The following is a 529636-nucleotide window of genomic DNA, read 5'->3' as shown; positions in this document are numbered from 1 at the left end:
TAACGTAAAACCCAACGGCAGGCTACAAATGTTGTTTTTTGCAGAGACTTATACATCCCTCCTGGGGGTAAAAAGAAATGATAAACGAAATATTGCTTGCTATACACATTTCATTGCGCAAGCCACGTATAACGCGCAGTGGTATAAACATATTACTGGAGACAACATAAGTTATAGCCTATCCTATAAAGAAACACAAAAGGACACTAGACCATGTTACATAAGGTACATGGGAGAAGTATAGTAGCAAGTGATGAGGTAGGAAGACTAAAGATAAATAAATGTTGAAAGGATTTTTCGTCCATGGTGTGACACTGGTTTATTCACTTCATGAACAACAAATAGGCAATCTGTTCGGTGAACTGGATCAAATAAATACATGTAACCCAGTGAATATAAATCTTTCAAGTGTCTAAAAAAAGGGTACGCTATATTCCAAATCGAACTGTTCAAAAGAAATATAGCCCTATATGCAGAACACAAATCATTCAAAAGCCTATATAGTACACAATATCACGTGCACAAAAAAAGTGCATAGGTGCATATTATTCCTAGTAAAACATGATTGGGCACGATAAAAACATGTTTTTAAAAGGTTAAACAAACCACCGGTGTCCACTGGTGCCACAGGCAGGTAGCCTTGTGGTTAGAGCGTTGGGCCAGTAACCGAAAGTTTGCTGGATCGAAAACCCAACATGACAAAGTACAAATCTGGCGTTCAGCCCCTGAACAAGGCAGTTAACCCACTGATCACCCGTAGGCCGTCACTGTAAATAAGAATTTGTTCTTAACGGACTTTCCTAGTTAAAAATAATCATTACAAATATTGCGCCTGTAAACTTGATGCATGCTTTACCCCCTAAAACATTGAATTATGCACGACGTTTTCGGGCCATTTAACCTAGGCTACTTAATGAAAGTGTGTTCCGCTTTATGGAAGTATAAGACTAACGTGAAAACGTTTTTTAAAAATAAGAAAATGACATCACTACCTATATCGCTAGCGTGATGGGTTAGGTTTAAAACATGTCATTGGTCGGGCAGAAAGTAGAAGATGACGGAATGAAAACGTGTAATCTATGGATTAAGGTACTTTATATTCAAAAGCACAGGTCTAAAGGGGCAATTGCAAACGGAGGACAATGAAAGCTGTTGAACATTGATCACAAAATTGCATTTCAAATGTTAATAGTTACACTCTTGACTACATATGAAACGTGTGAACAATAATAGGCCTATGGCATTCCTTATTGAAACAACATAAAAACCAAGAGAACTACAAACAGTGAGATGAGTAAAATACATTGGCTCAACATCACTTCCTTTGTCCCCGGTTTCCTGCATTTGGAGGTCAATGGCACTGCTGTCCCCGCTCGCTGCTCCTTATCTAGACGGAATATCTGCGTCACTGATGGAGATGATGTCCCGGATTTGGACAAAATCCACCGAGGCCTCTTCGGATGCGTCAACGTCCAAATAAGGGAATAACCTATCGAATATTTCTCGAGGAGTCGGCTAACTAACATACAGCAGGACGAAATACGTTACATTAAGCTACTGCGTAAAATAAACACAATTGACTCTAAATAACTCTAAATTAGGCCTCCACATCATTATTGCTGGGCTAACGTTTGAGTGGGCCTCATTAACGCTTATAGACTACATCGGAATAACGACAGATAAATATTGTCTGCTATGGTCCATTTAAATAGGCCTAACTGAAATATAAAATATACAAATAAATACAAAAACAGTCATTGTGTTTTCCATCATTTGCAGGCTAACTGATCTATCCCGCCCCTGTAGCCTAAGACATGCAATTGTTGATGTATATCTGTATCTTTTGACGATGGATGCTGAGAACACGATTTGAACAGTCTAAATCATGCAAACTAACTAACCAGGGCCATCTATTAAGATGACCACTTTTGAATTCATTCACAAATAAACAAACAAAGGCTTAATAAATGTTTAGACACATTAACCGAGACAAAGCATAAACTAGGTTAAAGGCACCATTAAAACTAGTAACTATGACCGGATGATTCTCAGTGCGCGCAAAAGAACCGTAAAAACTTCAGAGGTAGACCTACCACGGTAAACTATGCAAAGTTGCAACAGGCACACCTCGGGCGCGTTCAGCAGGACGCAACGTTTTGGAACGTTCGGTTTGGAATATGCTTTGCATAACAAATATGCCTCTGTTGTAGAATAAGGAATCACGTCGGCTCTATTCATGGCATTTATATCTGAAACGTCCAAGAACGTTTGGCAACTGAACATGGTGAGGAGCCAGCGAGAGTCATAACGGGTAACTTTACCAGCGCTGCGGAGTGTCCCACCAAACTCACCACGCTTTAAATAAATGTAAGATATGGGCTTCAAATGGTCAGGAAATATTGCCGTTCAAATTACTACGAATATGGCCAATATGGCAATAGCCTATGTCCACCAATTCTTTGAGCTACTGCTATTTTATCTTATTTGCAACGTGAACGTATACCTACCTAGCTATAGGCTAGTCTAAAATGTATAATTGTATTTATAGGTGAAGATAAGACACTCATGTCAGGAAACACAATATGAAACATAATATGTTTAGGCTGTCCATTCATTAAGTAATGAACATACTGTATATATAAAATAAAATAAACATTACTTCATGAGAGTATAAACCAGTACTCTCATTATTTAGGAAATGTTATGTGTTTGCTAATTCATAGCTCATTCGTGCAAAGCTTGTTGAATACGTGTTTTCTGTCGCCTCCCGCATGTGCGCCAAGGCCTTCAGCGAATTCCTAAAGAGTCTTCCTATTTGATCAGGTTCTGTATTTTGTCTGTTATCACCTGAGTATTTACAAAGAAAGGACGCTTCCGACATGGCAATGATGAAGTGAGCTGGTATCAATGGCATCATCTGATAAAATATAACAAAATACATGGCCATTTTCTTTAGGTGGGTTACTTAATCTTCAAGATAATAAAACAATGTTAGTCTTGCATTTTCATGAAATATCAAAACAGCACAGTGAACACTGAGGCCGATAGACGACATGGCAATAAAGTGATAATACATGTCCTTGATTTATATCCTATCAAGAAATGATGTGGACCTATTTGTCTATCACACTTGGTTTAGCATTTTAAGATGCTACTGTATAACAACATACGACTTAAGTGTATTTGGCCTTTGCTTTAGATGCTGAAAGATAAATAATCAGGGGTTGCTGGCTAAGGTCAAATAAATGTGTTCCTTTTCAAGGTTATTGCATGAGTTAATTATGTTGGCTAAAGATAAAGGTTAAATTATATTAATGATCCAAATAATTATGTACAATTCTAAACTTAAAAACAACAGATTACCACAGTAGTTTATTTATGTTTGATTGCATTAAGAAAACATCCAAAACAAATAGGTCTAATCTACAAAGACAACAGCGGTGCAGCTCACTAAATTATCCCATTAGCCCGCTGCAGCAAAGCATTATTCAATAGCCCAAGTGTAAATTAGACTCAATCCCGGTTGCTATCGCAGTAACTCAACCAAACAAAACTTTTGTTACTGTTAATTAATTATGAAGCTTGATAAGCTGATAAGAGATACTGTAAACGCAAGATAAAGGTCAAGTGTCTAGCAAAGCGCACGACGCAGCTCTCCTTGCATTATAGCAGGCTCACAGGGCAGTAGCCCCAGTCTTTATTCTGCAACACTTGCGCTGAACTTTGTTTACTGACTACAAGACCCAATATGTCCAGCCAGCCACAAACTAACGATCATACGATGGAATATAGCTGTACGCGTTGAGATTACAATTGGCAGGCAAAAAAAATAGGCAATCATTTACTTTACGAAAAATAAAACGCTATAATCCATATGAGTTAAACAAATGTCTAACTAATGTCTGATCGTGAGATCAATAGTATTCAGGTATTAAGTGAGGTCATATTGTATTGGGTGGTGCAGCCATTGCACCAATTAGGCAATACATACATTTGGGAAATTATGGGAACCAAATAACCATAAATTAATACATTAATCCAAACTCCATAAGAATAGACGCAACAACAATACCTAGTTCATTTGACCAAGAAGCTCAGGACAACAACGGCCCCATGCCCAAGGTATTTGGAAATTACGCGCGCTATCATTGCACAACCAAAATACCCAGTAATATAATTTACTGTATAATTGCAGCACTTTCAAACCGGACATCCGCAATGACGTTATACTTTTTTCCCAAAGTGTATTCAAATTTGGCACATGATTGACCAGATCTTATTCAAATAAAACATCCAGTCAAAGCGTGTACACTTTTTTTCGAGCCCTGCAAGGGAGGCGTGGAGCTCTCACTTTTGACATTCTCTCTGCGGTAGCTTCTCCTCAAGGCAGACGAGCGAGCTCTTATGACATCACCCAGCCGCCGAATGGGGGAGAAGGGAAGAGCTCTCTGCGGATGAACGAGGTTTTGAATCATGTGGACGTGTTTGGGCATATCAATTGAATTCGTGCAATGGAAAAGTTATAAATGTTGACCATATCTTCAAAAAGATTCAGTGGAAATACTTTGCCTTAAAAACAGCGGAGTTACCTAAACTACTTCGCCAAAAGGTCACTGAATATCAACGAATGTTAGAGGAGAAATGTAAAACTATTGCAGCGTATGTTCCTGCGCATTGTGTCTAGCCTTCTGTTTTCTGGAATAGGGCGTAAAGGAAGCAGAGGAGAGACGGATTTCTCGACCTGATTTCTCGCCTATGGACGACAGCGGTCCCCTCTCTCCAAAAGCAAATGCTTTCAGTATAGCCTCTCTGATTTCAGCTGCGGAGCAAGCAGGAAACGCAAGATTTGACAAACACCGCACTGGCCTGGACAAGCAAAACCAGCACAACTGTTACACTTCGTTTAAAATGCACTACAGCACTGTCACCAGAGAAATGGAAGGTACGAGCGCGGTCTTGACAATAACCTTGTAAATATTTGCTTGCTTCAAGTCTGTTTGTTGCTCATCTCATGTTGTTGTTGTTGTTGTTTATGTTGTTGTTGCATACAGATGTGATCTTGTTCCGGCAATATACTAAAATTGAGCATCCAGATGTTTGAGTTAGTGTAACTCTATCAATAAAACAATGTTGATGCTAGACTAGGCTACAATGTAAAGGTAAGTTCATATAAAAATATTCCCGAAAAGTCACATCCAGTATATACTATAGGAATATTCCGCGAAAAAATATGGTGCATATGACAATAGGAAGTTATTCATAACTTAAACGAATCATAACTTCGGGGAAAAAAAACTGTTCATAGGCGAATGATATCTTTACAGAACTGCAGAAGCTTGTCAAAATAGTGATTTCAGTTCTTACACAAGCTACTACCATCAGAGAAGAGAACGAGAACACATTTTGAAAATAAGGAATGAGAATTTAGGGGAGGGGGTTCATGGGTCACCAGTGCGTATTAATGGTAAAAACAGTTGACAATAGGCCTATGTCCAACACAGTGGAATTGGGTCCCTTATCCCAGTTCCATTTGGCATATAATAATAATTCAAGATACATTAACCCCAAAATAATGTTGCGTTTGTTTGTTCATGCATATACGTGTTTGTTTACCTCGTAAAAAAGTTGTCCCTTCACTGTGCCAGCTAGCCCGTCTATTGTTACAGGAGGACGATGTGGGCGATACCCTTATCCAAAAGTAAATGGGTGCCGGAAAGCCCATTAAAAGGGGCGCACTTCACTGTCAATCAGTCTCGTCCCAAGGCGAGGAAAGGCACATTACCTGCAGTTCCTTATCTAAATAGAAATAAGAACCGGTTTTATCGTGAAGGGGAGGCCCTGTAGAGAGATAAGAGAGAAGTCTGGATTGCAGTCTAGCATACCGCAGTAGCGTAGCAGAGCGGAGGCCGCCTGGAATACTTTTGAACACAATCAATCGAAAAAACAATTTACGTGTATGCACAGGGTTATAGCTCTACAAAAACATTTTTGGTCAGTATTGGGAATTATAATTAGGGACGCAGCAAAATAAAAGTTCTAAATGTTTTTTTCCCCTCGCTATTGAACTTTTTGCGAGAAACGTTGCGAGCGAATTCACTAAAGGCAACTGGCATTTTAGGATTTAGGCTGTAGTTTATTACAGCATTGGATGCAACAGCGGGGATTAAAGGACGCAGAAAATACTAATAGACGCACGAAACGGAAACTATTGTAAAACTATTCGAAAATCTATAAAGGCTGTTTGACTTTGAAAAAAATAACTCAGGACTACAACTGCTTTCAGTGCGCAAAGCATATAGTAAAATCCAGCTTTTGGAATGATTTCAGCAATATCCAGTCCGTGGCTGACGCAGCTGTCCCATTTTTGCGATGTTGCAGCCTTCACGACCAGCAGCCTAAGCAGCCTCAACGCACCGGGGAGTTACCATCTCTCTCCGTCCCCCGGGGACCCCTACAGCCAACATGACACCCACTTTGAGCCATGCCCGGCCGCTCAACACAGCTACAACTACTCGGGGTCGAACCCCGCACAGGCCCAGCAGAGCGACACCGGGTCTTCCAACTGTTCCTCTTCGTCCCCCAGTTCCACACCAAACAGCAAGTCTCTGGTGAAAAAGAACCCTAAGGTGGCCAACATTAACGTTCAGTTGGAGATGAAAGCTTTATGGGATGAATTTAATCACCTGGGAACGGAGATGATCGTTACTAAGGCTGGAAGGTGAGTGGAAGTTACACCATGAGACATGCAGGCTTCACTGGGTTAGGGTGCATTGGTCTTCCAGATATAAGCTCATGTTATGAACAAATATTTAGTTTCCTATTTCAAATGTATGCCATGAGAGCTTACACACGCAAAGTAGGCCTAAATTATGACATACGTTGGGAGAATATATTTAAAGTTGGTGTGTATTTACTCAATTACAAATTGATGTTGGTGTGATGTTGCAATAGAAATTACGCAGCAATATACAAGCTTATCGACCTATTGAAAACATCTCTTAGCTCATTTTACTGTAATATTTAGATAAAATATTCACTCAAAAACTAGGCCTATTAAAGTAATATACTGTTGTGTTAAATATAATTTCTAGTCAGACTGTAACCGAATCAAATATTGTGCCTGCAGTTTTTATGTTAAACATTCTCTGAAATTAAGCATTTTTATTTAATTTGGAGTAGTGGATACAATGAAGGGTAGGCTATTTCACAGCAAACATTTTAAACGGCCTACACGTGTGGGCAGAGAAAGCTTATTATTTCTGACTGAATAAAATTACGATATTCGAAAGGGCGTTGATACAAGTTACGCATGCGTTTTTAGGGGATAATTGTATGCGTAAAGGCCCTTCTGTTTCCCCTGTGTCAGTCATGCTTTCCATGACATAAAGGCCCACCTCACAAAGGTTAAACTTGTGCTTTCCTATCGTATACAGAGTAATAACACCATAACTAAGGCGTGTAGGGGACAATACATGAGATTGTTAAAACAGATAGAGAACTATAAAGAACGTTCCAGAATTCGCATTTTTCGGGCAATGGCATAGATGCGGTAAAGATGTCAATGGAATTCGAGGTAGTAATGCTTGTATGGATGCCAACCCCATCATCACCAATCAACTGTATTACAGTTCAAAGGACTGACTACCACCACCGATTTCTGTATGCTAGCTATGCTATCAGTTTAATGAACAAAAGTGAGCATTTAGCAGTTACTTCTTCTAAACCTGCAAATGAACAACTTCTAAATGTTATGCAGCGAAAACAACCAAATATTTCCAAATCGACAGGAATGAGTAACCTGGCCTGTTACAATACATCAATCATGGAGATTTTGACGCATATCCAACTTTTGAGTTATAGCTAATTTATTCAACTGTTACGGTTATGCACCCCTTTCCTTTTAATACCCTATCAAAATGCAACATTTTGCGCTTTTCAAAAGCTAGAAAGTTTTGCATTAAAATAACTTGCTACTGTAAACAATCCAGGTATTAGTAAAATTACAGGCCTGTGCCTATTTCTTCCTCTCATAATATAACCTTAATATTTACATGCTGTCTCGTAGGCAACGGAGCAATAAAACTATATTTGATAGCATTTGATAGCATAAATATGAATAGCAGTCAAAAAACATATTGGTGAATTTGGCTATATGACCATAGGCATTATTTATGCAATGTCGTAGGCAATTGTTACTGGACAATTTGGGCCCACTTGCCATACTATGAATTACTGCGTTTATTATTCAATATTTATTTTAGGATTTGATGTCCATGAGAGATGGCATTTACGAATGCTCAGTTGACCTGCTCTGTGTTATAGGGTGACAGCAGAACAACATCTGTCATTCCAGAGACACTGAGCAACACAGGATCTGAGGGAGAGCACTTTAAAAGCTACTTTAGCCTCACCTATCCACAACTGCAGCATTGAATAGACACTGAAGTTAATTGAGCAAGGATTTTAGGATCACTTTCACTGGTTTGGCGGATTACTTCACATACAATAAAACGTTTTAAGGTATATGAGAAACCCCACCCCGTCTGCATGTGTGTGCATGAGGGGAGAGAGAAAGAGAGAGTAGGCCAATTTATGAAAGATAGGGTGAAGGAAAATAAGTGTCCCTTGATGCAACAACGTGTGTGTGTGGTTAGAATTCATCAAAGGGCAGAAGAGAAATGCAAGAGGAATGCAAGTGACTTGCAAAAGTATTCACCCCCCTTGGCGTTTTTACTATTTTGTTGCATTACAACCTGTCATTTAAATGGATTTTGGGGGGGATTTCATGTAACGGACATAAAATAGTCCAAATTGGTGAAGTGAAACTAAAAAAATGGAAAACTGGTGAGTATTCAATGTATTCAACCCCTTTGCTATGAAGCCCCTAAATAAGATCTGGTGCAACCAATTACCTTCAGACGTCACATAATTAGTTAACTATGATCACATGATATGTCACATGATCTCACTATATATACACCTGTTCTGAAAGGCCCCAGAGTCTACAACACCACCAAAGCAAGGGGCACCACCATGCAATCGGCACCATGAAGACCAAGGAGCTCTCAAAACAGGTCAGGGACATAGTTGTGGAGAGGTACAGATCAGGGTTGGATTATAAAACATATCAGAAACGTCCCACGGAGCACCATTGAATCCATTATTTAAAAATGTAAAGAATATGGCACCACAACAACTAGTGGTTAGAGCGTTGACTAGTAACCGGAAGGTTTCAAGTTCAAAACCCGAGCTGACAAGGTACAAATCTGTCGTTCTGCCCCTGAACAGGCAGTTAACCCACTATTCCTAGGCTGTCATTGAAAATAAGAATTTGTTCTTAACTGACTTGCCTCGTTAAATAAAGGTAAAATAAAAAATAAAATAAAGAAAGGGCCACCCACCAAAACTCACAGATCAGTCAAGAAGGGCGTTAATCAGAGAGGTAACAAAGACACCAAAGATAACCCTGAAGGAGCTGCTAAGCTCCACAGCGGAGATTGGAGTATCTGTCCATAGGACCACTAAGCCGTACACTCCACAGAGCGGGGTTTTACGGAAGAGTGTCCAGAAAAAATCCATTGCTTAAAGAAAAAAATAAGCAAACAGGTTTGGTGTTTGCCAAAAGGCATGTGGGAGACTCCCCAGACATATGGAAGAAGGTACTCTGGTCAGATGAGACAGAAATGTAGCTTTTTGGCCATCAAGGAAAACACAGTTGTCTTGTGCAAACCCAACACCTCACTTCACCCCGAGAACACCATCCCCACAGTGAAGCATGGTGGTGATAGCATCATGCTGTGGGGATGTTTTTCATTGGAAGGGACTGGGAAACTGGTCGGAATTGAAGGAATGATGCATGGCGATAAATACAGGGAAATTCTTAAGGGAAACCTGTTTCAGTGTTCCAGAGATTTGAGACTGGGATGGAGGTTCACCTTCCAGCAGGACAATGACCTTAAGCATACTGCTAAAGCACCACTTGAGTGGTTTAAGGGGAAACAGTTAAATGTCTTGGAATGGCTTAGTCAAATCCCAGACCTCAATCCAATTGAGAATATGTGGTATGACTTAAATATTGCTGTACACCAGTGGAACCCATCCAACTTGAATGAGCTGGAGCAGTTTTTCTTTGAAGATTGGGCAAAAATCCCAGTGGCTAGATGTGCCTATCTTATAAAGACATACCCCAAGAAACTTGCAGCTGTAATTGCTCCAAAAGGTGGCTCTACAAAGTATTGGCAACAAAATAGGAAAAATGTGAAGGGGGTGAATACTTTCGCAAACCACTGTACAGTGTTAAATAAAGCTCAGCATAATTTGCAAAAATGTAACCATACTCTAACATTGTTTATTCATGCATTGAATCACTTCATACACAAAAAAAAAACGAAAATCCTGGGCCTCCTTCTTCCTTGGAAGGCGTTATAACATGAGGCCTTCAGCAACAATATATAGGCCTAATGCAAAATGCATACCCTATAACAATACTGGCTGCGGGTGAGATAATGTTTTCGACTGTTGAAAAAAGAAAAAAAGGATAAATGGTGTAATCTAAAATAATATCGCGAAGTATATCACAACATATAATTTATTTTCTGACGGGGATGTGCCACAATCTCCCAAATCCCACGCAAGCAAACCCCAGTGACAAACATTTGCAGATGAACCCATAGACAATGATAGAGCTTTTTGTTTTCTTCTGTCAGGCGAATGTTTCCAACATTTCAAGTGAAAATATTTGGAATGGATCCTATGGCAGACTACATGCTGCTAATGGATTTCCTACCAGTCGACGACAAACGATACAGGTACATTTTATTTACCAAATGAACAAGATACAAATCTATACTTTTCTTGGAAAATATTTTGTGCCAGTCTACTTTCGCTGCAGTGAATGTATAGGCTATGGCATATGTTCCAATGAGCATGTATCCAACTCAAAGTATAGGCCCGAGACAAGGAATTCAATTGAAAAACAGAATGTAGGTCTATGAAACCTCAATTAAAATGTTGCTCCTTTCTTCCTGTCTTAGGTATGCTTTTCACAGCTCCTCCTGGCTGGTGGCGGGTAAAGCTGACCCTGCTACTCCCGGGAGAGTTCATTACCACCCCGACTCTCCCGCCAAGGGCGCACAGTGGATGAAGCAGATAGTCTCATTCGATAAACTAAAACTGACTAACAATTTACTGGATGACAATGGACATGTAAGTATTGTAACGAAGACCTTAGTTTACAAAAAAAGTATTTATTTACACTGCTTGCCATTGCTTTCAAATGACTTGAAAGAGAGTCTAATATTTATATTTATAAAGCACCTGCACATTCGTTTTGACTTGTGTGCCAAAATGTTTCCACGGACATAGTTACTTTTTTCAAATGTATTTTCCTACACCTATAGTTTTTTTCCAGGTTACTCATTCCTGATGAATAGATCTGATTGATTATACATAATGTTAATCATAATTTTAATGATTTAATCAATGTCATCGTGCGTAAAATGGTTAGTGCGTAAAATGTGTTGACTTTCAAGATAATTGTGCTTATTAACTAACCCCTGCGTTGATTAGCCATCAGGGGATTATGAAAACTTTTTTTTTTAGAGACATCGCAATCGAGAAAAATGTCAATTGAGCTTTTGAGTTAATTTTATAAGTCAGTTTTATTCCATTAGGCCTAACATTTTCCCCGCTCCCGCTGCAGATCATTCTGAACTCAATGCACAGATACCAGCCGAGATTCCACGTCGTCTACGTGGACCCACGCAAAGACAGTGAGAAGTATGCCGAGGAGAATTATAAGACGTTTGTTTTTGAGGAAACACGGTTCACGGCGGTCACAGCGTACCAGAACCACAGGGTAAGGATAGCTAACTTTACATGCTATGCAGATATAATAACACACATTAGGCCTATATGATCAAATCACAGCATGATAATGGATGCTTGTTGTAGTATGTTTTTGTGTTTTCACAAACTCACGAACTTTATGCAGTGTTTTTGCACCATGGGGCTATTTAAAAAGTGTAACTGAATAAGGCAAACTATAAAGCGGAAGGCATTAAACAGCACGATATACGTGGACCCAGCCTGTTTGCCTCTATTCATAATAATGAAGTAAAACTCATAGTATTAGCCTAGTAAGTAATAGCCTAATAATTTGCATGAAAAATCATTCGATTGTCAAACGAATCCTAGATGTTTTAATTCATGTGTGCATGATTTGACTATTACATATTTCCAAGAGGGCACAAATGAACACCATGTAGGCCTACTGCTAGTAAACCCGACTATAATGCACTATGACAAAATTAGGCTACATAAAAAAACTTCCCCCCTCAAAAAATCTAAATTTATGTGAAACACATTAAGGATTAAACGAACCATCTTTAAATATAAACCAAATTTAAGAAATGTAAAAAGAGCTATTTGACGTTGCATCATTCCTTTTATGGAGCAACTCATTCTTGCTTTGATCCCGTGTACTTTAAACAAATGTTTTTCTTGTATGAAATAGCTGAACATAATTCGTTTACATGATATTTTTTCGCCTGAAAGGTGCACTGATGCCCCTGCACAGCTGTCCAGTTACTCTCTTTTTTTCCTCGGTCTTTCCTGCTCTGTGTTATCTGTTTGACCTCTCGGTCTCTAACGGGTCTCCAACGCGCACCGAGGGGCTTTAAGTTTGTTGATCAACACATTCCGGATATTCATGACCACATAACTTCATTCACGGATGTGCAAAACTATTGGTCTCATCAATTATTAAAAATGACATGTTCAGCTGGCATTTCATTTCAGTGTCAAGGTCACAAAACCTGTTAAACTGTAGGCAATTATCAAAACTACGTTTTCCGTTTGTTTGTTGATAAATGCCTACCTTCATGTTGGTTATAATATATTGGCATAAACTACGTTTCGATAAAAGGAGAGGGGTCGCTATAGTGTCGTTCTTTAAGTCAACGTAACGGTAAATGCTTTGAGCCTCACTAGTTAGTAGATCTATCTCGCCATAGTCAGAGATACGTTCCACACTATTTTTTCGTTTCGAGTATAGGAGGCCTAGGCTACTATGTATTTCATGAATATTACACGTTCACGTGTTTAATCATAGCCTAAACCCAAAAGCCTGGAACAATCGTGTATATGTCACGTAATGATGTGTTGTTCTATTGGACTTTCCACTTTGACATGAATGTTTACTTGACTTTGTCCTTTTCCTTGTAGATAACGCAGCTAAAAATCGCCAGTAATCCTTTCGCAAAAGGCTTCAGGGACTGTGATCCAGAGGACTGGTGAGAGAACACACACTTTGAAACTCAATTTACTCCATTCATCAACGACAATGAACTGGATACATTTTTACAAAAGTGCATCAAATTGTCTGAATGGAACCAGTGAATAAGAAATATGTAATAGCCTATTTACAGCAAATGTGACACAAACATATGTAAATGTCATTTACTCATGTTATGTCTTGTGGCTCTGTTATCTGCCTTCTCTACCTTATTACATAGTTAAGATATTGGTATTTCTGACACACATTAAAAGAGTAGGTACAGTCAGTGTAACTAAATCCATTCTCTCTGCTCCAGGCCCAGGAATCATAGGCCAGGCTCTCTGCCAATTATGAGTGCCTTTGCCAGAACAAGGAATCCAATGTCTTCTCCCCCACTTCAGAACGGCTCAGAGAAAGGTCTGTAGCCCTCCCTTTGTCTCAGATGAGGAATATAGTTCATTACTTTCACTGAGAGAGTTATTGAATCCAGGAATTGTTATCTTTTAGAACAAAGTACACATTTAATCTCAATTTAGCAATGCTATAACTGAAATACGAGTAAATGTTATCTTTCATAAGTTAATATCCATATAAAATATTGAACAGAGATCACCTACAGTAAATGTAGCTTTCACAATGTAGATTGCACAATTATAAAAATGCCTTTGTTATGCTAATGATTGGCTAATATGCCTACTTTACAGTAAGCCTATCTCTGACTGTTTGCTTTTGTTTGTTGTTGACTTTAGAGGACAATAGGCGGGACTACGACCGGGACCCCAATGGCACGCCGATACACGCTGACCCCGCCCACCAGCTGATGTCACGTGTCCTCAGCCCTGCCCTCCCCGTCCAAGGAGGCCTCCACGCCGTCCCCCTCACCAGTGGCCGGCCAAGCCCTCCCCACGACCTGCGTATCCCGGACGGCCACCCACTGGCCCAAGACACCCTGCACCACCACCCCTACAAATACCCCACATCCTACGAACACTACCTGGGGGCTAAGACCCGGCCTTCACCCTACCCCATACCCGGCATCAGAGGACACACGTACCACCACCACATGAACCCAGCCACAGCTAACATGTACTCCACAACTAGTGCCCCCGCTAACTATGACTACGGTCCCAGATAATGACTGTATAGCTGTAGCCGGCAGCCACGGCCCACACACCAGGGCTTCGGCTACTAGCTAGCTAGTGCTGTGGAAAAGGAAATACGCAGGAGTGGAGGGACAACAACACAACTCTGTCTTCATGGCTGATGCAACGTCAGGAGGTTAGAAGGTTGGGAGGTTGTGCGGCACACCCGGTTGCTGGATACCCCATTCCCTCAGAGAGACAAAAACTACCGTATTTATTTAAGGGAAACGTATCTTGGCAGGAAGTACAGACTGGCCCTCTGAGACCGAGCAGGGGTCTGTCTTGACCTCTGAACTTTGACAGCAATAGCTCTACATGAGGGCACCTTTTTGCCTGCGTGGTAGAGCGGCGCAGACAGTGAGCCAGCTTACAGAGGAAACAGCTTACCAGGGCCTTCTCTTAAAACATGGATGATGCATTATATTCGGACTGGAATTGATTATTTTTTTTTGTGTTGGATGCACTTTTTGTCATTTTTGCTTTCAGAAAAGCCATATGTTATATAGTCAATCAAGCTTCCATAGATAGACCAGACATTTGCATGTTGAGCTCATTGGATAGGTGTTGAAACACCTAATTGTTTTTTAGAAGAAAAAAATATTTTTTAACCATCTTGAGATGCCGCCCTGAGAAGATTGTACCATGGCACTGACTTGCAACAATTCAAAGTCTATAAAGAAGCAGAATGACTGTTCTGTAACTGTAAAATAAATATGAAATTCTTTACTTTTAATTCATAAAGCATCCTTCTCCCAGTTCTCCATTCAAATCCCTGTGTGCTATCATAGGGCCAGGAAAGACCTTGCCTCATTGATTGCATTGTTCTGTTTTCTCAAGCCGCATTTACCCAGTTGGTTGATAGTGTTAAGTCAGTGTATATGTGAGAAAGAGGACTAGAACCTGTCTAAACATTAGGTTGTGCACTGATATGCTACAGTTCAAATGTCAGCATCCACACCTGGAGCTACAGAATTATGAAATGGTGTGTTGCATAGAGGAATCAAGCTAAACACACACATAGTTGCACAGTAATTTGGCAGATCTCTAGGATCATACTTCAAAAAGTAAACACACACATGGAAAGGCCAAACACATTAATTGTGTGTGTGTACGCAAATAACTGAATAGCATGAAAATATTTCTTCCCCCTTACAACTGGGCATGCTATTGAGCAACCTAGTAAATAATCTGCCAATAGCAACAACATCTGATACTCAATCAATACATTCTATCCATCCCATTCTATTAAATCAAACCTTATTTATTTTTCTGAAACAAAATCTAACTATTGTTCCTGTGTATATGCTGTTTGTAGGTGGGGGGTTTTCAGCAACCTATTAGTATTTTTTAAAACATTTAATATTTTTATTATCAAAATATTTTGTTTTTTAAATGAGTAGGCTATTAAACAAAATAGTTTTTTTTGCTGACAGATTTGTCAATTGGTCCAGACAAAGATATAAGTCAATTTGTGCCATTGCAACAATTAAATTATGAGAAAACAAAATACTGCCCTAAGGATTCAAACTTATTATTGACCAAGGTTCGATTCCCGGTCAACGCAGGGCATCCTGCCTTTAACCCTAATTGCTCCAGGATCGCCGTTGATAATGGCAGACCCTGGCTGTGATCCCACTCTATGAGGGTGTTTCAGGTAGTCAGGATATGCAACAAAAAACATTTCCAATTCACACATGCATACAAACGTGTTGTACATGTGTGAAGTAGCCAATATGACAAATATAATCACCCACAAAAATATTACCTTACAAGCATCTACAATATCAAGAGCAGGAACGGCTTTTTAATTACAATGGTCACAACCAAACACTTGACTTCCCAGAAAAATACCCCCTCATCTCTTCCACACAGACAAGAAGAAAACACTAAAAACATTTCCCCTCAAAGGATATAACTCCTCACATTAAATGCGACAGTCGTGAGATATTTTTAGCTAAAAAGGGTAAACATCTGAAAACAGAAATTGTCATTCCGTGCAGAGCTGTCAATATTTGAAGTCCTACGAGGGATGCCTCGACGTCAAGGCTAATTCCTGCTAAAACATCATGTTGTTTGGGGATCTGGGAGTCGAGAATGGCATGATACAATAGGAAACGTCATTATTCATTTAAATTAGGCCTTTGCATTTTTCTCTTCAAACGCATGCAGCTGCGGAAGGGTCCCAAGGTAGAGGAAAAGGACGCCCGCGTGCAGGTTGAGGTTGACCCCTGCCTGTAATGACTTGTGAAGGTATCAAAGGTTAAATAATGTTTCCACTCATTTTACCGGCGACCAATTGATCGTATAATTTCTGTTTAGGGTAGGCTACTAACACCAAAAACAGAGGCATGGACATATGGCATTCAGGAATACATGGAATATGTGTTTCTCCTAGGAACTGCTCTCCTTTGAAGCGAATAATTGTTTTTCCCCAAAGACCGTATAGGTTAGAAGAACTAGGACGACATATTTCCATCCTTTTAACAAAATTAAGATGTAGCCTACATTTCAACACATGGATAAACTGATTATCAAATGGGCATTGGAAAAACCATAAGCAACTTTCGATTCGAAGTTTTTATGTCTAACATTACATTTCTACAAAATAATATAATTTGAAAACATTCTTCGATAACTAATAATGTAAAGTAGGCCTATACATAATTATAACATTTACATTGAAAGATCTACATGAATTCAACGATAAAAGTTCGATTATGGAGAAATTTGAAAGCAAAGAAAGTCACGAAAAGTTTACCTAGGCCGACTGTTATTCAATATAGAAACAAATGTTACAACATCTGACCAATAATACCAACAATAATGACATTATTATATGTATTATACACATTAACGTTTTTTTTGCATTTGAAAAACACATAAGTACACATTCCCCTACACCCCCATATTCCTGGTTTGTTCCTGTGTGACCTGGACAGGACGTAGCAGTCAGGAGAATTGAGTCTCTCTTCGCGTGAGCTGAACCCCGGCTGGGCGTAATGACAAGTGGCCCATCAGGAAGCCGAGGACACTGAGACCCAGGACTCTTCCGTTAGGCCGACCCAGCTGTGTTTATCCTCGCAGCGCTTCGCCTTGATGTGGGGCCAGTGGTCGCCGAACCTGCGCCACTCACCGACTGTCTGTTCGCTGGGGGCCGCCAGGTGAGGACAGAACAGTGGTCCATGGTCATCCAACTGACGGATAATTACCGCTTCTTTCACACAACAAAGGAATCTCACAACAATATGATTATTTATGTGACCGGTGACACGCAGTAGGCTATATCAGACAATGTTTTTTTTTTTTTTTTTTTTAAATATGCGTGAGATGAGAGTTCCGACTAAATCCGAAATGACCTTCAGGCATGACAGATTGTGCGTGGCACAACAAATGCACGATTTTACGCGAGTACATTTCTGGTCGAAATTAGCACAACTCCTAATAAATATTATCGTTGATAATGCACTCTTTTGATATCCATTTAATTTACGCGTAGCCTATATTCATGCCCCACTGTAAATATGTCACCACCCAACAGAAAGTAAGCCTGCTAGAGGAACCAAACAGTAGAACAAGTGTAATTAAATACTGCATGGAAAACAGCAGCCCACCAATAATGTTCATGTTTTAGGGGTTGAGTTTATGATTTGCAGTTTTTTACAGAAAAAGATACCAAAATGTAGCAGAAACTAAAACTATTTTGAAAAAAAAGAAAATGCATACAAGTTTGTCACAGTGGTTATCACCATGATGCTTGTCTTTTTTTATGTTACATTTCTAAAATTAGGGCAATAGATGTTAATTATTTTTCTGCACATTCAGCTCAAGTAAACACGATTTCTAGTGACATGATTTCCAGTGTTTCCCCACTATCTAATATCATGAGTGGGTATGTGGAAAATAGCCTAACCGCAATCAAACAGACAAATACAACTTGATAAGAGTGAAATTCTGTGGTATTTCTGTATAGCCTAGCTATGCACACAGATTGAGGTATGAGGAGACTCAGGATAATGAATGATAATGCAACCAGAGGCATGGTTTGACATACATCTGCATCAGGCCCATCTGTTGTGACAGGCCTATCAGAGCGGTGCTCAGTTTGTTCTACCTTTGTGTACATTTCTCCTGCCATACCCAGGTAGCTTGGCATATCTGGGGACAGATATTGAAAATAAGCCAAGGTAGACCTACTGGAATCGTTTACCTACTGGAGTCGTTTATTTTCTCAAAGCTTTTCAGCAAGTGAAGGTACTACAGTTTATGTTCCATTTGCCATCACTGATGGACATTTTATGGTGAATATAAAACCCCATCATCACTAGAGAGCGAGATCCGTGATACATTCATATTAGTGTGCATGCAATAAATAAAAACAGCTTGGTCCACAAAGCGTAGCATTTTACCTACTCTCAAGCAGAGAATGACTATTTTCTTAGAATCATAGTCCTATTCATTTTCTATTTTATAAACATTCAAGATCAGTTGATCTCACATCATCATCAACACCCAGTAATGCAACCCACCATTAATCCGCCAAGGTCTATTCAGCCCTGTGCTGTAATAGCAGAGGTCTAAACTAAGCTCAAGACTCTTGACTGAGCAGAGAAAATATCCAGTCACAATGACCCGCTGACCCTTGCCCTCTAAGGCCATGATGGACACAGCTAAGTGACAAGTGAATCACAGGTCAATAAATAAAAATAAAAATAAAAACGAAATGTATGCCACATACACAGTTTACAGCAGGTATAAAAGGTGCTAGCTCCTTCAACAATGCAGAACATGAATCAATAATATCAATGAAAAGAGTTAAGTAAAAAATAACAAGTAGAAGAAGTGATAGAAGAGGTACTATGCATCGTAATAACGGACTGGATTTACAAATATAAAGTGAGCAGTGGAATCAATAGTATATAATAGAACAGCAGCATTGACTGTGTGTGTACGATTTCTGAGTGTGTGTATGTGTGTGTGTACAAGTAAGTTTGAGTGTAAGGTTTGGATGTGTGGGTAGTCAGTGCAAATCATTTCTATAGTGTTATTGTGCGTCCGGCCGTCGGCCCTGTTGTGGGGTCCTCTCCTCTCTCCATTTATTGACTTCCTAAATAATCTATTATGAGGTGATTTACGACGGCCCCCTCCTCCCTCCCTTAGCTTGTAGGTCGCTCCTCCATTCAGCACACATCTGCAGCAATGAAGCAGCATTTGATTTATCAGAGAATGGACGGAAGCCGCCCCATGCCACTTCTGTTGTTTGTTCAAAGTCTAGAGGAGAAGTAGGAAGCTATTAGAGATTGAAGAAGTCGCGGCAGAGGTCACAGACAAAGGTATGGAGAGAGAAGTCGCGGTAGAGGTCACGGACAAAGGTACGGAGAGAGAAGTCAGAGCAGAGTGGAGGGAAGACAAGGACTGAGCACGCCACAGGGGAGTTAGTTTCATGTAATGAACAGGTTGCTCTTTCCTCTTACTTGGAAAAGAGGAATAGCTCGCTGCTATTATGAATGTCTGGAGCCTTTGATTTCTCTGACCTTTTCCTGTAGTCTGACGATCTACTCCTGTCTAGGTCATCCCAGGAGAGGGGGCTTTATGAAGCAGAGCGTCTGTGTGAAGTCCTAGCGGCGTCTGCAGCACGGCCATGTAACACGTGAGATCCCATGCTGCTCATTGACTCACTGGGATATTATTAGACACCATTTAAACCCGGTAAAAAAACAAGACTTCTCTGTTTTCTCTGGTCGTTTGACAAACAAGTATGGCGGCTTCTCAATTACCCTGACCAAGGAGGACTAGTTTAGATTCTACGGTGCAGTGATACATAATGCTTTGTGGATGTACAGAAAAATATATATTTATTAGGCCTACCAGGAAATACAACAGAGAAAAGCATAGCATTTACTTTCAAATATTTAGAAAAAAAATGTATGTATTTGACACACCAATAATTTCCCCTATAGATAGGCAACATACTACATTTACAAAGAAGAGAAACAGATAGACATTTAAGACCAAACTGAAAATAAAAGTCTAACCTCTAACTTTAGTCCATATCCCGACAGGTCCCTATTGTTGAGGGCCACTTGTTCAGTGGCTCTACTTAACAAACAGCTTTGTCTACTCTGTCCCAGTCCTGTGGTTAACCCTGTTTGACTGCTAGAACCACAACACTGGATTACACAGCACTTCATGTGCGATTTATATCTTCAAATTCAAGTCCGCTCAAGAAAAACTCCTACCAGATTGGCAAACACAATAAAACAATTGGATTTGACAAAATAAGGTGTTAAAATTCCTCAAGTTGAGTCTCAATGAATTGTAAGCAGAAGAACTAACCCGCCATCTTGAGTTATTTACAGCTTTTGTTTGGAAGCACAAAGACTTCATCCTGACCTGATCCATCTTGGCTATGTAGAAATAAACTATTGGAGAGGGGAAATCTCTAGAGGTGGTACTTCCAGGAAGGTAAGGCCATGCTCGGAAATGTCTTCACACTCCGAGCTGGAAGATCCTGCCCGGTAATCGACACAATCCACCTGTAGTATGTACAGCACTTTGGTGTCTCGGGGAGAGTTGGCATATGCAAAAAAACACATTTCCAATTCACACATGGGTATTAATACATAAGTGGACAAGTGTGAAATAGGACAAATATAAGCACCCACCAAATTATGAAATTATTATTATTTCAGATACAGACTGGGGAGAGTATAAGGAGTCTTAACTGTAAAACAGTTGGCATGATTACTGAGGAGAGGACTCCCTCCACACACTCATAGAAAAAAAGGGTTCTTCGGCTGTCCCCATAAGATAACCCTTTGAATAACCCGTTTCAGTTCCAGGTAGAACCCTTTTGGTTCCATGTAGAAACTTTTTGGGTTCCATGTAGAACCCTTTCCACAGAGGGTTCTACATGGAACTCAAAATAACCCATTTGGACCCCTTTTTCTAAGGGTGTAGTATGAGACAAACAGTACATAGAGTCAGTCACAAAGTTGGGGTTCCTACAGAATACACAGAGTCCAGTGGTTCACCCAATGTCTGAACCTGAGCTCTGGTTTATTATGGACCAAATGCTGATGCCTTGGTCCTTGAAGTACTGGTGGTCTGAGAAGGGCCAAGCTGAGCACCATGTCTGGGTGGTGCTGGAGCACAGCCAGAGGCCGGAGATTCATCCAGCCAAACGCCTGGACACGGAGGTCCCAGACGGCCGCCGCAGCAATCTTACTGTCCCCCCAGATACACAGCTGGGAGATCCCAGGATTCACCAGGGCTACGGGTTGAACAGCAAAGGCCACAAAGAGAGCAAGCAAGGAAGAGCGGCCATAAGAATTATTCATAAACCATACACTCCCAGCACACACACACACACCACACACACACAAACACACACACACACACACACACACACACACACACACACACACACACACACACACACACACACACACACACACACACACACACACACACACACACACACACACACACACACACACACACACACACACACACACACGAGGAAAGCACAGCAATGTACTCCAATGTGGGTATTACATTGTAGGCTGGCTGCCAAAGGTAATGGGTCAGGAATTTACAGTCTCTAAATAACATGAATGGTGTTTCTTTCAGAACCTCTGGTTGACTTGCATGTGCATTGAAAGGTCTGGTCAACAGCAGAAGAGACCGAGAAATAGACAGTTGTAACGGCTGCCTGCTCCAGATGACTCTCCGCTGAATGAATCTCTGTAAAGGGGAAACATTGTGACACATTATAACGGATGGCACTTAGATCACTATCTATGTGCCTACTGCCTCTGACATTCCAAGAGGGGGAACGTACGTGCTCTTCCTAGTTTTCGACTACACAGCGTAACACTGGTGTGTCTGGATGGGATGTCCACATCTGGCCCTGGAAGAAGGAATCAAACTGGACAGCGTAAAATTGACTTCATAAGCTGTGTCCTCGGAGACTAATGGCCTCGTGCTGGACGAGACGGCCAAGAATTTATCTGCGTGCTCCTGTTCCGTACGGGAAAATCAAGAGGCGTTCAGTGCAGCATGTGGAAGATATAAGCCAGGTACTCCCAGTCCCAACTCCAGTGGATAGAGTGGAATGCAACAGGGAAAGACTACAGAAGAGGAATGTCATTGATCAAAACACAACCAAAGAGCATGCATACAAAATATAAAAATAACCTTTGATAACTTGTAGGATTAATCCAAGTTCTCACTAGACTTTAGATCACGCTAATACTAACTAACTTATTATCATGGTGTCAACAGTGTGAAAAACGGTATAGCCTGACTCGACTTACTACTCCATGTACAAAGCCAACCATCCAACAAAGTGAGGTTGCGTGAGGGGTGATAGATGGATCATGGAAGCCCATTATTACCTCAAGAATTTGGTATGCCTGAACTCCTCTCCATCTGGTTGTTATTACAGGCCTGATAATGATAGGTTAAACTGTCTATTTTTGTTTGTTTTGCTTCCCATAGTTTGTGTCAGGAAAAAGTATTTATTATATTAAGGGTTCAGTTGTAAGTAGTAGTCCTAAATGGCTGGTCCAAAAAGTAAGTAAGTGTCCATCCACTATTAGGTTGTAATCCTAATTATTTCCCCTATACTTTCTCCAATCTGAGAAATGCTGCAGAGAAAATGGCTGTAGGGCTGTCCTCTAGCAGAACCTTTTCTAGTCTAGATGGTTCTGCCTCTCACATATTCCTCCCTCATCCCTCTCTTCCTCCCTTGGTCCTACATCAGGCACTTCCTCCAGTGAGAGTAGTGATCTTCTAGCAGTGTCATTAGCCCGAGCTCTGTCAGAAATAAACTCCATTAGCTCAATCCTGGGATTTGAATAGGGCCTTCATCCTTACACTCCCTACTCTCCTCCTCTCCTCTCCTCTCCTCTCCTCTCCTCTCTCTCCTCTCCTCTCCTCTCCTCTCCTCTCCTCTCCTCTCCTCCCTATACTATAAAATTGTCATCATCATGAAAAACAATCTTTTGGCCTCATTTTTCTGTTTGAGCATTCCTTCCTGGCTTGCGTTCACACACACCTGGCCTGCTGTCTAAATACCACTGATCCCAGCAGTCAGTCACGACTAGGCAACCTCCTGCTTGGCTTTGTTCTTTTCTACACCTGAGCCGTCCCAACAGCCTTTCCTTTCTCTGGGTTAAAGGGTCTGGTCCTATAATAACTCACACGTCGAGATCCTGTTCTTGGCAATGCAGACAGATGAGACAGTCATTCAAAAGGAGTGTCTGCTGTGCTCCTCTGCGCAGCTTGCTCAGGAGGACCAGCTCTTGGCATGGAGCTCTGAGTTTCACGCTAATCTATTGAAACGTCCCATCATCACACCTTTCCGTGTGGGGAAGGGAGTTTTTTTTCTCAAAAGGTATTTCTGACACCCCACCCAGGTCTAAATCACACTGTGGGCGTTGGTCGGTAAAGGAGATTACAGCCTGTTGTCACCTGGCTGGGCTATCAGGGTGTCAGGGGCCACGTCTCAGAGACAGGCAAAGAGATGGACGTGACAAACAGACAGACAGGTAAGAGCTACAAATGTACCTGCCCCTTCAAAACCTTTAAAAAAAACACGAAACAGAATATTTTTTGACACTGGACGGTTTGGCCATTCCTCAGATGAAATGAGAGAGAAGGGATTCAAGTCATCCGTCCATACAGTGAGGGAAAAAAGTATTTGATTTTGTACGTTTGCCCACTGACAAAGAAATTATCCGTCTATCATTTTAATGGTAGGTTTATTTGAACAGTGAGAGACAGAATAACAACAAAAAAATCCAGAAAAATGCATGTCAAAAATGTTATATTTTTGCATTTTAATGAGGGAAATAAGTATTTGACCCCTCTGCAAAACATGACTTAGTACTTGGTGGTAAAACCCTTTTTGGCAATCACAGAGGTCAGAAGTTTCTTGTAGTTGGCCACCAGGTTATCACACATCTCAGGAGGGATTTTGTCCCACTCCTCTTTGCAGATCTTCTCCAAGTCATTAAGATTTTGAGGCTGACATTTGGCAACTCGAACCTTCAACTCCCTCCACAGATTTTCTATGGGATTAAGGTCTGGAGACTGGCTAGGCCACTCCAGGACTTTAATGTGCTTCTTCTTGAGCCACTCCTTTGTTGCCTTGGCCGTGTGTTTTGGGTCATTGTCATGCTGGAATACCCATCCACGAGCCATTTTCAATGCCCTGGCTGAGGGAAGGAGGTTCTCACCCAAGATTTGATGGTACATGGCCCTGTCGTTCGACCCTTTGATGTGGAAGTTGTCCTATCTCCTTAGCAAGAAAAACACCCCCAAAGCATAATGTTTCCACCTCCATGTTTGACGGTGGGGATGGTGTTCTTGGGGTCATAGACAGCATTCCTCCTCCTCCAAACACGGCAAGTTGAGTTGATGCCAAAGAGCTCCATTTTGGTCTCATCTGACCACAACACTTTCACCTAGTTGTCCTCTGAATCATTCAGATGTTCATTGGCAAACTTCAGATGGGCATGTACAGTGGGGAGAACAAGTATTTGATACACTGCCGATTTTGCAGGTTTTCCCACATGGAGAGGTCTGTAATTTATATCATAGGTAAACTTCAACTGTGAGAGACGGAATCTAAACCTGAAGGATCTGGAGAAGGTTTGTATGGAGGAGTGGGCCAAAATCCCTGCTGCAGTGTGTGCAAACCTGGTCAAGAACTACAGGAAATGTATGATCTCTGTAATTGCAAACAAAGGTTTATATACCAAATATTAAGTTCTGCTTTTCTGATGTATCAAATACTTATGTCATGCAATAAAATGCAAATTAATTACTTAAAAATCATACAATGTGATTTTCTGGATTTTTGTTTTAGATTCCGTCTCTCACAGTTGAAGTGTACCTACGATAAAGAATTACAGACATCTACATGCTTTGTAAGTAGGAAAACCTGCAAAATCGGCAGTGTTTCAAATACTTGTTCTCCCCACTGTATATGTGATTTCTTGAGCAGGGGGACCTTGCGGGCGCTGCAGGATTTCAGTCCTTCACGATGTAGTGTGTTACCAATTGTTTTCTTGGTGACTATGGTCCAAGCTGCCTTGAGATCATTGACAAGATCCTCTCATGTAGTTCTGGGCTGATTCCTCACCGTTCTCATGATCATTGCAACTCCACGAGGTGAGATCTTGCATGGAGCCCCAGGCCGAGGGAGATTGACAGTTCATTTGTGTTTCTTCCATTTGCGAATAATCACACCAAATGTTGTCACCTTCTCACCAAGCTGCTTGGCAATGGTCTTGTAGCCCATGCCAGCCTTGTGTTGGTCTACAATCTTGTCCCTGACATCCTTGGAAAGCTCTTTGGTCTTGGCCATGGTGGAGAGTTTGGAATCTGATTGATTGATTGCTTCTGTGGACAGGTGTCTTTTATACAGGTAACACACTGAGATTAGGAGGACTCCCTTTAAGAGTGTGCTCCTAATCTCAGCTAGTTACCTGTATAAAAGACACCTGGGAGCCAGAAATCCTTCTGATTGAGAGGGGGTTGTCATGATGTTGGCCTGGGGGTAGGTTTATGACAGTTATAAATACCTCTTCCCCCCTTTTTCCTCTCTCTACCCTACTGATGTTACATTTGCAAAATCCCTTGGTTAACATAGAGATTCTGGGAACATCAGAAGGTGGAGGGAAATTAACTATATTCTGGTAATCCGACCAATTGAAAATATGTGGTGGTACTTAATGAATATGAAGTCAGTTCGGTTGTCATCTGAGACATTCTCATCAATGATAAGATGACATAAACTCTACAGTGGAAAGTCTACACATCAGAGTTATCGGATTCACATGGAATCGTTGTTCAATTTAAATGTTTGAATATCAAATTATTTGTGATGGGATGAAATGTGATTTTAGCTTCTAAATTTGAGATTTGGGTTTCCATAAGGTTAGGGCTCTGCTCAATCAGTGGCCAAACACCCCATCCTCTCCCTTCCTATATAAAGCCTTGACGACAATATAACCTTCTGTTCCGAGGATTTGAGGACAACGGTCCGATGTCAGAATGGTTAAGATAATAACTACAGAACGAAGCCAACATCAGCGTGAGCGTTGGTTGCAAATGGTATGAACTTTGAACTCTTATTCACTACAGCCGTTGAGTTAGCAACAGCAGCTGCAAATGCAGGTTAGGAAGGAACCGACAGAGTATCCCGTCTACCACACAACGACGTTACTACAATGTATTCAATTTACCAGCAGAGACATTCTTCAAAGGACAAAGGACTCGGTTTGGCAAAACGGTCTTCCATCTACCACCAACCTACCGAAGCGCACCTCAGAGTAAAAATAAATGGCATTTTCCTTTTCCAAATGGGCGGTAATTTAGAAGGCATAAGATTCTGTATTGACAATAGCACAGCTTCGCCCTTTGTTCCTCAGTCTTCCCGTTCTTTCACTCAAACCCAGCCCTTTTCTTTTGTGTAACAAGCTGTCATATCTGTTCAGCCCGCTAGGGACGTTTTCCTTTATGACGTAATTTGTAATCAAGGTATGATTTAATTATGTGTATGAGTAATTCTGTGTGATTAGTTAAGTATTTATTAAATAAATAATTAAACCCAATTTTGTATTGCTGATTCAACTTGTTAGCCAGTGTTCGTGCAGATAACCAAGAATTTACAACTTTCAGATGAGACTGAATTAAGGTGACGATTAATATTTGACTGCTATTGATGTAAAATATTAGTAGGTCTTTAAGAGTTTATTCGGAAGATAACAGCTCTATAAATATTATTTTCTGGTGTCCCGACTCTCTTGTTAATTACATTTACATTATTAGCTCAATCAGGTAATATTAATTACGGGGAAATTATTTCATAGAATAGCATGTCATATCACTTAATCCGGCATAGCCAAAGACACGACAGGGTCAAATACTTATTTCCCTCATTAAAATGCAAATCGATTTGTAACATTATTTACATGCTTTTTTCTGTATTTTCTGTTGTTATTCTTTCTCTCACTGTTCAAATAAACCTACCATTAAAATTATAGACTGATCATTTCTTTGTCAGTGGGCAAAAGTACAAAATCAGTAGGGGATCAAATACTTTTTTCCCCTCACTGTAAGTCTATCACCCCCATCCCATATTAGGCATGGGTCTGACCTATGCTCCCTGTCAGCTGATAGATGTAGGCCTCACTAGTATTCCTGGTACACAGGAGCAGACCTGGGTTCAAATACTATTTGAAATAGTATGAGTGTTTGCTTTAGCCTGCCTGGAATGCCAGGCGGGCGGAATTTACACTTTTGGGAGTTTTCTATTGGTTCCAATTGTTCTTGCAAAGGACAAGCTCACTCAAGCACAGCTAAAGTATGTGAAATGACTAACACTATGCAGGTATGTGTTGGGGATGCGTGGCATTCTGGGGGCTGGGGTAGAGATGGGGCTGGGGCTGAGGTTAGAGATGGTTATGATTGAGTGATGTGGAGCTCCACCTGTGAGAGCTGTCATCATGTCACAAACAGCATTGTCTCACAGAGTCAGCCATAACTGACTTAGACTAGAGGCCTCCACAGGTCCAAAAATTTGGACCCATTCCAAAATGGATCCGTGGCTTTCCCACCCGACCTGATATGCATCAATTAATTTAAAAGAAATCAGAGTCCTGTTCCGAAAGGACCCGAGAACATTCAGACCCATTCTGAAAAGGCCTGTGGAAAAACAGACCCAAACAGACCTGTATCGGTTCGGATCCGAGAGACGAAAGAGAGAAAGAAAACTCAGACTGGGCACTCAGACCAGCACCATCACAATTGATCCACAGTTACTTACATGTCCTTAAAAACAGCCTAGGACCCTTTTTTTAAATGACTTGTTTTGTTTCGATGTGTAGCATTAAAAAACTTCATAGCCTATTGTTTTATTGGTTTTTACTTTCCTCGAACAATAATTGTCAAACTCACGATTCAGCTGTCAGAGATTTGAGCGTTAAATCAACCAGGGAATTGCACCAAGCCATAAGCCTAGGCACCCCCTGTATATTAATATAAAAAATATATACACTACCGTTTAAAAGTTTAAGGTCACTTAAACCAGCATGCTGACTCAGGCCAGTCGCCTCTTCACTGTTGACGTTGAGACGGGTGTTTTGCGGGTACTATTTAATAACGCTGCCAGTTGAGGAATTGTGAAGCATTTGTTTCTCAAACTAGACACTCTAATGTACTTGTCCTCTTGCTCAGTTGTGCACCGGGGCCTCCCACGCTTCTTTCTATTCTGGTTAGGGCCAGTTTGCGCTGTTCTGTGAAGGGAGTAGTACACAGCATTGTACGAGATCTTCAGTTTCTTGACAATTTATCACATGGAATAGCCTTCATTTCCCAGAACAAGAATAGATTGACGAGTTTCAGAAGAAAGTTCTTTGTTTCTGGCCATTTTGAGCCTGTAATTGAACCCACAAATGCTGATGCTCCAGATGCTCAACTAGTCTAAAGAAGGCCAGTTGTATTGCTTCTTTACAACAGTTTTCAGCTGTGCTAACATAATTGCAAAAGGGTTTTCTAATCATCAATTAGCCTTTTAAAATGATAAACTTGGATTAGCTAACACAACGTGCCATTGGAACACAGGAGCGATGGTTGCTGATAATGAGCCTCTGTACGCCTATGTAGATATTCCATTCCAAGTCAGCCGTTTCCAGCTCCAATAGTCATTTACAACATTAACAATGTCGACACCGTAGTTCTGATCAATTTGATGTTATTTTAATGGACATAAAATTTGCTTTTCTTTCAAAAACAATGACATTTCTAATTGACCCCAAACTTTTGAAAGGTAGTGTATATAAAGGAAGAGAATCTTAGGCCTACCCCTAGAGAGGCCGAGAGAAATATAGAGATATGCCGGCGCCATGTTCCTGACACTAACATGCATTCTTTATCCTTTTCAGATAGGCTATTATACAGATAGGCATACAGAAGTAGGCTAATTCATCATTTTGTTACCAGAATACCTTTTATAAAGATAAGCATTATATTGTTAGATTAAAGGAGTAACTCTGGTAGGCCTAAAAGATTTTTCCTCGGACAGAGTTGGAGTGCCAGTGCGCTCTGCCTTAATAGGCCTGCATAGCTAAGCCATACCACACCAAACCCTCACAAAAGTTTCTTTACTTTATTAGAGTAATATCAAAAGTATGTGAAGTCATTGCTTATAGGGAACATATGAACAGGTTAAAATATTGCGCCATTAAATTACATTTGAAATGATTCTTTCCTTTTAATGTTTTTTTATTTACTTTTTTAAATTGAACCTTTATTAGGCAAGTCAACTAGGCAAGTCAGTTAAGAACAAATTCTTATTTGCAATGATAGCCTACCAGGGAACAGTGGGTTAACTGCCTTGTTCAGGGGCAGAATGACAGATTTTTACCTTGTCAGCTCTGGGATTCAATCCAACAACCTTTCGGTTACTGGTCCAATGCTCTAACCACTACGCTACCTGCCGCCCCAGTGTGAGTAGCCATATAAGCCTACCAGTAATTCTATTATATAGAGGGAAACACAACATTACAGTTGAAATTTTATTTGGCCAAAGAAAATGGCTCACCAGAATGAAACAAACCACTTGTTGCATATTTAAACTTAACTGGTTTAAACCTTCACAAAAGTTTTGAAGTTTTGAACAGGCTAGGCCTATAGTTCAGCAATTTCCAACAAAGGCGAATTCCTACCGTAATAGGCTAATGATATTTATTTTACACCAGGCCTAGTGTTAACCTATCTTAAACTAAATACGGAGCACAAAATTCAAAACTTAGTTTAGCCAATATTTAAAGAACTGGTTTAGATTCAAATACAATTTTAATTTGTCACATGCACCGAATACAATGTGTGTAGACGCAAAGAAACAAATTAAATACACAAGAATGGAGCAAAAGGAACACCTATGTGAGAATGCTATTCATTGACTACAGCTCAGAGTTCAACACCATAATGCCCACAAAGCTCATCACTAAGCTAAGGGCCCTGGGACTAAACACCTCCCTCTGCAACTGGACCCTGGACTTCCTGACAAGCCGCCCCCAGGTGGTGAGGGTAGGTAACAACACATCTGCCACGCTGATCCTCAACACAGGGGCCCCTCAGGGGTGCGTGCTCAGTCCCCTCCTGTACTCCCTGTTCACCCAAGACTTAATGGCCAAGCACGACTCCAACACCATCATTAAGTTTGCAGACAACGGTGAGACCGACAACGATGAGACAGCCTATTGGGAGGGGGTCAGTGACCTGGCAGTGTGGTGCCAGGATAACAACTTCTCCCTCAACGTGATCAAGACAAAGCAGATGATTGTGGACTACAGGAAAAGGAGGACCGAGTACACCCCCATTCTCATCCAAGTGGCTGTCGTGGAGCAGGCTGAGAGCTTCAAGTTCCTTGGTGTCCACATCACCAACAAACTATCATGGTCCAAACACACCAAGACAGTAGTGAAGAGGGCATGACAATGCTTCTTCCCCCTCAGGAGACTGAAAAGATTTCGCATGGGTCCTCAGATCCTCAAAAAGTTCTTCAGCTGCACCATTGAGAGCATCCTGACAGGTTGCATCACCGTCTGGTATGGCAACTGCACAGCCTCCGACCGCAAGGTAATACAGAGGGTAGTGCGTACGACCCAGTACATCACTGGGGCCAAGCTTCCTGCCATCCAGGACCTCTATACCAGGCGGTGTTAGAGGAAGGCCCAAAAAATTGCCAAGGACCTCCAGCCACCCTAGTCATAGACTGTTCTCCCTGGTACCCCAAGTGGTACCAGAGCGCCATGTCTAGGTCAAAAAGGCTTCTTATATCAGCTTCCACCCCCAAGCCATAACGCTCTTGAACAGTTAATCAAATGGCTACCCAGATTAGTTGCATTGTCCCCATCTCACAACCCATTTTCAAGCTGCTGCTATTCTCTGTTTATTATCCATGCATAATCACTTTACCTCTACCTACACCTACATATTACCTAAATTACCTGGACTAACCGGTGCCCCCGCACATGGACTCTGTACCGGAACCCCCTGTATATAGCCTCGCTACTGTTATTTTATTGTTGCTCCTTAATTATTTGTCCTATATTTTTTTTCTTTCTTAAAACGGCATTGTTGGTTAAGGGCTTGTAAGTAAGCATTTCACTGTAAGGTCTACACCAGATTTATTTGGCGCATGTGACAAATACAATTTGATTTGATTTGATATACAGTCAGTACCAGTACTCGATCAATGTGCAGAGGTATTTGAGAGGTATAAGGTATTTGAGGTATATATGTACACGAAGGCAGGGTAAAGTCACTAGGCATTAGGATAGTAAGAGTAAAATAAAGAACAGAGTAGCAGCAGAAAATGATGAGTGTGTGTAATGTGTATGTATGCGTGTTTGTGTTGTGTCTGTCTCTCTCTGTCCACTTCTCTCTGCCTCTCCATCTGTTTATCTATATCTGACTGGAGGAACCCGTCTCTCCGTGTCTGTCAGTAGTGAGCCACAACCTTTGGCTCACTCCAAAATCCATATCTATGACACTTGTTCAAAACACACACGTACCAATATCCTCACAAATATGTAACTTACAAAAAAGTTCAAAGATTGTTCATTCCTAAGTCATAGATATGAAGGTTACCAAAGCTCCGCTCAGCCGAAGATAATGGCCCTCTAGAAGCCATGTGTAATAAATTAAGTTCTGTCCTTATCTGAGATCGATAAGCCCATTTCACAGCCCTTCACCTCTACTGAGGTGCAGAGCAGAACTACCATCATGACAGGACCCAACTGTGTTCTGTCAAACTCAGTTTCCCCTCCACCTCAGAGTCAACTCCTTCCCTCCCCCAGCTCGGCCTGTTCCACTGCCATGGGTGGTGTGGGGGTGATTCCACTGCCCTGTTTGTGTGGGGGTGATTCCACTGCACTGGGTGGTGTCGATGTGATTCCACTGTTCTGAGTGGTGTGGGGGTGGTTCTACTGCTCTGGGTGGTGTACGGGTGATTCCACTGCACTACGTGGTGTGGGGATGATTCCACTGCACTGGGTTGTGTGGTGGTCATTCCACTGCGCTGGCTGGTGTATGGGTGATTCCACTGCGCTGGGTGGTGTGGAGGTGATTCAACTGCATTGGGTGGTATAGGGTGATTCCACTGCATTAAGAGGTGTGGATTGATTCCACTGCTCTGGGTGGTGTGGGGGTAATTCCACTGCACTTGGTGGTTTGGGGTGATTTGTGGACTGGGGTCCTATGGTGCTTACAGCCCCTCAGTCTTTATTGCAGCCTCCCACTGTGAAGGACTGTTCCTTTATTGTAGCCTCCCACTGTGAAAGACTGTTCCTTTATTGTAGCCTCCCACTGTGAAGGACTGTTCCTTTATTGTAGCCTCCCACTGTGAAAGACTGTTCCTTTATTGTAGCCTCCCACTGTGAAGGACTGTTCCTTTATTGTAGCCTCCCACTGTGAAAGACTGTTCCTTTATTGTAGCCTCCCACTGTGAAGGACTGTTCCTTTATTGTAGCCTCCCACTGTGAAGGACTGTTCCTTTATTGTAGCCTCCCACTGTGAACGACTGCTCCTTTATTGTAGCCTCCCACTGTGAAGGACTGTTCCTTTATTGTAGCCTCCCACTGTGAAGGACTGTTCCTTTATTGTAGCCTCCCACTGTGAAGGACTGTTCCTTTATTGTAGCCTCCCACTGTGAACGACTGCTCCTTTATTGTAGCCTCCCACTGTGAAGAACTGTTCCTTTATTGTAGCCTCCCACTGTGAAGGACTGTTCCTTTATTGTAGCCTCCCACTGTGAAGGACTGTTCCTTTATTGTAGCCTCCCACTGTGAAGGACTGTTCCTTTATTGTAGCCTCCCACTGTGAAGGACTGTTCCTTTATTGTAGCCTCCCACTGTGAAGGACTGTTGCTTTATTGTAGCCTCCCACTGTGAACGACTGCTCCTTTATTGTAGCCTCCCACTGTGAATGACTGCTCCTTTATTGTAGCCTCCCACCGTGAACGACTGTTCCTTTATTGTAACCTCCCACTGTGAAGGACTGTTCCTTTATTGTAGCCTCCCACTGTGAAGGACTGTTCCTTTATTGTAGCCTCCCACTGTGAACGACTGCTCCTTTATTGTAGCCTCCCACTGTGAATGACTGCTCCTTTATTGTAGCCTCCCACTGTGAACGACTGCTCCTTTATTGTAGCCTCCCACTGTGAACGACTGCTCCTTTATTGTAGCCTCCCACTGTGAACGACTGCTCCTTTATTGTAGCCTCCCACTGTGAATGACTGTTCCTCTATTGTAGCCTCCCACTGTGAATGACTGCTCCTTTATTGTAGCCTCCCACTGTGAACGACTGCTCCTTTATTGTAGCCTCCCACTGTGAATGACTGTTCCTCTATTGTAGCCTCCCACTGTGAAGGACTGCTCCTTTATTGTAGCCTCCCACTGTGAACGACTGCTCCTTTATTGTAGCCTCCCACTGTGAACGACTGCTCCTTTATTGTAGCCTCCCACTGTGAAGGACTGTTCCTTTATTGTAGCCTCCCACTGTGAAGGACTGCTCCTTTATTGTAGCCTCCCACTGTGAACGACTGCTCCTTTATTGTAGCCTCCCACCGTGAAGGACTGTAGCCTCCTTTGAACGATTCCTTTATTGTAGCCTCCACTGACTGTTCCTTTATTGTAGCCTCCCACTGTGAACGACTGCTCCTTTATTGTAGCCTCCCACTGTGAAGGACTGCTCCTTTATTGTAGCCTCCCACTGTGAAGGACTGTTCCTTTATTGTAGCCTCCCACTGTGAAGGACTGCTCCTTTATTGTAGCCTCCCACTGTGAACAACTGTTCCTTTATTGTAGCCTCCCACTGTGAAGGACTGTTCCTTTATTGTAGCCTCCCACTGTGAAGGACTGTTCCTTTATTGTAGCCTCCCACTGTGAAGGACTGTTCCTTTATTGTAGCCTCCCACTGTGAACGACTGTTCCTTTATTGTAGCCTCCCACTGTGAAGGACTGTTCCTTTATTGTAGCCTCCCACTGTGAAGGACTGTTCCTTTATTGTAGCCTCCCACTGTGAACGACTGCTCCTTTATTGTAGCCTCCCACTGTGAAGGACTGTTCCTTTATTGTAGCCTCCCACTGTGAAGGACTGTTCCTTTATTGTAGCCTCCCACTGTGAACGACTGCTCCTTTATTGTAGCCTCCCACTGTGAAGGACTGTTCCTTTATTGTAGCCTCCACTGTGAAGGACTGTTCCTTTATTGTAGAAGGACTGTTCCTTTATTGTAGCCTCCCACTGTGAACGACTGCTCCTTTATTGTAGCCTCCACTGTGAAGGACTGTTCCTTTGTAGCCTTGTAGCCTCCCACTGTGAACGACTGTTCCTTTATTGTAGCCTCCCACTGTGAAGGACTGTTCCTTTATTGTAGCCTCCCACTGTGAAGGACTGTGAACGACTGTTCCTTTATTGTAGCCTCCCACTGTGAACGACTGCTCCTTTATTGTAGCCTCCCACTGTGAACGACTGCTCCTTTATTGTAGCCTCCCACTGTGAAGGACTGCTCCTTTATTGTAGCCTCCCACTGTGAACGACTGCTCCTTTATTGTAGCCTCCCACTGTGAACTTTATTGCATATGTGTTTTCTGTTTGGTTAACGTCCTCCAAGTTTTTGATATTTTTATTACCTCTCGCGGGTCGTTCATCAGGCAAGACAGAGCAACAAGCAGAGCAGTCACCCGGAAGGCAGATACCCCAGACCTTGGCCTCGCTATACTGCTGTCCACACAAAAATACTTTTGTGGGAAGAAGTGGAGATGGCTGTCTGGGTGTCACACTGCACTGCACTTCAGGATCATTTAAAAACCCTGGTTGGATCCTTACCCCCAGCTCGCTTTTTAAAATCTTCTCCAGAATGACATATTAAATCAATATTTTGCGCTTCTACAAAATAAACCGAATAACCAGAGCTCATATTTTCAGTATATTGAATCAAACCCTTTCTAGTGTTATTGTAGACGCGTTTGCAGCAAAAAAAAACGTAGTGTTTGCAAATATTTCTAAGTCAAGCATTCATTTGTAAAAAAAAAGGCCTGGAAAGAATAACAGCCCTCCACAGTACAGGAGTGTAGTATATCAAGTCCCAGGTTCCTCTCTACACTGATTCATGGAGTAGACGTCAAATATTGGGCAGTTTCTTTCGCTCATGAAATCAACAGAAAACATAGCGTCAAATGAGGCGTTGCGGCTCAGATTCACTCGGTTGTTACGTAAGATAATATATGGCAGAAGAGTGATGAGATGTTAATTTTTTCAGCGTCACTAAAGCAGCTAGACTACAGCATTAGGACGGTTCTGGTCTGAGGACTGAGGACACGTGTGTCTGTGTGTTTGTGTGTGTGAGAAAGAGTGTATGAGAGAGTATGAATGTGAGAAAGGTGCGATTATGTGCGTGGCAGTGACACCCAAGCACAGGGACTGGCCCTGCAATGCTGATTTATGACCCAGAGCCCTGCAGAGACGCATCCTCTGGATAGTATGTTTTCCCACTGAGAGAAGAGAGCCAGGGAGGGCCTGGGGAGAGCAGACGTATCTGGGTTCAAATACTATTTAAACACATTTTAAATACTGTATATGTGATTGATTGAGCTTACCTGCTGTGATGTAACCAACAGAAAAGTCTCAAAAGGGCATAACCCGCCCACCTGGAACTCCAGGCAGGTTAGAGAAAACGCTCAAAGTCTTTGAAAGATTTTAAATATTATTTGAACCCAGGTCTGGGAGAGAGAAGAGCATTTGCGGAGAACCTGTGGAGAGTGCTCACCCTCACTGACCTGGAGTCTGTGCTGTCCGTCAAGCGTCCAGGAGGAGAGGCCCTCCTCTGAGAAGCCAGAGACAGCACTCTGCCTGGCGGGGTCAAAGTCCAGACACATGACGGACTCATGGTGGACAGCTGCATTGCTCAGCACGGACCTCTGTGATACGTCCCACAGCGCCAGGTAGCAGAGGGGGGTTGAGGAGAAAGGCAAGAGAGAGACAGGAAGGGAGAGAGAGGGGGGAGAGAAAGGGAGAGACAGAGTGAGAGAGAGAGAGAGAGAGAGAGAGAGAGAGGGGGGGGGGGAGAGAAAGGGAGAGACAGAGAGAGAGAGAGAGAGAGAGAGAGAGAGAGAGAGAGAGAGAGAGAGAGAGAGAGAGAGAGAGAAAAAGAGAAGGAGCAATAGACAAATCGCATATGAGAAAGAGTAAGATGAGAAGGAGGGGGGAGAGAAAGGGAATAGGAAGTGAGAGGGAGAGATATGTTACTACAGAAGCAATAGGGCTGTGCAGAAAGCGCAGGGGTTATCTGTATGAGAGCACACTGACACTGTGGGACCATTACTCTCCCACTGGCCTGGCAGACAGACTATTACAGTGCTCGTCACTTTACTCCTCATCTGTATCCCTCCCTGTAGGATCAGACCTGCTGCTGCATATAGACCCTCACCAGGGTCTTGACCTGACTGCAGTTCGGTGTCTTAACTGACTTCAGTGGGCATATGCTCACCTTTGATGGCCACTGGCACACTGGAGAAGTGTGCTCTTCACGGATTAATCCTGGTTTCAACTGTACCGGGCAGATGGCAGACAGAGTGATGGCGTTGTATGGGCGAGCAGTTTGTTGATGTCAATGCTGTGAACAGAGTGCCCCATGGGGGCGAGATCCTGAGGCCCATTGTCGTACCATTAATCCACCGCCATCACCTCATGTTTCAGCATGATAAGGCACTGCCCCATGTCGCAAGGATCTGTATACAATTCCTTGATGTTGAAAATGTCCCAGTTCATGGCCTGCGTACTTACCAGACATGTCACCCATTGAGCATGTTTGGGATGCTCTGGATCGACGTTCACGACAGCATGTTGTAGTTCCCGCCAACATCTTCGTACAGCCATTGAAGAGGAGTGGAACAAGATTCCACAGGCCACAATCAACAGCCTGATCAACTCTATGCGAAGGAGATGTGTCGTGCTGCATGAGGCAGGGTAGCCTAGTGGTTAGAGTGTTGGACTAGTAACCGGAAGGTTGCAAGTTCAATCCCCCGAGCTGACAAGGTACAAATCTGTCGTTCTGCCCCTGAACAGGCAGTTAACCCACTGTTCCTAGGCTGTCATTGAAAATAAGAATTTGTTCTTAACTGACTTGCCTAGTTAAATAAAGGTAAAAAAAAAAAAAAATGGGGTCACACCAGATACTGACTGGTTTTCTGATCCAAGCCCCTACTTTTCTTTTAAAGGTATCTTTCAATTGACTGATTTCCTTATATAAACCATAACCCAGAAAAGTATATTTTTTTCAGTGTATAATTTTTCTATGAAAATGAATTAAAAATGAAAAGCTGAAATGTCTTAAGTCAATAAGTATTCAACCTCTTTGTTATGGCAATCCTAAATAAGTTCAGGAGGAAAAAAATGTAATGACTACCTCATCTCTGTACTCCACAAATACAATTATTGATCTGTAAGGTCCCTCAGTCGAGCAGTGGATTTCAAAAAAAGATTAAACCACAAAGACCAGAGAGGTTTTCCAATTCCCTGCAAAGAAAGGTTGATAGATGGTCAAAAAATGAAAAAGCAGACATTGAATTTCCATTTGAGCATGGTGAAGTTATTAATTACACCCAGTCACCACAAAGATACAGGCATCCTTCCAAACTCCTTCCTAAGTTGCCGGAGAGGAAGGAAACTGCTGGGGGATTTCACCATGAGGCCAATGGTGACTTTAAAACAGTTTAATGGCTGTGATAGGAGAAAACTGTTAATGACTGTGATAGGAGAAAACTGAAGATGGATCAACAACATTGTAGTTATTCCACAATACTAACCTAAATGACAGAGTGAAAAGAAGGAAACCTGTACAGAATACAAATATTCCAAAACATGCATCCTGTTTGCAATAAGGCACTAAAGTAAAACAGAAAACAAAGTGGCAAAGAAATGAACTTTATGTCCTGAATACAAAGCTGTATGTTTAGGGAAAATCCAACACAACACACCACTACCACTCTTAATATTTTCAAGCATCTTGGTGTCTGTATCATGCTACGGGTACGCTTGTCATCTGAAATTATTTTAGGATATAAAGAAACGGAATAAAGCACAGTCAAAATCCTAGAGGAAAACCTGGTTCTGTCTGCTTTCCAACCGACACTGGGAGACATATTCATCTTTCTGCAGGACAATAACCTAAAACACAAGGCCAAATATACACTGGAGTTACTTACCAAGACTGACACTTTGTCATTATGGGGTATTGTGTGTAGATAGGTAAGATTTTGTATTTATTTAATCGATTTTGAATTCAGGCTGTAACACAACATGTGGAATAAGTCAAGGGAAATGAATACTTTATGAAGAGAAATGACATGTCTACCTCAATTACCTTGTACCCCTGCACATCGACTTGGTACTGGTACCTCGTGTTTATAGCCAAGTTATCGTTACTAATAGTGTATTTATTTCTCATGTTATTATTTCATTTTCTTTCTCTCTGCATTGTTGAGAAAGGCCAGTAAGTAAGCATTTCACTGTTAGTCTACATCTGTTGTTTACGAAGAATGTGACAAATAACATTTGATTTGACAGACATTCTCTATACACTGAGTGTACAAAACATTAGGAACACCTTCCTAATATTTAGTTGCAGCCCCCTTTGCCCTCAGAACACCCTCAATTTGTCAGGGCATGGACTCTACAAGGTGTTGAAAGTGTTCCACAGGGATACTGGCCCATGTTAACTCTATTGCTTCCCACAGTTGTTTCAAGTTGACTGGATGTCCTTTGGGTGCTGGACCATTCTCAATACACACGGGAAACTGTTGAGCGTGAAAAGCCCAGCCGCGTTGCAGTTCTTGATACACTCAAACCGGGGTGCCTGGCACTTACTACCCTGTTCAAAGGCACTCAAATATTCACTCTCTGAATGGCACATATACCCAATCCATGTCTCAATTGTCTCATCTACACTGATTGAAATGGATTTATCAAGTGACATCAACAAGGGATCATAGCTTTCAGCTGGATTCACCTGATCAGTCTGTCAAGTTCCGAATGTATTGTATAGTCAGTATATATACTACAGTATACTAGTGCACACCCAGATAAGAGTCCACCCCCATGATCCTTTTACTATGCCTTTACTGGCTGCCTGAGAAGGATCCCCGGTATTACCTGAGACAGGGAAGAGGAGAGGTGTTATATGGAGGAATATGCTGTACTCCTAAATCAGTTGAGTGGATGAAAACATAAAGGTGAGCTGATAAAAGCAGAGGGCTCCACATTAGAATATTTACAGGGGAGGAGGAGAGCTCCTCGACCCTGCTCTCCTTCTATCCTCCCCTCCTCTCCTTCCCACAGGCCCACCATTCATCTTTCTCGGTAAGTAAAGGCACAGCTCCCTCAGTCTGCAAGCTCTACCCCTTTATGCACCTCCACCTGATGTATGCAAATCAGGGATACAACAACCTATCATTATGTAGTTAAGTGGAAAGAAAAATAGAATGCTGGTAGGTATCGCAACCCAACAAGTTTAGAGGGAGGGCATCTCCATAACCATAACATAATCTTCAAATAGCATCTATGCTGCTTCTTGTATTGTTTGTACTCTTCTTTGAACCCATCTAGAGGCAGAGCATACCATCAGGCCCCGAGCGATATTGTGCCCTGCATAGAGGCCAGGCTGAAGAAGGAGAGACACTTTTTCATATGTGTAAGGGGCGCAGAGAGCCAAAGACACTTTGACCCTCCTCCCCAAGTCCTCTTCTCACTTAACGGTATATTTCCCTTTTCAAGCCTTAAACAAATTATAGACAGATCCGTGTATTCCTTATAAACACATCACTAATGAACGATATTATGAGATTTATGAAAACAAATAAAAACCAGTGAAAATCAGCGTTTTTCCTGCCTGCTGGCTGGGCTGTGTCGGTTGCTAAGCATTACCTCCTGCTGCCCCTCAGCCCTTGCACTTCACGTTAAGTGTAGGAGCTCCTTGATTGATGATGTCACAGGGCGAAGGTCGGGGAACCCTGGGTAGACACCTAATTCATTATATCCTCTGTTGCCCCTCTAAAAGAGGGCTCTCTGCTGAAGTAGGACTGATGCTTGAAGAAAAGATTCATCAATATAAAGCACAGCTGGCAAGATAGATGAACACTGAACGGTGTACCCAGAGAGAGTGAGAAGAAAAGTGGGACTGTTATTCCCCATTCAACCCCATCTCCTAGGATGTGTCCCAAATGGCACCCTATTCCCTATATAGTGCTATAGTGCACTACTTTTGACCAGGTCAGTGCACTATACATTGGGTGCAATTTGTGATGCGGCCATTGTTACCTCTTAGTCTTCTGTACAGACCTAGCCTGGCCTCTTTCAGCACTCTTAAGCTTTGCCTCACTGAGTAGAGGGTTATACTTTACCAGAAGAAGAGTTCTTGGGATTTTGAATATGTTCTTCTAATAACAAATGCAGGTCACACATGTTCTACCGATCTACTGTATGGCATGTGTATAAGCACACCATAAAATCAGTCCCAGGACTCACATGGCCCATACTACAGTATGTCCCAACCCAGTGGTGGGAGGGAGGGAGGGAGGGAGGGAGGGAGGGAGGGAGGGGGAAAGCGAGAGAGATCGAGAGGGAGAGAGAGACCATAATAGAGACACATTATTCCCTCAGATTACAGGCCCACAAAGAATTTGAAAACAAATCCAATTTTGATAAACTCCCATATCTATTGGGTGAAATACCACAGCGTGCCATCACAGCAGCAAGATTTCTGACCTGTTGCCACGAGAAAATGGCAACTAGTGAAGAGCAAACACCATTGTAAAAACAACTCATGTTTATTAGTATTTATTTTCCCTTTAGTACTTTACCTATTTCTACATCATTACAACATTTTCTACATCATTACAACATTATCTACATCATCTACATTATTACTGTATATAGCCATAATATGACATTTGAAATGTCTTTATTCCTTTGCAACTTTTGTGAGTGTAATGTTAACTGTTTATTTCTGATTGTTTATTTCACTTTTGTTTATTATCTATTTAATTTGCTTTGGCAATGTTAACATATGTTTCCCATGCCAATAAAGCCCTTTGAATTAAATTGAATTGAGAGAGAGAGAGAGGGAGAGCGGGAGAAAGCAAGAAAGAGAGAAGGAGAGAGAGGGAGAAGGAGAGAGAGGGAGAGGCACAGTGAAGTGACTGATCAGGGATAAGGAAAGGTGGGCACCACACCGCATCAGCACATACGGAATCAATCCCATCCCGATTCCCGTCTATCCATCCAGTACCTCTGCAGAGCGCCATGACATCATGGCTCTGGGGCGATGAGCTGAGAGTGATGGATATCTGTATAGGAACATTTCCTTCTGGCCCGCAGCCTCTGTTCATGTTAAAAGCCTTGCACATCATACATCACCGTCTACCGGCATCCCTCCCGAGCCCACATCTCACATCTCCCCTCCTCTCTGCTCCGGACAACATATGGAGACACTTTCTCCTTCTGCATCTCTACCACTTGACGGCCTCATAGCAAATCAGATTGCAGATTGAGCTTGTTTACCTTCCAGACCTTGATCTGAATGCTTACATTAGAGAAGGCTGGGGAGGGGAGAGGGGGAAGAAACGCAGAGAGAAAACCTAAAATAGGGGAAGCCTAAACCAAAAGAAAGTGCTACTTAATATGACATTTAACCTTTTCCAAACTTCCAGCCGTGAGCGTTTAAAGGCCAGCAATAAATCTGTTCTCAGTTCTCAGTCAGTATGATGGAGGATCCCTGCTCTCACTCTCAGTTACAAGATATAGGGAGGAGAGGAGAGAGGAGATGTAGAGAGAGGGACAAAGAGGAGAGAAGACTCAGTGTCTTCCCCTCCGGTGTGTGTGAAAGGTTGAGGAAACAGCGGGCTGCACCAGCAAGGATCATGTGTATAACGAGGCGACAGTCTTGAGATTGATTGACAGAATGTGTGAGGTGGCTGAGCCTACTGTCGTCCACAACACTTGGTTAACACATCATCCCCTTCACCCACGAAGACAAACACACATACAGTTTCTCTCGCATGCACACATACTAACACACACCTACATTGTTTAAAACCCACCTCTGCATCTCCCTTTGGTGGGTAAGCTTTTACCTCCACTATTTTATCTCCACTATCTACACATTGCAGCAAGTTTCCGACTAGCTCTGTGACAGTTCCAAGACGATTCCTTGCCTGGTCATGAGATGATCAAACTGGAATTATTTAATAGCACCTGGGTCTTGTGCTTGTGTCAGAATGAATAGTTTTGTTTTCTGACAGTCAACCCTGAAACATAAGATGAAAGGATAGAGTAAAAGGACCCAACTCTACGAAACTAAAGAAAACAAACAGTATTAGGCAACAGAGGGACAATTAGCATTGATGTCTGGTGATCCACCCCAATACCGCCCAGGGTCAACATACATGCATGCACACGTACACACACACACAAACATAGATTCATGTTGACACTAAACTCCCCATGCAGACCCAAACCACCAACTGTCGTCAACAACCAGCAGCAATTCATTAAACGTCTTGCATAAGCAGAAAATCATAAATACCGCAAAGCAAAAAAATATGAATTAACTGTGAAAATAATTACAGGTCTCTTTAATAGGGGGGAATAAAACTTTTGACAGTATTTACAAAACAGAGGAGGGCGAGGGATCTTTAGATGTGATGCACAGCTGGCTGGCGGGTAGAGCGAGGACTGGTTGGGTGGCAGATATATCTCTGTTGAACCCCAGCCCTTCGACACATTGTAATTACAGTGTTGGGACTCAACGTCCTGAATCGAAAAAGGCGCTGGAAAAATTGCCCGGGACAACGTATAGCTATAAATCATTGCACCAAGAGGAGTCTTCTCAATTATTTGTTGACATATCTTTTATGTATGCGTCTTGTCGAGGCCTCTCGAACAATCTGTTTATAACCAGTAAAAATATAAACATTTAGGAGGAAGAAAGAGAGGAAGGGAAGGGAAAATACTACAACTTTTTTATTTTATGGCCATAAGTGAACAGACTGAACATTACAGTGCCATGCGGTGAGGTGAGGATAGCACTGTTAGCTTGTTGTAGATACAGGCTGCTGGAAGCTAGATTGTGTCCCAAATGGTACCCTATTCCCTTTATAGTGCACTACTTTTGAGCAGGGTCAATAGGTCTCTGGTCAAAAGTAAAGCACTATATGGGGGATAGTGTGCCTTTTGGGATGCACACAATGACTTGCTACTGGGAGAATAGGACAGTGTATTCACTACCAGTTACCTGCCATAGCTTGATACACATATCCCTTCCCAGCTTGGCTTGTGGCATGGGGGAGCTGACTGGGCAGGTCAATTATCTTTACCTGTAGGAAGAGGGACAGTCAAACACTGAAAAGCTGATTTCTAAATGTTTTAACGGTTATTACATTCAAACTAAATAACTAACTATCCCACCTAGGCAATAAATGCCTACTCCACCCTAGACCCCAGTCACACACACAATGCCCAATCATAGGCTCCCTAGTGGCGCAGTGGTCTAAGGAACTGCATCTGAGTGCAAGAGGCGTCACTACAGTCCCTGGTTTGATTCCAGGCTGTATCACACATCCGGCCGTGATTGGGAGTCCCTTTGGGTGGCGCACAATTGGCGAAGCATCGTCTGGGTTTGGCCGGGGTAGTCCATCATTGTAAATAATAACTTGTTCTTATTAACTGACTTGCCTAGTTAAATAAAAGTTAAATAAAAAAAATAGAAAAAAAATAAGCTACAGCTGGCCATCGTTCAGTGAAGAACAGAGGCAAGGCAAACTTTAGGACGGGTGCCAGTCATTTTTTTTGTGTCTTTTATTTTCATTAATCAAGTTCAAACTTGAATCCCTCGTTTCAGTGCACAACAGGAAACTACAAGAAAACGTATGTAGTAAAACACAATGGGAGGAAATAACAGCTTTACACTTTATGGGCTTACATCTTACTACTTTCAACCACTACTAGGCTCTGATCCATCAGGCAGACAGATGTAGTAAAACACAATGGGAAGACATAACAGCTTTACACTTTATGGGCTTACATCTTACTACTTTCAACCACTACTAGGCTCTGATCCATCAGGCAGACAGATGTAGTAAAACACAATGGGAAGACATAACAGCTTTACACTTTATGGGCTTACATCTTACTACTTTCAACCACTACTAGGCTCTGATCCATCAGGCAGACAGATGTAGTAAAACACAATGAGAGGACATAACAGCTTTACACTTTATGGGCTTACATCTTACTACTTTCAACCACTACTAGGCTCTGATCCATCAGGCAGACAGATGTAGTAAAACACAATGAGAGGACATAACAGCTTTACACTTTATGGGCTTACATCTTACTACTTTCAACCACTACTAGGCTCTGATCCATCAGGCAGACAGATGTAGTAAAACACAATGAGAGGACATAACAGCTTTACACTTTATGGGCTTACGTCTTACTACTTTCAACCACTACTAGGCTCTGATCCATCAGGCAGACAGATGTAGTAAAACACAATGGGAAGACATAACAGCTTTACACTTTATGGGCTTACATCTTACTACTTTCAACCACTACTAGGCTCTGATCCATCAGGCAGACAGATGTAGTAAAACACAATGAGAGGACATAACAGCTTTACACTTTATGGGCTTACGTCTTACTACTTTCAACCACTACTAGGCTCTGATCCATCAGGCAGACAGATGTAGTAAAACACAATGATCCATCAGGAGAAGACATAACAGCTTTACACTTTATGGGCTTACATCTTACTACTTTCAACCACTACTAGGCTCTGATCCATCAGGCAGACAGATGTAGTAAAACACAATGAGAGGACATAACAGCTTTACACTTTATGGGCTTACATCTTACTACTTTCAACCACTACTAGGCTCTGATCCATCAGGCAGACAGATGTAGTAAAACACAATGAGAGGACATAACAGCTTTACACTTTATGGGCTTACGTCTTACTACTTTCAACCACTACTAGGCTCTGATCCATCAGGCAGACAGATGTAGTAAAACACAATGGGAAGACATAACAGCTTTACACTTTATGGGCTTACATCTTACTACTTTCAACCACTACTAGGCTCTGATCCATCAGGCAGACAGATGTAGTAAAACACAATGAGAGGACATAACAGCTTTACACTTTATGGGCTTACATCTTACTACTTTCAACCACTACTAGGCTCTGATCCATCAGGCAGACAGATGTAGTAAAACACAATGGGAAGACATAACAGCTTTACACTTTATGGGCTTACATCTTACTACTTTCAACCACTACTAGGCTCTGATCCATCAGGCAGACAGATGTAGTAAAACACAATGAGAGGACATAACAGCTTTACACTTTATGGGCTTACGTCTTACTACTTTCAACCACTACTAGGCTCTGATCCATCAGGCAGACAGAGCTGTACTTTAGTCTATAATAAATCCTAATAAGACCTGACCTCCTGACGCAAGTGTCGTTTTCCTGACCTAGACACACTGGCATTGACTCTGATAAAATACACACAGTCTAATGAAAGCTCATTAGAGAGAGAGGGAGAGAGACAGAGAGAGAGAAAGAGGGAGGGAGAAAAAAGGAAGAGAGTGTGAGGGAGAGAGTGAGAGAGAACATTAGATAGCATGAGGGAAAGGGTGAGTGTGAGAGAGAGAGACCCTATTAGCTACAGCTACTCACAGTCTCTCTCTGTCTGACTTCCCTATGGCTACACTACTCAGTCTCTCTGACTAATCCAGAGAGAGAGAGAGATACATCCTCATTAAGGCTGAGAATAAACATCCTGTTTAACAGACCAATCAGATTAAATATCCTGTTTTAAAGGACCAATCAGATTACACATCCCATCTAACCAGCCAATCAGAACAAACATCTGTTTAAGGAAGCAATCTGTATTTTATCGGGGTGCCACATCTGTGCCATGTTTACCCCTGAGCTAATAGCCAGACAAAGAGGGCTTTAAGGAGCAGCCTCTCTCGCTGTGCCTCAGGTGGAGTATTCTTGTGTGGCACACACACACACACACACTTATGTCCATAAATTAAACACCCACTCTATTAATTAATGCTTTTTCATTGGCAGCAATCCGCTGGCAGCGAGGGGTAAACATTAAACCTACCTGCCTCCTAAATTGATGGTGTTGCTCCTTCCTTTCAATCCCCCTCTGGCTCGGATCTACACCATGCTTTGTGGCTGTGTGTGTGGAGGCATGGGTCTAAATCTATGATTAGGATCCCCTGGGAAAGGCATGGATAACTGTGGGGCAGCCAGGGGTGGGACAGGAGAACGGGACAGTGATAAGAGAGGGTGTGTGTGTGTGTGTGTGTGTGTGTGTGTGTGTGTGTGTGTGTGTGTGTGTGTGTGTGTGTGTGTGTGTGTGTGTGTGTGTGTGTGTGTGTGTGTGTGTGTACCTGCATGTAGTCACAATGGCATTATTGAGGGTGCTGGGCTTGAAGGCGTCCCGTTGCCTCGTCCAGCCTGTCTCTATAGTGGTGGCATGTTTGGTTGGATCGAGTTACTAGCCTGTCGCTTTCATGTGAGGCTTCATTAGAGCAGGGTGAGTAACATGAATCTGGAGGCAATGAAGGTGCCTGAAAAGCTGCCTGTCGCCTCCCAGCCCTGCTTCACTGCACACTGAATGGGCAATGGCTTTCCACTACCCAATACCCTAACAATACCCTAACAAACACAAATGAAAGCAAGGGGGAAATGTGTAATAATTAGTCTGTTATTGGCTGATGCACTCTAAACCATGCTTACTCACATGTTTCTATCAGACAGGTCATGAGGAGAGGAAAGTGACACAATACAGCACTTCCACGAACCTAAATTGTTATGTGTTTACAGGTGTATTATCAAAAGTTGCACTGTAACTCATGAACAAACAGCAAATATCCAGGACATCATCTCCCTCTCTCATCTCCTCCCCTCCCACTCTTACCCCCTCCCACCCACTCCCCTCCCTCTCGCCCCTCCCTCTCTCGCCTCCTCCCCTCCCTCTCTTACCTCCTCCCCTCCCTCTCCCTCCTCCCTCTCTCGCCTCCTCCCCTCCCTCCCACCCACTTCCCTCCCTATCTTACCCCTCCCTCCCACCCACCCACTCCCCTCCCTCTCTTCCCTCCTCCCCTCCCACCCACTCCCCTCCCTCTCTCATCTCCTCCCCTCCCTCTCTTACCCCCTCCCTCCCTCCTCCCTCTCTCGACTCCTCCCCTCCCTCCCTCCTCCCTCTCTCGCCTCCTCCCCTCACTCACCCCTCCCTCCCCTCCCTCTCATGCCTCCTTCCCTCCCTCTCTTACCCCCTCCCCTTCCTCTCCCTCTCACCCCTCCCCCTCTCATCTCCTCCCCTCCCCTCCCGCTCCCTCTCACCCCTCCCCCTCTCATCTCCTCCCCTCCCTATCTCACCTCCTTTCCCCTCCTCCCCTCATCTCCTCCCCTCCCTATTTCACCTCCTTTCCCCTCCTCCCCTCCCTCTCTCACCCCTCCCTCACCTCTCTCTATCCCCTCTATTTCTCACCCCCTCCCCTCCCTCTCCCACTCCCATCTGTCATGTCTTTGGCATCATTAAACTGAAGACTTATTTGTATCAAATAAATTCTCTGTAATTATTATTATGTGATTAAACTAACTTAATCATGTAAATGTAATTAACTAGGAAGTCGGGCACCAAGGAAAATATTCAGATTACAAAGTTATAATTTTCCTAATATATCATCCATACATTCATACATCAATTGTCTTAAATCATTTATTTACTAACTAAATAATAACAGAAATGCATAAACAAACAAACAGTAGATATGGTTACAAGGAAATGATAGCGGATGTGCCCTAATGGGCTTAACCGGCATGGCGGCTTGGTAGACAAAGGGACTGAGAAGGGCGCGAAAGATAAAAGACACGACAAGTTGATAATTCTAACAATTTAAATGCTAATCCTTTGCACATGAACACTCACTCATTCGGGAACAATTGCAATCAATATATATATATTTACGCTCAGTGTGTCGTCGTGATCTCTATTGGAAAGTTTGTTTCTGTTGGAGACTTTGTCCGCCCTCTCTCTCTCTCTGCCGTGGTTAGAATGGATAGTTCAGAGTAACATTCAGCAACGTTGTTATAAAATACATGTTTCGGCGGTTGTCTGTCCTCGCATTCACAGGTAAATAATTTCTAGCTGCAGACTAGTAATCAGTATCAAAGAGTAGCTCTGACTCTGTCAGATCGATAGTCTTAAGAGTTTAACCACGTGGTATGGTTAACTTGTTATGCTGCATCCCTTGTTCTCAATTTCCGCCTGAAGACATACCCTAATCTAACTGCCTGTAGTTCAGCCCCAGAGGCAAGGATATGCATATTCTTGGTATCATTTGAATGGAAACATTCTGAAGTTTGTGGAAATGTTAATTGAATGTAGGAGAATATAACACAGTAGATCTGGTGGAAGAAAAGAGAAAGAAAGAGCATACGTTTTCTGTTTTTTATTGTTGTAGTATCATCTTTCACATGTACTAGAATAGCCACACAGTCAAATAGGATGCTGGAGATCATTTTGATGAATAAAAACTGTAGGTCTGCAAAGTTTCAGACTGATAACTTCAGGAATGGGTGAGACATTTAGCATGAAGTCACCCAGGTGTCCCACACAAGTTGCCCAAATGTACCCAAGTGGCTGAATTGGTGAAATGATCTATAACTATATACAACAGTGCAAATAACTATAAACAACATATCAAAAATAAATTCTAACACACAATTTTTTAAAATAAAAATGTTTAAAAAAATATTAGAAATTAAAAATAAATAAAAATCAGGGGTAGACCCTTTGGAAGTCCTCTACACAATATTTTGCTGCCTGTGCTATGTCCCATAGCAGTCTCTTTCTGCTGTAAAGAAGAGGCAAACTGAACAAGTGGTGCAGGTGATGGGAGACATCATGCAACACAGAACACGATGACGCCTCCATGCTGTGCCCTTTTGGCCCTGAGGCACAGTCATGCCTGCAGTAATGAACTTTGACATATGAACACCACTGGAGGCAGGAGTAGAGGGGGCAGAGGTAGAGGGGGCAGAGGCAGAGCGGGAAGAGGTAGAGGGGGCAGAATGTGATGCAGTGGACTTTTTGCTATAGCCAGCAAGCTCCCGGATGAGCAGCTCCCTGAAGGCTAGCTGTAAGATGGGGGTCTGTCCACAGCTCTTCGCCATTTCCTTCTGCAGGATGAAGGAATTCACCACAGCAATGTCAATGAAATGATAAAACAATGTCTTGTACCATTTCTTTGTTGTATGGAGAACATTGTAGTACCCTATCAGTGCGTCTGATAGGTCTACACCTCCCATGCTCTTGTTGTAGTCCTTGATGGCTGCAGGAATGGGGACATTTTTGGTGGTCCATGCCCCAGTAGCGTCCTTCACACGCCTGATGACGTGATTGCCACTGAAGGACTTGTGGATAGTGGAGCACACCACCACCTCTCTGGTGTCTATCCACTTCACAAAAAGCAGGCCATCTTCACGGATCCATCGTATGGTACCCCGCTCAGCCCGCTTAGGCATGTCATTTATCTTGGTCTTCGGAAAGCCCACTCTGTTGGTCGGAATGGTGCCACAAGCCCACACCTCCAGCTTCCTCAGGTCTGCAGACAGGTTAGGGCTTGTGTAAAAGTTGTCCACAAAGAGTTTGTAGCCCTTCCCCAGCAGTTGAAAATCCAATAACTCCATTACAGAGTCATAGCTGAGTCCTTTACCAGTCGCACAAGTGTTCTTCCCCTCATAGACAAAAAAATTGCATGTGTATGCACACACAGAATCAGCCAAAACAAACAGCTTGGAACCCCACTTAGTTGGTTTGTTACGCATGTATTGTTTTAGGCCAATTCTGGCCTTTGAGGCTACCATCCTCTCATCTATGGACAAGTTCTGGGCGGGCTGAAAATGGATCTTGCAGGCCTCAACCATGCTGGGGTAGAGAGGTTTGACTTTGCAGAGTCTGTCAAACCTTGCGGTGCCTCTCCTCCTGTCATTCTCCTCATCAACTTCTGGGTCACTGATGTGAAGCGCCCGTGAGATATTTATAAACCCTGTAGAGGACATGACAGTGGGGGGGAAAGGCAGTTGATAGAGTGGGGAAGTTTTCCTGTAATCCTTTAGGTATTTTAACTTCCCCAGCCCCATGTAAATTACCAGTGAAAGCTAACAGAAAAGGTCTGACATGGAAATGGGCTTCCATGCCTCTTTATTTCCTGCTTGCTTCCTAGCCCCATACTTGTTAGTATTACACACCAGGGAATCAACAACTGCCAGGGTGAAAAACAGTTGAAAAAGTTGCATGGGGCTGTATTTCGATGTCATGTCGAGCTGAGGTCCTGGTGGCCTTTTTGGTCTGAATATTGGAGGACGTGGCTCCACATCCTCCTCCAGCACAGAGTGCCATTGCCCCTCTACCTCTCTGCCAGCAGGTTCCACACTTCCCTTCCTCCGCTTCTTTGTTACTGTCTTCACATCTCTAGATGGCCGGGCGGGGGTAGGTGTGGAGCCGGAGACAGCAGGAGTCCAGCTGGATGAACCCGCTTCAGTGGGGGATGGGCACCTTGGCACCGGGGGCTCCCAGTCGGAGTCGCTATTACTGTGAAAGAAAACATTAAAACAACATTTGTATTGTATGAGCCTTTTATCATCACATAAAATAAACAGATATGTATTGTATAGAGCAGAGGGAACAGTCACTAAGGTCAAGTGCTGTTCCATTCAACTCCAGCCATTGTTGTGGGCCTGCCCTCCCCCCCAACAGCACCCAATGGCTATTTCATATGGAAATGGAGAGGAGTAGCAGGCGCAGTGGCAATATGTGTGTTTGCTGTTCTACCCCATTCCATTTGAATAAAAAAATGGAATATATATATATATACACACACCCAAACAAACAAACAAACACACACACCCAAACAAACACACACACACACACTTCTGTAGCTCAGTTGGTAGAGCATGGCGCTTGTAACGCCAGGGTAGTGGGTTCGATCCCCGGGACCACCCATACGTAGAATGTATGCACACATGACTGTAAGTCGCTTTGGATAAAAGCGTCTGCTAAATGGCATATATTATTATATATTATGTATAGCCAATGTGTAATTTACACATTCCATCACACATTTCATTGCAAATTGCAAAAAATTAAATAAAATAAAAATATATTTTTGCAAAAAAAAAATGTATATTTCAAACAATGGCATTAGCACTTACCAGTCCAGAATTACGTCCTGTCCTTGCAGATACATCTCCTCAATGTTTGAATCATAACTGTGTTCACTCAAAGATTCTTCAAACAACAAATCTGTCTCACTTTCTCGATCAATCTCTTCTCTGTAAATCTGTATACTTAGACTCGGACTTCGCTTTTCCTGATTTATTCGCCATGATGTCTTCAAAGAAATCGTTGAAAAAACATTTTCCAAAATACTGCTTCCAAAATACTAATTTCCAAAACATTGCTGTGCGTAACGAGCGTGACTGCAACTAGTCTGATGGTCAATGGCGAATGAAGTTCGTTGTGCGTGCGTTTACAAACAAGGGATGGTGGTCCAACCCATAACCATCACATACTGGCATTTACCTCAGCTCATTAGCTATCTACCCAGCTAGATTTCAAGAAGATCAGTGGTCATTGGGCAGAAATACAGTCAATCAACGAAACTTCGCTAATATTATTGGTGCGCAATGAGGTCATTGCTCATTGTCTTCAAATCAGTTCACTTCGGTCAATACTCCCCGCAAAAAAAAAACAATCAAGTTTGGCTGTGTTGCAAACATCCAGAGGATTGCAATGAAACCAACCATGACTAGATAACCAATTGTTTACTGTGTGTAATTACGTCGAATGCTTCTTCAAAAGTTGATAGAGATGGAATTCATGACACAAGCGGTTTACAAAATGTTTCGTTTTAGGCTATAAAAATGGATTTTATCAAAGAAAACGGCACTTCATTTGATCACTGGGACCCTCATGAGGAGAAATAAGAGCAAGATATCAGAATGTAAGTCATAATTTTACCTTCAGATGTGAATGTGTCAAAACTGTCATGGCGGAAAATGTTTGTTGTTGTTGATCACTCTTCTCAAATAAAAGCATGGCGTTTGTTCTCTATAACAGCTATTTTAAATCCGAAAACGTAGTTTGATTACCAAGATCCTAATCTTTTGAAGGATGTAAGACATTTGCATTTTCAAGAATGTTTAATGTTACGACGTTGTATTTTTAGTTAGTCACTCTGAAATTTCCCAGGATGTTGATCCCGGTAACGGGATCACAGCCATAAAAGGTTTTAAAAGATTCAGAAATCTACTCAAACCGTAACTCCCTCTGTGATGAGGTACTGGTCTGAAACCTTAGCCCTCTCGTGGTTATCGAGGTAAGCTGGTCTGAAGGGAATTTCTCCCGGTGGGGGTTATATTCATAACAGCAGAAAGGGCTGTCCCACGGGCCAATGATTTAGTTAAACTCCAAAGGGAATTGGAGTTTCCTTCATTAAACAGTTTAAAATCACATTACATAATTTCACAAATAGTTTCATCTTTACTCCTTCATTTAGGAAGATGCAAGCCTCACAACTGAGACACTTGTATAAACAGAGTTATGGTAATGTGGCTGTATTGTCTCTCATGAGTTTCACAAAATTGTACAAAACAGACCAGTTCGTAACTGGCTACTTCACCGACCGTTTATACATTCTCCAGAACATGAATAATGTTCAGTTCTCAGTTTCTGTGATGTGGAAGAAATTCCTTTGTTCTCTCTATGAAAACTCACTCTCTCTTATACTCTGACCATGAGGAGTGAGCTCCTCAAGGAATTACAACCTGAGGTATTAGCAGCCTGGGTGTAGGCGAGAGAGAGAGGAGGAAGGCACGCTATACCAAAAGAGGGCCACGTCATGACACATCCCTCCATCTCACCTCCTCCATGCCTTCTCCAGTGTGGGCCAGCAGCCATCTCACTGGCCCAGCCTCTAGCAGGGAACAGTGACAGAACCCCACACTGTCTGTCTGACAGCACTGCGCCCCTCAGCCAGATCCCACAGGCACACATGACAAAACAACGCACAGATACACAGCACCATGAGACATGAATATACTGGCCTGCTCTATGTGGAGATTACAGGTGGTTCATCAGAGAGAATTAAGTTGATGTGGCACCTGTTGCTTCAACAATGTCCACATAGTGAAATGACCTGAGGGCTGGTATTGTCAGAGAGGTAGTTAGTTTGTTACCTGATGAGGGTGTCTCTGGAGTGAAGAGTGTTGAGCAAGATGACAGAGGCTCCAGATTGACCTTCTAGAACCCTGTCAGCTCTCCTGGTGGTCAGGTTCCACACATGGACTAAGCCCTTGGCCAGAACTACACAACACACCATTCAACTTGTTACTCTGGTTATCAATAACGCCAGACTTTGGGCCTATAAGGTTCTATCTGACATTTTTGTCAAGAATGAGTTAGTCACATATCATTGATATTTAGATGGTTCTTCATATGTCTTTGAAGTTAAAATGTACTTTTAAAAAATCTAAGTTAAATACATTTGTAACTAGAAAGTTATATCTGCATCAACCCATTTGAACAAATACAGACGGATCATTCAGAACACGTCTTCGCCATCTCCCTCTAAATATGGTCTAGGCTCGTCTAGCCAGCAATAATGGCACGCAAACAAAAAAACAACACTGTCAGAAATGTTAAAGTAAATGATGTTGTCACATCATTGTTCAGTGATGAGAGTAATTAGTCTGATAAACTAATATAGAGATCCAGGACCTCCAGCCACCCAAGTTACGGTGTCGGACCAACAGGCACAGAGACAGTTTCTACCCACAAACCAATGACTGCTAAATAGCCAGACTGCTAAATAGCCAATAAATGGTACCTGAACTATCTACACTGACCCTACGCACACTTACTAGACTATACTGTATACACACACACCATACACACTACTTTATCACTCCCACACAAAATCCACACACACTACATACGCACACACACACACACATACACACAGACGCAGCACAAACACACATACACCTTACCGACACACTTTTAAACTCATTGCTTACATCTGCTATGACAGGCTCATTGTCCACCCTCCCTCCTAAAAGCCTGGAAGGGATGAGAAAACCAAGCAAATGGGTTTGTAGCTTCAACCCCGCAGCACACATACACACTTACACACACCAACTGATTAAAGGACTCCATATTATGCCTATCTCTGATAAGCTACCCAGGAAAGGGTTGAAAACAGCCCATATGAATATACAGTACGTAGTCTTAGAAATAAGGTTAATGAAATCAATAACTTGCTAACATCAGATACCATTCATATATTAGCCATTTCTGAGACTCACTTAAATAATTAATTTGATGAGAAAGCAGTAGCAATACAAGTATATAACATCTATAGACACAGACATGCTTATGGGGTAGGAGTTGCTGTATATATTCAGAGCCCTATCCCTGTAATGCTCAGAGAAGACCTTATGTCAAGTGTTATTGCAGTGTTGTGGTTGTAGGTTCCAGTGCCTCATCTAAAGCCTATTATTTTGGGGTGATGCTATAGGCCACCAAGTGTTAACCGTCAGTATCTAAATAATGTGTGTGAAATGCTTGATAGTGTATGTGATACAAACAGAGAGGACTACTTTCTTGGGGACCTGAATATTGACTGGTTTTCATCAAGCTGTCCACTCAAGAAGAAGCTTCTCACTCTAAGCGGTGTCTAATCTTTTTCAGGTTATTAAATCAACCTACCAGGGTATTTACAAACACTAAAGGAACAAGATCACCCTCATGTATTGATCAACTTTTTACTAATACTGTATAACTTTGGCCATTCTACTAAGGCCATTCTACTGCCAGTGTTTTTCTATGGAGATTGCATGGCAGTGTGCTCGATTTTACACACCTGTCAGTAACGGGTGTGGCTGAAATAGCCAAATCCATTAATTAGAAGCGGTGTCAACATACATTTGTATATATAGTGTACCTTATACCTCTGCACATTGATCTGGTACTCCCTGAACATAACTCCATTCTTGTGTATTGTTACTATTTTTTCAATGGGAAGGCTCGTAAGCAAGCATTTCACGGTAAAGTATACACTAGTTTTATTCGGCGCATGTGACAAATAAAATTGTCTTAATGTATTTTATTATGTGTTCTGACTATCCCGGTAAAATAATGTTATTGTATCATTTATGTATTCGGAACTCTGAACATTAGGTACCTTTAAAGGGATACCTCAGGTTACTTCCCCAGAGTCAGAAACTCGTGGATACCATTTGTTATTTCTGAGTGCGGTTTGAAGGATGTTGCTAACCCTTGTTAGCAGTGGCTCGGTGTTACGCACGCCTCTATGAAGAGGGAACGCAACACCCTGCTACAACTAAACTCTCCGTGAAGTGAAAAAAGGTATGTATTGTAGGTGCAAGTAAGAGTGACAACAGGCAGAATGTGGTACCGTTTACAAGGACTTTATTCCTTTACACGGTAATATGGGGAAAAGGGGCTGGACGGAACCAAAGCAAAGAAAGTAAATCTCAAAGCCCCCTCTCCTATCTTACCTGCATAACCAATGCTTACCTAATTTAGCACCACCTGGTGCCCTAACCAAAATACAGGGGGTGGTCCGCCCAGGTCTTACCTAGTGTGCCTAGACAATGAATAGGTATATAGGTATATGTATGCCCGCAGGCCTCTTGCCTAACTAAACACTCCCAAGGTGCCTTCCCCTTTCCCCCTGGGAACAAATGAAACAGAATATTAAACAATTTCACAAACAAACTAAGAAACAAAGGACATCAAATAAGCTCTATCTGAGCAACAAACTCACAAAACATACCAACTCTCAGCAATGAACTCCCAGCAAAATCAACCTCTATCAAAAGCTCTCTAGCAAAATCTCTGCAATGACCTCCCAGCAAAACTCTAGCAAATCTACCTCCAGCAAAATCTCTGCAATGACCTCCCAGAAAATCTCTTCCTCCTGAACAGAACACTGGCTTTTATATAGCTTCTGAAGGAATGGGTAATTGGAGACAGCTGCGTCGTGACGAGGGGGCGGGGTCAGCTCTCCAATTAGCCATGGAGTCAACCAATCAGCTGCTTGAGGGATTTCAGGAAGCCATTTCCTGAAATAAACACATGCAAATACACAAACTACAACACATAAACTGGGGAACGTAACACTCAGGAAACTACCTCTAACATGCTTCATAATCGACATAGATTATTTCCACAAATTCTGACTGGGTAAGTGGATACAGGGCCATAATCCCGAAGTATCCCTTAATGTGTTATGAAAATAAGACCTCAATACAAAACATTTCTGAGATCTGGAATCTGAAAACTTTGATGCTCAATATGTCAGAACTATGCTTTGCTCCAGGGTGAACGGGAATTTACCGGCCATTTGAGAAATTTACCGAGCCCATATGCATTGGGTACATAACCCATTAGAGTGTCCACCCACGGTGCTCAGAATGACAAAAATCACATTAGGTTAGGTTATGGTAATGCATAACAGAACATGCAACTCATGTAATGAAGCAGCCAATAACACGTATTTTTCAAACATTTGCCAAAATGCAATACGCGGGAAAACACCTGATAGTGGTTCCATATGTGACAGAGATCAAACAAATAGGATGGGTTGCTAAAATTACTAGGATTTTGTCTTTGGCTTCTGGACAACGAAAGAAAGGTGATATGAAAAATAATAGAATAGGAGAGTGTCACATTCGTTGTATAGAGGAGACACCAAGGCGCAGCGTGGTAAGCGTACACAGGCGTCTCCTCCCATGTCCATTTCCACATTAAATGCTGCTCCTCCTTTTCGCGCTGCTTGGTCCTGTTATGGTGGGTTGTTCTGTCACGTTCGTCATATAGAGGAGACCAAGGCGCAGCGTGGTAAGCGTACATTCTACCATAGACATATAAACACCTAGACTTACAAAAACCCCTAGACAATACAAAAACTAAACAAACCACCCTCGTCACACTCTGACCAAACCAAAATAATAAAGAAAACAAAGATAACTAAGGTCAAGGCGTGACTGTAACCCCCCACCCTCTCAAAGGTGCGGACTCCCGGCCGCAAACCTAAACCTATATGGGAGGGTCTGGGTGGGCATCGAACTTTGGTGGCGGCTCTGGTTCTGGACGCCGCCCCCCTTCTTTATACTGATCACTCCGCCTTTGTAGCAATGACCCGTGGCTCATCACCTGAGGCTCTGGACTGCGGATCATCGCCGGAGGCCCCGGGCTGGGAACCTTCGCTGCGTGGATCATAACTGGAGGTTCTTGACTGCGGATCATCGCCGGCGACCCTAGGGCTGGGGACCGTCTCTGGTGACCCCGGGCTGGGGACCCTTGCTGGAGACCCGGGGCTGGGGACCGTCGCTGGAGTCCCCGGGATGGGGACCGTCGCTGGAGATCCCGGGCTGGGGATCGTCACTGGAGGCTCCGGACTGGGGATCGTCGCTGGAGGTTCCGGACTGGAGATCGTCGCTGGAGGTTCCGGACTGTGGCCCGTCGTCGTCAGAGGTTCCGGATTGTGGCCCGTTGTCGGTGTTTCTGGACTGTGGCCCGTCGTTGAAGGTTCCTGTCTGTAAACTGTCGCCGGAAGCTCGGGACTGGGTACTGTCGCCGGATGCTCTGGACTGCCGAGGTGCACTGGAGGCCTGGTGCATGGTGCCGGCACTGGTGGTACTGGGCTGGTGAGACGCACCTCAGGGCAAGTGCGGGAAGCAGGCACAGGACGTACTGGACTGTGGAGGCGCACTGGAGGTCTGGAGAGTAGAGCTGACACAACCCGTCCTGGCTGGATGTTTATTTTCGCCCTGCATATGCAGGTTCACAGCTTTGCACACTCTTGGAATTTCTCAAGCAGCTTCATGAAAAAGGCTTTTCCAACAGTCTAGAAGGAATTACCACATATGCTGGGCACTTGTTGGCTACTTTTCCTTCACTCTGTGGTCCAACTCATCGCACTCCATCACCCTCCTTCTTGGTCAAAATGCCCTTACACAGCCTGGAGGTGTCATTGTCCTGTTGAAAAACAAATTATAGTCCCACAGCACAAACCAGATGGTGTATTGCTGCAGAATGCTGTGGTAGCCATGCCGGTTAAGTGTGCCTTGAATTATAAATAAATCAGTGTCACCAGCAAAGCACCATAACACCATCACACCTCCTCCTCCATGCATCACGGTGGGAACCACCCATGCGGTGATCATCTGGACTGATCAGACCAAAGGAGAGATTTCCACCGGTCTTACGTCCATTACTTATGTTTCTTGGCCCAAGCAAGTCTCTTCTTATTGGTGTCCTTAAGTAGTGGTTTCTTTGCAGCAATTCGACCATGAAGGCCTAATTCACGCAGTCTCCTCTGAACAGTTGATGTTGAGATGTCTGTTACTTGAACTCTGAAGCATTTATTTGGGCTGCAATTTCTGAGGCTGGTAACTAATGAACTTATCCTCTGCTGCGGAGGTAACTCTGGTTCTTCCTTTCCTGTGGCGGTCCTCATGAGAGCCAGTTTCATCATAGCGCTTGATGGTTTTTGCGACTGCACTTGAAGAAACTTTCAAAGTTCTTGAAATTTACCAGATTGACTGACCTTCATGTCTTAAAGTAATGATGAAATGTAATTTCTCTTTGCTTATTTGTTCTTGCCAGAATATGGACTTGGTCTTTTACCAAATAGAGCTTCTATCTTCTATATACAGTTTAAGTCAGAAGTTTACATACACCTTATTCAAATAAATTTAAACTCAGTTTTTCACAATTCCTGATATTTAATCCTAGTAAAAATGTCTTAGGTCAGTTAGGATCACCACTTTATTTTAAGAATGTGAAATGTCAGAATAATAGTAGAGAGAATTATTTATTTCATCACATTCCCAGTGGGTCAGAAGTTTACATGCTACCAAGTACTTATTGAGTGTATTGCCTTTAAATTGTTTAACTTGGGTCAAACGTTTCAAGTAGCCTTCCACACGCTTTCCACAATAAGTTTAGTGAATTTTGGCCCATTCCTCCTGACAGAGCTGGTGTAACTGAGTCAGGTTTGTATTCCTCCTTGCTCGCACACGCCTTTTCAGTTCTGCCCACACATTTTCTATGGGATTGAGGTTAGGGCTTTGTGATAGCCACTCCAATACTTTGACTTTGTTGTCCTGAAGCCATTTTGCCACAACTTTGAAAGTATGCTTGGGGTCATTGTCCATTTCGAAGATCCATTTTTCTGAAGTCTTGGCTGATTTCTTTTGATTTTCCCATGATGTCAAGCAAAGAGGCACTGAGTTTGAAAGTAGGCCTTGAAATACATCCACAGGTACACCTCCAATTGACTCAAACAATGTCAATTAGCCTATCAGAAGCTTCTAAAGCCATGACATTATTTTCTGGAATTTTAAAGGCACAGTCAGTTTAGTGAATGTAAACTTCTGACCCACGGGAATTGTGACACAGTGAAATAATCTGTCTATAAACAATTGTTGGAAAAATGACTTGTGTCATGCACAAAGCAGATGTCCTAATAAACTTGCCAAATATATAGTTTGTTAACAAGAAATTGTTGGAGTGGTTGAAAAACGAGTTTGAATGACTCCAATCTAAGTGTATGTAAACTTCCCACTTCAACTGTGTTCTTTTATGGTAATCATTTGAGAACATCTAGGCCTAATAGACAGAAAGTCTATCTATTCACTATAATGTAACTACAAAAAAGGCCTGCAGGCATTAGGTGAAGAGGTCTCTCTTCCTCCAGTCCTTCTAGGCCTAGCATACACGATAAGAGCTGCTCTTTCTAAATACGTCATAAATCACACCATATGACAGCTTAATTACTGTAAACACAGAGAGATTCAGCCTTTTCAGTCAAGTTTTGATCAACAGGCACATCTCCAAAGGCAGCAGAAGCACATAGGCTTTTATGTTCATTGTAGGTAGGGCTGCTTGGGAAATCCACCCAACCACAAAAATGCAGAGGAAATTATGTGTCAATGTTAAATCACACCGATATGTTGATGACTAGAACGACTAATTCTCTGCGATGGCTTCATAAAACAAACCAGAGCCAAGAACAAATAGGAAACATGAGAATTGGCCTATTTTGTTTAAACTAATAGACCTCTATATTACTCCTTAAGTCATCTTAATTTAAAATCACCATCCCTACCCCGCCTCCTGCACCTATTCTTATAGGCTAACCCTTGCCCTCCACATCGGCACACGCTGAAACAGGTTTTTTGAAGAAGCTCATTTCAGAAGGTTAGTGGTTAAATTGTCCATGTTAATCTGTGAAGCGGAGAGACGGACCTCTGGACAGCCTCCCTAATTAAGAAGAGGGCACCACAGTCACGGTTTCACTTTAACCCCTCACAAAGACCACAGTCTTCCCCAGGCCCAGACCACTATCCCATTACCACAGCTTCAGCCAGGCAGTCACCACTATCACACTAACTATTATACTGACTCCACTCAAGCAGAGAAGGGAGCCACCACTAGTATCCCACAGCTAGGCTCCGCTCATGCAGAGAAACAGGGTCCCTGAAGCTGGAATCGGTCATTGCATCATCAGGACTTAGGCTACCAGAAACCTGGGTTATCCTACATCATATGCATATTATTAGGCCAATCAATGGCTCTACCATAAACAGCCTAATAAAATGAAGCACTGTGCTACATTGGGGAAGGAAAAATGGCAGCAGTAGTTTGTGAAGATCCATTAGGTAAGCTGGACCGGAGGTTGTTGTCAATGTGAATAGGTGGGAAGCCCAGGTTACATTCCATAGCTAGAGCTCAGAGCTGAGCTGTTTCTGTATGTGACAGGGAGGCTCACCCTGATAACAGGTGGATTAAGGTACCCTTATTGTACTCCTGCAGGCCTGCAGCTGTCTCTGAGCTGGGCTGAGGCTCCACCAGTCTGGAACTGCACTGTGCTTTCGTTGTGGAAAAACTGACTGCCTGGGCCTTAGAACATTCCTCCTGTGACCAACTGCCTGCATGTCAATCAAGCACACTGGCCGTGCATGGGGGTGTGATTGAGCGATTGACAAGGAAACTGGTGCAGTTGGGAGTAGAGTAATGTCACTTAATCACTGAGTAGGGCACCTGCCCAGCCTGCATCCCTACCCAGCCACTACTTCCTCAGTCCACATAATCTGTTTAGTGATGTCAGAATTTCCAGAGCCACTGCCTGTGACTGCCCCATCAATGGAGCTGCTGGGGTGGAGGGTTGTTAGGAAGTCACCCCCCCCAAAAAACAATACAAACATGTGGGAGTCTGTGGGAGGCAGCAACAGTAGACAAATAAACAGTCCTGTGACAAGGTGTCACTCAAATCCATTCAGAAGCTCTTCAATTGTTTCACGCTAACCTGGAGAGGCAACCAAGCAGACAAAGCGCTACTCACCTACTAAGTAAGGGCTGTACCTGTGTGTGACTGTCTCACCAAGCTGATGTGTTTAGTCCTAAAGTCATGAAATGTGCAGAGTACATTGAGCGCAATTACTGCTTCAATAAATACATTTAAGTTGGCAAAAAAAAATCATCAGACAGCGACGCTACATGCTATTGTGAAGTACCATCACTGAGTAAAAAACACTTCTTGGAACTCTGTAATAAAACGAAATACCCCTACATTTCAAAAATGATCAAAACAACAGATAACCATTAAACCGGTGGGTTGGTCAGGAATGTTTCTGATAGCCTACCTGCTGCTGGATCCCACAATTACAGAGCTCTTATATAAAAAAGGACCATATTAGAAACATCTAGGAAATTACAAAACGGTTCATTAAATCTGTGGGATGGGGTGGAAGGGAATAATAAATCAGATTGACTGAATAATATACCGGAGCTCCTCCGGACCAGAGCTGCCTGCCTGCCCCAGTGGAGCCAGGCACCGAGGCCAGGAGAAGCTTGAGGCTCCTACTGGCCCTGTAACAGATAAGACAGCTATAGTAATCTGACTCTAAGTCTGTGGATAAAGGCAGTTTGTGTCTTCTCTGCCCCTCTGTCAACACCTGTGGGGTAATTAGGCCTAATTATGAGAGAGAGAGTCCGCTTCCCCTTCATGTTATTAAATAAGAGCCAGCTCCTCCAGCCAGGTCTCTCTCAACACCGGCAAGGGGCTGGCGACCTTCAGATCAAACGTAGCCACTATCTGCGGCCCCCTGCTTCGCGGAGCTCCATGCTTATGAAAAGGGGGATTGGGAGCCGTGTCGTTGTGATATGGAGCTTCAGAGCACATTCCTTCCCTGGATCTTTGGAGTTGGTAGCGAGCTGAGAAGCAGCTACCCACCTGGGTAGCCTCCTGTCATATTCTGCCATTCATAAATATGAGCGTGACACACAGATCACAGGGAGGTTGTTATGGAAACTATACCCTGTCTCACAAAAACCCATTACGCAGAGAAGACAGGGCCAGAGTCCCATGATCTGATTACAATCATGAGAAATATTACAAATATGAGATTTGATATAAATTATGACAATGACAAGCATTTTGCAGATCATTCACACACATGCAATCTGGATAGGCTGCTTGTACAGCACATTTTAAGCAACAACAATACATTTTACTACAGCTTTGACATACTTGGCTAAACGCACTATGGACGGTTCCATGGCAAGTAAGAAATCCCTCCTTCAGTGAGATCATACCTCAGCTATTAGTCATTATGTTCTTTATCATAACAGTCTTATCTTGTGTTTCCCCCTATTCTCTCCATGGGCATTTCCATTTCACTGACTCTTTAAGCATTAGTGAGCCTTTTTTCCAAGACCCTCCCACCATCCCCGCCACTAACTTAAAATTCTCCAGAGGAAACCAACATGCTGAATAGAGACCCAGGTCCATTATAAAATTCCAGTTAAATAAACAGCATAGGAAGTGGCAGGGACACACACCCTTTAGTGTGACTGAGCGGCTGGTTGTGGGGGTATCTGGGCTGGAATAGCATAACACCACAGCCCAGCTAGCCTAGATAGAAGATGAAGTTAGACAAGTGCACCCACACCCACTGTCACTCACAGAGTCAGTGGGGGGAAGAGGAGGCATTGTTCCTGTCAATGGCGTGAATGCTGAACGGGGCCATGGTAGATAAGGGATTTTAATGCAATCCAAGCCTCATTTAGGCAGGCAGGCACTGACGGAGCACTTTGTCACTGCGTTGTTCTGATTTAGGAGAATCCTGACTAAGGCCAACAGGTACCTTCCTCTTTATCTGTTTGTATTATCACCTAATTTCCTCCTTTAGGTGTTTTACCTGAACACTTCAGGATATAGGGTCACAAGAGGATTGGTAGCTATTCATCACCAGCCTACAGCACTGCTGCACTCCTCTGGCTAACCCCCTCATGTGCCCTCTCCAAGAAATCAAGCTAGACATTAATCACATTTTTTTGCTCTCAATTTAGTCCAATTTAATCACTGTGCTCATTTGCACTCTTGTATCACAAGTATTCTTACTTACACTTATTGTGTGTACCACAAACCATGTGACAGTCTTCATTGATGATAGTCTGCTACTAGTATGTTTTGAACAGGAAGCAGGAATCTAGATAGATAGCTAGAGCTGTAAACAAAGTTAGGTAGCTTTCATTTAGCTACACAGATCCATTCGTAAACCCAGTCAGGTTTTCCCACGGGCTAAGACACTACAATGGTCTGTATTGTCAACGTTATAGAAATTAACATTGTAAAATGCAAAAACAACTAGCTAGGTGACGTTAGGCCAGCTAACACAGGCTAGTTAAGTGCACAAGCTAGCTAGCTATAAGCAGTAGCTCTCCAATGAGTTCAGATAATAGTGATGATATATACTAACAATAGCAAAAACGATACATGATTGTCAGTGTGCATGTAATTGCAATTTTGAAAATTGTGATAGAAGCACACGTCACAAATGTACCTTTGCAAATCAGGGGAAAGAAAAACTAACCGCATTTGAAATTGAAGAACCCTTGTTTTCAAGAGTCATTCTTACTAGTGCATGAATTTATAGCAGTTAATGGACTGATTTGCTGGAACCGAACCCACTGAGCGACGACTTCTTCTGTGGTTTCTTTTATGGGGGTTGGCAACCAACTTTACGGTGCTCACGGAGTTACTTTTTCCTCTAGTACTGTAAATAAAATCATTCTAATTTCAAAATATTAGCCTACCGCAAATACAATATCAAAACTGCATTAGATTATAATAGACAATAGCAGAATATAATATACGTCATGATATATGATTTCAGATATGTGTGCTGTGTTTTCAATTAATTAATGGTACAACCTAACCTAATTCATACAGCATGTGTATTTGAATACCATAAGGACTATCAAAATTGCCCATTTATTCAATCTATCAGATTCAGTCAAAGCATTTGAAAATAAGAAGCCTCCTAAAAAGCCAATCAACATGTAAGGAGGTTATTGATGAATGAAGATAGTGCAATCAAATTATTCTCTGAAAATGTTCAATCTGAGACCTGGATTTGATTTGCGCCAAAAATGTTTTAGACATAGAGTCCCTTCAAAGATTGAGTAAATATGCTGTTTCTGGAGAGCACGTATTTACAATAATTTGTGAATGCTGCTAAAAGCTGAGGTTTGAAAAGAGACGGATAAAACCTGCAAAACCTTTGGCCAGGTATAATACTGAGCAAACAGGAGACTCTTTATTTTTTCATCCTTTTCAGTCTAATTGTAAAAAGAGAAAAAAACACAAGCCCCTAATCTATAGAGCACACAGTGTCCTTTCATGAGTGTGCTGGGAGAGACCTTTATTTGTCCATTCCAATCATGGAAAAGAGGAGGTTTCAAGCTCGGCTGGATCTGAGCAAGAAGATTAGATGAAACCAGAGTGTTTTAAACCTCTTCAGGGGCCATGGATTAAGGCTGGGTGATGGTTACATTGAGCCATTCCCCTGCACTCCGAACAATAAAGAATACAAGCTCACAGGTGTTCGGTCAAAAATACTGTTAGGGACCACAAAATAATTTGTCATGAAGAACTCACATGATCTATACAAGCACAGCATGAAATATTTTGTCCTTATGCAGATTGAAAATATGGCTTCTCCACACACTATCGTGTATTATAATTTCACACCAACTACAACTGAAAAGAAGAAAAAAAATGAAGTGGAAGAATAAGAACCACTTCATCTACCTATAGCTAATGAGATGGGGGGACATGTAGACGGTTGATGGAAGGGAGCAAGAAGAGGAGGAGAGAGGCTAAATGGGGGATGTATCCAGTTAAACCAATTACAGCTAATGGAGGTGGCAGGATCATGACCCTTCAGTGGAGGCCACAGGAACATGTCTGCTGACTGGCCTGGTCAAATGCCATGCCATGCCCTGCTCATCATCAATTATTGGTGGCAGTGTCTCGGTTTACCCCGTGGGGATGACAAGGCCAGCCCAGTGCACCTGGGTGCCAGTGCCCTGGCCTCCAAGGAGGGGAGTACTATGATCATTATTATGCATCCAACCAAGAGAGAAGGGTAAGGAAATCCCTGGACTCACTCTCTCGCTCTGCCTCCCTCGATTCCCCGCAGGGGCAAGCAGGTCATCTTACAGCTCATCACCAAATTAGAAATGCTTTAGGTTGGCCAGACTGGTCGGGTCCTGTTGTTGGTTGGTCCTGATGGTGCAGCCAAACCGTAGATAGAAATAGAATCAGTCTACCATTTCCTGACACTCACTCAGCATAGTCTTCTCTTTCATCACAGAGGAGATACACCGACCATCCAGTGCAAAACACTGAACAAACTAGACTGCAGCTTAAGTTCATGGAGACGTACCATACAGTAATGGAAACCTACAGCAGAGACATGCATATAAAAGGGTTTAAATATAAATAAATAAACATTTATTGTGCCATCCAAACTACATTTAAAAACAAAGCGTAACATTTTTTTGGTCTAACTGCCTCATTCTCGTCTCACAAAAGAGGGGAGAGCAATGTCCTGAAGAGGGAGAAAACCCCTCAGATAACACTGTCTGACCCAAGCACAAGACAATTAGGCCTGACAATATAGCACAGTATTTTGATTTGGAATATGCAGCTCAATGCAAAACCCCTTAGTGGTCCAGCAGCAGCGCACAGTGTCTCCATCTCTGTCTCTGCCATGCTGCACCATGCAGTCTTTCCTCTGGTTCAGAGCCTTTAATGACAGTCCTGATCCCTTACTGACAGTGGAGCAGATTCTCACAGAACTGCAGACAGCCAGGGCTACGTCTGCATGGCTGTGGGAACTGGCAAGGCTTTTCAACAGCCACCACAGCATAAGCTGTCCATTACAACTACCAGGGAATGCCTGATAACCTCAATTAGTTCATCTTTATATCCAGCTAAACCTTGAGAAGTCACCTTTTTGTTAGGTGTATCATGTTGTCAGTGATGGAAATACCCAAAGAATAGGAGTAGAGATATTAGGATAATGCAGAATGCTGTGGTGTGTTAAGATATTGGACCACATGTATATAGAGCAGTGGAGGCTGGTGGGAGGAGCTATAGGAGGACGGGCTCATTGTAAAGGCTGGAATTGAATAGATGGAATGGAGTGAAAAGTTGTTTCCATGTTTGATACCGTTCCAATAACTCTTTTCCAGTCATTACAATGAGCCCACTAGCCTCCACTGATCTACAGTCTACTTCCTTAAACACTTGCCACTACCTTTCATTGCACTCACAGAGAAATAATAACTAATGTACATTTATGGTTATTGTTCATCATGTATCCAAGTCAAACAAACCATCTTGAGAACTAGGGCAGGGCAGGGACAGTCTTTAACAGATTTTGGCCAATGGGCGACTGTCCATAGTCTTCCCACAATTTATATTGTGAGACTAATGTTTGAAGTTTAGCATTCAACGACCTGGTGATTCCAATGACTAATAATGTTTAAGGATGACTAGGAAAATCTAGCTTGTGAGAGAAAAATATGACGTGTGTATGGGAGGTGGTGATTCATGGGTTCTCCCAGGTCCTGCTGTTTTTTTTTGGGCATCAGTGCTGAGGTGAGGTGGGCTGTGGGCTCAGGGTGTGAGCGGAGTGATCGCAGGCCAGGGAGGGTGAGGTGAGACGGGTGAGGCCGGGCCGTGGGGGAGGCAACCTAACACGCTTTTAATGAAGACCCAGGCCTGTTCAGCCTGCCCTGGGGGAGCATAACAGAACATAGCAGATACACTGTCACAATAAGCACCACCACCCCTAAGCAATCCTCCCCTGAACTCGTTGAGAGGGGGAGCACACGACGTCTGAAGTTAATGTTGTTATCAGGGCTTTGTGAAACTCCCTCTGCTGATGCGGATGGTGCAGCCCTGGCTGGTTCTCATGGTCTCTTACTGTAAGTCAGCCACAGCAGGGAAAGGATGATTACCTCCAAGTTCGCATCCAAGTCCACGTCCTCTTGACTTTCCCATCCCATTCAGTTGCAGTGGCAGGGCCAACGCTCAAGGAGAGAAAGCTCAACACAACAGGATGCTGTGCCAATAGTACAGTCCTCCACATAATGATCACCCTGCCTATACTCTGGCACTGGGTCAAAGTGTTACATTACTAAAACATTACTAAAAACAGTATTTTTGGGAGTACCGAGGTATTCACAACAGCTTTATTTATAGGGACTGTTACAGATGTGTACACACACACGCCAGCCATATCTCATCAGATCATTGCGACAAACAAACTGCCAGAGATAAAAGACGACGGGGAACACCAGAACAGAAACCAACCAGTGCATGGCATTGTGTGTGTGCAGTTTTAATATGCCGGCGGGCAGTCTCGCCACACACACAGACAGACAGACAGCTTGAGCTGGCTAAACAGGAAAGAGGGCATAAATCAGGACCGCCATCGACAGGCACCCCGGGGTTATCCCAGCATGCAATCTGTCAGCGTTGCATAACGATCTCTGAAGCTCTGTCTCTTTCGGTCTATGGACAGGAGCGACAGGACAGTCAGAGGAGAGAAAATGCAATCTGTTGGTTCTGCCAGTCAAACTATCACCCCCTCCCCTCCTCCAAGCTAACTCTCCAGCTAATGTTTTGGCTGTAAAGTGGGGAATAGTGTCATGGCGGGAGGAGATAAGTCCTTGATTTATGGCTGTGTCAGACTGATAACACAGGGGCCCCAGGGCAAACACAGGCAGAATAGATAGATTTGGAAGGAAATTGTAATATGGACGTTTACACTGCTGCTGCTTTCCCTTTTCCCCCACTGAGTGGGGAGCTTAAAACAAGCTTATAATAAACCGGATGCTTACTTGGGATTTTAAGGTATCTATGAATGCTCACATACGTCTATGAATATTTTGGAATATACACAAAAATAACCATACAGTGTTATAGCATTTCAAATGATTAATTATACAATTTTTAATTAGTCATTGCTATATTTGAGTAAACAGAGCACACCTACAAAATGAATATGGGGATAGAATACTCTAGAACATATCAAATAATTATTTGCATGCAAGTGTCTGTCTCTCACAACATTGTGTGCTAGGCTCTTTGCTTGTTTAACCCCAAACACCAGTGCAGGTGTTTATTTGTTAGGAAGCAGACCCGCTGAAGTAAAAGGCCAATCCTGCTGATCTGTGGGTTTGGCGCACACACACACACAGCCTACCTATACTATCGACAATGTCCCTTTGTCATGGGAAATCCACTGATAACTCATTAACACACTTCATCAAGGCTATGTAATAAAGAAGCTTCCTGTGTGGCCAGTCCTGACTAGATGATTTAATAGTTGAGGTAGGTGATTATAATTACTCTATTTTATTGAAGTCAAAACCGCAAAAAATGCTATGTCATATGCCCTTATTATTACTAATGGTCAGAGGCGTTGGTGGCCTATGAAGGATTGTGGTGGCTGGCCGGTGGGGTTAACCAGTTTAGACAAAGAAACATCTCTCTCTGTCAGACATCCCCTCAGGAGATAATGTATTTTAGAAGCCATGTGTAATTAATAAAGTTCCATTCCGGAGTGTATCTATCCTTATCTGAGGTTAATAAGCCCATTTCACAGCCCTTCACCTCTACTGAGGAGCAGAGCAGAACTACCATCAGGACAGGACCCCACTGTGTTCTGTCAAACTCAGTTTCCCCTCCACCTCAGAGTCAGTTATAAGTCATGTCTTTATCTGGCTGTAACAGGTGTCTGTGGTTCTGGGTGAAAGAGGGGTGACTTGTGGATTAACCTTCTATTGAGAACTATAACAGTTGCCAAAAAGGGTGCAAATCCCCCCTACTGTAACTCAATGTAGGAATAGAGCGGGTCAGTTGTTGTGAATGGTTGAGACAGACAGCTTTGAGATTCAAGTCAGGGAGTGGTGAAACTGCTGACTAGGTCACAAACTGTATTAAAAACTGTCAGCCGTTGATAACCTTGGCCTTGACGAACCTACAGAGATCACCGCCATCAGGATATATATACAGTACCAGTCAAAAGTTTGGACACAACTACTCATGCAAGGGTTATTTATTTATTTGTACTATTTTCTACATTGTAGAATAATAGTGAAGACATCGAAACTATGAAATAACTAATGGAATCATGTAGTAACCAAAAAAGTATTAAAAAGATCAAAATATATTTTTGCTTTGATGATAGCTTTGCACACTCTTGGCATTCTCTCAAATAGCTTCCCCTGGAATGCTTTTCCAACAGTCTTGAAAGATTTTCCACATATGCTGAGCACTTGTTGGCTGCTTTTCCTTCACTCTGCGGTCCAACTCATTCCAAACCATCTCAATTGGGTTGAGGTCAGGTGATTGTGGAGGCCAGGTCATCTGATGCAGGACTCTATCACTATCCTTGGTCAAATAGCCCTTACATAGCTTGAAGGGTTATTTTGGGTCATTGTCATGTTGAAAAACATGACAAGCACAAACCAGATGGGATGGTGTATCGCTGCAGAATGCTGTGGTAATCATGCTGGTTAAGTGTGCCTTGAATTCTAAATAAATCCCAGTGTCACCAGCAAAGCACCCCCACACCTCCTTCTCCATGCTTCACGGTGGGAACCACATATGCAGAGATCATCCGTTCACCTACCTTGCGTCTCACAAAGACACACAGGTTGAAACCAAAAATCTCAAATTTGGACTCATCAGGCCAAAGGACAGATTTCCACCGGTCTAATGTCCATTGCTTATGTTTCTTGGGCCAAGCAAGTCTCTTCTTCTTATTGGTGTCCTTTAGTAGTAGTTTCTTTGCAGCAATTCGACCATGAAGGCCTGATTCACGCAGTCTCCTCTGAACAATTGATGTTGAGATGTGTCTGTTACTTGAACTCTGTGAAGCATTTATTTGGGCTGCAATTTCTGAAGCTGGTAACACCAATGAACTTATCCTCTGCAGCAAAGGGAACTCTGGGTCTTCCTTTCCTGTGGTGGTCCTCATGAGAGCCAGTTTCATCACAGCGCTTGATGGTTTTTGCAACTGCAATTGAAGAAACTTTCAAAGTTTTTTACATTTTCCGGATTGACTGACCATGTCTTAATGTATTGATGGACTGTCGTTTCTCTTTGCTTATTTGAGCTGTTCTTGCCATAATATGGACTTGGTATTTTACCAAATAGGGCCATCTTCTGTATAACAACCTTACCTTGTCACAACACAACTGATTGGCTGAAACGCATTAAGGAAAGAAATTCCACAAATTAACTTAAGACACACCTGTTAAATAAAATGCATTCCAGGTGACTACCTCATGAAGCTGGTTGAGAATGTCAAGTGTGTGCCAAGCTGTCATCAAATCAAGGCTTTGAAGAATCTCAAATATAAAATATTTTGATTTGTTAACACTGTTTTAGTTACTACATGATTCCATGTGTTATTTCATAGTTTTGATGTCTTCACTATAATTCAACAATGTAACAAATAGCAACAATGAAGAAGAACCCTTGAATGAGTAGGTGTGTTCAAACTTTTGACTGGTACAGTATATACAGTGGGGCAAAAAAGTATTTAGTCAGCCACCAATTGTGCAAGTTCTCCCACTTAAAAAGATGAGAGGCCTGTAATTTTCATCATAGGTACACTTCAACTATGACAGACAAAATGAGAAAGAAAATCCAGAAGATCACATTGTAGGATTTTTTATGAATTTATTTGCAAATTATGGTGGAAAATAAGTATTTGGTCATTAAAAAAAGTTTCTCAATACTTTGTTATATAACCTTTGTTGGCAATGACAGAGGTCAAACGTTTTCTGTAAATCTTCACAAGGTTTTCACACACTGTTGCTGGTATTTTGGCCCATTCCTCCATGCATTCCTCCCATTCCTCCTCTAGAGCAGTGATGTTTTGGGGCTGTTGCTGGGCAACACGGACTTTCAACTCCTTCCAAAGATTTTCTATGGGGTTGAGATCTGGAGACTGGCTAGGCCACTCCGAGACCTTGAAATGCTTCATACGAAGCCACTCCTTCGTTGCTCAGGCGGTGTGTTTGGGATCATTGTCATGCTGAAAGACCCACCCACGTTTAATCTTCAATGCCCTTGCTGATGGAAGGAGGTTTTCACTCAAAATCTTACGATACATGGCCCCATTCATTCTTTCCTTTACACGGATCAGTCTTCCTGGTCCCTTTGCAGAAAACAGTCCCAAAGCATGATGTTTCCACCCCCATGCTTCACAGTAGGTATGGTGTTCTTTGGATGCAACTCAGCATTCTTTGTCCTCCAAACACGACGAGTTGAGTTTTTACCAAAAAGTTATATTTTGGTTTCATCTGACCATATGACATTCTGCCAATCTTCTTCTGGATCATCCAAATGCTCTCTAGCAAACTTCAGCCGGGTCTGAACATGTACTGGCTTAAGCAGGGGGACACGTCTGGCACTGCAGGATTTGAGTCCCTGGCGGCGTAGTGTGTTACTGATGGTAGGCTTTGTTACTTTGGTCCCAGCTCTCTGCAGGTCATTCACTAGGTCCCACCGTGTGGTTCTGGGATTTTTGCTCACCATTCTTGTGATCATTTTGACCCCACGGGGTGAGATCTTGCGTGGAGCCCCAGATCGAGGGAGATTATCAGTGATCTTGTATGTCTTCCATTTCCTAATAATTGCTCCCACAGTTGATTTCTTCAAACCAAGCTGCTTACCTATTGCAGATTCAGTCTTCCCAACCTGGTGCAGGTCTACAATTTTGTTTCTGGTGTCCTTTGACAGCTCTTTGCTTCCATCACGTGGACTGGGATATGTTTCGTATTGCGTCAGATAACAACATTGACGAATACGCTGATTCGGTGTGCGAGTTCATTAGAACGTGCGTTGAAGATGTCGTTCCCATAGCAACGATTAAAACATTCCCTAACCAGAAACCGTGGATTGATGGCAGCATTCGCGTGAAACTGAAAGCGCGAACCACTGCTTTTAATCAGGGCAAGGTGACTGGTAACATGACCGAATACAAACAGTGCAGCTATTCCCTCCGCAAGGCTATCAAACAAGCTAAGCGTCAGTATAGAGACAAAGTAGAATCTCAATTCAACGGCTCAGACACAAGAGGTATGTGGCAGGGTCTACAGTCAATCACGGACTACAAGAAGAAAACCAGCCCAGTCACGGACCAGGATGTCTTGCTCCCAGGCAGACTAAATAACTTTTTGCCCGCTTTGAGGACAATACAGTGCCACTGACACGGCCTGCAACGAAAACATGCAGACTCTCCTTCACTGCAGCCGAGGTGAGTAAAACATTTAAACGTGTTAACCCTCGCAAGGCTGCAGGCCCAGACGGCATCCCCAGCCGCGCCCTCAGAGCATGCGCAGACCAGCTGGCCGGTGTGTTTACGGACATATTCAATCAATCCCTATACCAGTCTGCTGTTCCCACATGCTTCAAGATGGCCACCATTGTTCCTGTTCCCAAGAAAGCTAAGGTAACTGAGCTAAACGACTACCGCCCCGTAGCACTCACTTCCGTCATCATGAAGTGCTTTGAGAGACTAGTCAAGGACCATATCACCTCCACCCTACCTGACACCCTAGACCCACAGTAACTATGCCACTTTGTTTACATACTCATCTCATATGTATATACTGTACTCGATACCATCTACTGTATCTTGCCTATGCTGCTCTGTACCATCACTCATTCATATATCTTTATGTACATATTCTTTATCCCCTTACACTGTGTATAAGACAGTAGTTTTGGAATTGTTAGTTAGATTACTTGTTGGTTATTACTGCATTGTCAGAACTAGAAGCACAAGCATTTCGCTACACTCACATTAACATCTGCTAACCATGTGAATATGACAAATAAAATTTGATTTGAATAGACATTCGTTACATTGCAAGCGCTCCATTCTAGTTCATCACCATACCCATACAAGTCATTGTTCATCACCCATGTTCAAGTTGTTGTTTCAGTCACCGTTAAGCTTACCACAATTCCTTCTAGGAGTCTTAAAGCTAAATGGTCTCAAACTTGGGAGACCAGACCGCACAGTGCAGAATGCTACAGACCGGTTTGAGTTGCTCAGCTTGACTACCCATGAGTATTAGAGGCTCCTTCTACTTCTTCTCTAAGTCTTCCTGGTACCACTCTCCATCACTGAGCCCTCCAGGCATTTTAGACTGTCAGACAGCTGAGGGAGACACTGGCAGCACTACAGCTCGGACATAAATCAGGCCCAATTAATTTATGTGGGATAATCCTTGTCTGGTTTAGCCTTTTCTGTTTCCAGCATTTGCGTGAATGTTTACACAAGGCAGATATGTCTGCCTCCCCGGCCGTGGGGCTCTGTACCCTTTGCGTGTGTCTGCTCTCCCTGTGCTGGCTGTAAGGGCTCAGTGACTAAAGTCACAATGGCCCAGTGAATGTTGACTCACAGTCAAGACTGTAAACTTTCAATAGGTGAGATTAAGACAGAAAACACCCCTGAGCGGCACCTTGACATGTTATGCTAAGTGTGTTTCGAAGCTAGATTTAATCTGTTTGCTCCATTTGAGGGAAATAAAAACACAAATCCTTTTGCTGTTGCAAAATGGGTTCAATATCACTATTCTTGAACCACTCAATTAACTTTAATCGCTAGTGGTCTGAGGGCAGATTCCAGATTGACACAGGCCTCAGTTCAGGGGTGAAGCTGTTTAGGGATCCTAAGGAGTTTCTGGGTTTGTGAGAGCCCTGTCCTTAACCAAACAAACAGCGGAATTTGTGCCATTGTTGATGCAGAGGGTTGAGTGACAGGGCTGCATAGCAGAGGAGCCTGTCAGCAGAGCTGGGGAGAGGTCAGTGTGACCACCCCTACGTGCTACTCACTGCACAGCCTCCGACAAGGAACTGACCTAACAACCAGCGAGACCAACTCCCAGACAAAATACACGCACTCACACATGCGGACGCAGGCACAGACAAAGGCACCCATGCACACACAGAGGACATCATTATTTTAATGGGAGTCATCAGTGCAATCTCATATTTTATTCCTTCCTTTACACATAAATAATGCAGTACGGAGCTTCATTGTAAATTAGGCTACTCTATTTACAGTAACTAAAGTTGGTCGCCAGGTGTCATCAGACATGCCCTCCCCAGTTGTGGGTTTTAGTGCAAGTCATCATTAGCTGGCGACTTGAAAGTTTAACCCTGACCCCAGTGAGCAACTTAGCATTACGTTCTGCAAGGCTGACGCGGTTGTCCAATTCAAGACCCAAGGCACTGTCTGTATATCAACAACAACGAATAAAGACATTCCAAACAATTCAGCCACAAATATGATTGACTTAAAAAAAAATAGTACGTTTACACAGAAAAAGCAGTAGTCAGAAATAAGAAAATAACGTAAACAGACAATACATTATTATCTGTATGTAGCCTTGGGCTCAGAGGCAGCCTAGTCTCTAGACCGAGTGCCTCATTAAGCAGAGACATTAACTTATTTATCTATCCATGGCAAATACAACAGTTAGTCAGTGTTTTGCATGTCCCCAGCCTTGCAGCTAAGAGCATGTGGGCTAACTTTGTGCTGTTCTGTGGGTGATAGAGTCAAGCTGTTGCTGCCGAGCGGGGGTTCAGGGTCCCTCAGTCAGCACCCCGTCCCTGAACAGAGCACACAGGAATCCCCCCCTCCTTCTACACTTTCTCCATAACCTCTACCTCTACCTCTCCCCATGTCCTGGCTGCATCCCTCGCTCTCAACCCCAGGTCCATCTCTCCCTCCATCGCCCGTGCTGTGTGCTGTCACTCCCCTCGTCAGGATCATTAATCAGGCCAGGCAGATTAGACTTCAAACATAAATAAACCAGCCCAGTTCCTTCCTCTTAGACCCCTCACCTCCACCACTCCCTACTCTGCTCCACTCAATTCAACTGCATAACTTGTCCAGCACTGCATAGTTCTATGCTTCCAGTGGTTATTTATTTATTTCACCTTTATTTAACCAGGTAGGCTAGTTGAGAACAAGTTCTCATTTACAACTGCGACCTGGCCAAGATAAAGCATAGTAATTCGACACAATACAACAAAACAGAGTTACACATGGAATAAAACAAACATACAGTCAATAATACAGTAGAACAAAGAAAACAAAAAGTCTATATACTGTGAGTGCAAATGAGGTAAGATAAGGGAGTTAAGGCAATAAATGGTGGCGAAGTAATTACAATATAGCAATTAAACACTGTAATGGTAGATGTGCAGAAGATGAATGTGCAAGTAGAGATACTGGGGTGCAAAGGAGCAAGATAAATAAATAAATACAGTATGGGGATGAGGTAGGTAGATAGATGGGCTGTTTACAGATGGGCTATGTACAGGTGCAGTGATCTGTGAGCTGCTCTGACAGCTGGTGCTTAAAGCTTTAAGGAAAGGGTGATTGGGTGAAGAGTGGACTCATGTAAAAAGACGTACTTGACATTGTTTGAAGACTTGAATAGTACGACAGAATGTATGTGACTATTAAAAAAACAGTATAATGTAATTTAAGAGAAATAAACAAAATGGCCTTCTCAGAGGGTAGGGTGATGATTCTGAGCTGAACTGTATAAATACACAATGTTACCAGTTGGCACAACAAGAGTCTCCACGGCCTCCACATTTATTCAATTACAGATATCTTAAATATGGATTAGAGGATTAAAATGTGGACCTTGAATGCATGAGGGCTTATTCTTCATACACAGACTTCACTAACCTATCACTTCTTGACCGGCAAGGAAGAAAAAAGGGCAATACCGCCACCATTAGGTAGTGTTAGGTACCTCCACTACTGTGGCCCGGCCCAGGCAGTTCCCTCAGTCTCCATCACTCCCATAGAGGGAGGGATGGGTTGCCAGAGACTGCTGGCCAAGGTATCCCCACACACAGACTGACAGAGGCTGTTATTGCAGTCCCACCGTATTCCTTTGTGCATTGGAGTTGAGTGGGGTGAGGGGAGGGGAGAGGGGCAGAGTGCTGGAGAGGCGCAGCAGCACTGGCCAGGCCCCGGCTGGGCCCAGCGCAACACCTCTCTGACTGACAGTCCGCCTGCCGACTGTTTGTGTGTGTCCATGGGAAACGGGGTGGTGTCACAGCGGCGACGGCCATGAGAACATCAATCAGTGTCGCCCAGGCAACGCATGTATCACTCAAGACTAATGGACAGGAAGCGCAGGCGGAGAAACAACAATATTTGCAGAATATATTTCAGAAACATTAGTTGCACAGCTTTCTCTCTCTCTTATACAGTCCTGTTTCAACAAACTGGAATGGGCCCTAATCCTGATTTATGAGCCTGTTTATTTAAAGGACGATGCTTGTGGCTGGACGTTTCACTAACCTGGATCTAGAACTCCTTATGGCTTTCAGAGAGGGAGTAGAGGAGAGTACTTACATTATGGGGCTAAATTGGATAACCATTGCCTGGTTAATGAGGCCACAAGTCAAACCTGACACAAATCTGGCTTTCGCTGCATATAGCATTACAGCCATGACCTGGAGGACCCTGCAATGATACGACACAATCAGGCACGAGAAACTGGGCCTTAGTATTCATAAAGACTCTCATAGTAGGAGTGCTGATCTTGAATCAGGTCCCCCCCTGTCCATATAATCATATTCAATAGTACCTAGAAGGAAAAACTAATCCTAGATCAGCAGTCCTACTCTGTCTGAGACTATGAATACTGTCCCTGAAACGCAGTAGAACTGAGAGACATTTTAGGCTGATCGAGAGAGCAGCTATAGGATTACATGGACAGTTATGTAGAATTTAGGAGAGCACTGTCACTTTTTCCATGTCTCTATGAAGAGGTTCCTTCCCGTGTGCTCAAGTGTGTTGAGAGAAGGGGTTGCTTAACTTCAGCAGCCGGTAACCGTGGCGTCCAGCCCTGAGCGCTTGCTGACGTTCACTTTGGTTAGCTCCTCGGCACAGGTGGGGTGGATCACTACGGTCTCTGTCAGGTGAGTGAGGGTGGCTCCACACCTGGAAAGACAGACAGACATCTCATTCATATAGCTGTCCGGAGAGCAACACACATTCTCCCATCTTTAAGTTTCTCTTATTAGTATCCCTCTGCTGCTGTAATGATAAGGCTCACCTTGTCACCTATATAGTCACATTTGTTTACTGTCTACAACTTACATGACATCTAATGTCCATTCATTTTGTGTAGATGTATTATTAACTTAATCATTAATCTACAGATCCAACATATGTTAGTTTAAGTCATTTACATTAGACCCAATATGTTTTAAAAAGCACTTTAGCAGTTTCTTAAAAACTTGCCACAACAGAACACTATCCTCTATTCTGAGTGCCTATCTAAGTCCATCTAGCAGAGTTGTCGACTTACTGGAAGCCCATTGCGAAGCCCTGAGTGACCTCTCCAGCGTTTGAACTGGTGAAGTGCAGGCCCAGAATCGTCTGGCCTCCATCCCGCTCACACACCACCTGAGGCAGGGAAAGAAACAACGTTACACCAAACCTCCAGGCTACAGTCCAGAGGAAAAATAAGGCTATTAAACTACACTATAGACTACCCAGTATGTGCCAGATGGATGATCTAAGGTAAGGTATCAACATTCACATAACTTTCCCAAGATTCACAGATTTTCCAGATCTCCAGAAATCCTGGTGGAAAATTCCTATAAACAGGAGGGAATAAGCAGGTCATTTGGAATCCCTGGACATTTTGGGAAAGTTAGAGGAATTTTGCAACGCAACTCAGAGCTGTCCTGACCTTAATGCTGGCATCTCTCAGCCACAGTAAACTCCACAGTAAACTCCAGAAGCTTGTAGAAGGCATGGTACACCTGGACATACGTTACAACAAAATTACTGTCAAAAATTGAAGTACCGAATTAAAACCAGAGTTTGTGTCCATAAAATTATTTTACAATACTTGCTTGTGTTAGGAGGTAGGCCCTACATCATAGATCGTTCATTAGAACGTGGTATTACAATACTTTGCTTTCAAAACTGTTTGCTTCTTTAAAAAAAGGTACATTTGAAATCCTGGTTTCATGCTGTGTTTTATATTGAGCCAGCGTGCATGCCGACACAAGTCGCAGGCCAGGCCATGCACACAGGCAGCTGTCAGGACCCATGGTGCACCTCTCCTGCTGCGGTGCTTTAGATCACACAGTGCCTGTCAGCACCTGATACACACCTCAATCAGGCCCTCTGCTCACCTGTCAATCACACACAGGAGCTACGCATCACTCTACATCGAGCTGGGGCTCTCTGGGTGCAGGTGTTAGCAGCTGGCACACTGCACACACACAGAGCGAAACACATACGACTTTGCATACATGTATAAAGTAGTAAACAGAGGAACACCTGCATTCACAATCCTGTAAGAACTGAAAGCTTCCCCAACAAACCATCATTTTCTCAAATCTTCTTAAAACCCAAAACATGGGCCAAGATAGAATACCAGCAACCATGTTAGTGGTTTAGAATTAGGTTTCCTATACCTCGATGTAGTCCTGGATGGATGGATGTCTGCTCTCAGCCTCCTCCTCTGAGAGGCCCACACAGCCATACTCCAGAGGGGTGAACACTTTGGTGGCAACCTACAGACACAATCGATCAGAGAGCACACAAAGTCTTGTTACATCACGTCCCATGAGGATAGACAGCCCCACACAGCAGTGCTCCAGTGAGGTGGCAGCCTGACAGACAGACACTGACAGAGATACAACTAGGGTTGCACATTTGTGGGAATATTCAGAGGTGGAAACTTCGTGGGAATTAATGGGAATATATGGGAATTAACGGAAATATGCAAATAAATATTAATACCATTTAAAATGTAGATGTTTTTTGTATTGGATATATTTACCATATCATATGGAGACAAACATAAACCTTTCACCTTATCATAAGTAGACAATTGCAAATTATGAAATCCTTCCAATAGAAAAAAACAAACAATTTAGTTACAAATTGAACTTTAAATGAGTTGACTCTTCACATGGGATGATTTCACTGAACAACAAATGGGGATATTGAATGATCCCCAATGATCCATCACATCTCCCAAAAACATTTTCAACATACATCTGTAAAATTATAACCAAAGCTTTAGTTTCTAGACTGCCTGCCTCTCAGGCTTCCATGTCTTCTCCCTGGACCTCCTCAATGTCCACCTCTTGAACATCAGACTGAGGCCTCATCTTCACTGTCACTTTCCAACCTTGTTGAGGATGGCTCGTTGGAAGGCTCAAAAAGCCTCAAATTGGCCCGGACGGCCACCAATTTTTCAACGCTTGCATTGGTCAGCCTGTTGCGTGCTTTGGTGTGTGTGTTCCCAAACAAGGACCAGTTGCGCTCTGAGGCAGCTGATGTTGGTGGGATTTGGAGGATGAGGGAGTCAACAGGGGAAAGAGACTCAAATCCGCAAAGTCCCTTCCACCATGTGGCTGATGAGATATGTTGGCACAACTGCCAAATTGCATTGCGATCCCAAAGCTTGGAAGTGTACTTTGCCAGACTGCCTTATCCAGGCCAAGGTGGCGAGACACGGTAGTGATGACACCATAGGCCTTGTTGTTCTCTGCACCAGACAGGATGCTCTTGCCAGCATACTTGGGGTCCAACATGTACGCCGTGGCGTGTATGGGCTTCAGGCAGAAGTCTTCACGCTTTTTGATGCATTTCAGAACTGCAGTTTCCTCTGCTTGGAGCAACAATGAAGTGGGCAGGGGAGTATGGATTTCTTCTCTTACATCTGCAAGCAGAGTCTGAACATCAGACAGGATGGCATTGTCTCTCTCAATCTGTGCAATGGCTACTGCTATAGGTTTCAGGAGTTTCAGGCTGCTTACCACTCTCTCCCAAAATAAATAATCCAGGATGGACCTCTTAATGGGGCTGTCCATATCGGCACACTGTGATATGGCTATTTCTTGGAGAGACTCCTTCACCTCCAGGAGACTGTCCAACATGATGACAACACCACCCTAACGGGTGTCGCTGGGCAGCTTCAGTGTGGTGCTCTTATTCTTCTCATTTTGCTTGGTGAGGTAGATTGCTGCTATAACTTGATGACCCCTCACATACCTAACCATTTCCTTGCTCTCTTGTAGAGTGTATCCATTGTTTTCAGTGCCATTGATGTCCTTGAGGAGCAGATTCAATCATTTACATTACATTACATTTAAGTCATTTAGCAGACGCTCTTATCCAGAGCGACTTACAAATTCAATGCATGAGCAGCACTGCCAATGGGTGTAATGTGAGGGTAGGACTCCTCCACTTTAGACCAAGCAGCCTTCATGTTCGCAGCATGGTCCGTCACCAGTGCAAATACCTTCTGTGGTCCAAGGTCATTGACGACTACCTTCAGCTCATCTGCAATGTAGAGACCGGTGTGTCTGTGCTCTTGTAGAATACTGGTTGAGGGGTGGAGATTATGTAGTTAATTATTCCTTGCTCACGAACATTCAACCACCCATCAGAGATGATTGCAACAGTCTGCTTTCTCTATGATTTGCTTTACATTCACTTGAACTCTGTTGAACTTTTCATCAAGCAAATGACAAGATAAAGCATGTCAGGTTGGAGGGGTGTATGCTGGGCGAAGAACATTCAGAAAACTCTTCCAATATACATTGCCTGTGAGCATCAGAGGTGAAACAGTTGCATACATAGCTCGAGCAAGACACTCATCAGCATTTCTCTGACTACGTTCCTCCAAAAAAAAAACTTTGATTCCAGGAGGACCATGAGCTGTTGCTGTCGATAAGGTGTCGAATTCATAATATTCACCTTGAATAGAAGTAGAGGGACTTTTGTCAGAGGTTGCTTGTGAGCACTGAGGGAACTTTATGCACTTGGCCAGATGATTCTGCATCTTTGCTGCATTCTTCACATACGATTTGGCACAGTATTTGCAAATGTACATAGCTTTTCCTTCTACATTAGCTGCAGTGAAATGTCTCCACACATCTGACAGTGCCTGTGGCATTTTCCTGTAAAGATTTTTTTTATTAATAGTTTTAAAAATTCATAAATACAATTCCATGTACAGATAAATAGTTAAGCAGTTAGATTAAACAACTCCTTTGTAAGATACATGTTTTAAAATGAAACATGTATGGAAACAGGTGAATTAACATGCCTTAACAGGTTCAAGCAAGCTAGAACACAACTGGTAGCAAAAACTAACTAGCAGAAATGGTTAAGATAGAAATGATTTAAACACACTTTGAATGTGTATTTATCAATCATGTATGTCATATAAAAATAGATTCACCCCACCCAGTATTGTAATCAAAACCTACCAGAAAGCATGTAGTCCTTGGCTCAGATAGTGTAATAGTGTGGGCTCAATAGCATCTCAATAGTGTGCAAGATCTTGAAAATCAGCTGTAAATGTGATGGAAGAGTTCACTGCACATGTGATGGAAGAATGCACTGTGCATGCAGAGGGTTGCAATTCCATTGAATTGGGGATAGTTTAACCAAAATATGCCACAAGACCTAGAATTGCCTTGTGTATCCCACCAAAAAAGGTTCACTGTTATAAGCTAACTTTTCTGATTAATTTAAGCAAAATTCCCCCAAATTCCAGGGCTTAACTTACCATGGAAAATCTCCAAAAAGTTTCCAACCATTTGCAACCCTAAATACAACAAACAAAGTTATAGCAGGATAGATAGGCAGAACCATACTGCAGACCTGTCACGTCGCCTACTGTATCTTCCAACATCTATTTTTATATGACATACATGATTGATAAATACACATTCAAAGTGGTCACAGAACAAAGCTACAAAAGACCACAAAAAAAAAAGAACGAGACGAAGAACCCAAACAATTGGCATTTAAGCATTATGTCTGTCATTATGAATAGTTTTGGAATTAACATTTGGAAAAGGGTGCAGACGTGCAGTGTGTACCATTAAAACCATATGAGTCAGACCAGGCTGCATAATCCAGTGAAAACAACTAGGCATTAAAATCACACTCCACAGAAACTGAAAACAAACGCTTCAAAAGGTCTCATTAGGACAAGCTGTGGAGAGATGGGGGAAAGCATAGGAGTAGTGTGTGTGTGCCTCTGGGATGTGTGTGTGTTTTAGATTTTACTATTCTTGTGGGGACCAGAAGTCCTCACAAGGATAATAAAACAAGGAACATTCAAACAATTCGGGACATTTTGCCGGTCCCCACAAGGAAAAGGGCTATTTTAGACTTAGGGTTTAAGGTGAGGGTTACAATTAAAGTTAAGGTTTAGGGAAAAAGGAAAAATGGCGTGTACTGTATGTGTGTGTCTATAGCGTGTACTGTACAGTGCATTGCAAAAGTATTCATTCCCCTTGGTGTGTTTCCTATTTTGTTGCATTACAACCTGTAATTTAAATAGATTTTTAGTTGGATTTCATGAAATGCACATACACAAAACAGTAAAAATTGGTAAAGTGAAAAGAAAAATTGGTGTGTGCATATGTATTCACCCCCTTTGCTATGAAGCCCCTAAATAAGATCTGGTGCAACCAATTACCTTCAGAGGTCACATAATTAGTTAAATAAAGTCCACCTGTGTGCAATCTAAGTGTCACATGATCAGTCACATGATCTCAGTATATATACACACACACCTGTTCTGAAAGGCCCCAGAGTCTGCAACAACACCAAGCAAGGGGTGCCATGAAGACCAAGGAGCTCTCCAAACAGGCCAGGGAAAAAGTTGTGGAGAGGTACAGATCAGGTGTACTGTCTGTGTGTACTTAGTGTGTGTGCATGTGTGTGCATGTGTGTGCATGTGTGTGTGTTTATGGTGTGTGTGCATGTGTGCTGTGTGTGTGCTGTGTGTGTGTGTGCATGTATGTGTATGACTATGGTGTGTGTGTGTATGGTGTGTATACTGTGTGTGTATGGTGTGTGTACTTTGTGTGTGTACTGTACGTGCACGTGTGTGTGGTTTGTGTCTATGGTGGGTGTGTGGTGTGTGTACTGTGTGTGTGTGTCTATGGTGTGTATATACTATGTATGTGTGTGTAATGTGTGTGCCTACGGTGTGTGTGTGCCTATGGTGTGTGTGGGTGTGTGCCTATGGTGTGGGTGTGTACTGTATATGTGTGTGTGTACGGTGTGTGTACTGTGTGTGTTTACTGTGTGCGTGTTGGATGTCTACTCACGTTGTCGTAGTTCATGAGCTCATTGGTCTGGTCTGGAGGAGCTTCCCTGCCTTAACGGCGGTGGGGGTCATCTCAGGACAACCCTGAGAACGCTAATGAGTGACAGGACAGAGAGAGAGGGAAGCAGACAAATAGACAGTGTACATGCATGCATATTGTATGCGCTTAAATGTATGCAGGCTGTGTCACACAGTCACAGAGTCCACCTTCCTAACACAGGCCCTTCGGCTATTTAGAGAGAGTGGACAGTTGTGCCTGTGACTTATGTGTAGACAGACCTGCAGCCTCAGAAAACAATGTCCTCAGAGAGGCAATTCATTTTGCAACAGTCATAAAACATAACACATATAAATGAAAAATAAATAGCAATGGATATTTACAAGCAAATAGGCAGGGCAAGTATAGGCAGGGCAAGTATAGGCAGGGCAAGTATAGGCAGGGCAAGTATAGGCAGGGCAAGAATAGGCAGGGCAAGAATAGGCAGGGCAAGTATAGGCAGGGCAAGAATAGGCAGGGCAAGAATAGGCAGGGCAAGAATAGGCAGGGCAAGAATAGGCAGGGCAAGAATAGGCAGGGCAAGAATAGGCAGGGCAAGAATAGGCAGGGCAAGTATAGGCAGGGCAAGTATAGGCAGGGCAAGAGAATAGGCAGGGCAAGATAATAAGCAGGGCAAGATAATAGGCAGGGCAAGAGAATAGGCAGGGCAAGAGAATAGGCAGGGTAAGAATATGCTGCTGCTCCAGTTTCAACTGTTCTGCCTTACTATTATTTGACCATGCTGGTCATTTATGAACATTTGAACATCTTGGCCATGTTCTGTTATAATCTCCACCCGGCACAGCCAGAAGAGGACTGGCCACCCCACATAGCCTGGTTCCTCTCTAGGTTTCTTCCTAGGTTTTGGCCTTTCTAGGGAGTTTTTCCTAGCCACTGTGCTTCTACACCTGCATTGCTTGCTGTTTGGGGTTTTAGGCTGGAATTCTGTACAGCACTTTGAGATATCAGCTGATGTACGAAGGGCTATATAAATAAAATTTGATTGATTGATGAATAGGCAGGGTAAGAGTAGGCAGGGCAAGAGTAGGCAGAGCAAGAGTAGGCAGAGCAAGAGTAGGCAGAGCAAGAGTAGGCAGAGCAAGAGTAGGCAGAGCAAGAGTAGGCAGAGCAAGAGTAGGCAGAGCAAGAGTAGGCAGAGCAAGAGTAGGCAGAGCAAGAGTAGGCAGAGCAAGAATAGGCAGAGCAAGAATAGGCAGGGCCAGGCAGAGCAAGAATAGGCAGGGCCAGGCGGAGCAAGAGTAGGCAGGGTAAGTGTAGGCAGGGCAATAGGCAGGGCAAGAGTAGGCAGGGCCAGGCGGAGCAAGAGTAGGCAGGGTAAGTGTAGGCAGGGTAAGTGTAGGCAGGGTAAGTGTAGGCAGGGCAAGAGTAGGCAGGGCAAGTGTAGGCAGGGCAAGAGTAGGCAGGGCAAGAGTAGGCAGGGCAAGAGTAGGCAGGGCAAGAGTAGGCAGGGCAAGAATAGGCAGGGCAAGAATAGGGAGAGCAAGAATAGGCAGGGCCAGGCGGAGCAAGAGTAGGCAGGGTAAGTGTAGGCAGGGCAATAGGCAGGGCAAGAGTAGGCAGGGCAAGAGTAGGCAGGGCCAGGCGGAGCAAGTGTAGGCAGGGCAAGAATAGGCAGGGCAAGTATAGGCAGGGCAAGAATAGGCAGGGCAAGAGAATAGGCAGGGCAAGAGAATAGGCAGGGCAAGAGAATAGGCAGGGCAAGAGAATAGGCAGGGTAAGAGTAGGCAGGGCAAGAGAATAGGCAGGGTAAGAATATGCTGCTGCTCCAGTTTCAACTGTTCTGCCTTACTATTATTTGACCATGCTGGTCATTTATGAACATTTGAACATCTTGGCCATGTTCTGTTATAATCTCCACCCGGCACAGCCAGAAGAGGACTGGCCACCCCACATATGCTCTCTCTAATTCTCTCTTTCTTTCTCTCTCTCTCTCTCTCTCTCTCTCGGAGGACCTGAGCCCAAGGACAGTGCCCCAGGACGACCTAACATGATGACTCCTTGCTGTCCCCAGTCCACCTGACTTTGCTGCTGCTCCAGTTTCAACTGTTCTGCCTTGTTATTATTCGACCATGCTGGTCATTTATGAACATTTGAACATCTTGGCCATGTTCTGTTATAATCTCCACCCGGCACAGCCAGAAGAGGACTGGCCACCCCACATAGCCTGGTTCCTCTCTAGGTTTCTTCCTAGGTTTTGGCCTTTCTAGGGAGTTTTTCCTAGCCACTGTGCTTCTACACCTGCATTGCTTGCTGTTTGGGGTTTTAGGCTGGATTTCTGTAGAGCACTTTGAGATATCAGCTGATGTACGAAGGGCTATATAAATAAAATTTGATTGATTGATGAATAGGCAGGGTAAGAGTAGGCAGGGTAAGAGTAGGCAGGGTAAGAGTAGGCAGGGTAAGAGTAGGCAGGGTAAGAATAGGCAGGGCAAGAATAGGCAGGGCAAGAGTAGGCAGGGCAAGAGTAGGCAGGGCAAGAGTAGGCAGGGCAAGAGTAGGCAGGGCAAGAGTAGGCAGAGCAAGAGTAGGCAGAGCAAGAGTAGGCAGGGCAAGAGTAGGCAGGGCAAGAGTAGGCAGAGCAAGAGTAGGCAGAGCAAGAATAGGCAGGGCAAGAATAGGCAGGGCAAGAATAGGCAGAGCAAGAATAGGCAGGGCCAGGCGGAGCAAGAGTAGGCAGGGTAAGTGTAGGCAGGGCAAGAGTAGGCAGGGCAAGAGTAGGCAGGGCAAGAGTAGGCAGGGCAAGAGTAGGCAGGGCAAGAGTAGGCAGGGCAAGAGTAGGCAGGGCAAGAGTAGGCAGGGCAAGAGTAGGCAGGGCAAGAATAGGCAGAGCAAGAATAGGCAGGGCCAGGCGGAGCAAGAGTAGGCAGGGTAAGTGTAGGCAGGGCAAGAGTAGGCAGGGCCAGGCGGAGCAAGAGTAGGCAGGGTAAGTGTAGGCAGGGTAAGTGTAGGCAGGGCAAGAGTAGGCAGGGCAAGAGTAGGCAGGGTAAGTCTAGGCAGGGCAAGAGTAGGCAGGGCAAGAGTAGGCAGGGCAAGAGTAGGCAGGGCAAGAATAGGCAGGGCAAGAATAGGCAGGGCAAGAATAGGCAGGGCAAGAATAGGCAGGGCAAGAATAGGCAGGGCAGGTTAAGGGCAAGAATAGGCAGGGTAAGTGCAGATTCATAACGCAAGTTCTAAGTGGAATCTTGTTAACATTTTGTTAACTTTCAGAATTGCATTCAGAATAAGAGTACAGTCTAGAACACACAATCATTACAATGGCATTGACTAAATGTTTCTAAATTGCTTAGCACATTGAAAAACAATCAGCTTTTATATTCGCTCAAATCTTCCCCACTCCACCTAACTGATTATTAACAACATGCTGCTTCTCACTGAACTGTAATGTACTGACAAGGATTAGAATATTTTATTTATTTAACCAGCCAAGTCAGTTAAGAACAAATTCTTATTCTCAATGATGGTCGATTAACAATGTTTATCTTGTCAGCTCAGGGATTCAATCTTACAACCTTTCGGTTACTAGTCCAACGCTCTAACCACTAGGCTACCTGCCGGTGTGGATGTGTCCCAAATGGCACTCTTTTCCCATAGGGCTCTGGTCAAAAGTAGTGACCTTCTGTAGCTCAGTTGGTAGAGCATGGCGCTTGTAACGCCAGGGTAGTGGGTTCGATCCCCGGGACCACCCATACGTAGAATGTATGCACACATGACTGTAAGTCGCTTTGGATAAAAGCGTCTGCTAAATGGCATATATTATAGTGCACTATATAGGGAATAGGATGCTATTTGAATCGCAAACTGTGGGTCTGGATTTATGCCAGATAAATGTCCTCTAGAAAAACACTGAAATACTCTAACAACACAGAAAGCTGCAGAGCTGCAGGGTGAATCCTCTCTGAAAGCATAACTTAAGTCATCAGCAACCTGTTTGATTACCACCACTGTTGCACATCCTGTTGTCCAAGACAGCTCCTCTGGCACTGGAGGTGAGCGTGTGTGTTCGCGAGTTTGTCTGAATGTGTGTGGTGATATTTGAGTACCTGTGTTTACACACCATCCCGATCTGCGTCATAGATATGCGTTTCTTGGCAGTGCCAAGTGCTCTTCAACATCAACACAAAAAGGTGCTCCGTTTGGACATATCAAATTAATATCAATCCACCCCCTTTTAAAAATTCTCCCAGTATGTGAAAAGATGACAGGCATCAGTACTAAAAGTGACTCTCTGTGTCAAACTAACAGTCTGTAGAGGCCTGTTTTAGTTAGGAAACCCATAGCTGGCCAAATGAAAAGACAGGACTGACATTTAATACAAGTATACAGAGTATTGTGATACAGCAGTACAGTAGTTAGAAAGGAGATCTCTGTTGTGTAGATCCAGCTGCAGTGAGCGCCAAAAGTATTGGGACAGTGAAACATGGTCCCATACTCCAAGCACACAAAGATTACATCAAGGTTGTGACTCTACAAACTTGTTGGATGCGTTTTCTGTTTGTTTTGGTTGTGTTTCAGATTATTTTGTGCCCAATAGAAATTAACGGTAAATAATGTATTGTGTCATTGTTGAGTCACTTATTTTAGGAATATATTTCTAATCATTAATGTGGATAATCTTGAATGAATCGTGAATAATGAATAAAGTTACAGATGCACAAAAATCTGTTGTTTAGATCCAGCTTCATGACTAAATCTCAAATTTAAAAACAAGCATCTAAAATGATACGGTGCCCATCTAGCGCATTCATTTGGGATTGAAGAGTGAACTACAGTACCACTTCAACTTCTTGCACACCGTAGGTTTCTTTCCTACAGTGTCACCTTGGTAGGCTTATTTGGGCAACTGTAGGTTTTATTTCAGATGTCCATACATTCCTGAAGAGGTTCATGTTGGCATTGTAAGGCTGGGTGAGTATACTGTTAGGATGACGGACATGATCAACACCTACCTCACCGATATCAACAAAAGCGTAGATGTTCGGCACGGATATGGATTCGTCGGTAGCCACAAGTATTTTCCCAGACTCCTTGCTGAGCTTGACGCCAACTTTCTCCAGGTTGAGAGATTTGGTTTCAGGAGCTCTGCCTATGGTCAAGCAGAGGAAAACACAGTCAGACACTTAATATTACATTACACATTGATAAAGAGGGGAGGGTACAAGAATCTTGGATTCTTAGAAAAACTCTGACTGCTCAGTGTTCATAACACATACCATTCAGTTGGCACACTAGCGGGTTTACGTTTAAGGCAGGTCCTGCTACTCTTCATCCAACAGAGAGAGAAATCTTATCCAGGAATTAGAAAAGAAAACACATGAACAGCTAGGAGAGGGGGAGAGTGGCTTGTCTTTTGGCGGGGAGTGAATAATGAGCAGGCGGGGGATAGGGAGGATCCCTGGGTGTCATTTCTCCCATTTCCTGCAGGACAGTTGACTGATGCTGTCGATGCTCGCCCATCTTGCTGTCCGTCTCTAATGGTGACAGGGAGCACCAAGCACCCCTGCCACCAGGCTAGGCCCCGGTCGAGGCTCTCTCTACCTCCCTCCACTTCCCCCACTGCCTCACCTTCTCATTCCCTGCCCGGGTAACAAAATAACTCCAACTCCTCCCCGGTAGTGCCCAGAGGTACCCACATAGATGCTATCGGACAACTGCCCCCAGGCAGTAAGGCTCAGAGACAGGCAGTAAGGCTCATAGTAGCTGTTTTTCTGGAAGAGCTGCACTAGGCTAGTCAAACAGGACCATGCAGTCACCAGTGTTCAACTACACAGAGTAGGTCTAACACAGGGATCTCTCCCTGTCATGGCTGCCTTTCTCAAAGTATTAAACACATGTAAATGTATACCAGGGGATTGTACACTGCATGCATACCTGGCTAATAGACAGTGCATAGTTAGACACTATAGTAAGTTGTATTTACAAAAAAAGGTTGTTCTTAGGAGGTCTAGCCCCACTTTGCTATCACAGCACACAAATCACAGCACAGTTCTACCAAATCACAGCCCAGTTCTACCAACCACCACAGAGACTGGAGTCAGGTGGGCTATCCTAGACTAGTGTCCACTCTGCTCTCTCTATGTATAGACTAGACTACAAGAGCCATTCTAGTCTGGCATTTCCTGCGTTTCTAGGTTTCTCTGTCTATGATTGGAGACTGTTGGAGCGCCACTGATCCATTGTGTGGTGAGACAGAACAACAGAGGTTCTCCTGATAAGAGCCTTCAGTGAGTGTGGAGCCACACATAATGGGCAATGAGAGCCAATGACAGGCAGGCCTGATAGGACCACACTCAACAAAGACTATTGTGGCACACAGAGGAAATCTCAAGACCAACCAGCTAATTAGCCACAACAAGCTTTCTGGCACGACTTGAAATGAGACCAACTACTGTACATGGTGGTTTAGCAAATCAATCAAGTGAACAAAGACAAGAGAAGGAAGTCAGAAACAATGACTTTTTGGGAAATAGATTATTTTGTCTAGAAAAAGGGGTTTCTGAGAAGGCATTATGTTCAAAGGCCTAAAATGAGAATAAGAGATATGATTGAATGAGATTCTGTACTTTGCCTCAGATATACTTCAAAATCAAATCAAATCAAATCAAATTTTATTTGTCACATACACATGGTTAGCAGATGTTAATGCGAGTGTAGCTAAATGCTTGTGCTTCTAGTTCCGACAATGCAGTGATAACCAACAAGTAATCTAACTAACAATTCCAAAACTACTGTCTTATACACAGTGTAAGGGGATAAAGAATATGTACATAAGGATATATGAATGAGTGATGGTACAGAGCAGCATACAGTAGATGGTATCGAGTACAGTATATACATATGAGATGAGTATGTAGACAAAGTAAACAAAGTGGCATAGTTAAAGTGGCTAGTGATACATGTATTACATAAGGATGCAGTCGATGATGTAGAGTACAGTATATACGTATGCATATGAGATGAATAATGTAGGGTAAGTAACATTATATAAGGTAGCATTGTTTAAAGTGGCTAGTGATATATTTACATCATTTCCCATCAATTCCCATTATTAAAGTGGCTGGAGTTGGGTCAGTGTCAATGACAGTGTGTTGGCAGCAGCCACTCAATGTTAGTGGTGGCTGTTTAACAGTCTGATGGCCTTGAGATAGAAGCTGTTTTTCAGTCTCTCGGTCCCAGCTTTGATGCACCTGTACTGACCTCGCCTTCTGGATGATAGCGGGGTGAACAGGCAGTGGTTCGGGTGGTTGATGTCCTTGATGATCTTTATGGCCTTCCTGTAACATCGGGTGGTGTAGGTGTCCTGGAGGGCAGGTAGTTTGCCCCTGGTGATGCGTTGTGCAGACCTCACTACCCTCTGGAGAGCCTTACGGTTGAGGGCGGAGCAGTTGCCGTACCAGGCGGTGATACAGCCCGCCAGGATGCTCTCGATTGTGCATCTGTAGAAGTTTGTGAGTGCTTTTGGTGACAAGCCGAATTTCTTCAGCCTCCTGAGGTTGAAGAGGCGCTGCTGCGCCTTCTTCACGACGCTGTCAGTGTGAGTGGACCAATTCAGTTTGTCTGTGATGTGTATGCCGAGGAACTTAAAACTTGCTACCCTCTCCACTACTGTTCCATCGATGTGGATAGGGGGGTGTTCCCTCTGCTGTTTCCTGAAGTCCACAATCATCTCCTTAGTTTTAGCGTCACTGTTATTAGCTTCACGACATGCTATGGAACGCCATTTGGGTCTTTGCATGTAAAAAAAGATACATGTCAAACACTATTTGTTGCATTAAATAAGCTTTTAATTGGACATGTCAAATAACACAGTTCTATTATAGAATGTTGTGTGTTCTGAATTTGCAAGTGCCACCACTACTGTCAGTAGCACTGTCAAAGCTGTACAAAAAAGTCTGCAAACTCCGGCCACGAACGATGGGTTTACAATACAGCGTAGGTAATAAAGCATAATTTGTTCGACCGCAACTTCTGGGGTAGCTAGCTAGCTTTAACTTGGTACCTAGCTAGCACCAATACAACCAGCCTGAAAATAATTACCAGTAGAAACTGCAGTCATTTTCATTATTCTTAGCAATAATTTAGGAATCCTTGTGAGTAAGTATTAGCTAGGTAAACTTCAGTTCATGAAAATAAATAGCTAGCCAGCTGCTTAACCCTGTTGCCCAAAGCTAACATTATAAGCAGCCAGCTAGCTTCAGCTGGCTCGTGAGGCTCGACCAGACCGGGATGTGTTGTGATGCTCGGCACAATAAGGATTAGGCACAATAGTGGACTTTGTGGTTTGCCTTCAAAATAAAAGTACCTCTGACAATGATGCAGGAGGTTACAATTGGTGGAATCATGCCATATTTAGACTAGATAATGTTAAACAAGGTTGGAATGTAAAGCAATAAAATTGGGTATCAGTCTACTCGGTGACATCCACAGAACACGAATGTAGAGTTTAGGCAAATATTAGCGCTTGTAGCTCTTATGGCGAGGCTGTGACTGTGAAATCACCTCCCCAGTCAGCCTATTGTGTGTATTGACATTCATATTGCACTGTACAGCTTTACCTATGGATTGGTGGTCAATGAAATGGGGTACCAGTGTCAGGATTTGGCCAGGGTTGTTCCGGTTTTTGGTCACTAGATGCCCCCATTGTGCCTTTTGACTTTTTGTTTTCCCTTGATCCCCATTATTATTTGCACCTGTGCCTCGTTTCCCCTGATTGTATTTAAACCCTTTGTTTTCCTCTGTTCTTTGCTCTGTGTTTGTATGTTAGCACCCAGCCCTAGTACTCTGAGAACTCTTGTTGATCCCGGTGGACTCTCTTGTGGTATTCTGTTTTTTTGTTCTTGTTTTTTTGTTGGTTTTTTTGAGTATCTTTTGAGGCTTTTTGTGCTTTACCTTCCACCTTGTGGATTTACCTTTTTTGTCTTTGAGGATTACCTTTGTTCTTGTAGGATTCCTTTTGAGGTTGTGGAGTTACATGTTTTCCTGAAGAACTTCATTTTTTACTTCATTAAATACACCGTCTCAAGTACTGCTGTGTCTGCCTCATCTTCTGGGTTCTGCCGACTATTCGTGGCTCAGTTGGTTAAGTGACTGTTTCTCACTCCGGAGACCCGGGTTCGTAACCAGGTCCTGACAGAAACACAGAGCCAAAAATTAACCCAGAGGCAGCCAGTTCCCAGGACCTTGTTGCCATGCTGTCCCACCACCAGGAGACTGTCCAACGCCACGAAGCCGCCCTGGTTCAGCAAGAGGCCTTAATGGCTAGACATTCTCATCTTCTGTCGGAGATGCTGACTTCCATAAAGCAGATATCTGATCGACTTACCCCGGCAACAGTTCCCGTCCCAGTACCTCAGATTCACGTACCCATGGCAGTTAACCCTCTGGCTGAACCTCGTCTTCCACCTCCCCAACGGTTCTCAGGTGATCCAAGTGCTTGTAAAGGGTTTCTCATCCAATGTTCTCTCTCCTTCGAGCTGCAACCCTCGTCGTTCCCCACCGACCGGTCTAAGATCGCATATATCATCACCCTGCTGTCGGAAAAAGCCCTGGCCTGGGCTACTGCTGTGTGGGATGCCCATAGTTCCTGCTGTGCCAGCTACTCTGCCTTTGCTGAGGAATTCAAACGAGTGTTTCAAGGCCCAAGCAGTGGTCCTGACTCAGCCAAACAGCTCCTGACTCTCCAACAAGGTCGGCGCAGCGTGACGGACTATGCCCTCCAGTTCCGCACGGTGGCAGCAGCGAGTGGCTAGAACAACGAGGCGCTCACGGTGTGCTTTCTGAAAGGCCTTTCCGACACTATCCAAGATGAACTGGCCACTCGGGAACCACCGGACAATCTCGAGTCCCTGATCAAGTTGGCCTCACGCATTGACCAGCGTCTGAGAGAGAGAGAACTCAACCGTAGACCTCTAGTCCCTATCAGTCCCAGCTCCGAGTCCCCACCTTTATCCTCACTGGCTCCACCGGAACCCATGCAGATTGGACGCATCTCCCAGGCTGACAGAGACTGCCGGATGAGGGTGCGACGCTGTCTATATTGCGGCAAACCGGGCCATTTCCGTTCCACGTGTCCCGGGCTCCAGGGAAACGCTCTGTCCCGTACAGACCGGGGGGAATTGTAACGGGAAACATAACCTCCTCCCATCCGTCCAACTCCCGTCTGCTCATTCCAGTCACCCTTTCCTGGGACAACCACAAGCTTCACCTTCAAGCCTTGGTAGACTCTGGTGCCGCAGGTAAATTCATGGATGGTGTCTGCGCGAAGGAGAATGGCGTTCCCTCTGAACCTCTAAGTGACCCCATGAGGGTTACTACATTGGATGGAAGCCCTTTGGGATCTGGACTTGTCACTCATGTCACTACCTCCTTGCGACTTTCAGTTTCACAACACCAGGAATTGATGAACTTTCATTTGATCTCCTGTTCCGAGTTCCCTCTCGTCCTTGGATACCCCTGGCTTCACAGCCATAACCCTCACATCGACTGGTCTGTGGGCACTATCAAGCAGTGGGGTCCTACGTGCCAAGCTACTTGTATTTTCCCGAATTCCCCGAGTTCTACTCCCGAGTCTTTAGAATCCATCGACCTGACCCGAGTTCCCGAGTGTTACCATGACCTCAAACTGGTATTTAGCAAACAGAGGGCCACCATGCTACCACCCCATAGACCTTATGATTGCCCCATCGAACTGTTTCCGGGCACTTGCCCTCCCAGGGGTCGGATCTTTTCCCCATCTCCACCCGAACGAGCTGCTATGGATACCTACATCAAGGACGCTCTGGAAGCAGGCCTCATGCGTCCATCCACCTCCCCGGCGGGAGCAGGGTTTTTCTTTGTGGCCAAGAAAGACGGTGGATTACGTCCTTGCATCGACTACCGGGGACTCAATGCCATAACCGTCCGTAACCGTTACCCGCTACCCCTTATGGCCACAGCCTTCGAGCTGCTCCAGGAAGCAGTTGTTTTCACTAAGCTTGACCTGCGGAACGCATACCATCTTGTGCGGATCAGACCTGGTGACGAGTGGAAGACCGCTTTCAACACACCTACTGGTCACTATGAATACTTGGTGATGCCCTTCGGCCTGACCAACGCCCCAGCGGTGTTCCAAGCGCTCATAAACGATGTGCTTAGGGATATGCTTAACATATTTGTGTTCGTTTACTTGGATGACATCCTCATCTTTTCGAGCTCTCTTCAAGAACACACTAAGCATGTCAGACAAGTACTCAAACGCCTCCTAGACAGCCATCTGTACGTTAAGCCGGAAAAATGTGAATTCCATTCATCCCGAGTACAATTCCAAATGGACCCCAGGAAGGTAGGGGCGGTAGCGGATTGGCCCACCCCCAAATCCGTTAAGGAAGTTCAGCGTTTCCTGGGCTTCACTAACTTTTACCGCAAGTTCATCAAGAACTTCAGCTTGGTGGCAGCCCCTCTCTCAGCTTTAACCAAGGGTGGCAATGCAAGGTTTTTGTGGAGAAGAGAAGCTGAGACGGCCTTCCAAGGACTCAAGCAGCGCGTCCTCTCTGCTCCCATCCTGATACTACCGACTACGGATGAACCGTTTGTGGTGGAGGTAGACGCCTCAGAGGTTGGTGTTGGAGCTGTCCTGTCTCAGAGGGGTGAAGACAAGAAGCTTCATCCGTGCGCTTTCTTCTCACACCGGCTTACCCCGGCTGAGAGGAACTACGATGTGGGGGATCGTGAACTCCTAGCGGTTAAGATGGCATTGAAGGAATGGAGACACTGGCTCGAGGGGGCTTCTCACCCATTTCAAGTGCTTACGGACCACAAAAATCTGGAGTATATCCAGCAGGCGAAGTGGTTGAACTCTAGAGAAGCTAGATGGTCTCTTTTCTTCAATCGATTCCAGTTTATTCTCACCTATCGGCCCGGGTCGCAGAATCTCAAACCGGATGCCCTGTCCCGAGTCTACGCTCCTGCCATTCGAGATGACACGGACATGCCTGTCCTTCCTGCTGCTAAGATCGTGGCTCCGATCTCGTGGCAAGTTGAGGATACCGTGAGACGAGCTCAAGCTATTGAACCGGACCCGAAAGGAGGTCCTGCCAATCGGTTGTTTGTCCCCAAGGCAGTGAGGACTCAGGTCCTTCTGTGGGGGCACTCCTCTCGCCTCACCTGTCACCCGGGCGTAGGTCGCACCTTGGAGTTCATCCAGCGTAAGTTCTGGTGGCCTACCATAAGAGAAGACGTTGCCACTTTCGTCAATGCCTGCCCCATGTGCTGCCAGGGCAAATTTTCTCACCACCGCCCGCAAGGACTCCTTCACCCTTTACCTGTTCCCCACAGACCCTGGTCCCATATCTCGTTGGACTTCATTACTGGCCTTCCTCCATCCCATGGCAATACTACTATCCTAGTCATTATCGACAGGTTTTCAAAGGCGGCCAGGTTCGTCCCTCTGACTAAGTTACCTTCTGCCAAGGAAACGGCTGAGTTGGTAATTAATCATGTGTTCCGAGTCTTCGGCATTCCTCAAGATATGTTTTCTGACAGAGGTCCCCAGTTCGCCTCTAGGTTTTGGAAGGCCTTCTGCCAACTCATGGGGGCTTCTGCCAGTCTATCTTCAGGGTACCATACGGAGTCCAACGGCCAAACTGAGAGGATGAATCAAGAGTTGGAAACCACCCTCCGATGTATGACTCGTAACAACCCGTCCACATGGTCGTCCTTCATTGTTTGGGCCGAATACGCGCACAACACCTTGCGCTCCTCCTCCACTGGTATGTCCCCGCACGAGTGTCAGTTTGGCTATGCCCCTCCATTGTTCCCGGACCAGGAGGCAGAAGTCAGAGTGCCTTCAGCCTTGAAGTTCGTCAGACGCTGTCGGCTTATGTGGAGGAAGACCCGTCTTAATCTTATGCGTTCCTCACAGAGGTACCAACAACAAGCCAACAGACGTCGCCGTTCCGGGCCTACCCTGCGCCCCGGCCAGAGAGTCTGGCTCTCCACAAGAGACTTACCACTACGGGTGGAGTCTCGCAAGCTGTCCCAAAAATACATCGGTCCCTTTAAGGTTGCCAGGAGAGTTAACCCAGTTTCTTATCGCCTACACTTACCCAGATCCCTTAAGATTAATCCCATGTTTCACATTTCCTTATTAAAACCTGTTGGTTTTTCTCCCCTTGTCCCGGCAGACAGACCTCCCCCTCCGCCTCGTGTCATTGGAGGCCAGCCGGCTTATACCGTCCATCGGATACTGGATTCCCGCCGGGTGCAGCGGTCCTGGCAGTATCTGGTGGACTGGGAAGGCTACGGTCCCGAGGAGCGCTCCTGGGTTCCTGCCAAAGACATACTGGACCCTGACCTCATTCGTCAGTTCAGGGCCCTCCACCCTGAGAGAGCTGGTAGGAACGTTAGGAGCCGTTCCTAGGGGGGGGGGATTCTGTCAGGATTTGGCCAGGGTTGTTCCGGTTTTTGGTCACTAGATGCCCCCATTGTGCCTTTTGACTTTTTGTTTTCCCTTGATCCCCATTATTATTTGCACCTGTGCCTCGTTTCCCCTGATTGTATTTAAACCCTTTGTTTTCCTCTGTTCTTTGCTCTGTGTTTGTATGTCAGCACCCAGCCCTAGTACTCTGAGAACTCTTGTTGATCCCGGTGGACTCTCTTGTGGAATTCTGTTTTTTTGTTCTTGTTTGTTTTTTTGTTTTTTTTTAGTATCTTTTGAGGCTTTTTGTGCTTTACCTTCCACCTTGTGGATTTACCTTTTTTGTCTTGGAGGATTACCTTTGTTCTTGTATGATTCCTTTTGAGGTTGTGGAGTTACATGTTTTCCTGAAGAACTTCGTTTTTTACTTCATTAAATACACGGTCTCAAGTACTGCTGTGTCTACCTCATCTTCTGGGTTCTGCCGACTATTCGTGGCTCAGTTGGTTAAGTGACTGTTTCTCACTCCGGAGACCCGGGTTCGTAACCGGGTCCTGACAACCAGTCTACGAAATACCACAATATATTTTCCCAACGTCCTCCTCAGAGTTATCAGACTCCAAAACATCCACGCAATATTGTTTTTTCTCTGGAATAGTGTTCAATACACATAGGTTGACAATAGTGGCTCAATTCACAGTTGTCTCAGAGTCACGCAACAAGAGCTACGACACTAATGATGTCTGGGTGTCACTGAGTAAACTGATACCCCATGTCATTGATCCACAATCCATTGGGAAGGCTGTACAGTGAAATAAGTATGCCCCCATTGCAATTCTAAAGCAATGTGATTTCAACAGATTGCCAAATGTATTTATTTTTGTTGATTTTATATAACATTCCAGCCTCGTTTTGTAAGATCTACTCAATTATGGCATAATTCTACTATTTGTATCACTGTCAATGACATATTTTTATTTTAAAGGCCAACTGCAAAGTCCACTATTGTGGCTAATCCTTATTATGGCTAGCTTCACATTGATGGGTCCGACCACCATTAATCAAATAAGAACTGTGTTATAAATTAGGGTTATTTTAGATGCCGATACCTAGCTATATAGTTAGCTAGCTATATAGCTAGCTAACTATAGCTAGCTAACTATAGCTACTGAAACAGATTGTCGTTTTGCTATGTTTTTGGGGAAGAACATTGTTTGCATCCATGAGCTAGCTAGCTTTCTTTTCTGACCAGCACTGTAGGTGCACGAGACAACTTTACCAGCACCATAGCATGCGTATCGATGAATAGTTGTGAAATACGAGTGATAGTGTAATCAATGTGTAATAACTACGTAAACATTTTTATGAACGCGTCAAATTATTGTGATGTGCAGTCATATTCAGGTCCTGATTGGTCAACAAGCTAATTTGACACGTCAAATAGTGTTATTTGACATGCAAAGACCCAAACGGCGTTCCATAGTATGAGAATCCTGGTTGAGAATGAAACGACTGAAAAAAAGAACAACGAAACTGCAAGTAAGTGAAAGAAATAGGTTTTACTGGTAATGGGGACAAACGTAAATGCCAACAAAATAACTTTTTGGTCAGTGTGGTGTGTGTAACCTTTATTTAACTAAGCAAGTCAGTTAACAACAACAACAACAATTGTGCGCTGCCCTATGGGACTCCCAATCACAGCCGGATGTGTTTCAGCCTGGATTCGAATCAGGGACTGTAGTGACGCTTCTTGGACTGTCCATGTTTTTGTGTGTTAACTGTACTAGAATGCTTAAGGCCGCAAACTTTTTAAATATCAGTTATCGGTATCGTTTTTTTGGCAAGGAAAATATTGGATATTGGCTAAAAATGTCATTGGTGCATCACTAGTTTCCACCATTGTTAAATCCATGACGGGAAGAATGCAAGTGCACACTGAGAAAAGGGTGGAGAGTCATGACATACCCACGGTCTTTTATAGCTCCACTGAGGAGGGCACAGACCCAGTCTGACCTGTAGTGTAAAGGGCACATTGGGGAAGTGGAGAGAGGCCCACTCATAACTCCCACAGTCAGACAGCCACACTTCAAAGGAGAGGATGTACTCACTGACCTGCATGAGAACACCAGGGTAAAGCCCACAGACTGTAGCCTACACTGTAAGGTAGTAATGTAAGGTTGTAATCAGACGTTTAAAAAAAAGTCATATTCCTCTTAGAACCAATAATAATAATTGTCATATTCATGTTGACAAAGAGAGTGACTCAAAGGCCATTGAATGTATGAATCTTTTGAGCTCTATGGACTTTATCCAATATGTTACTGGGTGCACCCATAACCGTGGCTATACCCTGGACCTGGTTATTACCAAGTGTCTTCCTATTGACATATCTTCTATTGTTGATGTTACTTTATCTGATCACCACTGTGTATTTTTTACTACCTTGTTGCCCATAGCACAGGGTAATACTGAACGCAATTATTAAGAAACACCATCTTACCTCTGAAGTTGCTACAGATTTTAATGAGGGTATGAACAATACTCCGCCACCTATTCTGTCTTCTTCTTATGATTTAGTTGATAACTTTAATAGCAAATTAAAGGCAACCACTGATGCCATAGATCCAGTAAAGTTGAAAAAGAATCAAAACAGAGCCTTGGATGAGTGAGGAAACTAATCAATTACAGAGAAATTGCAGAAAGGCAGAGCAGAAGTGGAGTCGTTGCAGGTCGATTGTGATATTCTGAGAGTAACTTGCGATATATAACAAGGCAATTAGAGAAGCCAGACGGGCAAATTCTAACTTCATCACTATTAAATGTCTAAATTCATCACTATTAAATAAAAAATAATTTGAGTGCTCTTCTCGACCATTGATGGCATGATAAATCCTACCCCCGCAAACCTGTGAACTTTCCTCCACATCTAAATGTGATACGTTTTTGTCATATTGGCACTTTCCCCTCTGCACTAAAAACTTATGGTGAGATAAGAACTACATTTTCTTAAAAACGGTTTTTAATTCCAAATCTGAAAAACTGCAAGATATTTTTAATCACTCCCTGTTCACAGGCACTTTCCCCTCTGCACTAAAAACTTATGGTGAAACACATTCTGAAGAAAAGTTAACTAGATTATTCAACTCCTAGCAATTTTCTGCCAATCTCTAACCTTCCATTCCTAAGCAGAATTCTGGAGAAGAAAATTGTGTTCAAACAGTTAAGTTAAGTACAAACTGTATTTTTTTTAAAATCCAATCTGGTTTTTCGTGCCCACCACAGCACAGAGACAGCCTTAGTTAAAGTGGTAAATTATCTTACAGCCAACACAGATACCAAACAGCTCTCTGTCCTTGTACTCTTAGATTTAAGTGCTGCATTATTGACCATGATTTCCTTATGGACAGACTGAAGAGGTGGGTTGGCCTCTTTGGTCCACTTCTACATTGGTTTAGGGCCTATTTAACCGGTCAAGTGAGTTTTTTCGCCCTTGGTGAACTTATCTCAGAGCAAATACATATCACATGTGGCGTTTCACAAGGTTTGATTTTTGCGTCCAGTACTGTTCAGTTTATATACACTGCTCAAAAAAATAAAGGGAACACTTAAACAACACAATGTAACTCCAAGTCAATCACACTTCTGTGAAATCAAACTGTCCACTTAGGAAGCAACTGATTGACAATAATTTTCACATGCTGTTGTGCAAATGCAATAGACAAAAGGTGGAAATTATAGGCAATTAGCAAGACACCCCCAATAAAGGAGTGGTTGTACAGACCACTTCTCAGTTCCTATGCTTCCTGGCTGATGTTTTGGTCACTTTTGAATGCTGGCGGTGCTTTCACTCTAGTGGTAGCATGAGACGGAGTCTACAACCCACACAAGTGGCTTAGGTAGTGCAGCTCATCCAGGATGACACATCAATGCGAGCTGTGGCAAGAAGGTTTGCTGTGTCTGTCAGCGTAGTGTCCAGAGCATGGAGGCGCTACCAGGAGACAGGCCAGTACATCAGGAGACGTGGAGGAGGCTGTAGGAGGGCAACAACCCAGCAGCAGGACCGCTACCTCCGCCTTTGTGCAAGGAGGAGCAGGAGGAGCACTGCCAGAGCCCTGCAAAATTACCTCCAGCAGATCACAAATGTGCATGTGTCTGCTTAAACGGTCAGAAACAGACTCCATGAGGGTGGTATGAGGGCCCGACGTCCACAGGTGGGGGTTGTGCTTACAGCCCAACGCCGTCAGGACGTTTGGCATTTGCCAGAGAACACCAAGATTGGCAAATTCGCCACTGGCGCCCTGTGCTCTTCACAGATGAAAGCAGGTTCACACTGAGCACATGTGACAGACGTGACAGAGTCTGGAGCCGCCGTGGAGAACGTTCTGCTGCCTGCAACATCCTCCAGCATGACCGGTTTGGCGGTGGGTCATTGATGGTGTGCCTGACTGTATGTCAGCAGTTCCTGCAAGAGGAAGGCATTGATACTATGGACTGGCCGCCCGTTCCCCAGACCTGAATCCAATTGAGCACATCTGGGACATCATGTCTCGTTCCATCCATCCACCATGCACCACAGACTGTCCAGGAGTTGGCGGATGCTTTCGTCCGCCACCTCATCAGGAGCATGCCTCGGCGTTGTAGGGAGGTCATACAGGCACGCGGAGGCCACACACACTACTGAGCCTCATTTTGACTTGTTTTAAGGACATTACATCAAAGTTGGATCTGCCTGTAGTGTGGTTTTCTACTTTTTTTCCATTTTGAGTGTGACTCCAAATCATGGGTTGATAAATTTGATTTCCATTGATAATTTGTGTGATTTTGTTGTCAGCACATTCAACTATGTAAAGAAAAAGTATTTAATAAGAATATTTCATTCAGATCTAGGATGTGTTATTTTAATGTTCCCTTTATTTTTTCTCGCAATGTATGTTACCCTCTGGCAAAGTTATCAGAAAGCAGAGCATTGATGTTCACTGCTATGCAGATGATACACCGCTTTACATGTCACCGGAGAATTTTAGCTTCACTGATCAATTATTAGATTATATCAGTGATGTAAATACTTGGATGGCTCACAACTTCCTCCAGCTAAATCAAGACAAGACGGAGGTACTCATTGTTGGAGCCAAAGCACAGAGAAAATCTAGGCTGCACATTTTACATGATGGGCAATAAAGATAAAAACCAAGGTGTTATTTTAGATTCTGGCCAATACATGTCAGACATGCTTTTAAGTTATGTACCCAGTATGTCCCTCAGGTCCTGTAGCACGTGTCTTTTTCACTATCCCAAAGCCGAGGACCAAGAGGCAGCCTTTAATTATTATAACCCAAGCCTCTGGAATAGCCTTCCAGAAAACCTGAGGGGGGCTGAAACTGTGGACATATTTAAACAAAGATCTTAAAACATCTGTTTAGCTTTGCTTTTCCATAGTTAGTTGTTCAGTTTGTGTTATTCTTTTGTTTTTTTTATCTCATGTTTGTTGTGCAGAAAATATTTCAGCTTTTATTTCTATGAAGCACATTGCGTTGCATTCCATGTCTGAAATGTGCTGTATAAATAAAGCTTGATTTGATTACATAATTTTGGTGAGTGCTTATGTTTCTCATATTGGAAATGTGTTTTTTGCATATTCCAACTCTTCCTGGGACGCCCTCGGAGAAAGGGAGCCCGGCCAATGGTCTTCCATTACAGTCGGCAACCCTAGAGCAGTTAGGGTTAAGGCCATGGTCTGCCATTACAGTCGGCAACCCTAGAGCAGTTAGGGTTAAGGCCATGGTCTGCCATTACAGTCGGCAACCCTAGAGCAGTTAGGGTTAAGGCCATGGTCTGCCATTACAGTCGGCAACCCTAGAGCAGTTAGGGTTAAGGCCATGGTCTGCCATTACAGTCGGCAACCCTAGAGCAGTTAGGGTTAAGGCCATGGTCTGCCATTACAGTCGGCAACCCTAGAGCAGTTAGGGTTAAGGCCATGGTCTGCCATTACAGTCGGCAACCCTCGAGCAGTTAGGGTTAAGGCCATGGTCTGCCATTACAGTCGGCAACCCTAGAGCAGTTAGGGTTAAGGCCATGGTCTGCCATTACAGTCGGCAACCCTAGAGCAGTTAGGGTTAAGGCCATGGTCTGCCATTACAGTCGGCAACCCTAGAGCAGTTAGGGTTAAGGCCATGGTCTGCCATTACAGTCGGTAACCCTAGAGCAGTTAGGGTTAAGGCCATGGTCTGCCATTACAGTCGGTAACCCTAGAGCAGTTAGGGTTAAGGCCATGGTCTGCCATTACAGTCGGTAACCCTAGAGCAGTTAGGGTTAAGGCCATGGTCTGCCATTACAGTCGGTAACCCTAGAGCAGTTAGGGTTAAGGCCATGGTCTGCCATTACAGTCGGCAACCCTAGAGCAGTTAGGGTTAAGGCCATGGTCTGCCATTACAGTCGGCAACCCTAGAGCAGTTAGGGTTAAGGCCATGGTCTGCCATTACAGTCAGCAACCCTAGAGCAGTTAGGGTTAAGGCCATGGTCTGCCATTACAGTCGGCAACCCTAGAGCAGTTAGGGTTAAGGCCATGGTCTGCCATTACAGTCGGCAACCCTAGAGCAGTTAGGGTTAAGGCCATGGTCTGCCATTACAGTCGGCAACCCTAGAGCAGTTAGGGTTAAGGCCATGGTCTGCCATTACAGTCGGCAACCCTAGAGCAGTTAGGGTTAAGGCCATGGTCTGCCATTACAGTCGGTAACCCTAGAGCAGTTAGGGTTAAGGCCATGGTCTGCCATTACAGTCGGTAACCCTAGAGCAGTTAGGGTTAAGGCCATGGTCTGCCATTACAGTCGGTAACCCTAGAGCAGTTAGGGTTAAGGCCATGGTCTGCCATTACAGTCGGTAACCCTAGAGCAGTTAGGGTTAAGTGCCTTGCTCAAGTGCACATGGAAACATTTTTCACCTTGTCGACTCAGGATTAAAACTCGCGACCTTTTGGTTAATGGCCCAATAGCTCTAATCGTTAGGTTACCTGCCGCCCAGAGTAGACACAGTGGGTCATCCTTTACCCCTACTGGGTCATGCTTTACCCCTACTGGGTGAGAGTGCAAAGGAAGATGTCCATCCACTAAAATATAACTCGATTATAACAAATATTATTATTGCTGCCAATTTCCCAATCCCAGTGAGTCTCAAGGTCTTGGTATTTTGACTGCAGTCGACAGACTGGACACTGTGCCTTGACCTCCACATTGTTTGAACCTCAGCTCTCTGAGAGCTGCAACCTGCCAGGGTGGGAAAAACATAATCTCTCCCAAAAGATCACCCACATCCTGGTCCACATGTCACATGCTCCCTGTCACACACATAGGCAGAGAGAGATGCCCTGGCCTGTCCTGGCTGGTACTGTACACACTGCGGACACTGCACACACTGCGGAGGGGTGTAGTCAGGCTTTCGGAAACGTGTCATCTTTGGGACCATCTCAACACAAATAAACGTCTGCCGGGCAGCCAGGCGGAAGTTCCCTCCATTGTGTTGGTTGGCGGAATGAGAGAAATTACATGGTGTGATAAAGAGAGAAAAGGACTAGGGAAAGAGGTCTGGTGTGGGTACAGAGCCGCAGACAGACAGGGCCAGCCGTGCAGTGACAGATGCTGCAGGAGGTAGAGTTGGGTGGCGTGGCAGGCTGGTTTCCGCAGGGCTGGTACGACGGGCAGGAAAGCCCAGAGCAGAGCGAGAGAACAAAGGAGGGAATGCAGTGACCCGTGCCTGGTTGCATCCTGCCCCCGCCCCAGCCAGGCCCAGGACCCGGACCCAGCACTCGGCTGGGTGATTAACACTTCCCCTGGTGACTCCATCATTCACCCTTTATTACCTTGTTTTTAGGCTTGATACACCGTCTGCTGACACTGCACTCTTTTGTAGATGACAATAAAACAAATGTCTGGAAAGGGAAGGGGGACTAGTGGTTTAACCGATACGTCTTTGCAAAGCTTATTGTATGTTATGTGGCATACTCAACACACGTGATTGCAGCTACTACTAAAATAGTAGTGATTTGATTTTTTTCCAAACATTAGGGTATTACTGTAGTAATTTGTGGGACAATTCTCTTCCTTCTCTGACACACTCACCTACGGCACACAGCACAGAGTCAAAGGTGTCCTGCTGGTACTGTATGTTTGTCTGTCCAAGTCACCTGCAGCGCCCCAGAGGACAGCTTGTCCAGTCTCTTGGGGACACTCCTCCGGGAGAACTTGGTGCCATAGGCCTCCATGTAGTCAGTCACCAGCCCTGCCATTTGCTGGAGCACACACAAGACAAGAGGGGAGAAATTCAGGTTTCTGACAGGTCAGTCACCTTTCCAGCACTTAACTTGGGAAAACTATTATTCCAAACTTAACTTGTACAAGAAAAGTCCCAATATCACCAGTACACAATGAATCAATAGGCTCCTGAGTGGCGCAGCGGTCTAGGTACCACATCTCAGTGTCCTTCTGTAGCACAGTTGGTAGAGCATGGCGCTTGTAACGCCAGGGTAGTGGGTTCGATTCCCGGGACCACCCATACGTAGAATGTATGCACACATGACTGTAAGTCGCTTTGGATAAAAGCGTCTGCTAAATGGCATATATTACTAGAGGCGTCACTACAGCCCCTAGTTCGATTCCAGGCTGTATCACAACCGGCCAAGATTGGGAGGCCAATAGGGAGGCGCACAATTGGCCCAGCGTCGTCCGGGTTTGGCCGGCATTGTAAATAAGAATTTGTTGTTAACTGACTTGCCTAGTTAAATAAAAGGTTAAATAAAATAAAACAAAAAAATCTATATCAATTTGTAAATGAGTAGTGAGAGATTTTACGATCTCTGAAATATATTTAAAAGCTACAAAACATTTGAGTTACAGTATAAACATGATACAGTATAGAGAAATAAGAAATTAATTAAAATAGTGTCAAATCAATTTTGAAAAATGTAAAATTGTGATAAGTGCAGTACCTGATCGAACCCCCTGAGGGGGATGCTGCACATCATGAATGTGGTGTCCAGGCCAATGCCTGTCAGGAAGTCAGCACACTCCAGGGCCACATCTTCATAGCACCATATTCAGGAAAACAGAACACTACACAAATGCTCTGAGGAACCTTGTCTATCTCTAGTTAAAGTAGATGTGACAACTGAGAACCTGAGCATAAGAGGCATTGATAGACAGGTGATCCAAGTCTAGGAAGAAGGGGTCACCAGTTGAACTGCAATTCACCACCTTTTGCCTTCAACATTAGGGCCAACTCACTCTGACAATATACAGTGTAACCAGTGACTCATGACCAAGCACATCGGCAGTCAAAAGGATACAGCCGGCACCAACCACAAGTCTGAAAGACAAAAACCATTCATCTTGGCTGTTTTCATTTAAAATATATCTCTTGGAAGTTATATAGTACAGGTATATGTTTTTTTTCTATACGATGCACTTCATACATTTTCCTCCAAATGATCTTGAATACTACTGCGCCAAATAAAACAGGGAAACTGGACACAAATGTTTAGTCTGAATCTGAGGAATTTAAAAGTGATGAAAGTACTATTCGAACTTCGGGGGTTCTATTACTCAAAAAGGGGTGGCGGAGTTGGTAGGGCTAGTCTCTGTGTGTGTGTGTGTGTGTGGGCCAGGTGAATCACACCTCTAATCCAGCCCTGAGCTCCACTCACTACTAGCGTTCAGGCTAATCCCTGCGGATGGGGTGTGCCGTGTTCATGGCTCAGTCCACATCACTCCGCTGAGTGACGCCCATCACCCGCATGGAGGCCAGGGCCTCTCTTGCTTTCCCATCCTCTATCTATCCATGGCTCTCCACACTGGCCCAGGCCCTGGCAGGTGAGGGTGCCTGGGGCACACACACAAGCCCAGCCATACCCCACACTCATGCTAGTGCTAACTGCTAAGAGCATCAGTACCCCGATCCTCCTGTCCACCTAATGCACAGCTGCACTTAGTGCACATTGTGAGGTGGCTTAGGGAGGGATTAGGCCAGGAGCTTTAGGCTGATTCCACACTCTCATCTCCTTTCCCTGGCTGCTTGGTTATATTGTATTTCAGAGAGACTCTGGGATCGTTCTGTTATCCCTCATCCGGATGGTGGTGTCTGAAAGCATTGGTGGAGGCACAAACTCACAAGTGGGTCTCAAAAACACTGCATCCAGATGTGAAAGACGGGGGGTGGGGGCTGATTGTGTAACTAAAAACTACAGAGGGATAAATTCCAGTGGGAAAGACATACTTTACTGTACTGATATCTGCCCAGTAAATGTTGCCCACTCCCCTGGAGGACGGGAAGTACTAGGAGCAGCTTTTCAAACAACAAAGATAACACAATCAAACTCAGGGCTTCCATAGGCTACATCCTGATCCAAAGCCACTTCAATGACTGTTGGAGTATGTCTGACTGTGATAGTTAAGAATTTGCCACAAGCTCGCTCTCTCACTCTCATAACCTTGGGCCAACCTTCAGCAGTCCAGACAAGAGATAAGTCAATCTGTTCTCCTTCGGTGTCTCCTATGTTCGCCACAATAACAGTGCTCTTTCACAAGTGTTCCTTAGAGGGGAGAGTTCTACAGGCAGCGGACTTTATCTGAATTCAAATAGAAAGATATAGGATGAGAACTCAACTCCCTAACACGGTTGTGACTACAGAGAGAAAAGATTGTGTGTTACAATTGTCTCACTGTCTCCTTTTGATGTTGCATCTTTTCATCCCAGGCTCATTTCCTCAGCTATTCTCTAGAGCAGGTATTCCCAAACTGGGATACGCGCAATGCCATCGGGGGTGCGCCAAATAAAATTGTGATTCACATAAAAAAATATATATATATTTACTTTTTCCCCCTTGGCTTCACATTTTCAAACGCTCTCAAAAAAAATAAAATAATATAAAGTCAATTTATATTTTCCAACGGGGTGGTGTTTTTTGCTCGCCTGAGTAGCCTTGTTTCACTGCCGGTAATAAAATGAAACCATCTAGTGTTCAGCAAAATAACAACACAATGTCAAATACAGGTAGCCAGGTCAAATAATGAACATCCAATCATATTAATTGTTACTCTCTCACGGGAATTCTACTAACGGTCCGGGGTCCGTATGTAGCTGCTCCAAATTCCGTTTGCGCGAAAATGGATAAAAGGGTTAAGAGAAACTAAGGTCCTCGTCCAGAGACATACCAGCTCTACAGATAGTACTGCTACTACCAGCAGTACTACACCTGCACCTGTCGACGACACAAGTTGTTCTGCTTCCATGAGCACATCCAATGCTAGCATCAGTAATTCTACATTTGTTGTTAGTCCAGCTAGCATCAGTAATTCTACATTTGTTGTTAGCCCAGCTAGCATGGACACTGATAGTTCTGAATCTGATACAGCCGAAGAGCTACTGCCCCCTTACCTGGGAAAGCACTGAACAACAGACCGGAACGTTGGATCATCGAAGAGGCGCAAATATGATGAGAACAACATTGATTTGGGGTTCACTTACAGTGGGGCAAAAAAGTCATGTCAGCCACCAATTGTGCACTTAAAAAGATGAGAGGCCTGTAATTTTCATCATAGGTACACTTCAACTATGACAGACAAATTGAGAGAGAAAAAAATCCAGAAAATCACATTGTAGGATTTTTTATGAATTTATTTGCAAATTATGGTGGAAAATAAGTATTTGGTCAATAAAAGTTTCTCAATACTTTGTTTATATACCCTTTGTTGACAATGACAGAGGTCAAACGTTTTCTGTAAGTCTTCACAAGGTTTTCACACACTGTTGCTGGTATTTTGGCCCATTCCTCCATGCAGATCTCCTTTACAGCAGTGATGTTTTGGGGCTGTTGCTGGGCAACACACTTTCAACTCCCTCCAAAGATTTTCTATGTTGAGATCTGGAGACGGGCTAGGCCACTCCAGGACCTTGAAATGTCATGCTGAAAGACCCAGCCACGTTTCATCTTCAATGCCCTTGCTGATGGTAGGCTTTGTTACTTTGGTCCCAGCTCTCTGCAGGTCATTCACTAGGTCCCCCCGTGTGGTTCTGGGATTTTTACTCACCGTTCTTGTGATCATTCTTGTGATCTTGCGTGGAGCCCCAGATCGAGGGAGATTATCAGTGGTCTTGTATGTCTTCCATTTCCTAATAATTGCTCCCACAGTTGATTTCTTCAAACCAAGCTGCTTACCTATTGCAGATTCAGTCTTCCCAGCCTGGTGCAGGTCTACAATTTTGTTTCTGGTGTCTTTTGACAGCTCTTTGGTCTTGGCCATAGTGGAGTTTGGAGTGTGACTGTTTGAGGCTGTGGACAGGTGTCTTTTATACTGATAACAAGTTCAAACAGGTGCCATTAATACAGGTAACGAGTGGAGGACAGAGGAGCCTCTTAAAGAAGTTACAGGTCTGTGAGAGCCAGAAATCTTGCTTGTTTGTAGGTGACCAAATACTTATTTTCCACCATAATTTGCAAATAAATAAATAAAAATTTTGTCTGTCAAAGTTGAAGTGTACCTATGATGTAAATTACAGGCCTCTCATCTTTTTAAGTGGGAGAACTTGCACAATTGGTGGCTGACTAAATACTTTTTTGCCCCACTGTATATTGGGAGTAGTGCCTTTCCTCAGCCACTGTGTTATATGTGCAAAAGTACTCTCATATAACTCGATGAAACCATCACTCTTGCGCAGACATTTAGAAACAAAACATGCTAATTTGAAAAAGTCACAGGAGGGCTTTTTTTAGCGAGAAGTAAGACAACATTAATAACAAGGTGCTACAAGCGTCTTATATTGTGAGTGTAACAGTATAACTTTAGACCGTCCCCTCGCCCATACCCGGGCGCGAACCAGGAACCCTCTGCACACATCAATAAGTCACCCACGAAGCATCGTTACCCATCGCTCCACAAAAGCCGCGGCCCTTGCAGAGTAAGGGGAACTACTACTTCAAGGTCTCAGAGCAAGTGACGTCACCGATTGAAACGTTTTTTAGCGCACACCGCTAACTAGCTAGCCATTTCACATCCGTTACATGAGCTACCGAGTGGCTAGGACAGCCAAGCCAAATACTATTGTGGAGGACTTAATTCTTCCTGCTGCCGCAGATATGGTTGGGACAATGCTGGGGGAAAAGGCCAAAACAACTATACAAACAATGCCTTCATCAAACATCACGGCTTCACGACACAGTGACATGGCAGGAGATGTTTGGAAACAATTACTGCTTCGCATACAAACTAGTGAATTATATGCGTTACAGCTGGATGAGTCAACCGACATTGGCCGATCCTTGCACAGCTCCAGGTATATGTCCATTACGTTTATGGGCGGGTCAATTAAGGAAGACATCCTCGTCTGCAAACCACTGGAAACCAGGACAACAGGAGATGATATATTTAAATACTAGACAGCTTTGTGACATCAAATGGACTTGTGGTCAAGATGTGTTGATATCTGTACTGATGGCACAAAAGCCATGACAGGGAAACATAGTGGAGTGGTAACGCGTGTGCAAGCAGTTGCTCCCGATTCCACTTGGCAGCAAGAGCCTCTCGGTGGATCCTGCAGTGCTGCCAAAGGAATGCCTGACAGCTTGAAAGACGTTTTGGACACTACAGTGAAAATGGTTAACTTTGTTAAAGCAAGGCCCCTAAACTCTCGTGTATTTTCTGCACTATGCAATAAAATGGGCAGCGATCATGTAACACTTTTACAACATACAGAAGTGCGCTGGTTATCAATGGGCAAAGTATTTGTAACGGCGTTCGTCTGTTGAAAGAGAGTCGGACCAAAATGCGGCGTGGTGGTTACTCATGTTCTTTAATGAAAAAATGAACGATACATGAAATAACTAAATATACAAAAACAACAAACGGAACGAGAAAACCTATACAGCCTATCTTGTGACAACACAGAGACAGGAACAATCACCCACAAACACACAGGGAAACCCAGGCTACCTAAATATGGTTCCCGATCAGAGACAACGAGAATCACCTGACTCTGATTGAGAACCGCCTCAGGCAGCCATAGACTATGCTAGACAACCCTACTCAACCACAATCCCAATACCTACTAAACCCCAATACAAAAACACACCAAAATAAACCCATGTCACACCCTGGCCTGACCAAATAAAGAAAGAAAACACAAAATACTAAGACCAAGGCGTGACAGTATTGACATGCTTTTTTTTTATTGAGAGACAAGCTTAAAGATTCCTTTACTGACCATCATTTTCTCTTGTCTGACTGCTTGCATGATGACGAGTTTCTCACAATACTGGCCTATCTGGGTGATGTTTTTTCTCACCTGAATGATCTGAACCTAGGATTACAGGGACTCTGCAAATATTTTCAATGTGCGGGACAAAATTGAGACTATGATTAAGAAGTTGGAGCTCTTCTCTGTCTGCATTAACAAGGACAACACACAGGTCTTTCCATTCATTTGTGTGCAAATGAACTCAAGGTTATGGACAACATCAAATGTGATACAGCGAAGCACCTGAGTGAGCTGGGTGCGCAATTTCTTTCCCGAAACGGATGACACAAACAACTGCATTCGTTATCCTTTCATGCCATGCATCCAGTCCATTTACCTATATCTGAAAAAGTGTGTCATCAAATTGCAACAAGCGGTTCTGTGAAAATTGTATTTAAATCAGAAGCCACTGCCAGATTTCTGGATTGGGATACTCAGAGTATCCTGCCTTAGCAAATCGCACTGATGCCCTTTGCAACCACGTACCTATGTGAGAGTGGATTCTCGGCCCTCACTAGCATGAAGACTAAACACAGGCACATACTGTGTGTGGAAAACGATTTACGACTGAGACTCTCTCCAATACAACCCAACATTGCAGTTATATGCATCCTTTCAAGACCACCCTTCTCATTAACCTGTGGTCAGAATTTACGATTAACAAATAAAGTGATATGCAAGATGGCTAAATAAAGAACAAAATGATTGATTATTATTATTTTGTGCCCTGGTCCTATAAGAGCTCTTTGTCACTTCCCACAAGCCGGGTTGTAACAGAAACTCACTCATTCTTATGTTTAATAAATGTATCGTATAGTGTGAGGGGTACGCAGCTGGAGGTTGAATGTTTGAAGGGGTACGGGACTATAACAAGTTTGAGAAGCACTTATCTAGAGAATGAGAAAGTATAGCACATTTCAAGCCTGGTTCACTACCCTTTAGCACTGGAATTTATTTAAATAAATATAGAATTAAAAAGTTAAGGAAATGCAGTGCATTATATACTGCAATAAAAGTCAGCATAAAACCTCTTACACTCATGTCTACACTTCCCATCTATCGTGTTTGTGAGTGTGGCTGTGTACTCCAGTCCTTCTAAAGGCACCACTCACCTGGAGCCATCCACTACCTCCACCTAATAAGCTAATCAACCCAAACACCCTCTCAGACCCCACCTGCTGAGCTGACAGCTCAGCTCCCTCCACAGAGCAAAGCAGCTCCTCTACAACAGCTCCTCCTAGGCAGGGAGAGATAGGTCTGAGGAGAGCCACGGGAGGACCTGCTAATGCTAACCCCTAGTAGCCTGAGGGGCAGAGAGGACTACACAAACAGTAGGCCCCTGCCTAACCACTCCACTACACCAAACAGTCCCACTCACATAAAGGGTTTCCTGAATTGAAGCGCTCTTGAAAGCTACATAAAAAGCTGTGAGCAAATATTTGTGAAAATTGCTTAGGAGACATGCTGAAAGAGGGAAGGACAGTGCAGGGAAAACATACATACAGAGACCACCACCGTCTGGCTTGTTGTTAAGATGAGTTCATATTGCCCTCTAGTGGTAGAATGTTAGAACAGCAGCCTAGTTTGACAAGAAAAATACAATTTCCCTGACTAAACTGGAGAGGGGTAACAAATAGGTTGTTGCGATAGAAAAAATATGACAGAAATCTATTGTAGATTATATTTATAATAGCAAGGATTATCAATGAGTAGGTGACTAAGATAACTCTTCACTGTTGGCACCATGTACGGTTAAATTACAGCGACACTAACAAACATTACACTCAACCTCCATTTTGTGCCAAGTGGAAATGGTGTAGAGAGACCAATTAGACAGGCGATGACAGGATTTAAATGGCTTGATTGGAGATGTGTGTGTGTCCCGACCTTTGCTGAACACACACACGCACAGCTAATCTGAGTCAGGAGGAGTGAGTGACAGGAACATTTAAAACGTCCTATAGTAGAACACGCTGTGTCCTGGATGGATCATTATGACAGAGTTGTCTGTGTACATGGCACAGCATTGTATGGTTTGTGTATCTGTGTTTCACCACATGCACCATTCACGTCTTGGCAGGGGACTCTTTCAGCCAGAAGATAACATCACTAGTGATGCCGTGCTGGATTTGCTCCGTGGATCTACAACACAGGAAGTAGAAACAACAGGTAAACACAACAAACACTGTTTGATTCATATTGTCAATACAGCTTTTGGCAAACGATTAGGAGGGGAAGGTTGGCTTTGTTCTTTGTTAGTCTGTTATCAACAGACAGTAAGTCACAGCCTGTGATACACCACAGGGAGGGAGGCCTGTGAGAGGCCGCAGTCCCAGAGTGTATCCCAAATTTTACCCTATTCCCTATGTATTGAATAGGGAACAGGTAGGGTGCCATTTGAGACACAGACCCGGACAGCCTCCCTCCTCCACCCAGAGAGAGACATGTTTTGTCCACCACCATCCCATCAAAAGCTCCAGATTCACTGTGGTGTTATCAGCAGCTGGGAGGATCAACGAAGGAGACATATCTCCCCCCTGTCTACTGAGCAAGGACACATACAGAGGGAGAAGGGGGGTACAGAGAGAGGGACAGAGAGAGAGGAGAGTTGGAGGTGAGGGAGTAGAAAGAGAGGATGGAGAGAGGTAAAGGTTAATACTTACATGTGTGGGGTACTTTGCCGCCCTCCAGTTGCAATCACAATGTCCTTGGCAGTCAGTGCCAGACAAGGGGGAGAGAAATTATAATGACGTCAATAGGAAAATACAAATACCGCAGTGTTGAAATGATGTTCCTTAAATAAAAATAATAATAATATGGTGAACATTTACATTTTTTGTCATTAACTCCCAGTTTGAAATACAGTACCAGTCAAAAGTTTGGACACACCTACTCATTCAAGGGTTTCTCTCTATTTGTATATTGTAGAATAATAGTGAAGACATCAAAACTATGAAATAACACATATGGAATCATGTAGTAACCAAAAAAAGTGTTAAATAAATCAAAATATATTTGAGATTAGAGCTTTTTCAAAGTAGCCACCCTTTGCCTTGACAGCTTTGCACACACTTCGATATTCTCTCAACCAGCTTCATGAGGTAGTCACCTGTAATTAATTTCAATTAACAGATGTATGCACACATGACTGTAAGTCGCTTTGGATAAAAGCGTCTGCTAAATGGCATATATTATTATTATTATTATATTATGTGCCATGTTAAAAAGTTAAATAGTGGAATTTCTTTCCTTCTTAATGTTTTTAGCCAATCAGTTGTGTTGTGACAAGGTAGGGGTGGTATACAGAAGATAGCCCAAAGTTTCTTCAAGAGCAGTCGCAAAAAAACATCAAGTGCTATGATGAAACTGTCTCTCACGAGGACCACCACAGGAAAGGAAGACCTAGAGTTACCTCCGCAGCAGAGGATAAGTTCATTAGTTACCAGCCTCAGAAATTGAAGCCCAAATAAATGCTTCAGAGTTCAAGTAACAGACATCTCAACATCAACTGTTCAGAGGAGACTGTGTGAATCAGGCCTTCATGGTCGAATTGCTGCAAAGAAACCACTACTAAAGGACACCAATAACAAGAATAGACTTGCTTTGGCCAACAAACGCGAGCAGTTGGACAGTTGTAAATCTGTCCTTTGATCTGATGAGTCCAAATGAGATTATTGGTTCCAACTGCCGTGTCTTTGTGAGACGCAGAGTAGGTGAACGGATGATCGCTGCAGGTGTGGTTCCCATGTGAAGCATGGAGAAGGTGTGATGGTGCTTTGCTGGTGACACAGATGTATTTAGAATTCAAGGCACACGTCACCAGCATGGCTACCACAGCATTCTGCAGTGATACGCCTTCTGGTTTGAGCTGGTTGAGAGAATGCCAAGTGTGCAAAGCTGTCATCAAGGTGGCTACTTTGAAGAATCGAAAATATATTTGGATTTGTTTAACACTTTTTGGTTACTACATGATTCCATATGTGTTATTTCATAGCTTTGATGTCTTCACTATTATTCTACAATGTAGAAAATAGTAAAAATAAAGAAAAACCCTTGAATGAGTAGGTGTGTCCAAACTTTTGACTAGTAGTGTGGTATTACCTCTTTTCCTGTCCTGGTTAACCCTTTGACTGTGTGCTCATCCACCAGACTTCCTTTAATGTTCAGATACTTCACATTCCTGTCAAAGAAAACAACATGGTGACACCATGCAAACACCACAGGAGAACTTGTGAGAGATCTTGTGCAAACATTGGGTTTATCTGAAAAAGGATAAGTACTGCACAGCTACACTGTTAAAGCAGTTTTCTAGCTAAAACAATTACATATGAGAGTTTGGGAAAGTTTGGGAGGAGAGATGTGAAGCCATTTTCTATGAAACTGCGTCTATTAAATATGAGATTCGGTTGCACAATGTGAACATCTGCTGTGAGAGTGTGGGCACATAGAGGCAGAGCAACACCTGTTAGCCCTGCAGCCATTCAGTCAGAGCACTGCATGCAATCATGGACAATTCATCATAGCGCTGTAACCTCTGTGTACCAACAGGTCTACTAGGCCTAACAGGGAATATCTTAAGTCGGAAACTTAAGGAGGCAGTTGTCATAACAAAATTACTGAAAACTGCAGGTATGCATGTGTAAAATCCCTGTTTAAGTTATACAACAGAATCTATGACCTACCGCATGTGTTTTCACAGGTCGCCCAATTCTGATCTTTTCCCCAATTATTGAGATGTACCAGTCGTGGGAGATGGGCCTGGGGATTTGCCAGCCATACTTCTGGGCGTCTTTCACAGCTGTGCCCAGCAAAACAGCCTGGTGCATGAGCTTCTTGGGAATGCAGCCCACAGTCACACACATGCCCCCAATGCCCCACTTAGTACCTGGAAGGGTAGCATGATATATTTTTAAAACTTCTATATTAATGCAGATTGTTCACAACATAGTTTGTTTACGCTGAGACAAGCAAGGTGAAATGCTTCAAGTCAACAGTTCAAGTCAAGCTGTTTTTGGTGGAATGTACAGTCAGTATGAGTACATTTCTCTTACCTTTAACTGAAGGCTCCACATAATCTAACACAGCAATGTTCTGTCCTACCTGAGCCGATGAAAACAAAGGACAGAATGTTTTGGTCAGTAAAACTGCATTAACACATTAGATTAGACATGATCCTATATAAAACCTTTACACAGAGCCAGACCTCCTGGTAACAAACCATCTGGGGTGCATATGATTGTATACTATCCTCAAGAACAAACAGTGAAGTCCCTACTAGTTAATAACGTCGTCTTGTAATACTAATGATTTAATCATGGGATTGAGACACCACCTTCTTTGGAACAAGCAAGACCCACCTCCAGTAACAAACCAAATGCCTTGACATTCGATCTCTATTGGTCAATGCTGACACCATAAACACATGAGTTACTTAGAATGTACACGAGGTTACTTATCTAGAAACCAAGCTGACAAGTGCATAATGAAGGGCATTTGAAAAGAGCATGTTATTCTACCAAAGACACTCATTATTTGGAATATTTGACACTGACAGCTTGCCAAGTACCTCAACTATTCCGAGGTACTGGGCAAACTGACAGCTAGCTTGCAGGGCATTGGTTACCACTATAGAAAAAGAAAACGCTGTTTGAGAGATTAATTCGAAATCCATTTCTCATAATCTGTCCGTTTGTCACTAGCTAGCAATATGGCAACAAACTCCATGTCTGTCAAGTTTCTCATTGAAAAAAAAATGAATGCAGTTGGTACGTTTCCACCGGCGTCTGCCTCTAGAGAATGCTGCCATGTTGTTATTACAAAAGGCCCTTCATAGGTGTCTGTAAGTCTGCCTGCCTCATTTTACATTGGATGCACATTCACTGAAACTACGTCGTCAAAATATAAATGTCGTTGTAGTGTTGCAAATAAGATATTGTAAAAAAACAACAACACTTGATATATGTGTTTTTTGTCCTCCTGGGCCAAACATAGTTCTCAAACTCCAGGCGCCATTCTTACTTCTCCCTACGGTTTCCAGCCATCAGCTTTGCCTACCACTGGCCCATGTGAACCAGGTCCTTCCTGTTATGTGGTGCCTTTTCTTGTCCGAGGAAATAACACCAATTATTGTGTAAAATTTGATTTCCAAAAGGCTTAAAAAATAATGTTAGGTGTTCTTTAACATAAAAACACTATGATATGGATCTGAAAGGGAATTTTATGCATTTTGACCATTTCGTTTTTTGTGGATGTCAGCAGGTGCTATTCATCAACTTCTACGATAAATATGAGCCATTAAATATTCAAAATGTTTGTTCATGATTTTATAGTCCTACTTAAAATATCTGTCATCAATACTTTAAAAATATATAATTTTTCTGTGTGTCTCTGATTCCACTTTCCACCCTGTTAGTGTGTAGTAATACCACTTCAAAAAACAGTCATTTCCCACAATGACATCATGTTCAGGAAGTGTCAATCATTATTTTGGCAGGAAAACAGTGCAAAGCTAAGTAACTATCAACACTTCATTTTATTTTATTTCAATGTTTCATGATGTTAGTATATTTCACTCTTAAATGTCCACCCTGTTAGGCTACATTAGGGGGACATGTTTTATTTATTTTAATTTTACCAGGCAAGTCAGCTAAGAACAAATTCTTATTTTCAATGACAGCCTCAGAACAGTGGGCTACCTGCCTGTTCAGGAGCAGAACGACAGATTTGTACCTTGTCAGCTCAGGGGTTTGAACTTGCAACCTTCCGGTTACGGGTCCAACGCTCTAACCACTAGGCTACCCTGTTATCAAATGTAATGATTAAAAAATATGTTAGGCAGAAAAGTAAAAATTCACTTAAAGTGTTCACCATTATCCTAGCTGGATATTGATCACTCACAGGATCTTGATGTCATGCTAGCTCAATCTAGATCACTATAGCTAATTTAGCCTCCAAATTTACACTGTTAGGTTCCACTCTGTTAGGCATATGCACATAACAGGGTGGATACCATATACTTAGTATATATAGATGCATGTTTGTTTCTAATTACAATACAATGACTAGGCGTATTTACATAAGTGTGATATGTCATAGTATTGCAATGTATATACAATTATAATTAGCAATTGTAGTGCAATTAGCAACTATATATACAGTACCAGTCAAAGGTTTGGACACACCTACTCATTCAAGTTTTTTTTCTTTATTGTAGAATAATAGTGAAGGCATCAAAACTATGAAATAACACATATGGAATCATGTAGTAACCAAAATAAAGTGTTAAACAAATCAATATATGTAATATAGTTTTTAGATTCTTCAAAGGAACCCCCCTTTGCCTTGAAGACAGCTTTGCACACTTTGGTATTCTCTCAAACAGCTTCACGAGGAATGCTTTTCCAACAGACTTGAAGGAGTTCCCACATATGCTGAACACTTGTTGGCTGCTTTTCCTTCCCTCTTCGGTCCAACTCATCCAAAACCATCTCAATTGGGTTGAGGTCCGATGATTGTGGAGGCCAGGTCATCTGATGCAGCACTCCATCACTCTCCTTATTGGTAAAATAGCCCTTACACAGCCTGGAGGTGTGTTGGATCATTGTCCTGTTGAAAAACAAATGATATCCCAAATCAGATGGGATGGTGTATCACTGCAGAATTCTGTGGTAGCCATGCTGGTTAAGTGTGCCTTAAATTCTAAATAAATCACTGACAGTGTCACCAGCTTAATGTTACCTTGAATTCTAAATATACATCTCAGACAGTGTAACCAGCAAAGCACCCCCACACCCTCTCCATTCTTCATGTGGGAACTACACATGTTTCACCTACTCTGCGTCTCATAAAGACACTGCGGTTGGAACCAAAAATCTCAGATTTGGACTCATCAGACCAAAGGGCAGATTTACACCATTCTAATGTCCATTGCTCATGTTTCTTGACCCACGCAAGTCTATTCTTCTTATTGGTGCCCTTTAGTAGTGGTTTATTTGCAGAAATTCGTCCATGAAGGCCTGATTCTTTATTTGTGTCGGCGCCAACAGAGATGGCCGCCTCGCTTCGCATTCCTAGGAAACTATGCAGTATTTAGTTTTTTAATGTATTATTTCTTACACTGTTACCCCAAGAAATCTTACGTTTTATTACATACAGCCGTGAGGAACTATTGGATATAAGGTCAACGTCAACTCACCAACATTACAACCAGGATTACGACTTTCCCGAAGCGGATCTGTTGCCTCTCCTTGTTCGGGCGGTGCTCGGCGTTCGACGTCACCGGTCTTCTAGCGATCATTGATCCTTTTTTCATTTTCCATTGGTTTTGTCTTGTCTTCCCACACACCTGTTTTCAATCCCATTCATTACCTGTTGTGTATTTAACCCTCTGTTTCCCCTCATGTCTTTGTCAGAGATTGATTTGTTGTCAGTGTAGTGTTATTGTTTGTATAGGTGCGCGTCGGGTCTTCGTACCCATGTTTTGTTTGTTTGTACATTTATTGTTATGGAGCATACTTGTGGAACTTTATTAAAAGACTCCATATTTACACTCCATTTGACTCTCCTGCGCCTGACTTCCCTGCCACCTATTACACCTATGCTTGACAGGATCCTCTGTTTGGTCCACCACCCAGGACAATGGATCGGATCCCAGCCGGCGACCCAAATCAACGGCACTGCAGAAGGGGCAGATGGAATGGTCTTCTGGTCAGGCTCCGTAGACGGGCACATCGGGCACCGCTCCCAAGTATACTACTCACCAATGTCCAGTCTCTTGACAACATGGTAGACGAAATCCGAACAGGGGTTCCCTTCCAGAAAGACATCAGAGATTGTAACGTTTTTTGTTTCACGGAAACATGGCTAATTCGGGATACATTATAAGAGTTGGTACAGCCACCTGATTTCTTCACGCATCGTGCCGACAGAAACAAACATCTCTCTGGTAAGAAGAAGGGTGGGGGTGTATGCCTTATGATTAACGAGTTGTGGTGTGATCATAACAACATACAGGAACTCAAGTCCTTTTGATCACTATGTAGAATGCTGTTCATCGATTACAGCTCAGCATTTAACACCATAGTACCCTCCAAACTCGTCATTAAGCTCGAGACCCTGGGTCTCGACCCCGCCCTGTGTAACTCTGTCATGGACTTCCTGACGCGTCACCCCCAGGCCTAGGTGGTGAGGGTAGGAAACAACATCTCCACCCCGCTGATCCTCAACACTGGGGCCCCACAAGGGTGCGTTCTCAGCCCTCTCCTGTACTCCCTGTTCACCCATGACTTTGTGGCCATGCACGCCTCCAACTCAATCATCAAGCTTGCAGACGACACTACAGTGGTAGGCTTGATTACCAACAACAACAAGACGGCCTACAGGGAGGAGGTGAGGGTCCTCGGAGTGTGGTGTCAGGAAAATAACCTCACACTCAACGTCAACAAAACAAAGGAGATGATCGTGGACTTCAGGAAACAGCAGAGGGAGCATCCCTCTATCTACATCGACGGGACAGTAGTGGAGAAGGTGGAAAGTTTTAAGTTCCTCGGCATACACATCACGGACAAACTGAAATGGTCCACTCACACAAACAGCGTGGTGAAGAAGGCGCAGCAGCGCATCTTCAACCTCAGGAGGCTGAAGAAATTTGGCTTGTCACCAAAAACACACAAACTTTTACAGATGCAAAATCGAGAGCATCCTGTCGGGCTGTATCACCGCCTGGTACGGCAACTGCTCCGCCCACAACCGTAAGGCTCTCCAGAGGGTAGTGAGGTCTGCACAACGCATCACCAGGGGCAACCTACCTGCCCTCCAGGACACCTACACCACTCAATGTCACAGGAAGGCCAAAAAGGTCATCAAGGACAACAACCACCTGAGCCACTGCCTGTTCACCCCGCTATCATCCAGAAGGCCAGGTCAGTACAGGTGCATCAAAGCTGGGACCAAGAGACTGAAAAACAGCTTCTATCTCAAGGCCATCAGACTGTTAAACAGCCATCACTAACATTGAGTGGCTGCTGCCAACATACTGACTCAATCTCTAGCCACTTTAATAATAAAAAATAGGATGTAATAAATATATCACTAGCCACTTTAAACAATGCCACTTTATATAATGTTTACATACCCTAAATTACTCATCTCATATGTTTAAACTGTACTCTATACCATCTACTGCATCTTGCCTATATCGTTCGGCCATCGCTCATCCATGTATATTTATGTACATATTCTTATTCATTCCTTTACACTTGTGTGTATAAGGTAGTTGTTGTTAAGGTAGTTGTTGTAATTGTTAGAAGCACAAGCATTTCGCTACACTCGCATTAACATCTGCTAACCATGTGTATGTGACAAATAAAATAGGATTTGATTTGATTCACACAGTCTACTCTGAACAGTTGATGTTGAGATGTGTCTGTTACTTGAACTCGGTGAAGCATTTATTTGGGCTGTAATTTCTGAGGCTGGTAATTCTAATGAACTTATCCTCTGCTGCGGAGGTAACTCTGAGTCTTCCTTTCCTGTGGTGGTCCTCATGAGAGCCAGTTTCATCATAGCGCTTGATGGTTTTTGCGACTGCACTTGAAGAAACTTTCAAAGTTCTTGAAATTTTCCGGATTGACTGACCTTCATGTCTTAAAGTAATGATGGACTGTCGTTTATCTTTTCTTATTTGAGCTGTTCTTGCTATAATATGGACTTGGTCTTTTACCAAATAGGGATATCTTCTGTATACCACCACTACCTTGTCACAGCACAACTGATTTGCTCAGCCACATTAAGAAGGAAAGAAATTCCACAAATTAACTTTTCACATGGCACACCTGTTAATTGAAATGTGTTCCAGGTGACTACCTCATGAAGCTGGTTGAGAGAATGCCAAGAGTGTGCAAACTGTCATAAATGCAAAGGGTGGCTACTTCGTAGAATCTCAAATATACAATATATTTAGATTTGTTTAACACTATTTTTTGGTTACTACATGATTCCATATGTGTTATTTCATAGCTTAGATGTATGTATTCACTATTCTACAATGTAGAAAATAGCAAAAATAAAGAAAAACCCTGGAATGAGTAGGTGTTAACAAACTTTTGACTGGTACTGTATAAGGACACATGAACCTTTAAAAAGTGCCTCCTCCTTCTTCCCTCTCGCCTCTCCTCCACCTCATTCCCTTCCAAAACCCTTCCCACTCAACCCCTCTCACCTTTTCTCCGCTCCACTCCATGCACCTCCAAGTGGACTTTTTCCACTTAGATGGGTTACCTGAGAAGAGATCAGACAATATACTGAGATTAGAAAAACGTTGAAAACACTCCACTAGTCACACAGCCACTAGACACGATCTCCTTCTCACAGTTTGAAAATTGACATGCAAAAAAGCAGTTCTCTCTCTGTGTGTGTGTGTGTGTGTGTGTGTGTGTGTGTGTGTGTGTGTGTGTGTGTGTGTGTGTGTGTGTGTGTGTGTGTGTGTGTGTGTGTGTGTGTGTGTGTGCACACACCTACCTCAAGCATTTCCTGCACGTTTGTGTTGACACCATTCTCGCTGACAAAGAAGAGCTATATTGGTGATTCAAGACACTTCAGCTTGTTGAACAGTGCCTCAGTATCGGAATGTCTTCTTCTAGGCTCACCAGGCTGTCGGCTGATCTCTTCAGGATCCCGCCAACACCATCTGGAGCCCTTTTGCCATGGCTGGCCTCGGATATATTCCAGCTTATGTCGTGGAAGCCTCGCTTGAATGGTTCAATCGAAAAGAGGAAGAAGTTTCCCTTCTGTTTATACTGGCTTGTTGGCCCGTTGCTGAAGAAGTGCAGCCGTTTAACTTCTGGGTCCCTCTCCTTAACCATCGCCAAAACTGGTTGAAAAGGTGGTGCCTGAACCTGCCTGAACCTGAAGAGCCTGTCCTGGAACTGACTGACAAGTTTGTCATCAGTCGTTTGTCACCTCCTTTCTTTACTGTAACGTTGGTCCTCTGTTCATCTTTGGAGCTCTCAACTGACCAATTTCTTTGATGGGGTTTTCTCTGCAACATCCCTCTCTCTCTCACCACCTCTCTCTCTTCCCCCTACAACCAGGCTCTGTTATGGCAGGTAATACATTTCTTGAGGAGTCTCTCTCATCATGGCCAGAGTGTAGAGAGAGAAGGTTTCACAGGAGAACAAATGAACCTCTTCTCCATCATAGAACTTGAGAACTGAACAATGTCCATGTTTTGGAGAATGTGCACACGGTCGGGGGAGAATCGTTTAATGTTTGTGAAACTCACGAGAGACAATACAGCCACATTACCATAACTCTGTTTATACAAGAGTCTCAGTTGTGAGGCTTGCATCTAATTTTTGTATAAAATGAATGAGCAAAGATTAAACTATTTGTGAAATTATGTAATGTGAGTTTAAACTGTTTAATGAAGGAAACTCAAATTCCCTTTGGAGATTAACTAAGTCATAGGCCCGCCCCATGAGCAAAGACATTGATCTGGCATCATGGGACAGCCCTTTCCTACGGTTCTGGATATAACCCCCACCTTGAGAACTTCCCAGCAGACCAGTACCTCAATCACAGAGGGAGCTAAGGTTTGAGTAGAGACTATAAACCTGAGTATAAGCTAAGGTTGTAATGGTTGTTGAAACTCTGAAACTATCAATACCGACAGAATCAGAGCAAATCTTTGATACTAATTACCAGTCTGCAGCTAGGAATTCTATACCATTGAATGCGAAGGCCGACATCCGCCGAAACACCTATTCTATAACAACATTTCTGAATGGGACTCTGAAGTATCTATTCTAACCACGATAGACGGGCGGATGAACTTCCAACAGAAAGGACGATTCCAACAGAGATCACGATGACACACTGAGCGTAAATATATATAGTTATTGCAATTATTCCAGAATGAGTGAGTGTTCATGTGCAAAGGTGTAGCATTTCAACGGTTATAATTATCAACTGTGTAGTGTATTTAGTCTTTCGCGCTCTTCTCAGTCCCTTTGTCTACCAAGCCGCCATACCGGTTAAGCCCACTAGGGCACATCCCCTATAATTTCCTTGTAACCATATCTACTTTGTTTGTTTGTTTGAGCATTTCTGTGATTATTTAATTAGTTAATAAATAAATGATTCAGACAATTGATGTATGGATGACTCATAGTGAAGACTGGGTTCGTGCAGATAACCAACTATTTTCAATGTTTGGAATGGGACTAACGTGAGGTAAAGAATAACTCATTAATTAGAAGACTAATGGATCAGATGTTAAAATGTTTGAAAGTTATATTAGGAAAATTATAACTTTGTAATCTGAATATTTTTATTGGTGCCCAACCATCCTAGTTAATTACATTTACGTGATTAGTTTAATCACATAATAATAATTACTGAATTGATTTGATAAAATAACAGTCTTAAGTTTAATGATGCCAAAGACACGACAGTAGCATGAGTCTCTTTTAACCATATGACAATGTGACATTAGTGACAACTTCTACAATATATTATTTATTGGGAATGGATTTCAGCTTGAGGTAAAAATTCATGAAGCTGTATAGATCCTTGGTCTTCTTGAAATGGAATATCAACACAAAATTCACAGGCAGCATGTTCTTTCCAGGCATGGTTTATTGAAAACACACCAAATTGATACTCTACAAATCAGTATTTTTCTACGTTATTTGAACAAGTGTAACACTTGCCTCTGGGTTTTAGTAAAATCAACATAATACATTCTGTCACTGTGGCATCGCTCTGATAGCTACGAAAGCATTAATGTACTCTTCTATGAACTCAAACCATGTTTTATGTCTCTATCTTTTAAAAGTTTATAATACAATTTCATACAAAGCAAAAACCCACCAACAGTCTAGTCTACACTGAGGACAGAGTGGGTGAATGTGTGAGTGTGTAAAATGAAGGGAAAGGGGAGAGATATACTGTAGGGAGGGAGGCTGACAGAAGAGAAAAGGAGAGGTATAAGGGGATGAGGAGGAAGAAGGAACGGCGGAGGGATAAAGAGTTATATAAAACACAATGATATCTTTATGTACCATGGAAAATGTTAAGGCACATGATAGTTACAAACACATTTGCTACTGAGCAGTACAGTTACTTTATTTTGAAGAGTTTGAATCAGTGATATCTACACAGGTAGGTCTTGCTCATTTGATTCAATTGCTGCCCCATTTTCTTGCATTTCTTTCACAGCACAGTTAGCACAGTCCACAAACAAGCCCATGGACTCATATGTATAGAAATACAACACCAGGTCCTCTGGTTGGGTACTACAAAATGCAGTCAGGAATAGACAGTCAAAGATTAACAATCCAATGAAAAGCACACAGTTTTGAGGACGTATGTGGACATGGAGGACGTTAACGTGGGGCTATTATTACAATGCTTTTCTCTGAAATCAAATGTTTATTAAAACATGTACTTTACATTTTTATTTTATCACATAAGTCTTTGTACACACTGTGTAAAATATGCAAGCTTTATAAAGTCACATCACAAAGAAATTCGGCATTCAACGCAGGCACATGCCATTTGCCTATAGCTGACGCATGAGTTAAGCTGTCCAATAGTGGAGGGTTCCCTCACCAGTCCCAGAATAGGTTCATAGTGGAGAGTCCACTTGGAGATGGAGATAAAACAATCACAAAACCACTACTAAACCTTTAACCACATGTGTAGTTCAGCCTTTCTTCTCGTCTCTTTTTAAAAGACAATGACGTAATCATCTGCACTACTACATTTCAACTGCCCCTAGAAGAGGGCACAAAAAAATATAATAATCAAACAGATGTTGTATACATCATACGTGATGCAAACTCTGCCTTGAACCACAGGAAAACTGCTCTCCTCTCCAGATATAAATGACTAATATCCAATTACACCACAAAAACTGGCACTTAAAAATAATATAATATAAACATTTGTACATTTTTTCATGCTTGTTTCAAATAGTTCTTTAAAGATGCATTAGTGAAATCAAAGCATGTTTTCAGGTTCTCAGCGACTTCATATAAATTGCAGTGTGAAATGTGAAGGGAATTGGAACACTTCTGTCTAACATCTTCTGTCTATTCCTGCTGCTGTATCCATCCATCCATCCCTCCCTCTTTTCTCTCAGTCTTATCTCTTGAGTGATCACTGCTGAACCATCCCCCTCCCCCCTCTATTCATCTCCTTGAAAGATTTGGAGACCAGGTCATCAGTTCAACTCGCCTTTAAAAAGAAAGCTGAATAACAGCTCTTCTTGTTTTGTTTTGTTTTCTCTTGACAGTACAAAATATAAATATGTGATCAGCATGACTACAGATTTGACACTTAAATTATGTGGTTATTTCTGTTTACAAACATGATATTTTATCCAATGAATGTGCTTCCCAAACAACCTATTATGAGTACACAACTAAGACGTGTCTATTGTTTTCTCTGTTCTCTTTTTGTTTTTCTTTGACCCTAATATACATTTATAAAACCAACACAAATATAAAATGCTTTTAGATTCTACCCTTTGACACCAGGAGCATGTACTTTCCATTCCTTCATTAACACAATCCATTTATAAACAAAATGTCTTAAATCCTCTTCAACTGCAACCAACCAAGCAATTCATATATTGTCGGCAAACACATATCTCTAGTCTGTGTCAATACTGAAAATATATTTTCATTTTGTTTTGCTCAACAGCTATAAGTAACCCAACCAAATGCACGTCATTTCACTTCCTTAAGTCCAATCAACACTTGCAGGTATACAGTTCCTTTAAGTGCCCTTCAAGCATCAAGTCCTTCAAACCAACCCAACCTTCATCTACCACACCAGTCCACACTTCTTCAATCCGGAAAACCCAAACAAAAACAAAGACCAGCAAAAGAAAAATAATAAAAATAATTTTACAAACAAAAACAATTTACTGTGCCTCGACGAAAGACAAACCAACAAAAACAAAACCTAAACAAAAGGCTAAATTGTAACATAGAAAAAAATACTATTTGAAGCAAACTATCTCCTTTCCTTTCCAACACACTTCCTTTCCTCCCAACAAACATCACCTTCTCATCACCTTCTCTCCCCCACCACCAGTCATCCGTACATTGCCATAGAGATAGAGCTCTAGAATACTTGTATCTCTATGACAACAACTGCTTCCTCTCTTCCATCCTGACACCATGCAGTGCTGCTCCAGTCAGAGTCCTTGCTGTTAGGGTACCCTACACCTGTCCATCCAGTGGGGAATGTAGATATGACAAGTAGTCGTTTTTAGATTTTCTTTTCTTTCTTTTTTTATACATCATTTCATTTACTGATTCAAAAGCATGAAACATTGGTTGTCGGATGATTGTTTCTTTTTTCTTTCTTTTACAAAGTCTATCTGCTGACGAGTCAACATCAAAATGAGTTCCATGTGTTATGGCAGTGATGACATGGGAGATCCTCTAGTTTAGGTGTTACGCTGTCGTTATTTAAGCCTAGAACACAGGAGAACAGGGAGGGAGGGGGGACACAGGTGGTTATGTCAAGAGCAGAAAACCTATAAGAGAGCAGGCTTGTGTACTAAAAGGCACCCTATTCCCTATATAGTGTACTTATTTTTACTGGAGCCAAATGGGCACTGGTCAATAATAGTGCACTTCAAAGTGAATAGGGTGCCTTTGGACGCAGGCATGGTGTTTAAAGCAGTTGAATAATCAAGCTTTTAAAGTAAGTCCGAGGGCACAATGACCACATGGTATTGCATAATCAAAATCACAATACAAAAATCACTATATTCATACATGCTTGACAGATGTCAAATCCAATGTAACAGACAGCGAGAGGGATGCTTTGATGATAGGTTTGAATGGCAGCTACTGCATAAAGCCAGCTTGATTAACACACAAATGAAGCAGGCCATTCGTATGATTACTCTATCTTACCTGATTGACTCAATGTCCATTACTCTGTCCATTCTAAGCATGTCTTTGTTATAATAGATCTGTTATTTTGTTCATTAGCTTTGACTTGACTAGATCTTAATATGGTGATCACAACCTGTTTTCACAGTTATTATATAAACTCAATTGTTTTCAGCACTTCATTCTGTACGGATGATCATTGTCATATTTCAGTTTGCGTTTCAGAGCACCACATGAGGAGTCAATCAAAGCAGTATGGTTGATCCCTTACCTAGGACACTAAGAGTTATGGGGAAGCAATGAGAGAATAAAGAGACGTACAGCAAGGAAGAAAGATAGCCCTTCACCTCCATAGAGCTGTTGATGATCAGCCACCTACCACAGCTTCTCACCCAGAGCAGATACACTCAGTTATTAGTGACGGAACAGGAGCAAAGAGATGAATGAGCAAGTGATGAGAGGATCCCCAATAGTGAGCTCTCGTGATGTTAACCCAGAGCAGCTAGCCTATCCTAGCCTACCACAGACTGTAGACATAACCGGGAAGGAGGAGCTGATGTGTGTGTTCATCCAGGCATCCATTATTTATCTGGAGGAGCTCTCTGTCCCAGGGAACGGTGTGTTGATTACTGCTGACAGGGAGATGATACACCATGTTCTTCCCACAGCTTTTCATTACAGCTACACTGGGAGGAATTGTGTTTGTGTGTGTGTGTGTATTCCATCTAAAGTCTAGATTTAATCCCTTTCATAATTTAGAACAGACATAATTTCATCTGGAATAGTCAAGGGAGTCTGTCTGTTTTGCAACAGATGGGTTTGAATCAGGCAGGTGCTCCACAACTGTGAAAATTATGAAATTTCATCCAGCTTTTCTCAAGTTTGGTGTCATAAGCCAACTACTCTGGGTCAAGCAGGTCCAAGCACAGATAAAAAAAAAACAGAAAGTGGCGTGTGTGAGGGTTAAAACAGAACCAGTGTGGTGGTGGTGGTGGTGGTGGTGGTGGAGCTAACAAAGAAAGGAGACTAACAATCCAGAAAGTGGAAAACTAACATTTGTAAGACCTACCATGCATGCATTTAGACCCAGGAGTCAACAGGCTGAGGTTTAACGTCACAAGCATCCACCAGTTTGACTGCAGGCCTGTTACTCCTGACATAGTGTTTCCTATTTGTGTCATTCTGCAGCAACGGGACAAGGGGTTAACAGAAAAACAAAGAGGTCGATAAATATCATCCATACTGAGGTGTGGAAAGCCAGGGTTAGTTCCTTAGCATAAAGGAAGATGTTTTTTGAGTCCGAAAAAGTGATTAAACACAACAAACCAACCGACACATGCAAACAAACAAAAACAGAGTGGGAGAGAGCAGTTCAAACAGCAGAGTTGCATTTTGGTTTCAGGGTTCTGGAGGTCGAGAAAGTTGTTGCTGTGCTGAAGTAATTTCAAAACATGAGAGGGATGGGAGCTATAAACATGAGAGGAGATATCTGCCATCTCCAGTCCTGTCTGATGGCTAATTTGCTTCTGGAGCTTTTGCAGCATACTGTATCTTGACAAGCATTTGTATCTTCAAGCTGCAACGTGTCTGCATAGCTGCCATTCTACACATGGTAAGCAGAGAAGGTCAGCAAAACACCTATTTTCCAATTCTACCTCTTGATACTATCATGATGTCTGATTCTGAACTCATGGTAACTCTTCATTAACCAAGAGGACTTCTAACTGTGTTCGTATGCTTGACCTATCAAACCACCTTCAGTCCTTACGCCACACTGACCAATCAGAGCGTGAGAATATAATCCTGTGATGGGAAACACAGGACTGGACTGAAGGTCACCCTGGTTCAACAGTGAATAACTCATCCTCAATCTCTCGCTCTCCCTCTCATTTACTCTGAGTTTTCTCTAGCGATGGATACTGAGCCACTTACGATGCAGGCTTGTGTGTGTGAGTGAGTGTGTGAACCAGGCCTCTGTTCTCGATCTATGAGGAGAAGTGGAGATGGAGGGGCAGGACTCTTTTAATCAGTCCCAGATTAATTACTTTCACAATCACAAAGCTTACACTCAATTATCTGCTGCTTAGCTGTCAGTAAATTGGACTGCCAGATGAGTGGCACCAGGCTCGACAGACAACAACATTAACTGCTGCTGCAGAAAATGAAAATCCAGATTCCTCTTCAGGAAATCAAAAGGCCATGGCATTGAGAAATGGGCAAGGGCACTGGAAGAGATGGATTCAGGCTACCTTAACAGAAACAGAGTATCATGACTTGTGTGTTTTAATAGCCTGATCCCTTAGTCACCTATAGCATAGCTGTAACTGTGCGGTGTGAGCTGTTACGGGTCGGTCTAGACCAGACGTACCTTTAATGGCTCGCGTTCTGACAGGTCCACTGACCCGTCTCCACTACTCTTGTACTTGCAGTCTTTGTCTCTCTGGTCGATGGTGGAGTAGCCATCTAATGAGGAGAGAGAGGATCACAGAAATATAGCACTGTTAAACACATTGATGGAAACTACAGATGTATAAGCTGCATGCAGCCTTCCAGGAGTGGAGCTGTGCATATCTGATGTGGAGGAAGAACTCGTTAGTAAGAGACGAAACGAGACAATTGTGTTTACATTTTCATTGAAAAGAGGAGCACTGAGGAGAACATTAAAGTTTGCCAGGTTTTGAACACAGTCATTAGAGAATTGCCCACACCTCCTGTTGCTCCTGTGTCTGTACTACTGAATTAATGGCCATCCTTATACCAACATCTTGTTAAGAGAGGGGTCTTGCATACAGCATCATAAGTAAAACACTACTGCACTACATTGTACACTGTTAGAGCATAACAACAATATATTTGTTCATTCCCAATATTGCCAAAGTTTGTCCTACAAACTTTTTTTTGTCCATGTTGGCAATGGTGTTGTTAGGGTTCTAGAACTGTGAGTAGTTCCTACAGACAAGAACATTCCATCTGAGACTACTATTGTTCCTCGTCGGCGATTGAGGTCATGCAAACTCGGTCTTACCTGGACCAAGCTCGTCCATAGGTATCATATCACCACTTCCATTTTTCTTGGTGCCTGAAAAGCATTTATATGCCATTTTTTTATCATGAGCACCACACACACAATTTGTTTTAATCACGAGCCAATGATGCTTTCAGGCCAATGGTTCTCGGTCACTGTCTGCTGGTACACTTTAGCAGTAATGCAGGCGGGCTGAAAATGGGTGTGAATGACAACTACACTTTATGTGTATGCATGGTTGCAAAAAAAGTCACATGACCAGAAACAAGATGACAAGAGAAGTACTGTCATGCTCTCGACTCCTCTGTCAATGAGATGTTTCGTGTTTTAGGCTGCTTCCGTACCTCCCTCTATGCATATATCCTAATATACATGCTTGGATTTGCATTAAAGAACACACTATTGGATTAGATAAATCTACCCATGATGCATCATTCTCCCAACGACACCATCCCAAAAAGAACCGACTTACACATAAAGATAACCAAACACTGCAGCACAAAGGTTTCAAGCACAGCCCTCCAACAGTAGGTAAATGGATATGAGTGAGACAGACAAAGCAAAGCGCAGATAGATAGAACCATCCCCCTAAACACTAGTTCTAATCATGGCTTCTGATACAAACAGACACACAGTAACAGCATCACAGTTTGCTCCATAGATATAGAGCAGTTATTAATATCTATGGTTTCCTCACTCAGTTCACCACAGTAGGCCAGGCCCGGAGGATCCCCAGTCTCGCCTGCCATCACAGACTGACCTTGGTTCTTCTCCATCAGGGGCAGAGTGGTGTCGTCATAGCCTGGCTTGCCATTCTTGGTTGCTTTAGGGGCGCCGGTCGCTGTAGGCTGAGGGGGGGAGAGTAGAGACATATGACTGTACTAATTGTGTGTGTGTGTGTGTGTGTGTGTGTGTGTGTGTGTGTGTGTGTGTGTGTGTGTGTGTGTGTGTGTGTGTGTGTGTGTGTGTGTGTGTGTGTGTGTGTGTATGTGTGTGTGTGTGTGTGTGTGTGTGTGTGTGTGTGTGTGTGTGTGTGTTCTACTACACAGCCTATTACCTGGAAGTGGCTCTTGTTCCATCCTTCCTTGGTCAGGGCGTTCCTCAGATCCTTGTAGCTCCACACCGTCTGCAGCACGTGGGAGGCGGCCTTGTCCTCACGTGGTGATTGGCTGAGGAAGGTAGACAGGAAGAGAATCAGGGTCGGTATTCACAAAACATCTCAGATTAGGAGTGCTGATCTAGGATCAGGTCCCCATGTCCATTCACTATAATTGAAAAGGCAAAACTGATCATAGATCAGCACTCCTACTTTGAGACTCTTTATGAATACAGGCCCAGAACATTGGGCCCAACCGCTGCCAGCAGCAAGTGGAGGCTGGAGCCAAATGCAATCAATCTCACATTCAAAGCCATCTATTCCCACTGGTTGCCCCAGGTGCTTGCTTTTAATTCATACTCCAATGGCCGCACACATTTATTTTCATTCAATTCATTAGCTACTCTTTAGCCCATCTGTTAATTACATGGGAGGGTTCTCCATTACTTCAAAGTAATTCTCACGGGTGGAGAGAAAACACATTTATTTGGTATTAAATAAAGTATGGGTATCAAATCCCCACTAGAAACTAATCTTAAATTATCAATAGGTTGTAGAAGGAGACAGCTATCCAAACAACTTCTCTCTGGCTATCTTTGCTCGCTGACTTGATCAAGTAGACCAGATAATTCAATGGGATATGAGGAAAGTGAAATATAGTAGAAACTGGGAAATCATTAAAACAGCTCCTGAATTTCTATTCATAGTACTTACTATTCAGGTGAAGTGCACTATAGTTTGTTTCCTGGAAACCAGACACTGCACGGTAAGGGCTTATCTTTTCAATCTAAGTAGTGTTCTACAGATCGAAATACTGTGACAAGGAATCCAGCTTATATTACCTTCTATTATTCATTCCCAAGCCAGAGAGGACATGAAAAGACAGGGTCGTTACATTTTATAAGACCAAAAGCAGACACTCCTGGTCCTTGAGAGACTGCAGAATATACACTGCTCAAAAAAAATAAAGGGAACACTTAAACAACACAATGTAACGCCAAGTCAATCACACTTCTGTGAAATCAAACTGTCCACTTAGGAAGCAACACTGATTGACAATACATTTCACATGCTGTTGTGCAAATGGAATAGACAACAGGTGGAAATTATAGGCAATTAGCAAGACACCCCCAATAAAGGAGTGGTTCTGTAGGTGGTGACCAGAGACCACTTCTCAGTTCCTAGCTGATGTTTTGGTCACTTTTGAATGCTGGCAGTGCTTTCACTCTAGTGGTAGCATGAGACGGAGTCTACAACCCACACAAGTGGCTCAGGTAGTGCAGCTCATCCAGGATGGAACATCAACGCGAGCTGTGGCAAGAAGGTTTGCTGTGTCTGTCAGCGTAGTGTCCAGAGCATGGAGGCGCTACCAGGAGAAAGGCCAGTACATAAGAGACGTGGAGGAGGCCGTAGGAGGGCAACAACCCAGCAGCAGGACCGCTACCTCCGCCTTTGTGCAAGGAGGAGCAGGAGGAGCACTGCCAGAGCCCTGCTAAATGACCTCCAGCAGGCCACAAATGTGCATGTGTCTGCTCAAATGGTCAGAAACAGACTCCATGAGGGTGGTATGAAGTCCCGACGTCCACAGGTGGGGGTTGTGCTTACAGCCCAACGCCGTCAGGACGTTTGGCATTTGCCAGAGAACACCAAGATTGGCAAATTCGCCACTGGCGCCCTGTGCTCTTCACAGATGAAAGCAGGTTCACACTGAGCACATGTGACAGACGTGACAGAGTCTGGAGACGCCGTGGAGAAAGTTCTGGTGCCTGCAACATCCTCCAGCATGACCGGTTTGGCGATGGGTCAGTCATGTGGGGTGTGGGGTGGCATTTCTTTGGGGGGCCGCACAGCCCTCCATGTGCTCGCCAGAGGTAGCCTGACTGCCATTAGGTACCGAGTACTACTTCCGGGTTGGAGCGAGCGGTCGCATCGCACTTCGCTCCGCAGGAGACTCTGTTAGCTAGCCAACAGCTAACAGCTAACAGCTAGCCAACGTCTACTGAATCGAATTCAACAACCCGGTCGCAGTCACAGGTAGTATCACATTTTCATTTCATTTCATTACAGTACAACGGTTTGATTTGTTTGATCGTAGCTAGCTACATAGCTAGCTACATAGCCGTCTTTGTTTCAAAGATAATTGTGTAGTCTAGAGCGATTTTCTAGGTTAGCTAGCCAGCTATTGTCGTTCTTTTAACGCAACGTAACGTAAACAACACTGCCAGCTAGCCCCCGAATAGTAGCACTGTAGAAACTATTACACTCAACGGAACGACTTGATTAGTGTAGTGTCAACAACGCAGCTACTGCCAGCTAGCCTACTTCAGCAGTACTGTATCATTTTAATCATTTTAGTCAATAAGATTCTTGCTACGTAAGCTTAACTTTCTGAACATTCGAGACGTGTAGTCCACTTGTCATTCCAATCTCCTTGCATTAGCGTAGCCTCTTCTGTAGCCTGTCAACTATGTGTCTGTCTATCCCTGTTCTCTCCTCTCTGCACAGACTATACAAACGCTCCACACCGCGTGGCCGCGGCCACCCTAATCTGGTGGTCCCAGCGCGTACGACCCACGTGGAGTTCCAGGTCTCCGGTAGCCTCTGGAACTGCCGATCTGCGGCCAACAAGGCAGAGTTCATCTCAGCCTATGCCTCCCTCCAGTCCCTCGACTTCTTGGCACTGACGGAAACATGGATCACCACAGATAACACTGCTACTCCTACTGCTCTCTCCTCGTCCGCCCACGTGTTCTCGCACACCCCGAGAGCTTCTGGTCAGCGGGGTGGTGGCACCGGGATCCTCATCTCTCCCAAGTGGTCTTTCTCTCTTTCTCCCCTTACCCATCTGTCTATCGCCTCCTTTGAATTCCATGCTGTCACAGTTACCAGCCCTTTCAAGCTTAACATCCTTATCATTTATCGCCCTCCAGGTTCCCTTGGAGAGTTCATCAATGAGCTTGATGCCTTGATAAGCTCCTTTCCTGAGGACGGCTCACCTCTCACAGTTCTGGGCGACTTTAACCTCCCCACGTCTACCTTTGACTCATTCCTCTCTGCCTCCTTCTTTCCACTCCTCTCCTCTTTTGACCTCACCCTCTCACCTTCCCCCTACTCACAAGGCAGGCAATACGCTTGACCTCATCTTTACTAGATGCTGTTCTTCCACTAACCTCATTGCAACTCCCCTCCAAGTCTCCGACCACTACCTTGTATCCTTTTCCCTCTCGCTCTCATCCAACACTTCCCACACTGCCCCTACTCGGATGGTATCGCGCCGTCCCAACCTTCGCTCTCTCTCCCCGCTACTCTCTCCTCTTCCATCCTATCATCTCTTCCCTCTGCTCAAACCTTCTCCAACCTATCTCCTGATTCTGCCTCCTCAACCCTCCTCTCCTCCCTTTCTGCATCCTTTGACTCTCTATGTCCCCTATCCTCCAGGCCGGCTCGGTCCTCCCCTCCCGCTCCGTGGCTCGACGACTCATTGCGAGCTCACAGAACAGGGCTCCGGGCAGCCGAGCGGAAATGGAGGAAAACTCGCCTCCCTGCGGACCTGGCATCCTTTCACTCCCTCCTCTCTACATTTTCCTCCTCTGTCTCTGCTGCTAAAGCCACTTTCTACCATTCTAAATTCCAAGCATCTGCCTCTAACCCTAGGAAGCTCTTTGCCACCTTCTCCTCCCTCCTGAATCCTCCCCCCCCCCCCTCCTCCCTCTCTGCAGATGACTTCGTCAACCATTTTGAAAAGAAGGTCGACGACATCCGATCCTCGTTTGCTAAGTCAAACGACACCGCTGGTTCTGCTCACACTGCCCTACCCTATGCTCTGACCTCTTTCTCCCCTCTCTCTCCAGATGAAATCTCGCGTCTTGTGACGGCCGGCCGCCCAACAACCTGCCCGCTTGACCCTATCCCTTCCTCTCTTCTCCAGACCATTTCCGGAGACCTTCTCCCTTACCTCACCTCGCTCATCAACTCATCCCTGACCGCTGGCTACGTCCCTTCCGTCTTCAAGAGAGCGAGAGTTGCACCCCTTCTGAAAAAACCTACACTCGATCCCTCCGATGTCAACAACTACAGACCAGTATCCCTTCTCTCTTTTCTCTCCAAAACTCTTGAGCGTGCCGTCCTTGGCCAGCTCTACCGCTATCTCTCTCAGAATGACCTTCTTGATCCAAATCAGTCAGGTTTCAAGACTAGTCATTCAACTGAGACTGCTCTTCTCTGTATCACGGAGGCGCTCCGCACTGCTAAAGCTAACTCTCTCTCCTCTGCTCTCATCCTTCTAGACCTATCGGCTGCCTTCGATACTGTGAACCATCAGATCCTCCTCTCCACCCTCTCCGAGTTGGGCATCTCCGGCGCGGCCCACGCTTGGATTGCGTCCTACCTGACAGGTCGCTCCTACCAGGTGGCGTGGCGAGAATCTGTCTCCTCACCACGCGCTCTCACCACTGGTGTCCCCCAGGGCTCTGTTCTAGGCCCTCTCTTATTCTCGCTATACACCAAGTCACTTGGCTCTGTCATAACCTCACATGGTCTCTCCTATCATTGCTATGCAGACGACACACAATTAATCTTCTCCTTTCCCCCTTCTGATGACCAGGTGGCGAATCGCATCTCTGCATGTCTGGCAGACATATCAGTGTGGATGACGGATCACCACCTCAAGCTGAACCTCAGCAAGACGGAGCTCCTCTTCCTCCCGGGAAGGACTGCCCGTTCCATGATCTCGCCATCACGGTTGACAACTCCATTGTGTCCTCCTCCCAGAGCGCTAAGAACCTTGGCGTGATCCTGGACAACACCCTGTCGTTCTCAACTAACATCAAGGCGGTGTCCCGTTCCTGTAGGTTCATGCTCTACAACATCCGCAGAGTACGACCCTGCCTCACACAGGAAGCGGCGCAGGTCCTAATCCAGGCACTTGTCATCTCCCGTCTTGATTACTGCAACTCGCTGTTGGCTGGGCTCCCTGCCTGTGCCATTAAACCCCTACAACTCATCCAGAACGCCGCAGCCCGTCTGGTGTTCAACCTTCCCAAGTTCTCTCACGTCACCCCGCTCCTCCGCTCTCTCCACTGGCTTCCAGTTGAAGCTCGCATCCACTACAAGACCATGGTGCTTGCCTACGGAGCTGTGAGGGGAACGGCACCTCAGTACCTCCAGGCTCTGATCAGGCCCTACACCCAAACAAGGGCACTGCGTTCATCCACCTCTGGCCTGCTCGCCTCCCTACCACTGAGGAAGTACAGTTCCCGCTCAGCCCAGTCAAAACTGTTCGCTGCTCTGGCCCCCCAATGGTGGAACAAACTCCCTCACGACGCCAGGACAGCGGAGTCAATCACCACCTTCCGGAGACACCTGAAACCCCACCTCTTCAAGGAATACCTAGGATAGGGTAAGTAATCCTTCTCACCCCCCCCCCCCTAAAAAGATTTAGATGCACTATTGTAAAGTGGCTGTTCCACTGGATGTCATAAGGTGTATGCACCAATTTGTAAGTCGCTCTGGATAAGAGCGTCTGCTAAATGACTTAAATGTAATGTAAATGTGAGATGAGATCCTCAGACCCCTTGTGAGACCATATGCTGATGCGGTTGGCCCTGGGTTCCTCCTAATGCAAGACAATGCTCGACCTCATGTGGCTGGAGTGTGTCAGCAGTTCCTGCAAGAGGAAGGCATTGATGCTATGGACTGGCCGCCCGTTCCCCAGACCTGAATTCAATTGAGCACATCTGGGACATCATGTCTCGCTCCATGATGTGTCTCGCTCCCAGACCTGGATGCTTTAGTCCAGGTCTGGGAGGAGAACCCTCAGGAGACCATCCGCCACCTCATCAGGAGCATGCCCAGGAGTTGTAGGGAGGTCATACAGGCACGTGGAGGCCACACACACTACTGAGCCTCATTTTGACTTGTTTTAAGGACATTACATCAAAGTTGGATCAGCCTGTAGTGTGGTTTTCCACTTTCATTTTGAGTGTGACTCGAAATCCAGACCTCCGTGGGTTGATACATTTGATTTCCATTGAAAATCTTTGTGTGATTTTGTTGTCAGCACATTCAACTATGTAAAGTATTTAATAAGAATATTTCATTCATTCAGATCTAGGATGTGTTATTTTAGTGTTCCCTGAATTTTTTTGAGCAGTGTATGTCATGAATATAAATGTGTCACTGTGTTATTAATTGAACTCAAGGTCAAAACAATTAAAATGGGTAGGTGATTAGAGGCAGTAAGAGACCTGCTCTCATGGGGAGGGAGACCATGTACATGTAGGCCTACATACTGTATGTATGTGCATACTACACATGTATATAGTATAGTTACTATGGAACAGAACTACTGTTGATTGAGTCATTGATTAGATTGATCAATCAATCATTAAATTCTAAGAAAGACAAACAAATCTATTCGAAACACTAGAACCTGTGAGCGGCCAGACGTTAGCATTGTGCTGTGCTACACTATGCTGAACTAATATGCTGCCTTGTACTGTACAGTGCTGTACTGTTGCTATACTGCACTGTAGCCAGCTGTGCTAGCCAATGGTCATACCTTGTCTTGTTGATGGCCACCAGTTTCTCGATGGCCTGGGCCTGGATGAGGGAGCGTGCGTTCTCAGAGCTGTCCGTCACGATCTCGTGGATGGTGTTGAGGATGGCCACCACCGTGTCTTCCTCCAGGTTCTTGGCTGGCTGCTGCTGACCGCTGGGCAGGTTACTCACCAGGTCCCTCATGGCATAGCTCCCTACAGGGCAGAGATCAAAGAGCAGTGTCACCGTCAAATGGTAATAGAGGTAAAAGGTGTGTAAACATTCAGGAAAGGGGATTTTTGTAATTTTTTTATTACATCTTGTTGCGCTACATCGTGTTTTGATTCATAATAGCATTGTACAAAATGTTTGATATCAACTAATTAAAACTTTGGCAAATCTGCAATCATTCAGCAAAAGACATACATACACAGGTTCAACAATCATATTGTTATCTTCAGTAGCTAGGTTTCAATCCAATTGGCAACATAAAGTCATTTCAAGAATAATTTATTTTACCAACACAAAAAGATCCTACCATGTCGAACATACAAATTGTACAGAAACTTCCTGTTTCCATCACAGAAGTTGTGATTTTTAAAAATATTATATGACTTCACTTGCATAAAAACTGAGAATGGAAACGTGGTTAGTAACAGCTATCTGATCTCACAGCATCCCAAAGTGTTTTACCCCATTGTTGTACCTGTACGCTGTAAAGAGAGGCCATGTGTTAACAGTGTGTGGTCATGCCCACAGTTAACACACAGCCTCTCTTTACAGCATACAGTTGGTCAATGGTCGTACCGATCAGGTCTTTGTTGCGCCGGTCGATGGAGAGGTTGCGCAGGGCGATGGCCACGGCTCGGACCACCTTGTCAGAGTCAGAACGCAGCAGCTCCACCAGGATGGGAAGACCCTTCTCCTTCCTCACTGTGGCACGGATGTAGTTGGACCACTGGGGACAGAGAGAGGAGGGAACATGGATGATAAGGATAAAATGTCTGTGAAGAGAGAATACATACACGCACGCACGCACGCACGCACGCACGCACGCACGCACGCACGCACGCACGCACGCACGCACGCACGCACGCACGCACGCACGCACGCACGCACGCACGCACGCACGCACGCACGCACGCACGCACACACACACACACACACACACACACACACACACACACACACACACACCCACCCCACCCCACCCCACCCCACCCCACACCACCCCACACCACCCCACACCACACACAATTATTGTACATGAGCACAGCCAACAGTGGCCATCTAGATTGGACTGTTCAAGAAAATTACACAGCAGGGCTACAGACTGTCATGTGATGGAATTTGTCACTGATTAAACATCAACGAATGCTCCTCTCTTTTTTCTGTAACACAAAACAATAAGTTTGGCATGAAAGAGCTCCTTTGCTGTACACAGTTACCCCCTGAGATGTAATTAAACTGGTGCAACACCAGAACCCGGCCACTGGGTGGAAGTAGTAAACCTAAAACTGACCGTACCATAGAAGTTAAACAGCAAGGGAGCAGCAAGGAGAAGGGGATGAGATATCCTCATTGGGAATGGGAACACGTTATGTCCAGAGGTTTGATGTGTTAGCATCAGCCCCAAGCCCCAGTGTGGACAGGCATTCTGATCATCCTCTATATACACAGACATGGAATCACTGGCCACTTTAATAATGGAACACTAGTTACTTTAATAATGTTTACATACTCCTTTACTCATTTCATATGTATATACTGTATTATATTATACTGTAATTTAGTCAATGCCACTCCAACATTGCTCGTCCTAATATTAATACATTTCTTAATTCCATTATTTTACTTTTAGCTTTGTGTGTATTGTTGTAATACAACTGCACTGTTAAGAGCTAGGAAGACAAGCATTTGCTACACCCGCAATAACATCTGCTAAATATGTGTATGTGACCAATAATATTTGATTTGATCTGCTCAAACTACATAAATAAAATAACTACATAAATCAAATCAAATAAAATGTTATTGGTCACATACACATGGTTAGCAGATGTTAATGTGAGTGTAGCGAAATGCTTGTGCTTCTATTTCCGACAGTGCAGTAATATCTAACAAGTTATCTAACAATTTCCCAACAACTACCTAATACACACAAATCTAAAGGGGTGAATGAGAATATGTACATATAAATATATGGATGATGGCCGAGCAGCATAGGCAAGGTGCAATATATGGTATAAAATACAGTATATACATATGATATGAGTAATGTAAGATATGTAAACATTATTAAAGTGGCATTATTTAAAATGGCATTGTTTAAAGTGACTAGTGATCCATTTATTAAAGTGGCCATTGATTGGGTCTCAATGTAGGCAGCAGCCTCTCTGAGTTATTGATTGCTGTCTAGCAGTCGGATTGCCTTGAGATAGAAGCTGTATTTTTTGTGGAGGGAGGGAGCGATTCTCTCTCTTTATATACAGTGCCTTCAGAAAACATTCATATCCCTTGACTTATTCCACATTTTGTTGTGTTACACAGATGCACCTTGTGATGGGGACAATAAGAGGCCACTCCAAAATATGCAACACAATGCCACAGATTTATCAAGTTTTGAGGGAGTGTGCAATTGGCATGCTGACTGCAGGAATGTCCACCAGAGCTGTTACTAGAGAATTTAAATGCAAATATTTCTACCATAAGCCGCTTCCAACATTGTTTTAGAGAATTTGGTAGTATGTCCAATTGGCCTCACAATCGCAGACCATGTGTTTGGCGACGTGTTTGCGGTTTGCTGATGTCAACGTTGTGACCAGAGTGCCCCATGGTTGTGGTGGGGTTATGGTATGAGCAGGCATAAGCTACGGACAATGAACACGATTGCATTTTATCAATGGCAATTTGAATGCAGAGATATCGTGAAGAGATCCTGAGGCCCACTGTTGTGCCATTCATCCGCCGCAATCATCTCATGTTTCAGCATGAAAATGCATGGCCCCATGTCACACGGATCTGTACACAATTCCTGGAAACTGAAAATGTCCCAGTTCTTCCAAGGCCTGCATATTCACCAGACATATCACCCATTAAGCATGTTTGGGATGTTCTGGATTGACATGTACAACAGCGTGTTCCAGTCCCCGCCAATATCTGGCAACTTCTCACAGCCATTGAAGAGTGGGACAACATTCCACAGGCCACAATCAACAGCCTGATCAACTCTATGTGAAGGAGATGTGTCGTGTTCATGATGCAAATGGTGGTCACACCAGATACTGACTGGTTAACCTGTTTTCTAAATGTATCTGTGACCAACAGATGCATATCTGTATTCCCAGTCATGTGAAATCCATAGATTAGTCTATTGAAATAAATTCATGAGGCCCTAATTTCCTTATATGAACTGTAACTCAGTAAAATCTTTCAGAAATTGTTGCATGTTGCATTTATATTTTTGTTCAGTATACACAACAGTATTCACACCCCTGAGTCAATACATGTTAGAATCACCTTTGGCAGCGATTACAGCTGTGAGTCTTTCTGTGTAAGTCTCTAAGAGCTTTACACACCTGGATTGTACAATATTTGCACATTATTCTTTTTAAAATTCTTCAAGCTCTGTAAAGTTGGTTGTTGATCATTGATAAACAGCCATTTTCAAGTTTCCATAGATTTTCAAGCCAATTTAAGTCAAGACTGTAACTAGGCCACTCAGGAACACCCCATGTAGTTTTGGTAAGCAACTCCAGTGTATATTTGACCTTGTGTTTTAGGTTATTGTCCTGCTGAAAGGTGAATTTGTCTCCCAGTGGAAAAGCAGACTGAAACAGGTTTTCCTCTAGGATTTTGCCAGTGCTTAGCTCTATTCCGTTTCTTTTGATCTCCCAAAAACCTCCCTAGTCCTTGCCGATGACAAGCATACCCATAACATGATGCAGTCCCCAACATACTTGGAAATATGAATAGTGGTACTCAGTGAGGTGTTGGATTTGCAAACTTCTTTGCCACATGTTATTACTTTAGTACCTTATTGCAAACAGGATGCATGTTTTGGAATATTTTTTTATTCTGTACAGGCTTCCTTCTTTTTACTCTGTCATTTAATGTTTTGTAGAGTAACTACAATGTTGTTGATCCATCCTCAGTTTTCTCCAATCACAGCCATTAAAACTCTGTAACTGTTTTAAAGTCACCATTGGCCTCATGGTGAAATCCCTAAACAGTTTCCTTCCTCTCTGGCAACTGAGTTAGGAAGGACACCTGTATCTTTGTAGTAACCCATCTACCAATTGGTGCCCTTCTTTGCAAGGCATTGGAAAACCTCTGTGGTCTTTGTGGTTGAATCTGTGTTTGAAATTCACTGCTCGACTGAGGGGCCGCACGGATAATTGCATGTGTGGGGGTACAGAGATGAGGTAGTCATTCAGAAATCATGTTAAACACTATTATTGCACACAGAGTCCACACAACTTATTATGTGACTTGTTAAGGTCATTTTTACTACTGAACGTATTTAGGCCATAACAAAAGGGTTGAATACTTACTTATTAACTCAAGACATTTCAGCTTTTCATTTTTTATTCATTAGTAACATTTTGCATTTGAGGCTATAACACAACAAAATGTGTAAAAAGTCAATATGGTATGAAAACTTTCTGAAGGCACTGTACCTAATTATTAAAAATCACCAGTGCAGTGATAGAAAACAGTAAAAATGAAAATTGTGACATGGTTTATACATGGTATACATGTACTGTAGGGTTGTACATGTTATCACAGGTTATGTGTAAGTGTTTTAAATTTAACAGCAAGAGATACAAGTTGGATGTTTTCAAATCAATCTAACATCCTGTCTGTTGTGTTTTGCCACCGCTGTGGATGGAGAGATCTGTGAACGAGCTGAGAGGAACAGGAAGGTGTGAGCATGGTGCTGGAGCCTGGTGATGATTAATGCCGTGGCAACGGATATGTTTACAGCATGACACATAGGTGTTAAAAAATGAATCACGATAGAGCCAAAATGACAAAGCTCTCTAGGCCTAACATAGGCCAGTACAGACTAATTGTTCAGCCTATAATTCCTGAAGGGAATAACATTATAGGCCTCTGTATTTTACACTAGTGATGGTAATGACTGTGTAAATGCTGGAAAAAACATCACACTCTGATTACTCACTACTGTAACCAAATGGAAGTGTTTTTGTACTGACAGTGCAGAGCTCCATTTGGGATAAATGACTTGTTCAGCCTATTGAGTTTCAGAGACCTTATTACCCATAATCCCAGTTTGTGTGTGTTTATGTGTGTGAGACTCACGGTCCACTGTCCGGCGCTGAGGTTCTGCAGGGCCCCTGCGGCAGCCTCCAGAGTGTTGTAGTTCTGACTCTCAGTTAGCAGAGACAGGTACAGCCTCACCACTTCCGGTTGGTACAGCAGCTCAAAACCTACAATGACAGAGAGACAGAGAGAGAGGGGGGAGAGAGAGAGAGACATGAAGGTTAGATACGTAGACAGAAAGAGACAGATAAGGAGAGAGAGGGAGAGGGAGAGGCAGAAGTTAGATAAAGAGACACTTTTAGGATAGATACAGAGGGAGACAGAGAGCCAACAGAGATACAGATTATTGAACACAATTAAAAGAAACAGAGACATGTAGCTCAGATACAGAGACAGGCAATCAGTCTGTGAAACTGCTCACATAATAAGACTAATAGAAGTCGGCTATCTTCCCACATAATTATGTCAGGCAAGACTATTAGGTGTCTGTCAATTATTATTCTCCCTTTCACACTCTGGTAAATCTCATTAACAGTACGTGATAAACATAACAAACAACTGTGCATAGTCTACCCAAGTTATTGTTATCGCTTGGTAGAAACCATGTGACAACCCTTTAAATGACAGTCATTATTTCATAAGTTACAATGGAATAACCAATGGCTCCCGAGTGGCACAGTGGTCTAAGGCATTGCATCTCAGTGCAATTTGTAAGTCGCTCTGGATAAGAGCGTCTGCTAAATGACTTAAATGTAATGTAATATAAATCACTACAGGCCCTGGTTCGATTCCAGGCTGTATCACATCTGGCCGTGATTGGGAGTCCCATAGGGCGGTGCACAACATTTTATGGGTTTGGCCAGGGTAGGCCATCATTGTAAATAATAATTTGTTCTTAACTGACTTCTCTAGTTAAATAAAAGTTAAATGGATTTTTTTGCAATTTTTTAAAACAGTATTAGTACTGCTGGTACAACACAGTATTTACTAATACCACTGATAGTTAGTATGGTATAAGTGTGGCCAAAAAGTATTAAAAGCTCAGTCACAGATGAAGCAGCCATCAGCAGTAACAGAGCCAATAACATAATGGCCACTATGTAGCTTTTATCAAAGTACAAATCTCTGCTAATGTGATCAGTGACCTCAGTCATAAAACAGTGCCCTGCTTCTTTCTACTGAAGGTAGGGGGAGTGAGTCCCCTCCAATGTTTTTGAGGCAAGGTAACGTGGAGCTTTTTGACATGGTCGGGTCCCTTTGACCTCAGATTATAGTTTAGGACTGTGTTTACACAGTTTAAGAAGACTTAAACTATAGAAAACTGTAGAGAGCATATGTCATTGGTTGTAATTATGTGAATACTACAACACATAACCTGGTCTTTTTTTCATTTTGACTAAATTACACCCAAATAAATCATCTGTTGCCACAGACCAAGTTTCAGATCCGATCTCACAACAATACATCACTCACACTAGATTCATATATGAATCATGATGTAAGTAGATATTGATTTTACATATACAACAAGATCAAGTATCTGAAAGCAAAGTTTCTCTCTGTCCATTTAACACATTGTAGCAGTCAGTCAATGCTTGAGCTGTGTGGTAAACTGTGTAATTACATTATCAGCTATCAGATGGATCGGGCTGGGCAGTGAGAAGCAGAGAAAGTATCGAACCCCACTCTCCTTTCCACTACCAAGGTCAGCTCAGGCTGTCTGACATCCCAGGGGAGGAGCACTTCTCAAACTGTAGTACATCCACACTAACAGCCCCTCACTATGGAAGACAACTTGGCTTGGCTCTATGGACTCAAAACCAAGTATTTCATCATCATCACAATGCATCTGTATTCATATATTCTCAAAAACCTTCTGCACTTTAAAGTCTGCAAGTCTAAAGTGGTGGATCAGAACAGACTATCTTTTCTTCACTGTTCTCTGAATAATAGTATCAGTCAGAACACACTGTACGTGCACACACACACACACACACACACACACACACACACACACACACACACACACACACACACACACACACACACACACACACACACACACACACACACACACACACACACACACACACACACACACACACACACACCTCAATTATTCACTTCCACTGAGCTTAAATGAAAGAAAATAACCATTGGTTCATTCCATGTTATCCGAGGCGTTCATTTCCAGAGGTATATTTCAAACCACATATATTACATGTAAATGATTGATACACTGTGGTGGGAGTGGAATTCTATACATTCTTTGTTGGAAATGAAGAGAACAGTGAAAGTCTTAGTAATACAAAGAGGTAAAAAAGTACTGCTCGCTTCAATGGATGAGGCCAAGAAACAGACTTGGATATCTGGAAGGGCCTTTTACCATCGCCTTAATGAGGGAGAGAAGAAAAGAAGAAAGTCTAGAGTGAGACAAACGACTCTGAAGCCCTGGAGAGGAGGAGACGAGAGGGAGCAGAGCTGTCTATTTCTGCCAGATCTAGACTAGACTACATCCTGCTCTGGGCGTGAGCAGACCTCTAACTGTCTTCAGGAAATGCACAAACCTTGAATAACCATTTTCACCTCGAATAACCATTTTCACGTCTAAATCTGGGGCTCACACCCATCATTTTGGAGAAAGAGTAAATTATGGATGTGGGAATGGCTGACTTTGGTCCCTTCATCCTGGGGTTGCCAGATCCAGCCACTCCACAGAGCTGTTTCCTGTCCATGATCCGGTCCTAATCCCTCCACAATATCCCTCCACAACCATGTAAACCAATTGTGGTGCATGGAGAGGAGGTTGCCAGTCATAAAGAAAGATGCTTGTTTGTGTTAGGGATTCAGGTTTCATAAGGAGCTCTGTGAGTCAGAGGGAGTGAGGTCACAGTGTGTGAGTAATCAAAGAGAGGCCAGCTAATGTGTGATTCAAAACAACTGAATTGCCTTTGTCTGGGGCTTAAACAGCATACCACAGCTCGGGAGCAGAACAGTGGAACAGACACAGACAGCGCAGTGCTGTATAGCAATACGTCTCCCCATACAACTTGGCTTATTTCAGGCATATTCAGTCAGTCAATGCAGACTCAGCAAAGTCAAGGCAATTTATCAGACTCAGAAGCTTCACAGCAGAGGCAGAAACTCCCAGTGCCAAGTTCACTTTTAAATCCAGGACAATGTTTTAATAAGCAAGAACCTGTAAATCTGCAATCATACATTTCCCCGTTCCCCACTCTCTTGTAATTCCACGGTCTTGGACTCGTCTCTTCCAGTCCGAGAGTTAGGAAGTTGCCAAGGGCTCAGATAAAGTGGCCAAGTACTGTCCCCTCAGAGGCAAATGAAAAGGGAGGGACATTCATGTGGCCTTTAAACTAATTCCTAGAGCTCTCTCTAAGATCTGCGCATGTCCAGTGAATGAAGAACTGTTCCAGAGCTCTGAGCCCATGTCCACATGAGACATATTATCTCTGTAAGGTTCATTTCTATGGTTTGCAGTCAAATGGCAGTGCACATCATAGGGGTTGGTATAGCACCATAGAGATGCTAATATCTTTATGAGGCTTTTTTATATGGCCTGCAGTGCATCTTCATGGTTCACCTTCATGTCAGACTAGCTAGTAGGCTATAGGGTGGTGCTGTACTAGCATAGTATGGTCATGACATGTACAGTGTATTAACCACTTTCCAGTCATTAGTTAGCGTTGCCTTTGCCTGGCTACCCAAACTCCTTGCTCCTGCTAAACACTATGCCTCAGCACAGCACAATGAGTCTACATCTGAGTACCTCACCGAGGATTTCTATAATGGAAATCCATTCTAGACCGTCTGATTGGTCCCAGAAACCGATGGTTTGGGCCAAAGCCAGAACACGCGTGTGTAAAGCGTAATTTTTACAATTTGTCATTGGCTTTGATACTCTGATTGGTTGAGATGATCCAATCGGTGATGACTTTGTTTTGTACAACAACCATAATTTTGATGTCACCACAAACATAGAGCAGCGGAAGAATTCAGTTTGAGTCATCAGGCAAGCGTCGCCTGCTAGCTGCCTGCCAGGCAGGTTGTTAGCAGGGAATTATAATGAATGTTGAATAATTAACTGTCGCTGTGGCGTGACCTCTATGTCCCTCTGGTGCTGGAGCTTTGAGCTACACTCACACATTGTCATTGTACCACATGCAGCACACATGTTTTTTAAATATATTTTTATTTTGACTTATGTGCAAACAGTAACACATCTGTAATACTCTCTCTCTCTCTCTCTCTCTCTCTCTCTCTCTCTCTCTCTCTCTCTCTCTCTCTCTCTCTCTCTCTCTCTCTCTCTCTCTCTCTCTCTCTCTCTCTCTCTCTCTCTCTCTCTCTCTCTCTCTCTCTCTCTCTCTCTCTCTCTCTCTCTCTCTCTCTCTCTCTCTCTCTCTCTCTCTCTCTCTCTTCACACACACACACACACACACACACACACACACACACACACACACACACACACACACACACACACACACACACACACACACACACACACACACACACACACACACACACACACACACACACACCTCCTATCTACACCCAACACACACACCCCTCCTATCTGCACCCAACACACACACACCCCTCCTATCTACACCCAACACACACACCCCTCCTATCTACACCTATCTAGCAAGGCAAGAAAGTACATTCCCTGTACAATCCCATGCCTACATGTTTCTCCAGTAGACATCAGTCAGATGAGTGGTGCGTTACTGTGGCCTCCCTCCCTTGCAGCCTCATCCTGAGAGGGCGGGACATCAAAACCAGCAAGCTGAGGAACACGCTTAGGCCTGACCTCACTTCTAATTGAGCTGATAGGGGTGGAGCACCAGGTTATTTTCCAAAGCAGAGGTGACAAACTCTCAAATGCTGGCGGCTCAATTAGAGGCTTACAGAGTAGAGAAGAGAGGAGAGAAAGCTTATGCGGTATTCAGTGTGAGGCAAAGTAGGTTACAACAAAGTAAAGTTGAGGTGAGTGAGTGATGCATATGGCCCTGAGTGGCTCATCATTTCACCATTAGAGTATTAGGGTTCAAGTGGCTTCACTATGGGCTGTAATTAAAGTGAAGGTGTTGCGGCTTGACAAGACCAAAATGATAATAGATTAACTGACACACACACAGACACACAGACAGACACAAACAAACACACACAGACAGACACAAACACACCTCACATTAGCCCTCTTCTGTCAAAAAAATCACTGTTCATCAATCAAAACTAAGTGGGGAGCTTATTGTAACCCCAATCCGAGGCGAGCCTCTCCCAAAGCCTCCCGCGTCTATCACATACAATGAGTGTACAAAATATTAAGGACACCTGCACTTTCCATGACATAGACTGACCATATACTGACCAAGTGATCCCTTGTTAAATCCACTTCAATCAGTGTAGATGAAGGGTAGAAGACAGGTTAAAGAAGGTCTTTAAAGCCTTGAGACAATTGAGACATGGATCGTGTTTGTGTTCCATTGAGGGTGAATGAGCAAGACAAAAGATGTAAGTGCCTTTGAACAGGGTATGTTAGTAGGTGCCAGGCACAGCGGTTGGAGTGTGTCAGTAACTGCAACGCTGCTGGGTTTTCACACTCAACAGTTTCCTGTGTGTATCAAGAATGGTCCACCACCCAAAGGATATCATTGACCCAACTGTGGGAACCATTGGAGTCAACATGGCACAGCATCCCTGTGGAATACTTTCGACACCTTGTAGAGTCCAAGCCCCAAACAAATTGATGCTGTTCTGAGGGCAAAATGGGTTGCAACTCAATATTAGAAGGATGTTCCTAATGTTTTGTACACTCAGTGAATACTCTACTCCCTTCATATCCATAGGATTACCACTCAAAACCCCATCAGATCGAGTGAGGAACATCTGTAGTCTCCATGAAAACACACTTCAATCAATAACAGCTTGCTATATCACTTCACTGTTCTTACAGCAGGTCAAAGGGGTGTTAACAGTGTCATTAAGAGAATGGGAGAGAGGGAGCAGAGGGTCACACTCTGCCTATGAAACACTAGCTAAATAAATAATACTGTTTGAACAGGGGAAATCAGAAGTCATTGGATCCCCATTCCAGCTCTGAAACATAGGCACACGTTTAACCCCATGAGACCAATGTGGCTCAGAAAGTATGGTTAAGGTTTTCATATCGCTGTCTGTGTCATAGATAATGAATGCTTTCACAGGGAAAGCCACAGAGAGAGCAGCTATCACATCACGTTGTTAGGGCCGCTTTGAAAGACAATAGCTGACCCGCAAACCTGTCAGAAAATATCAGGAAGTGTAATTGAAAACAACAACAACAAAATTGAAGGCTTGGAATGTTGGATAAATGCCTGTTTTCAGTTCAGTCGGTTCATACGAGTCAGTTCTTTAACCGCTCTCTCTTTCCATCGCTCATTCCACATCTTTCACTCTCTCCTTCTCTCCATCTCTATTTTTATTTTCCCTGGCCTTGGTACCAATTCAAACAAAGCACAGCCAGGCTGCTAAGGCCACTTTTAACATCAGCCATCTCACTAGAGAGGCAGGGAGCAAAAGTCAAGCCTTTGAATAATGCTTATCCTCTTGCTTTCTCTCTGCATATTGGCTTCTCTTTGGGTATTGGCTTGGCAAACCAAGGGCATCAAACATTAGCATATCCAAACAACAACAGTTGGTGGCATTTTGTTGGAAGGTGACATTAAAGGGTCCAGAGGGTAACTGGCGGTCAGCCGATTTTATGGACAGCTAACTACAGTGCTCATCCTCTAAGGCACGCAACATACCAATCCGGCCCGCAGGTGGTTTGAGTAATGAAAAAAGAAGAAGATATTTTGTGTTTTTATTTCCTAAACAAAAAATGTGTGTGGGGAGGTGTAGAAATAATATTTCTGTGTAGAAATAATAATGGACCTACATTTCCACAGTTTCTTGACGGTGTCCAGCTCACTAATCATTTTGACGGTGAGGAAATATAGCCAATTTTCAGTGCGGCATCCCGGACCTCGTTGAAGAATGAATGCGGCCCGTGGGTCAAAATGAGTTTGTCACCCCTGCTCTAAGGCCATAAAGATACCCCAGAGAGCAGAAAGAGAGGGAAGAGGTGGTGGGTAAAGGTGCATAAATAAACTACCGGTACCTAGTTCCTCTCATCCTGTCTCTCTCCATCATTGTCATTCCACCACTGGGTGTTGGTAGGGCATCAATGGGAAGACACTGTCAAAAGGCTGACAGAGACTTGAAAGAGTTTGGCTGGCTTGGCTCAATGTGTATCCTGGATCACAGCTCCGGTGCTGCCATTTTAGGAGAAGACACCAGACATCCTTTCTCCTGTGCAAAAGGGATAATTAGGTCCTGCTGTGGCACCCCAGGATTAGGCATCTTCCAGGTCTTCCAGACCGGAGCTACCGTTAGCAGAGAGACTGTCTGTCACCGGTCTCCCATGGACGCCTCGACGCCGGCCGTCTCAACGGGCCACATTGTTTGCTTGTCACACACTTCAAACCTTTCCTTTTCCAAATCCACAGGACATGTTTCTGTTTTCACCATCCTCCAACTGAACAGAAAATAATAACTCAGTAGTTCTTCACCGCTACCCAACAACAAGTTATAAAGGTTGCTGTCTGTGGTTAACCAGAGGATGTGCCTTCCAGCGACAACCTTTCTGGATCACAGTTAGAATGCAATGTGCTCTGGCTTTGTTTCCAATGTTCCTAAATCTAATAGTTCCTAATGGCTTCTGGGCCATGGGTTGAGGAGGATGTCTGTTTATATGAAACCTTGGTCACGCAAGACAATAATATCCGTCAGCTATGGCCCTTGACCTGGCATAATATCAACGTCTCTCTCCAGGAGGAGCTCCTACTGACCACCCGTCATAGGGATGGGTTCATCTGTTTCTCTGAGCCTACCTTCAGCACATCCACACAGTGGCCAGTTAGCTTAGAGTCCCTACATCCTCTCCAGGGCTCAGAGAGAGACAGACACTGCCCATTAGACTGATATGTGTGACCTCAGGGGAGGTTTGATAGAGAAAGCCGCTAGCCACTCTACATACGTCAGCATGCGGCCTGGCCTGGCCAGACACACATTTAGATGCATATCTGGACCTGCAGGGGACTGGATGTTGTTATGGAGGCTGCAGATAAGGCTCAGATACCAATGCCCATGTGGTCGGAGGCTCAGTACTTCATTTCCTCCCTCTGTCTTTATCTTTCTCCCTGTAAGGGCCCCAGAATGCAGACCGTACCACAGTTTGTTTTTGACTGGCTGGCTGGTGACCTGGCTGGCTGGTGACCTTGCTGATTGGCTGGTGGACTAGCTGGCTGGCTGGTTGGCGGACTGACTGGTTAGTTGACTGGCTGGTTAGTTAGTTGGTTGGTTGACTGGATGGTTGGCTGGCTGGCTGGCTGACTGGCTCTGTGTGCTCCTATAGAGGTTTAGTGTCAGATTGTATGCCACAGGGGAGCTCAGAGCTCAAATCCTGGAGATTGGGTTGGGGGGAAGGGAGGGGAGTGGGGGGCTCATGGGGCTGGGGGGAGGGGGGGTAAGCTGAGCTGCTCACAAAATGTAGTCGCAAACAGAAAACGGGAGAGGGAGAGATGGAAGAGGATATGGAAGATAGAGATGGATGAAGCGAGGGAGGGAGATGTATAGGAGAAAGAGGAGGAAGCAGAGGAGGGATGGGAGGTGTGTAGGAGAGAGTGAAAAGGAGGAGGATAACAAAGCGGAGGAGGGATGGGAGGTGTGTAGGAGAGGCAGAGGGAGTAAGAGGCGTGTGGTGGAGGGCAGAGGCAATGTTCCCTCCAAAAAAAAGTTCATCACTGAGCAAATTTCTGGTCTGTTGAGCGCAAACTTGAACGTTGTGAAAATTCTTCCGGCTCGCTTTTACTGTGAACCCTGAGGCTATACCCACTTTAAGTTAGTTTTAACAGTGGTCAAGTAAGCCACTGTGGCTATTTGATCATAATGTAGGCCTACCAGAGTGGCCCACCATCAAAAACAATGAAGAAAATGCATCCCATGCATAACATTTTAACAGTGGTGTAAAGTACTTTAGTACTACTTAAGTCGTTTTTGGGGGTATCTGTACTTTACTTTCTTATTTATATTTTGGACTACTTTTACTTCACTACATTCCTGAAGAAAATAATGTACAATTTACTCCATACATTTTCCCTGACACCAAAAGTCCTGGTTACATTTTGAATGGAAAATTGTCCAATTCAAGCACGTATCAAGAGAATATCCCTGGTCCCTGCATCCCTGCTGTCTGGTCTGCTTATATATTAATTGAAATTAATGATACTTTTACCTTTTTTTTTACCCCCTTTTCTCCCCAATTTCGTGGTATCCAATTGTTAGTAATTATCTTGTCTCATCGCTACAACTCCCGTACGGGCTCGGAAGAGACGAAGGTCGAAAGCCATGCGTCCTCCGAAACACAACCCAACCAAGCCGCACGGCTTCTTAACACAGTGCACATCCAACCCGTGGAAACACCGTGGAAACACCGTGGAAACACCGTGCACTTGGCTACCTTGGTTAGCGTGCACTGCGCCTGGCCCGCCACAGGAGTCGCTGGTGCGCGATGAGACAAGGATATCCCTACCAGCCAAACCCTCCCTAACCCGGACGACGCTAGGCGTTAATGAACTGCTGAATATATTTTTTTTTCTCTTGCTTTGTTTTCTCTTTTCCATATGACATCATCTTTGATAAGCTACCCAGGAAAGGGCTGAAAATAGCCCAAATGAATATATATAGCCTTAGAAATAAGGTTCATGAAGATAATAACTTACAAACATCAGATAAAATTCAACCCACCCCCCCTACCCCTCTTTTTACGCTGCTGCTACTTTCAATCTGTTTATCATAGATGCATAGTCACTTTAACTATACATTCATGTACATACTACCTCAATTGGGCAGACCAACTAGTGCTCCCGCACATTGGCTAACCGGGCTATCTGCATTGTGTCCCGCCACCCGCCACCCACCACCCGCCAACCCCTCTTTTATGCTACTGCTACTCTCTGTTCATCATATATGCATAGTCACTTTAATCATATCTACATGTACATACTACCTCAATCAGCCTGACTAACCGGTGTCTGCATGTAGCCTTGCTACTTTTATAGCCTAGCTACTGTATATAGCCTCGCTACTGTATATAGCCTGTTTTTACTGTTGTTTCATTTCTTTACCTACCTATTGTTCACCTAATACCTTTTTTGCACTATTGGTTAGAGCCTGTAAGCAAGTAAGCATTTCACTGTAAGTAAACCTGTTGTATTCAGTGCACGTGACAAATAAATTTCGATTTTATTTTATTTATATTGCTTGGATAAATCCTTTGATGATACAGCAGTGGCAACACAAGGATATAACATCTATAGAAGAGACAGAAATGCTTATGGGGAGGTGTTGCTGTATATATTCAGAGCCCAATCTCTGTAATGCTTAGAGAAGATCTTATGTCAAGTGTTATTGAAGTGTTGTGGTTGCAGGTTCACTTCGCACATCTAAAGCCTTTTCTTTTGGGGTGTTGCTATAGGCCACCAAGTTCTAACAGTCATTATCTAAATAATATGTGTGAAATGCTTGATAGTGTATGTGATACAAACAGAGAGGTCTATTTTCTCGGGGACCTGGATATTTACTTGTTTTCATTAAGCTGTTTGCTCAAGAGGAAGCTTCTCACTGTAACCAGTGCCTGTAATCTGGTTCAGATTATTAATCAACCTACCAGGGTGTTTACAAACACTACAGGAACAAGATCATCCACATGTATCGATCACAATTTTACTAATACTGTATAACTTTGTTCTAAAGCTGTATCCCTACCCATTGGATGCAGTGATCACAATATAGTTGCTATATCCAGGAAAGACAACGTTCCAAAATCTGGGCCTAAAATCATGTATAAGAGATCATACAAAAGATTTTGGTTGAATGAGATGGGGCAAAAGGACTGGCTAGGGAGTGGCCACTGCATTTTAACATGGAAATAACTGTTCTATCGTTCAGCCTACAGTAGCAGTCAATGTGTGGTGTTTAATGTAAGCCTACATTCCATGAGAATGAAAATGTTATCCTGAAAATGTTATGTTGTGTGATGCAAGATACCACTTGACAAAATAAAATGCATTGTTATTCCCATACCATTATTACAGAGAATCAGACAAATTATGCCACCCAGTGCCTATTGACTAGTTATCTTAAAAATGTTTAAAAAAAAATGCTCATGTTTTGTGCTCTTGTAGGAAGCAAATCACTCCCCCAATGCGAACTACAAATGAGCTATAACTAATTTATAATAACTCATTAACTAGCAAAGATATGAACAAACGTACAAATGTGCACATATCGCTACATGTAGATCTTCCTTTGATCTCAAAACAAAAGTAGCAAAAGTTGATAGTGTTAACTAATGGGGAAAACTCTAGAATGCTAAGTGAAGTTCAATCTCGTGCTTCTCTGCGCACCCTGATATTTCTTCTGCGTGGCAGTCCCGGTGGAGCTTCACACCCACAGCTTAGAGGAAACAATGGGCAGAGGACACAGAGAGGAGTAGAGTATCCACTGGAACAGAAATAGCATGGGCCTGAGGTTGCCACGGCAACCATGTCCTCCACTACTAACAAATCTGTTCCTTAGAAGCCACAGCAACAGGATCACACTGACATCTGGATGATGGGAAAGCTGTCTATTTATTTTGTGAAAGCGGAGAGATTGACAAGCTAAAACGGAAACGAAAGAGAGGGGTGTCAAACGTGTCCTTTCAAAGTCCTCGAATAATGCCTGCAATAATTCCTCAGTAAGTGACACCCTTCAGATAGAAATGGCACTGCAGATTTAGAATTAATGTCCAGGTTTTTGAGAAGGATAGTATCTTGTGTTGTTTTTAATAACAACACGCCTGTCTCCCAGACAGTGTTATGTTTCTGAGACGAGAGGGTTGGTGTTCTGCAGCATCACCTTGAGGGCTGGATGGCTGGTGCCGACTGTTTGCCAAGGCTCATCACGTACTCAGATAGACACAAATGTTAGAAACGCCAGCAGAACACCCAATACCAAGGGAAAGGCATGGAGGGAAAGGCATCCACAGAGAACTGAGATAAAATACTCAAATCAAATCAAATGTATTTGTCACATACACATGGTTAGCAGATGTTAATGCGAGTGTAGCGAAATGCTTGATATTAGCTGTCTCGTGTCGCTTCACAAAGCCTGGAAGGCAGAGCAGGAAGTAAAGATGTTATGAAGCTGCTACGCATGAATACAAACTTACTAGACAGCTGGTCAGCAATGCAGACTTTTGGTTAAATAGGATGAGAGAATTGACATTCCGAACACGTGGCGACTGCATCTGACAAGGATTTGAGAAACAAGAGGCTTCTTTTTACATTGGGATTCAAGAAAGGAAGAGGATGACACAATGAAAAAGAGAGAGAGAGGGGGAGAGCGCAGAGGTAGACAAAGAAGAGAAATTGCAACTGCTCGACTGTAAAGTGAGCTAGTGTATTTTAGATCAAAGCCTATTAAGAGACTAGATACCTGTCTTGCTAATGGTACCATAGACAGATGAGAGCTAGGAGACTAAGCTGACAAATAAATGTATCATGTTTGGGGGAGAAGAAATCTTGATAATGACCAATATAATTATGGTGCAGTTAATCCAGTGTGATTCTGTCTTGGTCAGTACCTGGGCCGTGATGTAAGGCAGAGGTGGGCAGGGACAAATGTGGACGTGTGACTGGGGCTGGCACTGAGGCTCTGACTCGGGATTGTAGAAAAAGGCTGACATGGATTCTGTAGCTAGGACAAGGACAGATGCAGGCTTGGCGATAAGATTGGAGCTGGGAGAGATGGGGATCGGTGTGTGATGAGGACAGTGACTGTATTTGATGATGGAGGGATTTCCCCCGCCTGTGTCTGTTTCAGGCTTCCCACCATACACTGTGTCATGATGAATATTTGTGCAGAGAAAGATCCCAGTCTTTCTCTGCACACATATGCGAACATAGTAGCCACACACACACACACACACAAACACACAATATTCCATCAGCCTCAGCCTTGTGAATCTATGGGCTCCATTTGGACAAGCAATCTTCCGTGTCTGTGGAGCGGCATGATGAACAGCACACAATAATGGACACATAATACCACCTTCATGGTCAAAGGCACAACACCTTGTCCTCTGCACCACAGGGGTGTGTGTGTGTGTGTGTGTCTGTGTGTGTGTGTGTGTGTGTGTGTGTGTGTGTGTGTGTGTGTGTGTGTGTGTGTGTGTGTGTGTGTGTGTGTGTGTGTGTGTGTGTGTGTGTGTGTGTGTGTGTGTGTGTGTGTGTGTGTGTGTGTGTGTGTGTGTGTGTGTGTTTTGCACTCGCTCTCTGAGGGTAGAATGAAAAGAGAAACAGTAAAGGGGACATGGGGATGGAGGTTGACTGCATCTCAATCCCTGATAGTCTAAACACATTAGTGAGAGAGTATAGAAAAAATACATTTCCTGTAGATTGTAGAAGGCTGTTCTAGTGAATATCACACACTATGGTAATGGCCTATGGTTTGTCACCTTGTATGAATAGATGGATTTGCAGTTCAAACAGGACTTGACCTTTTCAACGTAAACCCTGGGAATGTACTTAGTTGAGCAGAAGTACAAACATGACTTCACTCTTTCAGCATAAACCCAGGGAGTGTATTTAGTTGGCCAACAGCCAGTGTAAACTTTGCATGGCCTTGTGACACTTCCCTCCTGTTTACAACATGGCTCCTGTTTACAACGTTTTAGGACTCAAATGTAATTTTAATACTTTTTTTACTAAAACATGTCACATTGAATTAATTCCTAGGGGGGCTTTGGTGTGCAAACCTCCATAGTGGCTCTGACAGCTATGTCGCGTCTCTGCCATTACTCTGGTTGTAATAAGATTAAAGCATCTCTTGCAGAAACATCCCGTTTTGGCTCAAAAGGGGCCAAACAAAGGCTCCCATTGGTGGGATAAAGCTCCTTGCATTCTTCGCTCCTGCTTCTAATTCTCCTCTGTAATTATCGCTCCAGCCATTCTGGTTTAGAGGGAAGGCCGGGACATTAAATCATCCGAGAGTCGTGAAGATATTGTGGGCTATTGTGGATTGGATTCCGCCACCCATTCCTTTCTCTAGCTCAATCCTGCAGAGCTGAAAACACTGTTTAGAGCGAGACAAGGCGGCTCTGGTAGAAAATGAGAAACATTTCATTACGGATCTCACAGGGAGAGAGGAAGTGGTCATGAGGATTGCAGACCACAGGAAGACTAGTGCAATCAAAGATGGCTATCTGCTATCAGGTTTAACACACTTCCACAGCACACACCCTGCACACCGACACACACACACACATACTGTATATGCACACACACACCTGACAAACACTAGCTAGCTAGTGCACACCAAGTTAATTTTAACAAAGCCAAAGCAACAGCATTTCAACATGGGACCTCCCAGACCTTAGGGTTATCTGAACCCTCAGTGCATTCGCATTGACCCACGTTGTCGGTCTGAAATAACATGGCTTTCTTCCCTTTTTTTGGTTTCATTCTGTGCTTTCATGTTCATTATTTCTGTTCATCATCAACTGTTTGAATGATATGGCTTGCGGGGGAATTCACAAGAGCAGTGGCGTCCGCTGAGAGCCGAGGCGTTGACAATTTAAATGATTACACCATGTCGGTTGTAGGCCCATTCTGTGATGTTTTTGTTTCAGAGGCGGCGGTAGGAGATGAGATACAGAGCCCAGCAGAGTGTGATTGGCATGCAACGGTTGACAGGCTGGCAGCGCCACGCTCTGTTATGACCAAGGATCACGATGGGTGGCATCCCAACAGCTGGCCTCGGAGAGAATAACTTATTTATAATCTCATCCCCTCATAGCCGGGGAGCTGCCAGTAATGGCACACTTAAGTTAAGAGAGCATGGTGAGAGGCTCGAAAGCTGGCCTTTAAGCTCCCCTACACACAGAAACACACACACAATACAAACACACACACTTCGCATTAAGTGCTGCATTGTTTCTGAGTTCAGAGGATTTATTTCTCCATGGGATTATTCATGTCCATGGAGAATTCTATAGCCTACTTTGTGACTGAATATGGTGACTGGAATGGTTACTCAAAGCCAAAACAGTCACTCATCACATTCCATGCATACAATTCCATTCCAGAATAGAGACTGGGCTAGTGATCTCACTAGGCATGATGTTATGGAAGGCTATAGGGTTGTTACGTGTACACAGTCAGGAAGTGTATGTTGTTATTCTATTCTACGTGGCATGAATGTACATTCACATGGCAGGCCCATCTAATGACAGTGAATGAGGGACTGCTCCTAGTGTTTCCTGGCAGCAAGGCAAAGTCAGACACATGTTTTATCTGACGGTTGCTGTGAGTTTGAGGTGTTTGTGTGCGCATGTGTGAGGTCACAGGAGGTGTTTGGCACTGGCCCTTATTTACTGGCTTCCTACTTTCACTTGGGGCGGCTGTCGATGCGCCCTAACTTTCCCTCCCGTTTTGGAATAATGTGGAATAATCTCTATTTATTACACAAAATAAAAGGGATGAGTTTGGGGAGTAGAAAAAGGGAACATAGAAGGAGTTTACTTTCTGTTAGGGATTAGGGAGTTCAGGAAAGTTTCTGTGTCAGGGTGAAAAGAACACTTCTTCTCTGACATTGAATCCACAGGAGGGCAATTCCACAGTAACAGGATGATGGTGAGACTAAGATTACTCCCTATAAACTGTACATTAAAGAAAAACCAATGATTGCTAAGTTAAACAAACCATACAAAAACATTCTTACAAAAACACTAACTTGAAGAACAGTGCAGATGCAAAATTTGGTAACAGAATGACGCTAACAGAATGACAGAACAAACAGCACAAACCGTCATTCCGTTACCCAACTTTGCATCTGCTCCTCCAGAACCTTTCCCAGACTTCGGGTTCTGCTTGCTAATGTGATAAATGTACCTGTGATGAGTAAAGTTGAGAGACAAACAATGACTCTAAAGCCTGATTCTCCATTCGGTTCCGATCCACAGTCTACGCTTTGCCTCTGAACTAACAGTCAAATTTCATTTGACAACTATAGATAACTCAACCGGGACACTATAGGGAGAAAAAGCTGAAGAAGAATGTCACAATAGTAACACTCTTGTTGTTGTTGACATTTTAAAACCCTTTAAATGAAATGCTGCACTTGTAAATCAAGCCGTTAAAGCATTATGGAGTCATACCATGAAATGCTATGGCTTCCCCTCTCTCTCTTGCACAAGGGCGGACTTGGTGATTTGGAGGCCCTAGGCATGACTGTCAAACAAATCACTTTAAAAAGTAGGTTACTTTTGCACGGTCATCCCCAAAAAATCTAGCATCTGAACAGTGCACTATGCACCTGCCAACTTTCCTTCAATTCGCAAGTTGCAGAAACTATCTCACTGGAGAAAGCATCCGAGTGAGCGAAACAGCTCCCCTCTATCTTACTATATGTAGCCCATGTACAATGCATTCGGAAAGTATTCAGACCCCTCGACTTTTTCCACATTTTGATACGTTTTGGAACCACCAAGTCTCTTCCAAGAGCTGAGCAAACTGAGCAATCGAGGGAGAAGAGCCTTGGTCAGGGAAGTGACCAAGAACCTGATGGTCACTCTGACAGAGCTCCAGAGTTCCTCTGTGGAGATGGGAGATCCTTCCAGAAGGACAACCATCTCAACAGCACTCCACCAATCAGGCCAGATGGATGCCACTCCTCAGTACAAGGCACATGACAGCTTGGAGTTTGCCAAAAGGCACCCCAAGACTCTCAGACCATGAGAAACAACATTCTCTGGTCTGATGAAACCAAGATTGAAGTATTTGGCCTGAATGCCAAACGTCACGTCTGGAGGAAACATGGCAGCATCCCTACGGTGAAGCATGGTGGTGGCAGCATCCTAGAGTGGGGATGTTTTCAGCGGAAGGGAATGGGAGACTCGTCAGGGTCAAGGGAAAGATGAACGGATCAAAGTCCACTGAAAAACTTGATGGAAACCTGCTCCAGAGTGCTCAAGACCTCAGACACAGCCAAGACAAAGCAGGAGTGGCTTCGGGACAAGTCTCTGAATGTCCTTGAGTGGCCCAGCCAGAGCCTTGATTTGAACGCAATCAAACATCTCTGGAGAGACCTGAAAATAGCTGTGCAGCGACGCCCCCTATCCAACATGACAGAGCTTGAGAAGATCTGCAGAGAAGAATGGGAGAAACTCCCCAAATACAGGTGTGCCATGCCTCCTACCCAAGAAGCCTCAAGGTTGTAATCGCTGCAAAAGGTGCTTAAAAAAGTACTGAGTAAAGGGTCTGAAAACATAGAAAAAGTCAAGGGGTCTGAATACTTTCCGAATGCAGTGTATCTGATGTATCTGATACATGGACCACATATAGTAAGACAGAGGGGCGCTGTACACACACATGTCCTGTGCCTCTGCCTTGACAACAATAGCAGTATTATCAGCAGCTACTGTCTTTTTACTAAATAAATGCATAAACTTAGAATTTTAACAGAACAATTACCTATCTTCTTTCCTTTTTTTTATTTTCTCTGACCCGCTCTGAAAGCACCTCACTGCTCCAGCTTCATTTCATTTCAGCTTCATTTCATTTCACTACTCTGGACGGTTCTGACTTATATGAACAACTACAAATACCTAGGTGTCTGGCTGGACTGTAAACTCTCCTTCCAGACTTATATTAAACATCTCCAATCCAAATTGTAATCTAGCATGCACAACAAAGCTTCCTTCACTCACGCTGCCAAACATACCCTCGTAAAACTGTCTATCCTACCGATCCTCGACTTCACGATGTCATTTACAAAATAGCCTCCAACACTCTACTCAGGAAACCGGATGCAGTCTATCACAGTGCCGTCCGTTTTGTCACCAAAGCCCCATATACCACCCACCACTGCGACCTGTATGCTCTCGTCAGCTTAACCTCGCTACATATTCGTTGCCAGACCCACTGGCTCCAGGTCATCTATAAGTCTTTGCTAGGTAAAGCTGCACCTTATCTCAGCTCACTAGTCACCATAACAACACCCACCCGTAGCATGCGCTCCAGTAGGTACATCTCACTGGTCATCCCCAAAACCAACACATCCTTTGGCCGCCTTTCCTTTCAGGTCTCTGCTGCCAATAACTGGAACGAATTGCAAAAATCTCTGAAGTTGGAGACTTATATCTCCCTCACTAACTTTAAGCATTAGCTATCTGTGCAGCTCACCGATCGCTGCAGCTGTACACAGCCCATCTGTATATAGCCCATCCAACTACCTACATCATCCCCATATTGTTTTATTTACTTTTTTGCACACCAGTATTTATACTTGCACATCATCATCTGCACATCTATCACTCCAGTGTCAATTTGCTAAATTGTAATTACTTCGCAACTATGGCCTATTTATTGCCTTACCTCATTACACAATTTTGACACACTGTATATACACTTTTTCTATTGTATTATTGACTGTATGTTTGTTTATTCCATGTGTAAGTCTGTGTTGTTGTTAGTGTCGCACTGCTTTGCTTTATCTATGCCAGTGTAACGGTCGTCGAAGGTGGAAGAAGGTGAGGACCAAGGTGCAGCGTGGTATGTGTCCATATTTATTAGAATGAACACGGAAATAACAAAATAATCACCCACAACTCAAAAGTGAAAACAGGCTACCTAAATATGGTTCTCAATCAGGGACAACGATAAACAGCTGCCTCTGATTGAGAACCATACCAGGCCAAACACAGAAATCCCAAAACATAGAAAAAGGAACATAGACAACCCACCCATCTCAAGCCCTGACCATACTAAAACAAAGACATAATAAAAGAACTAAGGTCAGAACGTGATAGTACCCTCCCCCAAAGGTGCGGACTCCGGCCTCAAATCCTAAACCTATAGGAGAGGGTCTGGGTGGGTGTCTGTCCGCGGTGGCAGCTCTGGCGCGGGATGTGGGTCCCACTCCACCATAGTCCTTCTCCGCACTTTACCCGCCTCCGTGGCCTCTTTAACACAGCGACCCTCACCGCCGACCTCGAACTGGGTCCCGAATGGACGGGAGATTCCGGCAGCACCAGACGGATGGGAGATTCCGGCAGCACCGGACAGACGGGCGACTCTGGCAGCTCAGGATAGACGGGCGACTCTGGCAGCTCCTGGCTGACTGGCGGCTCTGGCAGCTCCTGGCTGATGGGCGACTCTGGCAGCTCAGGACAGACGGGCGACTCTGGCAGCTCAGGACAGACGGGCGACTCTGGCAGCTCAGGACAGACGGGCGACTCTGGCAGCTCAGGACAGACGGGCGACTCTGGCAGCTCAGGACAGACGGGCGACTCTGGCAGCTCAGGACAGACGGGCGACTCTGGCAGCTCAGGACAGACGGGCGACTCTGGCAGCTCAGGACAGACGGGCGACTCTGGCAGCTCAGGACAGACGGGCGACTCTGGCAGCTCAGGACAGACGGGCGACTCTGGCAGCTCAGGACAGACGGGCGACTCTGGCAGCTCAGGACAGACGGGAGACTCTGGCAGCTCAGGACAGACGGGAGACTCTGGCAGCTCAGGACAGACGGGCGACTCTGGCAGCTCAGGACAGACGGGAGACTCTGGCAGCTCAGGACAGACGGGCGACTCTGACAGCTCAGGACAGACGGGAGACTCTGGCAGCTCAGGACAGACGGGAGACTCTGGCAGCTCAGGACAGACGGGAGACTCTGGCAGCTCAGGACAGACAGGAAACTCTGGCAGCTCAGGACAGACGGGAGACTCTGGCAGCTCAGGACAGACGGGAGACTCTGCCAGGGCTCTGTTCTAGGCCCTCTCCTATTCTCGCTATACACCAAGTCACTTGGCTCTGTCATAACCTCACATGGTCTCTCCTATCATTGCTATGCAGACGACACACAATTAATCTTCTCCTTTCCCCCTTCTGATGACCAGGTGGCGAATCGCATCTCTGCATGTCTGGCAGACATATCAGTGTGGATGACGGATCACCACCTCAAGCTGAACCTCGGCAAGACGGAGCTGCTCTTCCTCCCGGGGAAGGACTGCCCGTTCCATGATCTCGCCATCACGGTTGACAACTCCATTGTGTCCTCCTCCCAGAGCGCTAAGAACCTTGGCGTGATCCTGGACAACACCCTGTCGTTCTCAACTAACATCAAGGCGGTGGCCCGTTCCTGTAGGTTCATGCTCTACAACATCCGCAGAGTACGACCCTGCCTCACACAGGAAGCGGCGCAGGTCCTAATCCAGGCACTTGTCATCTCCCGTCTGGATTACTGCAACTCGCTGTTGGCTGGGCTCCCTGCCTGTGCCATTAAACCCCTACAACTCATCCAGAACGCCGCAGCCCGTCTGGTGTTCAACCTTCCCAAGTTCTCTCACGTCACCCCGCTCCTCCGCTCTCTCCACTGGCTTCCAGTTGAAGCTCGCATCCGCTACAAGACCATGGTGCTTGCCTACGGAGCTGTGAGGGGAACGGCACCTCAGTACCTCCAGGCTCTGATCAGGCCCTACACCCAAACAAGGGCACTGCGTTCATCCACCTCTGGCCTGCTCGCCTCCCTACCACTGAGGAAGTACAGTTCCCGCTCAGCCCAGTCAAAACTGTTCGCTGCTCTGGCCCCCCAATGGTGGAACACACTCCCTCACGACGCCAGGACAGCGGAGTCAATCACCACCTTCCGGAGACACCTGAAACCCCACCTCTTTAAGGAATACCTAGGATAGGATAAAGTAATCCTTCTCACCCCCCTTAAAAGATTTAGATGCACTATTGTAAAGTGGCTGTTCCACTGGATGTCATAAGGTGAATGCACCAATTTGTAAGTCGCTCTGGATAAGAACGTCTGCTAAATGACTTAAATGAACTAAGGTCAGAACGTGACAGCCAGGTCGCAGTTGTAAATGAAAACTTATTCTCAACTGGCCTACCTGGTTAAATAAAGGTGACATTTAAAAAAAAAAGAAGAATAGTAAAGCTCCCTTTATGGTCTCAAATTGCCGACCAATCGGGCAATCAGCCAACCCTTAGTAAACTTTTGGAAAAAATGGTGTTTAACCAGATACAATGCTATTTTACAGTAAACAAATTGACAACAGACTTTTAGCACGCTTATAGGGAAGGACATTCAACAAGCACACCACTTACACAAATGAATGATGATTGGCTGAGAGAAATTGATGAAAAAAAGATTGTGGGGGCTTTGTTAGACTTCAGTGCAGCTTTTGACATTATCGATCATAGTCTGTTGCTGGACAAATTGATGTTTTATGGCTTTACATCACCTTATATATTGTGGATAAAGAGTTACCTGTCTAACAGAACACAGAGGGTTTTCTTTAATGGAAGAATCTTCAACAAATTCCAGGTAGAATCAGGAATTCTCAATCTTTTTCAATCTTTACTAACGACATGCCACAAAGCCTGTGTCTATGTATTCGGAAGACTCAACACTATACACGTCAGCTACCACAGCGACTGAAATGACTACAGCACTTAACGAAAAGCTGCAGCTAGTTTCAGAATGGGCGGCAAGAAATAAGTTAGTCCTAAATATTTCAAAAACTAAAATAATTGTAGTAACTGTGTGTATTGATACACCATTAACTACACAAAGGTTGTGATATTGTTGATATATTAACTGCACACATTGTGATATTGTTGTATGGTAGTATTGAACATTGTGTTGTGGACATGTGGTGGTGTAGGGATGTTATATGATGTACTGTTCTATCTTTAGCTCATTCAGTACAGACATAGTTCACTGTTATATATTTTGTTTTATATGTAATGTGGGTGCTTTGGTGTGTTTGGACCCCAAGAAGAGTAGCTGCTGCCTTGGCATCTAATGGGGATCCCTAATAAATACAAATACAAATACAATTTCAAAGTGTAATTTATCGCTTCACCATGCTCAAAGGGATATTCAATGTCTGCTTAAACATTAAAAATGCATTTACTGACAGGTGCCATTTTTTGCGAGGCATTACAAAAGCCTCCCTGGTCTTTGTGGTTGAATATGAGGTTGAATTTCACGGGAATTTACAGGTAATTCTATGTATAGAGTACAGAGATCAGGTAGTCGTTAAAAAATAATGTTAAACACTATTATTGTATGCAATTTATTATGTGAGTTGTTAATATTTTTTTTACTCCTGAACTTATTCAGGCTTGCCAAAACAAAGGGGTTGAATACTTGACTCAAGACTGTTTCCGCTTTTTCAAAAGCGCATCATTCCACTCTGCTGCCTCTCTCTCTCCCCACACATTCGGTACTGAAGAAGCAAACCAAAAGAAAACTGTTTTCTTTTGAAGCGATTTCCCTCTGCTCTCTGACACGCATGCACGCGCACACGCACACTCCCACACCGTACATGACCTTTCCTCAAAGCAAAAGGTTTAACGTTGTGCCGTTTCAATTAACGTTGGAGTGAGTGTTCCATCGTCTTGCTGGCTGACACACTCTCTCTCTCCCTAATGAAATGCTTTCTTCTTTCAGAGTTCTTAATTACTTTGTTCCAGCGCCTCTGTTCTCCTCTCAGGGACCATGAATAATGCAATAACGGGAACTTTGGAAGTCCTTTAATGATCTATGTTCTATCAACAGCACCTCTTTATAGTGCAATCAGGCAGGGACAATTAGTTATACACAGAATAACAAACTCATAGTGAATTCAAAATTATGTCCCTGAAATTATTCATGTCCATAACGTCTTCCTCCACGCCCTCATCCGGGTGCAGACCAATCACTACTAGTGTGTGTGTATGTGTGAGTGAGTTTGTGTTTCAATACACTGCTGGAGACCTATATCTCACGCTGGGTATTACCGTAATTATAGACTCCTGCATGTTGGTAAGTGATGTAGACAACAAATCAGGGTTGAAATAAACATTAAATCTCCCACAAATCTGTCCCTGTTATTTCATCTCCGCCAGTGCATTTGGGGAGAAGAGTTGTCCTATCCCCACATTCTCTAAAATAAACTAGGGGGAAATACACTGAAATTACACCCACAGTACACAGGATTATCATAGACAAATAAACAGTGTAGGTGAGTGTAATATCCTATTTGAATTATCATGGGTAGACTACAGCTGCCATCCTACTACTGTAGCTACAAATAAAATGATGAATCCAGTTGAGCAATAATCCAAGTTTGACATACTTAGTTCCACCGTACCTTTAACTGTGTCATCATGTTAATCCGTTTACTTCGCACCACATTTACATAATGTATATGTAGTACAGGTAAAAAACAAAAAAATCATGTTTTCATCCTCATGCATGAAATATAGCAACTGCTCTCCCAAACACGCATCATCTCAATACTATATCCCTAAATGAAATCACAGCAGTGAAGCAAGACAAGAGGGGGGATTATTTCTGATTGTGTACCATTGAAACTTGATCAAATTGCAGCCAGCCAATTGCTACTTTCTAGTGAGTGCAGCCAGTGTTGCAGCTAGCCTAGCATGCCTAGCACTTCCAATGAGTGCAGCTTGTGTTGCAGCTAGCCTAGCATGCCTAGCACTTCCAGTGAGTGCAGCCTGTAGTGCAGCTAGCCTAGCATGCCTAGCACTTCCAGTGAGTGCAGCCTGTCGTGCAGCTAGCCTAGCATGCCTAGCACTTCCAGTGAGTGCAGCCTGTGTTGCAGCTAGCCTAGCAAGCCTAACACGTCCAGTGAGTGCAGCCTGTGTTGCAGCTAGCCTAGCATGCCTAGCACTTCCAGTCAGTGCAGCCTGTAGTGCAGCTAGCCTAGCATGCCTAGCACTTCCAGTGAGTGCAGCCTGTGTTGCAGCTAGCCTAGCAAGCCTAACACTTCCAGTGAGTGCAGCCTGTAGTGCAGCTAGCCTAGCATGCCTAGCACTTCCAATGAGTCCAGCCTGTGTTGCAGCTAGCCTAGGGTGCCTAGCGCGTCCAGTGACAGCAACCTATGGAACATGCTAATTATCCTCCTCACAGCTCTTCTGCTTACTTGATTTTAGAGTGATAAAAAGGAGGCAGAATCGGCTTACCTCTGTAAAGCACCGCAATTAATTGTAATCTAATTTAACAAGAGGCCCACTTTAACTTGCTAATGTGGCTAATTGTAGCCACACAGGAAGTGCTATTGACCGAATGGTTGCCATTAGACATGATGAAGGCACTGATGTGTGAATACCTCAGCCCACAACATACACACATATCTCTCTCAACTGCAATATGCAGACAGAAAAACACAGGTGAGTGCGCACACACACACAAACACACCCAAACAAACACCCACAAGGGATTTGTTGTGGTGGCTGAATGCCAATGTTGTTTGACTGTAGCAACTGGTTGAGGTGTTTATTCTTTGAAAGGCGAGGAGAAAAGGGCGAAGATGGAAACGTTTCTGCACAGAGACACAAGACAAGTACTCATTAAATCAGTAGAAGGAACAGTACAACAGTAAACAACCTATATTTATTGTATCAAAAGCTCCAAATGGTAGACCAGTACAGCAGTACAGCAAACCGTTTCATCGTGGCATAACATTCCTCAAGTGTATTAGAAATAAGCAGTACATAATTGATAAGACATTGCGTAGAGTATCAGTTTATTCTTAAAGTAGGCCTATAGACATATAAAGACTTGGGAAGATTAATTTTTGAGTCTGGTGCTAGCTCAGCTAAAGGGAGGGGAGTACTGCAACAGTCCCCTGTCTGTTGGTCCTCTCAGGTTCTGTATCTATAGTGGGCTAGGTTAATCCTAGCCAGGTTCAACAGTAGAGAGACTTGGAGAGGCTGGAAGAGACTCACTTCCTACACAGCTGCTTTACCTCACAGGCCAAGGTGACCCGCTTGCTTACACCATTGTAACTATTTGTGTCCCTGAAACTCATAGGCTACAGAACATGAAACATTGGCTGCTATTCAACTCTCATGTAAAGCAGCTCAAATGCTTGGGAGTGCTTCACAAAAGGCCTGGGATCTCTGCTAGCAAAGGCGTTGTTATCATATCAACCCAGCTAATGACATCAAATCAGCAGCAGTCATCTGTCAAGGTGGCAATTTAAGCAGTAACAAAAATTAAATGGCACCCTACGCCACTCTAGCATGTGTAAGCAAGTGCAACACTTGACATTCCTCCAGTCAGACCAAACCATCCATGATAAGCCAATTTATTTCTTGGTAGCATTTTTGTCAAAACAAGGCTAATTTGGTCATTTCTCTTGAAATAACATTTGACAGAAAGTCAATGGCAGTCATGGATTTGGGATGTTCTCCCTTTGTGACAAGAAAAGTGACAAGAAAAGGATCAACAGGTTGAAGTTGGACTAAGTAAACCTCATTGACAGAACAAGCCTACCTTTTGTGGGTTCTGTGCGCTTGGGTAGATCCAGCGTATCGTAGTTTTTGTCATTCTCGCCGTTTTTTCTGGCTGGATAGAGCCAGAGAGAACATATGTAAATGCAACATTCAGAGACAACCTGACAGAGTTCACTGACAATGTCCTAGAGACAATGCAGGACCACACACATACACGCGCAGATGAACACACAAGCATGCATGCACAGACACATGCACACAGAAACATGCATCACTGCACACACAAGTCTAGTAGCAGCCCTTCCCAGAGATGGCAGGTGGAAATCCCCTTTAATAATGCAGGGAGGGTAATGGAGCCAGGTGACTACAGAAGGGCCAGCTAATGAACCTCTCTCTATCCATATCCTCAACAGGGAGGGGACATGCCTATGTCACTATGTGAGACTCAACCTTTAACATTTCAAACAGAACTTACCAGCAGGCTGAGGGGAAACTGCACTGCAGTCTAAAGCTGGGAATAAAAACTAGAGCCCAGGTTCTTTTTCACTACCCAGACTTACCCGTCTTACCTGGTCCTCCCCTACCTTTACCCCCGAAGATTAGGCTAGGTTTGGATTACTAATACCATGACGTTGGGGGGCATGATGAAAGAGGTAGAACTAAAGTAAGGGTGCAGCAAATAAAGAGGGGAACACGTGAAGTCCTTCAAACCTTTTGGAGGAGATCCAAACTACTAATGCTACAGTAGCTATAAGGGGAGGGATGAGAGGGTGTGCTGAGTCAAGACATGAGGACACTCACCTTGATTAAACCATTCCTCTATAGTTAGCCAAGGAAGCAGCAGCAATGCCAAAAACACAAGCAGGGAGAAGAAAAGAGTAAATGATAAAATAGGTTGTGAGGATTAGAGGTGACAATAACAAGTAAACACTTCAGTCAACTTGGGGCTGTAAATTTGAGACAGCGAGAGAGAGAGTGAGAGAGAGAGAGAGAGAGAGAGGGGGGGGGGGTGCATGTTTGAAAGAAATCAAGGGAGGGAAAGGAGAAATAGAGGCAGTAGTGCTGAGCGATTAGTGGTTCAGTTTCGGTTAGAGTATTGCAAAACTACCACAGTTTACGATTTCGATTTCAATTATTATTTTAACCTCTTGTGTGTAGGGGGCAGTATTTTGATGTTCACCTAATGGTTACCTAATAATCCCCAGTTTACAATGATCTAATTCATCCCCCTCCTCTCCCCTGTAACTATTCCCCAGGTCGTTGCTGCAAATGGGAATGTGTTCTCAGTTAACTTACCTGGTAAAATAACAGATAAATAACTTTTGGAATTTTCATCTGTGATGTCATGACCGCTCGAGCCTGTTGATTTCTGAACATAACGCACCAACCAAATGGGGGTATTTTGGATATAAAAATAATCTTTATGGAACAAAAGGAACATTTATTGTGTAACTGGGAGTCTCGTGAGTGCAAACTTATGAAGATCATCAAAGGTAAGCGATTTAATTGATTGCTTTTTTGACTTTTGTGACCAATCTACTTGGATGCTAGCCGTTTGTAATATTTTGTCTACTGAAAGAGATGTGCTTACATAAACGCTTGGTATGCTTTCGCCAAAAAGCGTTATTGAAATCTGACAAGCCAGGTGTTAACAACAAGCTAAGCTGTGTTTTGCTATATTGCACTTGTGATTTCATGAAAATTAAATATTTTTAGTGATTTAATTTGGCGCTCTGCAATTCAGCGGTGGATGACGAATATGATCCCGCTAACGGGATGGGTGCATATATAAATTATGAAATAATGACATTACACTTATTTTTGAGCTTTTTAATGGAAGTTCCACAGCCAAAAATATTGAACATTCAATTGCCAAAACATAGAAAATATTCCCTTCTCTGTCAGGTCCACATTGGGACCATCAATAGAAAAATAGGAAATTAATATGAAATAATATAATATTTCAGTTGTGTATATTACTTAGTTTTTATTTTATTATTTTATTATTTGTAATTCCTTAAAGTCATAATTTCATCTGTGTTTAAGCAGTAGCAGCCAAACAACCAGACAACGTCATCTCTGTACTCCCCATACTGTTCTGTCTTTAGTCATTTTATTTAGCTAGGCTCGCTGCAGAGCTGTCTGACAAAATCCAGAAATTACCAGAAAGGTAAGACGCATTACTTCTCATTGTTTATGGCCCTCTCCTGACAAATACTTACATTTGGGGATTACGTAGATTACATTTTTCATGACATTTCACTGGATTTAATCGCTCAGCACTAAGAGGCAGAGGGAAAGAAAGAGAGCAAGAGAGAGTGTGGGGGATATAAAGAAAGAAACAAGTATATAGGTTAAAAGTAGACAAGCAGAGAGTAAATCCCATTAGCACTCCACAGGTATTCTTTTGGGACAGTGCTCAAAGAGGTTGTGGTGTCAGTGTGCTCGGCTCATTATAGAGAAAAAGGTGTGTGGTCTAACTTTACTATCCATTTGTGTTCCAAAAGTCCTCAGAAGAATAGTAAAACAAGGAACATTTGGAGACATTTCGCCAGTACCAAAAAGGAAAAATTGTATTTTAGGTTTAGGGGTTAGGGTTACGGTTAGGGTTGGGATTAGGAGTTAGGGTTAGGGTTAGAGGTTTGGGGTTAAGGTTAGGGAAAATAGGATTTTGGATGGGACTACATTTTTTGGTCCCCACTTGGATAGTAAAACCAATGTGCGTGTGTGTATCACTACACTGTAGTGCCACAAACGAGGAGAGAGAGGGTCAGTCACTGCCACATAAGGCACTAAGCCAGCCACACATAACAGCACAGGAATATAGGAATCAAAAATAAAAAGAGAAATGCAAAAAGCAACCATTAGCATTCACTAAATAAGTTGGCCTGAAGCGTCAATTTATGGTAATGGCTCTAACGGCAAGTGTCAGAATTCGGGGGGTAATTTAGAGCGTTTATCATGTAACTAATTGCTGTGAAAGACTGTTGTCTAAACAGCTCTCTTGAAAGATCCAACTCCCCTTCCAGCACTCATGCTGGTTTTATAGGGCCGTTTTTAGCTTTTTTAATGTAGGCTATCTCTCCTTCAAAGTACACCTCCAGGGCCTGCGAAGGCTAAACACACCTCATAAACTGCTATGTACAATAGAAGCCCACTGGCTAATTCGCTTGAGATTGTCATCTATGATATTAATCTGTAAACACACACACTTTTAGACACATGCTCCAGTGCTTTCTTGGCCCCTAAATCATTGGCGTCCCCCTCTGGACCCTGAGGGGTGAAAGGTCAGTGAAATTGGGTCTCACATCATTGGCTAAGTGATTCATTTCCATCATTATTTGTTGTAGGAGAGGGAGCTCTGCTTGTTGTTCAGCCATTAGTCAGCCAGTGATTTAGAGGTGGCAAATATACGAATGACATACTGTATCTGTTTAGGACCAGAGGTAGCCTATACTAAATACTGTAACTGTCTAGCACCAGAGGTAGCCTATACTAAATACTGTATCTGTTTAGGACCAGAGGTAGCCTATACTAAATACTGTATCTGTTTAGGACCAGAGGTAGCCTATACTAAATACTGTAACTGTCTAGGACCAGAGGTAGCCTATACTAAATACTGTATCTGTTTAGGACCAGAGGTAGCCTATACTAAATACTGTAACTGTCTAGGACCAGAGGTAGCCTATACTAAATACTGTATCTGTTTAGGACCAGAGGTAGCCTATACTAAATACTGTAACTGTCTAGGACCAGAGGTAGCCTATACTAAATACTGTAACTGTCTAGGACCAGAGGTAGCCTATACTAAATACTGTATCTGTTTAGGACCAGAGGTAGCCTATACTAAATACTGTAACTGTCTAGGACCAGAGGTAGCCTATACTAAATACTGTATCTGTTTAGGACCAGAGGTAGCCTATACTAAATACTGTATCTGTTTAGGACCAGAGGTAGCCTATACTAAATACTGTAACTGTCTAGGACCAGAGGTAGCCTATACTAAATACTGTAACTGTCTAGGGAGAAACAGCTCTGGGCTAAATGAGGTAAATAGAGCTCTAAAGAGCTGAAGAACTGTGTGATAGGCTTGGGTACATACAGTTAACTATACAAACTGACATGGCCCATTTTACAAATAGCATACAGGTTTAGATTCCATTGTAACTGAATGCCAGATAAGGAGAAAAGTGAGATTTTTTTCTGTATTGTTGTTAATAGGTGCTTCCTACAGATCAGACATCACTGGCGGTCCATGGAAGAGGCTCGTTTTGGGACTGGGTCTACGTTTTTGGACTGGGCCTATGTCTTGGGACTGGGCCAACATTTTGAAGCTGGGCCTACGTTTTGGGACCGGGCCTACATTTTGTGACTGGGCCTATGTCTTGGGACTGGGCCTATGTCTCGCCAGTCTCCCTCTGTTTTGTCCTCTTACCTTTGGCCTTCTTCCCTCCAAAGCAGCCTGCGTCATCCTTCTTCTTCCTCTGAGGGCCCGCAGAGCCCGGGGCCTGCAGAACGGACGGGTCTGTGAACTTCTCAGCCCCTGGGATCTCTTTGTGAACGTGGTAAGACAGGTTCCTCATGATACACACACAGTTCTCCACAGACTGGTGGGGGGATGTAGGTAGAGGGAGGGACAATGTCAATTCAAACATATACAGATTGATCAAGCAATATGATATGAAAGGGACTGGTTATTTTCTAGGAAATTAGATAGAGAACAGCAAAACTCAGCAGTTAAGAGATCCTCATCCACGGTATTAAATGTCTCCAATGAACAGATGACATATTGGCAATGCAGATACAGTAATATCGGTCGGTTTGGAGGCTCACCTTGTTGTCCATGTCTTTCTTGCCCACAGCTGACTGCAAGGCGTGCAGCAGAGCATCCACAAGCCCCTCACACTCCCTTAGTCTGCGCCTTGCCTCGGCCCCGTCCGAACTCACATTCCTGGGGTAGAGAAGGCAGAGAGACAGGGAGGTTAAAGAGACAGAGATACACAGGTCAGAGAAACAGAAAACACAACCACATGTTTTAAAGACCAAAAGCATTTAATTAAAAAGCATCAAGAATATAAACAGCTAGGTAGACTTGCAAATGGAACTTGCAGATTCTTCATTCCAAATCAGACTATTGTAAATTGAACACAAATATAAACACAACATGCAAAAACAAATATTTTTACTGAATTACAGTTCATATAATAAAATCAGTCATTGCATCGTCTGTGGACCTGTTGGGGCGGTATGCAAACTGAAGTGGGACTAGGGTGGCAGGTAAGGTGGAGGTGATAGGATCCTTCAAAGAACTTCATTATCTCAAATAACTTCATTATGTCAGAAGTGATTGCTAGTCATTTAGTTCAGTTATCGTTGCCTTCTTGGGTACAGGAACAATGGTGGCCATTAGCAGACCGGGATAGGGAGCAATTGAATATGTCGTTATACACACCAGCCAGCTGGTCTGTGCTTGCTCTGAGGATGTGGCTAGGGATGCCGTCTGTGCCAGCAGTCTTGCGAGGGTTAACATGTTTAAATGTCTTACATACCTCAGCCACGGAGAAGGAGAGAGGGGGGCGCAGTCCTTGTTAGTAGGCTGCGACGGTGGCACTGTATCATCCTCAAAGCGGGCAAAGAAGGTGTTTAGTTTGTCTGGAAGCTAGATGTCGGTGTTCATAATGTGGCTGGTTTGATTTTTTTTGTCCGCAATTTCCTGTAGACCCTGCCACATACGTCTCGTGTCTGAGCCGTTGAATTGCGACTCCACTTTGTCCTTATACCGACATTTTGCGTGTTTGATTGCCTTGCAGAGAGAATAACTACACTGTTTACATTCTGCCATATTCCCAGTCCTCTTTCCATGGTTAAATGCGGTGGTTCGCACTTTCAGTTTTGCGCGAATGCCGCCATCCAGCCACGGTTTCTGGTTAGGGAAGGTTTTAATAGTCACAGTGGATACAACATCTCCAATGCACTTCCTTATAAACTAACTTAACAAATCAGCGTATAGATCGATGTTATTCGCTGAGGCTGCTCTGAACATTTCCCAGTCTGCGTGATCAAAACAATCTTGAAGCGTGGATTCCGATTGGTCAGACCAGCGTTGAATGGTTTTAGTCACAGGTACATCCTGTTTGAGTTTCTGTCTATAAGACGGTAGGAGCAAGATGGAGTCGTGGTCAGATTTGCCGAAGGGAGGGCGAGGGAGGGCCTTGTATGCATCACGGATGTTAGAGTAGCAGTGATCGAGTGTATTGCCTGCGCAAAGCTACAATAAATATGCTGATAGAGTTTAGGTAGACTTCTTCTCAAATGTGCTTTTTTTAAATCCAGAGCTACAATAAATGCAGCCTCAGGATATATGGTTTCCAGTATACATAGAGTTCCGTGAAGTTCCTTCAGGGCTGTCGTGGTGTCTGCTTGAGGGGGTTTATACACAGCCGTGATGATAACTGACAAGAATTCTCTTGGGAGATAATATGGCCGGCATTTGATTGTAAAGAATTCTAGGTCCGCTGAGAAAAAGGACTTGAGTTCCTGTATGTTGTTGGGATTACACCATGAGTCATTAATCATGAAGCATACACCCCTGCCCTTCTTCTTCCCAGAGAGGTTTTTATCTCTGTCGGCGCGACGCATGAAGAACCCTGGTTTGCTGAACCGACTCCGACAGCATATCCCGAGAGAGTAATGTTTCCGTGAAACAGAGAATGTTACAATCTCTGATGTCTTTCTGGAAGGCAATTAGGCTTCTAGGATTAGATCCACTGTCCTGGGTTGTGGTCCGAACAAAGGATCCGCTTCGGGAAAGTCGTATTCCTCGTATTCCTGGTCGTAATGTTAGTAAGTTGACGTCGCTCTTATATCCAATAGTTCTTCCCAGCTGTATGTAATAACGCTTAAGATTTTCTGGGCTAACAATGTAAAAAACAATATACTGCATAGTTTACTAAGGACTCGAAGCAAAGCGGCCATCTCTGTCGGCGTCATCTTAATTCCTCTTCAATGGCTGTCCGAAGTTTCTGGAAATTGTCGGGAACTGGAACGCCGCCATACACGTCGATCGAGAGCATCCCAAACGCGCTCAATGGGTGACATGTATGCAGCCCATGGAAGAACTGGGACAATTTCAGCTTCCGGGAATTGTCTACAAATTCTTGCGACATGGGGCCATGCATTATCATGCTGAAACATGAGGTGATCTCAGGATCTCGTCACAGTATCTCTATGCATTCAAATTGCCATCGATAAAATGCTGTTGTGTTAGTTGTCCATAGATTATGCCTGCCCATACCATCACCCCACCACCACCATGGCACACTCGTTGATGTCAGCAAACCACTCGCCCACACGACGCCATACAAGTGGACTTTGGTTGTGAGGCTGGATGGATGTACTGCCAATTTCTCTAAAACGACATTGGAGGCGGCATATGTTAGAGAATTGAATATTAAATTATCTGGCAACAGTTCTGGTGAACATTCCTGCAGTCAGTATGCCAATGAACACTCCCTCAAAATTTGAGACATATGGGACATTGTGTTGTGTGACAAAACTGCACATTTTAGAGACACCTTTTATTGTCCACAGCACAAGGCGCACCTATGTAATGATTGTGTTGTTTAATCAGCTTCTTCATATGCCACACCTGTCAGGTGGATGGATTATTTTGGCAAAGGAGAAATGCTTACTAACAGGGCCGTAAACACATTTGTGCACAACGTTTGAGAGAAATATGTTTTTTTGTGCATATGAAACATTTCTGGGATATTTTATTTCAGCTCATGAAACATGGGATGAACACTTTACATGTTGGTTTATATTTTTTTTCAGTGTAGTTTGAGTGAATACAACCTGCAAGGCTCTGTATAGGCCTTTTCAGAGAGTTTAGTTGTGGATAGATAGCAGGAGCTGCCAGGCTCGCTGAGGACTTCATTTAAGAATGTTTCCTTTCTGTGCCATATAATCACATTACCAACCACCCAGCAAGTCCTGGAGGAGGATGCCTGCCACCACTGTGGAGGGGTTGAGGGGGGCAGTCAAAGCCTTGTGCCCTGCCCGCATGACACACACACACACACACACACACACACACACACACACACACACACACACACACACACACACACACACACACACACACACACACACACACACACACACACACACACACACACACACACACACACACACACACACACACACACACACACACACACACACAATCAGTCTCTGGGGCAGACTCCATTTATCTCAGGTAGAGCCTGGGCCATTACACACTTTGGCCTAATTAAAACTAATCTATGGTAGAGAAGCAGACAGCGCAGACCATCTGGGCCTCTATTCCCAAGTCATAAAACATCCGTTTTGGCCCAGAGAAATCACTTCCACCCATAACGGCCACCAAGGTGCATCCAACAGGGATTGATTTGAAGGAAGAGTTGTGTGTGTGGTTGTTTGTGTGCGCTTACAGTAGGTGTATGTTTGGGCCGACATACAAAGCGGGATATGCTTTTTTTATTGGCAGGCATTTTATTGTTGCTTTTTCTAGAAAGTACATCTATTGTGGGTGTCAATTTGTGCATGTGTGTGTGTTTCAATGTCAATCTGTATGTGTGAGGGTGTGTGTGAGAGAGAATGTGTGTGAGGGTGTGTGAGAGAGTGTGTGTGTCCATTCTGTGTGTCCATTGTGTGGCCCGTATATATACTGCCCGGTCCCAGGGGTTAGTCATGGTGACATGTGGCCATAAAGGGACAATAGACTAGCCATAAAGGGACAATAGACTGTCCTCTGGTGGAGACAGACTCCCTGGTGGAGACTGATGAAATGTCCTGACCTCGGGCACCACCATGTCCCTCATCACAAGGTCATAATATATATAAAAATATAGTATTCACCCCCCTTGGATTTCTTCACGTATTATTGTGTTTCAGAGAGAGATTCAAATGACATTTTTTCAATGATCTACACAAAATACTCTTATGTCAAGGTAGAAGAAAAAGTATATATTTTTTAAGATTAATAAAAAATAAAACACCTTGATTAAATACGTTTTCAGCCCCACTACATGTTATAATCACCTTTGGCAGTGATTACAGCTGTGAGTCTTTCTGGGTAAGTCTCTAAGAGCTTTGTAACACTTGAATTGTGCAATATTTTAAAAATCAGATATGTTCAATTATTGCCATAGATTTTCAAGCAGATTTAAGTCAAAACTGTTACTTGGCCTCTCAGGAACATTCACTATCTCATTGGTAAGCAGCTCCAATGTAGATTTGGCCTTGTGTTGTAGGTTATTGTTTTCCTGATGAAAGGTTAATTCCTCTCCCAGTGTATGGTGTAAAGGTGAGGCAGGTTTTCCTTTAGGGTTTTGCACGTGCTTAGCGCCATCACTTTTTATCCTGAAAAACTCCCCAGTCTTTGCCTAATGTCAAGTATACCTATACCATGATGCAGCCACCACCATGGTTGAAAATAAGGAGGTATTTACTCAGTGATGTGTAGTTGGATTTGCCCCAAACATAAGGCTTTGCTTTTAGGCCAAAAAGTGTATTCCTTTGCTGTGTTTTTTTGAAGTATTACTTTAGTCCCTTGTTGCATACAGGATGTAAGTTTCGGAATATTTTTATTCTGTATATTTGTATTATTCTTTTTGCTCTGTCATTTAGGTCATTATTGTAGAGTCACTACAACGTTGTTGATCCATCCTCAGTTTTCTCCCATCACAGCCACTGGATTGTTTTAATATCACCAATGGCCTCATGATAACATCCCTAAGCAGCTTCCTTCCTGTCCTGCAGATCAGTTAAGAAGGACGACTGTATCTTCAATGTGTCTGTGTGGTTTAATACATCATCCACGGCACAATTATTAACCTGACCATCCTTAAAGAGACATTCAATGTCTGATTTGTTATTGTCACCGATCTATCAATCACTGCCCTCCTTTTTGAGGCTTTCGAAAAGTTCCCTGGTCTTTGTAGTTGAATCTGTGATTGAAATTCAATACTTGAATATATGTTGTATTTATAGGGGACAGATGAAGGGGTAGTCGTTCAAAAATCATGTCAACCCCTATTATTTCACACAGAGTAAGTCCTGGTAACTTATTATGTGATTTGTTAAGCAAACTTTTATTCCTGAACTAATTTAGGCTTTCTTAAACAAAGGAGGTGAATACTTATGACCATATTTTAGTAAATTTGTAAAAACGTGTAGAATTGTATTTTCACGTTTACATTATGACGCATTTTGTGTAGATCAATAACAAACAATCACAATTAAATCTACTTCAATCCCACTTTGTACTACAACAAAATTAGAAAAAATCCAAGTGGGGTGAATACTTATGATTCCCACTCTATAGGCCATTTAGCAGACGCTTTTATCAAAATTATTTCCTCACAAAAGGAAATAATATGCTAAAAAGCATATAGAGGTTATAGTGACCTAAGCAGCAAATGTGCAGTTCTGTCAAGGCATGAGTACACACAATCTCCCATACATCAGCAGATCTCCACACAAATTTGCTTCTGCCTCTGGCCAGCTTACTAGGCAACAGAGAGTGTCATTGGTTACAGTTGCCATGGAGATGTACTCGACAGCAGGTAGAGAGAGAGAGAGAGAGAGAGAGAGAGAGAGAGAGAGAGAGAGAGAGAGAGAGAGAGAGAGAGAGAGAGAGAGAGAGAGAGAGAGAGAGAGAGAGAGAGAGAGAGAGAGAGAGAGAGAGAGAGAAAGAGAGAGAGAGAAAGAGAGAGAGAGAAAGAGAGAAAGAGAGAGAGAAAGAGGGGTAGAGAGAGGTAGGTAGGGAGAGAGAGAGAGAGAAAGAGAGAGAGAGAGAGAGAGAGAGAGAGAGAGAGAGAGAGAGAGAAAGAGAAAGAGAAAGAGAAAGAGAGAGAGAGAGAGAGAGAGAGAGAGAGAGAGAGAGAGAGAGAGAGAGAGAGAGAGAGAGAGAGGGTAGAGAGAGGTAGGTAGGGAGAGAGAGAGAGAGAAAGAGAGAGAGAGAGAGAGAGAGAGAGAGAGAGAGAGAGAGAGAGAGAGAGAGAGAGAGAGAGAGAGAGAGAGAGAGAGAGAGAGAGAACCGAAAAAGAAGAATGGGTTCATCTGGAATGGGTTACATTTGATCAAAACAGCAGGGGGTGGGAAGAAAGCGTTGACTTGGATCCTGACCAACAGACTGCACTGACTGCTGAGCTGAGCTGCAGTGGATTAGGGACTGTGGGTTGGCCATGATGGGGCTGGGGCAACATACAGTATAGCTGGTACAGAGGATATCTTTTGGTGCTTCACTGGGGTGGTACACTGCCAAAATACAAGGCCCAAGTCACGACAGGAGATGAGAGAAAGAGGGTAAAAAAGTTGTCTGAAGTTTTTTAAAGTCCACTTGGCAAAATGAAGTCATAGCCAATATAAACAATTTGTAGCTTCTAAATCTTTATTAGAAACACTAAAGGACCCCATAGCACTAGAGAGGCCATCCACAAGCACAATTCCTGGAGTCCCATGTGTTACAACATATTGGAGACTTCCTCAGCGGTAGCCAGTTGAGGTTGGACACAGCAGCCGTGGCTAGTTTACTGGTGGGGATAGAACGCAGCTCTAGACAAACAATCCCACTTTATCTCCTGAAGGACTATTGGCTTAACTCAGACAACCAGACCAGACTCACTGTTTGTTATCTCCTGTCTGGGGTGGGGGCTCACACAGGCTCAAACACTGGCTTCCTGTTTTAACACTTCCACTAAAAGGTCAACTAAGGTCAGTCAGTAAGCCAGCTGAATAGATGAGGGCAGTAGTCTTGAGTGACAGTAGCTAGAGACTGGACTAGCTAACTTTTGTCTCCTGATTAACTCTAACAGTTTGATAATGTGTTCTGATTGAGAAAAGGTTTATGGACACAATAATCCACAGCAGGAATACATTGAGGAGAATGTTGCTATCTACTAGATGCTGTGCATTATGTAATCTAGCCTTGAATAAATTGAGGAGGAAAACAGGACTTTCTCACCAACCTGTGAGAATTCTTATAAATCTGCACACTAATTTCTTCCGGTCCAAATCGACCCAACCCAACCCCTTCCAACCCCTCACAACCTTTTATCTCAGGTAGAAAGGGACGTGGATTTAAAATGGCTAATGTCATTATGGGAGAGGTAACCATGGCGATAAGCCCTTGTGGCCCTGGAAGTCCTAATCAAGCATCAGGTTGCTAGGATGGCCTCTAAGGAACCTGAGGCTGTCTGTACAGGGGTCTGTTAATAGCACTGCTAATGGCCACAGCAGCATAGGAGAACATCGATTTGTATCTGTTCATTATCAGATGCACTGGTGGAAAATGTCTTTTAACTCCCTCTCTCATTCAGAGAATAGCCTCTTCAGGTGAAGTGCTGGAGTGAGAGTGGTGGCCTGGCTAGTCCATATGCATTGTACCATGGGCCTGCTGATGTGTTACTTTAACCATCTTTCATCTGCTTCACTATGGTGGAAGTACCTTTAAGAGGAGAGTGTGTGTGTAGTAGGCCTCAAGCAAGCTATTACCTCAGACATCCTGATGTGTTCTTGAAGACGGTGGTCCACTCTGCGTCACGAGGTTTGGAGTCCTCGTTGGGCTCATGCTCCCAGCCTGAGTGGGGGATGATGACCTCGTTGGTCAAAGTCTGCAGTCCGTGGTTTATAATCACCATCTTCAGAGGCTCAAAGGAAGACAGGTTCCACAGGGTCCCTGTGGGTGGAGTAGGGGGGGAGGGAGGGGGCGATTTGGAGAGGGAGAGAGGAAAGGAGAGGATGTGGAGGAAAGAGAAATGGAGAAAGGAAAAACTGTCATTCTTTGATAACTTTCACATCTGAGTGAACAACCATTCATGCAAAATGAAACAAGTTACTAGTAACATACAAAACACAGTGAGAACAAAGTCCTGTTTGTGCTCACACAGTGAGGAGATAGACTGCTATGTCTCACTGATTATAATTCAATCATTGTGCCTGCATTTTCTGTAATCTCAGAGAGAGGGAGGGAGGGGAGGAAACACACACACACGATGAGGAGAGGTTTATGAATACAGCAGGCATGGAGCCTGGCAGCAATAAAGAGAGAATCAGTAGGGATTTCATAACAAAAGGATGTATCGGGGCAAGACCTTTCGGTTTGTGGAAAACAAAATATTATAGAATGACTTCAAAGTTCACTTACAGTCCCCTACACACACAGGGTCTTTATTTTGACTATCTTCACTGAAGTTCCCCTCCCCCCTCATCCCCCGGACAAGGCCTAGTGGGGGAGGAATAGTAAGAAAATGGTTAATTCTGGGGTCAGAAAGTATGGGCTCCCTCGGCACTGGGATTATTTCTTACTCAGACAACAATAACAGCTAGAAGCTATACCGTTTAGCTAAATCTTCTATACACACACAAGCAACACAGTTTCCACACTGTCAATATTTCCGCTGTCAGATCATGCTTACTGCACACTATAACATCTAAAAATACCTTTGTCCCTCTCGAGGGGTTAACTTGTGGTTTGAGAATACCACTACCTCCCTCCAACAACAATAAGTACATCTGTAAAGTACTTACAACTGAAAATGGCACCATACTCCATTACCTAAACACTGCAAGGCCATGAGGCACTCTGGTAACATGGACCATAGCTTGCCTGATAGGCAGAACTGAACTCTGTGTCGCTAAGGGAACAGCCATGTCGTATTGCTAGAGGTTCATTTGACTTTTTCAAAAAAAGTCAGTGGCGTGTTACCGTGGCACTCATGCATGAACAACAGGAGACTGGGCTGCCTGGGAGGCTGCTGGGTTGATTACCTCCAACACTGGCCCATTAGCATCACCCCAATGGCTCTGACAACCAGCGCTAAACACACCAAAAGTAGCCAATGATAGTTAACAGCCCTCCACCACTGGAAGTAAACGTTAGCAGGCATAGTGTTTAAACTATAGTATCCATGGATAATTAGTGACAGCAAGCAGGTGGTCAACAAGCAGCCAACAGCAGCCAACGATAGTCTACAGCAGCCAACAGCAGCCAACAGCAGCCAATGATAGTCTACAGCAGCCAACAGCAGCCAACAGCAGCCAATGATAGTCTACAGCAGCCAACAGCAGCCAACAGCAGCCAACGATAGTCTACAGCAGCCAACAGCAGCCAACAGCAGCCAATGATAGTCTACAGCAGCCAACAGCAGCCAACGATAGTCTACGAGCCAATAGCAGCCAACAGCAGTCAACGATAGTCTACAGCAGCCAACAAGCAGCCAACAGCAGCCAACGATAGTCTACAGCAGCCAACAGCAGCCAACGATAGTCTACAGCCCTTACTGGAACAATCCACAATCTTTGGAAGTACATTCATCAACATTAGGCACAATGCAATCAACTGCTACTGTACATTTATTTACATGAAATTTAAAGAGAGAGATAGAGAGAGAGACATATTGTGGGCAATATATACTGAACAAAAATATAAACGCAACATGCAACAATTTCAAAGATTTTACTCAGTTACAGTTCATGTAAGGAAATTAATCAGTTGAAATACTTTCATTAGGCCTTAATCTATTTCACATCTGGGCAGGGGCACAGCCATGGGTGGACCTGGGAGGGCATAGGCCCACCCACTAGTGAGCCAGGCCCAGCCAATCAGAATGATCCCCCCCGGATGTGGAGGTTGGATGTGGAGGTCCTGGGCTTGGTTACAAGTGGTCTGCGGCTGTGAGGCCATTTGGACATTCTGCCAAATTCTCTAAAATGACATTGGAGGCGGCTTAAGGTCGAGAAATGAACATTAAATTCTTTGGCAACAGCTCTGGAGTAAAACATCTCTGGTGTAATTTGAGTGAAATAAGCTTTTTGTGCACATGGAACATTTCTGGGATCTTTTATTTCAGCTCATGAAACATGGGTCCAACACTTTAAATGTTGCGTTTATATTTCCGTTCAGTATATGTTATACACTTTGGCATTTGTTTTGCAGCTATGCTAGGAGAAGCTTAAGTGAAGTAAACATTTACAAATCCCAGAAAAATGGGAAAACAAATTAAACCTGTGTCTTGAGAAATATGAGATTTACCAAGAAGACTGGGACCTATAATCTGCTGTGGTACAAGGTTTTCTTTCTCCTTTAATTTCCGGAACCATCCACTGACAAAATAAGTTTGGAGTGAGGCAGCGTCCCAAATGGAACCCTATTCCCCATTAGGTGCACTACCCTATTCTCTACATTGTGCAAAAGTACTGCACTTATATAGGGAATAGGGTGATATTTGTGACGCCGCCTGGGTCCACAGTCCAATGGCAGCCCATTATTACTGTATATTACATTGACCAGCCTGCTGATATGGTTGTCATTCCAAGCCCTTCAGAACCAACCATTAAAGGATAAAATACTGTTTTTGACAGTGACATCCTTCACTTCCTACAGTGAGCAGAGGAGAATGCATTTCTTTGTGGCGTAGCTTTAATAAATCACAAATAGTGGCCATAGCTCACAGTCACAGTACAGTTAGTCTATACATGACTGAACGCTGACTGGGGGAGTGACAGACAGTCTCCATGCTTCACAGACAGTGGTCATGCAGCGAGCAGGGTTTGTAGGGATCTCTCTCTCACTTCATCTGGGCCAGATTACCTCCAACACAGTCACATTTCTGAAGTCTGCCGGTTCTTTCACATCATACTTTCTTTCCCCATCTCCCCAATCCCCAAGAACCTGCTGCCTCATGGATGGACACTCCTCCCTCCCTCTCGCTAATCAAATCCCAAGGTAAGGGATGGGACTGAAAGCCAATCAGAGGCAGGCCAGGCCAGGGAGAGGGCCAGGAGGAGCTGGGAGGTGTGAGGTGGACCAGGGCTGGACCCCCTTTGCTTCCCTCCCAGTTTCCATCCCAGGACCCTGGGCGGCTAATCCCATTTCTTGGGCGCTGGCTGCTGCAGCCATGCTGCTCTAACAGGCCCATTCACTTAGAGCTGCCCATTACACCCCGTCTTCCCCCCTGCCATTAATCACAGATTATAGCCTGGGAGAGGGAGGGAGGGAGACAGAGTAGGGAAAGAGGGAGAGAGAGAGAAAGGGAGAGGGAAAGAGAGGGAGAAGGAAGGCACATACATATTAGCACATACTGTGGGCTAGGCTGTAACTCTCCTACTGCTGTCACACAAATAAAGCAACACCTCACGGTACAACACCTCTCCCCCAAGTGACCTACTTGTTGTGTGTATGTACTGACATGTGACCTACTTGTTGTGTGTATGTACTGACATGTGACCTACTTGTTGTGTGTATGTACTGACATGTGACCTACTTGTTGTGTGTATGTACTGACATGTGACCTACTTGTTGTGTGTATGTACTGACATTTGACCTACTTGTTGTGTGTTTGTACTGACATGTGACCTACTTGTTGTGTGTTTGTACTGACATGTGACCTACTTGTTGTGTGTTTGTACTGACATGTGACCTACTTGTTGTGTGTATGTACTGACATGTGACCTACTTGTTGTGTGTATGTACTGACATGTGACCTACTTGTTGTGTGTATGTACTGACATGTGACCTACTTGTTGTGTGTATGTACTGACATGTGACCTACTTGTTGTGTGTATGTACTGACATTTGACCTACTTGTTGTGTGTTTGTACTGACATGTGACCTACTTGTTGTGTGTTTGTACTGACATGTGACCTACTTGTTGTGTGTTTGTACTGACATGTGACCTACTTGTTGTGTGTATGTACTGACATTTGACCTACTTGTTGTGTGTTTGTACTGACATGTGACCTACTTGTTGTGTGTTTGTACTGACATGTGACCTACTTGTTGTGAGTATGTACTGACATGTGACCTACTTGTTGTGTGTATGTACTGACATGTGACCTACTTGTTGTGAGTATGTACTGACATGTGACCTACTTGTTGTGTGTTTGTACTGACATGTGACCTACTTGTTGTGAGTATGTACTGACATGTGACCTACTTGTTGTGTGTATGTATTGACATGTGACCTACTTGTTGTGTGTATGTATTGACATGTGACCTACTTGTTGTGTGTATGTACTGACATGTGACCTACTTGTTGTGTGTATGTACTGACATGTGACCTACTTGTTGTGAGTATGTACTGACATGTGACCTACTTGTTGTGAGTATGTACTGACATGTGACCTACTTGTTGTGTGTTTGTACTGACATGTGACCTACTTGTTGTGAGTATGTACTGACATGTGACCTACTTGTTGTGTGTTTGTACTGACTTGTGACCTACTTGTTGTGAGTATGTACTGACATGTGACCTACTTGTTGTGTGTATGTGTTGACATGTGACCTACTTGTTGTGTGTATGTATTGACATGTGACCTACTTGTTGTGTGTATGTACTGACATGTGACCTACTTGTTGTGTGTATGTACTGACATGTGACCTACTTGGTGTGTAACTGATAGATGCACACACACTACATGTTAATGTTTTTTAAATCATGTCAATTGTAAAGTATTTTGTGTTTTTCTTTATGTGTCAGACCCCAGTAAGACCATCTGTCACCATTGGCTTCGACTAATGGGGATCCTAATAAAATCAAATAAAGCATCACGGCCTAATTGCTCAGCAGAGATGATGGACAGTCCATGAGAAAGTAGAGGAGGCGGCCACGGCAGGTGACAGGAGAGTTAAGGTACGACAGGCAGAGGCCAAAATATGTTGATCGGGCTGTGTGTACGAGTGTGTCTGTGGGTGTGTCTAGAGAGAATGTGTATATGACAGGGTTTCTGTTAGCCAGTAATTGGCGGCTTTTGTCCAATAAAAAAAATGAAAAGCAGATAAATACAATTGTTTCTGGCCAAATTGACTGGGCCAGCAGAAAAAACAATGGTAGGCAGGCTATCAGCGCGTCACCACCACTTTACAATGTGAACTGGAGGCAGTATGCATTTCGAAAACATACTTAATTGTTTGAAACCTGAATGTTTTACTTCATAGTATGAGGCATGTCTTACCTTGCTTGAAAATCCTACCATGGAAACATGGAGGCAATTATTTTATAAAGACTTCATAGGAGGTGCGTGAGTTTCAAGTTTGGGGGAGCAAACAATTTATTCTACAATTTATTCTACAAGTGGAGTTAGTTTAATTTCAATAATAACGTTTTCATTTCTCAAAATCATTGTCGCGTGGTTAATTAAAATGATAAAATATAAAACTTAAAATGCATCTAATGCGAGATCACCAGCCTCTGCCATATAGACACGTTGATACACTGTGATCATTGGCGGTTAAATAGGCTAAATGAGAGCAACTCCGAGATGGCCAATGCAGCCGTTGGCCTTTACCTTCCATGTAAGCTAAGTAAAAATACATAAAGCCGACAAAATAAAAACAGTAGAAAATCTATTGATGAAAATGCTAGTTCTTTCAATCACATTAATGTCTCTACGCAGCCTGTCTGCCTGCCTGTCTTGATTTGAGCTGTGCTAGTTAAGTGCAATATTGTATCAAATCAATCAACTGGATCTGGTCTGAAGCTCTCTCTAGCGAACTTGAAATATTGTATCAACTAGCCTATTCTGGGCCCTCAGAGTTTCCACAGACAGCTGTTTTTACACAAGGGAAAAGTGTTCAGGTATTTTATGATGTTTCCACTGGATATGTGGGATAATCAGATGATGATATTTTGATCTTTCACATCGAGGCTTGGTGATTATTGAGGGGGAGATTGTTGGAAAGATTTTTAAAATAGGCCTGCTGTGAGGAACTACTAGGCCATAATTCACAATGGATGTTCAAAAAAATACTTTGTTGACTTACTATGTGAGGTGAAGAAAAAATGAATGAGAAGCTCAGCTTATTAGTGGTGGACGTGGTGAGTTAAGTTAATCAGAAATCAGACATTCCCAAATGGGCACTCTCCTAAATGTGCGCTGCAGGCCAGTTAGACTATTTCTATGCTCAGGTGCACACGCTCCCTCAACATTAACAAGGCAGAGAAACCAGACACATGCTCATTGCTCACATGGAGCACCAAAACGTATTTCTCACAAGTGTAGCAGGTTGTGACTCTGCAAACAAGTTTCCACTCAGCGAATGAGAACGGTAAATGACTGTAGGCCTAATTAGTAATACAATGCATTAACATAAATTAATGTAAACAAATGATGGGGATTAACGGTACATTTACTACTGGAGACATATGTAATGGGGAATTGATATAAACAACCAAAGGGCAAACAATTCACACAATGAAACAAATCTTGGCCACACACCCCTCCCCTTTATCTTGTCTCAACATTTTTAATTATACTCAAGACACCTTATTTTTATACATATTTTACATTCTTTTCACTGACAGCCCAACTCAATAATCAGCTAGGCCTTTTGGCACGCACACCGCCTATGAAAGACTTCCATGCTATTTCTCTCCCGTTCTGTTGGTTTTCATATCAACTTTCTTTTGTTGTCCAGAAGTCAAAAGCACAATCCTAGTAATATCAGCACCCCATCCTAGTTGTTGCATCTTTAGATTCACCCTCTTTCTGAGTTTCTAACAGAGATTTTCTTTTCTGTCATATACCGCTCACATCAGGTGTTTTTTTCCTGCAAACTGCATTTTGGCAAATTTATGAAAATCACATTTCATTAGCTGCTTCATTACAGGAGTTGCATGGTATGTTAAGATGAATTACCATAATCTATTTTTATTGATTTTTTAATATATATTTTTTACCCCTTTTTCTCCCCAATTTCGTGGTATCCAATTGTTTTAGTAGCTACTATCTTGTCTCATCGCTACAACTCCCGTACGGGCTCAGGAGAGACGAAGTTCGAAAGTCATGCGTCCTCCGATACACAACCCAACCAGCCGTACTGCTTCTTAACACAGCGCGCATCCAACCCGGAAGCCAGCCGCACCAATGTGTCGGAGGGTACACCGTGCACCTGGCAACCTTGGTTAGCGTGCACTGCGCCCGGCCCGCCACAGGAGTCGCTGGTGCGCGATGAGACAAGGACATCCCTACCGACCAAGCCCTCCCTAACCCGGACGACGCTAGGCCAATTGTGCGTCGCCCCATGGACCTCCCGGTCGCGGCCAGTTATAACAGAGCCTGGGCGCGAACCCAGAGTCTCTGGTGGCACAGCTGGCGCTGCAGTACAGCGCCCTTAACCACTGCGACACCCGGGAGGCTATCATTATGAGCACCGTGGGTGGACACCCTAATGCAGGGGTGTCAAACTCATTCCACGGAGGGCCATGTGTCACGTTCTGACCTTAGTTCCTTTGTTTTGTCTTTGTTTTAGTATGGTCAGGGCGTGAGTTGGGGTGGGCAGTCTGTTTGTTTTAGTATGGTCAGGGTGTGAGTTGGGGTGGGCAGTCTGTTTGTTTTAGTATGGTCAGGGCGTGAGTTGGGGTGGGCAGTCTGTTTGTTTTTCTAGGTTGGTTTTTGTGTTCAGCCCAGTATGGTTCTCAATCAGAGGCAGGTGTCGTTAGTTGTCTCTGATTGGGAATCATACTTAGGTAGCCTTTTCCACCTGGGTTTTGTGAGTGTTTTTTTTCTGTCTTTGTGTTGCGTGTGTATGTCACCAGACAGGACTGTTTCGTTTTGTTCGTTCATTTTGTTATTTTTGTATTGATTCAGTGTCCAGTGTTTTCTTTAATTGAAATGATGAACACTTACCACGCTGGGCTTTGGTCCTCTTCTCTTTCTCCCGAAGACGATCGTTACACCATGTGTCTGCGGGTTGTTGTTTTTTCCTTTCAATTAAGACCTAGACAACCAGGTGAGGGGAGTTCCTTACTAATCAGTGACCTTAATTCATCAATCAAGTACAAGGGTGGAACAAAAACCCACAGACACTCAGACCTTCCTGGAATGAGTTTGACACCTATGCCCTAATGGTGTACACACCCAATGCAAATGGATCTGCTACATTTCTGAAATGGCCAGTAAATAAAAATCTTCCCTGTCATGTTGTCCGGTGCCACATTTTCTAAACGGAAACTCTGGTGTATGAGTGTGTCTGTGGCTGTGTCCAGAGAGAATGTGTGTATGAGTGTGTCTGTGGCTGTGTCCAGAGAGAATGTGTGTATGAGTGTGTCTGTGGCTGTGTCCAGAGAGAATGTGTGTATGAGTGTGTCTGTGGCTGTGTCCAGAGAGAATGTGTGTATGAGTGTGGATGTGTCTAGAGAGAATGTGTGTATGAGTGTGGATGTGTCCAGAGAGAATGTGTGAATGAGTGTGGATGTGTCCAGAGAGAATGTGTGTATGAGTGTGGATGTGTCTAGAGAGAATGTGTGTATGAGTGTGGATGTGTCTAGAGAGAATGTGTGTATGAGTGTGGATGTGTCCAGAGAGAATGTGTGTATGAGTGTGGATGTGTCTAGAGAGAATGTGTGTATGAGTGTGGATGTGTCTAGAGAGAATGTGTGTATGAGTGTGGATGTGTCTAGAGAGAATGTGTGTGGATGTGTCAGAGAGATGTGTGGAGTGTGGTGTCTAGAGAGAATGTGTGTATGAGTGTGGATGTGTCCAGAGAGAATGTGTGTATGAGTGTGGATGTGTCTAGAGAGAATGTGTGTATGAGTGTGGATGTGTCTAGAGAGAATGTGTGTATGAGTGTGGATGTGTCTAGAGAGAATGTGTGTATGAGTGTGGATGTGTCTAGAGAGAATGTGTGTATGAGTGTGGATGTGTCTAGAGAGAATGTGTGTATGAGTGTGGATGTGTCTAGAGAGAATGTGTGTATGAGTGTGGATGTGTCCAGAGAGAATGTGTGTATGAGTGTGGATGTGTCCAGAGAGAATGTGTGTATGAGTGTGGATGTGTCCAGAGAGAATGTGTGTATGAGTGTATTCTGAATGCTGGCCCTCACGCCCCTGATACCTATTCCCTATACACTCCCCTGCTCCCTATTCCCTATACACTCATCTGCTACCTATTCCCTATACACTCCCCTGCTACCTATTCCCTATACACTCCCCTGCTACCTATTCCCTATACACTCCCCTGCTACCTATTCCCTATACACTCCCCTGCTACCTATTCCCTATACACTCCCCTGCTACCTATTCCCTATACACTCCCATGCTACCTATTCCATATACACTCCCCTGCTACCTATTCCCTATACACTCCCCTGCTGCTTATTCCCTATACACTCCCCTGCTGCGTATTCCCTATACACTCCCCTGCTGCGTATTCCCTATACCACATATGTCAGAGTCAAGGCCCGCGGGCCACATCCGGCCCGCGAGAAGGTTTTTTACGGCCCCTGGGATGATCTTGATTTATTATTAGAACCGGCCCGCAGACCGCAGCAAGCCGGCAGCCCGCAGATCTTTTACACGCACCAATACTACATTTCCCACAATGCAACGGTGACGCACCGAGCAGTAGGCTGCTTCATTTCAATATTTATTGGCACAGCAGTTGTCAGCATCACAGTAAAATTAACTTTCAGATACCCATCAAAAATGGCAAAACGGAAGGTGGACACTGAGAACCGGGGTTTCAAACAAGGTGGGAGTCGGAGTATTTGTTCACGGAGGTAGCTGGAAAACCTGTGTGTCTTCTGTGTGGAGAAAGTGTGGCGGTACTGAAAGAGTATAATCTGAGACGACATTATGAAACGAAACACGCGGACAAAAACAAGAATATGGACATGGAACAAAGGCTACAAAAGGCAGAGGAATTAAAACGAGGCCTCAAATCTCGACAGGCTCTGTTCAAAAAAGCCAAATCACAAGGCCAGGCTGCTGTCAAGGCCAGTTTTATTTTGGCAGAAGAGATCGCTAAATCAGCCCGGCCATTTACGGAGGGGGATTTCATCAAAAACTGCATGATTAAAGTTTGTGACGAAGTTTGCCCAGAAAAAAGGCAACTCTTTTTAAATGTGAGTCTGAGCAGAAACACCATTGCCGAGAGAGTAGACCAGTTGTCCATCAATCTAAAAGAGCAGCTTGTGAAAAAGGGAAAAGATTTCATTGCATATTCCTTGGCTGTGGATGAGAGCACCGACATTTCTGACATTGCCCAGTTGTCAATTTTCATCCGCGGAGTGGACTCCAGCCTAAGCGTGACAGAGGAGTTTTTGGCTTTACGTCCTATGCATGGCACAACTACGGGGCATGATTTGTATGAAGAGGTGTCAAGATGTGTAAATGAGATGGAGCTGCCTTGGGAAAAACTTGTGGGTTTGACAACCGACGGAGCACCTGCGATGTGTGGACACAGGAGCGGACTGGTGGCGAAGATACGGGAAAAGATGCAAGAGGAAAACGCGACAGGTGAGCTGACAGCTTATCATTGTATCATACACCAGGAAGCGTTGTGCGGTAAAGCCTTGAAAATGGAGCATGTAATGAGCATCATCACGCGCACAGTTAACTTTATCAGAGCCAAAGGTTTGAATCACCGCCAGTTCAAGGCATTTCTGACGGAGTTAGAAACGGAGCATGGTGATTTGCCTTATCACACAGAGGTGCGATGGCTAAGCCAGGGAAAGGTGCTTCAAAGATGTTTCGAGCTTCGTGAGGAGATTTGTCTGTTCTTGGACAGCAAAGGGAAAGACACAACACAACTCCGAGACGAAATGTTTCTGTGTGAAATGGCTTTTCTGTGTGACATTACGAGTCATCTGAATGCAATGAACTTGCAGCTGCAGGGTCGGGATCGTGTCATCTCTGATATGTACAGTACAGTGAAGGCATTTAAAACCAAACTGACTCTGTGGGAGACGCAGATGCGGAAAGAAAATTTGAGCCACTTTCCCAGCTGCCAGACCATGAAAGAGAAGCTCTCTACCAGTGCGTTCCCGAGCGCACAGTTGGCTGATAAAATAGGTATGCTTGCCGCTGACTTTCGACGCCGATTTGCTGACTTTGAAGCACAAAAAGCAGGTTGGAACTGCTCGGTAACCCATTTGCTGTTGACGTGGAAAGCTCACCACCAAACCTCCAAATGGAGTTGATTGACCTCCAATGCAATGATGCACTGAGGGCAAAATATGCGGCAGTGGGTGCTGCGGAGTTCGCCCGTTTCCTCCCCGACACAATGCCCCAGCTGCGCATCCAGGCTGCTCAAACGTTGTCTATGTTTGGCAGCACATACCTGTGTGAACAACTGTTTTCTTTGATGAACTTGAACAAAACATCACACAGAAGTCGACTTACTGCTGAACACCTCCACTCAATTCTGAGGATTTCCTCAGCTCAGAGCCTTACCCCGAACATTGATGAACTTGTGGAAAAGATGGGACACCACCAAGTATCACCCTCAACCTCAAACAAGTGAACATTACTGTGCAATCACATATTTAGAGTTTTTACTCAGTTCAAGTTTAAAAGTTAAAGTTTAATATTTGTTTTCACTGCATGTTACTTCTCCTTAAACAAAGTGTTGTTTTTGATTAATAGATTTTTGCACTTTATTTTATTGTATTTCAATCCAATTATATTTTAAAAATATTTCAGTTGAGTGGATGATAGAAAATTGCTATTATTGTTTTTTTCTTTGAAGTAAATTTAGCCCACTTTTGCTAAAATAGAAAATATAGGCTACTGATGGTGCCTTGAATACCGGTTTCTTTCATTTAATGTTCATGTTATGGGGATTTTTATATAAAGGAAATTTGTCTTTTGTGTCTGTTGAAAATTAAAGATTACTGACAGAGCCATAAGAAAATATTGCTTTATTTATCTGATCATATTGGAATATATTTGTTAGGTTTTCAGTAGGTTCAATTAGGTTCACTAGACTATATGCGTCATTTAAAAATTTTTCAATGAACATTCGAACAGTCCGGCCCTCGGCTTGTAGCTACATTTTTTATTTGGCCCTCCGTCCATTTGACTTTGACACCCCTGCCCTATACACTCCCCTGCTACCTATTCCCTATACACTCCCCTGCTGCGTATTCCCTATACACTCCCCTGCTGCGTATTCCCTATACACTCCCCTGCTGCTTATTCCCTATACACTCCCCTGCTGCTTATTCCCTATACACTCCCCTGCTGCTTATTACCTATACACCCCCCTGCTGTTTATTCCTCCCCTGCTGCTTATTACCTATACATTCCCCTGCTACCTATTCCATTTACATTACATTTACATACATTCCCCTGCTGCGTATTCCCTATACACTCCCCTGCTACCTATTCCCTATACACTCCCCTGCTGCTTATTCCCTATACTCCCCTGCTGCTTATTCCCTATACACTCCCCTGCTGCGTATTCCCTATACACTCCCCTGCTACCTATTCCCTATACACTCCCCTGCTACCTATTCCCTATACACTCCCCTGCTGCTTATTCCCTATACACTCCCCTGCTGCTTATTCCCTATACACTCCCCTGCTGCTTATTCCCTATACACTCCCCTGCTGCTTATTCCCTATACACTCCCCTGCTGCTTATTACCTATACACCCCCCTGCTACCTATTCCCTATACACTCCCCTGCTGCTTATTCCCTATACTCCCCTGCTGCTTATTCCCTATACACTCCCCTGCTGCTTATTCCCTATACACTCCCCTGCTGCTTATTCTCTATACACCCCCCTGCTGCTTATTCCCTATACACTCCCCTGCTGCGTATTCCCTATACACTCCCCTGCTACCTATTCCCTATACACTCCCCTGCTGCTTATTCCCTATACACTCCCCTGCTGCTTATTCCCTATACACTCCCCTGCTACCTAATCCCTATACACTCCCCTGCTGCTTATTCCCTATACACTCCCCTGCTACCTATTCCCTATACACTCCCCTGCTGCTTATTCCCTATACACTCCCCTGCTGCTTATTCCCTATACACTCCCCTGCTGCTTATTCCCTATACACTCCCCTGCTGCTTATTCCCTATACACTCCCCTGCTGCTTATTCCCTATACACTCCCCTGCTGCTTATTCCCTATACACTCCCCCTGCTGCTTATTCCCTATACACTCCCCTGCTGCTTATTCCCTATACACTCCCCTGCTGCTTATTCCCTATACACTCCCCTGCTACCTATTCCCTATACACTCCCCTGCTACCTAATCCCTATACACTCCCCTGCTGCTTATTCCCTATACACTCCCCTGCTGCTTATTCCCTATACACTCCCCTGCTGCTTATTCCCTATACACTCCCCTGCTGCTTATTCCCTATACACTCCCCTGCTGCTTATTCCCTATACACTCCCCTGCTGCTTATTACCTATACACCCCCCTGCTACCTATTCCCTATACACTCCCCTGCTGCTTATTCCCTATACACTCCCCTGCTGCTTATTCCCTATACACTCCCCTGCTGCTTATTCCCTATACACTCCCCTGCTGCTTATTCTCTATACACCCCCCTGCTGCTTATTCCCTATACACTCCCCTGCTGCGTATTCCCTATACACTCCCCTGCTACCTATTCCCTATACACTCCCCTGCTGCTTATTCCCTATACACTCCCCTGCTGCTTATTCCCTATACACTCCCCTGCTGCTTATTCCCTATACACTCCCCTGCTGCTTATTCCCTATACACTCCCCTGCTACCTATTCCCTATACACTCCCCTGCTGCTTATTCCCTATACACTCCCCTGCTGCTTATTCCCTATACACTCCCCTGCTGCTTATTCCCTATACACTCCCCTGCTGCTTATTCCCTATACACTCCCCTGCTGCTTATTCCCTATACACTCCCCTGCTGCTTATTCCCTATACACTCCCCTGCTGCTTATTCCCTATACACTCCCCTGCTGCTTATTCCCTATACACTCCCCTGCTGCTTATTCCCTATACACTCCCCTGCTGCTTATTCCCTATACACTCCCCTGCTGCTTATTACCTATACACCCCCCTGCTGTTTATTCCTCCCCTGCTGCTTATTACCTATACATTCCCCTGCTACCTATTCCATTTACATTACATTTACATACATTCCCCTGCTGCGTATTCCCTATACACTCCCCTGCTACCTATTCCCTATACACTCCCCTGCTGCTTATTCCCTATACTCCCCTGCTGCTTATTCCCTATACACTCCCCTGCTGCGTATTCCCTATACACTCCCCTGCTACCTATTCCCTATACACTCCCCTGCTACCTATTCCCTATACACTCCCCTGCTGCTTATTCCCTATACACTCCCCTGCTGCTTATTCCCTATACACTCCCCTGCTGCTTATTCCCTATACACTCCCCTGCTGCTTATTCCCTATACACTCCCCTGCTGCTTATTACCTATACACCCCCCTGCTACCTATTCCCTATACACTCCCTGCTGCTTATTCCCTATACTCCCCTGCTGCTTATTCCCTATACACTCCCCTGCTGCTTATTCCCTATACACTCCCCTGCTGCTTATTCTCTATACACCCCCTGCTGCTTATTCCCTATACACTCCCCTGCTGCGTATTCCCTATACACTCCCCTGCTACCTATTCCCTATACACTCCCCTGCTGCTTATTCCCTATACACTCCCTGCTGCTTATTCCCTATACACTCCCCTGCTACCTAATCCCTATACACTCCCCTGCTGCTTATTCCCTATACACTCCCCTGCTACCTATTCCCTATACACTCCCCTGCTGCTTATTCCCTATACACTCCCCTGCTGCTTATTCCCTACACTCCCCTGCTGCTTATTCCCTATACACTCCCCTGCTGCTTATTCCCTATACACTCCCCTGCTGCTTATTCCCTATACACTCCCCTGCTGCTTATTCCCTATACACTCCCCTGCTGCTTATTCCCTATACACTCCCCTGCTGCTTATTCCCTATACACTCCCCTGCTGCTTATTCCCTATACACTCCCCTGCTACCTATTCCCTATACACTCCCTGCTACCTAATCCCTATACACTCCCCTGCTGCTTATTCCCTATACACTCCCCTGCTGCTTATTCCCTATACACTCCCCTGCTGCTTATTCCCTATACACTCCCCTGTTGCTTATTCCCTATACACTCCCCTGCTGCTTATTCCCTATACACTCCCCTGCTGCTTATTCCCTATACACCCCCCTGCTACCTATTCCATATACACTCCCCTGCTGCTTATTCCCTATACTCCCCTGCTGCTTATTCCCTATACACTCCCCTGCTGCTTATTCCCTATACACTCCCCTGCTGCTTATTCTCTATACACCCCCCTGCTGCTTATTCCCTATACACTCCCCTGCTGCGTATTCCCTATACACTCCCCTGCTACCTATTCCCTATACACTCCCCTGCTGCTTATTCCCTATACACTCCCCTGCTGCTTATTCCCTATACACTCCCCTGCTGCTTATTCCCTATACACTCCCCTGCTGCTTATTCCCTATACACTCCCCTGCTACCTAATCCCTATACACTCCCCTGCTGCTTATTCCCTATACACTCCCCTGCTGCTTATTCCCTATACACTCCCCTGCTGCTTATTCCCTATACACTCCCCTGCTGCTTATTCCCTATACACTCCCCTGCTGCTTATTCCCTATACACTCCCCTGCTGCTTATTCCCTATACACTCCCCTGCTGCTTATTCCCTATACACTCCCCTGCTGCTTATTCCCTATACACTCCCCTGCTACCTAATCCCTATACACTCCCCTGCTGCTTATTCCCTATACACTCCCCTGCTACCTATTCCCTATACACTCCCCTGCTGCTTATTCCCTATACACTCCCCTGCTGCTTATTCCCTATACACTCCCCTGCTGCTTATTCCCTATACACTCCCCTGCTGCTTATTCCCTATACACTCCCCTGCTGCTTATTCCCTATACACTCCCCTGCTGCTTATTCCCTATACACTCCCCTGCTGCTTATTCCCTATACACTCCCCTGCTGCTTATTCCCTATACACTCCCCTGCTGCTTATTCCCTATACACTCCCCTGCTGCTTATTCCCTATACACTCCCCTGCTACCTATTCCCTATACACTCCCCTGCTACCTAATCCCTATACACTCCCCTGCTGCTTATTCCCTATACACTCCCCTGCTGCTTATTCCCTATACACTCCCCTGCTGCTTATTCCCTATACACTCCCCTGCTGCTTATTCCCTATACACTCCCCTGCTGCTTATTCCCTATACACTCCCCTGCTGCTTATTACCTATACACCCCCCTGCTACCTATTCCCTATACACTCCCCTGCTGCTTATTCCCTATACTCCCCTGCTGCTTATTCCCTATACACTCCCCTGCTGCTTATTCCCTATACACTCCCCTGCTGCTTATTCTCTATACACCCCCCTGCTGCTTATTCCCTATACACTCCCCTGCTGCGTATTCCCTATACACTCCCCTGCTACCTATTCCCTATACACTCCCCTGCTGCTTATTCCCTATACACTCCCCTGCTGCTTATTCCCTATACACTCCCCTGCTGCTTATTCCCTATACACTCCCCTGCTGCTTATTCCCTATACACTCCCCTGCTACCTAATCCCTATACACTCCCCTGCTGCTTATTCCCTATACACTCCCCTGCTGCTTATTCCCTATACACTCCCCTGCTGCTTATTCCCTATACACTCCCCTGCTGCTTATTCCCTATACACTCCCCTGCTGCTTATTCCCTATACACTCCCCTGCTGCTTATTCCCTATACACTCCCCTGCTGCTTATTCCCTATACACTCCCCTGCTGCTTATTCCCTATACACTCCCCTGCTGCTTATTCCCTATACACTCCCCTGCTACCTAATCCCTATACACTCCCCTGCTGCTTATTCCCTATACACTCCCCTGCTACCTATTCCCTATACACTCCCCTGCTGCTTATTCCCTATACACTCCCCTGCTGCTTATTCCCTATACACTCCCCTGCTGCTTATTCCCTATACACTCCCCTGCTGCTTATTCCCTATACACTCCCCTGCTGCTTATTCCCTATACACTCCCCTGCTGCTTATTCCCTATACACTCCCCTGCTGCTTATTCCCTATACACTCCCCTGCTGCTTATTCCCTATACACTCCCCTGCTGCTTATTCCCTATACACTCCCCTGCTGCTTATTCCCTATACACTCCCCTGCTACCTATTCCCTATACACTCCCCTGCTACCTAATCCCTATACACTCCCCTGCTGCTTATTCCCTATACACTCCCCTGCTGCTTATTCCCTATACACTCCCCTGCTGCTTATTCCCTATACACTCCCCTGCTACCTAGTCCCTATACACTCCCCTGCTACCTAGTCCATATACACTACAGTGGGCCTGTCTGGATCACATTACAACACAACACCCTTTTCTCTGCATTCTGGAGAGGTACTACTGATGCACCAACACCAGGCCAGCAGCCTGTGAGTCAAGCCACGTAAACACACACACATACAAATATACATGCACACAAACTCGCATGCAGGTATGCACACGCACTCACACACACGCACACACAGCACATCCACTACTCAGCTTCTGGGAGAGAGGGAGGGTGCTTAGCAGCTCTATGAATGTTGGATTACAGTAGAGAACAAGGAATGAACACCTGTTTAGTAGTTGTTTGCCCACAAATCTCTGTTCACTACTGTCTATGAATGGAAAATATATGAGACAAATGCACTCCACGATCATCTACCTTTTCAGTTATGTGTTTGCTAGAGGGTGCAGGCCTATATTCAGGAGGAAAAAGAGAAAAGGGAAGCACTACAAATACAAAATATGAAACCGTTTGGTTAGGTCCACGTCAACCCTTCCCTGCCTGAACAGAACTGGTCTATTTAAAACGGTCTATTTTTAAAGCTCCAATTATATTTAATTGTAGAAAAACATGCCCAGTGTGGGGCACGCTGTAAACTAATCACACATTGTGACGGTGCTGTTTTCATAGAGGCCTCGCTCTAGCAACTAAAGCATATGGTCAGGCCTGGGATGGAAAGAAAGAGGGAGGAGAGAGAAAGAGTGAAAGAGTGAGAGAAAGAAAACGAGAAAGAAAGAGCAAGCGCGAGAGAGAGAGAGAGAGAGAGAGAGAGAGAGAGAGAGAGAGAGAGAGAGAGAGAGAGAGAGAGAGAGAGAGAGAGAGAGAGAGAGAGTGAAGGAAGGAAGGAAGGAAGGAAGGAAAGAGGGAAGGAGAGGGGAAAGAGAAGGAGAGAGCAGGGGAGAAAGAGAGAGAAGAGAATAGACCAATAGAGAGAGGGGGAGAGATAAAAAGAAAGACAGGGAGATATAGGGGAGGGGTTTTCCTCTGTTCCCCTGTCTTGCGGTGGGAGGTTATTTTTATCTGGGCACAGCCATCCCTCCTCCCACACAGACTTCTCAGTCAGAGTGACCATACATACAGTAGACTACATAGAGATATTCCACTACACCTTCATGTGCTGTACACATCTTCTCCTCTATATTCAACAAGAAAAAACAAGTGAAACAACATCTGTTCTTCACAGACAGTCCTTCCATCCTGCCATTTTCTGTGAAAGCACCATAAGATGTTATTACCACTTATAGTTAGTCTCAACACATAATTCATTATAAGCGTTTTATAATGCATTACAGAGCACATGGTACATGATACACATATGTGCAGTGCCTTCAGAGAGTATTCATACCCCTGACTTATTCCACATTTTGTTATGTTACAGCCTGAATTTAAAATTGATTAAATATTTTTTTCTCTCACCCATCTACACACAATATCATAATGACAAAGTGCAAACAAGAAATGTTTGCAAATGAATTGAAAATGATATACAGAAATATATCATTTACATAAATGTTCACCACCGAGTCAATACTTTGTAGAAGCACCTTTGGCAGGGAGTATTTCTGGGTAAGTTTAAGAGATTTCCACACCTGTTTTGTCAATTATTATTTAAAAAATGATTCAAGCGCTGTTAAATTGGTTGTTGATCATTGCTTGACAACCCTTTTGCCATAGATTTTCAAGTAATTTTAAATCAAAACTGTAACTAGACCACTCATGAACATTCACTCTCTTGGTAAGCAACTCCAGCATAGATTTCTGTTTTAGGTTATTGTCTAGCTGAAAGGTGAATTCATCTCCCAGTGTCTGGTGGAAAGCAGACTGAACCAGGTTGTCCTCTAGGATTCTGGAATCTTTTTTATTCTGTACTAGCTTCCTTCTTTTCACTCTTTCAATTAGGTTAGTATTGTGGAGTAACTACAATGTTGTTGATCCATCCTAAGTTTTCTCCTATCACAGCCATTAAACTCTGTAACTGTTTTAAAGTCACCATTGGCCTAATGGTGAAACCCCCGAGCGGTTTCCTTCCTCTCCGGCAACTGAGTTAGAAAGGACGCCTGTATCTATGTAGTGACTGGGTGTATTGCTACACCATCCAAAGTGTAATTAATAACTTCACCATGCTCAAAGGGATATTCAATGTCTGCTTTTTTTTTACCCATCTACCAATAGGTGCCCTTCTTTGTGAGGCATTGGAAAACCTTCCTGGTCTTTGTGGTTGAATCTGCACTGTGTTTGAAATGCACTGCTCGTGGGATGGAAACCGTCGTAATGATGAGACCAAGGCGCAGCGTGAGTAGAGTTCCACATAATTTTAATAAACCAAAACTCACTGAACAAAAACAACAAACAACCAAACGAAACGTGAAGCTACTGTTGTGCACTCAGGCAACTAAATGTAGACAAGATCCCACAACACAAATGAGGAAAAATGGCTACCTAAATATGATCCCCAATCAAAGACAACGATAAACAGCTGTCTCTGTTTATCGGGCCAACAAAGACATAACAAAAACCCCTAGACATACAAAAACCCTAGACATACAAAAACTAGAGTACCCACCCTAGTCACACCCTGACCTAACCAAAATATATAGAAAAACAGAGGTATCTAAGGCCAGGGCGTGACAGCTCGACTGAGGGACCTAACACATAATTGTATGTGTGGGGGAACAGAGGTAGTCATTCAAAAATCATGTTAAACACTATTATTGCACACAGAGTCCATGCAACTTATTATGTGACTTGTTAAGCAGATTTTTACTCATGGACTTATTTAGGTTTGCCATAACAAAGGGGTTGAATACTTATTGACTCAAGACATTTCAGCTTTTCATTTTTTATTAATTTGTAATCATTTCAAAAACATAATTCCACTTCGACATGATGGGGTATTGTGTGTATTCCAGTGACCACAAATCGCAATGGAATCCATTTTAAATTCAGGCTCTAACACAACAAAATGTGGAAAAAGTCAAGGGGTATGAAAACTTTCTGAAGGCACTCTATATACTTCATACAAAGTGTTACCAAAGCATTCGTGAGCTAGTCCCATGGGGAAACTATGTGTTGTTCAAAGGTTGCCTCCTGATGTGTAAACTGCTATTTGCCCTCTCAGTTTCACATGTCCAAAGCAAAAAAAGCCTCTCTCAGATCCCATTCCCCACATTCCTGCTGAATGCGTGTCAGGTCAAACCAATCCTTAGTGGTGTGATGTGGCCGGAGAGAGACACACGTCATTCAGTGACATTTAACAAGTCATGGCGAATGTTTAACACAGCATATTCCTATTGAGCTTGTGCCATATACTGTTTAAACCATATACAGAGGTGTTTTTCGAGATACCGACGGTATGATTTTCAATATAGTGGAGCTGCGAGGGTGCTTGCTGCGAGGGTACTTGCTACGAGGGTGCTTGCTACGAGGGTGCTAAGTATAACTACAAGAAATCTAAGATGAGAAAAATAAGTTATATCCAGCTCAGAGCTCCAGCTATGCATTTGGTTTGCTAACTTGCTCGCTAAGTGGTTAGATGTCAATATCAAGCTTCTTGGTTACAGCAGAGACATTGAATCCCCTCCTGGATCAAGATCCCTGTTGCCTTTTTTCCATCTTCGCAATAGCGCCCCTTGTGTGCACATTCGGTTTTACCATATACCCCGGTATGGTACCGAAACGGTATGACGGTATGGAAATCTGGATACCACCCAACCGTAATTCCTATAACACTAGCCTGGTTTAGTCCATGTTACCAACAACACTCTCTTAGTTCTCTCTCTCTCTCTCTGTCTCTTAGATAGAGAATGCAGGACATGCTTCAATAATGCCTCAGCCCACAACATCACAATGTCCTAACAGAGAATATGCCGGTACTTTAAATAATAATGGTGGCCATGCACACCCGAGCAATTAATTTGTCATTCAAAGAAGCCAATAAGCTTTGTACATTACAAACAAAGGGCTACTATGCCTAGTATTTACTGTCTTATTTACAGCCGAGGAAATGTAGCTAGTGTTGACTTATTTACAGCTGAGGAGCTATAGCTAGTGTTGACTCATTTACAGCTGAGGATCTGTAGCTAGTGTTGACTTATTTACAGCCAAGGAGCTGTAGCTAGTGTTGGCCTATTTACAGCCGAGGAGCTGTAGCTAGTGTTGGCCTATTTACAGCTGAGGAGCTATAGCTAGTGATGACTTATTTACAGCCGAGGAGCTGTAGCTAGTGTTGGCCTATTTACAGCTGAGGAGCTATAGCTAGTGTTGACTTATTTACAGCCGAGGAGCTGTAACTAGTGTTGGCCTATTTACAGCCGAGGAGCTGTAGCTAGTGTTGGCCTATTTACAGCCGAGGAGCTGTAGCTAGTGTTGACTTATTTACAGCCGAGGAGCTATAGTTAGTGTTGGCCTATTTACAGCTAAGGAGCTGTAGCTAGTGTTGACTTATTTACAGCCGAGGAGCTGTAGCTAGTGTTGGCCTATTTACAGCCGAGGAGCTGTAGCTAGTGTTGGCCTATTTACAGCCGAGTAGCTGTAGCTAGTGTTGACTTATTTACAGCCGAGGAGCTGTAGCTAGTGTTGGCCTATTTACAGCCGAGGAGCTGTAGCTAGTGTTGGCCTATTTACAGCTGCGGAGCTATAGCTAGTGTTGACTTATTTACAGCCGAGGAGCTGTAGCCAGCGTTGACTTATTTACAGCTGAGAAGCTGTAGCTAGTGTTGACTTATTTACAGCCGAGGAGATGTAGCTAGTGTTGACTTATTTACAGCTGAGGAACTGTAGCCAGCGTTGACTTATTTACAGCTGAGAAGCTGTAGCTAGTGTTGGCCTATTTACAGCCGAGGAGCTGTAGCTAGTGTTGGCCTATTTACAGCCGAGGAGCTGTAACTAGTGTTGACTTATTTACAGCCGAGGAGCTGTAGCTAGTGTTGGCCTATTTACAGCCGAGGAGCTGTAGCTAGTGTTGGCATATTTACAGCCGAGGAGCTGTAGCTAGTGTTGGCCTATTTACAGCCGAGGAGCTGTAACTAGTGTTGACTTATTTACAGCCGAGGAGCTGTAGCTAGTGTTGGCCTATTTACAGCCGAGGAGCTGTAGCTAGTGTTGGCCTATTTACAGCTGCGGAGCTACAGCTAGTGTTGACTTATTTACAGCCGAGGGGAGCTGTAGCTAGTGTTGGCCTATTTACAGCCGAGGAGCTATAGCTAGTGTTGACTTATTTACAGCCGAGGAGCTGTAGCTAGTGTTGGCCTATTTACAGCCGAGGAGTTGTAGCTAGTGTTGGCCTATTTACAGCTGAGGAGCTATAGCTAGTGTTGACTTATTTACAGCCGAGGAGCTGTAGCTAGTGTTGGCCTATTTACAGCCGAGGAGCTGTAGCTAGTGTTGGCCTATTTACAGCCGAGGAGCTGTAGCTAGTGTTGGCCTATTTACAGCCGAGGAGCTGTAACTAGTGTTGACTTATTTACAGCCGAGGAGCTGTAGCTAGTGTTGGCCTATTTACAGCCGAGGAGCTGTAGCTAGTGTTGGCATATTTACAGCCGAGGAGCTGTAGCTAGTGTTGGCCTATTTACAGCCGAGGAGCTGTAACTAGTGTTGACTTATTTACAGCCGAGGAGCTGTAGCTAGTGTTGGCCTATTTACAGCCGAGGAGCTGTAGCTAGTGTTGGCCTATTTACAGCTGCGGAGCTACAGCTAGTGTTGACTTATTTACAGCCGAGGGGAGCTGTAGCTAGTGTTGGCCTATTTACAGCCGAGGAGCTATAGCTAGTGTTGACTTATTTACAGCCGAGGAGCTGTAGCTAGTGTTGGCCTATTTACAGCCGAGGAGCTGTAGCTAGTGTTGACTTATTTACAGCCGAGGAGTTGTAGCTAGTGTTGGCCTATTTACAGCTGAGGAGCTATAGCTAGTGTTGACTTATTTACAGCCGAGGAGCTGTAGCTAGTGTTGGCCTATTTACAGCCGAGGAGCTGTAGCTAGTGTTGGCCTATTTACAGCCGAGGAGCTGTAGCTAGTGTTGACTTATTTACAGCCGAGGAGCTGTAGCTAGTGTTGACTTATTTACAGCCGAGGAGATGTAGCTAGTGTTGACTTATTTACAGCTGAGGAGCTGTAGCCAGCGTTGACTTATTTACAGCTGAGAAGCTGTAGCTAGTGTTAGCCTATTTACAGCCGAAGAGCTGTAGCTAGTGTTGGCTTATTTACAGCCGAGGAGCTCGAGCTAGTTTTGACCTATTTACAGCTGCAGAGCTGTAGCTAGTGTTGACCTATTTACAGCTGCAGAGCTATAGCTAGTGTTGACCTATTTACAGCTGCAGAGCTGTAGCTTGTGTTGACCTATTTACAGCTGCGGAGCTGTAGCTAGTGTTTACCTATTTACAGCTGCGGAGCTGTAGCTAGTGTTGACCTATTTACAGCTGCGGAGCTGTAGCTAGTGTTGACCTATTTACAGCTGCAGAGCTATAGCTAGTGTTGACCTATTTACAGCTGCAGAGCTGTAGCTAGTGTTGGCTTATTTACAGCCGAGGAGCTGTAGCTAGTGTTGACCTATTTAGAGCTGCAGAGCTGTAGCTAGTGTTGACCTATTTACAGCTGCGGAGCTATAGCTAGTGTTGACCTATTTACAGCTGCAGAGCTATAGCTAGTGTTGACCTATTTACAGCTGCGGAGCTGTAGCTAGTGTTGAGCTATTTACAGCTGCAGAGCTGTAGCTAGTGTTGGCCTATTTACAGCCGAGGAGCTGTAGCTAGTGTTGGCCTATTTACAGCCGAGGAGCTGTAGCTAGTGTTGACTTATTTACAGCCGAGGAGCTGTAGCTAGTGTTGGCCTTTTTACAGCTGAGGAGCTATAGCTAGTGTTGACTTATTTACAGCCGAGGAGCTGTAGCTAGTATTGACTTATTTACAGCTGAGGAGCTATAGCTTGTGTTGGCCTATTTACAGCTGAGGAGCTATAGCTAGTGTTGACTTATTTACAGCCGAGGAGCTATAGCTAGTGTTGACTTATTTACAGCCGAGGAGCTGTAGCTAGTGTTGGCCTATTTACAGCCGAGGAGCTGTAGCTAGTGTTGGCCTATTTACGGCCGAGGAGCTGTAGCTAGTGTTGACTTATTTACAGCCGAGGAGCTGTAGCTAGTGTTGGCCTATTTACAGCCGAGGAGCTGTAGCTAGTGTTGGCCTATTTACAGCCGAGGAGCTGTAGCTAGTGTTGACTTATTTACAGCCAAGGAGCTGTAGCTAGTGTTGGCCTATTTACAGCTGAGGAGCTATAGATAGTGTTGACTTATTTACAGCCGAGGAGCTGTAGCTAGTGTTGGCCTATTTACAGCCGAGGAGCTGTAGCTAGTGTTGGCCTATTTACAGCCGAGGAGCTGTAGCTAGTGTTGACTTATTTACAGCCGAGGAGCTGTAGCTAGTGTTAGCCTATTTACAGCCGAGGAGCTGTAGCTAGTGTTGGCTTATTTACAGCCGAGGAGCTGGAGCTAGTTTTGACCTATTTACAGCTGCAGAGCTGTAGCTAGTGTTGACCTATTTACAGCTGCAGAGCTATAGCTAGTGTTGACCTATTTACAGCTGCAGAGCTGTAGCTTGTGTTGACCTATTTACAGCTGCAGAGCTGTAGCTAGTGTTGACCTATTTACAGCTGCGGAGCTGTAGCTAGTGTTGACCTATTTACAGCTGCGGAGCTGTAGCTAGTGTTGACCTATTTACAGCTGCAGAGCTATAGCTAGTGTTGACCTATTTACAGCTGCAGAGCTGTAGCTAGTGTTGGCTTATTTACAGCCGAGGAGCTGTAGCTAGTGTTGACCTATTTAGAGCTGCAGAGCTGTAGCTAGTGTTGACCTATTTACAGCTGCGGAGCTATAGCTAGTGTTGACCTATTTACAGCTGCAGAGCTATAGCTAGTGTTGACCTATTTACAGCTGCAGAGCTGTAGCTTGTGCTGACCTATTTACAGCTGCGGAGCTGTAGCTAGTGTTGACCTATTTACAGCTGCGGAGCTGTAGCTAGTGTTGACCTCTTTACAGCTGCGGAGCTGTAGCTAGTGTTGACCTATTTACAGCTGCGGAGCTGTAGCTAGTGTTGAGCTATTTACAGCTGCAGAGCTGTAGCTAGTGTTGGCCTATTTACAGCCGAGGAGCTGTAGCTAGTGTTGGCCTATTTACAGCCGAGGAGCTGTAGCTAGTGTTGACTTATTTACAGCCGAGGAGCTGTAGCTAGTGTTGGCCTTTTTACAGCTGAGGAGCTATAGCTAGTGTTGACTTATTTACAGCCGAGGAGCTGTAGCTAGTATTGACTTATTTACAGCTGAGGAGCTATAGCTTGTGTTGGCCTATTTACAGCTGAGGAGCTATAGCTAGTGTTGACTTATTTTCAGCCGAGGAGCTGTAGCTAGTGTTGGCCTATTTACAGCCGAGGAGCTGTAGCTAGTGTTGGCCTATTTACAGTAATATAATAATAATATATGCCATTTAGCAGACGCTTTTATCCAAAGCGACTTACAGTCATGTGTGCATACATTCTACGTATGGGTGGTCCCGGGAATCGAACCCACTACCCTGGCGTTACAAGCGCCATGCTCTACCAACTGAGCTACAGAAGGACCAGCCGAGGAGCTGTAGCTAGTGTTGACTTATTTACAGCCGAGGAGCTGTAGCTAGTGTTGGCCTATTTACAGCCGAGGAGCTGTAGCTAGTGTTGGCCTATTTACAGCCGAGGAGCTGTAGCTAGTATTGACTTATTTACAGCCGAGGAGCTGTAGCTAGTGTTGACTTATTTACAGCCGAGGAGATGTAGCTAGTGTTGACTTATTTACAGCTGAGGAGCTGTAGCTAGTGTTGACCTATTTACAGCTGCAGAGCTGTAGCTAGTGTTGTCCTATTTACAGCTGCGGAGCTGTAGCTAGTGTTGACCTATTTACAGCTGCGGAGCTGTAGCTAGTGTTGACCTATTTACAGCTGCGGAGCTGTAGCTAGTGTTGAGCTATTTACAGCTGCGGAGCTGTAGCTAGTGTTGACCTATTTACAGCTGCGGAGCTGTAGCTAGTGTTGAGCTATTTACAGCTGAGGAGCTGTAGCTAGTGTTGACCTATTTACAGCTGCGGAGCTGTAGCTAGTGTTGACCTATTTACAGCTGCGGAGCTGTAGCTAGTGTTGACCTATTTACAGCTGCGGAGCTGTAGCTAGTGTTGACCTATTTACAGCTGCAGAGCTATAGCTAGTGTTGACCTATTTACAGCTGCAGAGCTGTAGCTAGTGTTGACCTATTTACAGCTGCGGAGCTGTAGCTAGTGTTGACCTATTTACAGCTGCAGAGCTATAGCTAGTGTTGACCTATTTACAGCTGCAGAGCTGTAGCTAGTGTTGACCTATTTACAGCTGCAGAGCTGTAGCTTGTGCTGACCTATTTACAGCTGCGGAGCTGTAGCTAGTGTTGACCTATTTACAGCTGCGGAGCTGTAGCTAGTGTTGACCTCTTTACAGCTGCGGAGCTGTAGCTAGTGTTGACCTATTTACAGCTGCGGAGCTGTAGCTAGTGTTGACCTATTTACAGCTGCGGAGCTATAGCTAGTGTTGGCCTATTTACAGCTGCGGAGCTGTAGCTAGTGTTGACCTATTTACAGCTGCGGAGCTGTAGCTAGTGTTGACCTATTTACAGCTGCGGAGCTGTAGCTAGTAGTGTTGACCTATTTACAGCTGCGGAGCTGTAGCTAGTGTTGGCCTATTTACAGCTGCGGAGCTGTAGCTAGTAGTGTTGACCTATTTACAGCTGCGGAGCTGTAGCTAGTGTTATAAATAGGAAAATTTGTCAAAGTCAGTCTGGTCTAAAACAGAATTTAGAACCTCCGTGCATCACAACACGTAAATGAAGGTTGGGTTTTGATTTGAAGATGTCCATTTGCCCTCTAACATGGGGTGAACAGCTGCTGTGATTGCTCTGTATCCAATAGCATAGACAATTAGACAGACCTGCCAATCAGCTCTGACTTTGTTTACATAAGACAATATGTCAAGCATTTTTTAACTTGAGAAATACTGCACCAAACACCTTAGTTAGATGTAAAATTGCACAACTAAAACATACTCAGCAAAAACGTCAAAATGATTTAACTATCTCAGATTCATTCTGGGGTTTTTGAGAAAATTAAATAGGCTTCTGCGTCTACAGTGTCTCATGGGGGACAAACATCATTAACCAAACGCGGAATCGGTTAGGAAACACAACTCCAAGACTGAATTTTAGTTTCTTCTAATGAGCAACAGAAAAACAAATGTGCCAAACAGCCTGTTCAGTGGCTCTTTAACAACAGGATGACTATGGACGACTATGAACACGCTGTCATGCATCACTGCAACGAGCCATCACATTGATGAGAAGTGGGGCTTTAAGGACGTACTGACAACTGAGAACACGGAAGAGAGGTACACAACAGAGAACCTAAAACGGCATTAATACCATCGTTGCTGAGTGGGTGGAGGACAGCAGTAAGGTGAGCGCCGTAGGTAGGGTTTCCACTCGTTACCACAGCCACAAACTCAAATTTGTTTAATCTTTTTGGTCTTAATTTTAGGCATAAGGTTGGCAGTGTGGTTAAGGTTAGGTTTCAATTCTGAAATCATTAAAAATACTCATGTTTAAACAATAAAAAAATGCAGTATATACTTTATTTATTTTCTTCAACTTGTCACATCCCTACTGTATAATACTGTAGTAGGTACATAGTATCGGTCTACAGTAACTTACCTCTGTTGATTCTTGATGTACAGTAGGCACTATGGTCTCTGTAACTCACCTGTGATCAGCTCGCGGACCTCCATGTCGTTGGTCTTCCTCAGCAGGCGGACAAGGGCGGGGATACCGTCACAGTTCTTGATGGCCACCTTGTTGTCGTGGTCCTTGCCGTAGGAGATGTTTCTCAGGGCTCCGCAGGCCTTGCGGTGGACCTCAGCCTTGGGGTGGTCCAGCAGGCTTGCCAGCACCGGGATCCCCTTCAACTGGCGCACATCTTTCTTGATCTTGTCGTTTTCGTAGCACAGGTGCTGCAGATACGCGGCGGCGTTAGACTTGACTGGGTCGATGGGGTGGCCCAGCATGGCTATGACCTCTTGCAGATCGGGGTCACGCCAACGCGGGTCCTTGCGGATGCTGTCGATGGAGGGCGAGCGGCGGCCAGCAAGGCGGTCCAGGCTGGCCATGCTCCCCCTCTCGGGCTGGGCCAGGGGGGCCGGGTACATGCCATGGATGTAGGGGTGTCGCTCGTCAATCATCTCCGCCTCGATGGGATCCTCGTAACCCCTATAATGGAGAAAGGGAAAAGGGGGGGTACGTTTGAGGAAAGATCATGTAACATAGTTCAGAGCATTTCATATCTCTCTGTGAGGAGTTGTAGTTGTATGTTTTCTGTACATTTTCAGGACATTGGGGTACGATTTAGTCTACGACTGCAAGGTTAACACCATCAATACTACTTCTACTACCACTAAAACAGATAGAGAGAGCATTTATTGGGATTTGTATAATAGAGGGATTTCAGGAGAAAGAGAAGGGGGGATAAGAGTTGAGAAAGGCAAAGTGAGGTTCGAGTGATTGACTGATGGAGGGAAAAAGGAGATAGACACAGGGGTGAAGGAGAGGGGAAAAGACAGGAGCGAGAGAGGAGAAAAGAGGACAAAGACGGAGATGGGGGACAAACAAGGCTGGTCTGTTATTAACAGCTCTGTCAGAGGGCCGCTCCCATCGATAAGCGAAACAGGGGCTACTTCCATATTAACCGTCTCTGTCGGCTCAGAGCGATGTTCTCTTTTACCTTTTTTAATAATGATGGGGGAGCTGGTGTTAGTGATGGGCGAGGAGGAGGAGAGGGAGAGAGAGAAAAAGAGTGATAGTAGAGACAGAAAGAGCCAGGGAGAAGAGGAAAGGCGATTAAAAAAGGGAGAGAGAGAAAAAGAAAGAGGGAGCGAGTGAAAGAAAAACAGACATTCAGAAACAGAAATAAAGAATTTAATTTGAAACAGCAAGCCAGAAAAAATTAAATGGGGATATTTATATAATAAATATGAATTTGGAGAGCAGAAATTATTAAATATTAAAGCATTAGACCACTCACTAAAGGCTTCAGTCACACAAAAGTTACACTTGAATCTGAACTGGTTCTCTAGCAGATTAGTAAGAATGTCTCAGCTAGGGTTGTTACGATGATCACATTACCGCTACACCGGCGGTCACGAGTCATGATGGCAGTCAAATTCCATGTGACCGTTTCAGTCACATTAATTAGGCTTCTCTAAGCTCTGATGCTGCTGATGGTCATTAGTAGCATACTAAACTTGCTAACTATCTGGTACTCAGCACTCTATTGTCCCTCTAATCACTCTGACATCAATGCGAATGTAATCGAAAATCGAATCAATCTCTTAATGAGAGCCCATGAGCTCAAGTAGCGCAACATTTCTTTATGCTATGCAATTGAGGCCTCTATTAAAAAGAGGAGGATCCCATCAGCTTCCTATAGGCTAGGCCTACTATATTTATTTATCAACTTTCCTAATATTAAGCACATTGCTTCTCTTTACAACAGGAGTATAGCTTACCTGACTGGCATGAAAATGAACCAGGGGAAAAGCGTCCTCTAATCACTATTTAAGTACATAGATAACATGTATTTTTTTTCCCCTGGACTGAAACATGACCCGCCAAACAGAGCTTCTTAACATCCGCCCGTTTAACCCAGAAGCCAGCCAAACCAATGTGTCGGAGGAAACACTGTTCAACTGATGACCGAAGTCAGCATGCAGGCGCCCGGTCCGCCACAAGGAGTTGCTAGAGCACGATGAGCCAAGTAAAGCCCCCCGGGCCAAACCCTCCCCTAACCTGGACGACACTGTAACAATTGTGCGCCTCCCTATGGTACTACCAGTCACGACCTGTTGTGACACAGCCCGGGATTGAACCCAGGTCAGTTGTGACGCCTCTGCCGCTGCGCTACTTGCTAGGCCCAGTCTTAAAGTTTGTATCACAACTACAGTGGCCAAATAACTTCTTAAAATGAAGCACATTAATCTGCTTTACAAGGGGTGTAGAGTCTAACTGGCATACATATGCAGCACGTTTCAAGTTTGGAGAAGATAAGTTTCACCATAGAAATGCACTTTGAGAATGGTGTTTTCCCGCTAATGGAACATTCGCGCTTATAGCTTACTGCCCGTGTGCGTATTGCTGTGCTTATAATGTGAAGAAATAGCATAATAGTTTATCAACATTTTAAGCTAAATGTTCTGATCTGATGCTTAATGGTTGTATAAATTTGGGATCTATCGCATACCACAACTGTCCCAGACTATGTTTCTAATATTTATTTCTCACACAGAATAGGTCAACTTTTGTACTATCGGGGATGGTAGATTGACATAGGCTAGTTCTTTTGTTGTTTGTTTGGCTTAATCTTGTTGGCTGACGAAAAGTAAATATGGAATGTTTTTCCAAAATCTACAATATGCAGCTTGGAATTGGATAAGGACGCGCACATTTGCATCCCCAATGTGTCTGTCTTCACTTCTAGCCTGTGAGAAAGACCCGCGTGACGGAGAGCCATGTGAGTTGAGGTGCTTTGGAGCATGCAGCCAGGCGAAGGGAATTATAATTATTATTTTCAGCCCATGGGCACAACAGTCACTGGCCACAAAAGGCATGGATTTTTTTAGGGGGCATTACGGCCCCAGAATGGTGATGCCGCCAGGAAATTCATGGCATTATGAAGTGCTTGTAAAATTGTGAATGAGGGACTGATGAAGTGTGTACAGCCTGCGCAAAAAAAACAACAAAGCAGAGCTCATTCCTTTCATGCAACTTTTTTCAAATCATAATTAGAGTGTATTGGAACTCAGAGTGATCCAGTTTGTCCCGAAACAAAGAGTAGTAGATACAGCTCCTACAGAGCTGTAACCCTTCATTTACTTCTCCGGACAAAAAGGGCTCCATTGCAAAACTCATCTGGGACTAAATTCGTTAGCTTGATTTCTAGCAGCTTAGCTAGCAGCTGGTTAGCGGCTCTGTCAAGCAGGCGTCAACCTGTCTGTTAAGTGCGATTCCGAAACAAGACATAACAGTCCTAGCTGTTAGAAGCTAACCGTGCCACGGAATCCATGTAAAAACAAGTTCAGTAATTATTTCTATTTTTTTGTCAAAAACAACAAACCGAGCATTTCCAGCATTTCCACACTCCCTGTGGCCAGGAGAGGAGAGGCAGCAGTAGAGAGAGAACCCAACCATGCCCACAGGGAGGTTTTTGACCCAACACTGCCTCACCAAAGACTATGCTAATGCCCTGCCTATCCTGGCTGCCTCCCTGGGACTGGGCCCAGGTTAGCTTAGTGCCAGAGCCATTAAGGGAGATGTATTCCATTTATATATACAGTATGACGGTACTAAGCAGTTAGCTCTCCTGTGGTGAAGTGGGTCCCGAGGTAGGCCTACACATCCCAGATGAGAGCCCCTCTATTCCACACGATCCCCTCCAGTCTCTCCCCTGTCTCCAGGCCCCTCCAGTAACCTTCCTCCCTAGCCCTCGTTGGTCTGTGATCAACACAAGGCTCTCTGCTCATCAATTCGCAAGGAGGACTCATTGAAGGGGGAAAAAAGTGGAACTCTTCATTTCCATCTCAGAGTGGTGGAGGAGGCGATCTCACGACTGACAGATCATTAGGGTTCTGAAGAATACTGTAGCCATGTTTCCCAACCCTGGTGCTCCAGTACCCCCAACAGTACGCATGTTTATTGTAACCCTGGTGCTCCAGTACCCCCAACAGTACGCATGTCTATTGTAACCCTGGTGCTCCAGTATCCCCAACAGTACACATGTCTATTGTAACCCTGGTGCTCCAGTATCCCCAACAGTACACATGTTTATTGTAACCCTGGTGCTCCAGTACCCCCAACAGTACGCATGTTTATTGTAACCCTGGTGCTCCAGTACCCCCAACAGTACGCATGTTTATTGTAACCCTGGTGCTCCAGTATCCCCAACTGTACACATGTTTATTGTAACCCTGGTGCTCCAGTATCCCCAACAGTACACATGTTTATTGTAACCCTGGTGCTCCAGTATCCCCAACAGTACACATGTTTATTGTAACCCTGGTGCTCCAGTACCACCAACAGTACACATGTTTATTGTAACCCTGGTGCTCCAGTATCCCCAACAGTACACATGTTTATTGTAACCCTGGTGCTCCAGTATCCCCAACAGTACGCATGTTTATTGTAACCCTGGTGCTCCAGTATCCCCAACAGTACACATGTTTATTGTAACCCTGGTGCTCCAGTACCACCAACAGTACACATGTTTATTGTAATCCTGGTGCTCCAGTATCCCCAACAGTACACATGTTTATTGTAACCCTGGTGCTCCAGTACCCCCAACAGTACACATGTTTATTGTAATCCTGGTGCTCCAGTACCCCCAACAGTACACATGTTTATTGTAACCCTGGTGTTCCAGTACCACCAACAGTACACATGTTTATTGTAACCCTGGTGCTCCAGTACCCCCAACAGTACACATGTTTATTGTAACCCTGGTGCTCCAGTACCACCAACAGTACACATGTTTATTGTAACCCTGGTGCTCCAGTATCCCCAACAGTACACATGTTTATTGTAACCCTGGTGCTCCAGTAGCCCCAACAGTACACATGTTTATTGTAACCCTGGTGCTCCAGTATCCCCAACAGTACACATGTTTATTGTAATCCTGGTGCTCCAGTATCCCCAACAGAACACATGTTTATTGTAACCCTGGTGCTCCAGTAGCCCCAACAGTACACATGTTTATTGTAACCCTGGTGCTCCAGTATCCCCAACAGTACACATGTTTATTGTAATCCTGGTGCTCCAGTATCCCCAACAGAACACATGTTTATTGTAACCCTGGTGCTCCAGTACCACCAACAGTACACATGTTTATTGTAACCCTGGTGCTCCAGTACCCCCAACAGTACACATGTTTATTGTAACCCTGGTGCTCCAGTATCCCCAACAGTACACATGTTTATTGTAACCCTGGTGCTCCAGTACCACCAACAGTACACATGTTTATTGTAACCCTGGTGCTCCAGTATCCCCAACAGTACACATGTTTATTGTAACCCTGGTGCTCCAGTATCCCCAACAGTACACATGTTTATTGTAACCCTGGTGCTCCAGTATCCCCAACAGTACACATGTTTATTGTAATCCTGGTGCTCCAGTACCACCAACAGCACACATGTTTTAAGTATGTGTACTGTTGGGGGTACTGGAGGACCAGGGCTGGGAAATACTGCTGTAGCCAGGTATAGATACTGAGGGGGTTAACATGACTTTCTTTGTTATCCATAATGCACCAATTTGTAAGTCGCTCTGGATAAGAGCGTCTGCTAAATGACTTAAATGTAAATGTAAATGTATTCATGGTGTTTTGAGAAACAAAAGATACATCCTAATGATTTGACTTGTTCCACACACTTAAGGGTAAGATAGTAACAGACCGAGGAAAATAACCATCGTCACACAAAGTCACCATAATGGAACTATCCCAAGGGGGTTCCCTGTGTTTGGGGTTGGAACGATACTATGATACTAAGTTTTATTCCGCTAGCTCTGTTCTCTCCTCTCCACTCTGATGTCTTTTCATCAGGAAAACAGGAGAGCCAGAGACAGGAAATGAGACAGGGGGATCTAATTAGTGTTGCACACTATGCGCCACCCACTGTAGCCTCCCCTCCACCCCACCACCCAGAGAGGCTTGTTTATCATACTTCCATAACTGGCCAGTCATCTATGATGTACGGTGCAACAAAATGGGGCGACAGCCCTAACTGAGTGCTGGTGGTTATGGAGCTAGCTCCAGCATTTACTTGAATTTTAATGATTTTTATGTTAATTATATCCTTTAAATTTCTCCCGGCTGCCCTAGTGCACGTTGCGAGGGGAGAATCTCATCATGGTATTGCTGTGTCTGGGGCACATTACTTTGTGGGTTTAAATGAGGCCCTCGGTAGCATATCAGCTTTTATGGCAACACATTCTACATTTTACCGCCAGTGAAATCAATACATGATGAACTGGGAGAAAAAGCTCCTACCCAAGCAGCAATGTAACTAGACACTAAATCCTTATATATTCAGTAGGCCGGGGTTGAGCTGATATTAAAGATAAAGTAAACCAACACCACAGGGAAGACAAGACCTGGGTCTTGAGAGGCAAGCAGCTAAACACAAGACCTGGGTCTGGAGAGACAAGCAGCTAAACACAACGCCAGGGTCTGGAGAGGCAAGCAGCTAAACACAAGGCCAGGTTCTGGAGAGACAAGCAGCTAAACACAAGGCCAGGGTCTGGAGAGACAAGCAGCTAAACACAACGCCAGAGTCTGGAGAGACAAGCAGCTAAACACAAGGCCAGGGTCTGGAGAGACAAGCAGCTAAACACAAGACCTGGGTCTGGAGAGACAAGCAGCTAAACACAAGACCTGGGTCTGGAGAGACAAGCAGCTAAACACAAGGCCTGGGTCTGGAGAGACAAGCAGCTAAACACAAGACCTGGGTCTGGAGAGGCAAGCAGCTAAACACAAGACCAGGGTCTGGAGAGACAAGCAGCTAAACACAACGCCAGGGTCTGGAGAGACAGCAGCTAAACACAACGCCAGGGTCTGGAGAGACAAGCAGCTAAACACAAGACCTGGGTCTGGAGAGACAAGCAGCTAAACACAAGACCAGGGTCTGGAGAGACAAGCAGCTAAACACAAGGCCAGGGTCTGGAGAGACAAGCAGCTAAACACAAGACCTGGGTCTGGAGAAACAAGCAGCTAAACACAACGCCAGAGTCTGGAGAGACAGCAGCTAAACACAACGCCAGGGTCTGGAGAGACAAGCAGCTAAACACAAGACCTGGGTCTGGAGAGGCAAGCAGCTAAACACAAGACCAGGGTCTGGAGAGACAAGCAGCTAAACACAAGGCCAGGGTCTGGAGAGACAAGCAGCTAAACACAAGACCTGGGTCTGGAGAAACAAGCAGCTAAACACAACGCCAGGGTCTGGAGAGACAGCAGCTAAACACAAGGCCAGGGTCTGGAGAGACAAGCAGCTAAACACAAGGCCAGGGTCTGGAGAAACAAGCAGCTAAACACAACGCCAGAGTCTGGAGAGACAAGCAGCTAAACACAAGGCCAGGGTCTGGAGAGACAAGCAGCTAAACACAAGGCCAGGGTCTGGAGAGACAAGCAGCTAAACACAAGACCTGGGTCTGGAGAGGCAAGCAGCTAAACACAAGACCAGGGTCTGGAGAGACAAGCAGCTAAACACAAGGCCAGGGTCTGGAGAGACAAGCAGCTAAACACAAGACCTGGGTCTGGAGAAACAAGCAGCTAAACACAACGCCAGGGTCTGGAGAGACAGCAGCTAAACACAAGGCCAGGGTCTGGAGAGACAAGCAGCTAAACACAAGGCCAGGGTCTGGAGAAACAAGCAGCTAAACACAACGCCAGAGTCTGGAGAGACAAGCAGCTAAACACAAGGCCAGGGTCTGGAGAGACAAGCAGCTAAACACAAGGCCAGGGTCTGGAGAGACAAGCAGCTAAACACAAGGCCAGGGTCTGGAGAGACAAGCAACTAAACACAAGGCCAGGGTCTGGAGAGACAAGCAGCTAAACACAACGCCAGAGTCTGGAGAGACAAGCAGCTAAACACAACGCCAGGGTCTGGAGAGGCAAGCAGCTAAACACAACGCCAGGGTCTGGAGAGACAAGCAGCTAAACACAAGACCTGGGTCTGGAGAGACAAGCAGCTAAACACAACGCCAGAGTCTGGAGAGACAAGCAGCTAAACACAACGCCAGGGTCTGGAGAGGCAAGCAGCTAAACACAACGCCAGGGTCTGGAGAGACAAGCAGCTAAACACAAGACCTGGGTCTGGAGAGGCAAGCAGCTAAACACAACGCCAGGGTCTGGAGAGACAAGCAGCTAAACACAAGACCTGGGTCTGGAGAGGCAAGCAGCTAAACACAAGACCAGGGTCTGGAGAGACAAGCAGCTAAACACAAGACCTGGGTCTGGAGAGGCAAGCAGCTAAACACAAGACCAGGGTCTGGAGAGACAAGCAGCTAAACACAAGGCCAGGGTCTGGAGAGACAGCAGCTAAACACAACGCCAGGGTCTGGAGAGACAAGCAGCTAAACACAAGACCTGGGTCTGGAGAGGCAAGCAGCTAAACACAAGACCAGGGTCTGGAGAGACAAGCAGCTAAACACAAGACCAGGGTCTGGAGAGACAAGCAGCTAAACACAAGGCCAGGGTCTGGAGAGACAAGCAGCTAAACACAAGACCTGGGTCTGGAGAAACAAGCAGCTAAACACAACGCCAGGGTCTGGAGAGACAGCAGCTAAACACAAGGCCAGGGTCTGGAGAGACAAGCAGCTAAACACAAGGCCAGGGTCTGGAGAAACAAGCAGCTAAACACAACGCCAGAGTCTGGAGAGACAAGCAGCTAAACACAAGGCCAGGGTCTGGAGAGACAAGCAGCTAAACACAAGGCCAGGGTCTGGAGAGACAAGCAGCTAAACACAAGGCCAGGGTCTGGAGAGACAAGCAACTAAACACAAGGCCAGGGTCTGGAGAGACAAGCAGCTAAACACAACGCCAGAGTCTGGAGAGACAAGCAGCTAAACACAACGCCAGGGTCTGGAGAGACAAGCAGCTAAACACAAGACCTGGGTCTGGAGAGGCAAGCAGCTAAACACAACGCCAGGGTCTGGAGAGACAAGCAGCTAAACACAAGACCTGGGTCTGGAGAGGCAAGCAGCTAAACACAAGACCAGGGTCTGGAGAGACAAGCAGCTAAACACAAGACCTGGGTCTGGAGAGGCAAGCAGCTAAACACAAGACCAGGGTCTGGAGAGACAAGCAGCTAAACACAAGGCCAGGGTCTGGAGAGACAGCAGCTAAACACAACGCCAGGGTCTGGAGAGACAAGCAGCTAAACACAAGACCTGGGTCTGGAGAGGCAAGCAGCTAAACACAAGACCAGGGTCTGGAGAGACAAGCAGCTAAACACAAGACCTGGGTCTGGAGAGGCAAGCAGCTAAACACAACGCCAGGGTCTGGAGAGACAAGCAGCTAAACACAAGACCTGGGTCTGGAGTGACAAGCAGCTAAACACAAGACCTGGGTCTGGAGAGACAAGCAGCTGCATTGAAATGTGAGCCACAAGCAGAGACTAAGCTGAAAGACACCAAATGCCATGAAAAGTCTATGTTTCTAAGGCATTAGTTTGGTTTTGGTCTTGTGGTACGAGGTTAGGTTTAGTCATCATGGTCTAATTGCCTTGGGTAGCCTTGATCAGACAGCTTCTGAAACAGTTGTCTCCTTCTTCAGCTTCAAAAATGACCTTACTGCTACTTCCTTGAAGGGTGTTTGTTGAGGACATCTCAATGGAATGGTATAGTCCAGTCTACCTTCACCACCTCCTTTTTCTCACAGAATGGTTCCTTCCAGTCTAAGGAATGTACAGTGGAACCATTCCAGGAACCAGGAGGGTTGAGGGTGGACTGGAACGTGAAGCACCACAAACCTCAAGCTCTGCCTTCAGCCCTGGTAATGAGGAAGGCCCCAGAGCTAGGAGCTCTGCTCTGATTAAGCCCCAGTCATTAAGGCTAGGCTGGAACAGGCCTGCCTGCTACACTGAGGTTTTGGTCTGGAGAGCCTCTCAGCTAACCTGGATAAACCAGTCTGAGCCCTGTGCTCACCATTGAGAGAAGCATTCAGTCTAGTTGAACCAGGCTAACCATAGCTGCATGATAGATGGAAAAAGGCGGTGAGTGAGTAGAGGTTATACAGTACCAAGCATTCCTTTGTGAACATCCTGTCTAACCACACATTCAGAAATACAGTTGGGGGATTCAAATGCTAACAGAAATAGAAGTTGACGAGCCAAATCAACACTGCTGTGAATAAACCTCAGAAACAGAGAGTTATAGAGGGCATTACCAAATGATGTCTTCATTGCTATCAGATACATGCGCATACATCAACCGTCACACTCTTACACACACTGAAAATCAGTGTAGATACACCTGATGCCGGGGTTGGTAAACGGGGTGCGGGCTGAGTGATGGGAATGTCAGCATTTGCATTTAAATTGGCACCATTGTGTTGATATAGGTGGGGTTTAATCACAGGATGTGAAAGGCCCTTGCCGCCTCAAAGCTACAGCTACCGCCGGCACCGCCGGCAGGCATAATGCTCACAGGATGATTACAGAAGCAGCTCACATTCATGTTAATGGAGCTGCTAAAGTGAGTGAGTGCGAAAGAGAGAGAAAGGAGAGAGAGTGTGTAGGAGTGACAGCCAGCACAGTGAAAAGGCTTCAGGGACATCCGTCTTTTTCTTTCCCTGTCATCTTCTGTCAATTATGTAGATCAAATCTCTATTCCTGTGGTCTCTGACCCTCTCCAATCCCTAAGGAGACAAACCTCAAAGGATTAGCAGTGCAGACATAATGTGTCCATCTCTGTTTGGAGGAACATTTCCACATGATTATGAGCTCAGTGACTATCCACTATACACACAACAGATTGGTCATGTTCAGTAAGTGATTTCTGATTCACAAGAGGCATGGCTACAAAAAATGTAAAAACATGTTCCTGTTGTATTTTAACTGCTTATGCTGCCATTATCTGTGTGTTTCTTACTTCAATGACATGTGGGGAAGAAGAAAAACACTGTTCAGAACTTCAGTTTCCCCATCATTGGGCAACTTCTTGTGACAAACTTCTAGACAGAAGAAAGATATCTGTCTCATGCTAAAAGCTATGCACTTCTAGTCTTGTCGGGCTCTCAGCGGAGTACTGGTCTCTCTCTCTCTCTCATGTGACATGTCCCCTCTCCATTAAGGTAGATGGGGAGGAGGGGCCCAGAAGCCCCTGGAGGCCTGATGATGGTGACCCCTGGAGGCCACATGGCAGTTGGAGGTGGGCAGGCAGTTGCAGCATGGCCCCGGTAACACCAGGGAGAGATGAGCGATTTGAGATTGGCTCCAGACATCGCCATTGTCTGGCAGAGTTCAAAAGCAGCTATTGATCATGCTGACAATCACACACACACATATATACACACAAATACACACACACACACACATACACACACACACACACACACACACACACACACACACACACACACACACACACACACACACACACACACAAATATACACACACACACATTGAGCCACACAAATTCTCACTCACACACACATATAGAAGCACACATGTACACACAAAGGATGAAAGAAAGAGAGAGTGGGTGGAAACACACTAACACACACACACCAAGTGAGAGGGGGGACAGAACACCAACATACTGTACAATTCAATTTGGACACACACACACACACCTAACTAAAGATTACAAGTTTGGGTGGCCCAGTTCGTCCCTCCTACCCTGTAATAGATGACTAGAACTCCACCATGTTGATCTAATGTATGGACGACGATATCGCAGGAAACCATTTTTGCGCTAAACATCTTAATTGTTATTTTCCTTTTAATTGACGGTTCCCACAGCGACTAGAAGATAAGCTGTAATTAAAGTGCTTTAATTCACACTTTCATTACAGCAACATCGATATTGTATTATGTTCTAGGAGACATACTAATGAGTGTGTGTGAGAGAGAGAGAGAGAAAGAGAGAGAGAGCGAGAGAGAGCGAGAGAGAGAGAGAGAGAGAGAGAGAGAGAGAGAGACATCAAAAATCTCTCTTTCTGACAGAAACACGCGTTCAACAGCCATTTGCATGAAAATGGAAATCAAAAGCTCTCTTCCCTTCAGACCTTCTCTGTATGAATCAGTCAATGAGAAAATACATCTGTTTTTAAATGTACACACACACAGTTGTTTCTCACCCATGCTGGAAGAACAAGACATGTATTCTTAATTTGCCTAATCTTGAGCAAACTATTATTGTCATGTATCAGACTATGCCTGTACTGTAGCCATGCATAGAACTAATCCTCCTTGTGCATCCCCTACAGAGTAAAGAACCTGTGTCTTCTGCAGCGAGGACGACACACATGGCTGGCTACACTCTCACAGCTAAAATTCTACTCGCCCCCCTGCTCGAGTCTTAATCCTGGCTACATATACTTCACTACAGAGTTGATTTTCCTTAAATTCACTCTTGAAGATGCTTCTTTGAAGATAGGCTAGCCAGCCGTGTCGATGGTTCCCCAGTTCGTTAATGAGAGTAGCATTATACAATGGTTTTAGCAGAGTAACAGAATGGTCCTACTTAAATTAGCTTTCAAAGATACTTTACTTAGAACAGCTAACCAGCTGTACCAGTGATTGTCCGGGAGGGGAGTTTATCATCTCCACCTCGTGTTGAGATTCAAATGTCAAACTACTTTAAACGCGGAGCTGCAGCTTCACGTCTTCCTGGTCAAATGTGTTTTTTCTTAACCCATCATTTATACAGTTTGCTCAAACGGGGAGGTTCCGGCAGGCTGGCATGCTTCCTGACCTCACTCCGGGTGGTAACTACTCAATGTGCAAAGTTTATGGAAAACGATTATATCTTATAGCTTCTCAAATTTACATCCCTCTCTTAACAAAAACACTTTCATAATTTTTCATATTAGATGCACAACGCATAGTATATGTAGTGCATATGTAGTGGGTCTACTATCCCAGTTACAATATTTCCTTTATACATTTTTTATTGACATCATTTTTAAATGTTTTATGATATTAGTGTTCTATAGATCGCCTCTGACTATTCCCCACGTTTTGTGTTATTGTTCCAGTATTCGCTTTTGAACGTGTTAGAGTTTTAGCGGGAAAAAGTCTGTTGAAAGTAAGTACATTCTTTTGGTGAATCTTGAGAGCGCAGACCTGAATCTTCTTGATTTACAACAGGACATGAGTTGTTAGCCCCCACTGGTTTTTCTTTCCCCCTCTTGGGTGAGAGGGGGGTCTGATTGAAGTTATTCGTTGCAAACCTGATCTGACCTATTTGGATTCCCGTGGACAGTCATGACACACTTTATTTTAAGGGTACCTAATAAACCATTTATAATGAATTTATACATTTTGTGTTCACCATTTATTAATCATTACACCCACATTTATAAATGTTAGTAGGTATTTATTCACACATTTATATTATCTTAAAAATCCTGTGTTGTGTGATTATTCTTCGACCAGGTACTGCTGGAAAGTCTACCAATAGCATGCCCATCTTTTTGTGAGAAATTACACTGATCACTCAAAAGAAATGTTTTGAAAGTATCTATAATGTATAAATAGCGCTCACTTTAGATCAGGGACTGCAAAAAGAAAACTAATAATAAGTAAATGGTAAATGTAGGAGTAATGATTAACAGATGGTGAACACACAATTTATTAATATCTTATAAATGGTTAACGTTTTACTCAACATTTAAGTAACAAGGAAGACCTGTTTTCAAGGTCTTTTCAGACATCCTAAACCAAAACAAAACCAGTCCAATCCTATCTTCCACTCACAGAACAAAGGTCATCTATACATTTTCAGACAACTAAAAACAGACAGCATTCTGTCACGTCTCTCGTTCTCACCTGATGCGTGGCCCGTCGCGGAGCGGCTCTCTCATGGTTCTGCCGCGGTTGGTGCCTGGCAGCGTGCCTTGGCGCCGGCTAGCAGTGGAGTAGTCAGGCTCCAGGTCATAGGGCTCCTCCTCCTCGGGGCCCAGGCTGCGGCGGTCGTCCTCCAGTCCGTAGGGCTCTGGCTGGAAACGTTCTGGCTGCGACCGGTTCAGGTCCACACTGCTGCTGCCCATGGGGACCTGGGGCTGGGCCACGTGACCGTAGTCATCCTTCCGGATGGGTAGGGTCCCGTAGCTGTTCTCTGGCCGATAGCTGTTAGCCATAGCGTAGGGGTAGCGGGGTGGTCGGAAGTTGACTCCGCGGGACAGGCTGCCGTAGTTGTCCGTTGCATCTCCAATGCCGTAGCCGTCATGGAGGCCGTAGTGGCGCCCACCGTACTGACTCCCACCAGCGTCGGGGGGGAGTGTGTCGCTGTAGGAGTCGTTGTAGTTGTTGTAGGAGCGTGTGAGTGTGGAGGTGGCCTGCGGCGTGGTGATGTAGCGCTCGCCATTCTTCAGGTAGCGCCGGTCGATGGAGTCTGTGTAGCTGCCCAGCGGGGACGAGCCCTCAGGCAGAGGCAGGCCGTCGGGGCCCAGGGGCACCTGGCGAACCGTCCGCGTGGTCACCGTCTTCACCATCTTAGTCACCTAGAGGAGGAGACGAGGTCACAAAGACAGAGATAACAACTGATTACCTAATCCCCATTACATTAGTAGTTCATCCGTTACTACCCAATCCTGGAAGTCTGTGTAGTGTGTATGGGCCACACCATGAGCAACAGTTGATGAGAACAATGTTGAAGCATTCTGATCAACTGGACAGGACTGTACTGAAAAGTATGTTGAGGTGTCCCACCAGACAGAGACCACATATTAATCTCATCCCCAGACGGCTCTCTCTATAGGGCAACAATTGAGCCTGGGGACGAGGTTACCCACAGTGAGAGACAGGTGGTTAGGACTGAGACACAGCGTGGACACAGCACACCGATGGAGCCTGTTGAATCACACGGACTGGAAAGTGGGATGCCGATGCCACACAGTGAGAGAGAGGCTGAGGAATGAGATGAGGGTTGTTTCTTTAAAGAGTGACCTCTGAAGTTGTTAGTATCACACTGATCAGACCGCAGGGATTGTCAACACCAGGTCAAAGTCATGCATTGGGAAACTCAGTGACAAGAAAAGGTCGTACCATTGCCTTTAATTCATTTCTATTAGAAAAACTTGAGGCTAGGTTGTGTTGGAAGTAAGGTTGAGTTTCTGCAACATGTTCCACTAATTGTTCCAAGAGCATCTGTTCAGTGTAGTAGTAGGACAACAGCCTTACTGTTCAGTGTAGTAGTAGGACAACAGCCTTACTGTTCAGTGTAGTAGTAGGACAACAGCCTTACTGTTCAGTGTAGTAGTAGGACAACAGCCTTACTGTTCAGTGTAGTAGTAGGACAACAGCCTTACTGTTCAGTGTAGTAGTAGGACAACAGCCTTACTGTTCAGTGCAGTAGTAGGACAACGGCCTTACTGTTCAGTGTAGTAGTAGGACAACGGCCTTACTGTTCAGTGTAGTAGTAGGACAACGGCCTTACTGTTCAGTGTAGTAGTAGGACAACGGCCTTACTGTTCAGTGTAGTAGTAGGACAACAGCCTTACTGTTCAGTGTAGTAGTAGGACAACTGTTCAGTGTAGTAGTAGGCCTTACTGTTCAGTGTAGTAGTAGGACAACGGCCTTACTGTTCAGTGTAGTAGTAGGACAACGGCCTTACTGTTCAGTGTAGTAGTAGGACAACAGCCTTACTGTTCAGTGTAGTAGTAGGACAACAGCCTTACTGTTCAGTGTAGTAGTAGGACAACGGCCTTACTGTTCAGTGTAGTAGTAGGACAACGGCCTTACTGTTCAGTGTAGTAGTAGGACAACAACCTTACTGTTCAGTGTAGTAGTAGGACAACGGCCTTACTGTTCAGTGTAGTAGTAGGACAACAGCCTTACTGTTCAGTGTAGTAGTAGGACAACAGCCTTACTGTTCAGTGTAGTAGTAGGACAACAGCCTTACTGTTCAGTGTAGTAGTAGGACAACGGCCTTACTGTTCAGTGTAGTAGTAGGACAACAACCTTACTGTTCAGTGTAGTAGTAGGACAACGGCCTTACTGTTCAGTGTAGTAGTAGGACAACGGCCTTACTGTTCAGTGTAGTAGTAGGACAACAGCCTTACTGTTCAGTGTAGTAGTAGGACAACAGCCTTACTGTTCAGTGTAGTAGTAGGACAACGGCCTTACTGTTCAGTGTAGTAGTAGGACAACGGCCTTACTGTTCAGTGTAGTAGTAGGACAACAACCTTACTGTTCAGTGTAGTAGTAGGACAACGGCCTTACTGTTCAGTGTAGTAGTAGGACAACGGCCTTACTGTTCAGTGTAGTAGTAGGACAACGGCCTTACTGTTCAGTGTAGTAGTAGGACAACAGCCTTACTGTTCAGTGTAGTAGTAGGACAACAGCCTTACTGTTCAGTGTAGTAGTAGGACAACAGCCTTACTGTTCAGTGTAGTAGTAGGACAACAGCCTTACTGTTCAGTGTAGTAGTAGGACAACAGCCTTACTGTTCAGTGCAGTAGTAGGACAACAGCCTTACTGTTCAGTGTAGTAGTAGGACAACAGCCTTACTGTTCAGTGTAGTAGTAGGACAACAGCCTTACTGTTCAGTGTAGTAGTAGGACAACAGCCTTACTGTTCAGTGCAGTAGTAGGACAACAGCCTTACTGTTCAGTGTAGTAGTAGGACAACAGCCTTACTGTTCAGTGTAGTAGTAGGACAACAGCCTTACTGTTCAGTGCAGTAGTAGGACAACAGCCTTACTGTTCAGTGTAGTAGTAGGACAACAGCCTTACTGTTCAGTGTAGTAGTAGGACAACAGCCTTACTGTTCAGTGCAGTAGTAGGACAACAGCCTTACTGTTCAGTGCAGTAGTAGGACAACAGCCTTACTGTTCAGTGTAGTAGTAGGACAACAGCCTTACTGTTCAGTGCAGTAGTAGGACAACGGCCTTACTGTTCAGTGCAGTAGTAGGACAACGGCCTTACTGTTCAGTGTAGTAGTAGGACAACGGCCTTACTGTTCAGTGCAGTAGTAGGACAACGGCCTTACTGTTCAGTGTAGTAGTAGGACAACGGCCTTACTGTTCAGTGCAGTAGTAGGACAACGGCCTTACTGTTCAGTGTAGTAGTAGGACAACGGCCTTACTGTTCAGTGCAGTAGTAGGACAACGGCCTTACTGTTCAGTGCAGTAGTAGGACAACGGCCTTACTGTTCAGTGCAGTAGTAGGACAACTTACTGTTCAGTGCAGTAGTAGGACAACGGCCTTACTGTTCAGTGCAGTAGTAGGACAACGGCCTTACTGTTCAGTGTAGTAGTAGGACAACGGCCTTACTGTTCAGTGTAGTAGTAGGACAACGGCCTTACTGTTCAGTGTAGTAGTAGGACAACGGCCTTACTGTTCAGTGTAGTAGTAGGACAACGGCCTTACTGTTCAGTGTAGTAGTAGGACAACGGCCTTACTGTTCAGTGTAGTAGTAGGACAACGGCCTTACTGTTCAGTGTAGTAGTAGGACAACGGCCTTACTGTTCAGTGTAGTAGTAGGACAACGGCCTTACTGTTCAGTGTAGTAGTAGGACAACGGCCTTACTGTTCAGTGTAGTAGTAGGACAACGGCCTTACTGTTCAGTGTAGTAGTGCCTTACTGTTCAGTGTAGTAGTAGGACAACAGCCTTACTGTTCAGTGTAGTAGTAGGACAACAGCCTTACTGTTCAGTGTAGTAGTAGGACAACAGCCTTACTGTTCAGTGTAGTAGTAGGACAACAGCCTTACTGTTCAGTGTAGTAGTAGGACAACAGCCTTACTGTTCAGTGCAGTACTAGGACAACAGCCTTACTGTTCAGTGCAGTACTAGGACAACGGCCTTACTGTTCAGTGCAGTAGTAGGACAACGGCCTTACTGTTCAGTGCAGTAGTAGGACAACGGCCTTACTGTTCAGTGCAGTAGTAGGACAACGGCCTTACTGTTCAGTGCAGTAGTAGGACAACGGCCTTACTGTTCAGTGCAGTAGTAGGACAACGGCGTTACTGTTCAGTGCAGTAGTAGGACAACGGCCTTACTGTTCAGTGCAGTAGTAGGACAACGGCCTTACTGTTCAGTGTAGTAGTAGGACAACGGCCTTACTGTTCAGTGTAGTAGTAGGACAACGGCCTTACTGTTCAGTGTAGTAGTAGGACAACGGCCTTACTGTTCAGTGTAGTAGTAGGACAAACGGCCTTACTGTTCAGTGTAGTAGTAGGACAAGCCTTACTGTTCAGTGTAGTAGTAGGACAACGGCCTTACTGTTCAGTGTAGTAGTAGGACAACAGCCTTACTGTTCAGTGTAGTAGTAGGACAACAGCCTTACTGTTCAGTGTAGTAGTAGGACAACAGCCTTACTGTTCAGTGTAGTAGTAGGACAACAGCCTTACTGTTCAGTGTAGTAGTAGGACAACAACCTTACTGTTCAGTGCAGTACTAGGACAACAGCCTTACTGTTCAGTGCAGTACTAGGACAACAGCCTTACTGTTCAGTGCAGTAGTAGGACAACAGCCTTACTGTTCAGTGTAGTAGTAGGACAACAGCCTTACTGTTCAGTGCAGTAGTAGGACAACAGCCGTACTGTTCAGTGCAGTAGTAGGACAACAGCCTTACTGTTCAGTGCAGTAGTAGGACAACAGCCTTACTGTTCAGTGCAGTACTAGGACAACAGCCTTACTGTTCAGTGCAGTACTAGGACAACAGCCTTACTGTTCAGTGCAGTAGTAGGACAACGGCCTTACTGTTCAGTGTAGTAGTAGGACAACGGCCTTACTGTTCAGTGCAGTAGTAGGACAACGGCCTTACTGTTCAGTGTAGTAGTAGGACAACGGCCTTACTGTTCAGTGCAGTAGTAGGACAACGGCCTTACTGTTCAGTGTAGTAGTAGGACAACGGCCTTACTGTTCAGTGCAGTAGTAGGACAACGGCCTTACTGTTCAGTGCAGTAGTAGGACAACAGCCTTACTGTTCAGTGTAGTAGTAGGACAACAGCCTTACTGTTCAGTGTAGTAGTAGGACAACGGCCTTACTGTTCAGTGTAGTAGTAGGACAACAGCCTTACTGTTCAGTGTAGTAGTAGGACAACAGCCTTACTGTTCAGTGTAGTAGTAGGACAACAGCCTTACTGTTCAGTGTAGTAGTAGGACAACAGCCTTACTGTTCAGTGTAGTAGTAGGACAACAGCCTTACTGTTCAGTGTAGTAGTAGGACAACGGCCTTACTGTTCAGTGTAGTAGTAGGACAACAACCTTACTGTTCAGTGTAGTAGTAGGACAACGGCCTTACTGTTCAGTGTAGTAGTAGGACAACGGCCTTACTGTTCAGTGTAGTAGTAGGACAACAGCCTTACTGTTCAGTGTAGTAGTAGGACAACAGCCTTACTGTTCAGTGTAGTAGTAGGACAACAGCCTTACTGTTCAGTGTAGTAGTAGGACAACAGCCTTACTGTTCAGTGTAGTAGTAGGACAACAGCCTTACTGTTCAGTGCAGTAGTAGGACAACAGCCTTACTGTTCAGTGTAGTAGTAGGACAACAGCCTTACTGTTCAGTGTAGTAGTAGGACAACAGCCTTACTGTTCAGTGTAGTAGTAGGACAACAGCCTTACTGTTCAGTGCAGTAGTAGGACAACAGCCTTACTGTTCAGTGTAGTAGTAGGACAACAGCCTTACTGTTCAGTGTAGTAGTAGGACAACAGCCTTACTGTTCAGTGCAGTAGTAGGACAACAGCCTTACTGTTCAGTGTAGTAGTAGGACAACAGCCTTACTGTTCAGTGTAGTAGTAGGACAACAGCCTTACTGTTCAGTGTAGTAGTAGGACAACGGCCTTACTGTTCAGTGCAGTAGTAGGACAACGGCCTTACTGTTCAGTGTAGTAGTAGGACAACGGCGTTACTGTTCAGTGCAGTAGTAGGACAACGGCCTTACTGTTCAGTGCAGTACTAGGACAACAGCCTTACTGTTCAGTGCAGTACTAGGACAACGGCCTTACTGTTCAGTGCAGTAGTAGGACAACGGCCTTACTGTTCAGTGTAGTAGTAGGACAACGGCGTTACTGTTCAGTGCAGTAGTAGGACAACGGCCTTACTGTTCAGTGCAGTACTAGGACAACAGCCTTACTGTTCAGTGCAGTACTAGGACAACAGCCTTACTGTTCAGTGCAGTACTAGGACAACAGCCTTACTGTTCAGTGCAGTAGTAGGACAACGGCCTTACTGTTCAGTGTAGTAGTAGGACAACGGCCTTACTGTTCAGTGCAGTAGTAGGACAACGGCCTTACTGTTCAGTGTAGTAGTAGGACAACGGCCTTACTGTTCAGTGCAGTAGTAGGACAACGGCCTTACTGTTCAGTGTAGTAGTAGGACAACGGCCTTACTGTTCAGTGCAGTAGTAGGACAACAGCCTTACTGTTCAGTGCAGTAGTAGGACAACGGCCTTACTGTCCAGTGCAGTAGTAGGACAACGGCGTTACTGTTCAGTGCAGTAGTAGGACAACGGCCTTACTGTTCAGTGCAGTAGTAGGACAACGGCCTTACTGTTCAGTGTAGTAGTAGGACAACGGCCTTACTGTTCAGTGTAGTAGTAGGACAACGGCCTTACTGTTCAGTGTAGTAGTAGGACAACGGCCTTACTGTTCAGTGTAGTAGTAGGACAACGGCCTTACTGTTCAGTGTAGTAGTAGGACAACGGCCTTACTGTTCAGTGTAGTAGTAGGACAACGGCCTTACTGTTCAGTGTAGTAGTAGGACAACGGCCTTACTGTTCAGTGTAGTAGTAGGACAACAGCCTTACTGTTCAGTGTAGTAGTAGGACAACAGCCTTACTGTTCAGTGCAATAGTAGGACAAAAGCCTTACTGTTCAGTGTAGTAGTAGGACAACAGCCTTACTGTTCAGTGCAGTACTAGGACAACAGCCTTACTGTTCAGTGCAGTACTAGGACAACAGCCTTACTGTTCAGTGCAGTAGTAGGACAACAGCCTTACTGTTCAGTGTAGTAGTAGGACAACAGCCTTACTGTTCAGTGCAGTAGTAGGACAACGGCCTTACTGTTCAGTGTAGTAGTAGGACAACGGCTTTACTGTTCAGTGCAGTAGTAGGACAACAGCCTTACTGTTCAGTGCAGTAGTAGGACAACGGCCTTACTGTCCAGTGCAGTAGTAGGACAACGGCGTTACTGTTCAGTGCAGTAGTAGGACAACGGCCTTACTGTTCAGTGCAGTAGTAGGACAACGGCCTTACTGTTCAGTGTAGTAGTAGGACAACGGCCTTACTGTTCAGTGTAGTAGTAGGACAACGGCCTTACTGTTCAGTGTAGTAGTAGGACAACGGCCTTACTGTTCAGTGTAGTAGTAGGACAACGGCCTTACTGTTCAGTGTAGTAGTAGGACAACGGCCTTACTGTTCAGTGTAGTAGTAGGACAACGGCCTTACTGTTCAGTGTAGTAGTAGGACAACGGCCTTACTGTTCAGTGCAGTAGTAGGACAACAGCCTTACTGTTCAGTGCAGTAGTAGGACAACAGCCTTACTGTTCAGTGCAGTACTAGGACAACAGCCTTACTGTTCAGTGCAGTACTAGGACAACAGCCTTACTGTTCAGTGCAGTAGTAGGACAACAGCCTTACTGTTCAGTGTAGTAGTAGGACAACAGCCTTACTGTTCAGTGCAGTAGTAGGACAACAGCCTTACTGTTCAGTGCAGTAGTAGGACAACAGCCTTACTGTTCAGTGCAGTAGTAGGACAACAGCCTTACTGTTCAGTGCAGTAGTAGGACAACGGCCTTACTGTTCAGTGCAGTAGTAGGACAACGGCCTTACTGTTCAGTGCAGTAGTAGGACAACGGCCTTACTGTTCAGTGCAGTAGTAGGACAACGGCCTTACTGTTCAGTGCAGTAGTAGGACAACGGCCTTACTGTTCAGTGCAGTAGTAGGACAACGGCCTTACTGTTCAGTGCAGTAGTAGCACAACGGCCTTACTGTCCAGTGCAGTAGTAGGACAACGGCGTTACTGTTCAGTGCAGTAGTAGGACAACGGCCTTACTGTTCAGTGCAGTAGTAGGACAACGGCCTTACTGTTCAGTGTAGTAGTAGGACAACGGCCTTACTGTTCAGTGTAGTAGTAGGACAACGGCCTTACTGTTCAGTGTAGTAGTAGGACAACGGCCTTACTGTTCAGTGTAGTAGTAGGACAACGGCCTTACTGTTCAGTGTAGTAGTAGGACAACAGCCTTACTGTTCAGTGTAGTAGTAGGACAACAGCCTTACTGTTCAGTGCAATAGTAGGACAAAAGCCTTACTGTTCAGTGCAATAGTAGGACAAAAGCCTTACTGTTCAGTGTAGTAGTAGGACAACAGCCTTACTGTTCAGTGCAGTACTAGGACAACAGCCTTACTGTTCAGTGCAGTACTAGGACAACAGCCTTACTGTTCAGTGCAGTAGTAGGACAACAGCCTTACTGTTCAGTGTAGTAGTAGGACAACAGCCTTACTGTTCAGTGCAGTAGTAGGACAACGGCCTTACTGTTCAGTGTAGTAGTAGGACAACGGCCTTACTGTTCAGTGCAGTAGTAGGAAAACGGCCTTACTGTTCAGTGTAGTAGTAGGACAACGGCCTTACTGTTCAGTGCAGTAGTAGGACAACGGCCTTACTGTTCAGTGCAGTAGTAGGACAACGGCCTTACTGTTCAGTGTAGTAGTAGGACAACGGCCTTACTGTTCAGTGTAGTAGTAGGACAACGGCCTTACTGTTCAGTGTAGTAGTAGGACAACAGCCTTACTGTTCAGTGCAATAGTAGGACAAAAGCCTTACTGTTCAGTGCAATAGTAGGACAAAAGCCTTACTGTTCAGTGTAGTAGTAGGACAACAGCCTTACTGTTCAGTGCAGTACTAGGACAACAGCCTTACTGTTCAGTGCAGTACTAGGACAACAGCCTTACTGTTCAGTGCAGTAGTAGGACAACAGCCTTACTGTTCAGTGTAGTAGTAGGACAACGGCCTTACTGTTCAGTGCAGTAGTAGGACAACGGCCTTACTGTTCAGTGTAGTAGTAGGACAACGGCCTTACTGTTCAGTGCAGTAGTAGGACAACGGCCTTACTGTTCAGTGTAGTAGTAGGACAACGGCCTTACTGTTCAGTGCAGTAGTAGGACAACGGCCTTACTGTTCAGTGCAGTAGTAGGACAACGGCCTTACTGTTCAGTGCAGTAGTAGGACAACGGCGTTACTGTTCAGTGCAGTAGTAGGACAACGGCCTTACTGTTCAGTGCAGTAGTAGGACAACGGCCTTACTGTTCAGTGCAGTAGTAGGACAACGGCCTTACTGTTCAGTGCAGTAGTAGGACAACGGCCTTACTGTTCAGTGTAGTAGTAGGACAACGGCCTTACTGTTCAGTGTAGTAGTAGGACAACGGCCTTACTGTTCAGTGTAGTAGTAGGACAACGGCCTTACTGTTCAGTGTAGTAGTAGGACAACGGCCTTACTGTTCAGTGTAGTAGTAGGACAACGGCCTTACTGTTCAGTGTAGTAGTAGGACAACAGCCTTACTGTTCAGTGTAGTAGTAGGACAACGGCCTTACTGTTCAGTGTAGTAGTAGGACAACAGCCTTACTGTTCAGTGTAGTAGTAGGACAACGGCCTTACTGTTCAGTGCAGTACTAGGACAACGGCCTTACTGTTCAGTGCAGTACTAGGACAACGGCCTTACTGTTCAGTGCAGTAGTAGGACAACGGCCTTACTGTTCAGTGTAGTAGTAGGACAACGGCCTTACTGTTCAGTGTAGTAGTAGGACAACGGCCTTACTGTTCAGTGCAGTAGTAGGACAACGGCCTTACTGTTCAGTGCAGTAGTAGGACAACGGCCTTACTGTTCAGTGCAGTAGTAGGACAACGGCCTTACTGTTCAGTGCAGTAGTAGGACAACGGCCTTACTGTTCAGTGTAGTAGTAGGACAACGGCCTTACTGTTCAGTGTAGTAGTAGGACAACGGCCTTACTGTTCAGTGTAGTAGTAGGACAACGGCCTTACTGTTCAGTGTAGTAGTAGGACAACGGCCTTACTGTTCAGTGTAGTAGTAGGACAACAGCCTTACTGTTCAGTGTAGTAGTAGGACAACAGCCTTACTGTTCAGTGTAGTAGTAGGACAACAGCCTTACTGTTCAGTGTAGTAGTAGGACAACAGCCTTACTGTTCAGTGTAGTAGTAGGACAACAGCCTTACTGTTCAGTGTAGTAGTAGGACAACAGCCTTACTGTTCAGTGCAGTACTAGGACAACAGCCTTACTGTTCAGTGCAGTACTAGGACAACAGCCTTACTGTTCAGTGCAGTAGTAGGACAACAGCCTTACTGTTCAGTGTAGTAGTAGGACAACGGCCTTACTGTTCAGTGCAGTAGTAGGACAACGGCCGTACTGTTCAGTGCAGTAGTAGGACAACGGCCTTACTGTTCAGTGCAGTAGTAGGACAACGGCCTTACTGTTCAGTGTAGTAGTAGGACAACGGCCTTACTGTTCAGTGTAGTAGTAGGACAACGGCCTTACTGTTCAGTGTAGTAGTAGGACAACGGCCTTACTGTTCAGTGTAGTAGTAGGACAACGGCCTTACTGTTCAGTGTAGTAGTAGGACAACGGCCTTACTGTTCAGTGTAGTAGTAGGACAACGGCCTTACTGTTCAGTGTAGTAGTAGGACAACGGCCTTACTGTTCAGTGTAGTAGTAGGACAACGGCCTTACTGTTCAGTGTAGTAGTAGGACAACAGCCTTACTGTTCAGTGTAGTAGTAGGACAACAGCCTTACTGTTCAGTGTAGTAGTAGGACAACAGCCTTACTGTTCAGTGTAGTAGTAGGACAACAGCCTTACTGTTCAGTGTAGTAGTAGGACAACAGCCTTACTGTTCAGTGTAGTAGTAGGACAACAGCCTTACTGTTCAGTGCAGTACTAGGACAACAGCCTTACTGTTCAGTGCAGTACTAGGACAACAGCCTTACTGTTCAGTGCAGTAGTAGGACAACAGCCTTACTGTTCAGTGTAGTAGTAGGACAACAGCCTTACTGTTCAGTGCAGTAGTAGGACAACAGCCGTACTGTTCAGTGCAGTAGTAGGACAACAGCCTTACTGTTCAGTGCAGTACTAGGACAACAGCCTTACTGTTCAGTGCAGTACTAGGACAACAGCCTTACTGTTCAGTGCAGTAGTAGGACAACAGCCTTACTGTTCAGTGTAGTAGTAGGACAACGGCCTTACTGTTCAGTGCAGTAGTAGGACAACGGCCTTACTGTTCAGTGTAGTAGTAGGACAACGGCCTTACTGTTCAGTGCAGTAGTAGGACAACGGCCTTACTGTTCAGTGTAGTAGTAGGACAACGGCCTTACTGTTCAGTGCAGTAGTAGGACAACGGCCTTACTGTTCAGTGCAGTAGTAGGACAACGGCCTTACTGTCCAGTGCAGTAGTAGGACAACGGCGTTACTGTTCAGTGCAGTAGTAGGACAACGGCCTTACTGTTCAGTGTAGTAGTAGGACAACGGCCTTACTGTTCAGTGTAGTAGTAGGACAACGGCCTTACTGTTCAGTGTAGTAGTAGGACAACGGCCTTACTGTTCAGTGTAGTAGTAGGACAACGGCCTTACTGTTCAGTGTAGTAGTAGGACAACGGCCTTACTGTTCAGTGTAGTAGTAGGACAACGGCCTTACTGTTCAGTGTAGTAGTAGGACAACGGCCTTACTGTTCAGTGTAGTAGTAGGACAACGGCCTTACTGTTCAGTGTAGTAGTAGGACAACGGCCTTACTGTTCAGTGTAGTAGTAGGACAACGGCCTTACTGTTCAGTGTAGTAGTAGGACAACGGCCTTACTGTTCAGTGTAGTAGTAGGACAACTGCCTTACTGTTCAGTGTAGTAGTAGGACAACGGCCTTACTGTTCAGTGTAGTAGTAGGACAACAGCCTTACTGTTCAGTGTAGTAGTAGGACAACAGCCTTACTGTTCAGTGTAGTAGTAGGACAACAGCCTTACTGTTCAGTGCAGTACTAGGACAACAGCCTTACTGTTCAGTGCAGTACTAGGACAACAGCCTTACTGTTCAGTGCAGTAGTAGGACAACAGCCTTACTGTTCAGTGCAGTAGTAGGACAACGGCCTTACTGTTCAGTGCAGTAGTAGGACAACGGCCTTACTGTCCAGTGCAGTAGTAGGACAACGGCGTTACTGTTCAGTGCAGTAGTAGGACAACGGCCTTACTGTTCAGTGTAGTAGTAGGACAACGGCCTTACTGTTCAGTGTAGTAGTAGGACAACGGCCTTACTGTTCAGTGTAGTAGTAGGACAACGGCCTTACTGTTCAGTGTAGTAGTAGGACAACGGCCTTACTGTTCAGTGTAGTAGTAGGACAACGGCCTTACTGTTCAGTGTAGTAGTAGGACAACGGCCTTACTGTTCAGTGTAGTAGTAGGACAACGGCCTTACTGTTCAGTGTAGTAGTAGGACAACGGCCTTACTGTTCAGTGTAGTAGTAGGACAACAGCCTTACTGTTCAGTGTAGTAGTAGGACAACGGCCTTACTGTTCAGTGCAGTAGTAGGACAAAAGCCTTACTGTTCAGTGTAGTAGTAGGACAACAGCCTTACTGTTCAGTGCAGTACTAGGACAACAGCCTTACTGTTCAGTGCAGTACTAGGACAACAGCCTTACTGTTCAGTGCAGTAGTAGGACAACAGCCTTACTGTTCAGTGTAGTAGTAGGACAACAGCCTTACTGTTCAGTGCAGTAGTAGGACAACAGCCTTACTGTTCAGTGCAGTAGTAGGACAACAGCCTTACTGTTCAGTGTAGTAGTAGGACAACAGCCTTACTGTTCAGTGTAGTAGTAGGACAACAGCCTTACTGTTCAGTGTAGTAGTAGGACAACAGCCTTACTGTTCAGTGCAGTAGTAGGACAACAGCATTACTGTTCAGTGCAGTAGTAGGACAACAGCCTTACTGTTCAGTGTAGTAGTAGGACAACAGCCTTACTGTTCAGTGCAGTAGTAGGACAACGGCCTTACTGTTCAGTGCAGTAGTAGGACAACGGCCTTACTGTTCAGTGCAGTAGTAGGACAACGGCCTTACTGTTCAGTGCAGTAGTAGGACAACGGCCTTACTGTTCAGTGCAGTAGTAGGACAACGGCCTTACTGTTCAGTGCAGTAGTAGGACAACGGCCTTACTGTTCAGTGCAGTAGTAGCACAACAGCCTTACTGTCCAGTGCAGTAGTAGGACAACGGCCTTACTGTTCAGTGCAGTAGTAGGACAACGGCCTTACTGTTCAGTGCAGTAGTAGCACAACAGCCTTACTGTTCAGTGCAGTAGTAGGACAACGGCCTTACTGTTCAGTGCAGTAGTAGCACAACAGCCTTACTGTTCAGTGCAGTAGTAGGACAACAGCCTTACTGTTCAGTGTAGTAGTAGGACAACAGCCTTACTGTTCAGTGTAGTAGTAGGACAACAGCCTTACTGTTCAGTGCAGTAGTAGGACAACAGCCTTACTGTTCAGTGTAGTAGTAGGACAACAGCCTTACTGTTCAGTGTAGTAGTAGGACAACAGCCTTACTGTTCAGTGTAGTAGTAGGACAACAGCCTTACTGTTCAGTGTAGTAGTAGGACAACAGCCTTACTGTTCAGTGCAGTAGTAGGACAATGGCCTTACTGTTCAGTGCAGTAGTAGGACAACAGCCTTACTGTTCAGTGCAGTAGTAGGACAACAGCCTTACTGTTCAGTGTAGTAGTAGGACAACAGCCTTACTGTTCAGTGTAGTAGTAGGACAACAGCCTTACTGTTCAGTGCAGTAGTAGGACAACAGCCTTACTGTTCAGTGTAGTAGTAGGACAACAGCCTTACTGTTCAGTGCAGTAGTAGGACAACAGCCTTACTGTTCAGTGCAGTAGTAGGACAACAGCCTTACTGTTCAGTGTAGTAGTAGGACAACAGCCTTACTGTTCAGTGCAGTAGTAGGACAACAGCCTTACTGTTCAGTGCAGTAGTAGGACAACAGCCTTACTGTTCAGTGTAGTAGTAGGACAACAGCCTTACTGTTCAGTGCAGTAGTAGGACAACAGCCTTACTGTTCAGTGTAGTAGTAGGACAACAGCCTTACTTTTCAGTGTAGTAGTAGGACAACAGCCTTACTGTTCAGTGTAGTAGTAGGACAACAGCCTTACTGTTCAGTGCAGTAGTAGGACAACAGCCTTACTGTTCAGTGTAGTAGTAGGACAACAGCCTTACTGTTCAGTGCAGTAGTAGGACAACAGCCTTGGATGCAGAGCGCAGAAGCTTGACTTCCACGTAAGGTGCATGGTCAGAATCTGCAGCCCAAATGGCACCTATACAGTACACTACTTTTTGACAAGAGCCCATAGGGCTTTGGTAGTACACTACCAAGGGAATAAGTTTTGGACGAATTAAGAATTAAGAATCATAACTGGTAACTGTGACGGTCTTATAGTAAACTGTATATATATATATGTCTATACACCTTGTCCTTAACAAATCACACTCCTACTTGTCTGAGAGTGCTGAAACTGTCTGGCAGTCAGGGAGGGCTAGCAGCATCTCACCTCCTCCTAAGGTTCAGCACCGATACAGAAACCAATTTGCTGCCCAGTGAATTCTGCAGTGCCGATAATTGGCTATTTTGTCCGCGGCTATAAATTAATCTTCAAAATGAATGAGGTTGATGAAAATGAATCGTCATTGGAGGGGGCCCTATGTCTGACTCTGATACAATTCGTGTTGTGCCTGACAAGATGCACAGAGATGGTTCATTCCCACTCAACTGGCAGACAAGTACTTCACTGAAACAAGCTTTTTCACATGAACACAGAAAGAGACAGGTTTCTGATTAGTTACATTTTGTGATCCAACCACTTTGCTGAACTCATAATTATAATATACCAGGTTTATAGTCATATTTATATACAGAATTTTATCAACGGCATGAAATAATAACAAGGAACCTCAATAAAGTATTAAACATATCTCCTCAAAAGAGGAAGCAGGGAACAAAATGTGAATGATAAATGCTAAACATTCACACTCATTAAAAATGTCATCTTCATCCCATTTTCACAAAGACTTTAGTTTGTTCACACACTGTCCGTTTTTCGAACTGTGAGCTATTTTAAATTCTAACGGGCAGAAAACTGTCGACTTTAACTCATGTCAAGGTTAATTTCTTCTTCGTGAATCATTTCGGTGCATCCATAACATCTAAAGCTCACCCTTCTTTTGTTACTTCACACTACACTGGCATAGCCGCTCCCCCTTCGCTTTGCATGTAACTCACACATAATCATCCCTTTCATGTTAAAAATAAAGCTTTTTTCTGGTTCTTAACTTAATGAAACAGCTTGAGCACAAGGCCACACCACTGGCCTTGAAATGACAGGCTGACTTCTCTTCTGAGCTGGGGACTTTTATTGCCATTCATTTCAATGGAGGTGGTGATGGTGATTGAGTACAGACCTGGGTGGGACTAGGTCTCTTCACTTAAAACGACCTCATGCCTGCTACACTGTGCTGAAGTGTTGAAATGATCTCTAAGATCTGGGGTTGAGGATCACTACTCTGAACTATACAGCAGTGTTCTTCAACCCTGGTTATGGTCCTAATCCACCACAAGATGAAAATCTGCAGTGGCTCAAACTCCTTCCATCTTGAACAAGGCCTTGTTTCAAGTCAGCCAGGGAGAGAAGCCTAGACATACACTTCATGTTTGTACTAACATGACTTCTAAAGAGCCTTCGCTGGTACAGCACGAAAAAACGCAAGACAGGTTTCAAACAGAGCTCTGATCTGTTGGAAGATCACAACACGCTAAACAAGCACTACTGGGACTGGGGATGGTGCTTCAGAGAGCGCCCAACTAGATCACTGTAAACAGGCTAAAAGAGAATCTCTAAATGCTGGTGTGTGTTTCGAGGCCATGTGGCGAAGGCAGCGTGCTACCTTGCTGTAATGAAAGGTGCCTGCAGTCAAACTGGGGCATATGTTTACCAACTGTTAGGCTGTTAAAAGGGGAGGAGAAAGGGAGGGCAGGAGTCACTTTCAGTCTTTATAGTGCTTTAACACTTTCACAATCTCTGCCACATTCAACTTCTATAGACAGACAGAGCTCAAACTGACACACCAGCTGGGGGTTAGTGTAAGCATTTAGGGAGGTTTAGGGTCAGGGAGGTGCAAGTGGGAGGGGTTGGGGGTTCACTTCAAGCCACAAACCAGACGTTTGGGTGCCTTTGTTTTCTTTACTGGGTCTGTCTCTGATGGGGAGGGGGTGGGAGAAGGGGTGGGCACCGGGGTGCTGGGTTTGGACTGCGGGGTGATGGGACCTCCTGGCACCACCAGGGTCTCTGTGACGGTCACTGGCAGGTACCTGCGGCGGGTGATGGTTTTGATCACCTTGGTCACCTATGGGAAAGTGTTGAGGGCCGAGGTGGTCAATCAGTAGTACTGAGCATCACAGTTGTTTGAAAATACAAGATTCAATAACATAGGAATAAAAGATCACTAAAAAACGACAGGGTAAAATCACATATCAAATTGTTTTGCATTTTGTATCAGAGTGGCTTTCGTTCTTTCCCTTCACACCTTTCTCCCTGTTGTGTTTAATTTGTTTATATGGCCTGCCTTAACCCTCATTAACTCCCATCCACAGGACAGGATGGAATGCCACTGCTTTTGATCATTTTATTTATCTATTTTAAAGAACAGTGGTACTGTTTCACCCAACATTCACCATTCAGCCAGACTGCAGCTGGAGAATGTCCAAAGAAAAGCACAGTGTGTTGGGAGGGAGATGGAGGATGGACGTGGTGGAGCCACTTTCCTTTGTGTGTGTGTGTGTGTGTGTGTGTGTGTGTGTGTGTGTGTGTGTGTGTGTGTGTGTGTGTGTGTGTGTGTGTGTGTGTGTGTGTGTGTGTGTGTGTGTGTGTGTGTGTGTGTGTGTGTGTGTGTGTGTGTGTGTGTGTGTGTGTGTGTGTGTGTGTGTGTGTGTGTGTGTGTGTGTGGTGGAGCTCCTTCCCTTCTCACCAGTTAGCTAGTTCCACATACCAGCCAGCACACTGACTCACTCCTTCACAGCTGGAGCGGGTAGAAAGTTAGGCTTTAGTTAGCCTTTAAACATCACTTAATTCACAGGCCTTGTTATGGTCTGTTTGTTTAGGTGTGGTGGCTGGATACTGATACTGCTGCCTATACTGCTGCTTGCCTTGTGTGCAAATGTGTTTATCATAAAAAAAACATGCATTTCCAAAAGCAGAGTGATGTGAAATCCTAGTGTTTCATCTTGCTGTGCTTGGAGGGGATACTCAAAAGGCATTCAAGGAAATGCAGTGTGTAGCTAGCTGCAGCATCCTGTTGAAAGGAAGCCAATAATACATCAATTGAAAAGATGAGAGAGATGTGAAGATGAGTCTGGAAACATCACGTGTGCAGACTTCCATCACAAGCTGCCTTGCCAATACATTTGCCACAATTATAAAGCAACAGTCAAAACCGTCTCTTCCAAGGCTTACATCCAGATGAATCCGTTTCTTCCCTTCAAAATAACTTCCAAAAAGCATCCTCTGTCTCGTCCCTGTGGAATTAAGTGTCCTTAAAAACAGTGACTCTCGTTCCCCAAGCCCTAGCCCTTGACTATGTTTCATTAGCTGTGTGTGCGTGAGTGAGTGTGTCCAATCCCCTACAGTAAATAGGATAGCAACACACACACAGTGAAACAGAGAGATTAGCTGGTCTGTTTAATTACAAACTCTGTAGTGTCTCTAGTGTGCCAGCAGCTCTAACCTTGGTCCCTCCTTAGGGTCCCTCCCTAGGGAACCAGACTGTCAGAACAGAACACATCTCTGCTTCACTGGAGATGTGGGGCGAGTCCCAAGCTGCGTCCCAAATGGCATCCAACTCCTCATATAGTGCACTACTTTTGTCCAGAGCTCTGGGCTATAGTACACTATATAGGGAACAGGGTGCCATTCGGGACGTAACCACACTGCACTGAGACAGTGTCTGGAGAGGTAGTGTGCATAGTGTGGAGCAGGGCTGACTGAAGGGGGAAAGCTGTGAGTTGTGTTTAGGAAGGCCAGTAACGGTAGGAGTACTGGAGCTGTGCAGCGTTGGGGTGGCTGGCTGTGATGCTGTAAGAGTGACAGACTGTGTGACAGGGTTGAGGGAGTGGCTGACATGGGCATACACAAAATGGTGACGTGAGTTGATAGTAAAGTGATGGGGGAGGGGAGGGGGGGTTCCAACTCACCTTCAGGTTAGTTGACATATCCTTATATAGAAACAACAAAACACAAGAGGACAGTCAAGAAAAAAGAACCTGCAACACAAAATACTGTAGGAGCTGATACAGAATGAGCACCAAGAAATAAGACAACATCTGGGTTAGGGAAAAGGATAGAAAACACATCTCGCTAAAGGATTTACGGGCCTTACAGATCTTCACTTTTGGCCTTACAGACCTTAACTTTTGTGATAACAGAGTTATCATAAAACAGCCATCATGCTGTTTTACTGCAGAAACCTGCTACATATATTTCACAGGGTTGCACCCACCCCAAACAATTTGTCACATTAAAGTTGAAATCTAGTGTGTGAGACTACCTAATGTGATCTGTGTGTCAACTTGGCTTCCTTCAGTACCTTGGTTTCTGTGCGTCGTGTGGTGCCGTCGTCGGAGGTGACAACGGACACATGGGAGGTGGGCGTGCCAGGGTCCTCCTCGATGGTGACCGTCTCCTCCACCATCTCCTGGGGCTCCTGCATCATGGCCAGAGACGTCTGGTTACTGGGGCTCTGCTCCTAGAGAGAGACAAGGAAAGATGGTTAAGGATTGGAGGAGAGGACACCAAAACCTTTTATTTCAGGAGATCGGTGTGCTGACCACCTTACGCATGCTTTATTATTTGACAGCACAGTCTGAAATGAGGTTGGGAGATACACATAGAGGGACAGATAGATGAGAAGGGCTGAGACTAGATATGTAATCCCGTCACCAGGGGTACACCCTACTGTATGTGGTCTGCAGCTGAACTTACACACACCCTACAAGGTCTGAGGCTGCACTCCATACACAGTTACAATATTCTCATCATCATACCACCCTGCATCCCACTGCTGGCTTGCTTCTGAAGCTAAGCAGGGTTGGTCCTGGTCAGTCCTTGGATGGGAGACCAGATGCTCCTAGAAGTGGTGTTGGAGGGCCAGTAGGAGGCACTCTTTCCTCTGGTTTAAAAAAATATCTCAATTCCCCAGGGCAGTGATTTGGGACATTACCCTCTGTAGGGTGCTGTCTTTTGGTTGGGATGTTAAACGGGTGTTCTGACTCTCTGTGGTCACTAAAGATTTCATGGCACTTATCGTAAGAGTAGGGATGTTATCCCCGGTATCCTGGCTAAATTCCCAATCTGGCCATCTAATCATCCCCTGTAACTATTTCCCAGGTCTTTGCTGTAAATAATAATGTGTTTGTTCTCAGTCAACTTACCTGGTGTAATAAGTGTTAAATAAAAAATCTAACTATCAGAATATGATGTGGCAGAGTGATCTATTTGGTCAGAAGTGGCCATAACACAGAGGTAGTCTAGGCCTGACAGTTAAGGCAGAGGCTCTCTCAAGGATACTAAAGACAAGATGGCTATCAGGCATATTGTATTTTATTCATATTTCAGTCAGCCATTTATTTATGAATAGTGTGTTTGTGGGCTGAAGATGGTGCTTTACCTAACCATCTGTGTGTGTGTGTGTGTGTGTGTGTGTGTGTGTGTGTGTGTGTGTGTGTGTGTGTGTGTGTGTGTGTGTGTGTGTGTGTGTGTGTGTGTGTGTGTGTGTGTGTGTGTGTGTGTGTGCGTGCACTGTAGGAAACACACAGTACTACATGGAACTCTATTCCACCACAGGTAACTCAAGCAAACAGTAAAATCAGGTTAAAAACAGATGAAACTATAACTTATGGAACAACTTGTGAATACACACACACACACACACACACACACACACACACACACACACACACACACACAGACGTACATTGTAATATTTTTGTTTTGTGGTATTACAAATGTTGTTTTGTACAGTCGTGGCCAAAAGATTTGAGAATGACACAAATATGAATTTCCACAAAGTTTGCTGCTTCAGTGTTTTCAGATATTTTTGTCAGATGTTACTATGGAATACTGAAGTATAATTACAAGCATTTCATAAGTGCCAAAGGCTTTTATTGACAATTACATGAAGTTGATGCAAAGAGTCAATATTTGCAATGTTGACCCTTCTTTTTCAAGACCTCCGCAATCCGCCCTGGCATGCTGTCAATTAACTTCTGGGCCACATCCTGACTGATGGCAGCCCATTCTTGCATAATCAATGCTTGGAGTTTGTCAGAATTTGTGGGGTTTTGTTTGTCCACCCGCCTCTTAAGGATGTACAACAAGTTCTCAATGGGATTAAGGTCTGGGGAGTTTCCTGGCCATGGACCCAAAATATTGATGTTTTGTTCCCCGAGCCACGTAGTTATCACTTTTGCATTATGACAAGGTGCCCCATCATGCTGGAAAAGGCATTGTTCGTCACCAAACTGTTCCTGGATGGTTGGGAGAAGTTGGTACCATTCTTTATTCATGGCTGTGTTCTTAGGCAAAATTGTGAGTGAGCCCACTCCCTTGGCTGAGAAGCAACCCCACAGATGAATGGGCTTTACTGTTGGCATGACACATTTCTGATAGTAGTGCTCACCTTGTCTCAAGCTTTTTTCATGATGCCCCAAACAATCAGAAAGGGGATTCATCAGAGAAAATTACTTTACCCCAGTCCTCAGCAGTCCAATCCCTGTACCTTTTGCAGAATATCAGTCTGTCCCTGATGTTTTTCCTGGAGAGAAGTGGCTTCTTTGCTGCCCTTCTTGACACCAGGCCATCCTCCAAAAGTCTTTGCCTCACTGTTTGTGCAGATGCACTTATACCTGCCTGCTGCCATTCTGGAGCAAGCTTTGTACTGGTTGTGCCCCGATCCCGCAGCTGAATCAACTTTAGGAGACGGACCTGGCACTTGCTGGACTTTCTTGGGCACCCTGAAGCCTTCTTCACAACAATAGCAGCACTGTAGAAACTATTACACTCAACTGAACGACTTGATTAGTGTAGTGTTAGCTAGCTACATAGTTGTCTTTGCTGTCTTCGTATCCAAGATAATTGTGTAGTTTAGAGCGTGTAGTCTTAGAGTGATTATCTTAATTTACCGAGGTTAGCTAGCCAGCTATTTGTCGTCCTTAACGTAGGAGACACTGCTAGCTAGCCAACAGCTAGCCAACGTCTACTGAATAGAACTTCCACACTCAACAACCCGGTCGCATTCCGCTTCGCTCCACAGGTAGTATATCACATTTTCATTTTATTTCATTACAGCACAACGGTTTGATTTGTTTGATCGTAGCTAGCTACATAGCTAGCTACATAGCCGTCTGTGTATCAAAGATAATTGTGTAGTCTAGAGTGATTTTCTAGGTTAGCTAGCCAGCTATTGTCATTCTTTTAACGCAACATAACGTAATCAACATTGCTAGCTAGCCAGCTAGCCCCCGAATAGCAGCACTGTAGAAACTATTACACTCAACGGAACGACTTGATTAGTGTAGTGTCAACAACGCAGCCACTGCCAGCTAGCCTACAAAGTCAACAACGCAGCCACTGCCAGCTAGCCTACTTCAGCAGTACTGTATCATTTTAATCATTTTAGTCAATAAGATTCTTGCTACGTAAGCTTAACTTTCTGAACATTCGAGACGTGTAGTCCACTTGTCATTCCAATCTCCTTGCATTAGCGTAGCCTCTTCTGTAGCCTGTCAACTATGTGTCTGTCTATCCCTGTTATCTCCTCTCTGCACAGACCATACAAACGCTCCACACCGCGTGGCCGCGGCCACCCTAATCTGGTGGTCCCAGCGTGCACGACCCACGTGGAGTTCCAGGTCTCCGGTAGCCTCTGGAACTGCCGATCTGCGGCCAACAAGGCAGAGTTCATCTCAGCCTATGCCTCCCTCCAGTCCCTCGACTTCTTGGCACTGACGGAAACATGGATCACCACAGATAACACTGCTACTCCTACTGCTCTCTTCGTCCGCCCACGTGTTCTCGCACACCCCGAGAGCTTCTGGTCAGCGGGGTGGTGGCACCGGGATCCTCATCTCTCCCAAGTGGTCATTCTCTCTTTCTCCCCTTACCCATCTGTCTATCGCCTCCTTTGAATTTCATGCTGTCACAGTTACCAGCCCTTTCAAGCTTAACATCCTTATCATTTATCGCCCTCCAGGTCCCCTCGGAGAGTTCATCAATGAGCTTGATGTCTTGATAAGCTCCTTTCCTGAGGACGGCTCACCTCTCACAGTTCTGGGCGACTTTAACCTCCCCACGTCTACCTTTGACTCATTCCTCTCTGCCTCCTTCTTTCCACTCCTTTCCTCTTTTGACCTCACCCTCTCACCTTCCCCCCCTACTCACAAGGCAGGCAATACGCTCGACCTCATCTTTACTAGATGCTGTTCTTCCACTAACCTCATTGCAACTCCCCTCCAAGTCTCCGACCACTACCTTGTATCATTTTCCCTCTCGCTCTCATCCAACACTTCCAACACTGCCCCTACTCGGATGGTATCGCGCCGTCCCAACCTTCGCTCTCTCTCCCCCGCTACTCTCTCCTCTTCCATCCTATCATCTCTTCCCTCTGCTCAAACCTTCTCCAACCTATCTCCTGATTCTGCCTCCTCAACCCTCCTCTCCTCCCTTTCTGCATCCTTTGACTCTCTATGTCCCCTATCTTCCAGGCCGGCTCGGTCCTCCCCTCCCGCTCCGTGGCTCGACGACTCATTGCGAGCTCACAGAACAGGGCTCCGGGCAGCCGAGCGGAAATGGAGGAAAACTCGCCTCCCTGCGGACCTGGCATCCTTTCGCTCCCTCCTCTCTACATTTTCCTCCTCTGTCTCTGCTGCTATAAAGCCACTTTCTACCACTCTAAATTCCAAGCATCTGCCTCTAACCCTAGGAAGCTCTTTGCCACCTTCTCCTCCCTCCTGAATCCTCCTCCCCCTCCCCCCCTCCTCCCTCTCTGCAGATGACTTCGTCAACCATTTTGAAAAGAAGGTCGACGACATCCGATCCTCGTTTGCTAAGTCAAACGACACTGCTGGTTCTGCTCACACTGCCCTACCCTGTGCTCTGACCTCTTTCTCCTCTCTCTCTCCAGATGAAATCTCGCGTCTTGTGACGGCCGGCCGCCCAACAACCTGCCCGCTCGACCCTATCCCCTCTCTTCTCCAGACCATTTCCGGAGACCTTCTCCCTTACCTCACCTCGCTCATCAACTCATCCCTGACCGCTGGCTACGTCCCTTCCGTCTTCAAGAGAGCGAGAGTTGCACCCCTTCTGAAAAAACCTACACTCGATCCCTCCGATGTCAACAACTACAGACCAGTATCCCTTCTTTCTTTTCTCTCCAAAACTCTTGAACGTGCCGTCCTTGGCCAGCTCTCCCGCTATCTCTCTCAGAATGACCTTCTTGATCCAAATCAGTCAGGTTTCAAGACTAGTCATTCAACTGAGACTGCTCTTCTCTGTATCACGGAGGCGCTCCGCACTGCTAAAGCTAACTCTCTCTCCTCTGCTCTCATCCTTCTAGACCTATCGGCTGCCTTCGATACTGTGAACCATCAGATCCTCCTCTCCACCCTCTCCGAGTTGGGCATCTCCGGCTCGGCCCACGCTTGGATTGCGTCCTACCTGACAGGTCGCTCCTACCAGGTGGCGTGGCGAGAATCTGTCTCCTCACCACGCGCTCTCACCACTGGTGTCCCCCAGGGCTCTGTTCTAGGCCCTCTCCTATTCTCGCTATACACCAAGTCACTTGGCTCTGTCATAACCTCACATGGTCTCTCCTATCATTGCTATGCAGACGACACACAATTAATCTTCTCCTTTCCCCTTCTGATGACCAGGTGGCGAATCGCATCTCTGCATGTCTGGCAGACATATCAGTGTGGATGACGGATCACCACCTCAAGCTGAACCTCGGCAAGACGGAGCTGCTCTTCCTCCCGGGAAGGACTGCCCGTTCCATGATCTCGCCATCACGGTTGACAACTCCATTGTGTCCTCCTCCCAGAGCGCTAAGAACCTTGGCGTGATCCTGGACAACACCCTGTCGTTCTCAACTAACATCAAGGCGGTGGCCCGTTCCTGTAGGTTCATGCTCTACAACATCCGCAGAGTACGACCCTGCCTCACACAGGAAGCGGCGCAGGTCCTAATCCAGGCACTTGTCATCTCCCGTCTGGATTACTGCAACTCGCTGTTGGCTGGGCTCCCTGCCTGTGCCATTAAACCCCTACAACTCATCCAGAACGCCGCAGCCCGTCTGGTGTTCAACCTTCCCAAGTTCTCTCACGTCACCCCGCTCCTCCGCTCTCTCCACTGGCTTCCAGTTGAAGCTCGCATCCGCTACAAGACCATGGTGCTTGCCTACGGAGCTGTGAGGGGAACGGCACCTCAGTACCTCCAGGCTCTGATCAGGCCCTACACCCAAACAAGGGCACTGCGTTCATCCACCTCTGGCCTGCTCGCCTCCCTACCACTGAGGAAGTACAGTTCCCGCTCAGCCCAGTCAAAACTGTTCGCTGCTCTGGCTCCCCAATGGTGGAACACACTCCCTCACGACGCCAGGACAGCGGAGTCAATCACCACCTTCCGGAGACACCTGAAACCCCACCTCTTTAAGGAATACCTAGGATAGGATAAAGTAATCCTTCTCACCCCCCTTAAAAGATTTAGATGCACTATTGTAAAGTGGCTGTTCCACTGGATGTCATAAGGTGAATGCACCAATTTGTAAGTCGCTCTGGATAAGAGCGTCTGCTAAATGACTTAAATGTAAATGTAATTGAACCGCGCTCCTTGAAGTTCTTGATGATCCGATAAATGGTTGATTTAGGTGTAATCTTACTGGCAGCAATATCCTTGCCTGATGAAGCCCTTTTTATGCAAAGCAATTATGACGACATGTGTTTCCTTGCAGGTAACCATGGTTGACAGAGGAAGAACAATGATTCCAACCACCACCCTCCTTTTGAAGCTTCCAGTCTGTTATTCAAACTCAGTCAGCATGACAGAGTGATCTCCAGCCTTGTCCTCGTCAACACTCACACCTGTGTTAAAAAGAGAATCACTGACATGATGTCAGCTGGTCCTTTTGTGGCTGGGCTGAAATGCAGTGGAAATGTTTTGGGGGCTTTAGTTCATTTGCATGGCAAATAGGGACTTTGCAATGAATTGCAATTCATCTGATCACTCTTCATAACATTCTGGAGTATATGCAAATTGCCATCATACAAACTGTGGCAGCAGACTTTGTGAAATGTAATATTTGTGTAATTCTCAAAACTTTTGTCCACGACTGTAGATACACTACATGAGCAAAAGTATGTAGACACCTGCTCGTCAAACATCTCATTCCAAAACCATGGGCATTAATAAGGATTTGGTCCCCCCGTTGCTGCTATAATAGCCTCCACTCTTCTGGGAAGGCTTTCCACTAGATGCTGGAACATTGCTGAAGTGACTGGCTTCCATTCAGCCACAAGAGCATTAGTGAGGTCGGGCACTGATGTTGGGCGGTTAGGCCAGGCTCGCAGTAGGAGTTCCAATTCATCCCAAAGGTGTTCGATGTGGTTAAGGTCAGGGCTCTGTGCAGGCCAGTCAAGTTCTTCCACACCGATCTCGACAAACCATTTCTGTATGGACCTCACTTTGTGCACGGGGGCACTGACATGCTGAAACAGGAAAGGGCCTTTCCCAAACTGTTGCAACAAAGTTGGAAGCACAGAATCGTCTAGAATGTCAATGTATGCTGTAGCATTAAGATTTCCCTTCACTGGAACTATGGGGCCTAGCCTGAACCATGAAAAACAGCTCAATACCATTATTCCTCCAAACTTTACAGTTGGCTCTTTGCATTGGAGCCTAGCCTAGTCATAGCCTTCTCCTGGCATCCGCCAAACCCAGGTTCGTCCGTCGGGCTGCCAGATGGTGAAGCATGATTCATTACTCCAGAGAATACGTTTCCACTGCTCCAAGTCCAATCATTACACCACTCCAGCTGACACTTTCAATGCATGGTGATCTTAGGCTTGTGTGCGGCTGCTCGGGCACGGAAACCCATTTCATGAAGCTCCCAATGAACAGTTATTGTGCTGACGTTGCTTTCAGAGGCAGTTTGTAACTCGGGAGTGAGTGTAGCAACTGCGGACAGACATTTTATTTTACTTCAGCGGTCCTGTACTGTGAGCTTGTGAGGCCTATCACTTCGTGGCTGAGCCGCTGTTGCTCCTAGACGTTTCCAAATCACAATAACAGCTCTTACAGTTGACCGGGGCAGCTCTAGCATGGCAGAAATTTGACAAACTGACTTGTTGGAAAGGTGGCATCCTATGACGATGCCACGCTGAAAGTCACTGAAAGGCCATTCTACTGCCAGTGTTTGTCTATGGAGATTGCATGGCTGTTTGCTCAATTTTATACACCTGTCAGCAATGGGTGTGCCTGAAATAGCCAAATTCACTCATTTGAATGACCCACATACCTTTGTATATATAATGTATACAGTGGTTTTTGGTGATGTGATTGCCTTAATCTTGTTTGGACCCCATGAAGAGTGGGAATCCTTAATAAATACAAATACCCTAGTTCCATATTTAAAGCAAACGGACTTCCACTAAGCTAAGGAGAGCGGGAGAGAGATGTACAGTGAATGCTGGGCAGTGCCACTAAGCTAAGGAGAGAGGGAGAGAGATGTACAGTGAATGCTGGGCAGTGCCACTAAGCTAAGGAGAGAGGGAGAGAGATGTACAGTGAATGCTGGTGTAACAGTATAACTTTAAACCGTCCCCTCGCCCATACCCGGGCGCGAACCAGGGACCTTCTGCACACAACGACAACAGCCACCCCCGAAGCATCGTTACCCATCGCTCCACAAAAGCCGCGGCCCTTGCAGAGCAAGGGGAATTACTACTTCAAGGTCTCAGAGCAAGTGACGTAACCGATTGAAACGCTATTTAGCGCACACCGCTAACTAAACTAGCCGTTTCACATCCGTTACACTCACCCCCCCTTTTGACCTTCCTCCTTTTTCCGCAGCAACCAGTAATCCGGGTCAACAGCATCAATGTAACAGTATACTTTTAAACCGTCCCCTCGCCCATACCCGGGCGCGAACCAGGGACCCTCTGCACACATCAACAACAGTCATCCACGAAGCATCTTTACCCATCGCTCCACAAGAGCCGCGGCCCTTGCAGAGCAAGGGGAATTACTACTTCAAGGTCTCAGAGCAAGTGACGTAACCGATTGAAACGCTATTTAGCGCACACCGCTAACTAAACTAGCCGTTTCACATCCATTACACTGGGCAGTGCCACTAAGCTAAGGAGAGAGGGAGAGAGATGTACAGTGAATGCTGGGCAGTGCCACTAAGCTACGGAGAGAGGGAGAGAGATGTACAGTGAATGCTGGGCAGTGCCACTAAGCTAAGGAGAGAGGGAGAGAGATGTACAGTGAATGCTGGGCAGTGCCACTAAGCTAAGGATAGAGGGAGAGAGATGTACAGTGAATGCTGGGCAGTGCCACTAAGCTAAGGAGAGAGGGAGAGAGATGTACAGTGAATGCTGGGCAGTGCCACTAAGCTAAGGAGAGAGGGAGAGAGATGTACAGTGAATGCTGGGCAGTGCCACTAAGCTAAGGAGAGAGGGAGAGAGATGTACAGTGAATGCTGGGCAGTGCCACTAAGCTAAGGAGAGAGGGAGAGAGATGTACAGTGAATGCTGGGCAGTGCCACTAAGCTAAGGATAGAGGGAGAGGGTGGAGTACAGAGAGAGAGATAAAAAAGGGCAAAGGGAGATTCCTAGTCAGTTGTCCAACTGAATGTATTCAACTGAAATGTGTCTTCCGCATTCAACCCAACCCCTCTGAATCAGAGAGGTGCGAGAGACTAAGAGTGAGAGATGAGTTGTGGTGTGGCGTGTTGTGGCGCGTTTAGCAGATCAGAGCGGAGGGAGGGCTGGATGAGACAAGCAAGAAGTTGATGGTGCCAGAGGGACGGTTTGTTTTCTGTCAGTCTTTGAAGGTGCTAACAAGTTGGCAGTTCTTCATTGATTAGCCAAGCAGTGTTAGCTAGCTGTTGCCTGTGCAGAGCGGCCGTGCTAGCCGGGGCTGCAATAACTCTCTGCTTCACAGAGACCTGATTGATCTGCTGGCCGTCTGTCTTACTGATCAGTTAGAAGAATCCGCTTTCATGTTGGGAGTCTTTTCCTCCGTAATCCTCTAATCCCACGGGCTGGGCTGTTCGGTGTTTGTATGTGTGCAGGTGGGGTAACTACTGGCACTTCTGGTCATCAATACACCCAGGGACAAAGTCAAACACAGTTTCTCCTCTCGGCGTCACAGCAGTAGAGTCAAATAGTGGGTGTGTTGTCATTTACCGAGAAGAGAAGAGAAGAGAAGAGAAGAGAAGAGAAGAGAAGAGAAGAGAAGAGAAGAGAAGAGAAGAGAAGAGAAGAGAAGAGAAGAGAAGAGAAGAGAAGAGAAGAGAAGAGAAGAGAAGAGAAGAGAAGAGAAGGAGAGAGAGAGAGAGAGAGAGAGAGAGAGAGAGAGAGAGAGAGAGAGAGAGAGAGAGAGAGAGAGAGAGAGAGAGAGGACACACACACACATACGCCTCCAAGTGATATGTACTGGTGCCACAATAAGCCTCCTATGAACGGAAGCCCATACAGATTTGTAATAAAACAGTATATTAAGGTCTACTTGAAAATCATCGGATTACACATGAGGCCCTAAAAGTCATAGACTGTTCTCTCTGCTACTGTTCAACAAGTCTGGAACCAACAGGACCCCGAACAGCTTCTAACTCCAAGCAGTGGTGTAAAGTACTTAATAAAAAATCATTTAAAGTACTACTTAAGTAGTTTTTTGGGGTATCTTTACTTCACAATTTATATTTTTGACAACTTTTAAATCACTTTAATTCGTATAGAAAATATTGTACTTTTGACTCCATACATTTTCCCTCACAACCTAAAGTACTTACATTTTGAACGCTGAGCAGAACAGGAAAATTGTGAAATTCACGCACTTATCAAGAGAACACGTGGTCATCCCTACTGCCTATGGTCTGGCGGACTCACTAAACACAAATGCATCTTTTGTAAATAATGTTGGTGTGTTGGAGTGTGCTCCTGATTATCTGTACATTTTTAAAACAAGAAAATGATGCCGTCTGCTTTGCTTAATATAACAAATTCAAAATGATTTATAATTTTTATACTCTTGATACTGAAGTATATTTTAGCAATTACATTTACTTTTGATATATATTATATTTAAAACCAAATACTTTAAAACTTTTACTCAAGTAGTATTTTACTGGGTGACTTTCACTTTTACTTGAGTAACCTTATATTAAGTTAGCTATATTTTTACTCAAGTATGAGAATTGGGTAATTTTTCTACCACTTCCCCCAAGCTATAAGACTGCTCAACAGTTAACCAAATAGCTACCCGGACTATCTGCATTGACAACACTTTGCACCAAACTCTTTTGACTCATCACATATGCTGCTGCTGCTGCTACTGTTCATTATCTATCTATTCTAGTCACTTTACCCCTACTTATATGTACATATCTACCTCAATGACCTCGTACCCCTGCACATTGACTTGGTGCTGGTACTCCCTGTATATAGTCAAGTTGTCATTACTCATTATGTATGTATTCCATGTGTTATTATCATTTTTTTTCTCTGCATTGTTGGTAAGGGCCCATAAGTATTTCACTGTTAGTCCACACCTGTTGTTTACAAAGCATGTGACAAATACAATTACATTTTATTTGATATGGAACAAGATCAGAGGTCGAAGGCAATAAGAGCCCTCATGAGCCTACATATTTATCACAAGGTCTAGTTTGCCTGAATCAAATACAAGACCTTGACACGAAGACCTTGGGAGGAACACAAAGTAGTTTTGGTGCCAACCGCAAATTCCCAAATGATAGTTAGGTCAGCAGATGCCATAAAGAAAGAAACTTCTGAGAAAGGCTCTGGTGGTGTTAAACCACCTTGGAGAGAGAAAGGGAAGGAGAGACTGAAGCGTCAGACAGATAGGGATTTGGCCTCGCGGCAAGTGGAGGATTAGTCAAACCTACACTTTATTCATCCTAGTCTGACCGGATCAGACTGACAGTGTGGGGCAGAGAGATCTCTAGGAGTAGGAGACACTTCCACACAGGACATCTCCTGACACCAGATGTGTGTGTGTGTGTGCGTGTGCGTGCACGTGTAGCTAGGTGTGAGTGTTTCCACTCTCAGCCTGTGCTAGATTAAAAGCTTTAGTGGGGTTCCAGGTACAGGAAATTAAGGTTAGTCAGTGTTTTTCTGTTGCATTCCTCTCTGTGTAGTGTGTTCTCCCTCCTAACACCTTTGCCTAAGTGTGTGTGTGCGTATGTGTGGGTTAGGCCCACAGTCAGGGTTAAAGACTTCACAGGTTCCTAGTAGACGGCCCTGTGCTCTGTGCTCAACTAATACAGGACTGTGAAAACTAGCAGGTCTGAGTCACTACCACACAGAATGCTAGTCAGTCAGTCTGCAACACGCACAATGTTCTGAGTCCCGAATGGCACCTTATTCCCTATGTAGTACAATACTTCTGACCAGTACAAATTGGGCTCTGGTCAAAAGTAGTGCACTATGTATGGATGCATCACAGTGACACACAAGGTCAAACAACACAGAGGAGTCATAACACTACATCATACGACTATGAATGTCTGAATGAATGAATCTAACTGTGTACATTCAACAACAATGAGAAACAAAACAGATCTGGAATGTGATAGTATACAGTATTATATTTCACTGTATTAGATCTTATAGAGACAATAGTTCTCCCATCTCAGGGTCTACATGTCTGTGTTGTTCTGGATGAAACAGGGGAGGAGAGAGGAGGTGAGCCTGGACAAAGGAGGGAGATGAAGAGATACATCAATTAACAGCAGCCAGAATCTCTATCTATCTCCATCAATCCCAGAGTCATCCATCACATCCAACTCAATAGGCCATAAGGACTGTCCCTGCTAGGAGATAGTTGAGGAGCTAAGGGAGGGCTGCCTCTGTTTCATGCTGCAGTATGAAACCAAAAGTGGAACAATGATCCAAGTAGCTAGGACTGAAACTCTGCACTTCAGTGTCGATCTTCACTCCTGAATTATGTAAAAACCATGTGTATGTGACAAATACAATTTGATTTGATTTGATGTATGAAGTGTTAAGACTGATGCAGAATCCTTGCATTGGGGGTTGCAAGAGAAAGAGAACTGAGAAACACTGGGAAACAAAATGCATCACCCATGAGAAAAGTCTCAAGTTGTTCTTCTGTATAAACCGCTGTTCAGTATAACACTTCCCTGTTCTAAATATCCAAGGTAAAAGACAAAGATGGATTCCTCCAGTCTTACTCCAATACATCTACTGTACAGTAACCAGGTGTTGAAACCAGTTCAAGAAACAGAACAGAAACCCGGAAAATAACTAAATAATTGAGGAACAGAAACAGAAACAATAACAAAATTGCTCTCTAGTGTTCCGGAACAGAACCATTATTTTAAAAGCATGGGAAACGGTTAATAATGATATTTTATGTTCCAAGCATTTTTTTCAGTCCCACAATAAACACCTATGCGAAGCACTCACTCTGTCACTTCTCCTTCCAGTGTCTGCCTAACAGCTTTTTCTAGACTAGTTAAGGATACTATTAGTTCCCACGTTTAACATTGTATTTATTAACAACAAAAAGGTAAAGCCAAGCCTCCTCCATGTCCACCCCTCTGACACGCTCTCTCCCCACCTATCAAGCATGAACACAATTAGCTTCCCCAGAGATTATGGAGGAATTTCTTGCTTTAACGTCTCTGGATTGCAAGCTTGTATTCATTTAATGAGATAAATGTAAAAACTATGTCGATTTATTTCACAGGTTAAAAAAGGAATAGAAATGAACAATATAAAACGGTACTTTTTATTGTGTTCGATTCAGTTTCGAACTTTATTATGCTGGTCGGAACAGTGGAACAGAGCAAGAATGGTTCTGTTCAGAACGAAACAATCTGAAAATAATTTCTGGCAGTAACAGCTCATTATGAAGTAGTAAGTATTCACACATTTGCAAGTATCTAATGAAAGAATGAGAGGCCCTGTGGTTAGTATTGGAGTAGCTACTGTCCTTCCACTAAATACAGAACTCATTTGATTTCTGGCAGGCTCAGGGTGCCTGTGATGAGTGTTGCCTTGCCTCCACAGGTCCTAGGTCTCCCTCCCTGCCCCAGTGCAGCGTGGGTAACAGGATTTCAGTCAGGATCTGTGCCAGCAATCATTACATGGCTCTTACACAATTAATCCCCCAGCAAAGACCGCTTGGGTAACCTTGGGTCGTCCAATTTCCCATCAGCCCTTATGTTCTACCGGCTGCCCTCTCGGCACCCCTCCACCAGTCTCGAACACGGTCACCTGACAAGGGTTTTAGAGGGAACGGATGCATTATATTACACTACCCCGACTGTGGCCTGTTACAAAACAATAAAAAACGGAGTAATGTGATGGAAAAAGCCAGCCATAACAAGGGCTGTTTGTGGAATGGCCTGGAGGTCTGGAGAGTAGGCAGCAGAAGGGGAAGTCAACAGGAGGAGGAAGGGAAGTCAGAGAGGCAGGATGACAACGTGTGGCAGCAGCCCAACACAGCCCACTCTCCCTGGGCTGAGGGGAGAGAGGGAACAGACTGGCTCTGCTGGCCTTCACAGCATGGCTCCAGAGCCAAGTCCTCCCAGCCAGGCAAACAGGCCCCGGCTCAGTTACAGACAGGGCAGGGGCAGCCCGGCTGGGTCGTAATTGACTGAAATGATAGGAACTGGAGGATCAAACAGACGAACGGGATAGGAGACCTTATCTGTGTTGGCTGGACTGGGGCTGAAGGAGGGGTCCGCTGCTGAACTGGTGACCTCAAATTCTGTTTATGAACTGTTGTTACTAACTGTGAATGTATATAACATTTTCTCAACATAGCTCATCCTAATATACCTACTAATGTACATACACTTTTCTTTCTAAATGATATACTGTCTCTACACACTACATTTGTATATCTGGATTCTGACACAAGCTAACTAATATATCTAATCTGGATTAGAAATTGGACTTGTTCTGTCATTTCGTGATTTCTTGTTTAGATTTTAGATTATTTGTGTATTAATATTGAATTGCGAGACATTCTACTACACTGTTGGAGCTAGTAACACAATACAATCTACTACAATGTTGGAGCTAGAAACACAAGACATTCTACTGCACTGTTGGATCTAGAAACACAAGACATTCTACTATACTGTTGGAGCTAGAAACACAAGACATTCTACTATACTGTTGGAGCTAGTAACACAAGACATTCTACTACACTGTTGGAGCTAGTAATACAAGACATTCTACTACAATGTTGGAGCTAGTAACACAAGACATTCTACTACACTGTTGGAGCTAGTAACACAAGACATTCTACTACACTGTTGGAGCTAGTAATACAAGACATTCTACTACACTGTTGGAGCTAGTAACACAAGACATTCTACTACACTGTTGGAGCTAGTAACACAAGACATTCTACTATACTGTTGGAGCTAGTAATACAAGACATTCTACTACACTGTTGGAGCTAGTAACACAAGACATTCTACTATACTGTTGGAGCCATTAATACAAGACATTCTACTACACTGTTGGAGCTAGTAATACAAGACATTCTACTACAATGTTGGAGCTAGTAATACAAGACATTCTACTACACTGTTGGAGCTAGTAATACAAGACATTCTACTATACTGTTGGAGCCATTAATACAAGACATTCTACTATACTGTTGGAGCTAGTAACACAAGACATTCTACTATACTGTTGGAGCTAGTAATACAAGACATTCTACTATACTGTTGGAGCTAGTAACACAAGACATTCTACTATACTGTTGGAGCTAGTAACACAAGACATTCTACTATACTGTTGGAGCTAGTAACACAAGACATTCTACTATACTGTTGGAGCTAGTAATACAAGACATTCTACTACACTGTTGGAGCCATTAATACAAGACATTCTACTATACTGTTGGAGCTAGTAACACAAGACATTCTACTATACTGTTGGAGCTAGTAATACAAGACATTCTACTATACTGTTGGAGCTAGTAACACAAGACATTCTACTATACTGTTGGAGCTAGTAACACAAGACATTCTACTATACTGTTGGAGCTAGTAACACAAGACATTCTACTATACTGTTGGAGCTAGTAATACAAGACATTCTACTATACTGTTGGAGCTAGTAACACAAGACATTCTACTATACTGTTGGAGCCATTAATACAAGACATTCTACTACACTGTTGGAGCTAGTAATACAAGACATTCTACTACACTGTTGGAGCTAGTAATACAAGACATTCTACTACACTGTTGGAGCTAGTAATACAAGACATTCTACTACACTGTTGGAGCTAGTAACACAAGTAGCTAGTAACAAGACATTCTACTACACTGTTGGTAACACAAGCTGTTGGAGCTAGTAACACAAGACATTCTACTACACTGTTGGAGCTAGTAACACAAGACATTCTACTATACTGTTGGAGCTAGTAACACAAGACATTCTACTATACTGTTGGAGCTAGTAACACAAGACATTCTACTATACTGTTGGAGCTAGTAATACAAGACATTCTACTACACTGTTGGAGCTAGTAACACAAGACATTCTACTATGCTGTTGGAGCTAGTAACACAAGACATTCTACTATACTTTTGGAGCCATTAATACAAGACATTCTACTACACTGTTGGAGCTAGTAATACAAGACATTCTACTACACTGTTGGAGCTAGTAATACAAGACATTCTACTACACTGTTGGAGCTAGTAATACAAGACATTCTACTACACTGTTGGAGCTAGTAATACAAGACATTCTACTATACTGTTGGAGCTAGTAATACAAGACATTCTACTACACTGTTGGAGCTAGTAATACAAGACATTCTACTACACTGTTGGAGCTAGTAACACAAGACATTCTACTACACTGTTGGAGCTAGTAACACAAGACATTCTACTACACTGTTGGAGCTAGTAATACAAGACATTCTACTACACTGTTGGAGCTAGTAACACAAGACATTCTACTATACTGTTGGAGCCATTAATACACAAGACATTCTACTACACTGTTACAAGACATTCTACTACACTGAGCTAGTAATACAAGACATTCTACTATACTGTTGGAGCTAGTAATACAAGACATTCTACTACAATGTTGGAGCTAGTAATACAAGACATTCTACTACAATGTTGGAGCTAGTAACACAAGACATTCTACTACACTGTTGGAGCTAGTAACACAAGACATTCTACTACACTGTTGGAGCTAGTAATACAAGACATTCTACTACACTGTTGGAGCTAGTAACACAAGACATTCTACTACACTGTTGGAGCTAGTAACACAAGACATTCTACTATACTGTTGGAGCTAGTAATACAAGACATTCTACTACACTGTTGGAGCTAGTAACACAAGACATTCTACTATACTGTTGGAGCCATTAATACAAGACATTCTACTACACTGTTGGAGCTAGTAATACAAGACATTCTAGTACAATGTTGGAGCTAGTAATACAAGACATTCTACTACACTGTTGGAGCTAGTAATACAAGACATTCTACTATACTGTTGGAGCCATTAATACAAGACATTCTACTATACTGTTGGAGCTAGTAACACAAGACATTCTACTATACTGTTGGAGCTAGTAACACAAGACATTCTACTATACTGTTGGAGCTAGTAACACAAGACATTCTACTATACTGTTGGAGCTAGTAACACAAGACATTCTACTATACTGTTGGAGCTAGTAACACAAGACATTCTACTATACTATTGGAGCTAGTAATACAAGACATTCTACTACACTGTTGGAGCTAGTAACACAAGACATTCTACTATACTGTTGCTAGTAACACAAGCCATTAATACAAGACATTCTACTACACTGTTGGAGCTAGACATTCTACTATACTGTTGGAGCTATACAAGACATTCTACTACACTGTTGGAGCTAGTAATACAAGACATTCTACTACACTGTTGGAGCTAGTAATACAAGACATTCTACTACACTGTTGGAGCTAGTAATACAAGACATTCTACTACACTGTTGGAGCTAGTAACACAAGACATTCTACTATACTGTTGGAGCTAGTAACACAAGAAATTCTACTACACTGTTGGAGCTAGTAACACAAGACATTCTACTATACTGTTGGAGCTAGTAACACAAGACATTCTACTACACTGTTGGAGCTAGTAACACAAGACATTCTACTATACTGTTGGAGCTAGTAACACAAGACATTCTACTATACTGTTGGAGCTAGTAATACAAGACATTCTACTACACTGTTGGAGCTAGTAACACAAGACATTCTACTATACTGTTGGAGCTAGTAACACAAGACATTCTACTATACTGTTGGAGCCATTAATACAAGACATTCTACTACACTGTTGGAGCTAGTAATACAAGACATTCTACTACACTGTTGGAGCTAGTAATACAAGACATTCTACTATACTGTTGGAGCTAGTAACACAAGACATTCTACTATACTTTTGGAGCCATTAATACAAGACATTCTACTACACTGTTGGAGCTAGTAATACAAGACATTCTACTACACTGTTGGAGCTAGTAATACAAGACATTCTACTATACTGTTGGAGCTAGTAACACAAGACATTCTACTATACTGTTGGAGCTAGTAACACAAGACATTCTACTACACTGTTGGAGCTAGTAACACAAGACATTCTACTATACTGTTGGAGCTAGTAACACAAGACATTCTACTACACTGTTGGAGCTAGTAACACAAGACATTCTACTATACTGTTGGAGCTAGTAACACAAGACATTCTACTATACTGTTGGAGCTAGTAACACAAGACATTCTACTATACTGTTGGAGCTAGTAACACAAGACATTCTACTACACTGTTGGAGCTAGTAACACAAGACACTGTTGGAGCTAGTAACACAAGACATTCTACTATACTGTTGGAGCTAGTAACACAAGACATTCTACTATACTGTTGGAGCTAGTAACACAAGACATACTATACTGTTGGAGCTAGTAACACAAGACATTCTACTACACTGTTGGAGCTAGTAACACAAGACATTCTACTATACTGTTGGAGCTAGTAACACAAGACATTCTACTACACTGTTGGAGCTAGTAATACAAGACATTCTACTATACTGTTGGAGCTAGTAACACAAGACATTCTACTATACTGTTGGAGCTAGTAACACAAGACACATTACTAACACAAGACATTCTACTACTGTTGGAGCTAGTAACACAAGACATTCTACTATACTGTTGGAGCTAGTAACACAAGACATTCTACTACACTGTTGGAGCTAGTAACACAAGACATTCTACTATACTGTTGGAGCTAGTAACACAAGACATTCTACTACACTGTTGGAGCTAGTAACACAAGACATTCTACTATACTGTTGGAGCTAGTAACACAAGACATTCTACTAGACATTCTACTACTGCCACTGTTGGAGCTAGTAATACAAGACATTCTACTATACTGTTGGAGCTAGTAACACAAGACATTCTACTATACTGTTGGAGCTAGTAATACAAGACATTCTACTACACTAGTAACACAAGACATTCTACTAGTAACACAAGACATTCTACTACACTGTTGGAGCTAGTAACACAAGACATTCTACTATACTGTTGGAGCTAGTAACACAAGACATTCTACTATACTGTTGGAGCTAGTAACACAAGACATTCTACTACACTGTTGGAGCTAGTAATACAAGACATTCTACTACACTGTTGGAGCTAGTAACACAAGACATTCTACTATACTGTTGGAGCTAGTAACACAAGACATTCTACTATACTGTTGGAGCTAGTAACACAAGACATTCTACTATACTGTAACACAAGAGCTAGTAACACAAGACATTCTACTATACTGTTGGAGCATTAGTAACACAAGACAAGATTCTACTATACTGTTGGAGCTAGTAACACAAGACATTCTACTACACTGTTGGAGCTAGTAACACAAGACATTCTACTATACTGTTGGAGCTAGTAACACAAGACATTCTACTATACTGTTGGAGCTAGTAACACAAGACATTCTACTATACTGTTGGAGCTAGTAATACAAGCATTTCACTGCGCCTGCTATGACACCTGAAAATATGTGTAAGGGACAAACAAACCTTGATTTGATTTGACTAAACTGGGAGTGGAGACAAACACACTCAGTCCAGTAGAGTGACTGGGACATGAGTTATCATACACATTCAGAGATACACACACGGCATGAGGTAACACACACACACACACACACGCACACATGCCCGCCACTACAGGGGAGAAGACCAAAGCCCTTGGCGATGCATCCTGTCTTGATGGGACTTTAATCTGTCCTCCTCTGGTGAGTGATCCTGAGCCAAATCTCTCATTCTCTCTTCCCCCCCGTTCCCCTCTCATCTCACGCATGGCCTCCTCGTTTCACAGGCCTGCCCTGCGTCACTCCTCTCTCCTTCCCCAACCCCACCCCCCTTTTTTAAACCTTTTCTTACCGCTTCCCAGAAGCCCCTCCACCACTGCCATCCACATCCTCTCCAATGCTTTTGTTCTTTTGTGCTAAAGACCTGACAGAGTGAGTCTGGATAAAACTTGGTTGACTGGACGTGTTGATGGGCTAGCCGCTAGATACAGGGGCCACCTCCGACTTTCAACAAGTGTTGAGTCTATTTAAAAACCTATCTGGAACACTGAGGTCTGTCTGGTGGCCTCACAACAGGAGATCACAGTCACTTTCCCCCACTGTGATGGAACTAGATAACTAACTACTAAACTAAACTCAACCCAACACATAGCAACGTCTGATATGACCTTAATGTCTGCAGGACTGATGTTCATTCATTGGCTGAGAAAAAACGGTCACCCTTCACAAGCATTCCTCACACTTCATGACTTGGTTCTGGAATGCAATCAGCATTGACAGTTCTCACTGCATATTCTCTCAAACACAGACAGGCTAACCAACATGAGGATAAATAATTTCTATAAAGCTGAGAGAGGGGGGAGTGAGAGGAGATGGGGGGAGTGGAGAGGAGAGAAGATGTAAAAAAAGAGGAGAAAGATAAGAAGTCCAACTCTAGCCGTGGTCTGACAGGAGGCAACAGCAGTAAAACAACAGGCCCAGGTCTTCTGGGAGGGGTCACTGCTCGTGATGGGACTGTTTGATTGGCTACGGGGTGTGACTGGGTGGAGAGATAGGAGGAATTCACCCTCCTATGGAGACAGAGATTAGCGGTAGAAGGGAATAGATGGAGGATGGCGGGGGGTTGTGGGTGTGATGATGGCGTAACTTTCGGCCTGTAGCGAGGGGGAAAGAGAGGTCTGTGTGAGCTCTGAAGGGATGGAGAGGGACATATGTTCCACTTCCAGGTAGCTAGTAATGCTAAGAGGCCAAGCCAGCACGCCGCTCATTGTCCGGCTTCAGCGGGATATCTCAATACATAGAATTTACAGACAAGAGGGTAGGAAAAGAGGAAAGGAGCCCTATTCCCACTATCCCCTGTGTGAGATGGAAACAGACAGTCAGCCAGATACAGTGGAGATCTCATAACAGGTCCCCCTCCTCCCCCTCACCCCCTGTGTGAGATGAAAACATTATACTTGCAGGCAGATACAGTGGAGAGCTCAAAACAGACCCCCCTCCAACCTATTTCCACAGATACTATATCTAATGTCCCCAGAGAGACATGCTCCTTTACAATGCGCAGAGATGTCAGCATAACGCAACCATATTTCTCCAGTCAATCACAGACAAGGCATAACACAATGGACAAGCAGTACATCAAGGTAACGGCCGCTGCTTTTCAAATATGATCTCAGACTGATGCAGCCGGCCGCTGATAAAGTGTAAACATGTGTAAACATAAGGTGTAAACAGCCCCCGTAAAGACCCAGCCGTACAATCAAGCACACACACAGAGAGACCTAGCCCCAGCCCCCACCGTACACATATAGTATATATATAGTTGTTTGGCGTCAAGAATTATAACCAAGCTAGGCCCAGGGCTCTCCGTCAGATAGCCAACCTTCAACTCAGCATACATGTACAGTTGAAGTAGGAAATTTACATACACAAGTTGGAGTCATTAAAACTTGTTTTTCAACCACTCCACAAATGTCTTGTTAACAAACTAAAGTTTTGGCAAGTCGGTTAGGACATCTACTTTGTGCATGATGCAAGTCATTTTCCCAAAAATTGCTAACAGATTATTTCACTTATAAATCATTGGATCACAATTCCAGTGGGTTAGAAGTTTACATACACTAAGTTGACTGTGCCTTTAAACAGCTTTGAAAATTCCAGAAAATTATGACATGGCTTTAGAAGCTCCTGATAGGATAATTTACATAATTTGAGTCAATTTGAGGTGTACATGTGGATGTATTTCAAGGCGTACCTTCAAACTCCGTGCCTCTTTGCTTGACATCATGGGAAAATCAAAATAAATCAGCCAAGACCTCAGAAAAAACATATAGATCTCCGCAAGTCTGGTTCATCCTTGGGAGCAATTTCCAAACGCCTGAAGGTACCACATTCATCTGTACAAACAATAGTACGCAAGTATAAACACCATGGGACCACGCAGCCGTCATACCGCTCAGGAAGGAGACGTGCTTTGTCTCCAAGAGATGAACGTGCTTTGAACGCAAATCAATCCCAGAAAAACAGCAAAGGACCCTGTGAAGATGCTGGAGGAAACAAGGTACAAAAGTATCTATATCCACAGTAAAACGAGTCCTATAGCGACATAACCTGAATGGCCGCTCAGCAAGGAAGCAGCCACTGCTCTAAAACCACCATAAAAAATCCAGACAACAGTTTGCAAAGATCATACTTTTTGTCCTCTGGTCTGATGAAACAAAAATAGAACTGTTTGGCCATAATGACCATTGTTATGTTTGGAGGAAAAAGGGGGAGGCTTGTAAGCCGAAGAACACCATCCTAACCATGAAGCACGGGGGTGGCAGCATCATGTTGTGGGGGTGCATTGCTGCAGGAGGGACTGGTGCACTTCACAAAATAGATAGCATCACAAGGAAGGAAAATTAAATGGATATATTGAAGCAACATCTCAAGACATCAGTCAGGAAGTGAAAGCTTGGTCACAAATGGGTCTTCCAAATGGACAATGATCCAAAGTATACCAAAGTTGTGGAAAATAGCTTAAGGACAACAAAGTTAAGGTATTGGAGTGGCCATCACAAAGCCCTGACCTCAATCCTATAGAAAAAGTTTTGGCAGAACTCAAAAAGCGTGTGCGAGCAAGGAGGCCTACAAACCTGACTCAGTTACATCAGCTCTGTCAGGAGGAATGGGCCAAAATTGACCCAACTTATTGTGGGAAGCTTGTGGAAGGCTAACCAAACCGTTTGACCAAAGTTAAACAATTTAAAGTCAATGCTACCAAATACAAATTGAGTATATGTAAACTTCTGACCCACTGGGAATGTGATGAAAGAAATAAAAGCTGAAATAAATATCTCTCTCTACTATTATTCTGACATTTCACATTCGGAAAATAAAGTGGTGATCTTAACTGATTTAAGACTAGGATTTTACTAGGATTAAATGTCAGGAATTGTGAAAAACTGAGTTTAAATGTATTTGGCTAAGGTGTATGTAAACTTCTGACTTCAACTGTATATCTATGTCTCATAACATATTGAGCTACATGGATAAATCTATCAGGACCTTTGTGCTTTGGCCCAGACATGTATTTATTTATTCTCTCTCTCTGGTGGAGAGCATTTACACTAAAACCAGGTGACTGGAGATACATGTACAACACAGTACACATCTATGTTGCTCTTTTATCGCTCCCTCTATCCAGCCTCCGGGCCCCTTCCTCCCCATCTATCTTAATGGAGAGGGGACATGTCAGATTATAAAGAGAGGGAGAGAGAGACAAAGTACAGGCTCAGTGAGCACAGCCTTTCCATTGAGAAGGGTAGACACAGGAAAACTTGGCTCCCTGTAGAGGAAAGGCTGTGCAACAGCTACACAACAGCAGATCCTGAGACAGAGCTGCATTTCCTGACAAAATGTAAAAAATTTAAAGCAATTAGAGTGTCATTTCCCCAAATTTGAAACTCTTATTCAAGGATTCAAGGATCGGCCACCTGTCCCGTTGGGAGGACACAGAGAGCTGTGGGTTGGCAGTGCACTACATTGCTGCCTGCCATAAGATGAGGGACTGTGTCTGACAGACCAATCAACCTGCACATGTCAAATCAAATCAAATTTTATTTGTCACATACACATGGTTAGCAGATGTTAATGCGAGTGTAGCGAAATGCCTAACCCAGTGAATAACCCTAACCCAGTGAATAACCCTAACCCAGTGAATAACCCTAACCCAGGGAATAACCCTAACCCAGTGAATAACCCTAACCCAGGGAATAACCCTAACCCAGTGAATAACCCTAACCCAGGGAATAACCCTAACCCAGTGAATAACCTTAACCCTAAATCAAATCAAATGTATTTGTCACATACACATGGTTAGCAGATGTTAATGCAAGTGTAGCGAAATGCTTGTGCTTCTAGTTCCGACAATGCAGTAATAACCAACGAGTAATCTAACCTAACAATTCACAACAACTACCTTATACACACAAGTGTAAAGGGATGAAGAATATGTACATAAAGATATATGTATGAGTGATGGTACAGAACAGCATAGGCAAGATGCAGTAGATGGTATCGAGTACAATATATACATATCAGATGAATAATGTAGGGTATGTAAACATATAAAATTGGCATAGTTTAAAGTGGCTAGTGATAGATGTATTACATAAAGATGGCAAGATGCAGTAGATGGTATAGAGTACAGTATATACATATGAGAGAGAGTAATGTAGGGAATGTAAACATTATATTAAGTGGCATTGTTTAAGGGGGCTAGTCATACATTTTTTACATCAATTTGTCCAATATTAAAGTGGCTGGAGTTGAGTCAGTATGTTGGCAGCGGCCACTCAATGTTAGTGGTGGCTGTTTAACAGTCTGATGGCCTTGAGATAGAAGCTGTTTTTCAGTCTCTCGGTCCCTGCTTTGATGCACCTGTACTGACCTCGTCTTCTGGATGATAGCGGGGTGAACAGGCAGTGGCTCGGGTGGTTGTTATCCTTGATGATCTTTATGGTCCACGATCATCTCCTTTGTTTTGTTGACGTTGAGTGTGAGGTTGTTTTCCTGACACCACACTCTGAGGGCCCTCGCCTCCTCCCTGTAGGCCATCTCGTCGTTGTTGGTAATCAAGCCTACCACTGTAGTGTCGTCTGCAAACTTAATGTTTGAGTTGGAGGTGTGCATGGCCACGCAGTCGTAGGTGAACAGGGAGTACAGGAGAGGGCTCACAACGCACCCTTGTGGGGACCCAGTGTTGAGGATCAGCGGGGTGGAGATGTTGTTACCTACCCTCACCACCTGGGGGTGGCCCGTCAGGAAGTCCAGTACCCAGTTGCACGGGGCGGGGTTGAGACCCAGGGTCTCGAGCTTGATGACGAGTTTGGAGGATACTATGGTGTTAAATGCTGAGATGTAGTCGATGAACAGCATTCTCACATAGGTATTCCTCTTGTCCAGATGGGTTAGGGCAGTGTGCAGTGTTGTTGCGATTGCGTCGTCTGTGGACCTATTGGGGCGGTAAGCAAATTGGAGTGGGTCTAGGGTGTCAGGTAGGGTGGAGGTGATATGGTCCTTGACTCGTCTCTCAAAGCACTTCATGATGATGGAAGTGAGTGCTATGGGGCGGTAGTCGTTTAGCTCAGTTACCTTAGCTTTCTTGGGAACAGGAACAATGGTGGCGCTCTTGAAGCATGTGGGAACAGCAGACTGGGATAAGGATTGATTGAATATGTCCGTAAACACACCAGCCAGCTGGTCTGTGCATGCTCTGAGGACGCAGCTGGGGATGCCGTCTGGGCCTGCAGCCTTGCGAGGGTTAACATGTTTAAATATTTTACTCACGTCGGCTGCAGTGAAGGAGAGTCCACAGGTTTTGGTAGCGGGCCGTGTCAGTGGCACTGTATTGTCTACAAAGCAAGCAAAGAAGTTCTTTAGTCTGTCTGGGAGCAAGACATCCTGGTCCGCGACGGGGCTTATTGATATTGTTCAATGTATGGTTGTTTTGACCCTTGGTTATAGTTGTTACTGTTGTCCTGTTGAAAATTTTGATTCTACTTATTTTAATATTGTAAATATTCAAAGAAAGCTTTGGCAATATGTACATTGTTACATCATGCCAATAAAGCAAATTGAATTGAATTGAGAGACAGAGGGGGAGAGAGAAAGAGAGAGACAGCAGAATCATTAAAGGTAGTAATTAGGGATGCACGATATATCGGTGAACATATGTTCACGATGTCTAGTTTAACGCCCCAATGTGCAAAACCAATGTTAAAGCTGATGTGCATACATATATAACATAGGTACATGACGTAATGACGCCAGGTAAAATGTTGCACTATACGTGCTACACAGCATTCCTAACCTAGCCCACAATGTCTGCTGTGTGGATCAAGCAGTCAACAAGTCAAGCAGTCATTTGAAAGAGTAACAACATTTCAGCAAGTCAACTCAAAGGCGAAATCCATGAAAGCCAATATAATGGGAAGTAGAATCTTCAGTCATTTTCATTATTCATAGCAATGATTTAGGAGTCCTTGTGAGTAAGTATTAGCTAGGTTGCCACTCGTTGTTCGCCTATTGAAATTGAACTTCAGTTCATGAAAATAAGTAGCTAGTCAGCAACTTAACCCTGTTGCCCAAAGCTAACGTTATAAGCAGCCAGCTAGCTTCATCTGGCTAGTGAGGCTCGACCGCACCGGGTTATGTGTTGTGAAGCTAGCCACAATTGGGGATTGGGCACAATAGTGGAATTTGCGGTTTGCCTTCAAAATAAAACTATGTAATTGAGAGTACTGAAAATGAATACAAATAGTAGAATTATGCCATACTTTTATTTTGAAGGCTAACCGCAAAGTCCACTATTGTGGTGAATCCTTATTGTGGCTAGATGGGTCCGACCACCATTAATCAAATAAGAACTGTCTTATAAATTAGGGTTATTTTAGATGATGACACCTAGCTATATAGTTATCTAGCTAACTATAGCTACTGAAACAGATGTTGGTGTTATTTGACAGGTCAAATTAAGTTATTTGACTTGTATCTTTTGGGACTCGCAAAGACCCAAACGGCGTTCCATAGAAATCCTGGTTGAGAATGAAACGACTGAACAAATGAACAACAAAACAGCACAGCAAGTAAGTGAAAGAAATAGGTTTTGATTATATTTTACTGGTAATTGGGACATACGTAAATGCCAACAAAATACCTATTTGGTCAGTGTGTGTGTGTGTGTGTAACCTTTATTTAACTAAGCAAGTCAGTCAAGAACAAATTCTTATTTACAATGCCAGCCCAGACGACGCTGGGCCAATTGTGCGCTGCGCTATGGAACTCCCAATCACAGCTGGATGTGATACAGCCTGGATTCGAACCAGGGACTGTAGTGACGCCTCTTGCACTGAGATGCAGTGCCTTAGTCCACTGCGTCCATGTGTGTGTTAGCTATTTGACTGTACTAGAATGCTTAAAAGGCCGCTAAAATTGTAAACATCGGTTATCAGTAGAGTTTTTTTTGGCAAGGACAATATTGGATATGGGTATCGGCCAAAAATGTAATATGGTGTATCACGAGAAGTAATATATTGTGCCTCAGTGCAGTATCATTCCTTTACACTGTGAGAGATAACTAAGTAGTAGAGCTGTGCGTGACTGGAGCTGGGTTGGTATAGGATCTCTTCTGATAGGATTGTGTAATTACTGTTTAAATTGTCTTAATTACAGATTAATGACACTCAACAAAGGGGTTCTCTCACTAAAAGGCTAATAAAGAGAGGGGAGGTCTACTAGCTTCTTTGAACACTGAGTTTAGTCATTGATATACAAATACAACAGTAGGGGTCTGTGTGTGTGTGTGTGTGTGTGTGTGTGTGTGTGTGTGTGTGTGTGTGTGTGTGTGTGTGTGTGTGTGTGTGTGTGTGTGTGTGTGTGTGTGTGTGTGTGTGTGTGTGTGTGTGTGTGTGTGTGTGTGTGTGTGTGTGTGTGTCCTTAAAGATCACACTCCAAGCTGAAAACTCATCATGAATATTTAGACAACCCAGATCATATTTCCTACATGTAGAACTAAATAACCCTCCCCCGTTAAAAAAATAAATGCCAGCTTTGAAGCCCTGGCTTATACAAACCTGATTTTTATTCAAAACATACATTTGTAAGATAAATTCAAAATATCAAAAACAATGATTTAATATGATGTGCTCAAGCGAGCTGTGAGCATATATCATGAATGCAGAGTAAATCCACTTGGCTGGGGCCAGATTAAAGAGGTGCCTGCCTAGCTGCCTGCCTAGCTGCCTGGCTGTGAATATGGGTTGCCTTTGACTATTCCCCAGCTCAGATGAGCTCCCAGGCCCCCGGGCATTGGGTATGAAAGAGATTTTCCACTGGGTGTTGATATGCAGTTCTCAAAATGTTATTTTCAAAGTCATCCACTATTCATGCTCCGAGTCTGTTGTGTAGCTCTGCAGGTGGCTGGGGTTTGGCTGGGTGAGGGAAGCGGTGGGGAGGGGAGGGAGGAGAGTGTGGTAGGCAGCATTTATGCAGATGAAGTATGGATTATCTCTTCTCTATGAGTCTGAGTGGTTAAGCCCCTGTGCTATAGCTAGGACCGCTCCATTTCACAGTTCTCAGCTCCCTACTCCAACAACGGTCCAGCAGCAGGCCTTTGCATCTGGAGATGAGCCCTCCTCTACTCCTCCTCCGCCGCCCCCCTAGAACCATCTCCACCTCCCACCGTCTCAGCTATCGCTCTGACCCTGTCCGGACCCTTTCGTCCTGTGCAACAGGAAATGCAGAGGCATGTAGAATCATCAGGCGCCAATAGAGGAACTTGACTTAAAATACAACAACAAGCTAGGAGGAATAATAACTGCCAGGCTCCAGTCAGCTTATTAACACACTGGCCTGACCGACCATCACCAGGCAGCCAGCTCCATTCTGTCTCTCGACCTCTCAGATACTATGGCTGTGTCTGAAATGGTGCCTTTTTTACTATATAGTGCACCACTTTATAGTAGTCTCATACTGTACCTCTGCTTTAACCATTAGGGCTTACCTCCTCCGGCTCGGAGCACTAGAGAGAGAGAGAGGGGCAGTAGCGAGTTCGCCAAATTATGATTATGTGTAGATTACCTGAACAGATCCAATGTGAAATGCTCGTGTTCATTTTCCATTGCAAAACATTTGACTACTTTTTGCTACTTTGTGCCCTAATGTATACACCTCTGTAGTAGAGCAGCCTGCTTTCTGTCCAACAAGTCTCCGTGTGCATCCCAAATGGGCCCTGGTCAAGTGTAGTGCACTACATAGGGAATAGGGTACCATTTAGGATGCAAACAGGCTCTCAGCTCTGTGATTAGCGCCCGTGAGGCAGCAGAGACTGAGAGAAACACTAAAGGGCTTATTGTTGTCTCCGTCAGACAGAGACGTCCGGTGTGCGCCGAGGCTAATTACCCAGAATTCCAGGAACAGGCGGCCTTACTAACGGCTGTCACGGCCACCGACTGCCGCCGTTAAGCAGCTGCCAAATCAGTATAATCTCATCTCAACCTTACGACTATGCAATTGGCCCAAACATGGGTACTTTCTACCTTGAACATCTGCTTCCCAGCTAGTGAACAGCTACACCTTATCTGAACTGTGTACTGTTAGTGTATGCCCAAAATGAGATAGGTGATCCTAAATATAATAGACACAGGAGTTACAGTATAACAAACAACCATAGATATTAATGTCAATGGTGCCTTTATGGGCAGACATTTCCCTCAGTGTACTATAGTGTGTAAAGTGTTGCAAATGTGAAGTAGACTGCTTTATTGCTTGTACAGCATTATTAGGATTTGGCATGGGTCCCCAGATTTGGCATGAGTCCCCAGATCCTCAAAATGTTCTACAGCTGCACCATCGAGAGCATCCTGACCGGTTGCATCACCACCTGGTATGGCAACTGCTCGGGATCTGACTGTAAGACCCTACAGAGGGTAGTGCGTATGGCCCAGTACATCACTGCGGCCAAGCTTTTTGCTATCCAGGACCTCTATACCAGGCGGTGTCAGAGGAAAGACCAGAAATAATTCAAAGACTCCTGTCACCCAAGTCATAGACTGTTTTTCTGCTACCGCACGGCAAGCAGTACTAGAGCGCTAAATCTAGGACCAAAAGGCTCCTTAACAGCTTCTACCCCTAAGCCATAAGACTCCTGAACAATTAATCAAATGGCCATCGGATTATTTACATTGACACCCCCCATTTTTTTTCCACTGCTGCTACTCGCTGTTTATTATCTATGCATAGTCACTTCACCCCTACCTACAGTCCATGTACAAATGACCTCGACTAACCTATACCCCCGCACATTGACTCTGTACCGGTACCCCCTGTATACAGACTCGTTATTGTTATTTTATTGTGTTATTTTTTATTATTTTCTACTTTAGTTTATTTGGTAAATACTTTCTTAACTCTTTCTTGAACTGCACTGTTGGTTAAGGGCTTGTAAGTAAGCATTTCATGGTAAGGTAGTCACCGCATGTGACAAATAAAGTTCGATTTGATTATGAAAAATGAGAATGAGAATCTGGGCATCTGGGCTGTTACTGTGTGGGTGCTTCCCAAATGACACCATATTTCTTATTTGGTGCGGGCCCTGGTCAAAAGTAGTGCACTATGTAGGAAATAGGGTGTCATTTGGGATACAACCCTGTATCTAGATGGGAAGGAAACGCTGAGGAGCTATTCTGCTTTCCTGGTGTCTGACTCTGGAATGCAGCCTAGGCCCCACCCTGGGCTTGGCTTCAGTGGCCTGGTAATCTACATTCAGAAAGGAAGTCAGGGAAACGTGTAGAGGACTACAATACACAACCCCTTGGGATACAATACAGAGCCCAGCTCCACTTTCAACTGTACAGAAACCAACTGAAGAAAATGTAGCCTAACTGGTGACCTTGTCTGTGTGAAGCTTACATGACCACTTTCAAGAGTCAATGGAGTCCAGTGTTTGCCTTATCTACTGAGGTTATCAGTAGTATCACCTTTAGACGAGCTGCCAGGGCAGACTGGAGTAGCTCTTTGTGTGCAAACGTCCGTTGGGGCCGAGACACATGCTCTGGGCCACACAGGGAGATACAGGGGTCCATTGAGGGGGAGCAGTACACTATCGCCAGCCTTAAAATAGAGTGGAGGGTGTGGGAGCAGAGCAAGCACTGCAGCCAGACTGGCTCTGCTCTGGGGAGATTTGGCAGAGGTGGGGAGGTGCAGTGTTCTCCTTCTCTCACCCTCTCTCTGCAATGAGCTCTGCAGTACTAGAGGGGAGCCCAAAATAACTTCTCCTCCCTCCCCTCTACAATGCTCCTGGATCAGGATACGCGCACAGATATCACGCTCAACTGGGGCCAGCTTGGCTCAAAATTAACACCACTAATCCAATGTGTGCAAATCAGACCTGGACCACACTCCCACTCTCTAGTACACACACACGCTACTGTAATGCCAACCATCTTTCTCCTGAGAAACAGACTGCTTTCCCAACCATAACACCATCTACCATGATAACGAGTGCTGGAGGGTTGGCTCTGATATGAAAACTCACACAATTAAGGTGGAAGAGAAAGGGTTTCTTGGAAACAGAACCCTTTACAGGCCAAGAGAGAAGCAGAGACGTTTCCCCCAAAAGTACCCAGTCAGCTTTTCTCACAGAAAGGCAGAAGTAAGAAAAGCACAGTGATGTAACGGAGGGAAAAAGCTACTGTACACACTATACAAAGAACAGAAAATACTTGTTGTACACTCACACATCCTGTCCTATTGTAGCCTTGGTATTCTCCCTCTTCCTTTATACCGCAGCAGGAATGTGAACAACATAAAGAAAGAGGTCCGGTCTGACTCTGCTAGTTCCCCGCAGAGCAGCAAGAAAATTAGGAATCTCAATGGCCTCAGTCATTTGACACTTGACACAAGGCTACCCGGGGCGGCAGGGTAGCCTAGTGGTTAGAGTGTTGGCATAGTAACCGAAAGTTACTTGCAAGTTCAAATCCCTGTTGTTCTGCCCCTGAACAGGCAGTTAACCCACTGTTAACCCTAGGCCGTTATTGAAAATAAGAATTTGTTCTTAACTGACTTGCCTAGTTAAATAAAGGTGAAATAAATAAAAAATATTCACTGGGTTAGGGTTATTCACTAAAGTAGAGTCGCAATTCAACGGCTCAGACACAAGAGGTAAGTGGCAGGGTCTACAGTCAATCAATGATTACAAAAAGAAAACCAGACCCGTCACAGACCAGGATGTCTTGCTCCCAGGCAGTCTAAATAACTGTTTTGCCCGCTTTGAAGACAATACAGTGCCACTGACACAGCCCGCTACCAAAACATGCGGACTCTCCTTCACTACAGCCGACATGAGTAAAACATTTAAACGTGTTAACCCTCGCAAGGCTGCAGGCCCAGACGGCATCCCCAGCCGCGCCCTCAGAGCATGCGCAGACCAGCTGGCTGGTGTGTTTACGGACATATTCAATCAATCCTTATCCCAGTCTGCTGTTTCCACATGCTTCAAGAGGGCCACCATTGTTCCTGTTCCCGAGAAAGCTAAGGTAACTGAGCTAAACGACTACCGCCCCGTAGCACTCACTTCCGTCATCATGAAGTGCTTTGAGAGACTAGTCAAGGACCATATCACCTCCACCCTACCTGACACCCTAGACCCACTCCAATTTGCTTACCGCCCAAATAGGTCCACAGATGATGCAATCTCAACCACACTGCACACTGCCCTAACCCATCTGGACAAGAGGAATACCTATGTGAGAATGCTATTCATCGACTACAACTCAGCATTTAACACCATAGTACCCTCCAAACTCGTCATCAAGCTCGACCCCGCCCTGTGGAACTGGGTACTGTACTTCCTGACGGGCCACCCCCAGGTGGTGAGGGTAGGTAACAACATCTCCACCCCGCTGATCCTCAACACTGGGGCCCCACAAGGGTGCATTCTGAGCCCTCTCCCTGTACTCCCTGTTCACCCACGACTGCGTGGCCACGCACGCTTCCAACTCAATCATCAAGTTTGCAGACGACACAACAGTGGTAGGCTTGATTACCAACAACGACGAGACGGCCTACAGGGAGGAGGTGAGGGCCCTCGGAGTCTCCTCTTCAACCTCAGGAGGCTGAAGAAATTCGGCTTCACAGACTTTTACAGATGTACAATCGAGAGCATCCTGTCGGGCTGTATCACCGCCTGGTACGGCAACTGCTCCGTCCACAACCGTAAGGCTCTCCAGAGGGTAGTGAGGTCTGCACAACGCATCACCGGGGGCAAACTACCTGCCCTCCAGGACACCTACAACACCCGATGTCACAGGAAGGCCATAAAGATCATCAAGGACAACAACCACCCGAACCACTGCCTGTTCACCCCGCTATCATCCAGAAGGCGAGGTCAGTACAGGTGCATCAAAGCTGGGACCGAGAGACTGAAAAACAGCTTCTATCTCAAGGCCATCAGACTGTTAAACAGCCACCACTAACATTGAGTGGCTGCTGCCAACACACTGACTCAACTCCAGCCACTTTAATAATGGGAATTGATGGAAATTGATGTAAAATATATCACTAGCCACTTTAAACAATGCTACTTAATATAATCTTTACATACCCTACATTACTCATCTCATATGTATATACTGTACTCGATACCATCTACTGCATCTTGCCTATGCCGTTCTGTACCATCACTCATTCATATATCTTTATGTACATATTCTTATCCCTTTACACTTGTGTGTATAATGTAGTAGTTTTGGAATTGTTAGGTTAGATTATATATGCCATTTAGCAGACGCTTTTATCCAAAGCGACTTACAGTCATGTGTGCATACATTCTACGTATGGGTGGTCCCGGGGATCGAACCCACTACCCTGGCGTTACAAGCGCCATGCTCTACCAACTGAGCTACAGAAGGACCACTCGTTGGTTATTACTGCATTGTCGGAACTAGAAGCACAAGCATTTCGCTACACTCGCATTAACATCTGCTAACCATGTGTATGTGACAAATAAATTTGATTTGATTTAGGGTTAAGGTTATTCACTGGGTTAGGGTTATTCCCTGGGTTAGGGTTATTCACTGGGTTAGGGTTATTCACTGGGTTAGGGTTATTCCCTGGGTTAGGGTTATTCCCTGGGTTAGGGTTATTCCCTGGGTTCAGGTTATTCCCTGGGTTAGGGTTATTCACTGGGTTAGGGTTATTCACTGGGTTAGGGTTATTCACTGGGTTAGGGTTATTCCCTGGGTTCGGGTTATTCCCTGGGTTAGGGTTATTCCCTGGGTTAGGGTTATTCCCTGGGTTAGGGTTATTCCCTGGGTTAGGGTTATTCCCTGGGTTAGGGTAATCCCCTGGGTTAGGGTTATCCCCTGGGTTAGGGTTATCCCCTGGGTTAGGGTAATCCCCTGGGTTAGGGTTAATCACTGGGTTAGGGTTATTCCCTGGGTTAGGGTTATTCCCTGGGTTAGGGTTATTCACTGGGTGCTAGTAGACAGAGGAGAAATAGGATATCCCCCCAAACTCCCTCAGGAGCATATGTAGTTGAGTCCTCTAAAAACCTCCCTGAATCCTCTTTGGAGAGGCAGAACAACCGTTCCTCAGAAGTGCCATGTGGCGGCCATCTTGCCAATCCCCGGCTGCACTGGCACAACATCTGATATGATTATGGAGGCCCAGTGACTGCCTCTGCTCTGTAATCATGGTAGACCACGCATGTGACTGAAATGGCACCCTATTCCCTAGACACTGGGACAGCAGGTAGCCTAGTGGTTAGAGCGTTGGGCCAGTAACCGAAAGGTTGCTAGTTCGAGTCCCCGAGCTGACAAGGTAAAAATCTATCATTCTGCCCCTGAACAAGGTAGTTAACCCACTGTTCCTAGGCTGTCATTGTAAATAAGAATTTGTTCTTAAATGACTTGCCTAGTTAAATAAAAAACACAGTGTACAAATATTATGAACTTTCCATAACATAGACTGACCAGGTGAAAGCTATGATCCCTTATTGATGTAACATCTAGCCAACTTGACACAACTGTGGGAAGCATTGGAGTCAACATAGGCCAGCATCCATGTGAAACGCTTTTGATGCCTTGTAGACTCCATGCCCAGATGAATTGAGGCTGTTCTGAGGGCATCCACAGCAGGGTTAGACCTGATAAGAGCCAAGCTTGTCCAGTACTTCAGGAATCTATCCACATGCCCCATCCTCTCTGAGACACTCCCCTCCCTAGATTTTACTGCAATTACTCTGAGCATCTCTTTGCCCGCAGGCCCCGCAGGCCCCAATCACCTGAACACCAAACCAACTACCCACACCACCTACCCACCAGAATAGTACACCAGACCCAGTCCTAAACATCTGAACACCACCACCCACCCACCAGACCCAGTCCCAATCACCTGAACACCACCACCCACCCACCAGACCCAGTCCCAAACATCTGAACACCACCAACCACCCACCAGACCCAGTCCCAGTCCCAGTCCCAATCACATGAACACCAGCAACCCCCCACCAACCACCCACCAGACCCAGTCCCAATCACCTGAACACCACCAACCACCCACACACCCACATTGACTGACTGCACAGACCTAGTGCTAATCAAGCCATACCCCTCTGACATAGAAATGCTATCATAGAGCCATCAGTTGTTTCAGTTACATGTTTCAGTTATACTCTCTATATTTCATTAAGCTGAAAGTCTGACTGGAACAAAGAAGGACAAGAGCATCAACATTGCGTGCCAGCAGCTGGTTAGCTGGGATGACAGTCATGCCGGCCAGACACCATCCAAATAACAAAATGAGCACTAGCAAATACCAGGAGAACACTCAATCTTGTTTTTGTATTTCCTGGAATCATTGGGCTTAGTGTTGTTGTTTTTTCTCTCGATCGTTGCAGATTTTTATCTTACCACTAAACTACTTTTGACAGATCGACTCCTTGGGAGTGGAATGGCCCAGCAAGTCATGGGGAATATTTCATATAAAGCCTATTGTTGTCTAACCCACTGGGGCCTCAGTGAAGGGCTCAATTTAGGAGACAAAAACAGGAGTGGAGTCCAAGGGACAGAGACCATTAGTCCACTAGCCTCAGGAACGAGCCAGGCAATATCTCCAACTGATGAAAATATATCTATTTTAGAGACCATGGCGGTTGCATTTAAAACGAGAAGAAAATGGATGGTTATGCAAGTGGTCTTCAAAGCCACTGGAATGTTCTAAAATGGAGAATGTCCTAGAGTCGCCTATGATCCAAGAATAATGTAGCATGATTGCAGCCAAATCCCAAGACTCCCAACCCCTACGCCATCCTGGAGAAAAAAAGATAATGGGTCAATGACTCCGCATTTACTATTTAGACCTAGCTATGCCATGTAACAATATAAACCAAGATTGATAAACTCAGCAAAAACTGAGTTTATTTTCAGCAAACTTAAAATGTGTAAATATTTGTATGAACATAAGATTCAACAACTGAGACATAAACTGAACAAGTTCCATAGACATGTGACTAACAAAAATGGAATAATGTGTCCCTGAACAAAGGGGGGGGTCAAATTAAAAGTAACAGTCAGTATCTGGTGTGGCCACCAGCTGCAGTTATTGCCGTGAGGTGTTACCCCACTCTTTCACCAAGGCCCCTGCAAGTTCCCGGACATTTCTAGCCCTCACCCTCCAATCCAACAGCTCCCAGACGTGCTCAATGGGATTGAAATCTGGGCTCTTCTCTGAACATGGCAGACCACTGACATTCCTGTCTTGCAGGAAATCACGTACAGAACAAACAGTATGGCTGGTGGCATTGTCATGCTGGAGGGTCATGTCAGGATGAGCCTGCAGGAAGGGTACCACATGAGGGTGGAGGATCTCTTCCCTGTAACGCACAGCGTTGAGTTTGCCTGCAATGACAACAAGCTCAGTCCGATGATGCTGTGACATACCGCCCCCAGACAATGAAAAACCCTCCAACTCCAAATCGATCCTGCTCCAGAGTACAGATCTCGGTGTAACGCTCATTCCTTCGACGATAAACGTGAATCCGACTATCATCCTCGGTGAGACAAAACCGCAACTCGTCAGTGAAGAGCACTTTTTGCCAGACCTGTCTGGTCCAGCGACGGTGGGTTTGTGCCCATAGTCGACGTTGTTGCCGGTGATGTCTTGTGAGGACCAGCCTTACAACAGGCCTACAAGCTCTCAGTCCAGCCTCTCTCAGCCTATTGTGGCCAGTCTGAGCACTGATGGAGGGATTGTGTGTTCCTGGTGTAACTAAGGCAATTGTTGTTGCCATCCTGTACCTGTCGCGCAGGTGTGATGTTCGGATGTACCGATCCTGTGCAGGTGTTGTTACATGTGGTCTGCCACTGCGAGGACGATCAGCTGTCCATCCTGTCTCCCTATAACGCTGTCTTAGGCGTCTCACAGCATGGACATTGCAATTTATTGCCCTGGCAGTCCCTATGCCTCCTTGCAGCATGCCTAAGGCACGTTCACGCAGATGAGCAGGGACGCTGGGCATCTTTCGTTTGGTGTTTTTCAGAGACAGTAGAAAGGCCTCTTTAGTGTCCTACGTCTTCATAACTGTGACCTTATATGCCTAAGGTCTGTAAGCTGTTAGTGTCTTAACGACCGTTCCACAGGTGCATGTTCATTAATTGTTTATGGTTCATTGAGCATGGGAAACAGTGTTTAAACCCTTTACAGTTCTGTGAAATTATTTGGATATTTATGAATTATCTTTGAAAGACAGGGTGCTGAAAAAGGGATGTTGCTTTTTTTGCTGTGTTTATATAGAGAAAACATGATTAACCCTTAGGTCTAGCATAGCAAATACTTCAAGAATGTTCAAGAATATTTCACAATACCCGATAATGACAACGTGAAATAATGTTTGCAAATGTATTGAAAATGAAATACAGAAATATCTCCTTTATGTACACTACATGACCAAAGGTATATGAACACCTCTTCAAATTAGTTGATTCGGCTATTTCAGCCATACCTATTGCTGACAGGTGTGCAAATTGAGCACATAGCCATGCAATCTCCATAGACATTGGGAGTAGAGAATGGCCTGTACTGAAGAGCTCAGTGACTTTCAAAGTGGCAGCATCATAGGATGCCACCTTTCCAACAAGTCAGTTCGTCAAATTTCTGCCTCGCTAGGGATGTAATTGTGAAGTGGAAATGTCCAGGAGCAACAATGGCTCAGCCGCAAAGTGGTAGGCCACACAAGCTCAAAAAACGGGACCGCTGAGGCGTGTAGTGTGTAAAAATCGTCTGTCCTCGTTTGCTACATTCACTACCGAATTCCAAACTGCCTCTGGAAGCAACGTCAGCACAATAATTGTTCACCAGGAGCTTCATGAAATGGGTTTCCATGGCCGAGCAGCCTAAGATCACCATGCGCAATGCCAAGCGTCGGCTGGAGTGGTATAAAGCTTGCCGCCATTGGACTCTGAAGCAGAGGAAATGTGTTCTCTGAAGTGATGAATCACGCTTCACCATCTGGCAGACCGACGGATGTATCTGGGTTTGACGGATGCCAGGAGAACGCTACCTGCCCAAATGCATAGTGACAACTGTAAAGTTTGGTGGAGGAGGAATAATGGTCTGGGGCTGTTTTTCATGGTTTGGGCTAGGCCCCTTAGTTCTAGTGAAGGGAAATCTTAACACCACAGCATACAATGACATTCTAGACGATTATGTGCTTCCAACTTTGTGGCAACAGTTTGGGGAAGGCCCTTTCCTGTATCAGCATGTCAATGCCCCCATGCACAAGGCGAGGTACATACAGAAATGGTCAGTCGACCCTCAACCCAATCGATGGAATGAATTTGGGATGAATTGGGATGAATTGGAATGAATTGGAACGCCAACTGGGCATTGGGATGAATTGGAATGCCAACTGTGAGCCTAATCGCCCAACATCAGTGCCCGACCTCAATAATGCTGTTGTGGCTGAATGGAAGCAATGTTCCAACATCTAGTGGAAAGCCTTCCCAGAAGAGTGGAGGCTGTTGTAGCAGCAAAGGGGGGACCAACTCCATATTAATGCCCATGATTTTGGCATGAGATGTTCGACGAGCAGGTATCCACGTATTCACACTCATATGACACTTCAAATTGAGCTCAGTGTAAGGCGTCTAGGTGTAGCAGGTAAGGCGCAGGACACAGAGATGAGTAATTCACGTAACTTTACTCAAAACAACAAATATTCCCAAGAAGGAAAATAATCAAGCTCACAAATACAGACCAACTTACAACGAACAAACACGCACAAAACCATGGGGGAACTAGAGGGTTAAATAAGGAACATATAATTATTTGAATGGAAACCAGGTGTGTACAATGAAGACAAAACAAATGGAAACTGAAAAGTGGATTGGTGGCGGCTAGAAAACCGGTGACGTCGACAGCCGAACGCCGCCTGAACAAGTAGAGGGACCAACTTCGGTGGAAGTCGTGACACTCAGGTGCAATCAATTTTATTTGATTATCCTTGAGATATCACTACAACTTGATTGGAGTCTGCAAATTAAATTGTTTCGACATGATTTAGAAAGAAACGCACCTGAAGGTCTCACAGTTGACAGTGGATGTCAGAGTAGAAACTATAGCATGAAGTCCAAGGAACTGTCTGTAGATCCCTGAGATAGAATTGTGATGAGGCATATATCTGGGGAAGGGTATAAAACCATTTCTAGAGTACTGGAGGTTTCCAAGAGCACAAAAATGGAACTAACCAGAGACTCACACCTGTAATCGCTGCCAAAGGTGATTCTAACATGTACTGACTCAGAGTTTTTTATAATTATCTAATCAAGATATATTAGGGTTATGTTTTTATGAAATATTCTTATTAAATACTTTTTTCTTTACATAGTTGAATGTGCTGACAACAAAATCACGCAAATTATCAATGGAAATCAAATTTATCAACCCATGGACGTCTGGATTTGGAGTCACACTCAAAATTAAAGTGGAAAACCACACTACAGGCTGATCCAACTTTGATGTAATGTTCTTAAAACAAGTCAAAAGGAGGCTCAGTAGTGTGTGTGGCCTCCACGTGGCTGTATGACCTCCCTACAACGCCTGGGCATGCTCCTGATGAGGTGGCAGATGGTCTCCTGTGGGATCTCCTCCCAGACCTGGACTAAAGCATCCGCCAACTCCTGGACAGTCTGTGGTGCAACGTGGCGTTGGTGGATGGAGCGAGACATGATGTCCCAGATGTGTTCAATTGGATTCAGGTCTGGGGAACGGGCGGGCCAGTCCATAGCATCAATGCCTTCCTCTTGCAGGAACTGCTGACACACTCCAGCCACATGAGGTCTAGCATTGTCTTGCATTAGGAGGAACCCAGGGCCAACTGCACCAGCGTATGGTCTCACAAGGGGTCTGAGGATCTCATCTCGGTACCTATTGGCAGTCAGGCTACCTCTGGCGAGCACATGGAGGGCTGTGCGGCCCCCCCAAAGAAATGCCACCCCACACCATGACTGACCCACCGTCAAACCGGTCATGCTGGAGGATGTTGCAGGCAGCAGAACGGCATCTCCAGACTCTGTCACGTCTGTCACGTGCTCAGTGTGAACGGGCTTTCATCTGTGAAGAGCACAGGGCGCCAGTGGCCAGTGGAATCTTGGTGTTCTCTGGCAAATGCCAAACGTCCTGCACGGTTTTGGGCTGTAAGCACAACCCCCACCTGTGGACGTCGGGCCCTCATACCACCCTCATGGCGTCTGTTTCTGACCGTTTGAGCAGACACATGCACATTTGTGGCCTGCTGGAGGTCATTTTGCAGGGCTCTGGCAGTGCTCCTCCTGCTCCTCCTTGCACAAAGGCGGAGGTAGCGGTCCTGCTGCTGGGTTGTCGCCCTCCTACGGCCTCCTCCACGTCTCCTGATGTACTGGCCTGTCTCCTGGTAGCGCCTCTATGCTCTGGACCAGTGGTTCTTAACCTGGGTTCGATCGGCGGAGGTCAAGACACACATCCGATTCATATGATTCGTGATGACACGCTCCGCTTGGCCATCATTGGCTGCAGGTGATCACGCTACATCGCTTGGCCTATCTGTGCTGCAGGGAATTTGGTGCACTCAGTAGTCGACTTGTGACTGTCGTGATGGTACGTCTTGTGATTTCTTTCTTAATATTTTAATCCCTTCATACTTACTATGTCGAGCAAAAAAATAAAGTGGTCGGAAGAATATGTACAATATCGATTCACAGGTATAACGGAACGTGATGGGAGTCAGTGTCCTAACTGCATGATTTGCAATGCCAAGTTGAGCAATTCTAGTCTAGCACCGGAAAAACTAAGAGAACACTTCCTTAAGCTGCATGGAGATGGAAAATACAAGAACACAACGCTCGCTGAATTCAAGGTGAAGAGAGCCAGATTCGTTGAAAAGGCTACTCTGCCTGTTCTCGGCTTTGTACCCATCAACAAACCGATCCTCACAGCATCGTACGAAGTTGCTTAACTGATCGCAAAGCAGGGCAAACCACACACCATTGGTGAAACACTCATAAAACCAGCTGTGTTGAAGATGGCGCATATCATGCTGGGTAAAGAGGCTGAAGTTAAGTTATCCCAAATTCTTCTTTCAAATGACACCATCAGCGACAGAATAGAGGACATGAGCAAAGACATCTTGGCTCAAGTAGTTGCAGATCTGATTTCAAGCCCGGCAAAATTCAGCCTTCAACTCGATGAGACCACAGACGTTTCCAATCTAAGCCAGCTTGCTGTATTCGTGCGCTATGTGAAAGACGACGTGATAAAGGAAGATGTTTTTTATTTTGTAAGCCTCTTACAACAACAACTAAGGCAGCCGATGTGAAGAAACTTGTGGATGACTTCTTCAAAGACAACAATATTTTGTGGGATATGGTTTCTGCAGTTTGTTCGGACGGAGCTCCAGTCATGCTGGTAAGAAAGTCTGGTTTTAGTGAGCTAGTGAAAGCCGATGCACCACACATCATTGTTACGCATTGTATTCTGCACAGGCATGCGTTGGCAACAAAAACCTTGCCTCCAAAACTGGCAGAAGTATTCAAAATTGTAGTGGAATGCGTGAACTATGTGCGAACTAGTGCTCTGCGGCATCGCATCTTCAGTGAGCTGTGTAAAGAAATGGGCTCTCGAGGTACTTCTGTACCATTCTAACGTTCGGTGGTTATCCCGGGGACAGGTGCTGAATCGTGTTTTTGCCGTGCGTGTGGAATTAGCCCTGTTTTTGCAAGAGCACAAACATTGTCATGCAGATTGCTTCAAAAATTCTGAGTTCATTCTCATTTTAGCGTACATGGCCGATATCTTCGCAGCTCTCAATCATCTCAATCCAAAGATGCAGGGCGGTGGAGTCAACATCATCGAAGCGGCTTTTCAAAAAGGCTTTTCAAAAAAAGCTACCGTTATGGAAACGACGAACAGAGAACAATAACTTCGCAAACTTTCCCCTGCTGGACGACTGTGTAAGTAAGATCAAAGATGTATCTGGAATCGGAGACATTTCTGTACCCGCGGAACTGAAGCAAGCAATTGCCACGCACTTAGATGAGCTTGCAAAGTCTCTCGACGGACCGTTTGTTACAACATATCTTTGCGAGCAATCATTTTCGAGGATGCTGGACATATAAACGAAGAAAAGGAACAGACTTTGTTGCGAAAATGACATGAGAGTGGCACTTGCCAAATTGAAGCCGCGCATTTCTGAACTGGTCTCTGAAAGGCAACAGCAGAAGTCACACCGATTTGCAGTAAATATTCATTATTATGTTTTTGTGTGAAAATCATGTTTTGATGATTTTGTTCTTTGAACACAGTGATGTTGATGCATGGTTCATTTTGTGCACCAGCCAAATATATACCTATGTTTTGAATTTGAAAAAATAATGTTATTTTTCCAATTAAGAAGGGTTCGGTGAATGTGCATATGAAACTGGTGGGGTTCAGTACCTCCAACAAGGTTAAGAACCACTGCTCTGGACACTACGCTGACAGACACAGCAAACCTTGCCACAGCTCGCATTGATGTCCCATCCTGGATGAGCTGCACTACCTGAGCCACTTGTGTGGGTTGTAGACTCCGTCTCATGCTACCACTAGAGTGAAAGCACCGCCAGCATTCAAAAGTGACCAAAACATCAGCCAGGAAGCATAGGAACTGAGAAGTGTTCTGTACAACCACTCCTTTATTGGGGGTGTCTTGCTAATTGCCTATAATTTCCACCTTTTGTCTATTGCATTTGCACAACAGCATGTGAAATTTATTGTCAATCAGTTGCTTCCTAAGTGGACAGTTTGATTTCACAGAAGTGTGATTGACTTGGAGTTACATTGTGTTGTTTAAGTGTTCCCTTTATTTTTTTGAGCAGTGTATATCCATGTCCTCGTTTAGGCACGACTCTGATAAATGTAGGATATTATATTAGTTCTATTCGTTTTTACGGTCCCGTTGATAGGATAGTCTTGAACAGAGCTGATCAAGTTTGCCAGTAGAACAGAAGGCAATGGCAGTCTATTTGCTCGCCGACGTAGTCACGTCAGGATGCCGGCTCGCCTGCCTCGCTTTTGCCATCGCTTCCTCCTTCTAACCCCAGGGATTATAGCCTGGTCCGGAGTAAACAGAACGTCGATAGTTGCCGACTCGTGAAAACCTTCGGCCAAATCGAGATAACGGATCGCTGTTCTGATGTCTAGAAGCTGTTTTTAGTCATAGGAAATTATTTATTAAAAAGTTCACATCAGCTTAAAAAAACACACAAAATAGCCCATAAAACGTCTGCTATTCACTGCAGCGCCATCTTCCTCCAAACTATTCCAGTCGTCCTCCCCCCTCCAAATTCTTCCAGTCAGCGTCCGACTGATCTGCAGCAAACACTGTGTGCCAAACAAGACCCACTTGGTGCGCTGCAGAAGCACAGGCTGCCATCTTCTATCGAACAAACAAGGCCTACAAATTCCTCCCATGTTGTGGAGATTAGGGAACACTTCAGTGAAATTCCAAGCCCCATATGGCTGCAAAGTCCTTACATCTCTCACATTACTGAGAGGCTGCTGCCTGCACACTGCTAGCAGGTTTATAGTACCTGTTCTAAAGCATAAAAACACACAGCAATAGAGGACTGGGGGATCCTATTCCTGTAACAGAGTGAGGAGACTAGCTACCACTGGTTGGAGGGGGTTTTACAATCCTTTTTCATTGGCATCCTCCTACCACAACCATCCAACAGAAACCTCCAGACATTCGACTGAGTGAAGAGAAGGAGCACGTCACACCGATCATACATGACTCATGTATGAGACTACAAACGTAAACGCTGTTCAACTTTCCCATTCTCTCTATAGACTTGCATGACAGGCCTGGATTATTTTATCAGAAGAAAATATTGTTTCTGAATTGAACCTGAAGAATGAGCACTATGCAGTTCTGAGTTAAAAATAAAGCTGTGACCACATTCACGAAACATGACTGTAGGGCTATTTGTGCTCTAAGCTCTAGCATAGACGACTGGTATCAGTTACAACACGCTGAGCTATCCTCCTCGGAGTGAGAAACACCATTCAAAAAAACAACTATGTTGACGACAATCCGGCAGCAACGACCAAAAACGACCTCCCCTGTATCAAACCAGGATTACGTTGTCATAGCGTGTCGTATCGCATCATCCTGCCGCTATCAGAGAGCCAGGCTGAGGCGGGACACACACACGCACACACGCACACACGCACACGCACACACACACAGAGAAAATGCCCAGAAACAGGGTTTGATCTCACAAAGTTGAAAAAGGCATGAGAGAGATGTGTTCGTTCACAGCACAGCAACCTCCTGTCAGAGAACCACAGAAGCTCTCGGAGACAAGGCAGAGGATTGTTGCATCATCAAGGCTGTCCTGCTCATTTCAACTACAGAAGATATCATTGCAGCCAGAAAGTCAACCATTGGATGCCTGTCCATTAGATAGACATTCCCAAACACAGCTCTTTGATGGAACAAACGTGCAATAAAAAAGTGTATTTGCCGTCCAGATATGAGATGAGTGAGTGATCTCTCTGCATTCAGACAAGACCATCATTCTACAAAGACATTTCGTAAGTCAATTTCATCATAAATGATGATATGCTTGATCAAGAAGAAAACCACAAAATGATTGATCTGCATGTCCTACCTAGTTGTTTTCCCAATTGCATTTTACTTCTCTGCTTCGTAATGAAACACATATTCCAAGGTAAAGAGCAAGAGAAGATACACAAGCAAAAATCCATATATCGAATGAAATCAAAAGTCACAATATAAGCCATTTCAAATCCAACCCATGAGACTCACCGTGTCATGCCATGGGAGGTGAGGGTAGGGCTATCCAGGTCGGTGTGCAGCCAGCCAGGTATCCTGATGGTAAAGCCCTGCTCTGGAGGATCCTCACAGGCTGTGGAATAGCAGCTTCTCCACTCAGGGAGAGAATGGGAGCTAGCTAGTCTATACTGGAGTTGTAGCTAGGTGACCCTCTTCAGATCTACAACAAGCTGTCTCTGTACTGCAGTGCTGCCGCTAACACAGCATGCTTAGCCTGCCCTACAACACACATACTCCTTCACCCACTTCTAGATGTCACTAATACACACGGATAGATGCCCACACTCAGGTACCGACACACACACACACACACACATTCCATATGTTCCATACAAGCACACAAATTACACAATGCACACACACTCCATACTATACACACCTAACATATTGTATGAAACATTAGAATACACGGCTGTCTTCATCTCATCTCTCAGGCTTATCCCTGAAGATGTCTGTCGTAGTACTGTAGGGCAGAAGAAAGAAGAGGCATCATCTGCAGTACCCTCCATCTCCACACCTCCCCTCTCAGCTGAGGAGGCAAACCTGAACACAGTACACCCAAGTTGACTTTGGGACAAACCCCTGTGATGTGCTCCACATACACATTGGCAGGTTACCCCGTCCTTAAACACCCTCCATCCGTTACCTTCCAAAACACTTGGGGTGAGCGCACTCACAACAAGTACAGTGTCTCTCAATACAAACTCTAGGCAACGGGGCTGTGGAATCGAGAATAGAAGAAGTAGCATTGGTTTACTGGTGTGTCCTGGCGAGAGAAGACAGGGGCCATGTTAGTCATAGAGAGAGAGAGCTGCTATGCTGTGTGGCTCTGGGCTCTGAGCCTGCAGCCTGTATGCTTGTGATTGCACCGAAGGCCCAGCTATAATTTCAGACTGCAGCTTGGGGAGCCCTGGTCCATGTGTGTGTTTGTATGAGCGAGTGCCCATGGTACTGTACACATTCTCACGGGTGTCCAGTGCCTTGTTCTGACCACGGACACATAGCCACACTGTGATTAAGGTAATTTCCACACCACAATATGGTGGGCTTTTCTTTGAAAGCTTTCCTTCAAAATTGGTCTGTCTTTTCTCTGGAGTTCTCCTGACTACTTTTGAGGAGTAGTGTAAATAACCCTAAATACATTTGGCTAGTGCTTGGACATTGGTAGAGTAAAACAGTCTGGGAATAACTGTCCACAACAAAATGTGACAGACGAGAAACAAAAACATACACATACATAGACACACAGAGACACACACAGAGAGACATAGAGACACACACAGAGAGACACACACAGAGAGACACACATACATAGACACACAGAGACACACACATAGAGACACAGAGACACACACAGAGAGACACACAGACACACATAGAGACACACACAGAGACACACATAGACACACACACAGAGAGTCACACACAGAGACACATAGAGACACACACAGAGACACACACACATAGACACACACATAGAGACACACATAGAGACATAGAGACACAGATAAACACACAGAGACATAGAGACACAGATAAACACACAGAGACACATAGAGACACATACAGAGAGACATAGAGACACAGATAGACACACACAGAGACACACACAGAGAGACACACACACAGAGAGACACACACAGAGAGTCACACACAGAGACACACACATAGAGATACACACACATAGACACACACACATAGACACACACAGAGAGACACACAGAGAGACACACACAGAGAGACACACACACAGAGACACACACAGAGAGACACACACAGAGAGACACACACAGAGAGACACACACAGAGAGACACACACAGAGAGACACACACAGAGAGAGACATAGAGACACAGATAAACACACAGAGACACATAGAGACACATACAGAGAGACAGAGACACAGATAGACACACAGAGACACACACAGAGAGACATAGAGACACAGATAGACACACACACAGAGACACACACAGAGAGTCACACACAGAGTCACACACAGAGACACGTAGAGACACACACACATAGACACACACAGAGAGACACACATAGAGACACACACAGAGAGACACACATACAGAGACATAGAGACACAGATAAACACACAGACACATAGAGACACATACAGAGAGACATAGAGACACAGATAGACACACACAGAGAGACACACACACAGAGACACACACAGTGACACATGGAGACACACAAAGAGATACACACACAGAGATACACACACAGACACACACAGAGAGACACACACAGCGAGACACACACAGCGAGACACACATACAGAGACATAGAGACACAGATAAACACACAGAGACACATACAGAGAGACAGAGACACAGATAGACACACAGAGACACACACAGAGAGACATAGAGACACAGATAGACACACACACAGAGACACACACAGAGAGTCACACACAGAGACACGTAGAGACACACACACATAGACACACACAGAGAGACACACATAGAGACACACACAGAGAGACACACATACAGAGACATAGAGACACAGATAAACACACAGACACATACAGAGAGACATAGAGACACAGATAGACACACACAGAGAGACACACACACAGAGACACACACAGAGTGACACATGGAGACACACAAAGAGATACACACACAGCGAGACACACACAGCGAGACACACATACAGAGACATAGAGACACAGATAAACACACAGAAACACAGAGACACATACAGAGAGACAGAGACACAGATATACACACAGAGACACACACAGAGAGACATAGAGACACAGATAGACACACATAGAGACACAGAGACACACACAGAGAGACATTGAGACACAGATAGACACACATAGAGACACACACAGAGAGACATAGAGACACAGAGACACACAGACACACACAGAGAGACACACACAGAGAGACACACAGAGAGTCACACACAGAGACACACACAGAGATACACACACATAGACACACACATAGAGACACACATAGAGACACACATAGAGACACACACACACAGAGACACACACAGAGAGACACACACAGAGAGACATCGAGACACAGATAGACACAGAGACACACACAGAGAGACATCGAGACACAGATAGACACACACAGAGAGACATAGAGACAAAGATAGAGACACACAGAGAGACACAGAGACCCAGAGAGACATAGATACACATAGAGACACAGATGCACATACTACACAGTAGCTCAATATTTCCCATTTAAAGAATGGGAAATGAATACATGAGCACACATGACATTAAAGTCTCTCTTTAATGTCTCTAGACAGAGATGTGATGAGAAAACATCTTCTTGTCATTATAGAGTAGACAGAGTAGACCAGCCAGGACTCTGTGTATCCTATGCCCTTCATTAGTGCTAGGAAGGCCATTATCAGTCTGTTAGGCTTTAACAGGAGTGACGTGAGAACATGGAGGAAAGAGAGAGACAGAAGAGAGATCCCTCTTCTTCAGTCTCCTGTGACTCCTGGCTGGACGGTTAATGACACTAATACGATGTACAAAGAAAGGGGCATTCAAATGTGTCCTATCCTCCTACTCCAGGCCCAGAGACCACCAGCCTCAATTAGCTCCCAATGACCTTTCAGAGATGTGGCATGTGAGGGGCTGCAGACGAGAGATGATAGAGAGAGAAAAGGCGTGACAAAGAAAGGGAGACTTGATAGAGAGAAGAAGAAAGGAGTGACAGAGGGAGAGGTGATGGGGGAGTTTGAATGCTTGGAGTTCAGACTGAGGAATGAGCCTTAGACACTGAATTCTAGAATGTTAGCTGGCTGCTTGGTGACCCCAAACACTCCCTGCAGGCCCTTAAGGCCACAGTCAGTGGTGGAGGAGTGCGCACACACATCCACACAGCTCCAGATGCCCAAGGACAGGGAGGGGACAGGCTCGCTGGGATGAAGAGGGAGTCTTATTGGATTAAAGCATCTCTTAACTGTATTGAAGTATGATGGAAAGAATCTGGGAAACTAAAGGAGGTCTGTGTCAACAGGCTTTGTTTGATTAACTTTGAGAACCTTAGCTGGGTATATTGCGTGCAATCTCATCTACACGTCCACATTTTGAGGGAAAATCAGCTTTTGTCCATCCCCTGACCCGCCAATGTGTCTCAGGACGTCAGTTGGTAACCCATGGCAACCCAGAGCAGCACCAGCCAGAGAAATAAATACAGGCTCAGACTGTAGTGACGGTGGCAGCCAAAGGTACAGCTTCGAAAATATATGCTGTGATTTGTCAACACAGGGATGTTGTTTCAGCACAGATAAAATGGGAGCATCATTCTTCAAATAGACATTTTCTTCCACCCAGTAAAGGGGTACAGACTGAGCCTGGGTGCAGACAATAACATTGCTGTTGGGAGACATTAAAGTAATCAAGCTACTTTGTGGAATACGGAACAATACCATGATTCATTGGTAGAAAAAAATGCAGCTTTTAAGACTTTGGCTCTTACTGACACACATAAAAGAATCCTGGCTGAGTCCCCCAACAACCATAATACCAGCCAGCCAGCCTCTACACTGCATGAAAGAGTGGGCCGACATCTCCCACAGTCTCTCTACCAACCCAATCTGGGGCCACCTCCACCTCTCCCTGGCACCTGTTCTGTCTATCCCTCCACTTCAACAGACAGACATGGCTGGCACACAGACAGCACCACTACTAACGGCACCCACCATGCTCCATTTCACAGCCCATAACAGATTCCAATTAAATATGGAGGGTAGGGGGCTGAACTGAAGAGGTGGTGGCGACATTAGCTGAACCATGAACCATCCACGGCAGCCATTATGGAGCAAAGCATGCAAGTTTGGCTTCATTAGGCAACTAAATAGAGCCCATGAGGAATGTGCGACTGGCGCATCGCTCCATTGTTCCATCGGGGTCATCTGGGAACGGACCGTACCAATATCAAGAGAAGATGGGCAGATGAATAAAGATGCTGTGCCATCTCACTTAATGACATATGACAGCTGGCCCTGAATCTGGATGCCTCTATTGTTAGAACTATAGGAACCATCGTCTATGCAGGGGATCCGTATGTTTATTTCCCTGAGGTAGTTTTTACTGGCTGACTGAAGCTGAACTCTTGCCAATAATTAGCATATGTTTGTAGAGGGGGCCTGGGGACACACTGACCCATCAGGCTCTCTCTCTCTCTACCTCTCTCTACCTCTCTCTACCCCTATATATATATATATATATATATATATATATATATATATATATATATATATATATATATATATATATATATATATATATATATATATATATATATATATATATATATATATATATATATATATATATATATATATATATATATATATATATATATATATATATATATATATATATATATATATATATATAACGGGAGGCCAAAGACCAACGTTACCAAGCCAACAGGCTGTAGGATTAACTGAGTCAGTCAAGACAGTTTGACTGTTGTTGCCAGAGACGGACGTTACAAAACCCTTTCAGGCCAGTGACTGGGACTGAGTAATAGACCAAGCTAGGAATGTTGTTATTGTGGTGCTTTGTAGCTCAGTTGGTAGAGCATGGTGCTTGAACTCCAGGATAGTGGGTTAGATTCCTGGGACCAACCATACATAAAATGTGTGCATTCCAAACACTACTTACTTATACAGTGAGAGAAATGAGAAGAGAGCCCCCTCTCTTATGTGATGCTGTACTCACCTACATGGATCTGTGCTAATCTGGAGTGCCAGGCCAGGCTCATAGAGCCCTGCTAAAGAGATGTCAGAGGAAAGTGTTCATCCCAGAAGACAGCAGCCAGGAGACAGATGGCCTGATGATGGAGGATGGATGGATGGTCCGTCCTCGCCCCACTACTCACTGTCTTCCTTCGGGAGCCATCATCACAGATAGAGGCAACAAGTGCATGGTATAGATTATCCAAAATTCTGTACTTCTGATCTGCTCTAAACCGGACCATGCTGTATGTTTTGACCGGTACTATGTGGTTGTTGGTGCCGGAGGGGAGAAGGTTAAGCATTTGTCCTCATGTTTCTGGTTGAAGGGAGCCATATGAGCACTTTGACCTCCCCCTCAGGGCCCTTCTCAAAGGTCCCCAGCTGCAGGAGGGAGGGGGGTAAAGAGGTAAGGGGGTTCTATAGAACTGATACATAACTGTCAAAAAAGCTCCAGTTCTGTTGAAAGGGCCATACAGTTAACAGATCCGGTGTTAGACGAAGTAGTAGGCTAGTCATGCAGAGTGCATCCAGAGGGAAGAACAGAACAGGGGTGAAATTAACTTCTACTTAAGCTCTGAATCGATCGCTGTGGCCAATGGCAACGCTAATGTGCTCCTTAGGACAAATAACACACATCAAGTCAATCTTTCAATGCCTTGCTAATCCTATAATAGGCTGCCTCTGCATAGAGCTGTGGTGGTCATGACATGTTGTCAGCTGGTAACTGTCATGGAAATAACTGCTGGTCTCACAGTAATTGACCATTAATTAACAAAACACATTTAGTATCTTCAGCCTTCCACGCAGAGCCTACAAGCCACTGATGCAGACCTTTGGAACAGCTACATTTTAAAATGTCTGATAAATCCATTTAATATAGCCTACACCATCACAATACAGCCATTATTTATTGTAGGCAGGCCTACAGAAAAATTATGACATGAAAAAATGTATTTCAGAAGAACAGAATAGCATATTCTGAGTCATCCTGTTAAGCCTTGATCTGGCTATGCCATATAGCTGTGGGCTACACTAGTTCATTTTGCAGACAAAATTTGCTTATAATTTCTGTGGAATTATTTCATAGGAAGAAGAATACAATTGAACATAGCTGAATAAAATAGAAAATATATTTCTCCCAAACGATTTCTAAGTGAATATTATTTGTTGAGCTAACAAAGTAATCATTTAAAACTGGTCCTTGTATAGGATCAATTTAGAGTTACTTATGCAACTTTTGTTGCGATACAAACGTTAGGCTAAATGTTTTGATGTTGAATACATTCCAAGGCTGCATGATGCGACTCTAATGATGATTTGAAAAAAAGTAGCATGAAAGGCATGAGCTCTGTTCTGTTTCTTGCGCAGGCTGCTCACACTTCATCAGTCTCTCATTCACAATTTGACAAGCACTTGATAATATTCTCACCCATCAGACTATTCACAATTGAATCTGGTCTTTAGATTTAGCCTTTATTTAGAATCGCCCGCAAAGAATGTCATCCATACCCTACACTCGAATAGCGAATGTCATCCATACCCTGCACTCGAATAGCGAATGTCATCCATACCCTGCACTCGAATAGCGAATGTCATCCATACCCTGCACTCGAATAGCGAATGTCATCCATACCCTGCACTTGAGTAGCGAATGGAGGAAGCGCTTTCCACAGTAACATTGTAATATGCCAGTAAAGCAGATTCATTTGCTTCATTTTAGCAATAAATATAGCAGCCCGAGACAGCTGGGATTCTCTTTTGAAAAGTGTCCAGTCAAAGCTCGGTTTTCACACACGATTGTGCAAGGACTGAGCTTATAAGAATAAAATTACATTTATTTATATAGCTTATATAGCTTACATCAGCTGATATCTCATTTATTTATATAGCTTACATCAGCTGATATCTCAAATTGCTGTACAGAAACCCAGCATAAACCCCGAACAGCAAGCAATGCAGGTGTAGAAGCACGTGTTTCATTATGAAACACATGTTTCATTAGGCTCTGCAGGCTATGTGCTCTCTAACCGTGTTCCAGGGGTCCTAGACCTATAGGCTCTGTGCTCTCTAACAGTGTTCCAGGGGTCCTAGACCTATAGGCTCTGTGCTCTCTAACCGTGTTCCAGGGGTCCTAGACCTATAGGCTCTGTGCTCTCTAACCGTGTTCCAGGGATCCTAGACCTATAGGCTCTGTGCTCTCTAACCGTGTTCCAGGGGTCCTAGAACTATAGGCTCTGTGCTCTCTAACCGTGTTCCAGGGATCCTAGACCTATAGGCTATGTGCTCTCTAACCGTGTTCCAGGGGTCCTAGACCTATAGGCTATGTGCTCTCTAACCGTGTTCCAGGGGTCCTAGATCTATAGGCTCTGTGCTCTCTAACCGTGTTCCAGGGGTCCTAGAACTATAGGCTCTGTGCTCTCTAACCGTGTTCCGGGGGTCCTAGACCTATAGGCTATGTGCTCTCTAACCGTGTTCCAGGGGTCCTAGACCTATAGGCTATGTGCTCTCTAACCGTGTTCCAGGGGTCCTAGACCTATAGGCTATGTGCTCTCTAACCGTGTTCCAGGGGTCCTAGACCTATAGGCTCTGTGATCTCTAACAGTGTTCCAGGGATCCTAGACCTATAGGCTATGTGCTCTCTAACCGTGTTCCAGGGGTCCTAGAACTATAGGCTCTGTGCTCTCTAACCGTGTTCCAGGGATCCTAGACCTATAGGCTCTGTGCTCTCTAACCATGTTCCAGGGGTTCTAGACCTATAGGCTATGTGCTCTCTAACCGTGTTCCAGGGGTTCTAGACCTATTGGCTCTGTGCTCTCTAACCGTGTTCCAGGGGTTCTAGACCTATAGGCTATGTGCTCTCTAACCATGTTCCAGGGGTCCTAGACCTATAGGCTCTGTGCTCTCTAACCATGTTCCAGGGGTCCAAGACCTATAGGCTCTGTGCTCTCTAACCGTGTTCCAGGGGTCCTAGACCTATAGGCTATGTGCTCTCTAACCGTGTTCCAGGGGTTCTAGACCTATAGGCTATGTGCTCTCTAACCATGTTCCAGGGGTTCTAGACCTATAGGCTATGTGCTCTCTAACCGTGTTCCAGGGGTTCTAGACCTATAGGCTATGTGCTCTTTAACCGTGTTCCAGGGATCCTAGACCTATAGGCTCTGTGCTCTCTAACCGTGTTCCAGGGATCCTAGACCTATAGGCTCTGTGCTCTCTAACCGTCTTCCAGGGGTCCTAGACCTATAGGCTCTGTGCTCTCTAACCGTGTTCCAGGAGTTATTGGTCACTTTAGTTTTGATACAAACCTCATCAAAACATCTAGGCCTATGGGCTAGTCTACATGATACATGCAACCATGATTAGGAAAAAGTCGCAAAAAAAGTAATGTTTCTTGCCTTAGACTGCACACACTGGGCCTCATTCACAAGTGATACTATTCTTACTCATCAGGCTATTCTCAATTGAATCTTGTCTTTACTTAATACTAACTTTGATTTAGAATGGGCCATTAACATACACCTGTCGCTTTTCCCGTGGTTCATTTTCATGCCAGTTAGGTAAGCTATACTCCTGATGTAAAGCGAAGCAATGTGCTTAATATTAGGAAAATATAGTAGGCCTAGCCTATAGAAAGCTGATGGGATCCTCTGGACTATGATGGGGCCTCTCTCTCTGCCTGCTCTGGTCAACCTCCCAGGACAGAGGTAGACTATGATGGGGCCTCTCTCTCTGCCTACTCTGGTCAACCTCCCAGGACAGAGGTAGACTATGATGGGGCCTCTCTCTCTGCCTGCTCTGGTCAACCTCCCAGGACAGAGGTAGACTATGATGGGGCCTCTCTCTCTGCCTGCTCTGGTCAACCTCCCAGGACAGAGGTAGACTATGATGGGGCCTCTCTCTCTGCCTGCTCTGGTCAACCTCCCAGGACAGAGGTAGACTATGATGGGGCCTCTCTCTCTGCCTGCTCTGGTCAACCTCCCAGGACAGAGGTAGACTATGATGGGGCCTCTCTCTCTGCCTGCTCTGGTCAACCTCCCAGGACAGAGGTAGACTATGATGGGGCCTCTCTCTCTGCCTGCTCTGGTCAACCTCCCAGGACAGAGGTAGACTATGATGGGGCCTCTCTCTCTGCCTGCTCTGGTCAACCTCCCAGGACAGAGGTAGACTATGATGGGGCCTCTCCCTCTGCCTACTCTGGTCAACCTCCCAGGACAGAGGTAGATTATGATGGGGCCTCTCTCTCTGCCTACTCTGGTCAACCTCCCAGGACAGAGGTAGACTATGATGGGGCCTCTCCCTCTGCCTACTCTGGTCAACCTCCCAGGACAGAGGTAGATTATGATGGGGCCTCTCTCTCTGCCTACTCTGGTCAACCTCCCAGGACAGAGGTAGACTATGATGGGGCCTCTCCCTCTGCCTACTCTGGTCAACCTCCCAGGACATAGGTAGATTATGATGGGGCCTCTCCCTCTGCCTACTCTGGTCAACCTCCCAGGACATAGGTAGATTATGATGGGGCCTCTCCCTCTGCCTACTCTGGTCAACCTCCCAGGACAGAGGTAGACTATGATGGGGCCTCTCTCTCTGCCTGCTCTGGTCAACCTCCCAGGACAGAGGTAGACTATGATGGGGCCTCTCTCTCTGCCTGCTCTGGTCAACCTCCCAGGACAGAGGTAGACTATGATGGGGCCTCTCCCTCTGCCTACTCTGGTCAACCTCCCAGGACATAGGTAGATTATGATGGGGCCTCTCTCTCTGCCTACTCTGGTCAACCTCCCAGGACAGAGGTAGACTATGATGGGGCCTCTCCCTCTGCCTACTCTGGTCAACCTCCCAGGACAGAGGTAGATTATGATGGGGCCTCTCCCTCTGCCTACTCTGGTCAACCTCCCAGGACAGAGGTAGATTATGATGGGGCCTCTCCCTCTGCCTACTCTGGTCAACCTCCCAGGACAGAGGTAGACTATGATGGGGCCTCTCTCTCTGCCTGCTCTGGTCAACCTCCCAGGACAGAGGTAGACTATGATGGGGCCTCTCTCTCTGCCTGCTCTGGTCAACCTCCCAGGACAGAGGTAGACTATGATGGGGCCTCTCCCTCTGCCTACTCTGGTCAACCTCCCAGGACAGAGGTAGACTATGATGGGGCCTCTCCCTCTGCCTACTCTGGTCAACCTCCCAGGACAGAGGTAGATTATGATGGGGCCTCTCCCTCTGCCTACTCTGGTCAACCTCCCAGGACAGAGGTAGACTATGATGGGGCCTCTCCCTCTGCCTACTCTGGTCAACCTCCCAGGACATAGGTAGATTATGATGGGGCCTCTCCCTCTGCCTACTCTGGTCAACCTCCCAGGACAGAGGTAGACTATGATGGGGCCTCTCCCTCTGCCTACTCTGCCTCCCAGGACTCTGGTCAACCTCCCAGGACAGAGGTAGACTCTGGTCAACCTCCCAGGACAGAGGTAGACTATGATGGGGCCTCTCCCTCTGCCTATGACCTCCCAGGACAGAGGGATTATGATGGGGCCTCTCCCTCTGCCTACTCTGGTCAACCTCCCAGGACAGAGGTAGATTATGATGGGGCCTCTCCCAGGACAGAGGTAGACTATGATGGGGCCTCTCCCCCTCTGCCTACTCTGGTCAACCTCCCAGGACAGAGGTAGACTATGATGGGGCCTCTCTCTCTGCCTGCTCTGGTCAACCTCCCAGGACAGATGGGGCCTCTCTCTCTGCCTGCTCTGGTCAACCTCCCAGGACTATGATGGGGCCTCTCTCTCTGCCTGCTCTGGTCAACCTCCCAGGACAGAGGTAGACTATGATGGGGCCTCTCCCTCTGCCTACTCTGGTCAACCTCCCAGGACAGAGGTAGACTATGATGGGGCCTCTCCCTCTGCCTACTCTGGTCAACCTCCCAGGACAGAGGTAGATTATGATGGGGGCCTCTCTCTCTGCCTGCCTACTCTGGTCAACCTCCCAGGACAGAGGTAGACTATGATGGGGCCTCTCCCTCTGCCTACTCTGGTCAACCTCCCAGGACAGAGGTAGATTATGATGGGGCCTCTCCCTCTGCCTACTCTGGTCAACCTCCCAGGACATAGGTAGATTATGATGGGGCCTCTCCCTCTGCCTACTCTGGTCAACCTCCCAGGACAGAGGTAGATTATGATGGGGCCTCTCCCTCTGCCTACTCTGGTCAACCTCCCAGGACAGAGGTAGACTATGATGGGGCCTCTCCCTCTGCCTACTCTGGTCAACCTCCCAGGACAGAGGTAGATTATGATGGGGCCTCTCCCTCTGCCTACTCTGGTCAACCTCCCAGGACATAGGTAGATTATGATGGGGCCTCTCTCTCTGCCTGCTCTGGGAATGTTTACTCTGTTATCTGCCTGAAGTGTTTATGGTGTTGAGGCAAGGAGAGGAGGAACTAACTACTCTCATTCCCACGGAAACGGGGCAAGCCCTATCCCCAGAGCAGGCACGCACTAAGTAAATAAGCACTGCAGGGGACAATGGCTGCTCCTCCGTCACCTGCCTCCAGTAATGGGTCTGTGTGTGTCTGTGTGTGTCTGTGTCTGTGTCTGTGTCTGTGTCTGTGTGTGTGTGTGTGTGTGTGTGTGTGTGTGTGTGTGTGTGTGTGTGTGTGTGTGTGTGTGTGTGTGTGTGTGTGTGTGTGTGTGTGTGTGTGTAAGCTGACTCAGTCTCTGAGGATATCTGTCACAGCCAAAGAGAGAAAGGAGCAATACTATCCACCACCAGCACCCATTGACAAGACATTGGAGGTTGCAGTAACCCACAAAACACATTGTAATGTCTGCAGCAGGGATTTACATGAATTTATGTGTGCACACGCGCACACAGACACACACACAGAGCAACCATCTCATTATTGTGCCACGTCTTTCTCCTCGACACTGTTTATTCCCCTAACACAGAGACAGATACGAAAGCATCCATCTCCAGGCCTGTGTTCTAGCTCAACTTTCTAATTCCATCAGCCAATGATGATAGCTAGGCAGCCACCGCGGGAGATGGATGCAGGAAGGGAGAGGCAGGCAGTAAAAGCCTGTAATCCAAATGGTACCCTATTCACTATATAATGCACTACTTTTGACCAGGGCCAATAGGACTCTGGTCTAAAGTAGTGCACTATGTAGGGAATAAGGTACCATTTGAGACGCAACCAAAGAGAGGCGATATGTTTTTGTATGTGGCCGGGGAGTTGAGGGAGAGTGAGTGAGTGAGACGGAGGGAGGGAGGGAGGGAGGGAGAGCAGGCCAGGCCTGGCTAGAATAGGCTATATCAGTCACCTTGTCAGCCTGCCAAATGGGTTATGAGAGAGCAGCCGTGGCCTCTCTGTGGCGGTCCCCTGGGTATGGTGAGAGGAGCGCGCGGCATGTCCCCCTGAACCCCCCTGCAACATCACAGGACACCCCAGATACCTGATGGCCAGGCCAGCAGGATGTTCATTCTATATGCCTATACCACCGAGCGAGGGGAGGGTATTCCCATACCTCCAGCTCCGGTTACCCAGGCCTGGCACGCACTCAACCCCAGTAGAGAAAGTAAGCTGGGTGAGTTGGAGAGGATGCGGAGAAGTTTCATGTCAAATCGGCATGGGTCATGTTTTAAGAGTACGTGTGGGAGCGGAATGGGAAACATGGGTAGTATGGACGCTGGATCCATTTTCGGCCAAGCCATCTGGACTGGAGTGACCAGCACCTTCAAGCCTCCCCGTTCCCTCCTCCCCATTCCCTCCTCACAAGCCTTCCCATTACCTCCTCACAAGCCTTCCCCTGTTCCCTCCTCACCTCCCTCTAAAAACCTCCCTCCCTCCCCCTGTTCCCTCCTTACCTCCCTCTAAAAACCTCCCTACCTCCCCCTGTTCCCTCACCTCCCTCCCAACCTCCCTAACTCCCCCTGTTCCTTCCTCACCTCCCTCCCAACCTCCCTAACTCCCCCTGTTCCTTCCTCACCTCCCTCCCTACCTCTCTACCTCCCCCTGTTCCTTCCTCACCTCACTTCCCTCCCAACCTCCCCCTGTTCCTTCCTCACCTCCCTCCCTACCTCCCCCTGCCCACTAGAACAGCACTCATGACCAAACAACATCCCCAGGCAATGGCCTTTCAGCACCATCTCCGATCTCCACCAGCCACTCACCGTCTGTCCTTTCGGGTCACTGACATTTTTGTGTACGATTGTCCCAAACAATGCCGCTTCTCATACACTACATGTCTTCAAAGCACTGCCTTCCACTACAGAGGCACAAAGACAGCCTAAGCAGACAGACAGAGATGAGGTATGGAAATAAATACAGGGATGTTTGGTTGGTGTATGCATCGCCTTCCCCTGCAAGAGAGTGTGGGAGTTAGATGACTTAATTTCACCCAGGAATCAAACAGCATCTGAGGAGGCACGGAAGCCTTAGTTAATAATACATGTGAAACCCCCATAAGCTGTCAGACTGACAGTGGCCCACACTTAACACCAGACACTAAGTCCCTGGCTGAATTCAGGTGGTTTCTCCTTACTCAGCCGTTGAAAGGAAAAGTCTGAGACTGTGTCCCAAATAGCATCGTATTTCCTCAATAGTGCACTACTTTTGACCAGGGCCCAATGTGGGACGCAGTCAGATTCTGCACCTGTAGACCTCAGAGGAAGATGATTACCATCTGCGTTTTGGAATATTTTCCTTTTCCCTTTTTCTTCACGGTGAAATGTCCCATGATCCCTTTTTCACGAGGGTGAGCGGTCTACCTGTACTAGCGTCAGGCTATTCTGAATAAGCAAATGTTTAGGGAGCCACCCGTTGGTCTGCAGATCATCGAAAATAAGGCAAGTTTAAATTTAACTTTAACAGACCGACCGAGGCGTCGGCAAGAATTGAGGGCTGAGGGAGTAATCTTCATTGGGTTAGGATTCATTGAACATAAGCTGCCCTACTGCTGCTGCTTTAAGATGGGTTCAGGGCACAGGAACATCTGTGCAATATAGTACTCTACTCTCTACTCCCCCTGCCTTGCCTCTGCTCTGTGTCTACTCTCTGATCTGCAGCATGTGTAGCCTGACCAGACCACCGCAGATCTGTGCTTTATGTCCTCGAGGTATAGAAATAGCCTGAGATATCAGATCCCCACACGGTACATCCCAGCTGAAGCCAAGGGATGGGTGTGGAGGTTAGATGGGGTTACAGAAACCTTTCAACCCTTTGCCCTTAAAAAGGCAGACATCGCTCAAAGACGACAACAAAAACAACAGAAAGACTCCAACAACAACACTGACCCCTGGGCAATCCATTTAGGGCCTGGGGAAGGTGTGTGTGTGACAGGGACAACCACCCCCGCAGCAGGTGTTCTCTCACTGAGGAACTTCCCGCCTCGTTGAAAAGGTCGGCAGAAGCGGGTCTCGATGCCAGCGCACCCTAAAGCATGAAAGGCTTCTCCAACGGCAACAGAGGTCAGGGACAGGCAGCATTCCGCACTTCCACACTACATTTTGGGAACGCACCCGAGAGAGGTCACATGCTGGTGACACTCTCAGGTATCACTGAGCAGTAAGGCCTCGTAAGATTACTGGAAATACACACACATACACACACAGTATAGTAAGAGAGAGTTAAGGGTGAAAATACAAAGATGTTCTTTTGGCTCCAAGCTGTTGCCAGTTTTCAAGTAGCATCCATCCTCAGGGCAGCCGTAAACAGATTATCAGAGCAACAACAATAGTTGACACTCCAGGCTTTTCTAAGTCCAACCTCCACCCCATCCATCCCAATATACTGCAGAGGGGACTGGGAGGAGGAGGAAGGGCTGAGAATGAGCAGTTTACTTTATTCAAAGCCAGATTGTTGTCTCTGAATCCTAATATATACGTTTTTGTTTATATATACGAGCAGTGCCAAGTTCGGCAAGGAAGAGCGCGTTCTCACAGTGTAGGATGCTTTGCAGAAAGACACTTCCAGCACCACACGCGCACGCGCGCACACACGCACACACGCACACACGCACACACGCACACACGCACACACACACACACACAATTTCAAAAACACACATCAAAGACAGTAAAAATCACACAAACAAAAGCACATTCCTCTGATAGACTAACTGTGCTCCTGAGAAAAACAAAAGGTTGAAATAGTTGTCCTCTAGCAACCACAGCTTCGATTGGCCCTTACAGGGAGTTTATAAATCCAGTCTTGTGGTCTTCCTGACTCTTACAACCAATCGTTACAGAGAAACTTTCAGCACATCACTTCCACTGGTCACCCTAAATGGGATCCAATATGTTACATAGGGCTACTGTTGGAGTCATCAACAGAACTCGACATGTTACTGAAAAACTTCCAGTCTGTGGCAACGTGGATAGACTACCCATTTATCATACCCATGAACGCTTACAAGACAGTAATTACATCTATAGATATCTGTATGCTCTTATCAGAGTACACTACAGGCTACAAATAATGTAAATAAATAGTTAATTATATAGGACTAGCAAGTAAAGAACCCCATACTTTTTTTACTGATCACCAGGAATTCCTCCCCCAAAATTCTCACTTTACAAAATCTTTTCCCAAGTATTCTCACAAATAAAGATTGTGTCTCAATGTAATCAAGGAATGAAATTATTGTTATTTTGCAATAGTCTCTTTGTAGGCTTAGTTGTGGTCAGTTTGCTGTGTGCAAATTATTTTAATTATGTTCCAGCCCCCTGACCATTCGCCCCGACAAAAATCGGCCTGCGGCTGAATGTAATTGCCTACCCCTGCACTAGAGACTAGTAAACACACGCATACACCACACTCCTCCTGAAGGACAAGAATGCAAAAAATAGGATATATTTCCACTTACTGAAGATGTTTTGCGGGAAACTGACAAAAACACTGATGTATAATTTGACCTCCCAGGACAACAAGCAAAGCATAGCAAACATGAAACATCATTAACCCTCTACCATCAAGCACAATGAGCATATACAAAAGGAAAACACAGGAGAAGTAGAGAGAAATAGATGGAGGAGGAGGAAAAAGAGACTGAAGATTGAGGGAAAGAGCCGGGATAATCGGGTAATCACAATACTAACCTGTTTCACTTCAGCAGGCATTGTTCAAATCCCTTTGTTTTAACCTCCTCCAAAAAAGGAAAACAATTTCCTTCTTTCTGAAAAGTAAATTTTTCCCTCTTTTGTCTCTAGTTTCTTATTTCCGTAAGCGCAGAGGCAGCTCAGAGGCAGGCAGCCATCCTTTCCCCACACTGTCGCTTGCGCTCTCCCTCTCTCGCTCTCTCACACACTTTAAGTCTTCTCAGAGAGGGAGCAAAAATGCCTGCTCTCTCCTCTGCTCAGTGGAGATACTGAAATGTTCAGGACAGTAGACTACAGCCGTATGGACAAACCAAAGACAGTAGTACGAATCCAGTGAAGGAGGGGAGCAAAACAAAACAGCACGCACAAACACTCTCTCTCTCAACAAAAGTTACCCGGAGAGGGGAACAAAACCCTGGATTTAAGAGAAAAGAGGGAAGGAGGAGGGGTGTGTGTGTGAATAGTTCCCAGACAGGCAGCAGTTGCCCTGTGTTGTGAGTGTATAGCAGCTTCAACCCTCTCCCTCCCTCCCTCTCTCCTCCTCATGCAGCATCTATGCAAAGGAAGTCCCTAACAGGGGGGGGGGCTGACAGACAGATGCAGCTGAAGCATACACGTACAGGGAGCCCAGCTCTGGCCCCACCCCATCCCACCAACATACCAAAGGAAGGGGGAGAGAGAGAGTTCCAAAAAATGTCCAGTTGCCAGGTCCACAAATAAAAAGTTCATCTAGACACCGTTGCCCTAGAGCACAAAAAATGTACCTAACTCGGCCTGAACATCACCACCACAGGTAACTTCCACAAGGCTGTGAACAATCTGAGGGCCTTCTACGCCACCAAAAGGAACATAAAATTCGACATCCTAACTAGGATCTGGCAAAAAAATACTTGAATCAGTTATAGAACCCAGTGCCCTTTATGGTTGTGAGGTCTGGGGTCCTCTTACCAACCACAAATTCACAAAATAGAACACCAAATTGAGACTCTGCATGCAGACTTTTGCAAAAACATCCTCTGTGTACAATGTAAAACACTGCTCCCCCCAGGCAGAGCAGAATTAGAACGATACCGCTAATGATCAAAATCCAGAAAAGATCCATTCAATTCTACAACCACCTAAAAGGAAGCGATTCCCAAACCTTCCATAACAAAGACATCATCTACAGGGAGATGAAGAAGCTCGAGAAGAGTCCTCTCAGCAAGCTGGTCCAGAGGCTCTGTTCACAAACAGACCCCACAGAGCCCAAAGAGAGCAATACAATTAGACCCAACAAAATTGTTAGAAAAGAAAAAGAGAATTACTTGACAACTTGGAATATATTAACAAAAAAACTCAAACTAGAATGCTATTTGGCCCTAAACAGAGAGTACGTAGTGGCAGAATACCTGACCACTATGACTGACCCAAAATTAAGGAACGCTTTGACTATGTACAGACTCAGTGAGCATAGCCTTGCTATTGAGAAAGGCTGCCATAGGCCAGTGGATGCTCCTCAGAGGAAGAAGGGGAGGACCACACTCCTCAGTGAATAGATAAACTATACTAAACTTTTCAGATAAAACTATACTAAATATATTCACTTCACCAAATAATTGATTAAAACACACTATTTCACAATGAAGGTCTACAGTAGCCTCAACAGCACTCTCTGGGTTAGCACCATGGTGTAGCCAGAGGACAGCTAGCTTCCGTCCTCCTCTTGGTACACTTGACTTAAATAAAAAACCTTGGAGGCTCATGGTTCTCACCCTCGTCCACAGACTTACACAGTAATTATGACAACTTCCAGAGGATATGTTGTCCATCAAAGGATCAGAGAATTAATATAGTACTGAAAGCATAAGCTACAGCTAGCTGGCACTGCATAAAACGCAGTGAGTAGATGACAAAGAGAGAGAACGACAACAGTTGAACAGTTTTGAACAAATTAATTTCTTCAAAAATGAAGAAGCAAGAGAGCGAGAGAGAGAGAGCTATATTTCATTGTCTTTTTTTCACTTTCACTTACTTTGCTAACGAATGCAGCTCGCTAGTTTAGCCTTCTTCAACACCCGGATCAAACAAAGAGGGATGCTATGTTACCCAGCTGGCTATGGCTGTCCAACCGTGTAACTCTTCCAAGTCAGGGTAAGCTTTTGGTTTTTACTCATTTATTGCCATCGGGGCCCACCGGTGTAACTGCTAAACGGGTTGCTGTACACTGTACTGCATAATTGTAACATTAGCTCTAGTAGCTATGTTGACGATAACGTTAGCTAATATCGTAACAACGATGTAGGCTGTGTGTAGCGGTTAGCGGCTATGTTATGGAGGTTTGGCTTGGAAAGGTTTTTTCGCCTGGTCACAGACATCTGTTGTGTTGTGCACTAAAGTCCACAAGCGAAGAGGTGAGAGGAGAGGAGTGCGTAGATGCGAGAAGGAATTATACAACAAGTAAAGTCATCGTGCTGTTCGTACAGTATGTGGTTGCTACGAAAGTGAACTGTGTTTGCGGGTGATCATGGGCGTATTCATTCCACAAATTCTGTTGAAGAGCATTTTTTAAACGGAAGCAAACGGGGAAAAACTATTTGGACTAATGATTACACCCTAGATCAGCTAGAAGCAGGCAAGAGTGTGCAAGGCAGTATTGAATGTGTGACCGTATGTCACCTTGATTACTCACATTTTTCTCTCAACCTGTGCATATACGTTGTAAACTTTCATTCATGGGCTAGGTTGTAGCAACTTCATGATGGGTATAGGGAAAATTATAAACTGGGTGGTTTAATCCCTGAATGCTGATTGGATGAAAGCTATGGTAAGACTGTATAAGCTATATCAGACTGTATACCATGGGTATGACAAAATATTTATCTTTACTGCTCTAAATACGTTGGTAACCAGTTTATAATAGCAATAAGGCTCCTCGGGAGTTTGTGATATATGGCCAATATATCACAGCTAAGGGCTGTTCTTATGCACGACACAACGCAGAGTGCAAGGACACAGCCCTTAGCCGTGGTATATTGGCCATATATCACAAACCCCCGAGGAGTCTTATTCCTTAATTATAGTATCATGTAGTAGCCTAAACATATCGATGTTACATTGAACTGGGTGAATGAAATATGAATGACAGTCATCCAATATGCTGTAATAGAAATAAGGCAATGCTCATAAAAAAGTAAAATCCTCCCTAATTTTAAAAGACACTGACTGCCACTGCCGCAGGCAGACCTGGCTCTCAAGAGAAGACAGGCTATGTGCACACTGCCCACAAAATGAGGTGGAAACTGAGCTGCACTTCCTAACCTCCTGCCAAATGTATGACCATATTGGATACACATATTTCCCTCAGATTACATAGACCTACAAAGAATTAGAAAACAAACCCAATTTTGACAAACTCCCATATCGATTAGGTGAAATACCACAGTGTGCCATCACAGCAACACGATTTGTGACCCGTTGCCACAAGAAAAGGGCAACCAATGAAGCATAAACACCATTATAAATACATCCCATATTTATGTTGATTTAATTTCCCTTTTGCACATTGTAACACTGTACATAGCCATAATATAACATTTGAAGTGTAATGTTTACTGTTTATTTCTGATAGTTTATTTCACTTGCTTTGGCAATGTAAACATATTTCCCATATCAATAAAGCTCTTTGAATTGAAGCTTCCCTAAAAGAGGGGAGGGCAACCTACACTGCAAGTTTTTACACACTCTCTCTCCCTCTTCATCCTTCCCCTCTATGCCTCTCTTTCTCACCAACTCTTTGTCCCCTTTCCTTCACTTACTGCACTTGATATGAGGGAGGAAAACTGCCAGCTTTAAAGAATTCTGCTATAATACTGTGACCCACAGTGAGGAAGAATGTTCATCTAATCATGTAAATGTACTTGGCCAAGACTCAGACAGGATCTCAAGCAAGGCGACCTTTCTTTATAGGACACAACTTTGTGAAGGTTTGACTACACTTTGGAAAAAGGACCTAACACAAGAAAGGCCCAAATCCTCAGAAGAAAGGGAAATGGCTGAGGTTTGCATTCCCCAGCTGTGCATAGTATTATATTAGTTCACTTCTCTGTGGAAAACAACTACTTGAGTTAGTCTCCAAGAGAGACTATTTTACATAAAACTGCAGTCTGCACCCCAGCATTTTATGATCTTCAAATTACACGCTTAATTATTTACCGACAACATGGCCTTTATAATACTCTCATATAACCCATAACACGGTGCTAGGCTTTCTGCAACACCGAGCAGCGCGTTATAAACATATTGTAAATAATCCATCGCAGGTAATCAAACCCAATTAGTCATTTTCTTGCCTGTCTGCCTGTCTGCCTGTATTTGGCTCGGAACAGATGGAGAAAAGGTTAATGTACTGCAACATGCCTCGCACTGACAGACACCTCAGATGAAGCTGCATCTGGTAAAATCATGTTTTCTGCTTCCCTCTTCAAGATGTGAGAAAAGGAGGAGGAGGAGCGGGAGAGGGAGAAGAGAAGAGTGGTGAGAGGGAGAGGAGGAGAGAGAGAAGAGAAGAGTGGTGAGAGGGAGAGGAGGAGCGGGAGAGAGAGAAGAGAAGAGTGGTGAGAGGGAGAGGAGGAGCGGGAGAGAGAGAAGAGAAGAGTGGTGAGAGGGAGAGGAGGAGCTGGAGAGAGAGAAGAGAAGAGTGGTGAGAGGGAGAGGAGGAGCGGGAGAGAGAGAAGAGAAGAGTGGTGAGAGGGAGAGGAGGAGAGAGAGAGAAGAGAAGAGTGGTGAGAGGGAGAGGAGGAGCGGGAGAGAGAGAAGAGAAGAGTGGTGAGAGGGAGAGGAGGAGCGGGAGAGAGAGAAGAGAAGAGTGGTGAGAGGGAGAGGAGGAGCGGGAGAGAGAGAAGAGAAGAGTGGTGAGAGGGAGAGGAGGAGGAGAGAGAGAAGAGAAGAGTGGTGAGAGGGAGAGGAGGAGCGGGAGAGAGAGAAGAGAAGAGTGGTGAGAGGGAGAGGAGGAGCTGGAGAGAGAGAAGAGAGAAGAGTGGTGAGAGGGAGAGAAGAGTGGGAGAGGGAGAGGAGGAGAGAGAGAAGAGTGGTGAGAGGGAGAGGAGGAGCGGGAGAGAGAGAAGAGAAGAGTGGTGAGAGGGAGAGGAGGAGCTGGAGAGAGAGAAGAGAAGAGTGGTGAGAGGGAGTGGAGGAGCGAGAGAAGAGAAGAGTGGTGAGAGGGAGTGGAGGAGAGAGAGAAGAGAAGAGTGGTGAGAGGGAGAGGAGGAGCTGGAGAGAGAGAAGAGAAGAGTGGTGAGAGGGAGTGGAGGAGCGGGAGAGAGAGAAGAGAAGAGTGGTGAGAGGGAGAGGAGGAGCGGGAGAGAGAGAGAAGAGAAGAGTGGTGAGAGGGAGAGGAGGAGCGGGAGAGAGAGAAGAGAAGAGTGGTGAGAGGGAGAGGAGGAGGGGGAGAGAGAGAAGAGAAGAGTGGTGAGAGGGAGAGGAGGAGCGGGAGTAGAGAGAAGAGAAGAGTGGTGAGAGGGAGAGGAGGAGCGGGAGAGAGAGAAGAGAAGAGTGGTGAGAGGGAGAGGAGGAGAGAGAGAAGAGAAGAGTGGTGAGAGGGAGAGGAGGAGCGGGAGAGAGAGAAGAGAAGAGTGGTGAGAGGGAGAGGAGGAGCGGGAGAGAGAGAAGAGAAGAGTGGTGAGAGGGAGAGGAGGAGCGGGAGAGAGAGAAGAGAAGAGTGGTGAGAGGGAGAGGAGGAGCGGGAGAGAGAGAAGAGAAGAGTGGTGAGAGGGAGAGGAGGAGCGGGAGAGAGAGAAGAGAAGAGTGGTGAGAGGGAGAGGAGGAGCGGGAGAGAGAGAAGAGAATAGAATATATATGATATGATATGATATTATATGATATAGAATATATATTCCAGAAGAGTGGTGAGAGGGAGAGGGTGACAGAAAGAGAGACAGCGAGACAACGAGAACGAGCAAAAGAGAGAGAGAGGAACTAGCTAAATCAGTTGACAAGCTTCAAGACACCATCTCCTTCTGGTAAATGTATGCAGGTCTATCATTGCGGTTGGAACAGTAGCAGAGCCTGCAAAAGCGGAATCTTATGACTTTCAACAGTATGCAATTATTTCCAACAAAATGTCAACTCAGCAATATGGAGGATTATTATGTTGTCTTTCAAATTTGTGCAACAAAGGGAATTTTCTCTCCCTATTCAGTGAAATAATAACATACAAGCCTGCCAGTGATTGGAAGGCTAAGAAAAGGGCAAGTGTAGCGTAGGATGCCTATACCATCTCAGAATGCTACTCCTCCTTAAAAGTCATCAATTGAACACCTCAATACTTGAATAAAATAATTCTGGCACTTACAGAAATTAAATTAAATCAAATGTTATTGGTCACATGTGCCAAATACAACAGCTGTGGACTATACAGTGAAATGCTTCCCTATGAGCCTTTTCCCAACAATGCAGAATTGGAGACGTAATTTATAGATCGGCAGGCGAGGGTGCTCTCGAGCGGCTAGGTGTTCTTTACCATTCGGCCATCAGATTTGACACCAATGCTCCCAGAGGACACATCACTGCACTCTATACTTCTCTGTAAACTGGTCATCTCTGTATACCCGTGGCAAGACCCACTGGTTGTTGCTTATTTATAAAAGCCTCTTAGGCCTCACTCCCCCCTATCTCAGATATCTACTGCAGCCCTCATCCTCCACATACAACACCCATTCTGCCAGTCACATTCTGTTGAAGGTACCCAAAGAAACACATCCCTGGGTCGCTCGTCTTTTCAGTTCGCTGCAGCTAGCGACTGCAATGAGCTGCAACAAACACTCAAACTGGACAGTTTATCTCAATCTCTTCATTCAAAGACTCAATCATGGACACTCTTACTGACAGTTGTGGATGCTTTGCGTGATGTATTGTTGTCTCTTCCTTCTTGCCCTTTGTGCTGTTGTATGTGCCCAACAATGTTGGTACCCTGTTTTCTTCTGCTACCATGTTGTGATGCTGCCATGTTGTGTTACTATCATGTTGTTGTCATGTTGTGTTGCTGCCATGCTGTGTTATGATGTGTTACTGCCATGCTGTGTTATTATGTGTTACTGCCATGCAGTGTTGTCTTGTTGTGTTGCTACCATGTTGTTGTCATGTTGTGTTACTATCATGTTGTTGTCATGTTGTGTTGCTGCCATGCTGTGTTATGATGTGTTACTGCCATGCTGTGTTATTATGTGTTACTGCCATGCAGTGTTGTCTTGTTGTGTTGCTACCATGTTGTTGTCATGTTGTGTTACTGCCATGCTGTGTTATAATGTGTTACTGCCATGCTGTGTTATGATGTGTTACTGCCATGCTGTGTTGTCATGTTGTGTTGCTACCATATATATATATATATATATGCTACCATGTTGTTGTCATGTTGTGTTGCTACCATGTTGTTGTCATGTTGTGTTACTACCATGTTGTTGTCATGTTGTGTTATGATGTGTTACTGCCATGCTGTGTTATGATGTGTTACTGCCATGCTGTGTTATGATGTGTTACTGCCATGCTGTGTTATGATGTGTTACTGCCATGCTGTGTTTTCATGTGTTTCTACCATGCTGTGTTATGTGTTACTGCCATGCAGTGTTGTCATGTTGTGTTGCTACCATGTTGTTGTCATGTTGTGTTGCTACCATGTTGTTGTCATGTTGTGTTACTGCCATGCTGTGTTACTGCCATGCTGTGTTATGATGTGTTACTGCCACGCTGTGTTTTCATGATGTGTTTCTACCATGCTGTGTTATGATGTGTTACTGCCATGCTGTGTTATGATGTGTTACTACCATGTTGTTGTCATGTTGTGTTGCTACCATGTTGTTGTCATGTTGTGTTGCTACCATGTTGTTGTCATGTTGTGTTACTGCCATGCTGTGTGATGTGTTACTGCCATGCTGTGTTATGATGGTTTGCTACCATGCTGTGTTATGATGTGTTACTGCCATGCTGGTTTATGATGGTTTGCTACCATGCTGTGTGATGATGTGTTACTGCCATGCTGTGTTATGATGTGTTACTGCCATGCTGTGTTTTCATGTGTTACTGCCATGCTGTGTTTTCATGTGTTACTGCCATGCTTTGTTATGATGTGTTGCTGCCATGCTGTGTTATGTGTTACTGCCATGCTGTGTTATGATGTGTTGCTTCCATGCTGTGTTATGATGTGTTACTGCCATGTTGTGTTATGATGTGTTGCTACCATGTTGTGTTATGATGTGTTACTGCCATGTTGTGTTATGATGTGTTACTGCCATGTTGTGTTATGATGTGTTACTGCCATGTTGTGTTATGTTGTGTTACTGCCATGCTGTGTTATGATGTGTTGCTTCCATGTTGTGTTATGATGTGTTACTGCCATGCTGTGTTATGATGTGATACTGCCATGTTGTGTTATGATGTGTTGCTACCATGTTGTGTTATGATGTGTTACTGCCATGCTGTGTTATGATGTGTTGCTTCCATGCTGTGTGATGATGTGTTATTGCCATGCTGTGTTTTCATGTATGCTGTGTTATGATGTGTTACTGCCATGCTGTGTTATGATGTGTTGCTTCCATGCTGTGTTATGATGTGTTACTGCCATGTTGTGTTATGATGTGCTGCTTCCATGCTGTGTTATGATGTGTTACTGCCATGCTGTGTTATGATGTGTTGCTTCCATGCTGTGTGATGATGTGTGTGATGATGTGTTTTGCCATGCTTGTGTGATGATGTTTTGTCATATTTTTATTTAAATTATTTTTACAGACCCCATGTATTTTGTGTTATGCCATGTTGTAAATAACAATTTGTTCCATGCTGTTAAATAAAATAAAAAATACATTTGATGTAAGAGAAATATTTTCTAAATAAAAGGAAATAGTGCCAGTACCAAGTAAATACCAGTAAATACGCAGAGATCGTTCAGGTAATACAGTATGTACTGTACATGTGAGGACGGGTAAAAGTGACTAGGCAGTCAGCATATATCATGCACAGAGTAGCAGCAGTGTATGTGTATGTGTGTGTGTGTGTGTGTGTGTGTGTGTGTGTGTGTGTGTGTGTGTGTGTGTGTGTGTGTGTGTGTGTGTGTGTGTGTGTGTGTGTGTGTGTGTGTGTGTGTGTGGCGTCAATATGCATGTCTGTGTGTATTTTGTGTGTGTGAGCATATGTGGATGTGTTTAACTATACTTGTGGGGACCAATTGGGGACATTTTGTTAGTCCTCACAAGGTCAAATGATATTTCTAGGGGGTCTAGGGTTAAGGTTAGAATTAGGTTTAGGGTTAGGAGCGAGAGTTCGTTTTAGGATTAGGAACTAGGGTTAGGTTTAGGATTAAGTTTAGGCTTTCGGGTTATGGGTAAGGGTTAGGTTGAGTGTTATGGGTTAGGGAAAATAGGATTTTGAATGGGACTGAATTGTGTGTCCCCACAAGGTTTGTTAGACAAGACTGTGTGTGTGTGTGTGTGTGTGTGTGTGTGTGTGTGTGTGTGTGTGTGTGTGTGTGTGTGTGTGTGTGTGTGTGTGTGTGTGTGTGTGTGTGTTGGAGTGTCAGTGTAGTATGTGTGAGTGTGTGTCTAGTAAGTTTGCAATGACCCAGTGCAAGGGATAATTACGATAAATAAATCATAATGGGGGTCAATGTAAACAGTCCAGGTAGCCATTTGATTAACTGTTGAGCATTCTTATGACTTGGGGGTAAAAACTGTTGAGGTGCCTTTTGGTTCCAGACTTTGCACTCCTGTACCGCTTGCCATGTGATAGCAGAGAGAACAGTTTATGACTTGGGTGTCTGGAGTCCTTGACAAATTTTAGGGTCTTCCTGTGACACCGCCTGGAATAGAGGTCCTGGATTGCAGGAAGCTCGCACTACCCTCTGTATCGCCTTGCAGTCGGATGCAGAGCAGTTGCCATACCAAGCAATGATGCAGCCAGTCAAGATGTTCTCAATGGTGCAGCTGTAAAACCTTTTGAGGATCTGAGGACCAATGCCAAATATTTTCAGCCTCCTGAGGGGAAGCAGGCGTTGTCGTACCCTCTTCACAACTATGTTGGTGTGTTTGGACCATGAAAGGTCCTTAGTGATGTGGTCACAGAGGAACTTGAAGTTCTCAAAACTCCTCAATGCCATGGGATGAATCCCAGAACGTATTCCAGTCTGTGCTAGCATAACAGTAGTTTAGCATCAACTTCATCGGACCACTTCCATATTGAGTGTTTGCTTGTAAGCAGGAATCAGGACGATAGAGTTATGGTCTGATTTGCCAAATGGAAGGTGGGGGAGAGCTTTGTATACCGTCTTTGTGTGTGGACTTAAGGTGATCTAGAGTTTTTCCCCCCTCTAGTTGCACAGGTTAGATGCTGGTAGAGATGAGGTAAAAACAGACCGGCCACTAGGAACACGTCTCAATGAGCATAGTCTTGTTTGCTGATGGCCGTATGCAGCTCGTTGAGTGCAGTCTTACTGCCAGCATCTGTTTGTGGTGGTAAATAGACCGCTGAATATGGCCTAGGTAAATAGTATGGTATACAGCTTATCATGCGGTATTCTAACTTAATATTAGAAATCGCTCACCAGCTGTTGTTAATAAAAGAGACACCACCCCCCGACCGGACTCTGCCGTTCTGTCCTGCCGATGCATAGAAAAACCAGCTAGAGGTATATTATCTATGTCCTTGTTCAGCCATAACTCTGAGAAGCAGAGTATATTACAGTTCTTAATGTCCCGTTAAGATTGAGAGAATCTGCAGAGAAGAATGGGAGAAACTCCCCAAATACAGGTGTGCCAAGCTTAAATCACTGCCAAAGGTACTTCAACAAAGTACTGAGTAAAGGGTCTGACTACTTATGTAAATGTGTTAAAAAATAAAAATGTCTAAAAAACTGTTTTTGCTTTGTCATTATGGGGTATTGTATAGATTGATGAGGGGGAAAAGGCTGTAACTTAACAAAATGTAGAAAAAGTCAAGGGGGCTGAATACTTTCCGAACGCACTGTAGGAAACGATGGCGGAAGCATTATGTACCAACATTTTACAAATATTTAAAAAAATACACAAAATAGCGTAAAACGTCCGCCATTCCCCTGAACATGCCAAAGTAATCAACACTTCCCAACAAATCCCTTTTCCCTACTCAATTTCACAAACCGTTTCGCCCCCCCCTCTCCTCCCTTTCGTTCTATGATTGTGTGTGTCGGTGTTGGAGCCCCCAGACTGCCCAGGTCTGGTTAAATGAGGCACTGGGAGAGAAAGACAACAGTAGTAGCTCTTATTCTCTGACACATTCCTCCTCTGGCAATAATAATTTCCAAAGCTGCACTCAGACACATAGAGTGTGAGCCAGTCCGCATTCCAGACCTCACTTCTGCCACTCTGCCCTGCTGTAATGACTTCATGTGCAAAGTCAAGAGGCCCTGGGTCTGCTGCTGGCCAAAAGCAGTGCATAACTTGCTCTCTGTCAACCAGACCCACACCAGCCCCAGTCCCAGACCTTCTGGATGGGTAGAAATGGTGCATGCAATGGGGTTACCATGACAGGGCTACATGACTGATGTGACAGGTATACCTACAGAGCGCCTGGTACACATAAGCTGCTGTCACTGTGAATCCACTCACTGACAGTCTCTGTGCTGCTGGCAGGTTGGCAGATGGCAGAGCCGGGGTCCCTCACTGCACCTCTGGCCAAGCCACGACCATATTGGTAGACTAAGCGTTCATAAAGTGAAGAGCAGTGGTTCCCAACTTCAGTCCTTGAGTACCCCCAACAGAACATGTTTGTTGTAGTCCTGGGCAAACATACATGATATACAACTCATTCAGGTCCTGGTGATTCATTGACAAGTTGAATCAGGTGTGCTTGTCTGACAAATGTGTACTGGTGTAAAGGATAAACTCAAGGTTTAAAGCAAGGCAGGCACCAACATGTCTTCAATGTGTACTTCTTGAACGCAAAATATTGTCGGAATAAAACGTCTGGTACTGGTTTGCTGTGCCATTTACATGCTTGTAACTCATGTAGTAAAAATGTCGCACCAGTACCTGAAACGTATTAGCATAATTAAATCAAGGCTTTGAACAACCAAAAACCTCTAAACTACAAAGCACATGAAGCATTCTAACTGTTTTCAATTTAGCCTTCCAATCAGGGGAGGGGGGTCAAGGTCCGGCCTTGTTTGGTTATATACACAACTAGTCTGTGAGGCAGAAGGTCACATTCCTGGAGTGGCACTGGCTCTAGTAAAGGAGAGAGAGTGGGATATGCGTCAACAGCAACCTTGGGAAAATCCTCTGCATTATCATTAACAGCAGACTTGTACATTTCCTCAGTGAAAACAATGTACTGAGCAAATGTTAAATTGGCTTTTTACCAAATTATCGTACGACAGACCACATATTCACCCTGCACAACCTAATTGACAAACAATCAAACCAAAAAAAGGCAAAGTCTTCTCATGCTTTATTGATTTCAAAAAATACTTTGACTCAATTTGGCATGAGGGTATGCTATGCAAATTGAAACATACGACATTACAGAATCCATGAACACAAACAACAAGTTTGTGGTTAAAATTGGCAAAAAACACACATTTCTTTCCAAAGGGCCGTGGGGTGAGACAGAGATGCAGCTTAAGCCCCACTCTCTTCAACATATATATCAACAAATTGGCAAGGGCATTAGAACAGTCTGCAGCACCCGGCCTACCCTACTAGAATCTGAAGTCAAATGTATACTATTTGCTGATGATCTGGTGCTTCTGTCACCAACCAAGGAGGGCCTACAGCACTACCTAGATCTTCTGCACAAATTCTGCCAGACCTGGGTCCTGACAGTAAATCTCAGTAAGAGCAAAATAATGGTGTTCCAAAAAAGGTCCAGTTGCCAGGACCACAAATACAAATTCCATCTAGACACCATTGCCCTGGAGCACATAAAAAACTATACATACCTTGGCCTAAACATCAGCACCAAAGGTAACTTCCACAAAGCTGTGAACGATCTGAGAGACAAGATAAGAAGTGCCTTCTATGCCATCAAAAGGAACATAAAATTCGACATACCAATTACTAAAATTACTTGAATCAGTTATAGAACCCATTGCACTCCATGGTTGTGAGGTCTGGGGTCCGCTCACCATCCAAGAATTCACAAAATGGGACAAACACTAAATTGAGACTCTGCATGCAGAATTCTGCAAAAACATTCTCCGTGTACAACGTAAAACACCAAATAATGCATGCAGAGCAGAATTAGGCCGATACCCGCTAATTATCAAAATCTAGAAAAGAGCCGTTAAATTCTACAACCACCTAAAAGGAACCGATTCCCAAACCTTCCATAACAAAGCCATCACCTAGAGAGAGGCTCTCAAGAGAAGACAGGCTATGTGCACACTGCCCACAAAATGAGGTGGAAACTGAGCTGCACTTCCTAACCTCCTGCCAAATGTATGACCATATTAGAGACAGATATTTCCCTCAGATTACACAGATCCACAAATAATTTGAAAACAAACCCAATGTTGATAAACTCCCATATCTACTGGGTGAAATACCAGTGTGCCATCACAGCAACAAGATTTGTGACCTGTTGCCACAAGTGCAACCAATGAAGAACAAACACCATTGTACACTATCGGTCAAAAGTTTTAGAACACCTACTCATTCAAGGTTTTTCTTTATTTGTACTATTTTCTACATTGTAGAATAATAGTGAAGACATCAAAACTATGAACAAACACATATGGAATCATGTAGTAACCAAAAAAGTATTAAACAAATCAATATATATTTTATATTTGAGCTCTTCAAATAGCCACCCATTGCCTTGATGACAGCTTTGAACACTTGGCATTTTCTCAACCAGCTTCATGAGGTAGTCACCTGGAATGCATTTCAATTAACAGGTGTGCCGCCTTAAAAGTTAATTTGTGGAATTTCTTTCCTTAATCTGTTTGAGGGTCTAGATGTGTCATATATGGTGAGCTACCGAATGGCTAGGACAGGCAAGCCCCATACTATTGTGGTGGACTTAATTCTTCCTGACATTATTGGGGGAAAAGGCCCAAAACACTATACAGACAATGACTTCATCAAACAACACTGTTTCACGAAGAATCAGGGACATGGCAGGAGATGTTTTGAAACAATTACTGCATCACATACAAGGGGGTGAATTATATGCGTTATAGCTGGATGAGTCAACATGAGTCATACGTCCGTTACGTTTATGGGGGGTCAATTAAGGAAGACATCCTCTTCTTCAAACCACTGGAAACCGGGACAAAACTGAGGCTCTGATTAAGAAGTTGGAGCTCATTTCGGTCTGCATTAACATTGTGTACAAATGAACTCAAGCTTACTGACAATGTCAAAGGTGATATAGAGAAGCAGCTGAGTGAACTGGGTGCGCAATTACGCAGGTACTTTCCCAAAACAAACGACAAAACAACAAGATTCATTATCCCTTTCATGCCCTGCCTCCAGTCCACTTACCGATATCTGAACAAGAGAGCCTCATCAAAATTGCAACAAGTGGTTCTGTGAAAATTGAATTGAATCAGAAGCCACTGCTAGATTTCTGGATAGGGCTGCGCTCAGAGTTTCTTGCCTTGGCAAATCACGCTGTTAAGATGCCCTTTGCAACCACATACCTATGTGAGAGTGGATTCTCGGCCCTCACTAGCATGAAAACTAAACACAGGCACATACTGTGTGTGGAAAACGATTTAAGACTGAGACTCTCTCCAATACAACCCAACATTGCAGTTATATGCATCCTTTCAAGCACACCCTTCTCATTAACCTGTGGTGAGTTATTTAAAAAATGTTATTAACAAATAAGGTTTTATATGTAAGATGGCTAAATAAAGAGCAAAATATTGATTATTATTATATTATTATTTGTGCCCTGGTCCTATAAGAGCTCGTCCCATGAGCCAGGTTGTGACAAAAACTCACACTTATGTTTAATAAATATCGTATCGTATATAGTGAGTGTTTGTAGCAGGCTTACACTGATGGCAAAAAACAACATTTGAGAGTGTGCTGAGCCTGGTGCTAGAGGGGTTACGGAGCTGGAGGTTAAATGTCTGAAGGGGTACGTACGGGTCTATAAAAAGTTTGGGAACCACTGATCTAACCAATGGAATTGGAATGTCCTTCTACACACAGAGATCCATACAATATAGTCTAGCTATGTAGACTAGCTAGAGAAAGAGAAAAGAGCCCAAGAGGAAGGGGGGCCACATACAGAACAAGTGTATGTGTTCCAAGTGGCACCCTATTCCCTTTATAGTGCACTACCTTTGACCAGGGCCTATATGTCTCTCGTCAAAAGTAGTGCACTATATAGGGAATAGGGTTAATTTTGGACACAAGGTGCGGGCAAGAAAAAAATCCACAACGCCGCCTTTTCACAGAGAGGTGATTACACATTTACGGGAAGCTCAAATTTTCCTAATGACACAGAGGAGAACGGAGGGAGAGAGGGGTGGAGGGGAAAAAGGGAGGAGGAGGAGTGGTGGACTGAGGCTCATTGTTAGACTGCAGGTGATTTACGAGAGGCCAGTGAGGGATATATCTGCCAGCATGCCTGCCGTCGCTATAGCACTGTGCCTTTGTGTCAATTGTGGCGTTGCAGGGCCAATGAGGGTGTGAGCGTGTGTGTCTGTGTGTGCGTGCGTGCGTGCGTGCGTGTGTGTGTGTGTGGAAAGCAGTGTGGTGTAGTGCCATCGCGGGGCCAGGCTGAGGTCCATACATCTCACCCACAGACAGCACTGAAATCAAAGGATGCACCGTTCCTCTAAAGGAACCTCACAACATTTGCACAGGACAGGGGTAGTTGGTAGTGTACCCCATCCCATCTCTAGCTCACTGGCTATACTGTCTGAATACTAACCAGAACAAGTCTCTATAGAGTGCCACCACCATTCACCACTTGACCTTTCACTCCTCCATAACACAGTAAGAAAACAGACCTGGGATGGGACACAAATTGAACCCTATTCCCTACATAGTGCACTACTTTTGTCAAGGGCCCATAAGGCTCTGGTCAAAAGTAGTGTACTGCCTCCAGGGTGGCACAGTGGTCTACGGCACTGCATCGCAGCGCTAGCTATGCAACCAGAGACTATGGGTTCGCGCCCAGGCTCTGTCGCAGCCGGCCGCGACCGTGAGGTCCGTGGGGCGACGCACAATAGGCCTAGCGTCGTCCGGGTTAGGGAGGGTTTGGCCGGTAGGGATATCCTTGTCTCATCGCGCACCAGCGACTCCTGTGGCGGGCCGGGCGCAGTGCACGCTAACCAAGGTAGCCAGGTGCCCGGTGTTTCCTCCGACACATTGCTGCGGCTGGCTTCCGGGTTGGAGGCGCGCTGTGTTAAGAAGCAGTCCGGCTTGGTTGGGTTGTGTTTCGGAGGACGCATGGCTTTCGACCTTCATCTCTCCCGAGCCCGTACGGGAGTTGTAGCGATGAGACAAGATAGTAATTACTAACTACAATTGGATACCACAAAATTGGGGAGAAAAAGGGGGTAAAATGAGAATACAGTGGGGCAAAAAAAGTATTTAGTCAGCCACCAATTGTGCAAGTTCTCCCACTTAAAAAGATGAGAGAGGCCTGTAATTATCATCATAGGTACACTTCAACTATGACAGACAAAATGAGAAAGAAAATCCAGAAAATCACATTATTTATTTGCAAATTATGGTGGAAAATAAGTATTTGGTCACCTACAAACAAGCAAGATTTCTGGCTCTCACAGACCTGTAACTTCTTCTTTAAGAGGTTCCCCTGTCCTCCACTCGTTACCTGTATTAATGGCACCTGTTTGAACTTGTTATCAGTATAAAAGATACCTGTCCACAACCTCAAACAGTCACACTCCAAACCTCACTATGGCCAAGACCAAAGAGCTGTCAAAGGACACCAGAAACAAAATTGTAGACCTGCACCAGGCTGGGAAGACTGAATCTGCAATAGGTAAGCAGCTTGGTTTGAAGAAATCAACTGTGGGAGAAATTATTAGGAAATGGAAGACATACAAGACCACTGATAATCTCCCTCGATCTGGGGCTCCACGCAAGATCTCACCCCATGGGGTCAAAATGATCACAAGTACGGTGAGCAAAAATCCCAGAACCACACGGTCCCCACCTAGTGAATGACCTGCAGAGAGCTGGGACCAAAGTAACAAAGCCTACCATCAGTAACACACTACGCCGCCAGGGACTCAAATCCTGCAGTGCCAGACGTGTCCCCCTGCTTAAGCCAATACATGTCCAGGCCCGTCTGAAGTTTGCAAGAGAGAATTTGGATGATCCAGAAGAAGATTGGGAGAATGTCATATGGTCAGATGAAACCAAAATAGAACTTTTTGGTGAAAACTCAACTCGTCGTGTTTGGAGGACAAAGAATGCTGAGTTGCATCTAAAGAACACCATACCTACTGTGAAGCATGGGGGTGGAAACATCATGCTTTGGGGCTGTTTTTCTGCAAAGGGACCAGGATGACTGATCCGTGTAAAGGAAAGAATGAATGGGGGCATGTATCGTGAGATTTTGAGTGAAAACCTCCTTCCATCAGCAAGGGCATTGAAGATGAAACGTGGCTGGGTCTTTCAGCATGACAATGATCCTAAACACACCGCCCGGGCAACGAAGGAGAGGCTTCGTAAGAAGCATTTCAAGGTCCTGGAGTGGCCTAGCCAGTCTCCAGATATCAACCCCATAGAAAATCTTTGGAGGGGGTTGAAAGTCTGTGTTGCCCAGCAACAGCCCCAAAACATCACTGCTCTAGAGGAGATCTGCATGGAGGAATCGGCCAAAATACCAGCAAAAGTGTGTGAAAACCTTGTGAAGACTTACAGAAAACGTTTGACCACTGTCATTGCCAACAAAGGGTATATAACAAAGTACTGAGATAAACTTTTGTTGTTGACCAAATACTTATTTTCCACCATAATTTGCAAATAAATTCATTAAAAATCCTACAATGTGATTTTCTGGATTTTGTCTGTCATAGTTGCAGTGTACCTATGATGAAAATTACAGGCCTCTCTCATATTTTTAAGTGGGAGAACTTGCACAATTGGTGACTGACTAAATACTTTTTTGCCCCATTGTATATAGATTTTTTTTTTAAAGCAGTGTACTATATAGGGAATAGGGTATCGTTTGGAGCCCAGTCTTGGTTTAAGTTTGTCACTGGTCACTTGATGTGAGTGAATGAGGATTGAAAGACATGCTTCGTGTCAGTGGTTTCCTGTTGATGATTCCATCAAGGAACACAATATACAGTGTCTGACTGCATTGTCTTGACATTCTTCAGAAGACATCAATGTAAAAATGCTCAAAAATCCCCTAGTAGCACTTTAGTAAGTGTTTGATCACAATGAGTGAGGGCAAAAAAGCCCATCTGAAATCCAGTATACAGTCTTGGGGAAAAAGCAGACTGGTTTTTCCAAAAACCATGTCCTTACTGATGCACAGTGACTGTAGCACAGCATGTGACGATAACATGAACATCTTCATTGACAATTCACCAAACATACACTTGACCATGACAACACAGTTCAAACAATCTGTATTAAAAATACTATTGTGCTTTCTCCATTACCCTCTGTGGGTAGTGAGAACAGCTAAACCCAGTCGGCTTATCAGGGATGTTGATGCTAGCTTTTTCCAAAGCAGTGAATTATTTATTGTTTCTCTTGTTTTGACCACCATGCTGATGTTCCCCTCCACAGAACATCCACTAATTAGAGAGGGGAGCTCTTTGGAAAATGCTCAAATACACCAGTCAACAGCAGGATCAGGATGGGTCTCCTCCACCTTACTCCAACCAATCAGACAGCCAGTACATACCTCCCTGTCTACTCTGTGGAGTCCAGTAACCAACTGTGGACATTGTGTTGACACAAGGTTCTCTCTCTCGCTCTCTCTTAGTACACAAAACAACAGGGGAAAAAGTGCATCATTGTATGAACCATTTTGGTGATCGATTTTGGAACAACACTGTCAAAGGCTTTCATTGAAACAACTAAACCTGAGAGCCAAGACAACAACAAGGGAGAACAGGAAACAGCGTCTGCTGCCAGCAATAGAGTCTCTGGAGTTGAAGAGAGTTCAACTAAACAGCTAATCACTTTCATTAAGTAGTTACTTGCGATTCCATTAATCAGTCTCTGGCTGCCTCTCTTCTCTGACCCCAACTTTTAATAACAGAGGGGCCCATCGAGGGCTGCCCCTGCGCTGGCGACTGGGAGCCCCCGAGCTACAAGCCGCTGATCCTCAGCCCATTATAATCCATCATGCATGGACGAGATAGTACGAGATGTGCGTGCGTGTGGCTGCGAGAGGAGAGGATAGGAGAGTTGGATGCCTTCCTCATCCTTCATACAACAGAGAGTTGGATGCCTTCCTCATCCTTCATACAACAGAGAGTCGGATGCCTTCCTCATCCTTCATACAACAGAGAGTCGGATGCCTTCCTCATCCTTCATACAACAGAGATCCGGGTGCCTTCCTCATCCTTCACATAACAGAGAGTAGGATGCCTTCCTCGTCCTTCATACAACAGAGAGTCAGATTACTTCCTCATCCTTCATACAACAGAGAGTCAGATGCCTTCTTCATCCTTCATACAACAGAGAGTCAGATGCCTTCCTCATTCTTCATACAACAGAGAGTCGGATGCCTTCCTCATCCTTCATACAACAGAGAGTCGGATGCCTTCCTCATCCTTCATACAACAGAGAGTCGGATGCCTTCCTCATCCTTCATACAACAGAGAGTCGGATGCCTTCCTCATCCTTCATACAACAGAGATCCGGGTGCCTTCCTCATCCTTCAGATAACAGAGAGTCAGATGCCTTCCTCATCCTTCACATAACAGAGAGTCAGATGCCTTCCTCATCCTTCATACAACAGAGAGTCAGATGCCTTCTTCATCCTTCACATAACAGAGAGTCGGATGCCTTCCTCATCCTTCACATAACAGAGAGTCGGATGCCTTCCTCATCCTTCATACAACAGAGATCCGGGTGCGTTCCTCCATCCTCATCCCTCATATACAGGGCCTTCAGAACGTATTCACACACCCGGACTTCTTCCACATTTTGTTGTGTTACAGCCTGAATTCAAAATTGATTCAATTTATATTTTTTGTCACTGGCAAACACACAATATCCCATAATGTCAAAGTTGAATTATGTTTTTCGAAATTTTAACAAATTAATAAAAATGAAAAGCTGAAATGTCTTGAGTCAATAAGAATTCAACCCCTTTGTTATGGCAAGCCTGAATAAGTTCAGGAGAGAAACTGTGTAACGTTGTGCGCTGAAAGTCGGGAAGCAAGTTCAGGGAGTGAGTGTTTTAATGAAAAAACACAACATAATACAAAACAAGAAACATGAACAACGCACAGACATTAAACTGAAACAGAAACAATGATGCCTGGGGAAGGAACCAAGGGGAGTGACATATATAGGACAGGTAATCAAGGAGGTGATGGAGTCCAGGTGAGTGTCATATTGGGCTAATGCGCATAACGATGGTGACAGGTGTGCGCCTTAACGAGCAGCCTGGTGACCTAGAGGCCGGAGAGGAAGCACACGTGACAGACTGTCACATAATAAGTTGCATGGATAATAATAGTGTTTAATGACTACCTCATCTGTACCCCACACATACAATAATCTGTAAGGTTCCTCAGTCAAGCAGTGAATTTCAAACACAGATTTCAAACACAGATTCAACCACAAAGACCAGGGAGGTTTCCCAATGCCTCACAAAGAAGGGCACCTATTGGTAGATGGGTAAAACATTTAAAAGCAGACATTGAGTATCCCTTTGGGCATGGTGAAGTTATTAATTACACTTTGGATGGTGTATCAATACACCCAGTCACTACAAAGATACAGGCGTCCTTCCTAACTCAGTTGCCGGACAGGAAGGAAGCAGCTCAGGGATTTCACTATGAGGCCAATGGTGACTTTAAAACAGTTAGAGTTTAATGGCTGTGATAGGAGAACAATGTTGTTGATCCATCCTCAGTTTAGTTACTCCACAATTACTAACCTAAATGACAGAGTGAAAAGAAGGAAGCCTATAGAGCATACAAATATTCAAAATCATGCATCCTGTTTGCAGTAAGGCACTAAAGGAATACTGCAATTGACTTTTTGTTCTGAATACAAAGTGTTATGTTTGGGGCAAATCCAATACAACACATTACTTAGTACCACTCTCCATATTTTAAAGCATAGTGGTGGCTGCATCATGTTATGGGTATGCTTGTAATTGTTAAGCACTGTGAAGTTTTTCATGATAAAACAAATGGAATGGAGCTAAGCACAGGCAAAATCCTAGAAAAAAAACGGGTTCAGTCTGCTTTCCTGCAGACACTGGGAGATGAATTCACCATTCAGCAGGACAATTACCTAAAACGCAAGACCAAATCTACACTGGAGTTGCTTACCAAGAAGACCGTGAATGTTCCTGGGTGGCTGAATTACAGTTTTGACTTAAATCTGCTTGAAAATCTATGGCAAGATGTGAAAATGGTTGCCTAGTTTGAAGAATTATGAAAAGAATAACGGGAAAATATTGTAAAATCCAGATGTGCAAAGCTCTTAGATACTTACCCAGAAAGACTCACAGCTGTAATCGCTGCAAAAGGTGATTCTAAACATTTATTAACTCAGGGATGAGAATACTTATGTAAATGAGATATTGCTGTATTTGATTTTCAATACATTTGCAAAAACATGTTTTCACTTTGTCATTATGGGGTATTGTATGTAGGGTGAGAGAAAAAAAGCTATTTAATCCATTTTGAATTCAGGCTGTAACACAACAAAATGTAGAATAAGTCAAGGGGTATGAATACTTTCTGGAGGCACTGAGTAAAAATAAACAAAAACCCTTGAATGAGTAGGTGTCTCCAAACTTTTGACTGGTACTGTATAATAAACAATCTCATGATGTAATAGTAGGCTCCTTCCACGGTGCAGCCAGCCACGTTGCGTGTGGCCTGTGTGTTTCGGGCCGTTCCGCCCAATTGACCCCCCGATGCAGGGAGACGGGTGACGGGCCACTGCCGTTCACCTTGGAGCCACAACAGTGAGCCAGCTGTGAGTGATAACCACGCAGTGATCCTCCTGTAAAAGAGCAGGCTAATTCACTGGCTGTCGTGTTAAGCAGCTCTCTGTAAATCATTCACAATTTACGAGTATGAGAGGGCATCAACAAGTCAGGGACTTGGTTCATCAAAGCCTGAGGCAAGGGGGAGAAAAGGCCGGCTTACTCAGCTGGGAAGCCACATACTGCCACTAAATTATACATTTTTGTGGCTAAACAGCCAACGAGCCACAGAAATGAACGTTGGCACAATCTGTGAACAAGAAAAGCATTTTGGGTTAAACATTATAAAAGCAGTGCATGCAGGGAAATGCCCACCCGCAAGAGTCAGGAGTTTGCTCTGTACTGTAAATCAATGGACGTTGACCACTGCCATTTCAGCGGATCATGTCTGCCTCACTTCACATCTCCTTCAACACATCCCCAGCCAGAGAAGTCAACAGCTCTAAGCACTCCCAGGCAATGCCCAAACAAGAGCCAAAAGGTTATTGTACCCCAGCCAGGGAAGTCACTACAGCTCCACTCCAAGGCCCCAAACAGGACCTAAATGTCCTTCAACCTAGGATAGTCACCAGCACTACAAGCCCAGACCCAATCAAGACACAAATGTCCTTCAACCTCAGCCAGAGAAGTCACTACAGCTCCACTCCCAGCCACCAACCAGGACCCAAATGTCCTTCAGTCACGGGCAGAGCTGGCTGAACAGACACAATCCAATTAGCAGTAAGACAATGGTAAAGTTCTGCAAGGCCTGGTGCCCCAAGTGGGTGGATATTTCACTTAAGGTCCAATGGAATGTTTTAAAATGCGCAAACTCTGCTCACCCAGGGCACCGGGCCATAGTAAACTAACTTAACATTATCAAAAAACACTGGGTGGAAGGAAACAGGGTTGAATTGGGTGGTTTGTAAGTGAGAGGAGATAAAAAGAGTAGAATATCACCCTCCCCCTTTAAAGAGGATGCGTCACCACACCCTACCACATTGTAATGTTTACATCCCCATCCAAGCAGCACAACAAATCAGAAATAATAATAATAATACAGGGGTTGGATCAGCCACTGGATGCCCAGGAGAATGAGAGATGATGACAAAGAGATGATGCAATGAGTCAAATACACAAATGGAGGGGGACTGGATAGTCAGATCAAGCAGGCAGGTAGGTGGACAGGCAGGTGGGAAATTGGGGCGTGCTGGCTTGATTTACCTGCATCACCACCTGCTGCCAGGCCAGGGGTTGGCTGTTGGGTGGCAGGTTAGCGCTCGGCCCAGTCCCTCCCAACCTGTCGGGGGGTACATTGGAGCGCTCCAGCTGCAGGGAGACGTTGCGTCGCTCCTCCTCCAGGGCCCGGGTCAGACGCTCGAAGCGTGCCTCCTGCTCTTTCACCGAGGCCAGGATACTGGCGGCCGAGCGCACGTCATAATCCTCCATGGCCCAATGGTATGAGTCAAAGGGGTTGGGTTGGACTGAGCTGAGCTTCGGTAGGGCAGTGGTCAGAGAACAGGGAGGTTGGGGGTGGAGAGAGGGAAGGGACACTAGGTCATTACAGACACTCAACCAGTCAGTCTGACATGGTTGGCTTGATAACTGTATTCTACTAAACATGAAGATTCCCATTGGAAGAAGGAAAAAACACTGAAAACAATTGTATTGTGAGACCTCAGCTACAGGAAATATGAGCAGGATATGTTCCACGTACAAGGTTCCACATGGATGAGCCTTGCACACAATTACACCCCAACAATAGTCTCTCACACTCTTTTACATAGACATTTGGTGGTGGTTCAGGATGAGGTGAGTTTCCTCCAAAAACGCCATGTCGCCTGTTGCTATCAATGCAAATGCTGATTTGCAGTACATGCACATACACACCGAGATCCACAGTACATTACCACAGGCATACATAATCAAGATGTCCCATCATGAGCTTCAGGAAGCAGATGCAAAATGGTGTGTAGCCTACGTCACTATCAAACACTTGTATCCATAACGGATGGTGGAATGACATCAAGGGGATTGATCACACAATAACAATTGTAAGTAACTACAGTCATACACACAGGGTGTTATGAATACACACCTAGTAGATTAGTAGACAGAGGAGTTAGATAACAGGCGTCACACTCTCTACCAATAGTAAAATGAGTGGAAGAGCCTGATGGCTGGAAGGACAAAAAGCTCGAAAAGGAGGGAAGGTAATAAAAGATGAGATCAGACAGGGGTTAAACCAGAAATGACAGCATTGATTTCAAGGCCCAGAAAATCAAGTGGGGAAAAAGAGCGATCACTGAGGGACAACAAAAACATACCACACAGTCAACAACACAGACACTGTTACATCTGAAACCACACAAAGAGATAAAGAGAGAGTTAGCCTGGCAAGAGATGCAGATGTGTTGATTAGAATCCTGAGCAGGTTGGACTGCAGTGTGTGAGTATGTATGTCTATAACCAGAACGAGAGGTAGAGAAACAGAGAAAGACAGACAGAGAGAGAAAGAGAGAGAGACACAGAGAGAGACATATGGGAGAGAGACAGAGGGAGAGATACGGAGACGGAGAGACAGAGGGAGAGAGAGAGGGAGAGATACGGAGACGGAGAGACAGAGGGAGAGAGACAGAGAAACGGAGACGGAGAGACAGAGGGAGAGAGACAGAGGGAGAGAGAGAGAGAGAGGGAGAGATACGGAGAGGGAGAGAGAGAGAGAGAGAGAGACAGAGAAACGGAGACGGAGAGACAGAGGGAGAGAGGGAGAGGGAGAGAGAGGGAGAGAGAGAGAGGGAGAGAGGGAGAGATACGGAGACGGAGAGACAGAGGGAGAGATACGGAGACGGAGAGACAGAGGGAGAGAGAGAGAGGGAGAGAGGGAGAGATACGGAGACGGAGAGACAGAGGGAGAGATACGGAAACGGAGAGACAGAGGGAGAGAGAGAGAGGGAGAGAGGGAGAGATACAGAGACGGAGAGACAGAGGGAGAGATACGGAGACGGAGAGACAGAGGGAGAGAGGGAGAGATACAGAGACGGAGAGACAGAGGGAGAGATACGGAGACGGAGAAACAGAGGGAGAGAGAGAGAGATACGGAGACGGAGAGACAGAGGGAGAGAGACAGAGAAACGGAGACGGAGAGACAGAGGGAGAGAGACAGAGAAACGGAGACGGAGAGACAGAGGGAGAGATACGGAGACGGAGAGACAGAGGGAGAGAGGGAGAGATACGGAGACGGAGAGACAGAGGGAGAGAGACAGAGAAACGGAGACGGAGAGACAGAGGGAGAGAGACAGAGGGAGAGAGGGAGAGATACGGAGACGGAGAGACAGAGGAGAGAGAGAGGGAGAGAGAGAGAGGGAGAGAGGGAGAGATACGGAGACGGAGAGACAGAGGGAGAGATACGGAGACGGAGAGACAGAGGGAGAGAGAGAGAGGGAGAGAGGGAGAGATACGGAGACGGAGAGACAGAGGGAGAGAGAGGGAGGGAGAGAGGGAGAGATACGGAGACGGAGAGACAGAGGGAGAGAGACAGAGAAACGGAGACGGAGAGACAGAGGGAGAGAGACAGAGGGAGAGAGAGAGAGGGAGAGATACGGAGGAGAGAGAGAGAGAGAGAGAGAGAGAGAGAGAGACAGAGAAACGGAGACGGAGAGACAGAGGGAGAGAGGGAGAGGGAGAGACAGGGGGAGAGAGAGAGAGGGAGAGAGGGAGAGATACGGAGACGGAGAGACAGAGGGAGAGATACAGAGACGGAGAGAGAGAGAGGGAGAGAGGGAGAGATACGGAGACGGAGAGACAGAGGGAGAGAGAGAGAGGGAGAGAGGGAGAGATACGGAGACGGAGAGACAGAGGGAGAGATACAGAGAAACGGAGACGGAGAGACAGAGGGAGAGAGACAGAGGGAGAGAGAGAGAGATACGGAGACGGAGAGACAGAGGGAGAGAGAGAGAGGGAGAGAGGGAGAGATACGGAGACGGAGAGACAGAGGGAGAGATACGGAGACGGAGAGACAGAGGGAGAGAGACAGAGAAACGGAGACGGAGAGACAGAGGGAGAGAGACAGAGGGAGAGAGAGAGAGAGGGAGAGATACGGAGACGGAGAGCCAGAGGGAGAGAGAGAGAGGGAGAGAGGGAGAGATACGGAGACGGAGAGACAGAGGGAGAGAGACGGAGAAACAGACAGAGAGAGACACAGAGAGAGACACAGAGAGAGAGAGACAGAGGGAGAGAGACTGAAGGAGAGAGACTGAGGGAGAGAGGGAGAGGGAGAGATACGGAGAGGGAGAGATACGGAGACGGAGAGACAGAGGGAGAGAGACAGAGGGAGAGAGGGAGAGATACGGAGATGGAGAGACAGAGGGAGAGAGACTGAGGGAGAGAGGGAGAGGGAGAGATACGGAGACGGAGAGACAGAGGGAGAGAGACAGAGAGAGAGAGGGAGAGAGACAGAGAGAGAGAGTGAGAGAGATAGAGAGCGAGACAGAGAGAGAGTGAGAGAGATAGAGAGCGAGACAGAGAGAGAGAGAGCGAGACAGAGAGAGAGCCCGAGACAGAGAGAGAGAGAGAGACAGAGGGAGAGCCCGAGACAGAGAGAGAGAGCGAGACAGAGAGAGAGAGTGAGAGAGATAGAGAGCAAGACAGAGAGAGAGCGAGACAGAGAGAGAGCCCGAGACAGAGAGAGAGAGCGAGACAGAGAGAGAGAGTGAGAGAGATAGAGAGCAAGACAGAGAGAGAGCGAGACAGAGAGAGAGCCCGAGACAGAGAGAGAGACAGAGGGAGAGCCCGAGACAGAGAGAGAGATCGAGAGCGAGAGAGACAGAGAGAGAGAGAGAGAGAGAGGTAGATAGAGACCCACATTCCCTTTGAAGAACACAATCCCCCTTTGATGTTTGTTTCTGGCTCATCATTTATTTATCCAAAATGGAGATTGGTCTGACAACACTGTCATAGCAAAGCAGTGTGGAGGAGCCCACGTCATTTGAGGTTGAGCTCCATGCTGGTGACGGGTCAGGGAGTGGTGAGTTGGGATGAGGGGTGTGGTAGTACTGGTGGTTGAGAGGCCTTTCTCATGTTTGTTTTCCCTCTCCACACAGACAGCCATAAGAGGCTATGGCTACAAACACACAGCCTCGCTGTATTAATGTATTACGCTGTATTCCTATTCAAAGAGTTCTGTCAAAAGGGGGGTTTACTGGATATTTTTCCACAGCTTTCATCATCAAAACAGTGGGTTGGCGCCCCCCCCCTTGGGGTGTGCCGTGGCGGAAATCTTTGTGGGTTATAGTCGGCCTTGTCTCAGGATGGTAAGTTGGTGGTTGAAGATATCCCTCTAGTGGTGTGGGGCTGTGCTTTGGCAAAGTGGGTGGGGTTACATCCTTCCTGTTTGGCCCTGTCCGGGGGTGTCCTCGGATGGGGCCACAGTGTCTCCTGACCCCTCCTGTCTCAGCCTCCAGTATTTATTTTGCAGTAATTTATGTGTCTGAGGGCTAGGGTCAGTCTGTTATATCTGGAGTACTTCTCCTGTCCTATCCGGTGTCCTGTGTGAATTTAAGTATGCCCTCTCTAATTCTCTCTTTCTTTCTCTCTCTCGGAGGACCTGAGCCCTAGGACCATGCCCCAGGAATACCTGACATGATGACTCCTTGCTGTCCCCAGTCCACCTGGCCGTGCTGCTGCTCCAGTTTCAACTGTTCTGCCTGTGATTATTATTATTTGACCATGCTGGTCATTTATGAACATTTGAACATCTTGGCCATGTTCTGTTATAATCTCCACCTGGCACAGCCAGAAGAGGACTGGCCACCCCACATAGCCTGGTTCCTCTCTAGGTTTCTTCCTAGGTTTTGGCCTTTCTAGGGAGTGTTTCCTAGCCACTGTGCTTCTACACCTGCATTGCTTGCTGTTTGGGGTTTTAGGCTGGGTTTCTGTACAGCACTTTGAGATATCAGCTGATGTACGAAGGGCTATATAAATAAATTTGATTTGATTTGGTCGTGGTCTCTAATAATACTATAATAGGGTGATTCTTCACGAAACTATTAAAACAAGCCCATGATTTAGGATTTTCACAAGATTTTATCCATATATATGTGTCTTTTGCAGGAAGGATTATTGACAAATATTTGACATTTGTATCTTAAAGCATAAATGAGAAATCATTAATTGAAGTTTTTTGAAATATTTGTGCCATTTTGACCATTCCAGGCCGCCTTTATAACAGGAATGTTTTAACTGTAGGTGGTACAAAACAAGAGCTGGTGTCGTATGAGGCTTTACCGTTTTCTCTGATATGTGAGTTGTATTTTGAGTTCAATAACACATCTTTCATTTATCAATATATAAAAAACATATACATGAAATACGGGGCGGCAGGTAGCCTAGTGGTTAGAGCGTTGGACTAGTAACCCAAAAGTTGCAAGATCAAATGCCGAGCTGACGAGGTAAAAATCTGTCGTTCTGCCTCTGAACAAGGCAGTTAACTCACTGTTCCTACCATTTTCACATTCACTCTGTTGGTAATATTTACAATTTGTCAGAGGTGTGGATTCAAGTCACAAATTTCATGAATTGAGACTTGGTTTTGTAAAGTTTATCACTAATTTTGTGGCATAGAGTCTCCGTGGATTACGTTCCAAGCAAACAGAGACAGTAGCCGCAGCACTTGCAAAGGGCGACAATTTCAGAATATAACAGGCTGTTACAACAATTTCAGAATATAACAGGCTGTTACTACAATTTCAGAATATAACAGGCTGTTACTACAATTTCCGAATATAACAGGCTGTTACTACAATTTCCGAATATAACAGGCTGTTACTACAATTTCCGAATATAAAAGGCTGTTACTACAATTTCCGAATATAACAGGCTGTTACTACAATTTCCGAATATAACCGTCTGTTACTACAATTTCCGAATATAACCGTCTGTTACTACAATTTCCGAATATAACAGGCTGTTACTACAATTTCCGAATATAACAGGCTGTTACTACAATTTCCGAATATAACCGTCTGTTACTACAATTTCCGAATATAACCGTCTGTTACTACAATTTCCGAATATAACAGGCTGTTACTACAATTTCCGAATATAACAGGCTGTTACTACAATTTCAGGTAAAAAGGAAAAAACAGAAGAAGAAAAAATAACATTTTGTACATTTGTGTTTACACTGCCTTGCTTAGAAGGGGGAAACTGTCAGGTGAGTGTTGTGCGCTGTCGGTTGAGACGTGACAAGTTTACATTGCAATACATGTGTAGTCGAGGGTATTTTGCAAAAAGTCTAGTAAGTGTGAAGACCCTCTAAGAGTTTCCACAGCAGATGTTTGCTAATGGTCTGGGGCTGAGGGAAGCGGGTGAGGAGAGCACACAAAGGTCTACCCATGTTCAACCCAATCCACCAATAACCACCACCCCTGTTTACTACACTAAAGTACATGGTAGAACAGCCCTCAAAACACACTGGTAGGCCAAGCGTTTTGTGGTGACGATATTATTGGAGAGACGAGTTAAATCATTTTCATAATATTAAAAGCTAAATTAAACATTTAAATGTCATTAACCTAATTCCACAAAAGATGGGGTAAATTTGACTGCTCTAGAGGTGTAAAAACAAATATTAAATTCAGTGTATATTTTATTCTACCACAAAGCGAATACAGAATGCAGCACCTTGCTCTGAGGCTGACTCCTGAGTCCCAGTTATTCTGGTGTGTGGCTTTTACTCAAGTATAAATGTGTTTCAGCACAAACCCTTGGGCCTGCATGGTGCTAAAAATAGCTGGGTAATAAATGTATTCTCACGCCACATGGCCACAATTCCAGCATGTTGGTAGTTCTGAGGGGACATGAGAGGCAGCAGCTAGTCAGTTGCTGCCTCACTTCAAAGACCCCCCTGCCCCTCCACAAGAAAACTCAGCTATAAATCGTTACCACCACATTGGTCAGGTCTTTTGGAACTATTGTGACTGTGACCACACAATATAAGACATCTCCTCATTTTACTTTTGGAATAGGTGTAGGTCATTATCAATAAAACATCACAATAAGGTGCAGACCATTTGATTTGCCTGGAAAAAGCAGGAGCTGAGACACAAACCGCTGGTTGACTCGAACAAACAAGACGAACTGGCAACAGACAAACAGAGAGCACAGGTATAAGTACACAGGGGATAATGGGGAAGATGGGCAACATCTGGAGGGGGGTGAAGACAATCACAAAGACAAGTGAAACAGATCAGGGTGTGACAGTGTTAAGTAAAAAATTGATAATAATTAGAGAGCAGCAGTAAAATAACAGTAGCAAGGCTATATACATAGAGTACCGGTACAACAGAGTCAATGTGCGGGGTCACCGGTAATTGAGGTAATATGTACATGTAGGTAGAGATAAAGTGACTATGAATACATAATAAACAGAGAGTAGCAACAGCGTAAAATTAAAATGCACATTTTCTGGGTAGCCATTAGAAGCTGTTAAGAAGACTTTTGGACCTAGACTTGGCACTCTGGTACCTAGACTTGGCACTCTGGTACCTAGACTTGGCACTCTGGTACCTAGACTTGGCACTCTGGTACCTAGACTTGGCACTCTGGTACCTAGACTTGGCACTCTGGTACCAGGCCATGATGCAACCATGATGCTCTCGATGATGCAGCTGTAGAACTTTTTGAGGACCCATGCCAAATCTTTTCAGTCTCCTGAGGGGGAATAGGCTTTGTCGTGCCCTCTTCACAACTGTCTTGGTGTATTTGGACCATGATAGTTTGATGGTGATGTGGACACCAATGAACTTGAAGCTTTCAACCCTTACAGCCCCGTCGATTAGAAATGGGGGCGTGCTCAGTCCTCCTTTTCCTGTAGTCCACTTTTATCTCCTTTGTCTTGATCACGTTGAGGGAGAGGTTGTTATCCTTGTACCACACGGTCAGGTCTCTGACCTCCTCCCTATAGGCTGTCTCATCGTTGTCGGTGATCAGGCCTACCATTGCTGTCGTGCCTGGCCGTGATTTCATGAGTGAACAGCTTTACCAACTGACAACTTTACCTGGACAAGGACTTGCCGATGTCAAGCTCTTTCCAAAAGCCAAATCTCTGATGAAGCAAGCTAAATGACACATGCTTAGCTAGCTACATGCCCAACGGATAGGATACCCTCACGTATCTGAAAATACAAGATCAATTGATGTTAACTGATCATGAAAAGTGTGCAGTTACATGCTGTATAGCTGATGGTAGAGCTAAATGTGGAATAATCTGAAATGTGCAGTTCTGACTACGCTCTTCAAGAGGTGACGATATTAAAACCAAATTGTTATAAAATGTATTTAACAATCCCTTGAAAACAGTATATAGTTGTCAATGGTTTTGCCCCAAAGCAGCCAAATCCAATGCTCTGCACTGTATTGTGCCGTTTTATTGATCACGACCTATACAACTCTAAAATGTAAAGGCAATGGCAATACAAGGGCTCTTGTCAATTCAGCATACATCATTATGAGTCCCTTCACTGTTTAGTGTTGAGCGTTGGGCATTGAAATGCACCTATAGCCACCCACATCCTCCCTAACACCCCCTTGAGAGTATAGGACAAACATGTTAAGCTAATTCCTGCTACTGATTTGTGAGCCTCAGCCCAACCTCCTGAAGTGTCATAAACCAAGGTTGGATTAGTATTGGTTTGCTTCATTAGCCTCCTCCAAAAGAGCTTTGAATGCTACATTAAGACGTTTCCAGTGCAAATTAATTAAGCCCCACTCAACCAGGAACAAAGAGAGAGCCTGGCTTTATATTACATTATAAAGGCACCCCCAAACCTAGACGTGGGATGGGCTGAGTGGAAAGGGGGTGTAGGGGAATCAGTGTAGGGGGGTGTATGGGTAATGGGGGGAGGGCGATGAGGGTAATTGAGTGAGACCATCAGTGCCCGGTATCCATCCAGAGACACTCACCTGATTAGGGAAATTTCTAACCTATGCACTTTTAGCTCTGACTGCCAATTCTTCCCTTCTAGTGCCCATAATTGCAGCATAATTCCTTGTGTGTGTGTGTGTGTGTGTGTGTGTGTGTGTGTGTGTGTGTGTGTGTGTGTGTGTGTGTGTGTGTGTGTGTGTGTGTGTGTGTGTGTGTGTGTGTGTGTGTGTGTGTGTGTGTGTGTGTGTGTGTGTGTGTGTGTGTGTGTGTGTGTGTGTGTGTGTGTGTGTGTGTGTGTGTGTGTGTGTGTGTGTGTGTGTGTGTGTGTGTGTGTGTGTGTTGGGGGCCAGCCTGCCCCTCAGCCCACCTGAGCTCTCTGATGGATAATACATTTGAACAATTAGACGCCAAATTGGAGACATTAAGAGGGCATCGCTCAGATTTAAACAAGCAGTGATTTCCAGGCCCTTAGTCTACATTCCAAATGGAACCCTCTTCCCTTTGAAGTGCACTACTTTTGACCAGGGCCCATAGGGCTCTGGTAAAAGTAGGGCACTATACAGGGAATAGGGTGCCATTTGGGACGTAACCTTACTGATATTTCTTCAGACTGTTCAAAATGTCAAAGCCTTTACGTGGGAATGACTGACAGTCTAGTAGTGATTAATCAAAATGTCAGAAATTCAGTTTAGGCTTCAGGAACACTTTGGAGTCTTACAGTCTTTTAGTACGTTGAATGGCTAGAAAATTGCTGGAATTATTCCCAAACATGAAGAAGAAAACGTTACTCGTTTTAATGGCATGGTGGTTTGATACCACACACAACAATTTTACATTATGACTTGAGTGTTGAGTTCTTCAACATTTTGTCTGAAGGAAAACTGAGAAAGCATGAGAAGACAAAATAACAGGGATGGACGGTAATGTTTTCATTTCAGACTCAAGAAGAAAATCTAAGTCTTTAATTATCATTGTCCACGGGAAAACATCTCAAGAGAAAAGGAAGATGGAGGAGAGAGAAGAGTGCTTCATTATTAGTATTGCGTTGCACAACTTTCTGTCAGAGTGAGAATGAAGGAGGGCTAGGAGAGCGTTAGACATGAATAGGTATTGGCTCTGGCAATAAAGCAGCAGCTACCAGGAACACATTGTCACTTCTAATACATACCTAATATTCTAAAAGGCATCAAAGGTGTGACGGTACTAACACAAGCCTGCCAGCTTGTTTTAAATAGCTAGGTAACAAAAGAACAGGTAATCTCGCTCATCTTTGAAGATTTACTCTTTCATCGAACCAAAACCACACCGTCACCCACCCCATCCTCAGTATCCTCACTGTCCTCTATCAAACTTTAAAGTGAATGTTAATCCACTGTAGGATAAGCAAGGCTTAGAGAGGAGCGTGGAGAACCAATGCTGATTAGTTTAAAAAATGAAGAAGAGAATAAGCCCTTGTTTACCACCAATTTTCGTCTACCTTTTTCTTTGAAGCTCTTCTCTGTGTGGAAACTCAGAACCAGGTAGTCACACATGGACATTTAGACTTACAGTGAGGGAAAAAAGTATTTGATCCCCTGTTGATTTTGTACGTTTGCCCACTGACAAAGAAATGATCCGTCTATAATTTTAATGGTTTATTTGAACAGTGAGAGACAGACAGAATAACAACAAGAAAAAAAAACGCATGTCAAAAATGTTATAAATTGATGTGCATTTTAATGAGGGAAATAAGTATTTGACCCCTCTGCAAAACATGACTTAGTACTTGGTGGCAAAACCATTGTTGGCAATCACAGAGGTCAGACATTTCTTGTAGTTGGCCACCAGGTTATCACACATCTCAGGAGGGATTTTGTCCCACTCCTCTTCGCAGATCTTCTCCAAGTCATTAAGGTTTCGAGGCTGACGTTTGGCAACTCGAAGCTTCAGCTCCCTCCACAGATTTTCTATGGGATTAAGGTCTGGAGACTGGCTAGGCCACTCCAGGACCTTAATGTGCTTCTTCTTGAGCCACTCCTTTGTTGCCTTGGCTGTGTGTTTTGGGTCATATTGTCATACTGGAATACCTATCCACGAGCCATTTTCAATGCCCTGGCTGAGGGAAGGAGGTTCTCACCCAAGATTTGACGGTACATGGCCCTGTCCATCGACCCTTTGATGCGGTGAAGTTGTCCTATCCCCTTAGCAGAAAAACACCCCCAAAGCATAATGTTTCCACCTCCATGTTTGACGGTGGGGATGGTGTTCTTGAGGTCATAGACAGCATTCCTCCACCTCCAAACACGGCGAGTTGAGTTGATACCAAAGAGCTCCATTTTGGTCTCATCTGACCACAACACTTTCACCCAGTTGTCCTCTGAATCATTCAGATGTTCATTGGCAAACTTCAGACGGGCATGTATATGTGCTTTCTTGAGCAGGGGGATCTTGTGGGCGCTGCAGGATTTCAGTCCTTCAAGGCGTAGTGTGTTACCAATTGTTTTCTTGGTGACTATGGTCCCAGCTGCCTTGAGATCATTGACAAGATCCTCCTGTGTAGTTCTGGGCTGATTCCTCACCGTTCTCATGATCATTGCGACTCCATGAGGTGAGATCTTTCATGGAGCCCCAGGCCGAGGGAGATTGACAGTTCTTTTGTGTTTCTTCCATTTGCGAATAATTGCACCAACTGTTGTCACCTTCTCACCAAGCTGCTTGGCGATGGTCTTGTAGCCAATTCCAGCCTAGTGTAGCTCTACAATCATGTCCCTGACAACCTTGGAGAGCTCTTTGGTCTTGGCCATGGTGGACAGTTTGGAATCTGATTGATTGCTTCTGTGGACAGGTGTCTTTTATACAGGAAACAAGATGAGATTACACCCTTTAAGAGTGTGGTCCTAATCTCAGCTCGTTACCTGTTTAAAAGACACCTGGGAGCCAGAAATCTTTCTGATTGAGAGGGGGTCAAATACTTATTTCCCTCATTAAAATGCTAATCAATTTATAACATTTTTGACATGCATTTTTCTGTTGTTATTCTGTCTCTCACTGTTCAAATAAACCTACCATTAAAAGTATAGACTGATCATTTCTTTGTCAGTGGGCAAACGTACAAAATCAGCAGGGGATCAAATACTTTTTTCCCCTCACTGTACCAACCCAAATATGTCTCTTTGCTTATACTTCCACAGAAAGTGTGCACTCCCAGTGTTCCTCTAGTCTCTCCACATATGGAGGAGGTACAGTTAGCTCTTGTGTGTATAAAGGAAAACCTCCTACCAGTACACTCCTATATAGTATGAATAATTTCCTTAGGGTGGTTTTTAATTGTTCAGTTTTTTTTTGTAATTCTTTTTACCTCTTATGTTTGTTATGTAGTACATATTCCAGAGTTTTTCCTGTGAAGCACATTGCGTTGCATTCCATGTCTGAAATGTGCTGTAGAAATAAAGCTTGATTTGATTTGCTCTCGGCACAGTATTGTCAGTGATCAAATAAGTTGATTTTGTATATGTGTTACATTATATTCAATTAGAGAGAATACACGTGATGCCAGTAATTACAGGCAAAGATGAAAGAGGAAAAAATCCCTTTGTCAAAGAATGATGAAAAAGGAGCACATCTTTCAAAGAAGTGCTAGATATCCACATTGCAATTACTGTCACTTAAAGAACCTAAAACTACACTACCTACTTCAAACACTCAATTACACACAGTTGAACAGGTCTTTTGAAAGTGGACCGGAACAAATGTGGCCTCCTCTGTTTTCAAACACAGCGCAGTGTGAGGAACAGAAGAGAGAAAGAACACCTTTCAGTGGACAGATGTTCTTGGGCAGGTCATTTACAGACACAACCCAGTGAATTATTGAAAATGTAGCACGTCCCCTCAAGGAAAGGCTTTTAATTATCTTTACAGAGATATGAAAACATCACAAGAAGCAGAAACAACGAAATGTAGTCATATCAAATACAGAAGCAAAGGTACACAGTATTCCTCAGAGCCTCTGTCAGGTAATAGACTCAAGGATGTATTGAATTGAAAATAACTAAAGGCAAGGATAAAGGGAGAGCAAGAGAAAGAGAGAGAGAGAGACAGAGAGAGTAAAAGACACAGAGAGAGAGAGAGAGTAAAAGACACACAGAGAGAGAGAGAGAGAGAGAGAGAGAGAGAGAGAGAGAGAGAGAGAGAGAGAGAGAGAGAGAGAGAGAGAGAGAGAGACAGAGAGAGTAAAAGACACAGAGAGAAAGAGAGAGTAAAAGACACAGAGAGACAGAGAGAGTAAAAGACACAGAGAGACAGAGAGAGTAAAAGACACAGAGAGACAGAGAGAGTAAAAGACACAGAGAGAGAGAGAGAGAGAGGAGAGAGAGAGAGAGAGAGAGAGAGAGAGAGAGAGAGAGAGAGAGAGAGAGACAGAGAGAGTAAAAGACACAGAGAGAGAGAGAGAGTAAAAGACACAGAGAGACAGAGAGAGTAAAAGACACAGAGAGACAGAGAGAGTAAAAGACACAGAGAGACAGAGAGAGTAAAAGAGAGAGAGAGAGAGAGAGAGAGAGAGAGAGAGAGAGAGAGAGAGAGAGAGAGAGAGAGAGTAAAAGACACAGAGAGAGAGAGAGAGTAAAAGACACAGAGAGAGAGAGAGAGAGAGAGAGAGAGAGAGAGAGAGAGAGAGAGAGAGAGAGAGAGAGAGAGAAAGAGAGAGTAAAAGACACAGAGAGACAGAGAGAGTAAAAGACACAGAGAGACAGAGAGAGTAAAAGACACAGAGAGACAGAGAGAGTAAAAGACAGAGAGAGAGAGAGAGAGAGAGAGAGAGAGAGAGAGAGAGAGAGAGAGAGAGAGAGAGACAGAGAGAGTAAAAGACACAGAGAGAGAGAGAGAGTAAAAGACACAGAGAGAGAGAGAGAGAGAAGAGAGAGAGAGAGAGAGAGAGAGAGAGAGAGAGAGAGAGAGAGAGAGAGAGAGAGAGAGAGAGAGAGAGAGAGAGAGAGAGAGAGAGAGAGAGAGAGAGAGAGAGAGAGAGAGAAAAGAGAGAGAGAAAGAGAGAGAGAGAGAGAGTAAAAGACACAGAGAGACAGAGAGAGTAAAAGACACAGAGAGACAGAGAGAGTAAAAGACACAGAGAGACAGAGAGAGTAAAAGACACAGAGAGAGAGAGAGAGTAAAAGACACAGAGAGAGAGAGAGAGAGAGAGAGAGAGAGAGAGAGAGAGAGAGAGAGAGAGAGAGAGAGAGAGAGAGAGAGAGAGAGAGAGAGAGAGAGAGAGTAAAAGACACAGAGAGACAGAGAGAGTAAAAGACACAGAGAGAGAGAGAGCGTAAAAGACACAGAGAGAGAGAGAGAGTAAAAGACACAGAGAGAGAGAGAGCGTAAAAGACACAGAGAGAGAGAGAGCGTAAAAGACACAGAGAGAGAGAGAGAGCGTAAAAGAAACTGAGAGACAGAGAGAGTAAAAGACACAGAGAGAGAGAGAGCGTAAAAGACACAGAGAGACAGAGAGAGTAAAAGACACAGAGGAGAGAGCGTAAAAGACACAGAGAGAGAGGGGGGGAGCTGCGGTAGCCACCTTTGATGTGTGTTGGGTCTGTCAGATGACTGGGGAGTGGACTTGGGGCAGCTCTGTTAGAGTTGACAAGTTGCTATGATCCACGCTGGAAGATCTGCCTCATACAGCAGCTGCAGTGAAGAGAAAACAAGGACATGGGGAACGAAATAATCAACCATACCAACAGTACACCATTCAAATATTACCTTAACATAGTACAACCACTACTGGTTCACACGCGAGCATGCACATGCACATACACACACACACACACACACACACACACCTCAGTCTGTCACTCTACACTGCTCCCCCCCCCCCCACACAACCTAATTTGTACGGTAAATGGTCCCGACCGGTCTGAAAGATTAGGGAGTCTTTTCTGGCAGTGGATATAATAACCTAACAGGATGGGAGGGCACTGCTGCTGCTGGGCAGAGAGAGTCTTTGAAGGCTTCAGCAGTGATGAAATCAGACAAGTCCTGACATCCCTTAGCACTTTCCCTCTGCAGTGGTGCAACCAGCATGGGTTCGATTAGCTCTTGATCATGACTCCGTTCCATTACATTACACATAAGAGTCATAGGACGAAGGCGTCTTCCGTGTGGGGTAGTTTTGTTAGGAGCCCCGATGCTCAATCTGAACATTAACATGCGCTAATTGCAGAAAAGGTTTTGGAAACATGAGGACCTTATCTTTCATATCAGCAGTTAAAGGTTCAATTGATAAACACCTTGTTAGGGTTAGTGTTCCCACACAGCCATATCTCCATGTTACAGCGCTTGTTTACGCAAGACAGAGGTGACCACCTATGCTAATTAGCTATCTAGGGTGCTCCAAACACCTGTGTGTAACGGAAGATGGCTGCCAGAAACATGTTGCCACTGAAAAATACTGTCGGCTGCAACTGTGATAAAGCAGGTTAAAACAGTGTACCTGTAACTGTGATAAAGCAGGTTAAAACAGTGTACCTGTAACTGTGATAAAGCAGGTTAAAACAGTGTACCTGTAACTGTGATAAAGCAGGTTAAAACAGTGTACCTGTAACTGTGATAAAGCAGGTTAAAACAGTGTACCTGTAACTGTGATAAAGCAGGTTAAAACAGTGTACCTGTAACTGTGATAAAGCAGGTTAAAACAGTGTACCTGTAGCTGTGATAAAGCAGGTTAAAACAGTGTACCTGTAGCTGTGATAAAGCAGGTTAAAACAGTGTACCTGTAGCTGTGATAAAGCAGGTTAAAACAGTGTACCTGTAACTGTGATAAAGCAAGTTAAAACAGTGTACCTGTAACTGTGATAAAGCAGGTTAAAACAGTGTACCTGCAGCTGTGATAAAGCAGGTTAAAACAGTGTACCTGTAACTGTGATAAAGCAGGTTAAAAAAGTGTACCTGTAACTGTGATAAAGCAGGTTAAAACAGTGTACCTGTAACTGTGATAAAGCAGGTTAAAACAGTGTACCTGTAACTGTGATAAAGCAGGTTAAAACAGTGTACCTGTAACTGTGATAAAGCAGGTTAAAACAGTGTACCTGTAGCTGTGATAAAGCAGGTTAAAACAGTGTACCTGTAGCTGTGATAAAGCAGATTAAAACAGTGTACCTGTAACTGTGATAAAGCAGGTTAAAACAGTGTACCTGCAGCTGTGATAAAGCAGGTTAAAACAGTGTACCTGTAACTGTGATAAAGCAAGTTAAAACAGTGTACCTGTAACTGTGATAAAGCAGGTTAAAACAGTGTACCTGTAACTGTGATAAAGCAGGTTAAAACAGTGTACCTGTAACTGTGATAAAGCAGGTTAAAACAGTGTACCTGTAACTGTGATAAAGCAGGTTAAAACAGTGTACCTGTAACTGTGATAAAGCAGGTTAAAACAGTGTACCTGTAACTGTGATAAAGCAGGTTAAAACAGTGTACCTGTAACTGTGATAAAGCAGGTTAAAACAGTGTACCTGTAACTGTGATAAAGCAGGTTAAAACAGTGTACCTGTAACTGTGATAAAGCAGGTTAAAACAGTGTACAGTAAGTGTGTATTTGGCGTTTGTGAAATAATTTTATTTCTAGAACCGTATTGCAATTGAAAATTGATTAACGTTTAGAAATGGAGCATTTGGCTGTTTTGGATACCAGAGCCAGACTACCTCTGAAAATAACATACAAGGCTCCTGAAGAGTACACCTTAGGCTAGGGTTGGATAGACAGTCCAGCTGCTCCCTTACCTCCCTAACCTAACCTGGTCCCTGATGCTGTTAGCAAGAGAGGTTTCCACTGTGACTGAACCCATGACATCTTCAGTACAGCTACATTCTACATTTCAATTCTAACAATCAGCATTTTACAAAAGCAGCTTTTTAGACTCCAGGCCAAATAGGCTCCACCAACACTATCAGGCAGGTAAAGTTATGATCGGAGGGGCCCTGGGGTAAATACAGAAAGTCGACGTTCCGCACCCACCCCATCCTTTAATTTCTCCTTGGGTTTGGGATGAGAATATCTCTGCCTCTCCAGGGTATCCTGGGTTCGAAAGACAGATACGCTTTGCACACCTTGGATTTCTGGGACAAACTTCAAAAGGTGAGCTAAGTCCAGGCTGCTCACCACTCAACCACTCACACTCCTCACCACTCAACCCTCTCCAGTCACAGCCCAGGTTACATTAGTTATCCCACTGCTCACCACTCAACCCTCTCCAGTCACAGCCCAGGTTACATTAGTTATCACACTCCTCACCACTCAACCCTCTCCAGTCACAGCCCAGGTTACATTAGTTATCACACTGCTCACCACTCAACCCTCTCCAGTCACAGCCCAGGTTACATTAGTTATCACACTGCTCACCACTCAACCCTCTCCAGTCACAGCCCAGGTTACATTAGTTATCACACTGCTCACCACTCAACCCTCTCCAGTCACAGCCCAGGTTACATTAGTTATCACACTACTCACCACTCAACCCTCTCCAGTCACAGCCCAGGTTACATTAGTTATCACACTCCTCACCACTCAACCCTCTCCAGTCACAGCCCAGGTTACATTAGTTATCACACTCCTCACCACTCAACCCTCTCCAGTCACAGCCCAGGTTACATTAGTTATCACACTGCTCACCACTCAACCCTCTCCAGTCACAGCCCAGGTTACATTAGTTATCACACTCCTCACCACTCAACCCTCTCCAGTCACAGCCCAGGTTACATTAGTTATCACACTCCTCACCACTCAACCCTCTCCAGTCCCAGCCCAGGTTACATTAGTTATCACACTCCTCACCACTCAACCCTCTCCAGTCACAGCCCAGGTTACATTAGTTATCACACTTCTCACCACTCAACCCTCTCCAGTCACAGCCCAGGTAACATTAGTTATCACACTGCTCACCACTCAACCCTCTCCAGTCACAGCCCAGGTTACATTAGTTATCACACTGCTCACCACTCAACCCTGTCCAGTCACAGCCCAGGTTACATTAGTTATCACACTCCTCACCACTCAACCCTCTCCAGTCACAGCCCAGGTAACATTAGTTATCACACTGCTCACCACTCAACCCTCTCCAGTCACAGCCCAGGTAACATTAGTTATCACACTGCTCACCACTCAACCCTCTCCAGTCACAGCCCAGGTTACATTAGTTATCACACTGCTCACCACTCAACCCTCTCCAGTCACAGCCCAGGTTACATTAGTTATCACACTCCTCACCACTCAACCCTCTCCAGTCACAGCCCAGGTTACATTAGTTATCACACTGCTCACCACTCAACCCTCTCCAGTCACAGCCCAGGTTACATTAGTTATCACACTGCTCACCACTCAACCCTCTCCAGTCACAGCCCAGGTTACATTAGTTATCACACTGCTCACCACTCAACCCTCTCCAGTCACAGCCCAGGTTACATTAGTTATCACACTGCTCACCATTCAACCCTCTCCAGTCACAGCCCAGGTTACATTAGTTATCACACTCCTCACCACTCAACCCTCTCCAGTCACAGACCAGGTTACATTAGTTATCACACTCCTCACCACTCAACCCTCTCCAGTCACAGCCCAGGTTACATTAGTTATCACACTCCTCACCACTCAACCCTCTCCAGTCACAGCCCAGGTTACATTAGTTATCACACCGCTCACCACTCAACCCTCTCCAGTCCCAGCCCAGGTTACATTAGTTATCACACTGCTCACCACTCAACCCTCTCCAGTCCCAGCCCAGGTTACATTAGTTATCACACTGCTCACCACTCAACCCTCTCCAGTCCCAGCCCAGGTTACATTAGTTATCACACTGCTCACCACTCAACCCTCTCCAGTCCCAGCCCAGGTTACATTAGTTATCACACTGCTCACCACTCAACCACAGACAAAGATAAGCGATTCAGATGGTATACAGATCCCTTGTTGTAACAAATACTCATGGAAAAAAGGTGTAGATTCACACGCAGAGCAAGGCAGGTGTTAATTTCGCCTTCGCAGAAGGCAGGAATCGTGGTCACAGGCAGGCAATGGTTATACACAGGTAGGCAAACAGGCAGGTGAATCAAAACTAGGACTGAATGCTATAACTGGTTCTCACAAACGAGCTAGGAAAAGGCTTAGTAGAGTCAAAACGAACAATACCTCACAAAGGCACAAACAGAAAGAACTGAACTAAATAAGGAGCTGATGACACCAGGCAAGTAACTAACACAGGTGAAATAAATGAACAAAAATTAAAGACAAGGCTTCGTTGAAGAACACAACGAAACAGAACACAAGGTTGACTAAGAAAATAAATACAGAACCTTACACTTAGAATCAATACTTCTCACAGTCTATCCTGTTAGCACTAAACCCACTGCCGACAACTTTTCAACATTATGTGAATTTAACATTTTAATATGTCTGCACTTCTTTTACGTAATGTCCCTGTCTATCCTTGACTTTCAAGTCTTTTTAACACAATGACGTAACACACCTTTTGCCACACAAGAATCTGTCCATTTATGACATACCACTACCATGACTTCTCTGTCACCCCGAACATCTCCATCCTGGCACTGCAGCTAACTGAAGAAATCTCATGTATATTAGTGCCTGATACTGTACTGACTACTGCCTTTCAATCCATTTCAGTCCTACATTATGCAGAGCCTTGCATATTCTATCACAACTTGTCCCATCACCCTACACCATTTGGAGGAGACCCCAGTGTAATTCTCTGATTAATAATGAATGGGATGTGGCACAGGCTGACTGAAATGGTGTGCATCCCAAATGGCACCCTATTCCTTATATAGTGCACTACTTTCGACCAGGGCCCATGTGGCTCTAGTCAATAGTATTGCACTACAAATGGAATAGGGTGCAATTTGGGATGCATCCCCTGTCTGAGGATGGCTTATTATCTAGCCACTTCTCTGCAATGCAGTGTTATCTGGGAGGGGAGCTGGCAGGTAAGAGTGGCCAAGCTTGATCCTCCTCCCTCCTCCTCTTCCCCATCTCCCTGGTATCAGAGTGATGGATGAGTAGAGAGAGGTAGTGGTGAGTGTGTGTATGTGTATGTGTGTGTGTGTGTGTGTGTGTGTGTCACCAGGTAGGCAGTGATGCAGAGCCCTCTGTTCAGAGAAGAGTGGGTCAATTAGAGGAGGAATAGAGAAGGAAACCCCACTTCTCTGCACCACCAGGCCTCCTAAACATAATATAAAATAGAATCTATGTCAATAAAATGGCAACTATGTAAACACACACATCTAAATGTTTATTTAAATACAACAGTGAACATGTTTCTACAGTGGGCTGAGTAAACATACCAGCGTGAATAGCATGCTGACAAGCAAATCGGACCACATCTAATATTATCCTGTACTGTAACAAGTGGAATAGGAAGCCTCATCGCGGGTTTTGTGGACCCTGAATGAGCTCACTTCATATTTATATTTCAGTCATTTAGCAGACAATCTCATCCAAAGAGCAATTAGGGTTAAGTGTCTTGCTCAAGGGCACATTTACATATTTTTCACCTAGTCAGCTCGGGGATTCGAACCAGCGACTTTTCGGTTTGTGGCCCAACGCTTTTAACCGATAGGCCATGTTCCTCTGTGTCAATGAGTCAGGTTTGGGTCAGGTTCGGGAAAAAATTACATTCTGATTCCCCCAATTTGAGGATGCCGAGCATTCATCCAAGAGCTGACCTCTATTAGAGACAGAGAAGAGACTGGGAGGTAAAAAAGTCCTTGCAGCCAGGCAAGCCCATCAGAACTTAGTCTATGAGGTGGACGGAGACAGAGAGACTAACTGAAAAAGCCCCGCCGGAGAAAATATTTCCTACCAAAACAAAGAGGCAGAGCTCTCAAAACTCTGAAGGATTGTGGCAAGGAAGAGGAAGTTGACATGAGAGGGATCTTTGGCCCAGAGTGTTAGAGGACAGCAGAGGCTACATCAGAAGTAGAGATGTATCCTTCCTTCCTTCCTGGTCTCATTGAGGTAAGTTTACCACCCTGTTGTTTCAACCAATCCAGTAGCAGAAAGAGATAAATCAATGTTTCCACTCCAAGCCACTCTGTCTCAGAAGAAAAATTTTAAAAGCTATACAATAATGTCATAAGGGAAAAACACTTGCCCCACTTTTGGTTATATTACTCTAAAAAAGTGATTTTATGATATCATCCTATTGGGGATAATATCGGTAACCCAGAACCAAATATTGCCTCCAGCCAGCTTCTGGTTTTGGTTCTCCTTTGAGGATGAGAACATTTGGTACATAAATAGGAAAAAAGGTTGAAACTTGTCCCTGAAACGGACCGCAACAGTCACAGTATAAAACCAGGAAAGAGGTCAGTGTCTTCAGAACAGCATTCATCATTACACACACTTCAAACACAGCATAGGGAGTCTGATCACACACTGATTAGACAGCAATGGTGGAAGACTGACTGACTGCAATGTGTGTGTGTGTGTGTGTTAGGCCCCCCAGGGGTGTGTGCTTAGTCCCCTCCTGTATTCCCTGTTCCAACCACAACAATGTATGACTCCAACAACATCATCATAGATTGCTGATGACATGACGGTGGTAGGACTGATCACCGACGGCTATGAGGCAGCCTATAGGGAGGAGGTCAGAGATACGTCAGACTGGTGCCAGGACAACAACCTCTCCCTCAATGTCAGCTAGAGAAGGAGCTGATAGTGGACTACAGGAAACGGAGGGGTGAGCACGCCCCCATCCACATCGATGGGGCTGTAGTGGAGCAGGTCAAGAGTTTCAAGTGCCTCAGTGTCCACATCATTAAGAAATGAACATAGTCCACACACACCCACACAGCTGAGAAAGAGGGCACGACACCGCCTCTTCCCCCTCAGGAGGATGAAAAGATGGTGCATGGGCCCTCAGATCCTCAAAAGGTTCAACAGCTGCACCAATGAGCATCTTGACTGGCTGCATCACCACTTGGTACGGCAACTGCAAGGCACCGCAAGGCCCTACAGAGGGTAGTGAGTACGGCCCAGTACATCACTGGGGCAAAGCTCCCTACCATCCAGGAGCTATACACTAAGCGGTGTCAGGAGAAGGCTCAAAAAATTGTCAAACTCCAGCCATCCAATTCATAAACTGTTCTCTCTGCTACTGCGCGGCAAGCGGTACCAGTGCACCAAGTCTGCAACCGACAGGACCCTGAACAGCTTCTACCCCCAAGCCATAAGACTGCTAAACAAGATCAAGCATGTGACAAATACAATTTGAGTCCGTCCGTGTGCGTGCTTGTCCAACCCCAGCAGGCCGGTTGTGAATTCATCCCAGCTCCTCGTTATCTTCTAGAACAGATGGATGATGAGTCTCCCTGATGGAGAAACTTAGCAAGGGGGAGTTTTAACACGCTGACAGTTTGAATAAAAGATCCCCACTGGGATTTGCGCATGACAGGGAAACCTAAACCTTGTACTCTTCAATTATGTGACACCTAGTACTGCAGCCCAGGAAGGCTTGTGCAGGGCTCTGCTCTGCTCTGCTCTGCTCTCATCCATCCAGAAAGACAATGGAGGGAGGGAAACAGGACTTTATCTCAGGTGAGAATGAGAAATAGAGAGATGTGTCAACGGCAGGCAGGAGATCAAATGCTGCTGGGAGGACATTATCGTTTACAGGTCTGTGTCCCAAACGCTACCCTATCGCTTATATAGTGCACTACTTTTGTCCAGCCCTGGTCAAAAATAGTGCATTATATAAAGAATAGGCAATAGGGTGCCATTTGGGATGCATCCTAGGTCTATTCCTGGTGGTGCAGAGATGCCAAGAGGACTGGTACTGCCACGCTGTCATAACATTACATTAAAGGTGATGAGGGGGGTTCAGTCTAGGGTTGGTTTTCAGAGATGGGTTTTACAGTTCATTACACGACACTAAACATGCTTTGCGCCAATTACAGTTTAATTAAGAAGGACATATTGTTAGCATTGGCGAGCAGATATGAGCTCTGTCTGAGGGAGGAAAACAACAGATTAATTGTTGAGAATCTTAAATCTAATCAGAGTTAATCACTGAAACAAACAAGTGAGGTCAAGGGAACTGGAGCCTGAAAGTGAAGCTAAAAGCTATAGGGCATTTTACTGCATGTGCAGAGAGTGTGTGCGTGGTGAAGGTCGTTATGACGACCACGACACAGACAATGGCATATCCTGTCATTGTTTAATTAGCCTCGGGGGAAGGGGGAGGAGTTCTCAAACAGAGATAAGGGTGTGACACACGTGTGTCTCCACCTTTCTCCTTCTCATCTTAAAAGTAAAATATTTTCTAGCCTACTGAGAAAGCAATTACTCATCACCATTGAACCCTTTAACAGGAGTTAAGCGATGGGTTCAAGCCAACAACTATTGAATTTCACCCCAGGGCCAGGGCATACAGCAGCAAACTAAAAGGAACTCAGCCCAATGTAATTGGCTACCACTTTCACGCTAAGAAAGGATCTATTTATAGAATGCTGGGTAAGTCACAATTTCCTGATCTGGGCACGGAAAGGAGAGGAGAGGAAAGGTAGCTCCACTGGCATCAACAGCAGTTTTCTGCAAACCACTGGTTACCGGAGCACAAAGCAAGATGACGGCTCGTAGGAAACCATGGTGCTTTTCACAGCCCTGACTGTATGCATTTTTATCCACACACTGTAGGCCTATGTGATTCGTTCTTCTAGTCACATGTCATTGCACTGGCAGGTTTCCTTTCAATCCCTCTATAGAAAAAAATAAAGTCCTCATCATGAGATTTCCAGACGTAAATCCAGGTAGTCTCACATTCAATTATTTGAGTTCGGAGTTTCCATTCTGTCAGAGTAATTCAGGAGCACGGAGAAATAATGGAATTCCTCATTCAAATAGGAGTTCAAAAAGAAATGGAGGCTTTAATAGAATCATTTTGACATTGTTCTCAGATAGCTGGAGCCAGTGCACTACAGTATATAGGAAATAGTGTGTCATTTGGGACGAAGCAAAAATGACCCCATGCTGCACAGTAGGTTCTAAAAAGCATGACCGGGTTAAATACAGCCTGAAAATACATGCTGTCTGACATTATATCAGAGCTCATTAAAACTGACACATCGCTTGTATTGCTTTTATTCAAGGCCTATTTAGGTCCTCCATTCAGTGGCTAACCAACCATTAAAAAAATAAGTATGTACAGTGTATTCAGACCCCTTGACTTTTTCCACATTTTGTTACGTTACAGCCTTATTCTAAAATCAATTAAATTATATATTTTTCCCACATCCATCGACACACAATACCCCATAGAATTTGTTGCAAATTCATTAAAAATAAAAAACAGAAATACCTTATTTACATAAGTATTCAGACCCTTTGCTATGAGACTCAAAAATTGAGCTCAAGTGCATCCTGTTTCCAGTGATCATCCTTGAGATGTTTCTAGAACTTGATTGAAGTCCATCTGTAATGAATTCAATTGATTGGACGTGATTTGGAAAGGCACCTGTCTATATAAAGGTCCCACAGTTGCCAGTCCATGTCAGAGCTAAAACCAAGCCATGAGGTCGAAGGAATTATCCGTAGAGCTTCGAGACAGGATTGTGTCAAGGTACAGATCTGGGTAACGGTACACAAAAATGTCTGCAGCATTGAAGGTGGCCTCCACCATTCTTAAATGGAAGAAGTTTGGAACCACCAAGACTCTTCCTGGAGCTGGCTGTTCTGTTCTTGTTCTTTGAAATGCCATCCAAAAAATGCACTGCGTTGGCGCACCATACCATTCTCTTTTGTGACCATGTGTGTTGCTCCGGCGGAAAGATCAAAGTAGCACTTTGTTGGTTAAAGACTGATGTTAATATGGAAGGTAATTAAGAAAACAGGCAATTGTTTCATGGAAGGAAAAAAAATGTATGCAAACATCCCTTCTAAATTTGAAATAATCCCACAAGTAATTATCTACATTTTCAAAAGTAATCTGATAACATTATTTTTGCTGGTAAAATGACAGATTACGGTTACAGGTTTTTTGTACTGTAGTGTGCAGTTTTAATCCATTGTAATCCTGCCAGATATGACGCTTGGCATTCAGGCCAAAAAGAACAATCAGACCAGAGAATCTTGTTTCTCATGGTCTGAGAGTTCTGTAGGTGCCTTTTGACAAACTCCAAGTGGGCTGTCATGTCCCTTTTACTTAGGAGTGGCTTCCGTCTGGCCACTCTACCACAAAGTGGTTGGTGGAGTGCTTTAGAGATGGTTGTCCTTCTGGAAGGTTCTCCCATCTTCACAGAGGAAATCTGGAGCTTGTTCAGAGTGACGACTGGGTTCTTGGTCACCTCCCTGACCAAGGCCCTTCTCCCCCAATTGCTCAGTTGGCCGGGTGGCCAGCTCTAGGAAGAGTCTTGATGGTTCCAAACCTCTTCCATTTAAGAATGATGGAGGCCACTGTGTTTTCACCCCTCTGACCAAGTGAGGTGGCTACTTTGAAGAATCTACAATATATAATCTACAATCTACAATATATATATATAACATATACTTTTTTACTACATGATATCCATATGTATTATTTCATAGTTTTGATGTCTTCACTATTATTCTACAATGTAGAAAATAGTAAAAATAAAGAAAAACCATGGAATGAGAAGGTGTGTCCAAACTTATTAGTGGAACTGTAGTGTGCAGTTTTGTCACACAACACAATGCCACAATTTTGAGGGAGCGTGTAATTAGCACGCTGACTGCAGGAATGTCCACCAGAGCTGTTGCCAGAGAATGTAATGTTCATTTCTCTACAATAAGCAGCCTCCAATGTTGTTTTAGAGAATTTGACACCCTCCCAACCGCAAACCACTTGTAACCCCGCCAGCCCAGGACCTCCACATCAGGCTTCTGCACCTACAGGACCCGGGCAGCTTATGAAACTATGGGTTGGCACAATCGAAGAATTTCCGCCCAAACTGTCTGCAGAAACCGTCTCAGGGAAGCTCATCTGTGTGCTTGTTGACCTCACCAGGTTCTTGACCTGACTGCAGTTCGGCGTCGTAACCGACTTCAGTGGGCATCTACTCACCTTTGATGGCCACCAGCAAGCTGTAGAAGTGTGCTTTTCAAGGATTAATCCCGGTTTCAACTGTACCAGGCAGATGGCAGACATGGCCTTGTGTGGCAAGCGGTTGGCTGGTGTCAACGTTCTGAACAGAGTGCTGGTGGGGTTATGGTATGGGCAGGCACAAGATTGACAACAAACACATTTGCTTTTTTTTGTTGGCAATTTGAATGCAAGGAGATACCGTGACGAGATGCTGAGGTCCACTGTCGTGCCATTCATCCGCTGACATCACCTCATGTTTCTGCATGATAATGCACGACCCCATGTTGCAGGGATCTGTACACAATTCCTGTTAGCTGAAAATGTCCCCGTTCTTTTTTTGAAACATTGAGAAATAGTTAAGTCGATTTTTGGGTCAAATTAACCAGTTATCTACCTCTGTTAAGCAGCTAGCTATCTATAGCTGCATGTAACTGGTAGCTTGCCAGCTAGTTAGCTCCCAACTCTCAAGTGTATTTAAACTAACATCTGACCATCTCAGAAATATGAAGGTATTTCAGAATGAAAAGTTAACTGGCTAGCGCATCATGCTTTGTGACATTATGTTAGTGTGAGGTATGCGTAAATGGCTGTAAGGGAGTCAGGTGCAGGAGAGCAGATATTGGGTAGCCAACGGAGCCTTTTATTTAGGTGAACCAAAAGCACACGGCAAAGTGAACACGAAATAACAATAGGGGTTAACATAACCCAGTGCAACAGACTAACGTGCAAATAACATGAAACAGAATAAACAATACCACACCAAGACATGGGGGAAACAGAGGGTTAAATATGCAACCCACAATGAGGGAAATGAGAACCAGGTGTGTGGGAAAACAAGACAAGACAAATGGAAAATGACAAATGGATCGGCGATGGCTAGAAGACCGGCGACGTCGACCGCCGAGCACCGCCCGAACAAGGAGAGGTATCGACTTTGGTAGAAGTGGTGACAGTTCGATAATGTTTTCACTTAATGCATGTTTGTTGCATTCTCCCTGGTGCACTCGTTCGATTCGTGAACTGGCTGCTCATTTTAAATATCATAATCTAATCTGCCCGAAATAGTGGCCACCTGTGTTCATCTGGTTTTTGACATGCAAAAGTGAAATAGGTGTACTTATGCTTTTATTCAAATGCACAGATTACTTAATACAATATATATATATATATACAAAAGCATATGGACAATCCCTTCAAATTAGTGGATTCGGCTATTTCAGCCACATCCGTTGCTGACAGGTGTATAAAATTGAGCACACAGCCATGCAATCTCCATAAACAAACATTGGCACTAGAACGGCCTTACTGAATGGCTTAGTGACTTTCAACGTGGCACCGTCATAGGATGACACCTTTCCAACAAGTCAAATTTCTGCCCTGCTAGAGCTGCCTTGGTCAACCGTTTATGCTGTTATTGTGCATGTGCAATGCCAATTGACAGCTGGAGTGGTGTAAAGCTCGCCGCCATTGAACTCTGGAGCAGTGGAAACACATTCTATGGAGTGATAAATCACGCTTCACCATCTGGCAGTCCGACAAACGTATTTGGGTTTGGCGGATGTCAGGAGAACGCTACCTGCCCAAATGCACAGTGCCAACTGTAAAGTTTGGTGGAGGAGGAATAATGGTCTGGGTCTGTTTTTAAAGGTTCGGGCTAGGCCACACGCTACAGCATACAATGACATTCTAGACAATGCTATGCTTCCAACTTTGTGGAAACAGTTTGGGGAAGGCCCTTTCCTGTTTCAGCATGACAATGCGTCCGTGCACAAAGCGAGGTCCATACAGAAATTGAGATCGGTGAGGAAGAACTTGACTGGCCTGCACAGAACCCTGACCTCAATCCCTTCGAACACCATTGGGATGAATTGGAACGCCGACTGTGAGCCAGGCCTAATTGCCCAACATCAGTGCCTCACTAATGCTCGTGGCTAAATGTAAGCAAGTCCCCGCAACAATGTTCCAACATCTAGTGTTACAGGTGCAAACGGAGGACCAACTCCATATTAATGCCCATGATTTTGGAACAAGGTGTTCGAGAAGCAAGTGTCCACATTCTTTTGGTCATGTAGTGTTTATTTCCCCAAGAAACTACCAGTAGTTTGAAAACTTGGAATAATATTTCTGTAATGCTGCTTTGTTGACAACTCCAACCACCACCTCATCCTATACAGTTTTAGTCAGGGCCTGTATTCACCAAGCGTCTGTATGTGTAGTGATCTAGGATCAGCTTCTGTCTTATTTATTATGATCTAAAAGGCTAAACTGATCCTAGATCATCACTCCTTCTCCAAGACGCTGGGCCCTTGGAGTTTCCATCACATGCCTTAATTTGACAGAAACAGATTGAGGTGGGCATTCAGAGTGAAAACCAGGAGGAAGGCGGAAGGACGGAGGGATGAGGGAGAAGATGTAGAGGAATTCTCATGAATGTTTCATGGATATTATTTTTCTTCCAGACGCTGTGCTTCTTCTCTGGATAGGGAGAGGCAGACAGACAGTTCTGCTAACTGACTGATGAGTCAGTCTGATTCTGTCATGTCTCTCCTTTACTGAACAGACTCAGGGCTTTATGCTTTCAGAATCACTAATCCCAAAACTATTGGGAGCAAAACAAAACACCTATTTGGAGACCATGCATGAATGTCTGATTCGTATGAAAAATTGCCTGCAACTGAAAAGCAATTCAAGCATTCTTTCTTGTGGTGTGGGAAGGTTGTTGTTCTGTACCTTACCCCAGGAACTCCCTGTTACAGATTTGATTGAGTAGAACCTACAGTCCCCGGGCCAGCTTGAGGCTGCCAATGCATCTCAGTAATGGCCAAAGTTTTATAGGTACAATTTACAGCCACTGTCAGGGCTTTGGGACTTAGCCTGGACAGCTCAACAATCAAACCCTTGTTCCCCAATAGAATCATTCACTGTTTCATGCCAACTACAATATACACTGAGTGTATAAAACATTAGGAGCACCTTCCTAATATTAAGTTGCACCCCCTTTTGACCTCAGAAGAGCCTCAATTCATCAGGGCATGGACTCTACAAGGTGTTGAAAGCATTCCACAGGGATGCTGGCCCATGTTGACTCCAATGCTTCCCACAGTTGTGTCAAGTTGGCTGGATGTCCTTTTGGTGGTGAACCATTCTTGATACACATGGGAAACTTGTGTGGAAAACCCAGCAGCGTTGCAGTTCCTGACACCAACCAGTGCGCCTGGCTCCTACTACCATACCCTGTTCAAAGGCAGTTCAATCTTTGGTCTTGCCCATTCAACCTCTGAATGGCACACATTCACAATCCATGTCTCAACTGTCTCAATGCTTAAAAACCTGTCTCCCCTTCATCTACACTGATTAAAGTGGATTTAACAAGTGACATCAATAAGGGATCATAGCTTTCACCTGGATTTATCTGGTCAGGCTGTCATGGAAAGAGCAGGTTGTTCTAATGTTTCGTACACTCAGTGTATGATTTCATTCAAATAGTCTGTAATGCTATTTGGTATTCCAAAAGCTATTCTGGAGATACAATGACACCATAGACCGACATTGAAGAAGAAATACTGTAACACCACAGTAATGAAGCTGCAAACACCCCCAGGGCCTTTGTACCAGAACGTTGGCGGTAGTCCCATGCTGTTGTCCTCTGATTGGCGTTTCACAGTTTGATGGAAAGCAGGAGATTGCGCAACAGGCAGTACATGACAAGTACATCACAGCTGATAAACCACAGGCCACGAAAAAAAGGAGAAGAGGAGACCATCAGAGTCGACGGAGGGAGAGAGAGAGAAAAGGGAGAGAGGGAGGCCATCTCCATTTGGCAGACGTGTGTGATTTCTAAATACCACTCTCCCTCCCTGTGACATTGACAGAACAAACCTGGAACTTCAGTTGCAACACAACAACAACAAACTCCCATCTGAGAGTTTTAGCACGGGCTGACAAAGACATGGTGCCACTGATGAACAACGTCAAAAACAGCAAGAATGTACCAGGGTACACTCAGCTGAAAACAGGAAATACAATGTTACAGCAAAGACTGTGATCTTCTGTGAGTCTATAAAACACTGAGCACATTTCTCCTTCTTATCTTTCATGATAATTACTTCTTAAGCTATTCAAAGATGGGAGAAATTCTCAGAACTATCTTGGAGATTTAACGGTGATCCCTTGGCTCGGGCGTGTGGGGTGGAGCCGGCAGCCTGCTCAGGAACACCAATTAATAACTTAGCCTTGTCACTGGAGTCCCATGACAGAGATGAGAGACTTATCAGGGACAGCATGGGGAATACCAAACACATGCTCACTTACGCACTCGCACACACACTTAAACGCATGCACACACAGAGGACACACACACAGGGGATACACACACACACAGAAGAATCACACAGAGGACACACACACACAGCCAGACTACATCATAGACATCCTAGAACAGGATCTCTATGGACGACATGCATTCATCGGCTCAAAACACGTCATTTCTTGTGTGACGGTACCGTCTAATTACCCATGCTAATGAATGATTATTATACACACACCACTGCAGATCATGCGGATGCTACAATAACAAGCCAACCAACTAACAACTAAAGCTAAACCCATCCTTTCACATTCTTCTGTGAATTCTCTAAGTTTGACATTTAGTTGCCCGGAACCAAATGTATTACACATTCAACTGTAATACAGGGATCATTTCAGATGCACAAAGTGCTCAGCGTTAGAAGTAACTTTCCAGTCAATCGATTCCATTATGTAAAGAAAAGCTTAAAAACACTTCAAACCACACACTTCACAGGCTAATTCAATTATTTGGTTCACACCCAGAAGATATCCCTTCAAACTGATGGCTTTTGACTGTGACACACTGCTCATATAGTTCAACATCCCACCATCTCCTCCCCAGCCTGACCTGCCGTTCCTCTACAGCTCTGTTTAGTTGGGGAAATAAAGCACATTGCAAATGGCTGCCTTAGTCTGGTCACATTATCCAGCCAGGGTAGTACATCTCTATTGGCACTGCAAAAGCCTCTGTGTCCTGTGAGGTCAGACCTCTGTGTCATGTGAGGTCAGGCCATGACAGGATAAAGTGGTGCTGTCCTCCTCAAGGAGAGGCCACCACGGATACACACACCTGCACATACATTTTCTCTCTCTCTCTGGTTTTACCACACACACACAACCAAAAAGCATAGTGATCAAGAGGACTGATATGGTCCCCACTCTCCATCCTTCCCTCCACTGGAGACTCACTTGTTATGGTGTCTGAGTAACTACGTTAAGGTAGCTGGAGATGGAGGGAGAGAGGAAAGAGAGCCAGAGCAGGAAACATATGTGATTCACCCAGCCAGCCCCAGCACACCATCCATCAACTGAAATCATCACCCACGCTTGTTTGGAACAATCTGTCTCAATGACATTGAGGAATGCAGGTGCACCAGCAAGAGGAGCTGATCTCACCTATGAAAACACTCCGATAGGTGTGTCTAAAACCCAAAACAGAGCTCAGATAACAAGAGCAATGAAGGATGATGCAGGGGTGACTAAAGATTTGTAAAAAAGATTCACTGATTCGCCATGCTTGATGCTATGCCCTGACTAATGCAGTTTATAGTCTGTTCACTGGAGGAGAGATTCATATCCACATTAGGGGATTTTCAGAGAGCTATTCCCTGCCATGTTTCCCCAATACACACGCACGCACGCACGCACACACACACACACACACACACACACACCTGACTGCCCAGTATTGATCAGAAAGGGGGAGGGTCTTCTGCTGCAGTGCACGTCGCTGCAAAAACAATCCTAGTGAGAGATAGAGAGAGAGAGAGTGAGAGAGAAAAATGGGCCTGCTGTAGAGAAAACCCTATCCTTTGAAAGACAATCTTATCAACCAGAGAACAATCCCCTCGTTACAAGACAGACCTCAAAAATGTTAGATGATTTTAAGGCTAAATTGACAACTTGCTTCATTCATATGATATTCAATAATAAAAACACACGTGAAAAAAAGGCAAGGACGGAAATTTCTGGAATGGCATTGTTTTGTAAGGTAAATGAGCCAAATGATTCTTGGCATAAAGTCAATAGCATCAGATCAAACCCAGTCTAGACGGTAATGGGAGCAGAATAGCATTTGGGTAATGGAAATTATGGAGCATCCAGGGACATAAAGACAAACTAGGGACAAGACATAGTGATCTAATTTCTAAATGATGTACAGCTCATGTACCAGCAGGTGCATTCTCCTGCTCCAATATCCACAGCCATATTACGACTGGTGAAAGGTGCTTCAGCTGGTTAAGACCCAGTAGACAAAACCCCAAATAGCACTGTATCATAGCTGTGAAGGGGATTGTGTTAAGACACGTGATCGTTTTTAGATCACAGAGGGTTGTTTTCATTCACAACAGAAAAAGTCTACCCTTTACTTCCTGCCACAATACAACATCTGACTGATATTAACTGTGAAATTGTAAGTACTTTAAACATGTCACCCAGCCTGAATATTGGGACATCATGGCGAACTCTAGAATTTGGGACAGCGACAACTACTGCTGTAGGGTTATATTTCCGTCTGCTTTGGGAGGATTAGCCATTTGTGGATTCCAGTCAAGTGGGGTTGAGGGCTACATCACATCATTTACAACTCCCATCCCAGTCACGTTGATTACATTTTTGTCTGCGGTGTGTTCAGAGGGGCGTCTTTGTTTTTGGTGCATCCTTAGTGGCACCAAGGATACGGCAGTATGAATATTACTGCTCAGATTTTTAATATGGCCTTAATTTCTCTCAGCGAGCTCCTGGGGTGTCCTCCCACTGTGCTTCTCCCTGGGGCTCTCCTCTTGTTCCCTCCTTGTCCTCATAACACACGCCAACCTCCTCTCCTTGCCACCAGCTCTCCAAACAAGGCAAGTCTCGAGGACTCTTTCTTTTGTCAACTGCAGCACCTGCATTACAGTGCCTAAAATGATCTGGATAGTCCTAAATACGCAATTCATCAGATCTTACTGGCCGTATATAATATACCTACCTACCTACTCTAGTCTGTGGCCAGAAATCAACATTTCATACACCCATACTGTGTAAAATGTGTGTTCCACTGCCATGTACACACTATGCTCCATACAGCTTATCCATATCACAACCATTCTTGCTGCCATGACCTTATCAAAGTTTGCCATCATTTGATCTTATACTAGTACAAGTCTAGAACCGACTGTTACCTACGGTATTCATTTCACAGAAAGCTTCTTTCATCTTGGCATCGTACAATTTGTTTTCATGGTTCTGTATGTCCGATGAAATAGACCTTCTCTCCCACTCCTAGTGAGTCTGGGGCCTCAGCGATACGTAGCTAGCTAGGCTCCATAGGTAGACAAATCAAACAGCATCACTGAACTTAGAAGTACTATTGCCAGTACAACACACTGCAATCACTTTAAAATAGTCTAAGACAATACCAGTGGACTTGTTTGGCATCACTAACTAGACTACAGCCATTGGGGAAAACACAGGTAATCATTAGGACTGGAAATGACCAGGGACCTCATAATATGATATCATCACGATACTTAGGTGCCTATACAATATGTATTGTGATTCTCACCATTCTATGTATTGCAATTATATTTCAATTTGTGATGTTACAAAGATATTTCTCACTATATGTCTCGGTAGAGAGACAAAAGAGAGCCATGAGGAAACCAGTTTTGATCAGTCATGGAAATAAAAGTGCTGCAAACACATAGGATGATTAGCGCTAGCTAACGCTAACTACAGAAATAATTACAAATACTTATATAATATCGTTAAAAAAATAATATAGTGATATGCAACTGTATCAACCCCCCCCTCCCCCATCACTAGTAGTTATAATTTTAAAGTACAGCAGACAACGTATCTAGAGTAAGCACGGACAAATGAATGCTTGGGAACAACCTTGAGCATCAAAGAGATATTTGTTTCATGCCTGTTTAGTAGTTAGACAATACAATAGCCCTAGTTTGCATTTGAAACTAACACCAAGGCCACTTTGTACTGTACAATACAAGCCCACATGATTCATTTGTTACACTATGGAACACATGATTCATTTATTGCTCTATGGAACACATCATCCATTTGTTACACATTATTAATTTGTTGCACTATGGAATACATCATTCATTTGTTACACATCGTTCATTTGTTACACTATGGAACACATGATTCATTTATTGCACTATGGAACACATCATCCATTTGTTACACATTATTAATTTGTTGCACTATGGAATACATCATTCATTTGTTACACGTCATTCATTTGTTACACTATGGAAGACATCATTTTTTTATTTTACCCTTATTTTACCAGGTAAATTGGCTGAGAACATGTTCTCATTTACAGCAATGACCTGGGGAACAGTTACAGGGGAGAGGAGGGGGGTTGAATGAGCCAATTGGAAGCTGGGGATGATTAGGTGGCCATGATGGTATGAAGGCCAGATTGGGAATTTAGCCAGGACACCGGGGTTAACACCCCTACTCTTAGTATAAGTGCCATGAGATCTTTAGTGACCACAGAGAGTTTAACTTCCCACCCAGAAGATGGCACCCTGCACAGGGCAATGTCCCCAATCACTGCACTGGGGCATTACAATCTTCTGTTTTAAACCAGTGGAAAAAGTACCTCCTACTGGCCATCCAACACCACTTTCAGCAGCATCTGGTCTCCCATCCAGGACCAACCCTGCTTAGCTTCAGTGGCAAGCCAGCAGTGGGATGCAGGGTGGTATAATGCTGGTAAAATCGATTTGTTACACTATGGAACACATGATTAATTTGTTACGCTATGGAACACATGATTAGTTTGTTACACTATGGAACACATGAAGTGTTTGTTACACTATGGAACACATGATTTGTTTGTTACACTATGGAACACATGAAGTGTTTGTTACGCTATGGAACACATGATTAGTTTGTTACACTATGGAACACATGAAGTGTTTGTTACACTATGGAACACATGATTTGTTTGTTACACTATGGAACACATGATTTGTTTGTTACACTATGGAACACATGATTCGTTTGTTACACTATGGAACACATTATTAATTTTTCCCACTATGGAACACATGATTAATTTGTTTCACATCATTCATTTGTTACACTATGGAACACATGATTCATTTGTTGCACTATGGAACACATCATTAATTTGTTACACATCGTTAATTTGTTACATGTCATTAATTTGTTGCACTATGGAACACATCATTAATTTGTAACACTATGGAACACATCATTAATTTGTTACACTATGGAACACGTGATTCATTTATTGCACTATGGAATACATTATTCATTTGTTACACATCATTCATTTGTTACACTATGGAATACATGATTCATTTATTGCACTATGGAATACATCATTCATTTGTTACACATCATTCATTTGTTACACTATGTAACACATGATTCATTTATTGCACTATGGAACACATCATCCATTTGTTACACATTATTAATTTGTTGCACTATGGAATACATCATTCATTTGTTACACATCGTTCATTTGTTACACTATGGAATACATGATTCATTTATTGCACTATGGAATACATCATTCATTTGTTACACATCATTCATTTGTTACACTATGGAACACATGATTCATTTATTGCACTATGGAACACATCATCCATTTGTTACACATTATTAATTTGTTGCACTATGGAATACATCATTCATTTGTTACACATCGTTCATTTGTTACACTATGGAATACATCATTCATTTGTTACACATTATTAATTTTTGCACTATGGAATACATCATTCATTTGTTACACATCGTTCATTTGTTACACTATGGAACACATGATTCATTTATTGCTCTATGGAACACATCATCCATTTGTTACACATTATTAATTTGTTGCACTATGGAATACATCATTCATTTGTTACACATCGTTCATTTGTTACACTATGGAACACATGATTCATTTATTGCACTATGGAACACATCATCCATTTGTTACACATCATTCATTTGTTACACTATGGAACACATGATTCATTTATTGCACTATGGAACACTTTATTCATTTATTGCACTATGGAACACATCATCCATTTGTTACACATTATTAATTTGTTGCACTATGGAATACATCATTCATTTGTTACACGTCATTCATTTGTTACACTATGGAAGACATCATTTTTTATTTTACCAGGTAAATTGGCTGAGAACATGTTCTCATTTACAGCAATGACCTGGGGAACAGTTACATGGGAGAGGAGGGGGGTTGAATGAGCCAATTGGAAGCTGGGGATGATTAGGTGGCCATGATGGTATGAAGGCCAGATTGGGAATTTAGCCAGGACACCGGGGTTAACACCCCTACTCTTAGTATAAGTGCCATGAGATCTTTAGTGACCACAGAGAGTTTAACTTCCCACCCAGAAGATGGCACCCTGCACAGGGCAATGTCCCCAATCACTGCACTGGGGCATTACAATCTTCTGTTTTAAACCAGTGGAAAAAGTACCTCCTACTGGCCATCCAACACCACTTTCAGCAGCATCTGGTCTCCCATCCAGGACCAACCCTGCTTAGCTTCAGTGGCAAGCCAGCAGTGGGATGCAGGGTGGTATAATGCTGGTAAAATCGATTTGTTACACTATGGAACACATGATTAATTTGTTACGCTATGGAACACATGATTAGTTTGTTACACTATGGAACACATGAAGTGTTTGTTACACTATGGAACACATGATTTGTTTGTTACACTATGGAACACATGATTTGTTTGTTACACTATGGAACACATGATTTGTTTGTTACACTATGGAACACATGATTCGTTTGTTACACTATGGAACACATTATTAATTTGTTACACTATGGAACACATGAAGTGTTTGTTACACTATGGAACACATGAAGTGTTTGTTACACTATGGAACACATGATTTGTTTGTTACACTATGGAACACATGATTCGTTTGTTACACTATGGAACACATGATTCGTTTGTTACACTATGGAACACATTATTAATTTTTCCCACTATGGAACACATGATTAATTTGTTTCACATCATTCATTTGTTACACTATGGAACACATGATTCATTTATTGCACTATGGAACACATCATTAATTTGTTACACATCGTTAATTTGTTACATGTCATTAATTTGTTGCACTATGGAACACATCATTAATTTGTAACACTATGGAACACATCATTAATTTGTTACACTATGGAACACGTGATTCATTTATTGCACTATGGAATACATTATTCATTTGTTACACATCATTCATTTGTTACACTATGGAATACATGATTCATTTATTGCACTATGGAATACATCATTCATTTGTTACACATCATTCATTTGTTACACGTCATTAATTTGTTACATGTCATTAATTTGTTACACGTCATTAATTTGTTACATGTCATTAATTTGTTACATGTCATTAATTTGTTACACACATTATTAATTTGTTACACTATGGAAAACATTCATTTGTTGCACTATGGAACACATTATTCATTTGTTGCACTATGGAACACATCATTAATTTGTTACACGTCATTAATTTGTTACACGTCATTAATTTGTTACATGTCATTAATTTGTTACACTATGGAACACATTATTAATTTGTTACACTATGGAACACATGATTCATTTGTTGCACTATGGAACACATCATTAATTTGTTACATGTCATTAATTTGTTACACTATGGAACACATCATTAATTTGTTACATGTCATTAATTTGTTACACTATGGAACACATTATTAATTTGTTAAACTATGGATGGAACACATCATTAATTTGTTACATGTCATTAATTTGTTACACATCGTTAATTTGTTACTTGTCATTAATTTGTTACACTATGGAACACATCATTAATTTGTTACACATCATTAATTTGTTACACATCGTTAATTTGTTACTTGTCATTAATTTGTTACACTATGGAACACATTATTAATTTGTTACACTATGGAACACATCATTAATTTGTTACACTATGGAACACATGATTCATTTGTTACACATCATTCATTTGTTACACTATGGAATACATCATTCATTTATTGCACTATGGAATACATCATGCATTTGTTACACATCATTCATTTGTTACACTATGGAACACATGATTCATTTATTGCACTATGGAATACATCATTCATTTGTTACACATCATTCATTTGTTACACTATGGAACACATGATTCATTTATTGCACTATGGAACACTTTATTCATTTATTGCACTATGGAATACATCATTCATTTGTTACACATCATTCATTTGTTACACTATGGAATACATGATTCATTTATTGCAATATGGAATACATCATTCATTTGTTACACATCATTCATTTGTTACACTATGGAACACATGATTCATTTATTGCACTATGGAACACATTATTCATATATTGCACTATGGAATACATCATTCATTTGTTACACATCGTTCATTTGTTACACTATGGAACACGTGATTCATTTATTGCACTATGGAACACATCATCCATTTGTTACACATTATTAATTTGTTGCACTATGGAATACATCATTCATTTGTTACACATCGTTCATTTGTTACACTATGGAATATATCATTAAGTTGTTACACATCATTCATTTGTTACACGTCATTCATTTGTTACACTATGGAACACATGAATCATTTGTTGCACTATGGAACACATCATTAATATGTAACACTACGGAACACATGATTCATTTGTTGCACTATGGAACACATGATTCCTTTGTTGCACTATGGAACACATGATTCCTTTGTAACACTATGGAATACATGATTAATTTGTTACACTATGGAACACATTATTCATTTGTTACACTATGGAACACATTATTCATTTGTTACACTATGGAACACATTAATTTGTTACACTATGGAACACATCATTAATTTGTTACACTATGGAACACATGATTCATTTGTTACACATCATTCATTTGTTACACTATGGAACACATCATTAATTTGTTACACTATGGAACACATGATTCATTTGTTACACATCATTCATTTGTTACACTATGGAATACATGATTCATTTATTGCACTATGGAATACATCATTCATTTGTTACACATCATTCATTTGTTACACTATGGAATACATGATTCATTTATTGCACTATGGAATACATCATTCATTTGTTACACATCATTCATTTGTTACACTATGGAACACATGATTCATTTATTGCACTATGGAACACATGATTCATTTATTGCACTATGGAACACATGATTCATTTATTGCACTATGGAACACATCATCCATTTGTTACACATGATTCCTTTGTAGCACTATGGAACACATGATTCCTTTGTAACACTATGGAACACATGATTCCTTTGTAACACTGTGGAACACATGATTCCTTTGTTACACTGTGGAACACATGATTCCTTTGTTACACTGTGGAACACATGATTCATTTGTTACACTGTGGAACACATGATTCATTTGTTACACTGTGGAACACATGATTCATTTGTTACACTGTGGAACACATGATTCATTTGTTACACTGTGGAACACATGATTCATTTGTTACACTGATTCATTTGGAACACATGATTCATTTGTTACACTGTGGAACACATGATTCATTTGTTACACTGTGGAACACATGATTCATTTGTTACACTGTGGAACACATGATTCATTTGTTACACTGTGGAACACATGATTCATTTGTTACACTGTGGAACACATGATTCATTTGTTACACTGTGGAACACATGATTCATTTGTTACACTGTGGAACACATGATTCATTTGTTACACTGTGGAACACATGATTCATTTGTTACACTGTGGAACACATGATTCATTTGTTACACTGTGGAACACATGATTCATTTGTTACACTGTGGAACACATGATTCATTTGTTACACTGTGGAACACATGATTCATTTGTTACACTGTGGAACACATGATTCATTTGTTACACTGTGGAACACATGATTCAGTTGTTACACTATGGAACACATGATTCAGTTGTTACACTATGGAACACATGATTCAGTTGTTACACTATGGAACACATGATTCAGTTGTTACACTATGGAACACATGATTCATTTGTTACACTATGGAACACATTATTCATTTGTTACACTATGGAACACATTATTCATTTGTTACACTATGGAACACATTATTCATTTGTTACACTATGGAACACATGATTAATTTGTTACACTATGGAACACATTATTAATTTGTTACACTATGGAACACATTATTAATTTGTTACGCGATGGAACACATGATTAATTTGTTACGCGATGGAACACATGATTAATTTGTTACGTTATGGAACACATGATTCATTTGTTACACTATGGAACACATGATTCATTTGTTACACTATGGAACACATGATTAGTTTGTTACACTATGGAACACATGAAGTGTTTGTTACACTATGGAACACATGATTTGTTTGTTACACTATGGAACACGTGATTCGTTTGTTACACTATGGAACACATGATTCGTTTGTTACACTATGGAACACATTATTAATTTGTCACACTATGGAACACATGATTAATTTGTTTCACATCATTCATTTGTTACACTATGGAACACATGATTCATTTGTTGCACTATGGAACACATCATTAATTTGTTACACGTCATTAATTTGTTACATGTCATTAATTTGTTACACGTCATTAATTTGTTACATGTCATTAATTTGTTACATGTCATTAATTTGTTACACACATTATTAATTTGTTACACTATGGAAAACATTCATTTGTTGCACTATGGAACACATTATTCATTTGTTGCACTATGGAACACATCATTAATTTGTTACACGTCATTAATTTGTTACACGTCATTAATTTGTTACATGTCATTAATTTGTTACACTATGGAACACATTATTAATTTGTTACACTATGGAACACATGATTCATTTGTTGCACTATGGAACACATCATTAATTTGTTACATGTCATTAATTTGTTACACTATGGAACACATCATTAATTTGTTACATGTCATTAATTTGTTACACTATGGAACACATTATTAATTTGTTAAACTATGGATGGAACACATCATTAATTTGTTACATGTCATTAATTTGTTACACATCGTTAATTTGTTACTTGTCATTAATTTGTTACACTATGGAACACATCATTAATTTGTTACACATCATTAATTTGTTACACATCGTTAATTTGTTACTTGTCATTAATTTGTTACACTATGGAACACATCATTAATTTGTTACACTATGGAACACATCATTAATTTGTTACACTATGGAACACATGATTCATTTGTTACACATCATTCATTTGTTACACTATGGAATACATCATTCATTTATTGCACTATGGAATACATCATGCATTTGTTACACATCATTCATTTGTTACACTATGGAACACATGATTCATTTATTGCACTATGGAATACATCATTCATTTGTTACACATCATTCATTTGTTACACTATGGAACACATGATTCATTTATTGCACTATGGAACACTTTATTCATTTATTGCACTATGGAATACATCATTCATTTGTTACACATCATTCATTTGTTACACTATGGAATACATGATTCATTTATTGCAATATGGAATACATCATTCATTTGTTACACATCATTCATTTGTTACACTATGGAACACATGATTCATTTATTGCACTATGGAACACATTATTCATATATTGCACTATGGAATACATCATTCATTTGTTACACATCGTTCATTTGTTACACTATGGAACACGTGATTCATTTATTGCACTATGGAACACATCATCCATTTGTTACACATTATTAATTTGTTGCACTATGGAATACATCATTCATTTGTTACACATCGTTCATTTGTTACACTATGGAATATATCATTAAGTTGTTACACATCATTCATTTGTTACACGTCATTCATTTGTTACACTATGGAACACATGAATCATTTGTTGCACTATGGAACACATCATTAATATGTAACACTACGGAACACATGATTCATTTGTTGCACTATGGAACACATGATTCCTTTGTTGCACTATGGAACACATGATTCCTTTGTAACACTATGGAATACATGATTAATTTGTTACACTATGGAACACATTATTCATTTGTTACACTATGGAACACATTATTCATTTGTTACACTATGGAACACATTAATTTGTTACACTATGGAACACATCATTAATTTGTTACACTATGGAACACATGATTCATTTGTTACACATCATTCATTTGTTACACTATGGAACACATCATTAATTTGTTACACTATGGAACACATGATTCATTTGTTACACATCATTCATTTGTTACACTATGGAATACATGATTCATTTATTGCACTATGGAATACATCATTCATTTGTTACACATCATTCATTTGTTACACTATGGAATACATGATTCATTTATTGCACTATGGAATACATCATTCATTTGTTACACATCATTCATTTGTTACACTATGGAACACATGATTCATTTATTGCACTATGGAACACATGATTCATTTATTGCACTATGGAACACATGATTCATTTATTGCACTATGGAACACATCATCCATTTGTTACACATGATTCCTTTGTAGCACTATGGAACACATGATTCCTTTGTAACACTGTGGAACACATGATTCCTTTGTAACACTGTGGAACACATGATTCATTTGTTACACTGTGGAACACATGATTCATTTGTTACACTGTGGAACACATGATTCATTTGTTACACTGTGGAACACATGATTCATTTGTTACACTGTGGAACACATGATTCATTTGTTACACTGTGGAACACATGATTCATTTGTTACACTGTGGAACACATGATTCATTTGTTACACTGTGGAACACATGATTCATTTGTTACACTGTGGAACACATGATTCATTTGTTACACTGTGGAACACATGATTCATTTGTTACACTGTGGAACACATGATTCATTTGTTACACTGTGGAACACATGATTCATTTGTTACACTGTGGAACACATGATTCATTTGTTACACTGTGGAACACATGATTCATTTGTTACACTGTGGAACACATGATTCATTTGTTACACTGTGGAACACATGATTCATTTGTTACACTGTGGAACACATGATTCATTTGTTACACTGTGGAACACATGATTCATTTGTTACACTGTGGAACACATGATTCATTTGTTACACTGTGGAACACATGATTCATTTGTTACACTGTGGAACACATGATTCATTTGTTACACTGTGGAACACATGATTCATTTGTTACACTGTGGAACACATGATTCAGTTGTTACACTATGGAACACATGATTCAGTTGTTACACTATGGAACACATGATTCAGTTGTTACACTATGGAACACATGATTCAGTTGTTACACTATGGAACACATGATTCAGTTGTTACACTATGGAACACATGATTCATTTGTTACACTATGGAACACATTATTCATTTGTTACACTATGGAACACATTATTCATTTGTTACACTATGGAACACATTATTCATTTGTTACACTATGGAACACATTATTCATTTGTTACACTATGGAACACATGATTAATTTGTTACACTATGGAACACATTATTAATTTGTTACGCGATGGAACACATGATTAATTTGTTACGCGATGGAACACATGATTAATTTGTTACGTTATGGAACACATGATTCATTTGTTACGTTATGGAACACATGATTCATTTGTTACACTATGGAACACATGATTCATTTGTTACACTATGGAACACATGATTAGTTTGTTACACTATGGAACACATGAAGTGTTTGTTACACTATGGAACACATGATTTGTTTGTTACACTATGGAACACGTGATTCGTTTGTTACACTATGGAACACATGATTCGTTTGTTACACTATGGAACACATTATTAATTTGTCACACTATGGAACACATGATTAATTTGTTTCACATCATTCATTTGTTACACTATGGAACACATGATTCATTTGTTGCACTATGGAACACATCATTAATTTGTTACACGTCATTAATTTGTTACATGTCATTAATTTGTTACACGTCATTAATTTGTTACATGTCATTAATTTGTTACACGTCATTAATTTGTTACACACATTATTAATTTGTTACACTATGGAAAACATTCATTTGTTGCACTATGGAACACATTATTCATTTGTTGCACTATGGAACACATCATTAATTTGTTACACATCATTAATTTGTTACACGTCATTAATTTGTTACATGTCATTAATTTGTTACACTATGGAACACATTATTAATTTGTTACACTATGGAACACATGATTCATTTGTTGCACTATGGAACACATCATTAATTTGTTACATGTCATTAATTTGTTACACTATGGAACACATCATTAATTTGTTACATGTCATTAATTTGTTACACTATGGAACACATTATTAATTTGTTAAACTATGGATGGAACACATCATTAATTTGTTACATGTCATTAATTTGTTACACATCGTTAATTTGTTACTTGTCATTAATTTGTTACACTATGGAACACATCATTAATTTGTTACACATCGTTAATTTGTTACTTGTCATTAATTTGTTACACTATGGAACACATTATTAATTTGTTACACTATGGAACACATTATTAATTTGTTACACTATGGAACACATCATTAATTTGTTACACATCATTCATTTGTTACACTATGGAATACATCATTCATTTATTGCACTATGGAATACATCATGCATTTGTTACACATCATTCATTTGTTACACTATGGAACACATGATTCATTTATTGCACTATGGAATACATCATTCATTTGTTACACATCATTCATTTGTTACACTATGGAACACATGATTCATTTATTGCACTATGGAACACTTTATTCATTTATTGCACTATGGAATACATCATTCATTTGTTACACATCATTCATTTGTTACACTATGGAATACATGATTCATTTATTGCAATATGGAATACATCATTCATTTGTTACACATCATTCATTTGTTACACTATGGAACACATGATTCATTTATTGCACTATGGAACACATTATTCATATATTGCACTATGGAATACATAATTCATTTGTTACACATCGTTCATTTGTTACACTATGGAACACGTGATTCATTTATTGCACTATGGAACACATCATCCATTTGTTACACATTATTAATTTGTTGCACTATGGAATACATCATTCATTTGTTACACATCGTTCATTTGTTACACTATGGAATATATCATTAAGTTGTTACACATCATTCATTTGTTACACGTCATTCATTTGTTACACTATGGAACACATGAATCATTTGTTGCACTATGGAACACATCATTAATATGTAACACTACGGAACACATGATTCATTTGTTGCACTATGGAACACATGATTCCTTTGTTGCACTATGGAACACATGATTCCTTTGTAACACTATGGAATACTACATGATTAATTTGTTACACTATGGAACACATTATTCATTTGTTACACTATGGAACACATTATTCATTTGTTACACTATGGAACACATTAATTTGTTACACTATGGAACACATCATTAATTTGTTACACTATGGAACACATGATTCATTTGTTACACATCATTCATTTGTTACACTATGGAACACATCATTAATTTGTTACACTATGGAACACATGATTCATTTGTTACACATCATTCATTTGTTACACTATGGAATACATGATTCATTTATTGCACTATGGAATACATCATTCATTTGTTACACATCATTCATTTGTTACACTATGGAATACATGATTCATTTATTGCACTATGGAATACATCATTCATTTGTTACACATCATTCATTTGTTACACTATGGAACACATGATTCATTTATTGCACTATGGAACACATGATTCATTTATTGCACTATGGAACACATGATTCATTTATTGCACTATGGAACACATCATCCATTTGTTACACATGATTCCTTTGTAACACTATGGAACACATGATTCCTTTGTAACACTGTGGAACACATGATTCCTTTGTTACACTGTGGAACACATGATTCCTTTGTTACACTGTGGAACACATGATTCATTTGTTACACTGTGGAACACATGATTCATTTGTTACACTGTGGAACACATGATTCATTTGTTACACTGTGGAACACATGATTCATTTGTTACACTGTGGAACACATGATTCATTTGTTACACTGTGGAACACATGATTCATTTGTTACACTGTGGAACACATGATTCATTTGTTACACTGTGGAACACATGATTCATTTGTTACACTGTGGAACACATGATTCATTTGTTACACTGTGGAACACATGATTCATTTGTTACACTGTGGAACACATGATTCATTTGTTACACTGTGGAACACATGATTCATTTGTTACACTGTGGAACACATGATTCATTTGTTACACTGTGGAACACATGATTCATTTGTTACACTGTGGAACACATGATTCATTTGTTACACTGTGGAACACATGATTCATTTGTTACACTGTGGAACACATGATTCATTTGTTACACTGTGGAACACATGATTCATTTGTTACACTGTGGAACACATGATTCATTTGTTACACTGTGGAACACATGATTCATTTGTTACACTGTGGAACACATGATTCATTTGTTACACTGTGGAACACATGATTCATTTGTTACACTGTGGAACACATGATTCATTTGTTACACTGTGGAACACATGATTCATTTGTTACACTGTGGAACACATGATTCATTTGTTACACTGTGGAACACATGATTCATTTGTTACATGATTCATTTGTTACACTGTGGAACACATGATTCATTTGTTACACTGTGGAACACATGATTCATTTGTTACACTGTGGAACACATGATTCATTTGTTACACTGTGGAACACATGATTCATTTGTTACACTGTGGAACACATGATTCATTTGTTACACTGTGGAACACATGATTCATTTGTTACACTGTGGAACACATGATTCATTTGTTACACTGTGGAACACATGATTCATTTGTTACACTGTGGAACACATGATTCATTTGTTACACTGTGGAACACATGATTCATTTGTTACACTGTGGAACACATGATTCATTTGTTACACTGTGGAACACATGATTCATTTGTTACACTGTGGAACACATGATTCAGTTGTTACACTATGGAACACATGATTCAGTTGTTACACTATGGAACACATGATTCAGTTGTTACACTATGGAACACATGATTCAGTTGTTACACTATGGAACACATGATTCATTTGTTACACTATGGAACACATGATTCATTTGTTACACTATGGAACACATGATTCATTTGTTACACTATGGAACACATGATTCATTTGTTACACTATGGAACACATGATTCATTTGTTACACTATGGAACACATGATTCATTTATTGCACTATGGAACACATGATTCATTTATTGCACTATGGAACACATGATTCATTTATTGCACTATGGAACACATCATCCATTTGTTACACATGATTCCTTTGTAGCACTATGGAACACATGATTCCTTTGTAACACTGTGGAACACATGATTCCTTTGTAACACTGTGGAACACATGATTCATTTGTTACACTGTGGAACACATGATTCATTTGTTACACTGTGGAACACATGATTCATTTGTTACACTGTGGAACACATGATTCATTTGTTACACTGTGGAACACATGATTCATTTGTTACACTGTGGAACACATGATTCATTTGTTACACTGTGGAACACATGATTCATTTGTTACACTGTGGAACACATGATTCATTTGTTACACTGTGGAACACATGATTCATTTGTTACACTGTGGAACACATGATTCATTTGTTACACTGTGGAACACATGATTCATTTGTTACACTGTGGAACACATGATTCATTTGTTACACTGTGGAACACATGATTCATTTGTTACACTGTGGAACACATGATTCATTTGTTACACTGTGGAACACATGATTCATTTGTTACACTGTGGAACACATGATTCATTTGTTACACTGTGGAACACATGATTCATTTGTTACACTTTGATTCATTTGTTACACTGTGGAACACATGATTCATTTGTTACACTGTGGAACACATGATTCATTTGTTACACTGTGGAACACATGATTCATTTGTTACACTGTGGAACACATGATTCATTTGTTACACTGTGGAACACATGATTCATTTGTTACACTGTGGAACACATGATTCATTTGTTACACTGTGGAACACATGATTCATTTGTTACACTGTGGAACACATGATTCATTTGTTACACTGTGGAACACATGATTCATTTGTTACACTGTGGAACACATGATTCAGTTGTTACACTATGGAACACATGATTCAGTTGTTACACTATGGAACACATGATTCAGTTGTTACACTATGGAACACATGATTCAGTTGTTACACTATGGAACACATGATTCAGTTGTTACACTATGGAACACATGATTCATTTGTTACACTATGGAACACATTATTCATTTGTTACACTATGGAACACATTATTCATTTGTTACACTATGGAACACATTATTCATTTGTTACACTATGGAACACATTATTCATTTGTTACACTATGGAACACATGATTAATTTGTTACACTATGGAACACATTATTAATTTGTTACGCGATGGAACACATGATTAATTTGTTACGCGATGGAACACATGATTAATTTGTTACGTTATGGAACACATGATTCATTTGTTACGTTATGGAACACATGATTCATTTGTTACACTATGGAACACATGATTCATTTGTTACACTATGGAACACATGATTAGTTTGTTACACTATGGAACACATGAAGTGTTTGTTACACTATGGAACACATGATTTGTTTGTTACACTATGGAACACGTGATTCGTTTGTTACACTATGGAACACATGATTCGTTTGTTACACTATGGAACACATTATTAATTTGTCACACTATGGAACACATGATTAATTTGTTTCACATCATTCATTTGTTACACTATGGAACACATGATTCATTTGTTGCACTATGGAACACATCATTAATTTGTTACACGTCATTAATTTGTTACATGTCATTAATTTGTTACACGTCATTAATTTGTTACATGTCATTAATTTGTTACACGTCATTAATTTGTTACACACATTATTAATTTGTTACACTATGGAAAACATTCATTTGTTGCACTATGGAACACATTATTCATTTGTTGCACTATGGAACACATCATTAATTTGTTACACATCATTAATTTGTTACACGTCATTAATTTGTTACATGTCATTAATTTGTTACACTATGGAACACATTATTAATTTGTTACACTATGGAACACATGATTCATTTGTTGCACTATGGAACACATCATTAATTTGTTACATGTCATTAATTTGTTACACTATGGAACACATCATTAATTTGTTACATGTCATTAATTTGTTACACTATGGAACACATTATTAATTTGTTAAACTATGGATGGAACACATCATTAATTTGTTACATGTCATTAATTTGTTACACATCGTTAATTTGTTACTTGTCATTAATTTGTTACACTATGGAACACATTATTAATTTGTTACACTATGGAACACATTATTAATTTGTTACACTATGGAACACATCATTAATTTGTTACACATCATTCATTTGTTACACTATGGAATACATCATTCATTTATTGCACTATGGAATACATCATGCATTTGTTACACATCATTCATTTGTTACACTATGGAACACATGATTCATTTATTGCACTATGGAATACATCATTCATTTGTTACACATCATTCATTTGTTACACTATGGAACACATGATTCATTTATTGCACTATGGAACACTTTATTCATTTATTGCACTATGGAATACATCATTCATTTGTTACACATCATTCATTTGTTACACTATGGAATACATGATTCATTTATTGCAATATGGAATACATCATTCATTTGTTACACATCATTCATTTGTTACACTATGGAACACATGATTCATTTATTGCACTATGGAACACATTATTCATATATTGCACTATGGAATACATAATTCATTTGTTACACATCGTTCATTTGTTACACTATGGAACACGTGATTCATTTATTGCACTATGGAACACATCATCCATTTGTTACACATTATTAATTTGTTGCACTATGGAATACATCATTCATTTGTTACACATCGTTCATTTGTTACACTATGGAATATATCATTAAGTTGTTACACATCATTCATTTGTTACACGTCATTCATTTGTTACACTATGGAACACATGAATCATTTGTTGCACTATGGAACACATCATTAATATGTAACACTACGGAACACATGATTCATTTGTTGCACTATGGAACACATGATTCCTTTGTTGCACTATGGAACACATGATTCCTTTGTAACACTATGGAATACTACATGATTAATTTGTTACACTATGGAACACATTATTCATTTGTTACACTATGGAACACATTATTCATTTGTTACACTATGGAACACATTAATTTGTTACACTATGGAACACATCATTAATTTGTTACACTATGGAACACATGATTCATTTGTTACACATCATTCATTTGTTACACTATGGAACACATCATTAATTTGTTACACTATGGAACACATGATTCATTTGTTACACATCATTCATTTGTTACACTATGGAATACATGATTCATTTATTGCACTATGGAATACATCATTCATTTGTTACACATCATTCATTTGTTACACTATGGAATACATGATTCATTTATTGCACTATGGAATACATCATTCATTTGTTACACATCATTCATTTGTTACACTATGGAATACATGATTCATTTATTGCACTATGGAATACATCATTCATTTGTTACACATCATTCATTTGTTACACTATGGAATACATGATTCATTTATTGCACTATGGAATACATCATTCATTTGTTACACTATGGAACACATGATTCATTTATTGCACTATGGAACACATGATTCATTTTTGCACTATGGAACACATGATTCATTTATTGCACTATGGAACACATCATCCATTTGTTACACATGATTCCTTTGTAACACTATAGAACACATGATTCCTTTGTAACACTATGGAACACATGATTCCTTTGTAACACTGTGGAACACATGATTCCTTTGTTACACTGTGGAACACATGATTCATTTGTTACACTGTGGAACACATGATTCATTTGTTACACTGTGGAACACATGATTCATTTGTTACACTGTGGAACACATGATTCATTTGTTACACTGTGGAACACATGATTCATTTGTTACACTGTGGAACACATGATTCATTTGTTACACTGTGGAACACATGATTCATTTGTTACACTGTGGAACACATGATTCATTTGTTACACTGTGGAACACATGATTCATTTGTTACACTGTGGAACACATGATTCATTTGTTACACTGTGGAACACATGATTCATTTGTTACACTGTGGAACACATGATTCATTTGTTACACTGTGGAACACATGATTCATTTGTTACACTGTGGAACACATGATTCATTTGTTACACTGTGGAACACATGATTCATTTGTTACACTGTGGAACACATGATTCATTTGTTACACTGTGGAACACATGATTCATTTGTTACACTGTGGAACACATGATTCATTTGTTACACTGTGGAACACATGATTCATTTGTTACACTGTGGAACACATGATTCATTTGTTACACTGTGGAACACATGATTCATTTGTTACACTGTGGAACACATGATTCATTTGTTACACTGTGGAACACATGATTCATTTGTTACACTGTGGAACACATGATTCATTTGTTACACTGTGGAACACATGATTCATTTGTTACACTGTGGAACACATGATTCATTTGTTACACTGTGGAACACATGATTCATTTGTTACACTGTGGAACACATGATTCATTTGTTACACTGTGGAACACATGATTCATTTGTTACACTGTGGAACACATGATTCATTTGTTACACTGTGGAACACATGATTCATTTGTTACACTGTGGAACACATGATTCATTTGTTACACTGTGGAACACATGATTCATTTGTTACACTGTGGAACACATGATTCATTTGTTACACTGTGGAACACATGATTCATTTGTTACACTGTGGAACACATGATTCATTTGTTACACTGTGGAACACATGATTCATTTGTTACACTGTGGAACACATGATTCATTTGTTACACTATGGAACACATGATTCAGTTGTTACACTATGGAACACATGATTCAGTTGTTACACTATGGAACACATGATTCATTTGTTACACTATGGAACACATTATTCATTTGTTACACTATGGAACACATTATTCATTTGTTACACTATGGAACACATGATTCATTTGTTACACTATGGAACACATGATTCATTTGTTACACTATGGAACACATGATTCATTTGTTACACTATGGAACACATGATTCATTTGTTACACTATGGAACACATGATTCATTTGTTACACTATGGAACACATTATTCATTTGTTACACTATGGAACACATTATTCATTTGTTACACTATGGAACACATTATTCATTTGTTACACTATGGAACACATTATTCATTTGTTACACTATGGAACACATTATTCATTTGTTACACTATGGAACACATGATTAATTTGTTACACTATGGAACACATGATTCATTTGTTACGTTATGGAACACATGATTAATTTGTTACACTATGGAACACATGATTAATTTGTTACGTGATGGAACACATCATTCATTTGTTACACTCTGGACAGAGAGAGAGATAAGGCTATACTATAGAAGTATATATTGGTACAACAAGGTCACTCCACACCATATAGCTGCTATTCAGTCAATGACTGCATAAGGTGTATCTGAGAGAGACACCATTGGCTCCAGCATATACAGATAGGTGTATCTGAGAGAGACACCATTGGCTCCAGCGTATACATTGAGGTGTACGTAAGAGGGACACCATTGGCTCCAGCATATACAGAGAGGTGTACGTGAGAGGGACACCATTGGCTCCAGTGTCTACAGACAGAGGCCTTTTCTTCATGCACTCTGGTCACAAAGACTCCCCATCACTGTCAGTAGCAGTCAGTGGCGTGCGACAGCACAGTACACCGCCCACCCCAGGCTGGGCCCCTGCCCATTACTTCACAGGGAGGAGACAGGTTAATGGAAAAGTATTGATCCCCTCCCTCCGTACCACCGTACCCTGGATGAAGGGAGGAAGTAACAGTAACACTTCCACAACTTTGTGGAGTGTTTTTTATTAATTTATTCCGAGACAACCTGAGGTCTTGTGTGGTGTGTGGTGTGTGTGTGTGCGTCCAGGGTAGTCTGGGTGGATTGCGAGAATAGAAAATGGCTCTGGAAATGGGGAGAGGAGGGAACAGAGGGACAGGTCAACCTTGCAGCAGAGGACTGCAAGCTTCTTCTCTCGTCTCCTGTCTGTTTTCTCACATCGGTCCTCTCGCATCTGTCCTCTCGCGTCCGTCTTCCTCTCTCATCTGTCTTATTTAATCTGTCCTCTCTCGTCTGTCTTCACACCCAAGCAGAGACAGAGCTTTTCATTCGCCGATGGACCCAGCCAATTAATTTAGTGTGGGGGGAGCAGATCAGTTCCATTCCATCACCTCCCAACAACATCTAGCTCTGTCTGGGCTGTCTGCCGTTCATTCAAAATCAGCTGGCTGGCTGGAAAGCTGCCCTCTTCACACTACACATCTTCTGTAGGCCTCCATACTCAGGAAACATTATACAGGGAGCTATATGCAGATATAGGTGGCAGGTCAATTAGATTAAGCCCAAGGAAGGGTTGTGGGGTGGAGGGGTGGAGAGGGGCCAATTGGAGGTTGGTGCACTCAACTCCAGGAGTAGAAATTAGTTCTGGTATGTCACAGACACAGACTAAGACATGGGGCACATAGTAGGAGGTGTTTTTAGGAGTGGGTTGCTGTCTACCAGTCCACCACCTCAGGCACTTTGTAGAATAACATGACAGTGATTAATGGACCTGTGAGCCAGAGAGCTCGGGGACCCCTCTCTCCTCGATGGGTGGTTTCTCTGTGGCCCTGGCGGCCCACTGGGGGACCCATGGTGACTCAGTGGAGGGGGAAATGTCATCCACTGAAGATCCAACCAGGTCAGATTGACTGGAAACCCTGAGTTTGTCTGATCTGAGTGTGTGTAGACCTTAAAATCTGAAATTAAATGTATGAACTACATTAATTGATGAAGTGTGGTCATATTTTCATCCTTTTCCCATTGCATTGTGCTGAACAGGCCTTCACACCTGCGTCATCTGCTTGTTGGTTGATGGAGAAAAGCAAAAGCAGAAAAGCAGAACAATCTGTGCACTGTTAGATTAAATCAAATCAAATTTATTTATATAGCCCTTCGTACATCAGCTGATATCTCAAAGTGCTGTACAGAAACCCAGCCTAAAACCCCAAACAGCAAACAATGCAGGTGTAAAAGCACGGTGGCTAGGAAAAACTCCCTAGAAAGGCCAAAACCTAGGAAGAAACCTAGAGAGGAACCGGGCTATGTGGGGTGGCCAGTCCTCTTCTGGCTGTGCCGGGTAGAGATTATAACAGAACATGACCAAGATGTTCAAATGTTCATAAATGACCAGCATGGTCATTAAATTGCAATATGTTAACGTGCTCTTTGATTTCCCAGACTGTTGGTTTCCCATCTGCTTTAATAACACATCTCTCTGTAGAGAGCATTGATCAAAACAACACTACTAGTTCAGTGTGACCTGTTGAAATCTGATCTCAGGTCAACTACTGTATTACCAATTACAGTTTACAGTATAAGAGCTTGCCGGGTTACAGTTGGCAGCAGAGAACAAAGAGAGAAACGGAGGAGATTGAACATTACACACCACTACCATTCATTGCTGGGAGTTGCTCTCGGTTGGCATTCTCAACAAACCACTGCTTCCCTTCTCACCTGGTGCTTACAGTGGCTGTGTACTAAATGGAATCATATTCCCTACATAGTGCACTACTTTTGACAAGGGCCCATAAAGCAAAAGGAATGAATAGGGCGCCATTTGGGACAAAGGCAGTATTTACAATCCCAGGCCTTCCTGGCAGTCAGAAATCAATACTACCCCACCGTACACCTCAGACAGAACTGACACTCTCTCTCTCCACAATGACGACTGAAGCCGTTAGCCAAAACTAGTCTGGGAAAGCTTATTGACGCACGCCGCAGAGAGGCGTAATTCTCTCTCTCTCTCTCAATTAAATTCAATTCAAAGGGCTTTATTGGTATGGTAATATATGTTTACATTGCCAAAGCAAGTGAAATAGATAATGAACTAAATGGGAAAAAAAATATAAAAAATTAACAGTAAACATTACTCACATTTTTTTTTAAAGAATACAGATATTTCAAATGTTATACTATTGGCTATGTATAGTGTTGTAACAATGGAAAGTATGAAAAGGAAAATAAATAAACAGATAAATATAGGTTCTTTGTTCTTCACTGTTTTTCCTTTTCTCATGGCAACGGGCCACAGATCTTGCTGCTGTGATTGCCCTCTACGGTATTTTGCGTAACAGATATGGGAATTTACATATCTGATTTGTTTTCAAATTCTTTGTCGGTCAATGTGGTCTGTGGGAAATATGTCTCTCCAATGCAGTCATACATTTGACAAGAGGTTAGGAAGTGGAAACCACGTGTTTGATACTATTCCATTGACTGCATTCCATCCATTATTATGAAACGTCCTCCCCTCAGAAGCCTCCATTGGTCTGTAAAAAATCAATGATTTTCTTAATTTGGGGTCAGCACAGTGGTCAGGTATTCTGCCACTGTGTACTCTCTGTTTAGGGTCAAATGGCATTCCAATTTGCTCCGTTTTTTGGTTGATTCTTTCCAGTGTGTCAAATAGTTCTCTTTTTGCTTTGTCAGAATTTGGTTATGAGACAGCTCTGTGAGGTCTGTTTGTGTTTGTGTGTCACTCTCTCTCAATTCAATTCAATGGCTTTTATTGGCATGGAAAAGACATGTTTACATAGCCAAAGCAAGGAAAATAGATAATGAACAAAATTGTAAAGTTTGCAGGAGAAATGGATAAGTGTACAGTACCGGTCAAACTTTTAGAACACCTACTCATTCAAGGTTTTTTCTTCATTTTTACTATTTTCTACATTGTAGAATAATAATGAAGACATCAAAACTATGAACAAACACATATGGAACCATGTAGTAACCAAAAAAGTGTTAAACAAATTCTTCAAATAGCCAACCTTTGCCTTGATGACAGCTTTGCACACTCTTGGCATTCTCTCAACCAGTGGCTTATGCCGCACTGTGATAAACACACATTCCCAGTGGGTCTCTACAGAGTGCTGTTGGAGAGACGCATCGCTGCGGCAAAAAAAAATTAACATAAATCATGTAGCACATAATGGATATGGTAGAAATAGTATGTGGCCTATTCTGTAGCCTACAGGCTAGAGATAAAATGTATGACAATTTAATAAATAGACACGTTTTACATCATGTACGATTCTCAGATCAATTAGCCTAACCTAAATGGCAACCAATCAAATAAAAAAAGCACTGACATGTTAACAAAACAACTTCAACAACAGCATTTCCCGCTGTGTAAACACATTGCAGATAGGCTCACAATAACTCCTGACGAAGTTGGGTAGCTGATGTTCAGCGCTTAAATAGCCAAACTGATTAGTCACAGGAATCAGGACTAATAAAATCAATGCAACGGCCTGTTTTACAAATGGTGGGCCTACTACATGGATGGGCATTCATAAGATTCCATTGTGGCCGACATAGTAGTGTAACGGCTTTCTTCCTGGGAAGGAGAGGCGGACCAAAACGCAGCGTGGTTATAGTTCATGTTTTTTAATAAAATAACTAAACATAATACAAAACAATAAACCGAAACAGTCCTAACTGGTGTAGAAAACACTAAGACAGGAAACAACCACCCACAAATCCCAACACAAAACAGGCTACCTAAATATGGTTCCCAATCAGAGACAATGACCAACACCTGCCTCTGATTGAGAACCATATCAGGCCAAACATAGACAAACTAGACACACAACATAGAATGCCCACCCAGCTCACATCCTGACCAACACTAAAACAAGGAAAACACAAAAGAACTATGGTCAGAACGTGACAAGTAGGCTACACTCCAGTAAGCACAAGCTGATGTCTTTTGGACGCCGTTTTTTGGTTAGCAGATGTTAATGCGAGTGTAGCAAAATGCTTGTGCTTCTAGTTCCGACAATGCAGTAATAACCAACAAGTAATCTAGCTAACAATTCCAAAACTACTACCTTATAGACACAAGTGTAAGGGGATAAAGAATATGTACATAAAGATATATGAATGAGTACAGAGCGGCATAGGCAAGATGCAGTAGATGGTATCGAGTACAGTATATACATATGAGATGAGTAATGTAGGGTATGTAAACAAAGTGGCATAGTTAAAGTGGCTAGTGATACATGTATTACATAAAGATGCAGTAGATGATATAGAGTATAGTATATACGTATACATATGAGATAAATAATGTAGGGTATGTAAACATTATATTAAGTAGCATTGTTTAAAGTGGCTAGTGATATATTTTACATCAATTCCCATCAATTCCCATTATTAAAGTGGCTGGAGTTGAGTCAGTGTGTTGGCAGCAGCCACTCAATGTTAGTGGTGGCTGTTTAACAGTCTGATGGCCTTGAGATAGAAGCTGTTTTTCAGTCTCTCGGTCCCAGCTTTGATGCACCTGTACTGACCTCGCCTTCTGGACGATAGCGGGGTGAACAGGCAGTGGCTCGGGTGGTTGTTGTCCTCGTTTTGTTGGTGTTTTACAAACGGTAAGCTTACCACATAGATGGGCATTCATTAAATTTCAGGCATCTTGGTAGGGTACACCTCAGTAAGCACAGACCGACACCGATGCCTTCTGGAATTATTTTTTTGGTGTAGTCTAGACCGTCCTGGATTTCCACATCCACGGACATTGCTTTTTGGACAAAATCTGAACCAATCACAGACATCTATGTTTGGTTCAGATTTTGTTTGGTCTGGACCAGCCTTGATTTGGCCCAAACATAGACGTCTTTAAATGACCTCTTTTAAACTTTCATTCAGAACCAAAAATGAACCGGATTTCAACGTACGGAAAATATTTATTTTCACCTTTCATTCAGAACCTAAATTTAACCTAACTTCAACGTCTGGAAAAGATGTATTTACACGACTTTTCCACATCATTTTGCTTACTGGGACTATTCTAGTTTTGCGGGGCGCATTTTTTAGTCTCGCCGAGGGCGGCATGGCCCTGGTGCTTCAATCATACTATGATTGTTTTAAATTCAAATGTTCAAAAAGCAACAAAATAGCTTTTTTTGCAAAGAGCAGGACTGTCTGTGCATGATCTGAGTGGGGAGGGGAAAACTGAAAATGTGCTGCTATTGGAGTAGAGGTTTGGAACTCTTTCTTATTGGTCTATTACCTAATTAATTGCATGGGGTCACCAGGCACGCCAAAACCCACCAAAACTGGCTGAAATTTCAGTCGATCTTTCCAAACAGTTCTTACACTTAAAAGGGAATTTTCACAATTTCACAGTATTATTCCAACCTCATAGTGTAAGAAAGAAGATGAGCGGGTGGCCAGTACGTCTCAATAAACTTTAGTGAACTATTAACAGAAAATAATTTAAAAAAAAATAATACATATAGTAGCAGATCAGCACTGTAGATCCAGATGCGCAACTGCAATGAGTTTTGACTTCTAGAACCTTCCTGAGGCAGCGTTAGTGCCTCATAGTGTGATAACATATAAAAAACTAAAGAAAATCTTGTTTTGACTGCACTGGGCCTTTAAGCCTTTATAACAAAGTTGAATCCACTTGCTCTATACAATATTGTCATTTGAAGAGAAGTATTATCTCCATTTGAAAAAAATAATCTCTCCATTTGAAAAAAATAATCTCTCCATTTCAAGAGAAGTAGTCTCTCCATTTCAAGAGAAGTAGTCTCTCCATTTCAAGAGAAGTAATATCTCCATTTCAATAGAAGTCATATTTTAATTTGAAGAGAAATAATATATCCATTTGTTTGGAATAGAGGAGACCGGGATTGTGATTCGAGCAGTGGGACACGACACCGAGGACACTGGTCTGGTTTGGTGTGACTGTGGAGAGGGTGTGGATGGTCATGGAGTCCTCCTTTACTGGTATGGAAACAGTGGGTCATCCTGATCTTCAATCTATTTATAAAAGCCCCTCATGCATGCTTGAAACCTCTGCCTAGTCTTATCTCCAAAGCAGCACAGTCATTAGAGCTGGACCACATGGACCGTTTATAGTCACAGCTCTAACAGTCATACCAATTAACATTCCTGTACACTTTCCAACCCTTCTGAGAATAGGACTCTCTCCTTCTCTCTCTCTCACGAGCACATACAGACACACATGTACTGAGACACAGTCACACACACACACACACACACACACACACACACACACACACACACACACACATAGCAAATCAAGGGCGTTGTTATGAGATGAAAAGGGCAGAGTTCTCCTTAACAATAGAACCACCTTTCCGCCTATAAGTACCGCTAGAGTACGTTGCTGGGCATACCTTAGGATATGCAGCATTAGATACATATCAACCCTCGATGTAGGCAAACATAAGAACCAAAACTTGATAAATAGTGTGTCAAGAATTAATTGCATGAAGAAATATTAGTGGAAATATACAGTATAAAAAAAAATCTTAAAAAGTATTTGTTCAGAGAGACTCAAGGATATGTTTTTTATAATGCTGCAAAGTCAGCCTATAGCCTAAAAACATTACAGTGTAATCCATTGAATCAACTTTGTTTGTAGATTTGATTAGTAATAGAGTTATAGTAATTAATAAAGTCTGGTTACAGCTTCTTTTGACAAAGTGAAACAAAAAAATATAATAATAATAATAATAATAATAATAATAATAATAATAATAATATAACCAGCCAGGTGCGCAGGTGAAATTATTTGCTATATTCCTAAACAAAAGCACCGGTGCGTGAACGATTGTAATGTATGAATCGCAGAAATAAATAGCCTATTTTAAGTTTATGTTGTTACCAGTTTTTGATTAGTAGCCAGAGCAATGCTGCCATGAGAGTGGTCATGTGCTGAACGCATGGACAGCACAGATATTCTTGGAAAAAGGTTGAATTGGAAATAGAGCTGAACCTCTTGAAATATGAAAGCTATTGAAAAATGGTAAATGTAATAGAAACAGCAGAAGATGTTTTTCTGATACTACTGTATTTAGAAATCACAATGTTTGTGAAGTCACATGCAGGTAAAATAATGTGATCATCCTTTGCCTGCATCAGTATGTTACAAGATGGACCATCTCTTCATGTACAATTTGACAAGTGATAGGCCTAATAGATAGGCCTCAGATGATTGTTTATAGGATAACACTCAGTGGCGGGTTTAGGGATAGGCGACATGGGCAGCCGCCGGGGAGCCCGCACCAAAAGAATTGGAATGGTGACATTTGCGCGATCGGTTTTCTATCTGCACATAATGTTGATGATATCATGTAACCTTGTGGGACTGTGGGTCAACTAAATCAAATCCAATTTTAATCGGCTCATGCGCCAAATACAACAGGTATACATACAACTTTACAGTGAAATGCTTACTTACGAGCCCCTAACCAACAATGCAGTTTAAAAAAAGAATACAAATTAGAATAAGAAATAAAAGTAACAAGTAATTAAAGAGCAGGAGTAAAATAACAATAGCGATACTATAAACAAGGGGGTAGCGATACAGAGTTGCTGTGCGGGAGCACCGGTTAGTTGAGGTGATATATACATGTACTGTAGGTAGAGCTATTAAAGTGACTATGCATAGATGATAACAACAGAGAGTAGCAGAGGTGGGCAATGCAAATAGTCTGGGTGGCCATTTGATTAGATGTTCAGGAGTATTATGGCTTGGGGTAGAAGATGTTTAGAAGCCTCTTGAACTAAGACTTGGCACTCCGGTACCGCTTGCCACCGCCTGGTATAGAGGTCCTGGATGGCAGGCAGTTTGGCTCCAGTGATGTAATGGGCCGTACGCACTACCCTCATTAGTGCCTTGCGGTCGGAGGCCGAGCAGTTGCCATTCCAGGAAGTGATGCAACCAGTCAGGATTCTCTCAATGGTGCAGCTGTAGAACATTTTGAGAATCTGAGGACCCATGCCAAATCTTTTCAGTCTCCTGAGGGGGAATAGGTTTTGTCGTGCCCTCTTCACGACTGTCTTGGTGTGCTTGGACCATGTTAGTTTGCTGATTATGTGGACACCAAGGAACTTGAATCTCTCAATCTGCTCCACTACAGCCCTGTCGATGAGAATGGGGGCGTGCTCGGTCCTCCTTTTCCTGTAGTCCACAATCATCTCCTTTGTCTTGATTACGTTGAGGGAGAGGTTGTTGTCCTGGCACCACACAGCCAGGTCTCTGACCTCCTTCCTATAGGCTGTCTCATTTTGTCAGTGATCAGGTCTACCACTGTTGTGTCATAGGCCATAACCAGCCTTTCAAAGCACTTCATGGCTACAGACGTGAGTGCTACGGGTCGGTAGTCATTTAGGCAGGTTACCTTAGTGTTCTTGGGCACAGGAACTATGGTGGTCTGCTTAAAACATGTTGCTATTACAGACTCGGACAGGGAGAGGTTGAAAATGTCAGTGAAGACGCTTGCCAGTTGGTCAGCGCATGCTCGCAGTACACCTCCTGGTAATCCGTCTGGCCCTGCGGCCTTGTGAATGTTGACCTGTTTAAAGGTCTTACTCGCCTTGGCTGCAGAGAGCGCGATCACACAGTCTTCCTGAACAGCTGTTGCTCTCATGCATGTTTCAGTGTTATTTGCCTCGAAATGAGCATTGAAGTAGTTTAGCTTGTTTGGTAGGCTCGTGTCACTGGGAAGCTCTCGGCTGTGCTACCCTTTGTAATCTGTAATGGTTTGCAAGTCCTGACACATCCGACGAGCATCAGAGCCGGTGTAGTACGATTCGATCTTAGTCTTGTATTGACGCTTTGCCTGTTTGATGGTTCGTCGGAGGGCATAGTGGGATTTCTTATAAGCTTCTGGGTTAGAGTCTCGCTCCTTGAAAGTGGCAGCTCTGGCCTTTCGTTCAGCGTGGATGTGGCCTGTAATCCATGGCTTCTGGTTGGGGTATGTACGTACGGTCACTGTGGGTACGACGTCATCGATGCACTTATTGATGAACCCAATGACTGATGTGGTGTACTCCTCAATACCGTCGGATGAATCGTGGAACATATTCCAGTCTGTGCTAGCAAAACAGTCCTGTTGCTTAGCATCTGCGTCATCTGACCACTTTTTTATTGATCGAGTCACTGGTACTTCCTGCTTTAATTTTAGCTTGGAGGCAGGAATCAGGAGGATATAATTTTGGTCAGATTTGCCAAATGGAGGGCGAGGGAAAGCTTTGTATATATCTCTGTGTGTGGAGTAAAGGTGGACCAGAGTTTTTTCCCCCTCTGGTTGCACATTTAACATGCTGATAGAAATGAGGTAAAACAGATTTAATTTTCCCTGCATTAAAGTCCCTGGTTACTAGCAGCGCTGCCTCTGGGTGAACGTTTTCCTGTTTGCTTATGGTGGAATACAGAACATTCAGTCTGGTCTTAGTGCCAGCATCAGTCTGTGGTGGTATGTAAACAGCTACGAAAAATACAGATGAAAACTCTCTAGGTGTGGTCTACAGCTTATTATGAGATACTCTACCTCAAGCGAGCAAAACCTCGAAACTTCATTAGATATCGTGCACCAGCTGTTATTTCCAAAAAGCGTCACCCCTTGTCTTACCAGACGCCTCTGTTCTGTCCTGTCGATATAGTCTCCCCACTGGAAGCCCAAGATAGGGGGGGAGCGGGGGAATCTATCAAATAGCGCACCTTTAACTTTGTACAGTACTAATGCAATTAGTAAAATCAGTCACAATACAAAATGCTACCAAATAAACCACAATTCATTCATAATACTGTGAATATATACAGTTGAAGTCGGAAGTTTACATACACTTAGGTTGGAGTCTTAAACTAATTTTAAAACCACTCCACAAATTTCTTGATAACAAACTATAGTTTTGGCAAGTCGGTACATCTACTTTGTGCATGACACAAGTCATTTTTCCAACAATTGTTTACAGACAGATAATTTCACTTATAATTCACTGTATCACAATTCCAGTGGGTCAGAAGTTCACATACACTAAGTTGACTGTGCCTTTAAACAACTTGGAAAATTTCAGAAAAGGATGTCATGGCTTTAGAAGCTTCTGATTGGTTAATTGACATAATTTGAGTCAATTGGAGGTGTAGATGTGGATGGTTGACAGTGTTGGGGAATGGGTAATGTATTGATACTCGAGTGCCAAATCAACACAAATTTGTTTCTATTCGTCTTTGTTCCTTCTTTTTGATATTTATTTTGTATATATTTTTATATTGATATAGTTTTAAATGTTATGATTATTTATTTGTGTTGTTCCAAATGTCTGAATAAAAATGACAGTTAGTGCAGAATGGTTGGGGGTGGAGGTTCGCCCAGGGAGCCATACAAGCTAGAACCACCACTGCTCACACTTATTGGATGGGCCGGCAGTGCCGGCTGACTGGCATCGTTTGTTTCCCGCTCATCAACTTGGATACAGTCAAGGATATGTTTTGCGTTATTCTAAAGGCCTATTTCAACATGTAGCATGTTTTTGTTTCCCTGACAGTACATCTGATTAGTAATAGAGTTATAGTAATTAAAACAGTCCCATAGCAGCTTCTTTTTACAAAGTAAAACGTACAAGAGAATTGTATGAACCCACAAGGCCCGGGGTCAAATTATTTGCTGCTGGTAAATAGACATAACACAAACTCATCATTACACTTTTGTCTTTCTAAATTAAATCAACTTCTTCACCCTACTTATCATTCAGTTAGGCTAATTTAAATTTGATTGTGAAGTAAGCTGCACAATTATCGTCCATTTGTCTTTCATTCAGTGAGGAGAGAGCCTGGCTGGGTAACAACGTCCTACAGCACATTGTCTTGGCGGGTAAGTTACCAATATGTGTGACTTTTTTTCTCCTTCTGTTTGTGACAAATGAGTAGTGTAAAATACAAACATTTAAGAAAAGTCAGGGAAGGAGCAGGACATATTTTTTGGGGGGGGCATATTTTTGATTTATTTACAAAATCAAACGTCAGTGTTAAATACACATGAGAGAATGCACTGTTCTGCTTCAGTTACAACACAATGCTTTGGTTCTAAACAAGAGGAAAATACAACCATGAATCAAACTTTTGTGAAGCATTAAACCTAAGTGACACTTAAACATTTCTACTGGCCTGACTTCAGTTGTTACCTCTTTATTTGGGGTGAGAAAGACACAAATAGAGTGGTAAATGTTGAAATAGCTCATGTCCCGGCAGCTGGGACATAGAGGGCGTGGCTGACAAATTACTTTCTCACTTTTTTTGCAAACTTTCCGTGCAACTTGGTTGGTATCTTGAGAAAATCAACTAGAATGAACATTCCAAATCAGAAAGGGAAGAGCAGAACACCCACAGCCAACAACGAACATATTATTCTCTGAATACACCACAAGCTTAATTAGTAGTAATTCAAAATTGCTTGTGTGAAAATATTCTTCATCAGTTTGATTGTAAATAAAAATCTTATTTTTCCCCATCCACACACAACCAATTAATTAGCATACCAATAGCAACATAAAACATGTAGGAGCGAAATCCTATCGGGACACAATTTGAGGAGGCGACTAGAATATTTGCAATGCTGTTTATGGAGAACAAAGCGTATTGTTTACTACATACACTAGATAATAAATCCTCCATTTTTCTCCTTTCACACTAATGAAGTTAAGTCTTTGTTCTGCATTTTCAAGATATGCATTATTATTAGTGATTAGGTGTAAGGGGCCTGTAATGATTAGAATCATTAAAAAAAGTATTAAAAATAGAATTGGTTCAAATTCTATCCAATACATATCCATACAAATATATGTGTCTCACAGGACCTTAAATAAGTCTAGGGAACAAATTAAACTTTTTAGAGAAGTCGTAAACAGATGTCTATAGATAGACAGCAGGCTAGTGGAGATCTCTGTATTAAAAGACTCTTAGTAGTAAGTAAGACTAAAGATTACCCAAGACCAGTGGTCACCAACAGGTCGATTACGGACTGTTGGTGGTAGGTGCACCCTTTCTGGTAGGTGCACACTAGCACCGGAAAGGCAAAGTGTTCCCATTCTGAACCATTTCATGTGTCTGAAGGAAGAACTCCACCTACTCGGCAAGCCCAGAGAGCAAATCAAGTCCACCTATAGGCATACTGCTGGCCAATCAGATAGCTCAGATCACTGTGTCTGCACAGTTTCCTCAACCATAGACTGTAAAAAGAAGTCTCAAATGCACAGAAAAGTTGATACTGTGAGATTTCAAAAACATGATTAGTGAAAGACTTCTAGGAGAGCTCTTTGGTCTTGGCCATGGGGGACAGTTTGATTGCTTCTGTGGACAGGTGTCTTTTATACAGGTAACAAGCTGAGATTAGGAGCACTCCCTTTAAGAGTGTGTTCCTAATCTCAGCTTGTTACCTGTTTAAAAGACACCTGGGAGCCAGAAATCTTTCTGATTGAGAGGGGGTCAAATACTTATTTCCCTCATTAAAATGCAAATCAATTTATAACATTTTTGACATGTGTTTTTCTGGATATTTTCTGTTGTTATTATGTCTCTCACTGTTCAAATAAACCATTAAAATTATAGACGGATCATTTCTTTGTCCGTGGGAAAACGTACAAAATCAGCAGGGGATCAAATACTTTCCCCCCCTCACTGTATAGCCCACTGCCCAAAGCCTCATTGCTACAGAACTGTTTTTAATTGGTTAATGTGTATATACTTAAAATGTTTAAGTCCCGTAGATATCTGCTTGCATTTTGACTCAAAGTGATCTTGACTCGGAAAAGGTTGGTGACCGCTGGCCTACTGTAGACTCTCCTCAATACAGAAACTTGAATATGAACATTCAAATGGAACTTCATGTTGTGCAAATACAACCGCCGCATCATCATAATAGAGAAAACATAGAGTAAGCCTCACAAGAGTCTGGTGAGGGGAGGATGGCTCATAACAAAGCCTACCATCAGTAACACACTACGCCGCCAAGGACTCAAATCCTGCAGTGCCAGACGTGTCCCCCTGCTTAAGCCAGTACATGTCCAGGCCCGTCTGAAGTTTGCTAGAGAGCATTTGGATGATCCAGAAGAAGATTGGGAGAATGTCATATGGTCAGATGAAACCAAAATATAACTTTTTGGTAAAAACTTGTGTTTGGAGGACAAAGAATGCTGAGTTGCAGCCAAAGAACACCATAACTACTGTGAAGCACAGGGGTGGAAACATGTTTTGGGGCTGTTTCTATGCAAAGGGACCAGGACGACTGATCCGTGTAAAGGAAAGAATGAATGGGGCCATGTATCGTGAGATTTTGAGTGAAAACCTCCTTCCATCAGCAAGGGCATTGAAGATTAAACGTGGCTGGGTCTTTCAGCATGACAATGATCCCAAACACACCGCCCGGGCAACGAAGGAGTAAGAAGCATTTCAAGGTCCTGGAGTGGCCTAGGCAGTCTCCAGATCTCAACCCCATAGAAAATCTTTGGAAGGAGTTGAAAGTCCATGTTGCCCAGCAACAGCCCCAAAACATCACTGCTCTAGAGGAGATCTGCATGGAGGAATGGGCCAAAATACCAGCAACAGTGTGTGAGAACCTTGTGAAGACTTACAGAAAACGTTTGACCTCTGTCATTGCCAACAAAGGGTATATAACAAAGTATTGAGATAAACTGTAGTTATTGACCAAATACTTATTTTCCACCATAATTTGCAAAAAAAATCATTAAAAATCCTACAATGTGATTTTTTTTTTTCATTTTGTCTGTCATAGTTGATGTGTACCTATGATGAAAATTACAGGCCTCTCTCATTTTTAAGTGGGAGAACTTGCACAATTGACTAAAAAGTCAGCCACCAAAAATATAAATGCAACAATTTCAAAGATTTTACTGAGTTACATTTCATATAGGAAAATCTGTGAATTGAAATAAATAAATTAGGCACTAATATTATGGATTTCACATGACTAGGCAGGGGCGCAGCCATAGGTGGGACTGTGTAAAGATCATGCTGTTTAATCAGCTTCTTTATATGCCACACATGTCATGTGGATGGATTATCTTGGCATAGGAGAAATTTGTGCGATTTTGAGAGAAATACTTTTGTGTGTATGGAACTTTTCTGGGCTCTTTTATTTCAGCTTATGAAACATGGAACCAACACTTTACATGTTGCCTTTATATTTTTGCTCAGTATAATTATAATTTCCAGAAAAATCTTCAGTATGACTTTAGGAGAGTATTAGATGATAGTGGCTGGGCGTGATGCTCTGTGCTGCGCTGGGCGTGATGCTCTGTGCTGCGCTGGGCGTGTGGTCCCATCAGCGAGCGAGGCGTGAGGCGTGATGCATGAAGAACAGTCATGCAGCCACACAGACCGCATAGCACAGGAGACCCCAAGATTAGTCACACTAAGGCCCCAATCTGCTCACACACTCCCCTCACAGCACCACCACGAATCCCAAAACCTAATACTACAACCCAATCACCACCACAGCATCATTACAATACAATATACATAATGGACTTAAAGGCTACCTACCAGCAGTCAAAAATACAACCAGTCACCACCGCAAGGGCAGTGCAATACAATACAGACACTCTACACCACCACAAGGGCAGTGCAATAAAATACAGACACTACACCACCACAAGGGCAGTGCAATACAATACAGACACTCTACACCACCACAAGGGCAGTGCAATACAATACAGACACTCTACACCACCACAAAGGGCAGGACAATACAGACACTACACCACCACAAGGGCAGTACAATACAATACAGACACTACACCACCACAAGGGCAGTGCAATACAATACAGACACTCTACACCACCACAAGGGACAGGACAATACAATACAGACACTCTACACCACCACAAGGGACAGGACAATACAATAGACACTCTACACCACCACAAGGGACAGGACAATACAATACAGACACTCTACACCACCACAAGGGACAGGACAATACAATAGACACTCTACACCACCACAAGGGACAGGACAATACAATAGACACTCTACACCACCACAAGGGACAGGACAATACAATAGACACTCTACACCACCACAAGGGGCAGGACAATACAATACAGACACTCTACACCACCACAAGGGACAGGACAATACAATAGACACTCTACACCACCACAAGGGGCAGGACAATACAATACAGACACTCTACACAACCACAAGGGCAGTACAATACAATACAGACACTCTACACCACCACAAGGGGCAGGACAATACAATACAGAGACTCTACACCACCACAAGGGCAGTGGAATACAATACAGACACTCTACACCACCACAAGGGGCAGGACAATACAATAGACACTCTACACCACCACAAGGGACAGGACAATACAATACAGACACTCTACACCACCACAAGGGACAGGACAATACAATAGACACTCTACACCACCACAAGGGGCAGGACAATACAATACAGACACTCTACACCACCACAAGGGACAGGACAATACAATAGACACTCTACACCACCACAAGGGGCAGGACAATACAATACAGACACTCTACACAACCACAAGGGCAGTACAATACAATACAGACACTCTACACCACCACAAGGGGCAGGACAATACAATACAGAGACTCTACACCACCACAAGGGCAGTGGAATACAATACAGACACTCTACACCACCACAAGGGGCAGGACAATACAATAGACACTCTACACAACCACAAGGGACAGGACAATACAGACACTACACCACCACAAGGGCAGTGCAATACAATACAGACACTCTACACCACCACAAGGGGCAGTGCAATACAATACAGACACTCTACACCACCACAAGGGGCAGGACAATAGAATACAGACACTACACCACCACAAGGGGCAGGACAATACAGAATACTGTCCATAATGTAACAGTGCAATACAGCCACATAAACCACTAGAAGGACACAACCATTAAGACCAGGAAGATATAGCCTTTATATACACAGAATACACACATAACTATAAGATAAACAGCATACAACCTTATCCAACAATGATCAATATATGGCCCCAAATACCTTAATCCACATGCGCTAGGTGGGGAAATGAGGCGGTAGACATTGAACTCTACAAACTCTCAATACCTCCTTTACAATGCAGTGGTATGCCAGTGATACAGAGTGAAGGCATTTAAAGTGGCAAGTTTAGTGCACAGCAAATACACAGCGCCCTTGACTTTGATGCAGCAGAGACCTAATGACTTCACAGTTTATGAGCTGGGAAAGGAGGGAGCTGAGGAACTAACTACAACTCAGCTGCTACAGTAGCCTAGTAAAACTAAACTCCACCATGTACTTCACATCAACAGAGTTGAGCAGCGACTAGTGTGGGCTGACATTGTCCCGTGTAATTGCATGCTATTCTTTGGGTGCTGAAAATGATAAGAACGCCATTTGATGTTATTCCACAAGCTCGAGTCAGCCCACACTAGTCACCGCTCAATTCTGTTAATGTGACGTACATTGTGGAGTTTAGTTTTACTTGGCTACTGCTGCTACTGCTACAGGCCTAATGTGCTTTCCAAACCATGTATCTATAATTCATTAAACAGGACAAGGGAGACTGAACGGAGGGCATGCGTGGCTGAGAAGTCAACTCACATTTAAATCAGTTGGCTCCATGCCATAATACCTGCTCTAGTCTGGCTCTACATTCAGTCTACTTTGTGTCTTCACTAAGGAACAGGCAAACTTACACACTGGTACTGCTGCATATGTCTCTTATCTCTTTTCACTCTCCAAGAGCATCTCTCTGTGTAGGTTGTTGTGGGAAATGACATGTTACAGGTGTCTGGCTCAACTAAGTGGAACTGAAAGCATCCGGATTCACACACAAACACTTTGGTAACTACGTTGATAGACCTAGTCATCAACCACAATAAAGGCACAGGTCTCCAAACAGGGTGCCAAGTGAAGACGGAAAAATAAGTTCATCTCACTCGCTGTCCATGATGATATACTTATTTATTAATAGTTTAGAAATAGTTTAATATTAATGCTTACTCATTAAAAAAATGTTACCGATATTTGCAATCTTTTGATAGTTGAATGATTGGCTTCCAATAGGGTGCCAAGGGGAGTCATAAAGAAGTTCCTCTCACTCGCTGTCCATTAACTTATTCAAGTGTTATTCCGAGGTCCACTAAGATGGTCTTCAAGTCACAAATGATAAACAGCAACCTCCATGTATTTGGGATTGCGTGTAAATCAAAAGGAGTTAAACCATACTAGAAGAGTTCCTTGAATCCTGGGGACTGCATGACAATAAATCATTCAGAGACTCCAAGAGGGGTAACAATAATTCTCTCATGAAATTGTCCCCATTAATCACCCCCAATGTTTTATGGGAAACAGCCTGCAAACGATGACACCCAAATAAATGTGGGTGCCTTCATATCTACACGTTTAAAAGAGATTAATTTAGAATAAATTCTCCATTATTTTTGCAACAAGCAGTTGCGGTTCACTGGGCTGTGGGCCAGAGGTCTCTTCTTTTAATGAAAACAAAATTGAACAGAATAGAGACTGTAGGTGGCAGAGAGGACCTGAGGCTATAGGCCTGTGACCTTGAGAGAGCGGAGCTTTCCATACCAATGCCTGGCAGGTACTGCCTCATTATCAACTGTACTCTGAACATTTTAATGGCAGCTGCCAAAATTAGCAAAAGTTTATTTTAAGTTTATTTCACCGCTGAACAAAGTTGGATTGTTTTTTTCAAAGTTGGTTGTGAGCATATTACTGTAGTTGAGATATGCTAACCTCAAATTTATTCATAAAGGTTAGGCGGCAGGTAGCCTTGTGGTTAGAGCATTGGCCCGTGACCAAAGGGTGGCTTGATCGTAATCCCAGAGCGGTAAAGGTAAAAATCTGTGATTCTGCCTCTGAACAAGGCAGTTAACCCACTGTTCCTTAACAGTCTCATTAAATAAAGGTTCAATAAAATAAAAATAGGCCTAGAAGTTTAAGTCTAATGCACTGCAGACCGTCAAATCTAACCCCTTATCTACACCAGTTAAAACTCCCTTAATCATTAGCATAGGGCCAATTACAAACTCTCAAATCCTAAACTTATCTTCAGGTTGAGATTTAAAAGTATCTGTGAGCTGTGGCAGATTTATGTATTTTAAACAGCGAGCGTAGCACTACTTAAAAGGGTCACCTGCATATATTGGATATTCATAAAGGGAAAGAAAATTTGCCTGTAAGATTACATGATGTACATCTGCCTGTAAGATTACATGATGTACATCTGTCTGTAAGATTACATGATGTACATCTGCCTGTAAGATTACATGATGTACATCTGCCTGTAAGATTACATGATGTATATCTATCTGCCTGTAAGATTACATGATGTACATCTATCTGCCTGTAAGATTACATGATGTACATCTATCTGCCTGTAAGATTACATGATGTACATCTATCTGCCTGTAAGATTACATGATGTACATCTATCTGCCTGTAAGATTACATGATGTACATCTATCTGCCTGTAAGATTACATGATGTACATCTATCTGCCTGTAAGATTACATGATGTACATCTATCTGCCTGTAAGATTACATGATGTACATCTATCTGCCTGTAAGATTACATGATGTACATCTATCTGCCTGTAAGATTACATGATGTACATCTATCTGCCTGTAAGATTACATGATGTACATCTATCTGCCTGTAAGATTACATGATGTAAGATTACATGATGTACATCTATCTGCCTGTAAGATTACATGATGTACATCTATCTGCCTGTAAGATTACATGATGTACATCTATCTGCCTGTAAGATTACATGATGTACATCTATCTGCCTGTAAGATTACATGATGTACATCTATCTGCCTGTAAGATTACATGATGTACATCTATCTGCCTGTAAGATTACATGATGTACATCTATCTGCATCTATCTGCCTGTAAGATTACATGATGTACATCTATCTGCCTGTAAGATTACATGATGTACATCTATCTGCCTGTAAGATTACATGATGTACATCTATCTGCCTGTAAGATTACATGATGTACATCTATCTGCCTGTAAGATTACATGATGTACATCTATCTGCCTGTAAGATTACATGATGTACATCTATCTGCCTGTAAGATTACATGATGTACATCTATCTGCCTGTAAGATTACATGATGATGTACATCTATCTGCCTGTAAGATTACATGATGTACATCTATCTGCCTGTAAGATTACATGATGTACATCTATGTACATCTATCTGCCTGTAAGATTACATGATGTACATCTATCTGCCTGTAAGATTACATGATGTACATCTATCTGCCTGTAAGATTACATGATGTACATCTATCTGCCTGTAAGATTACATGATGTACATCTATCTGCCTGTAAGATTACATGATGTACATCTACATCTGATGTACATCTATCTGCCTGTAAGATTACATGATGTACATCTATCTGCCTGTAAGATTACATGATGTACATCTATCTGCCTGTAAGATTACATGATGTACATCTATCTGCCTGTAAGATTACATGATGTACATCTATCTGCCTGTAAGATTACATGATGTACATCTATCTGCCTGTAAGATTACATGATGTACATCTATCTGCCTGTAAGATTACATGATGTACATCTATCTGCCTGTAAGATTACATGATGTACATCTATCTGCCTGTAAGATTACATGATGTACATCTATCTGCCTGTAAGATTACATGATGTACATCCTGTAAGATTACATGATGTACATCTATCTGCCTGTAAGATTACATGATGTACATCTATCTGCCTGTAAGATTACATGATGTACATCTATCTGCCTGTAGATTCTGATCATGCTATCTGCCTGTAAGATTACATGATTACATCATGATGTACATGATGTACATCTGCCTGTAAGATTAGATTACATCTATCTGCCTGTAAGATGTATATCTATCTGCCTGTAAGATTACATGATGTACATCTATCTGCCTGTAAGATTACATGATGTACATCTATCTGCCTGTAAGATTACATGATGTACATCTATCTGCCTGTAAGAGATACATCTATCTGCCTGTAAGATTACATGATGTACATCTATCTGATTTCATGATGTACATTATATGAACTGTAACTCAGTAGAATCTTTGAAAATGTTGCATTTATATTTTTATTCATGTATAAAAACTGAACCCTCTAACAAGGTCTCTCACAATGACTAGCAGCTTGGTGTGAATAGAGAAGCAGAGAGGGAAACTAGTTACAAACTGATGCTTTGACCCTGCTTAAATGTCAATCTGTTGGTGGCAGCGCAGGCTTGATAATTCACAACTCAAATGGCAGGAACTCAGATTATGCACTGTAAGGTGGCAGGAGGAGGAAGGGATTAATTATATACTGAACAAAAATGTAAAAGCAACATTTAAAGCGTTTGGCCCATGTTTCATGAGCTGAAATAAAAGATCCCAGAAATGTTCCACACACACAAAATGAATCTCAAATGTTGTGCACAAATTTGTTTTACATCCCTGTTACTGAGCATTTTTCCTTCGCCAAGAAGGGGGGATGCTGAGGAGTGTTATGTCTCTAATAAAGCCCTTTTGTGGGGAAAAACTCATTCTGACATGCCCTCCCAGAATGGCTGCGCTCCTGCCCAGTTGAAATCCATTGATTAGGGCATTTCAACTGACTGATTTCCTTATTTGTAACTCAGTAGAATCTTTGAAAAGTTGCCATTTATCAAACTCCAGTAGTAGCAGCTTGGTGTGAATAGAGAAGCAGAGAGGAAACTAGTTACAAACTGCAGGTGGGTTTACAGTATGTGTCTCAAATGGCACAAGGAATATGTAGTGCACTACTTTTGAGGAGGGCCATCAAAAGTAGTGCACTATAATATAGTAGAGATACTCTGATAGGGAACAGGATGTCATTTGGGACACAGTCTGAATCTCGGCTCGAGGACCAATACTCTCACTAACAAGATGTCAGAGTCTGGCCATCTTGTCATTTGTGAAGGCGGAGAGAGGAGCACTTTTAAAATCTCTTGCAGAGCAGAACAGTCTTAACATCTTTCTCCTCCGGCACCAAGCAAGCCCCGAGCCCCGATGCTGATATGCTCATCCAGTGCTTGGCCATAACTCCTGGGAGAGATACGAGATTCTGTTCAAGTGATGGACTACCTCCCTCCATCAGTATGGTGTGAACGATCCAGCCAGGACAGTCAGCTATTCCATCTCTAGCTTGACAAAAAGATACGTCAGAATAAACAAAGTCAGCTGTGTCCTCTCTGGTTACCTTTCATACACTTTTGCCATTCAGTCCATGCCAGCTGAAAAGCCTATACTCCTGACCTGCAAGACGATATTTCATTTCATAATTGGTTAAAATAGTTAGGGTTAAGGTAAGGCGGTCATTGTAAATAATAATTTGTTCTTAGCTGACTTGCCTACTTAAATAAAGGTTAGAAATTTAAAAAAGGGTCAGTTTTAGATTTTGGTTAATTGTTTTGGAGGTCAGCAGTGCCCTTATAGCCTCTCCCATGCCAAAAAGCCACAACTGACCACTTTGAGCAGCCAGACTCAAGATTAATTTTGATTACTTGACAACATCTAGACTCAGTGTACCGGTAAATCAATGGCTAAAGAGACTCGACTGTGGAAGAGCGAGAGCGAGAAATAGGCTAAAGTATTGCACCCTGCAATAAATAGTTTCAAGTTTAGTGCAGAGCTCCTAGGCAACCAACATCAAGGCTGCAACATGTTAGTCAGGTGGCAACAGAACTGTTCTATTTCATTCAGACCAGGGACATCACCACTGAGAAATAGAAGAAACAACAAAAACTAAAGCCACAACTGTCACAGACAATAATAAAGACCAGGGACATCACCACTGAGAAATAGAAGAAACAACAAAAACTAAAGCCACAACTGTCACAGACAATAATAAAGACCAGGGACATCACCACTGAGAAATAGAAGAAACAACAAAAACTAAAGTCAAACTGTCACAGACAATAATAAAGACCAGGGACATCACCACTGAGAAATAGAAGAAACAACAAAAACTAAAGCCACAACTGTCACAGACAATAATAAAGACCAGGGACATCACCACTGAGAAATAGAAGAAACAACAAAAACTAAAGTCAAACTGTCACAGACAATGATAAAGACCAGGGACATCACCACTGAGAAATAGAACAAACAACAAAAACTAAAGTCAAACTGTCACAGACAATAATAAAGACCAGGGACATCACCACTGAGAAATAGAAGAAACAACAAAAACTAAAGTCAAACTGTCACAGACAATAATAAAGACCAGGGACATCACCACTGAGAAATAGAAGAAACAACAAAAACTAAAGTCAAACTGTCACAGACAATAATAAAGACCAGGGACATCACCACTGAGAAATAGAAGAAAGCCCACAACAAAAACTAAAGTCAAACTGTCACAGACAATGATAAAGACCAGGGACATCACCACTGAGAAATAGAAGAAACAACAAAAACTAAAGTCAAACTGTCACAGACAATGATAAAGACCAGGCACATCACCACTGAGAAATAGAAGAAACAACAAAAACTAAAGCCACAACTGTCACAGACAATGATAAAGACCAGGGACATCACCACTGAGAAATAGAAGAAAGCCCACAACAACAACTAAAGTCAAACAGTCACAGACAATGATAAAGAATACATTCTTTCAAGCATAATTCATTTATATTACTCAACTTTTAACCAGAACGCCCACTATTCACTGAAGATAAAGAATGTTCCTTAATAACAAACTAGTATGCCTACTGTAAATTTGAATACATTTTAAATGACGAGCGTAGTTGGTTAAGCCGCAGAAAAAAAGAGCAATCCACCCACTAGCCATGATTGGCTGTGATAACGAGTGGGCTGGAGTTCTGATTGGTCTGCCATGTAGCACGCTTCTGTCTATAACATGAGCTGGTCATTATGTGTAGGTTATCCTTTCTAACACATACAAAAAAGATATCACCTAGTAGAACAGCATAAGTGTTGTTCTCCACTTTCTGGAGGACTGAGTTTTGAATTAGAGTTTGATAGCTAAGGAGATGGAGAGAATTTTGCAGTTTGATTTCAAATGCAGTGGCTTGCGAAATGATTCACCCCCTTCGCATTTTTCCTATTTAGTTGCCTTACAACCTGGAATCAAAATGGATTTTTTTGGGGGGTTGTATCATTTGATTTACACAACATGCCTACCACTTTGAAGATGCAATATATTTCTTATTGTGAAACAAACAAGAAAAGACACAAAAAAACAGAAAACTTGAGCCACCCTTTTCAGCAATTCCAGCTGCAGGTTTCTTGGGGTGTCTCTATAAGCTTGGTACATCTAACCACTGGGATTTTTGCCCATTCTTCAAGGCAAAACTGCTCCAGCTCCTTCAAGTTGGATGGGTTCTGCTGGTGTACAGCAATATTTAAGTCATACCACAGATTTTCAATTGGATTGAGGTCTGGGCTTTGACTAAGCCATTCCAAGACATTTAACTGTTTCCCCTTAAAATACTCGCGTGCTGCTTTAGCAGTATGCTTAAGGTCATTGTCCTGCTGGAAGGTGAACCTCCGTCCCAGTCTCAAATCTCTTGAAGAATGAAACAGGTTTCCCTCAAGAATTTCCCTGTATTTATTACCATGCATCATTCCTTCCATTCCGACCAGTTTCCCAGTCCCTGCCGATAAAAAACATCCCACAGTATGATGGTGCCACCACCATGCTTCACTGTGGCGATGGCATTCTCGAGGTGATGAGAGGTGTTGGGTTTGCCCAAGACAGTGTTTTCCTTGATGGCCAAAAAGCAAAATTTTTGTCTCATCTGACCAGAGTACCTTCTTCCATATGTTTGGGGAGTCTCCCACATGCCTTTTGTCGAACACCAAACCCATTGCTTAGTGGTGTTGCAGACTGGGGCCTTTCAGAACATGTGTACATCTACTGAGATCATGTGACTGATAATGTGACACTTAAATTGCACACAGGTGGACTTTATTTAACTAATTATGTGACTTCTGAAGGTAATTGGTTGCACCAGATTGTATTTAGGGGCTTCATAGCAAAGGGGGTGAATACATATGCACGCACCACATTTCCGTGTTTAAAAAAAAACAACATTTTTTTAAACAAGCAGTTTTTTTCATTTCACTTCACCAATTTGGACTATTATGTGTATGTCCATTACATGAAATCGCCCAAAAAATCTATTTAAATTACAGATTGTAATGCAACAAAATAGGAAAAAAGCCAAGGGGGATGAATACTTTTGCAAGGCACTGTATGCAGGCAGAGTCAAAAAGAGAACACACAGAAGACTGTTGTATAAAACACCTGTCTCCGGATTACATCTTCAAACTACGGGCAACTATGACATCCATGACAGAGAGAGAGAAGCGTCCATCCACGTATACAGGTAAGATAGTCTAGCTAGCTACATTTTCAGATATTACACATTTCAAATTTTGTCAGAAAGTAATTTTCATTTCAAGTTAAAGTGTACTGTGTAGCTAACGTTAGCTGGCTGGCTCGCTAGCTCACATTACATGTATGATCCATGTAGTTACAAATAATATATCTCAGAGCCATTTGCATTGATAGTTATAGCCTAATGTTAGCTTCCTAACATTGAACCTGGTTGGTTAACTACCTGCAGATTCATGCAGGGTAGTAAAGTTATGAGTTGGGATTATGGTTCATTGTTTAGCTAGCTAGTTACATTTCTAACAAATAACTCCACTATGCAAGTAACCATTTAATAGAATGTTCATGAGGTCACTGTGACAACTGACAATAGACGGAGCTGGTAAATTTGCTCTGGCTCTCGTCTGAGTGTGCAAGAGCGCAGAATAACTGACAAATTTCTGAACTTTCAACACCCGTTGAATATGGCCGGTGTCAGTAAACGGTGGCAAAAAAGCACAATTAAATTGCTGCAAGCAGCACAGTTGCAGTCACCAACGCTCTAGAAAACATAAAACAGCCTGGCCAGATCTGCTAGGGCTAGTAAAATGGTCAGAGTGAGGTGTTTTCTCATTTGTGTCTGGAAGTAGCTAGCAAGCTAGCCAACATTAGCCAGTTAACTTGGATGCTTGACTGCTGTTAAGTCAGAATGCTCAGATCGAAACCTATTCCTCGTCCAGTGTGCGTTCTGAAAGCTCCGCGAGCGAAACACTCATAATTTACGAACGGACAATCTGACAATGCTCTGAGTTTAAGAACACCCAGAACGCACTCTGAGCACACTCTGGCACTCCAGATAAAATTTACGAACACACCCGTAGTATAAACCAGCCTAAAGTCCTGAAATCTTTGGTTGCTTAGTACATGGCCTCACATGTGAATTAAGAGATGGGTGGGGCTAAGGCTTTAGAGGTTGAGAATGATACTGAATGGGTGTAGACAAAGAAGAGCTCTCCAGTAGGTGTACCAAAATATTAAAGGGACATTTTCTCAAAAGTGAGGTTACAAGTTTATCAATTTTCAAAGAAAAATTACCTTCCCATTGTTCCTCAAATGTAGTGTATGATATAACATTTTCTAGCCCTGAGTCTCTACTTTTATCCAATGTAAACAACACAATTTCAAATTTTGCTACATAAGACCGAATCAAGCCGGTCGGTCACATACAGTGGCTTGAGAAAGTGTTCACCCCCCTTGGAATTTTTCACATTTTGTTGCCTTACAACCTGGAATTAAAATAGCTTTTTGGGGGGTTTGTATCATTTGATTTGCACAACATGCCTACCACTTTAAAGATGCAACATATTTTTTTGTGAAACAAACAAGAAATAATACCCAAAAAATTAAAACTTGAGCGTGCATAACTATTCACCCCCTAAGTCAATACTTTGTAGAGACACCTTTTTCAGCAATTACAGCTGCAAGTCTCTTGGGGTAAGTCTCTATAAGCTTGGCACATCTAGCCACTGGGATTTTTGCCCATTCTTCAAGGCAAAACTGCTCCAGGGATGGTTATTTCGGGGTGATGAGAGGTGTTGGATTTGCGCCAAACATAGCATTTTCCTTGATGGCTAAAAAGCTTAATTTTAGTCTCATCTAACCAGAGTACCTTCTTCCATTTGTTTGGGGAGTCTCCCACAGCCTTTTGACGAACACCAAACGTGTTTGCTTTTATCTTTCTTTAAGCAATGGATTTTTTTCTGGCCACTCTTCCGTAAAGCCAACTCTGTGGAGTGTATGGCTTTGTGGTCCTATGGACAGGTACTCCAATCTCCACCGTGGAGCTTTGCAGCTCCTTCAGGGTTCTCTTTGGTCTCTTTGGTGCCTCTGATTAATGCCCTCCTTGCCTAGTCAGTGAGTTTTGGTGGGCGACCCTCTCTTGGCAGGTTTGTTGTGGTGCCATATTCTTTCCATTTTCTAATAATGGATTTAATGGTGCTCTGTGGGATGTTAAAAGTTTCTGATATTTTTTTATAACCTAACCCTGATCTGTACCTCTCCACAACTTTGTCCCTGACCTGTTTTGAGAGCTCCTTGATCTTCATGGTGCTGCTTGCTTGGTGGTGCTCCTTGCTTAGTGGTGTTGCAGACTCAGGGGCCTTTCAGAACAGGTGTATATCTACTGAGATCATGTGACCGATCATGTGACACTTAGATTGCACACAGGTGGACTTAATGTTTTATTTTTTAGAATTTTTAGAAACAAATTATTTTTTAAATTTCACTTCACAAATGTGGACTATTTTGTGTATGTCCAATACATGAAATCCAAATAAAAATTTAAATTACAGGTTGTAATGCAACAAAATAGGAAATATTCCAAGGGGGGTGAATACTTTTGCAAGGCACTGTATCTTGATTAGATAAGTATTCAACCCCCTGAATCAATATATGTTAAAATCCCCTTTGGCAGCGATTACAGCTGTGAGTCTTTCTGGGTAAGTCTCGAAGAGATTTCCATACCTGGATTGTACAATATTTGCCCAATATATTTTTTTATTCTTCAAGCTCTGGCAAGTTAGTTGTTGATCATTGCTAGACAGAATTTTAAAGTCTGCCATAGAGTTTCAATCTGATTTAGGTCAAAACTGTAACTAGGCCACATTCACATTCCATGTGGTCTTGGTAAGCAACTCCAGTGTATATTTGGCCTTGTGTTTTCCGTAATTGTCCTGCTGAAAGGTGAATTCGTCTCCCAGTGTCTGGTGGAAATCAGACTGAACCAATCGTTCCTCTTTCCACTTAGCTATATTTTTAGATCAGTACAGTATAAGAAAACCAGTCTGTTTTTCCATCTGATATAATTGGAAAAGTAATATGAGGGCACACTAAACCCAAAGACATGGGATGCATCGCAAATAGCACCCTATTCGCATATAATGCACTACTTTTGATGAGGGCCATCAAAAGTAGTGCACTATAATATAGTAGAGATACTCTGATAGGGAACAGGATGTAATTTGGGACACAGTCTGTATCTCGGATCGAGGACGAATACTCTCACTAACAAGATGTCAGAGTCTGGCCATCTTGTCATTTGTGAAGGCGGAGAGAGGAGCACTTTTAAAATCTCTTGCAGAGCAGAACAGTCTTTACATCTCTCTCCTCCGGCACCAAGCAAGCCCCGAGCCCCGATGCTGATATGCTCATCCAGTGCTTGGCCATAACTCCTGGGAGAGATACGAGATTCTGTTCAAGTGATGGACTACCTCCCTCCATCAGTATGGTGTGAACGATCCAGCCAGGACAGTCAGCTATTCCATCTCTAGCTTGACAAAAAGATACGTCAGAATAAACAAAGTCAGCTGTGTCCTCTCTGGTTACCTTTCATACACTTTTGCCATTCAGTCCATGCCAGCTGAAAAGCCTATACTCCTGACCTGCAAGACGATATTTCATTTCAGACTTGGTTAAAATTAGGTTATGGTTAGAGTTACGGTACGGGTCAGTGTAAGATTTTGGTTAGTTGTTTTGGAGGTCAGCAGTGTCCTTATAGCCTCTCCCATGCCAAAAAGCCACAACTGACCACTTTGAGCAGCCAGACTCGAGATTCACTTTAATTACTTGACAACATCTAGACTCAGTGTACCGGTAAATCAACGGCTAAAGAGACTCGACTGTGGAAGAGCGAGAGCGAGAAATAGGCTAAAGTATTGCACCCTGCAATAAATAGGTTCAAGTTTAGTGCAGAGCTCCTAGGCAACCAACATCAAGGCTGCAACATGTTAGTCAGGTGGCAACAGAACTGTTCTATTTCATTCAGACCAGGGACATCACCACTGAGAAATAGAAGAAACAACAAAAACTAAAGCCACAACTGTCACAGACAATAATAAAGACCAGGGACATCACCACTGAGAAATAGAAGAAACAACAAAAACTAAAGCCACAACTGTCACAGACAATAATAAAGACCAGGGACATCACCACTGAGAAATAGAAGAAACAACAAAAACTAAAGCCACAACTGTCACAGACAATAATAAAGACCAGGGACATCACCACTGAGAAATAGAAGAAACAACAAAAACTAAAGCCACAACTGTCACAGACAATAATAAAGACCAGGGACATCACCACTGAGAAATAGAAGAAACAACAAAAACTAAAGCCACAACTGTCACAGACAATAATAAAGACCAGGGACATCACCACTGAGAAATAGAAGAAACAACAAAAACTAAAGCCACAACTGTCACAGACAATAATAAAGACCAGGGACATCACCACTGAGAAATAGAAGAAACAACAAAAACTAAAGCCACAACTGTCACAGACAATAATAAAGACCAGGGACATCACCACTGAGAAATAGAAGAAACAAGAAAAACTAAAGTCACAACTGTCACAGACAATAATAAAGACCAGGGACATCACCACTGAGAAATAGAAGAAACAACAAAAACTAAAGCCACAACTGTCACAGACAATAATAAAGACCAGGGACATCACCACTGAGAAATAGAAGAAACAAGAAAAACTAAAGTCAAACTGTCACAGACAATAATAAAGACCAGGGACATCACCACTGAGAAATAGAAGAAACAACAAAAACTAAAGTCAAACTGTCACAGACAATAATAAAGACCAGGGACATCACCACTGAGAAATAGAAGAAACAACAAAAACTAAAGCCACAACTGTCACAGACAATAATAAAGACCAGGGACATCACATGCAGATAAAGGATGTGTCCTGATTGCTACTGGGTCAGTGATGATTGTTATTAGCCTCGGCCTACATTAGATGGGTTTACAGAATTTACTCATGATTGTTTAACAGATTAGCACAGGCTCATTGGTGCCTGATAAAGTGAAAAGGCTTGTTCCACATTGCATTCATTAGTGAATAGGCACACTTAAACCCAGGCTTGAAAATGTTGAAGGCTATTCAGGGGAGCACGATCAACCATATTATATTTCAGAATGTAAGGTTGAAATGTTTTAATCATTGTAAATTACCGTTCCAAGTGGATTGATTTTTGATATCTATTGATTTTCAGAGTATGCTCTAACACAGACCCATGCATCTTGGCCCACCGGTGATTCACTTTAGCTAATCTAATTCTGTGAGGGAAATATTTATTGTTGTTGCGTTTTAAATGCTGTTCCATTTCCAAGCCGTTCCACTCTGATCTATTCTATCTGTTAAACCATGTTTAGAAAACAACATTCATTAAATCAGGATATCATATTGACACTACTTTTTATAACACTTTCACTTCGCTATATTAATAGATCAGTAGAGTATAAGAAGACCAGTCTGTTTTTCCATCTGATATAATTGGAAAGGGAATGAGAGGGCACGCTAAACCCTAAGACATGGGCTGCATCTCAAATAGCGCCCTATTCCCTATGTAGTGCACTACTTTTGATCAGGGCTGTCAAAAGTAGTGCACTATACAGGGATACGGTACCATGTTCAGATGTATCCATAGAACAGCTGTGCAATCAGACCAGACACTACAGCCTGTGATATAAATCTACTGGTTAGGCCTAATTCAGGGCACTTAGGAAATGGGGATGGACTCACCTTTGGCTGAAGAGAAAGACCCATAAAAACTTCAGCGCAGGTGGACATTTATCAGAGGGCCACTGCAACTGTGCTGCTACACCTGAAAGACAAAACAAGATATGTTTTTTAGGCTGCTAGCTTCATCAGATATAATAGGTCCAGTAAACTGGCAAAATGAATGTACCTTCCATATTAGAAATATAATAATATGGTCAAAATAACACATTGTGCCGTTCTGGAGCTTTGCAAGCTCTGACCCAACTTCTCTTTGATTACTGCATTGTTGGGTTTAGAGCTTGCAAGAAAGGCATTTCACTGTACATGTGCACGTGACATTAAAACTTTAAACTTTAAGTAGGTCATTATACAACTGATATGCCAAGATAAATTATTCTAAAACATGGTTTGACTGGTTGACTGCTAAACCCAGAAAGGCAGTTCTCCCATGTCTTTTCACACTGGCCTAATTCATTCCAACAACCCAGTTGACCTTTGGCCCATCTTACTCACCAAAGAGGATATTTATATCAAAGATATGGGATTTTATATACTTGTAGGTAATAGACATACACCTAAGAGACAATGACGCTCTAGCCTTAAAAGAGACGGACCTTTAAAAAAGACATCTCATTCAATACAGTGAAATGTCAACCAAGACTTAGTCCCAGTAGATCTGAGACTAGACTGGTGACCTTTACCCTCTCTATGGGCTTCCTCTTAGCCACGGCTACACACACACACACACACACACACACACACACACACACACACACACACACACACACACACACACACACACACAGACAGAGAGAGAATACATTGTGGATACACACAGTGGTGGTGTGGTGAGTCACTGACAGTCTGAGCAGGACAATAAAAGAGCACTATTAGGGCTGTGAGCGAGGCTAGTGGTGCATGGAGACTATATTGTATATGACAGGAAACACTGTTGGATCTGCTGTCCTGCTATGTTTAGAGGAAGAGGACAGAACGATGCTGACTGTGAGAGGACAGGACCTCCAGCTGAACACCCGCCATCTCCCCCTCTTTTTTCTATTATCACCATTAGTGTCTCTGTCTTTCCCCCCTCTCTCGCTCTCTTTCCCCTTTCGTCCCTCTCTCTCGCTCTCTCTTTCCCCTTTCGTCCCTCTCTCTCTCGCTCTCTCTTTCCCCTTTCGTCCCTCTCTCTCTCTCTCGCTCTCTCTTTCCCCTTTCGTCCCTCTCTCTCTCTCGCTCTCTCTTTCCCCTTTCGTCTCTCTCTCGGCGTCTTTCCCCTTTCGTCTCTCTCTCGGCCTTTCCCCTTTCGTCTCTCTCTCGGCCTTTCCCCTTTCGTCTCTCTCTCGGCCTTTCCCCTTTCGTCTCTCTCTCGGCCTTTTCCCCTTTCGTCTCTCTCTCGGCCTTTCCCCTTTCGTCTCTCTCTCGGCCTTTCCCCTTTCGTCTCTCTCTCGGCCTTTCCCCTTTCGTCTCTCTCTCGGCCTTTCCCCTTTCGTCTCTCTCTCGGCCTTTCCCCTTTCGTCTCTCTCTCGGCCTTTCCCCTTTCGTCTCTCTCTCGGCCTTTCCCCTTTCGTCTCTCTCTCGGCCTTTCCCCTTTCGTCTCTCTCTCGGCCTTTCCCCTTTCGTCTCTCTCTCGGCCTTTCCCCTTTCGTCTCTCTCTCGGCCTTTCCCCTTTCGTCTCTCTCTCGGCCTTTCCCCTTTCGTCTCTCTCTCGGCCTTTCCCCTTTCGTCTCTCTCTCGGCCTTTCCCCTTTCGTCTCTCTCTCGGCCTTTCCCCTTTCGTTTCTCTCTCGGCCTTTCCCCTTTCGTCTCTCTCTCTCTCTCTCTCTCTTTCCCCTTTCGTCCCTCTCTCGCTCTCTCTCTCTCTTTCCCCTTTCGTCCCTCTCTCTCGCTCGGCCTTCCCCTTTCGTCTCTCGCTCGGCCTTTCCCCTTTCGTCTCTCTCTCGGCCTTTCCCCTTTCGTCTCTCTCTCGGCCTTTTCCCCTTTCGTCTCTCTCTCTCGGCCTTTCCCCTTTCGTCTCTCTCTTTCCCCTTTCGTCTCTCTCTCTCGGCCTTTCCCCTTTCGTCTCTCTCTCTCGGCCTTTTCCCCTTTCGTCTCTCTCTTTCCCCTTTCGTCTCTCTCTCGGCCTTTCCCCTTTCGTCTCTCTCTCTGCCTTTCCCCTTTCGTCTCTCTCTCGGCCTTTCCCCTTTCGTCTCTCTCTCGGCCTTTCCCCTTTCGTTTCTCTCTCGGCCTTTCCCCTTTCGTCTCTCTCTCTCTCTCGCTCTCTCTTTCCCCTTTCGTCCCTCTCTCGCTCTCTCTCTCTCTTTCCCCTTTCGTCCCTCTCTCTCGCTCGGCCTTCCCCTTTCGTCTCTCGCTCGGCCTTTCCCCTTTCGTCTCTCTCTCGGCCTTTCCCCTTTCGTCTCTCTCTCGGCCTTTCCCCTTTCGTCTCTCTCTCGGCCTTTTCCCCTTTCGTCTCTCTCTCTCGGCCTTTCCCCTTCGTCTCTCTCTTTCCCCTTTCGTCTCTCTCTCGGCCTTTCCCCTTTCGTCTCTCTCTCTCGGCCTTTTCCCCTTTCGTCTCTCTCTTTCCCCTTTCGTCTCTCTCTTTCCCCTTTCGTCTCTCTCTCTCTCGGCCTTTTCCCCTTTCGTCTCTCTCTTTCCCCTTTCGTCTCTCTCTCGGCCTTTCCCCTTTCGTCTCTCTCTGCCTTTCCCCTCGCTCTCTCTGCCCCCTTTCGTCTCTCTCTCTGCCTTTCCCCTTTCGTCTCTCTCTCGGCCTTTCCCCTTTCGTCTCTCTCTCGGCCTTTCCCCTTTCGTTTCTCTCTCGGCCTTTCCCCTTTCGTTTCTCTCTCGGCCTTTCCCCTTTCGTTTCTCTCTCGGCCTTTCCCCTTTCGTCTCTCTCTCGCTCTCTCTTTCCCCTTTCGTCCCTCTCTCGCTCTCTCTCTCCTTTCGTCCCTCTCTCTCGCTCGGCCTTTCCCCTTTCGTCTCTCGCTCGGCCTTTCCCCTTTCGTCTCTCTCTCGGCCTTTTCCCCTTTCGTCTCTCTCTCTCGGCCTTTCCCCTTTCGTCTCTCTCTCTCGGCCTTTTCCCCTTTCGTCTCTCTCTCTCGGCCTTTTCCCCTTTCGTCTCTCTCTCTCGGCCTTTCCCCTTTCGTCTCTCTCTTTCCCCTTTCGTCTCTCTCTCTCGGCCTTTCCCCTTTCGTTTCTCCCTTTCCCCTTTCGTCTCTCTCTCGGCCTTTCCCCTTTCGTCTCTCTCTCGGCCTTTCCCCTTTCGTCTCTCTCTCGGCCTTTCCCCTTTCGTCTCTCTCTCGGCCTTTCCCCTTTCGTCTCTCTCTCGGCCTTTCCCCTTTCGTCTCTCTCTCTCGGCCTTTCCCCTTTCGTCTCTCTCTCTCGGCCTTTCCCCTTTCGTCTCTCTCTCTCGGCCTTTTCCCCTTTCGTCTCTCTCTCTCGGCCTTTTCCCCTTTCGTCTCTCTCTTTCCCCTTTCGTCTCTCTCTTTCCCCTTTCGTCTCTCTCTCTCGGCCTTTCCCCTTTCGTCTCTCTCTCTCGGCCTTTCCCCTTTCGTCTCTCTCTCGGCCTTTCCCCTTTCGTCTCTCTCTCGGCCTTTCCCCTTTCGTCTCTCTCTCGGCCTTTCCCTTTCGTCTCTCTCTCGGCCTTTCCCCTTTCGTCTCTCTCTCGGCCTTTCCCCTTTCGTCTCTCTCTCGGCCTTTCCCCTTTCGTCTCTCTCTCGGCCTTTCCCCTTTCGTCTCTCTCTCGGCCTTTCCCCTTTCGTCTCTCTCTCGGCCTTTCCCCTTTCGTCTCTCTCTCGGCCTTTCCCCTTTCGTCTCTCTCTCGGCCTTTCCCCTTTCGTCTCTCTCTCTCTCTCGTGCTCTCTCTTTCCCCTTTCGTCCCTCTCTCGCTCTCTCTCTCTCTCTTTCCCCTTTCGTCCCTCTCTCTCGCTCGGCCTTTCCCCTTTCGTTTCTCTCTCGGCCTTTCCCCTTTCGTCTCTCTCTCTCTCGCGCTCTCTCTTTCCCCTTTCGTCCCTCTCTCGCTCTCTTTCCCCTTTCGTCCCTCTCTCTCGCTCGGCCTTTTCCCTTTCGTCTCTCTCTCTCGGCCTTTCCCCTTTCGTCTCTCTCTCGGCCTTTCCCCTTTCGTCCCTCTCTCTCTCTCGCTCTCTTTCCCCTTTCGTCCCTCTCTCTCTCTCGCTCTCTTTCCCCTTTCGTCCCTGTCTCTCTCTCGGCCTTTTCCCTTTCGTCTCTCTCTCGGCCTTTCCCCTTTCGTCTCTCTCTCTCGGCCTTTCCCCTTTCGTCTCTCTCGGCCTTTCCCCTTTCGTCTCTCTCGGCCTTTCCCCTTTCGTCTCTCTCGGCCTTTCCCCTTTCGTCTCTCTCTCTCGGCCTTTCCCCTTTCGTCTCTCTCGGCCTTCCCCTTTCGTCTCTCTCTCTCGGCCTTTCCCCTTTCGTCTCTCTCTCTCGGCCTTTCCCCTTTCGTCTCTCTCTCCCTCTCTCTCTTTCCCCTTTCGTCCCTCTCTCTCTCTCTCGCTCTTTCCCCTTTCGTCCCTCTCTCTCTCTCGCTCTCTCTTTCCCCTTTCGTCCCTCTCTCGCTCTCTCGCTCTCTCTTTCCCCTTTCGTCCCTCTCTCGCTCTCTCTCTCTCTTTCCCCTTTCGTCCCTCTCTCTCCCTCTTTCCCCTTTCGTCCCTCTCTCTCCCTTTCCCCTTTCGTCTCTCTCTCGGCCTTTCCCCTTTCGTCTCTCTCTCGGCCTTTCCCCTTTCGTCTCTCTCTCGGCCTTTCCCCTCTCTCTCGGCCTTTCCCCTTTCGTCTCTCTCTCCAACAACACCAGGCAGTTTCTCACTCCGATAGCACATCTGCCACCAGGCCTTAATCCTACTGTCGTCTGCTGATAAGATAATGCTCCCAATGAATGGCAAAGAGAGGGAAACAAGGACTCCTATTTTTATCTGGTTATGCCAAATCATTTACTTGCTGGTTTTATAGCTCCCCTGATGTCAAATGAAATAGTAATGAATGAAATGGGAGCTGCAGTAAAAAGTGCATATACAGAAAGTAATTTGCTGCGAAAAAGCAAAAAGCCTTGTTTAAAATGTGATGACATTTACCATTCCTGGGAGGCCTGTAAAGGTGAACTGGCAGCAGTGGTAGTGGTGGCACACACACACACACACACACACACACACACACACACACACACACACCTTTTATGCAACAGCCTTTTAGCTGTCATTTTACAGTGGGGGATATTCAGAACACGGATATTCACATACAGAACAAGCAAACACAGAGTAAAAGTTTCCTTTTAAAAGGTCCTAGGAGATAAGTTAGAGAAGAAGACTGGCACCTTAGAAAAGGGCCCCAAATCACCTCATAGACTGACTCATTAGAAAAGGCACAGTGGTGTCTGTAAGCTTTAGTAAAAACATCAGCTAGTTGTATTAAAACAATATCTCTAGAATAGATGAAAGGAATATAGGACGGTGAATGATGGTGTAATAACACAGAACAGAACATATATGACCTGTGTTTGAATGTAGAAATGTGATGCCATAATGGCTCATTTTATTACTTGGTGCCTATAGGGTAGGGATCATCAACTAGATTCAGCCGCGGGCCGATGTTTTCTTGAGCGGATGGCCGAGAGGCCAGAACATAATTCCAAATCATTTGTAGACTGCATATTAACCGCAAGAATCCCAAACAGATATAATGGTTGACTAAAACATAATCATTTCAAACCTTTTTCACATGTGTATACGATCCTGTCATGTCTCTATTATGCGTAGGAATACTTGCGAACTGATTTCTTAAATTAAAATCACTTGGAGCTGATCTCCTGCTGTTTTTTACAGTCTTATGTCCAACAATGAAAAGTCCACACAAATGTTATTTAATTAGTTTTTTTTCTCAGAAAACCGGGGGGGGGGGGGCAAATAAAATCACCCCCGGGTCAAATCGGAGAACACTGCTCCAGTGTAATTCAGACTGTTAACTGAGGACGTTTTTACTGTGTTTGTTGTGCTTTCGCATCTCTGTTTTGTATTGTATTGATGTGTATATTTTTGTACTTACTGGGCTCATCTGTAAAAGATTAAATAAAAATCAACTAAATCAAAATGGTGGGACAGGGTGTTTCCACGAGGCAGCAGCAACATCCCAAATAGCACCCTATTCCCTAGTGCATTACTCTTGACCAGGGGAGGTTCAGATTTCACTACCCTGAAACCACTGCCTCTTCTCGACACAAAGGAACAACCTACTCTTCAAATACTTTGTGGTCCTTTATGTCAGTTTTGGCCACATGAGTTAGAAGGAAATCTCAATAGTAGTCCTGTTAACCAGCGTAGAACATCAAGCAAACACGCACACACATTTCTCTTTTTGTTCCCTATGTCTTATGTTCGCCAAGCCTTTCTTGATGAGTGAAATTATTATTTTTCTATTGCAAGTAAAAGCAGTCACTTTACACACTCAGACAGACAGACAGACAGACAGAATGCAGGGTCATTAAATAGAGATGGGAGTGGACTGGGCAAGACATAAGCAGCCATGGCAAATTTAAAGGGGTTTGGGTCGCATTTGTTTGGGCTATACTCAATTAAAAAGCTATTTGTTCCCCCAGTCCCATCCCTGGCTTGCACTCCTAAATGACAGCCCCACACAGACATTTTGAAGGGCCAGAGTGGCACAGCCTGAGCCTACGGCTGCTAGAACCCTGACTAGAACCAAAAAATGTGATCATATTACTCCAGTGCTAGCCTCTCTACACTGGCTTCCTGTCAAAGCAAGGGCTGATTTCAAGGTTTTACTGCTAACCTACAAAGCATTACATGGGCTTGCTCCTACCTATCTCTCTGATTTGGTCCTGCCGTACATACCTACACGTACGCTACGGTCACAAGACGCAGGCCTCCTAATTGTCCCTAGAATTTCTAAGCAAACGGCTGGAGGCACGGCTTTCTCATATAGAGCTCTATTTTTATGGAACGGTCTGCCTACCCATGTCAGAGACGCAAACTCGGTCTCATCCTTTAAGTCTTTACTTAAGACTCATCTCTTCAGTGGGTCATATGATTGAGTGTAGTCTGGCCCAGGAGCGGGAAGGTGAACGGAAAGGCTCTGGAGCAACGAACCGCCCTTGCTGTCTCTGCCTGGCCGGTTCCCCTCTTTCCACTGGGATTCTCTGCCTCTAACCCTATTACAGGGGCTGAGTCACTGGCTTACTGGGGCTCTTTCATGCTGTCCCTGGAAGGGGTGCGTCACCTGAGTGGGTTGATTCACTGATGTAGTCATCCTGTCTGGGTTGGCACCCCCCCCCCCCTTGGGTTGTGCCGTGGCGGAGAACTTTGTGGGCTATACTCAGCCTTGTCTCAGGATGGTAAGTTGGTGGTTGAAGATATCCCTCTAGTGGTGTGGGGCTGTGCTTTGGCAAAGTGGGTGGGGTTATATCCTTCCTGTCGGCCCTGTCCGGGGGTGTTCTCAGATGGGGCCACAGTGTCTCCTGACCCCTCCTGTCTCAGCCTCCAGTATTTATGCTGCAGTAGTTTGTGTCAGGGGGCTAGGGTCAGTTTGTTATATCTGGAGTACTTCTCCTGTCCTATTCGGTGTCCTGTGTGAATCTAAGTGTGCGTTCTCTAATTCTCCCCTTCTCTCTTTCTTTCTCTCTCTCGGAGGACCTGAGCCCTAGGACCATGTCCCAGGACTACCTGACATGACTCCTTGCTGTCCCCAGTCCACCTGGCCGTGCTGCTGCTCCAGTTTCAACTGTTCTGCCTTATTATTCGACCATGCTGGTCATTTATGAACATTTGAACATATTGGCCATGTTCTGTTATAATCTCCACCCGGCACAGCCAGAAGAGGACTGGCCACCCCACATAGCCTGGTTCCTCTCTAGGTTTCTTCCTAGGTTTTGGCCTTTCTAGGGAGTTTTTCCTAGCCACCGTGCTTCTACACCTGCATTGCTTGTTGTTTGGGGTTTTCGGCTGGGTTTCTGTACAGCACTTTGAGATATCAGCTGATGTACGAAGGGCTATATAAATAAATTTGATTTGATGGCAGACATAACCCAGACCCAGCAGCACTACCGTATGGCAGACATAAACCAGACCCAGCAGCACTACCGTATGGCAGACATAACCCAGACCCAGCAGCACTACCGTATGGCAGACATAACCCAGACCCAGCAGCATTACCGTATGGCAGACATAACCCAGACCCAGCGGCATTACCGTATGGCAGACATAACCCAGACCCAGCAGCACCACCGTATGGCAGACATAACCCAGACCCAGCAGCACTACCGTATGGCAGACATAACCCAGACCCAGCAGCACTACCGTATGGCAGACATAACCCAGACCCAGCAGCACTACCGTATGGCAGACATAACCCAGACCCAGCAGCACTACTGTATGGCAGACATAACCCAGACCCAGCAGCACTACCGTATGGCAGACATAACCCAGACCCAGCAGCACTACTGTATGGCAGACATAACCCAGACAGCCAAGTCTCATTAGCAGTTAGCGAGACATATAACAGGCTTGGCCTCAAACATACTGCATGTGTGCAACATGTTTAGTCACCTGCTGTGATGGAGGAGGGGTGTTGAGCCAGATATTATGTCAGTTAAGGGGGGAGGGTGAGGAGAGTAAAGGAGAGGACCAGATGGACACTGGAGTAAGGGTTGTGTTGTGACGTTCAGACAATCTTAACAGTGACAGGACAAGCAGTGTTAATGGTCATTCTATTGGATGTCTGCTTGGACAACTGCTCCTGTCCTGTCCACATGGCCACTACTACTGTTGGACTTCAGAGAACTAAAGGTGACTGAATTTTCCCATGTCTCTTCTCAGCACTGGGCTCCTCCACATGGCACAGTGAACTCGGAGAGATTAACTGAGAGTGAAGGGTGAGGTAATTCAAAGGGGAGCAGGAATAGGGAACAGGGAGCGACAGTGTACAGGAACTGCCATGATGTCACCCAGTAGTCATGCATGCAGTAAGTATAGTGCTGACTGAGAAATGTGCCAGTCCAGACAGAGCCTCAGGTGATACACTGATAAAACGCTAACATTAAGCCTGCTTTCTCTAAAAAACATATTTCCATAAAGGTTAAGAAGCACATGGTTCAAGTGAGGTCAGAGCGGTGTACTGAGTGTAATGGTAAGGGGATAGGAAGGTCTTACTGAGTTTTAATGAGGAGAAATCAACAAGAAAACACTCAGGGGAACTGCACTGGTACTGAGTCCCTGTACCTCTCTTGATTGCTCAGCATTTGAATATCTCCTCAGTCCCCAACTGTATTTCAAACTGTCAATCTGACACAAACATGCAAGACCATTCATAATTGAAACATACCTGGACGTTTTTGACATTTCTCCGATTTGATAATCAAGCTTTGTAGTTGAATGGGTATAGGATGCAATGGCTTTGAAATGCTTATATAATGAAAACTTGTCTGTCTACATTCAAACACTTCCAGTTTTGATCGACTGTCCATTCATAAGGACTTATAGACCCATAATTTACAAGATATGAAATACATTATACACAGATGTATGTGTGACCGGACAGTGAAAAATATCAGAATTGAAGATTGAATCATCTGGTACGGGAGAAGCCTGAGGAAAAGCATAGCATGTCAACATGATTGTGAATTTATTCTATGCAGAATGAGAGGGCTATCCATTGCACTCAGGCTGTTTTCTACCAGCTACTGAGCTCAGTATGTCACACCTACAATGAGAAAAACTATTCTGATACCTGTTGAAACACGACCATAGACACTTCCAGTCAATACAAAAGTGTTAAGCAGTCTCTTCTAATGGCTAATAGATTAACCAGTCACAACTCACCCACACACTTCTTCCCAGAGCGTGCACAAGAATACACACACCAAACCGTACTCACTGATTCCTAGAGCAGAGACACACAAACAATGAATCCTGTGTATTCTCTCAGAGCTGTGCCAAAGAGGTTTTTCAGACAACAGGCGTAGCCCCTTTCCTCTCCCCTCACATCCCTCCTCTGCCCTCACATCCCTCCTCGCCCCTCACATCCCTCCTCGCCCCTCACATCCCTCCTCGCCCCTCACATCCCTCCTATCCCTCCTCGCCCCTCACATCCCTCCCCTCACATCCCTCCCCTCACATCCCTCCCCTCACATCCTTCCTCTCCCCTTTCCTCCCTCTCCTCTTGAACACCACCCCTCCCTCCTCTTCTCGACTAGACTGCCCCTCCCTCCCTCCCTCCCTTCTCTCCTCTTGACCCCCCTCCCTCCCTCTCTCCTCTTGACCCCCCTCCCTCCCTCTCTCCTCTTGACCCCCTCCCTCCCTCTCTCCTCTTGACCCCTCCCTCCTCTCTTGTCCTCCTGACCCCTCCCTCTCCCCTCTCGCCTCACGTCCCTCCTCTCGCCTCACGTCCCTCCTCTCGCCCCTCCTCTCGCCTCACGTCCCTCCTCTCGCCTCACGTCCCTCCTCTCCTCTTGACTCCCCCCTGCCACGTCTCCACTTCTTGACCCCTCCCTCCTCTCCTCTTAACCCCTCTCTTCTCTCGACTCCTCCCTCCCTCCCTACAACTGCCCCTCCCTCCCTCCCTCCTTCCTTGCCTCCCTCTCGACTCACTCCCCCTCCCTCCCTCTTTCCCCTCCAGTCTGTCTCATCAGCCCTCTGACATCCATTTAAACTCTCATTTACAGGCTGTTAGTGCTGGAGCCGATCCAGTAACAGAACCCCCATGCAGATACAGACAGACACATCACAGTGTGGTCAAACACAGGCATTGCAATGACATTAAAATGGCCTCATTCAGAATGGGAGATCCACATAGCTGAGACTATTATATCAGGGTAAACAATCCTATAAAGGCAGAATCATATCTTTGTGAAGTGCTGAAGTAGGGTGAACAGACTGACAGGGAGTGCAGTGCTCACTAAAGGATATGCTAATATGGAGCTGTATTCAGCCTTGAGAGTGATTGGCACAGTGTGTTGATAGAATGGATAGTTCTGGGTTGAAGAACACAATGCCAAGACAGTGAGAGGAAGAAGAGGGATGAAAAAAAGGAACGGAAGAGAAAGATAGGGAATCAGCTCAACGTGAATGTTGTATTTTTGTCTTTAAGTGTACTACACTCTAGGGTATATAACTGTTATGAAGTGTACGGGTAAGGTGATGTCTTGTGAATTAAAGCACATTAAGAATGCGTACAGCCATTTTTCACACGCCAACAGAGAGCCTCGCCGTGTTAAGTTACAGTATGCCTACATGCACACAGAGTGGGAGTGATGCAAAAGGCGGTGTGGTAGTAAGCTAAATGAGAAGGGACATAACTGTTCATTGTGCTTCACTACACAGACAGACATCTCTCTGTTATGACTGGGAAGTCACAATATCTGCCATTGCCCTGGAATAAATATGGCTCGAGTCACTTTCAGTATGCCTGTTGTATCAACCACAGATCCACATGAAATTGAAATCTAATGTTTCGCCGTCAGAAGTGTGATTTCCAGAGAGAGGGGGAAGTTAGAGTTGTCGGTAATGGACTTCCACATCTCCCGGTCTTCTCTCATTTCTGAGTTTTCAGCAAGTGTGTCTGTCTGTAAAGCTGTCAGAGCGCATCACCCCCTAGTCTCCTTAGTTATTTTGCCTCAGTCAAACTCGTTATAGTCAAAGCCAATGGAAGGATGCCTATATCAAGTCCTCATTATGGGGGAGTGTGTTAATTTCAAAATGTCCAATCAACAGTTAAAAGCGCTGTGATACTGTATGATCAAAGATGCAATATATTATACTCCAGATCAGGAAGTCAGTCATGGTAGTAGAATTGTGCTGTGTTATGAGTAGGAATAGCAGATCCATGATAGTCTTCATTGTTACTCCTTCTCAGTGGTGTAAAGTAATACTTAGAGGTCGACAGATTAATCGGAATGGCCGATTAATTAGGGTCGATTTCAAGTTTTCATAACAATCGGTAATCTGCATTTTGGGACACCGATTATGGCCGAGTACATTGCATTCCATGAGGAGACTGCATGGCAGGCTGGCTACCTGTTACTCGAGTGCAGCAATGAGCCAAGGAAATGTGCTAGCTAGCATTAAACGTATCTTCTAAAAAACAATCAATCAATCTTAATTAATATAATCACTAATCGACTACACATGGTTGACGATATTACTAGTTTATCTAGCTTGTCCTGTGTTTGCATATAATCGATGTGTGCCTGTTAATTTATCATTGAACTACAGCCTACTTCACCAAATGGGTGATGATTTAACAAGCGCATTCGTGAAAAAAGCACTGTCGTTGCACCAATGTGTACCTAACCATAAACATCAATGCCTTTCTTAAAATCAATACACAAGTTTATATTTTTAAACCTGCATATTTAGTTAATATTGCCTGCTAACATGAATTTATTTTAACTAGGGAAATTGTGTCACTTCTCTTGCGTTCTGTGCAAGCAGAGTCAGTGTATATGCAGCAGTTTGGGCTGCTTGGCTCGTTGCGAACTGTGAAGACTATTTCTTCCTAAAAAAGACAGTAACTAATTTGCCAGAATTGTACATAATTATGACATAACATTGAAGGTTGTACAATGTAACAGCAATATTTAGACTTAGGGATGCCACCCGTTAGATAAAATACGGAACGGTTCCGTATTTCACTGAAAGAATAAACGTTTTGTTTTCTAAATGATAGTTTCCGGATTTTACCATATTAATGACCTAAGGCTCGTATTTCTGTGTGTTATTATAATTAAGTCTATGATTTGATAGAGCAGTCTGACTGAGCAGTGGTAGGCAGCAGTAGGCTCGTATGCATTCATTCAAACAGCACTTTCCTGCATTTGCCAGCAGCTCTTAGCTGTGCTTCAAGCATTGCACTGTTTATGACTTCAAGCCTATCAACTCCCGAGATTATCCAATAGTCAAATGTATATGAAATACAAATGGTATAGAGTGAAATAGTCCTATAATTCCTATAATAACTACAACCTAAAACTTCTTGCCTGGGAATATTGAAGACTCATGTTAAAAGGAACCACCAGCTTTCATATGTTCTCATGTTCTGAGCAAGGAATTTAAACGTTAGCTTTTTTACATGGCAAATATTGCACTTTTACTTTCTTCTCCAACACCTTGTTTTTACATTATTTAAACCAAATTGAACAAGTTTAAATATTTATTTGAGACTAAATAGATTTTATTGATGTATTATATTAAGTTCAAGTAAGTGTTCATTCAGTATTGTTGCAATTGCCATTATTACAAATATATAATCGGCCAATAAAAAAAAAAACGGCCAATTAATCGGTCTCTGCTTATTTTGGTCCTCCAATAATCGGTATTATTATTTAAAAAATCATAATCTGTCGACTTCTAATACTTAAGTCATTTTTGGGGGTATCGGTACGTTATTATTTATATTTTTGCCAACTTTTCCTTTTACTTCACTAAATTCCTAATAGGCTGCGTGCGTGCATGCGCTGCAAAATAAATGTAGAAATCTATGTTATTCAATTATTGCACCAACACTGCTCACGCGCGTCAACAAGCGTCTGCGTTGCCAAGGGCTTTCTATTTCTGACGCAGATCACGCTGCTAGTCCTGCCTTTCCCATATCCTCATTGGTTTATAGAAGCAGGTACCCACGTGCCATATCCTCATTTGTTATACCCACGTGGGTGATTGAAAGACGAACTGTGTTGCCGGTCGGTGTAGTAATAATATGAAAGTTTAGATGCCAATCACCATATAAGTTCAAAGATGAAAAAACCTTAAAGGAGGAGAGATGGCTTCCGGCGCCGACAGAGATGGCCGCCTCGCTTCGCGTTCCTAGGAAACTATGCAGTTTTGTTTTTTTACGTGTTATTTCTTACATTTCTTACATTTCTTTCTTTCTTACCCCAGGTCATTTTAGGTATCATTACATACATTCGAGAAGAACTACTGAATATAAGATCAGCGTCAACTCACCATCAGTACGACCAAGAATATGTTTTCCGCGACGCGGATCCTGTGTTCTGCCTTACAAACAGGTCAACGGAATTGATTCCATGCAGCGACCCCAAAAAACGACTTCGTAAAAGAGGGAAACGTAGCGGTCTTCTGGTCAGACTCCGGACACGGGCACATCGTGCACCACTCCCTAGCATTCTTCTTGCAAATGTCCAGTCTCTTGACAACAAGGTTGATGAAATCCGAGCAAGGGTAGCATTCCAGAGGGACATCAGAGACTAACGTTCTCTGCTTCACGGAAACATGGCTCACTGGAGAGACGCTATCCGGGGCGGTGCAGCCAACGGGTTTCTCCACGCATCGCGCCGACAGAAACAAACATCTTTCTGGTAAGAAGAGTGGCGGGGGCGTATGCCTCATGACTAACGAGACATGGTGTGATGAAAGAAACATACAGGAACTCAAATCCTTCTGTTCACCTGATTTAGAATTCCTCACAATCTACCAAGAGAATTCTCTTCGATTATAATCACAGCCGTATAGATCCCCCCCAAGCAGACACATCGATGGCTCTGAACAAACTTTATTTAACTCTTTGCAAACTGGAAACCATTTATCCGGAGGCTGCATTCATTGTAGCTGGGGATTTTAACAAAGCTAATCTGAAAACAAGACTCCCTAAATTTTATCAGCATATCGATTGCGCAACCAGGGGTGGTAAAACCTTGGATCATTGTTACTCTAACTTCCGCGACGCATATAAGGCCCTGCCCCGCCCCCCTTTCGGAAAAGCTGACCACGACTCCATTTTGTTGATCCCTGCCTACAGACAGAAACTTAAACAAGAGGCTCCCACGCTGAGGTCTGTCCAACGCTGGTCCGACCAAGCTGACTCCACACTCCAAGACTGCTTCCATCACGTGGACTGGGACATGTTTCGTATTGCGTCAGATAAAAATATTGACGAATACGCTGATTCGGTGTGCGAGTTCATTAGAACGTGCGTTGAAGATGTCGTTCCCATAGCAACGATAAAAACATTCCCTAACCAGAAACCGTGGATTGATGGCAGCATTCGCGTGAAACTGAAAGCGCGAACCACTGCTTTTAATCAGGGCAAGGTGTCTGGTAACATGACCGAATACAAACAGTGCAGCTATTCCCTCCGCAAGGCTATTAAACAAGCTAAGCGTCAGTACAGAGACAAAGTGGAATCTCAATTCAACGGCTCAGACACAAGAGGCATGTGGCAGGGTCTACAGTCAATCAAGGACTACAAGAAAAAACCCAGCCCAGTCACGGACCAGGATGTCTTGCTCCCAGGCAGACTAAATAACTTTTTTGCCAGCTTTGAGGACAATACAGTGCCACTGACACGGCCTGCAAAGAAAACATGCGGTCTCTCCTTCACTGCAGCCGAGGTGAGTAAGACATTTAAACGTGTTAACCCTCGCAAGGCTGCAGGCCCAGACGGCATCCCCAGCCGCGCCCTCAGAGCATGCGCAGACCAGCTGGCCGGTGTGTTTACGGACATATTCAATCAATCCCTATACCAGTCTGCTGTTCCCACATGCTTCAAGAGGGCCACCATTGTTCCTGTTCCCAAGAAAGCTAAGGTAACTGAGCTAAACGACTACCGCCCCGTAGCACTCACTTCCGTCATCATGAAGTGCTTTGAGAGACTAGTCAAGGACCATATCACCTCCACCCTACCTGACACCCTAGACCATGGGTGTCAAACTCCGGCCCGTGGGCCATTCTCTGCCAATGGGCTGACAGCTGGTTGCTGAGATGTTGCTGAAAGACATTCCCCAGGAGGTGTTGATGCGCCCTCTTTCCCGAAATGAAGTAGTGGGAATGATCGTGAGACTGACAATCTTTGGAGCTGCCACCTACTACGGCATCAAATGGGTGGTGGAGGCAATGGACCCTACACATAAACAGAAGATCCAGGCCAAGAAAAGGGTATGTGCACATATTGTTTATGTTTTAGATCTGATTAATCTTATAATATATATTTATTTATTATTGTTAGATTAATCATCAATTGTGTTAAGCAGTAGAGTGACATCCATCTCCTCCTCCAGGCAGAGCAGCTGATGAAGCAGATTGGAGTGGAGGGTGTCAAACTCACTGAATATGAGATGAACATTGCTTCTCACCTGGTAGATCCACGCAGCATGAGGGTAAGGGAAATCTATAAAGTGTGACAGTTCTTCTTTAAATTGTATTTTTGTGACTTACCAAGTTGGTGGTGTTACATAATCTGTGCTTTGTACAGTAAGTTAGAGGAAAGGAGTCATTTTGCACATTGTTTATAAAGTTGTAAGCCTAATGATTTTGCTGCTCTTCATCTGTAGGTGTCCTGGAGGGATATTGCAGGGCTTGATGAGGTCATTTATGAACTGCAGGACACTGTTATCCTTCCCTTCCAGAAGAGACACCTACTGGCTGGATCCAAACTCTTTCAGCCTCCCAAAGGTGAATGCTTCAGGGCACATCATCTTGTATTTTGCATATTTTTTTCTTCCAAAGTAAATTATTTTGGTTAACACTTTTGGGCATTAAGTGAATTAATGATTTGATTCTCTCTCTGTCACCACCTCAGGGGTGTTGTTGTATGGGCCTCCTGGGTGTGGGAAGACTCTTATTGCCAAGGCAACCGCCAAAGCCTCAGGATGCCAGTTCATCAACCTGCAGCCCTCCACTCTGACGGACAAGTGGTACGGCGAATCACAGAAGCTCACCGCTGCGGTCTTCTCGTTGGCTGTCAAGATCCAGCCATGTATCATTTTCATAGATGAAATTGGTGCGTGTCATTACGTATCTCTCTTGTTTTAAAACTAATTTGTGAACCATTAGTGAGAGCCGTTCATTAAATATCCAGTAGTGTAAATGCTCTTGATTGATATCCTTTACTGATTTCTTTAACCTCAACCATTTATATAATCATATTTGAGGCTGTGTTCACTTTTCAAGTCTTATTTTTCAGACTCCTTCCTGAGGAATCGCTCCAGTCTGGACCATGAGGCCACAGCCATGATGAAGGCCCAGTTTATGAGCTTGTGGGACGGGCTGGAGACTGGGGCAAGCAGTCAGGTACCACTACCAACTCCCATAGTTAGATTTGTCTTATTTGCTTTTACGTGAGTATTGGCCATTGGTTTAATATCTTGCTTTGCTGGTTGTACAGTTAGTTAATGTTGTGGTATTGTTCTTGCAGGTGATGGTGATGGGGGCCACCAATAGACCACAGGATCTGGACCCAGCCATACTGCGCAGAATGCCCACCACCTTTCACGTGGGCCTACCAGTGAGATATACACACTTGAATGTTGTGAATGCACTCTGATAATCAAACTGTCATGTTAAAAACTGTCTCTCATTATGTTATGTACTTCTGTAGACTACAAGACAGAGGACAGAGATACTGAAGTTGATCCTGGCAGGAGAAAATGTAAGCTAACACCATCTCCATCCCTTCGTTTCCTCTCAGATATCCAACCAGTTTGAGTCGTTTCATATCTATCCACTGTTGAATTTCAAGGTTAAATAGTAACAAACGTCACAAATGACAATGAAATCTGGAATAGTGATTTACAGTATCATGCCTGAATAAATGTACTGTATACTAAACCAACACTTTGTCCCACTCTTCCTCAGCTAAGCAATGCCATTAATCTGAAGGAGATAGCAGAGAAGTCGGAGGGTTCATCAGGCAGTGACCTCAGGGAGCTGTGTCGCGATGCTGCCATGTACCGTGTTAGAGACTACGTCCGCAAGCAGCAGATGAAACAGATAGCCCAGCAGATGCAGGAGGAGGACGAGGAAGACAAGTAACAACCATTACTGTTTCTAACTCAAGCATCAAACTGATGGTCTTTGACCTTTTTATTATGCTGAATGTAGCTGTAAGTTACAGTATACTTCATTGTGTTGTGCTTGTGTTTTTCGCTTTCAACAAGAGAAGTCTTCAGCTCTTCAAAGCTGGCGATGGTTGAACATTTTTCATAAAACACATACAGTACCAGTCAAAAGTTTGGACACCTACTCATTCAAGGATTTCTGTTTACTTTGACTATTTCCTACATTGTAGAATAATAGTGAAGACATCACAACTATGAAGTAAACCATATGGAATGCTTTTCCTTCACTCTGCGGTCCAACTCATCCCAAACCATCTCAGTTGGATTGAGGTCAGTTGATTGTGGAGGCCAGGTCGTCTGATGCAGCACTCCATCACTCTCCTTCTTGGTCAAACAGCCCTTACACAGCCTGAGGGTGTGTTGGGTCATTGTCCTGTGGAAATGATGGTCCCACTAAGCCCAAACCAAATGGGATGGCGTATCGCTGCAGAATGCTGTGGTAGCCATGCTGGTTAATTGTGCCTTGAATTCTAAATAAATCACAGACAGTGTCACCAGCAAAGCACTATCACACCACCACCTCCATGCTTCACGGTGGGAACCACACATGCGGAGATCATCCGTTCACCTACTCTGCGTCTCAGACACGCCGGTTGGACCCAAAAATGTCAAATTTGGACTCATCAGACCAAAGGACAGATTTCCACCTGTCTAATGTCCATTGCTCGTGGTTCTTGGCCCAAGCAAGTCTCTTCTTCTTATTGGTGTCCTTTAGTAGTGGTTTCGTTCAGCAATTCGACCATGAAGGCCTGATTCATGCAGTCCCTGAACAGTTGATGCTGAGATGTGTCTGTTACTTGAACTGTTTGAAGCATATATTCGGGCTGCAATTTCTGAGGCTGGTACTCTGCTGCAGAGGATAAGTTAATTAGAGGTAACTCTGGGGCTTCCTTTCCTGTGGCGGTCCACATGAGAACCAGTTTCATCATGGTGCTTGATGGTTTTTGAGACTACACTTGAAGAAACTTTCAAAGTTATTGAAATGTTCCAGTTGGACTGACCTTCATGTCTTAAAGCATGGGTGTCAAACTCTGGCCCGTGGGCCAAATTTGGTCCGCGGGGTAATTATATTTGGCCCGCGAGACAATACCAAATTACTACTAGAGCTGGCCCGCCGGTATTATACAGCGCATTCACCACTAATACTACGAATCCCATAATGCTCTGCTGTTTTCGCGCGCCAATCAGGACAGGACCCAGAAACGCTCTCTCCTCTGTGACAGTAGTCGTAGCAACATAGACGCTACAACTGTCAGCGAGCTAACCCTTCCCAAAAATGGCGAAAAGAAAGGCAGAAAACAGGAGCTTTCTGGACAAGTGGGAGGCAGAATATCTGTTTACATATGTAAAAGACAAACCTGTTTGTCTTGTTTGTGGAGTCAACGTGGCTGTAAGTAAGGAGTACAACATTAGACGACACTATGAAACGAAACACCATGACAAATACAAGGACCTGGACATGACTCAAAGGAGCCAGAAAGTAGAGGAGATGAAAAGAAGTTTGGTTTCACAACAGAATATGTTTAAAAAGCCACATCACAAAGCGAGGCTGCTGTAAAGGCTAGTTATATAGTGGCAGCAGAGATCGCAAAATCAGCCCGGCCCTTTAATGAGGGAGAGTTCATGAAAAAGTGCATGATGAAGGTTTGTGACCTCGTATGCCCAGAGAAAAAACAAGCATTTTCAAACGTGAGCCTGAGCAGGAACACAGTAGCTGATCGCACATGTGATCTTGCCACCAATCTGTATGACCAGCTGATGGAAAAGGGAAAAGATTTTGTTGCGTTCTCCCTTGCTGTGGATGAGAGCTGCGACGCATCTGATACTGCTCAGCTGTCAGTCTTCATCCGTGGAGTGGACTCAAATCTGTGTGTTACGGAGGAGCTATTAGGATTCAAATCAATGCATGGCACAACCACAGGAAAGGAAATCTTTGAGGAGGTTTCCAAATGTGTAACTGAAATAAAGCTGCCGTGGGATAAACTCGTTGGATTAACGACAGATGGTGCGCCAGGGATGTGCGGTAAAAAGAGTGGACTGGTGGGCATGGTTCGGGAGAAGATGCAGGAAGAGAACTGTGCAGGTGAGCTAACTGTTTACCACTGCATCATACATCAGGAAGCACTGTGTGCCAAAGCCCTAAAGATGGAACATGTTATGACCACAGTAACACAGGTAGTTAACTTTATAAGAGCCAAAGGTCTAAATCACCGCCAGTTTAAATCTTTTCTGGAGGAGTGTGGTTCGGAATACGCAGACGTGCCATATCACACAGAGGTGAGATGGCTAAGCAGACGAAAAGTACTGAACAGATGTTTCGAGCTGCGTGAGGAAATATGTCAATTCCTGGAAACCAAAGGGAAGGATACAGCAGAGCTCCAGGAGCAAAAGTTCCTGTGTGAGCTGGCCTTTCTCTGTGACATCTCGAGCCATCTCGATGCGCTGAACCTGCAGCTTCAGGGGCGGGGGCGCATCAACAAAGACATGTACGCTGCAGTGAGGGCCTTCAAAACTAAACTGTGCCTGTGGGAGAATCAGATGCTGGAAGGAAACCTTTGCTATTTTCCCTGCTGCCAATCCATAAAAGCGCAGATCTCTACCGCCGTGTTCCCATGCGCACAGTTTGCTGAAAAACTCAGTGTTCTCGCCGCTGAGTTTAGCCGGCGATATGCCGACTTCGATGCCCAGAAATGCAAGTTTGAACTGCTTAGTAATCCCTTCGCAGTTGATGTGGAAAATGCACCAACCAACATCCAAATGGAGCTGATTGAACTCCAGTGCAACGACACGCTGAAGTCAAAAGTATGATGCTGTGGGCGCCGCACAGTTTCCACGGTTCATCCCTGACACAATGCCTCAGCTCCGCACCCAAGCTGCTCAGATGCTCTCCATGTTCGGCAGCACTTATCTATGCGAGCAACTTTTCTCCTCGATGAAGATGACCAAAACAACTCACAGGAGACGTCTGACTGATGAACATCTTCGCTCGATACTGAGGATTTCTTCAGCTCAGAGCTTGAGCCCAGACATTGATGAACTAGCATCCAAGAAGAGATGCCAGGTATCTGGCTTGGGCACATCAGATTAGACCAGTGTGCAATAATTTACGTTTTCTTTATGCACTTTTTCTTGCTACAAGGCATGGGCTTGAATGGTTGATTGATTTATTATCATTTTATTTGTGAAATTATTAGCCAGTGGAAAAAGTTTATTTTGGTATTTAAATCAGAAGGCTGCAAATAGAAAAGAGGCATACCATTTTTATTTAAATTGTATTTATTTAATAAATGAATGCCATTGATGTGTTTTTTAATTTGAAATTCGATTTTGCATGTCTCCACTATTAAATGATATATTGTATGGTAATAAGCGATGCTTGTTCCATATTCAATGTTAAAGCAAAACTTGTTTGGGTCCATATTAAAAGGTTAATTTGTTCAATGTTGGCCCGTGACTTTGTTCAGGTTTTACATTTTGGCCCACTGGGTATTTGAGTTTGACACCCCTGCCCTAGACCCACTCCAATTTGCTTACCGCCCAAATAGGTCCACAGACGATGCAATCTCAACCACACTGCCCTAACCCACCTGGACAAGAGGAATACCTATGTGAGAATACTGTTCATCGACTACAGCTCGGCATTCAACGCCATAGTACCCTCGAAGCTCGTCATCAAGCTCAAGACCCTGGGTCTCGACCCCGCCCTGTGCAACTGGGTACTGGACTTCCTGACGGGCCGCCCCCAGGTGGTGAGGGTAGGCAACAATATCTCTTCCCCGCTGATCCTCAACAAGGGGGGCCAACAAGGGTGCGTTCTGAGCCCTCTCCTGTACTCCCTGTTCACCCACGACTGCGTGGCCACGCACGCCTCCAACTCAATCATCAAGTTTGCGGACGACACAACAGTGGTAGGCTTGATTACCAACAATGACGAGACGGCCTACAGGGAGGAGGTGAGGGCCCTCGGAGTGTGGTGTCAGGAAAATAACCTCACACTCAACGTCAACAAAACTAAGGAGATGATTGTGGACTTCAGGAAACAGCAGAGGGAACACCCCCCTATCCACATCGATGGAACAGTAGTAGAGAGGGTAGCAAGTTTTAATTTCCTCGGCATACACATCACAGACAAACTGAATTGGTCCACTCACACTGACAGCGTCGTGAAGAAGGCGCAGCAGCGCCTCTTCAACCTCAGGAGGCTGAAGAAATTCGGCTTGTCACAAAAAGCACTCACAAAGTTCTACAGATGCACAATCGAGAGCATCCTGGCGGGCTGTATCACCGCCTGGTACGGCAACTGCTCCGCCCTCAACCGTAAGGCTCTCCAGAGGGTAGTGAGGTCTGCACAACGCATCACCGGGGGCAAACTACCTGCCCTCCAGGACACCTACACCACCCGATGTTACAGGAAGGCCATAAAGATCATCAAGGACATCAACCACCCGAGCCACTGCCTGTTCACCCCGCTATCATCCAGAAGGCGAGGTCAGTACAGGTGCATCAAAGCTGGGACCGAGAGACTGAAAAACAGCTTCTATCTCAAGGCCATCAGACTGTTAAACAGCCACCACTAACATTGAGTGGCTGCTGCCAACACACTGTCATTGACACTGACCCAACTCCAGCCACTTAATAATGGGAATTGATGGGAAATGATGTAAATATATCACTAGCCACTTTAAACAATGCTACCTTATATAATGTTACTTACCCTACATTATTCATCTCATATGCATACGTATATACTGTACTCTATATCATCGACTGCATCCTTATGTAATGCATGTATCACTAGCCACTTTAACTATGCCACTTTGTCTACATACTCATCTCATATGTATATACTGTACTCGATACCATCTACTGTATGCTGCCCTGTACCATCACTCATTCATATATCCTTATGTACATATTCTTTATCCCCTTACACTGTGTATAAGACAGTAGTTTTGGAATTGTTAGTTAGATTACTTGTTGGTTATCACTGCATTGTCGGAACTAGAAGCACAAGCATTTCGCTACACTCGCATTAACATCTGCTAACCATGTGTATGTGACAAATTTAATTTTATTTTATTTTATTTGATGGCTAAAACCGATTCGGATTACCGTTTTATGCGTGGATTAATTGTTGGAGTAGAGGACCTTGTTCATTTCAGGTAAAATAACAACTCAATGTTTATAGGACAAATTAGTTAGCAAGTGCAAGCTAACTAGCTACATTTCCATAAATGTTTAATGCTGTTCGACCGGTTCCCAAAATTATGTAATTGGTTCAGAGTTTGTTTTGATATTTAACCTGTGTGTCGTGATCGCGTTTGGTGTAGGGGGACAAAATTAATTTATGCACGATGGCGCACGATGGCGCACGATGGTGCAGCCGGTTTGGGTTCCGTGTAAAGAAAATAATGTACTTTTTACTCCATACATTTTCCCTGACATCTAAAAGAACTTGTTACATTTTGACAAGAAAATGGTCCAAGAGAACATCCCTGGTCATCCAAGAGAACATCCCTGATCATCCCTACTGTCTCTGATCTGGCGGACTCACGAATCACAAATGCTTCGATTGTAAAATATGTCTGAGTGTTGGAGTGTACCCCTGGCTATCCACCGTCTGGTTTGCTGAATATAAGGAATTTGAAATGGTTTATACTTTTACTTTTGATACTTAAGTATATTTAAAACCAAATACTTTTAGACTTTTACTCAAGTAGTATTTTACTGGGTGACTTTCACTTTTACTTGAGTAATTTTTTATTCAAATATCTTTACTTTTCACTCTGCTATGAGAATTGAGTGTGTTCACCACTGCTCCTTCTCCCCTGAGGCATCCACAATGTATTATGGATGGATAGATGGCTATACAGTAGCACTGTCTGTGATTGACAAGTATCCTTTGTCAAGCATGTAAACATGAATAAAGCAGTCCGTGAAGCACAGCCAAATCTACGAGCCAGAAGTCAGAGAAGTGACCCTGGTGATGATAGATGGCCAACCCAGACAAGCTTTAAGTTTTTACATTTTTTATTTCACCTTCTTTTAACCAGGTAGGCCAGTTGAGAACAAGTTCTCATACACAACTGCGACCTGGCCAAGATAAAGCAAAGCAGTGCAACACAAACAACAACACAGTTACACATAAACAAACATACAGTCAATAACACAATACAAAAAACTATGTAGTGTGTGCAAATGTTGAATAGTAGAGAGGTAAGACAATAAATAGGTCATAGAGGCAAAATAATTACAATTTAGCATTAACACTGGAGTGATAGATGTGCAAATGATGATGTGCAAGTAGAGATACTGGGGTGCAAAAGAGCAAGAGGATAAATAACTAAATGGGGATGAGGTAGTTGGGTGTGCTATTTACAGATTGGCTGTGTACAGGTACAATGATCGGTAAGCTGCTCTGACAGCTGATGCTTTAAGTTAGAGAGGAAGATATATGACTCCAGCTTCAGTGATTATTGCAATTCGTTCCAGTCAATGGCAGCAGAAAACTGGAAGGAAAGGTGGTCAAAGTAAGTGTTGGCTTTGGGTATGACCAGTGAAATATACCTGCTAGAGCGTGTGCTACGGGTGGGTGTTGCTATGGTGACCAGTGAGCTGAGATAAGGCAGGGCTTTACCTAGCAAAGACTTGTAGATGACCTGGAGCCAGTGGGTTTGACAACGAATATGTAGTGAGGGCCAGCCAACGAGAGCATACAGGTCGCAGTGGTGGGTAGTATATGGGGCTTTGGTGACAAAACGCATGGCACTGTGATAGACTACATCCAATTTACTGAGTAGAGTGTTGGAGGCTATTTTGTAAATGACATCGCCCAGGTCAATGATCGGTAGGATAGTCAGTTTTACGAGGGTATTTTTGGCAGCATGAGTGAAGGAGGCTTTGTTGCGAAATAGGAAGCAGATTCTAGATTTAATTTTGGATTGGAGATGCTTAAGGTGAGTCCCGAAGGAGAGTTTACAGTCAAACCAGACACCTAGGTATTTGTAGTTGTCTACATATTCTAAGTCAGAACTGTCCAGAGTAGTGATGCTAGTCAGGCGGGTGGGTGCGGGCAACAATCGGTTGAAGAGCATGCACTTACTTTTACTAGCATTTAAAAGCAGTTGGAGGCCACGGAAGGAGTGTTGTATGGCGTTGAAGCTCGTTTGGAGGTTTGTTAGCACAGTGTCCAAAGAAGGACCAGTTGTATACAGAATGGTGTCATCTGTGTAGAGGTGGATCAGGGAATCACCAGCAGCAAGAGCAACATCATTGATATATAGAAAGAAAAGAGTCGGCCCGAGAATTGAACCTTGTGGCACCCCCATAGAGACTGCCAGAGGTCTGGACAACAGGCCCTCCGATTTGACTCACTGAACTCTATCTGAGAAGTAGTTAGTGAACCAGACGAGGCAGTCATTGGAGAAACCAAGACTATTGAGTCAGGCGATAAGAATGCGGTGATAGACATAGTTAAAAGCATTGGCCAGGTCGATGAAGAGAGGGTCCAGATAGTCTAGCCCAGCTGATTTGTAGGGATCCAGATTTTGCAGCTCTTTCAGAATATCAGCTCTCTGGATTTGGGTGAAGGAGAAGTGTGGGGGGCTTGGACAAGTTGCTGCAGGGGGTGCTGAGATGTTGGCCGGGGTAGGAGTAGCCAGGTGGAAAGCATGGCCAGCCGTACAAAAATGCTTATTGAAATGATCGATTATCGTAGATTTATCGGTGGTGACAGTGTTTTCAATCCTCAGTGCAGTGGGCAGCTGGGAGGAGGTGCCCTTTTTCTCCATGGACTTTACAGTGTCCCAAAACGTTATGGAATTAGTGCTACAGAATGCAAATTTCTGTTTGAAAAAGATAGCCTTAGCTTTCCTAACTGACTGAGTATATTGGTTCCTGATTTCCCTGAAAAGTTGCATATCGCAGGGGCAATTCGATGCTAATACAGAATGCCACAGGATGTTTTTGTGCTGGTCAAGTCTGGGGTGAACCAATGGCTATATCTGTTCTTAGTTCTACATTTTTTTAAAGGAGCATGCTTATTTAAGATGGTGAAGAAAGCACTTTGATGAGCAACAAGGTTTCCTCTACTGACGAGGTCAATATCCTTCCAGGATACCCGGGCCAGGTTGATTAGAAAGGCCTGCTCGCTGAAGTGTTTTAGGGAGCGTTTGACAGTGATGGGGGCTAGTCGTTTGACCGCGGACCCATTACGCACGCAGGCAATGAGGCAGTGATCACTGAGATCGTGGTTGAAGACAGCAGAGGTTTATTTAGAGGGCAAGTTGGTCAGAATGATATCTCAAGAGGGTGCCTATGGTTACGGATTTAAGGTTGTACCTGGTAGGTTCATTGATAATTTGTGTGAGATTGAGAGCATCTAGCTTAGATTGTAGTACGGCCGGGGTGTTACCCATGTCCCAGTACTTACTCTGAAGATAGATGGGAGGCGGTCAATTCATATATGGTGTCCAGGGCACAGCTGGGGGCTGAAGGGGGTCTATAACAAGCGGCAACAATGAGAGACTTGTTTCTGGAAATTTGGATTTTCAAAAGTAGAAGATCGAATTGTTTGGGCACAGACCTGGATAGTATGACAGAACCCTGCAGGCTCTCTCTGCAGTAGATTGCAACTCCGCCCTCTTTGGCAGTTCTATCTTGTCGGAAAATATAATCGTTTGGGATGAAAATTTCAGGATTTTTGGTGGCCTTCCTAAACCAGGATTCAGACACGGCTAGGACATCCAGTTTGGCAGAGTGTGCTAAAGCAGCAAATAAAAACAAACTTAGGGAGGAGGCTTCTAATGTTAACATGCATGAAACCAAGGCTTTTATGGTTACAGAAGTCAACAAATGAGAGCACCTGGGGAATGGGAGTGATGCTGGGGGCTGCAGGGCCTGGGTAAACCTCTACATCACCAGAGGAACAGAGGAGGAGTAGGATAGGGGTACGGCTAAAGGCTATACGAACTGATCGTCTAGTGTATAGTCTCAGTTCACTGGTCACGATGGCAACACCCATCCGTAGCACGCGCTCCAGCAGGTGTATCTCACTGATCATCCCTAAAGCCAACACCTCATTTGGCCGCCTTTCGTTCCAGTACTCTGCTGCCTGTGACTGGAACGAATTGCAAAAATCGCTGAAGTTGGAGACTTTTATCTCCCTCACCAACTTCAAACATCAGCTATCCGAGCAGCTAACCGATCGCTGCAGCTGTACATAGTCTATAGGTAAATAGCTCACCCATTTTCACCTACCTCATTCCCATACTGTTTTTATACTGTTTTTATTTATTTACTTTTCTGCTCTTTTGCACACCAATATCTCTACCTGTACATGACCATCTGATCATTTATCACTCCAGTGTTAATCTGCAAAATTGTATTATTCGCCTACCTCCTCATGCCTTTTGCACACATTGTATATAGACTGCCCATTTTTTCTACTGTGTTATTGACTTGCTAATTGTTTACTCCATGTGTAACTCTGTGTTGTCTGTTCACACTGCTATGCTTTATCTTGGCCAGGTCGCAGTTGCAAATGAGAACTTGTTCTCAACTAGCCTACCTGGTTAAATAAAGGTGAAATAAAAATAAATAAATAAATAAATAAATAAAGTATTCGGAACAGAGAATAAAAGGAGCATATTTCTGGGCGTGGAAGAATAGATTCAAGGCATAATGTACAGACATGGATATGGTAGGATGTGAGTACAGTGGAGGTAAACCTAGGCTTTGAGTGATGATCAGAGAGGTTTTGTCTCTAGAGGCATCATTATTCCAGGTGAGGTCACCACATGTGTGGGGGGTGGAACAAAAGGGCTAGCTAAGGCATATTGAGCAGGGCTGGAGGCTCTACAGTGAAATAAGACAATAATCACTAACCAAAACAGCAATAGACATGGCATATTGACGTTTGGGAGAGGCATGTGTAGCTGAGTGATCATAGGGTCCAGTGAGTAGCTGGGCGAGCTGGAGACACAGCGATTCAAACAGCTAGCGGGCTGAGGCTAGCAGGCTAGCAGATGAGCCTCCGGGGGACGTCACAACGGAAGAGCCTGTTGAAACCCTCTCGGACGGTTATGTCGGCAGATCAGTCGTGATGAATCGGTGGGAGTAAAGGGTCCAGGCCAATTGGCAAAATAGGTATTGTAGCCCAGGAATTGGCTGATGGATCTCTCCGGCTAGCCGGGAGAAGGGCCTAGCTCCAGGCTAACTGGTGCTTGCGTCGGGACAGAGACGTTAGCCAGGAGTAACCACTCGGATAGCAGCTAGCTAGCTGCGATGATCCGATGTAAAGGTTCAGAGCTTGTGGTAGGAATCCAGAGATGTGGTAGCAGTCCGATATGCTCTCCGATACGCTCTGGGTTGATATTGCGCTGTGTAGACTGGCAGGAATTGACCGTGCTGAGGCTGGCTGATGTCAGAGTTAACGGTGATGACTGCTAGCAGTGGCTAACTGACTACTAGCTAGTAGCTAGATAGCTGGCTAGCTGATGATGGGGGTTCCGGTTCTAAAATATAAAAATAGCAGATCTGTACCACATTGGGAGAGGCGGGTTGCAGGAGAGTAAGTTCAGTCCTTAGATGGTAATTGAGATAAAAAAAATATTTAAAAATATATACGAAATACATAAAAAATATATATACAGTGCCTTGCGAAAGAATTCGGCCCCCTTGAACTTTGCGACCTTTTGCCACATTTCAGGTTTCAAACAAAGATATAAAACTATTTTTTTGTGAAGAATCAACAACAAGTGGGACACAATCATGAAGTGGAACGACATTTATTGGATATTTCAAACTTCTTTAACAAATCAAAAACTGAAAAATTAGGCGTGCAAAATGATTCAGCCCCCTTAAGTTAATACTTTGTAGCGCCACATTTTGCTGCGATTACAGTTGTAAGTCGCTTGGGGTATGTCTCTATCAGTTTTGCACATCGAGAGACTGAACATTTTTTCCCATTCCTCCTTGCAAAACAGCTCGAGCTCAGTGAGGTTGGATGGAGAGCATTTGTGAACAGCAGTTTTCAGTTCACAGGTTTTCCAATGCCTCACAAAGAAGGGCACCTACTGGTATATTGGTAAAAAAAAAGTTTCAAAAGCAGACATTGCATATCTCTCTGAGCATGGTGAATTATTAATTACACTTTGGATAGTGTAGTGTGTATCAATACACCCAGTCAATACAAAGATGCAGGCGTCCTTCCTAACTCAGTTGCCCGAGAGGAAGGAAACCACTCAGGGATTTCATCATGAGGCCAATGGTGACATTAAAACAATTACAGAGTTTAATGGCTGTGATAGGAGAACACTTAGGATGGATCAACAACATTGTAGTTACTCCACAATACTAACCTAAATGACAGAGTGAAAAGAAGGAAGCCTGTACAGAATTTAAAAATGTGAATGTTCCCGAGTTAGTTTTGACTTAAATTGTCTTGAAAATCTATAGCAATACTTGAAAATGGCTGTCTAGCAATGATCAGCAACTAACTTGACAGAGCTTGAAGAATTTAAAAAAAGAATATGCAAATATTTAGGTATGCAAAGCTCTTAGAGACTTACCCAGAAAGACTCACAACTGTAATTACTGCCAAATATGATTCTAACATGGATTGACTCAGGGGTGTGTACATTTGCAAAAAATTATAAAAACATGCTTTCACTGTTATTATAGGATATTGTGTGTAGAATTTTGAATTTAAGCTGTTACACAATACAAATATGGAAGAAGTCAGGGGGTATGAATACTTTCTTAAAGCACTGTACCATAGCCAGTGGAAAGTTTAGCCTCCATTTATTCCAGTGAAAAAAGATAGAATTTTGAACTGTACAACTTCATTTATGATACAGTATAAATGTAATGGGTGCTGACAAACTCAATCATTTTCAGAGGCAACAGATAATTATAACGTTAGCAGGTGAGGAATTAAAAAGCTGGAGAGAATGAGGAGGGAGAGAGAGAGAGGAAGGAGAGAGAGAACGAGAGAGCCAAGAGGAAGGAGAGTGAGAGGAAGGAGAGAGAGTAAGAGGAAGGAGAGAGAGAGCGCGAGAGGAAGAAGAGAGCAGGAGAAAGGAGAGAGAGAGAGGAAGGAGAGAGAGAGACAGGCAATGTGCCCACTGCCCACAAACTGAGCTGCACGTTTTAACCTCCTGCCAAATGTATGAACATAGAGAAATATTTCCCTAGATTACACAAACCCGCAAAGAATTTGAATTTGATAAACTCCCATATCTATTACGTGAAATACCAGTGTGCCATCACAACAGCAAGATCTGTGACTTGTCACCACTAGAAAAGGGCAACCAGTGAACCACAAACACCATTGTAAATACAACATATTTATGTTTTTAATTTTCCCTTTCGTACTTCAACAATTTACACATTATTAAGACACTGTACATTAATATAACGTTTGAAATGTCTCTATTCTTCTGAAACTTGTAAGTGTAATGTTTACTGTACATTTTTTATTTCAATTATCTATTTTACTTGCTTTGGCAATGTAAACATATGTTTTCCCATGCCAATATAGCCCATTTGAATTGAATTGAAGAGAGCGAGAGAGAGAGCACGGACTTACTGCGTGGTATACAGTGCAACGGCTAGCCCTCTGCCTATGCTGGGGCCAGTTAATTGCGGACCTTGGGTGTTAATGTAATAGTGTTTTGTTTATTATGGGCTGGTGAGTGTCAGTGTTCTGCCTGCTGTCAGCTCCCAGCCTGATTCATCTGATGCCAGCTCTCTCTCGCTCTCTCTCACACACAAACTCTCTCTCTAATGCTCGATCCTCCCACCCACTCTCAAGCACAGAGAAAATAGTTTTTCAAATGAGAGCCCATCTGAAGCCACAGCGTTCACAGAGACAGACGCTCAAATGTCGATATGAGCCACTGTTTATCTGATGGCCGGGCCAAGACGGCATTGAAAGTCTGAATGCCAGAAGCTATTTACTGGGTTAGGATTAATTAGGAGCCCGTCTGAAATTGAATTGTGGAAAGTAATCAATGACATGTCTCTCTTCCCACATTGTTAGCCCAGCCTCACGTACAGTGCTGCTTTTATCCACTCAGGCCATTAGGAGGCTGTGGTCTGTGTCAGAGAGAGCGAGCAAGTGTGCGAGAGAGGGGAAGAGAGAGAGATACACATCAATACAGGCTCCTCCATGGTCTCCATCAGCAACAGATGCTAAACATCATTAGGGACAGCCATGCCTATTCACACATGGCTGCAGGAACGATGCTACAAAGAGCAGAGGAGATGAGATGTGCTTTGGGACTGCTATCATGTCAGGCCATAGTGGACAACATATGCCGTCCCTGTTGGTGACATGTCTGTTCTGCCTCTGCTGGTCTCCATTAGACAGACAGATGCAGAATTGAGGGGAGAGCACAGCTGCCCTCTATGGGTGTAAATAAATCCAACATAAAAGCAAGGTGGATTTTTCTCTACGACATCGAGGCTTGCAGGACAAGAGGTGGGATGTTGTTAGGCTCAGGTGTGTGCGCAGCCCTAATTAGCCAGCTTATCTGGCTAATGTTGCAAAACCTCATTATTGACCAGTCATCAAAAACTGTTCAGTCTTGCAACACGAAAGGAGAGTCAGTCATTTTTTATGCTGAATTTCACACGATACAGTGAGGGGATGAAAGGCTGGGTATTTGGAATTCATTAACTTATTTTTCCCCCTTTTAGAAAGCTCATCCCCCTGCAGGGTAGTCCAGATACTATTGCTGTCAAAATCCATTGCTTCTCGTGCCAAGCTCAACACACACACACACAGAGACAGAGAGAGAGACAGAGAGAGAGAAAGAGAGACAGCGAGAGACAGAGAGAGACAGCGAGAGACAGAGAGAGACAGCGAGGCTTCAGAGTATACTTTTGCATTCTCAGCTCTCAGAAACAACCCCACATGCTGTGGACCTAAACCAATAAAAAAGAAGCAAGAGAGAACGAAAGAAAGAAATTATAATAGATTTGTGCAGTGGGCTAAACAAATAGTTGTGTGTGTACACTGATATTTTTAAAGACTGGAGGACACTGCAGTTCATATTTCACTCTCAGTACAACACGGTTTCCTGAGCGAGTGGCTGGCCTTTTGTCAGCTATATATGAATCCCCCGGAGAGGATGAATAACGGTGCTCTAGAGGAACGCTGAGATAGGAATCCACCCATTCATTTAAACCATGTTTCCCTTCCTAATCATATAAACCATCATGCCAGTGTTTCTCCCAAGAGCCATGTTAAAAAACAATTGGCCTACATTTCAACCTCTAACCATCCACAAACAGAAATGACATTTATGTAAAACGTTGTTTGCTTAACACAAAGCAATTCAAAGAAATGGAAGACAGGTATTAGTGAACGGATAGAGGGAAAATAAATAGCATTAGAGAGGAATTGCCCAGCAGTGAATATGAAACCCTGCAAGACAATACAGAACAATAATTACAGTTGAATATGAATATTTCTGTCAGTGGTCAGTGCATAATTACCACAAGCTGTGTCGACATAAGCATTGCTAGACAGGCTTCCTCTACTTTGTCATGTGTTGCTGCAATGCTGTGTTGTCATGTGTTGCTACCACATTGTTGTCATGTTGTGTTGCTACCACGTTGTTGTCATGTTGTGTTGCTACCACGTTGTTGTTGTGTTGCTACCACATTGTCGTCATGTTGTGTTGCTACCATGTTGTTGTCATGTGTTGCTACCATGTTGTTGTCATGTTGTGTTGCTATCATGTTGCTGTCATGTTGCTGTCATGTTGTGTTGCTATCATGTTGTCATGTTGTGTTGCTGTCATGTTGTGTTGCTATCATGTTGTCATGTTGTGTTGCTACCATGTTGTGTTGCTACCATGTTGTTGTCATGTTGTGTTGCTACCATGTTGTTGTCATGTTGTGTTGCTACCATGTTGTTGTCATGTGTTGCTACCATGTTGTTGTCATGTTGTGTTGCTACCATGTTGTTGTCATGTTGTGTTGCTACCATGTTGTTGTCATGTTGTGTTGCTACCATGTTGTTGTCATGTTGTGTTGCTACCATGTTGTTGTCATGTTGTGTTGCTACCATGTTGTTGTCATGTTGTGTTGCTACCATGTTGTTGTCATGTTGTGTTGCTACCATGTTGTGTTGCTACCATGTTGTTGTCATGTTGTTTTGCTACCATGTTCTTGTCATGTTTTGTTGCTACCATGTTGTTGTTGTGTTGCTACCATTTTGTTGTCATGTTGTTTTGCTACCATGTTGTTTTGCTACCATGCTGTGTTATTGCCATGCTGTTGTTGTTGTCTTAGGTCTCTCTTTATATTGGGGTGGCAGGGTAGCCTAGTGGTTAGAGCGTTACACTAGTAACCGGAAGGTTGCAAGTTCAAACCCCCAAGCTGACAAATCTGTCGTTCTGCCCCTGAACAGGCAGTTAACCCACCGTTCCTAGGCCGTCATTGAAGATATGAATTTGTTCTTAACTGACTTGCCTAGTTAAATAAAGGTTAAAAAAATTACAGTTGAAGTCATTAGTTTACATACACTTAGGTTGGAGTCTTTAAAACTAGTTTTTCAACCACTCCACAAATGTATGTTTAACAAACTAACATTTTGGCAAGTCGGTCAGGACATCTACTTTTTTCCAACAATTGTTTACAGACAGATTATTTATAATCCGCTGTATCACAATCCCAGTGGGTCAGAGGTTTATGTACACTACGTCGAATGTGCCTTCAAACAGCTTGGAAAATCCCAGAAAATTATGTCATGGCTTTAGAAGCTTCTGATAGGCTAATTGACATCATTTGAGTCAATTGGAGGTGTAGCTGTGGAGTTATTTCAAGGCCTACCTTCAAACTCCGTGCCTCTTTGCTTGGATTAATGGGAAAATCAAAAGAAATCAGCCAAGACCTCAGAAAAAATATTGTAGACCTCCACAAGTCTGGTTCATCCATGGGAACAATTTCCAAACGCCTGAAGGTACCACGTTCATCTGTACAAACAATAGTATGCAAGTATAAACACCATGGGACCACGCAGCCGTAATGCCTCTCAGGAAGGAGACGCGTTCTGTCTCTTGGAGATGAACATACTTTGGTGCGAAAAGTGCAAATTAATCCCAGAACTAAAGCAAAGGACCTTGTGAAGATGCTGGAGGAAACAGATACAAAGGTATCTATATCCACAGTAAAACGAGTCCTATATCGACATAACCTGAAAGGCCGCTCAGCAAGGAAGAAGCCACTGCTCCAAAACCGCCATAAAAAAGCCAGACTACGGTTTGCAACTGCACTTGGGGACAAAGATCATACTTTTTGGAGAAATGTCCTCTGGTCTGATGAAACAAAAATAGAACTGTTTGGCCATAATAACCATCATTATGTATGGAGAAAAAGGGGGAGGCTTGCAAACCGAAGAGCACCATCCCAACCGTGAAGCACGGGGGTGGCAGCATCATGTTGTGGGGGTGCTTTGCTGCAGGCGTGACTGGTGCACTTCGCAAAATAGATGGCTTCATGAGGGAGGAAAATTATGTGGATATATTGAAGCAACATCTCAAGACATCAGTCTTGAGTTAAAGTTAAAGATTGGTTGCAAATGGGTCTTGAATTGTGAAAAACTGAGTTTAAAAGTATTTAGCTGAGATGTATGTAAACTGGGGCGGCAGCGTAGCCTAGTGGTTAGAGCGTTGGACTAGTAACCGGAAGGTTGCGAGTTCAAACCCCCGAGCTGACAAGGTACAAATCTGTCGTTCTGCCCCTGAACAGGCAGTTAACCCACTGTTCCCAGGCCGTCATTGAAAATAAGAATATGTTCTTAACTGACTTGCCTGGTTAAATGAAGGTAAAATTAAAATTTAAAAATTTCGACTTCAACTCTTGTGTTTTGTCCTATATTTTTATTTAATTTATTTATATTTTTAATCCCAGCCCCCATCCACACAGGATACCTTTTGTCTTTTGGTAGGCCATCATTGTAAATAACAATTTGTTCTTAACTGACTTGGCTAGTTAAATAAATAAAATACAATTCTGTAGGCTATTTTGTATTTTGAAACACATTATTTGCTAATCGCTGGGTGTAGTTGTCCAGTCAAGTTTAGCGCCGTCCAGCCCAACACAGTACATTTAGTATTATGGGTTATATTTCTCCTCTCCAGTCTGAAGACCACAGTGTTAGCCTGTCGAGCCCTGATCAGAGTCTCTTCCACAAACTGTCTGTCTGTGGGGTGGGTCAAAGAATCATTAATGACAACAAAAGTACTCAGCTCTGCCAATAATGACTGTCAGCATGTGCAAGGCACCACAGGTTCACACTGTATGAGAGCAATGCGTTATAGTCTGTCTATCTTTGGGTGTATTCATCTTTGCAGACATTTTACAGCTAAAGCTTGTTGAGCTAGCGCATATCCACTTATAGTATAGGAGTATAGTATAGTAGTACATTTCTGGTAGTAGGAGTGGGCATAATATCTATATTTCTGGTAGTAGGAATGGTCATGATAACTACATTTCTGGTAGTAGGAGTGGTCATAATATATTTCTGGTAGTAGGAGTGGTCATAACTACATTTCTGATATGTTTACTTGCCCTGAGATATGGCTGTAGACTCTCATGGCATCTAACGTTAAGAGTCTACAGCCATGTCTCAGTGCAAGTACTGTATGTCTACTGTTCTCATTGATGCACAACCAAGCATACTATATTAAAACACTGCAAATGTAGTGGATAATTTTCCTCAGAATAATGAACAGAGCTACAAAAGCAGTGGAAAACAAGAGATCAGTAACATGCATCGTGACCATGAGCAGAATCAACATGGCTATTTTTACAAAATCGCCCTCAAAAGAAATGTAAACATGCCTTCAACATGACTTAGGCCGTATCTTAAAACAAATGTACAAACCACATTAAAGCCATGTATCCTGCGCTACAGCATAATGATCTATGCTACATTACTTCAGGCCAAACATACATCTGACTGTGTTTGGTTTCCTCTAAATACGCTATGCTCTATTCCAAATTCAATAACTAAAGTATGTATACATAGGAATAAAGACTGGGTGAAACAACACGCAGGGATAAAATGGGTGGTTTGGTTGGTGGAGATTAAAGATCGAGCCATTTCCTGGCCGCCTGGACAAATTAAGGCTCCCTTTCAGACCATGAGCCAATGTGCATTCTTTGGACCTGAATTCCTTACATGCTGACTGTCTCCCAGTCGCCCACTGTCTCCATATTAAAATAAAGAGTAAGCAAACCTCTGACTAGCCAGAATCATACACCAAATCCCCTTCACATTTCACAGACAAAGTAGTAGTTGTCCAGTGGGCCTTGGTGTACGCCTTCCAGATCCTAACGTCGGTACTAAGGTCACACTTTACAAAATAACAGCGGTTTAGACTTAGTTAGTTCTTCTGAATGGGAATGCCAGAATTGCATAAAGTATCTTATGTGAGGCCAACCCATAACAGGCACAAAAACTAAAAGCTCAACTAAATAGACACCAACTCATTATATAACTAGGGTTCTAGAAATCCTAGTTTACTGCATATTTCTGTAACATAACCATGGCATTAGTTTCCCCAACATCTGTTCTCATGTTCCCCCCATATATACACCTTTCTCCCTTCCCTCTCTCTTGACTCTACAGAGGGACTCTTGGAAATACTTTGTTAAACATAGAGAGTCTGGGAACATCAAACAAGTGGAGGGAAAGGAACCATATTTCGGTAATAGAACCGGTTGAAAATATGCGATGGTACTTAATGAATATGATGTCAGTTCGGTTGTCATCTGAGACATTATGACTGATGACAGGACGACCAGAACTGTATCTGGGAATGTCTACACATTATAGTTATCAGATTCACATGGAATTGTTGTGCAATTCAAATGTTGAAATATAACATTATGTGAAGAGATTAAATGTAATTTTAGCTTCCAAATGAGAGACTTAGGTTTTCATAAGGTTAGAGCTCTGCTCAATCAGTGAAGAGCCCCTGTGAAGAGATATGGGCTATAAACTATGAAACACACCCTTCTCTCCCTCCATTATAAAAGCCCTTGACGAAAATGTAACCTTCTGTTCCGGGTACATTAGGATGACAATCCGATGTCAGAAGGATTCAGATAACTACAGAACGAAGCCAACCTCGGTGTGAGCTTTGGTTGCGAATGGTATGAAGTTTGAACTCTTATTCGCTACAGAAGTGATACCTCCTAGCCGTTGAGTTAGCAGCGGTCGCTGTAAATGTGGGCTAGGAAAGGATGGACAAAGTATCCCGTCTACCACACAACAACGACACTACAATGTTTCCCGTTCACTACCAGAGACACTCTACAAAGGACAAAGGACTCTGTTGGGCAAAACGGCCTTCCATCTACCACCAACATATTGAAGCGCAGCTCAGAGTAAATATTTATTGCATTTTCCAAATGGGCGGTAATTTAGAATGAATACAATTCTGTATTTACAATAAAGTAGCGCCCTACAGCCCGATAGAGACATCGCTTCTCCCTTTGTTCTTCAGTCTTCCCGCTCTTTCACTCAAACCCTTTTCTTTGTGTAACCAGCTGTCATATCTGTTCTGTCCGCTAGGGACATTTTCCTTTATGACATCATTTGTAATCAAAGTATGATTAATTCCGTGTATATGTAATTCTGTGTGATTAGTTAGGTATTTAGTAAATAAATAAATAAACCCAATTTTGTATTGCTGATTCAGCTTGTTAGCCAGGGTTCGTGAATTTATAACTTTCAGATGAGACTGAAATAAGGTGACGATTAATATTGACTGCTATTGATGTAAAATATTACTAGGTCTTTCAGAGTTTATTCGGAAGATAACAGCTATAAACACTCTTTCGCGGTGCCCTGACTTTAGTTAATTACATTTACATAATGAGCTCAATCAGGTAATATTAATTACAGAGAAAGGATTTTATAGAATAGCATGTCGTATCACTTAATCCGGCATAGCCAAAGACACAACACTCCCCTCCCCATTAGTTACAGTAGTATGCCTGCCTGCCTGGTCTGCCCTGCCTGCCCGGTCTGCTTGCTGCCTGGGATCCTCCAGAGGACCGTGCTGTGACCATGGAGTGAGTTCTGATTAGCGGTCCATACTGCCATCTGAATGAGATGCTGAGGGATAAGTTCATTTGTCAGACCCCTGTCGTTTCCAGTGTGCAGCGGGCACGAGGAGTGGGACACAGGCCTCGCTTTATCGGGATGCTGCACACAGGAACAGGTGTTTGGGACAGATGACAGAGGACATGATTGGACTGACAGGCAGGCAGGCCAGGTACTAGATGATTGAGTTACAGGCTGTCTCTTAAATGTCACCCTTTTCCCTATATAGTGCACTCCTTTTGACCAGGTCCCATATGGCTTGGGTTAAAAGTAATGCACAATATATTTAGTGGTAGGCTACACATGGTTGAGCATATCTCTGCCTCCACAAAGTGGAGTACTGAAGCGCGTAAACATCATCGGTCTTCAGTTGCAACACACACTACCGGGTTCCAAACTGCCTCTGGAAGCAACATCAGGACAAGAACTGTTTGTTAGGAGAATTCATGAAATGGGTTTCCATGGCCGAGCAGCCGCACACAAACCTAAGATCAACATGTGCAATACCAAGTGTCGAGGAAGGAATAATGTTCTGGGGCTGTTTTTTATGGTTCAGGCTAGGCCCCTCAGTTCCAGTGAAGGGAAATCTTAACGCTTCAGCATACAACGACATTCTAGACCAGGGATCATCAACTAGATTCAGCCGCGGGACGATTTTTTCTTGAGCGGATGGTCGGGGGCCGGAACATAATTACAAATCATTTGTAGACTGAAAATTCAGTGCAAGAAGCCCAAACAGATATGTTTAAATAAAACAATAATATATAAATGTAAGCAAGGTTTGAAATTATCTTGTGTCTCTCTATTATGTGTGGGAATACCTGGGAACAGATTTCTTAACTTAAAATAACTGGGAGCTAATTTCCTGGTATTTGTCCAGTATTTTGTGTCCAACAATATTGTAATGTTTATTTATTTATTTTTTGCTCAGAAACAAATCAAACCAATTTAATGAATTTTAGAATAAGGCTGTAACGTACCAAAATGTGGTAAAAGGGAATAGGTCAGAATACTTTCCAAATGCACTGTATCTCCTTTGCATAGAGTTGATCAGGCTGTTGATTGTGGCCTGTGGAATGCTGTCCCACTCCTCTTCAATGGCTATGCAAACATCGATGCGTGTGCAGCATATTCGTGACATTGTCATCTAACCTGTCTAAGGAATAGGGTGCCATTTTGGACACAAAATAGGCTGCTCTGTGCTCTCCTCCAGCTCAGGACTTCCCCCTTATTTCCTGCTCTGATCATTATACATGGAAGAGGAATGGATGGAGAATCTGGATGGAGGGGCTGCGTAGCTATACCCGGCCTCTCTCATCAAATAGTACAAATACTTCTTTCAAATCTGTCATGACATACGGTTGTGAGGAATTACAGCAAGACAGCTTGCCTCCTGAAAAACAAGCTTGAGATCATGCAAGAGAAATCATGTTTCTAAACCATGCAAAGGGAATCATTCAGATCTCATGATATCACTGGCGATCCGTTAATCAGGGTTGGTGAGCCCCACATTTTTAGCTAAAACAATTAAATAATAAAGAAAGCCTGTTTTGCATATTATTTTGGCATTAAATTGGTATTACATATCAGTTTGCAAACAATGTAAAAATGAATAACCCTATGTTAATAAGGCCGCATACAAACACTCTTTCTTGTGTAAGGCAGCTCCAAAAAGCTCAGTGCTTTCTGTGGTGGAGGGGCAGCCAGCTAAAGCATAGAGCGTAGGCATTGGTAATCTTCTCTAGTTGCACCGTGATTGTGTATATGTTGTGTTGTAAGCTGTTAGTAGCCCATGTGTCTCACCCTAAGAATTGTGTCCCTTAGCCTACAGTTCTGACATTGTGTTGCACATATGTAGCCTATAGCCTGTTTTAGAAAAAAGTCAAACATTGTAAGAGCTTTCATTGTCTGCTTATATGCTCCCGTTACTTATCCTACAGTTCTGACTTGGTGTAAAGGGAGAATACTGTAATAATGACCCATATTCTGAATTCTGTCACTGTCCATTTCAAAAGTGCTGAACAAATAGGCAGTCTTAGCTTGCTCTCATTAACGTCTTCATTAGAATTTTGGCTTGCCTCTGTGTTCATTGTTCACTTATGCCATAGTTTGTACATACATCTCAATTTATATATTTCTTATAAGGGTCTCTCATTAGTATATTATTAATCATTTTAGGCAATGTTGGAATGATGCATTTAATTATTTTTCTTCCTTTGTGTATCATAATTAGCTCATGTGCTTTTCTCCATGAAGAGAAATACAATGCTGTTGGGTCTATAACCATGTTAGCCAGTTACAGTCTCTTCCCATTCAAATATAATTTTTTTACAACAAAAAGTTCAGTAATAGACCCTGTAATTCCAGTTGATATTGTGAGGGTTGTTTTGTTTGCACATTTCACTGTTTGTGCATCGGTATATTGTCTATAAAAGTGGATCCTCATGATTGTATTTTCCTTCCTCTTTAGACCACATAGGCCTAATAAAATACTTCAAATGGTAGACTAACTGCATCTCTCTCTCGCCTTCTTTCTCTGTGGTGACTTAAAGTAAAGTCAAATGTGTGCCAACGTCTGAATTTCTGTCAGTGTTTTGAAAGTGCAGGACGAATGCCTACCTCGTCACAGCTCGTTTGCTTGCACTTTCTTATACTGAGCGCTAAGTGTAAATGATAAGAACAAACATGATGAATTTACTGAACATAAATGTAATAATGTTTGTCTATGGTTCAAAAGTCTAAACTCATGTCGGCGTTCGTTATTATTGAAGGAGAATGTGGTTCTTATCGAGTTACACAAATCCACAAGCAGTCAGAAGAAACCATATTTAAGCAAGTCAGCCATATCATCAATGGTTTTTAAAGAGGCTGAATAAACTGTTTGGCTGCCAGATGAGGCTCCGCTCATAGCCAGGTGTCGCAGTAGTCAGGATTTACTCCATGGTGCTGAAGGAAAGCTCCGCTGATAGGACAGCTTTATGTCGGCCCTAACAGTTTGTAGGCACCATTTGTCACTGTTATAGTGCAATTAATGTATTGTTTAGTGTTATGTAGTGGCTTTGCTGGCATGCATCTAAATAAATTGGTTGAGTTTGCCCCACCAGATTTACATGCTAAAATCACCAGTGCATGATATGTACTCACAGTACGTGGGAAAGGAAATTATAACAGCATGATTCCCTTTGGGAGTTAAACAATAGGGCCCTGCCAATACGCTGTTCCCATTATGCCTCTTCCGGTAACCTGGTGGTGTCAGGCCTGCATGTTCCCCCTGTCTGTCACCGCTAGAAACACAACAAACCCCCCACCCCATCAATATCCTGTTACTGTGACGACTGTCTCCCTCATGTCAGAAGGAGAGAGGAAGTTGAGGATGGAGGGGGTAAGGTAGTAAACTTTCCACATCAGAGGTTAGAGGAGGGACTGGAGTGTACATCTTAAGAGATTCACATGGAACTACAAATTTCACGGTGAAGCACAATGAAAATGCCTCCACTCCAGCTCCAACAGTTAATCCAAAGTATCTCTGGCTAGGCTCTCCTAAGTCCCTTACACTTGTCCACTTGGCCAGGGTCTCCCTCTTGGAGGCCAGACATAGGGGACTTAGGAGAGCAAAAGATAATTTGTATTAACTGTTGTTCAGAGATGTTTGAGAGAGATGTTTGGAAATTCAATGAGGAGGTTGCAGAAGAGTTCAAGCCCCATGGTCAGCAAATTCAGCTCAAATGGCAGGAGTCATCTTGGTAATATTAACATTTAGAGGATAAGACAAATATCAAATACCAACCACATATATAGTAGAGGTCGACCGAATATGATTTTTCAACGCAACAATTAACACTTATTTTAACTTAATATATTACATCAATAAAATCAATTTAGCCTCAAATAAATAATGAAACATGCTCAATTTGGCTAAAATAATACAAAAACAAAAGTGCTGGAGAAGAAAGTAAAAGTGCAATATGTGCCATGTAAGAAAGCTAACGTTGAAGTTCCTTGCTCAGAAAGTATTTTATTTTTTATTTTACCTTTATTTAACTAGGCAAGTCAGTTAAGAACAAATTCTTATTTTCAATGGCGGCCTAGGAACAGTGGGTTAACTGCCTGTTCTGAGGCAGAACGACAGATTTGTACCTTGTCAGCTTGGGGATTTGAACTTGCAACCTTTTGGTTACTATAAAAGCTGGTGGTTCCTTTTAACATGAGTCTTCAATATTCCCAGGTAAGAAGTTTTAGGTTGTAGTTATTATAGGACTATTTCTCTCTATACCATTTGTATTTCATATACCTTTGACTATTGGATGTTCTAATAAGTACTTTAGTATTGCCAGCCTAATTTCGGGAGTTGATAGGCATGAAGTCATAAACAGTGCAATGCTTGAAGCATTGCGTAGTGCTGCTTACAAACGCAGGAAAGTGCTGTTTGAATGAATGCTTACGAGCCTGCTCATAGACTTAATTATAATATAATAACACACAGAAATACGAGGCTTAGGTCATTAATATGGTAAAATCCGGAAACTATCATTTAGAAAACAAAACGTTTATTCTTTCAGTGAAATACGGAACCGTTACGTATTTTATCTAACGGGTGGCATCCCTAAGTCTAAATATTGCTGTTACATTGTACAACCTTCAATGTTGTCATAATTATGTAAAATTCTGGCGAATTAGTTCGCAACGAGCCAGGCAACCCAAACTATTGCATATACCCTGAATCTGCTCGCAATGAACGCAAGAGAAGTGACACAATTTGCCTAGTTAATATTGCATGCTAACATCAATATCTTTTAACTAAATATGCAGGTTTAAAAAAAATATATACTCCTGTGTATTGATTTTAAGAAAGGCATTGATGTTTATGGTTAGGTACATTCGTGCAACAATTGTGTTTTTTTAGAAATGCGCTTTTGTTAAATCATCCCCCGTTTGGCGAAGTTGGCTTTCTTTGTTAGGAAGAAATATTCTTCACAGTTTGCAACGAGCCAAGCTGCCCAAACTGCTGCATATACCCTGACTCTGCTTGCACAGAACGCAAGAGAAGTGACACAATTTCCCTAGTTAAAATAAATTCATGTTAGCAGGTAATATTAACTAAATATGCAGGTTTAAAAATATAAACTTGTGTATTGATTTTAAGAAAGGCATTGATGTTTATGGTTAGGTACACATTGGTGCAACGACTGCTTTTTTCGCGAATGTGCTTGTTAAATCATCACCCATTTGGCGAAGTAGGCTGTAGTTCAATGATAAATTAACAGGCACGCATCGATTATATGCAAACACAGGCCAAGTTAGATAAACTAGTAATATCGTCAACCATGTGTAGTTAATTAGTGATTATGTTAAGATTGATTCTTTTTATAAGATAAGTTTAATGCTAGCTAGCACCTTTCCTTGGCTCATTGCTGCACTTGCATAACAGGTAATTAGCCTGCCACACAGTCTCCTCGTGGAGTGCAATGTAATCGGCCATAATCGGTATCCAAAAATGCTGATTACCGATTGTTATGAAAACTTGAAATCGACCCTAATTAATCGGCCATTCCGATTAATTGGTCGACCTCTAATACATAGTAACCTTTGCAAAAAATATGCTACTAAGCTGCTCAAATAACACCTTTAGAAACATCCAAGGGATTTTTTTCCAGAACAGATGACTGAAGAAAAATATAAGAATTTACCTTTGTGACAAAATGACAGAGACAAATATGAAATAGTAGCGCTGAGGGGATATAGACATTACACACAGACCGGTGGAGAAATCCTTATACTGTGTGATTCCATCTCAGCAGGACATAATTGCAAACCTGATCACCATGTCTGCAGGCAACTCTTCTTAAGTTGATTTTGTATATTGAAACAATCTAGGCAAGGGACGGAAGAGGGAGGAAGGGAGGAAGAGAGGGAGGGAAAGCGAGAGAGAGAGAGAGAGAGAGAGACAAGGTAGGTGCAAAAGGTTGAGCGAGGGAGGTGGGGAGAGAAGAGAGGGAGGGAAAGAGGTAGGTGCAAAAGGTTGAGTAAGGGAGGTGGGGAGAGAAGAGAGGGAGAGGGAGACAATAGAGGGGGAAAATATAGAAAAAAAAAAACAGATCCACTGTGCTTTTTTCTGGTATGTCAAACTGCCGATCCTTCACAGGTCCAGAGATCCACATCTCCCGTACCACAAGAGGACAAAAATAACCTTCCATCCATAGAACAAGTAATCTGCTACGTTTTTAAAATATTTTTTATTTTAATTTCACCTTTATTTAACCAGGTAATCTAGTTGAGAACAAGTTCTCATTTGCAACTGCGACCTGGCCAAGATAAAGCATAGCAGTTCGACACATACAACAACACAGAGTTACACATGGAAGGAACAAAACATACAGTCAATAATACAGTAGGAGAAAAAGATAAGTCTATATACAGTGAGTGCAAATAAGGTCAAATAAGGGAGTTAAGGCAATAAATAGGCCATGGTGGCAAAGTAATTACAATATGGCAATTAAACACTGGAATGGTAGATGTGCAGAAGATGGATGTGCAAGTAGAGATACTGTGGTGCAAAAGGAGCAAAATAAATAAATACAGTATGGGGATGAGGAAGATAGATGGGGTGTATACAGATGGGCTATGAATAGGTGCAGTGATCTGTGAGCTGCTCTGACAGCTGGTTCTTAAAGCTAGTGAGGGAGATGGGGAATCTCCAGCTTCAGTGCTTTTTGCAGTTCGTTCCAGTCAGTGGCAGCAGAGAACTGGAAGGAAAGGCGACCAAAGGAGGAATTGGATTTGGGGGTGACCAGTGAGATATACCTGCTGGAGCGTGTGCTACGAGAGGGTGCTGCTATGGTGACCAGCGAGCTGAGAGGGCGGGGCCTTACCTAGCAGGCCAGCCAACGAGAGCGTACAGGTCACAGTGGAGGGTAGTATATGGGGCTTTGGTGACAAAACGGATGGCACTGTGATAGACTACATCCAGTTTGCTGAGTAGAGTGTTGGAGGCTATTTTATAGATGACATCGCCAAAGTCAAGGATAGGTAGGATGGTCAGTTTTACGAGGGTATGTTTGGCAGCATGAGTGAATGAAGCTTTGTTGCGAAATAGGAAGCCGATTCTAGATTTAATTTAATCAATCTGATTACGTCATTAAGAGCTCTGGGGGAAGAGGCGGATTATGGATCATTGTTTTATAGAGAGCTTTCTGTTAAATAACAAGCTGGAATTTGCTGCCATCACTAGTATTGATTTCTATGTAGCCTTTCACTGCGTGAGAATACCCTGTGAGCCAGGCAGCCCAAGTTAAACCATCCCAGCGCAGGGAAAGGAGAGATGTCCTCTAGGCTATTCCCCTATTCTCCCTTCATACGCATCACAGATTACATTATATAAGTACAGCCCCAACACACTAAGAGGAAGAAAAAAAATGACAACATAAATTGTGAAAAAATAAAGAAAATTGCCCATGTTGTTAAATAACTACATAAAGCCTATTATGTAAAATAAAAAATAAATGTCTGACTGAACAGGAGCACATCATGAAAAAATAAACATATCTGGTGTTATTTCAAAAGCGCAGCACTGGTCTAAGGCACTGCATTGCAGGGCTAGCTGTGCCACTAGAGATTCTGGGTTTGAGTCCAGGCTCTGTCACAGCCGGCCGCGACCGGGAGAGTCCGTACTGGAGTTGCAGCGATGAGACAAGACTGAAACTACCAATTGGATACCATGAAATTGGGGAGAAAAAGGGGTAAAAAAAACAACAAAAAACAATGCAGGGAAAGGGAGGCTAGACCACCGAGGTCAAAAAGTCAGCTTGGAGATACGGAGCTTTAAACTGCTGAATGAATCAGGTGGCTGATGCACGGAGGCAGAGAGACGCTTATCCTTGTGTGGATCTGAAGAGTGCTACGCGCTCTCTAACAGTCCGCCCCGATTTCATTACAATGAACGTGGTAGCTGTCAAATAGCATTGGTCCAATCCCAAAGGTCCAATCCCTCAGTGCTACTTAATAACCACAGCCTTAAAAATATGATGTGTACCTACTACAGGTACCTAAATATGAAGAGTACCAGCACACAAAATGATTTCAGCCCACTTCAAGCACTGACCACAACTTCTCTACACTACAGGGATTTGGGTTCACAACAACGGTGGTTGGAGAGTAGAGTAACCCAAAATAGATTTACCTTTTCTCTCTAGAATAGCCTATATCCCAGGCCTGATTATCAGCCTGTGCTCTACACTAGTATTTATATTTTAAAAAAACAGTGGTCTAAAGTAAAAAATACCCCAAAATACAACTTTTTAAATTGTATCTGTACTTTACTATTTATATTTTTGACAACGTCTACTTGTACTTCACTACATTCTTAAAGAAAATTATGTACTTACATTTTCCCTGACACCCAAAAGTACTCATTACATTTTGAATGCTTAGCAGGACAATAAAATGGTCACATACCTATCAAAAGAACATCCCTGTTCATCCCTACAGCCTCTTATCTGGAGGACTCATTAAACACATAATTTGTTCGTAAATGATGTCTGAGTGTTGGAGCGTGCCCCTGGCCATCCATGAATAAAATAAAAACAAGAAAAGGATTCAGTCTGGTTTTGTCACATTCTGACCTTAGTTCCTTTATTATGTCTTTGTGTTAGTTTAGTCCGGGGGTGGGTAGTCTGTTCTGTTTTCTTTGTTGTATTTCTATGTTTGGCCTGGTATGGTTCTCAGAGGCAGCTGTCGATCGTTGTCTCTGATTGAGAATCATACTTAGGTAGCCTGTTTTCCCCATTTTGGTTGTGGGTGATTATTTTCTGTTTAGTGGTTTTCGTCACCTTACAGGACTGTTCGTTTGTCGTCCTCTCTTTCTCCAGACGACAACCGTTACAGAATCACCCACCACAACCGGACTAAGCAGCGTGGTAACCAGGAGCAGAGGGTTCTGGACTCCTGGACATGGGAGATTTTGGACGATAGGGGACCCTGGGCACAGGCTGGGGAATATCGCCGCCCCCGGGAAGAGCTGGAGGCAGCCAAAGCCAAGCGGCGGCATTCTGAGGAGCTAGCACGGCAGCGCAACAGGGACGAGAGGCAGCCCCAAAAATGTATTGTTGGGGGGCACACGGGGAGTGTGGCTATGTCAGGTAGGAGACCTGAGCCAACTCCCCATGCTTACCGTGGAGAGAGGTGGACCGAGCAGGCACTGAGTTATGCCGTGAGGCGCACGGTGTCCCCAGTGCGCAGGCATAGCCCAGTGCGCTACAGTGCGGCTCCTCGTATCGGCCGAGTGGTCATCGAGCCAGGTGCTATGAAGCCGGCTCAGCGCATCTGGTCTCCAGTGTCTCCTCGGCCCGGGGTATATGGCACCAGCCCTATGTACGGTGTCCCCGGTTCACCAGCACAGCCCAGTGCGGTCTGTTCCACCCCACCGCACTGGCCGGGCTACGGGGAGTATCCAGCCAGGACAGGTTGTGCAGGCTCGGTGCTCGAGACCTCCAGTGCGCCTCCACGGTCCAGTCCATCTGGTGCCTCCCCCACGCACCAGGCATCCGGTGGCAGCCCCACACACCAGGCTGTCTCTCGGTCTCCTCCCTCCAGGTGCTACCACCTATCCAGCGCTTCCAGGTGCTTCCGCCTGTCCAGCGCTTCCAGGTGCTCCCGCCTGTCCAGCAGTTCCGGAGTCTCCCTCCTGTACAGCAGTTCCGGAGTCTCCCTCCTGTCCAGCGCCGCCCTTCACGCTGGCGCCGCCGGAGACTCCCGCCTGTCAGGCACCACCGGAGTCTCCCGTCTATTCGGGGCCCGCTGAAAGGGTCCATAGTCCGAGGTCGGCGGCGATGGTCGCCGCTCCAAAGGCGCCACTTAAGTGGGCCGAGACTATGGTGGAGTGGGGTCCACGTCCCGTGCCAGAGCCACCACCGCGGACAGACGCCCACCCAGACCCTCCCCTATAGGTTCAGGTTTTGTGGCCGGAGTCTGCACCTTTGGGGGGTGGGGTACTGTCACGTTCTGACCTTAGTTCCTTTATTATGTCTTTGTGTTAGTTTGGTCAGGGTGTGAGTTGGAGTGGGTAGTCTGTTCTTTTTTCTTTGTTGAATTTCGGTGTTTGGCCTGGTATGGTTCTCAATCAGAGGCAGCTGTCGATCGTCGTCCCTGATTGAGAAGCATACTTATTTTCTGTTTAGTAGTTTTCGTCACCTTACAGGGCTGTTCATTTGACGTTTTTGTTGTTTTGTTCAGTGTTCAGTTGTTTTATTAAAATAAGACACCACGCTACGCATTGGTCCTCCTCCCTTTCTCCAGACGACAACCGTTACAGGTTTGCTTAATATAAGGACTTTGCAATAATTTATACTTTTACTTTTGATACTTAAGTATATCTAAAACCAAATACTTTTAGACTTTTACTCAAGTAGTATTTTACTGGGTGACTTTTTCTATTAAGGTATCTGTACTTTTACTCAAGTGTGACAATTGGGTACTTTTTCCACCTCTGAAAAAACAATGCTCTTCCATGTACATCTGAACTGGCGACAATGTGGTCAGTGCTGCTCCGTTCCTCTATAATTAGCACTCTTCTCACTAACCCAATCAATCTGTCACCTTTTGGACCTGGGCTGTAACAGACAAACAAATACACAGCTACAATACAACCAAATGGCTACACTGCAACTGTTAACCTTGCATACTTTTTCCACATTTTGTTCTGTTACAGCCTGAATTTAAAATAAATTAAAATGAGATGTTGTGTAAATTATCTACACACAATACCACATAATGTCAAAGTAGAATTATGTTTTTAGAAATATTTACAAATTAATGAAACATGTAAAGCTGAGTATTCAATCCTTTTGTTATGGCAAGCCTGATCAGACAGGTATTTTACATGGACAACATACTGGAGATATGTAACATCAAATATCAAATATACCAGGTTTGGTCTTCATTGCATATTTCGAAAAGGCGTTTGATAAAGTATGACTAGAATTTATATGTAAATGCCTGGATTACTTTAACTTCGGTGAATCTCTTATACAATGGGTTAAAGTACAGCTACCCCAGGTGTAAAATAGTAAATAATGGTTACTTCTCAGAAAGTATTGAGCTTTTAAGAGTAAAACAAGGGTGTCCATTGTCTCCATATCTATTTATTATGGGCATTGAAATGCTAGCTATTAAATTTAGATGCAACAAGAACATCAAGGGGTTAGAAATCCAGGGGTTAAAAGGAAAAGTGTCAATGTATGCTGATGACAAAAGTTCAAGTCCGGAAGTCTCATTGAAGATCACCTTTCTAACCTCCCTGGACTGAAACCTAATTATGACAAGTGTAAAAAGTGTGACTAGTGTTAAAAGACCATGTTTACACTACCTTGTAGTTTATCAATACAATGGTTGGATGGTGAAGTAGACATACTTGGTATTCATATCTCCAAAAAGCCAGCCGCACCAATGCGTGTTGGTTAGTGCGCACTACGCCCGGACCGCCACAGGAGTTGCTGGTGCGCGATGAGACAAGGATTTCCCTACCGGCCAAACCCTCCCTATCCCGGACGACGCTAGGCTAATTGTGCGTCGCCCCACAGACCTCCCGGTTGCGGCCGGTTACAACAGAGCCTGGGCGCGAATCCATAGTCCTCTGGTGGCGCAGCTAGCGCTGGAGTACAGCACCCTTAACCACTGCGCCACCACAACCAATTTCAATAGAAAATGTGCAAAAATAGATACGATTCTGAAACCATGGAGAAGTAAATGCTTGTGTATTCATGGGAAAAAAATAACATTGATTAACTCTTTGGTCCCATCACAGTTTACTTACTTACTAATAGCGCTGCATACTCCAGATTACTCGTTTTTTTAAATCATATGAGCAAAAAAAACCACTTTATTTGGAATGCTAAGCCAGACAGCATTAAATGTGCCTATTTATATAATGAATGAGTTTGGGGGACTAAAATGATTCAATATTAAGGCATCAAACCTCCAACTAAAAGCTTCACTCAAACATAAATTATAGTTAAACCCAAAACAGTAGATTATTAAGAAAGGTTCATCCTTTGTTCAAAAATTGCCTTTTTGCCTTCATACAGATTACAACTTCTCATTTCCGACTAATTGTTTAAAGTATCCCCCTTTCTTAAACTAGCCATACAAAGATGGTTACAATTTCAATTTTATCCTCCAGAAAATATTTTTTTTTAAATATTGGAACAAATATCATAGTTAAACTCAAATATACTGATTGATAAAAATAAATTAAAATCTTCATGAAATTTTTTAAAAAGTCATTTATTAATGATATTATGAATAGAAACAGGGGAGCTGTGTCACATATGCAGCTATCGGAAATATATGGGATTGTCTGCTCAATCCAAAGTTACAACCAACTGATTGCAGCATTACCACAAAAATGAAGGAGCCAAGAGGAAGAAAGTAGGAAACTTGTCTGCCATATATTATTACTGTGTAAGTCGCTCTGGATAAGAGCGTCTGCTAAATGACTTAAATGTAAATGTAAATAGAAATTAGCTGAATAGGATTGGCATAAATAGAAAAATATACCAGATTCATTTGAGGACAAATTTGACAGATGCGGCATACAGGTTACAAAATAAATGGGAAGAGATTTATGATGCCACGATTCCATGGTATATGAACTGATACAAAAAAAACACTTAAAGATAGTTTTTCAATTTAAATTATTATACCAAATTCTTGCCACCAACAGAATGCTATATATATATATATATATATATATATATGGGACAAACACATTAAGCATCTCCAACCCAAAATTAAATCTAGAATCGGCTTCCTATTACGCAACAAAGCCTCCTTCACTCATGCTGCCAAACATACCCTCGTAAAACTGACTATCCTACCGATCCTTGACTTCGGCAATGTCATTTACAAAATAGCCTCCAACACTCTACTCAGCAAATTGGATGCAGTCTATCACAGTGCCATCCGTTTTGTCACCAAAGCCCCATATACTACCCACCACTGCGACTTGTATGCTCTCGTTGGCTGGTCCTCGCTACATATTCGTTGCCAAACCCACTGGCTCCAGGTCATCTACAAGTCTTTGCTAGGTAAAGCCCTGCCTTATCTCAGCTCACTGGTCACCATAGCAACACCCACCCATAGCACTCGCTCTAGCAGGTATATTTCACTGGTCATCCCCAAAGCCAACACTTCCTTTGGTCGCCTTTCCTTCCTGTTCTCTGCTGCCAATGACTGGAACGAATTGCAAAAACGACTGAAGTTGGAGACATATTACCATCACTAACTTTAAGCGTCAGCTGTCAGAGCAGCTTACCGACCGCTGCAGCTGTACACAGCCCATCTGTAAATAGCCCATCCAACCAACTACCTACCTCATCCCCATATTGTTTTTCTGCTCTTTTGCACACCGGTATTTCTACTTGCACATCCTCATCTGCACATATATCCAGTGTAAATTGCTAAATTGTAATTACTTTGCCACTATTGGCTTATTTATTGCCTTACTTAATTTGCACACACTTTATACAGATGTTTCTATTGTGTTATTGACTGTACGTTTGTTTATGTTATTTTTAATCGCACTGCTTTGCTTTATCTTGGCCAGGTCACAGTTGTTCTCAACTGGCCTACCTAGTTAAATAAAGGTGAAATAAAAAAATGCAATTATTATTTTTTTGTAGATTTATATTTGTCTGAAAGGTTTTCATCTTTAGCTCACAATATGTAGATACTGTGCGATTAGAAAAATAAATGTAAAACTTCACAGAAAAATATATGGCACATGGAAAACAAATGAGGCTGGTCTATGGTGATAGGTGGGATGGGCTGAGAGTGGCTGAGTGGTGGGATTAAAGAGCTTGTGTTTGGTAATATATTACTGTTATGTGATTGCTGTATACAAAAGACCAAAATGTATGTATATGTAGCAGAAGAGCTATAAAATAAAAACAACATGTGTCCTCCGAAGAGAGGGGCTGGTGGATGGGTTAATACAACATTTCAATATATTTTTAAAAATCTATGGCAAGACTTGAAAATGGCTGTCTAGCAATGATCCACAACCAACTTGACAGAGCTTGAATAATGTTTTGAAGAATAAATGGGCAAATATTGTACAATCAAGGTGTGCAAAGCTCTTAGACTTACCCAGAAAGACTCATTTGAGTTTTTCTTTAACTTTGACAGGGTATTTCATGCAGATCGCTGACAAAAAAAATACATATTTAAATCAATTTTAATCTCAATTTGTAACACAACAAAATGTGGAAAAAGTCAAGGGGTGTGAATATCTTCTGAAGGCACCACTGTACATGTATATGCACACACCTTTTGTGGCCCAAAACACAAGTATGCCAAACATGAAATTGAGGGAAAATCTATTACTATTATATAGTCTGTCCAACATTTTGTCCCCTGCTACAGTGGGTGAAAACCCACAGTATTCCCCTGATTCCAGATTGACTCTGTCATGTGAGTGGGAGGGTGGGATGGTCCGGGACCCAACAGTCCATCTCTCCCCCATGGTGGTTCCACTTCCAGTTCTGTGGCCACTGGGGAAAATTAGGACTTCCAAAGGAATGTAAATCAAATTAAGTCAAAGTCAAAATTACACGCTTGCGTTCAAATACTGTCGTATCGTAATTTCTGAGCTCCGTCACTGTAAAATTCCCTTTCTGCACTCCTCTGGAAGATTCCCCTCAAGGATATTTCTCTCAATTTGCTGGGAGAATTTCCCTTTTTCTTTAACAGGGGGGGGGGAAATGACATGCTCAAAGTAAAACCATTACACAGAGTTTCCCTGTCTCACTGACTGTAGCAGGCAGCCTATCCACTTTGTGATCTTTCAATGCATCATAGTGATATATTATACGGATGTTATAACTACTTATTATCTGTTATAATGCACCATACGTGTACAATAAGTCATTATAAATTAACTTAAGGGATTATGTGTGTGTGTCTACTTGAAAGTGTTACCATGTCTGCCTTGCTTCCAGAATCCACATGTCCATATAGGCTAGTCCCACTGTCTCTCAGTAATAAACAGTGAATGGTACTACACAAAGATCATCCTCTTCATTGGGACCAAGTGACCTCAATCACAGAGTCCAATAACATCCTTCCTCGGAAGCTCCTCTGGCTCACATAGGAAATGGCCTGTGATACATAGCTAATTGGCTGCCCTTTTAAATGTCCTTATGTCACGAGAGAGAGCCTTTAAAAGGAATTTAAATAAAGTGTCCTAAACCGCACGCTATTCCCTTTTTAGTGCACTGATTTTGACCAAGGCCCAAAGGAATTATGGTGCCATTTGGACACATCCAAACTATAAATGAGGATTGCCCATGAGCAGTGAGCAGACTTTATATCAGGCTGGCTTGTATAGAGAGATTTATAAAGCGGTTTGTAAAATGTATGCATAGGCCATCCGACCCTCTGAAAAACATGGCTGGACTGGATCTATAATAGTAGTGTGTTGCGTACAAGGAGAGAGAATTCTCAGACAGATAAGGGTGACTGATTATATTACTATCAACCTGATATAGAACAAAACACCAAGCAGCAGCCAGGATTGTTACTGTCCATAAGGGGGCTGTTATAAGGGAAAATTACAAAAAAACAGATCCACATAATGAATTTCACTCCATCTACTCCCATAATGACCTCATGTCATCACTACCACCCAGGATAGCTGTATTCACCTGGTGTCTAATTTCAATTGTTAAAAACTCATGTTGCACATTTTGCCATTTGGTCACCAAAATGCAAATGGTCTATATACACAGAGTATACAACAAATTAGGAACAACTTCCAAATTTGTGTTGCAAACCACCCTCCCCCTCCTTTGCCCTCAGAACAGCCTCAATTCGTTGGGGCATAGACTCAACAAGATGTTGAAAGCGTCCCACAGTGATGCTGGCCCATGTTGACTCCAATGCTTCCCACAGTTGTGTCAAGTTGACTGGTTGTCCTTTGGGTGGTGAACCATTCTTGATACACACGTGAAACTGTTGAGCGTGAAAAACCCAGTAGCGTTGCAGTTCTTGACACAAACCAGTAGGACTGGCAGCTACTACCATACCCCGTTCAAAGGCACACAACACAATCCATGTCCCAATTATCTCAAGGCTTAACAATCCTGTAACCTGTCTCCTCTACTTCAACTACACTGATTGAAGTGGATTTAACAAGTGACATCAATAAGGGATCATAGCCTTCACGTCAATTCACCTGGCCAGTCTATATCATGGAAAGAACAGGTGTTCTTAATGTTTTGTATACTTGGTGTCTATTCAGAATGACCGAGCTAGAAAGTAATGGTAACCTGCCATTTTCCTATAAAGTGGAAAAAAACTAAAAAGGTAGGTCTATAATGCAACATGCATGAGAGCATCAGCTGTTCCGGACGACTGTGTGATCACTCTATCCGGAGCCGATGTGAGTAAGACCTTTAAAAACAGGTTCACAAGGCTGCAGAGCAAGACGGATTACCAGGACTCGCTGACCAACTGTCAAGTGTCTTCACTGACATCTTCACCCTCTCTCTCCCTGTCTATAATACCAACATGTTTCAAACAGATCACCATAGTCTCTTTGCCCAAGAACACTAAGGTAACCTGCCTAAACTACTACCGACCCATAGCACTCACATCTGTAGCCATGAACTGCTTTGAAAGGCTGGTCATGGCTCACATCAACACCATTATCCCAGAAACCCAGACCCACTCCAATTTGCATACTGCCCCCACAGATGATGCAATCTCTATTGCACTCCACGCTGCCCTGTCACACCTGGACAAAAGGAACACCTATGTGAGAATGCTATTCATCGACTACAGCTCAGCGTTCAACACCATAGTGCCATCAAAGCTCATCACTAAGCTAAGGACCCTGGTACTAAACACCTCCCTCTGCAACTGGATCCTGGACCTCCTGGCGGGCCGCCCCCAGGTGGTATGGGTAGGTAACAACACATCTGCCATCTGTCATCAAGGCTTAAATCTAATATATATTTTGATTTATTTAACACATTTTTGGTTACTACATGATTCCATGTGTTATTTCATTGTTTTGATGTCTTCACTATCGTTCTACAATGTAGAAAATAGTACAAATAAAGAAAAACCCTTGAATGAGTAGGTATTCTAAAACCTTTGACCGGCAGTGTATGTGTACATATTATCTCGACTAACTGGTGCCCCTGCACATTGACTCTGTACCGGTACCCCCTGTATTTAGCCTCGCTATTGTTATTTTACTGCTGCTCTTTAATTATTTATTACTTTTATTTCTGATTTTCTTAGGTATTTTTCTTAAAACTGCATTGTTGGTTAAGGGTTAGTAAGTAAGCATTTCACTGTAAGCTACACCTGTTGTATTCGGCACATGTGACAAATAAAATGTGATTTGATAATAACAGGTAGTTTGTATAGTGTGTTGGCCAGAAAGAGCCATTTAATGAGTCCCTTAGAGAGGAGCAGATGGAACAAGCTTACTGCCCCCTAATAAGCACTAATCTATTTTTGCACTCAGTGTAATGAAGGCTGAGAGGCTGAGAAATAGGCCTAAGGCAACAGGCAAGGGGATGGAAGTCTGCGTCCCAAACAGCTCCGTATAGGGTGCCATTTGAGGCACAGCTGAACAGAGGGGCTGTTTGTTAGGGGGACACAGCAGGGACAGATTAAACAGGTGGGGCATGGATAAAATGAAAGTATCACAACATCAGCTTGACTCTGTAACCTTGGCTGAGTCCCAAATGGCACCCTATTCTTTATATTAGTACAATAGAGATAGGGAGGAGACAGAGACTTTTAGATACCTCAGAGTAGGCCAACTCTACTACGTCAGAGAGAGACAACAAACACAGTGTCACATAGGCTACAGGTCAATAGACACACACCTTACCAGGAGCTCTATACCTGTCTCTACCTGACTGATAGTGTATAGTGACATTGGCAGGCAGGTAACATTGCATGGGTAAAACCCCACATGTTCTGCCGATATGAATATTCTCAGGGGTGGTAAAGAGATTGAAACACCCAGCACGGCCTCAGATAGTCATGTGTGGTATGTCACAGACAACGGCCACTCTCTCGTTTGATACTGTACAGACACTGTAAAGCCTCACGGAAGCCTGATACCGCCCTGGCTTAAGACCATAATGAGACCATTTCAATTGGTATAATATAAAAGCTATTGAGATGGACATGTAGAAAGACAATTTTTCAGTTTTTGATTTGTTAAAAAAGTTTGAAAAATCCAATAAATGTTATTCCACTTCATGATTGTGTCCCACTTGTTGTTGATTCTTCACAAAAAAAAATACAGTTTTATATCTCTATGTTTGAAGCCTGAAATGTAGCAAAAGGTCGCAAAGTTCAAGTGGGCCGAATACTTTCGCAAGGCACTGTACAGTGCCCCTAGACTTGTTCCATATTTTGTTGTGTTACAGCCTGATTTTTTTTGTCACTGGCATACACACACTACCCCAGAATGTCAAATTAATAATAAAGAAAATCTGAAATGTTTTGAGTCAATAATAATTAATCCTCTTTGTTGTGGCAAGCCTACATAAGTTCAGGAGTAAAGATTTGCTTAACAAGTCACATAAGGTGCATGGACTCACTCTGTGTGCAATAACAGTGTTTAACATGATTTTTGAATGACCACCTCATCTCTGCACCCCACACATACAATTATCTGTTAGGTAGAGCAGTGAATTTTAAACACAGACTCAATCACAAAGGCCAGAGAGGTTTTCCAATGACTCGCAAAGAAGGGCACCTATTGGTAGATGGGTCAAATATTTTTAAAGCAGACATTGAATATCCCTTTGAACATGGTGAAGTTATTAATTACACTTTGGGTGGTGTATCAATACACGTTCTTCCTAACTCAGTTGCCGGATAGGAGGAAAACTGCTCACAGATTTCAGCATGAGGCCAATGGTGACTTTAAAACAGTTACAGAGTTTAACAGCTGTGATAGGAGAAAACTGACGATGGATCAACAACATTGTCGATATTCAACAATACTAACCTAAACGACAGAGTGAAAAGAAGGAAGCCTGTACAGAATACAAATATTACAAAACATGCATCCTGTTTGCATTTGAGGCACTAAAGTAATACTGCAAAAAACATGGCAAATCAATTAACTTTTTGTTCTGACACAAAGTATTATGTTTGGGGCAAATCCAATACATTACCGAGTAGAAATAGAAATATATATATATATTTTACCTTGTTTTCTCCACAATTTTGTGTTATCCAATTAGTCTGGTTTCATCACTGCAACTCCCGTACGGACTCGGGAGAGGTGAAGGTCGAGGGTTCTCAGAAACATGACGGTCGAGGTGAAGGTCGAGAGTCCTCAGAAACATGACGGTCGAGGTGAAGGTCGAGAGTCCTCAGAAACATGACGGTCGAGGTGAAGGTCGAGAGTCCTCAGAAACATGACGGTCGAGGTGAAGGTCGAGAGTCCTCAGAAACATGACGGTCGAGGTGAAGGTCGAGAGTCCTCAGAAACATGACGGTCGAGGTGAAGGTCGAGAGTCCTCTGAAACATGACGGTCGAGGTGAAGGTCGAGAGTCCTCTGAAACATGACGGTCGAGGTGAAGGTCGAGAGTCCTCAGAAACATGACGGTCGAGGTGAAGGTCAGAGTCCTCAGAAACATGACCCAGGTGAAGGCCGAGAGTCCTCAGAAACATGACGGTCGAGGTGAAGGTCAGAGTCCTCAGAAACATGACGGTCGAGGTGAAGGTCGAGAGTCCTCAGAAACATGACGGTCGAGGTGAAGGTCGAGAGTCCTCAGAAACATGACGGTCGAGGTGAAGGTCGAGAGTCCTCAGAAACATGACGGTCGAGGTGAAGGTCGAGAGTCCTCAGAAACATGACGGTCGAGGTGAAAGTCGAGAGTTCTCAGAAACATGACAGTCGAGGTGAAGGTCGAGGGTTCTCAGAAACATGACCCAACCAAGTCCCACTGCTTCTTGACACAATGCCCACTTAACCCAGAAGCCAGGCACACCAATGTGTCAGAGGAAACACCGTGCACCTGGCGACCGCGTCAGCGTGCACTGCGCCCAGACGCCACAGGAGTCGCTAGCGCGCAATGGTACAAGGACATCACTGCCGGAAAAACCCTCTCCTAACTCAACGACACTGGGCCAATTGTGTGACGCCCCATGGGTCTCCCGGCTGCGACAGAGCCTGGACTCGAACCCAGAATCTCTAGTGGCACAGCTAGCACTGCCTTAGACCACTAGGGAGGCCATATATATATTTAAACAGTTATGACGGTTATATTATTTTCATGACAGTCTTCATCCATAACCGTCGGTTAAAGGGTTATATGGTAATTGTGCCAGCCCTAACTGCATCTAGCAGCCCAGAGTGTTCTCTTCTCTCTCTTCCGCTTCAATTACCATGATGTGCCAATATAAGGCAGCCTTGCAACTGGCCCTCTCTCCATGCGCAGACTATGACATTTTCAATAGGTTTGACTTAAACAGTTCTGAGGAACATAAACAGATCTAAGCAAGGGATCAATGGAAAGTCAAATGTAATACACAACCTGCCAACCATGGGAGGAATAAAATAGGCTGTTACCAGAGGATATGATGATCAATATGCCAAAATGTATTAGTGTAAATATGATATGGCCTTCAGGGGTTGTCTCCACAGTGCTTTGTGCGGTGTATTCATTTGCATTTGTCTATAGTGGCCGTTTGCATTACACATTCAGGAGGGTGTGGGCCTGTGGGTTCTGAGGTAAGTGACAGAGACAGGGTATGCCAAGAGATGCTAGAGAGAGAGTGAACGTCAGAATAAGAGCGAGAGAGAGAGCTAAGTGAGAGAGCACTAGAGAGGGCACTAGAGAGAGCACTAGAGAGAGCTGAGAGACAGTGAGAGCTAAGAGAGAGAGCTAAGTGAGAGAGCACTAGAGAGAGAGCTAAGTGAGAGAGCACTAGAGAGAGAGCTAAGTGAGAGAGCTAAGTGAGAGAGCTAAGTGAGAGAGCTAAGTGAGAGAGCTAAGTGAGAGAGCACTAGAGAGAGAGCTAAGTGAGAGAGCACTAGAGAGAGAGCTAAGTGAGAGAGCACTAGAGAGAGAGCTAAGTGAGAGAGCACTAGAGACAGAGCTAAGTGAGAGAGCACTAGAGACAGAGCTAAGTGAGAGAGCACTAGAGACAGAGCTAAGTGAGAGAGCACTAGAGACAGAGCTAAGTGAGAGAGCACTAGAGACAGAGCTAAGTGAGAGAGCACTAGAGACAGAGCTAAGTGAGAGAGCACTAGAGACAGAGCTAAGTGAGAGAGCACTAGAGACAGAGCTAAGTGAGAGAGCACTAGAGACAGAGCTAAGTGAGAGAGCACTAGAGACAGAGCACTAGAGAGAGAGCTAAGTGAGAGAGCACTAGAGACAGAGCACTAGAGAGAGAGCTAAGAGAGAGAGCTAAGTGAGAGTGCACTAGAGAGAGAGCTAAGTGAGAGAGCACTAGAGAGAGAGCTAAGAGAGAGTGCACTAGAGAGAGAGCTAAGAGAGAGAGAGCTAAGTGAGAGTGCACTAGAGAGAGAGCTAAGTGAGAGAGCACTAGAGAGAGAGCTAAGAGAGAGTGCACTAGAGAGAGAGCTAAGAGAGAGAGAGCTAAGTGAGAGTGCACTAGAGAGAGAGCTAAGTGAGAGTGCACTAGAGAGAGAGCTAAGTGAGAGAGCACTAGAGAGAGAGCTAAGTGAGAGAGCTATCCCTTAAACAGGTCCCTGCATTTCACTTGTAATACAAGGTCAAGCCCGGGGCATCCACCCGCATTCAATTTAGGTGTGGAGCGGTGTCCAGGCCATAAATTACACAGGCCTAATGAGAATTAGCAGGCTTTCCCCCGATTCTGGCCATCAGGTCGAACGGTCCTCGCTATCCGGAATCCTTGGTACATCCCTATCCCATTGGAGTTGACATTTAAAAAGGTAAGGGTTGAGGTTAGGTTATGGTAGGGACATCAAGGATTCCGGATAGCACTAACCCAGGTAGGACCCATCTCACAACCACGACTGACTCACAGATTTCACACTGGTTCAAATTTGGCTATGTCCAGTCTAGCAGATCCATCCAAAGCTGCACTTTAGTTATATACTTGTGTGGGTGGGTTGAAATACATATCTGCATATCATAAAAGTACTATTAAGCCAATGCAGATATTTTCTATTTTAAAAAAACAGCATAGTTTGCAACGCTAAGCACTACTCTGCTGCTATCCAATCAAAGGAAATGAAGTCTTTCAAGCTCTTTGAAAAAAAAGTTGATTCTCCTCTACCCGCAACCTCTTAAACAGAACTAGAAGCACAGACTCTCTCTAATACAACACCATTAGAGTTAGCAGCTAAGGAAAGCCACAGTATCTGGCCTGTCCAGTGGCGACCCGTCATTCAGGGCAGAACAAAAAATGTTTTTTAATACTAAATCAAATTTTAAAAATTGGGGGACTTACCTGTTTTGCATGTTATTTTGGCATTAATACGTGTCACATATCAGTTTGCAAACTATGTAAAAAAATATATATCATTGGGTTGATATAGCCACATAAAAACATGGTCTCTTTTTTGTTTTCTTGAATAAGGCAGCTCCAAAATGCAGGTGTTTCAGCCCAGCTAGTGCTTTCTGTGGTGGTGGGGAAAGCCATTGGCTCAGTCAGTATTCTGTCACTCATGGGGACACTACGTCACCGCAAAGTCTAAGGGTAGAGCTAGAAAACTCTAGCCCCTTGGGTGCTGCCATAGAGATACATTAGAAGTGCCCATCCAAGAAGGCTCAAGGTCAAAGGCCACAGATAAAATGATATTAAATCACGTTATATGTACAGCAGCTTTGATTGGACTGATCATGTCAACATCATACTTTCAAAATCTTAGCTAGGAGTCATCATCATGAATCAAGTCAACAATCTACTGGCAAATCAGTTTTAATCCTTGTCTTATGAAGAGAAATAATGAAGAGAAATTATAGATAAAACGTATTGGTGCTCATCAGCCATTGGACATAAACATTACACAACAAGTTGGAAATTGCAAATTCAACAATGAGTGGTTTGGAAGGAATCAGTGACAGTGGCTAACTGCAAGCATTGCAAAGCAATCACTAGCCTGCAATTCAGTGAAGTGGATGTGTGGTCCCAAATCTGCGATTAAGGGGCTCTTTTCGAAGTTTAAAATTATAAACACTGAATATTGGCCATGCTGTCAATGAAACATGATTTGTGCGCACACAAAACAACTGTTCACTCAGAACTGCGAAAACTTGACTTCAGTGAGTTCAAGACAACTGGGAAGTTGGGAATAAACGAGCTCTGACTGCGAAAATACATTTTGAATGATCATCCAACTCGGAATTGTAAATCCGGCCTCTTTCTAGAGCTATGAACTGAAGATCATTGACGTCATCATGATTCAACCTTGTTTTTTTCCGAGTTCCCAGTTGTTTTGAAAGCACCATAAATCCAAAGAATGCCAGACTTTGATGACAAAACTTGCCCACAATGGACCACCGCTGCTGCATAAATGATGTTATATGCAAGGGAGTAGTAAAGGGAAAAGTAATACTAAGTGTATGTTGTGTCGCCTACTGTTCTGACTTGGTGGTAAACATGTTTTAGAGAAATGAAATCCTTGAATATTGTAAGAGCGTTCATTGTCTGCTTATATGCCCCCTTTATTTATCCTACGGTTCTGACTTGGTGTACAGGGAGATTGACTCCTATCTGCTTGTCGTCCCCTTATGCCATAGTTTGTACATCTCAATTGTCATTAGAAACCACATTTGTTTAAGCAAGTCAGCCATATCAGCTGTTTTTTTTTAAAGGCAGTAAATGAGGCTGAATGCACTGTTTCGCTGCCAGACAAGGCACTGCTGATAGCCAGGTGTAGCAGTGGTAAGATGTTTGGACAGCTTGATGTAGGCTCTAACAGTTTATGGGCACTGTTTGTCACCATTATAGTGCAATTAATATATTGTTTAGTGTTGTGTTGTGTAGTGGCTTTGCTGGCATGCACCCCACTTTCTTTGTTTTTGCTCCATCAAGATATACATGCTAAAATTGCCACTGGGCCTGTCTGAATGGACAATCTGCTTAGATACCCACAGACTTCCAGTCAATGTGCAAACACTAGATAGCATTGACTCACAAAACTACCTCCAACTTCCTTCATACTGGACACAGAGACATAAAAAGGCCAACATCCCAAAAGGTAGCTTTAGTGTAACTTATCTTCTTCCAGTGTGAAGTCAATTGGTAGCTTGGTAAACTATATATCAGAGCAGCTTCCCCAACACTGAATATAGAAGTGTATAGTATACTATAGAAACCCCCCTGGAGGACACGGCAGCTCAATGAAACACTAGGAGGACCAGGGGGAAGGAGGGATGTAGGCATGTGGGATTCCTTGGGGGTGTAGAGGCTATTTGAATCTCTCTATACCTCCCTGTCTTCAGCAGCTGTTGGAAATGGAGGGGTTTAAGACCCAGAGAACAGATTAGGATGGAGGGATGGGGGCGTAGGGAGGTGTGGTGCTGGTGTCTTTCATCACCTCTTAATGGAACATGGGATGGGCCCGACTGTTCTGCAGATCTGGGTCTGTCCTTTCTTCCTAATGCAGCAAAAAAGGCTCCCTTGGTAGAAGCACTGCATCGTGTACAACATGCAGTAGACCTAGTCTCTGCCTACCTGGCAGGCTGGCACCTGACAACCATCACCAGCCCCTCCATCTAACAGCCTTTTCTAGCAAACAACACAATCAAGAGGGAGATAGTTTTTTTATTTAGCTGTGCTTTGCGCTGTATGCAAGAGAGCTGCTCAGATTCAGAATATTCATATGGTGCTCTTAACAGCTGAATGCACAATGACGAAGAGCCCAATGGGAGTCGTTGAATAAAAGAGATACAGGGGGAAGATACGCCATTTGGAATCTGCATCAAATGATGCAATTGGATGTTTTCTTCACTTCTGGGCCGCAAGGGGAAAAAAGAGTGAAAGAGAGAAAACAACAGATTAAGAGTTGACCCACAATGAACACTAGCAGTAAATACAAGTGATGATTTGCAACCAAGTCAATCTTTGATCCTTCTTAGATTTGAATACGATTTCAAGAAGTAAGTTTATTGGACACATACACAGATTTGCAGGTTATCGCAGGTGCAGCGAAATGCTTATGCTTTAAGCTCCAACAGTGCAGTAATAATATTCCACAGTAGACAGAGATATGTTGCTAGTCTGTCCTGTCACCACTGTTAGATTGAGGTAATTAGGGCTGTATCACTTGTCGAGGATTTTAATTATTTTCTGATCCACTTTGCATATTAAACACCACGCACAGGAGAGTTTAATAGCTGTAGATAGAAATGTATGTTGCATACAAGGCTGGCAAGATGGCAGCATATGGGCAAGGATTATTACAGAATGGCTGGGGAGCTTGAATTAATGCAGTCCCCAAGGTCGAACAAGTACTATAATGAAAATCAAGATTTTCCCTTTATTTCACACTCTCAGATTTAGCAAGGTTTTTAAAAAAGGTCAGCTATTGAGATTTCAGTTAAGATTATCATTACAAGAGAGAGAGGACTAATTGATAGCTAGTGGACAAAAGTCAATCATATTATTCATTATTTTGGGAGTTTATCTTTTGAAAGATACTTCAAATAAGAAGGATGCAGCTTTAAAAGAAAATGGAAGTTTGCTGTACACCACGGAGTGCTTTCTAAATATCTCTGATCTTCCATCTTCCACATTCTGTACATAGGCATCCACTACCTTTGCAGAATACATCATCAGTATATAATATTCAGTATAACCATTTGAATAAAGTTTGGCTCTGTATCACACTGCTATTAAATCAACAACTTCTGGAAATATTGTGTGCTGAGACATCTAGTTCTGCCACAGACTAGGTCGTACTCTGTTTATATTATCTACCAATTTCAGAAATGATATCTGAAATGTATATGGCATCTACAGGGGAACAGAAAACAGCATCTTTCAGACGGACGCGCAGCGAGTAAAAATAAGCATTTTATCTCAAACCACAACTGAAAAATAATATCACATCTCAGTTCGCTTGCCAACATGAAAAGCAATTAAAAAGTCCTATCAAACAAATACACCACGCTATAAAACAGAGACAACTGCCTTCGCATCCAATGCCCTTGAATAGTAGATGCTCCTGGTGTACTGAGGGTAGTGTGTAGTGTTCTGTTCATCAGGTCTGAGATAAAGAAGAAGAGGGGCCGCCCGAGTGGCGCAGTGGTCTAAGGCACTGCATCACAGTGCTAGCTGTGCCACTAGAGGTTCTGGTTCAAGTCCAGGCTCTGTCGCACCTGGCTGCGACCGGGAGACCCATGGGGTGGCGCACAGGTTAGTGTCGCACGGTGTCGTCCAGGTTAGGGGAGGGTTTGGCCTGCAGGGATGTCCTTGTTCCATCGCACACTAGCAACTCCTGTGGCGCCCGGGCACAGTGCACGCTGATATGGTTGCCAGGTGTTACAGTGTTTCCTCCAACACATTGGTGCAGCTGGCTTCTGGGCTAAGTTTGCACTGTGTCAAGAAGCAGTGAAGTTTGGCTGGGTTGTGTTTCGGAGGACGAACAGCTCTCAGCCTTCACCTCTCCCAAGTCCATACAGGAGTTGCAGCGATGAGACAAGACTGTAACTACCAATTGTTACTACCTATTCTACCTAAACTACCTATTCATCGCTGAAAGAAAAAAAAAGTCAAGCAGAGTTGTGTTCAGTAGAGAGCACAGCTCATTTTGAAATGGAAAATGAAAATAAGTATTTCTCATCGGTTTCAGTCTTTTTAAATTAATTTGTTGCCTAATAAGGTGATGTGCAGCTCAGCCCTTTATCGATATAGAGGACCTGGATCTGGTCTCAGATATGTTTGTGCTTTCAGGTTCATCTCCAGTGCTGTCAGTATTAAACCAAATATAACAGGACAATGAGTGACAAGGAGTTGGCATAATAGCACAAACAGACTGGCACTCCTCCCACAGACAGGCTTGGTCTGGATGCCACGGTCTGGATGCCACGGTGGGGCCAGCCCAGTCAGACATTCCATGGCTAGTTGAGAGACCAGGGTGTGCTGCTGTTCTCTGTGGGAGGAGGAAATGCTGAGAGCCAGGGCATGTGAAAATGCAGATCCTCCACTGCCCCCCCCTCCCCCACACCATCCTTTAAAAGAACCCCATTACATTATTCAGCAGAATGTCATGGGTCACAATGGTAAAAGCTCTGAGGCTGGCTGACACCCAGAAAAGGGAGAGAGAAAAGAAGAGGGGGAAGATTTAATGGGCTATGCTGCTACGAACTGAGGGATCTGTCACTTACCATTTAATCCCTTTCAGCTAAACTATTTCTTTGAGGACATTTGGTGATTTTGTGTGAATGTGCGTTTGCACATTCCTACTCTGAGGCAGCGGCACAACATTCCTTCTCGATTTATTCAGCGTATTATACTCCATTTGTTGTGACACCATCTGTTTGTTGGTGACTCAGTGAGTGAAATGGGACCATGGCCATGGTGGTAAAGGAGAATTAGCAAGCAGATGATGCTATTAAACAACAACGTCTGTCTGGGAAAACTAATGCTACACAAAAACGACTAAATGTCCTCAGACTAGCACTCTGTGTGAACTCCATATGAATGAACAGATCATGTCAATACCATATAGTACATATCTGTCATGGTCAAATTCCATGGCTGTTACTGTGTACCGGAGCAGAGATGCACCAAGAAGGTCTTGGATGTTACTGCCACCCCGCCTCTTCCCTCATCAAGTGAAGCCCCTTTCCCAGGAGAGCCACCCCCCACTCACATGCTCTGAATGATGAAATCAATCCTAGCCACTATGACACCAGCGCTGCATGCCTGTCTGTCTTTCCCCTTCTCACTCTCTCTCTCTCTCTCTCTCTCCCCCTCCCCTCCCCAGGGCCCGCAGTGGCAGAGGGGTCCTGCTGGGTTTGCGCGGCTGGCTTACACTGAGCATAGGGGGGGTTTTCATGGCTACACCCCTCCCCTCCTCCCCCTACCCCCCCAAACCAAAGCCTCCTTCCCCACTCAGGCTTGCACCACAATCAGTTCTGATTAAAACTGGGGAGGCTCTCGCTTTCTTTGGGGAGAGAACAGCTTAATCTGTGAGACTGGAATGGCTCATTTACATAGAGGAGTGGAGGAATGGAATGTGGCAGATAGATATATGCACACTGCTACAGAACGATGTAGCTAGCTGGGGTCCCATGGTTACAGGGCTGCTCTAGTCTGTAGCTCTACTGTTGTTGCAGGCAGCTCTGCTGACATGGGCCTGCCTGCCTCTAGTTTGATCACTGAAGACCAGAGGCAGTGCTACTGCTGACCCAACCGCTGCCCTCAGCAGAATTGGGAGCATGTAAAAACAAGCCTTGCTAAAGCCTGCCTGCGAATCCCTATTCATTTACAGTGTGGATTCTGGAAACAGTAAAGAGCAGTAAGGGGTATTGTATGTTTGATAAAGATATCAGATAGTCCCTCAAAAGGCGAACTAATTGAAAAAGATATGAGGCCAGGTCACAACAATTGTGAGAGGTGAGCATTGAATTGTACTGCCTTAATTCAATTTGAGAAAAAGTAGGGCCCCAAAAAAAAGGCTTATGTCGCAGTTTTCAGTTTCAGAATGATCATCCATTCAATTTAGGCTAATTAATACATGTAAATTCCAGTGCTGACTAAGCTCCAATTGTCCAACAGCCTAATTTAGCTGGTCTACTTTTATACAGGGTGTGTGTGTGTGTGTGTGCAGCATATCCGGTTTCATGGTTGAGGCAAAGACGCTCAGACACTGCAGCACTGCCCTCTATGCTGCATAGCTCTGTAGTAACCACAATCCAGTTCATCACAACCATAGCATAGGGAGGCATGGAGAAAAAAACAGAATCCCAGTGGAGTGCCAGACGCCAAAACACATACAACAGTAACTTAACAAAAAAAAGCAAGAGACAAAAAAAAAATTGAATTCAGTTTAGTCCATTAGGATCCCCGTTAGCTGTTGCACATGCAGCAGCAACTCATTCTGGTGTCCACACAAACAATAAAATAATTGACAGAGTACAGAACAGTTCTAGAAAACAACATAAGACATTACATAAAAAGAGTCATTATCAAGACACCATAAAACAAAAAAAATACTTATTACACACTATTCATATACTGTACATTTTTTTATTACCTTTATTTAACCAGGCAAGTCAGTTAAGAACAAATTCTTATTTTCAATGACGTCCTGGGAACAGTGGGTTAACTGCCTGTTCAGGGGCAGAACGACAGATTTGTACCTTGTCAGCTGGGGGGTTTGAACTCACAACCTTGCGGTTACTAGTCCAACGCTCTAACCACTGGTCTACGCTGCCGCCCCATATTCATATTGTTCTCTATAATACAGTTAAATTTGATATTTAGAAAGAGGAGAGGTGCTGTCAAAAATATATTGTAATAGAGAGAATGAAAGAGAAGAAAGAGAGAAGGGAGACAAGGAGACAAATGAAGAGCAAATCCATTGAAAGAGAGGACATATCCCCAATAACAATTACAGACTACAAAAGGGTAGCACAGCCGCGAGCTGCCCAGTGACACGAGCCTACCAGACGAGCTAAATTACTTCTATGCATATAAGCAGGAGGTCAGAGACTTGGCTGTGTGGTGCCAGGACAACAACCTCTCCCTCAACATGATCAAGACAAAGGAGATGATTGTGGACTACAGGAAAAGGAGGACCTAGCACACACCCACTCTTATCGATGGAGCTGTAGTGGAGCAACAACCTAACATGGTCCAAACACCCCAAGACAGTCGTGAAGAAGGCATGACAAAGCCTATTCCCCCTCAGGAGACTGAAAAGATTTAGCATGGGTCCTAAGTACCTCAAAAGGTTGGGCATACGGCCCAGTACATCCCTGGGGCCAAGCTTCCTGCCATCCAGGACTACCATACCAGACGGTGTCAGAGGAAGGCACTAAAAATTGTTGAATACTTCAGCCACCCTTGCAGACTGTTCTCTCTGCTACCGCACGGCAAGCGGTACCGGAGCACCAAGTCCAAGAGGCTTCTAAACAGCTTCTACCACCTACCACCAAGCCGTAAGACTCCTGAACATCTAATCCAATGACTACCCAGACCACATGTACATATCTCAATTACCTTGACTAACCAGTGTTCCCGCACATTGACTCTGTACCAGTAGCCCCTGTATATAGCCTTGCTACTGTTATTTTACTGCTGCTCTTTAATTATTATTATTATTTTTTTTTTACTTATTACTTATTTTTCTTAAAACTGCATTGTTGGTTAAGGGCTGGTAAGCATTTCACTGTAAGGTACCTGTTGTATTCGGCGCATGTGACAAATCAAATTTGATTTGAATAACCTAACAGTGTCTAATATCTAGCCACAGACAAATGAAAACCACCATTCTTTTTACACTGGACAACATAATGTGCCATTCTCCGGTAATTTCTCCCCTTTCTCCTGGAGAATTATTCCACAGCAGGTGTAACGGGGGTCACGCTGCTTGCGTAGTGAGTACCGCTTCCTCCTGATTCGGCACACACAGAGGCTCAAACCCAGGACCTGTGTTTTTCTAAAACACGTGACTGTCACCCATGACAATGTACCAACCGTTTGAGCTAGCTCCATCAGGGACATTTCAAGCTAGCTGTGGAGTGAACTTATGGTACGTTCTTAACTCCGTTATACAGGCAGTCCAGACAGCAAAGGCAGCTTGCGCTCACCATCATTCAGTCACAGCTGGTCGAGGCCCCGCAGTCCAACACTTGATCGAAACCCTCCCCAATACGAGCCTCCTTAGTACCCTCTACCAAACCCTCCCTCCCACACATAAAGCCCTGATTGTTGCCTCTGCTGGCATCTCCTCTGTTCTGCCACATTCATGTCCTGACAGTATCTCTTTATATTTCCTGCCAGCACTTAAGTAGAGGAAGATTTTTTTCTTCCTGCCTTTATGCTATGGCTCCTTTATGAGGAGATGCTGCCTGACTGCCACATTAATCAGCTGTCACTTTCCTGAACGGACACAGAAGAGCAGAGCAGAGGTACTGAGGACACGGACACACATCTTGCGTCCCTAATGACACCCTATTCCTTATATAGTGCACTATTCCACTATGGGCACTGGTTAAAAGTAGTGCACTATAAAAGGGGAATATGGTGCCATTTGGGACACATTCACACGCAGCAGCAGTACATGTGTAGGAGTTACTATGACACCAGTCACTGCTCCACATCATCTATAGTTCCATACACTGGATCTCTCTCGCTATCCCCCATTCGGAACTGTTGCAGATCTATAAGCTGAATTTCTATATGAATTATTGGAAACCACACTATGATGAATGATTTTCACAATATGCTACCATTTCTGACCATGAGGAGCTAAACTGAATCACTGTGTGTCTCTTCTTCAAATAGCCATTTTACAGGTTTCAGGGGATAAACATGGGGTGAACATCTTCCATTTGCCCAAAATAACAAAGGTGTCATCTTATTTCTGCACAATGGAGGATGGAGTTTACAGGTTCTTGGTCTCTGAACCTCATTGTTCTCCAACTCATTTTTGGAGTGCTAGGTTTCTGAAATTCAAAACAGTCTTCTAAGCTCCCACTAATCCCCAGTCATTCTGGCAGTGCAGCCCCTGTGATTGAGAAAGACAGAGACAGAGAGAGAGAGGCGCTCGCTCCACAATATAGTCATGAGCTTCCTTCCTGTGTATGCTAATGAAAAGCCCCTTTCAAAACGAATTTCTCTCCTGGTAATAGCATCAGTCCATTGTGTGAGAAAAGCCATCATAGAATGATTAGAAAAGTGGAATAAAGGAAATCCGAGAGGTATAGGCTTCAGATGAAGGGGCTGACAAGTCAAAAATATGACAAAAAAAAACTAAGAGCTAGACTATCTAGACCAGCAAGACCACTTACAGTAGTCCAGCTTGACCAGTTTGATCAGCTTGGCTCAGCGGTTTTCCCATTTTATTTTGGAAGCATCTCTTAGTGTCTTCACTAGTTGATGTCCTTCAGGGTAAAGTAGAGATCAAGGTCCTACTCTCCAGAGGCCAGGGCCAGCAGGCCAGCACTCTCAGAAAAGTAGGGTTCATTAGGACAGACCTTTCCCACAGCCCCTCTTTCTACATGCACAGAGCAGATGTAGATGGCAGAGCATTTAAACAGACTTCTGAAGGCCCCCTCTCATTTATACTTCTTTATGATGTCACCCAAACAAACAAATTAAAAGGTTATTTTCTCCTTGAACCATTTAATGATTTCCCTACCTAATTTCACACTTTCAATCCCCAGTGAAACTGCCAAATAGGAGATGCAAGCATAAAAGCAAGGAAGGCCACAGCCAAATCATCAATAAAATAAACAAAAATGCAATCTAATGGATAGCTGCTATATTCATTACTTCACAAAAGGTACATTTGCTATTTCATATTTAAATCAACATCAATGCTATGGTTCCCTGTATGGCACTGTTGTGGCAGTCTTGTTAGCTCTTTACCTGTCCATGGCAACCTCCCTGATCTCATGCAGGTTGGGACTGGGGAGGAGAACAGAGTCATTCCTAATTCATCTGTGATGTAGTGTGGTGTCTGGGCTGACATACAGACACACACCGCTCCACTGTTTAGCAACCCAGGATGGCACGGTAGGGATTCAAATTAAGCAGCTCTTATCCCTGAACATAATCAAGGCAGGACAGGTCCCAGCAGGGTTAATCCTCCATACAGCAGGGGCCAGGAGGAGAGGAACCTCTAGCGGTTTGGTCATTGTCTCAGGTCAGGCGGCAACATAAACACAACAGGAAACACTTCCCTTTCCTGTGTCAAAATCATCAAGCACCAAATGGAAGAAAATGTAATAAAACATGGAGGGACTACATCCATTTTAATTGTATGTTGCAACACTGAGCCCTAATGAATACAACCATGGGCACAGAGAGGTTGACTGTGCTAAAGGTGTGCTGCTGCAATTTCAATCCACTGACTAGCAGGTCATAGGGGATGTGTTTAATATCAATCCAGGCCACTGCCTGAAGTTGACAGCTGCAGAGTTCATCTTAGCCTAAGTCCCCAGGTAGAGGTGGGAAGGCACAGTGACTGGCTCCACTACATAACACTGCTGATCTTTCCTGGTGAGAGACATTTTCATCCTCAGATTGGGGAGGGGTTGGGGATCAGCCAGGGAATTGACATTCTCTTGTTGCACAGAGGGATTTCGGTACAATTGCTCTATGTTTATGCGGTGTCCATGGGTTGCACTGTGGGGTAGGGTGGAGAAGGGAGGACAAGGGAGGTGGATTAACAGCCAGTCAACATGTCACAGTGTAATAGGCCCACTGGAATTCTGATAACGCATTACCACCCAGGTCCCTGCACAGAGGAAAATTATGTTGTGAAATCTTGTTTAAAACCAATTTCTGGCCCAGAGGTAATCTTGGGTCTGACTGCAAAGACATGATTGAAAGCTTTTGAGGACATGCCATCAACATCACAAGGATACGGAAATACAAGAATAACACCAGATCAAATTAACAAGGCTGCTTTAGACTGACGTTACTTTTTGTTAGTTTCCCTCTAAAATCCCAATACTAGACATATTGATGTTTATTCTCTTTGTTTTTATTAACTAGAGGGAATTTGTCAAATAAAATACAAAATGACATTTTTCACAAACAGCATCGGTTTTCCCAAATATGAGGCTGAAAATGGGATCATTGCTGACCACATAGAGTCAAGGACACCCGTTTAACATCCCATTCAAAAGACAGCACCCTACACAATCACTGCCTGGAGAATTTAGATTTTTTTTAGACCAGAGGAAAGGGTACCTCCTACTGGCCCTCCAACACCACTTCCAGCAGCATCTGGTCTCCCAACAAGGAACTGACCAGGACCAACATTGCTTAGCTTCATAGCTTCAGAAGCAAGCCAGCAGTGGGATGCAGGGTGGTATGCTGCTATTTAACCCCAGACAGCTAACAATTCATTAAACCTTAACCCCTCACACTCATGGGAAATGGTCAAAATGGATAGGGCTAAATTGACATGTTTCTTACAGATGAAATATGAAAAGCATAACGATGGTAGCAATTAAAAGGGAACAGTTTAGAGATTATGGGAAAATTATTAGACTAAAAGGTGAGGACAACAGTTCCCCTGAAAAGACTGAATCCAAACATTATGCTGTTGATTTGATGTACAATGAATGTAAAATGCACTTTTCGCTGCATTTGTTGACAACAAAATCTGAAAATACTCTAGATACATTCAGTGACAATTTAGGGTAGGTTCAGCAGAAGACAAAAACATGACAAAGGTTTGAGTGCTAGGTGTAACTGGTGTTTCCAAGTGGCCACACACACCTCTCCAAAGTGTACACAGTTCCTAAGTAATTGTCAATGTAATTTTATGACTCATAAGTCTTAAACTATAAGGTGCTTTCTTAGATCTCCTAGCTGTGGCGTTGAGGAACTAGAGCAAGCACACTTGTAGTTGTTTTGTTTGGAACACAACCCTAAATCCCGGCCTTTACACAATAACTGTTGTCGTTTAAGAAATTCAAATACGGTCAATTATAAAATTGCAATCTGGGTCAGATGGGTGTAATTTCAAAGGCTGTTCTATTGCTAACATGACTAGCTAAGTTATAAAATACAATCTTACAGTGTTAGGCTTTCACAAGGCAATGCGGCACATCTCCTTCATAATACAACAAACATATGCTCATTCTGTCCAAGACAAACCAGGGTATAACGCCATGTCATTGTACAACTGTATATCAAACATAGTGATCATAAACAATGACACTGTATAGGACATGAGTTTTATGATATGGAAATATGAAGTGCATATTTGGACTCACAGGTGTTTGGCTTTCTTGTATTACATCACAGCGGTATTTATTATTGTCCTCAAAATTTGTCATTCGGACTCCCAAGTGGCTCAGCGGTCTAAGGCACTGCATCTCAGTGCTAGAGGTGTCACTACAGACACTCTGGTTTGAATCCAGGCTGTATCACAACCAGCTGTGATTGGGAGTCCCATAGCGCACAATTGGCCGGTGTAGGCCGGCATAGTAAATAAGAATTTGTTCTTAACTGACCAGATAAAGAAAAATACAAACATCTCATCTTTCAAAATACATAGTCTTCTTAATTGTCTTAATTCCTGGGACTGTGTTGGGGCTGGCCAGACAGACAAAGACCTAGAGAGTTATTTCCCTTGGCAGGAGGGAGAGGAGAGGCGATGGCCAGCGGTGGATTGAAGGAGCAAAGCAAGCAGCACAGAGGGAAGAAACACAGCTCTGTCCCCCAGCCCAGCAGGTGTCAGCCAGAACCATAAAGAGTCATTCACTCTTGACCTGGCCTGCATCTCTCACTACACAGGAAGTCAGTGTAGCCCACAGTACTGAGTGCACCGAATAATACAGTTTAATCTCCCAATAAGATACTATGATCAATCCATCAAACTACTGAGACAGCCAAGTGTGATGTTAGTTTATTTATTGATGAAAATGTTCATGCAAGTTGAGGGAATTTAATGTCAACATGATTTCTCTGGAAGGTATCAGCTTGACTGATCTGTGCAATATTATCATCAGAGTAGATGAGCTGCTAGATTAGACTTGTTCTCCCACTGTCATAGCATTAGGTGACGTTTCTTCTAATAATGTTTTACGGATTAATGTCTTGAGGGGCAGTCCCCTTATAACATCAAGTGCGAAAACATACTCACTAGCCTTGTTGCAGGAGTTATTCCATTGTACTGCACAAATTGTTTCCATTTCACTGATTCTAATAGCTAATAAAAATATCCACAATGAATCCTCTCAAACATAGTCTCTGTTTGGCATGACATGTATTACAATACTGCACTTAACATTAAGCAATAACCACAGAAGCATACAAAATGATGATGCAGCGTTAATGCGACTAGTCTACATTTGCTGCATACTTGAACACACATACATGTCAGAGTAGGATTCATATAAGCTTTTCACCACAGCATCCACAATCATAGAATATAACGCTGTTCAAGTACAACTTAGGCTAAATAAATTGAGACCACATAAATTGAACACAAATCTTGCATAAAACAAATCATAATCCACTAATTTGAACCAATCTCTTTTTCAAAGAGCACATACTGGTTGGAGTTGGCACTTATGATTCAGTCTCTCTGTTAGTCCACTCTAATCAATTCTACAACCTCAATTGAAGGAAAGAGAAAGCCTGACATTCTTCATACACTTAATTAACATGTGAAATCAGGTCCTGACTGATTAACATTCCACAGTTCATTGTTCTAGAAGATGAAATAAACTAGAATGAATGGTCAAGGCCAAGTCTGTAGACTGTCTAGAGGAGACAAAGAAAGCATGTGAACACAATAGAAGTTTCTGTGTAAATTTCACAGACAAGTGATACTTTGATTTTGGAAAATCCTATACATTTGAGCAATTTTTAACCGGCTGCTTACAGGTCAATAATCTTGATGCAAGTCCAAAAACTGAAGCTGTAGTTCCAACCAATCAATTGTGTCAAGTGAAATGCATCTGCAACATAGTTATTTTTCTCTAAACTATTTCTTATATATTATGTTCATTCCTATCCACATCTAACTTGACACGTTCCATTAAAACTACACCGATGAACGATTACGTGTCTGTCTGTTGTCGGCCATGGTCTCCGTCATGCTGGTTGCATTATCTAGTCTAACATGCATAATACTGAACACTGCTGTGCTCAGAACTCATTTCCCACTCAACATCCACTGCTGTACTGTAACCTAGCTTCCATATAGTGTATAATAACAACTCTACAATAATAATGCTAGTTTCAAAAGTTTATTCGCCATGTGCACAGGATACAATAGGTGTAAAAAAGTACAGTAAAATTCTTACTTGAGAAATCTTTCCCAACAATGCAGTGATGACAATAAATAAAACACCAAAAGACTCGAAGTCAAATGTTTGTTCCCACTGAATAGCATAAAGCCTAAAGAAATCCAAAGAAGCTATATTCAGGGAGTCAGGGAAGTTACAATGGACGGCTGCAATATTGGAGTACATATTCACCATGTCAAAGTGAAATATAATTGTCCTAGGGTAGATCTATGTAGCCTCATAGCCTTGTTCCGCTCTAGGTTTCTTCCTAGGTTCCAGCATTTCTAGGGAGTTCTTCCTAGCCACTGTGCTTCTACACCTGCAATGCTTGCTGTTTGGGGGTTTAGACTGGGTTTCTGTACAGTACTTTGTGACATCACCTGATGTAAGAAGGGCTTTATAAATACATTTGATTGATTGATATGTGGGATGAAAAATCATTGGGTCGAAAATGGCAGCAGTCAGTTCCGTGTTTTCTACTCAGCTGAATACTGACAGATTCCTGGACAGGGCCTAGGTATTGTGTTGTCAGATCTAGCAGACTTAGGAACCATTGTGGCCAAGGCCCTAGGATATCATATGGAGCATTTTCAGTGCCAACATAAATTGTATTTGACTTCCATAATTTAGAATTTGTATTAGGATATTGAATTTGAATGTAATATTTTTTTATTTGTTATGCACAAATTGAATAATTGAATGCATACATTAAACTTGTATTTCATGATTTGAAACTGAATTGAATGAATATTCTGTTTTAAAATGCAATTTAAATGTAATTGAATATTCAAATTCTATATTGGGTTTCAATATGGTAGATATTACATTGGTCTGTGTATCAAGTTTACAAACTATAATGTCAAGCTTATCAAAGTTTAATATATTAAAACTTCTCAGATGCATTCAGATTGACTTAACAAATTCAGTTCCAAAACCAGAGACAACATCCTGGTACTTTGCCAGCCAGGAAAGGTAAAGGTTGAGGAGAACAGATGCTCTCTGTGGTAAAACAAAGCTTCTGGCATTTTTTGAAGCCAATGTGAGTTGTTGAATTTATTTTCTTCCTATGAATTTGGCACTAGCGTTTGTACCATTTTGGCTATAAGATATTACCCCATTCCTGAAAGCTAAGACCATCTTCTGTATACCACCCATACCTTGTCACAACACAACTGACTGGCTGAAAATATTAAGGAAAGAAATTCCACAAATTAACATGGCACACCTGTTAATTGAAATGCATTCCAGGTGGCTGCCTCATGAAGCTGGTTGAGAGAATGCCAAGAGTGTGCAAAGCTGTCATTAAGGCAGAGGGTGGCTACTTTGAAAAATCTCAAATAAGATATTTTGATTACTACATGTGTTATTTCATAGTTTTGATATCGTCACTATTCTACAATGTAGAAAATAGTATAAAATTAAGAAAAACCCTGGAATGAGTATGTGTCCAAACTTTTATTAAGACCCCTTGACTTTTCCCAAATTGTGTTCCTTTACAGACTGATTCTAAAATGGATCAAATGATTTGGCTTCCTCGTCAATCTATACAAAGCAAAAACAGGTTCTCACCTCATTTTCAAATTCAAAATTATGGAATTAAAATCTCTGTTGGCACTGAAATCACTCCATAATATTGTCACTCAAATCTAGAAGTATGGCAAACAAACACCTTCATCAATTAGCTGATGGGGCCTGAGGGCCACAGTGGCCTTTCAGATAAATGATTAGTGTAGCACATGCTTATCTATAAAATAAATAGGCGGCACTCAAAAAGGAAAACACTTGAACCAATAACATCCATGGTTGGTTGCATATGATTCCTGTACTTTAGGTGCTTGATTTAGAGTACCCGCACCTTAAAATGTTCTACTGCACCTTTTATAGAATATTAGCTCAAAAGTATTGTGAAGCTCCTGCACCTAAATATAAAACAGTACCAGCACAGAAAATGAGTAACGCCACCTACTTCAGTCCAAGTCAAGCATTGTACTTTCAATGTGATGAACTTGCGACAGACAAATACAAACAGAAAATAAGTTACTTCCATACAGTCGGAGTAGTACTATTGCACATATATCAATCTAAATGAGGATTTCCTACATTTTAACGTAGAATAAAAACTGCCAACTAGACAGACGCTGTGGCAGCAGATCTCCAGCGCATAACATTGTGACTGACTGCAACAGCTATTTATATTCATTCATACATGTCAATCCCATCCAACCAAATCTATTTTCGCAGGTTGGCATTTATTGGGATGACTCAGCTCTGCAGAGTGGTCACTACCTGGCAGTCACAAAGTCATTCAATCTTATTTTTAACCTAACAAACGTCAACCTGCTCACAGCCGTCACGTCAACTAAATTTAACACGTCAAAATGACCCTACCCTAATACGTACGAATTTCATTATATTGGGCCTACCAGAGTAGGAACATAATTTGTATTTTATTTAACTAGGCTAAATTAGTTAAGAACAAATTATTTTTTTTACAAAGACAGCAAGTGGGTTAACTGCCTTGTTCAGGGGTAGAACGACAGAGTTTTACCTTGTCAGCTAAGGGATTCGAGCCAACAACCTTTCGGTTACTGGCCCAACGTTCTAACCTACCTGCCGCCCCAACACATAAAGGGTGTTCAGGCTTCAAGAGGAAAACCACATAAAACGGAAGGTACCAGTCATCCAAATAATTCCAGCAGAAACTCGCAAATGCCCCCTTTTCCAAACTGGTTATATTACAAGGTGAGAATCCGGAAGGCAAAACAAAAGCTATAGCACATCTAGACATAACCATGTCATTCACTCAGCATCAGGGAAAAACAAAGAGGGAAATGATTGCTGTGGCGTGACCTGTCAAAAAGAACATCTTTACAGTCATTTTTTACATCTTGGAAAAAAACATTCTAATGTATTCACCACATTTGTTACTATACAGAATATTTAACTGTATTCTGCATTGCCTGGGGTTTACATTTAAAGATAATAATTAATTATTTTTGAAGTATTGCAAAGATGCTGCAGGTAGGTAGCCTATTGTAGGTGCCCCGTGCAGACAGAGACAGTTCCCTTTGACACAATCGATGACCATTTGTGTGCTCTTAGATCTGCAGAATCAGGAGGCAGTGCACGACATATTCATTGTTGTATATATTCAGCAAACACACGACATGGGTTTGGAATTTTCATATTATGAAACAGAACTATAATGTAAGAGGAAAAAAACAATCCAATCATATTCTACAATCTCTGTGGCGACTCTATTGCAATTGTTATATGTCGTTAAGCATACCATGGCATGAGATACGCAATCTACAATTGATAATAGGCTGGAATGATTATTTCATCGAATGCAATTTCGTTAAATTCAAATATTATTTTTACCAGTCTATAATTGAGTTCCATAAATGAACAACAACTCCGCGTAAAATCCCCACAGCAGTCCCCCACTGGCTCACACATCCTTCAATCTCCATGACAATCGCAAAGCATTGTATCGTGTACGACTACGTAGGAATAATAGATTATGTTTGTTCGGATGCTAAAATGAAAACGATCATCTTGAATCAAATTTCGACGTTTTATATATAACCAGGAACATTATAGAACATGTCTTACCTTCTACTCCTCCCTTCCACTGGAGTTTAGGGATGGTACGTACGCGCACGCAGGAGTGTAAACTTGGCGATGCAATCACCAGATGGTTCCTTGCGCTGGTTAAATAAATCACCTCCCACTCCTAGCCTATTCTTCTTAGTTTATGAATTGCACTTCAAAAACGTGACCAAACCCGAATAATGATTTCTCCTCTTTTCAATGTTGTTGCAAACGACAGCGCTACTTGTTATTCTCGTACAGTGCCGGAGAATAGCAGTGTAGTCCGTGATTGGCGTAGCCAATGTTTTATTTGCTCAATTATATGGAGGGTTAAGAGAGGACAAATCAAATGGAACCTGTGTTGAAATTATTCCTTACTTTTAAAAGTCCATGATTCATTCAATGTAAAATCAAATAAAGTTATTTTTAACTAGGCTATTTATAGTCTAAGTCTGTCCCATCTAAAAAAAAAAAAAAAAAAAAATCACCGTGAGGTCGCAAATTCTTCAATAGCGTGAAATACACATTGACAGCAAATTGTTGTAAAAAATAAATAAAAAGCCTGTCACTAACCCAAATCTGTGGCCCCAACTGACTGTTTCAAACTCCTCTTGTACACAAACAGCGCTAGTGCAACAAAACTGTCAGAGACCCACCCCTATCGCCGAGCGTTCTAGTAAATATTGTTTTTGATTGGGTGAACCTACTTTCAATTAAAGCAGAAACAGAATATCTCTTACTTGATTGGATTAAAAGCTGTCAATCTTTGCATACGACGTACAATTTGCAATCTCCTTTGAAACAAATTAACTCACCTACACATGATCGAATATATAATTTCTAATGTTATCCTTAAATATAAACGCAACATGTGAAGTATTGGTCCCATGTTTCATGAGCTGAAATAAAACACATTTTCAATAGGCTTCTCATATTTTTTACGTCCCTGTTGGTGAGCATTTGTCATTTGCCAAGGAAATCCAGCCACCTGATATCAAGAAGCTAATTAAACAGCACAGTCATTACACAGGTGCACCTCGTGCTGGGGTCAATAAAAGTACACTCTCAAATACACTATGTGACCAAATGTATGTGGACATCTGCTTGTTGAACATCTCATTCCAAAAATCATGGGCATTAATAGGGATAGTTGGTCCCCCCTTTGCTGCTATAACAGCCTCCACTCTTCTGGGAAGGCTTTCCACTAGATGTTGGAACATTGCTGCAGGGACTTGCTTCCATACAGCCACAAGAGCATTAGTGAGGTCAGGCACGGATGTTGGGCGATTAGGCCTGGCTCACAGTTGGCGTTCCAATTCATCCCAAATGTGTTTGATGGGGTTGAGGTCAGGGCTCTGTGCAGACCATTCAAGTTCGTCCACAACAATCTTGACAAACCATTTCTGTATGGACCTCACTTTATGCACAGGTGCATTGTCATGCTGAAACAGGAAAGGGCCTTTCCCAAACTGTTGCAACAAAGTTAGAAGCACAGAATCATCTAGAATGTCATTGTATGCTGTAGCATTAAGAGGTCCCTTCACTGGAATTAAGGGGCCTAGCCCGAACCATGAAAAACAGGGGTCCAATGGTGGCGAGTTTTACAATACCCCAGCTGACGCTTGGAATTGCTTATGGTGATCTTAGGCTTGTGTGCAGTTGTGCGGCCACGGAAATCCATTTTGTGAAGCTCCCGATGAACAGTTCTTGTGCTGACGTTGCTTCCAGAGGCAGTTTGGAACTCGGTGAGTGTCGCAAACGTGTACAGACAACAACAAAAATACACGCTACATGCTTCAACCACTTGGCAGTACCGCTCTGTGAACTTCTGTGGACTACCACTTCGTAGCTGAGTCGTTGCTGCTCCTTGACTTTTCCACTTCACAATAATAGCACTTAGTTGGGGGCAGCTCGAGCAGGGCAGAAATTTGATTGACTGACTTGTAAATGTGTCATCCTAAGACAGTTTAACAGTTTGTGCAGAAAATCTAAGAAGATTTATTGAATATTATGGAAAAAAGCATACTGTATCATAACATCAATTCTGCTTTTCATTGCTGACCAGCAGATGTCACTAATGTGCATTGTTAAAAGCTCCAACAAATTTAACCGTTTTTCGACACAATTTGGTGAACGCCCCAAACGCGTAAGAAAGCCTTGGCTTCCCATCACAAGTTTCAATGAACTGCTTGGTTCCCTAAAGGCTCTCCAAACACATTGGATCATCAACCATGCCTCAAACATGTATTCTCAAACCGCTTGTCCCCAAAGCAGCACAGATCAGCCATCATCTTTCAGACAACGCTCTCAAAAGCTGATAGGGTTTAAGAAGGGGCGGTTTTATACCTTTTACATGTTTCGCACTAATTTTGGTACCACAGGAAACACTGACCAAAACTGTCTTTCCTAACCAGTCACGCTTGCATTACCAAAACATACATAGAGCAACTAATTTAAATGCTCTATCAACTAACTTGAATGATTACATTTACATAAACTGTCAAACGTAGCTAATAGTGAAAGGAGAAATCTGAAAAATATCCATAACCTTCACTCAGCGTTTGTATCGGCCAATCATAGTGTATGTTGCTAGACGGTAACGTCTGTTTTGTTAGGGTGCACGCGATTTACGCCTGGGATATTCTGGAACCATCAACGGGGTGAGCGCAGTTCACATTCGTGTAATGAAATTGACCAGAAAGTCACGGTCTAGCCTGCCCGCAGGATAAATCAAATGCACACACCACGACGAAGGGTTTGTTTTGTTGTAATGTTAGTCAACCGAATGAATAGATCATAAGCAGCAAGTGGAATAGTGAGTACTTTTCCCAATGCAACGCTACCTAGGTAGCCAGGCAGATGAATGATAAAATATTCTTACTTATTTTGTAATGTGTCACAAAACAGACCGGTAGCAAAGTGTTGTCACTTGCCTGTTTTGTCGTTGTTCGTGTGACATCTAGCTAAGGTTAGCTAGCTAGCGCAAGACTGCTGCATCTAGCTACCTAACGTGATAGTTTGTTAAGTAACTGCAATCTATGCTAGTTCAAAGTTGCTGACTATAAAGCTAACTAGCTGGCTATAATATGCATTTTGTTGTCCTGGTTATCATAAATCTTATTTTTGTTCACCATTGCTATAGCGAGCTAACTAACGTTAGATCTCTAATAATTGTAACGAATGTTGTTTGCTGGTAGCTGTTAAAGGGGGCTAGACACTAGAAAGGAGAACTCACCAACAAGCTGTCTGCTCTGCTCCTCTATGTCACTTCATAAAAAATACAATTTTATTAGTTGAATCAGGTGTGTTGTTGTAGTGCTGGTTTGGAACAAACGCCTGCACACTTTAGTTATGTGGTCACCAGGTACTGACCTCTTTTGTAATGTCATTTATTAATCAGCTGATGGCTCACATTTTTTTTTCCTAATCATTTGGCCTAACCTAATCACTTCTCTATCAGGCTACAGTACGGTGTGAGGACACACGAGGGTTTGTCAACAAGTATTGCTGTCCTGTATTGAATAGGTATTTCAATCAGGATTAGGCTACCACTTGGATAAGGTAAGGGGCTTGGTACAGCTGTGGCTGCCTGTACAGTCCTGTAGGATTTATGTGGTTTGTCTCCTTTGTAAATTGAACCTAGGCCATGCTATAGTGTAGGGTGGTCAAGACCACCCTTCTCCTTTACTCACTTGACTATCATTTATTCTAGCCCTTGCCAACATGTCCAAGCATTGAAAGTTACTGTTCCCAGTGTGAGAGAGCGTCCCCAACCACTAACACCCCCATGTGTATCATCTTCTTCAAGTTTGACCCTCGACCTGCATCCAAAAATGCCTACAGGTAAGGCCTCTCCTCCCTCTGTGTACCTTTACCACACTTTTCATATAGACTAGTCTGGACAGCTCTCATTTTATGTCAACTGGAGGCCTATATTCAGATGATGGTTTAAAAAGATGCACACTTCCAGATGTTGAGCAAATCTGAATCTTAAAGTAATCAAATCATCATTGAGTTTGACGCAGGGGACATTCTTCTCATCTGCTGATACATACTGAACAAAAATATAAACTTAACATGTAAAGTGTTGGTCCCATGTTTCATGAACTAAAATAAAAGTTCCCAGAATCTTCTTACACCCAAAAAGCTTATTTCTCTCAAATTTGGTGCACAAACATGTTTACATTCCTGTTAGTGAGCATTTCTCCTTTGCCAAGATAATCCATCCACCTGACAAGTGTGGCATATCAAGAAGCTGATAAAACAGCATAATTATTACACATGTGCACCTTGTGCTGGGGACAATAAAAGACCACTCTAAAATGTGCAGTTTTGTCACACAACACAATGCCACAGATTTCTCAAGTTTTGAGGGAGAGTGCAATTGGCATGCTGACTGCAGGAATGTCCAACAGAGCTGTTGCCAGATAATTGAATGTTAATTTCTCTACCATAAGTCACCTCCAACGTTGTTCAAGAGAATTTGGCAGTACAATCGGCCTCAAAACCGCAGATCACATGTATGGCATTGTGTGGGCAAACGGTTTGCTGATGTCAACAGAGTGCCCCATGGTGGGGTTATGGTATGGGGCATAGGCTATGGACAACGAACACAATTACAATTTATTGATGGGAATTTAAATGCACAGAAATACAGTGATGAGACCCATATTTATTTTTTATTTAAAAAAAAGAATAGGTTTATGTTATCTGTGACCAACAGATGCATATGGAAATTCCCAGTCATGTGAATTCCAAACATTAGGGCACAATTAATTTGTTTCAATTAACTGATTTCCTCATATGAACTCCAACTTGTTGCGTTTTACATTTTTGTTCAGTATAATTGTGAATAAAAAATTCCCTTTGTCCTTCAAAGATGCGTTAGGCTAGTGCTGAAGTATAGCAACTCTAATCTAATTAAGCACCCAAAGCAGTGATAAGAACCTGAGGTAATCTGTGGTGCTGTCTCTCACTGGAAGTATGGAAAGCTAGGCAGTATTCAAACTGAATTGCTCCGTTTCACTTCCCGATTTCAATGAAACTGAACATTTCAGTTTGGTTCCAGGCTAATTCAAAGCCTCCCAAACAAAGCACAGTGAAACACCATGTACCATCCACTAACCTTTCCTACAGTCACTGCTGGTTTCTCTCAGTGAAGGTCCTTTGTGGGCAGACGCCAGTGGTAGAGGAGCAGTCAATGCAATTTAAAGCCCTGCTTGTAATAATCCCCTGGGCTCTGTGGAGCTCTCTCTCTACCTGGCCAGGATCTATCTCTGCCTTTGCCTCTGGGAGATTACACTAGCCTAAGGCGATCAGTGGATGTGTGTGGGCAATGACTCACTCTGAACCCATGGGATATGTGTAACCTGTAGGCCTAGCTAGTATCCTCACCGTGGTTGAATTTAATGCATGTAGGCCTACATTATCAGTGAGCAGAATGTCAAAATAACTACAAGAATGTTAAGTAAATCTCTTGTGTAAGTGGTTTTTCACCATACACCCAATTCTGCACATCCCTGCCTGCCAACAATGTTGTGTTCTGAATTCCCATTATGCCCATGTATTATTGCCTCACCATCAAATTATTAGTACTTTCCTTTGCAATACAGAATGAATGGAATGTATCTTGTCAAAATATTAGCCTTCCCAGTGACCTTGTCTCAAACAGTATTTATTTTGTAAGGAATAAGTGACAAATTATAGAATTCTCTAAAATGGCGCACTCTCCGCATAGCTGGGCCCTGTTAATTGTCTTGTTTCTCTCCTAGTGATTCCCACAGTCTCTAATAAAGCATGGATGCTCTGCTCTCTCTCCTGTGTAAAATCATTAGTGTTTGCTTTGTTTCTGGGCCAGTGTCGTTGACTCTTGGGGAACAAGTGTCATTGCAACCAGCTTTTGCATTATGAGTCTTTGATGTACAGAGGTTGACACAATTAGGTCAATTTGCTTTATTTGTTCTTTAAGAAATCCACCTGCCTCTGAACAAGGTTAATGGGATTGGTAACCGCTGGCAAGATACAATTATTGCGGAGGTCATCATAGTTCAGTGGCCTAATCTCTCTTCTGTAACTGTGCACCACGAATAAATGCCTCTCAGTGGAACTATTTAATCCTCATCATTTGACCTGTGACACCGGCATGACAACCAATACGTCTCAGGTAGTTGGCTTCGAAAAGGGACGTGGGTGAAAAAACAAACATGCGTGTTCTGTGTGTCTAATTGATAATGAGCGATGATGAGTAATGGCGATGCACCAAATGTTTTATTTATTTTTTATTTCACCGTTATTTAACCAGGTAGGCCAGTTGAGAACAAGTTCTCATTTACAACTGTGACCTGGCCAAGATAAAGCAAAGCAGTGTGACACAAACACCAACACAGAGTTACACATGGAAAAAACATACAGTACAATAATACAATAATGCATATCATTATCTGGGAACAGTGTGTACCAGCAGAATTATGAACAGAGGATGCAATTATAAATTGTAGACTACATGGAATATTCTAGATTGACCATTTTACTTGACTGTTTGTGCAATACCTGACTGAATATTGCTGTTAGGCCCATCTCAGGTTTGATACGGTTACAACTATATGTTATATTATAGGCCCACACATTTTGTATATACAAATTGAGCCCACATGTCTCGTAGAGCCAGAAGTTAGTGTGGATAGAAATGGCCTACAGTTTTTAACGGCCCCGGCAACATTCAATATAAGCTACTTCTACAAACTACAGAATGTTTACTCTGATACCAGGTTTAGTGTCACTACTGTAAACCAAAACAATATCACAGCATGGACATTTTTTCGTCAAAATGTTTCATGTTTTCGCTCTTATTCACACTTTTTAATAGAACATCCAATTTTGTTGTTCACAACTATGCTTAAACCACTTTTGAGGTCTGGGAAAAATCTAAGTAATTTAGATTTTTGTTGTTGTATGTAGTTACCCTTTAGTTCAAGAGTGCGTACAAACTCAAATCACTCACAAAGGGCCCAGAGGTCCCACTGTGCAATTCCACTTCTCGCCCAAATCCACATCTATGGCAGCTTCTGCTGCCTCAGCACACTAATATAGGGCAGCAAAAAGGGGAGGGAAAAACCCCACAATCGTGTGTGTGTGTGTGTGCCTGCGTGCGTACAAGGCTAGCGGGTGATTCATGGGACAATAGCTGAACAGTAATGTGAAGTCACTAAGTCATGCACTGTTGCCTTGCTAAATAAGTGACAGTTGTGCAGTGGTAGTAAAAAGTCACCAGAAATGAATGTCAAATGCAGAATTAGCAACAACAGTGATTAAGTATGTTAGTGTGGTGAGTGGCACATTAAGTCCCATTTGTAATTGGATAACTACTGAAAATGCCAGTAAGTTGTAGTGGTGCTAGCTCAACATAGGCCTAGGTTTCACTTAAAGCACTAGACTGCACTAGGTTATTTAATTTCACGTTTTGGATTGTTTATATTCCTTTCTCCTATGTGTGCTGTGTGACACCCCCCCCCAAATCTTTCGTATCTTTCTCTCTATTGGAGATGCTCTGGTTGAAGGCTTGCTGGCAGGCTCCACCACCTTGACAGAAACAGGGAGACTGCAGTGTAGCCAGGGGATTAATACACCAGATGTCACTGGCATTGGGAATCAATTCAAGGCTATACGCCAATTCATGCTCTTAATGAGCTACTGTTGGTCCAGTCTCTGGACCCAGTCTCTACTGCCGGATACTTTTAAGGGTCACACACATCACACTGAATATGGATCTCCCGTTCATCTACCGATTGTTCAGTGCACTGTTGACTGCTGACATTTTTGTGCAATTCTACATGTTTTCACTTGGTTCGCAAGTACCCTTGGCAGGCAAAGGCTATTGGTGTGTTCAAGCCCTTATTCCGTATCCAGCCATCCACTGCACTGGATCAATCTAATACAGCATCTCCCGCTGGCCTTAGCCTCAGCCCGCTGGCCGTAGCCTCAGCCCGCTGGCCGTAGCCTCAGCCCGCTGGCCCTAGCCTCAGCCCGCTGGCCGTAGCCTCAGCCCGCTGGCCGTAGCCTCAGCCCGCTGGCCGCAGCCTCAGCCTCTTGCTGACATGGTCCTTTTAGACCTCTGAAGGTAGAGACTTTTTGTCGCTGATGCATTATGGATTTGATGTGGTGTGGGGCCTGGAAAATCCCATCTCTTAGTGATCCATGTACACTGCAGCAGTCCAAGGTGGATGGAGAAAGTCAGCAGGGGTTGTAATGTTATTGCGTTAAGGTAATCATAGTCTTATGTGCCCTGATCTAAAGTAGTGCACTATGTAGGGAATAAGGTTCCATTTGGGACGCATCCATGGTGTTGAATAGTGACAGCACAGCAGCTTTCTTCTGCTGCTGCAGCTGATGGGGAACTGGGGTGTGGAACTTTACTGTGTCCTAAGGGGGGGAATAGTGCACACCCAGACAATCAGGAAACATGCAACCTCAGTCAGGAGCTCAGTTAGGTCTGCTACACGGCACGGCAAGGCATGGCATTTCTCTCTCACACTTATTCACTCATGTGTGCAGAATGCAGCCTGGCAAAAGAGCACACAGGCTGCTTCCCAAATGGAACCCTATTCCCTTCATAATGCATCACTTTTATATGGGCCCTGGTCAAAAGTAGTGCACTATATAGTAAATATGGGTGCCATTAGGGCCACAGACACACAGTCCCAGGGCTCAGTCTCTTCGATTAAGGACATGAGACCTGGAGAATATCAATATATCAAGATGGATAACACCACAAGGTTATTGTGTTAAAGAACATTACCTTAAATGGTCTACCATGGTCTCCCTCAATTTCTTTCTCTTTTCACCCCAGGCTAATTTTGGCTGCAAACAGAGATGAGTTTTACAACAGGCCAACCAAAGCTGCAGACTTTTGGGTGAGCAACAGCGAAATCCTCAGCGGTAAGTATCTGCACTTGATGTTGCCGTGACAGAAAAACATTGGTGACAGAAATCCTTCTGGAGAGGACCCCTCTGTTTCCCCTTTTCTCTCTCTCTCTGAGAGCCTTTATTTCACCACAACCCATTTCAGCTCAGCTGGAATGACTTCATGAGCCAGATACTGGATCCCTTGTCAACAAACCAATTCTGAGAGGAATTTAATGCACTGAATGTCCCAATGAATCATTACATTCTTTATTAAGATCATAGCCCTACTATGGCAAATTGACTGGGAGAACAAATACATCTCCTTGAGTTAAAACTGTTTAAATAAACAAACAGGGTGGAAGGTTAAGAAGTATAGTTAGAATGAGGGTCCTGTCATGGAGCATGGGCATGGCTTCTTCTGTTTGAGTGATTCTTTTCATTTCCTCTCAACAGACTAGGAAGTTGATTTGTTCAACAGGCTCTTTTTAGTATTTTCACATTTCTGAGTGAAGTATTTAATTTGTCATAACAGGCTATGAGTTTGTTCCTCTAGAAATCTAGAGTGGCAGAGTAATTGAGGTTTACGAGGGATTAGGGTATAGGATTGGTTTGGAAATTAGGGCCTATGGGTCAGGTTTTATGTTGGCTTGGGTTTGAGTCCTCAAAATTGTATTAGTTTTATTCAAGGTTAGTTACTCACTGATAAGTATTTTGAAGTTCACTGACTTGTCTCTTCCGATTGCCTTTGAGTCACCGTGTACCGTACAGGCGCAAGGGCATTCCTGGACCCTGGGGGGGGGGGGCTCTGATCTGGTGTGGAGAGAAGGTGGTAGGGCTCTGATATGGGGTGGAGTGACAGTGGTAGGGCTCTGATATGGTGTGAAGGGAAGGTGGTAGGGCTTTGATCTGGGGGTGGAGGGACAGTGGTAGGGCTCTGATCTGGTGTGGAGGGAAGGTGATCGGGCTCTGATATTGGGTGGAGTGACGGTGGTAGGGCTCTGATCTGGTGTGGAGGGATGGTGGTAGGGCTCTGATCTGGCGTGGAGGGACGGCAGTAGTGCTCTGATCTGTTGTGGAGAGACGGTGGTAGTGATCTGATCTGGTGTGGAGGGACGGCGGTAGTGCTCTGATCTGGTGTGGAGGGACGGCGTTAGGGCTCTGATGTGGAGGGGCGGTGGTAGTGCTCTGATCTGTTGTGGAGGGACTGAGGTAGTGCTCTGATCTGTTGTGGAGGGACGGCGGTAGTGCTCTGATCTGGTGTGGAGGGACGGCGTTAGGGCTCTGATGTGGAGGGGCGGTGGTAGTGCTCTGATCTGTTGTGGAGGGACCGAGGTAGTGCTCTGATCTGTTGTGGAGGGACGGCGGTAGTGCTCTGATCTGGTGTGGAGGGACGGCGTTAGGGCTCTGATGTGGAGGGGCGGTGGTAGTGCTCTGGTGTGGAGGGACGGCGATAGTGCTCTGATCTGGTGTGGATGGACGGCGGTAGTAATTTGATCTGGTGTGGATGGACGGCGGTAGTAATTTGATCTGGTGTGGATGGACGGAGGTAGTAACTTGATCTGGTGTGGAGGGACGGCGGTGGAGCTCTGATCTGGTGTGGAGAGACGGCGGTAGGGCTCTGATGTGGAGGGACGGCGGTAGGGCTCTGATCTGGTGTGGAGGGACGGCGGTAGTGCTCTGATCTGGTGTGGAGGGACGGCGGTAGTGCTCTGATCTGGTGTGGAGGGACGGCGGTAGTGCTCTGATCTGGTGTGGAGGGACGGCGGTAGTGCTCTGATCTGGTGTGGAGGGACGGCGGTAGTGCTATGATCTGGTGTGGAGGGGCGGCGGTAGGGCTATGATCTGGTGTGGAGGGCGGCGGTAGGGCTATGATCTGGTGTGGAGGGACGGCGGTAGGGCTATGATCTGGTGTGGAGGGAAGGCGGTAGGGCTTTGATCTGGTGTGGAGGGAAGGCGGTAGGGCTATGATCTGGTGTGGAGGGAAGGCGGTCGGGCTATGATCTGGTGTGGAGGGAAGGCGGTCGGGCTATGATCTGGTGTGGAGGGAAGGCAGTAGGGCTATGATCTGGTGTGCAGGGAAGGCAGTAGGGCTATGATCTGGTGTGGAGGGAAGGCAGTAGGGCTATGATCTGGTGTGGAGGGAAGGCAGTAGGGCTATGATCTGGTGTGGAGGGAAGGCAGTAGGGCTATGATCTGGTGTGGAGAGAAGGCAGTAGGGCTATGATCTGGTGTGGAGGGAAGGCAGTAGTATAAAAATCTATGTACAGTTTGTGCAAATGTAGAAGAGTAGGGAGGTAAGGCAATAAATAGGCCATAGAGCAAAATGATTACAATTTAGCATTAACACCGGAGTGATAGATGTGCAGATGATGATGTGCAAGTAGAGATACTGGGGTGCAAAAGAGCAAGAGGATAAATAACAAAATGGGGATGAGGTAGTTGGGTGTGCTATTTACAGATTGGCTGTGTACAGGTACAATGATCGGTAAGCTGCTCTGACAGCTGATGCTTAAAGGTAGAAAGGAAGATATAAGACTCCAGCTTCAGTGATTTTTGCAATTCGTTCCAGTCATTGGCAACAGAGAACTGGAAGGAAAGGTGGCCAAAGGAAGTGTTGATTTTGGGGATGACCAGTGAAGCCTTTGCCAGGTTGAAGAAGATGGCTGCACAGTACTGTCTTTTATCAATGACGGTTATGATATCATTTAGGACCTTGAGTGTGTCTGAGGTGCACCCATGACCAGCTCGGAAACCAGATTGCATAGTGGAGAAGGTACGGTGGGATTGAAAATGGTCAGTGATCTGTTTAACTTGGCTTTCAAAGATTTTAGTAAGGCAGGACAGGATGGATATAGGTCTATAACAGTTTGGGTCTAGAGTGTCTCCCCCTTTGAAGAGGGGGATGACCTCGGCAGCTATCTTTGTGGATATCAGATGATACGGAAGAGAGGTTGAACAGGCTAGTAATAGGGGTTGCAACATTTTGGTGGATAATTTCAGAAAGAGAGGTTCCAGATTGTCTTGCACAGCTGATTTGTAGGGATCCAGATTTTGCAGCTCTTTCAGAACATCAGCTGTCTGGATTTGATTGAAGGAGAAGCGGTTGGGCAAGTAGGAAGTGCTGAGCTGTTTGTTGGGGTAGGCAGGTGAAAAGCTTGGACAGCCGTAGAAAAATGCTTATTGAAATGATCTATTATCGTAGATTTATCGGTGGTGGCAGTGTTTCCTAGCCTCAGTGCAGTGGGCAATTGGGAGGAGTAAAGTCTGGGATTACTCCAGCTCCCTCTCAACCCATCCCCAGGGGCGTCAGGCCATGGCTGGGTTTCTCTATAGCAGAGAACCTCTCCTCTGTTCCCTGGCTGTCTCAGTGGACCCATATTGATCATGTGGAAGTGTAGACTTACACTACATGTGTAGTGTAATGTGGACACCTGCTCGTCGAACGTCTAATTCCGAAATCATGGGCATTAATATGGAGTTGGTCCCCTTCCCCTTTCTATAACAGCCTCCACTCTTCTGTGTCGGCTTTCCAGTAGATGTTGGAACATTGCTGCGGGGACTTGCTTCCATTCAGCCACAAGCATTAGTGAGGTCGGGCACTGATGTTGGGCAATTAGGCCTGGCTCGCACCCGGAGTTCCAATTCATCCCAAAGGTGTTCGATGGGGTTGAGATCAGGGCTCTTTGCAGGCCAGTCAAGTTCTTCCACACCAATCTCAACAAACCATTTCTCTATGGACCTCGCTTTGTGCAGAGGGGCATTGTCATGCTGAAACAGGAAAGGGCCTTCCCCACAAAGTTGGAAGCACAGAATCGTCTAGTATGTCATTGTAGGATGAAGTGCTAAGATTTCCCTTCACTAGAACTAAGGGGCCTAGCCCAAACCATGAAAAACAACCCCAGACCATTATTCTTTCTCCACCAAACTTTACAGTTGGCACTATGCTTTGGGGCAGGTAATGTTTTCCTAGCATCTGCTAAAACCAGATTTGTCTGTCAGATTGCCAGATGGAGAAAAGTGATTTATCACTCCAGAGAACGAGTTTCCAGAGTCCAACAAGCTTTACATCTTTCCAGCCGATGCTTGACATGGCACATGGTGATCTTAGGCTTGTGTGTGGCTGCTCGGCCATGGAAACCCATTTCATGAAGCTCCCAATAAACAGTTATTGTGCTGACGTTGCTTCCAGAGGCAGTTTTGAACTCGGCAGAGAGTATTGCAACCGAGGACAGACTATTTTTACACACTTCAGCACTCGGTGGTCCCGTTCTGCGAGCTTGTATGGCCTACCACTTTGTGGCTGAGCCGTTGTTGCTCTTAGACATTTCAATTTCACAATAACAGCACTTACATTTGACAGGGCCAGCTCTAGCAGGGCAGACCTGAGTTGTTGCCACGTTGAAAGTCACTGAGCTCTTCAGTAAGTTCATTGTTTGCCAATGTTTGTCTATGGAGATTGCATGGTTGTGTGCTCGGTTTTATACACCTGTCAGCAATGGGTGTGGCTGAAATAGCCGAATCCACAAATTCTAATGATTGTCCACATACTTTTGTATGTATAGTGTATCATCCTGCCTCTGCACATGCTTCCCTTAGTTACCTTCTCTCTCATAGAAACACACATCTGTGTGAGAGAACTGATTTGTAGTCGTAAGTGACATTTTAGGTCAAGATTAACAGCCTGTGTCGAATGGCTCTTTGCCTCTCTCTAAGTTTATTCAAGTTCTTGTACAGTGCAATACAAGGTCAAAACGGCAAGAGTCTAGCAAATCACACCGGCTGTAGTAAGACAATCCATATTTCTCTTAACGCTGTACTGATTTACTTATTCCCTGTGTAAGGGTATCACCTCAATCCACGTCCAGACAAATAGATTGTATGAGTAATCTATTCAGCGTTTTCAGAGTTCCGTGCTCTACATTCTAATGATCAGCCATGCTCCAATGATAATGAATGCAAGGCAGAGGCCTCTGTCTGTCTTTCTGTCTGCTTATCAGAAACTCACTCCTCAGCCTTAACTTGATTTTAAATTCAATTAAGTACAAAATCACCTCTGGTTTGAATGCTGTTTTTTTTGGCGCTCCATATTTCTGATATTTATTTTTTTGTAACTCGGAGAGAAGTCAAACTAAGCAATCAGTGATGGCTTAGAGGAGGGTGAAACATTTGTCCTTGATTTGCTTCTTCTAGAATTAATACCTGATTTATAAGCAAACTATAATCGCTTAATTTGAGTGTTGCAGCATTATTGTCAGCAGTACGTGATCGCCATTATTGATTCACAGTGCATTCAGAAAGTATTCAGGCCCCATCCCATTTTGTTAAGTTACAGCCTTATGCTAAAATTGATTAAACTTACACACAATATTACAAAGTGACAAAGCGAAAACATTTATTTAATTTTTTATAAATGTATAAAAAATAAACTGAAGTAAAGTATTCAGATCCTTTGCTATGAGACTTGAAGTTGCGCTCAGGTGCATTCTGTTTCCATTGATCATCCTTGAGATGTTTCTACAACTTGACTGGATTCCACCTGTGGTAAATTTAATTGATTGGACATGACTTGAATAGGCACACACCGGTCTATATAAGGTCCCACAGTTGACAGTGCATGTCAGAGCAAAAACCAAGCCATGAGGTAAAAGGAATTGTCATAAGAGATCCGAGACAGGATTGTGTCAAGGCACAGATCTGGAGAAGGGTACGAAAATATTTCTGCTGCATTGAAGGTCCCCAATAACACAGTGGTCTCCATCATTCTTAAATGGAAGAAGTTTGGAACCATCAAGACCCTGCCCGGCCAAACTGAGCAATCGGGGGGAAAAGGGCCTTAGTCAGGAAGATGACCAAGAACCTGATGGTTACTCTGACAGAGCTCTAGAGTTCATCTGTGGAGATGGTTGTCCTTCTTGAAAGTTCTCCCATCTTCACAGCACTCCACCAATCAGACCTTAGTGGTAGAGTGGCCAGAGGGAAGCCACTCCTCAGTAAAAGACACATGACAGCCCGCTTGGAGTTTGCCAAAAGGCACCAAAAAACTCTCAGACCATGAAAACCAAGATTCTGTGGTCTGATGAGACCAAGATTGAACCCTTTAGTCTGAATGCCAAGCGTCACGTCTGCAGGAAACCAGGCACCATCCCTACGGTGAAGCATGGTGGTGGCAGCATCATGTTGTGGGGATGTTTTTCAGCGGCACTGGAAGACTAGTTAGGATCAAGGAAAGATGAACGGAGCAAAGTACAGAGCTCCTTGATGAAAACCTGCTCAGGACCTCAGACTGGGGCGAAGGTTTACCTTCCAACAGGACAACAACCCTAAGAACACAGCCAAGACAACGCAGGAGTGGCTCCGGGACAAGTCACTGAATGTCCTTGAGTGGCCCATCCAGGGCCCGGACTGAAAATAGAGCTAAAAATAGAGCTGAAAATAGATGTGCAGTGTTGCTCCCCATTCAACCTGATAGAGCTTGAGAGGATCTGCAGAGAAGAATGTGAGAATCTCCCCAAATACACGTGTGCCAAGCTTGTAGCGTCATACCCAAGAACACTCAAGGCTGTATCTGCTGCCAAAGGTGCTTCAACAAAGTACTGAGTAAAAGGTGTGAATACTACTGTAAATGTGATATTTAAAAAAGTTTTTGCTTTGTCATTATGGGATAATGTGTGTAGATTGGTGAGGGGGAAAAAACGGTTGTCCGTTTTAGAATAAGGCTGTAACATAACAAAATGTGGGAAAAGTCTGAATACTTTCCGAATGCTCTGTAGCATTTAATCTCACTAGTCAGTTACACCTGTTCTATTTTCAGTCACGAAGGTGTTAAAATGTGAAGAAGGTTAATGTGGGAGTTATGTGATGATGTGGAGTGTGATGTGTGTTGTCAGGGCTAGACCTGGAGGAGGGGAAGGAAGGCGGGTCATGGCTGGGGATCAACAAGAGGGGCAAGCTGGCCGCACTGACCAATTACCTGGAGGGAAGGCCCAATCCAGACGCACAAGGAAGAGGCGAGGGCCAATCAGGAAGAAAATAATATCCACTGAACAGTTGGATATGTGCATGCATCTTTAACAGACAGTCGTGTTTTAATATTTCATTCCTAATAAAGGCTTTGTTCCTAGAAAGCCGACGCTAATTTTGAAACTGGTAAGGTCAACTGCCTTATTTAAAGATTCATTCACTAGCATTAGCACCACAATAAGTGAAAAGTAGTGTCAATGTGTTCTCCAGTAGCCAGCTGTCCTCACTGCAGATGCTCAGCCCCCTGATAGAAACACCGGTGTACTCAACCAATAAACGTTTATTTGATTTGTTGTAAGGACAGGCTGCTACCGAAGAGGGGGGAACTGCACTACATCGGTTAAGTGTCAGGAAAACACCTGACATCTGGCCTTAAAGAAAATAAACAAATTAGAAAGCTGCTATTACACAGTTTAGCAGATGTTGTAGTGGGTGCAGTGAAATGCTTATGTTACTAGCTCCTAACAATATAGTAAAATGTTAAACAAGTACACAAATAATATATATATTATTTTGAAGTACAGTTCAAAACAAGAATGTCTGAGCGTCTCCAATTAACAGCCCAAATAGCACTGTATCAGTAATCCAAATGAAATCTATAAGTATCTACACCAGAAGAATTTACACAAGATTTACACAGTAGATATAATCGGAGTGAGCTATGTCAAGAATCCAGTATATATTACATTTGCGGTGTGTATAAACAGTGTAACTATGTAATTACAGATACAGTAGCAGAGATATTAGAATGAGCTATGTTGGGAATACAGTATTTAAATACTCAGTGTGATACAGTAAGTGTCCAGTGGTTCAATGTCTCTGTGATGTGGGACTGCAGCATTGGATTGTGACTATGAGGTGTGTGAGTGAGTGTGCATCACCTAATAGACGGCTAGTGATGGCTAGCCGCAATGCCACTAGATATCTTGGTTCGAGTCCAGCCTCTGTCGCAGCCGGCCGCGACCGGGAAACCCATGGGGCAGCGCACAATTGGCTCAGTGTGGTCCAGCTTAGGGGAGGGTTTGGCCGGCAGGGATGGCCTTGTCCCATCGCTCACTGGCGACTCCTGTGGCGCCCGGGCGCAGTGCACGCTGACACGGTCGCCAGGTGCACAGTGTTTCCTCCAACACATTGGTGCAGCTGGCTTCTGAGTTAAGTGGGCATTGTGTCAAGAAGCTGTGGCTTAGTTGGGTTGTGTTTCGGAGGACGCACGGCTCTCAACCTTCACCTCTCCCGAGTCCGTACTGGAGTTGCAGCAATGAGACAAGACTGTAACTACCAATTGGATACCACAAAATTGGGAAGAAAAGGGTTAAGACACGAATACAACTGTCTGATGGCCTGGTAATAGAAGCAGTTTTTTTTATCTCTCGGTCTTGGCACTGATGCACCTGTACCGACTCCGTAAATAGACAGTAGCCGAGTAAAGTCGATGGCTCGGGTGACTGAGGTCCTTAATGATCTTCTTGGACTTCCTTTAACACCGAGTGCTGTAGATGTCATAGAGAACAGGCAGCATGCCTCTGGTGATGCGTTAGGCTGACCGCACCACAGTGCTAAATAACATGGAAACAGATCTCCGATGTCACCCAGTCCAAGACCTATGTTACATATTTTACCTCGAATGTCCTCCTTGTAACTGCATCACATTTTGCTTAATAACCAGTGTTCTGTAGATTCATTTGGATGTTATGACTAAATCTGTGTGTTGCTACAAAACCAACTAGGCAGCCTACTGATAAGTCTGCTCTTGCAATCTGTAGTGGTACTGGGCTTGCCTGACTGGTCTGCAACCTCTCTGAATATGTGAAAAGTAAGAATAATGTTGATTCTTTGTGTTGAAGGGTTCTTGGTGTCTAACTTCCTGACGGATCATAGCCAGGACAGCTATTCCTACCTGAAGAGTGTGTCATCTGAGAGACATCTCTACAACGGCTTCAACCTCCTCACAGCTGAGTTCAAGTGAGTCAAGGGTTTGTGCAGACTGATCAAAACTAGAGAACATGGGATGGGTTGATTAATATTTCCGCTGAGGTTTGGCCATACCAATCAATGCCCACTTCCTTATAGGACTGATTGACAATGCTGTCTCTATTATTTCATTTCCTAAGGTATAGCCAAGACATGCAATTCGACCTCTAGCCCAAGGCACATAGTTCTCAGAGGATTTTCCACCTAGCCTGTCAGACGTTAACGTGTAGCTATTTCTAAACTGCTTATACCTGTCTATTCCTTTCCAAACCTCCATGACGTGTCTAGGGCTAGGAGTGGATTTGACACTGGGTATAATAAGTTTCTGTACATGTGTTCTCTCTGAATAAAAGGCATAAGCTATAGCCACCCACTCTCTCACACTCTCTCTCTCTCACACACACACACACAACGTTTTATCAGTCTCCCTATCTTCACACACAGAAGAAACCTTGAGCTGAAGGGACCATCATTAGAATTCTGAGAGAACACATGTTAATTTTTTTCTTTACCAGCCTGACTTATGAGGGTGAGTCAAAAGCTCTGAGATTTTTTGAAAAAGGGAACCCAGACAATGTTAAAAGTAGCTAACTTTGTCCACTCCCTTTCTGTTTTCTCTCATTCTCTGCAGCAGACAGGCGTGATTTAATTTGATGGACTTGCGTCGTAGACTAGAGAAAAACCTAACTGGAACCTGCTGAAGCTAAGACAGCTGTCATGAACAGGGATTTATAGACATGCCATTGGCATGGCAACAGGGTTCTAGGTCTCATTTTGGAGGTCAGGGGGATTAGGAACAACTTTTCCCACTTCCTGCTGGGGGATGCAGAGTTCTCCCTGTAGTCAAGGGGTCCTTCCTTATATATCCTGCTCACATGGCCTAGGGCAGGAACGGCAAGGAATGAGAGCAACTCCCCCCTTTAATCCCCCTCCTCCGTTGTTTTCAGATATTTTTATTTTCTCTCCTTCGAAAGCTTCTCTCCATTCTCTAAATGCATTGCGCTTATTATAGCAGGTAGATCTCAGCAGGTCGTGTTTTGTGGTGTTGTAACAGCAAAGCTATTCACGAATGCAAATGACCTCATTAAGAACAGGAGTTACGGTGCTTTCGGGAAGTATTCAGACCCCTTCAGATTCAGATTACACCCTTATTCTAAATCTATTCGATCGTTTTTTCCCCCTCATCAATCTATACACAATACCCCATAATAACAAAGCAAAAAAAAGTTAAACACAAAATAACACATTTACATAATTATTCAGACCTTTTACTCAGTACTTTGTTTTTTGGCAGTGATTACAGCCTCGAGTCTCCTTGGGTATTTGGCACACCTGTATTTGGGGTGTTTCTCCCATTCTCAGGTTGAATGGGGAGCGTTGCAGCTATTTTCAAGTGTCTCCAGAGATGTTCGATCGGTTTTCAAGTCCGGGCTCTGGCTGGGCCACTCAAGGACATTCAGAGACTTGTCCCGAAGCCACTCCTGTGTTGTCTTGGCTGTGTCCTTAGGGTCATTGTCCTGTTGGAAGGTTAACCTTTGCCCCAGTCTGAGGTCCTGAACGCTCTGGAGCAGGTTCTCATCAATGATCTCTCTCTGTGCTCTGTTCATCTTTGCCTCGATCCAGACTAGTCTCCCAGTCCCTGCCGCTGAAAACATCAGAGACTTGTCCCGAAGCCACTCCTGCGTTGTCTTGGCTGTGTCCTTAGGGTCATTGTCCTGTGCTGCCACCACCATGCTTCACCGTAGGGATGGTGCCTGGTTTCCTCCAGGCGTGATGCTTGGCATTCAGGCCAAAGAGTTCAATCTTGGTTTCATCAGACCAGAGAATCTTGTTTCGCATGGTCTGAGAGTCTTTAGGTGCTTTTGGCAAACTCCAAGATGGTGGTCATGTGCCTTTTACGTAGGAGTGGCTTCCCTCTGGTCACTCTACCACTAAGGCCTGATTGGTGGAGTGCTGCAGAGATGGTTGTCCTTCTGGAAGGTTTCTCCTATCTCCACAGAGGAACTCTAGAGCTCTGTCAGAGGGACCATCGGGTTCTTGGTCACCTCCCTGACCAAGGCCCTTCTCCCCTGATTGCTCAGTTTGGCTGGGCGGCCAATTCTAGGAAGAGTCTCTTGGTGGTTCCAAACTTCTTCCATTTAAAAATTATGAAGGCCACTGTGTTCTTGGGGAGCTTTAATGCTACAGACATTTTTTGGTACCCTTCCCCAGATCTGTGCCTTGACACAATCCTGTCTCGGATCTCTTATGACAATTCCTTTTACCTCATGGCTTGGTTTTTGCTCTGACATGCACTGTCAACTGTGGGACCTTATATGGACAGGTGTGTGCCTATTCAAGTCATGTCCAATCAATTAAATTTACCACAGGTGGAATCCAGTCAAGTTGTAGAAACATCTCAAGGATGATCAATGGAAACGGGATGCACCTGAGCTCAATTTCAAGTCTCATAGCAAAGGGTCTGAATACTTAAGTATATAAGGTTTTTCTGTTTTTTAATTTTTAATACATTTGCTAAAACCTGTGATTATGGCGTATGGTGTGTAGATTCCTGAGGATTTTTTTATTGAATCCATTTTAGAATAAGATTGTAATGTAACAATGTGGAAAAAGTCAAGGGGTCTGAATACTTTCCAAAGGCACTTTGTCCATGTTTGGCTGCTTCCCCTGCGGTAAGAGATTTAACGAAAGGAGACATCACTGCCACTATAAATGTACACGCACTTACACACACACACATGAGATGTCAGCTGAGAGAGAGCAACAAGAAATATGTGTTTATTTGATGATGTATGCTCTGGGTCTGAATCACTCCATCCCTCTGTCTGCCTGGGCCTATGGAGCCTCCTGTAGACTCACAACTAGATGTATAGATGCTGACAGATGGGACACCACGGTACGCAACGCCATAACAAAACAGACAAGGGATGGCAGCTGCTGTGACTGTCATGTATTTGTTTGTAGACCTTTTTAATAAAGGCTCATTATAGAGCTATTAGTTTCCCCCCTCTGCACAGTGAAACAGCAGTGATGTGTGTTGGTTAGAGACAACCCATAGGAAATACTGTCTGTCTGTGGCTGCTCTTTTCCTGAAACGATAGTTGCGTCTTGTCTCTTGCACACAGAGGCCCTGTATTACAATCAGTGAATGTCTAATCCATCCTTAACCAATGACGTGACGATTTATGATTTGGGGGTGAATGGCGATGTGGGACAAGATGTGTGGCGGACATTTTAAACATCATCTCTATTTCTTCCTGTTGTATAATGTTTATACTCATCGTCACGGGGATGCACTAATAGGAAAGGCATATACTTGTATATTTATCACCCAACTGAATAAAAATGTTAATCTCCCAACTTCAAATCTGTATTGGCATGATTTATATTACACCTTCCCTTAATTATGTTGCTTGTAAAAACCAATATTGCCTTGATTAATAATCCATAGCTCTGTCGATGGGTTTGCATTCTTTCAATTCAGTTGATGACTTTGCATGCATTTGTTTCCTCTCTGACTGAGCCTTGGCGGAACTAAAGATGAATATTTCTAGTGTATCATCTCTCAACTTTTTTTTTCTCAAATGCCCTCAATTTAATGTTGTTAGCACTGACCCTGAAGAAGGCACATTGATGCCGAAACGTCGGTGTTTTGTTTTTACCCAATACTGGGAGGTTATATTTATGGAGTGTGCGACTCTTTGTTTTTATAGCACTGACAGCCAAGCAGCCGTCATATTTATTCATTCAAGACTGTGGTGGTAGAAGATTATCCCTTTATTCAGGAGGAAAGACTCCGTCAGACTATTAACTGTCATCTCATGACATCCCACAATGCAATTCCAGCGTTCCTGAGCCTTCCTAATACCCAGCCGAATTCAGCATACATTTAAAGTATACATTCTCCCACACGTTTTATAAATTGGGTTGTTAGTGTGGTCTGAAACTGGTGTAGTTTTTGGCTGTTTTTTTTTGTTTTTCCTTTAAGAAGGAAAACAGCAGTAGATCAGATTAGTAGATCAACAGCATTTCTCGGATGGTTTCCGTGGTGTATGGTCCATTTAATTTTGGTGAGTAACAGTAATACATATTCTCTTAGTCTCGCCCAAAGGCAGTATCCTATCCTCAGCTAAAGCAAAAACAAATGAGTTACTTAGCTGAGCTCTGCATCTAGAGCATGGAATGGCTCTTCAGTGCCCATGTGTTAAACCAGATGCCTTAAATGAAGTAAGTTCATTTTGGCTCTGAAATGTTTGGGACCATGTTTGGAAATCGGCAGTGTTCAAAAAGCACCTGCTCTGCATCCCTTCACCTTTCAGCTACTTTGTCTAATTTAACAAGATGTTGTAATGGTATTCTGATTATATACAGGCAATTTGAGTTGACCTGGGAGATTCCATTAAGTTTTAAGTTTTTTCCTTAACACAGCTGAAGTTGACTGACTTTTCTTTGTTCACAGAGGAACTAGGTATGGCTGTTCAGAGGAACTAGGTATGGCTGTTCAGAGGAACTAGGTATGGCTGTTCAGAGGAACTAATGGCTGTTTAGGTATGGCTGTTCACAGAGGAACCTGAGGAACTAGGTATGGCTGTTCCATTAGGTATGGCTGTTCACAGAGGAAAGTATTTTCAGAGGAACTGTATGGCTGTTCACAGAGGAACTAGGTATGGCTGTTCACGGAGGCTGATGGCTGTTCACAGAGGAACTATGTATGGCTGTTCACAGAGGAACTATGTATGGCTGTTCACAGAGGAACTAGGTATGGCTGTTCAGAGGAACTAGGTATGGCTGTTCAGAGGAACTAGGTATGGCTGTTCAGAGGAACTAGGTATGGCTGTTCAGAGGAACTAGGTATGGCTGTTCAGAGGAACTAGGTATGTCTGTTCAGAGGAACTAGGTATGGCTGTTCACGGAGGAACTAGGTATGGCTGTTCACGGAGGAACTAGGTATGGCTGTTCAGAGGAAGGTATGGCTGTTCACGGAGGAACTAGGTATGGCTGTTCACAGAGGAACTAGGTATGGCTGTTCACAGAGGAACTATGTATGGCTGTTCACAGAGGAACTAGGTATGGCTGTTCACAGAGGAACTAGGTATGGCTGTTCACAGAGGAACTAGGTATGGCTGTTCACAGAGGAACTAGGTATGGCTGTTCACAGAGGAACTAGGTATGGCTGTTCACAGAGGAACTATGTATGGCTGTTCACAGAGGAACTATGTATGGCTGTTCAGAGGAACTAGGTATGGCTGTTCACGGAGGAACTAGGTATGGCTGTTCACGGAGGAACTAGGTATGGCTGTTCACGGAGGAACTAGGTATGGCTGTTCACGGAGGAACTAGGTATGGCTGTTCACGGAGGAACTAGGTATGGCTGTTCACGGAGGAACTATGTATGGCTGTTCACAGAGGAACTAGGTATGGCTGTTCACAGAGGAACTAGGTATGGCTGTTCACAGAGGAACTAGGTATGGCTGTTCACGGAGGAACTAGGTATGGCTGTTCACGGAGGAACTATCACGGAGGAACTATGGCTGTTCACGGAGGAACTAGGTATGGCTGTTCACGGAGGAACTATGTATGGCTGTTCACAGAGGAACTAGGTATGGCTGTTCACAGAGGAACTAGGTATGGCTGTTCACGGAGGAACTAGGTATGGCTGTTCGGAGGAACTATGTATGGCTGACGGAACTAGGTATGGCTGTTCACGGAGGAACTGTTCACGGAGGAACTATGTATGGCTGTTCACGGAGGAAGCTGTTCACGGAGGAACTAGGTATGGCTGTTCACGGAGGAACTATGTATGGCTGTTCACGGAGGAACTATGTATGGCTGTTCACGGAGGAACTATGTATGGCTGTTCACGGAGGAACTGTTCACGGAGGAACTATGTATGGCTGTTCACGGAGGAACTATGTATGGCTGTTCACGGAGGAACTATGTATGGCTGTTCACGGAGGAACTAGGTATGGCTGTTCACGGAGGAACTAGGTATGGCTGTTCACGGAGGAACTATGTATGGCTGTTCACGGAGGAACTAGGTATGGCTGTTCACGGAGGAACTAGGTATGGCTGTTCACGGAGGAGCTAGGTATGGCTGTTCACAGAGGAACTAGGTATGGCTGTTCACAGAGGAACTAGGTATGGCTGTTCACAGAGGAACTAGGTATGGCTGTTCACAGAGGAACTAGGTATGGCTGTTCACAGAGGAACTAGGTATGGCTGTTAAGAGGAACTAGGTATGGCTGTTCAGAGGAACTAGGTATGGCTGTTAAGAGGAACTAGGTATGGCTGTTCACAGAGGAACTAGGTATGGATGTTCACAGAGGAACTAGGTATGGCTGTTCACGGAGGAACTAGGTATGGCTGTTCACGGAGGAACTAGGTATGGCTGATCACGGAGGAACTAGGTATGGATGTTCACGGAGGAACTAGGTATGGCTGTTCACGGAGGAACTAGGTATGGATGTTCACAGAGGAACTAGGTATGGATGTTCACAGAGGAACTAGGTATGGCTGATCACAGAGGAACTAGGTATGGCTGATCACGGAGGAACTAGGTATGGCTGTTCACAGAGGAACTAGGTATGGCTGTTCACAGAGGAACTAGGTATGGCTGTTCACGGAGGAACTAGGTATGGCTGTTCACGGAGGAACTAGGTATGGCTGTTCACGGAGGAACTAGGTATGGCTGTTCACGGAGGAACTATGTATGGCTGTTCACGGAGGAACTATGTATGGCTGTTCACGGAGGAACTATGTATGGCTGTTCACGGAGGAACTATGTATGGCTGTTCACGGAGGAACTAGGTATGGCTGTTCACGGAGGAACTAGGTATGGCTGTTCACGGAGGAACTAGGTATGGATGTTCACGGAGGAACTAGGTATGGCTGATCACAGAGGAACTAGGTATGGCTGTTCAGAGGAACTAGGTATGGCTGTTCACAGAGGAACTAGGTATGGCTGTTCACGGAGGAACTATGTATGGCTGTTCACGGAGGAACTAGGTATGGCTGATCACAGAGGAACTAGGTATGGCTGATCACAGAGGAACTATGTATGGCTGTTCACAGAGGAACTAGGTATGGCTGTTCACGGAGGAACTATGTATGGCTGTTCACGGAGGAACTATGTATGGCTGTTCACGGAGGAACTATGTATGGCTGTTCACGGAGGAACTATGTATGGCTGTTCACGGAGGAACTATGTATGGCTGTTCACGGAGGAACTATGTATGGCTGTTCACGGAGGAACTATGTATGGCTGTTCACGGAGGAACTATGTATGGCTGTTCACGGAGGAACTAGGTATGGCTGTTCACGGAGGAACTAGGTATGGCTGTTCACAGAGGAACTAGGTATGGCTGTTCACAGAGGAACTAGGTATGGCTGATCACAGAGGAACTATGTATGGCTGATCACAGAGGAACTATGTATGGCTGTTCACGGAGGAACTAGGTATGGCTGTTCACGGAGGAACTAGGTATGGCTGATCACGGAGGAACTAGGTATGGCTGATCACGGAGGAACTATGTATGGCTGTTCACGGAGGAACTATGTATGGCTGATCACGGAGGAACTATGTATGGCTGATCACGGAAGAACTATGTATGGCTGTTCACGGAGGAACTATGTATGGCTGTTCACGGAGGAACTATGTATGGCTGTTCACGGAGGAACTAGGTATGGCTGTTCACGGAGGAACTATGTATGGCTGTTCACGGAGGAACTATGTATGGCTGTTCACGGAGGAACTAGGTATGGCTGTTCACGGAGGAACTAGGTATGGCTGTTCACGGAGGAACTAGGTATGGCTGTTCACGGAGGAACTAGGTATGGCTGTTCACGGAGGAACTAGGTATGGCTGTTCACGGAGGAACTAGGTATGGCTGTTCACGGAGGAACTAGGTATGGCTGTTCACGGAGGAACTAGGACGTGACGGTCAGATCAGATGTTGCTATAAGTGTCTTGTTGTTGGGATTAGAGCTGTTGTCTTTCTGTTGGGATTAGAGCTGCTGTCTTTCTGTTGGTAGAAGAGCTGCTGGCTATACAGTCAGCTGTTTAGCCCTGTGGCTCAACTTGCATCATGAAATGCATAAAACTGCATCAGAGAAATAGTTTACCCTTGGACTTGCGTAGATACCTCCCTCCCCCGACTCCACTGATGGTTATAAATGCCCATTCAACCAATGTCAAAAACATCAGCAAGCTCGGCACAGCAGCAAGGAGCAAAATAAGGCACTACTTAAACACTTCAGAATAATGGACTGCATTCAATTTAAATACATATACTATCCATTATGGGGATTATCATTCTGGCCTGCTAGATCTTCAAAGTGCTGTTTCTAAAGCTTCACACAGAACGTTCTCTTCCCGTTGGTTTGTTCACGCTGCCCAGTGCTAGCTGCCACTTACCATGGTTTCCTCAACTCAAATCTCCATGCAGCAGAAATGATGAGGTTTTGATATCCACACACTCTGGCAAGAATATCAGAAATACTTCTTTCCATTGTGCTTTTGGGTGAGACTATTGAGCTTCGACTTCAATGTGTCCAAACAGTATGTGAGTGTTTGTCTGGGTTGGGACTGAGTGTAATCTTCACAAATATCTCCTTCTCTCCCCAGCCCAATGAGCCCAAAGCACTATTTGGCCACCTCTCTGTAGGTTTGCAGTTGTATATACATATCAAGAGAGGGGTTATTTGTGAAGAAGAGTATCAAAACCGAGTCGTCAACAGACAGTGAAGCTGCAAATATTGTACCCATGGAAGGAAGCTACAAGACGATAATATGCAACAAAGTAACAAAATGGTTTCTGTCATTACTGTAGTTACCAGCAGTTACATTGCCAAAAGTTTTTGTATCATTCTGGTTTGGCTTTCATCAGCTGGACTTTGATATCGTTTGATTTGAAGATGGTGTAATGTTAAAATGGCTTTCATCATTTTCCCACAAGCCATTTTACTAGCACACTGACTTACTGGCCTTTTTAAAATGCCTCTGCCCTAGGACATTTACACCAGATGAGAAATGGTAACACAAACAGATACACTTTGCAAAGGAGCAAGGTCTACTCTTTTCCCAGCTTAATTGCTTATTGCGGCATAAACAAATTTACAAGCTTGGACAGGCAAATTACCTTCTAATTAATTGGAAGGGATAAGCATTTAGCAGACAGCGGAACCCCTCATGTCAGACATTTGATTTTGTCAGTCCCTCTGTCCATGGCTATTTATAGATGTTATTATCAAACAAGTCTCAATCTCATGCCGGGTGAGTAATCTTCTCTCTTATATAGCTCTTTAGAAGAAGCGCAACTTGGGGATGGAAACAGGAAATAGTTAAGACTTTGATGTATTTAACTTTTGACCCTGGCCACTGACTCCACAGATCAGAGCCATAGCAGGTATCTAGATTTGTTCTAGTCTGGAGGTTAAATATTGATGTAGTGTTGCACCAGTCTACACATTTGACTCATGATGCTACTGATGGCTGTCAAAAATAACTGACAAGGCAATTAATTCACTTTCAACACTTCTTTTGGTTGTGATTCATTCATTTTCCTGTACTGCAGTTGAAAAGACTTTCATGTCGGAGAGCGTTCCAAATAGAAGTAGGATCTCTTTTTCAGCCAGGGCAGGAGAGATGTAAACAGACTCGAGGTCTAGTTAGACTGGAGGACGATTTGCAACGGCCTACTGTTTAATTTATTTGTGTATTTTTTTTAATCAGCTCATCTGATTGCCATCTATTGCTACAATTTACCATGGTCTAGTTTTTATTTGACATTTCAAATTCCTTTACAAATGCAGTGGCTCCATTAATCGCTGCTAAGCAAAGCTGAACAGGAAATAATAGCAAATTGTATAAAGGATGACCCTCACGATTAAATGGAACTTTAATCGGTCACCAACTTGCATGTGTAATTTCCTCTTATGGTGTCCAATGCAGGGCCAAAGAAGACACTATGTGTTACTATGGAAACAGAGGCAACACCAAACCCATCCATCTAAATCCAGGTCTGCATTTCTTTCATGTGGAATTGCTTTTGCATTAATGTGTGTGTGCGTGCGTGCGTGTATATAATTATACATTATTATATCATTGAACCATACAAGCATGCAGGATTTTGACTATGAGCCTATGCCTCTGTATGTGAGTGCATGTTTTGGAGGATAACATGCACGTTTTGTAGGAATCTCTGTTCTCGAGCAATGCTGTGTGTCTGCTCCAGCAGGAATCTATGGTTTGAGTAACTCCCTGTTGGAGACCCCATGGAGGAAGCTGCAGCATGGGAAGAGACTGTTCACCAGTGTAGTGAACCAACCCTTGCCCTGTGAGGTTCTGGTCCAGGACCTGCTCAACATCCTCAACAACGAGGAGCTGTGAGTTTACCAGACACTCGCTATCAATAATACAGTTAATGTAACACAGTAAATTCTTCATCAATACATGCACACTCAAAACACTACACATGAAGACACACACACACCTGCACAATGTGCAGTTCAGTTTACATTTTGAAGCAGTCAATGTGACATGGCATAATCTACATTAAAACATATACCTACAGTACCAGTCAAAAGTTTGGACACCTACTCATTCAAGGGTTTTTCTTTATTTTGACTGTTTTCTACATTCTAGAATTATAGTGAAGACTTCAAAACTATGAAATAACACATTTGGAATCATGTCGTAACCAAAAAAGTGTTCAACAAATCAAAATATATTTGAGATTCTTCAAAGTAGCCACCCTTTGCCTTGATGACAGCTTTGCGCACTCTTGGCATTCTCTCAACCAGCTTCATGAGGTAGTCACCTGGAATGCATTTCAATTAACAGGTGTGTCTTGTTAAACACTTGTGGAATTTCTTTCCTTCTTAATGCATTTGAGCCTACAGTTGTGCTGTGACAAGGTATGGGTGGTACCATGGGCTCCCGAGTAGTGCAACGTCTTAAGGCACTGCATCTCAGTGCTAGAGGCGTTACTACAGACCCTGGTTTGATTCCAGGCTGTATCACAATTGGACCAGCGTTGTTAGGGTTTGGCCGGGGTAGGCCGTCATTGTAAATAAGAATTTGTTCTTAACTGACTTGCTTAGATAAATAAACATTAAATTAAAAATAAAAAAATACAGAAGATGCCTCCTGGGTGGCGCAGTGGTTAAGGGCGCTGTACTGCAGCACCAGCTGTGCCACCAGAGACTCTGGGTTCGCACCTAGGCTCTGTCGTAACCACCCGCGACCGGGAGGTCCGTGGGGCAACGCACAATTGGCCTAGCATCGTCCGGGTTAGGGAGGGTTTGGCCGGTAGGGAAATCCTTGTCTCATCGCGCACCAGCGACTCCTGTGGCGGGCAGTGCGAGCTAACCAAGGTTGCCAGGTGCACTGTGTTTCCTCCGACACATTGGCGCGGCTGGCTTCCGGGTTGGATGGCACTGTGTTAAGAAGCAGTGCGGCTTGGTTGGGTTGTGTATCGGAGGACGCATGACTTTCAACCTTCGTCTCTCCCGAGCCCGTACGGGAGTTGTAGCGATGAGACAAGATAGTAGCTACTAAACAATTGGATACCACGAAAAAGGGGTCAAATGAAAAAAATATAAAAAATACAGAAGATAGCCCTATTTGGTAAAATACCAAGTCCATATTATTGCAAGAATAGCTCAAATAAGCAAAGAGAAACAGTCCATTACTTTAAGATATTTTGAAACCTTTAAACTTTCAAAGTTTCTTTAGTGCAGTCGCAAAAACCATCAAGCGCTTATGAAACTGGCTGTGTAAGGGCTATTTGACCAAGAAGGAGAGTGATGGAGTGCTGCATCAGATGACCTGGCCTCCACAATCCCCCGACCTCAACCCAATTAAGATGGTATATATTTAATATAATATATTTAGATTTGTTTAACACTTTTTGGGGGGTTACTACATGATTCCATATGTGTTATTTCATAGTTTTGATGTCTTCACTATTATTCTACAATGTAAAAATAAAGAAAAACCCTTGAATGAGTATGTGTCCAAACCTTTGATTGTCACTCGTAAGATATTTGGGAGTAACTTACAAGGACATGTAAATGTGTCTGAGGGTTACACTTCTGCATATTTATTAAGGCTATAAATACACTTACTCATTGTTGGTTTGCAAGTACCACAGGTGGACATTCAACATGGCTACATGGGGATCAAACGTGAACACTACTTGACTAAGAGAACATATACAGTGGGGCAAAAAAGTATTTAGTCAGCCACCAAATTGTGTAAGTTCTCCCACTTAAAAAGATGAGAGGCCTGTAATGTTCATCATAGGTACACTTCAACTATGACAGACAAAAAATCCAGAAAATCACATTGTAAGATTTTTAATGAATTTATTAGCAAATTATGGTGGAAAATAAGTATTTGGTCAATAACAAAAGTTTCTCAATACTTTGTTATATACCCTTTGTTGGCAATGACAGAGGTGAAGACTTACAGAAAACGTTTGACAAGGTTTTCACACACTGTTACTGGTATTTTGGATTTTTTTTTCTCATTTTGTCTGTCATAGTTGAAGTGTACCTATGATGAAAATTACAGGCCTCTCTCATCTTTTTAAGTGGGAGAACTTGCACAATTGGTGGCTGAATAAATACTTTTTTGCCCCACTGGAGTCCTGCACACATTACATGAATTTGCAATTAGGAAAATAGTACACTGCTGTTGTTGGAATCTTGCGCTTTTATGTTGAATTAATTGCAACACTTTTAATCAGTTAACTTTTGCTCTCCACAGACTACGCCTACCTTACTCTCTTATTGGTTTATCAGTTCCACAATGTGTACTATGTAGTGCTGAAATGTATGTCCTATTATATAAGTAGTTTTTGAAACTTTCAGTTCAGTAGAAACGTTCTGTTCTGTTTTTCTCCATGCACCTGGTAACACTGAAGTTGGGCTAAATAGTTGTACTTTTTTCCAATTCGTTCCAATCCAAAACTCTTAAGTCATGAGGTTTGAGGGAGAAGTTGAGAACCGTGTCTTTTCTGAAGGTACACCCCTTTCTGTTCCAAATCTCTGACAGTCTGAGGAGGATTGAGTGAGAACGGTTTCTTTTTTTATTCTTTAGGAACACTCCTGACCCGGCTCAGGAGAGCCAGGGTGAAGGTTACAGCAGCCCCATGCTGAGGGTCCTGTCCTCCGTGTGTGTTCGATCCCCGCATTATGGCACAAGGTCAGAGTCCTCCCAGTCCATGACACCAATTAACTAGGCCAGACTCCTAGAGATACAATATAATACCAGAGTGTCTTTTGTGATAAACCTTGCCAATATCCAACCTAGTGTTCTTATTTAAATCTGTGCTCCCAGTCCCACCAATTGGCTCCCCCATTTGTCATGCTGTGCCTGCCATCAGAGGTGAGGGCTGTGCTTGTGGGGTTTAAAAGCAGGGACATACTCATAGGGCACAGAGGAAAATGAAAACAATTGGTTCTTATTTGACAAATCCATGGTCATCTTCATTAGTGCGCACCCTAGCAAACGGCAGACGTTTTGCAACAAATTATTTTCTTATTGGACAAATCCAGTTAGTACCTTTCTGTTTCCGTCCGTTTAGCTCTGTTGCTGCATAATAATTACGTACCATACATCATAAGCTCCTAGTGCATATAATCTCATCTATAACCAGCATGCCCCTGGCCTCCAGTCTAGTCTGATAATGAAAGGTGATTAGAGAGCTCTTCCTCAGCATCACAATATGAGTTTTCCCCGTATTTAACATGCATACGACCCTAATCTCGTTTCACCCCTCTATTTATCTGATGTTTTGTGTATTTCTGCCTTTTTCAGGACCAATACCATTATCCTCATAGACTCATCAGGGAACGTGACCTTCACAGAGCGCACCATGCTCAACTGTGACATCAGCCAATGGAGCACAAGCTCTTTCCAGTTCAAACTCAAGGACTGATGGCTTTGTGGGAATTACACTGTGCCTTTCTGCATCCCTCCTCCTATCCATCCTCCCACAGCAAGTTCTGGCTACACCGTAGTGGAATGAACATTTTCCTTTTTCCACTTAAAATGGTGGTGGGAGAGCTTGAAATTATGGCACTTGTTTGGAAAGAGTTTGATTTGCATTTGTCAAGTAATTGCCTTTGGGAAATATATTTTAGCTTGGCTTAGACATATAAATGTGGGAATTTATTAAATCATATATTATGGGTGTTATTTCATCTTAAATTATATCAAAGAACTTGCTGTTGTCATTAAAAGATTTTGAATTGTGTGCTTAAGTGGTTTTATTGCCAAAGAACAAATTTAATTTAACAAACTAAAAGACATTTTTTACATTTCACATTGCATCTATTTACTCAGCACTCGATTGCTGAGAAAGACGAGAACTAAAAGGTTGAAAAGTAATTTCTAGCTTCGTGCCTCAGACTGCCATCTTCTAGGTGAGTTGGTTTGCATCTCAAGAGTGTAAAATGGTAACACTCATAGAAGCAGCACCAGCCATCACCTATGTATAAAAAGCTGTACAAATAATGACAGGTTTGATTTCCTAAATGTTCATCTCAGGTGTTATAACTTTCCTGTGACATAATTATGAAGGTGTATTACGACAGCCTGCCTTGTACTATAATAATTATCATTGCACTGGATTTTGACTTTGTGATCCAGGTTTGCTAGTTACAAGTAAAACACAGAGGAAAGGACTTTAAATGTTTTTTCTAAATTTTAAGCAGTGTTTTTCTTTTTATATTTTCTGCCTTGTTCCACATACTGCATAGGAGAACAGGTTGCCTTGCTGTGAAATAACTGAAAGAATTCATTTTGTCACTCACACCTTCAGTGTTCTGTGGTTCTTACCCACTTTTTCTCTATGTATAACAGTCCGTTACTCTCACAAATTGTAATGACAGTTTCAAGTTTTGTGTGTTGATGTGTAGCATCGAGGATACCAGTGTTTTTTTGTAACTGACCTCAGGTATCCATAGAAGTATAGAAACCCCTGTTTACCATGTCACTGTTGTCTTGAAATCATTTGTGAATAAAGTACTTTTTCATCTGTATTATAAACTCAGTCTATATTGCAAATGTATAGTATTCTTTCAAGAATATCTAATCAGCCAGTTTTATTAGACAATCACAAGCTTCTTAACTTGTCAGATTCCTGAGTGGCGCATCGGTCAACGGCACTGTACCTCAGTGCAAGAGGTGTCACTGCAGTCCCTGGTTCAAATCGAGGCTGCATCACGTCCGGCTGTGATTGGGAGTCCCATAGGGTGGCACACAATTAACCCGGGGTTGGCTGTCATTGTAAATAAGAATTTGTTCTTATCTGAATTGCCTAGTTAAATAAAGGTACAAAATAATAATATATACATTTAAAAAAGCAATGTTGGTGTATGGTTGGTAGCTGAATAAGCTGTGGTCATTGCAATTTTGATGTTTATATACTGAACAAAAATCTAAACACATGCAACAATTTCATAGCTTTTACAGTGCCTTCGGAAAGTATTCAGACCCCTTGACTTTTTCCATATTTTATTATGTTACATACAGCCTTATTCTACAATTGATTAAATAAGTAAAATGTTTTGCAAATGTTATGAAGTATTTTTAAAAACATACCTTATTTACATAAGTGTTCAGACCCTTAGCTATGAGACTCGAAATTGAGCTCATGTGCATCCTGTTTCCATTGGTCATCCTTGAGATGTTTCTACAACTTCACTGGAGTCTAACTGTGGTAAATTCAATTGATTGGACATGATTTGGAAAGGCACACACCTGTCCATATAAGGTCCCACAGTTGACAGTGCATGCCAGAGCAAAAGCCAAGCCATGAGGTCGAAGGAATTGTCCATAGAGCTCCGAGACAGGATTGTGTCAAGGCACAGATCTAGGGAAGGGTACCAAAAAATGTCTGCAGCATTGAAGGTCCCCAAGAACACAGTGGCCTCCATCATTCTTAACTGGAAGAAGGTTGGAACTACCAAAACTCTAATTAGTGTTGGCCACCCGACCAAACTAAGCAATCGGGGGTGAAGGGCCTTGGTCAGGGAGGTGACCAAGAACCCGATGGTCACTCTGACAGCTCCAGAGTTACTCTGTGGAGATGGGAGAACATTCCAGAAAGACAAACATTTCTGCAGCACTCAACCAATCAGGCATTTATGGTAGAGTGGCCAGACAGAAGCCACTCCTCAGTAAAAGGCACACAACAGCCCGCTTGGAGTTTGCCAAAAGGCACCCAGAGACTCTTCTCTCAAAGATTGAACTCTTTGGCCTGAATGCCAAGCATCACGTCCAGAGGAAATCCAGGCACCATCCCTAAGGTGAAGCATGGTGGTGGCAGCATCATGCTGTGGGGATGTTTTTCAGCGGCAGGGACTGAAGGACTAGTCTAGATCGAGGCAAAGATGAACGGAGCAAAGTACAGAGAGGTCCTTGAAGAAAACCTGCTCCAGAGGGCTCAGAACCTTAGACTGGGGTGAGGGTTCACCTTCCAACAGGACAACAGCAAAGACAACGCAGGAGTGACTTCCGAACAAGTCTCTGAATGTCCTTGAGTGGCCCAGCCAGAGCCCGGACTTGAACTCGATCAAACATGTCTGGAGAGACCTGAATCAAATGAAATCTAATTTTATTGGTTACATACACGTGATTAGCAGATGTTATTGCGGGTGTAGCGAAATGCTTTTGCTTCCAGCTCTGACAGTGAAGTAGTATCAAATCAAATCCAATTTTATTGGTCACTTACACATGGTTAGCAGATGTTAATGCTAGTGTAGCGAAATGCTTGTGCTTCTAGTTCCGACCATGCAGTAATATCTAACAAGTAATCTAACAATTTCACAACAACTACCTTATACACACAAGTTTAAGGAATGAATAAGAATGTGTACATATAAATATATGGAAGGCCGAACGGCATATGCAAGATGCAGTAGATGGTATAGTGTACAGTATATACATATGAGATGAGTAATGTAGGGTATGTAAACATTATATAAAGTGGCATTGTTTGAAGTGATTAGTGAAACATTTATTACATCCAATTTTTTATTATTAAAGTGGCTAGAGATTTGAGTCAGTATGTTGGCAGCAGCCACTCAATCTTAGTGATGGCTGTTTTACTGTCTGATGGGATAGAAGCTGTTTTTCAGTTTCTCGGTCCCCGCTTTGATGCACCTGTACTAACCTTGCCTTCTGGATGATAGCGGGGTGAACAGGCAGTGGCTCGGATGGTTGTTGTCCTTGATTATCTTTTTGGCCTTCCTGTGACATCGGGTGGTGTTGGTGTCTTGTAGGGCAGGTAGTTTGCCCCCGTTGATGCGTTGTGCAGACCTCACTACCCTCTGGAGAGCCTTGCAGTTGTGGGCGGAGCAGTTGCCGTACCAGGCGGTGATACAGCCCGACAGGATGCTCTCGATTGTGCATCTGTAAAAGTTTGTGAGTGGTTTTGGTGACAAGTCAAATTTCTTCAGCCTGCTGAGGTTGAAGAGACGCTGTTGCGCCTTCTTCACCACGCTGTTTGTGTGGGTGGCCATTTCAGTTTGCCCGTGATGTGTACGCCGAGGCACATAAAACTTTCCACCTTCTCCACTACTGTCCCGTCGATGCGGATGGGGGGTGCTCCCTCTGCTGTTTCCTGAAGTCCACGATCATCTCCTTTGTTTTATTGATGTTGAGTGAGAGGTTGTTTTCCTGACACCACACTCTGAGGACCCTCACCTCTTCCCTGTAGGCCATCTCGTCGTTGTTGGTAATCAAGCCTACCACTGTAGTGTCGTCTGCAAACTTGATGATTGAGTTGGAGACGAGCATGGCCAAGCAGTTATGGGTGAACAGGGAGTACAGGAGAGGGCTGAGAATGCACCCTTGTGGGGCCCCAGTGTTGAGGATCAGCGGGGTAGAGATGTTGTTTCCTACCCTCACCACCTGGGGGCGGCCCGTCAGAAAGTCCAGGACGAGTTTGGAGGGTACTATGGTGTTAAATGCTGAGCTGTAGTAGATGAACAGCATTCTTACATAGGTATCCTTGACTAGTCTCTCAAAGCACTTCATGATGACGGAAGTGAAAGTCGTTTAGCTCAGTTACCTTAGCTTTCTTGGGAACAGGAACAATGGTGGCCCTCTTGAAGCATGTGGGAACAGCAGACTAGGATTGGTATTGATTGAATATGTCCGTAAACACACCAGCCAGCTGGTCTGCGCATGCTCTGAGGACGCGGCTAGGGATGCCATCTGGGCCGGCAGCCTTGCGAGAGTTAACACGTTTAAATGTGAAGGAGAGTCCTCAGGTTTTGGTAGAAGACCGTGTCGGTGGCACTGTATTGTCCTTAAAACGAGCAAAGAAGTTGTTTAGTTTGTCTGGGAGCAAGACATCGGGATCCGCGACGGGGCTGGTTTTGTTTTTGTAGTCCGTGATTGACTGTAGACCCTGCCACATTACTCTCATGTCTGAGCCGACTATCATTTTGGCAAGTCAGTTAGGACATCTACTTTGTGCATGACACAAGTCATTTTTCCAACAATATTTTACAAATTATTTCACTTATAATTCACTGTATCACAATTCCAGTGGGTCAGAAGTTTACATACACTAAGTTGACTGTAATTTTGAACAGCTTGGAAAATTCCAGAAATGTATGTCATGGCTTTAGAAGGTTCTGATAGGCTAATTGACATAATTTGAGTCAATTTGAGGTGTACCTGTGGATGTAGTTCAAAGCCTAGCTTCAAACACAGTACCTCTTTGCTTGACATCATGGGAAAATCAAAAGAAATCAGCCAAGATCTCAGAAAAAAATATGTTGACCTCCACAAGTCTGGTTCATCCTTGGGAGCAATTTCCAAATGCCTGAATGTACCACGTTCATCTGTACAAACAATAGTACGCAAGTATAAACATCATAGGACCACGCAGCCGCCATGCCGCTCAGTAAGGAGACGCGTTCTGTCTCCTAGAGATGAACATACTTTGTTGCGAAAAGGGCAAATCAATCCCAGAACGACAGCAAAAGGACCTTGTGAAGATGCTGGAGGATACAGGTACAAAAATATTAATATCCACAGTAAAACGAGTCCTATATTGACATAACCATAAAAGGCTGCACAGCGAGGAAGAAACCGCCATCAAATCCTTCATAAAAAAGCCAGACAGCGGTTTGCAGCCGCACATGTGACAAAGATGGTACTTTTTGGAGAAATGTCCTCTGGTCTGATGAAACAGAAATAGAACTGTTTGGCCATAATGACCATCGTTATGTTTGGAGGAAAACGGGGAGACTTGCAAGCCGAAGAACACCATCCCAACCGTGAAGCATGGCAGCATCATGTTGTGGGGGTGCTTTGCTGCAGGAGGGACTGGTGCACTTCACAAAATAGATGGCATCATGAGGTAGGAAAATTATGTGGATATATTGAAGCAACATCTCAAGACATCAGTCAGGAAGTTAAAGCTTGGTCGCAAAGGGGTCTTCCAAATGGACAATGACCCCAAGCATACTTCCAAAGTCATGGCAAAATGGCTTAAGGACAACAAAGTCAAGGCATTGGAGTGGCCATCACAAAGCCCTGATCACAATCCTATAGAAAAATTGTGGGCAGAAATGAAAAAGCTTGTGCGAGCAAGGAGGCCTACACACCTGACTCAGTTACACCAGCTCTTTCAGGAGGAATGGGCCAAAATTCACCCAACTTATTGTGGGAAGCTTGTGGAAGGCTACCCGAAACGTTTGACCAAAGTTAAAACATTTAACGGCAATGCTACCAAATACTAATTGAGTGTATGTAAACTTCTGACCCACTGGGAATGTGATGAAAGAAATAAAAGCTGAAATAAATCATTCTCTCTACTATTATTCTGACATTTCTCATTCTTAAAATAAAGTGGTGATCCTAACTGACCTAAGACAGGGAATTTTTCTAGGATTAATTGTCAGGAATTGTGAAAAACTGAGTTTAAATGTATTTGGCTAAGGTGTATGTAAACTTCCGACTTCAACTGTACATATGGACAAACGATGTCGGAGCGGAATGGACTAAGATGGAGTAGAATAGTATAGAATACAGTATTTTCATATGAGATGAGTTATGCAAGATATGTAAACATTAAATTATTGAGATACCGTAGAATAGTAGAGAAATCAGTATACACATATGAGATGAAACATGCCAGATACTGTATGTAAATATTAAGTGACTAAGATACCGTAGAATAGAATACAGTATATACATGAGATGAGTAATGCAAGATATGTAAAAACTAAGTGACTAAGATACCATAGAATAGTATAGAATACAGTATATACATATGAGATTAGTAATGCTAGATATGTAAAATTATTAAAGTGACTAGTGTTCCTTTCCTTTAAGTGGCCAGTGATTTCGAGTCTATGCCTATAGGCAGCCGCCTCTAATGTAGTGATGGCCTTGAGATAGAAGCTTAAAATAGCTGTGCAGCAACGCTCCCCATCCAACCTGACATAGCTTGAGAGGATCTGCAGAAAAGAATGGGAGAAACTCCCCAAATTAGGTGTGCCAACCTTGTAGCGTCATACCCAAGAAGAATCGAGGCTGTAATCGCTGCCAAAGGTGCTTCAATAAAGTACTGAGTAAACGGTCTGAATACTTATGTAAAAATGGTATTTCATTTGTATTATTAACAGATTAGCAAACATTTCTAAGAACCTGTTTTTTTCTCTGCCATTGTAGGGTAATGTGTGTACAAGCAATGTAATCCATTTTAGAATAAGGCTGTAACCTAACAACATGTGGAAAAAGTCAATGGTTCTGAATACTTTCTGAAGGCACTGTACCTTAAAAAA

General features: G+C 43.6%; 4 protein-coding genes, 3 long non-coding RNA genes and 1 pseudogene across 58 annotated transcripts; 4 read left to right on the top strand and 4 right to left on the bottom strand.

Annotated features, from left to right (window-relative positions):
• Positions 1 to 4098: 4098 nt before the first annotated feature.
• On the top strand, positions 4099 to 15144 carry LOC118358466 (T-box transcription factor TBX1-like). Of its 3 annotated transcripts, none has more exons than XM_035736334.2 (9): positions 4099 to 4122; positions 4705 to 4942; positions 6379 to 6718; positions 10707 to 10808; positions 11034 to 11205; positions 11702 to 11857; positions 13225 to 13292; positions 13593 to 13693; positions 14026 to 15144. In XM_035736334.2, the coding sequence occupies exons 1-9, from the start codon at positions 4114 to 4116 to the stop codon at positions 14409 to 14411; spliced, it is 1572 nt and encodes a 523-aa protein (XP_035592227.1). In that variant the 5' UTR covers positions 4099 to 4113; the 3' UTR covers positions 14412 to 15144. The 3 variants fall into 3 exon arrangements, with proteins under 3 accessions (XP_035592227.1, XP_035592225.1, XP_035592228.1); XM_035736332.2 differs by having other exon boundaries at positions 6328 to 6718; XM_035736335.2 differs by lacking the exon at positions 4099 to 4122 and having other exon boundaries at positions 4301 to 4942; positions 6328 to 6718.
• A 59895-nt stretch (positions 15145 to 75039) lies between these two features.
• Positions 75040 to 107552, bottom strand: LOC118357872 (thioredoxin reductase 2, mitochondrial-like; annotated as a pseudogene).
• Positions 107553 to 111459: 3907 nt separating this feature from the next.
• LOC118358465 (uncharacterized) lies at positions 111460 to 117888 on the bottom strand. Its single transcript, XR_004820460.2, has 5 exons — positions 116974 to 117888; positions 116605 to 116807; positions 116024 to 116102; positions 114586 to 114629; positions 111460 to 114064 (listed from the first exon to the last, which is right to left on the bottom strand). It is a non-coding gene; the product is annotated as an uncharacterized LOC118358465 (long non-coding RNA).
• A 7651-nt stretch (positions 117889 to 125539) lies between these two features.
• LOC118358464 (splicing regulator ARVCF-like) lies at positions 125540 to 491558 on the bottom strand. Of its 20 annotated transcripts, none has more exons than XM_052479027.1 (23): positions 490952 to 491558; positions 412429 to 412510; positions 343403 to 343512; positions 329154 to 329423; positions 243755 to 243913; positions 243363 to 243383; positions 241361 to 241519; positions 224959 to 225632; positions 211130 to 211632; positions 182717 to 182900; positions 175013 to 175130; positions 174615 to 174786; positions 170981 to 170998; positions 170220 to 170291; positions 144819 to 144946; positions 140301 to 140451; positions 139516 to 139708; positions 132918 to 133029; positions 132558 to 132708; positions 131861 to 131914; positions 131204 to 131298; positions 129905 to 130017; positions 125540 to 128409 (listed from the first exon to the last, which is right to left on the bottom strand). In XM_052479027.1, the coding sequence occupies exons 4-22, from the start codon at positions 329376 to 329378 to the stop codon at positions 129916 to 129918; spliced, it is 3291 nt and encodes a 1096-aa protein (XP_052334987.1). In that variant the 5' UTR covers positions 329379 to 329423; positions 343403 to 343512; positions 412429 to 412510; positions 490952 to 491558; the 3' UTR covers positions 125540 to 128409; positions 129905 to 129915. The 20 variants fall into 20 exon arrangements, with proteins under 20 accessions (XP_052334987.1, XP_052334988.1, XP_052334980.1 ...); XM_052479028.1 differs by having other exon boundaries at positions 329154 to 329418; XM_052479020.1 differs by lacking the exon at positions 343403 to 343512.
• On the bottom strand, positions 343739 to 345554 carry LOC127911716 (uncharacterized). 3 transcript variants are annotated; one of them, XR_008079064.1, is made up of 3 exons: positions 345088 to 345554; positions 344773 to 344912; positions 343739 to 344527 (listed from the first exon to the last, which is right to left on the bottom strand). It is a non-coding gene; the product is annotated as an uncharacterized LOC127911716 (long non-coding RNA). The 3 variants fall into 3 exon arrangements; XR_008079066.1 differs by having other exon boundaries at positions 344808 to 344912; XR_008079065.1 differs by having other exon boundaries at positions 345123 to 345554.
• LOC127911715 (outer mitochondrial transmembrane helix translocase) lies at positions 428084 to 430538 on the top strand. The gene is made up of 8 exons (XM_052479041.1): positions 428084 to 428287; positions 428410 to 428508; positions 428683 to 428803; positions 428931 to 429131; positions 429315 to 429421; positions 429546 to 429635; positions 429729 to 429779; positions 429986 to 430538. Exons 1-8 carry the CDS (start codon positions 428114 to 428116, stop codon positions 430160 to 430162), a joined length of 1020 nt encoding a protein of 339 aa, XP_052335001.1. The 5' UTR covers positions 428084 to 428113; the 3' UTR covers positions 430163 to 430538.
• A 2193-nt stretch (positions 491559 to 493751) lies between the features above and the next one.
• LOC118358462 (transport and Golgi organization 2 homolog) lies at positions 493752 to 523870 on the top strand. Its single transcript, XM_035736324.2, has 9 exons — positions 493752 to 494491; positions 494643 to 494773; positions 499776 to 499864; positions 506719 to 506838; positions 508696 to 508813; positions 518772 to 518839; positions 519055 to 519205; positions 521925 to 522029; positions 522645 to 523870. The coding sequence occupies exons 2-9, from the start codon at positions 494718 to 494720 to the stop codon at positions 522763 to 522765; spliced, it is 828 nt and encodes a 275-aa protein (XP_035592217.1). The 5' UTR covers positions 493752 to 494491; positions 494643 to 494717; the 3' UTR covers positions 522766 to 523870.
• LOC118358463 (uncharacterized) lies at positions 508830 to 516472 on the top strand. Of its 29 annotated transcripts, none has more exons than XR_008079041.1 (5): positions 508830 to 513336; positions 513582 to 513650; positions 514063 to 514087; positions 514936 to 515604; positions 515903 to 516472. It is a non-coding gene; the product is annotated as an uncharacterized LOC118358463 (long non-coding RNA). The 29 variants fall into 29 exon arrangements; XR_008079039.1 differs by having other exon boundaries at positions 514911 to 515604; XR_008079037.1 differs by having other exon boundaries at positions 513582 to 513696.
• Positions 523871 to 529636: the final 5766 nt, after the last annotated feature.

The sequence above is a fragment of the Oncorhynchus keta genome, chromosome 25 (genome assembly GCF_023373465.1).
Source record: "Oncorhynchus keta strain PuntledgeMale-10-30-2019 chromosome 25, Oket_V2, whole genome shotgun sequence".
Lineage (NCBI taxonomy): Eukaryota > Metazoa > Chordata > Actinopteri > Salmoniformes > Salmonidae > Oncorhynchus > Oncorhynchus keta.
This window is presented reverse-complemented; position numbering and strand designations above follow the sequence as displayed.

Excerpts from the sequence above, each read along its gene's own strand:
- LOC118358466 (XM_035736332.2), top strand. Across the intron at positions 11,206-11,701 it reads TACTGGATGACAATGGACAT|ATCATTCTGAACTCAATGCA; the intron begins GTAAGTATTGTA and ends CTCCCGCTGCAG. Across the intron at positions 13,694-14,025 it reads TCAGAACGGCTCAGAGAAAG|AGGACAATAGGCGGGACTAC; the intron begins GTCTGTAGCCCT and ends TGTTGACTTTAG.
- LOC118358464 (XM_052479020.1), bottom strand. The coding sequence starts at position 412,476 with ATGTCCACCTGCGCTGAAGTTTTTATGGGTCTTTCTCTTCAGCCAAAG. Across the intron at positions 329,424-412,428 it reads GTCTTTCTCTTCAGCCAAAG|CTCAGCTCAGTCCAACCCAA; the intron begins GTGAGTCCATCC and ends GCCCTACCGAAG. Across the intron at positions 132,709-132,917 it reads GGAACAAGAGCCACTTCCAG|CCTACAGCGACCGGCGCCCC; the intron begins GTAATAGGCTGT and ends TCCCCCCCTCAG.
- LOC127911715 (XM_052479041.1), top strand. The coding sequence starts at position 428,114 with ATGTTGCTGAAAGACATTCCCCAGGAGGTGTTGATGCGCCCTCTTTCC. Across the intron at positions 428,288-428,409 it reads AGATCCAGGCCAAGAAAAGG|GCAGAGCAGCTGATGAAGCA; the intron begins GTATGTGCACAT and ends CTCCTCCTCCAG. Across the intron at positions 428,509-428,682 it reads TAGATCCACGCAGCATGAGG|GTGTCCTGGAGGGATATTGC; the intron begins GTAAGGGAAATC and ends CTTCATCTGTAG.
- LOC118358462 (XM_035736324.2), top strand. The coding sequence starts at position 494,718 with ATGTGTATCATCTTCTTCAAGTTTGACCCTCGACCTGCATCCAAAAAT. Across the intron at positions 499,865-506,718 it reads CAACAGCGAAATCCTCAGCG|GGCTAGACCTGGAGGAGGGG; the intron begins GTAAGTATCTGC and ends GTGTGTTGTCAG. Across the intron at positions 506,839-508,695 it reads TCCAGACGCACAAGGAAGAG|GGTTCTTGGTGTCTAACTTC; the intron begins GCGAGGGCCAAT and ends TTTGTGTTGAAG.